This window comes from Ranitomeya imitator, chromosome 2 (genome assembly GCF_032444005.1).
Source record: "Ranitomeya imitator isolate aRanImi1 chromosome 2, aRanImi1.pri, whole genome shotgun sequence".
Taxonomy (NCBI): Eukaryota; Metazoa; Chordata; class Amphibia; order Anura; family Dendrobatidae; genus Ranitomeya; species Ranitomeya imitator.
The window spans coordinates 535887626-536464341 of record NC_091283.1 but is presented as its reverse complement, the minus strand read 5'-3'; the positions used below and the strand labels follow the sequence as shown (position 1 = coordinate 536464341).

General features: G+C 44.7%; 1 long non-coding RNA gene across 1 annotated transcript; it reads left to right on the top strand.

The window, feature by feature from the left end:
• Positions 1–76001: 76001 nt before the first annotated feature.
• Positions 76002–76420, top strand: LOC138667572 (uncharacterized). The gene is made up of 3 exons (XR_011318828.1): positions 76002–76028; positions 76127–76273; positions 76358–76420. It is a non-coding gene; the product is annotated as an uncharacterized lncRNA (long non-coding RNA).
• The last annotated feature ends 500296 nt before the right edge of the window (positions 76421–576716 follow it).

The following is a 576716-nucleotide window of genomic DNA, read 5'->3' as shown; positions in this document are numbered from 1 at the left end:
CCAAATGGGCCTTGTGATCAAACTTATGGCGGCCAATCACTTGCCCATCCCAGTCGCAGGGGTGGTATGGATGAACATAAAGGTCTGCGGTAAAGATGTCAGGAGTAGTATTGGTGGATGGAGAAGTAGCTAAAGACCATACCGTGACCCTTGGCATGAATGTGTTAAAAGACCTCGGGAGCCTTCTTTTCAATGAGTCCCCGGAACAGTTCCTACATCAAAGCAGCGACCAAACACCCTAGAAAAGGGTTTTTCAACAGCTGATACAGACATCCCCGGTCTGGAAAGCATACAGCAATGGAAGGGAACTCGGCAAAATCATCATCCCCGACTCTGTCAATCGAGTGTTGCCCCCTGGACAGACGGTCCTTCCCCTGCCTATACGAACTGGTATCCCGCTGGAAGGGGTAGAAGTCCAGATTGAGCCCAGTACAGTCGACCAGCTGCCATCAGGAATATTGGTCGCGCAGTCCCTGGCTACCGTGTGGGACGGTACTGTCCTTGTGCGCTGCATAAATTTGGGGACGACAGATTCAACTTTACCCCCCAGGAGTGAAGTCGCCCAGGTCCTGGGCCTCCCAGACGAGCTGGTCCCATGGGAAATGGGCAACTGACCACTAGGCCAGAAGATCCATGGCTGGTGACAGTCAAAGCGGAGGCAGCTCCAGACCCCAGATTGCTGCAAAAGGGGGCGACAGATATTGGAACGCATGAGGGCAGAGCTCTAAGAACTTACCCCAGAGCAGGTACCTAAGGTGGAAGCCTGTTATGAACTGGTGGTTTAGGAGCAACATGGGACGAGCTCTGAAGGAGGTGGTACCTGTACTGACCGCAGTCCCTAAGCTCAACACAACACTAGAAGTAGCCGTGAGATGCTCCTGTCACTCCCTAGGCACCTCGTCACAGCCTGAGAATTAAGTACCCCTAATGATAGAAACAGGAAAACTATCTTGCCTCAGAGAAAATCCCCAAAGGATAGATAGCCCCCCACAAGTAATGACTGTGAGTGGAGAGGGAAAAGACATACACAGAATGAAACCAGGATGTAGCACAGGAGGCCAGTCTAGCTAGATAGATAGGACAAGATAGAATACTATGCGGTCAGTATTAAAAACTACAAAAATCCACACAGAGTTTACAAAAGTCTCCACACCTGACTAAAGATGTGGAGGGTAAATCTGCTTCCCAGAGCTTCCAGCTTAACTGAATTAATCCATACTGACAAGCTGGACAAAACATAGAATGCACAGAACGAATAAGTCCACAACATGTGGACAGAAAAGAGCAAAGCAAGGACTTAACTTTGCAGAACTGTTCAGGATATCAAGGAAATCCAAGAGAGATGTGAATCCAACCAGGAACCATTGACAAGTGGCACTGGCTGAAGAGAAGAGCCAGGCATAAATAGCCGAGCAGAAAGACAATCAGTGGAAGCAGCTGCAGACTGCTAAATCCAAGGAGCAGCCATGCCACTTAAAACCTCCGGAGGGAGCCCAAGAGCAGAACTCACAAAAGTGCCACTTACAACCACCGGAGGGAGCCCAAGAGCGGAATTCACAACAGTACCCCCCTTTGAGGAGGGGTCACCGAACCCTTACCAGAGCCTCCAGGCCGATCAGGACGAGCCAAGTGAAAAGCACGAACCAAATCGGCGGCATGGACATCGGAGGCAACAACCCAAGAATTATCCTCCTGACCATAACCCTTCCACTTGACAAGATACTGAAGCCTCCGCCTCGAAAAACGAGAATCCAAAATTTTCTCAACCTCATATTCCAACTCTCCCTCAACCAACACCGGGGCAGGAGGATCAACAAGAGGGAACAACGGGCACCACATATCTCCGCAACAATGATCTATGGAAAACATTATGAATGGCAAAAGAGGCTGGAAGAGCCAAACGAAAAGACACCGGATTGATAATTTCAGAAATCTTATAAGGACCAATAAACCGAGGCTTAAACTTAGGGGAAGAAACCTTCATAGGAACATGACGAGAAGACAACCAAACCAAATCCCCCACACGAAGCCGGGGACCAACACACCGATGGCGGTTAGCAAAACGTTGAGCCTTTTCCTGAGACAACGTCAAATTGTCCACCACATGAGTCCAAATCTGCTGCAGCCTGTCCACCACAGAATCCACACCAGGACAATCAGAAGGCTCAACCTGCCCCAAAGAAAAACGAGGATGATAACCAAAATTACAAAAGAAAGGTGAAACCAAAGTAGCCGAACTAGCCTTATTATTAAGGGCAAACTCGGCCAATGGCAAGAAAGCCACCCAATCATCCTGATCAGCAGACACAAAGCATCTCAAATAGGTTTCCAAGGTCTGATTAGTTCGCTCAGTTTGGCCATTAGTCTGAGGATGAAACGCCGAAGAAAAAGACAAATCAATGCCCATCCTAGCACAGAAGGCTCGCCAAAACCTAGAGACAAACTGGGAACCTCTGTCAGACACAATATTCTCCGGAATGCCATGCAAACGAACCACATGCTGAAAAAACAATGGAACCAGATCTGAGGAGGAAGGCAACTTAGGCAAAGGTACCAGATTGACCATTTTAGAGAACCGGTCACAAACAACCCAGATAACAGACATCTTCTGGGAAACAGGAAGATCCGAAATAAAATCCATGGAAATATGCGTCCAGGGCCTCTCAGGGACCGACAAAGGCAAAAGCAACCCACTAGCGCGGGAACAGCAAGGCTTGGCCCGGGCGCAAGTCCCACAGGACTGCACAAAAGCACGCACAGCGCGCGACAAGGAAGGCCACCAAAAGGACCTAGCAACCAAATCTCTGGTACCAAAAATCCCAGGATGACCAGCCAACACTGAACAATGAACCTCAGAAATTACCTTACTTGTCCATCTATGAGGAACAAACAGCTTCCCCACTGGACAGCGGTCAGGCTTATCAGCCTGAAATTCCCGAAGCACCCACCGCAAATCAGGGGAGATGGCAGAAAGAATCACCCCTTTCTTAAGAATGCCAACCGGCTCAAGGACTCCAGGAGAATCAGGCAAAAAACTCCTAGAGAGGGCATCAGCCTTAACATTCTTAGATCCCGGAAGATACGAGACCACAAAATCAAAACGGGAGAAAAACAGGGACCATCGAGCCTGTCTAGGATTCAGCCGCTTGGCCGACTCGAGGTAAATCAGATTCTTAAGATCAGTCAAGACCACAACATGGTGCTTAGCTCCCTCAAGCCAATGTCGCCACTCCTCAAACGCCCACTTCATAGCCAACAACTCCCGATTGCCGACATCATAATTGCGTTCCGCAGGCGAAAACTTTCTGGAAAAAAAAGCACACAGTTTCATCAAAGAACCATCAGAATCCCTGTGAGACAAAATGGCCCCTGCCCCAATCTCAGAAGCGTCAACCTCAACCTGAAAAGGAAGAGAAACATCCGGTTCATGCAACACAGGGGCAGAAGTAAATCGGCGTTTAAGCTCCCGAAAGGCCTCAACAGCCGCAGAGGACCAATTCGTCACATCAGCGCCTTTCTTCGTCAAATCAGTAAGGGGCTTAACCACACTGGAAAAGTTGGCAATGAAACGGCGATAGAAATTAGCAAAGCCCAAAAATTTTTGAAGGCTCTTCACAGATGTGGGTTGAATCCAATCATGAATAGCTTGGACCTTAACAGGATCCATTTCTATAGACGAGGGAGAAAAAATAAAACCCAAAAAAGAGACCTTCTGAACTCCGAATAGGCACTTAGACCCCTTCACAAATAAAGCATTATCACGAAGGATCTGGAATACCATCCTGACCTGCTTCACATGAGACTCCCAATCATCGTAAAAAATCAAAATATCATCCAAATATACAACCATGAATTTATCAAGATAATTGCGGAAAATATCATGCATGAAAGATTGGAACACAGATGGAGCATTAGAGAGCCCGAATGGCATCACGAGGTATTCAAAATGGCCTTTGGGCGTATTAAATGCAGTTTTCCATTCGTCACCCTGTTTAATACGAACAAGATTATATGCCCCTCGAAGGTCAATCTTAGTAAACCAACTAGCCCCCTTAATCTGAGCAAACAAATCAGAAAGCAAAGGCAAGGGGTATTGGAATTTGACCGTGATCTTATTAAGAAGACGATAATCTATACAGGGTCTCAAGGAGCCATCCTTCTTAGCAACAAAAAAGAAACCCGCTCCCAATGGTGACGAAGACGGCCGAATATAGTAACATAGTAACATAGTAACATAGTTAGTAAGGCCGAAAAAAGACATTTGTCCATCCAGTTCAGCCTATATTCCATCATAATAAATACCCAGATCTACGTCCTTCTACAGAACCTAATAATTGTATGATACAATATTGTTCTGCTCCAGGAAGACATCCAGGCCTCTCTTGAACCCCTCGACTGAGTTCGCCATCACCACCTCCTCAGGCAAGCAATTCCAGATTCTCACTGCCCTAACAGTAAAGAATCCTCTTCTATGTTGGTGGAAAAACCTTCTCTCCTCCAGACGCAAAGAATGCCCCCTTGTGCCCGTCACCTTCCTTGGTATAAACAGATCCTCAGCGAGATATTTGTATTGTCCTCTTATATACTTATGCATGGTTATTAGATCGCCCCTCAGTCGTCTTTTTTCTAGACTAAATAATCCTAATTTCGCTAATCTATCTGAGTATTGTAGTTCTCCCATCCCCTTTATTAATTTTGTTGCCCTCCTTTGTACTCTCTCTAGTTCCATTATATCCTTCCTGAGCACCGGTGCCCAAAACTGGACACAGTACTCCATGTGCGGTCTAACTAGGGATTTGTACAGAGGCAGTATAATGCTCTCATCATGTGTATCCAGACCTCTTTTAATGCACCCCATGATCCTGTTTGCCTTGGCAGCTGCTGCCTGGCACTGGCTGCTCCAGGTAAGTTTATCATTAACTAGGATCCCCAAGTCCTTCTCCCTGTCAGATTTACCCAGTGGTTTCCCGTTCAGTGTGTAATGGTGATATTGATTCCCTCTTCCCATGTGTATAACCTTACATTTATCATTGTTAAACCTCATCTGCCACCTTTCAGCCCAAGTTTCCAACTTATCCAGATCCATCTGTAGCAGAATACTATCTTCTCTTGTATTAACTGCTTTACATAGTTTTGTATCATCTGCAAATATCGATATTTTACTGTGTAAACCTTCTACCAGATCATTAATGAATATGTTGAAGAGAACAGGTCCCAATACCGACCCCTGCGGTACCCCACTGGTCACAGCGACCCAGTTAGAGACTATACCATTTATAACCACCCTCTGCTTTCTATCACTAAGCCAGTTACTAACCCATTTACACACATTTTCCCCCAGACCAAGCATTCTCATTTTGTGTACCAACCTCTTGTGCGGCACGGTATCAAACGCTTTGGAAAAATCGAGATATACCACGTCCAATGACTCACCGTGGTCCAGCCTATAGCTTACCTCTTCATAAAAACTGATTAGATTGGTTTGACAGGAGCGATTTCTCATAAACCCATGCTGATATGGAGTTAAACAGTTATTCTCATTGAGATAATCCAGAATAACATCCCTCAGAAACCCTTCAAATATTTTACCAACAATAGAGGTTAGACTTACTGGCCTATAATTTCCAGGTTCACTTTTAGAGCCCTTTTTGAATATTGGCACCACATTTGCTATGCGCCAGTCCTGCGGAACAGACCCTGTCGCTATAGAGTCACTAAAAATAAGAAATAATGGTTTATCTATTACATTACTTAGTTCTCTTAGTACTCGTGGGTGTATGCCATCCGGACCCGGAGATTTATCTATTTTAATCTTATTTAGCCGGTTTCGCACCTCTTCTTGGGTTAGATTGGTGACCCTTAATATAGGGTTTTCATTGTTTCTTGGGATTTCACCTAGCATTTCATTTTCCACCGTGAATACCGTGGAGAAGAAGGTGTTTAATATGTTAGCTTTTTCCTCGTCATCTACAACCATTCTTTCCTCACTATTTTTTAAGGGGCCTACATTTTCAGTTTTTATTCTTTTACTATTGATATAGTTGAAGAACAGTTTGGGATTAGTTTTACTCTCCTTAGCAATGTGCTTCTCTGTTTCCTTTTTGGCAGCTTTAATTAGTTTTTTAGATAAAGTATTTTTCTCCCTATAGTTTTTTAGAGCTTCAATGGTGCCATCCTGCTTTAGTAGTGCAAATGCTTTCTTTTTACTGTTAATTGCCTGTCTTACTTCTTTGTTTAGCCACATTGGGTTTTTCCTATTTCTAGTCCTTTTATTCCCACAAGGTATAAACCGCTTACACTGCCTATTTAGGATGTTCTTAAACATTTCCCATTTATTATCTGTATTCTTATTTCTGAGGATATTGTCCCAGTCTACCAGATTAAGGGCATCTCTAAGCTGGTCAAACTTTGCCTTCCTAAAGTTCAATGTTTTTGTGACTCCCTGACAAGTCCCCCTAGTGAAAGACAGGTGAAACTGCACAATATTGTGGTCGCTATTTCCTAAATGCCCAACCACCTGCAGATTTGTTATTCTGTCAGGTCTATTAGATAGTATTAGGTCTAAAAGTGCTGCTCCTCTGGTTGGATTCTGCACCAATTGTGAAAGATAATTTTTCTTGGTTATTAGCAGAAACCTGTTGCCTTTATGGGTTTCACAGGTTTCTGTTTCCCAGTTAATATCCGGGTAGTTAAAGTCCCCCATAACCAGGACCTCATTATGGGTTGCAGCTTCATCTATCTGCTTTAGAAGTAGACTTTCCATGGTTTCTGTTATATTTGGGGGTTTGTAACAGACCCCAATGAGAATTTTGTTACCATTTTTCCCTCCATGAATTTCAACCCATATGGACTCGACATCCTCATTCCCTTCGCTAATATCCTCCCTTAAAGTGGACTTTAGACAAGACTTTACATAGAGACAAACCCCTCCTCCTCTCCGATTTTTACGATCGTTTCTAAACAGACTGTAACCCTGTAAGTTAACTGCCCAGTCATAGCTTTCATCTAACCATGTCTCGGTTATTCCCACTATGTCAAAGTTACCTGTAGATATTTCTGCTTCTAGTTCTTCCATCTTGTTTGTCAGGCTTCTGGCGTTTGCAAGCATGCAGTTTAGAGGATTTTGTTTTGTTCCAATCTCCTCACTGTGGATTGTTTTAGAAATGTTCTTACCTCCCTTCTGAGTATGTTTTCCTGGGTCGTCTTTGTTCGAGTCTAATGTTTTTCTTCCCGTCCCCTCTTCTTCTAGTTTAACGCCCGCCTGATGAGTGTAGCGAGTCTTCTGGCGAATGTGTGTTTCCCAGGTTTGTTGAGGTGTAGTCCGTCTCTGGCGAGGAGTCCATCATACCAGTAATTCACACCGTGGTCCAGGAATCCAAATCCTTGTTGTCTGCACCATCGTCTTAGCCAGTTGTTTGCATCAAGGATCCTGTTCCATCTCCTGGTGCCATGCCCGTCTACTGGAAGGATAGAAGAAAAAACTACCTGTGCATCCAGTTCCTTTACTTTCTTCCCCAACTCTTCAAAGTCCTTGCAGATTGTCGGTAGGTCCTTCCTTGCCGTGTCATTGGTGCCAACATGTATCAGAAGAAATGGGTGGACGTCCTTGGAGCTGAAGAGCTTTGGTATCCTATCGGTCACATCCTTGATCATCGCACCTGGAAGGCAGCATACTTCTCTTGCAGTTATGTCCGGTCTGCAGATGGCTGCTTCTGTGCCTCTCAGTAGTGAGTCTCCCACCACCATCACTCTTCGTTGCTTCTTGGCTGTACTTTTTGCTGTCACTTGTTGCTGTGTGCCCTTTTCTTTTTTGCTTGCTGGTATTGCTTCATTCTTAGGTGTGCCATCTTCATCCTCTACAAAGATTTGATATCGGTTCTTCAGTTGTGTGGTTGGTGATTTCTCCATGGTCTTCTTGCTTCTTTTGGTCACATGCTTCCACTCATCTGCTTTTGGAGGTTCTCTGACACTTTTTTCACCTTCTGTGACCAGTAGAGATGCTTCTGTTCTGTCTAGAAAGTCTTCATTCTCTTTGATGAGTTTCAAAGTTGTTATTCTTTCTTCCAGACCCCGCACCTTTTCTTCTAAAAGGGCCACTAGTCTACACTTCTGACAGGTGAAATTGGATTCTTCTTCTGGTCGATCTGTGAACATGTAGCACATGCTGCAGCTCACCATGTAGGTTGTCACATCTGCCATGTTGCTCCTAGATCCTGCTGACTTGCTGTGTGTTTTCCTTCTTGTGTAATCTACTCAGCCAAGCTCTCTTGCAATAATGTCCTACAGGCAAAAATTCGCGCGCCATGAGGCGCGCGGTTTGGTGATGCTTTCGAAGCAGCTGGTCCCGGCTGTACCCAACGATCTTCTAGCTTAGGGAGACTTCGCTTCTCCCAGAAGGCACCTGGAATATGCAAATTAGCCTCCTGAAGCTTGAATCCCTGGTTTGGTGATGCTTTCGAAGCAGCTGGTCCCGGCTGTACCCAACGATCTTCTAGCTTAGGGAGACTTCGCTTCTCCCAGAAGGCACCTGGAATATGCAAATTAGCCTCCTGAAGCTTGAATCCCTGGTTTGGTGATGCTTTCGAAGCAGCTGGTCCCGGCTGTACCCAACGATCTTCTAGCTTAGGGAGACTTCGCTTCTCCCAGAAGGCACCTGGAATATGCAAATTAGCCTCCTGAAGCTTGAATCCCTGGTTTGGTGATGCTTTCGAAGCAGCTGGTCCCGGCTGTACCCAACGATCTTCTAGCTTAGGGAGACTTCGCTTCTCCCAGAAGGCACCTGGAATATGCAAATTAGCCTCCTGAAGCTTGAATCCCTGGTTTGGTGATGCTTTCGAAGCAGCTGGTCCCGGCTGTACCCAACGATCTTCTAGCTTAGGGAGACTTCGCTTCTCCCAGAAGGCACCTGGAATATGCAAATTAGCCTCCTGAAGCTTGAATCCCTGGTTTGGTGATGCTTTCGAAGCAGCTGGTCCCGGCTGTACCCAACGATCTTCTAGCTTAGGGAGACTTCGCTTCTCCCAGAAGGCACCTGGAATATGCAAATTAGCCTCCTGAAGCTTGAATCCCTGGTTTGGTGATGCTTTCGAAGCAGCTGGTCCCGGCTGTACCCAACGATCTTCTAGCTTAGGGAGACTTCGCTTCTCCCAGAAGGCACCTGGAATATGCAAATTAGCCTCCTGAAGCTTGAATCCCTGGTTTGGTGATGCTTTCGAAGCAGCTGGTCCCGGCTGTACCCAACGATCTTCTAGCTTAGGGAGACTTCGCTTCTCCCAGAAGGCACCTGGAATATGCAAATTAGCCTCCTGAAGCTTGAATCCCTGGTTTGGTGATGCTTTCGAAGCAGCTGGTCCCGGCTGTACCCAACGATCTTCTAGCTTAGGGAGACTTCGCTTCTCCCAGAAGGCACCTGGAATATGCAAATTAGCCTCCTGAAGCTTGAATCCCTGGTTTGGTGATGCTTTCGAAGCAGCTGGTCCCGGCTGTACCCAACGATCTTCTAGCTTAGGGAGACTTCGCTTCTCCCAGAAGGCACCTGGAATATGCAAATTAGCCTCCTGAAGCTTGAATCCCTGGTTTGGTGATGCTTTCGAAGCAGCTGGTCCCGGCTGTACCCAACGATCTTCTAGCTTAGGGAGACTTCGCTTCTCCCAGAAGGCACCTGGAATATGCAAATTAGCCTCCTGAAGCTTGAATCCCTGGTTTGGTGATGCTTTCGAAGCAGCTGGTCCCGGCTGTACCCAACGATCTTCTAGCTTAGGGAGACTTCGCTTCTCCCAGAAGGCACCTGGAATATGCAAATTAGCCTCCTGAAGCTTGAATCCCTGGTTTGGTGATGCTTTCGAAGCAGCTGGTCCCGGCTGTACCCAACGATCTTCTAGCTTAGGGAGACTTCGCTTCTCCCAGAAGGCACCTGGAATATGCAAATTAGCCTCCTGAAGCTTGAATCCCTGGTTTGGTGATGCTTTCGAAGTAGCTGGTCCCGGCTGTACCCAACGATCTTCTAGCTTAGGGAGACTTCGCTTCTCCCAGAAGGCACCTGGAATATGCAAATTAGCCTCCTGAAGCTTGAATCCCTGGTTTGGTGATGCTTTCGAAGCAGCTGGTCCCGGCTGTACCCAACGATCTTCTAGCTTAGGGAGACTTCGCTTCTCCCAGAAGGCACCTGGAATATGCATATTAGCCTCCTGAAGCTTGAATCCCTGGTTTGGTGATGCTTTCGAAGCAGCTGGTCCCGGCTGTACCCAACGATCTTCTAGCTTAGGGAGACTTCGCTTCTCCCAGAAGGCACCTGGAATATGCAAATTAGCCTCCTGAAGCTTGAATCCCTGGTTTGGTGATGCTTTCGAAGCAGCTGGTCCCGGCTGTACCCAACGATCTTCTAGCTTAGGGAGACTTCGCTTCTCCCAGAAGGCACCTGGAATATGCAAATTAGCCTCCTGAAGCTTGAATCCCTGGTTTGGTGATGCTTTCGAAGCAGCTGGTCCCGGCTGTACCCAACGATCTTCTAGCTTAGGGAGACTTCGCTTCTCCCAGAAGGCACCTGGAATATGCATATTAGCCTCCTGAAGCTTGAATCCCTGGTTTGGTGATGCTTTCGAAGCAGCTGGTCCCGGCTGTACCCAACGATCTTCTAGCTTAGGGAGACTTCGCTTCTCCCAGAAGGCACCTGGAATATGCAAATTAGCCTCCTGAAGCTTGAATCCCTGGTTTGGTGATGCTTTTGAAGCAGCTGGTCCCGGCTGTACCCAACGATCTTCTAGCTTAGGGAGACTTCGCTTCTCCCAGAAGGCACCTGGAATATGCAAATTAGCCTCCTGAAGCTTGAATCCCTGGTTTGGTGATGATTTCGAAGCAGCTGGTCCCGGCTGTACCCAACGATCTTCTAGCTTAGGGAGACTTCGCTTCTCCCAGAAGGCACCTGGAATATGCATATTAGCCTCCTGAAGCTTGAATCCCTGGTTTGGTGATGCTTTCGAAGCAGCTGGTCCCGGCTGTACCCAACGATCTTCTAGCTTAGGGAGACTTCGCTTCTCCCAGAAGGCACCTGGAATATGTAAATTAGCCTCCTGAAGCTTGAATCCCTGGTTTGGTGATGCTTTCGAAGCAGCTGGTCCCGGCTGTACCCAACGATCTTCTAGCTTAGGGAGACTTCGCTTCTCCCAGAAGGCACCTGGAATATGCAAATTAGCCTCCTGAAGCTTGAATCCCTGGTTTGGTGATGCTTTCGAAGCAGCTGGTCCCGGCTGTACCCAACGATCTTCTAGCTTAGGGAGACTTCGCTTCTCCCAGAAGGCACCTGGAATATGCAAATTAGCCTCCTGAAGCTTGAATCCCTGGTTTGGTGATGCTTTCGAAGCAGCTGGTCCCGGCTGTACCCAACGATCTTCTAGCTTAGGGAGACTTCGCTTCTCCCAGAAGGCACCTGGAATATGCAAATTAGCCTCCTGAAGCTTGAATCCCTGGTTTGGTGATGCTTTCGAAGCAGCTGGTCCCGGCTGTACCCAACGATCTTCTAGCTTAGGGAGACTTCGCTTCTCCCAGAAGGCACCTGGAATATGCAAATTAGCCTCCTGAAGCTTGAATCCCTGGTTTGGTGATGCTTTCGAAGCAGCTGGTCCCGGCTGTACCCAACGATCTTCTAGCTTAGGGAGACTTCGCTTCTCCCAGAATGCACCTGGAATATGCAAATTAGCCTCCTGAAGCTTGAATCCCTGGTTTGGTGATGCTTTCGAAGCAGCTGGTCCCGGCTGTACCCAACGATCTTCTAGCTTAGGGAGACTTCGCTTCTCCCAGAAGGCACCTGGAATATGCAAATTAGCCTCCTGAAGCTTGAATCCCTGGTTTGGTGATGCTTTCGAAGCAGCTGGTCCCGGCTGTACCCAACGATCTTCTAGCTTAGGGAGACTTCGCTTCTCCCAGAAGGCACCTGGAATATGCAAATTAGCCTCCTGAAGCTTGAATCCCTGGTTTGGTGATGTTTTCGAAGCAGCTGGTCCCGGCTGTACCCAACGATCTTCTAGCTTAGGGAGACTTCGCTTCTCCCAGAAGGCACCTGGAATATGCAAATTAGCCTCCTGAAGCTTGAATCCTGGTTTGGTGATGCTTTCGAAGCAGCTGGTCCCGGCTGTACCCAACGATCTTCTAGCTTAGGGAGACTTCGCTTCTCCCAGAAGGCACCTGGAATATGCAAATTAGCCTCCTGAAGCTTGAATCCCTGGTTTGGTGATGCTTTCGAAGCAGCTGGTCCCGGCTGTACCCAACGATCTTCTAGCTTAGGGAGACTTCGCTTCTCCCAGAAGGCACCTGGAATATGCATATTAGCCTCCTGAAGCTTGAATCCCTGGTTTGGTGATGCTTTCGAAGCAGCTGGTCCCGGCTGTACCCAACGATCTTCTAGCTTAGGGAGACTTCGCTTCTCCCAGAAGGCACCTGGAATATGCAAATTAGCCTCCTGAAGCTTGAATCCCTGGTTTGGTGATGCTTTCGAAGCAGCTGGTCCCGGCTGTACCCAACGATCTTCTAGCTTAGGGAGACTTCGCTTCTCCCAGAAGGCACCTGGAATATGCAAATTAGCCTCCTGAAGCTTGAATCCCTGGTTTGGTGATGCTTTCGAAGCAGCTGGTCCCGGCTGTACCCAACGATCTTCTAGCTTAGGGAGACTTCGCTTCTCCCAGAAGGCACCTGGAATATGCATATTAGCCTCCTGAAGCTTGAATCCCTGGTTTGGTGATGCTTTCGAAGCAGCTGGTCCCGGCTGTACCCAACGATCTTCTAGCTTAGGGAGACTTCGCTTCTCCCAGAAGGCACCTGGAATATGCAAATTAGCCTCCTGAAGCTTGAATCCCTGGTTTGGTGATGCTTTTGAAGCAGCTGGTCCCGGCTGTACCCAACGATCTTCTAGCTTAGGGAGACTTCGCTTCTCCCAGAAGGCACCTGGAATATGCAAATTAGCCTCCTGAAGCTTGAATCCCTGGTTTGGTGATGCTTTCGAAGCAGCTGGTCCCGGCTGTACCCAACGATCTTCTAGCTTAGGGAGACTTCGCTTCTCCCAGAAGGCACCTGGAATATGCATATTAGCCTCCTGAAGCTTGAATCCCTGGTTTGGTGATGCTTTCGAAGCAGCTGGTCCCGGCTGTACCCAACGATCTTCTAGCTTAGGGAGACTTCGCTTCTCCCAGAAGGCACCTGGAATATGTAAATTAGCCTCCTGAAGCTTGAATCCCTGGTTTGGTGATGCTTTCGAAGCAGCTGGTCCCGGCTGTACCCAACGATCTTCTAGCTTAGGGAGACTTCGCTTCTCCCAGAAGGCACCTGGAATATGCAAATTAGCCTCCTGAAGCTTGAATCCCTGGTTTGGTGATGCTTTCGAAGCAGCTGGTCCCGGCTGTACCCAACGATCTTCTAGCTTAGGGAGACTTCGCTTCTCCCAGAAGGCACCTGGAATATGCAAATTAGCCTCCTGAAGCTTGAATCCCTGGTTTGGTGATGCTTTCGAAGCAGCTGGTCCCGGCTGTACCCAACGATCTTCTAGCTTAGGGAGACTTCGCTTCTCCCAGAAGGCACCTGGAATATGCAAATTAGCCTCCTGAAGCTTGAATCCCTGGTTTGGTGATGCTTTCGAAGCAGCTGGTCCCGGCTGTACCCAACGATCTTCTAGCTTAGGGAGACTTCGCTTCTCCCAGAAGGCACCTGGAATATGCAAATTAGCCTCCTGAAGCTTGAATCCCTGGTTTGGTGATGCTTTCGAAGCAGCTGGTCCCGGCTGTACCCAACGATCTTCTAGCTTAGGGAGACTTCGCTTCTCCCAGAAGGCACCTGGAATATGCATATTAGCCTCCTGAAGCTTGAATCCCTGGTTTGGTGATGCTTTCGAAGCAGCTGGTCCCGGCTGTACCCAACGATCTTCTAGCTTAGGGAGACTTCGCTTCTCCCAGAAGGCACCTGGAATATGCAAATTAGCCTCCTGAAGCTTGAATCCCTGGTTTGGTGATGCTTTCGAAGCAGCTGGTCCCGGCTGTACCCAACGATCTTCTAGCTTAGGGAGACTTCGCTTCTCCCAGAAGGCACCTGGAATATGCAAATTAGCCTCCTGAAGCTTGAATCCCTGGTTTGGTGATGCTTTCGAAGCAGCTGGTCCCGGCTGTACCCAACGATCTTCTAGCTTAGGGAGACTTCGCTTCTCCCAGAAGGCACCTGGAATATGCATATTAGCCTCCTGAAGCTTGAATCCCTGGTTTGGTGATGCTTTCGAAGCAGCTGGTCCCGGCTGTACCCAACGATCTTCTAGCTTAGGGAGACTTCGCTTCTCCCAGAAGGCACCTGGAATATGCAAATTAGCCTCCTGAAGCTTGAATCCCTGGTTTGGTGATGCTTTTGAAGCAGCTGGTCCCGGCTGTACCCAACGATCTTCTAGCTTAGGGAGACTTCGCTTCTCCCAGAAGGCACCTGGAATATGCAAATTAGCCTCCTGAAGCTTGAATCCCTGGTTTGGTGATGCTTTCGAAGCAGCTGGTCCCGGCTGTACCCAACGATCTTCTAGCTTAGGGAGACTTCGCTTCTCCCAGAAGGCACCTGGAATATGCAAATTAGCCTCCTGAAGCTTGAATCCCTGGTTATGCCCAGAATATGCCCCTTCTCCAAAGATTCCTTAACATAACTCCGCATGGCGGCATGCTCTGGCACAGACAGATTGAAAAGTCGGCCCTTAGGGAACTTACAACCTGGAATCAAGTTAATAGCATAATCACAGTCCCTATGTGGAGGAAGGGAACTGGACTTGGGCTCATCAAATACATTCTGGAAATCCGACAAAAACTCAGGGACCTCAGAAGGGGGGAAGAGGAAATTGACATCAAAGGAACGTCACTATGTACCCCTTGACAACCCCAACTAGTCACAGACATAGTTTTCCAATCCAGCACCGGATTATGTTCCTGTAACTATGGAAAACCCAGTACAACAACATCATGCAGGTTATGCAACACCAGAAAACGGCAATCTTCCTGATGTGCTGGAGCCATGTACATGGCCATCTGCGTCCAGTACTGAGGTTTACCCTTGGCCAATGGTGTTGCATCAAAGGAATAGGGCTCTGCAAAGGCTGCAAGGAAAAAACACAGCGCCTGGCGAATTCTAAGTCCATTAAGTTCAGGGCAGCGCCTGAATCCACAAATGCCATGACAGAAAAGGACGACAATGAGCAAATCAGGGTCACAGATAAAAGAAATTTAGGCTGTACAGTACTGATGGTGACAGACCTAGCGACCTTCCTAGTACGCTTAAGGCAATCAGAAATAACATGAGCAGAATCACCACAGTAAAAACACAGCCTATTCTGACGTCTGAATTCCTGCCATTCTGTTCTAGTCAAAATCCTATCACATTGCATAGGCTCAGGACTCTGCTCAGAGGACACTGCCATATGGTGCACAGCTTTGCGCTCGTGCAGACGCCAATCAATCTGAATGGCTAGAGACATAGATTCGCTCAAACCAGCAGGCGTAGGGAAGCCCACCATAACATCTTTAAGGGCTTCAGAAAGGCCTTTTCTGAAAATAGCAGCCAGAGCATCCTCATTCCATTTAGTGAGCACAGACCATTTCCTAAATTTCTGGCAGTATAATTCTGTCGCTTCCTAACCTTGACACAAGGCCAACAGGGTTTTTTCTGCATGATCCACAGAATTAGGTTCATCATACAATAATCCGAGTGCTTGAAAAAATGCATCTACATTCAGCAATGCCGGATCACCTGATTCAAGGGAGAATGCCCAGTCCTGAAGGTCACCACGCAGCAAGGATATGATGATTTTAACTTGCTGAATGGGATCACCAGAAGAAAGGGGTTTCAAAGCAAAAAACAATTTGCAGTTATTTTTAAAGTTCAAAAACTTGGATCTGTCCCCAAAAAACAAATCAGGAGTAGGAATTTTAGGCTCCAAAGCTGGAGTCTGGACAACATAATCTTGGATACTCTGTACTCTTGCAGCAAGTTGATCCACACGAGAAAACAAACCCTGACCATCCATGCCAGAGCATAAATCCTGAACCACCCAGAGATCACGAGGAAAAAAAAGGCAAAACAGAGCACAGAAAAAAAATGACTCAGAATTTTTTTTTCCTTCTTTTGAGATGCATTTAATTCATTTTTGGCCACTTGTACTGTTATGAACTGGTGGTTTAGGAGCAACATGGGACGAGCTCTGAAGGAGGTGGTACCTGTACTGACCGCAGTCCCTAAGCTCAACACAACACTAGAAGTAGCCGTGGGACGCTCCTGTCACTCCCTAGGCACCTCGTCACAGCCTGAGAATTAACTACCCCTAAAGATAGAAACAGGAAAACTATCTTGCCTCAGAGAAAATCCCCAAAGGATAGATAGCCCCCCACAAGTAATGACTGTGAGTGGAGAGGGAAAAGACATACACAGAATGAAACCAGGATGTAGCACAGGAGGCCAGTCTAGCTAAATAGATAGGACAGGATAGAATACTGTGCGGTCAGTATTAAAAACTACAAAAATCCACACAGAGTTTACAAAAATCTCCACACCTGACTAAAGGTGTGGAGGGTAACTCTGCTTCCCAGAGCTTCCAGCTTAACTGAATTAATCCATACTGACGAGCTGGACAAAACATAGAATGCACAGAACGAATAAGTCCACAACATGTGGACAGAAAAGAGCAAAGCAAGGACTTATCTTTGCTGAACTGGTCAGGATATCAGGGAAATCCAAGCAAAGATGTGAATCCAACCAGGAACCATTGACAAGTGGCACTGGCTGAAGGGAAGAGCCAAGCATAAATAGCCGATCAGAAAGACAATCAGTGGAAGCAGCTGCAGACTGCTAAATCCAAGGAGCAGCCATTCCACTTAAAACCACCGGAGGGAGCCCAAGAGCAGAACTCACAAAAGTGCCACTTACAACCACCGGAGGGAGCCCAAGAGCGGAATTCACAACAATCTCCTCCTGTATATAGTATATATGTGTGTCATCTCCTCCTGTATATAGTATATACCTGTGTGTCATCTGCTCCTGTATATAGTATATACCTGTGTGTCATCTCCTCCTGTATATAGTATGTACCTGTATGTCATCTCCTCCTGTATATAGTGTATACCTGTGTGTCATCTCCTCCTGTATATAGTATATACCTGTGTCATCTGCTCCTGTATATAGTATATATCTGTGTGTCATCTCCTCTATATAGTTTATATGTGTGTGTCATCTCCTCCTGTATATAGTATGTACCTGTATGTCATCTCCTCCTGTATATAGTATATACCTGTGTGTCACCTCCCCTGTATATAGTATATATGTGTGTGTCATCTCCCCTGTATATAGTATATACCTGTGTGTCACCTCCCCTGTATATAGTATATATGTGTGTGTCATCTCCCCTGTATATAGTATATACCTGTGTGTCATCTCCTCCTGTATATAGTATATACCTGTGTGTCATCTCCTCCTGTATATAGTATATACCTGTGTGTCATCTCCCCTGTATATATAGTATGTACCTGTATGTCATCTCCCCTGTATATATTATATACCAGTGTGTCTTCTCCTCCTGTATATAGTATATACCTGTATGTCATCTCCTCCTGTATATAGTATATACCTGTTGGTCATTTCCCCTGTATATAGTGTTATGGCTGGCAATCAGGCAACACAGCGTGCAGTAATCAGCGCACATACAGAGATCTGGCAATAACCAAAAACAATAGGACGAGCTCTGAGACGTGGAATCTCTGTAGACTGCAGTACCTGATCTATCCTCACACAACTATAAGCAGCAGTGGATTGCGCCTATCACTACCTATGCAACTCGGCACTGCCTGAGGAGCTGACTAGCCTGAAGATAGAAATACAAGCCTGACTTACCTCAGAGAAATACCCCAAAGGAATAGGCAGCCCCCCACATATAATGACTGTTAGCAAGATGAAAAGACAAACGTAGGAATGAAATAGATTCAGCAAAGTGAGGCCCGATATTCTAGACAGAGCGAGGATAGCAAAGAGAACTATGCAGTCTACAAAAAACCCTAAAACGAAAACCACGCAAAGGGGCAAAAAGACCCACCGTGCCGAACTAACAGCACGGCGGTGCACCCCTTTGCTTCTCAGAGCTTCCAGCAAAAGTTAATAGCAAGCTGGACAGAAAAAACAGAAAACAAACTAGAAGCACTTATCTAGCAGAGCAGCAGGCTCAAGGAATGATGCAGTAGCTCAGATCCAACACTGGAACATTGACAAGGAGCAAGGAAGACAGACTCAGGTGGAGCTAAATAGCAAGGCAGCCAACGAGCTCACCAAAACACCTGAGGGAGGAAGCCCAGAGACTGCAATACCACTTGTGACCACAGAAGTGAACTCAGCCACAGAATTCACAACAGTACCCCCCCCTTGAGGAGGGGTCACCGAACCCTCACCAGAACCCCCAGGCCGACCAGGATGAGCCACATGAAAGGCACGAACAAGATCTGGGGCATGGACATCAGAGGCAAAAACCCAGGAATTATCTTCCTGAGCATAACCCTTCCATTTGACCAGATACTGGAGTTTCCGTCTAGAGACACGAGAATCCAAAATCTTCTCCACAATATACTCCAATTCCCCCTCCACCAAAACAGGGGCAGGAGGCTCCACAGATGGAACCATAGGTGCCACGTATCTCCTCAACAACGACCTATGGAATACATTATGTATGGAAAAGGAGTCTGGGAGGATCAGACGAAAAGACACCGGATTGAGAATCTCAGAAATCCTATACGGACCAATAAAACGAGGTTTAAATTTAGGAGAGGAAACCTTCATAGGAATATGACGAGAAGATAACCAAACCAGATCCCCAACACGAAGTCGGGGTCCCACACGGCGTCTGCGATTAGCGAAAAGCTGAGCCTTCTCCTGGGACAAGGTCAAATTGTCCACTACCTGAGTCCAGATCTGCTGCAACCTGTCCACCACAGAATCCACACCAGGACAGTCCGAAGACTCAACCTGTCCTGAAGAGAAACGAGGATGGAACCCAGAATTGCAGAAAAATGGAGAGACCAAGGTAGCCGAGCTGGCCCGATTATTAAGGGCGAACTCAGCCAACGGCAAAAATGACACCCAATCATCCTGGTCAGCGGAAACAAAACATCTCAGATATGTTTCCAAGGTCTGATTGGTTCGTTCGGTCTGGCCATTAGTCTGAGGATGGAAGGCCGAGGAGAAAGATAGGTCAATGCCCATCCTACCACAAAAGGCTCGCCAGAACCTCGAGACAAACTGGGAACCTCTGTCAGAAACAATATTCTCAGGAATGCCATGTAAACGAACCACATGCTGGAAGAACAAAGGCACCAAATCAGAGGAGGAAGGCAATTTAACCAAGGGCACCAGATGGACCATTTTAGAAAAGCGATCACAGACCACCCAAATGACCGACATTTTTTGAGAAACGGGAAGGTCAGAAATGAAATCCATCGAAATATGTGTCCAAGGCCTCTTCGGGACCGGCAAGGGCAAAAGCAACCCACTGGCACGTGAACAGCAGGGCTTAGCCCTAGCACAAATTCCACAGGACTGCACAAAAGCACGCACATCCCGCGACAGAGATGGCCACCAGAAGGATCTAGCAACCAACTCCCTGGTACCAAAGATTCCTGGATGACCGGCCAGCACCGAACAATGAAGTTCAGAGATAACTTTACTAGTCCACCTATCAGGGACGAACAGTTTCTCGGCCGGACAACGATCAGGTTTATTAGCCTGAAATTTCTGCAACACTCTCCGCAAATCAGGGGAGATGGCAGACACAATGACTCCTTCCTTGAGGATACTCGCCGGCTCAGATAACCCCGGAGAGTCGGGCACAAAACTCCTAGACAGAGCATCCGCCTTCACATTTTTAGAGCCCGGAAGGTATGAAATCACAAAATCAAAACGAGCAAAAAATAACGACCAACGGGCCTGTCTAGGATTCAAGCGCTTGGCAGACTCAAGATAAGTAAGGTTCTTATGATCAGTCAAAACCACCACGCGATGCTTAGCACCCTCAAGCCAATGACGCCACTCCTCGAATGCCCACTTCATGGCCAGCAACTCTCGGTTGCCCACATCATAATTACGCTCAGCAGCAGAAAATTTCCTGGAAAAGAAAGCACATGGTTTGAACACTGAGCAACCAGAACCTCTCTGTGACAAAACCGCCCCTGCACCAATCTCAGAAGCATCAACCTCGACCTGGAACGGAAGAGAAACATCAGGTTGACACAACACAGGGGCACAGCAAAAACGACGCTTCAACTCCTGAAAAGCTTCCACGGCAGCAGAAGACCAATTAACCAAATCAGCACCCTTCTTGGTCAAATCGGTCAATGGTCTGGCAATGCTAGAAAAATTACAGATGAAGCGACGATAAAAATTAGCAAAGCCCAGGAATTTCTGCAGACTTTTTAGAGATGTCGGCTGAGTCCAATCCTGGATGGCCTGAACCTTAACCGGATCCATCTCGATAGTAGAAGGGGAAAAGATGAACCCCAAAAATGAAACTTTCTGCACACCGAAGAGACACTTTGATCCCTTCACGAACAAGGAATTAGCACGCAGTACCTGGAAAACCATTCTGACTTGCTTCACATGAGACTCCCAATCATCTGAGAAGATCAAAATGTCATCCAAGTAAACAATCAAGAATTTATCCAGATACTCACGGAAAATGTCATGCATAAAAGACTGAAAAACAGATGGAGCATTGGCAAGTCCGAACGGCATCACCAGATACTCAAAATGACCCTCGGGCGTATTAAATGCCGTTTTCCATTCATCTCCCTGCCTGATTCTCACCAGATTATACGCACCACGAAGATCAATCTTAGTAAACCAACTAGCCCCCTTAATCCGAGCAAACAAGTCAGAAATCAATGGCAAGGGATACTGAAACTTAACAGTGATCTTATTAAGAAGGCGGTAATCAATACACGGTCTTAGCGAACCATCCTTCTTGGCTACAAAAAAGAACCCTGCTCCCAATGGTGACGACGATGGGCGAATATGTCCCTTCTCCAGGGACTCCTTCACATAACTGCGCATAGCGGTGTGTTCAGGTACGGACAAATTAAATAAACGACCCTTAGGGAATTTACTACCAGGAATCAAATCAATAGCACAATCACAATTCCTATGCGGAGGTAGGGCATCAGACTTGGACTCTTCAAATACATCCTGAAAGTCCGACAAGAACTCTGGGATGTCAGAAGGAATGGATGACGAAATAGACAAAAATGGAACATCACCATGTACTCCCTGACAACCCCAGCTGGTTACCGACATAGAGTTCCAATCCAATACTGGATTATGGGTTTGTAGCCATGGCAACCCCAACACGACCACATCATGCAAATTATGCAGTACCAGAAAGCGAATAACTTCCTGATGTGCAGGAGCAATGCACATGGTCAGCTGGGCCCAGTACTGAGGCTTATTCTTGGCCAAAGGTGTAGCATCAATTCCTCTCAACGGAATAGGACACCGCAAAGGCTCCAAGAAAAATCCACAACGTTTAGCATAATCCAAATCCATCAGATTCAGGGCAGCACCTGAATCCACAAACGCCATGACAGAATACGATGACAAAGAGCACATTAAGGTAATGGACAAAAGGAATTTGGACTGTACAGTACCAATAACGGCAGAGCTATCGAACCGCCTAGTGCGTTTAGGACAATTAGAAATAGCATGAGTAGAATCACCACAATAGAAACACAGTCTGTTCAGACGTCTGTGTTCTTGCCGTTCTACTTTAGTCATCGTCCTGTCGCACTGCATAGACTCAGGTTTACTCTCAGACAATACCGCCAGATGGTGCACAGATTTACGCTCGCGCAAGCGACGACCGATCTGAATGGCCAAGGACATAGACTCATTCAAACCAGCAGGCATAGGAAATCCCACCATTACATCCTTAAGAGCTTCAGAGAGACCCTTTCTGAACAAAGCCGCTAGTGCAGATTCATTCCACAGAGTGAGTACTGACCACTTCCTAAATTTCTGACAATATACTTCTACATCATCCTGACCCTGGCATAAAGCCAGCAGATTTTTCTCAGCCCGATCCACTGAATTAGGCTCATCGTAAAGCAATCCGAGCGCCTGGAAAAATGCATCAACATTACTCAATGCAGAATCTCCTGGTGCAAGAGAAAACGCCCAGTCCTGTGGGTCGCCGCGCAAAAAAGAAATAATAATCAAAACCTGTTGAATAGGATTACCAGAAGAATGAGGTTTCAAGGCCAGAAATAGCTTACAATTATTTCTGAAGCTCAGGAACTTAGTTCTGTCACCAAAAAACAAATCAGGAATCGGAATTCTTGGTTCTAGCATCGATTTCTGATCAATAGTATCTTGAATCTTTTGTACATTTACAACGAGATTATCCATTGAGGAGCACAGAGCCTGAATATCCATGTCCACAGCTGTGTCCTGAAGCACTCTAATGTCTAGGGGAAAAAAAAGACTGAAGACAGAGCTAAGAAAAAAAAATGCTGTCAGGATTTCTTTTTTCCCTCTATTGGGAATCATTGGTGTGGCTCCTTGTACTGTTATGGCTGGCAATCAGGCAACACAGCGTGCAGTAATCAGCGCACATACAGAGATCTGGCAATAACCAAAAACAATAGGACGAGCTCTGAGACGTGGAATCTCTGTAGACTGCAGTACCTGATCTATCCTCACACAACTATAAGCAGCAGTGGATTGCGCCTATCACTACCTATGCAACTCGGCACTGCCTGAGGAGCTGACTAGCCTGAAGATAGAAATACAAGCCTGACTTACCTCAGAGAAATACCCCAAAGGAATAGGCAGCCCCCCACATATAATGACTGTTAGCAAGATGAAAAGACAAACGTAGGAATGAAATAGATTCAGCAAAGTGAGGCCCGATATTCTAGACAGAGCGAGGATAGCAAAGAGAACTATGCAGTCTACAAAAAACCCTAAAACGAAAACCACGCAAAGGGGCAAAAAGACCCACCGTGCCGAACTAACAGCACGGCTGTGCACCCCTTTGCTTCTCAGAGCTTCCAGCAAAAGTTAATAGCAAGCTGGACAGAAAAAACAGAAAACAAACTAGAAGCACTTATCTAGCAGAGCAGCAGGCTCAAGGAAAGATGCAGTAGCTCAGATCCAACACTGGAACATTGACAAGGAGCAAGGAAGACAGACTCAGGTGGAGCTAAATAGCAAGGCAGCCAACGAGCTCACCAAAACACCTGAGGGAGGAAGCCCAGAGACTGCAATACCACTTGTGACCACAGAAGTGAACTCAGCCACAGAATTCACAACAATATAGTATATATGTGTGTGTCATCTCCTCCTGTATATAGTATATACCTGTGTGTTATCTCCTCCTGTATATAGTATATACCTGTGTGTCATCTCTCCTGCATATAGTATATACCTGTGTGTCATTTCCCCTGTATATAGTATATATCTGTATGTCATCTCCTCCTGTATTAGACCGCGTTCACACGTTATTTGGTCAGTATTTTTACCTCCGTATTTGTAAGCTAAATTGGCAGCCTGATAAATCCCCAGCCAAGAGGAAGCCCTCCCCCCTGGCAGTATATATTAGCTCACACATACACATAATAGACAGGTCATGTGACTGACAGCTGCCTTATTTCCTATATGGTACATTTGTTGCTCTTGTAGTTTGTCTGCTTATTACCGTATATACTCGAGTATAAGCCGACCCGAGTATAAGCCGAACCCCCTAATTTTGCCACAAAAAACTGGGAAAACCTATTGACTCGAGTTTAAGCCTAGGGTGGAAATGCAGCATTTACCGGTGAATTTCAAAAACAAAAATAGATCATTATTTCCCCATAGCTGTGCCATATAGTGCTCTGCACTGTTCATATTGCCCCATAGCTGTGCCATACTGTGCTCTGCAGCGTTCATGTCTCCCATAGCTCTGCCCCATACTGTGCTCTGCAGCGTTCATGTCTCCCATAGCTGTGCCCCATACTGTGCTCTGCACCGTTCATGTCTCCCATAGCTCTGCCCCATACTGTGCTCTGCACCATTCATGTCTCCCATAGCTCTGCCCCATATAGTGCTCTGCTGCGTTCATGTCTCCCATAGCTCTGCCCCATACTGTGCTCTGCACCGTTCATGTCTCCCATAGCTCTGCCCCATATAGTGCTCTGCTGCGTTCATGTCTCCCATAGCTCTGCCCCATACTGTGCTCTGCACCGTTCATGTCTCCCATAGCTCTGCCCCATACTGTGCTCTACACCGTTCATGTCTCCCATAGCTCTGCCTCATATAGTGCTCTGCAGCGTTCATGTCTCCCATAGCTCTGCCCCATACTGTGCTCTGCACCGTTCATGTCTCCCATAGCTCTGCCCCATATAGTGCTCTGCAGCGTTCATGTCTCCCATAGCTGTGCCCCATACTGTGCTCTGCAGCGTTCATATCTCCCCATAGAGCTCCACATAAATCTGTGCCATGGCCGCTGCTGCTGCAATAAAAAAAAAACACACATACTCACCTCTCTTGATTGCAGCTCCCAGCGTCCGGTCCCGGCGTCTCTCCGCTCTGACTGATCAGGCAGACTATATGCATCATCGCGCCCTCTGACCTGAACAGTCAGAGCGCAGACGCCGGGAAGATGGAGCGGCGCCCGGCGGCTGGAACGTGGACAGGTGAATATAACATACTCACCTAGTCCTGGCGATCCTCGCGCTGTCCCCTCCTGTCACAGCTGCCTTCGGTGCCGCAGATTATTTCTCTATCAGCGGTCACCGGCACCGCTGATTAGAGAAATGAATAGGCGGCTCCACTCCTATGGGAGGTGGAGCCGCCTATTCATATCTCTAATGAGCGGTCCCACGTGACCGCTGAAGAGGGGAAGAAGCTGCAGCACAGAAGCCCGTGGGACGGCAGGGACAGCGCGAGGATCGCTGGGACTAGGTAAGTATTCCTCAGCGCCCTCTCCCCCTCACCAGCCGACCACATCGCTACCGTGACTCGAGTATAAGCCGAGAGGGGCACTTTCAGCCCAAAAATTTGGGCTGAAAATCTCGGCTTATATTCGAGTATATACGGTAATCAGATTTTTATTTTTGAAGGATAATACCAGACTTGTGTGTGTTTTAGGGCGAGTTTCATGTGTCAAGTTGTGTGTGTTGAGTTGCATGTGGCTACATGCATGTATCGACTTTTGTGAGATGAGTTTTGTGTGGCGACATGCGTGTAGCAACTTTTTGTGTGTCGAGTTGCATGTGACAGTTAGTGTAGCAAGTTGTGTGCAGCAAGTTTTGTGCATGGCGAGTTTTGCGCGTGGCGAGTTTTATGTGTGGTGCGTTTTGAGTATGTGCAAGTTTTGTGTGAGGCAACTTTTGCATGTGTTGCAACTTTTGTGCATGTGGCAATTTTTCCGCGTGTGCAAGTTTTGCATGTGGCAAGTTTTCCATGAGGTGAGTTTTGCTCGTGTGGCGAGTTTTGCGTGAGCCTAGTTTTGCATGTGGCGAGTTTTGCGCATGGCGGGTTTTGAGCGGCGACTTTTGTGTTTCGACTTTTATGTGGCGAGGTTGGTGTATGTGTGGTGAAATGTGTGCTGAGGGTGGTATATGTGTTCAAGCACGTGGTAGTGTGTGGCGCATTTTGTGTGTGTGTTCATATCCCCGTGTGTGGTGAGTATCCCATGTTGGAGCCCCACCTTAGCAACTGTACGGTATATACTCTTTGGTGCCATTGCTCTCACTCTTTAAGTCCCCCTTGTTCACATCTGGCAGCTGTCAATTTGCCTCCAACACTTTTCCTTTCACTTTTTCCCCATTATGTAGATAGGGGCAAAATTGTTTGGTAAATTGGAATGCGCGGGGTTAAAATTTCGCCTCATAACATAGCCTATGACGCTCTAGGGGTCCAGACGTGTGACTGTGCAAAATTTTGTGGCTGTAGCTGCGAAGGTGCAGATGCCAATCCCAGACATACACACATACAGCGTCGGACTGGAGCACCTTGGGCCCACCAGAGAAAATCATTCTTGGGGCCCACTATGTAGCTACATAGAAATAGATACAAGACCACCAATTGTGTGGTAAAAAGCGCTAATATCAGGGTATAATATAAGGTAGTACACGTCTTAATTATGTAGCAACGTTTGGGGTAGCCCCCTCGCAGAATATAATTTAGCCCCCTCACAGAATATAATTTAACCCCCTCATAAAATATAATGCAGATAATAGAATATAATACAGCACCCCACAAAATATAATGCAACCCCCTCAGGTATAACGCAGTCCCCACCATAGAATATAATGTAGCACCCTCATAGGGTATAATGCAGCCCCATCATATAGTATAATGCAGCCACCGCAGAATATAATGTAGTCAACTGAGAGAATGCAGCCCCACCACAGAATATAATGCAGCCCCCATAGAGTATACTGTAGCCCCCTCACATAGTATGATGTAGCCCCCCATAATATAATGTAGTCCCCTGAGAATAATGCAGTCTCCCCACAGAATATAATGTAGCCCCCTCATAAATTATAATGCAGCCCCTCTCCACCCCATCATTGTCCTCATCACCACCTCCACCATAGCCTTCTCCCCCACCACCCCTATAATTCTCCACCACCACCTCCATCATTGCCCATTCCACCACCTGCATCATTGCCTCCCCCACCACCATCCTTGCCCATCACCTCCATCATTGCCTCCCCACACCACCATTGCCCATTTCATCACCTCCATCACTGCCTCCCACCACCACCATTGCCCATCACCTCCATCATTGCCTCTCCCCCACCACCATCCTTGCCCATCACCTCCATCATTGCCTCTCCCCCACCACCATCCTTGCCCATCACCTCCATCATTGCCTCCCCCACCACCATTACCCATTTCATCACCTCCATCATTGCCTCCCACCACCTTCATTGCTCATCACCTCCATCATTGCCTCCCCACCATCACTGCCTATCACCTCCATCATTGCCTCCCATACCATCATTACCTATCACCTCCATTGCCTCCCCTCACCCTTATTGCCCATCACCTCCATCATTCCCTCATTCACCATGATTGCCCATCACCTCCATCTTTGTCTCCCTCACCATCACTGCCCATCACTTCCATCATTGCCTCCCCTCACCTCCATCATTGCCTCCCCTCACCCTCATTGACCATCACCTTCATCATTTCCTCCCTTACCATGATTGTCCATCACCTCCATCATTGTCTCCCCCACCATCACTGCCCATTACTTCCATCATTGCCTCCCCTCACCTCCATCATTGCCTCTCCACCACCACCATCATTGCCCATCACCTCCATCATTGCCTCCCTTCACCCTCATTGGCCATCACCTTCATCATTTCCTCCCTTACCATGATTGTCCATCACCTCCATCATTGTCTCCCCCACCATCACTGCCCATTACTTCCATCATTGCCTCCCCTCACCTCCATCATTGCCTCTCCACCACCACCATCATTGCCCATGACCTCCATCATTGCCTCCCCTCACCCTCATGGACCATCACCTCCATCATTGCCTCCCTCACCATGATTGTCCATCACCTCCATCATTGTCTCCCCCACCATCACTGCCCATCACTTCCATAATTGCATCCCCTCACCTCCATCATTGCCTCCCCACCACCATCATTGCCCATCACCTCCATCATTGTCTCCCCCGACCACCATCATTGCCCATCACCTCCATCATTGTCTCCCCCCACCAATATCATTGTCCTTCACCACACACACAGCTCATCGCAGCTCATCACATACAAACACACACACACACACACACTCTCACACACACACTCTCTTAACACACACACACTTTCTCACACACACACTCACACACACACACAGGCAGGCACGCAGCACAGCTCACCTCCCCGCAGCAGCAGCTCATTCCAGCAGCCTCTTCCTCGCTGGATTCCTGGAAGCTTTCTGACTGAGACAGCAGCATGCTGAATGATGACGTCATCCAGCTGGGCTGCCTCAGACAGGAAGCAGGACGCTAGGAGGTGAGCTGCTCTGGGAGTCTGTGTGCCTGCGTGTGTATGTGTGCGGTGCTGTGTGTGTGTGTGGGTGTGCTGTACTTTGTGAGTGTGTGTGTGGTGTGGCTTTACATGCGGGCAGTGTTAGCTGCACCCTGCGGCTAACGCTGTCCGCTATTTGAGAAATGGTATTCACGCCTCTTCCACGCCTATAGGGGTGTGAGGAAGCATGAATATTCATTTGGCTTTAGCAGCGGGGACAGGATCCTGTCTCCAGCTGCTGCTACTGGCACAGGGCGGGCCCCCTTGACTATAGCCACTGGCAAGGGGCCCCTGGAGCAGTGGGGGCCCTAGGCAGCTGCTGGCCAGTATGCCAGCAGGTGTCAGTGACTGGGCCCACCGGAGAATCCTCCGGTTCTCCGGTGGGTCAGTCCGAGCCTGCACACATACACACATACATACACACATTCAGCTTTATATATTAGATTAAGTTATATGGTATCCTATGCTATAAACTACTGACCCTTGGGATTGGTCCAGAATGGCCATATTAGCTACACTTTTGGAGAGGCCTATGGGGAGTGCTTTATACTATATAGAGACCTATGGGGAGTGCATTATATTATATAGAGTCTGCACAAGGGGAGTGCATTATACTATATAGAGGCCTATGGAGAGTGTATTACACTATAGAAGCCTATGGGGAGTGCACTATGCTATATTGAGGACTATCTGATGCATTATAATATATGGAGGCTATTTAGGGAAACATCATACAGTGTGGGAGCTAATGTGGGGTCTTTGTACAGTGTGGGGTTATCATATAGTGTTGAAGTCATCAAACAGTTTGGGGGTTGCTAAGCGGTCAGTATACTGTGTGGGGGTACTATACAGTGAGGGGGCATTATACTATGTATAAGAGAGCATCATATTATGTAGAGGGGAGCTGTACAGAAGGGAGACTCGGGACAACATTATTAAATGTTAAGCTGGCACTTATTGTTATAGGAACTCAGGTAATTGTGACTGTCAATGGGGCACACAGGGTATTATTACTTTCTAGGGGGCAAAATGTGGGCACTGTTTTCTAGGACAATTTAACACAGCATTACTTTACTCGAAGGTTGTTTTACCATTTAGAAGGCACACAGTACCACGCAGTAGGTGCAGTAATTGGGACACATTGCAGCAGCGGATTAATACTGGGTATCAGAGGATAAGGCGTTTGTGCAGGTTGGAAATTGATGGGGACAGTGCAACAAATTTGAGAAGTCAAATGTGTCTGTGTTGCAATCTTTGCAGACGAGTCCTGGCTGGAGAAGTTGTAATGTCTGTCTGGGCCAGATGGAAGAGATGGGAAAAGTGAATGATTCCATCAGAAAAAATATAACTAAGCTGTATGTAACTATCTGTAACTGTACTGTAATCTCTTACATGTTCTGCAGGACTGGTATCTACCACTATATAGTCACCATATGACGGTAAAGTCAATGTTGGTCTTTAGAGATTATTTTCAGTAACTGCCTGGTCAACTGCTGAGGGTCCTACATCCACTATTAGGGTGCACCACCATAATTGAAATCAGGGTTACCAGGTTAGGGCCCCACTTAGAAGTTTCACCCCCCCCAAACAAAAAACCTAGCTACACCTCTGGTCCATCTAAATAACGCTCATCTGCCATGTCAGATGTCACTTTGGTCTAGACATTTAGATGTTTCATATGCTTCAATGTACTGTATATATATGGCCAGGCAAGCAAAGGGAATATTCAAGATCATTTTAAAAAAAACAAGGTATATTAATGACTTAAAGTGTACAAAAAACAATACACAAATGTTAAAAACAAAGGTGCCTCAAAACTTGAGGGATACACAAAGTAGACCTGTTCATAGTACATGTGACATCTAGGTTGCAATGTTGTACCCTAAATAAGGTAAAATAAGGTAACAGAGGCCATATACAGTGATTATAATTATTATGTCTTTTGAGATAATGACTATGTAGATCCAAAAATATATTGACAGACATAGATTGGCAAAGTAGTACTATCTAGTGGTGGGTTCTTACCATGTCACAGATGCAGGTCAGGCCCTATGTCCCTCCACCCCAAGGCATGTTTCGTCTTGTTTCTTCATAGGGCAGGTGAAATCTATTAAAATGTCAGCAGGTTTTTGTTATGTAATCAGAAAGCAGCATGATGTATGGGAAGAGAGTTTACTGGGTGCAGTCGAAATAAAATCACAGTTATTTTGTTGCAGATCTAGCTGTACTCAGAATGATGAGCCCTGTATAACTGACTCGCCCCCACCACTGACTCACCTAGTCCTGTAGTGGTAAGCTCCTTCTAATAAAACACTGATTTTATTAAAACAGCAACACAGCCTAGTAAGTGACACCTCACTAGAATCAGGGACCCTACCCTTACATGACGCTGTTCTCAGATTACAAAGCAAAACCTGCTGACAGATTCCCTTTAATAGATTTCTCAGAGATATGCTAACATTTCAGTGTCTGAAAACCTTTCTCATCTCACTTCAACTTTTATATTTTTTGAAGTGGATAAAAGGTATAGAACACCTTTTAGAAAAAAGGAATCGCAGTAATGAAGCATAGATGAAATTCTTAACCCTGCTGTTTTGTTCGCATTTACTATGCACTTGTAGTGTTCCGGGTCACTATGACCCGGTTTATTAAACCTTGATTTTAGACACTCTAACTCCATTTTTTTTATACTTTTTGCTTACTAGACTGTTTGTGAACATGTTTGGTAGTAAAAAAAAAAGAAAAATGAACTAGAAATCTTTTTTTTTGTTTTTATTCTGAAAAAACATCCATCCAATGAGCAAAACGAAAATAGAAAACTACACATAATTTGTAAATTGTACCATTGTACATTGTACAATTGTACCATTACAATGTGAATATATTTACATGATCATATAAATTTACGGATTCTTGCATGAAAAACAATACACATGATTTTTGCATAGAAATGTTTTACAGCCAGAACATGTTATACTCGTCTTGTTGTCACAAGTAGAAGGGCAATAGCTGCATCTTTTTCTTTTGATGCCGGAAGAGGCCATGGGGGTAGAAGCACACAGCTGCTCTCCAAAGAAACTGAAGGGTAACATGTCTGGGCTAGCATATGTGTACTGATAAGGCTAGGGTCACATTGCGTTAGTGCAATCCGTTTAGCGCTAGAGCTAGCGGGTTGCGCTAACGCAATGTTTTTATCGGGGTCGCGTCCCGGGGTCGCGGTAACGTCCCCGCTCTCGCAGATCCCCGATCTGCGAGAGCGGGGAACGGACAGCGGGTGCGCCTCGGACGCTGCAAGCAGCGTCCGCAGCGTGCCAGGAAACACCGGCGCGTCGCTAGCGCGTGCCGAACATGGCACGCGCTAGTGCTGCGCGTTCCCATTGCCGTGAATGGGCGCGCTAACGGACGCGTTGAACGGCGTTAATTTTGCCGTGCAACGCTGTCCGTTAGCGCGTTCCCATTAACGCAATGGGAACCTAGCCTAACAGCAGAGAAGATAAGGACCCTTCTGAAAACAAGCAGATAAGCCAGGAAGACAGACTTACTTAGCAAAAAAAAATTATTTGCAAGACTTTACAGCTCAGCTTTACAAAAAAAAAACGTCTTAGACAGCGCGTTCTGAGCAGTCCGTTCTGCGCATAATATACACGTGTAGTGCACACCTAGTGATCTCTCCGGATGCACTCTACATTTTAGAATAGACTGCGCACCAAAAATAATCAATATAAAGCCATTTTTATGGTGCGCAGATCTCAATGCATACCCCCGGTAGAGCGCGTGTACGACCCCATTGAAATAATTTAGGAAATAAATCAATTGATATACAATAGTAGATGCAATAAATAGACCCAACTGAGGTTATAACTCCTTTATTTCACTGAAAATATTGCCTCACAGCTGTAAAAAACGATGTGGGGTCACTATGACCGAACACAAGTGTAACTTTTTTCGTGTAGCAAAAAGTAAACGAAAAAAAAAAAAAATACTCATAGGTAGGTCCCCCCAAATGAGGAAAAGTCAAGGAGTCTCAAGTTTTAGAGACTTACAGAAAAAAATCTACAGGGCCGCAAAAAGTCTGTTCGGGTCACTATGACCCGAACAGAACAGCAGGGTTAAAGAATGGTTGCCACTAGAGTAACGCCAAGGGAGGTTTGCACGTTAATGACCGGACCAATTTTTATAATTCTGACCACTGTCCCTTTATGAGGTTATAACTCTGGAACGCTTCAATGATCCTGATGATTCTGACATTTTTTTCTCGTGACATATTGTACTTCATGACAGTGGTAACATTGCTTCAATATTACCTACGTTTATTTGTGAAAAAACGGAAATGTGGCAAAAATTTTGAAATTTTCCAACATTGAATTTTTATGCCCTTAAATCACAGAGATATCTCACACAAATTACTTAATAAGTAACATTTCCCACATGTCTACTTTACATCAGCACAATTTTGGAACCAAATTTTTTTTGTTGTTAGGGAGTTATAAAAGTTGACCAGCAATTTCTCATTTTTACAATACCATTTTTTTTTAGGGACCACACCACATTTGAAGTCATTTTGAGGGGTCTATATGATAGAAAATAACCAAGTGTGACACCATTCTAAAAACTGCATGCCTCAAGGTGCTGAAAAACCACATTCAAGAAGTTTATTAACCCTTCAGGTGTTTCACAGGAATTTTTGGAATGTTTAAAAAAAATGAACATTTAACTTTTCTTCACAAAAAATTTAATTCAGCTTCAATGTGTTTTATTTTACCAAGGGTAACAGGAGAAAAAGGACCCCAAAAGTTGTTGTACAATTTGTCCTGAGGACGTGGATACCCCATATGTTTGGGCGCATGGCAGAGCTCGGAAGCGAAGGAGCGCCATTTGACTTTTCAATGCAAAATTGACTGGAATTGAGATGGGACGCCATGTTGCGTTCGGAGTGCCCCTGGTGTGCCTAAACATTGAAACCCCCCACAAGTGACACCATTTTGGAAAGTAGACCCCATAAGGAATTTATCTAGATGTGTTGTGAGCACTTTGACACAACAAGTGCTTCACAGAAGTTTATAATGCAGAGCCATAAAAATAAAAAAGCATATTTTTTCACAAAACTGATATTTTCGCCCCCAATTTTTTATTTTCCCAAGGGTAAGAGAAGAAATTGGATGCCAAAAGTTGTTTTACAATTTGTCCTGAGTACGCTGATACCCTATATGTGGGGGTAAACCACTGTTTGGGCACATGGCAGAGCTCGGAAGGGAAGGAGCGCCGTTTGACTTTTCAATGCAAAATTGACTGGTATTGAGATGGGACACCATGTCACGTTTGGAGAGCCCCTGATGTGCCTAAACATTGAAACCCAAAAAAAGACACCATTTTGGAAAGTAGACCCCCTAAGGAACTTATCTAGATGTGTTGTGAGAGCTTTGAACCCCCAAGTGGTTTACTACAGTTTATAACGTAGAGCCGTGAAAATAAAAAAAAATTTTCACAAAAATTATATTTTAGCCCCCAGTTTTGTATTTTCCCAAGGATATCAGGAGAAATTGGACCCAAAAAGTTGTTGTCCCATTTTTCTTGAGTATGCTGATACCCCATATTTGGGGGGAACCACCGTTTAGATGCATGGCAGAGCTCGGAAAAGAAGGAGCACCATTTGGAATGCAGACTTAGATGGATTGGTCTGCAGGTGTCATGTTGCATTTGCAGAACCCCTGATGTACCCAAACAGTAGAAATCCCCCCACAAGTGACCCCATATTGGAAACTAGACCCCCCAAGGAATTAATCTAGATGTTTTGTGAGAACTTTGAACCCCCAAGTGTTTCACTACAGTTTATAACGCAAAGCCGTTAAAATAAAAAATCATTTTTTCCCACAAAAAGGGTTTTTTAGGCCCCAAAATTTTTATTTTCCCAAGGGTAACAAGAGAAATTGGACCCAAAAGTTGTTGTCCAATTTGTTCTCAGTATGTTGATACCCCATATATTGGGGTAAACCCCTGTTTGGGCGCACAGGAGAGCTCGGAAGGAGCACTGTTTTACTTTTTCAAAGCAGAATTGGCAGGAATTGAGATTGGACGCCATGTCGCGTTTGGAGAGCCCTTGATGTGCCTAAACAGTGGAAACCCCCAATTCTAATTGAAATCCTAACCCAAACACACCCTTAACCTAATCCCAACTCTAACCATAACCCTAACCACACCAATAACCCGAACATGTCCCTAACCCTAATCCCAACCACACCCCTAACCCCAACCACACCCCTAACCCCAACACACCCCTAACATTAATCCCAACCATAACCCTAACCACACCCCTTAACCTGATACACCCATAACCCTTATTCCAACTGTAAATGCAATCCAAACCCTAACTTTAGCCCCAACCCTAACTTTAGCCCCAACCCTAATCCTAACTTTAGCCCCAACCCTAACTGTAGCCTTAACCCCAACCCTAACCCTAGCCCCAACCCTAACCCTTGCCCTAACCGTAGCCCCAACCCTGTTGTGAATTCTGTGGCAGAGCTCCCTCCTGTGGTCACAAGTGGTACTTCGGCTGATTCTCTCTGTGAGCTTCCGTTGGTGGAGGAAAGTGGTACTGCGGCTTCTGAGTTTCCTTCCTCAGGTGATGTGGTGAAGTCGTTAGGTGCTGCTCTATTTAACTCCACCTAGTGCTTTGATCCTGGCTTCCAGTCAATGTTCTAGTATTGGACCTGTTTCCTCCTGGATCGTTCCTGTGGCCTGCTGCTCTGCATAGCTAAGTTCCGCTTTTGCTTTTTGTTTGCTGTTTTTTTCTGTCCAGCTTGCTTATTTGTTTTCTCGTGCTGCTGGAAGCTCTGGGACGCAGAGGGTGTACCTCCGTGCCGTTAGTTCGGTACGGAGGGTCTTTTTGCCCCCTTTGCATGGTTGTTTGTAGGGTTTTGTGTTGACCGCAAAGTTACCTTTCCTATCCTCGCTCTGTTCAGAAAGTCGGGCCTCACTTTGCTAAATCTATTTCATCTCTACGTTTGTCTTTTCATCTTAACTCACAGTCATTATATGTGGGGGCTGCCTTTCCCTTTGGGGTATTTCTCTGAGGCAAGGTAGGCTTATTTTCTATCTTCAGGCTAGCTAGTTTCTCAGGCTGTGCCGAGTTGCATAGGGAGCGTTAGGCGCAATCCACGGCTGCCTCTAGTTGTGTTGGAGAGGATTAGGGATTGCGGTCAGCAGAGTTTCCACGTCTCAGAGCTCGTTCTAAGTTTTTGGGTTATTGTCAGGTCACTGTATGTGCTCTGACTCCTATGTCCATTGTGGTACTGAATTACCAGATCATGACAGTACTGGAAGCCAAAAGTACTAATGATTCTCAATAGAGGGAAAAAAGAAGTTCTGAGAACATTTTTTTTTTCTCTGCACTGTGTTTTGCCTTTTTTTTCCCCTAGACATTTGGGTGGTTCAGGACACAGGTGTGGACATGGACATTCAGGGTCTGTGCTCTTCAATGGATAATCTCGTTATAAATGTACAAAAGATTCAAGATTTGGTGGTTCAGAAGCCTATGTTAGAACCAAGAATTCCTATTCCTGATTTGTTTTATGGTGATAGAGCCAAGTTTGTGAATTTCAAAAATAATTGCAAACTGTTTCTGGCCTTGAAACCTCGCTCCTCTAGTGAGCCAGTTCAACAAGTGAGAATTATTTTTTTTTTTTTGCGTGGCGACCCTCAAGACTGGGCATTTTCCCTTGCGCCAGGAGATCCTGCATTGAGTAATGTTGATGCGTTTTTCCTGGCGCTCGGATTGCTGTACGATGAGCCTAATTCAGTGGATCAGGCAGAGAAAAATTTGCTGGCTCTGTGTCAGGGTCAGGATGAGATAGAGGTATATTGTCAGAAATTTAGAAAGTGGTCCGTACTCACTCAATGGAATGAAGTTGCGCTTGCAGCTATTTTCAGAAAAGGTCTCTCTGAAGCCCTTAAGGATGTCATGGTGGGATTTCCTATGCCTGCTGGTCTGAATGAGTCTATGTCTTTGGCCATTCAGATCGGTCGACGCTTGCGTGAGCGTAAATCTGTGCACCATTTGGCGGTATTACCTGAGCTTAAACCTGAGCCTATGCAGTGCGATAGGACTTTGACCAGAGTTGAACGGCAAGAACACAGACGTCTGAATGGGCTGTGTTTCTACTGTGGTGATTCCACTCATGCTATCTCTGATTGTCCTAAGCGCACTAAGCGGTTCGCTAGATCTGCCACCATTGGTACGGTACAGTCAAAATTTCTTCTGTCCGTTACCTTGATCTGCTCCTTGTCATCGTATTCTGTCATGGCATTTGTTGATTCAGGCGCTGCCCTGAATTTGATGGACTTGGAGTATGCTAGGCGTTGTGGGTTTTTCTTGGAGCCCTTGCAGTGTCCTATTCCATTGAGAGGAATTGATGCTACGCCTTTGGCCAAGAATAAGCCTCAGTACTGGACCCAGCTGACCATGTGCATGGCTCCTGCACATCAGGAGGTTATTCGCTTTCTGGTGTTGCATAACCTGCATGATGTGGTCGTGTTGGGGTTGCCATGGCTACAAGTCCATAATCCAGTATTAGATTGGAAATCCATGTCTGTGTCCAGCTGGGGTTGTCAGGGGGTACACGGTGATGTCCCTTTTCTGACTATTTCGTCATCCACCCCTTCTGAGGTTCCAGAGTTCTTGTCTGATTACCGGGATGTATTTGATGAGCCCAAGTCCGATACCCTACCTCCGCATAGGGATTGTGATTGTGCTATCGATTTGATTCCTGGTAGTAAATTCTCAAAAGGTCGACTGTTTAATTTATCTGTGCCTGAGCACGCCGCTATGCGGAGTTATGTGAAGGAGTCCTTGGAGAAGGGGCATATTCGCCCGTCATCGTCGCCATTAGGAGCAGGGTTCTTTTTTGTAGCCAAGAAGGATGGTTCACTGAGACCTTGTATAGATTACCGCCTTCTAAATAAGATCACGGTTAAATTTCAGTACCCCTTGCCGTTGTTATCTGATTTGTTTGCTCGGATTAAGGGGGCTAGTTGGTTCACCAAGATAGATCTTCGTGGTGCGTATAATCTTGTGCGTATTAAGCGAGGCGATGAATGGAAAACTGCATTTAATACGCCCGAGGGCCAATTTGAGTATCTAGTAATGCCATTCGGACTTGCCAATGCTCCATCAGTGTTTCAGTCCTTTATGCATGACATCTTCCGAGAGTACCTGGATAAATTCCTGATTGTGTACTTGGATGACATTTTGATCTTCTCGGATGATTGGGAGTCTCATGTGAAGCAGGTCAGAACGGTGTTCCAGGTCCTGCGTGCTAATTCTTTGTTTGTGAAGGGATCAAAGTGTCTCTTTGGTGTTCAGAAGGTTTCATTTTTGGGGTTCATCTTTTCCCCTTCTACTATCGAGATGGACCCTGTTAAGGTCCAAGCCATCCATGATTGGACTCAGCCAACATCTCTGAAAAGTCTGCAAAAGTTTCTGGGCTTTGCTAATTTTTATCGTCGCTTCATCTGCAATTTTTCTAGTATTGCTAAACCATTGACCGATTTAACCAAGAAGGGTGCTGATGTGGTCAATTGGTCTTCTGCTGCTGTGGAAGCTTTTCAAGAGTTGAAGCGTCGTTTTTCTTCTGCCCCTGTGTTGTGTCAACCAGATGTTTTGCTTCCGTTCCAGGTCGAGGTTGATGCTTCTGAGATTGGAGCAGGGGCTGTTTTGTCGCAGAGAAGTTCTGATTGCTCGGTGATGAAACCATGCGCCTTCTTTTCCAGGAAGTTTTCGCCTGCTGAGCGAAATTATGATGTGGGTAATCGAGAGTTGCTGGCCATGAAGTGGGCATTCAAGGAGTGGCGTCATTGGCTTGAAGGAGCTAAGCATCGTGTGGTGGTCTTGACTGATCATAAGAACTTGACTTATCTCGAGTCTGCCAAGCGGTTGAATCCTAGACAGGCTCGTTGGTCGCTGTTTTTTGCCCGTTTTGACTTTGTGATTTTGTGCCTTCCAGGCTCTAAAAATGTGAAGGCGGATGCTCTGTCTAGGAGTTTTGTGCCCGACTCTCCGGGTTTATCTGAGCCGGTGGGTATCCTCAAAGAGGGAGTAATTGTGTCTGCCATCTCCCCTGATTTGCGGCGGGTGCTGCAAAAATTTCAGGCTAATAAACCTGATCGTTGCCCAGCGGAGAAACTGTTTGTCCCTGATAGGTGGACGAATAAAGTTATCTTTGGTACCAGAGAGTTAGTGGCTAGATCCTTTTGGTGGCCATCTCTGTCGCGGGATGTGCGTACTTTTGTGCAGTCCTGTGGGATTTGTGCTCGGGCTAAGCCCTGCTGTTCTCGTGCCAGTGGGTTGCTTTTGCCCTTGCCGGTCCCGAAGAGGCCTTGGACACATATCTCTATGGATTTTATTTCAGATCATCCCGTCTCTCAAAAGATGTCAGTCATTTGGGTGGTCTGTGATCGCTTCTCTAAGATGGTCCATTTGGTACCCTTGTCTAAATTACCTTCCTCCTCTGATTTTGTGCCATTGTTCTTCCAGCATGTGGTTCGTTTACATGGCATTCCAGAGAATATCGTTTCTGACAGAGGTTCCCAGTTTGTTTCGAGGTTTTGGCGAGCCTTTTGTGGTAGGATGGGTATTGACTTGTCTTTTTCCTCCTCTTTCCATCCTCAGACTAATGGCCAGACCGAACGAACCAATCAAACCTTGGAAACATATCTGAGATGCTTTGTTTCTGCTGATCAGGATGACTGGGTGTCCTTTTTGCCTTTGGCTGAGTTCGCCCTTAATAATCGGGCTGGCTCGGCTACCTTGGTTTCGCCATTTTTCTGCAACTCTGGGTTCCATCCTCGTTTCTCTTTAGGGCAGGTTGAGTCTTCGGACTGTCCTGGTGTGGATACTGTGGTGGACAGGTTGCAGCAGATTTGGACTCATGTAGTGGACAATTTCACCTTGTCCCAGGAGAAGGCTCAACGTTTCGCTAATCGCAGACGCTGTGTGGGTCCCCGACTTCGTGTTGGGGATTTGGTTTGGTTGTCTTCTCGTCATATTCCTATGAAGGTTTCCTCTCCTAAGTTTAAACCTCGTTTCATTGGTCCGTATAGGATTTCTGAGGTTCTTAATCCTGTGTCTTTTCGTCTGACCCTTCCAGATTCTTTTTCCATACATAACGTATTCCATAGGTCATTGTTGTGGAGATACGTGGCACCTATGGTTCCATCTGTTGATCCTCCTGCCCCGGTTTTGGTGGAGGGGGAGTTGGAGTATATTGTGGAGAAGATTTTGGATTCTCGTGTTTCAAGACTGAAACTCCAGTATCTGGTTAAGTGGAAGGGTTATGCTCAGGAAGATAATTCCTGGGTCTTTGCCTCTGATGTCCATGCTCCCGATCTTGTTCGTGCCTTTCATATGGCTCATCCTGGTTGTCCTGGGGGCTCTGGTGAGGGTTCGGTGACCCCTCCTCAAGGGGGGGGTACTGTTGTGAATTCTGTGGCAGAGCTCCCTCCTGTGGTCACAAGTGGTACTTCGGCTGATTCTCTCTGTGAGCTTCCGTTGGTGGAGGAAAGTGGTACTGCGGCTTCTGAGTTTCCTTCCTCAGGTGATGTGGCGAAGTCGTTAGGTGCTGCTCTATTTAACTCCACCTAGTGCTTTGATCCTGGCTTCCAGTCAATGTTCTAGTATTGGACCTGTTTCCTCCTGGATCGTTCCTGTGGCCTGCTGCTCTGCATAGCTAAGTTCCGCTTTTGCTTTTTGTTTGCTGTTTTTTTCTGTCCAGCTTGCTTATTTGTTTTCTCGTGCTGCTGGAAGCTCTGGGACGCAGAGGGTGTACCTCCGTGCCGTTAGTTCGGTACGGAGGGTCTTTTTGCCCCCTTTGCGTGATTGTTTGTAGGGTTTTGTGTTGACCGCAAAGTTACCTTTCCTATCCTCGCTCTGTTCAGAAAGTCGGGCCTCACTTTGCTAAATCTATTTCATCTCTACGTTTGTCTTTTCATCTTAACTCACAGTCATTATATGTGGGGGCTGCCTTTCCCTTTGGGGTACTTCTCTGAGGCAAGGTAGGCTTATTTTCTATCTTCAGGCTAGCTAGTTTCTCAGGCTGTGCCGAGTTGCATAGGGAGCGTTAGGCGCAATCCACGGCTGCCTCTAGTTGTGTTGGAGAGGATTAGGGATTGCGGTCAGCAGAGTTTCCACGTCTCAGAGCTCGTTCTATGTTTTTGGGTTATTGTCAGGTCACTGTATGTGCTCTGACTCCTATGTCCATTGTGGTACTGAATTACCAGATCATGACACAACCCTAACCCTAGCCCCAACCTTAACCCTGGCCCAAACTCTAGCTCCAACCCTAACCCTAGCCCCAACCCTAACCCTAGCCCTAACCCTAGCCCCAACCCTAACCCTAACCCAGCCCCAACCCTAATCCTAGCCCTAACCCGAGCCCTAACCCTGCAACTGCATGTGACAGTTAGTGTAGCAAGTTGTGTGCAGCAAGTTTTGTGCATGGCGAGTTTTGCGCGTGGCGAGTTTTATGTGTGGTGCGTTTTGAGTATGTGCAAGTTTTGTGTGAGGCAACTTTTGCATGTGTTGCAACTTTTGTGCATGTGGCAATTTTTCCGCGTGTGCAAGTTTTGCATGTGGCAAGTTTTCCATGAGGTGAGTTTTGCTCGTGTGGCGAGTTTTGCGTGAGCCTAGTTTTGCATGTGGCGAGTTTTGCGCATAGCGGGTTTTGAGCGGCGACTTTTGTGTTTCGACTTTTATGTGGCGAGGTTGGTGTATGTGTGGTGAAATGTGTGCTGAGGATGGTATATGTGTTCAAGCACGTGGTAGTGTGTGGCGCATTTTGTGTGTGTGTTCATATCCCCGTGTGTGGTGAGTATCCCATGTCGGAGCCCCACCTTAGCAATTGTATGGTATATACTCTTTGGTGCCATCGATCTCACTCTTTAAGTCCCCCTTGTTCACATCTGGCAGCTGTCAATTTGCCTCCAACACTTTTCCTTTCACTTTTTCCCCATTATGTAGATAGGGGCAAAATTGTTTGGTAAATTGGAATGCGCGGGGTTAAAATTTCGCCTCACAACATAGCCTATGATGCTCTCGGGGTCCAGACGTGTGACTGTGCAAAATTTTGTGGCTGTAGCTGCGACGGTGCAGATGCCAATCCCGGACATACACACATACGCACATACAGCGTCGGACTGGAGCACCTTGGGCCCACCAGAGAAAATCATTCTTGGGGCCCACTATGTAGCTACATAGAAATAGATACAAGACCATCAATTGTGCGGTAAAAAGCGCTAATATCAGGGTATAATATAAGGTAGTACACGTCTTAATTATGTAGCAACGGTTGGGGTAGCCCCCTCGCAGAATATAATTTAGCCCCCTCACAGAATATAATTTAGCCCCCTCATAAAATATAATGCAGATAATAGAATATAATACAGCACCCCACAAAATATAATGCAACCCCCTCAGGTATAACGCAGTCCCCACCATAGAATATAATGTAGCACCCTCATAGGGTATAATGCAGCCCCCTCATATAGTATAATGCAGCCACCACAGAATATAATGTAGTCAACTGAGAGAATGCAGCCCCACCACAGAATATAATGCAGCCCCCCCATAGAGTATACTGTAGCCCCCTCACATAGTATGATGTAGCCCCCCAAAATATAATGTAGTCCCCTGAGAATAATGCAGTCCCCCACAGAATATAATGTAGCCCCCTCATAAAGTATAATGCAGCCCCTCTCCACCCCATCATTGTCCTCATCACCACCTCCATCATAGCCTTCTCCCCCACCACCTCCATCATTGCCCATTCCACCACCTGCATCATTGCCTCCTCCACCACCATCATTGTCAATTTCATCACCTGCATCATTGCTTCTCCCCACCACCATCATTGCCTGCCCCACCACCATCCTTGCCCATCACCTCCATCATTGCCTCCCCACACCACCATTGCCCATTTCATCACCTCCATCACTGACTCCCACCACCACCATTGCCCATCACCTCCATCATTGCCTCTCCCCCACCACCATCCTTGCCCATCACCTCCATCATTGCCTCCCCCCGCCACCATTGCCCATTTCATCACCTCCATCATTGCCTCCCACCACCACCATTGCCCATCACCACCATCATTGCCTCCCCCCACCACCTTCATTGCCCATCACCTCCATCATTGCCTCCCCACCATCACTGCCTATCACCTCCATCATTACCTCCCATACCATCATTACCTATCACCTCCATCGCCTCCCCTCAGATGGGACGCCATGTTGCTTTTGGAGAGCCCCTGGTGTGCCTAAACATTGAAACCCCCCACAAGTGACACCATTTTGGAAAGTAGACCCCGTAAGGAATTTATCTAGATGTGTTGTGAGCACTTTGACCCACCAAATGCTTCACAGAAGTTTAAAATGCAGAGCCATAAAAATAAAAAAGCATATTTTTTCACAAAACTGATATTTTCGCCCCCAATTTTTTATTTTCCCAAGGGTAAGAGAAGAAATTGGATGCCAAATGTTGTTTTACAATTTGTCCTGAGTACGCTGATACCCCATGTGTGGGGGTAAACCACTTTTCGGGCACATGGCAGAGCTCGGAAGGAATGGAGCGCCGTTTGACTTTTCATTGCAAAATTGACTGGAATTGAGATGGGACACCATGTCGCGTTTGGAGAGCCCCTGATGTGCCTAAACATTGAAACCCAAAAAAAGACACCATTTTGGAAAGTAGACCCCCTGTGTTGTGAGAGCTTTGAACCCCCAAGTGTTTCACTACAGTTTATAACGCAAAGCCGTTAAAATAAAAAATCATTTTTTCCCACAAAAAGGGTTTTTTAGGCCCCCAAATTTTTATTTTCCCAAGGGTAACAAGAGAAATTGGACCCAAAAGTTGTTGTCCAATTTGTTCTGAGTACGTTGATACCCCATATATTTGGGTAAACCCCTGTTTGGGCGCACGGGAGAGCTCGGAAGGAGCACTGTTTTACTTTTTCAAAGCAGAATTGGCAGGAATTAGGATTGGACGCCATGTCGCGTTTGGAGAGCCCTTGATGTGCCTAAACAGTGGAAACCCCCAATTCTAATTGAAATCCTAACCCAAACACACCCTTAACCTAATCCCAACTCTAACCATAACCCTAACCACACCCATAACCCGAACATGCCCCTAACCCTAATCCCAACCACACCCCTAACCCCAACCAAACCCCTAACCCCAACACACCCCTAACCCTAGTCCCAACCACACCCCTAACCCCAACCAAACCCCTAACCCCAACACACCCCTAACACTAATCCCAACCATAACCCTAACCACACCCCTTAACCTGATACACCCATAACCCTAATTCCAACTGTAAATGCAATCCAAACCCTAACTTTAGCCCCAACCCTAACTTTAGCCCCAACCCTAACTTTAGCCCCAACCCTAACCCTAACTTTAGCCCCAACCCTAACTGTAGCCTTAACCCCAACCCTAACCCTAGCCCCAACCCTAACCCTCGCCCTAACCGTAGCCCCAACCCTAACCCTAGCCCCAACCTTAACCCTAGCCCTAACTCTAGCTCCAACCCTAACCATAGCCCTAACCCTAGCCCCAACCCTAACCCTAGCCCCAACCCTAACCCTAGCCCTAACCCTAGCCCCAACCCTAACCCTAGCCCTAACCCTAGCCCTAACCCGAGCCCCAACCCTATCCCTAACCCTAATGGGAAAATGGAAATATATACTTTTTTAATTTTATTATTTTTCCCTAACTAAGGCGGTGATATTAGGGGGGGTTGATTTACTTTTATAGCGGGTTTTTTGGTGGATTTTTATGATTGGCAGCTGTCACACACTAAAAGACGCTTTTTATTGCAAAAAATAGATTTTGCGTCTCCACATTTTGAGAGCTATGATTTTTCCATATTTTGGTCCACAGAGTCATGTGAGGTCTTGTTTTTTGCGGGACGAATTGACATTTTTATTGATGCCATTTTCTGGCATGTGACATTTTTTGATCACTTTTTATTCTGATTTTTGTGAGGCAGAATGACCAAAAACCAGCTATACATGAATTTCTTTTGGGGGGACGTTTATGCCGTTCCACGTTTGGCAAAATTGATAAAGCAGTTTTATTCTTCGGGTCAGTACGATTACAGTGATACCTCATTTATATCATTTTTTATGTTTTGGCGCTTTTATACGATAAAAACTATTTTATAGAAAAAATAATTATTTTTGCATCACTTTATTCTGAGGACTATAACTTTTTAATTTTTTCGCTGATGATGCTGTATGGCAGCTCATTTTTTGCGGGATAAAATGAAGTTTTCAGCGGTACCATGGTGATTTATATCCGTCCTTTTGATCGTGTGTTATTCCACTTTTTGTTCGGCAGTATGATAATAAAGCGTTGTTTTTTGCCTCTTTTTTTTTTTTTTTTTTTACGGTGCTCACTGAAGAGGTTAACTAGTGGGATAGTTTTATAGGTCGGGTCGTTACGGACGCGGCGATACTTAATATGTGTACTTTTATTGTTTTTTATTATTTAGATAAAGAAATGTATTTATGGGAACAATATTTTTTTTTCTTTAGGATTTTTTTTTTTACACATCTGAATATTTTTTTTTTTTACTTTATAACATTGCCCCAGGGGGGACATCATGTTGTAAGGTTAGATCGCTGATCTGACACTTTGCACAGCACTGTGTCAGATCAGCGATCTGACTTACAGTGCTGCAGGCTTACCAGCGCCTGCTCTGAGCAGTTGCTCCGAGGGTCTCAGGGAATCACGCAGGGAGCCCTCTCCCTGCGCGATGCTTCCCTATGCCGCCAGAACACCGCGATCATGTTTGATCGCAGTGTGCCAGGGGTTAATAGTGCCGGATGTCAGCTGCGATATTCAGCTGACACCTGACTGCGATCGGCCGCGCTTCCCCCGAGAGCGCGGCCGATCGCATATGACGTACTACCGTCGGTGGTCATACGGGCCCACCCCACCTCGACGGGATAGTATGTCATATGTCAGAAAGGGGTTAATAGAACTACCATAATATCAAAGGGGACCTTCAGCAAAAACTGAAGTTCCCCACTGAAATTATTCATTAAGAAGTCTCCCTGATAAATCATTTCTTAGCTGATCTGTTTGTACTGTACTGCAAGCAATACCATCTATGAATAAGGAAATGGCATATGTGACCCATCATCTTTCTTATTAATTTTGCTAGACTCCAGAGTGAATGAGCAGACGCGCCTATCTGCTCTCTGCAAGACAGAAGATAGAGGAGATAACACGGCGCCGTGCTACTGGCAGCCCATTGCAGCAGCAGCTACTCTCTTTTGTTTCTGTAGGTTGTCTGTTCTTTTGGATTTTCTACTGGCTTTGGTACCTTTATGAACTCCTAATTTGTAACCACGGATTGATGGATGGTTTATACGCTGTGGATCGTACTGTTCCTGTATGACGGACCATTGTGGAAAGGCGGAAACCACTCACCCATACAACCAACTGCCTGTGGACACGCATCGTTGGAAAAGCACCTGGATCTGCCACTACTACGTACATCCCCCTACAGGTACATGCAACTCCTAAATGGATACCAGTGATGCGACACACCCATGGACATGAATCTAATGCAACCACTACCAGCTACAGTTCCACAATACACACAGCTTCTATCTTGTTGGTTACTGATGCAGCCATCCGTGTACAGAGGAGAATACTGGAAACAGCCAGATATGGAGCTGACTGGAGCGAAGGATAGGGACTCTGATTTGCTGGTTGCCCCTAAGTCTGTCACTAAACATGTTGTGTATTCAAGGGATCGACTTCTGGAGCTGAGCAGGATGAAGTCTTCTCCAGCTGTGGCCATACCACTTGTTCCCTGTGAAGTGTGGAGACCTTTTTCTAAGGCTGCATAGCAGGAAAAAAGATGAAGTCCAGGAGAAGAAAGTTTAAACCAGCAGTCCCATTCATTATCATGGGTAATGTACACTCGCTGGCAAATAAGACGGATGAGCTGCTAGCCCTGTGTATAACCCAGAAGCAGTTCAAGGAATGCAGTCTCATGTGCTTTACAGAAACCTGGTTACTTGGGGAGGTAGCGGATTCAAGTGTCTCGATTCCAGGGTTTCACATGGGTTGGGCAGATAGAGACAAAGCTAAGTGTGGTAAGAAGAAGGGTGGTGGGGTGATACTATACATTAATAATGGATTGTGCAATCAGCGACACATAACAGTGAAGGAAAGTCATTGCTGTCAAAACATCAAACTCTTAGCTGTTGGCCTCAGGCCCTACTATCTACTTAGGGAATTCTCCATTTGCATTACAGTAGTCAGGTATATACCTCCATCGGCAAACCAAGAGGCAGCTGGGGAAGTGTTGTCAGGGGTGTTGTCTCACCTTCAGACAAAGCACCCAAACTTGTTAACTGTAATCTCTGGAGACTTTAACAGAGCCATGATCTCAAAGGCTCTTCCAAAGTTTTATCAATATGTAAAATGTGCCACAAGGGACAACAGTATATTGGATCTCCTCTATATGAATGTTAAAGACCCCTATTCATCGTCTGCACTGCCCTCCTGGGGAAATCAGACCACAACCTCATACTATTGTCTCCATCATACCAACCTGTTATTAGCAAACAATCAGTGACAATAAAACTAATCAGGAAGTGGACTCCAGCGGCGGAGGAGGCTCTGAAAGACTGCTTTGACCTCACAGACTGGGAGGTGATATGGGACAGGGGAGAGCATGATGATGTAAATGATATTGTCGGTCTAGTAACTGGTTATATAAATTTTTGTACTTACACTGTTGTACCCAAAAAAATTTGATGTTATGCAAATAACAAGCCTTGGATTACAAAAGAATTGAAACACTTACTAGACAAGAAAAACCTGGCATTTAAAATGAAGGATTCAAAGAAACTGAAATTGATGCAAAGGGTTTTAAAGGGGAAAATTAAGAATGCCCGTGAGGTGTTTTGAATTAAATTAATAAAATAATTGTCACACAACAATTCCATGGAGGTGTGGTCTGGCATGAAACAGCTAACTGGGTTTAAGACAAATCTGGAGCGTGGGGAAGTAGATCTGCCCTTGGCTAATGAAATGAATGAGTTTTTCAACAGGTTCATCAATACAAGCACAGCATCATCAGGAATTGGGGATGGAGCTGGGAAAGATCAGCAGCATTGACATTGGGAGATAAACTGCCTGCTTTCACTGTCTCCCAAAGCGACATGAGAAAACAGTTTAATAGACTTGTTATTGGCAGAGTGGCTGGGCCTGATGGCCTCAGCCCATGTGTCCTCAGAGCGTGTGCAAACCAACTGTGTACTGTCTTCCAGCACCTGTTTAACTGGAGCCTTCGATCACAGGGTGTACCAGAACTGTGAAACACCACCTGCATGGTACAGTTTCTAAGACCACTTTTCCAACTTCCCTACAAGACTATCATCCAGTTGCCTTAACATCACATGCTATGAAGTCCTTGGAGAGAATAATTCTCGACTACTTGTGTCTGAGGGTGAAGGCTTTTACTGACCCCCTACAGTTTGCATCTTCTTTGGGAGACAGCCCTGTCACTTGCTTGGATTTTGTGGGCACCTTGAAACCTTCTGCACAGTAATTAAATCTCTCTCTCTGTAGTTCTTGATGATTTAATAAATGGTTGATTTAGGGGCAATCTTCCTAACAACAATGTCCTTGCCTGTAAAGAACTTTTGATACAAAGCATTGATGTTTTCTTGGACATAACAGTACTGTAGTTAACATGACAAGACAATGATTTCAAGCACCAGCCCCCTTTTAAAGTAACCAGTCTGCTCTATTAATTCAAACAACATACCAGAGTAATATACATATGGCTGCAGTGAAACAAAGAGTGAAAAATGTAAAGGAGTATGAATACTTTCAGGCTTTGCACTGTGAGCAGAGCCTTTAAAAGTGTAGAAGAACAACAAATACACTTTCTTAATTTGTTTATGAGGCCCTCCAGTTGGTGTATGGATGACCCTCCTTAGAATTTTTTCCTAGCTTTGCACTGTATGCAGGGAATTTTTGAGTGTAGAAGTACCACAACTAAACTTTCCTAATATTTGAATGAGTCTGAAAACTTTTGGCTATTACAGTATATTTCTGGTCTTTCAGAAATAACCCTGTGTACTTTTGTAACCACGCTATTGTAGTATAAGGCTAGGAGTGTTGCACTTGTAATACAGGGCCTAAAATACTGGTATAACATGGCAATGTAAAACTAATTAATAAGCAGTTTTGTTTGTACTAGAGAAATTAAGTTGCAGGAAGCGGTGACAGTGACTTCATACTGCGGTAGAATATTTTGGCTATATGTAAATAATGGGTAGTGAATAATAACACTGATCTTATAAATTTAGCTCTTGGTTTTATTACTGTACAATTTATAGGGAGTATTATAAAGAAAACAGAAATACGTTACTGCAGAATTTCGGTTAGGTGCTGCCAAGTAGTTGGCATCTCATCTGTTTTGCTAAGAAGATAAAGAGTTGTAATACCTCGCTGAGCAACACGTTTCCCGCACCCTTCAGCATTCATGAGGCCGTAGGATGAAAAATACAACTGCTAGGGACTTCCCATCTGGCTGATCTGAAAACGTTGTTTTGAAGCCCCCAGGTATAAACCTTTAGCATGTGATTATTAAGGCAGTTTGTCAAGAGCTGAAAGGCAACAAATGATTTTAGAGATAATATGGGAGGCAATGAATCATGTAGAAAAATAGTATATAGAATCCTGTGTGTTTAATAAGGAGCTCTCGGCTCCGGGACACATAGTGACAAGCTGCAAGGTATCTTCCACTTTGTAATGGATTTTATAGCCCTGATTATTTTACTCAGTCTTTAATCTTCTTTAAAACAATAATCTGCTTTAACATTTTTACCTCCCAGCATCAAGATAGTATGGCCCAATAGAAAAGACAGGTTATAAATCGAAAATAATTGAGAAACACAAACGCATATATTAGGAAGACTCCATAGTTAGAGACATATAAAGGCAAAATGTGTATACTATATATATAAATCATTATAATAGTATTACCAGAGTTGTCATTGACAAGCTAATAGCAGGGTACCCACAAATACCTGATCTCTGAGGTGGCGTAGAAATGGAAAGTCTCACTTTCTATGCAATGATTGAGGTAGCAAAACATAGAATACCTGGAAAATTGTATATATGGCATCCAAGATTTAAATCTAATTTTCATAATTATACTTCTCAATTCATTCTCTGTTGTCTATTACACAGCATTAGGCCCCTAGCATGATGAATACTTCTAGAGATGCTCCTCTACAAGATTCACTTCTAGGAGGAAATATCTTTGTTATATGGTATTTGAAGGAGCATGCAATGTAATGATGAGCGAGCACTGAAATGCACGAGTACTCAATACTTGAGTCAAGCAAATCGTAATACTCGGGTGCTTGACCCGAGTAATGAGTATAATGGAAGTCAATGGGAATGGAAGTCGGTCTAAAAATTGCTGAAAACAATACTGTAGACACAGTGCTGAAATTGCATGGGAACAGCATGGGGACGATCCCTGGAAGCATCTATGAATCCCAGGTCGGTGTTGAGATCAATATTGTCAGAATATTACACCACTTTTAAGGACTGACAATAAAACTGACTGGAAAAATGTTAAGAAACATTCGTTCCAGGTTAATGACTTGTATATAAGGGAAAATAAATAAGGGGAAAAAATGCTTCTCCACCACTTGGGCTATGTTCACACGTAGTGTTTTTGCTGCAGTTTTGCACATTTGCATTGCTTTCAATGGTGAAAAAAATTCAACAGGAAATGTAATTTTATCAGTTTAATCTTATCTTTCCATGTGGTGTCTGAGACATGATCAGACAAATTCAGAGTCATAATTTTTTTTTTTCAAAGCCATCAGCCGGCCATCAATATTTGTAGAGGGCCATCAGGCAGCCCTTTCTATTATTAGAGGGCCAGCAGGTGCCTTGTGGACAGATGAGACCAAGATAGAGATTTTTAGTAAAGGTACCGTCACACATAACGACATCGTTAACGATATCATTGCTTTTTGTGACGTAGCAACGATATCGTTAACAAAATCGTTATGTGTGACAGCGACCAACGATCAGGACCCTGCTGGGAGATCGTTGGTCGCTGGGGAATGATCAGGACTTTATTTCGTCGCTGGATCACCCGCTGACATCACTGAATCGGCGTGTGTGACGCCGATTCAGCGATGTCTTCACTGGTAACCAGGGTAAACATCAGGTTACTAAGCGCAGGGCCGCGCTTAGTAACCCGATGTTTACCCTGGTTACCATTGTAAAAGTAAAAAAAAAACACTACATACTTACATTCCTGTCACATACCTCAGCGTCAGCTTCCCTGCGTCCCCCAGTGTCAGCGCAGAGCACAGCGGTGACGTCACCGCTCTGCTTTCCGGCCAGCGCTTACACAGTGCAGGGAAGCTGACGCTGGGGGACGCGACAGGAATGTAAGTATGTAGTGTTTTTTTTTTACCTTTACAATGGTAACCAGGGTAAACATCAGGTTACTAAGCGCGGCCCTGCACTTAGTAACCCGATGTTTACCCTGGTTACCCGGGGACTTCGGCATCGTTGGTCGCTGGAGAGCTGTCTATGTGACAGCTCTCCAGCGACCAAACAGCGATGCTGCAGCGATCGGCATCGTTGTCTATATCGCTGCAGCGTCGCTTAATGTGACGGTACCTTTAAGTACAATACAATATTGTACTGTTTACAGTAAATTAAATGAGGCCTACAAATAAAAGAACACAGTAGTTACAGCTAAATATGGTGGAGATTCAAAGACATTTTGGGGTTGTTTTATTGTCTCTTACCCTGGGTGCCTTAACTGTTTGCAAGGCATCATGAGATGCGAAGATTCCCAAAGGATTTTGGGTCGCAATGTAGTGCCCGGGGTCAGAAAGCTGGGTTTGCATCCTAGGTCATGGGTCTTCCAGAAGGACAATGACCCCAAACATACTTGAAGAACCACCCAGAAATCGCTGGAAAAATCATAGTTACTTACCGATAACGGTATTTCTCTGAAAGGTGGTACCTCTCTCCCGCATCAGTTGGTTTACAGAGCATTAACGGAATTTCAGACTGCAACTTGAACGGCTATACAAAAATATTTAACATTAAAATAAGCTTAGCAGAGGCAACGTGTGACTATTTACTGAACTAACTGACTAATTTCAGTGTGCACACCCACACATGAAGGGAGGGAATGTACAGGTGCCGTCATGGGATCGGAGAAATACCGTTATCTGTAGTAACTACGATTTTCTCTTTCCCCCATGACGGCACCATGGAGAGAATTGCATAGATTGTACATTAGGGGGGGACCACTGCTTCCAGAACCCTTCTCCCAAAGGTAAGGGTACCGTCACACAGTGGCACTTTTGTCGCTACGACGGTACGATTCGTGACGTTCCAGCGATATCCATACGATATCACTGTGTCTGACACACAGCAGTGATCAGGGATCCTGCTGAGAATCGTACGTCGTAGCAGATCGTTTGGAACATTCTTTCGTCGCTGGATCTCCCGCTGTCATCGCTGGATCGGTGTGTGTGACACCGATCCAGCGATGCGTTCGCTTGTAACCAGGGTAAACATCGGGTTACTAAGTGCAGGGCCGCGCTTAGTAACCCAATGTTTACCCTGGTTACCAGCGTAAATGTAAAAAAAAAAAAACAGTACATACTTACATTCCGGTGTCCGTCAGGTGCCTTGCCGTCTGCTTTCCGCACTCACTGACTGCCGGCTGTAAAGTGAAAGCAGAGCACAGCGGTGACGTCACCGCTGTGCTGTGCTTTCACTTTACGGCCGGCAGTCAGTGAGTGTGGGAAGCAGACGGCAAGGGACAGACACCGGAATGTAAGTATGTACTGTTTTTTTTTTTTTTTTTACGCTGGTAACCAGGGTAAACATCAGGTTACTAAGCGCGGTCCTGCGCTTAGTAACCCGATGTTTACCCTGGTTACCCGGGGACCTCGGCATCGTTGGTCGCTGGAGAGCTGTCTGTGTGACAGCTCTCCAGCGACCACACTACGACTTACCAACGATCACGGCCAGGTCGTATCACTGGTCGTGATCGTTGGTAAATCGTATAGTGTGACGGTACCCTAAGATCTGAAGAAGAGGTGAGGTCTAGCTGATAATAGTTAAAGAACATAGAGGGAGAAGACCAAGTAGCGGCACTACATATCTGCTCTATCGAGGTGCTGGCTCTCTCTGGCTCTCCTCCGGAACGGCTGCCCCACATGAGGAATATGATAGGGTGATAGCATCTCTTATCCATCTTGCCAGTGTGGCCTTTGATGCTTTCTGTCCTTTCAGTGGACCCTGGAAGCATACAAAAAGAGACCTATCCTTCCTACACTCCCTTGTAGCTATCAGATACTGGACTAGGTAGGTATTATAGAGGGGTGCTTTAGAATTTAGAGGGCACAGAGAACTACACAGCAGGAGCAGTAATAGGGACACATATGGCAGCAGCGGCTCAGTATTGGGGTATCAACCGGATGAGGAGTTTGTGCAGGTTGGGAATAGATGGGGATAGCTGGAATGTGAGAAGTGAAATGGGGCTTTGTTGTATTCTCTGCAGCCGAGTCCTGGGTGTAAGAAGTTGTCATGTCAGGCCAGATGGAAATAACGGGAAAAATTAACGATTCCATCAGAAAGAATGTCAGCAGTAAGTCATTATCTGTAACTGTACTGTGATCTCTTATATGTTCTGTAGGGCTGCTATCTACCATTGACCATATGACGGTAATATCCATGTTGGTCTTTATATAGAGATTATCTTCAGTAACAGTGTGGTCATATGCTGAGTTTCTCCTCCACTATTAGGGGGTGTCACCAAGTTGTAATCGTTGTAATCAAGGTTAACTGGTTAGGGGCCCAATCTGAAGCTTCGCCCCCCTGAACCAAAACCCTAGCTACGTCTCCTTTACGTCTAATGTATGCAGTACGTCTTCCCCCTTATTTTTGGGATTGGGGCAAAAAAAGGGCAGTGAGATTTCTTGAGACCTATGAAACTGCGATGCCACTTTCAGAAAATAGGCTGGGTCGGTTTTAAGGACAACTCTATCCTCCAGTATCTGTGTAAAGGGCGGGTATGCTGATAAAGCCTCTATATTGCTAACCCTACGTGATGATGTTAAAGCTACGAGCAGAGAGGTTTTAAGGGATATGATTTTCAACTGGGCTTCTGACAGGGGTTCAAAGGGAGCCTTAGTTAACGCGGTAAGGACTAGATTCAGGTCGCAGGGAGGAGTAGTTTGAAGGGAAATAGGTCTGGATCTTCTTGAAGCCTTGATAAACCTTACTACCCAATGGTTCCTGGCCAGGTCACAGTTGTACAAAGCCCCTAGCGCTGCAACCTGAACTTTTAAGGTGCTTGTGGAAAGACCCTGTTCCAAACCCTTCTGTACGAACTCTAGGATTTTGTTTATTGGGAATTTCCTGGCTAGGTTGGCACCTGAGACTGAAATATATATTTTTCCAAACCCTCCCGTATGCCTTGGTAGTTACTGGTTTCCTACTTTGTAGTAGGGTGGAGACTAAATTTGAAGAGAACCCTCTATTGCACAGAAGTCCCCTTTCAAATGCCAAGCTGGCATATGTAAGTTTTCTACCTGCGGATGATTCACTGGCTCCTGGGACAAAAGATCTGGAATGTCCGGAAGAACCCGAGGTTCTGAGATGGACATCATCCTCATCCATGAAAACCATGTTCTCCTCGGCCAGAAAGGGGCTATTATGATCACCCTTGCGTTGTCCTCCCGAATTTTCCTCAACACTAAAGGAATCAGGGCTATTGGTGGGAAAGCGTAAGCTAGATGGTGATTCCAGGGTATCGAGAAAGCATCTAGAGCCGCTGGGCTCCCCCAGGGATTGATTGAGCAGAAAGTCTCTATTTTCCGGTTCTGATTGTTCACGAATAGGTCTATTTCTGGTCAACCCCAAAGTTCTACGATTTGATTGAATACCGTTTGATTCAGCTCCCACTCCACTTGTTTCAGACATGTTCGGCTTAGGAAGTCTGCCATCCGATTTTCTGTGCCTTTTATGTGGAGAGCTGACAATGATCCTAAGTTGTCCTCTGCTAGATGAAAGATGGATTTTGTTAAGTCCATCAAGGCCCGACACCTAGTACCCCTCTGGTGGTTTAAGTATCTTACCACCACTCGGTTGTCCGAGAACACCCTTACGTGGTGGGAGCCCAGAAAGTGAATGAGAGCAAATTTTATCGCTAGCAGCGCCTTCATGTTTGAAGAAGCTAACTTTTGTTCCTCTCATCAAGGATCTTAGGTTATCTGATCTCCCAGGTGCGCACCCCACACCTAAGGGCTTGCATCCATGGTTAGGGTTTTGGACATTGGCCACACCCAGGGAACACCCCTTACTAAATTGACTGAATCAACCAACCATGCTAGAGAGCATGCCGTTTTTGGTGAGATGTTTAATTGCCCTTCTAAATTTCCATCTAGGGATGCTCCTACCTCTAATATTTCCCATTGTAGATCTTGGGTATGGCTTTGTGCCTACTAGACTACCGGGATACAAGCTGTCATTGATCCCAGAAGAGACATTGCCTTCTGCAAGGTGGTGACAGGTGAGTCTCTCATACGTGATACCAGCTGTATCATGTTTTGAATTTTTTCCTGTGTGGATTATTCCCAAGTACTCTTGTACCTGACTTGGTATGACTCAATTCTTGGATAAATTCAACAGCCATCCCAGGCTCAACAGAGACCTTATAACCTTGTCCAGCTGTTGTATGCAGTGATGTGAGGAAACGCCTATTACCAGGAGATCGTCCAGATATGGGACTATCAGGATGTTTTGTTCTCTTATATGGGCCATAACTTCCGTTATTATTTGGCAAATACCCTTGAAGCAATGGCTAGGCTGAAAGGGAGTGCCCTGAACTGGTAATGTTTTAATTCCCCCTGAATTGTTACTGCCAGTCTGAGGAATTTTCGATGGTCCAATGGGATGGGTACATGGTAGTATGTGTCTCTCAAGTCTAACACAGTCATGAAACAGGACGGAAAAAGCATTCTTACACATGATTTTATTGTTTCCATTTTGAAATTCTCAATTTCCAGGAACTTGTTTAATTTTTTAAAATTTACGATTGTCCTGTACGTCCCATCTGGTTTCTTCCGCAGAAAGAGAGTGGAGTAAAAACCTTCTCCTTTTTCTTTGTAGGGGACTTCTTGAAGTACGTCCTTCTCTATCAGACCCAAAATTTCTTTCTAAAGGGCTAATTGTTCTTCCTCTGCTGCTCTTTGAGGAGTTACTATGAAGGAATGATTTGGAAGGGTATGAAATTATAGTTTTAAGCCTATTCTTATTATGTCCAGGATCCATGAACAGGCCGAGAGAAAATAGGCCAACCTTCCTCCAACCTGGGGAACACCTTAATTGTGGTTGTCTTTTGTTATCGGAGGGCCTATTAAACATGAACCCTTTGCCTCTATTTCTTTTATCCTCCCACCCATCCTTATTGCCTTTCGGGGGAAAAGGTCATCTGTAGGACTGCCTGGGGAACTAGGAATAGATTTTTTCTTGTCTCCAGCCTTGTCCAGGATATCATCTAGCGTTGGTTTAAACAGGAACTCGCCCTCACAGGAAGTGGAACATAATTTAGTTTTGGTTTGCAGATCCCCCAGCCAGCATTTGAGCCATAGGGCCCACTTTGCAGCATTTGAAAAGGAGGCGGACCTGGCCGCTAACCTGACTGAGTCTACTGATGCGTCTGCAAGGAATGCTGCTGGTCCTCTCATTATATTGTCTAGAATAGTTTCTTTGGGAACTTTTTCTTTCAGTTGTGAGTCCAAGTGGTAAAGCCATACCATCAAGGCTCGGGCAGTACATGTGGCGGCTATGATTAAGGGTGCTTTGTCACCAGAAACGCGTTGATATCGCTTTTTATCCTTTGTAATTGCTGATGTTTTTATCCTCCACTGAATATATTTCCAAGTGAATAAAGAAAGAAGTTTTTTTCACTACCTCGTTGAGCTGGATTCCTCATTTCTTCTTTGATTGTCTACGCCCTGACACAGCGGCTCCGTGCTCCGAGTCTCCAAGGATGTCGATCATGGGGAGCTGGACTTTGTTCGATGTTATCTTTTAATGTCCCCATGTCTTCGAAGGGCAGGGAAAATTTTTTGGAGGCTTTCGCTATCGACACATCTAGTTTTGGCGCTTCCCCCAAAAAGATCATACAGGGTCATCAAAGGGATACTTTCTCTTGGGGTTAAACGAAAAAGAAATGAGAAACCTACCAAAAAGTCTAAAAAAGTATATTTTTTATTTCTTACATAAAATTAAAAATTAGAACAAACACACTAGCTTTTTTATTCATTATTTTCACCATCACACAGTATGCATTGTAAATTTGCACATTTTTAAGTCTTTTGACCTTTTTGCTTCACTCATCCTATAGCATTTTGGTTTTGGATTATTTGTACTTATTATATGTGGATGTGTGTTCTTGCGACTTTTTTCTACTCTTTTTAGACTATTTTTATATCTGGTGATTGTACTTGTGCATTTATGTCCCATTGTGTTTGTTCTGATTTTTAATTTTATGTAAGAAATACAAAATATACTTTTGTGGACTTTTTGGTCGGTTTCTTGTTTCTTTTTCGTTTTTGCAATTTTTCTTTTTCGTTTGGCAATTTCCGATTGTCCGTTATTTATCTATGATTGTCCTATACGTATGGTAGCTTTTACTTATTGTTTATTTATCTACATACTTGATTTTATAATTTTGCTTCCTTTTTTTTGTGCCTTTGTTTTTACTGGTATCTCTTTGGGGTCTCTTTTGATTAGGAACTGGATTTTTTCATTTACTGGGAAGGCCCTCCGCTTTTTTTTTTGTTCTAATCCACTGAACATTAGATCCTGGGCTGTTTTCTTAGGTCATTCGTCTACTAGCCCCATGGTTGTTCTGACAGCCTTCACCAGAGCGTCTGTCTCTTCAATCGGGAAGCAGCTGCAACCCCCTTCTGAGGATGATGAGTAAGATGGGGAAGATGACGAATTACTTGAGTCGGACAAGTCGCTCTCTGCCTCGCTAACACTGGATTCAGGCGACCTGTGCCTGGACCTATGTTTTTTCTTTGAACCTTTAAGGCCTCTGAGAGCATCTTCTACCTGATTTTAAATTAGTGTTCTCAGGTCTGATGCAAAATTTGGGGACTCTTCTTGAATTGTTTGCTCTATGCATGCAGCGCAGAACCTTTTCCCCCACGTTGTGGGCAGCTCTTCAGTGCAGATCGTACATGTCCTATGTTTGGACTTAGCTATACATTTCTTCCCCTACGAAAGAGATAACAGACGCTAATTAAAGGGTGGACTTTCACGAAGATCACTTACCCTCCTGTAGAAAGAGAGATACCGGCTCTGGCCTAGTGATTATCTCCACTGCTGGATCCACTTTTGGCCCTGCAGTTCTGGCGCAGCCTTTGCTGTGCTGAGACCCTGAACGACTGCCGCTGCTGCGTTGCTGGGAAGAAACCTCTCCCTGCCGCTGTCATCACTGCGGGTGCTGGCGATGCTGCTGCTGGTGCTGTCTCTGGCCATGCTGAGGGGACTGCTCTAGCAGGACCTGCTCCTCCTGATCGCTCATGGTGCTCTGAGCGATGTTTCCCCGCCATTTGGTGCTTTAAATTGTTTCCTCCAGGCCCCCTCCTTCTTTCTGTGATGCAGTGCAGTGGGATCACTGATTTGCTGGGAAGAAACCTCTCCCTGCCGCTGTCATCACTGCGGGTGCTGGCGATGCTGCTGCTGGTGCTGTCTCTGGCCATGCTGAGGGGACTGCTCTAGCAGGACCTGCTCCTCCTGATCGCTCATGGTGCTCTGAGCGATGTTTCCCCGCCATTTGGCGCTTTAAATTGTTTCCTCCAGGCCCCCTCCTTCTTCCTGTGATGCAGTGCAGTGGGATCACTGATTTCTCAGTGATCCCCCTCGCCAATGCCAGGATCGCCCACTTACGCATGCGCACTACTGATTTCCCAGTAATGCATTGCGCCGCTCGTGTTATAGGGGGCCCTGGTATGTGCGTGCGCACAGCGGCGTCCTGGCATCTTACCGCCGGCCATTCCTTCCGGGGAGCCGGCAGATTTGCAGTGAGGTAACCGCTGTTACCTTTCCAGCCTGGGCGGTCCGGCGGTGTTTGAAATGAGGTGACCGCTGCCGCCCCCACTCCAGCATCTTCTGTAGAATCCATGGCTCCTTTGTCGTGGATGGTCCGGAGGTGTTCTCCCCAAGTGACCGCTGTCACCTAACCGCCTGACCTTTGAATATCCCGGGAGAGGCAGACTCAGGTTCTGTTCTTCACTGCCTCCTCTCCCGCACACTCTTAAGGTCCGCTGACCCAGGCGGTCGTGCTTCGGGGAAGAAAAGAAATGCCCCAGCCGAGGCAGGGAACCCCCGCTGCCTGGATCGGCTGGTCAGTCCCTGGCATTCCACAACGATCTGAGGTATGTTCATTGACTATAGGTTCCCCATCAGGTACAGGAAACCAACTGATGCGGGAGAGAGGTACCGCTTTTTTTATCTGTAGGTTTCCTCTGTCCCTGGGGGCGGATCCCCTCTCTCCGTGGTGCCGTCATGGGGGAAAGAGAAAAAAGCATTGAAGAGTTCAGAAGTGGTATTTCAGCTCCAGTAGCATAAAGTCTCCCCCCACTAACTCTTTTGCCTGCTTTGATGAATTTCTGAGTACAGAACACCATAAAAATTGTGAATCGGCCAATGAGTGCATGGAAAAAAAACAGCATCTAGTCTTATAATTTATAAGGCAATAATCCCTGATTGGTTGGATGCATGCCATTCGCTATTCCTACTGCCACACCTCACTGTAGATGAATTGCAGATAAGGGCAGCATTATTGTAGAATGTAGAAGGGATTTGATACTTACACAGATTATCGCCTCCTTGTCCACACAAAATAAGTTTGTCAGAGATATCTCTACTTACTCAATATAACAACTCTATGGATAAAACAAAATCCATTGCAGTATGTGTGTGCTGTGTGTGACAACTGAGCACCTGCTACAGTAACATCCAATGTAGCCTATATGTTGTATATCACAGCTGAGCATCTGCTACAATAATATCCAGTACAGCCTGAATATGATATGTGTCACAGCTGAGCATGTGTTACAATGACGTCCATTGCAGTCTATTTGTGCTGTGTGTTACAGCTGAGCATCTGCTACAATAACATCCAGTACAAACTGTGTGTGATATGTGTCACAGCTTAGCTTCTGTTACAATAACATCTATTGCAGCCTGTGTACACTATGTGTTGCAGCTGAGCATCTGCTACAATAACATCAACTGCAGCCTATGTATGCTGTGTATCACAGTTGTATATAACAAAACCTGGCACTCAACTTATATGCAAGTAGTTTTATTTTACAGCAACAAAAACGTTTCGGTCACAAAGTTTGACCTTCATCAGTTACGTTTTGTGGGTGATATATATGGGAGGCCTATAGTATTAGGCAGTTATTGTGGAATATCCTTGCTCCATGCAGGGAGTGTATGCAGAGAAGCGGCCCTTGCTGTGTGACCGTCCACCGCTTCCTATGGCCACACAGCAAGGGCCGCTTCTCTGCATACACTCCCTGCATGGAGCAAGGATATGAAACCAGCAAAAATAAGGCTGAAAACAAAGGCTCAAACATCTGTGAATGCAGTAAAGAGTACTTGTAATAGAATCAAATATAAAGCTGTTCTGCATAATCAGAAAAGTCCAAAGAGCCACAACCAGATTATTGGAAGCCTATAGCAGCCAAATTGCTAAAGAACGCCGGCTTGCCAGGTAGAACACATACATGTAAGTAGATTGTGGAAAAGGGATAGTATAATCAAATTGTAACTACACAACCAACCACACAAATTGTAACTACACAAACAACCAACCTTAGAATCGGACGTGGAAGAGAGACCCCAATGCGCGAAAGTGCTTCTTCGGGGGGCATCGCAGCTGAGCACCTGCTGCAATAACATCCAATGCAAAAAAAAACAAACAAAAAAACAACATATACACTCAAACTGCCAAGCGCTATTAATGAAAATAGCTAATGTTGCTGAGATAATTTAGCCCTACAGGGAATTAATTTAATTAATTCTAATTAAAGGAAAACTACTTAAAAATGATGTTCCACATTATTAAGCAGGCCACCGGTTTCAAGCAATATGGGAAATAAAAAGGATCTCTCTGCTGCTGGAAAGCATTACATAGTGCAAATACCTTGGACAAGGTATGAAAACATTAGATATTTCATGAAAATTTAAGAGTGATCATCATACTGTGAAGAGATTTGTGACTGAAACAGAGCGCAGACAGAGTTCATGCAGATAAAGGCAAAATGAGGAAGGTTTCTGCCAGACAAATTCATTGGATTACGAAAGCAGCTGCCAAAATACCATTACAAAGCAGCAAACAGTTATTTGAAGCTGCTGGTGCCTCTGGAGTCCCTCAAACCTCAAGGTGCAGGATCCTTCAAAGGCTTGCTGTGGTGAATAAACCTACTATTCGGCCACCCCTAAATGGTGTTCACAAGCAGAAACAGCTTCAGTGGGCCCAAACATACATGAAAACTAATTTTCAAACAGTTTTGTTTACTGATGAGTGTTACACAGCCCTGGATGGTCCAGATGGATGGAGTAGTGGATGGTTGGTGGATGGCAACCATGTGTTATGGACCTGGTGGTTAAGAGCACCCGAAATGACCTGATAGTTAAACCGATACAGGACAAGCTCTGGGAAGTGGAAACTCTGCTGACCGCAATCCCTAATCCTATCACACACACTAGACATAGCCGTGGAGCGTACCTAACATGGCCTAGACGCCTCGACACAGCCTAAGAACTAGCTAGCCCTAGAGATAGAAAATAAAGCCTACCTTGCCTCAGAGAAATTTCCCCAAAGGAAAAGGCAGCCCCCCACAAATATTAACTGTGAGTAAAGATGAAAGTCACAAACACAGAAATGAAACAGGTTTTAGCAAAGGGAGGCCAGACTAACTAAACAGACAGAGGATAGGAAAGGTATCTGTGCGGTCAGCACAAAAAACTACAAAAGACCACGCAGAGTGTGCAAAAAGACCCCCGCACCGACTCACGGTGCGGAGGTGCCACTCTGCATCCCAGAGCTTCCAGCTAGCAAAGCAAAATCATGAAAGCAAGCTGGACAAGAAAACTATGAACAGAAAATAACAATCGGGGACTTAGCTTCTTGCAGGAAGAGACAGGTCACCAGAAAGATCCAAGAGCGAACTGAACCAGTACAGGAACGTTGACAGCTGGCATGGAGTAACGATCTGAGTGGAGTTAAATAGAGAAGCCAGCCTAAGAATAACCTAGATCACCTGTGGAAGGAACCTCAGAACCAGCAATTCCACTCACAGCCACCAGAGGGAGTCCATGGACAGAACTCGCCGAAGTACCATTCATGACCACAGGAGGGAGCTCGATAACAGAATTCACAACACCATGTCCCAACAACGCTGCGGCATCAGCAAGGAGTCATGTTTTGGGCCGGAATCATGGGGAAACAGCTGGTAGGGCCTTTTAAGGTTCCTGAAGGTGTGAAAATGACGTCTGCAAAGTATATAGAGTTTCTGATTGACAACTTTCTTCCATGGTATAAAAAGCAGAAACGTGCCTTCAGGAGCAAAATCATCTTCATTCATGACAATGCACCATCTCATGCTGCAAAGAATACCTATGTGTCATTGGCTACTATGGGCATACAAGGAGATAAATTCATGGTGTGGCCACCATCTTCCCCTGACCTCAACCCTATAGAGAACCTTTGGAGTATCATCAAGCAAAAGATCTATGAGGGTGGGAGGCAGTTCACATCAAAACATTAGCTCTGGGAGGCTATTCTTCATGCCAAGAAATACAAGCAGAAACTCCCCAAAAACCCACAAGTTCAATGGATGCAAGAATTGTGAAGGTGATATCAAATAAGGGTTCCTATGTTAACATGTAACTTGGCCTGTTAGGAGGTTTTGGAGTTAAATAGCTTTTATGTTCAGTGAATGTGACCTCGTAATGCTGCAAATTCCACAAATGAGCATTTTCAGTTCTTTAAAACATATCAAATGTTTAGAAATTCTACTGTGCCTAATAATTTGGAACAGTGCATTTTGACTTTTTATTCATTTTGGAGATTATACTGTTATCATTGGGAGGTTTCTTCAATAAAATTCGATGTATACTCTAACGGGTGATGACTTTTATTAGACTGACTGTCATTTGCACTGACCATTTAGGAAAATCCGAGAAAAATGTAATTTGCATAATAATTTGGAACATGGTGTAAGTCTCCTTTCTGCACTGACAAAAAGACTTGGAGATAAGATATTACCTAATGTTCTGGCACGTCTGGGAACACAATGACAGCCTTTTTTTCAAGATTTTGGCCAAAACCGCATCCTGAGAGAATGAGCAAAAACTTGTGCATCAGTGTGACAATGTTATTATAGTCCACTCCACACTATAGGTGGTGGAAAATATAAGTATATTCTGTGCATTAACCCTGTCTATACGGTTTTCATCACCAAGTAAGGACTCCCTAGTTCTCTCCTTTTCAAAGTATCCGCCCTTTGGAGCATCCATTTTTTATAACCCCTGTTTTTTAACCTTCTTTCAATCCTTTGATTTCCTCTGGTTAGTGACTGATCTGTGGAACAGTCTTTCAGCCTGCACCAACTCCCCTATGGGCAAATTTCGTATCACAATAGTGTAAACAGATCCATATACCCAGGGCTGAGGAGTTGGAGTCGTGGAGTCGGAGCTCATTTTGGTTGAGTCGGTGTCATGGAAATTGAGGAGTCGGAGTCAGCGTCCTCTAATAGCCAATAGTAACAGGGAAATAAAATGTATCCGACCGTGTCCAGCGAGTGCATGAGGGCGGGACTTCCACCACCAGGAACAAGTCAGGAACAAGTGTTCCAGTGATGTCAGTGGAACACATTGCTCCATGTGGACACCTTCCAGAACGGGGGTGGATGGGAAGTTCTACCCGCTACCCGCGACTAAACACCCCATGGTTCATAAGGTATCATGTGAGATGACAGTAGTTGCCATATTAAATAAAGGTATGAGAATGGACAAGACCGGAAGTTCAATAGTTAAACCCCAATCTCCCTATGGTAAAAGGGGGGATTTGGGAGTTATATAATAAAATAAACATTTATAGCACTGGGTTCAAATACATAGTACAGAGAGATAGAAAAATATATTATAATATAACAATATAGTATTACAGTGTAATTAAGGGCATAAAATGTTAACCTTAAAAATACAAATGGACTGCGGGGTCACCCCTCATGCCCACATTTTGGTCGACATGCTAGGGGTCTTCCAGAAGAATATTCTGAGATTATTGAAAAGACAAAAGTCTCTAGAACTCATAGCGTAACTTATAAGAAGGATGTGAAACTCAATTTCTCATTAAGACCCAAAGGGGTCATTGTTCCCAGTTTTACTATCAAGCGACACTCAAGCTGCGCCAACCTGCGTTTAAGTTCACCCTCCCTGATACCCCATGGATCTGATCGATTCCACATATTTTAAGTAGATCAGGATTGCAGGCATGACCCATCTTGAAGTGGTGGAGGATCGTTTTTAGGGAACTCATGTCATCAATGGAAAGGGCTGCCTTGATGTTCCTGACATGTTCCCTTGTAAATATTTGCAAATATCTGCAGCTCCTGGGACGTGAGGCCTACATAAATTAAACCACAGGGGCATGTGGCATAAAATACTACGAAGTCGCTACTACATGAGATGTATTCTCTAATCTGGAAAGTTTGTTCCCTATCAGATGAGAAAAAAGTAGCAACTTGATCGATGTTCCGATATGCCAGACGTGACTCACGGAAAACACCCCTGGCTTGGTTTCCCCGTGTAAAATGAGAGGGAGAGTTGAGCTACATAGTGGCTTTTCATCAATAAGTTTTTAAGGTTGCTGCTCCTCCTAGCTGTCAATGGGGTTTTTCAGGAAGTAATTTGCCAATATCATTAGGAAAGAGACATCAGTTAATGTTTTTCCGCATGCCTCTTCAGCCCATACCCCTTTCACTGTACAGGCAATTCTGATAGGCCAATTCTTGCGAACCAGACATTTGTATTCCAAGAATTAACATTTTTAGAGAAAGGCCATGGACCTTCGGCATAGATTGAATACACAGGGGCATTGAGACCATAAGAATGCATGGCAGTCGCAGGTATAACTGTGGTGATGAGACAAAGTCTGGCAGGATTGTAAATGGCCGGTATGTGTTGCAAAGGAAGTCTGCGCTGTAAGCCAGTAATGTTGTTCTGGGACCTGTAGTTCCACAAGTATTTGCTTAGTTTTAAAGGGAGGCTTGAAGAGCTAGATTTGAGAGCTGTGTGGGTTGAACTAGCCACACACCTCCCACCTATGGGAGTGGTTACAACTATGTAATGTGACCATGGTGTGGGTCACATGTTCAGAGTGCTTGGATCTGAATGGTCTGTGTGGTAGGTCGTGAAAGAGGTCAGGTCTGTGTTGGAAGTTCCTGCGAGTGGAGACTTCCTGAAGAGCATGTGGAGAGACCGTGGACCTGGATGGTCGGTGTTGGAAGCTCCTGTGAGTGGAGACTTCCTGGAAGCACCTGGTGAGATCATATGTACCTACAGAGCCTGGGAAGGCTTCTGTGTTGGCGAAGCCAGGACTGACAAGGAATCAGCGTGAGGAGCAGAGCTACTGGAAGGTAACCCTGGACAAGGGGGGTTGTAATATATGTCAGAGAAGTTTATCTGCTACATGAACAGACTGGTGGTCATGACATGTTCGTGGATGTAACAAAATGAATGGTACATTATGTGATTTATGCGGAGTTAATAAACCAAACAGACTGATTTATGTGAGAAAACCACTTCTGTGTGCTTTAAAGCGCTGCGGAATATGTTGGCGCTATATAAATAAAATTATTATTATATTATTATTATTATTATCTCGTGCTAAGCTGGTGTTCCCCAACCTACTCAGGTTGCGCTATATCACATTTGGTGTAGACATGATTGCTGTAACTCGGCTGGGTTACGAAGTTTGCTGTGGATCGGCGGCTCCACGAAACTTGCAAGCCTCTGGCTGTAACTCGGCGGGGTTATTAAGAGTTGCTGTGGATCAGCGGGTCTACGAAGTATGCGGTGCTGAGTCGGGCAGAGCCTTGTGGAGAGTAGCTGCAGTTGCAGCAAGAGGTTCTGCAGAAGCCGGAGCTGCAGTGGCAGCAGCAGCGGCTTGTGATTGACAGCCTGAGTTGCTGGCGGTTTGTGACTGCAGCAGGAGCTGTGACAGTACCAGGAGGAGCTGATGAGGTGTCATAAAGACATTGGTGATCCAGATCCTGCATACTCTTAAAGGGCCAGTGCAAACCTAAAGAGATGTGTTTGGTTTTTTTTGTACTGTGCCAACTGGTGCCTGAGAGTGCCGTGGGGGAGTCCACGGGGTGTACCCCTGAGTGGGATGGTGTCCCTAAAGTAAAGGGGGTGGTGTCCCAAAAAATGGGGCAGTGACCCAAACAGGCATGGTTGGCCAAAAGAGGGCAGAGTCCCAAAAGGGGGCAGAGTCCCAAAAGGGGACGACACCCAAAAAGGGAGTAGTTGTCCCAAAGGGGGTGAAGTCTCCAAAGAGGGTGGTGACCCTAAATGGGGTGGAGTACCAAAAGGGGGTGGTAACCCAAATAGGGGTGTTGGCAAAAAAGAGGTGGTGGCGAATGCACTATTGGACTGTAGCCGGGAACAACGTAGTTCATGCTATGTAGGTCCATGCTATGCTGTGGATTGCTCGGCCAATAAGGAGTCCAAGGAAGTGGTAGATACCCCAAAATGGGCGGAGCCTCCTGAAGTTAACTTGGTGGTACAGACGGACTGTGGCTAGGGACAATGGTACTATGTGTATCCAATTTGCCATGTGAACTACCTTCCTGGTAAGAGGCTACGTGGGTGTGTTCTGGAGTTGAATGTATGAGGATGTATTTGGTCTGGTCAATTCGGGGAGTTCGGTGACCCTGGTAAGGGCTGTGGAAGATAAGTTTGTAATGTCCGAGAGGAAGATCGAGGTCACCTGCATCCATAGGGGCACTAAGGTTTATTCAGTGGCCTGGATGCAACTTGAGATGGCCAGGGGCCATAAAAATCTTGAGGCCGCCATAGTCCCAAACTTAACCTGTCCAGTGATAGTAGGCCAGGACTTTAGGCTGTTCTCAGTCTTGTGGGAGGAGGGTGTTCCTCTACAGCAGGAGGAAGGAAGTCTCTCTACTGTTGCGGGGGCATACATTAAAGTAGTAATACCTCCCAAAAATGATATCACCTGATGTTTACCCCAAAATGACTGTTAGTGATGTGGTAAAAAAACCTGTGGAGCTGACACCCGGTTAGAAAGCAACTGGAGGGGTTACCATGTTGGGGGGTGTGACACAGACTCCAGGGGTGACTGCCATGTCATTGCTAGTAGCAACCGCTAGAGCTGAATACGATGTTGCGTTGTCAGAAACACTGACACAGGGGAATGACAGCGCTTCACAAGGTGAAGTCAGGATGGCGGAGGCAGCCATACCAGAAAATATGAACTGTTTAAGTGGGGACTGCTGGTTCTAGTATGACCGATTGGGTGGTGGTGACTCCCATTCAGATGGTGACACTAGTGGAAAAGAGTGCAGTAAGGCTGACTCAGGTACAAATGGCAAGTCTTCCTCCCATCGCCAGAGATGTAAAAGGCGCAAAGTGGTTGAACCAGTGGCACCTTGTGAAGATTTGAATAAAGGTGAGGCGACAGAAAATGGTGAAGGCTCCAGAAAACCTAATGCTGAGGACCTGGAGTGTGTGAAGTACTATAAAGTCCCAGAGAAATGGGACAAAGCTAAGGTTGACACCGTTGAGACCAAGAAAGGGCTAAAGATGACTCTGCTGAGTCCAAGGGTGCAGAAGTGGAGGAAGCCACCATAGGTGAGGGGCCTGAAGCAGATACTTTATCGAGTGATGGAAACTCAACCAAACTAGAGGATGGGAGAAGCAAATTAAGGAGGAGCCAGGAGGCAGTAGAAACCCGGTTGAAGCAAGAGGAGCTTCGGAGACAGGCTGCTGAGTGCCGAGTGGGTGCCTTGGAGAAAGAGGTGTCTGAGCTCAAAGGTCACCTGTCAACGTGGCAAACTGTGACCAATGCCCTAAAGGAAAACGTGGAAGTGCTCAGAGAAGCACTAAGAGGCTCTCTACAAGAGAAAGAGGTGGTGGTCGCAGAGTGATAACGAGGTGAACCTGCTAATGCCCATCTTGGCCAGGGGTCTGGAAGAGTGTCAAGCTGAGGAAAATTGGCGCTAAAAACAGAACAAGACAGTTACCCAGTAGTGGCAGATGTTTTGATGGAAAGGTCCATAGCAAAGCAGGATCCAGCCGTCCATGACGAGAGTTAGACCCGGTCTTCAAGTGCATGATAGAGGTAAACGAAAATGAGTGAGATGCATGTATCGGTGAGGGAGTGCATGAGAACTTTAGAAAAGCAGTAGAAGCATGTAGTGCACACTGGGCACCAGAGATGAAACGGTTGGTGATACTGTCGACTAGGGAAGTCACAGTGAAGCAGGTGGCTATCCTGAAGGATATACACCTACAATGTCTTCACACGAAACAGATGATCCTGTTGAGGAATAAGGAAGCCGCTCGACGTTTGGAGCATGCCAGGATAGCTCAAAGTCAGCTGGGCTTTGTGGAAGACATCGTTCAAGTACCCTGAAATCTGGTGGGGGAAGTCGTTGGAAGACTTGGAAAAGTGATGCAAGAACTGGTGAATAGACCCGGTGTGGCAAGAGTGTGGATTCCAGCTGAAGACAAAGCCCAGGAAGCTGATGAAGATGGGATGGTTCCATTTGTCGTAATTGGCTCAATAGAAAGCCTTAGGAACATTTGAATGCTTCTTGAATACCAGGTGACATATCTGAAGGAAATAGAGCATCTAAGACTGGACCGGCTGCAGATTAATAAACAGCTGCAGAATATAAGATGGCGACCACTTCCAACCCAGGGTCTGGAGAAACAAAAAGATACCCTAAAGAATAGAAGAGTTCAAAGTAGTGACTCCTCTGTTAGTTCAGGGCTGAGTGACCCAGGCGGGAGACACGGTAGCAGATGTTGTAACGAAGAGTCAGACTCAGATCAGTCACTAAGCTCGACTGGACGGTGGACTCATGACTGCAACAACAGTGGGAGGCGGTCATGGAAAGAAAGGTCTTTTGAAGGGGTACACTTGGAAAGTGGGTTGACTAAAAAGGTCTGGTGACACAGACAGATAGTGACTCAAGGGCTGAAGCTCAAGGACGACATGCTGACCGCTAGGGGTGGGGGAGGCTTATCAAAGGTGTGATGCTGAATGACATCCAAAACCGACTGAGACGGTTCTCTCGACTTGTAGGGCAAGGCGACATGGGTACCCGGTATATGTCAAGTGTTCAACCCCTCAAGTTTGAATAGAGGGAGAGGGTATGTGATGCAGTGACCCCTGTTACAGGTAGGGGGCACTGCATGGTCTCTTCAGAATATGCACGGAGGCTTATTGAGGCCATAAGAATGCATGGCAGTCGCAGGTATAACTGTGGTGATAAGACAAAGTCCGGCAGGACTGTAAATAGCCGGTATGTGTCGCAGAGGAAATCTGCGCTGTAAGCCAGTAATGTTGTTCTGAGACCTTTAGTCCCACAAGTATTTGCTTAATTTTAAAGGGAGGCTTGAAGGTCTAGTTTTGAGAGCTGGGCAGGTCAAACTAGCCACACACACCTCCCACCTATCGGAGTGGTTACAACTATGTAATGTGATCAAGGTGTTGGTCACATGTTCAGAGTGTTTGGACCTGAATGGTCTGTGTTGTAGGTTGTGAAAGAGGACAGGTCTGTGTTGGAAGCTCCTGTGAGTGGATATCTTTTTGTATCCCTTTCCTGTTTTATACAGTTCAACTAGATTTTCCCATAGATCCGTTGACAATTCTCTTGCTTTCCCCATGACTCACAATCCAGAGACATCAGTGGCTGGATGAAAGATTCAAGAGTCTGTCTGGATCCCAGAAACTCACTCAGCTTTTATTCACACACACTGATTACAAGCAAACAGGTCACATGTGACGATGTTACCTTTAGGAACCATTCAAACCCATTTGTGTCAACTTCCGTGCATATTATCAGGCCAAAATCACCAGGGTATGTGAACTTTTGATCAGGGTCATTTGGATGTTTTTGTTGTCTGTTAGGGGTTGAGTTCCTGCCTCTGCACAGGGGGAATCTCGGGCCATCTCCGCTGCGGTCTCCCATTCTTCTCCTGCCGCAGTGGAGCCTGCTCAGCTGAGATGGCGATCCCATCGTCTCGCTCAGTCTGACTCTGTGCTAAGAGTTACTGCTGCATTTCCTGCTTCTGCCATTGAAGTCAGTACTGGGCAGCGGTGAGCAGATGCTTCTGGGACTAAGTCCTGCTTTTCACGTTCTGAGCATGCCCAGAGTAAGATCTCTCAGTGGAGATCGAGGGTCACATGATCAGATACTGCAGCTAAGGTCATTGGTCCTTCTTGGAAGGTCCTTTAAGTGCTAGGTCTAAGTCCTGCTTTGCACACACTGAGCATGCCCGGGGCAAGATCTCTCAGTGGAGATTTAGGGTCACATGCTCAGGTAAGGCAGTCTCTCATTGGTCCTTCTTGGAAGGTATTTTACTTGCTGCAGCTATATAAGGTTCGCATGGCCGCACGGCCATGCGCTAGTATCAAATGTGTTTTGGCTTATGCCAGTGGATACTATACCACTCAGTTCTTATGTGGTGTGAAGCTGTTAGCATTGGGACTGTACACTCAGGCAGGCAGCTAGCGTCAGTGGGGGCAATTAGCCTAGTTAGGGTATTAGTTATTGTGTACAGCGTGAGTCTGTGAGGCAACAGAGTTTGCTACCAGTTCACACGGGGTGAAGCCTAACCCACGTGTGAGCTCAAATCTTCAGGGGCACCGGGCGCCGCCCCCTCCGCGCTGTTTTCGCATGAAATCTGGCGCCTGCGCTGTGTAGTACTGTCTGGTGCAGTGAGCTCTGGCCATCTGACGTCACAGCCAGGCTTGCAGACTGCGCCTATGCGGCCACCCACTTTGGGAATCCCAGCCCCGCAGTGTGTTATGCATTATGCACAGTGCGGGGCTGGGATTCATAGGCAGGGCGACCGCACAGGCGCAGTCTGCAAGCCTGGCTGTGACGTCAGACGGCCAGAGCTCACTGCGCCTGCACCAGACAGTACTACACAGCGCAGGCGCCGGATTTCATGCGAAAACAGCGTGGAAGGGGGTGGCGCCTGGTGCCCCTGAAGATTTGAGTGACGGCAGTGTGGCATTTCAAGCAGGGGGGTGAGGACCAGCCTCCCTGGCTAAAGACAGGTATTTTGCAGAAGTTATAAAACGCTTTATTTTGGGAATAAATGCACCAAAAACTAAAAGAGCCACCTTGTTAGAATGCAGCATTACTGCTGCACAAGGTGGCTCTTTTAGTTTATAACGGCTGGAAGGGGTGACAGAGGCCCTTTAAGCACCGATTCCAGAGCACATTGGAAATGTTCCGTTTTATTCTACACTACACAGCTAAATACAGATGTGCATCAACTATTAATTATTATGCAACCCACCATTATAAATAGCCACTTTTTCTCACGCAATAAACATATAAAGTAATTAGCACCTGTACTCGTTCCCCCAATTCACTACCAGTCATTGCATCCTCAGTGCCTCCCCACTCTGTACCTCCTGCTCCCCGATTCATTATAGTTATATGAATGAAGAAAAAAAGGCACTCCAGCGTAGAAAAATATAAAACTTCATCTTTAATGGAAAAAATTCATAAAAACAGGCACAATAAGGACAACATACAGTATAGATCCCAGAGAGCTACCAACCAATGCGTTTTGACAAGTGATGAGCGAATATACTCGTTACTCGAGATTTCCCGAGCACGCTTGGGTGACCTCCGAGTATTTTTTGTGCTTGGAGATTTAGTTTTCATCACCACAGCTGAATGATGTACATCTCTTAGCCAGCATAAATACATGTGGGGGATGCCTGATTGCTAGGGAATCCCCACATGTAATCAAGCTGGCTAAGAAATGTAAATCATTCAGCTGAGGTGAGCAAAACTAAATCTCCGAACACTAAAAAATACTCGGAGGTCACCCAAGCGTGCTTGGGAAATCTCGAGTAACGAGTATATTCGATAATCACTAGTTTTGACACTCTGGTCTTAAAAAGTACCTTTTTTCTTCATTCTTTGGAACTTGTACGCCCAAGCGGCTCCATGCATGGAACGCATTATTAAAAAGAGACTGCAAATGGTGAGCTGACTTTTCCGGTTCCCAATTTCCCCTTTTTTCATATATTATATTTATATGCCCCTTTCACCCCAATTCATCATATTTCTTCTCTCTCTCCCACCCCATCCTCTATTCATTATCAACTGCTCTCCCTCACATTCAATACATCATTTACTCTGCCCCACCCTCAATTTATCATTACTTGCTGCTCAAACCCAATTCATCATCATTTGTTGTCTCCTACCCCCAATTCATCATTTACTGTACCCTATCCCTCAGTCTCAATAGATCATCATTCACCCCCACCCTCAAAATTCATCATTATTTGCTTTCCTCAGGTCATAATTTGCTTTCCCCACAGTAGTGTAGCATAACTACTATTCGTCAAACTCAATCTGACAGGTGCCCCGCCCCTATCAAAGTGTATCAAAATGTGTAACCCCTCCCCTCCCCTTGTCTGACGGCTGGTAGCCAGCTGTCCCTCCTTGTTTGATTACCCCTTTTGATATAGTTTAATATAGTTTAATTTGTTGTAGTTTTGATATTATTCCCGTATTTTGTGGAATAACACATGTTTATAATTATAGCCTAGTCGTGTATTTATTTTACACGTGGTTTATAACACCTTTCTCATTTGTTTTATAATAGATTTTATACGTAGCCGGTCTCCCAGAGTAATATCGACCTGGTTAAAAAGAGTGGCTAGAGGGTAGTTTATGAGCGCCACACGCGCACCATCGGCGATGGCCGTATTATCCTGCTTCATGATGCGACAGCTTATGTACAGCAGCGTGTTGTTCAGATCATAATAATAATCACCGCTACCAGATATGTAAAACTCCAACGGTCCATTGTCTGACAGAGCAGCAACCGGCTGTACTTCTACAAATAGAGATTTCTCGATACTTGTTTGAGTCGGTGGTACGGCAAAAATATCCAGTTCAGATTTTGCGCACTCTACAGAAGCGTCATGCAGGAAAGCCATGGTAACTGATTAGAAGATGTCGTCCGCAGAGCGTCTTACTCGTTTCTGACGGGGCCGTCTCTTGGATGTAGTTTTATTCATGAGCATCGGCGGTAAAGGAGGGCAAACGCGCCGCTTTCTTTTTTGGGCTTTTTTAGCGACATAGATTATCCCAGATCCGTCTTGCTGTGTTGGCGTATTTATCCTTTTCATAAGGGCCGTCGATGCTGATGTCACGGCATCTGCAGCGATGTTCCGGGCAGCCGTCCGAACGTGTGGTTTTACTAATTCTAAGCCTTTTCTGAAAAGCGGCACGGCGCGACGAAATAAGCCTTTAAATAGTCCTGCCAGTCCAGAGCCATACATGTACTCGCTCCCGCGGAACCCCTCTAGTCCGTGCCCCGACTGGGCAGTATAGTAGCGGGCATAAACAGCAGGATCTCCATACACCCTTTGAGACAGCATTTTATCGTGTCAATGCTGGCGAGGTCTAAAATGTAATCGCACTATACACTTGCCGTATCTGAATTTAACCGGCGTGCCCTGGTCCGACATGACTGTAATGTTTATGGAGTCAAAGTGTTGCTTGCACAGCGGTATGTAATCGGGCCGTGAGTAGCGCACCGTGACAATATCATTATCATCGCCGCTAACTTCTACGGTTCGTAGCAGTTGAACGTAACTGTCGCCTACAAGTTGATGTTGAATTATATCAGTGTATACAAAAAGCGAATAAAAACCAGCTTTTGAATCGGGGTAAAAGCGGCGATTCCACGGCATTAAAGCAACGGGGGAGTCATCGACGGTCTGCAGTCCGAAAATAAATTTTAACTTAGTACCCAGAGCAAACTGTATAGGGGATGGGTCGGTCAGGATCACCTCGCGGCGTAGCTCATCATACCGTATTCTGTAGGCAGGCGTAGATAAATACAGCGCTTCTATTCGGGCATTGACCGCGCCAACTAGCTTAGGAATGGACGAGTAAAATCCTGATTTTATGTGATACTGTACTAAAGGTTCGCCGTGTTTAGCCGCGTAGAAGCTCCCTTCAAAAGCATCAAACGTGTTCCACGTATGGGGGTACTGTATTTCCGTTAACGCCACCTCATAATCTGCCGAAAGATGAATGGCCCGCGCTAACTTGGTATTGTACTCCGATATTGTGTTTTCGGGGTAGATTTTAATTGACGAATTACTGGGGAGTGTCACAAAAAACGAGCCCGCTTCCATGGTTATATATCTGTCAACTCCGAGGCCGGGATCCAACTATTGAATTTTTCGGGGTAGCCCAGCCATTTGACAAAGCAGTGACTCACACCCCTGACACGTTTTTTTCTCAAAATTTTTTCTACTCTGTAGACACGAGCCTCATCCATAGGTATTTTTTGCAGCTCTTCCTTATAAAATGACCCCTCTACAGGCTCCCCGGCTAAATCACTGATTTTATAAAGGGGTTTATGAAATTTATTGGAGACGCCGGTGATTAAAAAAATCTCATCGCTGTACGTCTTCTCATAGCCCTTACAGAAGGTCGATTTATAGCGCGATATTCTCACATGAGAGCCAACCGTTAAAGACGGTTTAATCGGTTTATTAGTAATAGTAGAACTGTAAATATTGCGCCAGATTTGCATCACGTTTCTCTCTGACACAGACGCGGGACTACAGCGGATCGTTGAGTGGTACGTATGGTTGTAGCTATGCAGTAAATCTGGTAAAATATCAATATACCTAAAGGTATTATGATGCGTAAGATAGCGCCACATACGGGTTTTTAATGTGCGATTAAAACGCTCGACCATAGCGGCTTTTACATCATTGTTTGTAAAAAAGTGATGAATATTGTGCGTATTACATAGTTGCTTGAGTGATGAATTTATAAATTGTTTGCCGCGATCCGTCTGCAGTTTCTTCGGTATGCGCTTATCATTTTGAAATATTAATTCGAACGATCTGGCGACACTAGCGCCTGTCTTGTTTGTCAAGGCCACGCACCATGCGTATCTCGATAGAACATCAATCACCGTCAGGATGTATTTGACATTATCATTTTCCCTTGAATAGTCAATTAAACTTACGAGATCCGCCTGCCACTGCGCATCAATGGCCGAGACGTAAATTTTATTTGTCAAAAAGCGTTTTCTAGCAGGCTTGTGTAGCGTGTAGGTGTCTTGCTTATTCAACCAAGCAATAACATCAGATTTCTTTATTCCGCGCGCTCTTGCAGATCTAAATAATTTGTCAATACCCGAGAATGATCCGGGTTCCTCGCTTGTAAAATATTGTTTTTCTAATATGGCATCATACGATTTAGACGTCATGATTGATTAAAATGATTGTGGCTCATTAATCAAAAGCCTGCTTCTTTCAGAAATTCAGCTGTATAAAAAATCCTGTTTTAATCCGGCTATATCATGCGTGAGTTAATGCATGCATTAATTGCCTGTATGGTTGTGCTCAGGGTGTTAACAGAAGGCGTGTGATGGGCGTAACTGGGTGTGTTTCTGGGTGTTAACAGGTGAGCTGTTTTCTGACACTCAGGATAAATACAACTGGCTGCAGCACTTACTACAGCAGACATCCATCAGGAGCCAGACTAGACTAAAAGCCGTGCTATTCTAAATGTAAGTATATAAGACAGTTGTCTTATTATTCGCAAATGCTTAATTATATTTAACTATGTATCTCTAAAACCATAATTAAGGATGTTATTTGTTTAATAAGTTAGTGTTATACTGAAGGCTAGATGCATATTTAGTAGCGCTGTATAATATAGTTTTAGTGCATAAACATAATTGTGAACCGTAATTAATATAGAAAGACTTAGCCGCGGACAACTATTATAACATAATTTATGTAATACAGTAGTTAATAACTGTTAATACGCCCTAACTAGCGCATACAGCGCTTACTTACTACCTGTGTTTTGTTTAACATAGACATATTTATAGTCATATTTATACAGTAGCGGCATATTTAGTGGCGCTGTGTAATATAGTTTTACCGCAAAAAAACATATTTGTGGCACATAATTAATATAGAAAGACTTAGCCGTATTACCCATGATTTGCTTAGTATAAGCAAATTTATACACGGGCCGCAGTTTTATTTGTTGTGTATATAAATGAGCTTGACGAGTGGTAGCGTGTGGTTAATATAGATTGCGCAAAAAATTTACACAGATAATTTATTTTAGATGGAATCCCAAAATTTTTCGGCTTTTTCCAGTCAAGTTGCGGATCCGGTACTCGGTATGTTTCAAGATTTATATACATGTATCTGATAGTGGCCCATTCTAAGTAAGGATTGTTTATTTTATATTATCTTATATTGTTTATTCTTTTTTGTTTAAGCTGAATTAATCAGGGCCCTCCCCGATAATCTAGATGAATTTACCAGGAACACCCCCGATGCTGTAGATGAATTTACCAGGAACACCCCCGATGCTGTAGATGAATTTACCAGGAACACCCCCGATGCTGTAGATGAATTTATCAGCAACTACAGCGATGATTTTTTAAACGGCTTCAGCGTGCCTGCTCTGGAGTGTGGCGCTGCTGTGGGGGCTTTGACTCAGGCCATCATAGGTGCGTTGTGTGACTGCTGTGTATGTGTGTGTGTGTGTGTGTGCGTATATAGCTTTTAAGTATTTAGACGTGTAAATATATATATTAATTCTTTACAGATGTCGACATGCTTCCAGAACCAACCACCACGGAACACAATCAGCTGCCTGTTGAGGAACTGGTGTACCAGACCCCCACGCCGAGAAACAGCCCTGATTCTAGAGCCCCTAAAAAACAGCTCGGACCGGGGTGCCGGAAAGGAAAAGGTGAGAATCGTATGAAAAGTTTTTGCACAACCGCTCTGCGAAAAGCCACCACGCCTCTACTAAGGCCTGTATCTTTATTTATAGCTTGTAAACTGAAGCCTAGAAGAATTTTCACAAAAGAGAATATACCGGAGCTAATGGAGAGCCTCGCAGAAGCTACAGAAGACGCCACGGCAATCATTCACCACACATCGCTAGCCCGTAAGTGTATATTTTGGTATACATGCACAGTCTCTGTACAATCAATGATACACGTGCTTCACCATTGAGATCCAGGGCACACAGATATCTGACACATGTATAATCTTTCCTGCAGCTAAGCGCAGCGACCTGCGTCGGTCTCACACATATCTGACACATGTATAATCTTTCCTACAGCTAAGCGCAGCGGCCTGCGACGGTCTCGCACATATCTGACACACGTATAATCTTTCCTGCAGCTAAGCGCAGCGGCCTGTGACGGTCGCGCACATATCTGACACATGTATAATCTTTCCTACAGCTAAGCGCAAAGTCATGAGAAAAACACCTCCAGCACCTCTACAGCCGCTACAGATCATCGAGAATGGCGCAGCACCAGCGTGGCCGGCGATACAGACGGCTAATGGAGCTGTTAGAGCATATCCACTATCACCGATCTGCGTGGTGCAGGACGCAGGAAACACTGTACCGTCGGACCATCGTGAAATACCCCATTCAAGCACCGGACAGCCATCGACAATCCGTGTGAATGACCCCGCGCTATTATATCCAGAAGTGGTCGAGGCACCCCGAAAACATAAGCGAAAAACAAAACATGTTACAGAGCCACCAACCGCATACTGCGCCGTGGGTGCAACAGCCACGATGACTCGTGAAGAGTATGATCGCGAGATTGATCAGCTCGCTGATGGTAAGCAACCATCCGTAGAACCGCTTATTATACGTATGTCCCACACTATGCATCCGAAAGCGACATGTCTAACTGTACCTACTAATGCCTCTGGGGTCAGACCCTCAGGAGCCTCTAATTTGGGTGACATATCTCATGTCTGTGTATCTAACTCTGTTAATGTTAAGAAACGGTCAAAGAGGTCGCGACCGGCTGATGCTAAGGTGTGTAAAGAGCTTAAGGTGTGTAAAAAGCCAAGGATTCATGCGCCAGCTACAGATCTGCCGCATGAATCCCGCAGCTGGGGCCCCGTTGAAATGCTTGTGTTTCAGGAACACTTCGTCCGCTACTTACGCTACAAACGCTGGGTCCCCAAAATAATGTTTTTTTGCGATACTTTTGAAAAATTATTATCAACACAAAGCCCAACACAGGCTAATAAGTCCGAACTATACGCACTTCGGAGCCTGCTGCTGGATGGCGAGATAACAACTACAGCGACCCCATTATGACTAGATATGGTCGGCTACGGCCTGCATAAACCACCTAAACTAACACTACCCAGGTATAATAGGGCTAGAGTTATAAAGAGGGCTCTAAAATTGTTGGTCAGCGCTAGACGGGCGCTATGCTCTAGGAGGCGTCGTGGTGACATGTGTCCTGCAGGGCCTCTACAGACACCACAGACGTCGTCATAAGAGTCAGAACACCAAACACATAGTCCAGGCAGCTCTGCAGACGCCGCACATGCATCTACACAAAATTCACAAGCCGCAGACGCTGACGCTGCTGGTAATGTGCGGAGCCCCGATCATACAGTATTTTTGCAACACATCCATCATCATGAAAGGGCCCTCCGCAATTTCAACGGCCATATACATACAGATCATTTTAGATTTGTAAATTTGGAGCGTGTACGATCATTTGAAGAGGGCTTGAATATTGTTCATGAAGGCATTCAGGCATTACTGGATAGAATCATCAGGGACATTGAACCTGGCGACTTTGTACAGTTAAGATTTGATGCCGGCGATACTTTAGACCCTATTTTCACTACAAAACAGACCCGTGAAGATTTTAATTCCGAATCTTTTTTAAATGCTGTTGCCCGCGCACTTCAAAGTAACAGTGAATGCATAGCATCCAATTCGCTAAAGCTAGTCGTCACCATCATTAAAAACCGCCGCGGTGGTGTAAATAGGCGCTTGAAATCTATAGTGAGCAGTCAGATCATTAAACAAAAGAGACAATGGCTGTATGATTTTAACAATTACACGACAAATCTGTGTTTGGCTGCTAGTGTGTGCGCCCTGATGGACGACACGGATGCCACTGATGGTGTTTTACTGAGCCGTTCTAAAAACATACACGCAGCACTGGGCATCCCTGATGATCAATTAGTGAGTTTTAGCGACATCCCTGCATTTGAAAAATATTTGGGGGTCACCATTAAAGTACTGTACTATAGTCAGGGCGATTGGCGCTACTTTCAGAGCGACAATACAGCTAGTGGTAAAACCGTATTCATATTGTTCCATGATAATCACTACTACGGGATCAAAAATATGAAGGGTTTTATCGGCGCTAAGCACTTTTGTGAGCTGTGCAATTCAGTGTTTCACCACAAAAACAACCATTCCTGCCAGTATTTGTGTAAAGCCTGTCAGAGAGAGAATTGTGAAGAAAGCAGACCCGACCAGCAGCCCAGATGTCCTGTTTGCAGAGTTTATTGCCGCTCGAGCGAGTGCTTAGATTATCACAAACAATTGGGTTTAGGCGACCCGGCATTCTGCAGACTTAAAATATTTTGTGATAAATGCAACCGTTTTGTCCCCAGAAATAGCGAAACAGAGCTTAAATGTAATGGTTTGCGCTGTCCTGTATGTCGCAGACATATAAATAAATTCGATGCCCATCTTTGTTACATGCGGAAGTATGTAGCACAGGATGAGTCAGATTGCTATATCTTTTATGATTTTGAATGTATGCAGGAGACAGGCACGCACGTCCCGAATTACATTTATGCTACAACGCTGTATGGCCACCCCTCCTGGGAGTTTGAGGGTGATACCTGTACACATGACTTTGTTCAGTTCTTTACAAGCGGTAAATTTTCAGATCATACATTTATTGCCCACAATGGCGGACGATACGACGCATACTTTATTGTTAAGGAACTGATTTCTGAAAAACTACAAGTACAGTTGATAACCCAAGGTGGTCGTCTCTTGTGTGTGTCGCTACCCGATTTGTCTATAAGGTTCATAGACTCTCTAAATTTTATCCCCATGAAACTCAGTAAATTACCACAGGCCATGGGCTTTTCAGGAGGCAAAGGACATTTTCCACACTTTTTCAATACCAGAGAAAACCAAAACTATGTAGGTCCCATACCTGATGTAAAATATTATGGGGTGGAGTACATGTCACCTGGTGAGAAGGTAGAGTTCCTGGAGTGGTATGCGACACAGGTAAATACAACTTTTGACTTCAAGGCCGAGCTAAAATCTTATTGCAAACAAGATGTTGAAATTTTGAGACACGCCTGCGAGATCTATAGAGAGCGTATTATGCAGATGACGCAGAAAAATGTTAAAAAATACTGTAGGCGACAAAAGCAGAGGATTGTAGTGAGCAGATGTGTTGATCCTTTTCAGCTCATCACCCTGGCTTCGGTGTGTATGACAATGTACCGGTTTAAATTTCTTCCAAAAAAGACAATCGCCATTTTACCTGGTGATAATTATCACAAGGCAAAAAAGCGATACTCGACACCCGCTATACAGTGGCTCATGTATGTAGCCCACTCTGAGAACAGCGACATACAGCACGCTTTGAGAGGCGGTGAAAAACAGGTCGGGAAGTATTTTCTAGATGGTTATGCCTATGTTAGCGGCCAGCACATAGCCTTTGAATTTCAGGGGTGTTTTTACCACGGATGTCCCGTGTGCTATAATGAAAATGACACGAATAAGGTCACGAGTACGTCCTACGGCCAGTTATATTACGCCTTTTTAGCTAAAAAGCGTTACTTACAGTGCTGCGGGTACACAGTAAGAGTGATGTGGGAGCATGAGTGGAATGAAATGATTGAAAATGATTCTAACCTTCAAACATTTCTTCGCCAGATGGAATTCCCCGTTCCTTTAGACCCCCGTGATGCGCTTTATGGCGGGCGAACTAACGCCATTAAGCTCTATCACCATCTGGAAGAAGGGGAGACTTTACATTACTACGATTTCACCAGTCTGTACCCCTTTGTAAACAAAACTAAAACATACCCTGTAGGCCATCCAGACATCATCTACGACAATTTTGGATTCATTAAAAAATACTTTGGCATTGCTAGAGTCAAGGTCTACCCGCCGAGAGATTTATTTTTTCCAGTTCTACCGGTAAAACTCAACAAAAAATTAATGTTTCCCCTTTGCTACACATGCGCTGCAAATTCCCAGACAGATATTTGTGCCCACAGTGATGAAGAACGGGCGCTGACAGGCACCTGGTGCACTATAGAGCTCGAGATGGCTATAGAAAAAGGGTATCGGATCGCCCACATCTATGAAATATGGCCTTTTCCTAAAACCACTGATGATCTGTTTGCTCCCTACATTAAATTACATCTTAGGGATAAGCAGGAAGCCTCTGGTTATCCTAGCTGGTGCACTGATGACGCCAAGAAACGGCAGTACATTGACTCTTTTCTTGAAAAAGAAGGTGTCCAATTACGGCCTGAAAATATAGCTGTCAATCCTGCTAAGCGCCAGATCTCCAAGCTTTTCTTAAATTCTTTATGGGGAAAGTTTGCGCAGAGATCTAATCTATCATGTACCAGCATTGTTAGGGATCCGGATGAGCTTTTTAAGTATTTGTTCCTGCCTTACTATGACATTTCAATGTTACATTTCCTTGATGATGACACCGCAACCATTAACTGGAAATATGCAAAAGGCCACCACACACTCAACAAAAACACAAACGTTTTTATAGCGTGTTTTACAACAGCGTATGCTCGGTTAGAGCTCTATTCGCTGCTGGACCGGCTGCAGGAGAGGTGCCTTTATCACGACACAGATTCAGTTATTTTTGTACAGAGAGACGGTGAGTGGCAACCGCCTTTAGGCGATTACCTGGGGGAGCTGACCAGTGAAATACCCGATGGTACACACATCACAGAATTTGTATCCGCGGGCCCCAAAACTTACGGCTACAAACTCAACACCGGTAAAACTGTCTTAAAAGTTAAGGGGATAACACTAAATGTTGGTAACTCTCAATCTATTAATTTCAACAGTCTGAAAGATCTAGTTCTGGACTACCCGCGCAATTCTGCCACAGAAACTCAGAAACGTATTGTCGTACAGCAGGCGTCCATTGTGAGAAATAAAAAGTACTGGGATATTGAAACAAGGCCATTACGCAAAACACAAAAGTGTGTTTATACAAAGCGGCGACTATTAGACGATTTCACAACATTACCTTTTGGATATTAGTCGAGTATTGTGATGGATACGCGTCTGCAGCACCCATTCTCGTGCATTCTAGCAGGCCCGTCTAATTCTGGAAAGAGCTATTTTGTAAAACAGCTGCTATATAATATTGAATCTAATTTTTCTCAGAAACCTGATAATATTGTATGGTTTTATTCGTGTTGGCAAAAACTATATGATGAAATCTCTCTCTCTTTTCCCCACGCCAGATTTGTGGAGGGTCTGCCGAATACATTCGTAGATGACGAATTATTCCCACCGGAGAAGGTGAATTTGGCGATTGTTGATGATCTCATGGAGAGTGCTAGTGAGAATTGTGAGATAGAAAAAGCCTTTACCAAGTATGTGCACCACAGAAATCTCAGCATTTTCTACCTGGTGAAAAACATATTTTGTCAGGGCAAGAAAAGCCGTACGATAAATTTAAACACAAAGTACATGGTGCTTTTTAATAACCCCCGAGATAAATTACAAATTTTAACTCTAGCTCGTCAGATGTATCCCGGAAAAACACGTTTTTTCCTAGAAGCTTTTGAGGATGCCACGCGGGAGCCTTACGGGTATTTGCTTGTAGATTTGAGAGCTACTACCCCTGAGGATCTGCGCTTAAGAACTGGGTTGTTTCCACCCACGCTGCCCGCTGTCTATGTTCAGAAGAAAAACACTTCTAAAAAGTGAATTTTACCCGGTATCAGACATTCTACGCTGTGGGCGTTGTGATGTAAAGATGTCTGAGAGGCTCCGGCGTAACTGGGCTCTCTTAAAAACCCTAGTGAAAGCAACCCCCACTGTCAGAAAGTCTATTTTGCGCGATGCAAGCAGTGATTTAATTACAGCCATAGGCGAGATTGCTTTAAATATCTTAAAAGGCAGGATTCCGCTGAAAGAGCGCCAAAAAGGTATATTAAAGAAGTGGCGTAAAGCTATAAGAACCCTGAGCGACAGATCTCAGCCCATAAAGAAAAAGAAGCGCCTACTAAAACAGGCCGGCGGGTTTATCGGCCCTCTTTTAGCTTTTGCAATTCCAATAATAACAAGCCTGTTCGCCGGAAGATAATGGAGCATGCAACGAAAATGTATCTAGTCCCCAAACAGGAGCTAGACAAACTAAGACCCGGTACTACAGATAACATACGCGACAGTGTTATTCGACGCCTTGATGGTGAAATTAGCGACATTTTACAGCGTCGTGACATTCCCGATGATGTGAAAATTAAAATGTATAGCTCTGTGCTGCAACGCTACTTGGTACATACGAGGCACAGCTCAAAAGAAGTAACGGCTTTAAATCTCGTTAGCCCTCCTGATCCTGGTCAGCAACAATTGCCAAATACCGACTCTGATAAAAATCATGAGATCGCTGAAATTGTCGGTCATATAAACCAAAGATATAAAAAGAATGCTGAATTTTTACTAAACAGGATGCTGCAGAATAAAAATGTCACAGCATGGAATAATAAAACTGAATTTATTTTCAAAGGATCCGTAATACCAGGGTCTAACTTACTGGATTTGGTACGTAGTACAACGCAGAGCCATGCTCTGAACAGTAGAAATTTACCGCCGGGCTGGGATTCATTTATGCAGGCTATGGCAGAGCTAAATGTGCCGTCTACAGTTGTGGGTAACCCCGCTACTAGGAAGCTTTTAGATGAATTAAAAATTACCAACAGTGAGACACGCTCTGTATCTACACCGCAGAAGTTAGCTCCGTCACCCCGTACAATTCAATCTTTACATTCGCCGTCATTAGGTACCACACGCGGAACTCTGCTACCTAAAAAAAGGTCTCTACCGATGCTACAAACCATGTGGCTCACGATGTAAAGAATGTACTGGATAAACGCTGTACTCGTCTTGTAACGCTATATTAATTATTTGTAAGAAGTGTAATTGTTCATTGTACTCACGATGTAAAGAATGTACTAGATAAATGCTGTACTCGTCTTGTAACGCTATATTAATTATTTTGTAAGAAGTGTAATTGTTCTTTAATGTTTTTACTTTTTATATTCTTTGAGCTGTTGTTTTATTGTGAGAAATAAATCTTTTTTTTTTAAAATTTTTTACAATATCGTGTCTTTGGTTTTTATTCGTATAAAACACGCCGCTTCTTACTTGTGTTGTAACATTGGGTCATATTATAGCTTGTGTTGTAACATTGGTGCATATTATATATATATATATATATATATCAGAAATAAGTTGTCCAGTAACTCTTCTGTTTGTGTATATAAGGCAGCCACAAGGAGAAAATCTGCTACACTGTGAATAAACACAGCTTACAATGCCCCACAGATAACAGCTAAATAACTTCTCAGATCAAACATTCGGCGTTATAAAAACCAATGCCTGGGCACATGACCCGCAATAACCTTCAGGTACAATACATGTACAAACAGAAAAGCTGCCTCTTCTGCTTGTGAAAATAAACATTTATTGGGTACGCAAATACAACAACAATTGACCTAGGTGTTATAAACCTCTGAACCGCAGTTAACCTAAACATTTAGGTAATGTTCACCATTTAGTTAGTGTTCACCATTTACAAAAACAAATAGACAGCTTTAAGTTCTCCACTATATGAATACACTGCAAATACCCACAGCAGATTCTCTGTTTGTGAAAATAAACATTTAGTTAATGTTCACCATAGTGTTCAGTAGAGACACATATAAACAGCTTTAAGTTCACCACTATATGAATACACTGTGAATAAAACAAAAGCTTACAGAATCAAACTCGGGGCTACGTATAAAATCTATTATAAAACAAATGAGAAAGGTGTTATAAACCACGTGTAAAATAAATACACGACTAGGCTATAATTATAAACATGTGTTATTCCACAAAATACGGGAATAATATCAAAACTACAACAAATTAAACTATATTAAACTATATCAAAAGGGGTAATCAAACAAGGAGGGACAGCTGGCTACCAGCCGTCAGACAAGGGGAGGGGAGGGGTTACACATTTTGATACACTTTGATAGGGGCGGGGCACCTGTCAGATTGAGTTTGACGAATAGTAGTTATGCTACACTACTCCCCACCCTTCACCTTCAATTCAATTGCTGTCCCCCGTCCCTCACCCTCAATTCATCATTTGCTTTTCCCACCCCCAACCTTCGATGCAATTGTTTTCCCGTCCCCCACCCTCAAATCATCATTTGCAGTCCCTTGTCCCTCACTCTCAATTCATCATTTGCAGTCCCCCGACCCCCATACTTCATCATTTGCAGTCCCCATCCCCTCTCACTTCATCATTTACCGTCCCCCACCTCATTTCATCATTTGCAGTGCCTTGTCCCCTCTCACTTCATCACTTGCAGTCCCACTCCCCCCATTCACTTCATGATTTCCAGTCCCCCTCACTTCATCATTTACAGTTCCCCGTCCCCCTCAATTGATCATTTGCAGTCCCCAACCCCCATCACTTTATCATTGCAGTCCCCCATCCCCACTCACTTCATAATTTGCCATCCCCCACCTCACTTCATCATTTCCAGCCCTTGTCCCACTCTCACTTCATCACTTGCAGTACCACTTCCCCCATTCACTACATCATTTGCAGTCCCTCCTCACTTCATCATTTACAGTCCGCCATCACTTCATCATTTGCAGTCCCCACTCACTTCATCATTTGCAGCCCCCCTCACTTCATCATATGCAGTCCCTCATCCTCCCTCACTTCATCATTTGCAGTCCCCCTCCCCCACTCACGTCATCATTTGAAGTCCCCCTCACTTCACCATTTGCAGACCCTCCCCCCACTCACTTCATCATTTGAAGTCCCCCCTCACTTCATCATTTACAGTCCCTCTCCCCCCACAAATGCTGCTCACTAGGCCCTACACAGCAGTAAGGGCAGTAATTCCCTGATGGTGACCCTGGTCTCATTCTTGGCCCCATGTGTCTCATTCCTGGCCCCATATGTCTCATTCCTAGCCTCATGAGTCTCATTTCTGACCCCATGTGCCTCATTCCTGGCCCCATGTGCCTCATTTCTGGTCCCAAATATCTCATTCCTGGCCCCATATGTTCTCCCATTCTGCCCCTGGTCTCTCCATTCTGCCCCATGTTTCTCCATACTGCCCCCTGTCTCTCCATTCTGCCCCCATAGTGCGGCTTTACAAAAAAAAAGTAAAAAAAAAAAGTTTCCCCTTACCTGGCCGAGGTCCAGCGGTGTCCTCTCACCGATATAATTTGAGGCGCGAACTCTCCGGCATCTGGCAGTGACGTCCTACGCCAACAACGTGCGCACTGATGTCAGCTGCCAGCCTGTAATTGGCTGGTGGCTGTTAACCGTTGCCATGTGGGAAGTCCTCCCAAATGGAAATATAGGTTTTAACTGAACGTGGGCCCAAGGACGCACTTTCAGTTACTGAACCAGCAGAATCCTGCTGCTGAGGCCTGTTGAGCAAAAGAGAGGGGGGCTCGGTTCAGTCCCCCTCTGCTCACCAGGCCCCATACACCAGTAAGGCCAATAATGCCCTTATGGCGGCCCTGGGGGAGGATGCCAAACTGATTTCTTGCCCAAGACGGAAAAAACCTAGATACTCCTTTGAAAAATATTATGTAAAATAAATCTGATAAATTTCTGCAACACAGACATCCACTTTAGCACTCACTCTTCTGTTTCACGATTAGACAGCCTTAGTGCTAAGCCATGTGTTCTCTATGGATAAATGTGAGAAGATTGGGACTGCAGGATTAATTGTATTGTAGGATGTTTTTTGTGGTCTGGTATACACATGTAGATCTCTGTATAGGGAGAAGGGAGCCTGTAAGATTGTCTGATTCCTTCACAATCCTTTCAACACATTAAAACATTTTTAAACCCCATTCAGCAAAATTTTAGGTATAGGAATGCTAGCAAAAATATAAAAATACACTTGTTGCCATCTTCTTTTAGATTATGACAGTACAGCAGTCACTTCTCTCAACATCTGTGATTATTACCAATGAATGCGAATGATAATGCCATGCAGTTATTATTATTCAAGCATATTGCGTTTTGGAAAGGGCAATCTGTGGTACAAAAAGCCTGAGAGGCGATGTTGCTGGACTTATGAAAACACATTTTTACAGATTTTCCTAGTGAAAAAAACAAGGATTGTAAAAAATTGAACTTGGTGTTTTGGTTATGTTAGAAACAGTTGTTTGGTTTGGACAAGTCCATTTTTTTAAACAGGTGCCCTAAGGATAAGCGGATTACTGGGTATCAAATTGAGAGGACCTCCTGGACTTCAATGTATCCCGCCATGGCAGACCTCTTTAGCAACTATTCATTTTGCTTTGAAGAATTACTCAGTTCTCACTGGACCTAGGGGAATATATAAGCATATCCCCTGCCAGGTGCTTCAAAATGAGAACTACTCTTTCTAGCCATTCTCTGCTTTAGTTAATAAATAGGGGTTTCTGTTTCAGGACCCTCGTCTACTATCTCAGCGATCGCTAGAGATGTATTTGAAATATGTTTTATAAATCAGACAACCCTTTTACGTGAAGTTATGACTTCTGCTACATCCAGCAGTGGAGGATAGTCCTTTAGCCTTAGCCTTAGTACAGAATCTGTAAATTGGTCCACCATCTAATAAAATTTGCAGTACAAGGAAAACCTCCTTCTTAAATCATCTTTCCCATCTAGCAGATAATAGTCATTTCAATAATTTTGGGTGTGCTGAACAATCTAGACAACTTCTGATTTCATGATCAAGGTACACTAGAGGCAGCTGCAGGATAAGCTTCAGTGGTGAAATATCTTATTGTATATAGATCAATCAAATCAAGAGCTCATGTATCAAAGTCTAACCTGTCCAAATCGTAACGGAATATTTGCTAAAAAATATATTGCAAATGGTGGGAGATGGATGACTTTAATGTGTATAAGGGCGTTAAGTCACATCTAAGCATGTCCCAAAATGCTACCTGAAGCATTAATACATTTATAAAAGCTTGTCCCTAAAGACAACTCCATATTACTTCTAAAACCCTTGCTCTATACTTTGTACGTTAGCAACTAAGGGAAATAGCAAGATTTTGTTTCAGGCAGATCTGGGCCACCATTAAGAAAATGGATAGCTCACTTAGTTTTGACTTGGCGTATTAATATTGAATAGATTTTTTTTACAACGTGGTGGCATTAAGGTCACCCTCCAGCTAATCAGGTTCATCTGTTTCCCATTGCTAAATGCAATTCAGCAGTACTAAATAAAACGTATTATCCACTAGTAATGTTGATGGGCCCTCTATGGCTGCTGTGGTGCTAAAAGTTTAATAAATCCACAACTTGGGAAAACTTTTGTCATTAACAGTGTATTAAATAAATGCATTTCCCACAATACTTTGCTGTGCTCTAAATGGAAAGTTTTCATTAGCAGCATACACATTTAGTCTATTCTTTTCTATTCCGGTTTTCCAGCAGGTTGTGTTCATGAGCAGAGGTTTGAAATGAAGTGATGTGTAAACTCCAGTGCCGCTACCTACTTTTCTCAAAAAATTAAGCAAGTCCATAGACATTGTGCTCATATCTATTATTTAAGTCACTATTACGACTGTCACTTACAGGGCTGGTAGAGAATTAATAGCGTAAAGTCAATTAAATATCTGCCTCTATTAAAAAAAGCCTTCATTATCACTCATTAATTAATTTAATGAATTTCTGTGTAATCCTTTTAACAATGGCCTCAGGAGTTAAGGACAGCATTGTACTATATATTAACCTTGTAGGGTATGTTCATCTCTGGTCGATTTATTAGATTTGTTATACAAATTCATGTGACTTTGCCATATGTTTAAATGGGGCTGGTAAAAATCCATGTACATCGAATGATCTTGAATATGGTTGTGATGACCGTGCTTCGACAATTGACAAAAATCCAAGGCTGGCTAATTTCCACATGACCACATTTCCTATAATTAGTTAGAATTATACAAATTTTTTATATGAATGTTGGGTCTGCTTACAAGTGGCTGTGATTGAAGCCCTAACCTAAAAAAAGTATTTTATTTATTTTTAGAAACACGGAAAAAGACCAGAACTGGAGATCTACAAATAGAATATACAGTATGTCATTATATTGAGTGAATCAATTAAACAAATAAGTAGCTTCCTCTGCCATCAAAAGTGTGCCTCTGAGTGGCAGGAATCTGGGCAGAACTTGTAAGTGGACTCCATCATAAGCAAACAAGGGAGTAGTGGATTTTTCCAAGGGTGATGGAGAGGGCGAGGAGGCAGAAACAAACTATATCCATCTGTCCTGGGCGGTAAAACCTGGCACTATAATGGAGGTCCATTTTAATCTAAATGGCTTACTTGTAGGGTTGGTTTTAGGGCTAGGCAAACTGGGTAATTGACTAGTGCCTCATTTTGAAGGCCCTTACTCCAAGATTAAACTCTTTTAATAATAATAATAATTTTATTTATATAGCGCCAACATATTCCGCAGCGCTTTACAAACTCTTTTGAACAAGCATTAACCCCTTCACTGCCCCACATAACTATATTGAATATTTTATTAATAGAAAAAGTTTGTTCTATAGATCTTATCCTCCTAATCTACTTGGAACTTGGCATCTCAACTAAGGCCTGCCAGTTTGACCCTGTAGAGAATTGTCTTTGGCTGCACCCATCTGAATAAAAGTTTACACAAAGACCCCCATCCTCCTTTATCCCTCCATGACCTTCAGTCTTGTGTACGTTACCCCTCAGCCAAGTGCCTGTTCTTCTTGCACCTACTTAATATATTAATTTTAGACAATCTATTCTAAGGGCTTGTTTATACTGGCTGGCCAGAGGCCATAATTGACCACTGATCGGTTAAATAGAAGCCAAACAATAGTCATTTAATAGTCTGTTTAGATAGGCTGACAGTGCTTCCAATACACACAGAATGATCTTCAAAGATTGTTCAGTGTGCATATATTGTCATTATTCTCACCAGCACAATTTCTATTTAAACATAATACTGCCAAGTAAGGCTAGTTTCACATTTGTGGCTCTTCCACAACCTGAAACGCACGATAAACTGCATGCAAACGCAGCGTTTTTTAGACGCATAAGCTTACGCATGAAGCAATAAAAAAAAAGCAGCGTTTGCATGCTTTTTCATGTGTTTTGCATGCATTTGCATTTTTTGTGCGCGTGGTGGAAAATTTTACAGAAGAAAAATCTAGATAAACAGACACCACCAATGGGACAACAGTGGGTGTGTGTTATGGGATATCTTTATATAGACCCTTGGACAGCTGAAATCTTCAGATTTTGCTACTTTATCCTGTGTCACGATGGATCTTCACATGGAGAGCTTTTATTTCAACCTGGATTTAAGTATAAAACTGTTTCTTGCCTATGCATTTGTTTGTGAGCAACAAAGAAATAGAGAAAGACAGAGAAGAACATGGCTTCGGCGTTATTGGAGACACCCCATTATTGAAGTCCGGGAGAGCCGTGGAGCCTATCACACCCTATACAGAGAGCTCAATGCCAACCCGGACAAATTTCCGGAATATACCAGGATGTCTCAAGAGACCTTTCGGGATTTGCTTGGTCATGTCCAAGGAGCCATCCGGAGACAGGACACCCAACTCCGTAGAGCGATTCCTGCAGAGGAACGTCTCCTGGTCCCACTAAGGTACGTAATAATTCTAAACAAATGCCTGTCATAATTATTATTGTTCTGGCATGTATTATTTGTATTTTTCCTTTATGTGTTTAGCAAAACCCCATCATAAATATAATTGTTCGTAATTTGTTTATTTCTTTTTTTTTGCAGATTCCTGGCTACCGGAGAGAGCTTATCATCGCTCCATTTTCAGTACCGGCTTGGAAATTCCAGCTTGTTTGGAATAGTTGCAGACACCTACCGGGCTTTGTGGAACGTTCTCTGGGATGAATTTATCCCCTTACCCACCGCGGAAATGTGGCTGGAAATTGCCGACAAATTCTGGAGAGTGTGTAATTTCCCCAACTGTTTGGGAGCAGTGGATGGAAAGAACATTCAGATTACCAGATCTGGATCGGAGTACTTTAACTACAAGAAATATTTTTCTGTAGTGCTCATGGCAATAGCAGATGCGGACTGTCGCTTTATCGCCGTGGACATTGGAGCTTTTGACTCCCAGACTTTCAAGAACTCGGATATGGGCCGACGTTTGTACGGCAAAAATTTAAATTTTCCCCTGCCACGACGTCTCCCCAATAGTGATGAGCGAGCACTAAAATGCTCGAGTGCTCGTTGCTCGGGTCGCGCAGATTGGAATACTCGGGTACTCGACCCGAGCAATGAGCCCAATGTAAGTCTATGGGAGACCCGAGTATTTTTACCGCGATCCCCCTGGGGGTCCTTTCAAGGTCTAAAAACATCTGAAAATGATAGAAACACTGCTCAACTGACACAGGAACATCATGGGGAATGCCCCTGGAACCATTCCTGACTCCTAGTTCACAGCTTTAAGCGATTTTTTCCGAGATTCATGCCATTTTTCCCGGTGTCACAAAAAAACACACTAAAACTAAACCAAAACGGATTTTGCTGGGAAATATGTTAAGACACATACTTTGCAGGTTAATGACTTGCCTGTAAGGCCAAATAATTAACCCCAGACCAAAAATTTCCTCCCCCACTTGGGCTTAATTCAGACGCATTGTTTTTGAAGCGTTTTTCAACTTTAACATTGCTTTCAACCACTACAAATGCATTCACTGGGAAACGTCATTGTCAAGATCCATCTTGTTTCATTTATGAAGGAGGGACTCTTAAAGTCACAAAGCCTATTTTTACTGGTGCATCAGGAGGCATTAATCTTCTTAAAGGGCCATTATTGAACAGTGTGTCTCCTAAACTGTTGTAGCCTATGCTGTGAGAGGATGGGCTGCCAAGAATTACTACGCACCACAATACCCCTTTCAAAAGATGTCCAGGAGGGCTTCCTGAAAAAATGTTGCAGTGAATGCAAGGCCTGCCCTGCTACCAATTCATATGCACCCCAATAAGCCTTTGAACCCCCATACTGGATAGGCCCATGCAAATCCACTTCACAATATTCTTTTGCACTCCCGTACTCCTTTGTTTCACACATTGGCAGCAAGGCTAGCCCTGCTGCATAGTCATATGCACTCCATTACACCTTGGAACCCACATACTGGATGGGCCCACGAAAATCCACTTCACAATATGCATTTTGTACTCCCGTACTCCTTTGTTTTACACATTGGCAGCAAGGCCAGCCCTGCTGCATAGTCATATGCACCCCATTACACCTTGGAACCCACATACTGGATGGGCCCATGAAAATCCACTTGAATTTTTTAATGGTATGATGGTTCCCTCTTTGCAGAATTAGTTACAGGAGAATTTGGCAATTTTATTTGCCATATTTTTAACACTAAGGTTCAGATATTGTTAGGAGTCGAGTTTTCTCTGCTGCACAGGGGGAATCTCGATCCGTGTTTGCTGCGGTCTCCCATTCTGCTTCAGCCGCAGTGGGCTCTGCTCAGCGGAGGCGCCGCTCCCAGCGTCTTGCTGGGACTGATTCTGTGCAGGGGGTTACTGCTGCCTTTTCTGGCTCTCCTGTTGTACCCTGCACTGATCTGCGGCGAGCGGGCTTCTCTGGGACTAAGTCCTTATTTGAACACACTGAGCATGCCCAGGGCAAGATCTCCCGTTGGAGATCGAGGGTCACATGTTCAGGCACTGCAGCACATCCCATTGGTCCTCTTGGCAGGTCCTGAAAGGGCAAAACTTCTGTAGCTGCTTCCTGTGCTGCAACTATATAAACTGCGCATGACCGCACGGCCATGCGCTAGTATTCTCTTGATAATATGTGTGTGTAGATGGATGTATGTCGATGGATGAAAGCTCCTAAGTATCCCTCCCTAGTGTTGTTGACTGCTCGCGGATGATGGTAGCTATCTAGCGCCCGACTAGCCATCTGCACGTAACACACATCACAGCGTCCAGTTGCTGTGTCCGCCAGTACGGCGCCGTGCGCTTCCTCTGCGCTTTCCTTACCCAAGCCTGGGTGGTTAGTGGCGTCCATCAGTGCGGCACCACACGCACTCTCGTGCCTTTATATTCTATTTATTAGTTTCCTTACACACCCAGTTGCGGTGTTGTGCCAGCAAGTGTCTAATCGGACTTCAACCCTGAGTAGGGGTTAAGTTCGCTGACTTCTTGCTCGCGCTCTATGTGCGGTACTGCGGTCCTGTGACGCAACAGGATCGCTTCCTTCACGCAGGGTGAAGCTAACCCATGTGTGTATACTTAGTACCGCCATATAGTCCGTCTTACTAGCAGCAGGGTCTTTACCTGCACGGTGGATCTCGGACTGCGAACGCACCTAGTTTCATATCATCTATACTTGGTGCGTTCCGCCGGTCCTTAACAGATATGACTTTAAAGAAGGCTAATACTTGCAATACAATGCAATTTTATTGCAAAGTACAAGATTCAAGGAATAGTATGATTGAACAGTATGAGTGCGTACACTTTTGTATATGTACTTAACAAACATACAAAGGTTAATAAGTACATATAAGGATTAAATACATATAATGATTACGTACATATAAAGATTAACTACATACAGTATACTTACATCATCAACAAGAGGCTTTTAAACAGCATCCATCTGGAATATCAGAGAAGCAACATCAAGACAGAGAACCCCTGGGAGATTACCTAAACTGCATGGGCATCACCAATTATGCAGGTATGAGGACACTGTACATGTACAGGTACCCCAGTTTTGGTATCTGTCTTAGTCATGTTTCTCTGGTCTTATATAGTGATTTACACTATGTAGTAACTCTATTGTCACCCAGACCTTCAAGTGGCCAACTTTCAAGGTTGTATGAAACTGAGATATCATGGAGTCAGACAAGTGGCCATAAACCCCTAGAATATAAAAGCCACAAGGATTTAGATCTGACCACCACAGGCAGAGTTTCAGTAAACCTTAATGTTTTACAATGGCAAACAGCAAACATATAGAGGCTTAGAACTGTTTGTGAAGTGAATAAACAAACATTTCTCAAGATTGTGTCACTATGAGCATTGTCTGTCACATTTGTAAATGTTTTACAAGAAATGCAGCTATGTAATGGTCTGAATGCCTTTGATATACAGTATTTTAATCTGGATTCCAAATCACCATTTGTATATTCGCAATTTGTACATTTGATGCAGCCAAAGTAATGGCTTTCAAGGAGAGAAATTAATATAGTGGACAAAGAAATATTTGTAATGAACTACTGAGCCAAACTAACAGCATTGCTTTATCAAATGTATATGAAGTATATTGTGTCCAATGTGAGCAACCAGGCAACACAAAAAGGAGCTTTTCAAGTGAGCTTTGTAAGGTACACAAATGTTATGAAGTCTTTGCCAACAAGGATGTGGTTTCACCAATGGGGGTACCTTTTTTAAAAATATACTATTGCCATCACAGCCCCCCTTGCTCAAAATTCTGTGGCCTATATCATTACAGAACACGTTCACCCAGGTCATCTAGTGGCAGCTAAAGAAGAGACATTGCAGGAGACAGAGTTAAGAAGTAAGCCCAATGTAGGGGTGTGGGTCTCTGAGACTTGTAATGGAGGGCATGAGCTGACAAGTAGTGTTGAGCATTCCGATACCGCAAGTATCGGGTATCGGCCGATACTTGCGGTATCGGAATTCCGATACCGAGATCCGATACTTTTGTGGTATCGGGTATCGGTATCGGATACATAGAGATGTGTAAAATAAAGAATTAAAATAAAAAATATTGATATATTTACCTCTCCGGCGGCCCCTGAACTCAGCGCGGGTAACCGGCAGGCTTCTTTGTTCAAAATCAGCGCTTTTAGGACCTGAGAATCACGTCCCGGCTTCTGATTGGTCGCGGGCCGCCCATGTGACCGGCACGCGACCAATCACAAGCCGCGACGTCACCGCAAGCTATTAGCGCGCTCTTTTTTGAAAAATGAGCGCGTTAATGACTTTCAAAGACGTAGCGGCTTGTGATTGGTCGCGGCCACGCGACCAATCACAAGCCGCGACGTCACCGCAAGCTATTAACGCGCTCATTTTTAAAAATGAGCGCGTTAATGGCTTTCAAATACGTAGCGGCTTGTGATTGGTCGCGTAGCCGCGACCAATCACAAGCCGCGACGCCACCGCAAGCTATTAACGCGCTCATTTTTAAAAATGAGCGCGTTAATGGCTTTCAAATACGTAGCGGCTTGTGATTGGTCGCGTAGCCGCGACCAATCACAAGCCGCGACGCCACCGCAAGCTATTAACGCGCTCATTTTTAAAAATGAGCGCGTTAATAGCTTGCGGTGACGTCGCGGCTTGTGATTGGTCGCGTGGCCGCGACCAATCACAAGCCGCTACGTCTTTGAAAGTCATTAACGCGCTCATTTTTCAAAAAAGAGCGCGCTAATAGCTTGCGGTGACGTCGCGGCTTGTGATTGGTCGCGTGCCGGTCACATGGGCGGCCCGCGACCAATCAGAAGCCGGGACGTGTTTCTCAGGTCCTAAAAGCGCTGATTTTGAACAAAGAAGCCTGCCGGTTACCCGCGCTGAGTTCAGGGGCCGCCGGAGAGGTAAATATATCAATATTTTTTATTTTAATTCTTTATTTTACACATCCCTATGGATCCCAGGGCCTGAAGGAGAGTTTCCTCTCCTTCAGACCCTGGGAACCATGAGAATACCTTCCGATACTTGATGTCCCATTGACTTGTATTGGTATCGGATATCGGTATCGGCGATATCCGATATTTTTCGGGTATCGGCCGATACTATCCGATACCGATACTTTCAAGTATCGGACGGTATCGCTCAACACTACTGACAAGCAATTCCCCAATGGGGGTCTTTTTTTAATAAATAAAATAGTGCCATCACAGCCCCCTTGCCCAAAATTCACCGGCCTATAACAGTACAGAGCACGTTCACCCTGGTCATCTAGTGGCAGTTAAAGAAGAGACATTGCAGGAGACAGAGTTAAGAAGTAAGCCCAATGTAGGGGTGTGGGTGTCTGAGACTTGTAATGGAGGGCATGAACTGACAAACAATTCCCCAATTTGGGGTCCTTTTTTCAATAAATAAAATAGTGCCATCACAGCCCCCGTTCCCAAAATTCACCAGCCTATAACAGTACAGAGCACGTTCACCCTGGTCATCTAGTGGTTCTAGATGATTAGGATGAGGATAAGGAGGAGGATAAGAACAAACAGACCAAATCTGGAAGCGTATACCCATGTGTGGTTGTGAAGACGTGCATGAGAATACACCTCTCCAAAACAGAGAACGTATTTGAGGTTATGTTTCGCTGTTTTCTCTTGGTGGTGTACAGAAGTCTTGCCCAATCCAGCCCTTGTTCATTTTTACCAGAGTCAGCCTGTCAGCAATTTCAGTTGACAGGTGGATGCGCTTATCTGTTATAATTCCACCAGTGGCACTAAAAACCCGCTCTGACAGAATGCTAGCAGCCAGGCAGGCCAGGACCTCCAAGGCATAGAAAGCCAGTTCATTCCATGTGTCCAGGGTGGATACCCAATAATTAAAAGGCACAGAGGAATCACAGAGGACATTTGTACGATCTGCATGGTACTCCCTCACCATCTTCCCAAACATTGCACTTCTTGTGACAGCACCCCTTGCCTTTGTGCCGTCACAATTTGAGGGTCTGTGAAAACTGTCCCAGAACTTTGCCACTGTTGCCCTGCCTGAGCTCGATTGTACATCTGTCTCTCACGGTTGGACTCCTTGGTTGTACAACAAACTCTGACGTCTGCTGCCAGTGTTCTCACAGAATTTTTCTGCAAGGGCCCTGTGGTACTGCAATATTTTAGTACACCTCTCTGCCTCTGGCAGAAGAGATTGAAAGTTCTCCATGTAGCATGGGTCTAGAAGTGTCACCAACCAGTAATGAGTGTCACTCCAAATTTTTATAATGCAAGGGTCATATGAAACGCAGCGCAATATAAAGTCAGCCATGCATGCCAGACTGCTAACATTCAAGACTTCCGTGTCCTCACCAACTGGGCAGCTGACCATGCTGTCCTCCTCATCCTCCTCCTGCCTGTCATCTGGCCATCCCCGCTGAACAGATGGTATGACAGCTGTGCTTATAGTATCGTCTATAGCGCATGAAAGTAGCTCCTGTTCTTCCTCCTCATTAACTAGCAATCCACGTTGAGAAGACATGAGGCTGGGCTGAGTGTAATCCTCCTGTATGGTTCCTTGATCCATGTCCTCGTGCTCTAAGTGCAATGCATCATCTTTAATTGTGAGCAGAGAGGTTTTCAGAATGCTGAGAAGCGGGATGGTGATGCTAATTATGGCGTCATCGCTGCTCACCATCTTGGTGCAGTCCTCAAAGTTTTGGAGGCTGGTACATATGTCGGACATCCATGTCCACTCCTGAGGTCTTAAGTGTGGAGTCTGAACTGAATATCGACGGCCTTGTTGATGTTGGTAGTCAACAACTGCCCTCTTCTGCTCACAAATCCTTTCCAACATATGCAGCGTAGAGTTCCAGCGGTGAGCGGGAAGCTGCAAAAGCTGCTGAAGCACGGCAAGGGTGACTGAAGCTGTAGCTGACTTTCTAAAATGGGCAGACAGATGGCATACTTTCACTAGCAGATCCGGCAGCTCTGGATAGCTTTTCAGAAAACATTAAACCATGAGGTTAAGCACATGGGCCAAGCAAGGTACGTGTGTGAGCTCACCTTACCTCAGAGCCGCCACCAAGTTATGGCCATTGTCACACATGACCATGCCTGGCTGTAGGTTCAGCGGTGTCATCCAAATATCTGACTGCTCTTTCAGCGCTGTCCACAACTCTTCTGCATTGTGCGGTTTGTCACCTATGCAGATTAGCTTCAGCACAGTCTGTTGCCGCTTGGCTGAGGCAGTGCTGCAGTGCTTCCAGCCTCTGACTGATGTGTTTATTTCAGAGATGGAGGATGAAGAGGAGGAGGTGCAGGAGCTATAGACTGTGGGGGCAACCCTGATTGATGTAGGGCCAGCAATCCTCGGCATGGGGAGGATGTGGTCCACACAAAGGTCCGACTGGGTCCCGGCTTCCACTATGTTAATCCAGTGTGCCGTCAGTGAGAAGTACTGACCCTGCCCACAAGCACTTGTCCACGTGACCGTTGTTAGGTGGATTTTCCCCGTAAAAGCATTGCTGAGGACACGGCTAATGTTGTGGGACACATGCTGGTGTAACGCCGATACGGCAGACCAGGAGAAATAGTGACGACTGGGGACCGAGTACCTTGGGACGGCCGCCGCCATCAGGTTGCGGAAAGCTTCCATCTCAACGAGCCTAAAAGGCAACATTTCAAGCGCAAGCAGAAGAGAAATGTTACAATTTAGGACTGTGGGGCATTGGCTGGGTATTTACGCTTGTATTCCAAAGACTGGGGTACAGACAACTGAAGGCTGTGCTGGGACAAGGAAGTGGACGGGCTTGATGGTGGTGCTGCTTGACTGTGGGCAACAACAGGTGCAGGGCTAGGGGCTTCTACCCAAAACAGTGGAAGAAGCAGTGGTGTCACCTGTAGACAGTGTTCCTGGAGCCTGGGGTTCGGCCCACAAAATCGGGTACTATGCTGCCATGTGCCTGATCATGCTGGTGGTAGTCAGGCTGGTTGTTTTGCTTCCCCTGCTGATGTGGGCATGGCAGGTGCTGCAAATGGCCTGTTTGGGGTTATCGGCAGAGTCTTTAAAAAATAACCAGACTTGGGAAGATCTAACAGTTGGAATGGCAACTTCACTCATGTTGGTGTTACGGGGAACGGATGCACGCCTTCTGTCTGTGGCCACCACACTGCTTCTTCCTGCCTTTTGGGGGTAATGCCTCCTTCCCCATGTGTGCTGCTGTCCTCGCTATGTATGTCCTCCTGCCAGGTTGGGTCAGTCACTATGTCATCCACAACCTCATCTTCCACATCTGCACACTGCTCCTCCTCCTGACTTTCTGGCAACTGTGTCTCATCATTGTCCACCTCTTGTGACACTTTCCCACCATCACCTTCGTGTGACCGGGGCTGCTCAAAGCTTCGGGCAGCTCTACATGCGATCTCTTCTGTCCCCACTTCAAGTTGACCAGCCAAGATTCTGGAATCTTGAAATGGAAAACTAAATAGCTCTTCAGAGTGTCTAAGTGTGGGATCAGTTGTCTCAGAGCACTCAGCATGGTGGGAGGAAGGAGGATCAGGGTGAGGAATATCTGGACCACACTCACTGATACTCAGACTTGACCGTGAGGAAGACGTGGTGGTGGTAGTGGCTAAGTGACTGGAAGCATTATCTGCTATCCAACCAACAAACGTTTCACACTGCTCTCGCTTCAATAGTGGTGTGCTGCGGTCCCTTAGAAACTGGGACAGGAAGGTCGAGCGAGAAGATGTGGGTCTTTATTCTGGCCCACTTTCACCTTGGCCATGGCCTCGTCCTCTGCATGCACCATCATCATCACGTTCACTTCCCTGTCCCTTGCCCCTTGCCTTGCCCATTTTAAATGGACTACTGCACTATTTCAAAAGCTCAACACAAATGTATTTATTTGGAGCTAAATGATATCTGATCAGTATGCCTGCAAAGCTACGATTTTTCAAACACAAACACCAGGCCTCAGCCTGACATAACAGACTGTATTAAATTTTTGGGGGCTTTTTGGTGAATTTAAAACACCCCAAAAAAGAGTGGCACAAGGCTAGCACACAGAACTATGCTACGTACGCCTGCTGAAATACGATTTTTCTAAACCAGATACAACAGAACTCAGCCTTACATACCAGATTGCTTTAACTTTTTTTTAGGGTTTTGTATAATTTAAAAAAAAAGAACAAGGCTAGCAGACGGAACTATGAAACTTATGCCTGTCAAGCTACGATTTTTCCACCACAGATACAACAGGCCTCAGTCTGACATAACAGACTGTCTTAAATTTTTGGGGGGGTTGTAGAATTTTTAAAATGCAAAATAGTGCTGTATATAAGTAGAGTAACAGACTGGAAAAAAACTGGACTAATGGCCTAAAATGCCCAAACTTGGAGCACGCAGATATATGAGGTCTGCCACGGAAATACCACACTGCCAAATATGTGGCCTGTATTTTTTAAAATCCAAAATAGTGCTGTGTATAAGTAGAGTCACAGACAGCAAAAACAGTGGAAAACTGGCCAAAAATGCCCAAACTTGGAGCACGCAGTTATATGAGGCCTGTCATGGAAATACCACACTGCCAAATATGTGACCTGTATTTTTTTAAATGCAATTTAGTGCTGTATATAACTAGAGGAGGAGACAGCAAAAACAGTGGAAAACCGGCCTAAAATACCCAAACTTGGAACATGCAGATATATGAAGCCTGTCATGGAAATACCATACTGCCAAATATGTGGCCTATATATTTTGAATGCAAAATAGTGCTGTTTATAAAAAGAGTCACAGACCGCAAAAAAAGTGGAAAACCGGCCTAAAATGCCCAAACTTGGAGCTCGCAGATATACAAGGCCTTTTTTGTTTTTTGGTGAATTTAATACCAAAAAAAAAGTGGCACAAGGCTACCACACAGAACTATGCTACTGCGGAAATTTGATTTTTCAAAACCAGATATACCAGGACTTAAAGGGACTCTGTCATCTGAATTTGGCGGGCTCTGTTTACGGTCCGATGGGCAGTGTTTTCTCTCCTTTCATGCACCCCTTCCTTTCCTGCTGGCCGCAATATGGTCTTGAATTTGATTTGGTTTCCTCCATAGTACATGTGTGTGCAATGCAATCTTGCCTTGCGCACATGCAGTATGCTTTGCCCAACTGCGGGCAAAGCCGAAAAGCATTAGTGTGCATGCGCCGGCGCACTATGTCCCGGAAGTATTTCTCTGTGTTCTGGGACATAGTGCAGCGGCGCATGCGCACTAATGCTTTTCGGCTTTGCCAGCAGTTGGGCAAAGCATACTGCGCGTGCGCAAGGAAAGATTGCATTGCATTGCGCATGCGTGTACTACGGAGGAAACCGAATCAAATTCAAGACCATATTGCAGACAGCGGGAAAGGAAGGGGTGCATGAAAGGAGAGAAAACACCGCCCATCGGACCGTAAACAGAGCCCGCCAAATTCAGGTGACAGGTTCCCTTTAACAGACTGTATTAATGTGTTTTTTCTTTTTGGCGAATGTAAGCAAAAAAAAATTGACCAAGGCTAGCACACAGAACTATGCTACTTATGCCTGCGGAAATATGATTTTTCAAAAAATGAAACGCCAGCCCTCAGCCTGACATAACAGACTATTATTTTTTTTTTTTTGGCTTTTGGCTGGAATTTATTAAAAAAGAAAAGAACAAGGCTAGCACACACAACTATGCTACGTATGCCTGACAAACTATGATTTTTAAACAGATGCATCGGGCCTCAGTCTGACATAATAGACTTTATTTTTATTTTTTTTTGGGGGGTGAATTTTTTGAAACAAGAAAAAAAATATGAAAACTGCAATTAGGTATATAAGCAGCAGCAGACAGTTATGGAGCTTCGGGAGGGATGCAGTGGGAGCTATGTATGCACATACAGTGCCTGCAGGCCTTGCACTGATGTGGATATGCCGTGCCCTGCCTACCTAGCGCTGCAATTTCTGGACCCACGAATTAGCCCTAAAAAAGGATTGTTGGTTTCTCAGGAGTTGTGGATTTAACAGTTGCAGACCTACACTAACTATTAAAACCACGATTCTTACCCTATCTCAGCAGCAGCTCTCCCTACTCTTGTTGAATCCGGAGCTGAATGAGATGAGCAGGCCGGTGCCTGGTCTTATACTCGGGATGATGCTGTGCGGCCAAGGCAATCAATGCACGACCACAAAAAAGATGGCTGCGGCGTTTCATGGCCTGGCAGACAATCCCTGCAGCATGATTGGGTTTCTAAAGTCTGCCAAAAATGCTGGGTGGAGACACCAGTTATCGCCAAATAATCCCAGAAATGCTCGGTGCTCGCCGAGTACACCGATACTTGGGCGAGTAACGAGTAGTGGCGAGCACGTTCGCTCATCACTAATCCCCAACACTCAAGGCCCACCGATGCCATTTGTTATGGTTATGAGACACGCAGGAGCTTGGCCTGAGATGGGCTTGCTGATGAGGGGCTAGACTCCATGGAGTGATTGCTTCACTCCCCCATGTTCCATCCAATTCACATATAGACAACATTAGCTGCAGACATCTATGGGTAAAACCAGACGGATCATTGAACAGAAAGCAAACTCAATTAAGGAAACCACATCGGAGGACATGAAACGTAATTTAAACTCAACTCCCCAGACCAGAAATACAAGGTCCACAATGACACATGACACTAATCGAGACAATTCTCCCTCTAAGGAGTCAATGGGTGCACGCGGTTCGCCTACAAAGCTTGCTGATGATTTTGAAGAGGACAACACAGATACGGAAGAAATGAATATTGCAGAATTAAGCAAGTATATAAAAGCTCTCCCTACAAAAAAAGATCTTGAAGGATTTGCTTGTAGACTCGAAAATTCATATAAGCAAGAAATTCACAACTTACAGAAGGAATTTACCACACGAATTGAAGACGTGGAAAACTCAGGAAGACATTTCTCGAGAACTGCAGGCACACAGAGACATTATGATAGACCACACTCTTAAACTGGAAGAAATCTCGTCTGGCATGGAAGACCTTGAAAATCGCAAAAGGCGCAATAATATTCGCATACCCATAGAACTTCCTTACCTGACCTATCTATCGCAATCAACAACATCATGCTTTCCCCCGTACCGGAAGTACGCTGCCTCGGAGTAACCTTTGACTCTGCCCTATCTTTCAAACCGCACATCCAAGCTCTGTCCACCTCCTGTCGCCTCCAGCTCAAAAATATCTCCAGAATCCATCCTTTCCTCAACCTACTAAAATGCTTGTGCATGCCCTCATCATCTCCCGCCTAAACTACCGTAACATCCTTCTCTGTGGCCTCACTGCTAACACCCTTGCACCACTCCAGTCCATCCTTAACTCTGCTGCCTGACTAATTCATCTCTCTCCTCGCTACTCCTCTGCTTCCCCCCTCTACAAATCTCTTCACTGGCTCCCATTCCCTCAGCGTATCCAGTTCAAATTACTAATACTGACCTACAAAGTCATCCATAACCTGTCTCCTCCATATATCTCTGAACTAATCTCCCGATATCTTCCCTCACGTAATCTCCAGTCCTCCGAAGACCTCCTTCTCTCCTCCACACTTATTCGCTCCTCATCCAACTGCCTCCAAGACTTCTCCAGAATATCCCCCATCCTCTGAAATTCTCTGCCCCAACACGTCCGACTATCAACAACATTCGGATCCTTCAGACGGAACCTAAAAACCCACCTCTTCAGGAAAGCCTACAGCCTGCACTGACCCCGCTGCCTCCTCACCAATACCGGAGCTACCGCCTCACCAACACCGGAGCTCCTGCACCCCTCCATCTATTGTCTCCTTCCCCATAATCCTGTAGAATGTAAGCTCGCAAGGGCAGGGTCCTCGCCCCTCTGTATCAGTCTGTCATTAAATAATAATAATAATAACAATAGTTGGGGATGAGGCCTTTAAGATGTGTGAAAACCTACTGAAGCCATATTCCAGTCAGGACTTGAACCACACTAAAAGGGCCCGAAGAACTGTTGAGTCTACCTTTGGGATTCTTGTCTCAAAATGGCACATTCTTGGGATAGCCATTGATCTAAAAATTGAGACAGTCGAGGTTGTCAAAGCCTGTGCGGTTCTCCACAATTACAGAATGGCTAAGGAGCGACCCAACATTGAACTGGATGAACCATTTGCAAAGCCATTGCCAGATTACCAGCATCACCCTCTGCAGTCAACTGTTGAAGTTGCCCACATGCGGGACCAATTTGCTGCCTACTTTGTTTCTGACATCGGACATGTGGCATGGTGAGATGATATTGTGTAAAATGTTCTGTTGGGTTTGGGTCTGTACCAGTCATGTTTTAAATGTTCCTAATGTTTGTTGTTAATAAACAATGTGTTTTTTTGATACATGTACCGAGTCTCCTATGTCTTTCCTCTCAAAACCACTTATGATGTCAGTGGTATGATAGCTGATGTCAATACATCCTGCATCTCTTCTGCATTACCTATTGAATGCAGACTGAGGAGAAGATGGAGGTATAATACAAAACAGATCTATACTCACCAGGTCAGGCGTCACAAATAATGAGTTCATGATGCACAAAACCCAGCATCATGAATTTACTATTTTTGACACCGGTCCAGGTGAGTATAGATATGCCTTGTATGACCTCCATCGTCTGTTCAGTTTGTGTGAAATAGATTACATAGACTGAAGAGAAAATGGAGGTAATACAAGGCATATCTATACTCACCATGCCATTTTTCAGAAATAGTGAGTTCAGGACGCTGGGTTTTGTGCATCGTGAATTCAATATTTATGGCAGCTGTTCAGGTGAGTATAGATATGCCTTGTATTACCTCCATTGTCTCTTCAGTCTGCATCACATAGATTAATAGCCACAACAACCTCTTTGACATAGTTCTGTCATCATAAAGGGCTACGCTTAGCCCATTCAATAAAGAAAATATACCCACTCCAAAAGACGTGCATGCAAGGAGAAACATGAGTTTTTAGGTATTAGAGAGTAAAAACCAGAGTTTATTGAAAATTCACATAACATGATAATTAACACGAATAATTACAAGGAAAAGACCAGATAAAGTGATACATGTGCAGACCAATACCAGGGTTACCAGGAACCACCAACAGTACTTGCCCCTCTGTGCCTGAAAATCAGTTCAATCATAAGGTGCATGTGCAATAAGGTATGGCACAGGTAAGTTTGCCTCGCCCAACAAAACCTTGCGTGTATGGTGACCAAAAATAGAGAAAATGCAACACCATATAAGGCAGGCAAACACTTACCATGGGCAGATGTTGGGGGGTCCTGGACCGGGTGTAGGAAGAGCCCGACGCGTCACTTAGATTAAGCATACTGAAGAGATTTTGGACAAAATACAAGTCATATTAGTTAGTGTCAACTCATAGCTCCATACCAAACGCAAGAAGCAAAGCTGCAGTGTTCTACTTGTCTCACTCCTGGAGCTTTGAGGTGGCAAACACACAAAGTGTACAGTGTGTTTAGTCGGCGCACGGTGTGTGCTGCCGGCAGTGAAATACACAAAGAACCAAACAGTATTTGGGGAAAAAAATAACATTTTTTTTAACAACAAAATTTTTTTTTAACTGCGGTGGCTTGGGGTAGAGTGACGTAACTGAGGGGTGTGTAGCTGTGAGGCCTAGCTGGCCGAAAACGATGCAGGGGTTGCAGGAGAAGGGGCGATTAAAGTAGTGGGGTCAGGGACTTCAGGGATGGTACTGGAGGCATGGGATGGTAGAGACACACTGGAAGGGCGAGACAAACCTGACATCACAGACACCTTGGGAGGTGAGGGGGAGGGATTGCGATAGCCCGCATTTTTTCCAGTTTTGTGATCTGCGCTTCTCTCTGGGGAGCCTCGGTGTGCTAATTTCCTGCAGCCCGGTGATTGTATCTGGCCTGTCATGGTCCGGGTGGTGCTGCATGTTGGTGGTGAAGGGCATGACAGGGTCTGTGTTGTGCTGCTGCTCCATGCCAGGTTCCGGGTGCTGCTCCTGCATGCTGGTGGTGGTGAAGTGTTGTGAATTCTGCTTTTGGGCTCCCTCCGGTGGTTGTAGGTGGTAATGCAGTTGTCCCAGGGCTGCAGTCATGGTCAGGTGTTTCTGCTGATTGCAATTCTGACTGGGGTATTTAGGTTTGCAGGATTCATTAGTCCTTGCCAGTTGTCAATGGTTCTTGGGAGGTGTTGGACCTCTGTCTGGTTTCTCCTGCTTAGCTGCCAATTCAGCAAAGATAAGTGTCTGTTTTTTTTTTCTATGGCACACATACTGTGTGCTGGATATTTGATTGTATTTCTGCTCTGTGTGTAGGATTCTCTGGAGTTGCAGATATACGTTCCACGTCTTTAGTTAGATGGAGGAATTTTTTGTATAATCTGCTGTGGATATTTTTGGAAGGGTTTTAATACTGACCGCACAGAACTCTGTCCTATCCTTTCCTATTTTAGCTAGAGTGGCCTCTTTTGCTAAATCCTGTTTTCTGCCTATGTGTGTCTTTCCTCTCCTACTCACAGTCAATATTCGTGGGGGGCTGCCTATCCTTTGGGGTTCTGCTCTGAGGCAAGTTAGTATTCCTATTTCCATCTATAGGGGTATTTAGTTCTCCGGCTGTGACAAGGTGTCTAGGGTTTGTTAGGCACACCCCACAGCTACTTCTATTTGTGGTGTCAGATCAGGATTTGCGGTCAGTACAGTTACCACCTACTCCAGTGAAAGTTATTAATGCGGCTCCAAGGTCACCGGATCATAACAGTACAACTGGCCAATAATGAGTTAAATGCAGCTGCTGCATGCTGGTGGCAGTGGAGGATATCCAAGTAGGAGCAGCAGTTGGCATGGTGGTGGCAGTGGGCTGTCCAACAGCACTCAGCATGGTGGTGGTGCTGTAGTGGTGTCCGGCAGTGCTTGGAATGGTGGTGGCCGTGCAGTGGTATGAAGCAGAGCTCCGCATTGAGGTCAAACGTACCAGTGTTGGCACAGGTGGAAATGTGTTGTGAATTCTGTTGTCGGGCTCCCTCCTGTGGTCATGAATGGTACTTCGGCTGGTTCTGTCCATGGACTTCCTCTGGTGGGTGTTTCTGAGTTTCACAGGTGACGAGGTTAATTCGTTAGCTGCTGCTCTATTTGACTCCACTTAGATCTTTGCTCCATGCCACCTGTCAATGTTCCAGTATTGGTCTGTTCACTCCTGGATCGTTCTTGTGACCTGTCTTCCCATCAGAAGCTAAGTTCCAGCTTGTATTTCTTTGGTTTGCTATTTTTCTGTCCAGCTTGCTATTTAATTTGTTGTCTTGCTTGCTGCAAGCTCTGGGACGCAGAGGGAGCGCCTCCGCACCGTGAGTCGGTGCGGAGGGTCTTTTTGCGCCCTCTGCGTGGTCTTTTTGTAGGTTTCTGTGCTGACCGCAAAGTAACCTTTCCTATCCTCGGTCTGTTCAGTAAGTCGGGCCTCACTTTGCTAAATCTATTTCATCTCTGTGTTTGTATTTTCATCTTTACTCACAGTCATTATATGTGGGGGGCTGCCTTTTCCTTTGGGGAATTTCTCTGAGGCAAGGTAGGCTTTATTTTTCTATCTTCAGGGCTAGCTAGTTTCTTAGGCTGTGCCGAGTTGCATAGGGAGCGTTAGGCGCAATCCACGGCTATTTCTAGTGTGTTTGATAGGTTTAGGGATTGCGGTCAGCAGAGTTCCCACGTCCCAGAGCTCGTCCTTATTATCAGTAACTATCAGGTCATTCCGTGTGCTCTTAACCACCAGGTCCATTATTGTCCTGACCACCAGGTCATAACCGTACAGGTGGCCCCAAGTACTAATGCATCTCAATAGAGGGATAAGAGAAGTTCTGAGACCATTTTTTTTCTTTGCAGTGTGTTTTGTCTCTATTTTCCCCTTTACCTCTGGGTGGTTCAGGACACTGGTGTAAACATGGACATTCAAGGTCTGTCCTCTTGGATGAATAATCTCACTACAAGGATACAAAACATTCAAGATTTTGTGGTTCAGAATCCGATGTCAGAGCCTAGGATTCCAATTCCTGATTTGTTTTTTGGTGATAGATCTAAGTTCTTGAATTTCAAAAATAATTGTAAATTGTTTTTTGCCTTGAAACCTTGCTCCTCAGGTGACCCTGTTCAACAAGTAAAGATCATTATTTCTTTGTTACGTGGTGACCCTCAAGACTGGGCATTTTCCCTTGCGCCAGGAGATCCGGCATTGCGTGATGTTGATGCGTTTTTCCTGGCACTTGGATTGCTTTTGACGAACCTAATTCAGTGGATCAGGCAGAGAAAATCTTGCTGGCTCTGTGTCAGGGTCAGGATGAAGCGGAGATATATTGTCAGAAGTTTAGAAAGTGGTCTGTGCTCACTCAGTGGAATGAATGTGCCCTGGCAGCAATCTTCAGAAAGGGTCTCTCTGAAGCCCTTACGGATGTCATGGTGGGATTTCCCATGCCTGCTGGTCTGGATGAGTCTATGTCCTTGGCCATATCTGATATTATCTGAGCATAGACCTGAGCCTATGCAATGTGATAGGACTTTGACCAGAGCTGAACGGCAAGAACACAGACGTCGGAATGGGCTATGTTTTTACTGTGGTGATTCCACTCATGCTATCTCCGATTGTCCTAAGCGCACTAAGCGGTTCGCTAGGTCTGCCACCATTGGTACGGTACAGTCTAAATTTCTATTGTCTGTTACTCTGATTTGCTCTTTGTCATCCTATTCTGTTATGGCATTTGTGGATTCAGGCGCTGCCCTGAATTTGATGGACTTGGAGTATGCTAGGCGCTGTGTTTTTTTCTTGGAGCCCTTGCAGTATCCTATTCCATTGAGAGGAATTGATGCTACGCCTTTGGCCAAGAATAAGCCTCAGTATTGGACCCAATTGACCATGTGCATGGCTCCTGCACATCAGGAGGATATCCGATTTCTGGTGTTGCATAATCTGCATGATGTGGTCGTTTTGGGGTTGCCATGGCTACAGGTTCATAATCCAGTATTGGACTGGAAATCTATGTCTGTGTCCAGCTGGGGTTGCCAGGGGGTACATGGTGATGTTCCATTTTTGTCTATTTCGTCTTCCATTCCTTCTGAAGTTCCAGAGTTTTTGTCGGATTATCAGGATGTATTTGATGAGCCCAAAGCCAGTGCCCTACCTCCTCATAGGGATTGCGATTGTGCAATTAATTTGATTCCTGGTAGTAAGTTTCCTAAGGGCCGATTGTTCAATTTATCTGTGCCAGAACACGCCGCTATGCGGAGTTATATAAAGGAATCCTTGGAGAAAGGCCATATTCGCCCGTCATCATCACCGTTAGGAGCAGGGTTCTTTTTTGTGGCCAAGAAGGATGGTTCTTTGAGACCTTGTATTGATTACGGCCTTCTTAATAAAATTACAGTCAAATTTCAGTATCCTTTGCAGTTGCTGTCTGATTTGTTTGCTCGTATTAAAGGGGCTAGTTGGTTCACCAAGATAGATCTTCGAGGGGCGTATAATCTTGTGCGTATTTAACAAGGCGATGAATGGAAAACAGCATTTAATACGCCCGAGGGCCATTTTGAGTACCTGGTTATGCCATTCGGGCTTTCCAATGCTCCATCAGTATTTCAGTCCTTTATGCATGACATCTTCCAAGAGTACCTGGATAAATTCCTGCTTCTTTTGCCATCCATAATGTGTTCCATAGGTCGTTATTGCGGAGATACGTGGCGCCTGTGGTTCCATCCGTTGATCCTTCTGCCCCGGTGTTAGTTGAGGGGGAGTTGGAGTATGTGGGGGAGAAGATTTTGGATTCTCGTGTTTCGAGACGGAAACTCCAGTACCTGGTCAAGTGGAAGGGTTATGGTCAGGAAGATAATTCCTGGGTTTTTGCCTCTGATGTTCATGCTGCCGATCTGGTTCGTGCCTTTCATTTGGCTCATCCTGGTTGGCCTGGGGGCTCTGGTGAGGGTTCGGTGACCCCTCCTCAAGGGGGGGTACTGTTGTGAATTCTGTTGTCGGGCTCCCTCCTGTGGTCATGAATGGTACTTCGGCTGGTTCTGTCCATGGACTTCCTCTGGTGGGTGTTTCTGAGTTTCACAGGTGACGAGATTAATTCGTTAGCTGCTGCTTTATTTAACTCCACTTAGATCTTTGCTCCATGCCACCTGTCAATGTTCCAGTATTGGTCTGTTCACTCCTGGATCGTTCTTGTGACCTGTCTTCCCATCAGAAGCTAAGTTCCAGCTTGTATTTCTTTGGTTTGCTATTTTTCTGTCCAGCTTGCTATTTAATTTGTTGTCTTGCTTGCTGGAAGCTCTGGGACGCAGAGGGAGCGCCTCCGCACCGTGAGTCGGTGCGGAGGGTCTTTTTGCGCCCTCTGCGTGGTCTTTTTGTAGGTTTTTGTGCTGACCGCAAAGTAACCTTTCCTATCCTCGGTCTGTTCAGTAAGTCGGGCCTCACTTTGCTAAATCTATTTCATCTCTGTGTTTGTATTTTCATCTTTACTCACAGTCATTATATGTGGGGGGCTGCCTTTTCCTTTGGGGAATTTCTCTGAGGCAAGGTAGGCTTTATTTTTCTATCTTCAGGGCTAGCTAGTTTCTTAGGCTGTGCCGAGTTGCATAGGGAGCGTTAGGCGCAATCCACGGCTATTTCTAGTGTGTTTGATAGGTTTAGGGATTGCGGTCAGCAGAGTTCCCACGTCCCAGAGCTCGTCCTTATTATCAGTAACTATCAGGTCATTCCGTGTGCTCTTAACCACCAGGTCCATTATTGTCCTGACCACCAGGTCATAACAGAAACGCCACCACTGGCTGCTGAAAATATCATAGCCTGCATGTAAGCAGCATTGCAGGTCTGCATGACACTGAGCTGGAGATCAGGAGTAAGGTGTTCTGACATGCCCTTTTCAATTTGATTAAAAAAAATGATGTGCTGGCCTCTGGAGGTTGGCTTTCACTTATTCAAGGCTTGGGTGACATCCTGGATAAGTGTATTCATAAGGTTGAAGCCACTATCCAGTATGTCTCCCATCGACCTGAGTCCATCATGAATGATCAAGCTCATTTGCAAAAACTTGGGCATGAGTGACCTGTCCGAGGCCCTCTGCTGCTGGTGGGTAGAGCTAAGAAAAAGAGGCAGAGGACTAGGACAGGGGAACACCTGAGGAAGGCAATAGCCGAAACGCGCGTCAGTGTGGATGGGAGTGGTGTGCCTACGGCCTCTTGATCTTGTGCCTATTGGTATATATACTGAAACGCCTATATGTGAAGTGTGTATATTGAATATCAGTGCTGTTGGCTATTAATGTTGTCTAATTTTCTGCTTTATCCTTTCTATTGATGGACAGCATTGTTGTTTGATTGATATGGCCTTATGCACCTGCACCTGTCCCATTTTGTGTGCTGAGTTCGGCACGGGGGATCTCCCATCTGTCATTTTATGCCTGTTAATATTAATAAAGTTGTTTTGTATTTTCATATAATTCGGCCTTATGACTGCTTTCTCTTGAGGGGATATTCCAAATGAATGAGCAGTTGGCCTGGTATGATCCAGTTTAGTCATATGATAATTACGGTTAGGTAATTTACTAATAAAGTTTATGCTCTAATATTGACTGACATGCTTTCCATTAAGTATTTTTGCTTAATCTCCAGTCTGTGTTGCAGGCCCACTATCTGCTGCTTCGCTGGTGGATGGCTGGGACGGGTCCTTGGCTGTTCGATGAAGGACCGCTCCAGAACCAGGATCAAGAGTGCTGCTCCAGGTGCTGCGAAAAGAAAAGAAAAACATTAGTACCAAACATTTACAATAGTAAAAGTGCAACACAACACAGTCCAATACACCACAAAAACACTTACGTTCTCTGGGCAAGGACCGGTCTCAAAAATGCCAGCATGCGGTGATGCTTATATTTTCTGATCCTTGCTCCAGAACCACTGGGAACACAGCTCTCTTGACGAAGGTCCTTGTTGAAACAATCCTTCATCGAACGCCAACGTGTTCTGACTTTGAGCACTGTTTAAAAAAAATGGTTAGACAATGCACTTTTGGCCAGAATCACGCAACTGTGTGTGATGAGAGAACTCTCAGGAGTTTCTCTCATCACACACAGTTGTGTGATCCCGGTCAAGGTCACTGCTGCATGACCGCATTGCAATACTTACGAAATGCCTTGCAGACCCGAGCCGGGGCGTCGTCCCAGCCATCCATCATCGCTTGGGCCACCTCATTTCATAGTCGCCGGATCGTCACGTTGTCTGAGTGTTGCAGAACCTGCGTGTCCCACAACGGGACTTGATCATGGATCAGGGAGATGAGGATATCATTATCAATGAGGTCCTCCTCCCGTTCTGGAACCTAGAAAAGAACATTAATGTTGGAGAGATTAAAATAGGGATACGGAAAATAAAGAAACCAACAGACAGAAAACAGGCAAGAATAATTAAAGTCAAGAAAAAAAAAGGAGTCAAGAACAAAAAGGTAAAGAAATAAGCAAAGTGAAGAAATGAACAGGCAGGAATAGTACAGTCAGGATACAATAAACAGAGGACAATCAGTCAGGTTCTTTCCAGTGTCTGATTTTGTACCCAGTCTGCAGAGTTGTAGACTGCAAATGCCCACTCCCTCTTTTTATCAGTTGGTATGAGGGGGGTGGCTAATCATTGTCTAGACAGGTTTACTGTGGAAAAACGCTTGCATTCACAAACGCAAACAAATGTGTGTGCTTGCGAATGCATGCATTCTCATAAATTGAAATGCATTTTTTTCGATGCTTTCCTTCCACAAACAACCACATATGTTTCTAGGCGGCAAATTCACACCTCCGAAATTGCAACATGTTGCGTTTACCGCGCCAAGCAGCAGACAACGAAACGAAGCATGTGTCGTCAAAAGTGGCAAAAAGCGCCCAATCACATGTATCTGCGTCCCCAATGTTAAAGATAAGAAAACACGACGCATGCAGAAGTATGCGGCATAAACGCTGCGGACACAACCACAAATGTGAAACCAGCCTACGATGATTTTTAAGAAGTCTTAGGAATCATTTCACGTTACAAATGAATGTTTTGCTTATTAGTTGGGTGATCGGCAGACTGTTTCCACTGGCTGATAATTGGGATACGAGAATGTCTAGGAATACTCATTCCTGATAATAGTGCAGTGAAAAAGTAGCCTACGTCTCAGAAACATGATCCAAACAAAATCAAAAATGAAAATGTGAAGAACATCCACTGATAACATTAATGTTAAGAAAAAAATAACGCATAGCACTCTTGAAACATCTTTTTATGGTGTCAGTTAGCTTTTATCATAACATTTCTCAAGTTTTCACTAAATAAGGAGTCAGTGGAAAGTAATCTACACTATGATAGCCTCCCACCCACTCACACACTGACTGCCCAATTGAAAAATGACATTTTTGTGTCAGCGTGTTACTTGACCCTTTGCTCGTTGCCTGACACAAAAGCTTTTACTTGTTGAGACAAACAAAAGGCTAATAGTTATAATCTGATGCTGTCATCTATTTGTGTCAAAGTAACGTTTAGTTTTGCGCAAAAAGTAGGAAAGCTTAAATCAACTAATGGCAGGTTAAATTAGTCTGCAGAGGGTTGTGGGTAATAAATCTGTAAAGGTCATGGTGCACTTTTACGTGTCTATATATCCCAGTATAATTTTTTGATAATGCATTTTATGATGTAGAGTGCAAAACGACACCTGTGCTAGAAATAAAACAGAAATAACCAAATAGACTGTAGTGGCAGATGAGTATGTTTGACAGGTCTCAGTAACTGTGCAAATGCAGCTATAAATGAGCTAAAGATGTACACCCAGAGATGCTGGTAAGCAATTAGAGGAACTTACTTGTGCCTTGTAGGTGCAGGATAGTTGATCCCAAATCCAATTGGCTAAGGGTGATGCAGAGTGCACTCACAAAGTTGGCCAGCATGAAGTCTGGTGAGGATCGCAGCAAGGGTTAAGTAGAGGTATGGCATGCCACCGAGGGAACGTCCTCCCTGAGCGGATGGGGAAACCTCCAATGCTGCTGTGTTTCTGGACAGACTAGCGGCGGCGTGCTTTGGCCAAGAGACGCCATCGTGAGGTAGCGCTGAGTGTCGGGGGCATGCCAAGGTGACATCGTCGGAGGACAGGCGCACGAGAGGGTCAGACTTTCCGACACCTTTCAAAGGTGCTCGGACCTTCTTCGTCAGGGTTGCTGACCTGAGATGCACTGTGCCTTATATATGCCTAATTGACCGTAGCCCCCCCACTGCATGCCGCCAATGCGAGTGCCGAGTATCAATCATAAATGCCATGGGAAAGTATTAAATAGGGACAGGCATAGTGGTACAAGTTAGTATTCGTATATATATATATATATATATATACATATATATATATATATCTACTATATAATTGTCTAAGGGTCACTTCCGTCTGTCTGTCCTTCTTTCTGTTACGGATATTCATTGGTCGCGGCCTCTGTCTGTCATGGAATAAAAGTCGCTGATTGGTCTCGCCAGCTACCTGTCATGGCTGCCGCGACCAATCAGCGACGGCCACAGTCCGATTAGTCCCTTCCTACTCCACTTCAGTCAGCGCTCGGCGCCTGCTCCATACTCCCCGCAGTCACTGCTCACACAGGGTTAATGCCAGCTGTAACAGACCACGTTATGCCGCGGGTAACTCACTCTGTTACAGCCGCTATTAACCCTGTGTGAGCAAGTTTTTACTATTGATGCTGCCTATGCAGCGTCAATAGTAAAAACATCTAATGTTAAAAATAATAAAAAAATAAAAAATCATTATATACTCCCCTTTCGCGACGCTTCGGTGACCGCTCCATGCAAGCGACAGGTCCCGGTGGCAAGGATGCTATGGGAGAAGGACCTGCCATGACGTCACGGTCATGTGACCGCAACATCATTACAGGCCCTGCGCACCTGCGCGAGAACGACCTGCCATGATGTCACGGTCATGTGACCGCAACGTCATCACAGGTCCTGCGTGCCTGCGCGAGAAGGACCTGCCATGACGTCACGGTCATGTGACCGAACTACAAGGGGCCCTCGGAAGGTGAGTATATGTTTATTTTTGATTTTTTAACCTGTGACATACGTGGCTGGGCAATATATTACGTAGCTGGGCAATATACTACGTGACTGGCCAATATACTATGTGGCTGGGCAATATACTATGTCACTGGGCAATATACTACATCGCTGGGCAATATACTACGTCACTGGGCAATATACTACATCTCTGGGCAATATACTACATGGCTGGGCAATATACTATGTCATTGGGCAATATACTACGTGGCTGGGCAATATACTACGTGGCTCTGTGCTGTATACTACGTCACTGGGCAATATACTATGTAACTGGGCAATATACTATGTGACTGAGCAATATACTACGTCACTGGGCAATATACTACGTAACTGGGCAATATACTACGTGGCTGGGCAATATACTACGTGACTGGGCAATATACCACGTGACTGGGCAATATACTACGTGGCTGGGCAATTTACTATGTCACTGGGCAATATACTACGTCGCTGGGCAATATACTACGTCACTGGGTAATATACTACGTCTCTGGGCAATATACTATGTGGCTGGGCAATATACTACGTCATTGGGCAATATACTACGTGGCTGGGCAATATACTACGTGACTGGGGAATATACTACGTGGCTGGGCAATATACTACGTGGCTGGGCAATATACTACGTCGCTGGGCAATATACTATGTGACTAGGCAATCTTCTACATGGCTAGGCAATAAACTGCGTGGCTGGGCAATATACTACGTGACTAGGCAATATACTACGTGGCTGGGCAATATACTACGTGGCTGGGCAATATACTATGTGGGCTGTGCAATATACTACGTGGACATGCATATTCTAGAATACCCAATGTGTTAGAATCGGGCCACCATCTAGTATATATATATATATATATACTGTATATATCTATCTCAAACCTACAAACCTATGCCTATCTGCTATAAATTAGAAGATGTATGGATGAAATGAATGATAAATGTATATATCTGCAGTGCCCCAGAGATCTGGTTGTTGCAGTATGACACTCTGCCACTAAGGGGAGTGATGGTACGTCTGATGGCACTAAAGGAGTTCTCCTGACCAGGTATCACCAGAACACATTACACTTCACAATCCGGCCACTAGGGGGAGAAAAAGGCTTTATTTATTGGGCCACTCCTCACACTGGTAAAACTAGGGGTTGGGGAGGAAGTTAGTCAGAAGCTGACTGGTTTGGATTCAGGCAACATCCCGTGGCAGGGGGTGTTGCAGAGAGAAGACATAGGGGGTTCCCTGTCAGGCGTGGGAACCTGGCAGGTGCCTAGTGAACAGAGCAGAACGTAACGGAGCCGCGCCTGCACTTCCTTGCGGCGGTATCCTAAGAAAGAGACATGAAGGGAAGGATATTGTGGAACAGTGTAAACGAGATCAAGCACAAAGGAGTACCAGTAGGAGTTGTGCCGTGAGACTGAGGCAACATCCTACTGAGGCGCGTAGCCGGTGGCCGGAACACCGCGGGAGTAACTGACTCTAGGCCTTACTTCAAACTCCGCAGGACAGTTAATTATAGGTTGGCTGTCTACCTTAAATTTCCTAGGAAGACATAGGGGGCAACAGTGGGAGAGGGGCGTCTCTAGGGTCCCGGAAGACCTCCAGGCCTTCCCATCATACGGGTGCGTCCTAGCCAAAATATACCTGGGGGACGAGAAACTAGTAACATCTGGAACTAAAGAAAGAGAGAGAGCTGTAGAGAACGAACGAACGAGAACAGCAGTTGTGAGGACTATTCCGAATGCTCAGCGGGGTAGGACTACAACACACAGGCGCTAGTGGTAGGCAACGATTTCCATCTGCAAAGGAAACTCTGGATGTGCCCATCGGACCGGCCGGTCTCAGATAGCCCTGTTAAACGTGCTCTGGATTGAGGATCCTGAAGTCTTCAGTAAAGAGGTAAAAAGACTGCAACCTGGTGTCCTCGTTATTGACTGCACCTCACACCATCACCATCCACCTTACTGGGAAGCCCTGGGGACATACTTCACCTGTGGAAAGGTATACCATCCAGCTGCCATTCCATCACCCCAGCGGACCCCAGAGCAGCATCGGTCACCCTGACCGAACACCACAGGTGGCGTCACGAACCCCTGACAGACTGTACCACCTTTATTGGACGCCCCTTAGCAGGGTCGCGGACCGGGTCTAGCCACCGTGACAGCCTCAGAACCGAAGCAGAGAGGCCCGATACCGAGAACGCGTGGCCCTGTGTCTGGGGGCGATCTATATCTACCCTAAAAACACGTGTGCTGCAATAATTGGTGAAACCTTTATTAGAATACATAGAAAAAAACTTTGTTAAAATTAACCCTAAAAGGGAATTTGGTGATTAAAAGCATGTGTTTTTAATTATTCTTTCTATTAAAAAAGTGTACATATAATACGATAAATGTACTGTAGATAAAAGTAAACATAAAAATATATATATATATAATATATAAAGCTGAATGTGTGTATGTGTGTATGTATGTCCGGGATTGGCATCTGCACCGTCGCAGCTACAGCCACAAAATTTTGCACAGTCACACGTCTGGAACCCGAGAGCGTCATAGGCTATGTTGTGAGGCGAAATTTTAACCCCGCGCTTTCCAATTCACCAAACAATTTTGCCCCTATCTACATAATGGGGAAAAAAGTGAAAGGAAAAGAGTTGGAGGCGTCGCAGCTACAGCAACAAAATTTTGCACAGTCACACGTCTGGACCCTGAGAGCGTCATAGGCTATGTTGTGAGGTGAAATTTTAACCCCGCCCGTTCCAATTCACCAAACAATTTTGCCCCTATCTACATAATGGGGAAAAAGTGAAAGGAAAAGTGTTGGAGGCGTCGCAGCTACAGACACAAAATTTTGCACAGTCACACGTCTGGACCCCGAGAGCGTCATAGGCTATGTTGTGAGGTGAAATTTTAACCCCGCGCTTTCCAATTCACCAAACAATTTTGCCCCTATCTACATAATGGGGAAAAGTGAATGGAAAAGTGTTGGAGGCAAATTGACAGCTGCCAGATGTGAACAAGGGGGACTTAAAGAGTGAGAGCAAGGTGGGGCCCCGACATGGGATACTCACCACACGGGGATATGAACACACACACAAAATGCGCCACACACTACCACGTGCTTGAACACATATTACCCTCAGCACACATTTCACCACACATACACCAACCTCGCCACATAAAAGTCGAAACACAAAAGTCGCTGCTCAGAACTCGCCACCCGCAAAACTCGCCACATGCAAAAACTAGGCTCACGCAAAACTCGCCACAAGTGCAAAACTCACCTCATGGAAAACTCGCCACATGCAAAACTTGCACACGCGGAAAAATTGCCACATGCACAAAAGTTGCAACACATGCAAAAGTTGCCTCACACAAAACTTGCACATACTCAAAAGGCACCACACATGAAACTCGCCATGTACAAAACTCGCCATGCGCAAAACTCGCCATGTGCAAAACTTGCTGCACACAACTTGCTACACTAACCTGTCACATGCAACTCGACACACAAAAAGTTGCTACACGCATATCGCCACACAAAACTCATCTCACAAAAGTCGCTACATGCATGTCGCCACATGCAACTCAACACACAACTTGACATATGAAACTCGCCCTAAAACACACAAGAGTCTGGTATTATCCTTCAAAAATAAAAATCTGATTAATAAGCAGACAAACTACAAGAGCAACAAATGTACCATATAGGAAATACGGCAGCTGTCAGTCACATGACCTGTCTATTATGTGTATGTGTGAGCTAATATATACTGCCAGGGGGAGGGCTTCCTGTTGGCTGGGGATTTATCATGCTGCCAATTTAGCTTACAAATACTGAGGTAAAAATACTGAGCAAATAACGTGTCAACAAGGTCTAATACAGGAGGAGATGACACACAGGTATATACTATATACAGGGGAGATGACACACAGATATATACTATCTACAGGAGAGATGACACACAGGTACATATATATACAGGAGGAGATGACATACAGGTATATACTATATACAGGAGGAGATGACACACAGGTATATACTATATACAGGAGCAGATGACCTACAGGTATATACTATATACAGGAGGAGATGACATACAGGTATATGCTATATATAGAAGATGACATGCAGGTATATACTATATACAGGAGGAGATGACACACAGATATATACTATATACAGGGGAGATGACACACAAGTATATACTATATACAGGAGGAGATGACATACAGGTATATACTATATATAGAAGGAGATGACATTCAGGTATATACTATATATAGGGGAGATGACACACAGCATGTATATACTGTATACAGGGGAGATGACATACAGGTATATACTATATACAGGAGATGACATACAGATGTATACTATATATAAGGGAGATGACAAACATGTATATTCTGAGGTGATGAGGTGAAAATGAGAGGTGTGAGGTGAAAATGAAAAGGTGTGAGTGCAAAATGAGAGGAGTGAGGAAAAATAGTGGAGTGATCAGAAAATGACAGATGTGATGTTGAAATGACAAGTGTTAGGGGGGAATGAGAGGAGTGAGGGAGAAAATGAGAGGTGTGAGGGAGAAAATGAGAGATGTGAGGGGGAAAATGAAAGATGTGATTGGGAAAATGAGAGGCGTGATGGGAAAATAAGAGACGTGAGGTGCTATAACTAAAAACAGATATTTACTATGCCCAGGCAACGCCGGGCTCTTCAGCTAGTATATATATATATATATATATATATATATATGAATATGATAATTAATAAATAATTGCCTGCATGCTAAAAGGTAAGGGGCTAAAATAAATCCTTTTACTGATATAAGGATTGCTTAATGATGTTACGAGAAAGCATATAATTCAATTTTGTGATTAAGGCCCTTGGGGCCAAGCAGTCTAGGATAAAAATCCAATTGGATTCCACCCGTGACATACGTTTACAATGAGCCCCAAATTGTCTGTTTTGTTGTGATCGCGCTAACGCATGCGTTGACGCATGTTTGCATTGCGTCGGCATGCATTAGCAATACGGTTCTATGCAGATCGAACACTTCCATTCGCTGTACGTCCATCATAACGGACCCTCGAAAGCGGTAGTCACGGACCATCGCTAACGCATGCCGATTTTGACATGCGTTAGGATCCGTTGCACTAATGGAAGTCTATAGGTGCATTAACGGATCCGTTACAATAAGTTAGTGCCGCTTAGAAATGGATCCATTAAACGGATTGCCTTAATGCGATGTGAACCTAGCCTTTCTGAAGAGACAATTTGTATATTTAATTTCCCCTTTTCCACCTGAGATGTATTCATATGTCCCTGGACCTGGTACTTATTAACCTGGGACATATAAATACATATATTTTTCGGTCACGGAGGCTGTGCATATGTCATCGCCGCTGGGTGTTATCTGATACTGACAGCTGATATTCAGCGCTCCTTGCCAGGAGTGGTCCCACACAGCTCGCGACACTTGAAACCCCTAAATGCTGTGATCAAACTCGATTGCAGCTTTTCAGGAGCAAGCAGATGGAAGAACGCACCTCTGTCTTTGGACCGGAGTCCCCGTGACATAATCGCAAGGTCCTGATCACTGCCATGGCGACCTGATGTCATCATGATGACATCTTTTTCACCAGACCTAGCAAAGTTGCTTGATCAAGCTCAGAGCATGATGAAGTAACTTTGTCTGTCAGTGCAGCGTTGACAGTCTGCACAGCATATGGATGCTACTGCATCCCCGTGCTATATACGGTAAGCAACCAGCCTGCAAAAAATGAAAGTCCCATAGCTGGACAAAGTAAAAAAGTTAAAAATATATATATTGTACCCAAGAATAAATAATTTTATGAAAAAAAATAAACAAAAAAAGTACACGTATTTGGTATCGCTGTGCCCGGAACATCCTGACCTACAAAATTGTCCCACTAGTTAACCCCTTTTGGAAACACCATAAAAAAAATTAACAACAGTGCAAAAAACAATGCTTTTTCATCATATTGCTGAACAAAACGTAGTATAAAATGCAATCAAAATAACGAATATAAATAAACATGGTGCCAATGAAAATATCATCTTGTCCGCAAAAAACAAGCTGCCATAAAGCACCATCAGCGATAAAATAAAAAAATGTAGCTGTCAGAATAAAGGGATGCAAAAATATATTTTTTTAATAAAATAGTTTTTATTGTGTAAAAATGCCAAAACATAAAAAAGCAATATAATTGTGGTATCTCATTAATCGTACTGACCCGGCGAATAAAACTGCCTTAACAATTTTACCACACGCGGAACTACATGAAAAAAAGATCTTGAATCCTGTTGTATTTTAGTTTGCTATAAAAATCATCCTTGAATCAGAATATCAAGTTCCATCATCATCCGTCAGGAGCGCATATTGCTAGGAAAAACATTTACAATGTGTCTGACAATGGTACCAATAAAAAGTCAACTCATCCCTCCAAAAACAAGCCCTCACATGACTCTTTGAGCCAAAATATGGAAAAATTATAGCTCTCAAAATATGGTGATGCAAAAACTAGTTTTTGCAATAAAAAGAGTTTTTTATTGTGTGACAGCAGCCAAACATAAAAAATAATATAAATCTGGTATCGCTGTAATTGCACTGACCTAAAGAATAAAGTCGCTATATCACTTATATCACATGAGGAACGGCGTAAAAAAACATCAAACCAATTCTTCACCTGCTGTTAATTTGTTCATTTTGCCTCCCAAAGAATGCAGTAAGGCTCCGTGCACATTTATCCTGCGCTCAGCACTTACCCCAGGGATTCCAAATAAATCTATGAAATACGTGATTCAGACGGAGCTCCCGTTTGAAGATTCCCTATAATGAGGCAGAGAGAGGAACTGTGGATGCCATAGGACCTGTGATCCAGCAGTGTCCATCTTTTTAGGATTGCATAAAAGTGCCGTTGGAAACAGTTTTGTGCACTTCTGAAAAGAAGGACACCGTTGACCAGAGGCCAGACTGAGTCCAGTGTAACTCTGCTGCCTCATTAAAGTGAATGAATCCCTCGGGGGTTTAATCTGAATCATGTCACTCAGAGATTTAGATGGAAACCCAGATGTAAGTGCTCAGCAAAAGTGCCAGATAAATGTGTTCCCAAATGTTATCTAAAAAGTTCCCAACAAAAGATTCAAATCAATCCACAAAAATGCAAGTCCTCACACAGGTCTGTCATCTGTTAGCGGAAATATAGGGGACTTCCATGGTATTAGTAGGTTCTGGAAAAGCAAAATGGCTCCTTGTCTCTTAAAATAAATTTAGCAAATTCAGCGCTCCCTAATCAAAATGCCCCCCCTTCTGAGCCCCGTAGTGTGCCTAAGCCACATAAAGTGTCCACATGTGTGTCATTTCTGAAGTGATGAGAACCAGCCTAACTTACGGGTGCATGTCTCCAGAAGAAAGAGCTGGGCATAACATACTGGTCACTGCAATATACTGGTCACAACAACTGCAGTTTGCATTTTCCACTCGGCAACGTTCATTGCTGCTTGCTTCTGGAAAACATCCCTGGAGTCAAAATCATCACTACACCTGTAGATAGATTCCCAAAGGGGTATAATGTCCAAAATGCGGTCACTTGAGGGAGTGATTCTTCTCCTCTAGCACTTAGGGACTTTGTATATGGAGTCCACAAACTATTCTAGGAAAATCTGCTCTCTTGGAGTCAAATAGTGCTCCGTCCTTCCTGTGTCTCTCCGTATGGCTAAGCAATACTGTACAGCCACATATGGGGTTTTGCCATGTTCAGTAGAAATTGTAGGACAAATTATAGTGCCATTTTTACCCACTTCTTGTGTGAAAATGTAAAATCTGGGAGTAAAACAACCTTTTGGTGGTAAAAATGTAATTATTTTTTCTTCCTGTCCAATGGTATAAAATTCTGTGACACACCCGTGTTGTCAATATGATCACTGTACCCATAGATGAATTTGATAAGAGTTGTAGTTTGTAAAATGGGGTCACTTATGGGTGTTTCTGCTGTTCTGGCAACTCAGGGGCTCTCCCAGTGTGTCTTGGCAGCCTCAAACCATTAGAGCAAAATCTGAACTCCAATATGGCGCTTTTTCCTTTCTAAGCTTTGCAATGTGCCTCAGAAGTAGTATTCCCTCACATATAGGGTATCGGCATACTGAGAAGAAATTGCACAACAAATTGAGCAATTGAGTTACCCTTGTAAAAATAAAAAAATTGGTGCTAAAATAACATTTTTGTGGGGAAAATGTGAATTTTTTATTTTCTCGGCTCTACATTGTAAACTTCGGTAAAGCACCTGGGGTTTCAAGGTGCTCACAATATATCTAGATAAGTTCCTTGAGGGGTTTAGTTTCCAAAATGGGGTAATTTTGGGGGGTTTCTATTGTTAAGGCACATTAGGGGCTCTCCAAATGGGACACGACGTCCGCTAATGATTCCAACTAATTTTACATTAAAAAAGTAAGTCAAATGGTGCTCCTTTCCTTCTGAGCCCTGTCGTGCACCCAAACAGTGGTTTTCCTCCACATATGGGGTACTGACATGATCAGCAATTATTACACAACCAATTTTGGGGTCTGTTTTTATTTTAGTTTGTGGAAAAAAAAAATGGGTCTAAAGTAATTTTTTGTGAAACAATTTAATGTTCATTTTATTCCCCCATTCTAAAATTCATGTGAAGCCCCTGAAGGGTTAATAAACTTTTTGAATGGGATTTTGAGTACCTTGAGGGGTGCAGTTTTTAGAATGGTGTCACTTTTGGGTAATTTCTATCATATAGACCCCTCTAAATGACTTCAAATCTGAGATGATCCCTAAAAAATGGCTTTGTAAATTTTATTGGAAAAATGAGAAATCTCTGGTTAACTTTTAACCCTTATAATTTTTTAAGAAAAAAAATGTGTTTAATAAATTGTGCTGATGTAAACTAGACATGTGGGAAATGTTATTTATTACCTGTTTTGTGTGACATATCTCTCTGATTTAAGGGCATAAGAATTCAAAGTGAGACTGGCACTTTAAATGTGACTGAATTAACCAATTTGCCTGACACCTTGATTGTGACCAAGATTAAGTCAAAGAAGAAGACAACTACTGTGACTACCCTTCATGGACAGTTTTTGAAGGCCCGACGAATATGTACATCAGACCATATGTTCGAGGAACAAGCAAGAGATCTGAGTGAACGTTTTAATCAACGTGGGTACAGTCGACGTTCTATCAGACAGGAATATGTGAGGGCTAAAAAAGTAAATAGAAATGAATTATTAAGACCAAAAAGGAAAGATAAGAAAATGGGGGAAAATCAAATCAGATTCATTTCCACCTATAATCATATATGGAAAATGATGAGAGACATACTACAAAAACATTGGCCCGTTCTAAAAACTGATTTGGTACTACAAAAATGCCTTCCTGATAGACCCTTACTCACATCACGAAGAAGTGGTAACATCCGAGATATGGTGGTACATAGCCATTATGTGGCTAAAACTCTGGATCCATTTAATGCCGGCAAACAGAAGAACGGATTCTATCCATGTGGGGATTGCCTTGCGTGTAAAAATATGGTGAGGGCCACATCTTTCATGTCATCAGATGGCAAAAAGGAATTTCAAATCAGACACTACATTAGCTGCAGCACCACACTTGTGGTGTATTACGCAGTATGTACATGTAATTTGATATACAGTTAGGTCCATATATATTTGGACAGAGACAACATTTTTCTAATTTTGGTTATAGACATTACCACAATGAATTTTAAACAAAACAATTCAGATGCAGTTGAAGTTCAGACTTCCAGCTTTCATTTGAGGGTATCCACATTAAAATTGGATGAAGGGTTTAGAAGTTTCAGCTCCTTAACATGTGCCACCCTGTTTTTAAAGGGACCAAAAGTAATTGGACAGACTCAATAATTTTAAATAAAATGTTCATTTTTAGTAATTGGTTGAAAACCATTTGTTGGCAATGACTGCCTGAAGTCTTGAACTCATGGACATCACCAGACACCGTGCTTCCTCCTTTTTGATGCTCTGCCGGGCCTTCACTGCGGTGGTTTTCAGTTGCTGTTTGTTTGTGGGCCTTTCTGTCTGAAGTGTAGTCTTTAACAAGTGAAATGCATGCTCAATTGGGTTGAGATCAGGTGACTTACTTGGCCATTCAAGAATATTCCACTTCTTTGCTTTAATAAACTCCTGGGTTGCTTTGGCTTTATGTTTTGGGTCATTGTCCATCTGTAGTATGAAACGACGACCAATCCATTTGGCTGCATTTGGCTGAATCTGAGCCCACAGTAAGTCTCTGAATACCTCATAATTCATTCGGCTGCTTCTGTCCTGTGTCACATCATCAATAAACACCAGTGACCCAGTGCCACTGGCAGCCATGCATGCCCAAGCCATCACACTGCCTCCGCCGTGTTTTACAGATGATGTGGTATGCTTTGGATCATGAGCTGTACCACGCCTTTGCCATACTTTTCTCTTTCCATCATTCTGGTAGAGGTTGATCTTGGTTTCATCTGTCCAAAGAAAGTTCTTCCGGAACTTTGCTGGCTTTTTTAGATGTTTTTTAGTAAAGTCTAGTCTAGCCTTTTTATTCTTGAATCTTGTGAGTTGCTTGCACCGTGCAGTGAACCCTCTGTATTTACTTTCATGCAGTCTTCTCTTTATGGTAGATTAGAATATTGATACGCCGACCTCCTGGAGAGTGTTGGTCACTTGGTTGGCTCTTGTGAAGGGGTTTCTCTTCACCATGGAGATTATTATGTGATCATCTACCACTGTTGTCTTCCGTGGGCGCCCAGGACTTTTTGCATTGATGAGTTCACCAGTGCTTTCTTTCTTTCTCAGGATGTACCAAATTGTAGATTTTGCCACTCCTAATATTGTAGCAATTTCTCGGGATGGTTTTCTTTTGTTTTCACAGCTTAAGGATGGCTTGTTTCACCTGCATGGAGAGCTCTTTTGACCGCATGTTTACTTCACAGCAAAATCTTCGAAATGCAAGCACCACACCTCAAATCAACTCCAGGCCTTTTATCTGTTTAATCGAGAATTACATAACGAAGGGATTGCCCACACCTTTCCATGAAATAGCTTTGGATTCAATTGTCCAATTAATTTTGGCCCCTTTAAAAACAGGGTGGCACATGTTAAGGAGCTGAAACTCCTAAGCCCTTCATCCAATTTTAATGTGTATACCCTCGAATGAAAGCTGAAAGTCTGAACTTCAACTGCATCAGAATTGTTTTGTTTAAAATTCATTGTGGTAATGTCTATAACTATAACCAAAATTAGAAAAATTTTGTCTCTGTCCAAATATATATTGACCTAACTGTATGTAGGTCTCACGTCTCGGGAATTGCGTGTTCGTACACGGGAACACGTAAGAGACATAATTGCATCGTGTGACGTGGAAGATGTGGCCAGCCTTAAACCAATCCCAAAGCATTTTAGGGCACACCATAATTGCAACCCTCAAGAATTAAAAATTAGGGGGATAGATAGGATACGTGCTGGCATTAGAGGGGGGGACTTAAAAAGAAAACTGGCACAACAGGAGTGGCGGTGGATCACCATTCTAAATATGGTAGCTCCAGCGGGCCTTAACGAACAAGTTAGTTTTAGTTCCTTTTTGTAATTGAGTCTCCATTTATTATGTATTGTGTGTGTCCTTTTAATTTTACTTATTTTGTGTTCTTGTTTTTTTTATATAGAAATTAGCTTTAGAGCCATAAAGTTTGTACATGTGATGACGCCAAAAAAACAAGCATGTTCCAATCAACATTATGATGGGATATCTGGGGAGTCTGTCCCACTACTAGATCTGGAAGATGGACTCAAGAGTTGTCTATGTTTTATGAACCTATGGGGAAACCTATGGAGCAGCATCACTATTTAATAGTATCTGTTTTGTAAGATTGCACTTATGTATGTTCATCTGTATATTTAATAACACTATGACATTTGTCTATTTTCTGATGTCACATATATAATGTCAGTTATTTGGAAACATATCTTATTCACTATTTAGAACTGTACCTGTTGTATTGGGCACGGTTATTATTGTTGTTTTTCAAAATTCAAGCACTGTATAACATGGGTTTAGTATTAAGGACATTTTTAGCATATTTGCCCAGTATTTTTATTAAAATTTGTAATGGGGGAGTTCCCTGTATAAATGGTGGGTTGATACACTGGTTAGCAATGAGTTAATATTCACAGACGCTGCAGCGTAGCTTTTCCCCTTTGTGATATGGGCGGCTTGTCTTCCTGCGCACAGTGTGCATGTCCGCCGTGGCTGGCGTCCCGGGGCATTGTGGACGATGCCCGAGAGTTACGTTTGCCCCTCAGTGACGTCATTTTGGCGTCGCTGGTGCGTTCCGTCATGGTGGGCGCCGGACATGATGCAGTACCCAGCGCGGTCGGCGGCGCACATGCGCCATATTTTGTGCGCAATTAGGGACGATCATTTACCATATAAATATCTCCCCTACACACACCACAGTACCGCCCCCTGACGAAGCCAACGGAAAACGCGCGTTGGGGCTGTGCTGTGTGACCATCCGCTGCCTGCTACATGGGTAAGGAAAAGTGCCAGGAGAATTACGTTACATTTGATGTTAGATAGGCAATAATATTTGGTCCTGGGAGTCTTTTTCTTGTCCCACTAAATCTGATAGTAGCACTAAGCACTTTATTTATGTTATGGCAGTGAGTGGCTGATCACACAGGTCTGGTACCATTGTTGCTTTCCCTTGCTGAGCATGTAATGTTAGATATATGGTATTTTATTATGATTGTTATTAATATTGAAGATTAATAAAATTGATATTTTTATATATTAATTTGGACTTGAACTCCGTTTGTGTATATAGTTAAATACTCTGAGTATGGAGTGTCCTATTGTGACTTTGTGGCCCAGTGTTCATGGTTCATCTATGGTAAGATGAACGAACATAGGAGCAGTATTGTATCCATTATGGGATTTAGTTATGCCTTCATAGGCATGACAGCGCTGTGATGGCGCGAACATCTGTCAGGCAACGATCCTCGTCCCGCCTCTGGTGGATGCGTCGAGAGAAGATGGCACCTCGCTTCCTTAAACTGCTCACTGAGAAATGGGTGGAACGGCCAGCAGCGACTCCACCCTGGAACAGGTGGGGCCCAGAAGAAGACCTTGGGTGCAGTTGTCCGGCGCCATTATGGGACACGGCGCTGGCAGTGATGCATCACTCTTGCACTACACTACAAAGGAAAAGGCCACATCGAGTGGAGATGGCGGCAGGAGGAGGAGCGGACCCGACCCAGGTGACTGAGAAGCGATGCGGCTGGAGTGCACCCCTTACCTGAAACCGAAGGACGCTGCCGGCTGCCAGGGCCGGAACACCATTCGAGAGAACTGGAACGACAAGGCCCAATGGAAAAGGATCCTCCTCGGTGAGAGCCATGGAACACGGAGCTGAGACATCCACGACAACCAGAACGACTTGGAGAGCCAAAACCTATGTACCCGGAGCCAGCATTGCAGCGTCGACGGGGACCAGATTCAGCAGAGCCTGAACCGGAAGAGATGATCCAGCTGGAACTGTGTCATCGGGAGTCAGAGGGCCTCTCAGCATCCGCGGACGGATACATCATACGCGAGATGAGAGCGGCAAGACTACCGAGATCCGCATATATATGAATAGAATGGAGGGCACCATAGAAATATAAAAATATAGACAATGGGATCGATCCCACAGTGTACAAAAACAGTAAACCAATACGCAAAGAGAAAAGAATACGCTGATAGGGAGATCACCAAACAATTACAAAATATGGCTTTTATTAGAAAAGTGCACACAGAAAAACAGTACAATAAAACCACTTAAAAAACACATACATGAAAACAATGCCCTGTAGATAGTAAGAACTCCCCCTCCTCCCCCCATCCAAACTGAACACTCCCGCTGATCTGGCAAAAGTTATAACCCAGGAAGGTATACATGCAGGTGCTGAGTGCATAAACACTAAACTAAAGCTCCTATCCCCAATATGCAGTAATCTAACATGAAGCGGTCAAACATATACATATCACCTGAGAGTCCGACGGACTAGTGAAATGTAAATAACCCTATCTAACACTGATAGTGTAATGTCTGCTACCTGCATACAGAAATAATGAACAGTGAGCATGACCAATGTCTAAATCAGAGCAAGTGGGAGACAAAATAAGAGATACAGGGGGTATATACGTTACACAGGTGCTGCAGAGCCGCAGGCAGCCAGGAGGTGTGATGGAGCTGAAGCCAGGGTGTCAGTCAGGAGAGAGGAGGGGGGCCGAAGCCCAACGCGTATCGCTACACACAGGTAGCTTCGTCAGGGGCAGAAAGAGTATACCTGAGGCACAATTCAAAGATCTATATATAGCCCCAATTACATACCGGAGTGAAGGGATTCAGAACAGCTGTGAGAGCTCCAGAGTTCCCCGAGGTCCAAATGCTAGGAGTATGTGCGCGCACCTTAAAGGGACTCTGTCACCTGAATTTGGCGGGACTGGTTTTGGGTCATATGGGCGGAGTTTTCGGGTGTTTGATTCACCCTTTCCTTACCCGCTGGCTGCATGCCGGCTGCAATATTGGATTGAAGTTCATTCCTGTCCTCCATAGTACACGCCTGCGCAAAACAATCTTGCCTTGTGCAGGCGTGTACTATGGAGGACAGAGAATGAACTTCAATCCAATATTGCAGCCAGCATGCAGCCAGCGGGTAAGGAAAGGGTGAATCAAACACCTGAAAACTCCGCCCATATGACCCAAAACCAGTCCCGCCAAATTCAGGTGACAGGTTCCCTTTAATGCGCAGGTGCCAACCAGTGATGCCGATGGCTCTGGTGCGCCCTCCTTAATGAGAGAGCCAGAGAACAAATGCGCATACTCCCGATATAAACATGTTGCTATGGCCACCAGAAAAAGCCGGCCGGCCAAACAAAGTAACATAGAGATGCGCATGCGCCTGTAGAGCGCCCAGTCGCAGGATGGAAATATAAATATAAACAATGATAATATTGCCCGAGACGCCAGTACATCGGCGCCAAGAGGCAAGACTGAACGTTCAGTTGCACACATATAAGCCAAGCATATTCTGCGAATAAAGGCAAATAGCCCTGGCCTTAGAGCTGAGCCGGCAAAAAAAAAAATATATATATATTTAGATCGCAGATATAGACAGCAGTGCAAGCGCTAACACGCAGTAAAACTAAGATGTACGCGCCACATAGTGCGCGGGCGCTAATTAGCAATGCCGCCGGCTATAGACGCATATATATTAACAGAATGTACATTCATGCAGCTATACCCATTATCGGCGTACACGAATCGCCATAACAGCCACAGTGAGCCAGCAAAACAAGATGTGACACCTAGGGTTGAGCGAAACGGGTCGTTCATTTTCAAAAGTCGCCGACTTTTGGCAAAGTCGGGTTTCATGAAACCCGATCCGACCCCTGTGCGGGGTCGGCCATGCGGTACGCGACTTTCGCGCCAAAGTCGTGTTTCAATTACGCGAAAAGCGCCATTTCTCAGCCAATGAAGGTAAACGCAGAGTGTGGGCAGCGTGATGACATAGGTCCTGGTCCCCACCATCTTAGAGAAGGGCATTGCAGTGATTGGCTTGCTGTCTGCGGCGTCACAGGGGCTATAAAGGGGCGTTCCCGCCGACCGCCATGTTACTGCTGCTGATCTGAGCATAGGGAGAGGTTGCTGCCGCTTCGTCAGAAGCAGGGATAGCGTTAGGCAGGGTCCATTAACCACCAAACCGCTTGTGCTGTAGCGATTTCCACTGCCCAACACCACCTTCGGTGTGCAGGGACAGTGGAAGCTACATTTTTTATTTTTTTTTCCCCTCAGCGCTGTAGCTCATTGGGCTGCCCTAGAAGGCTCCCTGATAGCTGCATTGCTGTGTGTACGCCGCTGTGCAAACCAACTGCTTTTTTCAAAGCACAAATCCTCTTGTTCCTTCCTTTCTGCACAGCTATCTTTTTTGTTTGTCCACACTTTTTATTTAATTTGTGCATCAGTCCACTCCTTATTGCTGCCTGCCATACCTGGCTGAGATTACTGCAGGGAGATAGTAATTGTTGGACACTTCCTGTTTTTTTTTTTTTTGTGGGAGATTAAGATTGACATTTCTGCTAGAGTGCCATCCCTGTGTGTGCCATCTCTCACTCAGTGGGCCATAGAAAGCCTATTTATTTTTTTGCTTGATTTGGGTTATAAAATCTACCTGAAAAAATCACTACATCAATCAGTGGGAGAAAAATATTGGCCTCAGGGCTTGTGTGCCACTCCTGACTCCTGTGTGCATCATCACTCACTCAGTGGGCCATAGAAAGCCCATTTTTTTTTTTTTGCTTTATTTGGGTTCTAAATTCTACCTGAAAAAATCAATAAATCAATCAGTGGGAGATTAATATTGGCCTTTGGGCTTGTGTGCCAGTCCTAAGCGTGCCATCTCTCTTTCTCAGATAGTGGGCCATAGAAAGCCTATTTATTATTTTTTTTATTGGGTTTATAAATTTTCCCTGGAACAAAAAAAAAAAGTGGGAGATTAATATTGGCCTCTGGGCTTGTGTGCCAGTCCTGAGCGTGCCATCTCTCTCACAAATAGTGGGCCATAGAAAGCCTATTTATTTTTTTGCTTGATTTGGGTTCTAAAATCTACCTGAAAAAATCACTACATCAATCAGTGGGAGAAAAATATTGGCCTCAGGGCTTGTGTGCCACTCCTGACTCCTGTGTGCATCATCACTCACTCAGTGGGCCATAGAAAGCCCTTTTTTTTTTTTTTTTGCTTTATTTGGGTTCTAAATTCTACCTGAAAAAATCAATAAATCAATCAGTGGGAGATTAATATTGGCCTTTGGGCTTGTGTGCCAGTCCTAAGCGTGCCATCTCTCTCTCTCAGATAGTAGGCCATAGAAAGCCTATTTATTATTTTTTTTATTGGGTTTATAAATTTTCCCTGGAACAAAAAAAAAAAAGTGGGAGATTAATATTGGCCTCTGGGCTTGTGTGCCAGTCCTGAGCGTGCCATCTCTCTCACAAATAGTGGGCCATAGAAAGCCTATTTATTTTTTTTTTTTTGGTTTTATAAATTCTCCCTGAAAAAAAAAAGGGAGATTAATATTGGCCTCTGGGCTTGTGTGCCAGTCCTGAGCGTGCCATCTCTCTCACAAATAGTGGGCCATAGAAAGCCTATTTTATTTTTTGGTTGATTTGGGTTCTAAATTCTACCTGAAAAAATCAATAAATCAATCAGTGGGAGATAAATATTGGCCTCTGGGCTTGTGTGCCACTCCTGACTCCTGTGTGCGTCATCTCTCACTCAGTGGGCCATAGAAAGCCTTTTTTTGTTTTATTTGTTTTCTAAATTCTCCCTGAAAAAATCATTTTATTTTATTTGGTTTCTAAATTCTTCCTGAAAAAATCATTTTATTCTATTATTTTTTTTTCCTAAAGTCTCCCTGAAAAAAAAAAAAAAAAACAAATCAGTGGGAGATTAATATTGCCCTTTCTGCTTGTGTGCCAGTCTTGACTCCTGGGTGTGCCATCTCTCTCTCTCTCTCCAATTGTGGGCCATAGAAAGCCGATTATTTTTTTAGCTTGATTTGGGTTCCAAAATCTACCTGAAAAAATCACTACATCAATCAGTGGGAGATAAATATTGGCCTCTGGGCTTGTGTGCCACTCCTGACTCCTGTGTGCGTCATCTCTCACTCAGTGGGCCATAGAAAGCCTTTTTTTGTTTTATTTGTTTTCTAAATTCTCCCTGAAAAAATCATTTTATTTTATTTGGTTTCTAAATTCTTCCTGAAAAAATCATTTTATTCTATTATTTTTTTTTCCTAAAGTCTCCCTGAAAAAAAAAAAAAAATCAAATCAGTGGGAGATTAATATTTACATTTGTGCTTCAGTGACAGTCCTGCGTGTGTGGCATTTCTCTCATTTGTTGCCACCAACAACAGAGTGTGTAACATTGTGCCTGATTTTCGTTGTGGTCTCACTCACCTGTAAAGGGGTAGCTAAATCATACTGAAGTTATAGCTCACCGTGTAAGTTGTGTGACAGCAACAAATACCGTTAGTTTGTTTACGTTTTTAAAACAATGAGGAAGTCTGGTGGAAGAGGTCGTGGCCGGGGGCGTTCATTGTCAGGTGGTAATGAGGGTAGTGGTAGTGGTGGAGCATCAGCTGGTCGTGGGAAAAAAAATATTGCACCTAAGTCTGGAGCTGTGGAGCCAGGTTCGTCGTCTGGCTACACAAGGCCTCGAACGCTCCCTTTTCTGGGAGTAGGAAAACCGCTTTTAAAGCCGGAGCAGCAAGAGCAAGTTTTGGCTTATCTTGCTGACTCAGCCTCTAGCTCTTTTGCCTCCTCTCGTGAAACTGGTAAATGTCAAAGCAGCGCGTCGTTAGTGGATGTTCACGGTCAGGGACAAGTCGCTTCCTTGTCCTCTTCAGCAAAAACAACAACAGAGAAGAATGCAGCAGGCGACACAACGGGTTACTCCATGGAGCTCTTTACACATACCGTCCCTGGCTTAGAAAGTGAAGCAGTTAACAGTCCATGCCCATTACAAGTTGAATCTGACATGGAGTGCACTGATGCACAGCCACAGCCAGACTACTATGCTGGTCCTTTGACTCAGACCACAACATTGCCCTCGCAGGGTAATGATCAAGAATCAGACCCTGATGAGACTATGTTGCCCCATCACGAACGCTATACCACCGACCGACACGGTGACACAGACGAAGTTGCACACGAGCTACAAGAAGAGGTAATAGATGACCCAGTTCTTGACCCCGATTGGCAGCCATTGGGGGAACAGGGTGCAGGCGGCAGCAGTTCTGAAGCGGAGGAGGAGGGGCCGCAGCAGGCATCAACATCGCAACAGGTTCCATCTGCCGGGCCCGTATCTTGCCCAAAACGCGTGGCAAAGCCAAAACCTGTTGGAGGACAGCGTGGCCATCCGGTTAAAGCTCAGTCTGCAATGCCTGAAAAGGTATCCGATGCTAGAAAGAGTGCAGTCTGGCATTTTTTTAAACAACATCCAATTGATCTGCGCAAAGTCATCTGTCAAAAATGTTCAACTACCTTAAGCAGAGGACAGAATCTGAAAAGTCTCAATACAAGATGCATGCATAGACATTTAACCACCATGCATTTGCAAGCCTGGACTAACTACCAAACGTCCCTTAAGGTTGTAGCACCCTCGGCCAATGAAGCTAGTCAGCAACGCAACATCCCTTCCGGCAGTGTAGGGCCACCATTTTCCGCACCACCTGCAGTATCTGTGCAGGTTTCTTTGCCAGGCCAAAGCAGTCAGGGTCAGGGAATCACCAGTTTCGTAGTAGGAAACACTGCATCTAGGGCACCGGCAGCAACAATACCATCTCCCACCGTCTCTCAGTCTGCCATGTCCACCGGCACCCCTGCTAGTTCCACGATCTCCAGCTCTCCAGTCCAGCTCACCCTACATGAGACTATGGTTAGAAAAAGGAAGTATTTAGCCTCGCATCCGCGTACACAGGGTTTGAACGCCCACATAGCTAGACTAATCTCGTTAGAGATGATGCTCTACCGGTTAGTTGAAAGCGAAGCTTTCAAAGCCCTGATGGACTACGCTGTACCACGCTACGAGCTACCCAGTCGACACTTTTTTTCCAGAAAAGCCATCCCAGCCCTCCACCAGCATGTTAAAGAGCGCATCGTCCATGCACTCAGGCAATCTGTGAGCACAAAGGTGCACCTGACAACAGATGCATGGACCAGTAGGCATGGCCAGGGACGTTACGTGTCCATCACGGCACACTGGGTGAATGTTGTGGATGCAGGGTCCACAGGGGACAGCAAGTTTGGGACAGTTCTGCCTAGCCCACGGTCTAGGAAACAGTTGGCTGTAGCCGTTCGCACCCCCTCCTCCTCCTCTTCGTCCTCCTGCAGAAGCGAGAGCTCGTCCACAGACCGCAGTCGCACAACCACTCCATCTGCAGCTGCCACTGTTGCACACCAGGTCTCCCATTATGGGGCAGCTACTGGCAAACGTCAGCAGGCTGTATTGGCTATGAAGTGTTTGGGCGACAACAGACACAACGCGGAAGTTCTGTCCGAGTTCTTGCAGAAAGAAACGCAGTCGTGGCTGGGCACTGTAGATCTTGAGGCAGGCAAGGTAGTGAGTGATAACGGAAGGAATTTCATGGCTGCCATCTCCCTTTCCCAACTGAAACACATTCCTTGCCTGGCTCACACCTTAAACCTGGTGGTGCAGTGCTTCCTGAAAAGTTATCCGGGGTTATCCGACCTGCTCCTCAAAGTGCGTGGACTTTGCTCACATATCCGCCGTTCGCCCGTACACTCCAGCCGTATGCAGACCTATCAGCGTTCTTTGAACCTTCCCCAGCATCGCCTAATCATAGACGTTGCAACAACGTGGAACTCAACACTGCACATGCTTCAGAGACTGTGCGAACAGAGGCGGGCTGTTATGTTTTTGTGGGAGGATACACATACACGGGCAGGCAGTAGGATGGCAGACATGGAGTTGTCAGGTGTGCAGTGGTCGAAGATTCAAGACATGTGTCAAGTCCTTCAGTGTTTTGAGGAATGCACACGGCTGGTTAGTGCAGACAACGCCATAATAAGCATGAGCATCCCCCTAATGCGTCTGCTGATGCAAAGTTTGACGCACATAAAGGATCAGGCGTCTGCAGCTGAGGAAGAGGAAAGCCTTGATGACAGTCAGCCATTGTCTGGCCAGGGCAGTGTACAGGACGAGTTAGCGGGCGAAGAGGAGGAGGAGGACGAGGAGGATGATGGGGATGATTATATTTTTAATGAGGAAGCTTTTCCGGGGCCTCTGGAAATTGGTGGCGCGGCAAGGCCGGGTTCTGGTTTTTGGAGGGACACAAGTGACGTGGATTTGCCTGAAACTGCCCCTCAACCAAGCACAACCGCAGATTTGAGAACTGGAACTTTGGCCCACATGGCGGATTATGCCTTACGTATCCTCAAAAGGGACACACGCATAACTAAAATGATGAACGATGACGATTACTGGTTGGCCTGCCTCCTTGATCCTCGCTATAAAGGCAAATTGCAAAATATAATGCCACATGAGAACTTGGAACTAATATTAGCAACCAAACAATCAACTCTTGTTGACCGTTTGCTTCTGGCATTCCCTGCACACAGCGCCCGTGATCGTTCTCACACGAGCTGCAGGGGCCAGCAGACCAGAGGAGTTAGAGGGGCAGAAATCAGAAGTGGCGTTGGCCAGAGGGGTTTTCTGACCAGGTTGTGGAGTGATTTTGCTATGACCGCAGACAGGACAGGTACTGCAGCATCAATTCAAAGTGACAGGAGACAACATTTGTCCAGTATGGTTACAAACTATTTTTCATCCCTTATCGATGTTCTCCCTCAACCGTCATTCCCATTTGATTACTGGGCATCAAAATTAGACACCTGGCCAGAATTGGCAGAATATGCATTGCAGGAGCTTGCTTGCCCGGCAGCTAGTGTCCTATCAGAAAGAGTATTCAGTGCTGCAGGTTCAATACTAACAGAAAAAAGGACTCGTCTGGCTACCCAAAATGTAGATGATCTAACCTTCATTAAAATGAACCACAACTGGATTTCGAAATCTTTTGCCCCACCTTGCCCGGCTGACACCTAGCTTTCCTATGAAAAGGTCTTGCCTGTGGACTATTCTGAATGCCTTTTCCAATCTCGTAATTTTCTGCACCTGATTGTCCAGCATACGACATGTTTACACCTCACTAAATGGCCAAACTCCCCACACGGGGCCGTGGTATCGACACTTGGCGACAGCACCCGTGAGAGTGCTGTTTGTCTGAAGAGGTGGGTGTGCCCGCTTTTGGTCGACGGCACTGCCACTGGGTCCCTCCTAGTACAATAAAGTGTCTCTGGCGGTGGTGGTGCGCACCCAACGTCAGACACACCGTTGTAATATGAGTGGCCCTGGGCCTGTACCGCCGGCCACAAGACAGTTCCCCCCCCCCCCAGCTCAAACAGTGCTCTACCACTTGCAAAATTATCTCACAGCTCCACCAATGTTTAGTCTATGCGATGACATCCTTCAATGCCTGCCACTGACAATACCATTGTATTGACATTTTTGTTATGTTAGGCCTTCGAAGCCTGTCTGCGGTCACTCCTTCCACTATGCCTCCACTGACCACACCACTGCTGCCCGTGTACCCCTGGAACCAATTTAAAATTGCCTACAGCCAGCCCAATTTTTTTATTTTAGGCCTTCGATGCCTGTCTGCGGTCACTCCTTCCACTAGGCCTCCACTGACCACACCACTGCTGCCCGTGTACCCCTGGAACCAATTTAAAATTGCCTACAGCCATGTGTTATTATTTTAGGCCTTCGATGCCTGTCTGCGGTCACTCCTTCCACTAGGCCTCCACTGACCACATCACTGCTGCCCGTGTACCCCTGGAACCAATTTAAAATTGCCTACAGCCAGCCCAATGTTTTTATTTTAGGCCTTCGATGCCTGTCTGCGGTCACTCCTTCCACTAGGCCTCCACTGACCACACCACTGCTGCCCGTGTACCCCTGGAACCAATTTAAAATTGCCTACAGCCATGTGTTATTATTTTAGGCCTTCAATGCCTGTCTGCGGTCGCTCCTTCCACTAGGCCTCCACTGACCACACCACTGCTGCCCGTGTACCCCTGGAACCAATTTAAAATTGCCTACAGCCAGCCCAATTTTTTTATTTTAGGCCTTCGATGCCTGTCTGCGGTCACTCCTTCCACTAGGCCTCCACTGACCACACCACTGCTGCCCGTGTACCCCTGGAACCAATTTAAAATTGCCTACAGCCATGTGTTATTATTTTAGGCCTTCGATGCCTGTCTGCGGTCACTCCTTACAATATGCCTCCACTGACCACACCACTGCTGCCCGTGTACCCCTGGAACCAATTTAAAATTGCCTACAGCCAGCCCAATTTTTTTATTTTAGGCCTTCGATGCCTGTCTGCGGTCCGTTCTTTCTACTACTACTACACTGACCAGGCCACTGCTGCCCGTGTACCCCTGGAACCAATTTAAAATTGCCTACAGCCATGTGTTATTATTTTAGGCCTTCGATGCCTGTCTGCGGTCACTTCTTCCACTAGGCCTCCACTGACCACACCACTGCTGCCCGTGTACCCCTGGAACCAATTTAAAATTGCCTACAGCCAGCCCAATTTTTTTTATTTTAGGCCTTCAATGCCTGTCTGCGGTCACTCCTTCCACTAGGCCTCCACTGACCACACCACTGCTGCCCGTGTACCCCTGGAACCAATTTAAAATTCCCTACAGCCATGTGTTATTATTTTAGGCCTTCGATGCCTGTCTGCGGTCACTCCTTCCACTAGGCCTCCACTGACCACACCACTGCTGCCCGTGTACCCCTGGAACCAATTTAAAATTGCCTACAGCCATGTGTTATTATTTTAGGCCTTCGATGCCTGTCTGCGGTCACTCCTTACAATATGCCTCCACTGACCACACCACTGCTGCCCGTGTACCCCTGGAACCAATTTAAAATTGCCTACAGCCAGCCCAATTTTTTTTATTTTAGGCCTTCGATGCCTGTCTGCGGTCCGTTCTTTCTACTACTACTACACTGACCAGGCCACTGCTGCCCGTGTACCCCTGGAACCAATTTAAAATTGCCTACAGCCATGTGTTATTATTTTAGGCCTTCGATGCCTGTCTGCGGTCACTCCTTACAATATGCCTCCACTGACCACACCACTGCTGCCCGTGTACCCCTGGAACCAATTTAAAATTGCCTACAGCCAGCCCAATTTTTTTATTTTAGGCCTTCGATGCCTGTCTGCGGTCCGTTCTTTCTACTACTACTACACTGACCAGGCCACTGCTGCCCGTGTTCCCCTGGAACCAATTTAAAATTGCCAACAGCAATGTGTTATTATTGTTAGGCCTTCGATGCCTGTCTGCGGTCACTCCTTCCACTAGGCCTCCACTGACCACACCACTGCTGCCCGTATACCCCTGGAACCAATTTAAAATTGTCTACAGCCAGCCCAATTTTTTTTATTTTAGGCCTTCGATGCCTGTCTGCGGTCCGTTCTTTCTACTACTACTACACTGACCAGGCCACTGCTGCCCGTGTACCCCTGGAACCAATTTAAAATTGCCTACAGCCATGTGTTATTATTTTAGGCCTTCGATGCCTGTCTGCGGTCACTCCTTACAATATGCCTCCACTGACCACACCACTGCTGCCCGTGTACCCCTGGAACCAATTTAAAATTGCCTACAGCCAGCCCAATTTTTTTATTTTAGGCCTTCGATGCCTGTCTGCGGTCCGTTCTTTCTACTACTACTACACTGACCAGGCCACTGCTGCCCGTGTTCCCCTGGAACCAATTTAAAATTGCCAACAGCAATGTGTTATTATGTTAGGCCTTCGATGCCTGTTTGTGGTCACTCCTTCCAATAGTTCTCCACTGACCAGACCAATGCTGGCCGTGTACCCCTGGAACCCAGCTGAAAGTGCATGTAGCCTCCTTTTTTTCTTTGTTTTATATTTAGAAAGCCCAGATGAACTACGCTGTGCAACGGTTCAAGCTACCCAGTCGACATTTCTTTTGCGAGAAAAGCCATCCCAGCCCTCCACCGGCATGAAAAAGTCTGCATTGTCATAGCACTCAGGCAATCAAACAGTAGAAAGGTGCACCTGACAAGAGACACATGGACCAGTAGGCATGTCCACAAAAAGTTACGTGTCCATTACGGCGCACTGGGTTAATGTGTTGGATGCATGGTCCACAGGGGACAGCCTACAAAGTCTGTCTGCAGTCCCTAATTCCAATTTTCCTCCGCTGACCACACCACTGCTGCCCGTGTACCCCTGGAACCAATTTTACAGTGTCTACAGCCTAATTTTGTTATGTTAGGCCTACTACGCCTGTCTGCGGTCCCTCCTTCCAATACTCGTCCACTGACCACACCACTGCTGCCCGTGGACCCCTGGAAGCTATTTTTAATTGCATAGAGCATCCTTTTTTTAATAGTAGGCGTACAAAGTCTGTCTGCGGTCCACTATTGAAATTGTCCTCCACTGCCCAGAGCACTGCTGCTTGTGTACCCCTGTAACTTTTTTAAGCTGCAGTGAGCCACATTTTTGGGTTAAGTCCTACTACCTGTGTCTGTCTGCGCCACTCAATTCAGCTGTGTTCCTTTGAAAAAAGCTGAGCGTCAATAGTCTTGTTTTCAGCCTCTAGGAATTTTAAAACTGCATTGGGGGTACAACTTTGGTAGGGCCTACTAACGGTGTCTGCATCCCCAAGGTGTGCCCCAGGTTTCCTCGCCATTGCTTCGATCTTAATGCTCTCGTTTAGTAGTTGTTGGAAACTACACTGCATTAGGCCTACAAATTGGGTATGGGGTGTAGAGAGATGGTGTTTTCCACTCCAAGGTGTTCTCCAGGTTACCTTTCCTGAGCTCCGATCTTCCGGCTCTCGTTTAGTAGTTGTTGGAAACTACACTGCATTAGGCCTACAAATTGGGTATGGGGTGTAGAGAGATGGTGTGTTCCACTCCAAGGTGTTCTCCAGGTTGCCTTTCCTGAGCTTCGATCTTCATGCTCTCGTTTAGTAGTTGTTGGAAACTACACTGCATTAGGCCTACAAATTGGGTATGGGGTGTAGAGAGATGGTGTGTTCCACTCCAAGGTGTTCTCCAGGTTGCCTTTCCTGAGCTTCGATCTTCCGGCTCTCGTTTAGTAGTTCTTGGAAACTACACTGCATTAGGCCTACAAATTCGGTATGGGGTGTAGAGAGATGGTGTGTTCCACTCCAAGGTGTTCCCCAGGTTTCCTCGCCAATGCTTCGATCTTCATGCTCTCGTTTAGTAGTTGTTGGAAACTACACTGCATTAGGCCTACAAATTGGGTATGGGGTGTAGAGAGATGGTGTGTTCCACTCCAAGGTGTTCTCCAGGTTGCCTTTCCTGAGCTTCGATCTTCCGGCTCTCGTTTAGTAGTTGTTGGAAACTACGCTGCATTAGGCCTACAAATTGGGTATGGGGTGTAGAGAGATGGTGTGTTACACTCCAAGGTGTTCTCCAGGTTGCCTTTCCTGAACTTCTATCTTCAGGCTCTCATTAAATTGTGGTTAAACGGAACAACTGCATTTGGCGTACTAGTTGGTTTGGGGCCTACTATCGGTGTCTGCCACTCCTTGCTGTTTTCCTGCTTTCCTGTCCTGACATTCCATTTTCAGGCTCTCGTTAAGTAGTTGTTAATGTTAGACTGCATTTGGCCTACTAGTTGGGTTGGGGCCTACTATCGGTGTCTGCCACTCCTTGCTGTTCTCCTCCACTGAACAAAGCTGTGCCGCCTGTTTACTACGGTTGCCAATTTTGAACTGCATTTCGACTACTTACTGATTTGGGCCTACTCTCTGTGTCAGCCTCTCATTCCAGTTGTCCTCCACTGCAATGCCCTCTGGTTAGTCCTGTGTTACCAATTTTGAACTGCATTTAGCCCACTTTATTCTTTGGGCCTATATCTGTGTTTCCTCCTCATCCTGCCCATTGCCCAGCCAGTGATAGATGAGTCTGCTGGTACATTGACCCATAACGCAAAATTCCCCGTGCACGCTACACAGCAAGATTGTGACCCTGCTGAAAGTCAGGTTCCTCTTCCCGCATACCATACCACCTTACACGGGGACAAAGAGGAAGGTGCAGATGAAAGTGCAGGTTCCTTCATCAGGTGGGGGGAGGAATACTAGTTGGCGACGTCACTGGCACAGGGCCTCTCATAGTACGCAAAAGTGTTGCTGCCGGTGGGAGGCGCCCCCGCCATGCAAACACACCGCTGTACTTTGAGGGGCCCTGTGCCAGTGCCAATGCCAACGAGTGGGCCCCCCCTGCTTGCTCAGGATCACAGCACTTGCAAAGTTGAAATACTTACCTCTCCCTGCTCCACTGCCGTGATGTGGTCCAGATTTACTGGGCCCACTAATTACTTGAACCAGCCCTACCCCCCACAACTTTAGCCAAATGACCCCCAATTTCAAATGCCTTCCAATTATTATAAGGTAAATTACGATTGACAAGCTTCTTTAACAAGAATGGATGTTTTTGCCATTAAAATGGGCAGTGTAGGTGTTTTCCTGGCCTCCACTCACTGCCGACTATGCTCCCCCATTGACTTGCATTGGGTTTCGTGTTTCGGGCGATACCCGACTTTTCGCGATAATCGGCCGATTCCACTCGACTCGACTTCTAAGATAGTCGGGTTTCACGAAACACGGCTCGACTCTAAAAAGGTCAAGGTCGCTCAACCCTAGTGACACCGAAACCACCCCATGCGTAAAAAACATTTTCCAAGCCACCAATCCTACGATATTAACCTGAACGATCAAAATAGTAGCCAAGGAACGCGCAGGCGTCAACGTTGAAATTCATTAATGTGAAAAACCAGGCACAAACCGCACATGTTCCAAAAGGAAATTAGTTGTCATGTCCACAAAATTACACCGGACACAGAAGGCATATTACAGATAAATGCAGGCGCAAATGCACAATATACAGAATACAAAAAAAAATTTAAAAAAAATTGAAGTTTAAAGCTGTTTGTAAAAGCCTGTAAATAATAAGTCCTCGTTGAGCCCACAGAGGGATTGGCTTTGAAGTTCGAAAATCCACTTGGACTCGCATCGAAGAAGAGCCTGTGTAACGTTGCCCCCCCTAATATTCATGTGGACAGTCTGTAGGCCCATAACTTTGAAAGTAGATGTCTTCCCCCCATGGATGTCCAAGAAGTGCGAGGCCACCGAAGTGAGCATTTTGTTCTTCTCTCGGTCCCTGGATGCTGTAGAAATATTAGACAGGTGCTGCTGCGTTCTCTTCCGCAATTCTTGGGTAGTCTGACCCACATAGATTTTAGGGCAGCCGCAAAATATTGCATAGACAACATTCCGTGACCTGCACGTAAAAAATTCTCTTGGACGAATCTGAAATGATAAGGTCGAAATTGAATAGCCGTCCTGTGCAATCATGAATTGGCACACACTGCAGTGGCCACATGGATATGTACCATAGACCTTTGTACCCCGATTCAAACTCACAGTGGGTCGTTGGTAATGACTGCGGCACAAATTGTCCCTTAAATTCCTAGCTCTTCTTGCTACCATATTAGGAGATGTAGAAATAAAAGGGAGAATCTTCTTGTCATTTGCAAGGATACCCAATTGTTAGAAAGAATGTCCCGAATGTCTGACCACTGGTTGTTAAAAGTAGTTATTAATGGTAGCGAAGAGAGAGGTTCACGTACCTTCTTAGTTAGCAGACTTTGTCTCTCCGTGCCGCGGGCACGTTGGTAGGCTTGGGAAATAATTCTCCGAGGGTAGCTCCTATTTTTAAAACGGTTGGACAAGTCCGTCGCCTGTGATTCAAAATCCAAATTGGAGCTACAATTTCTCCTGAGGCGAAGGATTTGGCCCCTCGGGATACCATTTTTGAGATGGCCTGGATGGAAGCTGTCGTAGTGTAAAAGGCTATTAGTGGCGGTTGTCTTCCTGAAGAGACTACACACAATACGGGAATCCTTGATGGCTAATTTCAGATCCAAAAAATCAAGCATTGTCTCTGAAATGACAGATGTAAGTCTGATGTTAAAGGTGTTACAATTTAGGTCTCCAATAAATTGCCTGCACTCCTCAAGTGACCCCGTCCAGAAAAAGATGACATCGTCAATATAGCGATGCCACATTGTCGTTTTGGGAAAGGCCGTATGTTTAAAGACAGTTTGCTCCTCCCACCATCCAAGAAATAAATTCGCGTACGATGGTGCACATCTAGCCCCCATAGCTGTACCTGAGGTTTGTCTGTAGTACTTCCTGTCGAAGACAAAATAGTTTTTGTCCAAGATAAAGTATAAGAGTTCCAAAAGAAAACTATCATGACTTATATCTCTCTTGCTGTTCTTAGCCAGGAAGTACCTTACAGCTTGCATGCCCAGTTGATGTGTAATACTGGTATAGAGTGATTCTACATCCAGGCTCACCAAAAAAGTACCAGGTGGCAGGTGAACAATCTCAAGGAGCTGTATAAGATGGGACGAGTCTCTAATGTATGAGTCCAGAGACAGGACCAACGGTTGTAAATAGTGGTCCACATAGATGCAGGGACGTTCAAAGAGACTGCCAATTCCGGAGACAATGGGCCTACCTGGTGGTGCAGTGAGCGACTTGTGCACTTTAGGAAGAGTGTATAATGTAGGGATAATAGGCAAAGAGGTGATGAGAAAATCTGCCTCCTTTTTTGTCAAGATGTTCATCTGACGAGCCCCGTTGATGAGCTGATCGATTTTGTCCTTAAAGAAAGCAGTGGGGTCAGAAGGTAACATAGCATAACAATCAGACCTCTGAAGTTGACTTAATACCTCGCCAGTGTACAAATCATGAGGCCACAGCACGACATTGCTGCCTTTGTCGGCCTCACGTATTACAAAGTCTTTATTGTTTTTTAAGTTCTCAAGGACCCTTCTTTCTTCTCTACTGAAATTGTTGTGTCTGAATGGATCCAATTTCAATTTCTTAATATCAGAGCATACCTTGTCAAAAAATATTTGAACAGCCGGGAAGAGGGAAAACGATGGAGTAGCAGTGAGGGCAGACGCCTGGAGAAGTGGTGCCCCGTGACCACACCCTCATTTTCATGTAGTAATTCAAGCAGATCTGAGAAAACTTGTCTATCACCACCAGAAAAAGAATCTAAAAGAGAAGGTTGATGGTACAGCAGTTTGAATGTTAGTTGGCGGCAAAATAAATACAAATCCTTAATTAAAATAAATTTGTTCAGTTTGTTCATAGGTGAGAAGGATAAGCCTTTGGAAAGGACTCTTCTCTCCACGTGAGACAATTCATAATTTGAAAGGTTAATGATCTGTAAATCACCGTCAAAACTGTTTGCTGGATCAATTATCATCTCTTGTTGTAACGGGTTGTCCTCTTGAATGTGGGTGACCAATTTCTCCGTGGACGACTCTTCCTGTTGTATGTGTCTCCTCTTCCTCCTCCCCCTCCGACAGCGCCTTCCACGTCGCTGGGGTCGGAGGATAAAAAATCACTAGATGAGATATCGTCCCCTACCAAAGGTATGGTTGCCTGTTGAATATCCCTAGGGACATAACGTCTGTTCGCTCGATGAATCCATTTATAGGCACGCCCCTTATTATAGTCCATCTTATCCCGCTGGAATTTATCTCTTTTCCTCTGAATAATTTCCTTTTCAAACTTATCGATCACCGTTTTCAATTGGAGCTGGAAAGGGGTGACCTCTGCGTCTTTATTGAAGTCACCAAGTCTAATCTCACATCTCTTAATCTCCTCCTTGATCTGAATAAGAAGGGATTGGTCATGCTCAATGAGCATATCGATTAGTATGGTGGAACACTTGGCTAGGCCTGTTTCCCATGTGCTCTGAAAATGGGCCGTGGCTTCCCAAGAAGGGAAAATCTGAACTCGCAGGCCCCGTGGTATAATACCCATTTTTTTGTATTCTTCCAGGCTTCTAATGTTCCACCATACTTTCGTCAAATTTTTGTGCAGATTGGTAATCTCAGCAGATAAACTATGAAAATCTGAATTCCTACCTGAATCAGACACCAAGCTCTTAGCCTCATTATCGAAGAGCCCCAATGCCCTATTACTCCACGCTGTCTCCCTAGCCGACAAATCCATATCAAACTCCAGCAATATATAAACGTAAGAAAAAAACACATACACAATACAAAAAGTCTCTATTGGTCAATGCCGTCCATGTGCCACAACTCCAGAAGAAAGTGGAAACAAGAGTCCACCAGCGCACACCGCATATATATGAATAGTACGGAGGGCACCATAGAAATATAAAAATATAGACAATGGGATCGATCCCACAGCGTACAAAAACAGTAAACCAATATGCAAAGAGAAAAGAATACGCTGATAGGGAGATCACCAAACAATTACAAAATATGGCTTTTATTAGAAAAGTGCACACAGAAAAACAGTACAATAAAACCACTTAAAAAACACATACATGAAAACAATGCCCTGTAGATAGTAAGAACTCCCCCTCCTCCCCCCATCCAAACTGAACACTCCCACTGATCTGGCAAAAGTTATAACCCAGGAAGGTATACATGCAGGTGCTGAGTGCATAAACACTAAACTAAAGCTCCTATCCCCAATATGCAGTAATCTAACATGAAGCGGTCAAACACATACCACCTGAGAGTCCGACGGACTAGTGAAATGTAAATAACCCTATCTAACACTGATAGTGTAATGTCTGCTACCTGCATACAGAAATAATGAACAGTGAGCACGACCAATGTCTAAATCAGAGCAAGTGGGAGACAAAATAAGAGATACAGAGGGTAGATACGTTACACAGGTGCTGCAGAGCCGCAGGCAGCCAGGAGGTGTGACGGAGCTGAAGCCAGGGTGTCAGTCAGGAGAGAGGAGGGGGGCCGAAGCCCAACGCGTATCGCTACACACAGGTAGCTTCGTCAGGGGCAGAAAAAGTATACTTGAGGCACAATTCAAAGATCTATATATAGCCCCAATTACATACCGGAGTGAAGGGATTCAGAACAGCTGTGAGAGCTCCAGAGTTCCCCGAGGTCCAAATGCTAGGAGTATGTGCGCGCACCTTAATGCGCAGGTGCCAACCAGTGATGCCGATGGCTCAGGTGCGCCCTCCTTAATGAGAGAGCCAGAGAACAAATGCGCATACTCCCGATATAAACATGTTGCTATGGCCACCAGAAAAGGCCGGCCAAACAAAGTAACATAGAGATGCGCATGCGCCTGTAGAGCGCCCAGTCGCAGGATGGAAATATAAATATAAACAATGATAATATTTCCCAAGATCCACCATAGTGAGTTCATTGCAGCCTGTGACTCCGAAAGGCTGCCCCTCACTGCAGCCCTGTACTCCACCTAGCCAGACCAACGACTGGTCTTCTGCCTCTGCGATTGAGCTTCTTGATCTGTCCTGTGGCCTTCATAGATGAGAGGCCAGGGTCCCATCTGTTACAGATCTAGCACTGAGCACCTTACATTGCTACCCCACCGAGGAGGGCCCTTTTCCTACATCTGAGCAGACTGCCTGGATAGCGGACGTGATTGCGGGCAAAAAGCAATCTGGGCCCAGCTGCGGCAGTATGGGGAGGGCACCTTAGCGGAGCGCTGCGCTTACGTCAACTGATGTACACCAACGTTGACAGGGGATTTGGGTTTATAAGGGTGGATGACACCAATGACAAGGTGTATATCAATGCCGCCTCCTTAAAATTTTGGAAGCCCCTACGTGAAGGAAGGAGACCGGGTCTACTTTTATAAGGATAACTGCCCCTGAGGCTACTATGCCGTGGCCATAGCTTTATGTACCGAGGATGATGACTCGAAAAAGAATCCAGGCCCAAGATGTGAACCAGCGGTACCCTGTTCTTTCTTCACTCTTGCCTATGATTCTACTCCTGCTGCATCTTGGCAGCCCAGTCTCTTTCACCCTGTCCACGGGAGTGTGACAGGTCCAGTAGAGTGGCACAGGATGCATGCCGGTGAGTAAAAAAAAAAAATTTCTGCTGTACATTGTTGTGCTCGTTGCATGGAGACATTTCCTGAAGGACTGTTCTGCGTCCTTATGGACAAGAGAAGCCCTGATCCCCCTCAAAGGATGGGGGGATAGCATGAACAAAAATGGTCATAATAATAATAAAAAAGGGGGGTTAATAATTTGAAACATGCCTTGGACAATTGGCGTTGCTGACCTGGAGGACTATGTGCCAGGCATATCCCATTAGAGCATGGAATCTTTTTGAATTTTGTTTTGTCGTGCTCATTGCTCCCCTTCTGCTGGAAAGCAGGACTGGGTACTGTAATACCATATTCATAGGAAGGGAGCCGACTTCCTTTAGAGACTTACTGACTTGGCTCATATTGAGTCAAAACAGTTCTCCATACTCCTCCCTGCATGGAGTATTATGTGTAAATATTAAAAATGTTATGGCTTGGGTCAACCATGTTAAAAGGAAGGGTGAATCTAAGGGGTTGTAAAGTCCATTATCTCTCGCTAACGCCTTAAGTTATGTCCCAGTTGTATTTGTTGCTGCTGTATGTATATCCATGTAATATATTTGTGTAATGTCATTGTACTGGTAGGGTGAGTGTAATACCCAAAGTTAGCCACAAGATCAAGTACATTATAGGTGTAGCTATAGCATTGTAAATAGTTAAATAGGAGGGGCATGGTGCATAAGGTAGGAAGGACTTCCATATAGTTCTCAGTTGGGGCCAGGGTGCCCATGCAGCTCACTTGGGCTAACTATCCTGGGCAACACCATGTCACACAACGTTGGAGAAGTATAAGGCCTAGCCATATAGCATCCCTGGCCAGGACCTCATCAAAAGGTGCAACAGCAACAGTGCTAGCTGTGCAGTATTAATGGGACTGTAGTTGCTAGGAAAAGCTAAGCAGAGGACAGGGATAGAAGAAGTGTTGCATGTTGTAAAACCTACAACAAAACCAGAACACATGTTTTGAAGAGAAAAGAGGGGACTATCTAGCACAAAATAGTGATAAAAGACCCAAAGCCTACAAAAGAGGCAACCCACTCCATATTAACAATGAAGACAAGGAGAACAAAGGAGTATATCGGGTATGCAAATTTATTAAGTATACAAAATGTAAATACACGCATAATAAAGACAGTACATCACAATAGCATTTTTACAAAGACTAAAATACACAGTGCATAAGGATGGAAAGAGGAAACAGGTATCCCACCGGTGTGCGGAGCCCAAGATATCCACCTGTCTGATAAAATCAGCAGGTTGGTAAAGTGCAAAGCCGCAAGCAACCACTTAAGAAGTAATTACAGTGAAGTGACACACAGTCACTCATATTCGACATGTAGGATATGGCGCTTACCGCAGGTATGGTGGGCTAACCGGCACACCGGACTGGAACCAGGATACAGAGACCCCGACGCGCGCTTCGCTTAAATCATTTATCGCTTTATCAAGGGGAAGTGGAGTGTAGTGCCGAGAAGGACCTTAATATGGGCCGGGCCCAGAGCATGTGAACTCTCACATGCTGTGGGGCAGCCATTGACAGGCGGCGAAAGCGGCGCATGCGCGGATCATTCTGCAGGTCCTGTGCCAGAAAGCGGCGTCCAGCGTCCCAGCGTGCGAGCGGGGAAAAGCCCTGGTCACACGTGGGAGGCAGAACAGACGCCGCCCGGGAGCAGGAAACAGCGGACCGAGCCCGCGCACGCGCACTGCCACCAATGTAGGATGACGTGATAGTGCAATATAGCACAATACAGGACAGTATTACAAGAGGGTCTGGCAGAATAACCGCAAAAGTACATAGATCTCTTAAAGGGGCACAATAAAGATAAGCAGTCCACCTAAAAGAAAAGACAGAACATAACATGCCATAACAGGAAACAGATAAATATAGCACATGCAGCATCTTCCATAATGGTAACGGGGCAGACATTCTGTCTCTTCTTGTGGACTTTTATTGCCAGATCCATCGCTGAAATAAGGTGCAATCACCATCTGACTCGGCACAATAACAATAAGGCAGAAACTATAACAAAAAACACGAACAAATAAAACATATACCAACGTAGTGACAAATAAAGAAAAATTAATTAAAAACAATAATAAAAGCAGGAACCAGAGATTGGTAACCTGTTCCAATAGAACGGGGGATGGGACATGACGATATGTCAGGAATAGAAAAAGGGGGAGGATCCAGAGGAGAGAGTATGCTGAAGCCGGAGAGTGTTGTTATAATATACTGTTCTCCAAAAATTAAAGAAATTAGGCAAAACTGAGCGATTCATTCAGGCCGCTTGGTGCGACCGTATTAAGTCTAACTATCCAGCTAGCTTCGCGCTGTGCCAGTGACCTCTTATAGTTTCCCCCTCGTGCACCGAGATGTACACAGTCGATGCCCCTGACCCGTAACGACCCCGCGTCACAGTCATGATGTAATTTGAAGTGACGGGGTATCGTCTTTAGGGCAGAGGCATACACTATGCTTCTGGCTGCCTGAATGTCACGTACGTGCTCCCTAGTACGAATACGGAGCTCCCTCGACTTTATACCCACATAAATTAGGGAGCAACCACACGTAGCATAATATATGACATTCGTTGTGCTACAGGATATGTGGTGTCTGATAGAAAATGTCCTAGTACCCTCAGATGATGTAAAGGAAGCCGTCCGTATAATATTGGCACAAACCAAACAATGACCGCACTGGAAACAACCAGGTACTGGGCCTCTAGTCCCAAAGGGGTTACTGGCAGGGGGGACGTAGTGACTCTGAACAAGCATGTTATTAAGATTTGGGGACCTCCTAGCTGTCATAGAGGGAAATTCACCCAGGACGGAACCCAGGGATGGCTCAGTACCCAGGATAGGCCAATGCCGGGCCAGGATATCTCTCATATTACGCCATTCATGGTTATATGTTGTTATAACCCTTATTTTTGAGTCCTCTGGCCCGGCTTTGGCCTTACCACCTGCATGTGGTGTTGTAAAACCTGATGGTGATGCTGGAAAGAATATGAATATGCTGCGTACTGATCCAAGTAAAGCTGTTGTTGTTAAAGTTGAGCTGAACTATATCTCCCTTTGTGCGGTGCCATCTACAAAAAGCCTCCAGCGGCCCAGGATGGACCCTGACAGCGCAATGACCCAGGACACAGGTACTCAGAAGGAAAGACATTATTGTATCGTGAGGGGAGGCCAGGGTGTGATAAAGGGATTGCTCTCAGCCATGACTACTGCCCTGGCCCACTCTAACAGGTGTAACAATAGTGGTTGGAGAAGTTGTGACTGGGAGTGGGCCAGTGAAGTCAGGGGGACTGCTGACTCTCTGCATTACAATGGCTATAATGACAATCGCATAATCAGATGTCAGCAGCCAACATCGGCATGCCTGTTGTGGGAGCACATGATATCGCTGTTACATGACGCCCGCTCCTGTGTGCCAGCTGTGAAGTAGCGCAGAGTACTCTTCATATGTGGGAGTGAGGAGAGGTGAGAGAAATTGTTTATTTTGTTTTAATGTTACTATAGGCCTGGATGTCTTCCTGGAGCAGAAGAATATTGTATCATACAATTATTAGGTTCTGTAGAAGGACGTAGATCTGGGGATTTATTATGATGGAATATAGGCTGAACTGGATGGACAAATGTCTTTTTTCGGCCTTACTAACTATGTTACTATGTTACTATGTAATGCGTTGGAGAAGAGGATGGGGTCATTCTTAGAGATGAAGGCTAGGATGGGGGACATTGTTATAGGGTGGGGATATTATTACAGATGGAGTCCAAGAAGCGGGAACTTTATTATAGGTTGGAGGCCAGGATGGGCGAAATAACATTATTATAACATGGAGGCCAGAATGAGGGACATAATTATAGAATGGAGGCCAGGATAGGGGACATTACTATAGGATGCAGACCAGTATGGGGGACATTATGACAAAATGGGAAACATTATTATAAGATGGGGTCCAGTATGGTGGACATTATTACTGGACGGAGGACAATTTTGCAAGAAGGGACCAGGACAAAGAACATTATTAAGAGATAAGAGACATTACTACAGGAAGGGAGACATTATAACAGGACAATGGCCATTATTACAAGGAGGATCAAGGACTAGGGACACTATTGCAGGACGGAGGCCATACTAAAAAAGGGGCCTGGATTGGGGACATTTTTACAAGATGGGGGAAATTATTATAAGAAGGGGGCAGGGCGAGGAACATTATTTCGGTGCGGGAAACATTACTACAGATTGGGGAACATTTTTACAGGATAGGCCAGAATGAGGGACATTATTACAGGACAGGAATATTATTATAGGTGCCGTATCTCTGACCAACATGCTGGTGGGGGCCCAATTCCAAATTTTTTACTGGTGCCTATAGATCTCTACTTACACCACTGAGAATCCCATCTTTGTTATTAAGAACGAGTGGCATTATAGCCATTTCATGTCTGCTATCTACTATATAACACTGGGGAACACAATTTTTTAAGAGTTAGGTCAGACAACTGTTCTTAATTAATTTTTGGATGCTGAATCCAGAAATGATCTCAGTTTTTCTCTATCACGTCAAGTTTTTGAACTATAGGATTTTTGTCTTCTCAAAACTATGTAAACTACTGTACCTAAAAAATGTTTTGTTTTTTAAATAGTACAAATATGAACAAAAAATGAAATATATAAGAAATAGGCATGACAAAGTTGTGACTACTCTTACAAGTTGCCACGTAGCTCTATATGAGTCGAATTGTAATCAGAAAACAAGTCTTATTACAGAAATCAGTGCAATTGTGCTTCTCTGGCAGGTAAGTTGTGTAGGAAAAACTTGACGTGCTAGAAAAAAACTGACTACATTTTTGGAATCAGCATGCCAATTTTAGTATAAATCAGATCAAAAACCTAACTCAACAGAAATTTTTTTTCAAATTGTTCCCCTGTCCAAGGGTCACTTCCATCAGTCCTTCTGTCTTTCTGTCTGTCACGGATATTCATTGGTCGCGGCCTCTGTCTATCATGGAAATCCAAGTCGCTGATTGGTCATGGCAAAATGCCCAAGACCATTGCCATGACCAATCAGCGACGAGCACAGTCCGGCGGCAAAATGGCCGCTCCTTCTTCCCCGCAGTCAGTGCCCGCTCCATACTCCCCTCCAGTCAGCCCTCACACAGGGTTAATGGCAGCGCTAATGGACCGCGGTATGCCGCGGTGTTACGCACTCCATTAATGCTTCTATTAACCCTGTGCGACCAACTTTTTACTATTGATGCTGCCTATGCAGCATCAATAGTAAAAAGATTTAATGTTAAAAATAATTAAAAAATAAAAAATCGTTATATACTCACCGTTCGTCGGCCCCTCGGATCCAGAACAGGCCTTTCCCGCTCCTCGCGACGCTCCTGTGACCACTCCATGCATTGCAATCTCACGAGATGATGACGTAGCGGTCTCACAAGACCGCTACGTCATCATCTCCTGAGACCGCAATGCACTCTTGAGCGCGCGAAGAGCGTCGGTAACCGCTTCGCCATGATCCAGGGGCCAACGGAAGGTGAGTATATAACTATTTTTTATTGTAATTCTTTTTTTAAACAGGGATATGATGCCCACATTGCTATATACTGCGTGGGCTGTGCAATATACTACATGGGCTGTGCAATATAGTACGTGGGCTGGGCAATATACTACGTGGGCTGTGCAATATACTACGTGGGCTGTGCAATATACTACGTGGCCTGTGCAATATACTATGTGGTCTGTGCAACATACTACATGGCCTGTTTAATATACTACGTGGGCTGTGCAATATACTACGTGGCTGTGCAATATACTACGTGGGCTGTTATATACTACGTGGCCGGACGCGAACAATCAGCGATAGGCGTAGTCAGGCCGCAAATTTGCGCAGGATTTGAACCACGCTTCGCTAATTGGTCGTGGCTGGCCAAATCCTGTGTATTCTAAAATCTTCATAAATAAACTACATACATATTCTAAAATACCCGATGCGTTAGAATCGGGCTACCATCTAGTTTGTTTATACAAAAAAAAGAAAAAAAGAACTACACAAATAATTTCCCACTTAATTTATATACAACATTTAATAAAACCAACATAATTTTTTTTGTATTTATGGAATTTTTTATTTGCCAGTAGGAACTGTGTTTAAGGCTAAGAAATTTCCCTTCGATATTTCTTGAAAAACAGAAATACGTTTTCATGTCATGGAGAACCGGAAGACACAGGCAAAATTATTTTCATAAAAAGAGCATTTATGAAAAGAAACCATAAAAAAAAAGGTTAAATCTTCCAGTTTGCTGAAGATTGCATTATCAGCCAGAGGCCAAAGCTACCTTTTTATAAGTTAGCTAAAGCAAGAAAAAACTGCATCAATTTAGAGATAAGTCAGGTATAATGAAAGATGTCCTTTTATGGATGGAAAAGATTTTTCATGCATCACCTGGAGGTTGAAGAAACTGCATGTCTAACAATTTTCCACATAAAGCCCAAGAGGTACTGGAAAAGGCTAACCCAATTTGCATGCACTTTTTGGATGTGCAGGAATAAATTTCAAGATAGATCATTGGCAAAAGCCATTCAATTGTGATAACTCAAATAATAGAAATACATATACTGTATATATTTGGTAAAGGATGGAAATCCTAAAGCAGACACAAAAAGTTCTTCTATTTTGCCCATGTCTCCTTTAGAAGAAAATAGTCCAGTTTCTATATACTTTTTTGATTATAAACTGTATGCGCCATGGTGCACTGCCTTGATCACAAAGGTACGTGCAACCAGATCTGGTCCATCAGACACCTAGTTATATTCAGTACAGTATTCAAAATTATGAGCAGTGTACAGAACTAATGCAGGAAAGGCTACAAACTATATGCTTTTGGGCTCATACCCATATGTGAGAAAAAAAAATGTCCAATTTCCAGACCGAAAAAACGGACGAGTGCTATGCGAGTGTCATGTGAGTGTCATGCGAGTACAATGAGATTTTTAACGCAACATCCGTATGACATGCGTATGCAATATATATGAGATAGATAGATTAAAAACCGTCAAATGATCTGCCCCGTACAGTATAATCACAGAGTGACAGGTTAGAATAGATATATACACATAGAATACATATATATGTATATACATGTCAGTGACACACACATATACAGTATATATATACTACCGTTCAAAAGTTTAGAGTCGCCCAGACAATTTTGTGTTTTCCATGAAAACTCATACTTTTATTAATCACATGAGTTGCCAAATGAATTGAAAATCTAGTCCAGACATTGACAAGGTTTGAAAAAAAGGTTTTTACTATAAATAATAATTTTCTCCTTCAAACTTTGCTTTTGTCAAAGAATGCTCCCTTTGCAGCAATTACAGCACTGCAGACTTTTGGCATTCTAGCAGTTAATTTGCTGAGGTAATCTGGAGAAATTTCCCCCCATGCTTCCAGAAGCCCCTCTCACAAGTTGGTTTGGCTTGATGGGCACTTTTTGCGTACCACAAGGTCAAGCTGCTCCCACAACAGCTCAATGGGGTTGAGATCTGGTGACAGCATCTTTTCAGTTGTTCTGCGTCTCATACATTTTCTCCTGTGTGATCCAAACACCTCAAACTTGGATTCATCTGTCCATAACACTTTTTTCCAATCTTCCTCTGTCCAATGTCTGTGTTCCTTTGCCCATATTAGTCTTTTCCTTTTATTAACCAGTCTCAGATATGGCTTTTTCTTTGCCACTCTGCCCTGAAGGCCAGCATCCCGGAGTCACCTCTTCACTGTAGACGTTGACACTGGCATTTTGCGTGTACAATTTAATGAAGAAGCCAGTTGAGGACCTGTGAGACGTCGATTTCTCAAACTACAGACTCTAATGTACTTGTCTTGTTGCTCAGTTGTGCAGCGGGGCTCCCCACTTCTCTTTCTACTCTGGTTAAAGCCTGTTTGTGCTCTACTTTGTAGGGAATAGTACACATCGTTGAAGGAAATCTTCAGTTTCTTGGCAATTTCTTGCATGGAAGAGCCTTCATTTCTAAGAACAAGAATAAACTGTGTCACACACGCTCCAAGACTGGTTGGCGCGGGCGTGCGGGGGTGTGGCCCCACTGGACCACAGACCAAACTACCCTGGAAGGGGCGTAACTAAGTAGCTTCCTATGTGTTTGCTGGGGCCTCTGATGGTGAGGTCAAACTTGTGCAATAGGAAGCTACCAGGTACCACTCCAGGGTGGTGCTGATCCCACCGGGGAATGGAACATAGAAAGGCAAGCGGGCATGGCTGGCACTCTGGCAGACAGGCGGGCATGGCTGGGACACAGGCAGGCAGATGGTTACAACAGAGAAACTGGCAGGCAGGCAGGCACAGCTGGCTCTCTGGTAGGCAGGCAGGTACGGCTGGCTCTCTGGCAGGACAGGCGGACAAGACTAGTACACTGGAAGAAATTGTACGGAGCGGTCTGCAGGCAGGTATGTAAAAAGAGGTAAGAACCTGTTCAGACAGGAGGACTTAAGAATAGGTAGAGAAAGACCACAAGAGAGGATGCAGAGCGAAAGCACAGGAGCTAGAGCCAAGAACAGAAACGCAGGAGGCGGAGCCAAGCACAGAAACGCAGGAATTGGAGCCAAGAGCTGGAGGTGGAGCCAAGTGCAGAAATGCAGGAGGCGGAGCCAATAGCTGGAGGCAGAGCCAAGTGCAGAAACGCAGGAGGTGAAGCCAAGAGCTGGAGGCAGAGCCAAGGGCAGAAATGCAGGAGGCGGAGCCAAGTGCAGAAACACAGGAGGCGGAGCCAAGTGCAGAAGTGCAGGAGGCGGAGCCAAGAGCTAGAGGTGGAGCCAAGTGCAGAAACGCAGGAGGCGGAGCCAAGAGCGGGAGAAGTAGAACCGCAAGGAGCGTAGCCAGGTAGAACCGCAAGAAGTGGTGCAAGGTAGAACCACAAGAAGCGGAGAAGCAGAGCAAGAGCTGAGCAGAGCTGCAGAGCAGGGCCACAGAGTGCAGAGCAAAGTCAGAATACAGAGCAAAGTGCAGCTACAGAGAGCTGAGCTGAGAGCAAAGCCACAGAGTGCAGAGCTGAGAGCAGAGCAAAGTCAGAGTGCAGAGCAAAAGTAATACAAAACCCGGCAATCAACTTTGTGGTAAAAAGAAATGGATAGTTTATTATATCCCAAGACAGTAAATGTTTCGGTCACACAAGGGGACCTTCATCAGTAACTGTAAAGAGTACTTATAGTGTTGTGAGTTCTGTTTTTGGGCTCCCTCTGGTGGTTACTGATGGTACTGGGTGACTTGTCTTTCCTGGGTTTCTGGGTTCCACCTGTTCTATCAGCATATGGGAGTTTCCTATTTAACCTGGCTTTGCTGGCATTTCCTCGCCGGTTATCAATGTATCCAGTGTGTCTTGTTACCTCTGCTCCCTGCTCCTAGAACCTTCTGGACAAGCTAAGTTTGGATTTTCCTGTTTTGTGTTTTGCTTAATTTGGTTTTTAGTCCAGCCTGCAGATTTGTGATTCTCTGCTGCTGGTTGCTCTAGTGGGCTGAAATTGCTTTTCATGTACCATGAGTTGGCACATGAGTTCAAGTAATTTCAGGATGGTTTTTTGAAGGGTTTTTCGCTAACCGCGCAGTTCACTTTTGTATCCTCTGCTATCTAGCTTTAGCGGGCCTCATTTTGCTGAAACTGTTTTCATACTACGTATGTGCTTTCCTCTCATTTCACCGTCATTATATGTGGGGGGGCTGCTATTTGCTGTGGGGTATTTCTCTGGAGGCAAGAGAGGTCTGTGTTTCTTCTGATAGGGGAAGTTAGATCTTCGGCTGGAGCGAGACGTCTAGGATCATCGTAGGCACGTTCCCCGGCTACTTTTATTTGTGTGTTAGGTTCAGGGTCGCGGTCAGCTCAGGTTCCATCGCCCTAGAGCTTGTTTGTATCTGTGCTTGTCCTTTTTGTGATCCCCTGCCATTGGGATCATGACAGTATAACCGGCCCACAAAGTGTTAATTGTATTGGCTGAAGTAGGAGGATAAGTAGTCTGAGGAAGTTTTTTTTTTTTTTTCTCCCCTCAGAGTTTGCTGCCTAGCCTTATTGCAGCCTGGCTACTTCCTCCTCCTCTTAATCTTTGAATGGCTCTGATCTCAGCTGTTTATCATGGACGTCCAGAGTTTGGCTTCCAGCCTGAATAATCTTGCCACTAAGGTTCAAAATATACAGGATTTTGTTGTACATGCTCCTATGTCTGAACCTAGAATTCCTGTCCCAGAGTTTTTTTCTGGAGATAGATCTCGTTTTCTGAATTTTAGGAACAATTGCAAGTTGTTTCTTTCTTTGAAATCTCGCTCCTCTGGAGACCCTGCTCAGCAAGTCAAGATAATTATATCTTTCCTGCGGGGTGACCCTCAGGATTGGGCATTTGCATTGGCACCAGGGGACCCTGCGTTGCTTAATGCAGATGCGTTTTTTCTGGCATTGGGTTTGCTCTATGAGGAACCTAACCAAGAGATTCAGGCTGAAAAAGCTTTGTTGGCCCTCTCTCAGGGGCAAGATGAAGCAGAAATTTATTGTCAAAAATTTCGGAAGTGGTCGGTACTTACTCAGTGGAATGAGTGCGCTCTGGCTGCAAAGTTTAGAGATGGCCTTTCTGAGGCCATTAAAGATGTTATGGTGGGGTTCCCTGCGCCTGCTGGTCTGAATGAGTCTATGACTATGGCTGTTCAGATTGATCGGCGTTTACGGGAGCGCAAACCTGTGCATCATTTGGCGGTGTCGTCTGAACCGTCACCTGAGATAACGCAATGTGATAGAATTCAGTCCAGAAGTGAACGGCAAAAGTATAGGCGGAAAAAAGGGTTGTGCTTTTATTGTGGTGATTCAGCTCATGTTATATCAGCATGCTCTAAACGCACAAAAAAGGTTGATAAGTCTGTTGCCATTAGTACTTTACAGTCTAAGTTCATTCTGTCTGTGACTCTGATTTGTTCATTATCATCCATTTCCGTCGATGCCTATGTGGATTCAGGCGCTGCCCTGAGTCTTATGGATTGGTCATTTGCCAATCGCTGTGGGTTTAGTCTGGAGCCTCTGGAAGTCCCTATTCCTTTGAAGGGAATTGACTCTACACCTTTGGCTATGAATAAACCTCAGTACTGGACACAAGTGACCATGCGTATGACTCCCGTTCATCAGGAGGTGATTCGCTTCCTGGTACTGTATAATTTGAATGATGTTCTAGTACTTGGTCTGCCATGGTTACAAACTCATAATCCAGTCCTTGACTGGAAATCAGTGTCTGTGTTAAGCTGGGGTTGTCAGGGGGTTCATGATGATGCACCTCCGATTTCTATCGCTTCATCTACTCCTTCTGAGATTCCTGTGTTTTTGTCTGACTATCGGGATGTTTTTGAGGAGCCTAAGCTCAGTTCGCTTCCTCCTCACAGGGATTGCGATTGTGCTATAAATTTAATTCCGGGCAGTAAATTTCCTAAAGGTCGTTTGTTCAATCTGTCAGTGCCAGAGCATACTGCTATGCGGAATTATGTTAAGGAGTCCTTGGAAAAGGGACATATCCGTCCATCTTTGTCCCCTTTGGGAGCAGGTTTTTTTTTCGTGGCCAAGAAAGATGGTTCCTTGAGGCCTTGTATAGATTATCGTCTTTTGAATAAGATTACCGTAAAATATCAGTATCCTTTGCCATTGTTGACTGATTTGTTTGCTCGCATTAAGGGGGCTAAATGGTTCACTAAGATTGATCTTCGGGGTGCGTATAATCTTATACGAATAAAGCAAGGTGATGAGTGGAAAACCGCATTTAATACGCCTGAGGGCCATTTTGAGTATTTGGTAATGCCTTTTGGACTTTCTAATGCTCCTTCAGTCTTCCAGTCCTTTATGCACGATATTTTCCGTGAATATCTGGATAAATTTATGATTGTGTATTTGGATGATATTTTGGTTTTTTCTGATGACTGGGAGTCTCATGTTCAGCAGGTCAGGAAGGTGTTTCAGGTCCTGCGGGCCAATTCCTTGTTTGTAAAAGGCTCAAAGTGTCTCTTTGGAGTCCAGAAGATTTCTTTCTTGGGGTATATTTTTTCCCCTTCTACTATTGAGATGATCCCGTCAAGGTTCAGGCTATTTGTGACTGGACGCAGCCTACATCTCTTAAGAGTCTACAGAAGTTCTTGGGCTTTGCTAATTTCTATCGTCGTTTTATAACTAATTTTTCTAGTGTTGTTAAGCCTTTGACGGATTTGACTAAGAAGGGTGCTGATGTTGCTGATTGGTCTCCTGCGGCTGTGGAGGCCTTTCAGGAACTTAAGCGCCGGTTTTCTTCTGCTCCTGTGTTGCGTCAGCCAGATGTTTCGCTCCCTTTTCAGGTTGAGGTTGATGCTTCCGAGATTGGAGCGGGGGCGGTTTTGTCACAGAGAAGCTCCGATGGCTCAGTGATGAAGCCATGCGCGTTTTTTTCTAGAAAGTTTTCGCCGGCTGAGCGGAATTATGATGTTGGTAATCGGGAACTTTTGGCCATGAAGTGGGCATTTGAGGAGTGGCGTCATTGGCTAGAGGGTGCTAGACATCGTGTGGTGGTCTTGACTGATCACAAAAATTTGATTTACCTTGAGTCTGCCAGGCGTCTGAATCCTAGACAGGCTCGTTGGTCACTGTTTTTCTCTCGTTTCAATTTTGTGGTTTCATACCTGCCAGGTTCAAAGAATGTGAAGGCGGATGCTCTTTCTAGGAGTTTTGTGCCTGACTCCCTTGGAAATTCTGAGCCCTCTGGTATCCTTAGGGATGGGGTGATTTTGTCTGCTGTCTCCCCAGACTTGCGACGTGCTTTGCAGGAGTTTCAGGTGGCTAAACCTGATCGTTGTCCGCCTGAGAGACTGTTTGTTCCGGATAATTGGACCAGTAGAGTCATCTCTGAGGTTCATTCTTCTGCGTTGGCAGGTCATCCTGGAATATTTGGTACTAGAGACTTGGTGGCCAGGTTTTTTTGGTGGCCTTCCTTGTCGAGGGATGTGCGTTCTTTTGTGCAGTCTTGTGAGGTTTGTGCTCGGGCTAAGCCTTGCTATTCTCGGGCCAGTGGATTGTTGTCACCTTTGCCTATCCCGAAGAGGCCTTGGACGCACATTTCCATGGACTTTATTTCGGATCTCCCTGTCTCTCAAAAAATGTCCGTCATCTGGGTTGTGTGTGATCGCTTTTCTAAAATGGTTCATCTGGTACCCTTGCCTAAGTTGCCTTCCTCCTCTGAGTTGGTCCCTCTGTTTTTTCAGAATGTGGTTCGTTTGCATGGGATTCCTGAGAACATCGTTTCTGACAGGGGATCCCAGTTTGTGTCTAGATTTTGGCGGACTTTCTGTGCTAAGATGGGCATTGATTTGTCCTTTTCGTCTGCATTCCATCCTCAGACGAATGGCCAGACTGAACGAACTAATCAGACCTTGGAAACTTATTTAAGGTGTTTTGTTTCTGCTGATCAGGATGACTGGGTTACCTTTTTGCCGCTGGCCGAGTTTGCGCTTAATAATCGGGCTAGTTCTGCTACCTTGGTTTCTCCTTTCTTTTGTAATTCGGGGTTTCATCCTCGTTTTTCCTCTGGTCAGGTGGAACCTTCTGATTGTCCTGGAGTGGACATGGTGGTGGATAGGTTGCATCGGATTTGGAGTCATGTGGTGGACAATTTGAAGTTGTCCCAGGAGAAGGCTCAGCAGTTTGCTAATCGCCGTCGCCGCCTGGGTCCTCGACTTCTTGTTGGTGACTTGGTGTGGTTGTCTTCTCGTTTTGTTCCTATGAAGGTCTCTTCTCCTAAGTTCAAGCCTCGGTTCATCGGTCCCTATAGGATCTTGGAAATTCTTAACCCTGTGTCGTTTCGTTTGGATCTCCCGGCATCGTTTGCTATTCATAATGTGTTTCATCGGTCGTTGTTGCGGAAGTATGAGGTACCTGTTGTTCCTTCTCTTGAGCCTCCTGCTCCAGTGCTGGTGGAGGGAGAATTGGAGTATGTTGTGGAGAAGATCTTGGATTCTCGTGTTTCCAGACGGAAACTCCAGTATTTGGTCAAGTGGAAGGGTTATGGTCAGGAGGATAATTCTTGGGTGGTTGCCTCGGATGTTCATGCTGATGATTTGGTTCGCGCTTTTCATAGGGCTCATCCTGGTCGCCCTGGTGGTTCTCGTGAGGGTTCGGTGACCCCTCCTCAAGGGGGGGGGTACTGTTGTGAGTTCTGTTTTTGGGCTCCCTCTGGTGGTTACTGATGGTACTGGGTGACTTGTCTTTCCTGGGTTTCTGGGTTCCACCTGTTCTATCAGCATATGGGAGTTTCCTATTTAACCTGGCTTTGCTGGCATTTCCTCGCCGGTTATCAATGTATCCAGTGTGTCTTGTTACCTCTGCTCCCTGCTCCTAGAACCTTCTGGACAAGCTAAGTTTGGATTTTCCTGTTTTGTGTTTTGCTTAATTTGGTTTTTAGTCCAGCCTGCAGATTTGTGATTCTCTGCTGCTGGTTGCTCTAGTGGGCTGAAATTGCTTTTCATGTACCATGAGTTGGCACATGAGTTCAAGTAATTTCAGGATGGTTTTTTGAAGGGTTTTTCGCTGACCGCGCAGTTCACTTTTGTATCCTCTGCTATCTAGCTTTAGCGGGCCTCATTTTGCTGAAACTGTTTTCATACTACGTATGTGCTTTCCTCTCATTTCACCGTCATTATATGTGGGGGGCTGCTATTTGCTGTGGGGTATTTCTCTGGAGGCAAGAGAGGTCTGTGTTTCTTCTCATAGGGGAAGTTAGATCTTCGGCTGGAGCAAGACGTCTAGGATCATCGTAGGCACGTTCCCCGGCTACTTTTATTTGTGTGTTAGGTTCAGGGTCGCAGTCAGCTCAGGTTCCATCGCCCTAGAGCTTGTTTGTATCTGTGCTTGTCCTTTTTGTGATCCCCTGCCATTGGGATCATGACATTATAGTCAGGATAACAAGGAAAACCAAGAAAAATATAAACATAACCATAGTATATACAAAACATATAGAGACCTGTGTATATGTTTATGGCAGCAAGAGCATAGTGTGGGTAGTGCTGGTGCTGAAGAGAAACACTTATAGTGGCACAATAACAGTAGAAGGGTATAAGGTTACATACTGTATACTGGGATAAAGAGTAAATATAGGTGGCTATATAGCCTGCCTAGGGGTAAAATGCAAAGGCTGGTATGAATGTGGGTCAGGGTGATGTGGTAAATAGGAAGCGCAGATAGATGTAGACCGACCAAAAAAACACCTCAAGTGTCACACTGGATGCCAAAAGAAGAGAGATTTCAGCCTGAGGGAAGTAAAATTTGATGTCATGGACCCCTGGTGTGAGAGTATACGGACGGCAGATTGTGAAGAGCGGGATATGTAGTTACCTGTAGGGTAGCTGACATCGCGGTGTCCACCGCTGTATTGTGATAATGGTAAGGGGAGCCCGTACTTATAGTAATAAGAGGCGGGAAAGAAGAAACAATCAGCTGATAGCAGCTGTGTTGTAGTAACCGCGTGTATGTCGGTGCATCACCACCAAGTGTTGAGGGCGGAAGTGATGTGCCGGAACAGGCTGTCACAGAGGGGCTTGCGTTCCTCTGCTGTGTTGTGAAGAGGCGGAGACTGCTGGCGTAAGTGATGTGCCGGTGATGTTTGTGCAGGTCACGGGGGAACAAACGTTCCACCACCATGTTGGAGGAGGCAGGAATAACTGAAGTGCGCGTAACCACTTTCGTTACATAGAAAGGTGCGGCGGTAAAAGGGTGGTGTATTGGCATAAGTCTGCCAAAAATAAGAGCGATAATTGCAGGCCAGTAATAGCTGTGCACGTAGTGGAGGAACAAACGTTCCACCGCCATATAGGAGGAGGAAGGAATGTGGGAATCCCTGTAATATGTTACCCACTGTTAAATAGAAGCTGAGTAGATATCAGGAAAAGGGTGTATTACCCCAGAATAGGACTGTGAAACGTGAAACGAAGATGTTATATGTAAATGCAATAACCACAGTAGGGGGACGTGACTATCCAGAGCAAGATGATAACAAGTGGATAGGATGGTGCTCGTGATCCATTGTGCTGTTTGATCAATATAGACGACTCTAGCACTACCCACACTATGCTCTTGCTTCCATAAACATATACACAGGTCTCTGTATATGTTTTGTATATACTTTGGTTATGTTTATATTTTTCTTTGTTTTCCTTGTTATCCTGACTATGTAATTAATTTTGTATATGTACTCTTTACAGTAACTGATGAAGGTCCCCTTGTGTGACCGAAACGTTTACTGTCTTGGCCCTGGGATATAATAAACTATCCATTTCTTCTTACCACAAAGTTGAGTGCCGAGTTTTGTATTACTTGTGATTACGGTTTGGGAACCTACCCATGCACCTTCTCTGGTTGTGCACACGTTGATTTGTTAGAGTGCAGAGCAAGAAACAGAGTGCAGAGCCGAGAGCAAAACCACAGGGTGCAGAGCAAGGTCACAGAATGCAAAGCAAGGTCGCAGAGAGCGGAGTTGAAAGCAGAGCAAAGCAAGACACAGAGGGCAGAGCAGAGCAAAGCTAGATACAGAGTGCAAAGCAGAGCAAAGCAAGGCACAGAGTATGCACAGCAGAAAAAGCAAACCAAGACGGGGATATAAACGGACACAGGAACTGGACTAGACTAAGACAAAGTCAGGAACGAGACAAGGCACAGAGACATGGACACAAGCCAAGTACGACACCCCTCTGGGTGGTGGATGTAGGCCATGGTACGAAGCCCCGCTGGGTGGCTACACAGGAAACAGACCAGGGTACAACATCCACTTGGGTGGCGGAACACAAGAGTCACAGAGACATGGCCTGGCACCTCATCAGCTAAGAACTAACTGAGGGAGTAAGTGGCACAGGCCCCCACCAATGGGTGGGGATGTCTTAAATACAGGAAGCCTCATGGCGATTGGCCAGGGACACCTTAGCAAGGTGCACATAGTCTCTATAAGAAACAGGAGTTGCCAGCGCCACCCCCCTACGCACACAGACAGAGCATGCACAGAGAAAACAGCAGACATGAAGCACACAGCATGGAGCTGGCAGCAGAGTGAAATCACAACATGGCTCAGAGAAATAAGTGAGTTTGTGTGTAATGCAGGTGGGGGATGGGGGGCCATGCAGTGATGCCAGCAGAGTTGTTACAGTCTGTCAAGTTTCACATGAAAGTTCTTCTTTTCTGGCCATTTTGAGAGTTTAATGGAACCAACAAATGTAATGCTCCAGATTCTCAACTAGCTCAAAGGAAGGTCATGTTTATAGGTTCTCTAATCAGCCAAATTGTTTTCAGCTGTGCCAACATACTTGCACAAGTGTTTTCAGGGGTATTCTAACCATCCTTTAGCCTTCTTACACAGTTAGCAAACACAAAGTACCATAAGAACACTGGAGTGATGATTGTTGGAAATGGGCCTCTATACACCTATGAAGATATTGCTTTACAAACCAGACGTTTGCAGCTAGAATAGTCATTTACCACATTAACAATGTATAGAGTGTATTTCTGAATCATTTAATGTTAGCCTCATTGGAAAAAAACTGTGCTTTTCTTTCAAAAATAAGGAAATTTCTAAGTGACCCTAAACTTTTAAATGGTAGTGTATGTATTTATAATAGATAGATAGATAGATAGATAGATAGATAGATAGATAGATAGATAGATAGATAGATAGATAGATCGATAGATAGATAGAAGAATAGCCGGTAATTCATTTGTTGAGTTCTGTAAAATTACTGCAGGAGCCGACAGGATCGAAGAGATGGATTACATACAGTAAATACATACAGAATAGGTAGATATATAGATGTGTGCATCAAATACAATTAGTATAGTATGTGTGCAAATTACTGGAAATGTATTTAATTAATAAAATATTATTTTGGGGGAAAAAAGTGTGTGGGCTCCCGTGCAATTTTCAAAATCAGCAGAGGGAAAGCCAGCGACTGGGGGCAGATGTTAATAGCCTGGGAAAGGGGTAATACCCATGGAGCGTCTCAGGCTATTAATATAAGCTCACAGCCTTTACTGGCTATTAAAATAGGGGACCCCCAAAAGAAATGATGTGGGGTTCCCCTATAATTAATAACCAGCAAAGGCTATGCAAACAGCTGTGGCCTTATATTAATAGCCTAGGAAGAGACCATGGATATTGGTCCCCTTGGCTAAAAACATCAGCACTCAGCTGCCCCAGAAAAGGCACATCTGTAAGATGTGCCAATTCCGACACTTAGCCTTGCTCTTCCCACTTGCCCTGTAGCAGTGACAAGTGAGTTAATAGTTTGGGGGTTAATGTCAGCTTTGTATTGTAAGGTGCCATCAAGCCTGGCTTAGCAATGGAGAGGTGTCAATAAGACACCTATCCATTACTAATCCTATAGTTGGTACATGTTAAATAAAGACACAGCCAGAATAAAGTCTTTTAATGTATTCTATGTGTATATATCTATTCTATCTTTTCTATTATAACCTGTCAGTGTGATTTTACAGTAGCTGCATGTGAATTACCGGCTTTTCAAAGGACACCAGTGTGTAAAATTTGGATAGCACTCACATGTTGCGAGTGGTGCACGATTTTTTTCTCGCACCCATTGAATTGCATTGGCGAGTCTCGTCCCAGATTTGCAGCAAATCACAGCATGCTGTGTTTTTTTATCAGTCCGATTTCGATTGAGAAAAAAATCGCAGATGAGATGTAACCCATAGAATAACATTGGTCAGAGTGCAATCCGATTTTTTTTATCGGATTGCACTCGTCCGTATTTCTCGCAAATGGATATGAGCCCTTAAAGCTGAATCCAGACAGAAAGTCACAAGCTTAATATTAGAAATGCTAAAATCGGCATATTAGTGCAGTTTTACACACAAGAAGTGTCTGAAGACTAAATGTGAAAACTACATCAGAGAAAGCCAGATACAAGTGTGGCACCCCTAGGGGTATTTGCCACAAAAATAGTTACTGACAGTAAGTACAAATACTAAAATAGCAAGACTGCACTACCACCTCCGGCCAGAAGGGGGAGCTCCAGAGACTCCCCTTGATCCATTCTGGTCTGAGAGAAGAAATGGCAGTTGGGCTAAGGAGCTGAAAGTGAGAGGTCATACAGTTGAATCTCTAACAGCCCTGTGACTGTTACCAGGCCTAAATCACCGGCCTGAGGAGAAGAGGGATAGAGAAAAAGGACATTGTGAGAACCGGGTAGCATTAATCACTACCCAGAACAGGCGCAAAGACGGATACCGGATCCGTGGCTGTATTCATTATATATAATACAGCAACCGGAAAAACGTGAGGTGATATCAGCTTCACTAGGGCCGGACGCAGCAACAGACACAGAGTTCAGCGGTACTCCCAGAGGGGGTAAACCAATAAAAGGACTCGGGTTGCCCGTCGAACCAGGACCCGGAGGGGACAGATTGGGCCGGCAGCCAGTTCACATACAGCAGCAGGGCCACACAGAAATTGCGCACAATAAGAGGCGAAGACCCCGGCAGGGTCAAAGTAACTCAGAGTTCCCATACAGACTCCGGTGACAGGACTGGTTGTAAATCCTTTTATGTTAAAGTAAACTGGTTAAACGTTTCAGTGCCTCAGTCTTTCATTTGGACAATAGCCATCTATCCAGGATCGGGATCGTCACCGCTGGGAGAACCTGCTGCTGATCAAGTAAGTGCCTGTCCCCTCATGATACCCCTTACACTGTGCATTGCCTGAGGCCACAGCACCGGGTCAAGCCACCCGTGACATCCCCCTCAAGAGACAGACTCCATTGGTCCGGTGCTGGGTATCCCGGTCTCCTGGGCGTCACAATTGGCGTCACGAACAGGATCTAGCCAGCCCGTATACCGGGTATTGTGTGCCGTGATTGGAGCCCAAAACTGTGAAAACTGGGATGAAAAATCTTGAAAATTGACTTTATTAAAGAAAAATCCATTCCCCATTGAAAACTATTGAAAGTGACTTTTCCCCATTGGTTATAATGGAGTAAAGATGGCCGCCATCCCCTGAGGTAATCACTTCATAACCGTTAGGCACGAGACTGTTAATTGAGCTACGCCATCACCTGAGCCCCAGTCTAACTAAAAAACTTCAGAATCCGCCATTACAGAGCGCGGTGGGTGAGAGCAGCAGGGGGCGTGTCATTGTGGGCGGCACCAAGCTGAGCGCTCTGACATCAGAGCAAGGGGAAAATCGATCCTGCTGCACAGCGGAACGAATCTACACTATCCCGACGGAAGCGGAGGACCGGAAGGGTCCGAATTAACTAAGGGGGCACAGTATGTCGCAGCACGGAGACGCCGCAGCACCCAGCAACGCTAATGCAGTTGAAAGACAGAGTGTCAATAGAGAGTCCGGCAGCGCAGCGGTGCAAGGAGTGGCGCCCATCATGCCGGTGCTGATGCCATATACCCCGGGTGGCCCATGGCTTCCAATGTATGAAGGTGAGCCTAACACCCTTGACGATTTCAGAGAAAAGATGCTGGCCCATTTTGACATGTTCCCTGTGGGTGAAGTTCAGCTTGTTAGTCTCCTGATGATGCAGTTAAGTGGCCATGCTAAGCGAGAAGTCACAGCATGGGCAGCTGATCTAAAAGGCACTGTTGAACGCATATTTGCTGGATTAAAAGCTACATTTGAAACCACGGCCAGCAGCAAAGCTAAAATACGATTCTTTAATTGCAAACAAAAAGCTAATGAGGGCGTGAGAGACTTTGCCTTAAACCTGCAGGAAGCCCTTAAATCACTTACACTGGCTGAACCCATTTTTAACACCGGAGCGGATAAACTGCTAAGAGATCAATTTATTGAGGGACTCTACACCCCTTCTCACCGGGGGCATGTGAGCATGCTTGTTTTTAAGAACCCTGAATTGACATTTGCCCAATTAAAGGAGAGCGCTATACGTCTCCAGCTGGCAGAGGCACCTCGAGATCAGGATCCTGCGCAACCCATGGCAGAGGCACCTCAACAACAGGGAGTGCCAGTGACATCAGCTATGTCTGGGGCCATTGCTAAGCCCCTGGGGCCCAGTACTAATGAGGCTCTTCAACAAAAGCTTGACTCTTTAGCTGATGTTGTTGCTTCAAAGGCTAAAACCATGCAGGAGATGAGAGGACACAAGATGGAGTTGGCAAACTGTAGAGAGGATGTTCCATGGATGAGACCCCGGAGATACCCGACATGGAGAGGACGACCCCGCGACCGCTACCAACCGGATGGACAGCCCATTTGCCGCCGTTGCCAGCAGCCGGGCCACTTTGCACGAGATTGTGATTTAAACGGGAATCCCCTGGGAATGCGGGCCGCTTCGCAGGAATGAACTTTCAAGGCCCAACACCCTGGCACGACAGGTACATCGGAGGACGACCCATTATCCCTATCGTGCTGGACGGAATTCCCCTCAACGCTTTGCTGGACACAGGTTCCCAGATTTCATCTATACCGTATATCCTTTATAAGAGGTACTGGGCTGATGCAGATATTGATAAAGGGCCCTCTGATGTTGAACTAGATATATGGGCCAGTAATGGTAAGTTGGTACCGAAACTAGGATTCAGGGAGATGACCATAAAGATTGGTAAAGTAGAACTGAAGAAACAGGGTATAATTGTTGTTGATGTTGACCGGCGGAAATGTGAACCAACTGTATTGATAGGAATGAATGTGTTAGAGAACTGCTTTTCCGAAGTCATTTCTGTCTTACAGCAAATTGCTGAAACTGCCCAATCCTGCCGGCAGAGAGTTCTCCGGAGGGAAATAAAAGTATTGATGTTAAGGCAACATGTAGAAGTTGCAGGTGGAGAAATCGGCAGTGTGAGGGTAAGTGATCCAACGTCTATTGTAATCCCACCAAAAACAGAAATGCTGGTATGGTGTAGAGCAGCCATTGGTACTAAGGGACGAGATTATCAAGCCTTAATAGAACCAGTGTACACCGACAGCAGGCCCACTATACTCACAGCACGAGGGATAGTCGAGGTACACCGGGGACGAGTGCCGGTACGACTTTTGAACTGTGGAGAGGAAGAGGTCACTTTGCCAAGGTATGCTACAATGGCAAAGCTATATACTGTTGACAACAATGCCATCACAACCATTGAGCCCTTAGAACCAACCTGTCAGGTGGAAGGCAATGGCTCAGATGGAGAAATGGAGGATTGGTGCCAACAGCTACACGTGGGCATAAATTCAACACCTACCCATCAAAAACAAGGGGTGTATAGGCTAGTGACGGAATATGAACAAGTCTTCAGTAAACACCCATTGGACTTCGGACGGATAGAAGGGGTAGAACACACAATCCCCACAGGTGACCATCCCCCAATAAAAGAAAGATATAGACCCATACCGCCCGCTCACTATCAATGTGCAAAAGATATGCTGAGGGAAATGAAACAGGCCGGGGTAATAAGAGACAGCTGTAGCCCCTGGGCGGCCCCTCTAGTGATTGTCAAAAAAAAGGACGGAACCATGAGAATGTGCGTAGACTACCGGAAGATTAATAACATCACCCATAAAGACCCCTTGCCTAGGATAGAAGAGTCCTTAACTGCTTTGAAATCTGCTAATTATTTTTCCACCTTAGACTTAACAAGCGGGTATTGGCAAGTCCCTGTGGCTGAGAGAGATAAGGAAAAGACGGCATTCACCACACCAATGGGTCTATGTGAATTTAATCGCATGCCGTTCGGACTCTGCAACGCATCCGGTACCTTCCAGCGGCTGATGGAATGCTGCCTCGGACACAAGAACTTCGAGACCGTCCTCCTGTACCTAGATGATGTGATCGTCTACTCAAAGACTTACGAACAACACTTAATAGACCTGGCAGAAGTGTTCGAAGCCTCATCCAGGTATGGCATGAAAGTCAAGCCATCCAAATGTCACCTTCTCAAGCCAAAGGTACAGTACCTGGGACACATCGTGAGTTCGGAGGGAGTAGCACCAGATCCCGAGAAAATAAGCGCCATAAGGGATTGGCCAAGACCTACCAGCGCAAAAGAAGTGAGACAATTCCTGGGATTGGTGGGTTACTATCGCAGATTTATAAAAGGATTTACCAAGTTGGCAGCACCCTTGCAAGACACCTTGGTAGGGCAGACGAAGAAACCTTCAAACCGAAACCCTCCTTTTCAGTGGAACGACGAAAGGGAAGACTCCTTTGAACAACTAAAGAAGGCACTAACCGGAGAAGAGGTTCTGGCATACCCAGATTACCATCAACCTTTCATCCTCTACACCGATGCCAGTAATGTGGGACTAGGAGCGGTGCTGTCACAAAAGCAAGAAGGTCGGGAGAAAGTCATCGCCTTTGCAAGTAGAAAGCTCCGGCCTACTGAAAGAAATTCAGAAAATTACAGCTCCTTCAAATTGGAACTACTGGCAGTAGTTTGGGCTGTGACGGAGCGTTTCAAACACTATCTGGCCGCTGCAGAATTTATTGTCTATACTGACAACAATCCGTTGACCCACCTGGACACAGCCAAATTAGGTGCGTTAGAACAGCGATGGATAGCCCGGTTATCTAATTACAACTTCATAATCAAGTATCGAGCAGGTCGCAAGAATGGAAATGCCGATGCCCTATCCCGGATGCCACACTTGAGAGATGTAGAAGAGGAAACGGGGGAGCTTGAAGAAATTGAACTACCAGCCTTCCATCGTCCCAAGGCAAAACATCATCAGTCAAGTACCTATCAGAAACAACAAGAGGTGAATTTTAATCCGTTAGCACACCATAGATGGGCTGACACCCAAGACAGCAATCCGGCTGTGAAGTTGGTGAAGGAACTGTTGACTGAGCAAAGTGCATATCCCGATGAGGATGCCCCAGAAGAGACGCATCAACTCTGGAAAGAGAGAGGCAAAATGTTCCTGTATCAAGGGAAGCTCTGTAGAAGATACACCAATCCGAAAACACATGAATTGGTTTGGCAGATTATTGTGCCTAAACAAGATGTGAAGATGGTCCTCGAAGCTTACCATAATGGTGCTGGTCACTTCGGTTGGAAAAAGTTAGAAGTACTTCTAAGAGAAAGATTTTATTGGGTCGGGATGAGAAAATCAATCGAACAGTGGTGCAGAAATTGTGGCCCGTGCAACCTCAGAAGAAACGATCAAAAGAACCAAAGAGCACCACTGCAGCCCATAATCACCAAACAACCACTTGAACTTGTAGCCATGGACCACGTGAAGTTGACACCAAGCCGGTCCGGCTATGTCTATGCCTTGACCATCGTGGACCATTATTCACGTTTCTTGGTAGTAGTACCCGTAAAAGATCTGACAGCAAAAACAGCAGCCAAAGCGTTCCAAACGTACTTTTGTAGACCCCATGGATATCCGGAACAGGTTCTCACCGACCAAGGTACAGCCTTTGAATCAGAGATCTTCAGAGAATTCTGTAATATGTATGGTTGCAAAAAGATCCGGACGACGGCCTATCATCCACAAACAAACGGCTTATGCGAGAAGATGAACCATATTGTAATAGACCTACTAAAGACTTTACCTGAGACAGAAAGGAATCAATGGCCAGAGAAATTGCCTGACTTGGTGGATCTGTATAATCATGTCCCGGTGAGCTCCACCAACTGCACCCCAGCTTACCTTATGCGTGCAAGACCCGGCCAATTACCAATCGATCTAGAAATGGGAATTCTAAAACCAGACGCAGAAGTTCAAGACTCCAATTGGGATATCATACGGCAAAAGCAGTATCGCCAAGTGCAAGAGAGTGTGGAAAGAAGCCTTCAGCAAACTAGAGAAAGACAAGAGCGAACTTTCAACCAGAATGCTCTAGCGACCCCATTAAGACCGGGTGACCAAGTGCTCAAGAGAAATCGTCGAACCAATAAACTGGACAATCAGTGGGAAGCCGTACCCTACACAGTTTTACCAACAAGAGTGGATAATCCTAAAATGTGTCTCATTAGTAAAAACGGAGGCTTAACATCTGTACTAGTGTCAAGAGACAATCTTAAATTATGTCCGGAAGCATTGAAAGAGCCAGACGTTGTCCAGCCAGAACCAGAAGTTATTCAACCCATACAGGTTCAACCAGTAAAGGAAAAAGAAGAGGAAGTGTATCACACCTGTATAGGAGACTTTCCCAAAACCCTACTAACATACCATGGTGCAGTAGTGGTTCCCATGGTGGCCTTTTACCCAACACCGAACCCAATACCAGAAGTCCCAAGACAGGAAGAGGCTGACCCCGTACTACAGGAGGTTCCAGGCCAGGAAGAACAGATTCCTGGTCAGAGTAATCCCATTCACGGTGGACTTGCCAACTCCATAGTCGTGGAATTATCTTTAGCAGAGCGGGCAGATACTACATCCGCAGTAGACAGTAGTACACCACATGAAGAGACACCGCTATTACATAGATCACAGCGTAGTACCCAGGGTCAATTACCGGCCAGGTATGCAGATTACCAACTATAAAGCTCATAATGTGAATTGTATATATGTTATGCCGTATATAGTTAAACAGAAAATGTAGTATAGTCATTGTTATCAGTCTGCAACGTTTAAGCCCAGTGCCTACAGAGACTTGTCTGTATGAACTTATTGCATATTCTTGAACTTTTTATCAGCCCGGAGGCACTAAATCAAAGCTCCGGAAAGACTGCTTTTTGAACTTTGCTTTTTGCTCTTTTTGAACTTTCTTTAGACTTTATATTGATAACTCCGTTGGAAAAATGGAACTAAATTCCTGGACACTAAGTACAGTGCCTTTCCTAATACCTTCAAGGATAGAACTGTATTAATGGACGCTATTTGAAGTGACTTTTTACAGAACTCTATTTTTGTTTCCTTGAGTGGTTTTTGTAACTTTTCATTTTTAAGACTCTGTACATATTAATTGTTATTTCAAAATGTTATTGTCCCACAGTCCCGGAGTACTGTTCTTAACTAAGGGGGAATGTGGCACCCCTAGGGGTATTTGCCACAAAAATAGTTACTGACAGTAAGTACAAATACTAAAATAGCAAGACTGCACTACCACCTCCGGCCAGAAGGGGGAGCTCCAGAGACTCCCCTTGATCCATTCTGGTCTGAGAGAAGAAATGGCAGTTGGGCCAAGGAGCTGATAGTGAGAGGTCATACAGTTGAATCTCTAACAGCCCTGTGACTGTTACCAGGCCTAAATCACCGGCCTGAGGAGAAGAGGGATAGAGAAAAAGGACATTGTGAGAACCGGGTAGCATTAATCACTACCCAGAACAGGCGCAAAGACGGATACCGGATCCGTGGCTGTATTCATTATATATAATACAGCAACCGGAAAAACGTGAGGTGATATCAGCTTCACTAGGGCCGGACGCAGCAACAGACACAGAGTTCAGCGGTACTCCCAGAGGGGGTAAACCAATAAAAGGACTCGGGTTGCCCATCGAACCAGGACCCGGAGGGGACAGATTGGGCCGGCAGCCAGTTCACATACAGCAGCAGGGCCACACAGAAATTGCGCACAATAAGAGGCGAAGACCCCGGCAGGGTCAAAGTAACTCAGAGTTCCCATACAGACTCCGGTGACAGGACTGGTTGTAAATCCTTTTATGTTAAAGTAAACTGGTTAAACGTTTCAGTGCCTCAGTCTTTCATTTGGACAATAGCCATCTATCCAGGATCGGGATCGTCACCGCTGGGAGAACCTGCTGCTGATCAAGTAAGTGCCTGTCCCCTCATGATACCCCTTACACTGTGCATTGCCTGAGGCCACAGCACCGGGTCAAGCCACCCGTGACATCCCCCTCAAGAGACAGACTCCATTGGTCCGGTGCTGGGTATCCCGGTCTCCTGGGCGTCACACAAGTGATTGTATGTAAGGAAGCTGCTGGACAAGAGTCACTGCAGAGTACCACTGCAAAGAGACATGAGTGTGAGAATGGGCCGAGACAAGCATTGTGGATTGTTAGGATAGAAGATAAAATTATTTATAAGACTTGTGTGAAAATCTGATTTGGATATATGTTAAATTTATGCAGAAATATAAAAAAATTCTGAAGGGTTCACAAACTTTCAAGTACCATGATACTTACAAATCTGTTGGTGGCCATTTGAGCATTTTCAAGAATGTAGATTCTAAATGCATACACAACATAAAAAGCAATGACCGGCACTACTTTAACTAGCAACCTTATATTTGCAGTCCTCTAGAGGTTAATAACGGAGGTGCTCAACTTCAAATAATTCAGTTAATTACAATTCTCCATAGAGTAAAAAAACAGAGGCTCTCACCGGACTCATTTATCTTCTTTTATTCCTGTTGCCATTTAAACAAACATATAGCTGGGGAGAGGAGCTGGAGATGCCGAGCTTAGGGTCCTCAGCTCCTCTCCCCAGTTATATGTTTGTTTAAATGGTGATATGAATAAAAGAAGATAAATGAGTCTGGTGAGAGTCTCTGTTTTTTTACTCTATTGAGAGCTGTGTAAAGTCGAAATCCATTAACAGTTCTTTTATGCCCATATTTTAGATTTTCCAAACAGTACATCAGATTCTCACAAGTCCAGCTCCTTAAACCCCAGCAATTATCAGCAATGCAAGCTTTGGCTGCCCATACAGATCCCTTTCTGTTCTATTAGTCCACAATGCTATGCCCTGATTGCTAATGGTCATGGTGTGTTAAATTAACCAGCCCTTTTTTCACAACTCTCTGGGGAAATTTTCTTTCTTTCTCAAGTTCTCCAGCATCAAAAAGTTGCAGAATTTGGCACAAGAATGGTTTGTGTTAGAATCTGTTTAGTTTGTGACTATCCGCCATTTTCTTGTGGCTTCTGGCTGCTGGTATTTTTCCTCTGGTGCTGGGTTTGTCTTGGGTCAGGTGTTTGTATCACTCTATTAATCAGCACTTTCCTCCAGTCCTTGCTGGACAGCAGTGTTAATCTGCTTGAGCTCTAGCTTGGTGCTTTGCTTTGTCATCTGTGTGTGCTATTTGTGCAGTGCTGGTACCTCAGGTTCTGCTAGCCTTAGTTTCTGTTTTCTATTGGTTTCTGCAGCCTTCTCTTTGTTTTCCAAAAGGAGGTCACCCGTTTTTTGTACCCAGTCCTTAGTTCTTTTAAGGAACCCCTTCACCTTATCTATAGGTCTTCGCTTGAGATTAACCTAGGATCGTTGGCCACTCCATCATAGGGTTTCAGCCTTGTCATAGTGCAGGGTCAGTTTCCCCCCTTCTACCTTAGTCCTGAGTTGCAGATCCGTAACAGTTTGTTAATAAATGTTGTGATATTTTACCCTTTGTGTCAACCCTATCACTTTTTTAAAAAAGTTTGGCACAACTTACTGCAGCTGGCACCTGAATACTAGTATACAAAACACATGTCTTGATAAACTTCCCTCAAAGTTTCTAACATTAAAAATTTTCAGATTAGAATCAATGTACTTTGAGCAACAAATATATATTTTGCATGTTTTTTCCTTTCTATTCAACAGAGTGGAATTTTATCACCTTTAGGCTGGGGTCACACTATAGAGGGATACTGACATATGAGAGGCGCAAAAACAGCGCATTGCACACAGACCAATGTTTCTCTATGGGGCAGCTCCTATCTGCCGTATATTTCTTGGCCGTATTTTACGGGCTGATAAAATCGCAGCATGCAGCGTTTGTCAGCGTATTGCGCAAAAAATCCACCAATGAAGGTCTATGGGGCGAGAAAAATACGGATTACACGCGGACCATGCGTGTGACTTGCGATAAATATGCACCGGTGTCCTATAGAAAAGCCGATAATTCAGTGCGGTGTACAGTAAAATCACACTGACAGGTAAGAATAGAATAGCTAAAATAAAAGTGTACACATAGAATAGGTAGATTATCTATATATATATATATATATATATATACATATATATATATATATACTAGATGGTGGCCCGATTCTAACGCATCAAGTATTCTAGAATATGTATGTAGTTTATTTATGAAGATTTTAGAAAAGTACAATGAATACACAGAATTCGGCTGGCTGGGCGCGACCAATTAGCGAAGCGTGGTTCAAATCCTGGGCCAATTCTCGGCCGGAGTTTGCCTGTCGCTGATTATTCGCATCCGGCCACATAGTATATAGCACAGCCACATAGAATATAGCACAGCCACGTAGTATATAGCAGCCCACATAGCATATAACACGGCCACGTAGTATATAACACAGCTCACATAGTATATAACAGCCCACGCAGTATATAACACAGCCCATGTAGTGTATAACACAGCCCCAGTAGTGTATAACACAGCCACGTAGTATATAACACAGCCCACGTAGTATATTGCACAGCCACGTAGTATGTAGCATAGCCCATGTAGTATATTGCACAGCCCACGTAGTATATTGCACAACCCACATAGCATATTGCACAGCCACATAGTATGTAGCACAGCCCACGTAGTATATTGCACAGCCACGTAGTATATTGCACAGACATGTAGTATATTGCACAGCCATGTAGTATATTGCACAGCCCACGCAGTATATTGTACAGCCACATAGTATATTGCACAGACATGTAGTATATTGCACAGCCATGTAGTATATTGCACAGCCCACGTAGTATATTGCACAGCCATGTAGTATATAGCACAGCCACACAGTATATTACACAGCTCACGTAGTATACAGCACAGCAACGTAAAATATAACACAGCCCATGCAGTATATAACACAGCCATGTAGTCCCACATAGTATTTAGCACAGCCAAGTAGTATATAGCACAGCCACGTAATATATTGCACAGCCATGTAGTATATTGCACAGCCACGTAGTGTATTGCACAGCCACATAGTATATTGCACAGTCCACGTAGTATATAGCACAGCCCACATAGTATATAACACAGCCACGTAGTATATTACACAGCCCACGTAGTATATAGCACAGCCACATAGTATATTGCACAGCCGACACAGTATATAACACAGCCAACGCAGTATATAGCACAGCCACGTATTATATTGCACAGCCGACGTACTATATAGCACAGACAATGCAGTATATAACACTGCCCATGTAGTATATAACACAGCCCACGCAGTATATAACACAGCCCACGCAGTATATAGCAATGTGGGCACCATATCCCTGTTAAAAAAAAGAATTAAAATAAAGAATAGTTATATACTCAGCCTCCGACGGCCTCCAGATCCATCCAAGGCCTTTCCCGCTCCTCGCGTGCCGCTCCGATCCCAAGCAGCAATAACACGTGACGATGTAGCGGCCTTGCAAGACCGCTACGTCATCTCCGGTCATTGCTGCAATGCATTCTGGGGACCGGAGCGGCACGCGAGGTGCGGGAAAGGCCTGGGCTGCATAGGCAGCATTAATAGTAAAAAGTTGGTCACACAGAGGGTTAATGGCAGCGTTAACGGACTGCCTTACACCGCGTTATGCCGCGGTGTAAGGCCGTCCTTTTAACGCTATGTGGGCGCTGACTGGGGGGAGTATGGAGGGGGCACTGACTGCAGAGGAGTAGGGAGCGGCCATTTCGCAGCCGGACTGTGGCCGTCGCTGATTGGTCATGGCCAGCTGGCCTCGACCAATCAGCGATGCGGGATTTCTGTGACAGATAGACAGAAAGACAGACAGTCAGAAAGACAGACAGAAAGACGAAAGTGACCCTTAGATGGATATTCTAGAATATGTATGTATATATATATATATACACATATATATATATATATGCACATATATATATATATATAGCAGCCACATAGCATATAGCAGAGACCACGTAACACAGACAGCCACGTAGTATATAGCACAGCCATGTAGTATATAACACAGCCACGTAGTATATAACACAGCCCATGTAGTATATAACACAGCCCATGCAGTATATAACACTGGCCACGTAGTATATAACACTGCCACGTAGTACATAACACTGCCCACATGGTATATAACACAGCCCACGTAGCATACAGCATCGACGCAGTATATAACACAGCCCACGTAGTACATAACACTGCCAACATAGTATATAACACAGCCCATGTAGTATATAACACAGCCCACATAATATATAGCATCGACGCAGTATAAAACACAGCCCACATAGCATATAACACTGCCCATGCAGTATATAACACTGCCCACGCAGTATATAACACAGCCTACTTAGTATATAACACAGCCCACGTAATATATAGCACCGACACAGTATATAACACAGCCCACGTAGTATATGACACTGCCCACACAGAATATAACACTGCCACGTAAAATATAACACAGCCCACGTAGTATTTAACACTGCCCATGTACTATATAAAATTGCTCACGTAATATATAACACAGGCCACACAGTATATAACACTGCCCACGTAGTATATAATACAGCCCATGAAATATAGAGCATAGGCAGCATCAATAGTAAAAAGTTGGTCACACAGGGTTAATAGCAGCGTTAACGGACTGCTTTACACCGCGGCATAACGCAGTGTAGCGCAGCCATTAACCCTGTGTGAGCGCTGACTGGAGGGGGCACTGACAGAGTAGGAAGGGGCAAATTCGTGGCCAGACTGTGCCCGTCGCTGATTGGTCGTGGCCTGACAGCTATGACCAATCAGCGACGCGGGATTTCCATGACAGACAGACAGAAAGACAGACAGAAAGACAGACAGCAAGACGGAAGTGACCCTTAGACAATTATATAATAGATATGTCATTGACACACACACATATATATATATATTTACATTTAATACAGAGCTAGATAGCAGAAAAGCTGGTAATTAAGTTGCTGGCTTTTGCTATCTCCTTATCAAACCAGGATATGAGACATGGTTTACATACAGTAAACCATTTCATGTCCCTTATTTTATTACATATTCCTCACTAATAATGTAAGAAGTGTCTGTGTGCAAAATTTTGGAGCTCTAGGTGTTAAAATAAAGGGTTAAATCACACAAAAAAATTTCTCCACCAGAGTGGGAAAGCAAGTGACTGAGGGCAGATATTAATAGCCTAGAGAGGGACCATGGTATTGCCCCCCCGGCTAAAAACATCTGCCCCCAGCCATCCAAGAAAAGGCACATCTGTAAAATATAAAGTATTTCCCAAGCTAGAGAATATGTAAAAAAATAACAAATATGAAATGGTTTACGGTATGTAAACCATGTCTCATATCCTATCGCGTTTGATAAGGAGATAGCAAAAGCCGGCAATTGAATTACCGGCTTTTCTGCTAACTAGCTCTGTATTAAATATGAATATATATGTGCTAGGTGTCGAGTTCTCACCTCTGCACAGGGGGAATCTCGAACCATCTCCGCTGTGGTCTCCCATTCTTTTTCAGCCGCAGTGGAGGAGTTTGTTCAATGGAGACGTCGGTCCCAGCGTCTAGCTCAGGATGATACTGGATGACTAGTTACTACTGCCCTTCCAGGCTCTGTCCTTGTAGCCAGCAATGTTCAGCAGCAAGCAGGTCTTTCTGGGACTAAGTCCTGCTTTTCCCTAACTGAGCATGCCCACGGGATGACCTCCCATTGGAGGTCGGGGTCACATGCTCAGGTCCTGTTGCGGCTCCTATTGGTCCATCTGGAAGGTCTTGTAGGACTGCCGCTATAAAAGGTTCGCATGGCCACTCGGCCATGCTCTAGTGTACACTTGTAAACGTGTGCGTTGACGTGTGAAAGTCGCTCATTAATTATCCCCTCCCTTGTGCATGACTGCTCGCGTAAGGTGGATGATTGCTATCTAGCGCCCGACTTAGCTATCAGCACGTGACACACAAAACAGCGTCACATTGCTGTGACCGCCAGTGCGGCGCCGTGCGCTTTCACAGCGCTTTCCTTACTCAAGCCTGGGTGGTTAGTGGCATCCGCCAGAGCGGCACCACACGCACTCCTGTGCATCTAAATTATTATTTTGGTTACGCTGACACCCCAGTTGCGGTGTCGAGCTCAAGAGGTCTAATTGTACTGTAATCCTGAGTCTAGGGGTAGATTTCTGTGACTCCTTGCTTGCGCTCTTTGTGTGGTACCGCGGCCCTGTGACGCAACAGGGTTCGCTTTCTTCATACTGGGTGAAGTTAACCCGTGTGTGAATCCATATTGTACCGCCATATAGTCCGTCATTACTTAGCAGCAGATTCCATCTCTGCGGATGGACCCCGGGCTGCAAACGCACCTTACTCTATCTTTCTAATTATTTGGTGCGTTCTGCTAGCCCTAACATATATGTGTCTCACTGACATATATATATAGAGAGAGAGAGACTGTGTATATGTTTTCATGAATATTTGAGCCCATGGATCCATTCTATGTCCATTTTGCAAACGTATGGATCCCAAACGGATGCCAAACGGAAGTTTACATGCGCAAAATACGCAGCCACACCTTGCCTACGGATGACATACGGATCACTGTTCAGGGAACTTTTCTGTGTATTTGGACTGTAAAAAACGGACTGTATTTTTATACGTTGTGTGTGACTCCAGCCTTAGAGTTTGCTCAAATGAGCGTATAAATTGGACGAGTGTAAGCCGATAAAAAAGGGATTGTACCAATGTTATTCAATGAGGCAGTGAAGATATGCGTTTTTTTCTCAGCTGTATTCGGCTTGAGAAAAATATTGCAGTCGGCTGCAATTTGACTGAAACCAGATGGGTGCGAAAAGAAAAATCAAATATCACACGGCCGATCAGTATGGCATCCAATTTTTTGGGGATACATTAGAACTCTGTCACATAGGAAACTGTATATGATTCATAACTGCTGAGTAAAAAACAGATTGCACACATGTGGTGTCCACTGTGGAGGCTCCAGATGTTGCATAAGGGCCAGCTGGGGCATGTAGTCCCACTGGCAGCTGATAATGATGTCAAGGTAGCTGAAGTGAGTCGCTGGACAATAATTGTCAATAGCGGTAGGTGACACTTGTGGATGGTATAGGCCCCCCTGGGGGAACTTTTGAAGCAGTGGTGTCTGGGTGCGGGTTTTGGAGTGCCCGCAGTGTTTGTGCTATCTCAAGCAGCCAGACACACAGGTGAACTTGTAAACATAGCAATTTTACTGAAAGAGGTAACGGGGTACAGTCTCTCTCTCAGGGCTCTTTTCCATTTGCGAGATAAACGTCCATGTCTCGCATTTGAAAACCAAGCTCTGGCGCCGGCACTTGGGAGCGGAGCGTGCAGCTCCATGTGTTGCTATGCAGCCGCACGCTCCGCTCTGGAGTGCCGGTGCCACAGCTTGGTTTTCACATGCGAGACACGGACGTTTATCTCGCAAATGGAAAAGAGCCCTTAAAGGCAAAGTTCACAGTGTATTGTGCATATGAAAGTAATGGTTCTCTCCTCATGGCAAAAGCGAGGTTATGGCCTCTCAGGGCGACTGGAGCAAAGTTCTTTTCACTTGCTATTAGAGGAAGTGCTACACGCCCTCCCTTCCCACCAGGAACATGTTCTTTTGATATAGAATGTTTGACTTTTTGTGCATTTTAGGCTAATTTCACATTTGCGTTTTGTGTTGTAAGTCGTTGCGCAACAAAATGACGTATCAACGGAAGTCATGAAGATCTGGAAAAACGTGTGTGACGCATCCAGTGTAATGACGGATGCGTCGTCCACAAATTCCAGTAAGTAAATGTCCGGGGACAAGTGAGCGAGAGAGGGAGAGAGAGATTTTTTTTCCCGGATTTGAAAACCCTTCCGGGCATGCTCAGAGGGGAAAAACAGGATCTGTCGCTGGATTCCTGTGTGTGACGGTCAGCAATGGATCTTGTGTCCATAGTCTTCCATTGTAGCCGACGGCGGGCAGCGCAGGATGCGTCGCTGACCGATTTTCTGACTAGCAGAAAAACCGTTCCTATGAACGTTTTCTCCGCACGACGGACCGCTATTTTCCGACAGATCCAGTGTACGACAGATGAAATGGATGGCCATCCCTCGCTAAGGCTGCTTTCACACAGGCGTCATCTGGCAGCCGTTACAATGCGTCGGCATGACGTATTGACGGATGCGTCAAAAAAAGGGAAAAACGGATGCAACGCATACAGTATTTCGATGGATCCGTCGTAGATCCGCTAGACGGTTCCATCGAAAAACTGGATCCGTTGCATCCGTTGTGTCCGTTTTTACCATCCGTTTTCCCTGCCTAAAAATGGGAGTCTCCTAAATGTGAATGGCTACTGGAAAATAGGGAAAACTATATATTGTACGGTGTTCATTTTAGGACATGGTCACAAATCAAAGTCAAACATCAGAAATACTCTGTCTGATACCTCATTCTGATACCTGACTCTGATACCTGACTCTGATACCTGACTCTGATACCTGACTCTGATACCTGACTCTGATACCTGACTCTGATACTTGAGTCTGATACTTGACTCTGATGCATGAAATTAGTAAAATTAGCTAAAATTAGTACCTGGGATCACTTGAGCTTGTGGTGCAATGGTAAGGCCGACGGCTGTAGTGTCTAGACGCAGGATCCGTTTTTTTTCTGCCGGATCGGTTTCATTTTTCTGCCTGATTCGTTTTTTTACGCCGGATCCGATTTTTTTTTACGTCGGATCTGTTTTTTTACGCCGGATCCGGGTGTTTTTACGCCGGATCCGTTTTTTTTGCCGGATCCGTTTTTTTACGCCAAATCCGTTTTTTTTTCGCCGGATCCGTTTTTTTCCGCCGGATCCGTTTTTCTTTCGCCGGATCCGTTTTCTTCGCCGAATCCATTTTTTTACGCCGGATCCGGGTTTTATTTTACGCCGGATCCGGTTTTTTTACACCAGATTTTTTTTTTCGCCGGATCCGTTTTTTTTCGCCTGATCCATTTTTTTACGCCGAATCTGTTTTTTTTTGCCTGATCCATTTTTTTCTTCCGGATCCGTTTTTTTACGCCTGATCAGTTTATTTTTCCGCGGGATCCGTTTCTCTTCCGCCGGATTCGTTTTCTTCGCCGTATCCGTTTTTTTACGCCGAATCCGTTTTTTTCGCCGAATCCTTTTTTTCTGCCGGATCTGTTTTTTTTAAGCCATATCCATTTTTTTACGCCGGATCCGTTTTTTTTTTTTACGCCGAATCCGTATTTTTTTACCGGGTTCCGTTTTTTTCTGCCGGATCTGTTTTTTTACACCATATCCATTTTTTACACCGGATCCGTTTTTTTTTTTTTTTTTACGCGGGATCCGTTTTTTTTTATTCCGGATTTTTTTTTCCGCCGGATCTGTTTTTTTTCTCCGCCTGATCCATTTTTTTACGCCGAATCTGTTTTTTTTTCGCCTGATCCATTTTTTTCTTCCGGATCCGTTTTGTTTACGCCTGATCAGTTTATTTTTGCGCCGGATCCGTTTTTTTTAACGCCGGATCCGTTTTTCTTCTGCCGGCGTAAAAAACGGATCCGGCGTAAAAAAATGGATATGGCATTAAAAAAAAACAGATCCGGCCGAAAAAAACGGATCCAGCGAAAAAAACGGATTCGGCGTAAAAAAACGGATCCGGCGGAAAAAACAGATCCGGCTGAAGAAAAACGGATCCGGCGGAAAAAGAAAACGGATCTGGCGTTAAAAAAAACGGATCCGGCGGAAAAAGATGGATATGGCGTTAAAAAAACAGATCGGGCAGAAATAAACGGATCCGGTGAAAAAAACGGATTCGGCGTAAAAAAACGGATCTGGCGGAAGAAAAACGGATCCGGCGTAAAAAAAACAGATCCGGCAAAAAAAAAACGGATCCAGCGTAAAAAAAATGGATCCGGGGAAAAAAAACGGATCCGGCACAAAAAAATGGATCTGGCGTAAAAAAAACGGATCCGGTGTAAATAAAACGGATCCGGTGTAAAAAAAACGGATCCGGCAAAAAAAAAAAACGGATCTGGCAGAAAAAAAACGGATCTGGCAAAAAAAACGGATCCAGCGTAAAAAAAAATGGATCCGGCGAAAAAAAACGGATATGGCAGAAAAAAACGGATCTGGCGTAAAAAAAACGGATCCGGCAAAAAAAAAAGGATCTGGCAGAAAAAAAACGGATCTGGTAAAAAAAAAAACGTATCCGGTGTAAATAAAACGGATCCGGTGTAAAAAAAACGGATCCGGCGTAAAAAAAAAAGATTCGGCGTAAAAAACGGATCAGGCAGAAAAAAAACGGAGCTGGCAGACAAAAACGGATCCGGCGGACAAAAACGGATCCGGAAAAATAAACGGATCCTGAGGAAAAAAAACGGATCCTGCGTCTAGAGGCTGCAGCCGTCGGCATTACCATTGCACCACAAGCTCAAGTGATCCCAGGTTTTTTTAAATTTAAAAAATTTAAATTTAAATTTTAAATTTAAAATTTTAGCTAATTTTACTAATTTCATGTATCAGAATCAAGTATCAGACTCAGGTATCAATGTCAAGTATCAGAGTCAAGTATCAGAGTCAGGTATCAGAGTCAGGTATCAGAGTCAGGTATCAGAGTCAAGTATCAGAGTCAAGTATCAGAGTCAAGTATCAGAGTCAGGTATCAAAGTCAAGTATCAGAGTCAGGTATCAAAGTCAAGTATCAGAGTCAAGTATCAGAGTCAAGTATCAGAATGAGGTATCAGACAGAGTATTTCTGATGTTTGACTTTGATTTGTGACTTTGATATGTGAAAGTCAGGTATCAGAATCAAGTATCAGAATGAGGTATCAGACAGAGTATTTCTGATGTTTGACTTTAATTTGTGACTTTGATATGTGAAAGTCAGGTATCAGAATCAAGTATCAGAATGAGGTATCAGACAGAGTATTTCTGATGTTTGACTTTGATTTGTGACCATGTCCTAAAATGAACACCTTAATATTGACTGTTTTTACAGCCCATCTTTGAAAGTGTTTAGAGAAAGTGGCAGAGACGGAAGGAGTACTTGTGAGGATTGCGAACGTAGTTACTGATGTGATTTTTGAGACCAGTCGGCTGGATATAATGGTTCGGGAGAAGGAGGCGGCAAGACGGAGGATGCTTCAACCTCGACGTCGCAGACTATGGATTCATCCCATTAACGCACTGCGGATGACCCGGGGCGTCTATTCTACTCTCTACATGGAGTTGCACCAGAACCCGGAGAAGTTTTTTAATTATGTTCGGATGAGGCAGGAGCACTTTGATTTGTTGCTGGAACAAGTTGGGGATGTCATCCAAAGGCAGGACACACGCATGAGGTTTTCCATTTCACCGGTGGAGCGGCTGATGGTGACCCTGTGGTAAGCTTTTTTTTTTTTTTTAATCATTGTTCATATTTAATGGAAAACCACATCAGCAGTGAACATGATCCACAAAATACTGCGCTGAAACACTGCGTTGCATTTTCTGGAGCATGTTAATTTTTTTATTGTTTGTGGCCATTCCACTGTGTTTTTCACCTGCTCCATAATAGGAATGCACAGATGTAAAAATGCTGTTTTTAATGTGCACTACAACAGAACAAAAACTTCCGTAGTGCCATTTATTGAAACTTTAAAAAAAAAAAAAAAAAATGTTATGTTGGTCTTTGCAATTTTTACTAACATTTTTATTTGTTTTTCCCAGATTCCTGGCTACAGGAGAATCCCTAACTTCACTACACTACCAGTTCAGCCTTGGAGTATTAACTATTTCCAGAATTGTGAAAGTGACCTGCCTGGCTATATGGGATACCTTGTACACGGAGTACATTCCACAACCGACAAAGGACATCTGGCTGCAGAGTGCAGAACTGTTTGAGAAACTGTGCCATTTCCCACATTGCTTGGGTGCCGTAGATGGCAAACACATCCGTATTACAAAACCGGCAGGATCAGGCTCAGAGTACTTCAATTACAAGAAGTACTTTTCAATAGTACTCATGGGCATAGCAGATGCAAACTGTAAATTTCTGGCTGTGGACATTGGAGCCTATGGCCGGTCCAACGACTCCCAAGTCTTCAAAAGTTCACCGATGGGCCGTTGTTTGTATGGAGACACGTATGACTTTCCACCAGCAAGTCCACTCCCGGGAACAACTGGACCACCTATGCCTTTTGTCTGTGTTGGTGATGAGGCAATCCAGTTGTCCCCACATCCACTAAAACCGTATGCAAGCAGAGACTTGACCCGAACAAAAAGTTTTCAATTACCGCTTAACAAGAGCCAGACGAGTGGTGGAGTGTGCATTCGGCATTTTAACTGCAAAGTGGCGCATGGTGCTCACCGCCATAAGACTGCACACACAAACAGTGGATGAGGTTGTCAAGGCCTGTGTGGTCCTCCATAACTATGTACTTTCCAAGGAGCCTGTTTCCGTGGATGATGAGCACTTGGATACCACCTTGTGGGATTACCACAGCAGCTCTGTATGCTCTGCCGGTTCTGTTTCCAGAATGAGGGACCACTTTGCAGAGTATTTTGTGTCACCTGTGGGCAGGGTTCCATGGCAAGAGAACGTTGTGTGACATCTTTCTTTCATGTGTCTGTGATTTATGTTGGGTAATAAACCAAATATTTGGGTAATAAACCAAATGTTATACCTTCTAACATGTGGTGTATAATGTTTTTTTTTCATTTAGTTAACATACTTAGCGTATGTGCACACGTTGCAGATTCTGCTGCGGATTTTTCCGCAGTGGATTTGGAAAATCCGCAGTGCAAACTCACTGCGGTTTTCACTGCGGATTTTCTAGCGGTTACTTCTGCGGATTCCACTGCGGGTTTTCAACTGCACTTTCCTATTGGTGCTGGTCTAAAACCGCTGCGGAATCCGCACAAAGAATTGACATGCTGCGAAAATAATCCGCTGCGTTTCCGCGCGGATTTTTCCGCAGCATGTGCACAGCGGTTTTTTTCCCCCATAGGTTTACATTGTACTGTAAACTTTGTGAAAACTGCTGTGGATCCGCAGCATCAAATCCGCTGCGGATCCGCAGCAAAATCCGCAACGTGTGAACATGGCCTTAAATGAAGGCACTTCACAAAAAAATTGTTTTTAAACCAAATTTTATTTTACATATTACAATATAATGAACTTTTGTCATATCTTTTTTTTTTTTTTTTTTTTTAATTTTTGGTAAACTTTTTTTTTTGTTGGTAAACCTTTTTTTCTTTGGTAAAACTTTTTTTATAAAGCTTTTTCTTGAGTAAATCTTTCTTTTGTAAACTTTTTTTTTGTTAAACTTTATTTTGTTTGGTTACACCTTTTTTTTTTAATAAAAATATAACATCACAACTTTTTTACAAAACATTACAAATCTGTAAAGTGTGGGGTGGAGATACTAGCGGAGGTGCTGGAAGGTTGGACCACGTCGATAGTTGGGGAAAGCCTACTGGGTTGGGGTGTAGTGGAAGGGGGGGAATAAACAGGGGGCTGAGCAGGGGGGGTGGTGTTGGGGTAGGTGGAATACTAAATGGGGAAGGTAAGTTGGACAAGGAAGAAAACATTGGGGAAGACATTGGGATTTGGGGCCGGGATGGGAATTGGGACTGGGTTGGGTATTGGGCCTGGGCTGGGAATTGGGCCTGGGTTTGGTATTGGGACAGAGCTGGAAATTGGGACTGGGCTGGAAATTGGGACTGGACTGGGAAAGCTGTAGTGGTTGTGTGGGGAGGTGTGGGATTTTAGGTTTCATACATGACCTGCACTAGACCAGCTTGGCAGGCTTGCATTAACCGCATCTGCTGGTCAAGAGTTAGCTTTTCCATGCTCCTGAGCATGGATTGAAAAAAAAGGTTGTTTGGAGATTGACTTGCATCTGAATGCAGCCTATCCAAGCGACTGCTGTGTTCACTCATGCGTGTTTGCACAATGTTGAACCCAGCAGTCACTTGCACTCCCAAAATATTGAAAGAGCTTTGGAAGGCTGCATTCAGATGCAAGAACTCAGGAGCATAGCTCCTTTCCGGACCCCTCTGTCGCTGCCGCCACGAACCTATTGGTGGTCTAGAGGTGGCAGGATCAGAGGGGTGTGGTAAAGGGAATGCTAAGTCTTGACCAGCAGCTTCAAGTAACGAAGGCTGCGCTGATGCTCCAGTGCAGGCGGCGGTGGAAGTGGATGGGGCAGAGGTACCAGAAGGGTCAGACGAGGGGACAGAGGTGTGGGGTCTACCGACGTGGCCCTCGGTGGCGGACTCCTGAGAGATCGCTCCAGAGGGGTCCAAGGTAGATGCAGGCACCCGATGGCTACAGACGGTGCTGTGAAATAGAGAAAAAAACAATTAATATATTGATAGGAAAAAGCCCTGACTGAAACCAAACAAGTATTATATAGGTAAACATGTTGATTTACTCAATGGGCTGTTGAATACTTACCTTCTACTCAGCATTGTTTCCCGGAGGAAGGACAGGGCCCGGCCATATTTATACCGAGTCCTTCTCCATCGTGCTGAGCCACTCGGGGCCTGCATCTCCTCGTTAAAGGGAGGGTGCCGTGATTTTAGTTTTTGTATTAATAAATATTGATTATATAATCAATTATTTTTAATACAAAAGTAAATGTACTACTTTCATACTTTTTTATTTATTCATTTTTACTTTTACCACTGGAGGCCGCCATTTTTATTAGTGTGGGTGTAAGTGTCTGGGCACGACACTTGCACATCTCACTTACGGCAGCCATGGGCATAGGAGCCAACGGTCGGACCCGACCGCATCTCTTTCATTGAGGCCGCTTCTCCTGCCTCTCAGCTGTGACTTGGGCATGCCCACTGAGCTGCTACGTCACAGCTGTGAGAGGAGATCGCGGCCATTTTGTTTTTTATTTTCCTCTGTCATCGCACACACAGCTCAGTGTGTGCGATCATAGCAGGAGCTGCCAGGGAGAAGCTGCTGCTGGGAAGCGAGGGTCGGGGTGAGTATCTGCAGCCAGGAGCTGTGATTGCAGCCTGTACTTAGTATTACAGCACAGGCTGCAATCACTGCCGACCTGTTCAGAGCAGGGAGATCGTCACACTGCTCTGCCCTGAGCATGATTCAGCACTTCCTGGGAGAGGACTGAAGGTAAGTACAGAGTCTTTATTTTCTTATGCATCTACCACTGCCACCAGCCCCTATATACCACTGCTACCTGCCCCTATATACCACTGCTACCTGCTCCTATATACCACTGATACCTGCCCCTATATACCACCTACCACTGCTACCTGCCCCTATATTCCACTGCTACCTGCCCCTATATACCACTGCTACCAGCCCCTATATACCACTGCTACCTGCTCCTATATACCACTGCTACCTGCCCCTATATACCACTGCTACCTGCCCCTATATACCACTGCTACCTGCCCCTATATACCACTGCTACCTGCCCCTATATACCACTGCTACCTGCCCCTATATACCACTGCTACCTGCTCCTATATACCACTGCTACCTGCTCCTATATACCACTGCTACCTGCCCCTATATACCACTGCTACCTGCTTCTATATACCACTGCTACCTGCTCCTATACACCACTGCTACCTGCCCCTATATACCACTGCAACCTGCCCCTATATACCACTGCTACCTGCCCCTATATACCACTGCTACTTGCCTCTATATACCACTGCTACCAGCCCCTATATATCACTGCTACCTGCCCCTATATACCACTGCTACCTGCCTCTATATACCACTGCTACCTGCCCCTATATACCACTGCTACCAGCCCCTATATACCACTGCTACCTGCCCCTATATACCACTGCTACCTGCCCCTATATACCACTGCTACCTGCCCCTATATACCACTGCTACCTGCTCCTATATACCACTGCTACCTGCTCCTATATACCAGTGCTACCTGCCCCTATATACCACTGCTACCTGCCTCTATATACCATCTACCACTGCTGCCTGCCTCTATATACCATCTACCACTGCTGCCTGCCTCTATATACCATCTACCACTGCTGCCTGCCTCTATATACCATCTACCACTGCTACCTGCCTCTATATACCATCTACCACTGCTGCCTGCCTCTATATACCATCTACCACTGCTACCTCTGTCCTGTGTAGCTAATCCTGTCCTGTGTACAGTATCACACAAGATAGGATTAGATACACGGTGCAGCACAGTATCACACAGGACAGGATTAGATACACGGCTCAGCAGTCAGTATCTAATCCTCTCCTATGCACTCCTCTCCCCCTTGCGTGTCTTTCCCCATTGTGGTTTATTATTTTTGTTGTGGGAGATGAGGGAGTCGAGGATTATGCGTTCGGTATGGTTTAAAAAAGATTAATAAAGGACTTTATTCTGGCCGAGTATTTACAATACATGTGAGATCTATGTGGCGGCATTATGGGTGATCTATATGGCGGTATTATGTGAGAAGCATATGGTGGTATGTGAGAACACTGGCGGTATTATGTGTGATCTATATGGCGGTATGTGAGAACACTGGCGGTATTATGTGTGATCTATATGGCGGTATGTGAGAACACTGGAGGTATTATGTGTGATCTATATGGTGGTATTATGTGAGAACTGTATGACAGTATTGTGTGTGATCTATATGGCGGTATTATGTGAGAACACTATGGCAGTATTATCTTCAGAAAGCGGACCCATTCTATGGTGGTTCTGGCTGAGCACCTGCACGCGGGTCTGGGGTAATAGAGGGGACAGCATGACCTCCAGTTAAGTGTAGTCAGGGGAAGGCTGGTGAGGCAGCTGAAGAGAGGGGTCTCATTTTTATCGTTACTATATGGCTACATTTCCTTCCCAGCATCACCCCAGACTGCGCCTGTCGCCTCGCTTTCACACATTGCCAGGACGGGATGGGGAAGACAGGATCTGAGGAGGGGAATGGGGTCTGCATGCAAAGTCTGGATCAGACCAGGCCATCAATCCGCAGAAATGTTTCCTGGATTTCTGTGGAGCAGACAAGCAGACGGTCCATCCATGTGTATAAAAGACAGCGCCCTATGTACAATCCCTGGCTGCTCCGCACACCGAACAGGGGGCCCCCATAGACCAGCACACTGCTCTCCTGAAATACTCTGTGCTGCTGTCACCCTGCTCCCTCCACCACATATCTCCCAGAATCCTTGCTGCCTGCCATCCTCGGTGACTGTCTACTTGTCAGTATAAGGCTGCCTTCACACTAGCAGTATTTGGTCAGTATTTTACCTCAGTATTTGTAAGCCAAAACCAGGAGTGAGTGATATATACAGAAGTGGTGACGTGTTTCTATAAGGCCGGCATCACACTAGCGAGTTTTACGGACGTAAGATAGCAGAAAATACGTCCGTAAAACACGCCTAACAAACGTCCCAATTACCGTATTTTTCGGACTACAAGACGCACTTTTTCCCCCCCAAAAAAGGGGGGAATATGGGGGGTGCATCTAATAGTCGCAATGCAGGCTTACCGTGGCGGCAGAGGTGCGGTGGCAGAGGTGCAGCGGCAGAGGTGCAGCGGCAGAGGTGTGGGGGCAGAGGAGGCGCAGTAAGCGGGGTCCCTTTCTCCGGTGAGGTGATGCAGCAGCCCGGTATGCAGCAGAGCTGGGTGAATCCTGTTGATATCGGTGGTGGCGGCCATCTTCCTGAGGCCGCGCGTGCGCAGATGGAGCGCTCTGCTTCCCGGGGCTTCAGGAAAATGGCCACGCGATCTCCATCTGCGCACGCGCGGCCTCCCGCGGCCATTTTCCTGAAGCCCCGGGAAGCAGAGCGCTTCATCTGCACACGCGCGGCCTCAGGAAGATGGCCGCGCCCACCGATAACAACAGGATTCACCCGGCTCTGCTGCTTACCGGGCTGCTGCATCACCATACCGGGTAAAGGGACCCCGCTTACTGCGCCTCCACTGCCGCCGCACCTCTGCCACAGCACCTCTGCCACGGCACCTCTGCCGCCACGGTAAGCCTGCATTGCCTGCACGGTAAGCCTGGGACCCCTCTCACGCCATACCTCTCACTGCACCTCCTGATCCCAGCACCTCCTGATCCCAGCACCTCCTGATCCCAGCACTTCCTGATCCCAGCACCTTCTCATCCCAGCACCTCCTCATCCCAGCATCACCCCACCTCTGCCGACACCTTGCCTCCTGTGACCCTGCTCTGCCACCGCCAGCCCTCAGGTAAGATACTGTAAATAAAATACGGATTACACACAGACCAGCAGTGTGACTTGCGAGAAATACGCAGCGGTGTTAGAGAGAAAAGCCGGCAATTCAGCGCGGTGTACAGTAAAATCACACTGACAGCTTACAGTAGAATAAATGTGTACACATATATATATATATATGTCATTGAGACACATATATGTATATATATTATTATTTCATACAGCGCTAGATAGCTTTAAAGCCGGTAATTCAATTGCCGGCTTTGCCATCTCCTTCTAAAACCCGACATGATATGAGACATGGTTTACATACAGTAAACAATCTCATATCCCCATTTTTTTTTTGCATATTCCACACTACTAATGTTAGTAGTGTGTATATGCAAAATTTGGCCGTTCTAGCTATGAAATTAAAGGGTTAAATGGCGGAAAAAATTGGCGTGGGCTCCCGCGCAATTTTCTCTGCCAGAGTAGTAAAGCCAGTGACTGAGGGCAGATATTAATAGCCTGGAGAGGGTCCATGGTTATTGGCCTCCGCCCTGGCTAAAAACACCTGCCCCCAGCCACCCCAGAAAAGGCACATCTGGAGGATGCGCCTATTCTGGCACTTGGCCACTCTCTTCCCATTCCCGTGTAGCGGTGGGATATGGGGTAATGAAGGGTTAATGCCACCTTGCTATTGTAAGGTGACATTAAGCCAAATTAATAATGGAGAGGCATCAATTATGACACCTATCCATTATTAATCCAATACAAGTAAAGGGTTAAAAAAAACACAAACACATTATTAAAAATTATTTTAATGAAATAAAAACAAAGGTTGTTGTAATAATTTATTCTATGCTCAATCCATCTGAAGACCCTCGCTCTGTAACAAAAAAAAAAAAAACCAACAAAATACATACCTTCCGAAGATCTGTAAGGTCCCACGATGTAAATCCATCTGGAGGGGTTAAAATATTTTGCAGCCAGGAGCTCTGCTAATGCAGCGCTGCTCCTGGCTGCAAAACCCAGGGGAATGAAGGTAAAGTAGGCCAATGACCTATATTTACCTTCATTTGCGGTGAGGCGCCCTCTGCTGGTTGTTCCTGGAGCGTGGGAACTTTCCTAGAAAGCTCCCAGGCTCGAGTTCATATGAGGACAACCAGCAGAGGGCGCCTCACCGCTGTCCTCATATGAACTCGAACGCACGCACACACACACACACACACACACACACACACACACACACACACACAAGCACACAGCCGTACGCAAACACACACAGATGCACACAAGCTTATGCAAACACACACAAATGCACAAAAGCACACAGGCGGGCAAAACCACAAAGCCGCACACAGACACACACACACACGCATGCACCCACAGACGCAAGCAAAAATGGCAGGACACACACTGTCTGGATGCTGGCAGGCCTGAGACTGGAGCTGGACGCTGGCTGTCTTCACAGTGGCAGGCCTCAGGCTGGAGCTGGACTCTGGCAGGACGCTGGCTGTTGCAGGATGATGGCAGGCCTCTGGCTGTATTCAGGTTTAGCTCTCGCTGTATTCAGTATGTCATACAGACACAAACACATGCACACGCACACACAGACATGCACACAGACGCACACAAAAATGGCAGTACTCACTGGTTTGAAGGCTGTAGTGTGATGCTGGCTTCTGGCAGCACAGTCAGGCCTCTGGGTAGGATTTATAGCTGGCTGGCTGGCTGTATGCTGCCTGTATGGTGGCTGTATTCTGCCTGTATGGTGGCTGGAGTCTTGCTGGCTGGAGTCTTGTTGGCTAGAGTCTTGCTGGCACATGTGGGGGTGCCGCCCCAGGCCAGGTTTATATAGATTTGGGGGTGTCTGGTGAATTGGCAACAAAATCCTGAATCTGAGCATGCTCAGTGTAAAAAAAACGTATTGCAGCGCTGCATTCCGTCATACGACATGTCACGATGGATCCTGCTTCCATTCTAGCCAACGACGCATGCCGCAGGATGCGTTGCGACACGTTTTCCCAGCACAGACAAAAAACGTTACAATCAACGTTTTTTTCCAGTCGACGTGCCGCCAAATTTCGACGCATCTGTCGCACGACGTACACGACTGGTGACAATCCGTCGCGATGCGTCGCCAATACAAGTCAATGGGAAAAAAACGCAACCTGTGGGAGATTTTGCAGGATGCGTTTTTTTTCACAAAACGACGCATTGTGACATCCGCCGAACAACGCTAGTGTGAAAGTAGCCTAATACAAGTCTATGGGAAAATGGAGGATCCTGCAAAATTTTTTGCAGGATCCTGCATTCTCAAAAATCAACGGATTGTGACGGAAGCTGCAAACGGCAAGTGTGAAAGTAGCCTTATTCTGTAAAAAACATTTCCATACTTGGGTCAGTTTTACATGATCAAGGCCTTTTGGCATCATAATTTTTTGCACAAATATGCTGCCACTATACTAGTACTTATACGTACTCATTTTTGATTGTCACACATGCATATCAACTGTTAAGGCCATTTGGCATCTACCTTATGATATATACCTATGCTGTGATTATCCCTACCTGCATATTTTTGTGCATGTGTACTTACCTGTTACACTTGTTTCATTTACGATTTTGGTTGCCCAGGACTCTCTGCCTTGTTTCATACTCTTATCATTAATTTGTGTATTTTTTTTTTTAAATAATCCTTTTAATTTGTTTAACCAATGAAGGTTTAAAAGTGTCTACTTGGCTTGGGCAAGGTTTGTTAAAAGGTTGATTTTAACTACTTCCAATAGGTGACACCAGAGTTCAACCTTCTTCTCTCATTGAATGGCCTAAAAGTCTCTTTGGGCTGAATTGGTACTCTCCACAAAAAGAGATGTCACCCCTTAGATCCTTGTCAGAGGCCTATCATCCAGTTAAATTAATATTTCCTTTGCACTGATGAGGGTCAAACACCCCACAGCTCAAGGTTACAAGCCCATCTCCAGAGATCTTGATGTTGCTTTGCCCATATTGCACAACCTAAACAAGAAATGTACAACTAATGGTACTGTAGCTAATCTCCCTGGACATGGACGGCAGAGAAAAATTTATGAAAGTTTGCAACACATGATAGTCTAGATGGGGGGGAGGCAATTAATTTTCCCAAGGGGCCACATGAGAGACCATGAGTGTTGTGGAGGGTTGAACTAATAGCTTGAAATTAATTCTACTCAATATTAATTTATTAATATTAGTTGTATCACTTAATATTGAGCGTAATTAAGTCTGCTGACACCCCCCTATATATCTTTGAACCCCCCACAGCCCCTTATATACAGCATGAGCCTCACACAGCCTACTACATATGCGGCATGAGCCCCACACAGCCTCCCTATATACGGCATGAGCCAAACACAGTCTCCCTATATACGGCATGATCCCCACACAGCCTCCATATGTACGGCATGAGCCCCACAGAGCCTCCCATTTACAGTATGAGCCCCACACAGCCTCCCCATGAACAGCTTGAGCCCCACACAGCCTCCCCATGTACAGCATGAGCCCCATGCAGCCTCCCCATGTACAGCATGAGCCCCACACAGCCTGCCCATGTACAGCATGAGCCCCACACAGCCTGCCCATATACTGCATGAGGTCCCACACAGCCTCCCCATAAACTGCATGAGCCCCACACTTTCTCCACATACTGAATGAGGCCCCACACAGCCTACCATATACTGCGTGAGGCCCCCACAGGCTCCCCATATACGGATTGAGCCCCACACAGCCTCCGCATATATTGCATGACAGTATACAGCCTTCCCATAGCCTCACCATGTGCAGCATGTCACCCCCAAAGCCTCCCCATGTGCTGCATATCACCCCCATAAAATCCCCATGTTCACCCCATAGAATCCATATGTTCACCCCATAGAATCCCCATGTTCACCCCATAGAATCCCCATGTTCACCCCATAAAATCCCCATGTTCACCCCATAAAATCCCCATGTTCTCCCCCATAGAATCCCCATGTTCGCTCCATAGAATCCTCATGTTCACCCCATAGAATCCCCATGTTAACCCCATGGAATACCCATGTTCACCCCCATAGAATCCCCATGTTCACGCCCATAGAATCCCCATGTTCATCCCATAGAATCCCCATGTTCATCCACATGAAAAAAAAAACACCACATACTCAACTCAGTCCCATTCCCAGGCACCCTGCTTCTGCTTCTGTTGCTGTCTCCAATGCGCTAACTCTTTGGCAGTACATAGCTGATGCAATGACATGACGTCAACGTGTCAGCTGTTTTACACACTGATTGGTGGAAGAAGTGGCCGGAGGTCCCTCCTCCACCATTGCTGACTACGGGAGACAGCGAGCGAGGGGGCAGGAATGGTGCGGCCTGCGGACCTCAGGACTGAGACAGCCAGAGGGCCAGATGTGGCCCGCGCTTTGTCCAGATCTGGTCTAGATGGTAGATGTCACGATTCCGCCCCTCAGGGCGTCTGGGATGCAGTTACTGACAGTTCGGCTGTCCAATCCGGTACAGGAGCGTGCTGAAGCTGTCAGTACTTTGATTGACAGCATGGCCATATAATCTGGTTCAGGGGCATGCTGAGCTGTCAGTGTGTTGATTGACAGCTCGACTAGCCAATCTGTGACAGGGAGATGTCGGGTGTCGCCAAGCGTTCACTATCCTGGGTGATTGCCATGCCTACTTAAATGAGCAGCTTCTCCCAGACCACTGCCAGACATAAATTCAACAAGTAAGGTTTGTGCTCCCTATGCCTTGAGTACTGTATGTTTCATCTGCTGCCTGACCTTGGACTTCGTTCTGACCATCTGCCTGTTTTACCCCTTCTGCTCTTATCTGTTATCCTCCCAGTACTCAGACCTCAGAACATTAGCTGACTATGCTTTTCTCTCTTCCTTCTGTTTATGACCTACCCTCCTGGCTTCTAACCTTGGACTTCTTGACCACTCTGACTCATGGCTTGAGCGTGAGAAGTGACTAGCATCACAGTGGATAAGTAGCATGGTGGGGGCGGCACGGTGGCTCAGTGGTGAGTCCTGGGTTCAAATCCCAAAATGTATGTGAGTAAACCAAAATCTTACTGGGAAAGCATTTTGTGGAAAGGTTAGATTAAGATAGAGCTTTTTAGTGAAACACATCATTCTACTGTTTACCAACAACAAAATGAGGCCACAAAGATAAGAACACAGTACCAACAGTTAAATATGGTCGAGACTCAAATATGTTTTGGGGTTGTCTTCCTACCTCTGGCATTGGGTGTCTTGACTGTGAGCAAGGCATCATGAAATCTGAAGATTACCAAAGGTAATCTTCAAATATGAGAGACCTGGAGAAGTTTGCAAAAGAGGAGTGGTCAAAAATTCCACTTGAGAGGTATAAGAAGCTAGTTCCAAAGGGTGTGCAACCAAACATTATGTTGATGGTGTCAACAATTCTGACCATTTCCGTTTTGGGGTTTTGTGTGAAATTATGCCCAATTTGCCTTTTTTTCAGTTTTTTTTTTTGCTTTGTTTCAATACACTCAAAAGAAATAAACATGTGTATAACAAAACGTGTAATTCCAATAGTTTTCTGGGAGATATACGTCATATTCTGGGGTTTCTAGGGTGCTAACACTTTTGACCATGACTATATGTACATTTATGTAATGGGTGTGTAATTTGCACTAGTGAGTGTAATATGTACATTATGTATAATTATGTACATTTCTGCATGCATATTGTATGTGTGTAATGTTTATGTCCATTTGTATATTATGTATGCAATGTCTAAGTTTTTGTGTATTGAGTACATACATTTTTTAATTTGTACTTATACACATGTATTCATCCATGGAAACACAAAAAAAAATCTTACTATGATAATACCATATATAGAAGTCTGGAAAAAGTTATTTAAATAGCCCCATTGGTTGTCATAATACTTTGTTTTACCAATTATTTTATACAATGTACAATAAATGCTTTACTGTAATCTAAAAATGTGGAATCAAAATAAAATACACATTAAAAAAAACCATAAAATGCCATTTCTTGTTCAGATGATAGTGGCAAGGCAACCTTTGTATGAGTCTCTCTGCGCACCCAGGCAGGTCAGAAAAAAGGGTCTATAAAGCAATATCAGAGTGTACACTAATTATGTTTAATAATCCTTTCAAGTAATGCAGCCTCCCCATATCCCCTAGCTACAAATATTATACGCCAATCAATAGCTGTTAATTCTCTTATGTGAAAATGTAATGATATTTTAACAAACTGTAAAACGCGTTAACTGATGCATATTACTTTTATGAGATTTTTCTGGCCCGAAGAGGTTAACCGACTAACAAATACATTCTATCGATTAAATATGAGGCACTTAGTCTTCAATTTAGTTTGTACACAGAACAAATCTTTCACAGAAAGGGAGGTTTAGCTTAGGGGAGGACAAATGCATTTCACAATAAACCGAGCTCTCTGGCAGGCAGACACCCATAAACCATTCATGTCATAATAATAGTACTGTTGTGGGCTTTTCAGCCAGCTACATTGTTTGCTCAATTTAAGGGGTTTTAAACTTTTTAATACATTGCTAAACTAAGGACCTCTAGATGCGTCCTAACTTTGTGATATATATTTAGACAAAATCTGATCCCACCGCACAAATCTCTAGATGTAGCGCTGCAGGGAGGGCAGTCTAGGAGGCTCGCCTATAAACATACAAATAAAAATGTATTGATACACTTTAATATGAGAACTGAAAGGTACACATGAGACTATTGTCTATGTTCATTTTGGTAATGAGGGTTTTCAGAGACTTTAGAGAATATTGTATCAGACATTGAGATTTCATTTTGGCTTCCAAAGGGGACACTATGGTTGACACAGGGACAATTCTAGATGATTCTGAAGGGCCTGAACCTTGATTTTTGCAAGGAAGGTGATGAAGCAGATTTTTGCAAGGAAGGTAACATAGTTAGTAAGTAACATAGTTAGTAAGGCCGAAAAAAGACATTTGTCCATCCAGTTCAGCCTATATTCCATCATAATAAATACCCAGATCTACGTCCTTCTACAGAACCTAATAATTGTATGATACAATATTGTTCTGCTCCAGGAAGACATCCAGGCCTCTCTTGAACCCCTCGACTGAGTTCGCCATCACCACCTCCTCAGGCAAGCAATTCCAGATTCTCACTGCCCTAACAGTAAAGAATCCTCTTCTATGTTGGTGGAAAAACCTTCTCTCCTCCAGACGCAAAGAATGCCCCCTTGTGCCCGTCACCTTCCTTGGTATAAACAGATCCTCAGCGAGATATTTGTATTGTCCCCTTATATACTTATACATGGTTATTAGATCGCCCCTCAGTCGTCTTTTTTCTAGACTAAATAATCCTAATTTCGCTAATCTATCTGGATATTGTAGTTCTCCCATCCCCTTTATTAATTTTGTTGCCCTCCTTTGTACTCTCTCTAGTTCCATTATATCCTTCCTGAGCACCGGTGCCCAAAACTGGACACAGTACTCCATGTGCGGTCTAACTAGGGATTTGTACAGAGGCAGTATAATGCTCTCATCATGTGTATCCAGACCTCTTTTAATGCACCCCATGATCCTGTTTGCCTTGGCAGCTGCTGCCTGGCACTGGCTGCTCCAGGTAAGTTTATCATTAACTAGGATCCCCAAGTCCTTCTCCCTGTCAGATTTACCCAGTGGTTTCCCGTTCAGTGTGTAATGGTGATATTGATTCCCTCTTCCCATGTGTATAACCTTACATTTATCATTGTTAAACCTCATCTGCCACCTTTCAGCCCAAGTTTCCAACTTATCCAGATCCATCTGTAGCAGAATACTATCTTCTCTTGTATTAACTGCTTTACATAGTTTTGTATCATCTGCAAATATCGATATTTTACTGTGTAAACCTTCTACCAGATCATTAATGAATATGTTGAAGAGAACAGGTCCCAATACTGACCCCTGCGGAACCCCACTGGTCACAGCGACCCAGTTAGAGACTATACCATTTATAACCACCCTCTGCTTTCTATCACTAAGCCAGTTACTAACCCATTTACACACATTTTCCCCCAGACCAAGCATTCTCATTTTGTGTACCAACCTCTTGTGCGGCACGGTATCAAACGCTTTGGAAAAATCGAGATATACCACGTCCAATGACTCACCGTGGTCCAGTCTATAGCTTACCTCTTCATAAAAACTGATTAGATTGGTTTGACAGGAGCGATTTCTCATAAACCCATGCTGATATGGAGTTAAACAGTTATTCTCATTGAGATAATCCAGAATAACATCCCTCAGAAACCCTTCAAATATTTTACCAACAATAGAGGTTAGACTTACTGGCCTATAATTTCCAGGTTCACTTTTAGAGCCCTTTTTGAATATTGGCACCACATTTGCTATGCGCCAGTCCTGCGGAACAGACCCTGTCGCTATAGAGTCACTAAAAATAAGAAATAATGGTTTATCTATTACATTACTTAGTTCTCTTAGTACTCGTGGGTGTATGCCATCCGGACCCGGAGATTTATCTATTTTAATCTTATTTAGCCGGTTTCGCACCTCTTCTTGGGTTAGATTGGTGACCCTTAATATAGGGTTTTCATTGTTTCTTGGGATTTCACCTAGCATTTCATTTTCCACCGTGAATACCGTGGAGAAGAAGGTGTTTAATATGTTAGCTTTTTTCTCGTCATCTACAACCATTCTTTCCTCACTATTTTTTAAGGGGCCTACATTTTCAGTTTTTATTCTTTTACTATTGATATAGTTGAAGAACAGTTTGGGATTAGTTTTACTCTCCTTAGCAATGTGCTTCTCTGTTTCCTTTTTGGCAGCTTTAATTAGTTTTTTAGATAAAGTATTTTTCTCCCTATAGTTTTTTAGAGCTTCAATGGTGCCATCCTGCTTTAGTAGTGCAAATGCTTTCTTTTTACTGTTAATTGCCTGTCTTACTTCTTTGTTTAGCCACATTGGGTTTTTCCTATTTCTAGTCCTTTTATTCCCACAAGGTATAAACCGCTTACACTGCCTATTTAGGATGTTCTTAAACATTTCCCATTTATTATCTGTATTCTCATTTCTGAGGATATTGTCCCAGTCTACCAGATTAAGGGCATCTCTAAGCTGTTCAAACTTTGCCTTCCTAAAGTTCAATGTTTTTGTGACTCCCTGACAAGTCCCCCTAGTGAAAGACAGGTGAAACTGCACAATATTGTGGTCGCTATTTCCTAAATGCCCAACCACCTGCAGATTTGTTATTCTGTCAGGTCTATTAGATAGTATTAGGTCTAAAAGTGCTGCTCCTCTGGTTGGATTCTGCACCAATTGTGAAAGATAATTTTTCTTGGTTATTAGCAGAAACCTGTTGCCTTTATGGGTTTCACAGGTTTCTGTTTCCCAGTTAATATCCGGGTAGTTAAAGTCCCCCATAACCAGGACCTCATTATGGGTTGCAGCTTCATCTATCTGCTTTAGAAGTAGACTTTCCATGCTTTCTGTTATATTTGGGGGTTTGTAACAGACCCCAATGAGAATTATGTTACCATTTTTCCCTCCATGAATTTCAACCCATATGGACTCGACATCCTCATTCCCTTCGCTAATATCCTCCCTTAAAGTGGACTTTAGACAAGACTTTACATAGAGACAAACCCCTCCTCCTCTCCGATTTTTACGATCCTTTCTAAACAGACTGTAACCCTGTAAGTTAACTGCCCAGTCATAGCTTTCATCTAACCATGTCTCGGTTATTCCCACTATGTCAAAGTTACCTGTAGATATTTCTGCTTCTAGTTCTTCCATCTTGTTTGTCAGGCTTCTGGCGTTTGCTAGCATGCAGTTTAGAGGATTTTGTTTTGTTCCAATCTCCTCACTGTGGATTGTTTTAGAAATGTTCTTACCTCCCTTCTGAGTATGTTTTCCTGGGTCGTCTTTGTTCGAGTCTAATGTTTTTCTTCCTGTCCCCTCTTCTTCTAGTTTAACGCCCTCCTGATGAGTGTAGCGAGTCTTCTGGCGAATGTGTGTTTCCCAGGTTTGTTGAGGTGTAGTCCGTCTCTGGCGAGGAGTCCATCATACCAGTAATTCACACCGTGGTCCAGGAATCCAAATCCTTGTTGTCTGCACCATCGTCTTAGCCAGTTGTTTGCATCAAGGATCCTGTTCCATCTCCTGGTGCCATGCCCGTCTACTGGAAGGATAGAAGAAAAAACTACCTGTGAATCCAGTTCCTTTACTTTCTTCCCCAACTCTTCAAAGTCCTTGCAGATTGTCGGTAGGTCCTTCCTTGCCGTGTCATTGGTGCCAACATGTATCAGAAGAAATGGGTGGACGTCCTTGGAGCTGAAGAGCTTTGGTATCCTATCGGTCACATCCTTGATCATCGCACCTGGAAGGCAGCATACTTCTCTTGCAGTTATGTCCGGTCTGCAGATGGCTGCTTCGGTGCCTCTCAGTAGTGAGTCTCCCACCACCACCACTCTTCGTTGCTTCTTGGCTGTACTTTTTGCTGTCACTTGTTGCTGTGTGCCCTTTTCTTTTTTGCTTGCTGGTATTGCTTCATTCTTAGGTGTGCCATCTTCATCCTCTACAAAGATTTGATATCGGTTCTTCAGTTGTGTGGTTGGTGATTTCTCCATGGTCTTCTTGCTTCTTTTGGTCACATGCTTCCACTCATCTGCTTTTGGAGGTTCTCTGACACTTTTTGCACCTTCTGTGACCAGTAGAGATGCTTCTGTTCTGTCTAGAAAGTCTTCATTCTCTTTGATGAGTTTCAAAGTTGCTATTCTTTCTTCCAGACCCCGCACCTTTTCTTCTAAAAGGGCCACTAGTCTACACTTCTGACAGGTGAAATTGGATTCTTCTTCTGGTCGATCTGTGAACATGTAGCACATGCTGCAGCTCACCATGTAGGTTGTCACATCTGCCATGTTGCTCCTAGATCCTGCTGACTTGCTGTGTGTTTTCCTTCTTGTGTAATCTACTCAGCCAAGCTCTCTTGCAATAATGTCCTACAGGCAAAAATTCGCTTTTCCCAGAAGGCACCTGGAATATGCAAATTAGCCTCCTGAAGCTTGAATCCCTGGTTTGGTGATGCTTTCGAAGCAGCTGGTCCCGGCTGTACCCAACGATCTTCTAGCTTAGGGAGACTTCGCTTCTCCCAGAAGGCACCTAGAATATGCAAATTAGCCTCCTGAAGCTTGAATCCCTGGTTTGGTGATGCTTTCGAAGCAGCTGGTCCCGGCTGTACCCAACGATCTTCTAGCTTAGGGAGACTTCGCTTCTCCCAGAAGGCACCTGGAATATGCAAATTAGCCTCCTGAAGCTTGAATCCCTGGTTTGGTGATGCTTTCGAAGCAGCTGGTCCCGGCTGTACCCAACGATCTTCTAGCTTAGGGAGACTTCGCTTCTCCCAGAAGGCACCTGGAATATGCAAATTAGCCTCCTGAAGCTTGAATCCCTGGTTTGGTGATGCTTTCGAAGCAGCTGGTCCCGGCTGTACCCAACGATCTTCTAGCTTAGGGAGACTTCGCTTCTCCCAGAAGGCACCTGGAATATGCAAATTAGCCTCCTGAAGCTTGAATCCCTGGTTTGGTGATGCTTTCGAAGCAGCTGGTCCCGGCTGTACCCAACGATCTTCTAGCTTAGGGAGACTTCGCTTCTCCCAGAAGGTACCTAGAATATGCAAATTAGCCTCCTGAAGCTTGAATCCCTGGTTTGGTGATGCTTTCGAAGCAGCTGGTCCCGGCTGTACCCAACGATCTTCTAGCTTAGGGAGACTTCGCTTCTCCCAGAAGGCACCTGGAATATGCAAATTAGCCTCCTGAAGCTTGAATCCCTGGTTTGGTGATGCTTTCGAAGCAGCTGGTCCCGGCTGTACCCAACGATCTTCTAGCTTAGGGAGACTTCGCTTCTCCCAGAAGGCACCTGGAATATGCAAATTAGCCTCCTGAAGCTTGAATCCCTGGTTTGGTGATGCTTTCGAAGCAGCTGGTCCCGGCTGTACCCAACGATCTTCTAGCTTAGGGAGACTTCGCTTCTCCCAGAAGGCACCTGGAATATGCAAATTAGCCTCCTGAAGCTTGAATCCCTGGTTTGGTGATGCTTTCGAAGCAGCTGGTCCCGGCTGTACCCAACGATCTTCTAGCTTAGGGAGACTTCGCTTCTCCCAGAAGGCACCTAGAATATGCAAATTAGCCTCCTGAAGCTTGAATCCCTGGTTTGGTGATGCTTTCGAAGCAGCTGGTCCCGGCTGTACCCAACGATCTTCTAGCTTAGGGAGACTTCGCTTCTCCCAGAAGGCACCTGGAATATGCAAATTAGCCTCCTGAAGCTTGAATCCCTGGTTTGGTGATGCTTTCGAAGCAGCTGGTCCCGGCTGTACCCAACGATCTTCTAGCTTAGGGAGACTTCGCTTCTCCCAGAAGGCACCTGGAATATGCAAATTAGCCTCCTGAAGCTTGAATCCCTGGTTTGGTGATGCTTTCGAAGCAGCTGGTCCCGGCTGTACCCAACGATCTTCTAGCTTAGGGAGACTTCGCTTCTCCCAGAAGGCACCTGGAATATGCAAATTAGCCTCCTGAAGCTTGAATCCCTGGTTTGGTGATGCTTTCGAAGCAGCTGGTCCCGGCTGTACCCAACGATCTTCTAGCTTAGGGAGACTTCGCTTCTCCCAGAAGGCACCTAGAATATGCAAATTAGCCTCCTGAAGCTTGAATCCCTGGTTTGGTGATGCTTTCGAAGCAGCTGGTCCCGGCTGTACCCAACGATCTTCTAGCTTAGGGAGACTTCGCTTCTCCCAGAAGGCACCTGGAATATGCAAATTAGCCTCCTGAAGCTTGAATCCCTGGTTTGGTGATGCTTTCGAAGCAGCTGGTCCCGGCTGTACCCAACGATCTTCTAGCTTAGGGAGACTTCGCTTCTCCCAGAAGGCACCTGGAATATGCAAATTAGCCTCCTGAAGCTTGAATCCCTGGTTTGGTGATGCTTTCGAAGCAGCTGGTCCCGGCTGTACCCAACGATCTTCTAGCTTAGGGAGACTTCGCTTCTCCCAGAAGGCACCTGGAATATGCAAATTAGCCTCCTGAAGCTTGAATCCCTGGTTTGGTGATGCTTTCGAAGCAGCTGGTCCCGGCTGTACCCAACGATCTTCTAGCTTAGGGAGACTTCGCTTCTCCCAGAAGGCACCTAGAATATGCAAATTAGCCTCCTGAAGCTTGAATCCCTGGTTTGGTGATGCTTTCGAAGCAGCTGGTCCCGGCTGTACCCAACGATCTTCTAGCTTAGGGAGACTTCGCTTCTCCCAGAAGGCACCTGGAATATGCAAATTAGCCTCCTGAAGCTTGAATCCCTGGTTTGGTGATGCTTTCGAAGCAGCTGGTCCCGGCTGTACCCAACGATCTTCTAGCTTAGGGAGACTTCGCTTCTCCCAGAAGGCACCTGGAATATGCAAATTAGCCTCCTGAAGCTTGAATCCCTGGTTTGGTGATGCTTTCGAAGCAGCTGGTCCCGGCTGTACCCAACGATCTTCTAGCTTAGGGAGACTTCGCTTCTCCCAGAAGGCACCTGGAATATGCAAATTAGCCTCCTGAAGCTTGAATCCCTGGTTTGGTGATGCTTTCGAAGCAGCTGGTCCCGGCTGTACCCAACGATCTTCTAGCTTAGGGAGACTTCGCTTCTCCCAGAAGGCACCTGGAATATGCAAATTAGCCTCCTGAAGCTTGAATCCCTGGTTTGGTGATGCTTTCGAAGCAGCTGGTCCCGGCTGTACCCAACGATCTTCTAGCTTAGGGAGACTTCGCTTCTCCCAGAAGGCACCTGGAATATGCAAATTAGCCTCCTGAAGCTTGAATCCCTGGTTTGGTGATGCTTTCGAAGCAGCTGGTCCCGGCTGTACCCAACGATCTTCTAGCTTAGGGAGACTTCGCTTCTCCCAGAAGGCACCTGGAATATGCAAATTAGCCTCCTGAAGCTTGAATCCCTGGTTTGGTGATGCTTTCGAAGCAGCTGGTCCCGGCTGTACCCAACGATCTTCTAGCTTAGGGAGACTTCGCTTCTCCCAGAAGGCACCTGGAATATGCAAATTAGCCTCCTGAAGCTTGAATCCCTGGTTTGGTGATGCTTTCGAAGCAGCTGGTCCCGGCTGTACCCAACGATCTTCTAGCTTAGGGAGACTTCGCTTCTCCCAGAAGGCACCTGGAATATGCAAATTAGCCTCCTGAAGCTTGAATCCCTGGTTTGGTGATGCTTTCGAAGCAGCTGGTCCCGGCTGTACCCAACGATCTTCTAGCTTAGGGAGACTTCGCTTCTCCCAGAAGGCACCTGGAATATGCAAATTAGCCTCCTGAAGCTTGAATCCCTGGTTTGGTGATGCTTTCGAAGCAGCTGGTCCCGGCTGTACCCAACGATCTTCTAGCTTAGGGAGACTTCGCTTCTCCCAGAAGGCACCTGGAATATGCAAATTAGCCTCCTGAAGCTTGAATCCCTGGTTTGGTGATGCTTTCGAAGCAGCTGGTCCCGGCTGTACCCAACGATCTTCTAGCTTAGGGAGACTTCGCTTCTCCCAGAAGGCACCTGGAATATGCAAATTAGCCTCCTGAAGCTTGAATCCCTGGTTTGGTGATGCTTTCGAAGCAGCTGGTCCCGGCTGTACCCAACGATCTTCTAGCTTAGGGAGACTTCGCTTCTCCCAGAAGGCACCTAGAATATGCAAATTAGCCTCCTGAAGCTTGAATCCCTGGTTTGGTGATGCTTTCGAAGCAGCTGGTCCCGGCTGTACCCAACGATCTTCTAGCTTAGGGAGACTTCGCTTCTCCCAGAAGGCACCTGGAATATGCAAATTAGCCTCCTGAAGCTTGAATCCCTGGTTTGGTGATGCTTTCGAAGCAGCTGGTCCCGGCTGTACCCAACGATCTTCTAGCTTAGGGAGACTTCGCTTCTCCCAGAAGGCACCTGGAATATGCAAATTAGCCTCCTGAAGCTTGAATCCCTGGTTTGGTGATGCTTTCGAAGCAGCTGGTCCCGGCTGTACCCAACGATCTTCTAGCTTAGGGAGACTTCGCTTCTCCCAGAAGGCACCTGGAATATGCAAATTAGCCTCCTGAAGCTTGAATCCCTGGTTTGGTGATGAGGCATATCTTGGCAATTGAACATAAAAGGGAAGGTAGATTTAACAAACAATGGGTAGCATAGTGGCTGGCATTGGAAAGGGATTTTGAATGACCTCAGTATTGACACCCTTTGGGCTTTGACTAACACAAGTCATTGAGGTTGACGGTGAATTTGTATTATACCTTGATGGGATTCTGGAACACAATGGATGGCATACTTGCTTGCAATAGTATCCTTGACTGATTCTAGCTGGCATTCAGCCGGATAGATGATATTCTAGTTTTCCAAGAAGTGAGTGACTATGGCTGTCTATGACTGACAGTTAGTGAAGACTGTAGAATCTAATAGGTCATTCTGGCTGGAAGGAGGAGAAATTTTTCAAATAGTAATCAGGGCTTTGACTTGGAGGCTATTGTGGCTACCCAGCAGTTGTTGAATTAGTTACTGACACCGAGAAGGAGCCTGGGGCCATTACATTTTGTACATGAAATGTAGTGCTATTATTAATGCAGTCACGTTGATTGTTTATGTTCTATAGAAGCTCGTGTAGACTGAAGCCCAAGAAACAAATACTTTAATGGTAGTTTTACTTGGCTGTCATTACATTGGGGTTAGAAGGTAGGTGTTTGGCATTGTAACTAAAACTAAAACCAGTCTAGAGAAAGCGGGGCTCACCTAATATTAGGTTGCATAAATAAGTTGTTGAGTGCACTGGCCTAGGAATTTTCCTGTATCCATGAGATTATGTATAAAATCTAATATATAAAGCTGAATGTGTGTATGTGTGTGTGTGTGTGTGCGTGTGTGTATGTCCGGGATTGGCATCTGCACCGTCGCAGCTACAGCCACAAAATTTCGCACAGTCATGCGTCTGGACCCCGAGAGCATCATAGGTTATGTTGTGAGGCGAAATTTTAACCCCGCGCTTTCCAATTCACCAAACAATTTTGCCCCTATCTACATAATGGGGAAAAAGTGAAAGGAAAAGTGTTGGAGGCGTCACAGCTACAGCCACAAAATTTGCACAGTCACACATCTGTACCACAAGAGAGTCATAGGCTATGTTGTGAGGTGAAATTTTAACCCCGCGCTTTCCAATTCACCAAACAATTTTGTCCCTATCTACATAATGGGGAAAAAGTGAAAGGAAAAGTGTTGGAGGCAAATTGACAGCTGCCAGATGTGAACAAGGGGGAATTAAAGAGTGAGAGCGATGGCACCAAAGAGTATATACCGTACAGTTGCTAAGGTGGGGCCCCGACACGGGATACTCACCACACACAGGGATATGAACACACACACAAAATGCGCCACACACTTCCACGTGCTTGAACACATATTACCCTCAGCACACATTTCACCACACATACACCAACCTCACCACATAAAAGTCAAAACACAAAAGTCGCCGCTCAAAACTTGCCACGCGCAAAACTCACCACATGCAAAACTAGGCTCACGCAAAACTCGCCACACGTGCAAAACTCACCTCATGGGAAAACTCGCCACACTCAAAACTTGCACCCGCGGAAAAATTGCCACATGCACGAAAGTTGCAACACATGCTAAAGTTGCCTCACACAAAACTTGCACATACCCAAAAGGCACCACACATAAAACTCGCCACGTGCAAAACTCGCCATGAGCAAAACTTCAAAACTTGCTGCACACAACTTGCTACACTAACCTGTCACATGCAACTTGACACACAAAAAGTTGCTACACACATGTCGCCACACAAAACTCATCTCACAAAAGTCGCTGCATGCATGTCGCCACACGCAACTCAACACACACAACTTGACACACGAAACTCGCCCTAAAACACACACAAGTCTGGTATTATCCTTCAAAAATAAAAATCTGATTAATAAGCAGACAAACTACAAGAGCAACAAATGTACCATATAGGAAAGCTGTCAGTCACATGACCTGTCTATTATGTGTATGTGTGAGCTAATAAATACTGCCAGGGGGGAGGGCTTCCTGTTGGCTGGGGATTTATCAGGCTGCCAATTTAGCTTACAAATACTGAGGTAAAAATATTGACCAAATAACGTGTGAACGAGGTCTAATACAGGAGGAAATGACATACAGATATATACTATGTACAGGGGAGATAACACACAGGTATATACTATATACAGGAGAGATGACACACAGGTATATACTATATACAGTAGGAGATGACATACAGGTATATACTATATACAGAAGGAGATGACACACAGATATATACTATATACAGGGGAGATGACACACAGGTATATACTATATACAGGAGGAGATGACATACAAGTATATACTATATATAGGAAGAGATGACATACAGGTATATACTATATACAGGGGAGATGACATACAGCAGGTATATACTATATACAGGGGAGATGACATACAGGTATATACTATATACAGTAGATGACATACGGGTGTATACTATATATAAGGGAGATGACAAACATGTATATACTGATGTGAAAATGAGAGGTGTGAGGTGAAAATGAAAAGGTGTGAGTGCAAAATGAGAGGAGTGAGGGAAAATAATGGACTGATCGGAAAATGACAGATGTGAGGTCGAAATGACAAGTGTTAGGGGGGAATGAGAGGAGTGAGGGGGAAAATGAGAGGTGTGAGGGAGAAAATGAGAGATGTGAGAGGGAAAATGAAAGATGTGATGGGGAAAATGAGAGGCGTGATGGGAAAATAAGAGAAGTGAGGTGCTATAACTAACCACAGATATTTACTATGCCCAGGCAACGGCGGGCTCTTCAGCTAGTTGTATATAAAATATAAATGTCTGACACTCAAAATGACTTATGTGACATATACAAAAATGTGATATCATGTATACAACAAATTATATTATGTAGCATTAGTAAGCACTTAATGCAGAATTATAATTGATAGAATAACAGTATTAAGGAATTTCATACATACAGCATACATTACAGTACAGTTATGCCAGCGGGAGGTACACTACAGTATAAGGCGGAGTATAGCTGACTTGGAAGTACACAACAGCATTCTGTGAATATCACTGTATAGGAGGTACAAAACGGCATACAGTGGAGTGTACCTGTCAACTGGGAGGTACATAACAGCATAGAGCGGAGCATAGCTTCACAGGAGGTACACAACTACATAGTGAAGTACAGTCAATTGAGGGGTACAGAACAGCGTGTAGTGCAATATAGCCAAGTGGAAGCTAAAGAATAGCACACAGGGAAGTACAGTCATGACGAAATGTTTTGAGATTAGCAAATTTAGGTTTTCACAAAATTTGCTGCTTCAGTTTTTAAAGTGACAATTTGTATTAACTTTAGATTGTTATGGAGTGTGATGATCTGTATTGCAAAAAATCTAAAAGTCATTCCTTGCCATGAAAATCAACAATCACAAAAAACTAATTATCACTGATTGAAACCACTTGTAGCAAACTTGTCTGGGCACATAGCCAATGGAATAGACCCTCTTTAATACTTGGGAGACAGTGACCTCCTGTTACTAGAGAAGAGCAGCAGCCCAATGTAACAATTAGGGGAGGTCCTCATCAGTAATAGCACCCGGAAAGAGCGGCGTAACCATGTGTTGCCAACAGTAAACCAATCATGATCCAGGAAGCAGAGCATGCATGGTCGGCACCCTCCACGGTGGACCCACCTCCAGCAGGGACTGCTGCCGGAGCATGCAAAGTCTCCACAAACTGTTTCCAAGGAGACACAAGCACACAACAGCAGCGATGGCAGGCAAGGAGGCGGATCGAGAGAGAAAGCATGAGCACCAGGGACTCTAATTGGAAGCAGAATGTTTTCTGCTTGGTCAAAATATATACTGATAGCCAAAAAAAGAATGTTTGCTGCCCAAAAGGGGATATACTGATGATACATAAATATCTAAGTTTATATTAAATTATTGAGAATATATTATTTTGAAGAAGGCATGAATAAATAGAAGTGAGAGGAGTGTGTTTTGCTAAGTAATAAGTGCAATAAACTCTATCTTAACCCCTTAACGACCGCCAATACGCCTTTTAACGGCGGCAGTTAAGGGTACTTAAACCACAGCGCCGTTAATTAACGGCGGTGTGGAAAAAGTGAATAGCGCCCCCACAGAGTCGGATTTTCTCTGGGGTCTCGGTTACCGGGGGTAGCCGAGACCCCAAAGAAGATGATCGGGGTCGGTTTTTACCGACCCCTGTTTTGCGATTGCCGGTAATTAACTCTTTACCGGCGATCGCCAAAAAAAAAAGCGATGTAATTCTCTGTCCTTTTGATGTGATCGCACATCAGAGGACAGAGAAATAGGGGGTTTCGGGGACCCTATCATACTTACCGGTGTCCCTGGGTCCTCCTGCATCCTCTCCTGCCCGCCGGCTTCTTCATCTGGTAAGAAAATGGCGGGCGCATGCGCAGTTCGCCCGCCATATTCTGATGGCCAGCAGGTGGAGTAGTTGGGGCTAAATTTAGGGTTAGGGTTAGGGTTGGTGCTAAATTTAGGGTTAAGGCTAGAGTTGGGGCTAAATTTAGGGTTAGGGTTGGGGCTAAATTTAGGGTTAGGGTTGGGGCTAAAATTAGGGTTAAGGTTGGGGCTAAATTTAGGGTTAGGGTTAGGGTTGGGGCTAAATATAGGGTTAGGGTTGGGGCTAAATATAGGGTTAGAGTTGGGGCTAAATTTAGGGTTAGGCTTCTTTCACACTTGCGTCGGCCCGACATACTGACGCACATTGTGAAAATTGTGCACAACGTGGGCAGCATCCGCTGCCCAGTCTATGTCCTGGGGAGGAGGGGGCGGAGTTACGGTCACGCATGCACAGTCGGAAATGGCAGACACGACGTACAAAAAAAGTTACACTGAACGTTTTTTTGTGCCGATGGTCCACCAAAACACAACTGATCCAGTGCACGACGGACGCGACCTGTGGCCATCCGTCGCGATCCGTCGGCAACACAAGTCTATGGGCAAAAAACGCATTCTGCGGGCACATTTGCAGGATCCGTTTTTTGTCCAAAACGATGGATTGCGATGGATGCCAAACGACGCAAGTGTGAAAGTAGCCTTAGGGCTAGGGTTAGGGTTGGGGCTAAAATTAGGGCTAGGGCTAGGGTTGGGGCTAAATTTAGGGTTAGGGTTAGGGTTGGGGCTAAAGTTAAGGCTAAGGTTGCGGCTAAAGTTAGGGTTAGAGTTGGGATTAGGGTTAGGGTTTGGATTAGGGTTGGTATTAGGGTTAGAGTTGGCATTAGGGTTACGCTTGGGATTAGGGTTAGGTTTGGGATTAGGGTTAAGGTTAGGGTTGGGATTAGGGGTGTATTGGGATTAGGGTTAGGTTTGAGGTTAGGGTTGAGATTAGGATTAGGGGTGTGTTGGATTTCACGTTTTGATTAGGGTTATGGTTAGGGTTGAGATTAGGGTTGTTTTGGGGTTAGGGTTGTGATTATCGTTAGGGTTGTGATTAGGATTATGGATCGGGTTGGGATTAGGGATAGGGGTGTGTTGGGGTTAAGGTTGGAGTTAGAATTGGGGTGCTTCCACTGTTTAGATACAGTACAGACCAAAAGTTTGGACACACCTTCTCTTTTGAAGATTTTTCTGTATTTTCATGACTATGAAAATTGTACATTCACACTGACGGCATAAAAACTATGAATTAACACATGTGGAATTATATACTTAACAAAAAAGCGTGAAACAACTGAAATGATGTCTTATATTCTAGGTTCTTCAAAGTAGCCACCTTTTGCTTTGATGACTGCTTTGCACACTCTTGGCATTCTCTTGATGAGCTTCAAGAGATAGTCACCGGGAATGGTCTTCCAACAATCTTGAAGGAATTGCCAAAGATACTTAGCACGTGTTAGCCCTTTTGCCTTCACTCCGCGGTCCAGCTCACCCCAAACCATCTCGATTGGGTTCAGGTCTGGTGACTGTGGAGGCCAGGTCATCTGGCGTAGCACCCCATCACTCTCCTTCTTGGTCAAAAAGCCCTTACACAGCCTGGAGGTGTGTTTGGGGTCATTATCCTGTTGAAAAATAATTGATGGTCCAACTAAACGCAAACCGGATGGAATAGCATGCCGCTGTGGTAGCCATGCTGGTTCAGTATGCCTTCAATTTTGAATAAATCCCCAACTGTGTCACCAACAAAGCACCCCCACACCATCACACCTCCTCCTCCATGCTTCATGGTGGGAGCCAGGCATGTAGAGCCCATCCGTTCACCTTTTCTGCGTTGCACAAATTCACGGTGGTTGGAACCAAAGATCTCAAATTTGGACTCATCAGACCAAAGCACAGATTTCCACTGGTCTAATGTGCATTCCTTGTGTTCTTTAGCCCAAACAAGTCTCTTCTGTTTGTTGCCTGTCCTTAGCAGTGGTTTCCTAGCAGCTATTTTACCATGAAGGCCTACTGCACAAAGTCTCCTCTTAACAATTGTTGTAGAGATGTGTCTGCTGCTAGAAATGCTGTGTGGCATTGACCTGGTCTCTAATCTGAGCTGCTGTTAACCTGCGATTTCTGAGGCTGGTGACTTGGATAAACTTATCCGCAGAAGCAGAGGGGACTCTTGTCTTCCTTTCCTGGGGCGGTCCTCATGTGAGTCAGTTTCTTTGTAGCGCTTGATGGTTTTTGCCACTGCACTTGGGGACACTTTCAAAGTTTGCCCAATTTTTCGGACTGACTGACCTTCATTTTTTAAAGTAATGATGGCCACTCATTTTTCTTTACTTATCTGCTTTTTTCTTGCTATAATACAAATTCTAACAGTCTATTTAGTAGGACTATCCACTGTGTATCCATCACACTTCTGCACAACAGAACTGATGGTCCCAACCCCATTTATAAGGCAAGAAATCCTACTTATTAAACCTGACAGAGCACACCTGTGAATTGAAAACCATTCCAGGTGACAACCTCTTGAAGCTCATCAAGAGAATGCCAAGAGTGTGCAAAGCAGTCATAAAAGCAAAAGGTGGCCACTTTGAAGAACCTAGAATATAAGACATAATTTCAGTTGTTTCACACTTTTCTGTTAAGTATATTATTCCACATGTGTTAATTCATAGTTTTGATGCCTTCAGTGTGAATGTACGATTTTCATAGTCATGAAAATGCAGAAAAATCTTTAAATGAGAAGGTGTGTCCAAACTTTTGGTCTGTACTGTACATCAGGGGGTCTCCAAACACGACAGCCAATTTTGCGCTCAAAAAGTCAAATGGTGCTCCCTCCCTTCTGAGCTCTGCCGTGCGCCCAAACAGTGGGTTACCCCCACATATGGGGCATCAGCGTACTAGGGATAAATTGGACAACAACTTTTGGGGTCCAATTTCTCCTGTTACCCTTGTGAAAATAAAAACTTGGGGGCTACAAAATCTTTTTTGTGGAATAAAAAAATAATTTTTATTTTCACGACTCTGCATTATAAACTTCTGTGAAGCACTTGGGCATTCAAAGTTCTCAAAACACATCTAGATAAGTTCCTTGGGGGATCTAGTTTCCAAAATGGGGTCACTTGTGGGGGGTTACTACTGTTTAGGTACATCAGGGGCTCTGCAAACGCAACATAACGCCCACAGACCATTCTATCAAAGTCTGCATTCCAAAACGGCGCTCCTTCCCTTCCGAGCTCTCCCGTGCGCCTAAACAGTGGTTTACCCCCACATATGGAGCATCAGCATACTCGGGATAAATTGGAAAACAACTTTTGGGTCCAATTTCTCCTGTTACCCTTGTGAAAATAAAAACTTGGGAGCTACAATATCTTTTTTGTGGAAAAAAATTTTTTTTTTCACGACTCTGCATTATAAACCTCTGTGAAGCATTTGGACATTCAAAGTTCTCACCACACATCTAGATAAGTTCCATGGGGGGGTCTAGTTTCCAAAATGGGGTCACTTGTGGGGGGTTTCTGCTGTTTAGGCACATCAGGGGCTCTCCAAACACGACATGGCGTCCGATCTCAATTCCGGCCAATTCTACATTGAAAAAGTAAAACGGCACTCCTTCTCTTCCAAGCTCTGCGGTGCGCCCAAACAGTGGTTTACCCCCACATATGGGGTATTTACGTACTCAGGAGAAATTGCAAAACAACTTTTGTGGTCTAATTTCTCCTGTTACCCTTGTGAAAATAAGAATTTGTGGGCGAAAATATCATTTTTGTGTAAACAAATGCGATTTTTTATTTTCACGACTCTACGTTATAAACTTCTGTGAAGCACTTGGGGGCTCAAAGTGCTCACCACACATCTAGATAAGTTCCATGGGGGGTCTAGTTTCCAAAATGGGGTCACTTGTGGTGGGTTTCTACTGTTTAGGCACATCAGGGGCTCTCCAAACGTGACATGGCATCCAATCTCAATTCCAGCCAATTCTGCAATGAAAAAGTCAAACGGCACTCCTTCTCTTCCAAGCTCTGCGAAGCGCCAAAACAGTGGTTTACTCCCACATATGTGGTATCGGCGTATTCAGGAGAAATTGCACAACAACTTTTGTGGTCTAATTTCTCCTGTTACCCTTGTGAAAATAAGAATTTCCAAAAATTTTCTGATGTAAAGTAGACATGTGGGAAATGTTATTTATTAACTATTTTTCATGACATATCTCTCTGATTTAAGCGCATAAAAATACAAAGTTTGAAAATTGCAAAATGTTAAAAAATGTTGCCATATTTCCATTTTTTTCATAAATAATCGCAAGTAATATCGAAGAAATGTTACCACTAACATGAAGTACAATATGTCACGAAAAAACAATCTCAGAATCAGCGGAATTCGGTAAAGCGTTGCAGAGTTATAACCTCATAAAGTGACAGTGGTCAGAATTGTAAAAATTGGCTCAATCATTAAGTACCAAATTGGCTCTGTCACCAAGGGGTTAAAGTGATCCTAGGTCAGAGTAAATGATGGCTGATATGGTAATATATTATGAGAAAAATGCAGGGTGAAATATATGCACCTCATCGATAAAAAGCATGTGATGAATAAATAAAAATATGTGAAGCATGAGGTATAATGATAAATATGTCTTATACAAAATACATAAACAGCATAAAATGATAAGTGCATGTTTGTAATGAGAAATGTATCCATAAAGTGCAGTTGTATATACAAAAATGCGTGTCCTGTTTGAATATACTGTGTACTGATATGTGAACACATGAATAAATAAATAAAATTCATGTGACAAGATTAGGAATGTATGAAACATAAGGTCTAATGTGAAAGATGAATTTTCCTTACATACTAGTAATATGCAACAAAAATTAATATATATATATACTGTATAATTGTTTAGGGGTCACTTCCGTCTGTTTGTCTGTTTGTCTGTCTGTCATGGAAATCCCGCGTCGCTGATCAGCGACGGGCACAGTCCGGCCGCGAATTCGCCCCTTCCTACTCTGTCCGTGCCCCCTCCAGTCAGCGCTCACACAGGGTTAATGGCTGCGTTACACCGCGTTATGCCGCGGTGTAACGCAGTCCGTTAACGCTGCTATTAACCCTGTGTGACCAACTTTTTACTATTGATGCTGCCTATGCAGCATCAATATTAAAAAGTTCTAATGTTAAAAATACTAAAAAAAAATAAAAAATCATTATATACTCAACGTCCGGCACCTTTCCCGCTTATCGCGACACTCCGGGCCGTGCATTGCGGAATCGCGAGATGATGACGCAGCGGTCTCGCGAGACCGCTAAGTCATCTGGGTAATTTCGCAATGCATCGCTGGGAACGGAAGCTGGCAGCCGCATCGCGCGCATAGGGACAGCTTCGCTGGACACCGGAGGTTGAGTAGATAACTATTTTTTATTTTCATTCTTTTTTTTAACAGTGATATGGTGCCCACAGTGCTATATAGTACTTAGTGTTATATACTGCGAGGCTGCTATATACTACATGGGCAGTGTTATATACTGTGTGGCCTGTGTTATATACTACATGGGCAATTTTATATACTATGTGGGATGTGTTATACACTGTGTGGATGCTATATATTATGTGGGCTGTGTAATATACTACGTGTGCAGTGTTATACTAAGTGAGCTGTATTATATACTACGTGGTAGTGTTATATACTACGAGTGCAGTGTTATATACTATGTGGGCTGTGTTATATACTACGTGGGCTGTTTATATACTGTGTGGATGCTATATATTATGTGGGCTGTGCTATATACTACGTGGCAGTGTTATATACTACGTGGGCAGTGTTATATACTACGTGGGCAGTGTTATATACTACGTGGGCTGTGTTATATACTACGTGGGCTGTGTTATATACTACGTGCACAGTGTTATATACTACTTGCGTAGTGTTATATACTACGTGCGCAGTGTTATATTCTACGTGGGCTGTGTTATATACTACGTGGGCAGTGCTATATACTATGTGCGCAGTGTTATATTCTACGTGGGCTGTGTTATATACTACGTGGGCAGTGTTATATACTACGTGGCAGTGTTATATACTACGTGGGCAGTAGTGTTAAGCCACCTCCCTAGTGTTCGGGTTCGGTTCGGTTCGTCGAACAAGGACGTGTTCGATGAACACCGTCGAACCCCATTGAAACCAACGGCAGGCAAACACAAATACATACAAACACATGGAAAACACATAGAAAACACCTTAAAAGGTGTCCAAAAGCTGACAAACTGCACAGAAGACACAACAAACACATAGAAAAGTCACAACTACATATTGTCATGCAAAAAGAAAAGAGGTGGAGGAGTAAAAGGAGGAGGAGACACAGATATAGGCATGTCATGCCCTTCTAAGATTAAGAAAGGCTGGAGTAAAAATGTAAACTCACTCTACCAACACCCAGACGTCTTGACAAAAAAAAATAATATCTTTAGGTAGAATGGCGGCGGGTCCATTCAGAACACTTTCCTTAGAAGACATAGTGGTACCCCCGTTGGGAGTTGCGCCAAAAAATGAACCCAATATATACAGACTAATCCACCATTTGTCATATCCAAGGGGCAGGTCAGTAAACTACAACATCGACGCAGAACCAAGTACAGTACTATGTACTGTACCTCCTTTGACGAGGCAATCAGGCGGGTCAAGAAGATGGTAAGGGGCACCCTAATGGCCAAAACAGACATTGAGGGGGCGTTCCGGTTACTACCTGTGCCTCCGAATAGTGTCCTCCCATTGGGCTGCTTCTGTGAAGGCGCATACTACATAGATCACTGTTTGCCCATGGGGTGCTCAATATCCTTCTCACTATTTGAGGCGTTTAGTTGCTTCCTTGAATGTGTCGTCATGGACTTTTGTAAGGCGGCACATATTATCCATTACCTCGACGACTTCTTATGCCTGGGCCCAAAATTCGCCACAGTGTGAAAACACGCGGTAGTCCACCTGTGAGAAGGAGAGAGCTGGAGGGAGAGTGGACACCCCAGAGCCGAGGGGTTAGATTGAGAAAGAAAGAAGGCGGTGTAGCTTGTTTCATGGGTGGGGTACTTTGCTGAGTAGCAGAAATTGCTACTAGGCCCAAAAGGATTTCCTGGGCTAAATGCCGTTAAAAAATAGTACTTAGGTAAACAGGCAGTGTAGCTTGCTTCATGGGTGGGGTACGCTGCTGAGTTGCACTAAATTCTACTAGGCCCAAAAGGATTTCCTGGGCTAGATGCCATTGCAAAATAGTAGTTAGGTAAACAGGCGGTGTAGCTTGCTTCATGGGTGGGGTACGCTGCTGAGTTGCACCAAATTCTACTAGGCCCAAAAGGATTTCCTGGGCTCGATGCCGTTACAAAATAGTAGTTAGGTAAACAGGGGGTGTAGCTTGCTTCATGGGTGAAGTACGCTGCTGAGTAGCACCAAATTCTACTAGGCACAAAAGGATTTTCTGGGCTAGATGCCATACAAAATAGTAGTTAGGTAAACAGGTGGTGTAGCTTGCTGCATGGGTTGGGTACTCTGCTGAGTAGCACAAAATGCTATTAGGTTCAAAACGATTTCCTGGGCTAGATGCAGTTAAAAATTAGTAATTAGATCAACAGGCGGTGTTGCTTGCTTCATGGGTGAAGTACGCTGCTGAGTAGCACCAAATTCTACTAGGCCCAAAAGGATTTCCTGGGCTAGATGCCATTACAAAATAGTAGTTAGGTAAACAGGCGGTGTAGCTTGCTTCATGGGTGGGGTACGCTGCTGAGTAGCACCAAATTGTACAAGGCCCAAAAGGATTTCCTGGGCTAAATGCCGTTAAAAAATAGTACTTAGGCAAAAGGGCAGTGTAGCTTGCTTCATGGGTGGGGTACACTGCTGAGTTGCAAGAAATTCTACTAGGCCCAAAAGGATTTCCTGGGCTAGATACCGTTAAAAAATAGTACTTAGGAAAACAGGCGGTGTAGCTTTCTTCATGGGTGGGGTACACTGCTGAGTTGCATGAAATTCTACTAGACCCAAAAGGATTTCCTGGGCTAGATGCCGTTAAAAAATAGTACTTAGGTAAACAGGCGATGTAGCTTGCTTCATGGGTGAAGTACGCTGCATCGTAGCACCAAATTCTACTAAGCACAAAAGGATTTCCTGGGCCAAATGCCGTTAAAAATAGTACATAGGTAAATAGGTGGTGGGTGGCTGGGCTACTCTGCTGACTAGCAGACACTGAAGCTTTGGAGCAGACCTCTGAATCCCAGCCCATAGTATGAGGAAACAACTCTGCAGACGACCCCACCCACCTGGAATTGACGATGGCAACGTCATGTAAAACTTAGCAAGGGGACTAAATAAAAGAGTCTCCATTTTTTCCATATGCAAATTGCCTCTTCTGAGAAAAAGAGGACTTAAACTCTATAGCGCCACCTGTTGGAAGTAGCGATCCTACAAGTCACAATCAACCCTTTAACGAGTCGTGCAATATGACTTAGGATAAAAGCCAAATCAGTATCTCAATTCGCAGACACAGTGTTTCGCGCTGTTGGCCCTCGTCAGTGCGAAGCATGAGAACTAATTTGGCTAGGTGAGAGGCTCTGGACTGGGGTCTAAGGGGTATCTAAGGAGAAACGATATCCATTTTTTCCAAAAATTCGGCCACAGACACCACTTAAGTGGCATCAATTTCGCCAGAGTTTTTTTTAAACGGATGGTGAGGTGATTTTCAAAAATCATCAAGCTTTTAGTCTCCCTAAGATGACACAGGGGTAGAAAAGTCCTTGCGGATCCAGGATTTGTTCATCTTGATGAATGTTAGTCTGTCTACATTGTCACTGGACAGCCGTGTGCGCTTATCTGTCAGCACACCACCAGCAACGCTGAACACACGTTCAGAGAGAACACTGGCTGCGGGGCATGACAAGATCTCCAAGGCGTGAGTGGCGAGCTCAGGCCATTTTTCAAGATTGGAAGCCCAAAATGAGCAAGGGTCCAGTTCCACAGTCATGGCATCGATGTTAACTTGGAGATACTCTTGTACCATCCTCTCTAGGCATTGGCTGTGCGTCAGACTTTTTGTCTCCTGTGGCCTTGCAAAGGATGGTCTAAAAAATCTTGAAACGATTGGAAAACATTGCTGCTACCACCAGATACAATGTTACTGTTATGGTTGAAGTGATGACTCGATAGTCCCACGGTTGGCAAGTTAGAACTCAGAGATTGACTACGTGCACCACTGGTGTTTTGTGGATAAGCAGATGTTAGATTCTGTAACAGTTTCTGCTGATACTCCTGCATGCATGAATCCCTTTCTATGGCAGGAATTATTTTGCCAAATTTGCTATTGTACCGGGGATCTAAGAGTGTGGCAACCCAGTAGTCGGCATTGGTTCGGATTCTGACAATCCAAGGGTCATGTTGCAGGTAGTGCAGCAAGAAGGCACTCATGTGTCTTGCGCATCGAGGAGGACCAAGTCCTTGTTGTCTTGGTGGTGGCGAGGTGAGAATCATGCTTCCTTCATCAGCCCTCTCCCCCCAACCTCGCACAAGTTCGTCATCCACTTCTTCCTCGCCTCCTGCACCTTCCTCAACAGTTTGGCTGCTACCATGCACCCTCGGTAATCCCTCTCCCCCAGCCTCCAATGCCAGCCGCCTTGGTGCTGCCAACCTTCTTGACCTTGGAGGTATGATCTATTCCGCATATGACTCCTCCTGTTCCTCCTTCTCTGCCTCCTCCTCCTCTTGTTCCACCACCTGACTCCGAAAACTGTAAGGTGTGCTCCAGCATGTAAATCACCAGAATGGTCATGCTGATAATGGCATCGTCAGCACTAAACATCTTCGTCGCTATTTCAAAACTGTGCAGAAGGGTGCATAGGTCCCTGATCTGAGACCACTCCTGCAGCGTGATTTGCCCCACCTCTTGATCTCGTTGGCCCATGCTATACGTCATGACTAGGGTTGAGCGAAACGGGTCGAACATTTTCAAAAGTCGCCGACTTTTGGCTAAGTCGGGGTTTCATGAAACCCGATCCGACCCCTGTGCGGGGTCGGCCATGCGGTACGCGACTTTCGCGCCAAAGTCGCGTTTCAATGACGCGAAAAGCGCCATTTCTCAGCCAATGAAGGTAAACGCAGAGTGTGGGCAGCGTGATGACATAGGTCCTGGTCCCCACCATCTTAGAGAAGGGCATTGCAGTGATTGGCTTGCTGTCTGCGACGTCACAGGGGCTATAAAGAGGCGTTCCCGCCGACCGCCATCTTACTGCTGCTGATCTGAGCTTAGGGAGAGGTTGCTGCCGCTTTGTCAGAAGCAGGGATAGCGTTAGGCAGGGTCCATTAACCACAAAACCGCTTGTGCTGCAGCGATTTGCACTGTCCAACACCACCCTCGGTGTGCAGGGACAGTGGAAGTTTTTTTTTTTTTTTTTTTTCCCCTCAGCGCTGTAGCTCATTGGGCTGCCCTAGAAGGCTCCCTGATAGCTGCATTGCTGTGTGTACGCCGCTGTGCAAACCAACTGCTTTTTTCAAAGCACAAATCCTCTTGTTCCTTCCTTTCTGCACAGCTATCTTTTTTGTTTGTCCACACTTTTTATTTCATTTGTGCATCAGTCCACTCCTTATTGCTGCCTGCCATACCTGGCTGAGATTACTGCAGGCAGGGAGATAGTAGCTGCCTGCCATACCTGGCTGAGATTACTGCAGGCAGGGAGATAGTAATTGTAGGACATTCCCTGTTTTTTTTTTTTTTGTTTTTTTTGGTGGGAGATTAAGATTGGCAATTTGGCATTTCTGCTAGAGTGCCATCCCTGTGTGTGCCATCTCTCTCACATAGTGGGCCATAGAAAGCCTTTTCATTTTTCTGTATTTTTTTTTGTGGGGTGTATAAATTCTCCCTGATAAAAATACAGTGGGAGATTAATATTGGCCTTTGGGCTTGTGTGCCAGTCCTGAGTGTGCCATCTCTCTCACAAATAGTGGGCCATAGAAAGCCTATTTTATTTTTTTTTGGGTTTTATAAATTCTCCCTGAAAAAAAGGGAGATTAATATTGGCCTCTGGGCTTGTGTGCCAGTCCTGAGCGTGCCATCTGTGCCAGCCCTGAGCGTGCCATCTCTCTCACAAATAGTGGGCCATAGAAAGCCTATTTATTTTTTTTTTTGGTTTTATAAATTCTCCCTGAAAAAAAGGGAGATTAATATTGGCCTCTGGGCTTGTGTGCCAGTCCTGAGCGTGCCATCTGTGCCAGCCCTGAGCGTGCCATCTCTCTCACAAATAGTGGGCCATAGAAAGCCTATTTAATTTTTTTTTTTGTTTTATAAATTTTCCCTGAAAAAAGGGAGATTAATATTGGCCTCTGGGCTTGTGTGCCAGTTGTGAGCGTGCCATCTGTGCCAGTCCTGAGCGTGCCATCTCTCTCACAAATAGTGGGCCATAGAAAGCCTATTTAATTTTTTTTTTGGTTTTATAAATTTTCCCTGAAAAAAGGGAGATTAATATTGGCCTCTGGGCTTGTGTGCCAGTTGTGAGCGTGCCATCTGTGCCAGTCCTGAGCGTGCCATCTCTCTCACAAATAGTGGGCCATAGAAAGCCTATTTAAATATTTTTTTGGTTTTATAAATTCTCCCAGAAAAAAAGGGAGATTAATATTGGCCTCTGGGCTTCTGTGCCAGTCCTGAGCGTGCCATCTGTGCCAGTCCTGAGCGTCCCATCTCTCTCACAAATAGTGGGCCATAGAAAGCCTATTTTTTTTTTTTTTTGGGTTTTAGAAATTCTCCCTGGAAAAAAAAAGGGAGATTAATATTGCCCTTTGGGCTTGTGTGCCAGTACTAAGCGTTCCATCTCTCTCTCTCTCTCAGTCAGTGGGCCATAGAACGCCTATTTTTGGTTTTATTTGTTTTCTAAATTCTCCCTGAAAAAATCATTTTATTTTATTTGGTTTCTAAATTCTTCCTGATAAAATCATATTTTTTTTATTATTTTTTTTTCTAAAGTCTCCCTGAAAAAAAAAAAAAAAATCAGTGGGAGATTAATATTGGCCTTTCTGCTTGTGTGCCAGTCTTGACTCCTGGGTGCGTCATCTCTCAGTCAGTGGGCCATAGAACGCCTATTTTTGGTTTTATTTGTTTTCTAAATTCTCCCTGAAAAAATCATTTTATTTTATTTGGTTTCTAAATTCTTCCTGATAAAATCATATTTTTTTTATTATTTTTTTTTCTAAAGTCTCCCTGAAAAAAAAAAAAAAAAAACAAACAAAAAAAACAGTGGGAGATTAATATTGGCCTTTCTGCTTGTGTGCCAGTCTTGACTCCTGGGTGTGCCATCTCTCTCTCTCTCTCTCTCTCTCTCCAATTGTGGTCCATAGAAAGCCTATATTTTTTTTCCTTGATTTGGGTTCCAAAATCTACCAGAGAAAATAACTACATCAATCATTGGTAGAAAAATATTGGCCTCTGGGCTTGTGTGCCACTCCTGACTCCTGTGTGCGTCATCTCTCAGTCAGTGGGCCATAGAACGCCTATTTTTGTTTTTATTTGTTTTATAAATTCTCCCTGAAAAAATCATTTTATTTTATTTGGTTTCTAAATTCTTCCTGATAAAATCATATATTTTTTATTATTTTTTTTCTAAAGTCTCCCTGAAAAAAAAAAAAAACAAAAAAAAAAAACAAAACCCCCAAAAAAATGGGAGATTAATATTGGCCTTTCTGCTTGTGTGCCAGTCTTGACTCCTGGGTGTGCCATCTCTCTCTCTCTCTCTCTCTCTCTCCAATTGTGGTCCATAGAAAGCCTACATTTTTTTTCCTTGATTTGGGTTCCAAAATCTACCAGAGAAAATAACTCCATCAATCATTGGTAGAAAAATATTGGCCTCTGGGCTTGTGTGCCACTCCTGATTCCTGTGTGCGTCATCTCTCACTCAGTGGCCCATAGAAAGCATATAGTTTGTTACATTTGTTTTCTAAATTCTCCCTGCAAAAATCTATTTTTTTTTTTTTGGGGGGGTTTCTAAAGTGTTCCTGAAAAAAATAAAAATAAAAAAAAAATAATAGTGTGACATTAATATTAACATTTGTGCTTCAGTGACAGTCCTGCGTGTGGGGCATCTCTCTAATTTGCAGCCACCAAAAAAAGAGTGTGTAACATTGGGCCTGATTTTCGCTGTGGTCTCACCAACCTGTAAAGGGGTAGCTAAATCATACTGAAGTTATAGCTCACCGTGTAAGTTGTGTGACTGCAACAAATAACGTTAGTTTGGTTACGTTTTTAAAACAATGAGGAAGTCTAGTGGAAGAGGTCGTGGCCGGGGGCGTTCATTGTCAGCTGGTAATGAGGGTAGTGTTAGTGGTGGAGCATCAGGTGGTCGTGGGGAAAAAAATATTGCACCTAAGTCTGGAGCTGTGGAGCCAGGTTCGTCGTCCGGCTACACAAGGCCTCGAACGCTCCCTTTTCTGGGATTAGGAAAACCGCTTTTAAAGCCGGAGCAGCAAGAGCAAGTTTTGGCTTATCTTGCTGACTCAGCCTCTAGCTCTTTTGCCTCATCTCGTGAAACTGGTAAAAGTAAAAGCAGCGCGTCGTTAGTGGATGTTCACGGTCAGGGACAAGTCACTTCCTTGTCCTCTTCAGCAAAAACAACAACAGAGAAGAATGCAGCAGGCGACACAACGGGTTACTCCATGGAGCTCTTTACACATACCGTCCCTGGCTTAGAAAGTGAAGCAGTTAACAGTCCATGCCCATTACAAATTGAATCTGACATGGAGTGCACTGACGCACAGCCACAGCCAGACTACTATGCTGGTCCTTTGACTCAGACCACAACATTGCCCTCGCAGGGTGCTGATCAAGAATCAGACCCTGATGAGACTATGTTGCCCCATCACGAACGCTATACCACCGAACGACACGGTGACACAGACGAAGTTGCGCAGGAGGTACAAGAAGAGTTATTAGATGACCCAGTTCTTGACCCCGATTGGCAGCCATTGGGGGAACAGGGTGCAGGCGGCAGCAGTTCTGAAGCAGAGGAGGAGGAGGGGCCGCAGCAGGCATCAACATCGCCACAGGTTCCATCTGCCGGGCCCGTATCTTGCCCAAAACGCGTGGCAAAGCCAAAACCTGGTGGAGGACAGCGTGGCCATCCGGTTAAAGCTCAGTCTGCAATGCCTGAAAAGGTATCCGATGCTAGAAAGAGTGCAGTCTGGCATTTTTTTAAACAACATCCAATTGATCAGCGCAAAGTCATCTGTCAAAAATGTTCTACTTCCTTAAGCAGAGGTCAGAATCTGAAAAGTCTCAATACTAGTTGCATGCATAGACATTTAACCACCATGCATTTGAAAGCTTGGACTAACTACCAAACGTCCCTTAAGGTTGTTGCACCCTCGGCCAATGAAGCTAGTCATCAACGCAACATCCCTTCCGGCAGTGTAGGACCACCATTTAGCGCACCACCTGCTGTATCTGTGCAGGTATCTTTGCCAGGCCAAAGCAGTCAGGGTCAGGGAATCACCAGTTTCGTAGTAGGAAACACTGCATCTAGGGCACCGGCGGCAACAATACCATCTCCCACCGTCTCTCAGTCTGCCATGTCCACCGGCACCCCCGCTAGTTCCACGATCTCCAGCTCTCCAGTCCAGCTCACCCTACATGAGACTATGGTTAGAAAAAGGAAATACTTAGCCTCGCATCCGCGTACACAGGGTTTGAACGCCCACATAGCTAGACTAATCTCGTTAGAGATGATGCCCTACCGGTTAGTTGAAAGCGAAGCTTTCAAAGACCTGATGGACTACGCTGTACCACGCTACGAGCTACCCAGTCGACACTTTTTTTCCAGAAAAGCCATCCCAGCCCTCCACCAGCATGTTAAAGAGCGCATCGTCCATGCACTCAGGCAATCTGTGAGCACAAAGGTGCACCTGACAACAGATGCATGGACCAGTAGGCATGGCCAGGGACGTTACGTGTCCAACACGGCACACTGGGTAAATGTGGTGGATTCAGGGTCCACAGGGGACAGCAAGTTTGGGACAGTTCTGCCTAGCCCACGGTCTAGTAAACAGTTGTCTGTAGCCGTTCGCACCCCCTCCTCCTCCTCCTCCTCCTCCTCGTCCTCCTGCAGAAGCAAGAGCTCGTCCACAGACCGCAGTCGCACAAACACTCCATCCGCACCTGCCACTGTTGCACACCAGGTCTCCCATTATGGGGCAGCTACTGGCATACGTCAGCAGGCTGTATTGGCTATGAAGTGTTTGGGCGACAATAGACACACCGCGGAAGTTCTGTCCGAGTTCTTGCAGCAAGAAACGCAGTCGTGGCTGGGCACTGTAGATCTTGAGGCAGGCAAGGTAGTGAGTGATAACGGAAGGAATTTCATGGCTGCCATCTCCCTTTCCCAACTGAAACACATTCCTTGCCTGGCTCACACCTTAAACCTGGTGGTGCAGTGCTTCCTGAAAAGTTATCCGGGGTTATCCGACCTGCTCCTCAAAGTGCGTGGACTTTGCGCACATATCCGCCGTTCGCCTGTACACTCCAGCCGTATGCAGACCTATCAGCGTTCTTTGAACCTTCCCCAGCATCGCCTAATCATAGACGTTGCAACAAGGTGGAACTCAACACTGCACATGCTTCAGAGACTGTGCGAACAGAGGCGGGCTGTTATGTTTTTGTGGGAGGATACACATACACGGGCAGGCAGTAGGATGGCAGACATGGAGTTGTCAGGTGTGCAGTGGTCGAAGATTCAAGACATGTGTCAAGTCCTTCAGTGTTTTGAGGAATGCACACGGCTGGTTAGTGCAGACAACGCCATAATAAGCATGAGCATCCCCCTAATGCGTCTGCTGATGCAAAGTTTGACGCACATAAAGGATCAGGCGTCTGCACCAGAGGAAGAGGAAAGCCTTGATGACAGTCAGCGATTGTCTGGTCAGGGCAGTGTACATGACGAGGTACCGGGCGAAGAGGAGGTGGAGGATGAGGAGGATGATGGGGATGAGTATATTTTTAATGAGGAAGCTTTCCCGGGGGCACGGGAAATTGGTGGCGTGGCAAGGCCGGGTTCTGGTTTTTTGAGGGACACAAGTGACGTAGATTTGCCTGCAACTGCCCCTCAACCAAGCACAACCGCAGATTTGACAACGGGAACTTTGGCCCACATGGCGGATTATGCCTTGCGTATCCTCAAAAGGGACACACGCATTACAAAAATGATGAACGATGACGATTACTGGTTGGCCTGCCTCCTTGATCCTCGCTATAAAGGCAAATTGCAAAATATTATGCCACATGAGAACTTGGAACTAATATTAGCAACAAAACAATCAACTCTTGTTGACCGTTTGCTTCTGGCATTCCCTGCACACAGCGCCCGTGATCGTTCTCACACGAGCTCCAGGGGCCAGCAGACCAGAGGTGTTAGAGGGGCAGAAATCAGAAGTGGCGTTGGCCAGAGGGGTTTTCTGACCAGGTTGTGGAGTGATTTTTCTATGACCGCAGACAGGACAGGTACTGCAGCATCAATTCAAAGTGACAGGAGACAACATTTGTCCAGTATGGTTACAAACTATTTTTCATCCCTTATCGACGTTCTCCCTCAACCGTCATTCCCATTTGATTACTGGGCATCCAAATTAGACACCTGGCCAGAATTGGCAGAATATGCATTGCAGGAGCTTGCTTGCCCGGCAGCTAGTGTCCTATCAGAAAGAGTATTCAGTGCTGCAGGTTCAATACTAACAGAAAAAAGGACTCGTCTGGCTACCCAAAATGTAGATGATCTAACCTTCATTAAAATGAACCACAACTGGATTTCAAAATCTTTTGCCCCACCCTGCCCGGCTGACACCTAGCTTTCCTATGAAAAGGTCTTGCCTGTGGACTATTCTGAATGACTTTTCCAATCTCGTAATTTTCTTCACCTGATTGTCCAGCATACGACATGTTTCCACCTCACGAAATGGCCAAACTCCCCACACGGGGCCGTGCTATCGCCACTTTGCGCTTGGACCCTTGAGAGTGCTGTTTGTCTGAAGAGGTGGGTGTGGCCGCTTTTGGTCGACGGCACTGCCACTGGGTCCCTCATAGTACAATAAAGTGTCTCTGGCGGTGGTGGTGCGCACCCAACGTCAGACACACCGTTGTAATATGAGGGGCCCTGTGCCTGTACCGCCGGCCACAAGACAGTTCCCCCCCCCAGCTCAAACAGTGCTCTACCACTAGCAAAATTATCTCTCACAGCTTCACCAATGTGTAGTCTAGGCGCTGACATCCTTCAATGCCTGGCACTGACAATACCATTGTTTTGACATTTTTGTTATGTTAGGCCTTCGAAGCCTGTCTGCGGTCCCTTCTTTCTACAACTACTACACTGACCAGGCCACTGCTGGCCATGTTACCCTGGAACCAATTTAAAAGTGCCTACAGTCAGCCCAATTTTGTTATGTTAGGCCTTGGAAGCCTGTCTGCGGTCACTCCTTCCACTAGACTTCCACTGACCAGACCACTGCTGCCCGTGTACCCCTGGAACCAATTTAAAAGTGCCTACAGCCAGCCCAAGTTTGTTATGTTAGGCCTTGGAAGCCTGTCTGCGGTCACTCCTTCCACTAGACTTCCACTGACCAGACCACTGCTGCCCGTGTACCCCTGGAACCAATTTAAAAGTGCCTACAGCCAGCCCAAGTTTGTTATGTTAGGCCTTCGAAGCCTGTCTGCGGTCACTCCTTCCACTAGACTTCCACAGACCAGACCACTGCTGCCCGTGTACCCCTGGAACCAATTTAAAAGTGCCTACAGCCAGCCCAAGTTTGTTATGTTAGGCCTTGGAAGCCTGTCTGCGGTCACTCCTTCCACTAGACTTCCACTGACCAGACCACTGCTGCCCGTGTACCCCTGGAACCAATTTAAAAGTGCCTACAGCCAGCCCAAGTTTGTTATGTTAGGCCTTGGAAGCCTGTCTGCGGTCACTCCTTCCACTAGACTTCCACTGACCATACACTGCTGCCCATGTACCCCTGGAACAAATTTAAAAGTGCCTACAGCCAGCCCAAGTTTGTTATGTTAGGCCTTGGAAGCCTGTCTGCGGTCACTCCTTCCACTAGACTTCCACTGACCAGACCACTGCTGCCCGTGTACCCCTGGAACCAATTTAAAAGTGCCTACAGCCAGCCCAAGTTTGTTATGTTAGGCCTTGGAAGCCTGTCTGCGGTCACTCCTTCCACTAGACTTCCACTGACCAGACCACTGCTGCCCGTGTACCCCTGGAACCAATTTAAAAGTGCCTACAGCCAGCCCAAGTTTGTTATGTTAGGCCTTGGAAGCCTGTCTGCGGTCACTCCTTCCACTAGACTTCCACTGACCAGACCACTGCTGCCCGTGTACCCCTGGAACCAATTTAAAAGTGCCTACAGCCAGCCCAAGTTTGTTATGTTAGGCCTTGGAAGCCTGTCTGCGGTCACTCCTTCCACTAGACTTCCACTGACCAGACCACTGCTGCCCGTGTACCCCTGGAACCAATTTAAAAGTGCCTACAGCCAGCCCAAGTTTGTTATGTTAGGCCTTCGAAGCCTGTCTGCGGTCACTCCTTCCACTAGACTTCCACAGACCAGACCACTGCTGCCCGTGTACCCCTGGAACCAATTTAAAAGTGCCTACAGCCAGCCCAAGTTTGTTATGTTAGGCCTTGGAAGCCTGTCTGCGGTCACTCCTTCCACTAGACTTCCACTGACCAGACCACTGCTGCCCGTGTACCCCTGGAACCAATTTAAAAGTGCCTACAGCCAGCCCAAGTTTGTTATGTTAGGCCTTCGAAGCCTGTCTGCGGTCACTCCTTCCACTAGACTTCCACAGACCAGACCACTGCTGCCCGTGTACCCCTGGAACCAATTTAAAAGTGCCTACAGCCAGCCCAAGTTTGTTATGTTAGGCCTTGGAAGCCTGTCTGCGGTCACTCCTTCCACTAGACTTCCACTGACCAGACCACTGCTGCCCGTGTACCCCTGGAACCAATTTAAAAGTGCCTACAGCCAGCCCAAGTTTGTTATGTTAGGCCTTGGAAGCCTGTCTGCGGTCACTCCTTCCACTAGACTTCCACTGACCATACACTGCTGCCCATGTACCCCTGGAACAAATTTAAAAGTGCCTACAGCCAGCCCAAGTTTGTTATGTTAGGCCTTCGAAGCCTGTCTGCGTCCCGTTCTTTCAACTACAACTACACTGACCAGGCCACTGATGGCCGTGTTCCCCTGGAACCAATTTTAACTTGCCTACAGCCAGCCCAATGTTAGGCCTTTGATGCCTGTCTGCCGTCACTCCTTCCACTAGGCCTCCACTGACCTGTCTATTGCTGCCCGTGTACCCCTTGAACCAACATCATTAAATATAAAAAAAATTAATTTGATTATAAAAAATAAGATCGTGTTGAGATCTCAAATGCAGACATTTTAACAATCAAAACAAACACACAACAAATATCTGGAACTGTACTACAAAGGTCCAACAGCTACAATTTCTTTCTCCTGCAAGAAGTTAACTGAAAGTTTTTTGGAGTTGTTAACACAGATATGGCATCCACCGAGTGTTGTCCTGTCGCGTCTCCTTTAAATTATTTCCAATAAGATGTTAAACTATTAATTTAATAAAATCAATAATTAAAAAAATAATTGAGTAAGTCAAAAGCACATTGCAAATAAACATTAATTACAAATCAAGAAGCATGGCGCGTCCGAGGGTGAGTAGATACCGAATAAGAATATAATCACCCTCGGACGCGCAATGCTTATTTACAACAGCCTTCCTTCCTAAGAATCAGCCCTTCCGTGGTGTAGAGAGAGGTTGTGTTACACTCCAAGGTGTTCCCCAGGTTGCCTTTCCTGAGCTTCGATCTTCCGGCTCTCGTTTAGTAGCTGTTGGAAACTACGCTGCATTAGGCCTACTAATTGTGTATGGGTGAAACAGTGGCGCATCTGCGGTCCCTCCTTCCACTAGGCCTCCACTGACCTGTCTACTGCGGCCCGTGTACCCCTTGAACCAACCTAATAAAATATTTAAAAAATTAATTTGATTATAAAAAATAAGATCGTGTTGAGATCTCAAATGCAGACATTTTAACAATCAAAACAAACACACAACAAATATCTGGAACTGTACTACAAAGGTCCAACAGCTACAATTTCTTTCTCCTGCAAGAAGTTAACTGAAAGTTTTTTGGAGTTGTTAACACAGATATGGCATCCACCGAGTGTTGTCCTGTCGCGTCTCCTTTAAATTATTTCCAATAAGATGTTAAACTATTAATTTAATAAAATCAATAATTAAAAAAATAATTGAGTAAGTCAAAAGCACATTGCAAATAAACATTAATTACAAATCAAGAAGCATGGCGCGTCCGAGGGTGAGTAGATACCGAATAAGAATATAATCACCCTCGGACGCGCAATGCTTATTTACAACAGCCTTCCTTCCTAAGAATCAGCCCTTTCGTGGTGTAGAGAGAGGTTGTGTTACACTCCAAGGTGTTCCCCGGGTTGCCTTTCATGAGCTTCGATCTTCCGGCTCTCGTTTAGTAGTTGGTGGAAAAGTACACAGCATTAGGCCTACAAAATGGGTATGGGGTGGAGAGAGATGGTGTGTTACACTCCAAGGTGTTCCCCAGGTTGCCTTTCCTGAGCTTCGATCTTCATGCTCTCGTTTAGTAGGTGTCGGAAAGTAGGCTGCATTAGGCCTACAAATTGGGTATGGGGTGGAGAGAGATGGTGTGTTACACTCCAAGGTGTTCCCCAGGTTTCCTTGCCATTGCTTCGGTCTTCCGACTCTCGTTTAGTAGTTGTAGAAAAGTACACAGCATTAGGCCTACAAAATGGGTATGGGGTGGAGAGAGATGGTGTGTTCCACTCCAAGGTGTTCCCCAGGTTGCCTTTCCTGAGCTTCGATCTTCCGGCTCTCGTTTAGTAGTTGTTGGAAACTACGCTGCATTAGGCCTTCAAATTGGGTATGGGGTGTAGAGAGATGGTGTGTTCCACTCCAAGGTGTTCCCCAGGTTGCCTTTCCTGAGCTTGGATCTTCCGGCTCTCGTTTAGTAGTTCTTGGAAACTACACTGCATTAGGCCTTCAAATTGGGTATGGGGTGTAGAGAGAGGGTGTGTTACACTCCAAGGTGTTCCCCAGGTTGCCTTTCCTGAGCTTCGATCTTCCGGCTCTCGTTTAGTAGTTCTTGGAAACTACACTGCATTAGGCCTTCAAATTGGGTATGGGGTGTAGAGAGAGGGTGTGTTCCACTCCAAGGTGTTCCCCAGGTTGCCTTTCCTGAGCTTCGATATTCCGGCTCTCGTTTAGTAGTTGTTGGAAACTACACTGCATTAGGCCTACAAATTGGGTATGGGGGAAACATTGGCGCATCTGCGGTCCCTCCTTCCTCTAGGCCTCCACTGACCTGTCTACTGCTGCCCGTGTTCCCCTGGAACCAATTTAAAATTGCCTACAGCCATGTGTTATTATTTTAGGCCTTCGAAGCCTGTCTGCGGTCCCTCCTTCCACTAGGCCTCCACTGACCTGTCTACTGCTGCCCGTGTACCCCTTGAACCAACATCATAAAATAAAAAAAAAAGTATTTTGCTTATAAAAAAGAAAATACTGGTGAGATATCAAATGCAGACATTTTAACATTAAAAACAAACACACAACTAAAATCTGGTACAGTACTAAAAATGGCCACCAGCTACAATTACTTTCTCCTGCAAGTAGTTAACTGAAAGGTTTTTTCAATTGAAAACACACATATGGCATCCACCGAGTGTTGTCCTGTCGCGTCTTCTTTATATTATTGCCGAGAAGATGCAAAACAATGAAAATAATAAAATCATTAATTACCAAAATAATAGAGAAAGTCAACACCACATTGCAAATAAACATTCATTCCAAATAAAGAAGCAGGGCGCGTCCGAGGGTGAGTATATACCTAATAAGAATATAATCACCCTCGGACGCGCAATGCTTATTTCCAACAGCCTTCCTTCCTAAGAATCAGCCCTTCCGTGGTGTAGAGAGACGTTGTGTTACACTCCAAGGTGTTCCCCAGGTTGCCTTTCCTGAGCTTCGATCTTCCGGCTCTCGTTTAGTAGTTCTTGGAAACTACACTGCATTAGGCCTTCAAATTGGGTATGGGGTGTAGAGAGAGGGTGTGTTCCACTTCAAGGTGTTCCCCAGGTTGCCTTTCCTGAGCTTCGATCTTCCGGCTCTCGTTTAGTAGTTGTTGGAAACTACGCTGCATTAGGCCTTCAAATTGGGTATGGGGTGTAGAGAGAGGGTGTGTTACACTCCAAGGTGTTCCCCAGGTTGCCTTTCCTGAGCTTCGATCTTCCGGCTCTCGTTTAGTAGTTCTTGGAAACTACACTGCATTAGGCCTACAAATTGGGTATGGGGTGGAGAGAGATGGTGTGTTACACTCCAAGGTGTTCCCCAGGTTTCCTTGCCATTGCTTCGGTCTTCCGACTCTCGTTTAGTAGTTGTAGAAAAGTACACTGCATTAGGCCTACAAAATGGGTATGGGGTGGAGAGAGATGGTGTGTTACACTCCAAGGTGTTCCCCAGGTTGCCTTTCCTGAGCTTCTATCTTCAGGCTCTCATTAAATTGTGGTTAAATGGAACAACTGCATTTGGCGTACTAGTTGGTTTGGGGCCTACTATCGGTGTCTGCCACTCCTTGCTGTTCTCCTGGTTTCCTGTCCTGAAATTCCATTTTCAGGCTCTCGTTAAGTAGTTGTTAATGTTAGACTGCATTTGGCCTACTAGTTGGGTTGGGGCCTACTATCGGTGTCTGCCACTCCTTGCTGTTCTCCTCCACTGAACAAAGCTGTGCCGCCTGTTTACTACGGTTGCCAATTTTGAACTGCATTTCGACTACTTACTGATTTGGCCCTACTCTCTGTGTCAGCCTCTCATTCCAGTTGTCCTCCACTGCAATGCCCCCTTGTTATTCCTGTGTTACCAATTTTGAACTGCATTTAGCCCACTTTATTCTTTGGGCCTATATCTGTGTTTCCACTTCATCGTGCCCATTGCCCAGCCAGTGATAGATGAGTCTGCTGGTACATTGACCCATAACGCAACATTCCCCGTGCATGCTACACAACAACATTGTGACCCTGCTGAAAGTCAGGTTGCTCTTCCCGCATACCATACCACCTTACACGGGGACAAAGAGGAAGGTGCCGATGAAAGTGCAGGTTCCTTCATCAGGTGGGGGGAGGAATACTAGTTGGCGACGTCACTGGCACAGGGCCTCTCATAGTACGCAAAAGTGTTGCTGCCGGTGGGAGGCGCCCCCGCCGTGCAAACACACCGCTGTACTTTGAGGGGCCCTGTGCCAGTGCCAATGCCAACAAGTGGGCCCCCCCTGCTTGCTCAGGATCACAGCACTTGCAAAGTTGAAATACTTACCTCTCCCTGCTCCACTGCCGTGACGTGGTCCAGATTTACTGGGCCCACTAATTACTTGAACCAGCCCTACCCCACACAACTTTAGCCAAATGACCCCCAATTTCAAATGCCTTCCAATTATTATAAGGTAAATTACGCTTGACAAGCTTCATTAAGAAGAATGGATGGTTTTTACATTAAAATGGGCACTCTAGGTGTTTTCCTGGCCCCCACTCACTGCCGACTATGCTGCCCCATTGACTTGCATTGGGTTTCGTGTTTCGGTCGATCCCGACTTTACGTCATAATCGGCCGATTTCACTCGACCCGACTTTGGACATAGTCGGGTTTCGCAAAACCCGGCTCGACTCTAAAAAGGTCAAGGTCGCTCAACTCTAGTCATGACGTGTTGCACTAGGGCTCGTCGGTGCTGCCACAGTCACTGCAACATGTGCAGAGTTGAATTCCACCATGTGGGCACATCGCATTTTAGCCGGTGAACTGGCAGGCCCAACGACTTCTGTAGAGATGCAAGTCGTCGAGCTGCGGGATGCGAACGGCGGAAGTGAGCACACAGCAACCGTGCCCTCTGCAGAAGCCCATCTAGTCTGGGATGGTGGGATAAAAATTGCTGGACAACCAGGTTCAAAATGTGAGCCATACAAGGCACTTGTGTGACATTGCCCCGGCGAAGGGCCGCACCCAGGTTTGCAGCATTGTCTCACACAGCCTTCCCTGGCTGCAGGTTGAGTGGAGGCAACCATTGATGGAACTCGGTTTCCAGAGCTGACCACAACCCCTCAGCTGTGTGACTCACATTTCCCAGACATTTCAATGTAAACACTGCTTGATGCCGTTGAGCCCTGGTGACAGCATAGTGAGGAGGTGTGCAGGATTCCTTCTGCGCAGTTACAATGTGGGTGGCATTACCAGACAGGCTTTGGGTGCAGGTGGAGGACCGAGAGGAGGTTGAGGAGGCAGAAGCAGTGGAGGAACTTCTAGATACAGAGGATCAACGAGCAACTCATGGCGATGGCAAGACTTGGACAGCAGCCCCTTCTCTTGATGTCGCCGTAGTTACCCAGTGCCCAGTCACCGACATGTAACGCCCCTGTCCATGTCTACTCGTCCAAGTGTCTGTGGTAAATTGCACCCTGTCACACACAGAGATTCTCAAGGAAGCGGTGATGTTGTGTGCGACATGCTGGTGTAGCGTAAGGCACAGCTTTCTTTGAGAAGTAGTGGTGACTGGGCATCTGGTACTGGGGCACTGCGACGGACATAAGGTCTCGAAAATCCTCTGTGTCCACCAGGCGGAAAGGCAGCATTTCTGTAGCCAACAGCTTGCAGATGGAGAAATTCAACCTCTTAGCTTTGTCATGGCTAGGAGAAAATGGTCTTTTACTTGTCCACATCTGAGGGACTGAGGGCTGGCTGCCGTGCTTAGACGGAGTTGAGTAGGGTGTCCCTGACAAACTGCTTGTCTGTGAGGAAGGTGCAGGTGAAGATGTTATGTTGCCTTGATCAAAATATGGTGTCAATGTCGGAGAGCGCTCAACACCAGCAGGTGTTTCCACTTGCAAATGTCCTGACGACCTGCCAATCACACTAGCTGTTGCGGGTAAAGAGGTGGACGGTCTGCATCCAAAACCATGTGTGACTGCTGTCCCCACAGTCACAGAGGATGAAGAGGATGCAGATGCACTTGATGGGGCAGACGGTGGTTAACCCGTCCTACTAGGCCGCATTGTATTGTAGCACAGTGAGCTTCCCACTGCAACTTATGCCTCATATCCATGTGACGGTTCATGCATGAAGTACTCAAGCTAGTGATTTTTTGGCCTCTACTGAGATTTTGATGACAAATCTTACAGACAACATGAGTTGGGTCATCCTTTGCGATGTCAAAAAATGCCCAGGCTATGCAAGGCTTAGAGCCCGTGCGACCTGAAGAGCCACCATGACTTCTGGTCTGAGGCACAGTTGCGGGTTGAGGGTGCAGTTGTTGACGTGCTTCCAGTACTCCATCTCTGTCCAGGAAGGCGCACCATTACCTCTTTGTCAGACTCATCTCTAGCATCCTCCTCCACCACCTCTGCTGACCTCATGGACTGGCGGACTGGGGGTTGACAGTAAGGGGGGTCTACAACCTCTTCATCATCATCCTGTGTGTTCTCACACCCGTCGTCCTCAGAGACAACCTCTTCCTGCCCCGACCGAAAAGTCAAGTTTTCGTTCCAATCAGGTATCTCAGTCTCATCATCATCTTCCTCATTGTCTCCACCAACAGGAGTTACAGTTTGGGAACAAGGGTCTACATTATGCTCAGATCCTTCTTCTGGGCCTTGATCTGACTCACAAAGATTTTGGGCATCAGTGCAGATCATTTCCTCATCTGGATTCACAGAAGCTCTGGAGCAGACCTCTGATTCCCAGGCTATAGTATGCGTAAACAGCTCTACAGACTCAACCATGTGTGTTACCCCATGCTCAGACAGGCAGCTGGAGACTTGGGAGCTGTGAGGAAGCAAGTGCGATTGGGGTGACAACTCTGAGGACTGGAGTAGTTGTGATGTTGAAGTTGACACAGAGGAGAGCCCACTTGAACGAGCAATTGAAATCCATTCAAGCACCTGCTGTTTTTGTGCCCCATCTGGAATTTTTGCCGATGCTTGTAGCGATGGTCGTAAGAAAGGGATTATATCAGATTGTCCACGAAAAGAAGTAGACATCTTACTTTGGCTGGAAGATGGTCTTTCTTCTGCAGATGTTACTGTTGCTTTACCACCTACCCCACAGACACAACCTTTTTTTCCCTTTCCAACACGCCTATTCCCCTTTCCACCAGCAGCAGGCCTTTTGCTACTCATTTTAGTGGTTAACTAATTGGCAACTCTGTATCTGTAGTTGTTGGCACAACAACCGATGGATGAAAACCGAGCAGAACTGAGTGGCCAAACTGTGGTACTAGGCCCAAAACTAATAACTGGATTAGATGCAGTGAAAATTGAGATACACAGGTGGTGTAGTTAGTTTCACAGGCGGGCTACTCTTCTGACGTGCAGACACTGCTCCTAGCCCCTAAACTATTAACTGGATTAGATGCAGTGAAAATAGAGATACACAGGCGGTGTAGTTAGGTTCACAGGTGGGCTACTCTGCTGACGTGCAGACACTGCTCCTAGGCTCTAAACTAATAACTGGATTAGCTGCAGTGAAAATTGAGATACACAGGTGGTATAGTTTGTTTCACACACAGGCTACTCTGCTGACGTGCAGACACTGCTCCTAGGCCCTAAACTATTAACTGGGTTAGATGCAGTAAAAATTGAGATACACAGGCGGTGTAGTTAGCTTCACAGGCGGGCTACTCAGATGACTATCAGACAATGCTACTAGCCCAAAAGGATTGGCTGAGCTAGATTACACCAAATGCTGTGACAAACACTTGCACAGCACTGGCACAGACCTGCCTAGCAAACAGTGCTATGAACTGCTGTATCCTACCCTGAAAAGGGCTGATATTACAACTAGTCCTGACTCCTCCCGACTCCCTAAACCTATCTCTCTGACAATTCGCTCAAAAAACACTCTTAGTCTGTATAGCGCCCACAGCAGCAGCGGTGCCGTCTAACACTAAGCTGCAGCAGTGAGGAAATGGTGGTGACAGGGCAAATGGCTGGTTCTTATAGGGCAAGGAGGACATATGACATACACAGCCAATGACACATGCCCTTGCTGTGTGTGTGCGCACTGCTGATAGGCTGAGAGACTGCACCGCCCCACTGTAAATGTGGGAAAGAAAAAAAATGGAGATCGGCATTATTTCAGCACAGATCTATCCCCCGCCCACTATACACTGAAACAGTCTATTAACAATAATAAACTGTTTAAGGGTATGTGCACAATATGCGCATTTTGCTGCGTTTCCGCAGCCGCTGATCCACAGCAGTTTCCCATGAGTTTACAGTACAATGTAAACCTATGGGAAACGAAATCCGCAGTGCACATGCTGCGGAAAAAAACGCGCGGAAACGCAGCATTTTATTTTCTGCAGCATGTCAATTCTTTGTGCGGAATCCGCAGCGTTTTTACACCTGCTCCAATAGAAAACTGCAGATGTAAAACCGCAGCGGAATCCGCAATAGAAACCGCGATAAATCCGCAGGAAAAACTGCAGCGGTTTTGCACTGCAGATTTATCAAATCCGCTGCGGAAATATCCGCAAAGGAGCTTTCTACGTGTGCACATACCCTTAATGTGCAAATCAAGCTAGGCTTTTGGTGAACGAACAGTAATCGAACAGAAACTCGAACAGCTGAATTTTAAGCAAATTGTTCGGGTTCGACGAACGACTCGAACACCGCCCAAAACAGGTCGAATTTGAAATTGGCGAACAGTTAGACTCGAACACCGCTCATCTCTAGTGGGCAGTGTTATATACTACGTGGGCAGTGTTATATACTATGTGCGCAGTGTTATATACTACATGCGCAGTGTTATATACTACGTGCTCCTATATACTACATGGCTGTGCTATATACTACGTGGCTGTCTGTCTTACGTGGCCTCTACTGTATGCTATGTGGCTGCTATATATATACATACATACATATTCTATGCGTTAGAATCGGGCCACCATCTAGTAGTGCATATTACTATAAGAATGCAAATTGTCTCTTTAGAGAGGAAGAGGACTAGAACTCTAGTGCCACCTATTGGAAGTAGCAATCCTAACAGTCAATGTCGACCCTTTAACAAGCCTTTGCATATTTCCCAGATGAGTTTTGCGGCTTTAAGTCTCCTCACCTTGACATGCTTAACATGTCACTCTCCGCAAGGAGAAACGATACTTCTTGGATCCCGATATTACCATAAGAGGCATGGGTACATAAAGTGCGTCTAGTTAAAAGTGCAATGGTGCATATGAAAGATGAATGTCTATCTCATTGTGTTCAAAGTAACCTAAAATGTTCAGAAGTAAATCTAAGATGCTAAGTAAAATATATATACCAAGAATAAAATTGTACCAATGTGAAAATTGGCCAAAAAATACGTGTGCTAAAGTGTGAGATGATATGGCTGAATATAATTAAGTGCCAATACTGTCCAAACATTTCAAGTTGTCACATGTTTATATACTTAAAAAAGTACAATATTTCACCACCATCTCCTTGGTTGGAAATTCTTTGAATTGTCCAAGATGGAGAACTGTTGTATCCACTAATTACAAACTCACTCTACCCTTCCGTTCAACTTCAGTGTCATTCTTCGGAGATGTAAGATCCTAATGTGGTATGCTATAAGTTAGGAGGGGTAAGGGGAAAATCTCAAGGGCATAGCTTCTGTTAACCCTGTCTTCCAAAGGGTGGGTAGGAACTTCTGCTAGCCAAGACCACTGGAATGTCCACTAGACAAACTTGAGATGACATCCAGAAGGGATGACATGAAAATCTTGGACTCCACTATAACATACCTCTTACCGCTGATTAATGTAACACAATAAAAGAGAAATAAGTTAAAAGCAGGAACTCTAAAAACATTGCTTAATACAAAACAACATTGAATTTTAAAGAATCCCACCCATAAAAGAATTCCTACAAAAAGGCAATGCAGCCAAAATTTTCATTCAAGCCTCCAGGGGCTACTGTGAATAGTCGATATATCCATTTACTTTCAGTTTTTCTTGCCAATGTCACCCCCTCTGTTGGATGAGTGAAGTCTATCAATACCTTGAATCTTGAGGCCTCTCTGATCACTCTGATGATGAATACAGAAATGTCTGGGCAATGTTTTAGGGCATTTGGTTGGTTAATTGCTTTAGATTTCTCAACGTTCCTAATATGTTCTCTTGTCCTTATCTTTAGTTCTCTTGTGGTCATGCCCACATATATTTTGCCACAAGAGCATTCAGCATGGTAGATAACCGCTTTGGTGTTACAGGTAATATGATGCAGAATATCGAATGTTCAAATGTACAGCATTGTCAAAACGCTCAGTGCCGACAATGTTAGGGCAAGCTTTGCAAGAGTTGCATGGGAAACAACCCTATGGTGGACCAAAAGTGTTAAAAAAAAGTTTGTGCGGGGTGGAACATAGTGACTATGTACTAAGATATTTCTTAATTTTCTGTTCCTTTGTGCTGTCATTGTTGGATGGTCCTGTAGGAATTTTTTCAGAGTGCAGTCACTTCATAATATGCCTAATGCTTTTTCAAAATTCTCCTTATCTGGTACCACTGGTTACTGTACATTGTTATGAATTTTACCTTGTTCGATGATTTTCCTTCCCTATATTGTTTGTTGGGATTAAGATTTGTCTCCCTGAGTGTGTTTTCGGCCCTGTTTTATCTCTTTTTGATTATACGGTTCAGAGCCAACATTTTTACAAGATGGATTTTTCAATGAACTTTTCTTATGGGGTTTATGGGCTGGGCTAAAGACCTGAGCCCACTAGATATGCGATAGTTGCCAGCTGTGTTATACAGTCATCATTTGCCTCCTGTAGTTGTGACAGAATGACACTGCCAGCAAGGTACAGCAGACGAGGAGGCAGAAACAAAACATCGGCTTTATTGAAAGAGGATTTTATGCCAGAAAATGAAACTGACAGTTCTTATAATGGTAACAGTGATACAAGGAGGGATAGCTGGAATGTTCCACACAAGCTGCACTCTATTGCAATACAAGGTTCAATACACACAGTATGAGCAATTTCTACATACTACTCTCTTGAAAATTCCTACCTGGCTTCTGCTAACCAGGCCGTGCTGCTAGAGCACACTAAAAAGAGAAACCTGCTCTACACCCTAAGGCCAGGTTCATATTGCGATAGGGCAGTCCGTTCAAAGCATGCGTTAAACAGACTGTGTTAATGCAAGTGCTGTTAAGGATCGCGTTATGCGATAGCGCTAGCGCAGATGCTTCATCTGCGCAAGCGGTGACAGACTCTGAAATACTCCAGACCGCATCCGAGGGTCCATCACAGAATGACGGCACATCACTAACGCATGCCGATTATGACATGCGTTAGCGATGAGCTACATAATTGCAGTCAATGAGTTCTCTAATGCATCCGTTACATAGTGTTAGTGCCGCTATGTAACGGACGCCGTCAGCGCATTGCCATGCAATGTGAACCCGGCCAGTACACTGGTGTCGCATTCACAGTTCTGCAGTGCTGAGGAGAAAGTCTGCTGGCTTCTGCTTGGTCCCAATGTAGCGGAGAGAGTTTGCTGTGTTTCACTCTTCCTTCAGATTAACCATTCAGTCTTCTTCCAGGAATGGGCAAGTCTCATCCCACTTCAATGTTGAAGGGTCACTGGTACTACAGCATTGCTTCCTCTCTACAAGTTACAGGTAATTGGGGCAAACCACCTTGGCTCTGCTATGTGACCCTTTCTTTCTGACATGGTCCTGCTAGACGATCCTGCAGTAACCGGGCATTGCAGGATCCAGACACTTCTTGCTCAGACCAATACACAGCAAGCTGCATGGGAAAAGGACTAGTCCAAGTGCAAACAAATCAGAGGGGAGCATTGTCTGTTAAAGTCACAGTTTAATTCAGTTCTTAGCAGGGGCTGACCACCTACACTTTAATAGCAGCAACTGGTGGTAGCTTAGATTGCGAGATTCCAAGGTGCCATTGGGATATTAAAGCTGCTGGGAGTGTTCTGAAGGCCCCTGAAGCTGCCATAGTGTCTCTTCTGAGAAGTCAAGTAATAGGCTTGGCTTTATTGGAGACTGGAATTTGTACTATTTACTGCAAAGCTAAAGTCTTTCAGTACATAATACAAGCATTCAACTGATCACAGTTTCAAATCCCCTAGGACTCAAGCAAATACAGGGAAAAGAAATAAAAATGTATTTAACTTAACCCTGCTGTTGTCTTCGGTCTGGGGAGACCGATTTTGAACTTTGGTATTTTTTGGGGTGTTCAAGATGCGGTTCTGAGACTTGTGGTTGATTGACTTAAATGAGGATGGGTCGGTCGGCCACGGGTTTCAGAGCCGCATCTTGAATATTTTAAAGAATATTGAAGTTCAAGGTCGGTCGTTTTTGACCGAAGACAACAGCAGAGTTAAAAAAAGGTAAAAGAAATGTTAAAAATCTAAGTTTAAATCATCTTCCTTTTATTACCCTATTTATAAAAAAAACAAATATACACTCTACCATAAACAAACCCTCACCCTACTCCATCATCCTTTAAAGACAATCTGTCAGCAGGTGTTTGCTATATATTCTGAAAACAGCATGAGGTAAGAGGTAAAGCATAGATTTCAGCTATACCATTCTTATCAAACTCTGTCCTGTTGTTTACTTGCAATTATTGTTTTAGCACTAGGAGCTTATCATTGCTTGGACACAGCAGCACATGAGCCCAAGTCTGACTCCACCTCCTCCTGTTATAAGGATAGAGCCTGGTGTGGGCGGGGTTAGCTTTCTCAGCTCTGCTGCATTTCTAAAGCTAAAAACTCTGATTGTATCAGAATGGCTTTTCCCAGTAAATGAAGTGATAAATCCATGGATTAAAGGTCTCTTTGTCTACATTATGCTGATGCAGTAGCAAAAACTTGCTGATAAATTCCCTTTAATAAAAGTTAGGAGTCTCGAAAAAAGGCAAAACAAGCCAAAAGTTATATTTACAAATATCAGAATCTTTTTATGCATCTAAAAAAAATATACAGTGTTATTTTTTCCATTGTTGTACTGAACTAAAGAATTTTGTTGGCAGGCCATTTTTTTATGCAACGAACAATGTAAAAAAAACAAAATTCAGCAACCAATGGCAAATTTTTGACATATGATATCAAGTGTGTGTAAATGTTCCATGAGGGATCCAAGAGTCAGTCGTTTGCATTTTAAATGCAATGTGTAAAATCGAATACAGCAATGTCAAGTAGCCTCCTGTAACATGAAGTAGACAAGCTGTAGCATGTCTGTGCTGTTGTAGTTGGGACCACTTGTACCTTTGCATACTTGGCAGAACAATATAAATTCATTTTCTGTTCTTTATGTCTTGCAGCTGAGGCTTACATTTGCGCCTTTACACAAGAAAACTGATCATGTGCTGAATAATAAAAGCTTTTTACAGAATTTATAGATATTTTATATGATATTCAAATATTTTAAAGATAATTAGAATCATACATGAGTTTCAGGAGGTCTGATAATGTTTCCTCTGCTTTTATGACTATATGTCTTAAAATGGAATAGCTCAGAATCCAATTAGAGGTGATTGGAAACTAGATCTGGCTGCTACGAGGAGTTATATAGGTAATTTAAGGAAATAATTAGCATGGAGATGGATACTGTGTGAACATGATATACTGTGCCGGTATAAGGAGGGGGACTCCTGAGCTCAGAGCATTTTGGCAAAGAGAAGAAAATCTTCTACAGGTCATTATGTTTTAATGGTGGTAAGATGGCATTGATCCAATTCAATGTTGAGCTCACTTCCCACTAACTTAAAGAGAAGTAAGCATTTTATCAAGGACATTGGAAAATATATTACTACAAAATGCAAAAATTACAAAAGCGCAAGTGGTATATTTAGGAAAATCAAAGCAATGCACCACCAACCACAACACCAATGTTATACAAAATAAGAAAGATCATAAAAAGTTTTCCAAAGCAAATTCACAAAATAAGGGTGTGTACACAATGTCTTTTTCAGGCGGATTCCGCTAATAAAAACCGTTTGAAAAAACAGAAAGTATTTTAAAAAAATCAACATATGTTTTTCTATGTAAAAACAATTTGCTATGATCATTCTTTTGAATTATTTGCTAACCACTTCAGAGTTCTAAAAACACAAAGCGGTGAAGTGACATGTCCAATATTCTGGTGTTTTCCGACTCTGTAAAAGGGTGGGATATCCTCCCCAAAACACTAAATTTATAGTTATCAAAGGAGGAATTCTCCCTACACCTCTATTGAGGTCCGATATTGACTATTAACGCCGAACTTGACTATTAATAATTAATATCCACTAAATATGCCTCAACATTATCTTTTCCTTATACTAGATACTAACTAATACAAAACAGTCTAACAATAAAGGATATGTATTAGACACACAAGTCTGCAGTCTATAACATACATATATATTTATAACCAAGCTGGTGTCTATAAATATATATATATACAAATATATGGATACTAGGATACTACAACTCTAATACAGTAATATAACTACAGTATACAGTAATAGCACAATAATATCACGCAGTAAAAACCCACAATTAAGATATGACACAGTAAAAACCCACAATTAACTGCCCGAATAACCAAAATCGCCCAAATCACACATTCAATATCAGCATTCCAATCTATAGCTTACTATCCCTAATGAGGAGTACAGGGCCTAGTAAGAAAAGGGGATACAGAGTATACTTATCCACCATGTAAGTCCATGATTGTCCCAGCAAGCAAGAGAGGTAAAAGAAAAAGAATGTGCGAGTCACATGATCTTGTCCCTTTTATCTGACCATCTAAAAGAGGTGTGTCCAGCCCCAGGGGGTTGGTGATGATGTCACAGTATATTGTCCACTAAGATATATCCCCTCAGTCCTAAATGAAACATGTTTTTCCAGCACATTGCAGCTTTGTTTTACAGCAAGCTGGAGGAGGGGGCTTACAGGAACACATGTGGGGGAATTATATCTCTAAACACATCTCTATGTAAAGATATACATTTTGGGGCACTTCCCTTCTACAGACTCAGAAGACTATTCACACTTTTAATACAAGTCAATGGGAAAGCTCAAAAGATGCTTGGATGCCCAGATGCTTTTTAGTTTTTCATTTTTGATTAATAAAACAAATTCTAGAAGTTCCTTCATTATTCAATGGAGTGAATAAAACAGCTGGAAAACAACAGTAAAAAAATGTCACAAAAATTATTGGACAACCCTCCAAAAAATGGTGGAAGCCAAAACCATACGAATAACGCCCAGGAGTTGATTGAAAAAACAGCACAGAAGATTCTTCAGGAAAAAAAGAGTTTCCTAAAGTGTCTTCTTCTTAGCAAACATGGTGGGTTCACCTGAGTTTAAAATACTTTGTGTGTCCATAACGTAAAGGAGTAGTATGGAATTTGAAAAAGATTTGCTTCTTTTTCCCCCCCAAAACAGCTCCATATCTGTCAATGAGTAAATGTTGAAGAGTTGCAAAGCCAAACACAGACAGCAGACAAATAGGAGCTGGAGGACAATTTTGTTTATGCTGGCAATAAGCCCAGGGTTTAATTTCAGTAATTCTAGCTCTTAAGCTAACATATTGCAGATTTTATTAAAATCTCATTCACAGCACTGCTACTGCAATATGCAGTGGATTTTCCAAATGAAAATTCCATTGTGTATACAGCTCATGAGAAAGTACCCCAACCCCTTGGGCCAAAGTGCAAGTATTACAGTATATGGAGCTAGTTCAAGAACTGAACCTGCTCTATAAAATGCAGATGCTGGCTGTGTTAGATATCCAACACCTTCTAGTAACTGAGGTGATTGGAGCTGGCACCTATCACATCAGTTCAAACTTCTTAAATAATGCCATCCAACATGGCGGCCATCAGTTCAGAGCCCATTGGCACCTGTGCAACACGATAACATCTCTAAACATGAGTCTGATTTGGCTTTTTATCCTAAGTCCTGTGGCAGGGTATGCTCACTATGAAGCACAAGTGAAATGGTGGGCACCACAAAATAAGAGGGATCCACCTGTAGCATATCATAATAAACCATAATGAAAAAGAGAAAAGAAACATGCCACATACCCAGAAATCACCTAAAAATACAACAGTATTTTATTGGTGCTACAACAAGCCAGAAAAAAAGACAATTAAAAACATTTAAAAAGTCAAAATGACAAACAATGTATACAAAAGCTCACAATATAGCTACAGCCCTCAGCCAAATGACACAAAGTACAATTTAATATTATGATGTTGAACTCTAAATACAAGACTTATATATATTGGTCAGCACACTTGCAGTGGATTAGTCCTCTAAATATAGATATGCACAAATTAGGTGTAGGTAGGTGTATTAAGCTAGATACATTGTTTCTTATGCACTGGATTATATACTGTATGTTTTGCGCATCTTTTATACGAACTCTGGTTATTTTTTCCATTGTTCCTTTATAAGTCTAATAGTTGTGCATGGGTGCTTATTTTGGGACAAGAGATATACACTTCTCTGGGGGGATTATCCCTTGTTTTTCATCTTCTGAGGGGCTGTACATGATATATACAGTGGGGCAAAAAAGTATTTAGTCAGTCAGCAATAGTGCAAGTTCCACCACTTAAAAAGATGAGAGGCGTCTGTAATTTACATCATAGGTAGACCTCAACTATGGGAGACAAACTGAGAAAAAAAAATCCAGAAAATCACATTGTCTTTTTTTTTTACATTTTATTTGCATATTATGGTGGAAAATAAATATTTGGTCAGAAACAAAATTTCATCTCAATACTTTGTAATATATCTTTTGTTGGCAATGACAGAGGTCAAACGTTTTCTGTAAGTCTTCACAAGGTTGCCACACACTGTTGTTTTGTATGTTGGCCCATTCCTCCATGCAGATCTCCTCTAGAGCAGTGATGTTTTTGGCTTTTCGCTTGGCAACACGGACTTTCAACTCCCTCCAAAGGTTTTCTATAGGGTTGAGATCTGGAGACTGGCTAGGCCACTCCAGGACCTTGAAATGCTTCTTACGAAGCCACTCCTTCGTTGCCCTGGCGGTGTGCTTTGGATCATTGTCATGTTGAAAGACCCAGCCATTTTTCATCTGCAATGCCCTTGCTGATGGAAGGAGGTTTGCACTCAAAATCTCACGATACATGGCCCCATTCATTCTTTCATGTACCCGGATCAGTCGTCCTGGCCCCTTTGCAGAGAAACAGCCCCAAAGCATGATGTTTCCACCACCATGCTTTACAGTAGGTATGGTGTTTGATGGATGCAACTCAGTATTCTTTTTCCTCCAAACACGACAAGTTGTGTTTCTACCAAACAGTTCCAGTTTGGTTTCATCAGACCATAGGACATTCTCCCAAAACTCCTCTGGATCATCCAAATGCTCTCTAGCAAACTTCAGACGGGCCCGGACATGTACTGGCTTAAGCAGTGGGACACGTCTGGCACTGCAGGATCTGAGTCCATGGTGGCGTAGTGTGTTACTTATGGTAGGCCTTGTAACATTGGTCCCAGCTATCTGCAGTTCATTCACTAGGTCCCCCCGTGTGGTTCTGGGATTTTTGCTCACTGTTCTTGTGATCATTCTGACCCCACGGGGTGGGATTTTGCGTGGAGCCCCAGATCGAGGGAGATTATCAGTGGTCTTGTATGTCTTCCATTTTCTAATTATTGCTCCCACTGTTGATTTCTTCACTCCAAGCTGGTTGGCTATTGCAGATTCAGTCTTCCCAGCCTGGTGCAGGGCTACAATTTTGTTTATGGTGTCCTTTGACAGCTCTTTGGTCTTCACCATAGTGGAGTTTGGAGTCAGACTGTTTGAGGGTGTGCACAGGTGTCTTTTTATACTGATAACAAGTTTAAACAGGTGCCATTACTACAGGTAATGAGTGGAGGAAAGAGAAGACTCTTAAAGAAGAAGTTACAGGTCTGTGAGAGCCAGAAATCTTGATTGTTTGTTTCTGACCAAATACTTATTTTCCACCATAATATGCAAAAAAAATGATAAAAAAACAGACAATGTGATTTTCTGGATTTTTTTTTCTCAGTTTGTCTCCCATAGTTGAGGTCTACCTATGATGTAAATTACAGACGCCTCTCATCTTTTTAAGTGGTGGAACTTGCACTATTGCTGACTGACTAAATACTTTTTTGCCCCACTGTAAGTGCTTATCACTAAATTAGAATATCATCAAAAAGTTAATTATTTCAGTTGTTCAATGCAAAAAGTGAAACTCATATATTAGATAATCATTACAAACAGAGTGATCTATTTCAAGTGTTTATTTCTGTTAATGTTGATGATTATGACTTACAGCCAACACAAAAACACAAAAGTCATTATCTCAGTAAATTAGAATACTTTAAAACAGGGGAGGGGAACCTCTGGCATGCAGGGCCCTTTCATGCTGTCCGCGGGCAGGTCCCCGAAGTCCGCAATGCTTGGGCGGCAGCCGTATCCTGCCGGCTGCAGGCCCTTTAACCACCAAGTGCAGGGCACGCAGCGTTCATTATAGAACACTAGAGCAAAAAAAGGGGAAGAAAATCCAGCTTCCAAAAATTCCAGATTTATTAAGAATAAAATGCAAAGTCCAGTCAATTCATTCAAATAATAGTGAGTTGCAGGCAACACGTTTCGAACAATAACATGTTCTTTCTCAAAGCTTTTGACTGGACTTTGCATTTTATTCTTAATAAATCTGGAATTTTTGGAAGCTGGATTTTCTTCCCCTTTTTTTGCTCTATCATCCACGTGATGACTACACAATATCCGTGCTTCCCCACAACACATGCCTAATAGGTGAGCTGGTTTTACTCTTTTTTTCTGCTCTATTATAGAACACTGCCTGCCCTGCACATGAAAGATGACATCGTCTGGGTGGGCGGGGTTATCGCCTGGGTGGGCGGGGTTAGCGCCCAATGCTTTCCTGTCCCAGAAGAGGAGCTGCTGCTGAGTCGATCTCTGTGCCGGCAGCTCTGTGCTTTTCAACTGGTGATATGTTCCCGCCTGTGATCTATGTGCTTCCCCAGCTATGTGCACCCCTGTGATATCTGTGGCTCCCAGCTTTGTGCACCTTGTAATCTGTGCCCCTCAGCTATATGCCCCCCTGTGATCTCTGTGCCCCCAGCTATGTGCACCCCTGTGATATCTGTGGCTCTCAGCTTTGTGCCCCCTTTGATCTATTCCCCCCTATTATCCCTGTGCCCCCCTGCTATGTACCCCCTGTGATATTTGTGCTCCTATGTGATATCTGTGCCCCCTGTGATCTCTGTCCCCGCCAGCTATGTGCCCTGTTGTGAGTTCCGTTCTGGAGCTCCCTCCTGTGGTTGCTAATGGTATGTTTGCGAGTTCTGCCCTTGGGCTCCGTCTGGTGGTTTCGAGTGGAACTGCTGCTCCGTTAGGTAGCTGTAGCAGCTGCTTTCACTAATCGCCTTGCCTGGGTTTGTTATTTAAACCTGCTCTGGGCTTTTGTCCATGCCTACTGTCAATGTTCTTGGTTGGATTTGATTCTTCCCTTGGATTTCTCATATGGCCAGTCCTTGTCTGCAAAAGATAAGTTTTGCTAGTTTGTTTGTCCATTTGTTTGGACTCTATTGCTTTGCATTTTGTCTCTTTTGTCCAGCTTGTCACTATGTCTTATTTAGGCTAGCTGGAAGCTCCGGGAAAGCAGATTTGCCCCTCCATACCGTGAGTCGGTGTGGAGTTCATTTTTGTAAACTCTGCGTGGATTTTGTAGTTTTTATACTGACCGCACAGTATCCTTTTCTCTCTGTCTATCTAGTTTAGTATTGGCCTCCCCTTTGCTGAATTCTAATTTCATTTCTGTGTTCGTCATTTCCCGCCCTCCTTTCCCAGTCAATATTTGTGGGGGGCTTTCTTTCCTTTTGGGGGTTTCTCTGAGGCAAGATAGCTTTGTATTTCCTTCTTTAGGGGTAGTTATATCTTAGGCTGTGACGAGGTGTCTAGGGAGTGTCAGGAACATCCCACGGCTATTTCTAGTTGTGTTGTTAGGATTAGGGACTGCGGTCAGTAGAGATACCACCTTCTCAGAGCTCGTTCCATGTTGCATTTTAGCCACCAGGTCATTTCAGTGTGGCCTCTTAACCACCAGGTCATAACAGTACAGCAGGCCAAGAATGAATTGAATGCATCTCAAAAGAAGGAAAAAAAAAAGAGTTCTGAACCATTTTTTTTTTCTCTGCTCTGTTCTGTCTTTTTTTTCCTCTTGATATCTGGGTGGTGCTGGATATATGCTCTGGTATGGAGGTTCAGGTTTGTTTTCTTGTGTGGATCAACTTGCTGCAAGAGTCCAGAGTATCCAAGATTATATGGTTCAGACTCCGGCTCTAGAGCCTAGAATTCCTACTCCTGATTTGTTTTTTGGGGACAGATCCAAGTTTTTGACCTTTAAAAATAGCTGCAAATTGTTTTTTGCTTTGAAACCCCGTTCGTCTGGTGATCCCATTCAGCAAGTGAAAATCATCATATCCTTACTGCGTGGTGATCCTCAAGACTGGGCATTTGCTCTTGAAACAGGGAATCTGGCATTATTGAATGTAGATGCATTTTTTCAGGTGCTCGGATTGATGTATGACGAACCTAACTCTGTAGAGAGCCTTCAGAAATTTTTGGGCTTTGCCAATTTTTATCGTCGCTTTATTGCTAATTTTTCTAGTGTGGTGAAGCCTCTGACCGATTTGACGAGGAAGGGCGCTGATGTGGTGAATTGGTCCTCTGCGGCTGTTGAGGCCTTTCAGGAGCTTAAACGTCATTTTACTTCTGCCCCTGTGTTGCGTCAGCCAGATGTTTCTCTCCCTTTTCAGGTTGAGGTTGATGCTTCTGAGATTGGGGCAGGGGCCGTTTTGTCTCAGAGAAATTCTGATGGCTCTTTGATGAAACCATGTGCCTTCTTCAACAGAAAATTTTCGTCTTCTGAGCGTAATTATGATGTCGGCAATCGGGAGTTGTTGGCTATGAAGTGGGCATTTGAGGAGTGGTGACATTGGCTTGAGGGAGCCAAGCATCGCGTGGTGGTCTTGACTGATCCCAAGAATCTGATTTACCCCGAGTCTGCTAAGCGGTTGAATCCTAGACAGGCTCGGTGGTCTTTGTTTTTCTCACGTTTTGATTTTGTGGTCTCGTATATTCCTGGATCTAAGAATGTGAAGGCTGATGCCCTTTCTAGGAGTTTTTTGCCTGATTCTCCGGGAGTTCTTGAGCCGGCTGGGATCCTCAAGGAGGGGGTGATTCTTTCTGCCATCTCCCCTGATTTACGGCGGGTACTTCAGGAGTTTCAGGCTGGTAAACCTGACCGCTGTCCTGTGGGGAAATTGTTTGTTCCTGATAGATGGACTAGTAGGGTAATTTCTGAGGTTCATTGTTCGGTGTTGGCTGGTCACCCTGGGATTTTCGGTACCAGAGATTTGGTGGCTAGGTCCTTTTGGTGGCCTTCCTTGTCGCGGGATGTGCGTTCGTTTGTGCAGTCCTGTGGGACCTGTGCTCGGGCTAAGCCTTGCTGTTCCCGTGCCAGCGGGTTGCTTTTGCCTTTGCCTATTCCTGAGAGGCCCTGGATGCATATTTCCATGGATTTTATTTCTGATCTTTCTGTTTCTCAGAAGATGTCTGTCATCTGGGTGGTTTGTGACCGGTTTTCTAAGATGGTCCATTTGGTGCCGTTGCCTAAGTTGCCTTCCTCTTCTGATTTGGTTTCATTATTTTTTCAGCATGTGGTTCGTTTGCATGGTATTCCGGAGAATATTGTGTCTGACAGAGGTTCCCAGTTTGTTTCTAGGTTTTGGCGGTCCTTTTGTGCTAGAATGGGCATTGATTTGTCTTTTTCTTCTGCATTCCATCCTCAGACAAATGGCCAAACGGAGCGAACCAATCAGACCTTGGAAACCTATTTGAGATGCTTCGTGTCTGCTGATCAGGATGATAAGGGTGACCTTTTTGCCGTTGGCCGAGTTTGCCCTTAATAATCGGGCTAGTTCGGCTACCTTGGTTTCGCCTTTTTTTTGTAACTTTGGTTTTCATCCTCGTTTTTCTTCAGGGCAGCTTGAGCCTTCTGACTGTCCTGGTGTGGATTCCGTGGTGGACAGGTTGCAGCAAATTTGGACTCATGTGGTGGACAATTTGATGTTGTCTCAGGAGAAGGCTCAGTGTTTTGCTAACCGTCGTCGGTGTGTTGGTCCCCGGCTTCGTGTTGGGGATTTGGTCTGGTTGTCTTCTCGTCATGTTCCTATGAAGGTTTCTTCCCCTAAGTTCAAGCCTCGCTTTATTGGGCTTTGTAAGATTTCTGAAATTATCAATCCAGTGTCTTTTCGTTTGGCCCTTCCAGCTTCCTTTTCCATTCATAATGTGTTCCATAGATCCTTGTTGCAGAGATATGTGGTACCTATGGTTCCCTCCGTTGATCCTCCTGCTCCGGTGTTGGTTGAGGGGGAATTGGAATGTGTGGTAGAGAAGATTTTGGATTCTCATTTTTCGAGGCGGAAGCTTCAGTAATTCTTGTGTTGTTACCTCCGATGTTCATGCTCCCGATTTGGTTCATGCTTTCCATTTGGCTCGTCCTGATCGGCCTGGGAGCTCTGGTGAGGGTTCGGTGACCCCTCCTCAAGGGGGGGTACTGTTGTGAGTTCCGTTCTGGAGCTCCCTCCTGTGGTTGCTAATGGTATGTTTGCGAGTTCTGCCCTTGGGCTCCCTCTGGTGGTTTCGAGTGGAACTGCTGCTCCATTAGGTAGCTGTAGCAGCTGCCTTCACTAATCGCCTTGCCTGGGTTTGTTATTTAAACCTGCTCTGGGCTTTTGTCCATGCCTGCTGTCAATGTTCTTGGTTGGATTTGATTCTTCCCTTGGATTTCTCATATGGCCAGTCCTTGTCTGCAAAAGATAAGTTTTGCTAGTTTGTTTGTCCATTTGTTTGGACTCTATTGCTTTGCATTTTGTCTCTTTTGTCCAGCTTGTCACTATGTCTTATTTAGGCTAGCTGGAAGCTCTGGGAAAGCAGATTTGCCCCTCCACACCGTGAGTCGGTGTGGAGTTCATTTTTGTAAACTCTGCGTGGATTTTGTAGTTTTTATACTGACCGCACAGTATCCTTTTCTCTCTGTCTATCTAGTTTAGTATTGGCCTCCCCTTTGCTGAATTCTAATTTCATTTCTGTGTTCGTCATTTCCCTCTTCTTTCCCAGTCAATATTTGTGGGGGGCTTTCTTTCCTTTTGGGGGTTTCTCTGAGGCAAGATAGCTTTCTATTTCCTTCTTTAGGGGTAGTTATATCTTAGGCTGTGACGAGGTGTCTAGGGAGTGTCAGAAACATCCCACGGCTATTTCTAGTTGTGTTGTTAGGATTAGGGACTGCGGTCAGTAGAGATACCACCTTCTCAGAGCTCGTTCCATGTTGCGTTTTAGGCACCAGGTCATTTCAGTGTGGCCTCTTAACCACCAGGTCATAACAGTGCCCCTCAGTGATCTATGAGCCCCCCTGGTGATCTACATGCCTCCCCAGTAATGCCTGTCCCCCCGTGCTATATATCCCCCCCAGTGCTGTATATCCCCCCCACAGCTATATGTGTCCCCAAGTGATGTGTATATTCCCCAGTGCTGCATTTACCCCAAAAGTGCTGTATATCCCCCAAGTTCTGTATATCCCCCCACCTGTGATATATATAGCCCCAGTGATGTTTCTGACCCCTCCAGTGATGTATATTCCCTCCAGGGACATATATACCCCCAGTGCTGTCCGTGCTTTTTAGTGATATATATAGCCCCTCAATGATGTCTATTCCCCCCAGCATCCCCGGTGATGAATATGTCCCAGCATCTCCTGTGATGTCTATGCCCCCAGCCTCTCCTGTAATTTATATGACCCCTGAGTCTCCTGTGATGCATATATAGCAGTCTCAATGTTTCCTATGTGATGTATTTACAGCAGTCCCAGCATCTCCTGTGTGATGTATATACAGCAGTCACAGGGTCTCCTGTGTGATTTATATACAGCAGTCCCAGTGTCTCCTGTGTGATGTATATACAGCAGTCCCTGCATCTCCTGTGTGATGTATATACAGCAGTCCCTGCGCCTCCTATGTGATGTATATACAACAGTTTCTGTCTCCTATGTGATGTATATACAGCTGTCTCAGCATCCCCTATGTGATATAGATACAGCATTTTTAGCGTATCCTGTGTGATGTATATACAGCAGTCCCAGCATCTCCTATGTGGTGTATATACAACTGTCTCAGCATCTCCTATGTGATGTATATACAGTAGTCCCAGCATCTCCTATGTGATGTATATGATTTGCAAAACATATTCTGAAAAAAGGTTGACTGCTCTCAGCCGTCACATCAATGGTGAGTTACCGTAATTAATTGTTAAACTAAATATACCGGGGTAATTTTCAAGGTGATCATTTTTGTGTGGCCCCCGAATGATGGTAGAAATTTTCAAATGGCTCCTGGCTGGAAAAAAGGTTTCCTACCCCTGCTTTAAAACATCAGCTTGAAGTTGATTTTAGAATTTTTCTGACTTTTTGTAGTACCAATAAAATATTGTATTTTTAGGTGATGTGTATATTGCATGTTTCTTTTCTCTTTTTGTTTAGGGCTTGCTAACTATTTACTTTTAGAATTTGTAACCTGAATTGGTGGCACTAGAGTTCAAGTCATCTTCTGAAGATATTTACATATACACAATAAAATACACCACAAACATAGAATTTTACCTTGGTTTGATGCAGTGTCAATAACATTTTGTTTAACACTTGCAGCATTTTTCTGTTCCACTATTTTCTTTCAAAATTCAATTACCGTGGTAGCAATTTACCCAAGATGAACTGCATCTAATGTGATGTGTGTCTGGAGAACGATTAGTTAAGCAGGGCTGAGGATTTACAGTATGCTTAGGGGTGTTTGGCATTATTAGTCTAAGCAAGAAATGCATTTATTTCATAAAGTATGATGTCTGATAATAAGAAATGCAAATAACATGCACACAAGACCAACATAGCTGATTCCTAAAAGAATCATGCTAAACCAAGAACAATAATAATGTCTTAGGCTGGTTTCACACGTCATGATATTTTCAGTACCAGAAAAAACAGTACCAGAGATGACAGTGTCTGTGTGGTCGTGTGTGTAATACTTGCGGCACTGCTCCCAGGCGCCGGGTGCTGAAAACGGCTCACATTATTCTCCCCTGTTCTGCCGGCAATCAGAGTGAACAGGGGAGAATGATGAAAGTTGTATTCAAGTGAGAACAATGAGAGCAGCTGGCAGCTGATGGGACTATTACTCGCATCAGCTTACATCTGCTGCCCCTAATAACAGTGAGAGCAGGCATCGGCTGATGGGAGTATTCATCAGCGCCGCTTGTGCTATAAATAAATAGATAAATGAAAAAAGAGTGGGTTCCCCTGTATTTTTGATAACCAGCCAAGCAAAACTCACAGCTGAGGGCTGCAACCCTCACCTGTCAGCATTAGTAAGGCTGTTTATCAAGAATAGAGGGGTCACCACGCTGTTTTTTTTTAATTATTTATTTCAATAATTACCAAAAAACAGTATGGGGACCCATGTATTCATGATAACCAGCCTTGCTGAAGATGACAGGTGAGGGTTGCAGTCCACAGCTGTCAGTTATGGCTGGCTGGTTATAGAAAGTACAGGGGAACCCATGCCGGATTTTTTATTTATTTATTCATTTATAGCGCAGCAGGGGGCGGGTGATGAATACTCCCATCCGCCGCTCCTGTTCTCACTGTTATTAGTGGCAGCAGGTGTAGGCTGATGGGTGTAATAGTCCCATCAGTCACCGCCTGCTCTCATTGTTAGAACTTGAATATAAAGCCAGTGTCACACTTGCAACGGCAATGTGAGAAATTCACAATAGTTTCCTGCCTCAATATCTAGCACTGTCGCCGGCACTCGGGACCGGAGTGTGCGGCTGCATGTATTTTTATGCAGCTGAACGCTCTGGTCCCAAGTGCCGGCGGCAGTGCCAGGTATCGAGGCGAGAGATTCACATGAGTTTCTTGCATTGCAGATGCAATTTGACACCGGCCTAACTCTCATCATTTTCTCCTGCTCATGCTGATCGCCAACAGAGCAGGGGAGAATGACAAGAGCCGTCTCCAGCACCTGGCGCTGGGGAACAGTGCTTATTGTACCGTTGCTTATCAGGCACTGGAACATGTCACACAGATGACATCCCAGTGTGTCATCCATGTGCACATGTGCGGGACGATTTGCAGTTCCTGCTGACGGTAAAAAACTAACATGTCTATGTGGGTCACACAGACACACGGTCTGTGGAAACACACTGACTGGCACATACCCATTCACTTGAATAGGTCTACGAGTATAAGTGTCTCCAGTATTTGTGAAAACTGTCACCACATGTAACAGACACACTGATGTCTGAAAGAGCCCTTAGGCTGGCCATTTAAATCAGATAGCTGTCAGCCAAATGATGGTTTCCCCAACAGCTGTTTCTCCTTACTCCCCCTCCCTACACAGGAACACGGTGGCAGTGGCTTAACTCCAGACCAATCAAAACATTCTTCCATTGAAGTTCCAAGAGCTGGTTCTTTTCTCTCCAAGCATCACCATTCGTTGGACAGTTAGGAGGCTTTCATACATATGGTATTAGATAGTCCAACGATCCTGCTGAAACCGTCAGGTTTGCCAACCTTTATCTAATAAAACCAATAGAGAAAATACCCAATATGGGTCAAGGAAGAGTCAAATAAAGAATGAAATGAAATAGGTTGAAAATAAAACACCTTTATTTAGGACAATTGGTGAAGTGGTGGCACAACTACTTGGAGTGACTGCACGCACAAACAGCAGAAAGCCATAAAAGACATATACAATGAGATTGCATGCAAAATAATACACCAAGATAGAGACTGGTAGTGTAAAAAGAGCAATAATGTAGGATAGATGTAGTGGTGTCCAAGTGGAAAGAACTTACAAAGTGTAGGACTAGTAACAAACCATTAGAGTAGATAGAATAGCTCAGATTTAGATGTCGATCAGCAGCATTTTTGGCCACACGGATTTGCATCAAATCCGCAGTGCAATGCAATGCCAATGTTAGTCTATGGGAAATGGAGATTTGTTGTGCAGCATGTCAACTCTTTTTGCGGATCTGCAGCATTTCTGCACCCATTGACTTCCATTGAGTTAGGCACAACCGCAGAAAAACCGCAGGTGTAAGCGCTGTGAAAGCACACTGCGCCGCACTGGCGGTCACAGCAATCTGACGCTGTATTGTGTGTCACGTGCTGATGGCTAAGTCGGGCGCTAAATAGCAATCATCAACCTTACGCGAGCAGTCATACAAAAGGGAGGGGATAATTAATGAATGACTTTCACACATCAACACACACGCGTGTACACTAGAGCAGGGGTCCCCAACTCCAGTCCTCAAGGCCCACCAACATGTCATGTTTTCAGGATTTCCTTAGTCTTGCCCAGGTAATAATTGCATCACCTGTGCAATGCAAAGGAAATCCTGAAAACATGACTTGTTGGTGGGCCTTGAGGACTGGAGTTGGGGACCCCTGCACTAGAGCATGGCCGTGTGGCCATGCAAACCTTTTATAGCTGCAGCAAGTACAGGACCTTCCCAGAGGGACCAATGGGAGGCTGCCACATAAGTTGAGCACCTTCAGGACCTTCCTAAAGGAACAATGGGATTTTCTGCAGTATCTAAGCATGTGACCCTTGATCTCCAACAAGAGATCTTGCCCTGGGCACGCTCAGAAGGGGAAAAGCAGGACTTAGTCCGAAAAACGTCTGCTCGCCGCTGCCCAGTACTGCCTACAATGGCAGAAGCTGGAAAGGCAGCAGTAACCCTTTGCACAGTCAGAAGCGAGACATAGGGACCGATGTCTCCGCTAAGCAGACTACACTGTGGCTGGAGAAGAATGGGAGACCGCAGCGGACATGGTTCAAGTTTCCCCCTGTGTAGAGGCGGGAACCCGACACCTACCAATGGGTTCACTGACCTTGTCTACACGTGCAGCACCATACTGTATTTGACATACTGTTATTGCAATATTTGCATCTAGGTCTTCACATGTATACTTAACCCATAGTGTACCCTCCCTCAGCTTTGGCTTGTGCTTACTTTTCCTATACCTTTTCAGCACCTTAACACATTTGCACTTTTTACACCAATGATGTATACTGTACATTCAGCATTTAGAGCTTTGAATTTAAGTTTAAATTAAGGTGAGGCAGGTTAGGGACCGCTGTTGGCCTGCTTTGCTGGCAGCCCTGATATCTCATGCATCAGCTGAAACAGGTTTTTTGTTTATCCACACTCAGGTGGCACAAATTTCAGCTTCGTAGACTACTATGTTAGGCTGGTTTCTCATGTCACTGGCTCCGGTACGTGAGGTGACAGTTTCCTCACGTACCGGAGACACTGAGTCACGTAGACACATTAAAATCAATGTGTCTCTGCACATGTCAGCGTGTTTTCACGGACCGTGTGTCCGTTTGGAAAACACGGAGACATGTCAGTGTTCGTGGGAGCGCACGGATCACACAGACCCATTAAAGTCAATGGGTCCGTGTAAAACACGTACCGCACACAGATGTTGTCCGTGTGCAGTCGGTGTGCCGTGCAGGAGACAGCGCTACTGTAAGCGCTGTCCCCCCACGTGGTGCTGAAGCCCCATTCATTTCTTCTCTCCAGCAGCGTTTGCTGGAAAGAAGGTATGAATAATCTTTTTTTTTTTTTTAAATAAAGTTGCCGGTAATCTGCCCCCTCCCACCCCCTGTGCGCCCCCCGCTGGCATTAAAATACTTACCTAGCTCCCTCGGCGCTTAAATCCTCTCAGCGTCGCTGCTTGTCCTGTATGAGCGGTGGTGCCGCACATTACAGTGATGAATATGCGGCTCCACCTCCCATAGGGGTGGAGCCGCATATTCATTACTGTAATAATAATTACTGTAAATAGTATAATAACGCTCTGACATCCCTTCCACTACAAGCAACCCACCAGATGGAGACAAAACTTGGAGTCTCCACATTTCAAAAAATTATTGTCACGCACAACTAAAGTGGCATCAATTTCTCTAGAGTAGAAATAGTATAATAGGCCTCTGACACCCTTTGAACTACAGGCAAATCGCCAGATGGAGACTCAACTTGGAGTGTCCACATTTCAAAAAATTGTTTGAAACATCAGCAGCATTAGCAACAGCAGGCACAGAAACTACGACAAAGGTGTCACAGATTGCAATAATGCAAGATCAATGCATTACACTAAAAACTATTCCATCGCCTAGTATGCCCAGTCTGCGAATGTGGTGCAAAGTCATGGGAGATCCATGACTTATTCATCTTCATGAAAGTTAGACAGTCTACACTTTCAGGGGACAGCTGGATGCGCTTATCCGTTAGGACACCATCAGCAGCGCTGAAGACACATTCTAAGAGAACACTGGTCAAAAAAATGTGTGAAATGACTCACAGAAATTGCTTCTACTATTTACACTGCTGTTGCTAATGTTTTTCTGTTGACGATTCAACATTTTACAGGGTTGGAAGTGAATAACTGTGATGCATACAGTTTGCGTCACTGCTGTCATGGGGAAAACCACACTCAAGATTGTATACTAGTGTGTTTTGATACTCCAACATGCGTGTCCCTTTCCAGGGTGAGAAGCATCCTGGCAAAGTTTACTCTTGTACCGTGGATTTAACAAAGTGGCAACCCAGTAGTTAGCACTAATTCTAATCCAAGCAATACTGGCACAATGTTGCAGGTAGTGAAACAAGAAGGCACTCATGTGACGGGCGCTTCCATGAGATCAAGTCAATGATGTGTTGGTGGCAGAGTAACACTCAACCATGGAAAACAGAGAGGTGATCATTTGTTCATCTTCTGACTGTTTTGCACCCATCACCTGTTCCTCCTCCATTTGTTCTTTGGCTCCTGCACCTTCACTAACAGTTTGTCTGGTACCATGAGCCCCCCTTGATCACTGTAATCCACCCTCACATGTCACCCACCTGTGCAACCACCACAGTCTGGAACTTAGAGATACTGTATTGCTATCCCATCTGCATCCTCCTTTGCTTCCAACACTTCCTCTGGAACCCACCACCTTATCCTGCAGACTATTAAAAGTGTGCTCCAGCATGTAGATAACCGGAATAATGATGCTGATGATGGCATCATCAGCGCTACCCATCTTAGTAGCCATTTAGAAACTGTGCAGGAGGGTGCAGAGGTCCTCCATCTGTGCCCACTCCACAAGCATGATTTGCACCGCGTCCGGACTGCACTGGCCCAGTCTATGCAAAAGTATTTACTGCACCAGGGCTCGTCGCTGCTGCCACAGTCACCGCAACATGTGCAGAGTGCAATTCCACCGTGTCAGCACGTTCAATATCAAATGGTTAACAGGTAGACCAGGTGGAGATCTTAGAGGAGGTATAGGAGGCAGAAGCATTGGAAAAAAGTGTTAGATACTGAGGTTTGTCCCGCAAGCCTTGAGGATTCCAAGACTTGTGGAGCAGCCCCTTGCATACAAAGCCACCAGAGTCACCCAGTGCCCAGTCACCAAGATTTAATGCCCATGGCCATGTTTGCCCATCCAGGTATTAGTAGTAAAATGCACCCTGGCAGACATAGATTTCGTTCAAGGAAAGGGTGATGATGTCTGTGACATGTTAGTGTAAAACAGGCACAGCTTTCTTAGACAAGTAATGGCAACTTGGCAACTGGTACTGGAGGACTGCGGCAGCCATCAGCTTTCAGAAACTGTGAATCCACCAGGCAGAAAGACAGCATTTCCATGGCCAACAGATTGGAGATAGTGGAGCTCAAGCTCTTAGTTTGGCATGTGGAGGATGAAACATTCTTTTACGTGATCACAATTGCGGGACTGAGGACTGGCTGAAGTGCTGAGAGAGGTTGGAGTAGGGTGCAGACGACAAACTGCTGTACTGTGAGTGAGGTGCATTCAGAGATGCTATGGTGGATTGAGAAAGAAGTGGTGTGCTCGGTGAAGCCAAAACAGTGGGCATCTCCACTTCTGTAACACCTGAGAGGCTCTCACTCACCCTGAATGTAGGGGGTAAACAAATGGAGGTTCCGTGACCAGAGACCTGTGTGTGAATACTTTCCATGGTGACAGTGGAGGAAGAAGCAGCAGATGTGATTGATGGGGCGGTGGGTGGTTGGTGAGGCCCTCTAGTCTGCATTTTAGCGCTGAGAGATTCCCAGACTAAAGCATGATGATCTCACATGTGCCAGATCATGTATGTAGTAGTCAAATTATTGCAATTTTTGTCTCTACTAAGTTGTTTTTTGCAAAGTTGGCATATCAAGTGCGTTGATTCTCAAAAAAGGCCCAGGCTAGGCAACCCCTTCCGCCCCTGCAAACTGCATACTCGTGACTGCTGTGGCTAAGGATGCAGTGCTTGTCGTGGTGCATCACTCCATGTCTGTATGGCAAGCCACAGCATAACCTATTCGTCTTCCTCTTCCTCCACCTCCTCTGTTGAGCTACTCAGCTGCAAGCCAGCATCTATGTTCTCCCACTTCTTGCCCTGAAAGACACCCTCCTCCTCTTCCTGCCCTATCTACAAAGTACAGTCCATGTGCACCTCAGCAATCTGAGTGTCATCAGATCACCCCCAGGGGTTAACATCTGGTGACAAGGGTCTGGATTCTGCTCTCACCCTACTTCGTTCACCCTGAATCCAACAAGAAAAAATTTGGGGCATCAGTGCAGATGCTTTCCTCCTCATGATTCTGTGAATCTTTTGAGCACATCTCTGATGCCTATTGAATAGAATGTGTTAACAGTTCTGCAGACTCGCCCATCTGTGGTTCCCCAATGTCAGTTCAGCAGTTGGAAAATTGTAATGCAAGGGGAATCAAGGGTAATTGGGGGTGCCACCTCTGAGGATTGTACTCTATGTATTGTTAGGGTGGAGGAAGAGGAGGAGATGCCACTTTATGCCACGCTTGCCATCCACTGGAGCACATGCTCTTTCTGGCCCTCATCTACAAGGCATTTCTGTGTGCGCCTGCCAAAGAAAAGGAATGGAATAGCCTGTCCAGTAACAAATGTTGTCAGTTGTCTTTGGATATTATGAGACAGTGGTTTTTCAGTAGAGCTTTTAGTATCATTACCACCTCACCCATGTATACGTTGAACACTAAGCCTATTCCCCCTTTCACCACAACCTTGCGTTTTCACACTCATGTTCGATGTACCTTTTCCCTCTTTTAACCAGCTGTTTCACAACAATAGGCCCAGACTTGTCAGTCACTTGTCACTAAATTAGCAATCAGTATTTATTTGCTGAGATAGTATGGCTGCAACATAATATTACCCAAAAGTATTTTGATTACGAAATGTGTCCTGGTGCCTACACACCAATATTAGCCCAAACGATTTTTATTAGGAAAAGTGGCCTGGTGCCTGCATCACTCTATTAGCCCAAACAATTTCATTAGGAAATGTGGCCTGCTGCCTGCACAGCAATATGAGCCCAAACTATTTTGACTAGTAAATGTAGCCATTTGCCTCCACCACAGTATAAGCTCAAACTATTTTGATTAGGAAATGTGGCCTGGTACCTGCACAACAATATTAGGCCAATCTATTTTGATTGGGAAATGTGGCCTGGTGCCTGCACAACAATATTAGCCGATAGGATTTTAATTATGAAATTTTTCCTGGTGCTTGAACAACAATATTAGTCAAAACAATTTTAGTTAGGAAATGTTGCCTGGTGCCTGCACAACAATATTACCCCAAATGTTTTTGTTTAGGAAATGTGGACAGGTGCCTGCACAACAATATTAGCCCAAACTATTTTGATTAGGAAATGTGACGTGGTGCCTGTACCACAGTATTAGTCCAAATGATTTTGGTAAGAAAATGCGGCCTGGTGCCTGCACAACACTATTAGCACAAACTAGTTAAATGATGGAAGGTCGATTTCACACAGGATCCTATCTAACTGAAGTAGCTGACAATAAACTGCCTAACTATCTGACAACTTGCAGCAGCAACAGCAGGAGCAGCCTCTCTGCACTGTTATACTGTCAAAATGGTGCAATCAAAACATGTCCGCTTTTTATATGAAGAAGTACATGTGACTTTGGCAGCCAATGACAGAAGCCCTTGTCTCTGGACAATGTGTATGGTTTCTGTACCCTGATTGGCTGCCAGAATCTCCACATATTAAGTTAATAAAAAAATAAAGTAAAAATAACTGTCTGCTGCTCCTCTGACCTCTCCCCATCCCCTCCCCAGATGCACCCACCGGTCATCATACAGCACCACTATCCTAACCAAAGTACTAACAAAAGCATTAGAGGAAACCCAATCATTTACTGAACTATGCCTGAATTTTGCTGACTTTGAGGGAAAATGCTCGGGAATCCAAACACAAATACGAATGAGTGATGTACATGACGAATTTGAGATTGGTGAACGTTTTCCGAACAAATTTGCTCATTTCTATATATCACCAATGATAACCACTGCCATTAGTCAATCCAGTTTTATCCAGAAAGTCATTCCAAGAACATTATGGTCTATGATGCGTACAACCACCACTCCTTATTGATAGAATGTTTGATCACCCAACGAAATGTCCACTTGAGTTCCTCCACCTATAGGTATCGGCTTCTGAAGTAAAGCTAATTTTCCTCTTAGTTTGACCCTCTAACGCAGACTAATTTAGTTTAAACTCTTCTAGCTATCATCTTCAGAGACATGGGCAGTCTTGGGCATAGTGTCCCACCTGGCTGTACTCTCAGCACTCTCACTCTCTTCATTAGTTGTTTCCTTACAGTTAGCTTTCAGCAACCTGGCATTTGTTACTCTCTGCCCTCTAGGCCGCCATCTCATCTTTCTATAGTGTAAACATTTATTTAACCTTCCACACCAGCACTATAGGGAGTCATCTCGAGTTTCAGGCACTTTTCCCAAAACAATATTGGGTCACATGAACAGCTCTACACTATTCCTCATTTTCCCTAATGACTTGGGTACCGTACATTTAGGTTTCCTTTCTACTTTAATCAGTAAATTAAATGGCATAATGGAATACTTTTGGGCCTTGTTTCTTCTTGCCTTTGAGAATCATTAGCTCTTGAAGGTTGCTAGCTAGATAAGGTACTATGACAGTATGGTAGTTGATTAGGCTTTTTTTTTTTGGGGGGGGAGGGCACATTTCAGCCCAACATGTGTTCTCATCCTCCTGCTTTGATTGTATATTTTGCAATTGTCAGATTAGTTTTTGCATTAGGGCCCACACCCATATGTGTGAAAAAAAAAACGTTTCAATATCAGGATAAAAAAAAGGGAAGAGTGTCATGGGAGTACAATCCAATTTCACACACCAAGTATGCGATCTACATCTGAATGTGGTGCATTTGCTATCCGATTACAATGCGATTTTAACATGAGCTTTTACATAGAAAATTATCTATGACATTTACACATCGTTTTCAAAGGAAATATTCTTCAAAACACACATATATACAGTTGTGCTCAAAAGCTTACATACCAAGGCAGAATTTTTGCTTTCTTTGCCTTTTTTCAAAGAATAGGAATGATAACACCAAAACCTTTTCTCCACTCATGGTTAGTGGTTGGGTGAAGCCATTTGTTGTCAAACTGCTGTGTTTTCTCTTTTTAAATCATAATGACAACGCAAAACATCCAAATGACCCTTATCAAAAGTTCACATACCCTGGTGATTTTGGCTTGATAACATGCACAGAAGTTGACACAAATGGGTTTGAATGGCTACTAAAGGTAAGATCCTCGCCTGTGACCTATTTGCTTGTAATCAGTGTGTGTGCATAAAAGCTGAGTGACTTTCTGGAATCCAGACAGACTCTTGCATTTTTCATCCAGCCACTGACGTTCCTGGATTGTGAGTCATGGGGAAAGCAAAAGAATTGTCAATGGATCTATGGGAAAAGGTAGTTGAACTGTATAAAACAGGAAAGGGATACAAAAACATATCCAAGGAATTGATAATGCCAGTCAGCAGCATTCAAACTGTGATTAACAAATGGAAAATCAGGGGCTCTGTAAAAACAAAACTACAGTCAGGTAGACCAACAAAAATGTTGTCCACAACTGCCAGGAAAATTGTCCGGGATGCAAAGAAAAATCCACAAATAACATCAGTTGAAATACAGGACTCTCTGAAAACTAGCGGTGTGGCTGTTTCAAGATGCACCCTCAGGTGGGTAGGTGCAGCATTTGTACCTTATTCATTTGAGAGGAGGGTGGCACACGTTTGTGATGGCTCTAGCTCTTGTGTACATGTGCCGTTGTTACATGGGTCACCTAGGCAACCATTACGTTTAGTCGGCGTTTGCGCAGTTGAACTTCGGGTGGCGCCTGCGCACACGGTCTGTGCCGACGCCATTGCCTCGCGCCGCTTGCTTGTGAACCTCATGTTTATCTGGGTTGCCTTGGTAACCTTATATGCCAACAGATGCTTGCGCAGTGCACTATGGTTATTGTCTCTTGCGCCTGCGCCCTGTGGTTATGTGCACGCCATTTGGACTTCCTGTAAGCCGCGGCTGCAACCTTGCTGCTCACCTGGTATGTGTTATCTAATCTTATGTATATTATATAAAGTAGGTCCACGCCACCAGACGATTGTGGACCTTGAGGAAGACGCCTCTAGCGTCGATACGCGTGGGTCATGCATTATTAGGGTCTTGGAATTTATTTAAATCGGCTATATGTTCTTGCTGTGGGTAGGGTACTTTACTCTGGGCGGCTCTTTTTTCATCTTGTAGTCGATCCCAGTCAGGTCCCTCTGGATTTTTTAGCACACCCTTATAAGTCTGCATAGGCAGCATGTGTCCCATACCTTTGAAATATAGGTGGGGAGGCTAACCAGATTATTATAGGTGACACAACATGCACATAGGGGTTGTGTTTTATGTATATCTCACAATTGTCTTTTTATCCCATTATCCAGACTGTTTAGCCGGCACTATTTTGTTGTGATTAGACTCTAATATGCTTTTGTAGTATTATACTGTGTATTGCATGGACCCTTATCTCCCATTGTTTGTGGGAGTTTTTAATTGTTTTTACTACGGTTGTTTGTGTGGTGTGGTTCTAATAAAATTTGATATATTTTTGTGTAATCGATTTGTGGTGATCCCATTCTTGTGATGCTGCCTTTTTTCTGGTTTTGTGTTTGATGACTTTTGCATGCATCAGGTGATCCCCTTTTTAATTTGATAGTGGATGGTGCCCGCTCTACCTTTGTTATCTTATCGTTTGCGTATAACTGACTGCTTTAGTTGGTTCTTCTGAGCGGTGGCACATCCGGGCATTGTATTTCATATGGATTTAAATTCTAGGGAGGCAGCTTTGCGGAGCCAAGTTGTGGACATTTTTGGTTTACCTGAGGGGCCAAAGGAGGCTTCAGCCCCAAGTGATGGAGGCTTTGAGTCTCTCACAACCGACATAATTAATTTATATAAAAGTCTCACCAAGACATGGTGGAACCTCAAGACACTGGAGGAATACAAAAAACAAAATCTGGTACCTAGGGGTTTGCGGGTACATATATTCCCTGCTTGGGAGGTGGACACAGACTTTAAGGCGAAATGGGAAGGTGGCCTGCATAAGTGCTCTTTCCTATTGATTGATTTATTGATTGACCACGACCACCAGGTCTTGTCGAGCCTCAAAGAGGAGATTAGGAGTAAAGAGGGGAAGCTTGACTCCTTTGAAAATAAGAAAGACTTGGTTATCCCCTTTAAGGAGAGACTCAAATTGATAGTTGACCGTTTTGAGAAAGACATTATTAGGGGCAAACGTGACAAGTTCCAGAGGGACAAGTCGGATTATGCAGAGGGGAAAGCATTAAGGTGGACGCATCAAGGCAACAGGAGGAGGACTTTTGGGAGACAACAGACTACACTAGCTAATGGTCCAGGGAACCTGGATATTGTCTCCAGTGATTTTTTATCTACGGACACCAGCGACCGCAAAAGCGGCGCCGACGGGGGAGAAGAAGACGCACGAGCAACAAGGAAGAGGAACAGGAGACACAAGGAATGGTCTCCGAGTTTCAGGAGGGTGACCCGCCTCAACAATCGCAGGAGATAGACTCGGAGATGGCGCGGCCTAGTCACCTGGAGAAAGAGACTGGTGAGTTGAACATCATCAATTTGTCTTCCCATATCCTAACTAGTACAGAAAGATCTGTGTTGGCTAAGGGCTTGTCCTTCTCCCCTATGAGTACTTTAGACAAATTTGAACTTACAAAAGATTTGTATTTGTTCTGCAGGCAATTGACCTTCAAACTACTATACCAACATCCCTCTATAATGGACGGGATGAGCGACCTTGATAGACAAGCTCTCCAGGACTTATCTGATTTACTAGTTGAGAATGAGAACTGTCAGGGTATGAGGAAATTTAGTGGCCGCCTACCATCACAGGCCACACCGTCCTTCTCGCTCTTCCCGGCCATTAAAATTTTCTTCGATAAGACCAGTAGGGATATTCGTGAGTTGAGGGTTCACAAATACCGTCAGAACAATTTGTCTAGGGAGGAGAGACAGGCCCTGGACAATTTAAAATCAAATGACTTGTTTGAAATTAAGGAGGCGGACAAGGGGGGCAACATAGTGCTGTGGCCGAAAGACATGTACTGCTTGGAGGCCAGACGTCAGTTGGGCAATGCGCAGCACTATGTTGCCCTACCCTCTGATCCCACGTCGGTATTTAAGTCCAGTCTTGATAGGTTACTTATGAATGCTTACACTCGGGACATTATTGATAAGAGGGAATTGGATTATTTAACGGTTAAATTTCCAGTAATTCCGACTTTCTGTATGCTCCCAAAAGTGCATAAGTCATTGTCCAATCCCCCTGGCAGACCTATTGTCTCGGGGATTGGTGGACTTTTTGAGAGAGCCTGCATTTACCTGGACTTTTTTCTACAGCCCATTGTTCTTGGTTTGGAGTCCTATATCCGTGATTCCTCGTTTCTAATCCAGCAATTGGATACATTGGAGATACCGGACAACACCATTCTCGCAATGTTTGACGTAGAAGCACTTTACACGAACATCAACCATGAATTAGGCATTATGGCCGTATCTTTCTTCTTGGATAAACACTCTACAGTTAATAGGGGGCACGACTCCTTCATCCTAGATTTACTAAGGATGATTTTGGAAAAGAACTACTTTGTTTTTGATAGAGTGTATTACAAACAAGTTTCAGGTACCGCGATGGGGGCTAGGTGCACGCCGTCATACGCAAATTTATTCATGGCATGGTGGGAGGAGACCCAGGTCAAGAACAACCCACTTTTTTGTCATAATGTTTTGAAATGGTATCGTTTTATAGACGATATTGCTGTCTTATGGACAGGCTCTGCTGTGGAATTGGAGACCTTTGTGGAAGAGTTGAATAGCAATTGTGTGAATATTCGGCTTACCTCTCATTTCTCCACCAGTACTGTAGATTTCCTGGATCTAAAGATCATGCTCCAGGACAAGCGCATCTACACGACCCTTTTTAGGAAAAGTACGGCTACAAACAACCTCCTACATTATTCCAGTTTCCACCCATGCCATTTGTGTAACAGCATTCCATAGGGCCAGGAGGTGCTTAAGGAGAAATTGCAGCCAGTTAACAGACTTTCAAGCAGAGTCCAGAATGCTTACAGACAGATTCCGGGAATGTGGGTATCCCAGGAGGATTATTGCTGAGGGCTTTGAACACTCCCGCTACAAGTCGAGGGAGGACACTTTGAAACCACGGGTGAGAAACAATGCATATTCCTCCAGTTTGATCACCCAATTTAACAATCAATGGGGGGACGTACGTAGGGTCATGGAGGACAACTGGGGAATCCTATTAAGTGACAGTAGGCTTAGATTGGTCATCCCAGATAAACCCAGGATTGTGGCCAGGAGGGCAAGAAATCTTAAAGACTGTCTATCGAACAGTCATTTCAGATGCCCCACAGAGAGGATTCGGGTGAATCGTCCGACTTTTGGCTCGTACCCATGTGGGGGATGCTCCGTTTGCATATATATGATATCAGAGACGGGTGTGTCGTTACCATCTTTACCCTTTCAGGTGTCCCCTAAGTCTTTCTTCAACTGCCGTACCCGTAATTTTGTCTATGCCCTGATCTGTGGATGTGACAAAGTCTATGTTGGACAAACCACCCAAGAGTTGCGCCGGAGGATTCAGCAACATGTGTCCAACATCGGCATGGCCAGGACGGACAGGAGTAAGGGTAAGCAAATCACCTCAGTGGCAGCCCATTTTTTGGACAGACACAATGGGACCCCCAGGACCCTTAGGGTCATGGGATTGGAGAGTATCCCCCTTAGTATTAGGGGCGGGAGAATCACGGACGAACTACTGAGGAGGGAATCCCGGTGGATCTACAAGTTAAACAGCCTGGCACCCTGTGGCCTAAATGAGGAGCTACTATATACGGGCTTTTATAGGAGACTATAACGTGGATCGGCATGACTGAGGGGAGGGGGGTATGGTTTTATTTTATTTTTATTTTTCCCCTTCTTTTTTTTTTTCCCCCTATATATTACCTTGTTTTTCTATGTAGGTTGTTATCTTTTTTATTTAGTCCACTGCTTTATTCCTGTTTTTTTTTTAAATATTTTTGATGTTCTTGCAGCAGTCTCTTTTTTCCTTGCGCTTGGACATCGAGGACCATGGATGGCTACTAAGTCCCATTCCGGGGCCAACACAAATATGAGTGCATCAAGATATTCGCCACATTTTCATGGGGATGTGACCCTGGACTTAGACCTGTTTCCTTCTGAAGATCTAGCAAAGGATGGGGACTTTCCCATGGACTCCGATGCCTTTATTTATTAATTATATATACATCACTGATTGTTGTATTTATTTGGTGTCTTATTTCCACCCCCCTTTCCCCCCCCTCCCTTTTGTGCATGCTGTCCCACTAGCTATGTATATTATCTGTCTCCTTGAGTACCTCACCTGTTATCCTTAGGGCCCCTTGGCCTATGTCTGGTTTAGCCTCCTGGAGTCTCCACTGTCATTAGTAATGGTCTCTATGTGGCCTTCTTTTTGTGATCTTCATCCGTCTTCTGCCACCTTTATTTCACCCCTTGAGAAAGGCAATAGCCGAAACGCGCGTCGGGGGGGACAGGGGTGAGGTGCCAGTCCACGCCGGGATTCTTTCTACACTGACTGGTATGTATATTAGTTTTACTCATTGTGTATGTGCTCCTTTATACAATCCTCTGGACCTGTGTGTTTAATGCAGGTGTTTGAACTTTATTTACTTGCACAGTCACTTTGATTTTTCTGTGATACCTGTCTCGGTTACAATGTGGATATATTTATACTGTAGGCACCTGTCCCCTGTTCATGTAGGTGCGTGCTGAGTACAGCACGGGGATTATTTCCCCCTGTCGTTTTTAAACCTGGAATTATCATTAATAAAGTTTGTTCTACATATTTATCTGGACTTTATGCTGCTTCCTTTCTATTGTTTTTTGTCGATTTGAGTGCAGTGGTCCAATATGGTCCTTTCTTTGGTCCCATTTTTTCTGGATTAAATATACCCTATTTGGGTTCTATTACGATGCTGGTGACCTTACACTGTTCCACCTTAGTGCTCCACCTTTATTTCTGTATTGTGGCCTGGGAGAGGGAGTTCCCTTATGCTATTCCCCGTGTACTACTGGCTTGCCAGATTACACCTAGCCCATTATTTAATATTTGTCCTTTTAGGCTCCTTGGATACCCATATTGGTGTGTATTTGCCCTTACTTTGGGCCCTGTGTTCTTTCTATTTATGCTAGGCCATAACGTGTAAAGTTAAGGTATCCATACTATTGGCAATTGGTTGCTAAGTAGTGGACTGCATGAGTATGTCTCCATCTTTTGATGGACACAATTAAATGGGATCTCAGTTTTAAATATCATATCAAGTGTATATTTTTTCAGATGATTCCTCACTGTAACATAATGTACTCTTTTACATACCTCGCCGTATACTAGTGCAACCTTTGCCTAGCTATTAACTGCGCTTGCGCATAAGGTATGGGGTTTACTTGTGATAATAATACTTGCTTGACTAGTTCCTAGCAAATGTTACATGGGGTTACGCTGGGGGCGCGTTCACATGGGTACTGGATGTCTTATTTTAAGGGCCCTGTGTACTGTGTCACTTCCTTGGGCCAGGTGACTTAGTGTGACCGGATGTAATTTCTGCGCGTTTGTGATCTTTGGCAGTGTACTAAAGGTACCTTCACACATAACGATATTGTTAACGATATCGTTGCTTTTTGTGACGTAGCAACGATATCGTTAATGAAATCGTTATGTGTGACAGCGACCAACGATCAGGCCCCTGCTGGGAGATCGTTGGTCGCTGAATAAAGTCCAGAACTTTATTTCGTCGCTGGACTCCCTGGAGACATCGCTGGATCGGCGTGTGTGACACCGATCCAGCGATGTCTTCACTGGTAACCAGGGTAAACATCGGGTAACTAAGCGCAGGGCCGCGCTTAGTAACCCGATGTTTACCCTGGTTACCATCCTAAAAGTAAAAAAAAAACAAACACTACATACTTACCTACAGCCGTCTGTCCTCCAGCGCTGTGCTCTGCTCTCCTCCTGTACTGGCTGTGAGCGTCGGTCAGCCGGAAAGCAGAGCGGTGACGTCACCGCTCTGCTTTCCGGCCGCTGTGCTCACAGACAGTACAGGAGGAGAGCAGAGCACAGCGCTGGAGGACAGACGGCTGTAGGTAAGTATGTAGTGTTTGTTTTTTTTTTTACTTTTAGGATGGTAACCAGGGTAAACATCGGGTTACTAAGCGCGGCCCTGCGCTTAGTTACCCGATGTTTACCCTGGTTACCGACATCGTTGGTCACTGGAGAGCGGTCTGTGTGACAGCTCTCCAGCGACCAAACAGCGACGCTGCAGCGATCCGGATCGTTGTCGGTATCGCTGCAGCGTCGCTTAATGTGAAGGGGCCTTAACTTATATGCTCGCTGATGTGGTGGACTGACGCCTGCGCAGTTTTGACCTCTCCCTAAGTCTGACGCCAGCGCAGCACAATGACTACTCTCATGTATCTGGTCTGGGATTTAGAACAGATCGATCATGATATCCCTCAGGCGGGTAGGTGCAGCATTTGTACCTTATTCATTTGGGAGGAGGGTGGCACACGTTTGTGATGGCTCTAGCTCTTGTGTACATGTGCCGTGGTTACATGGGTCACCTAGGCAACCATTACGTTTAGTCGGCGTTTGCACAGTTGAACTTCGGGTGGCGCCTGCGCACACGGTCTGTGCCGACTGTTGTGAATTCTGTTGTCAAGCTCCCTCCTGTGGTCATGAATGGTACTTCGGCTGGTTCTGTCCATGGGCTTCCTCTGGTGGTTGTGAGTGGAGCTGCTGCTTCTGAGTTTCCTTCCACAGGTTAATTCGTTAGCTGGCTGCTCTATTTAACTCCACTTAGATCATTGCTCCATGCCACCTGTCAATGTTCCAGTATTGGTCTAGTTCTCTCCTGGATCGTTCTTGTGACCTGTCTTCCCAGCAGAAGCTAAGTTCCTGCTTGTTTTTCTCTGGTTTGCTATTTTTCTGTCCAGCTTGCTATTTTGATTTTTGTCTTGCTTGCTGGAAGCTCTGGGACGCAGAGGGAGCGCCTCCGCACCGTGAGTCGGTGCGGAGGGTCTTTTTGCGCCCTCTGCGTGGTCTTTTTGTAGTTTTTGTGCTGACCGCAAAGTTACCTTTCCTATCCTCTGTCTGTTCAGTAAGTCGGGCCTCACTTTGCTAAATCTATTTCATCTCTGTGTTTGTAATTTTCATCTTTACTCACAGTCATTATATGTGGGGGGCTGCCTTTTCCTTTGGGGAATTTCTCTGAGGCAAGGGAGGCTTTATTTTTCTATCTCTAGGGCTAGCTAGTTTCTTAGGCTGTGTCGAGTTGCATAGGGAGCGTTAGGAGCAATCCACGGCTATTTCTAGTGTGTGTGATAGGATTAGGGATTGCGGTCAGCAGAGTTCCCACGTCTCAGAGCTCGTCCTATATTATTAGTAACTATCAGGTCATTCCGTGTGCTCTTAACCACCAGGTCCATTATTGTCCTTACCACCAGGTCATAACAGCCGACGCCATTGCCTCGCGCCGCTTGCTTGTGAACCTCATGTTTATCTGGGTTGCCTTGGTAACCTTATATGCCAACAGACGCTTGCGCAGTGCACTATAGTTATTGTCTCTTGCGCCTGCGCCCTGTGGTTATGTGCACGCCATTTGGACTTCCTGTAAGCCGCGGCCGCAACCTTGCTGCTCACCTGGTATGTGTTATCTAATCTTATGTATACTATATAAAGTAGGTCCACGCCACCAGACGATTGTGGACCTTGAGGAAGATGCCTCCAGCGTCGATACGCGTGGGTCATGCATTATTAGGGTCTTGGAATTTATTTAAATCGGCTATATGTTCTTGCTGTGGGTAGGGTACTTTACTCTGGGCGGCTCTTTTTTCATCTTGTAGTCGATCCCAGTCAGGTCCCTCTGGATTTTTTAGCACACCCTTATAAGTCTGCATAGGCAGCATGTGTCCCATACCTTTGAAATATAGGTGGGGAGGCTAACCAGATTATTATAGGTGACACAGCATGCACATAGGGGTTGTGTTTTATGTATATCTCACAATTGTCTTTTTATCCCATTATCCAGACTGTTTAGCCGGCACTATTTTGTTGTGATTAGACTCTAATATGCTTTTGTAGTATTATACTGTGTATTGCATGGACCCTTATCTCCCATTGTTTGTGGGAGTTTGTAATTGTTTTTACTACGGTTGTTTGTGTGGTGTGGTTCTAATAAAATTTGATATATTTTTGTGTAATCGATTTGTGGTGATCCCATTCTTGTGATGCTGCCCTTTTTCTGGTTTTGTGTTTGATGACTTTTGCATGCATCAGGTGATCCCCTTTTTAATTTGATAGTGGATGGTGCCCGCTCTACCTTTGTTATCTCAAGATGCACAATGAGGAGGCACTTGAGCAAAAATGGGCTGCATGGTCGAGTCGCCAGAAAAATGCCATTACTGCGCAAATGTCACAAAGTATCTCGCCTACAATACGCAAAACAGCACAGAGACAAGCCTCAAAACTTCTGCAACAAGATAATTTGGAGTGATGAGACCAAAATTTTACTTTTTGGCCACAACCATAAACAATACATTAGTACAGAGGTCAACAAGGCCTATGATGAAAGGAACACCATTCCTACTGTAAAATATGGAGTTGGATCGCTGATGTTTTGAGGATGTGTGAGCTACAAAGGCACAGGAAACTTGGTCAAAGTTGAAGGAAAGATAAATCCAGTATGTTATCAGCAAATACTAGAGGCAAGTTTGCACTCATCAGCCCGGAAGCTGCGCATGGGACGTACTTAGACGTTCCAACATGACAAAGTACCAAAACACAAGGCCAAATCGACCAGTCATTAGCTAGAGCAAAACAAAGTGAGGGTTCTGGAGTGGCCATCTCAGTCTCCTGATCTCAATATTATTGAGCCACTCTGGGAAGATCTCAAGCACGTAGTTCATGCTAGACAGCCCAGAAATTTGTAGGCTTTTCTCCAAGAAGAGTGGGCAGCTTTACCATCTTAAAAAATAGAGAACCTCATCCACAACTACCACAAAAGACTTCAAGTTGTCATTGATGTTAGAGGGCGCAATTCATGGTATTAAGAAATGGATTATGTGAACTTTTGATCAGGGTCATTTTTTGGGAAGTGCATTGAACAGCAAGGTAGATTGCTGCTGAGGGGAAAAATAAAAAAATTTCCTTAGCTCATTCACACTCACTAAGCTGAAGATTTAAGTGTGACCTGAGCGTAAGTGCAAATTGTGGTAAGTGTGTGACTTGTGATTCAGTGACTTTGGATTCAGGGAGTTTTCAAAGGAGGAATTACCGAATTGCCGTCTTTATTTTATTAATACTTTGCATTTATTTTTTATTTAACTTTTCTGTCTGGTGCAATCCCCATTAGGAAATGTGCTCCACTATTGTTAATGCCATCCAGTGCACATCTTGCCACATGTATGAATCCTTGATCAGCCCGTCTAGGGTGCATACTGCTGTGTGACATGTGAGCACGTTGTGCATTTGGAAGCCCAGATTCTGGATTTAAATGTCCAGCTGGCAACACTGAGATCCATTGACAACATGGAAAGGAGCCTTCTGCTCACTGAGCAGACACTCAATAGGATAGATGAGGGGGGGGTGTTAGGATGGAGCAGCAGGGCAGTGGAACAGCCAGCTGGGTGACAGATAGAAGGCCGGGTAAAGGGAAGAGTGCCAGGGAGGCTAGTCCTGATCTGGCACACCCCAAAAAGTTTGCTAAGTTGGCAGAGGGGATGACAGTACAAGGGTAGCACTGCTGCAGCCAGGCATGTCCTCTGAAAGTCAGAGGAGTAACTGCTACAGTAAGGAGGTAAATAGGAGAGCAGTGCAGGCCAGACAGGTGTTGGTAGAAGGGGACTCAATTATTAGGGGAACAGATAGGGCAATCTGTGACAAAGACAGGGATTGTCGAACGATGTGCTGCCTACCTGGCGCTCGAGTCCCACACATCGCTGATTGGGTTGACAGATTACTGGGAGGGGCTGGTGAGGACCCAGCAGTCATGTTGCACATTGGCACAAATGACAAAGTTAGAGGTAGGGGTAAGGTCATTAAAGATGATTTCAGGGAATTAGGCTGCAAGCTGAAAGTAAGGACCACCAAAGTGGTATTTTCCAAAATACTGCCTGTACCACGTGCCACGCCAGAGAGGCAACAGGGGATTAGGGAGGTTAATAAGTGGCTCAAGAATTGGTGTAGGAAGGAGGGGTTTGGGTTCCTGCAGAACTGGGCCGACTTCTCAGTTGGCTACAGGTTCTATGCTAGGGACGGGCTGCATCTCAATGGGGAAGGTGCAGCTGTGCTGGGGGAGAAAATGGCTAGAAGGTTGGAGGAGTGTTTAAACTAGGGATGGGGGGAGGGTATTCATTTTTTGGAGGGGAAGAGCAGATAAAGACCTGGGCACAAATAAGGAAGTTGGGGGTGGCGGCGGCATGGGGGGTGGGGTTAGAACAATTAATAATTTAAGAAAGAATAGAGGTACAGAGAGATACCGTATATACTCGAGTATAACCCCTCGGCTTATACTCGAGTCACGGTAGCGGTGGGGTCGGCAGGTGAGGGGCTGAGGGCGCTTGGGTATACTTACCTAGTCCCAGCGATCCTCGCGCTGTCCCTGCCGTCCCACGGGCTTCGGCGCTGCAGCTTCTTCCTCTCTTCAGCGGTCACGTGGGACCGCTCATTACAGAAATGAATAAGCGGCTCCACCTCCCATAGGGGCGGAGCCGCTTATTCATTTCTCTAATCAGCGGTGCCGGTGACCGCTGATAGAGAAAGAAGCTGCAGCGCCGAAGACAGGAGGGGTCAGCGCGAGGATCGCCAGGACTAGGTGAGTATGTTATATTCACCTGTCCTCGTTCCAGCCGCCGGGCGCCGATCCATCTTCCCGGCCGGCGCCTCCATCTTCCCGGCGTCTGCGCTCTCTGACTGATCAGGCAGAGGGCGCGATGATGCATACAGTGTGCGCGGCGCCCTCTGCCTGATCAGTCAGAGCAGAGACGCCGGGAAGATGGAGGCGCCGGAACGAGACGCTGGGAGCTGCAATCAAGGGAGGTGAGTATGTGGTTTTTTTTTTTTATTGCAGCAGTAGCAGCGGCAGCACAGATTAATGTGGAGCATCTATGGGGCACAGTGAACGGTGCAGAGCACCGTATATGGGCACAGCTAGGGGGCACAATGAACGGTGCAGAGCACCGTATAAGGCACAGCTAGGGGGCACAATGAACGGTGCAGAGCACCGTATAAGGCACAGCTAGGGGGCACAATGAACGGTGCAGAGCACCGTATAAGGCACAGCTAGGGGGCACAGTGAACGGTGCAGAGCACCGTATAAGGCACAGCTAGGGGGCACAATGAACGGTGCAGAGCACCGTATAAGGCACAGCTAGGGGGCACAGTGAACGGTGCAGAGCACCGTATAAGGCACAGCTAGGGGGCACAATGAACGGTGCAGAGCACCGTATATGGCACAGCTAGGGGGCACAATGAACGGTGCAGAGCACCGTATATGGCACAGCTATGGGGCACAGTGAACGGTGCAGAGCACTATATGGGGCACAGCTATGGGGAAATATGAATGGTGTAGAGCACTATATGGCACAGCTATGGGGAAATAATGATCTATTTTTATTTTTGAAATTCACCGGTAAATGCTGCATTTCCACCCTAGGCTTATACTCGAGTCAATAAGTTTTCCCAGTTTTTTGTGGCAAAATTAGGGGGGTCGGCTTATACTCGGGTCGGCTTATACTCGAGTATATACGGTACATAAAGTGCATGTATACTAATGCCAGAAGCCTCGCCAACAAAATGGACGAATTAGAGTTAATGTTGTTGGAGCATATTTATGACATAGTAGGGATATCTGAAACATGGCTGGATGAGAGCCATAACTGGGCTGTTAACTTTCAGGGCTATAGTCTGTTCAGAAATGACCGAACGGATAAGCGAGGGGAGGTGTGTGTCTATATGTAAAATCATCCTTAAAACCCATCCTGCGTGATAACATAGGTCAATCTAATGAAAATGTAGAGTCCCTGCGGGTGGAGATAAGGGGAGGAGGAAAAAATAATAAATCACTGATAGAGGTCAGTTATAAGTCTCCAAAAATAATGGAAGCAACGGAGAATATCCTCGTAAAGCAAATAGATGAAGCTGCGACTCAAGGAGAAGTCTGTTATGGCTGGCAATCAGGCAACACAGCGTGCAGTAATCAGCGCACATACAGAGATCTGGCAATAGCCCAAAACAATAGGACGAGCTCTGAGACGTGGAATCTCTGTAGACTGCAGTACCTGATCTATCCTCACACAACTGGAAGCAGCAGTGGATTGCGCCTATCACTACCTATGCAACTCGGCACTGCCTGAGGAGCTGACTAGCCTGAAGATAGAAATACAAGCCTGACTTACCTCAGAGAAATACCCCAAAGGAATAGGCAGCCCCCCACATATAATGACTGTTAGCAAGATGAAAAGACAAACGTAGGAATGAAATAGATTCAGCAAAGTGAGGCCCGATATTCTAGACAGAGCGAGGATAGCAAAGAGAACTATGCAGTCTACAAAAAACCCTAAAACGAAAACCACGCAAAGGGGCAAAAAGACCCACCGTGCCGAACTAACAGCACGGCGGTGCACCCCTTTGCTTCTCAGAGCTTCCAGCAAAAGATAATAACAAGCTGGACAGAAAAAACAGAAAACAAACTAGAAGCACTTATCTAGCAGAGCAGCAGGCCCAAGGAAAGATGCAGTAGCTCAGATCCAACACTGGAACATTGACAAGGAGCAAGGAAGACAGACTCAGGTGGAGCTAAATAGCAAGGCAGCCAACGAGCTCACCAAAACACCTGAGGGAGGAAGCCCAGAGACTGCAATACCACTTGTGACCACAGAAGTGAACTCAGCCACAGAATTCACAACAGTACCCCCCCCTTGAGGAGGGGTCACCGAACCCTCACCAGAACCCCCAGGCCGACCAGGATGAGCCACATGAAAGGCACGAACAAGATCTGGGGCATGGACATCAGAGGCAAAAACCCAGGAATTATCTTCCTGAGCATAACCCTTCCATTTGACCAGATACTGGAGTTTCCGTCTAGAGACACGAGAATCCAAAATCTTCTCCACAATATACTCCAATTCCCCCTCCACCAAAACAGGGGCAGGAGGCTCCACAGATGGAACCATAGGTGCCACGTATCTCCTCAACAACGACCTATGGAATACATTATGTATGGAAAAGGAGTCTGGGAGGGTCAGACGAAAAGACACCGGATTGAGAATCTCAGAAATCCTATACGGACCAATAAAACGAGGTTTAAATTTAGGAGAGGAAACCTTCATAGGTATATGACGAGAAGATAACCAAACCAGATCCCCAACACGAAGTCGGGGTCCCACACGGCGTCTGCGATTAGCGAAAAGCTGAGCCTTCTCCTGGGACAAGGTCAAATTGTCCACTACCTGAGTCCAGATCTGCTGCAACCTGTCCACCACATAATCCACACCAGGACAGTCCGAAGACTCAACCTGTCCTGAAGAGAAACGAGGATGGAACCCAGAATTGCAGAAAAATGGAGAGACCAAGGTAGCCGAGCTGGCCCGATTATTAAGGGCGAACTCAGCCAACGGCAAAAATGACACCCAATCATCCTGGTCAGCGGAAACAAAACATCTCAGATATGTTTCCAAGGTCTGATTGGTTCGTTCGGTCTGGCCATTAGTCTGAGGATGGAAGGCCGAGGAAAAAGATAGGTCAATGCCCATCCTACCACAAAAGGCTCGCCAGAACCTCGAGACAAACTGGGAACCTCTGTCAGAAACAATATTCTCAAGAATGCCATGTAAACGAACCACATGCTGGAAGAACAAAGGCACCAAATCAGAGGAGGAAGGCAATTTAACCAAGGGCACCAGATGGACCATTTTAGAAAAGCGATCACAGACCACCCAAATGACAGACATCTTTTGAGAAACGGGAAGGTCAGAAATGAAATCCATCGAAATATGTGTCCAAGGCCTCTTCGGGACCGGCAAGGGCAAAAGCAACCCACTGGCACGTGAACAGCAGGGCTTAGCCCTAGCACAAATTCCACAGGACTGCACAAAAGCACGCAGTACCTGGAAAACCATTCTGACTTGCTTCACATGAGACTCCCAATCATCTGAGAAGATCAAAATGTCATCCAAGTAAACAATCAAGAATTTATCCAGATACTCACGGAAAATGTCATGCATAAAAGACTGAAAAACAGATGGAGCATTGGCAAGTCCGAACGGCATCACCAGATACTCAAAATGACCCTCGGGCGTATTAAATGCCATTTTCCATTCATCTCCCTGCCTGATTCTCACCAGATTATACGCACCACGAAGATCAATCTTAGTAAACCAACTAGCCCCCTTAATCCGAGCAAACAAGTCAGAAATCAATGGCAAGGGATACTGAAACTTAACAGTGATCTTATTAAGAAGGCGGTAATCAATACACGGTCTTAGCGAACCATCCTTCTTGGCTACAAAAAAGAACCCTGCTCCCAATGGTGACGCCGATGGGCGAATATGTCCCTTCTCCAGGGACTCCTTCACATAACTGCGCATAGCGGTGTGTTCAGGTACGGACAAATTAAATAAACGACCCTTAGGGAATTTACTACCAGGAATCAAATCGATAGCACAATCACAATTCCTATGCGGAGGAAGGGCATCAGACTTGGACTCTTCAAATACATCCTGAAAGTCCGACAAGAACTCTGGGATGTCAGAAGGAATGGATGACGAAATAGACAAAAATGGAACATCACCATGTACTCCCTGACAACCCCAGCTGGTTACCGACATAGAGTTCCAATCCAATACTGGATTATGGGTTTGTAGCCATGGCAACCCCAACACGACCACATCATGCAAATTATGCAGTACCAAAAAGCGAATAACTTCCTGATGTGCAGGAGCCATGCACATGGTCAGCTGGGCCCAGTACTGAGGCTTATTCTTGGCCAGAGGTGTAGCATCAATTCCTCTCAACAGAATAGGACACCGCAAAGGCTCCAAGAAAAATCCACAACGTTTAGCATAATCCAAATCCATCAGATTCAGGGCAGCGCCTGAATCCACAAACGCCATGACAGAATATGATGACAAAGAGCACATTAAGGTAATGGACAAAAGGAATTTGGACTGTACAGTACCAATAACGGCAGAGCTATCGAACCGCCTAGTGCGTTTAGGACAATTAGAAATAGCATGAGTAGAATCACCACAATAGAAACACAGTCTGTTCAGACGTCTGTGTTCTTGCCGTTCTACTTTAGTCATAGTCCTGTCGCACTGCATAGGCTCAGGCTTACTCTCAGACAATACCGCCAGATGGTGCACAGATTTACGCTCGCGCAAGCGACGACCGATCTGAATGGCCAAGGACATAGACTCATTCAAACCAGCAGGCATAGGAAATCCCACCATTACATCCTTAAGAGCTTCAGAGAGACCCTTTCTGAACAAAGCCGCTAGTGCAGATTCATTCCACAGAGTGAGTACTGACCATTTTCTAAATTTCTGACAATATACTTCTACATCATCCTGACCCTGGCATAAAGCCAGCAGATTTTTCTCAGCTTGATCCACTGAATTAGGCTCATCGTAAAGCAATCCGAGCGCCAGGAAAAATGCATCAACATTACTCAATGCAGAATCTCCTGGTGCAAGAGAAAACGCCCAGTCCTGTGGGTCGCCGCGCAAAAAAGAAATAATAATCAAAACCTGTTGAATAGGATTACCAGAAGAATGAGGTTTCAAGGCCAAAAATAGCTTACAATTATTTCTGAAGCTCAGGAACTTAGTTCTGTCACCAAAAAACAAATCAGGAATCGGAATTCTTGGTTCTAGCATCGATTTCTGATCAATAGTATCTTGAATCTTTTGTACATTTACAACGAGATTATCCATTGAGGAGCACAGAGCCTGAATATCCATGTCCACAGCTGTGTCCTGAAGCACTCTAATGTCTAGGGGAAAAAAAAGACTGAAGACAGAGCTAAGAAAAAAAAATGATGTCAGGATTTCTTTTTTCCCTCTATTGGGAATCATTGGTCGTCTCCTTGTACTGTTATGGCTGGCAATCAGGCAACACAGCGTGCAGTAATCAGCGCACATACAGAGATCTGGCAATAACCCAAAACAATAGGACGAGCTCTGAGACGTGGAATCTCTGTAGACTGCAGTACCTGATCTATCCTCACACAACTGGAAGCAGCAGTGGATTGCGCCTATCACTACCTATGCAACTCGGCACTGCCTGAGGAGCTGACTAGCCTGAAGATAGAAATACAAGCCTGACTTACCTCAGAGAAATACCCCAAAGGAATAGGCAGCCCCCCACATATAATGACTGTTAGCAAGATGAAAAGACAAACGTAGGAATGAAATAGATTCAGCAAAGTGAGGCCCGATATTCTAGACAGAGCGAGGATAGCAAAGAGAACTATGCAGTCTACAAAAAACCCTAAAACGAAAACCACGCAAAGGGGCAAAAAGACCCACCGTGCCGAACTAACAGCACGGCGGTGCACCCCTTTGCTTCTCAGAGCTTCCAGCAAAAGATAATAACAAGCTGGACAGAAAAAACAGAAAACAAACTAGAAGCACTTATCTAGCAGAGCAGCAGGCCCAAGGAAAGATGCAGTAGCTCAGATCCAACACTGGAACATTGACAAGGAGCAAGGAAGACAGACTCAGGTGGAGCTAAATAGCAAGGCAGCCAACGAGCTCACCAAAACACCTGAGGGAGGAAGCCCAGAGACTGCAATACCACTTGTGACCACAGAAGTGAACTCAGCCACAGAATTCACAACAGAAGTCATTATTATGGGGGACTTCAACAACCTTGAAATAGATTGGGGAACAGAAACCTGCAGTTCCAGCAAAGGTGATCAGTTTTTGACAACTATGAGAGACAATTATCTTTCACAACTGGTTCAGGACCCAAGAAAAAGGGGGGCACTGCTAGACCTAATATTAACAAACAGGCCAGACCGCATATCAAATATAAGGGTTGGGGGTCACTTGGGGAATAGTGATCACAAAATAATAAGTTTTCATTTGTAGTAGAGGGGTTACAAGGACATTAAACTTCAGGAGGGCAAATTTCCAACGGATGAGAGAGGATCTTGGTGCAATTAACTGGGACGATATCCTGAGACATAAAAATACACAAAGAAAATGGGGGACGTTTATTTGCATCCTGAATAGTACCTGTGCACAGTATATACCGTATGGGAATAAACATACTATAAATAGAGCTGTAAAGGATGCAATAAGTGACAAAAAGAAATCATTTAGAGAATTAAAGGAAGTAGGTAGTAATGAGACATTAAATAAATACAGAAAATTAAGTAAATTCTGTAAAAAGCAGATCAAGGCAGCAAAAACTGAGACAGAGAGACTCATTGCCACCGAGAGTAAAAATAATCCCAAAATATTCTTTAACTATGTAAATAGTAAGAAACTAAAAAATGATAGTTTTGGCCCCCTTAAAAATAGTCTGGGTGAAATGGTAGATGAGGATGAGGAAAAAAGCCAATATGCTAAATAACTTTTTTCATCAGTATTTACACAAGAAAATCCCATGGCAGACAATATGATCAGTGATAACAAAAATTCCCCATTAAATGTCACCTGCTTAACCCAGCAGGAAGTACGGCGGCGTCTAAAAATCACTAAAATTGACAAATCTCCGGGCCCGGATGGGATACACCCCCGAGTACTGCAGGAATTAAGTACACTCATTGATAGACCATTTTTTTTAATCTTTAAAGACTCCATAATAACAGGGTATGTACCACAGGACTGGCGTATAGCAACTGTGGTGCCAATATTCAAAAAGGGGAGAAAAACTGAACTCGGAAATTATAGGCTAGTAAGCTTAACCTCCACTTTGGGTAAAATCCTGGAGGGTTTTCTAAGGGATGCTATGCTGGAGTATCTGAAGAGGAATAACCTCATGAACCAACATCAATATGGGTTTACTAGGGACCGTTCCTGTCAGACTAATCTGATCAATTTCTATGAAGAGAGAAGTTCTGGACTGGACCAAGGGAACGCAGTGGATGTAGTGTATATGGACTTTTCAAAAGCTTTTGATTCAGTTCCACACAAAATGTTGATACATAAAATGAGAATAATGGGGATAGGGAAAAATATGCGTAAGTGGGTTAAGAGCTGGCTCAGAGATAGGAAACAAAGGGTGTTTATTAATGGAGCACACTCGGACTGCATCGCGGTTAGCAGTGGGTACCACAGGGGTCAGTATTGGGCCCTCTTCTTTTTAACATATTTATTAATGGCCTTGTAGGGGGCATGCAGAGCAGAATTTCAATATTTGCAGATGACACTAAACTCTGCATGGTAATCAATACAGAGGAGGACAATTTTATATTACTGGATGATTTATGTAAACTAGAAGCTTGGGCTGATAAATGACAAATGAGCTTTAATGTGGATAAATGTAAGGTCATGCACTTGGGTAGAAGTAATAAGATGTATAATTATGTGCTTAATTCTAAAACTCTGGGCAAAACCGTCAATGAAAAAGACCTGGGTGTATGGGTGGATGACAAACTCACATTTAGTGGCCAGTGTCAGCCAGCTGTTACAAAGGCAAATAAAATAATGGGATGCATTAAAAGAGGCAAAGATGCTCATGTGGAGAACATAATTTTACCTCTATACAAGCCACTAGTTTGACCACACTGACATGTGCAAGAAAAGAAGTGGGCTCGGTGCCGGAGCCCACATCAAAGAGAGGGAGTCTGGCTTCGGCGTACTATTACGCCCGATGTCAGAAAGGGGTTAAAAGATTATTTTTCTGGAAAAAAATTGGCATGGGTTACTGCATAATTTTCTTAACCAGAGGGAAAGCCGACGGCTGGGGGCAGATGTTTACCGCGCTCGTGCTGATGTCAGAAAGGTGAAGTGAATTCATTGGCTGTGAACTCCCAGGACCTTTCTAACGGCACCACGAGCATGAGAACTTTCTTAAGTTAGCGGTTCTGTCAGACAGATAATAGGAGTTCACAGGGAGACACTGATTACATGCTGCTTAGTGTCTCAGCTGGATGACAGACTGTATGGTCGCATCATGCAACTATGCAGCCTGCCATCTAGATGTAGCAGAACTAGACCCATCGTGGAACAAATGCATTATCTTCTCTGCAGAAAGGTAAGAAATATTGTTCTTTGTTATTTTAACTCTTTTGCAGGAGACAATGGAGTTTGTGGAATTGGCATTGTTATGGAAATGGTTTAATTAACCCCTTCCCGACCCATGACGCCACGTAGGCGTCGTGAAAGTCGGTGCCAATCCGACCCATGACGCCTATGTGGCGTCATGGAAAGATCGCGTCCCTGCAGATCGGGTGAAAGGGTTAACTCCCATTTCACCCGATCTGCAGGGACAGGGGGAGTGGTAGTTTAGCCCACCCCCCTGTGGCTACGATCGCTCTGATTGGCTGTTGAAAGTGAAACTGCCAATCAGAGCGATTTGTAATATTTCACCTATTATAACTGGTGAAATATTACAATCCAGCCATGGCCGATGCTGCATTATCATCGGCCATGGCTGGAAACACTAATGTGCCCCCACCCCACCGATCGCCCCTCCAGCCCCCCGATCTGTCCGGTATACTGCTCCGGCTCCCTTCCGTCCTGTGCTCCGCTCCCCCCGTGCTCTTGTCCGCTCCCCCCGTGCTCCAATCACCCTCCCCGTGCTCCAATCACCCCCCCTGCACTCCGATCCACCCCCCCCCGTGCTCCGTTCCACCCCCCCGTGCTCCGTTCCACCCCTCCGTGCTCCGTTCCACTCCCCCGTGCTCCGTTCCACCCCTCCTGCGCTCCGATCCACCCCCCCATGCTCCGATTCCCCCCCCCCCGTGCTCCCCCCCACCCCATCATACTTACCGATCCTGCCGGGGTCCGTCCGTCTTCTCCCTGGGCGCCGCCATCTTCCAAAAGATTCGTTCCAAAATGCATTTTGATCACTGAGATATAATCTATCTCAGTGATCAAAATAAAAAAAATAATAAATGACCCCCCCTTTGTCACCCCCATAGGTAGGGACAATAAAAAAATAAAGAATTTTTTTTTTACCCACTAATGTTAGAATAGGGTTAGGGTTAGGGGTAGGGTTAGGGTTAGGGGTAGGGTTAGGGTTAGGGCTAGGGTTAGGGGTAGGGTTAGGGCTAGGGTTAGTGGTAGGGTTAGGGTTAGGGGTAGGGTTAGGGCAAGGGCTAGGGCTAGGGTTAGGGCTAGGGTTAGGGGTAGGGTTAGGGGTAGGGGTAGGGCTAGGGTTAGGGGTAGGGTTAGGGTTAGGGCTAGGGCTAGGGTTAGGACTAGGGCTAGGGTTAGGGTTAGGGCTAGGGTTAGGGGTAGGGTTAGGGTTTCGGTATGTGCACACGTATTCTGGTCCTCTGCGGATTTTTCCGCTGCGGATTTGATAAATCTGCAGTGCTAAACCGCTGCGGATTTATGGCGGATTTACCGCGTTTTTTCTGCGCATTTCACTGCGGTTTTACAACTGCGATTTTCTATTGGAGCAGTTGTGAAACCGCTGCGGAATCCGCACAAAGAAGTGACATGCTGCGGAATGTAAACCGCTGCGTTTCCGTGCAGTTTTTCCGCAGCATGTGTACAGCGATTTTTGTTTCCCATAGGTTTACATTGAACTGTAAGCTCATGGGAAACTGCTGCGGATCCGCAGCGTTTTCCGCAGTGTGTGCACATACCTTTAGAATTAGGCTATGTGCACACAGTGCGGATTTGGCTGCGTATCCGCAGCGGATTGGCCGCTGCGGATTCGCAGCAGTGTTCCATCTGGTTTACAGTACCATGTAAACCTATGGAAAACCAAATCCACTGTGCCCATGGTGCGGAAAATACCGTGCGGAAACGCTGCGTTGTATTTTCCGCAGCATGTCAATTCTTTGTGCGGATTCCGCAGCGTTTTACACCTGATCGTCAATAGGAATCCGCAGGTGAAATCCGCACAAAAAAACACTGGAAATCCGCGGAAAATCCGCAGGTAAAACGCAGTGCCTTTTATCCGCGGATTTTTCAAAAATGATGCTGAAAAATCTCACACGAATCCGCAACGTGGGCACATAGCCTTAGAGTTAGGGTTGGAATTAGGGTTGTGGTTAGGGTTGTGATTAGGGTTATGGCTACAGTTGGGATTAGGGTTAGGGGTGTGTTGGGGTTAGTGTTGGAGGTAGAATTGAGGGGTTACCACTGTTTAGGCACATCAGGGGTCTCCAAACGCAACGTGGCGCCACCATTGATTCCAGCCAATCTCGTATTCAAAAAGTCAAATGGTGCTCCCTCAATTCCGAGCCCCGACGTGTGCTCAAACAGTGGTTTACCCCCACATATGGGGTACCAGCATACTCAGGATAAACTGCGCAACAATTACTGGGCTCCAATTTCTCCTGTTACCCTTGTGAAAATAAAAAAATTGATTGCTAAAACATCATTTTTGAGGAAAGAAAAATGATTTTTTATTTTCACGGCTCTGCGTTGTAAACGTCTGTGAAGCACTTGGGGGTTCAAAGTGCTCACCACACATCTAGATAAGTTCCTTTCGGGGTCTAGTTTCCGAAATAGGGTCACTTGTGGGGGGTTTCTACTGTTTAGCCACATCAGGGGCTCTGCAAACGCGACGTGACGCCCGCAGAGCATTCCATCAAAGTCTGCATTTCAAAACGTCACTACTTCAATTCCGAGCCCCGGCATGTGCCCAAACAGTAGTTTACCCCCACATATGGGGTATCACCGTACTCAGGAGAAACTGGACAACAAATATTGGGGTCAAATTTCTCCTGTTACCCTTGGGAAAGTTAAAAAATTCTGGGCTAAATAATTATTTTTGAGGAAAGAAAACGTATTTATTATTTTCACGTCTCTGCATTATAAACTTCTGTGAAGCACTTGGGGGTTCAAAGTGCTCACCACACATCTAGATAAGTTCCTTTCGGGGTCTAGTTTCCAAAATGGGGTCACTTGTGGGGGGTTTCTACTGTTAAGCCACATCAGGGGCTCTGCAAACGCAACGTGACGCCCACAGAGCATTCCATCAAAGTCTGCATTTCAAAACGCCACTACTTCAATTCCGAGCCCCGGCATGTGCCCAAACAGTGGTTTACCCCCACATACGGGGTGTCAGCGTACTCAGGAAAAACTGGAGAACAACTTTTGGGGTCAAATTTCTCCTGTTACCCTTGGGAAAATAAAAAATTGCAGGCTAAAAGATCATTTTTGAGAAAATAATTTTTATTTTTTATTTTCATTTCTCTGCGTTATAAACTTCTGTGAAGCACTTGGGGGTTCAAAGTCCTCACCACACATCTAGATTAGTTCCTTTTGGGGTCTAGTTTCCAAAATGGGGTCATTTCTGGGGAATCTCCAATGTTTAGGCACACAGGGGCTCTCCAAACGTGACATGGTGTCCGCTAATGATTGGAGCTAATTTTCCATTTAAAAAGCCAAATGGCGTGCCTTCCCTTCCGAGCCCTGCCATGCGCCCAAACAGTGGTTTACCCCCACATATAGGGTATCAGCATACTCAGGACAAACTGGACAACAACATTTGGGGTCCAATTTCTCAATTTCTCCTATTACCCTTGGCAAAATAGGAAATTCCAGGCTAAAATATCATTTTTGAGGAAAGAAAAATTATTTTTTATTTTCATGGCTCTGCGTTATAAACTTCTGTGAAGCACCTGGGGGTTTAAAGTGCTCAATATGCATCTAAATAAGTTCCTTGGGGGGTCTAGTTTCCAAAATGGGGTCACTTGTGGGGGAGCTCCAATGTTTAGGCACACAGGGGCTCTCCAAACGCGACATGGTGTCCGCTAACAATTGGAGCTAATTTTCCATTCAAAAAGTCAAATGGCGCGCCTTCCCTTCTGAGCCCTGCCGAGTGCCCAAACAGTGGTTTACACCCACATATGAGGTATCGGCGTACTCGGGAGAAATTGCCCAACAAATTTCATGATCCATTTTATCCTATTGCCCATGTGAAAATGAAAAAATTGAGGCGAAAATAATTTTTTTGTGAAAAAAAAAGTACTTTTTCATTTTTACAGATCAATTTGTGAAGCACCTGAGGGTTTAAAGTGCTCACTAGGCATCTAGATAAGTTCCTTGGGGGGTCTAGTTTCCAAAATGGGGTCACTTGTGGGGGAGCGCCAATGTTTAGGCACACAGGGGCTCTCCAAACGCGACATGGTGTCCGCTAACGATGGAGATAATTTTTCATTCAAAAAGTCAAATGGCGCTCCTTCCCTTCCGAGCCTTACCATGTGCCCAAACAGTGGTTTACCCCCACATGTGAGGTATTGGTGTACTCAGGAGAAATTGCCCAACAAATTTTAGGATCCATTTTATCCTGTTGCCCATGTGAAAATGAAAAAATTGAGGCTAAAAGAATTTTTTTGTGAAAAAAAGTACTTTTTCATTTTTACGGATCAATTTGTGAAGCACCTGGTTGTTCAAAGTGCTCACTATGCATCTAGATAAGTTCCTTGGGGCGTCTAGTTTCCAAAATGGGGTCACTTGTGGGGGAGCTCCAATTTTTAGGCACACGGGGGCTCTCCAAACGTGACATGGTGTCCGCTAAAGAGTGCAGCCAATTTTTCATTCAAAAAGTCAAATGGCGCTCCTTCCCTTCCAAGCCCTGCCGTGCGCCCAAACAGTGGTTTACCCCCACATATGAGGTATCAGCGTACTCAGGACAAATTGGACAACAACTTTCGAGGTTCAGTTTCTCCTTTTACCATTGGGAAAATAAAAAAATTGTTGCTAAAAGATAATTTTTGTGACTAAAAAGTTAAATGTTCATTTTTTCCTTCCATGTTGCTTCTGCTGCTGTGAAGCACCTGAAGGGTTAATAAACTTCTTGAATGTGGTTTTGAGTACCTTGAGGGGTGCAGTTTTTATAATGGTGTCACTTTTGGGTATTTTCAGCCATATAGACCCCTCAAACTGACTTCAAATGTGAGGTGGTCCCTAAAAACAATGGTTTTGTAAATTTCGTTGTAAAAATGAGAAATCGCTGGTCAAATTTTAACCCTTATAACTTCCTAGCAAAAAAAAAATTTGTTTCCAAAATTGTGCTGATGTAAAGTATACATGTGGGAAATGTTATTTATTAACTACTTTGTGTCACATAACTCTCTGGTTTAACAGAATAAAAATTCAAAATGTGAAAATTGCGAAATTTTCAAAATTTTCGCCAAATTTCCGTTTTTATCACAAATAAAGGCAGAATTTATTGACCTACATTTACCACTAACATGAAGCCCAATATGTCATGAAAAAACAGTCTCAGAACCGCTAGGATCCGTTGAAGCGTTCCTGAGTTATTACCTCATAAAGGGACACTGGTCAGAATTGCAAAAAACGGCAAGGTCTTTAAGGTCAAAATAGGCTTGGTCATGAAGGGGTTAAGATTTATTAACCGCACAGCAGGGGCCTGATCGCTGCTGCCTGTCACACTGGACGATATCGCTAGCCAGGACGCTGCAACGTCACGGATCGCTAGCGATATCGTCCAGTGTGACGGTACCTTTAGAGTGGCTGTTTCATCGGTATTGCTACACCTGTGTTGCTGCCATCTTTAACCCCTTTCTGACCTCGAACGGGATAGTACATCCAAGGTCAGACCCCCTTCTTTGATGCGGGCTCCAGCGGTGAGCCCGCATCAAAGCCGGGACATGTCAGCTGTTATGTACAGCTGACATGTGCCCGCAATAGCGGCGGGTGGGATCGCGATCCACCTGCCGCTATTAACTAGTTAAATGCCGCTGTCAAACGCTGACAGCGGCATTTAACTAGTGCTTCTCGCCATCGGGCCGGAAATGCTTGCATCGCTGACCCCTGTCATGTGATCGAGGGTCACTGATACATCGGCATGACAACCAGAGGTCTATTGAAGACCTCTATGGTTGTTGATGCCGGATTGCTGTGAGTGCCACCCTATGGTGGGCGCTCATAGCAATGCAGTAAAGCTACTATATAGGAGCGATCTGAGCATCGCTCCTATGCAGCAGAGCCGCTCAGGCTATGCCAGCTTCTAACCTCCCATGGAGACTATTGAAGCATGTCAAAAGTAAAAAATAATGCTTTTCAAAATCTGAAAAAACTGAAAAAAATATAAAAGTTTAAATCACCCCCCTTTCGCCCCATTAAAAAAAAAACAATAAAAATTCAAACCTAGACATATTTGGTATCGCCGTGTTTAGAATCACCCAATCTATCAATAAAAAAATGGATTAACTTGATTGCTAAATGGCGTAGCGAGAAAAAATTTGAAACGCCAGAGTTACTTTTTTTGTCGCCGCGACATTGCATTAAAATGCAATAATGGGCGATCAAAAGAACGTATCAGCATCAAAATGGTATCATTAAAAGCATCAGCTCGGCATGCAAAAAATGAGCCTTCCCCCAACCCCAGATCACGAAATATGGAGACACTACGGGTATCGGAAAATTGCGCAATTTTTTTTTTAGCAAAGTTTGGAATTTTTTTACCACTTAGATAAAAAATAACCTAAACATGTTTAGTGTCTATGAACTCATAATAACCTGAAGAATCACAATGGCAGGTCAGTTTTAGCATTTAGTGAACCTGCCAAAAAACCCAAACAAAAAACAAGTATGGGATTGAACTTTTTTTTGCAATTTCACCGCACTTGGAATTTTGTTCACGTTTTCTAGTACACAAAATGCTAAAACCAATGATGTTGTTCAAAAGTACAACTTGTCCAACAAAAAATAAGCCCTCACATGGCCATATTGACTGAAAAATAAAAAAGCTCTGGGAAACAGGGGAACGAAAACGCAAAACCGAAAAAAGCTGGGGTTATGAAGGGGTTAAAGTAGCTTTTGTCATTCTTTCAAGCAAATGACTTTATTTTGAGTGTCTGTGTTTTCATACAATATAACTGTGGGGTTACTAATTGGGCCGTCTTATAGACACCTTTCCATTACTAACCCATTACTAACCTCTGGGCTTGATGTCACCTGAAAATACAAAGGTGACATCAACTCCCCCCACTATTACCCCACTTGCCACCGCTACAGGGCAAGTGGGAAGCGCGAGTCTAAGGGCTCATACTCACATGCGAGAAACTCGGATGAGTTTCACATATCAATACCCGGCACTCAGGAGTGTTCAGCGCATGTATTGCTATGCGGCCGCACGTTCCAATCTGAGTGCCAGGTATTGACGTGCGAGACTCATCCGAGTTTCTCGCATGTGAGTATGAGCCCTAAGTGCTAGAATTGGCACATCTTATAGATGCGCTTTTTCTGAGGTGGCTGAGAGCTGATGTTTTTAGCCTGGGTGGGGGGCCAGTATCTGTGGCCCCTTCCTAGGCTATTAAGCCCGCAATTCTCTGCATAGCCTTTGCTGGTTATTAACTATAGTGGACCCTATGTCATTTATTTGGGGGTCCCCCATTTTAATAGCCACTAAAGGCTAAATATACAGCTGTGAGTTGATGTTAATAGTCTGGGAAGCTCCATGGGTATTACCCCCTTTCCAGGCTATAAATATCTGCCCCCAGCCATCAGCTTTCCCTCTGCTGGTTAAGAAAATTATGCGGGAGCCAACACAATTTTTTTCAGAAAAATAATGTTTTAATAATTAAATACATGTACAGTAAGCTGCACATGCACTGTACTAATTATATATGTTACCGACATCTGTATAGCTATCTATTCCATGTGTATATACTTATGTAAGTATGTAATCCATGTATTGTCTCCTGTCGGGTCCCACTGTGATTCTGCAGTACGCGGCTGCTGAACTGCCGGCTTCTTTTCTGTCTTTGTAATAGATAGATAGATAGATAGATAGATAGATAGATATAGATATAGATAGATAGATAGATACATATATATATATATATGTGTGTGTGTGTCACTGACATTTATATATCTCCCTATTCTGTGCGTATATATCTATTCTATTTAATCTATTCTAACCTGTCAAGCTGTGATTTTACTGTACAAGGCAGATGAATTTTTCCAATGTCCAGAAGGTTTTTCCAAGGACATCTGTGCATAAAAAATCAATCAGCACTCGCATGGTCCAAGTGCTTTGCTATTTTTTTCTCACACTCATAGGCTTGCATTGGCGAGTCTCATCCGAGATATGCCGCAAATCGCAGAATGCTACGATTTTTTTCTCAGTCCGATTTCAGCTGAGAAAAAATAGCAGATGAGATGCAATCCATTGAATAACATTGGTGGTCAGATTGCAATCCAATTTTTTATCACTCGTCCATTTTTCTTGCAAATGAGTATGTGCCCTAAGAACCAGAATTATTAGGTTTAAGGGCTTGTTCGTGTGCTGCGTTTTTGTTGCAGTTTAAAATGTTGCAGACTAATGCAGTGTTTTGCATTACGAACAAAGTGATTGAGATTTCTGAAGTCTCATGCATATGCTGCATACTTCTTAGTTGCAGATTGTATATTCACAATATTTTGCTCAATATTCTCAATGTCCTCCCCATTTGGGGGACTTAGTACCACCACAATAATTATATCACATAAGACTTGATCACCTAGTATGAAAAAATAAGTGACCTAGACTGTGGTACTGATAAAAACTGACAGTTTATTGAAGATAATTAAAAACAGTATGTAAATACTACAAAAAGAAAGGTATTGGACCTAAAAAGAGGGACACAAAAAAGCCATAGGCTACATCCAAATCGTGGACCAACATTACATATATGCATAATAAATACACCAATAAGAACTATACCCTATGTGCATAATAACATGTGGTAAATAAGTCATCCACAGGAATGTGCTTATATTGTCTATATCATTCAGAGGTGGACTGTACTCATCCTCTAATGTGGCACATGATTATCAATATCAGGCATAGGATCTTATATTGGCCTCCCGAAGAAGCAGTGCGAAACGCGCGTCGGGGCAGAGGGACGCCGGGGCATTCACCCACGTGGCTGACTTTAAGGTAATATACCTATTCCAATATACGATCCTATGCCTGATATTGATAATCATGTGCCACATTAGAGGATGAGTACAGTCCACCTCTGAATGATATAGACAATATAAGCACATTCCTGTGGATGACTTATTTACCACATGTTATTATGCACATAGGGTATAGTTCTTATTGGTGTACCGTATATACTCGAGTATAAGCCGACCCGAGTATAAGCCGACCCCCCTAATTTTGCCACAAAAAACTGGGAAAACTTATTGACTCGAGTATAAGCCTAGGGTAGAAAATGCAGCATTTACCGGTGAATTTCAAAAATAAAAATAGATGCTCCATACCGTTCATTATTGCCCCATAGATGCTCCATATACAACTGTGCTATATAGAATGCTCTGCACCGTTGATTATGGCCCCATAGATGCTCCTTATAATGCTGTGCCATATATGCTCTGCACCTTTGATTATGGCCCCATAGGTGCTCCTTATAATGCTGTGCCCCATATATGCTCTGCACCTTTATGGCCCCATAGGTGCTCCTTATAATGCTGTGCCCCATATATGCTCTGCACCTTTATGGCCCCATAGGTGCTCCTTATAATGCTGTACCCCATATATGCTCTGCACCTTTATGGCCCCATAGGTGCTCCTTATAATGCTGTGCCCCATATATGCTCTGCACCTTTATGGCCCCATAGATGCTCCTTATAATGCTGTGCCCCTTATATTCTCTGCACCTTTATGGCCCCATAGGTGCTCCTTAGAATGCTGTGCCCCATTTATGCTCTGCACCTTTGATTATGGCCCCATAGGTGCTCCTTATAATGCTGTGCCCCATATATGCTCTGCACCTTTATGGCCCCATAGGTGCTCCTTATAATGATGTGCCCCATATATGCTCTGCACCTTTATGGCCCCATAGGTGCTCCTTATAATGCTGTGCCCCATATATGCTCTGCACCTTTATGGCCCCATAGGTGCTCCTTATAATGCTGTGCCCCATATATGCTCTGCACCTTTATGGCCCCATAGGTGCTCCTTATAATGCTGTGCCCCTTATATGCTCTGCACCTTTATGGCCCCATAGGTGCTCCTTATAATGCTGTGCCCCATATATGCTCTGCACCTTTATGGCCCCATAGGTGCTCCTTATAATGCTGTGCCCCTTATATGCTCTGCACCTTTATGGCCCCATAGGTGCTCCTTATAATGCTGTGCCCCATATATGCTCTGCACCTTTATGGCCCCATAGGTGCTCCTTATAATGCTGTGCCCCTTATATGCTCTGCACCTTTATGGCCCCATAGGTGCTCCTTATAATGCTGTGCCCCATATATGCTCTGCACCTTTATGGCCCCATAGGTGCTCCTTATAATGCTGTGCCCCTTATATGCTCTGCACCTTTATGGCCCCATAGGTGCTCCTTATAATGCTGTGCCCCATATATGCTCTGCACCTTTATGGCCCCATAGGTGCTCCTTATAATGCTGTGCCCCTTATATGCTCTGCACCTTTATGGCCCCATAGGTGCTCCTTATAATGCTGTGCCCCATATATGCTCTGCACCTTTATGGCCCCATAGGTGCTCCTTATAATGCTGTGCCCCTTATATGCTCTGCACCTTTATGGCCCCATAGGTGCTCCTTATAATGCTGTGCCCCATATATGCTCTGCACCTTTATGGCCCCATAGGTGCTCCTTATAATGCTGTGCCCCTTATATGCTCTGCACCTTTATGGCCCCATAGATGCTCCTTATAATGCTGTGCCCCATATATGCTCTGCACCTTTATGGCCCCATAGGTGCTCCTTACAATGCTGTGCCCCATATATGCTCTGCACCTTTATGGCCCCATAGATGCTCCTTATAATGCTGTGCCCCATATATGCTCTGCACCTTTATGGCCCCATAGATGCTCCTTATAATGCTGTGCCCCATATATGCTCTGCACCTTTATGGCCCCATAGGTGCTCCTTATAATGCTGTGCCCCATATATGCTCTGCACCTTTATGGCCCCATAGGTGCTCCTTATAATGCTGTGCCCCATATATGCTCTGCACCTTTATGGCCCCATAGATGCTCCTTATAATGCTGTGCCCCATATATGCTCTGCACCTTTATGGCCCCATAGATGCTCCTTATAATGCTGTGCCCCATATATGCTCTGCACCTTTATGGCCCCATAGATGCTCCTTATAATGCTGTGCCCCATATATGCTCTGCACCTTTATGGCCCCATAGGTGCTCCTTATAATGCTGTGCCCCTTATATGCTCTGCACCTTTATGGCCCCATAGGTGCTCCTTATAATGCTGTGCCCCATATATGCTCTGCACCTTTATGGCCCCATAGGTGCTCCTTAGAATGCTGCTGGTGCTGCCATAAAAAAAAAAAAAAATCACATACTCACCTCTCTTCTCAGGACGCCGGCGCTTTCAATAATTACCTGCTCCTCTGCGGCTCCGTCTCCAGCACTGACGCTCAGCAGAGGGCGCGCACTGACTACGTCACCGCGCCCTCTAACCTGAGCGTCACTGCTAGAGGACGCTGCAGACGGAGCCGGAGCGAGGAGCAGGTAATTATAGCGCTGCGCTCCCCTTACCTGCTGCGGCGCGGTCCCTGCAGTCCCTGGCTTCTCCGGCGCTGCAGCTTCTTCCTGTAATTGAGCGGTCACATGGCACCGATCATTTACAGCAATGAATATGCGGCTCCTCCCCTATGGGGGTGGAGCTGCCTATTCATTTCTGTAATGAGCGGTGCCATGTGACCGCTCAGTGCAGGAAGAATCTGCAGCGCCGGAGAAGCCAGGGACTGCAGGGACCGCGCTGGGAGCAGGTAAGTATGATTACACAGCCCCCGCTCCCCCTCCCCTGCTGACACCCGGGTATATGACTCGAGTATAAGCCGAGAGGGGGACTTTCAGCCCAAAAAAATGGGCTGAAAATCTCGGCTTATACTCGAGTATATACGGTATTTATTATGCATATATGTAATGTTGGTCCACGATTTGGATGTAGCCTATGGCTTTTTTGTGTCCCTCTTTTTAGGTCCAATACCTTTCTTTTTGTAGTATTTACATACTGTTTTTAATTATCTTCAATAAACTGTCAGTTTTTATCAGTACCACAGTCTAGGTCACTTATTTTTTCATACTAGGTGATCAAGTCTTATGTGATATTATTAGTTGCAGATTGGAAGCATTGATGTGTTTTTCATATCTGCAGCATGTCAATTCTTTCAGCATTTTTGTAGGATTTTTCATCCGTTCAAATGAATGAGGTAAAAACACATTAAAAATATGGAATTTTTTTATCAGCATTTTTCCTCTTAAAAATCTGGTTTTTGCTGTAGAAAAATCTGCTGCAAATACTCATCCTGTACACATACCTTAGGCTTTATTCACATGCAGCATTTTTTGCAGCATTATTTATGTAAATAAGCTGTTTTTTACAATACCTGCAAAAGCTATGACTTTTCAGAAATGTCATGTGCATGCATGGTTTTTTTTTTACTGAATTTGTGAACTGTAGCTGTGTTTAAGGTGAATTACCGTATTTTTTGGATGATAAGACACACTTTTTTCCCCAAAATTTTGGGGAAAATGGGGGTGCATCTTATAATGCGGATATACCTTACCGGCCACAGGCCGGGATGAGGGGTGTTCGGATGTGCGGTGCTGTGCGCCGCTGCGGGTGTCCGGTGCTGCGATATCTTGTGAAAGCCCACATGGTTTCTTATGCAGTGGACTGGACTCTGGGAAAATGGCTGCCGGCCGGGAGCATCCCATGCACAGATGGAGATCTCGGCACCAAGATCTCGGGAGATGAGATCTCAGCACTGAGGTCAGCCATGTTCCCGGAGTCCAGTCCACCGCATAGGAAACCATGTCACTGTGGGGCTCTGGGCTTTAACAAGATGTCGGCAGATCCCCGCAACACCGGACACCCACATTACCACTGAACATCCGCAGCGGCGTGCCGCACAACCGAACACCCCCTCATCCCAGCCTGCAGCCTGCAGCAACACTCCACTCTTACCTCCTCCAGCAGTGAGCCTAGGACCCTGCTTCAACGCAGACACCACCCCCAGTAAGCAATAAGATGCATGGATTATAACAAGCACCACCATTTTATTAAAAAAAAATTTTTTCCTATTTTTCTCCTTAAAATTTGGGGTGCGTCTTATAATCCGGTGCATCTTATAATCCGCAAAATGCGGTAAACTAAGTTTATTGAACATGTACTACATTACAAATTTAATCCGGACCCCAAAAAAGTCTGAAAAACACAGTGAAAACACTGTAAAACGTGCAGTTTAACTGCCAAGAGAACAGGTTTTGGCTGTAGAAAAAAATACAGCAACAACTGTGCATGTGAACATAGCCTAACAGGGATAGAAAGAAAAAATGTTTCTATTTTGCCAGCCTGTTTGCTTACAAATTTGAGATTCCTATGTATTATTCCTAGTCAGCAGATAAAAAAATGCAATAAAACATTTTCATGTGTCATGGTTAGCAAGATAGTTCAACTTTTAATTCAATTTGGTACTGTACTTTGAAATGTGAGATGCACAAGCTCTTAATTAGCAAATATCACAAATGACTCAATGCTTAACAAACTAAATTAAATATATCTGCAAAAGCTTTATTAGCCAAGAAATCCAAGTAAGATTAAGTTAATGAATATGTCTCTTTTTATTATCTTTTTGCTTAGCATTCTATATGTGTGCATAACTAATCAGTTCTGCATTCAGCTAATACAGGACTGGGTCCTTTTGACATGTATCTCACTCTCAAAAAGTTATTTCTTGTTACTATACAGACACAGTATTATATTACTATCAGCTATTATAGTCTTTCTCTCCACTTTTGGGACTTATTATTTCTACAGTGACTCGCGTCACATTACGATTCACAGCTAAATTTTTCTTTTCCCACCTATGGATCCTTTATGTACTTTGTGTGATCAGATGGTGAATCTGACTCCGTTATTCCAGGATCTGGCCTTGGAACAACACAAACTGGCATCCTCACAAACCCAGGTACAGGGTCAGATTTCTGCTACTTTTACTGCCCCTCAAAATCCCTCTCCTCCAACCGCTGTCATGACTTCTGAACCTGAACCTGTTGTAGCACTCCCTGACAAATTTTCAGGAGAAAAAGACCGGTTCAGAATTTTCAAAGAGAGTTGTAAATTATTGTTTACCTTGTGCCCTCAGTCATCGTGGAATGAGTCATAGCTGGTGGGAATTATATTGTCAATTTTGTTGTGGGGGTCCTCAGACTTGTGCATTTTCCATACCCTCTTTTGCTCCTGAACGTCTTGCTGTGGATGCCTTTTTTGACGCTTTAGGACAGATCTATGACGAACCTGACAGGTCAAGGTGGCTGAGACAAGGATTATGAACCTGAAATTCAAGGGAAAAGAAAGCGGTCACTAGGGAGCGCTGTGAGGGTCACAGTTACAATTGAAAGCAAAAGGTCCACCGCAGCTCCAGCCGTTAACCTTCAAGGAGAATACAAAATGCAGTAAATAGTAATAACGGTCCTAGGAGCGCTGGGAATGAGACCAAAACAAGGATTTTAGTGTTGAACCACAACGCGTTTCAACTGTTAAACCGTCTTCATCAGGTGGAAGTTTATTAAAGGAGAACAGGAAGGGGTATTTAAACAAATAGCAACCAATAAAATTTGCAGTCAGCAGGTCACATGATAAGAACAAGTCACATGATAAAATAGTAAGATCACATGGTAAAAACACAATAGGAACAAAACTATGTATATATAAAAAAAGATTAAATAAAGCCCCTAGACCTGATTAAAATATAAAACATGGTAAAATGCAAAAAATAAGACAACATATAATAAAATGACACTATAAAAACACTATAAAATGATTAAAAACAGATAGATCACTTGTAAACCCTTTCAATGGTAACATAGTAACATAGTAACATAGTAACATAGTTAGTAAGGCCGAAAAAAGACATTTGTCCATCCAGTTCAGCCTATATTCCATCATAATAAATCCCCAGATCTACGTCCTTCTACAGAACCTAATTGTATGATACAATATCGTTCTGCTCCAGGAAGACATCCAGGCCTCTCTTGAACCCCACGACTGAGTTCGCCATCACCACCTCCTCAGGCAAGCAATTCCAGATTCTCACTGCCCTAACAGTAAAGAATGGTAAGATTTAACCCCTCAGGCACCAGAGTCCCCAACTTAAAAATCCAGAAACTTTCCCTCTTAATCAAGCTCCCATACCGATCAGATACATTTTCTGGTATAAAATCTATAATCGTCAGTTTCAGAGATTCTAAATTTTTTTGGTGCTTGGTTAAAAAATGCTTTGATAGGCTATGCAACATAAAACCATTCCTAATATTTTGGCGATGCTTGTTCAGTCTTGCGTGCATGGTCTGTATAGTCCGTCCAACATATTGGAGCCCACATCCACATTCTATTAGATATACTACAAATGAGGATTGACAGTTGACATGGTAGTTGATTCTGTAATTAATATTAGTAGTTTTGGATGTGACGATAAAAGAAAAAGAACTTTTTTGTTGGATGCTATTAAGTTTGTTCTACATAATAATATTTTCACTTTTGAGCATTTCTTTTATCGCCAGATAAAGGGCTGCGCGATGGGGACGAGATTCGCCCCTAGTTACGCAAATCTGTTTATGGGGGCTTTTGAGTCTGTCCTCATCGCGCAGTCCCATTTGGCTGCTGGTAAGCTTGTTTTTTATCGTCGCTTCATAGACGATCTCTTTTTAATTTGGACAGGCACTGAATTGGAAGCCCTTGAATTTGTTCACAGTCTCAACTCTAATTCTTGGGGTCTTACCTTCACAGCTAATTTCTCATGCTCCTCAATTCAATTTTTAGATCTAATGGTACATGTTGACACTGAGGGCTGTTTCTCCACCACTACACACTTCAAAAAGGTGGATGTGAATAGTTACTTGAATTTTAATAGTGGACACCTTCCCAAATGGATCCGTAACATCCCGTATGGGCAGTATTGGCGCATAAGAAAAAATTGCACAAGAGACAAGGATTTTTTTTTTGAAGAGGCCAAAGTCTTAGAGCAACGTTTTTTACAAAAAGGCTACCCTAAAAAACTGGTTCAAGACGCCCTTTCTAAAACAGGAATATTGTCCCAATATGAATGTATACAGAAAATTAAAAGTAAAACTAGTCGGGGTGCTAAATCCGTGACCTCTGAATTTGCCAAGTGGAGCTTGGTTACAACCTTTAATCAATCTCATGCTACTATCCAGAGACTTTTGAAAAAATATTGGTTCATATTGGAAGGTGACCCGATATTCTCAGGTCACATCCCTACCCACCCCAGAATAATTTATAGGCGGAATCGCACACTCCGTAACCTAGTTGCACCCAGCAATACAGTTATTAGCCCCAGTGCCACATCTGCGACCCAGCTAACAAAAAATCCCGGCTGTTTTGCTTGCAGATCTGCAAAATGTGTGTGTTGTAACTCCATCAGAAATGGTGTTAAAGAATTCACATCCAAAACTACTAATATTAATTACAGAATCAACTACCATGTCAACTGTCAATCCTCATTTGTAGTATATCTAATAGAATGTGGATGTGGGCTCCAATATGTTGGACGGACTATACAGACCATGCACGCAAGACTGAACAAGCATCGCCAAAATATTAGGAATGGTTTTATGTTGCATAGCCTATCAAAGCATTTTTTAACCAAGCACCAAAAAAATTTAGAATCTCTGAAACTGATGATTATAGATTTTATACCAGAAAATGTATCTGATCAGTATGGGAGCTTGATTAAGAGGGAAAGTTTCTGGATTTTTAAGTTGGGGACTCTGACGCCTGAAGGGTTAAATCTTACCATTGAAAGGGTTAAAAAGTGATCTCTCTGTTTTAATCATTTTATAGTGTTTTTATAGTGTAATTTTATTATATGTTGTCTTATTTTTTGCATTTTACCATGTTTTATATTTTAATCAGGTCTAGGGGCTTTATTTAATCTTTTTTTATATATACATAGTTTTGTTCCTATTGTGTTTTTACCATCTGATCTTACTATTGTATCATGTGACTTGTTCTTATCGTGTGACCTGCTGACTGCAAATTTTATTGGTTGCTATTTGTTTAAATATCCCTTCCTGTTCTCCTTTAATAAACTTCCACCTGATGAAGACGGTTTAACCGTTGAAACGCGTTGTGGTTCAACACTAAAATTCTTGTTTTGGTCTCATTCCCAGCGCTCCTAGGACTGTTATTACTATTTACTGCAAGGATCATGAACCTGACACAGGGGAACCGCACAGCAGATGACTATTGCCCTGAGTTTCATCAGTAGTCTACTGAGGTCCTTTGGAACGACGCAACTTTCAGATGCCAATTTATCAGGGGTCTTTCGGATTCTCTAAAGGGTGTTCTGGCTCCACATGCTTCACCTGGTTTTTTGGTGGAGCCCATGAATCAGGCTATCCACATGGATCGGAGGCGGGAGAGAAATGAGGTTCAACAAGAGGTTCCATTCTGACCGACTGGCCTGATTCGTTTACCTGAGACGGAACCTATGGAGGTTGGTGCTGCCAGCTCAAGGATTAATGAGAGTAGACGCCGCCAAGAACTTGGACTTTGTCTCTATTGTGGCCGAGATGGACATTTCTTAAAGGATTGCTTGGCATGACCTGCAGCAAACAAGCCATTGGGAAATGCCTAAAGGTACCGTCACACTAAGCGACGCTGCAGCGATACCGACAACGATCCCGATCGCTGCAGCGTCGCTGTTTGGTCGCTGGAGAGCTGTCACACAGACAGCTCTCCAGCGACCAACGATGCCAGTAACCAGGGTAAGCATCGGGTTACTAAGCACAGGGCCACGCTTTAGTAACCCGATGTTTACCCTGGTTACCATCGTTAAAGTAAAAAAAACAACCACTACATACTTACCTACCGGCGCTCACAGCCAGAGCAGAGAAGCACAGCGCCGGGGACAGACAGCGGTAGGTAAGTATGTAGTGGTTGTTTTTTTTTACTTTAACGATGGTAACCAGGGTAAACATCGGGTTACTAAGCGCGGCCCTGCGCTTAGTAACCCGATGTTTACCCTGGTTACCAGCGAAGACATCGCTGAATCGGCGTCACACACGCCGATTCAGCGATGTCAGCGGGACGTCCAGCGACGAAACAAAGTGCTGGACTTTCTGCCCTGACCAGCGATATCACAGCAGGGGCCTGATCGTTGCTGCCTGTCACACTGGACGATATCGCTAGCCAGGACACTGCAACGTCACGGATCGCTAGCGATATCGGCCAGTGTGACGGTACCTTTAGTCTGGGTGATTGTCAAGGAGTTCACTCAGACTTACAGGTACCCTTTTACTTCTCCAATAAAGTGTTGTTGAATGCTGAACTTCTCTTTCAAAATCAGTGTCTGTTAACATTTTCCTTTATTGACTGTGGATCTGCAGCTAATTTTGATTTCAATTTTTTGATTCGGGACTTGTTTGGAAGTTAGAATTAGGGACAGTTAAGCTAGAAAGCCCTGTTCAAATTGTGGCCATTGATAGAACACTGTTGCTCAAAAATCTGGTTCAGTTAGTTACTGTGGAGTTCACACTCAAGGTGGGTCTCTTCATAAGGAATTAATCTCCTATTACATTTTAGACAATTTACCTGCTGGAATTGTGTTGGGTATTCCTTGGTTGCGCATGCATAATCCAATTATTGACTGGAATCTGACAGATATTGTCAAATGGGGTTCTTATTGTGTTGACTAATCTCTTAAATCTGTGCATGTATGCTCCGTTAGTCTGGAGGGTCTTCCAGAGTACCTGAAAGACTTCGGAGATGTTTTTTCAGAAAAAGAGTCTGAGATCTTACCTCCTCACTGACCCTATGATTGTGCTATTAATCTAATTCCAAATTGCACAAGGCTCGCTTGTATAACTTATGTGACCCTGAGCGGACAGCCATGAAAGTTTATATTAACGAAAATTTATGAAAAGGTCATATTTGTCCTTCTCATCACCGGTAGCCGCCAGATTCTTTTTTGTTAAAAAGAAAGATGGAGGTCTCTGTCCCTGCCTCAGTTTCCAAGAATTAAACAAAATAACGGTTAAAAATACTTACTCGCTTCCACTTATCCACGATCTATATAATCAACTTTCCGGGGCCAAATGGTTTTCCAAATTAGATCTCAGAGGGGCATATAATTGTATACGCATTCGTGAGGGTGATGAGTGGAAGACAGCATTTTTTACATCTAAAGGTCTCTTTGAAAATCTTGTTATGCCTTTTAGTCTATCTAATGCACTCACGGTTTTTCAGAATTTTATGAATGATATTTTCTCTGATTATATTGAGAGATTTATTGTGGTTTATTTAGATGATATTCTGATTTCCTCACCCGACTTGGATTCACATTATAAACATGCCCTTTTGGTTCTGCAAAGATTGAGAGATAATTGTTTGTTCGCTAAAATTGAAAAATGTACTGTTAGGAGTCGAGTTTCCTCTGCTGCACAGGGGGAATCTCGATCCGTCTCCGCTGCGGTCTCCCATTCTCCTCCAGCCGCAGTGGAGTCTGCTCAGCAGGGATGTCGCTCCCAGTGTCTTGCTCGCTCTCACTCTGTACAGAGAGTTACTGCTGCTTCTTCAGCTCCTGCCATTAAAGTCAGTGCTGGTCAGCGGCGAGCGGACTTCCATGGGACTAAGTCCTTGTTTGCGCACACTGAGCATGCCCAGAGCAAGATCTCCCGTTGGAGATCGAGGGTCATGTGCTCTGGCTCTGCAGCGCATTCCATTGGTCCTCTTGGCAGGCCCTGGAAGGGCAAAGTTTCTGTGGCCACTTCCTGTCCTGCAATTATATAAACTGCGCATGACCGCACGGCAATGCGCTAGTGTACAATTGAATACGTGTGTTTGTTGTGAGTGCAAGTCGTTCATTAAATACCCCTACCCTATTGTATGACTGTTCGTGTATGGAGTATGGCTGCTATCTAGCGCCCGACAAATCACTCAACGTGTCACACACGTATCAGCGTCTATTGCTGTGACCGCCAGTGCGGCGCCACGCGCCAGTAGTGCGCTTCCTGACCCACGTCTGGGTGCTTAGTGGTGCCTGCCAGCACGGCACAGTTCGCACTTCGGTGCTCTAATTATAAGAGTTGCCTAACACACCCTGTTGCGGTGTTGTGCCAGCAAGTGGTCTAATCGGACTTCAATCCTAGTTGGGGTTAAGCTCGCTGACTGCTTGCTCGCCTTCTATGTGCGGTACCGCGATCCTGTGACGCAACAGGATCGCTTCCTTCACGTTGGGTGAAGTTTAACCAACGCGAGTATACTTATGAGTACCGCCATATAGTCCGTCATTACTCAGCAGCAGGTTCCATCTCTGCACGGTGGACCCCGGGCTACGAACGCACCGTACACTATCAGTCTTATTATTTGGTGCGTTCCGCTAGCCCTAACATTACACTAGCGCCAGGGTCTGGCTAGTGATGACGGACAAACAGCAATCCCTGCGGTATATACAGCAGCTGGAGGGTAGGTTGGCGGCTCTCGAGAGCGCAACCCCAGCTGTGGATGTTACCGCAGTTGCTGTACAGGCTGCCAGCATGGCTGCAGCAACTTTGTCCATTGCTACCCCTGTTCCGACATTTTCTCGCCTCTCGCTGCCAGAAAAATTTTCTGGTAATAGCAAATTTTGTAGGGGATTCGTGAGTCAGTGCTCTATTCATCTCGAGCTTCTGGCTGCACGTTTCCCCACAGAGCGGGCTAAGGTGGGATTTATTGTGTCTCTATTGTCGGACAGGGCGTTGGAATGGGCTACGCCGCTGTGGGAGCGTGGCGATCATGTGGTGCAGAGTGCTCCTCTGTTTTTGAGCACTTTAAAACAGGTCTTTTTAGGACCTCAAGTCACCCATGACACTGCGCTCCAACTGCTGGCATTAACTCAGGGTGAGTCCTTGGTCAGTCATTTTGCCGTCCAATTCCGCACTTTAGCATCTGAGCTGGAATGGTCGGATAAAGCTCTTATCCCCATATTTTGGAGGGGCTTGGCTGACCATGTAAAGGACGCTCTGGCCACTAGGGAGATTCCTGCCACACTGGAGGAGTTAATAACAGTCTCCACTCGAATTGACCTCCGTTTTAACGAGCGGAGGTTAGAGCAAGCCCAGTGTAGGCAGAGGTTTCGGCTGGCTCCTACTTTCGCCAAACCTCTGGAATCTCCGGTCCTGGTTCCTGAGTCACATGAGGCCAGGGAAGTGTCACAAGCGGGACCTAAGTCCCGGACTGCTTGTGCACTCAGGGTCTGTCATGTTTGCCAGCAGTCTGGACATTTAGCCACCAGATGTCCTCAGCGGTCGAGGAAACGTCAGCGTCTAGTGGTCGTAGGTGGAGGTACACTAGACACGGCGACGTTTGCCTCTAAATTGTCCTTTAAGGGGACAATTACTTTAGGCTCATTCTCCCACTCGGTAGAGCTCTGCGTGGATTCTGGGGCGGAGGGCAATTTTATGTCTTCTGCCTTCGCCCAACGCCACGCAATACCTCTGGTTATGCTAGCTCAACCTGTAACGGTACGAGTGGTGAATGGGTCGACTCTGCCCTCACAGATAACTCACCAGACCATCCCTTTTACTCTGTCCATGTCGCCATCTCATCAGGAGATTATTTCTCTGCTCGTCATTCCAGAGGGAATTGATGAAGTCCTGTTGGGAATACCTTGGCTACGGTACCACTCTCCTCATATCGAGTGGTCCTCAGGCAGAATTCTGGGATGGGGTGAATCTTGTGAGGGTAGGTGTCAGAGGGAGTGCATTCAGGTAGCTACAACTGAGGTACCCACAGATCTTTCCTCTCTCCCCAAGCAGTATTGGTCGTATGCAGACGTATTCTCCAAAAAGGCGGCGGAGACCCTTCCGCCCCATCGCCCCTATGACTGTCCTATTGACCTCTTGCCTCCCCGGGGTCGAGTCTATCCGCTATCTCTCCCGGAGACGGAGGCAATGTCACAGTACATCCAGGAAAATCTGGCAAGAGGGTTCATCAGGAAGTCAGTGTCTCCTGCTGGGGCAGGGTTCTTCTTCGTGCAGAAGAAGAGTGGGGAATTGCGTCCATGCATAGACTACAGGGGTCTTAACGCCATCACCTTTAAGAATAAATACCCTTTGCCTTTGATATCTGAACTGTTTGATAGGCTTCGGGGAGCAAGGGTATTTACTAAATTAGATCTGCGGGGTGCTTACAACCTGATTCGCATCCGTGAGGGGGACGAATGGAAGACGGCTTTTAACACCAGGGATGGGCACTATGAATATCTGGTGATGCCCTTTGGGCTCTGTAATGCCCCAGCCGTTTTCCAAGACTTTGTGAACGATATCTTCCGGGATATGCTTTCCACCTCGGTCGTAGTCTATCTGGATGATATTCTCATCTACTCTCCAGATATTGACTCCCACCGGAGAGATGTTTGCAAAGTCTTCGACCTCCTATGGGCAAACTCCCTCTATGCCAAGTTGGAGAAGTGTATGTTTGAGCAGGAGTCCTTACCTTTCCTAGGCTACATCATCCCAGCCCAGGGATTGGCTATGGATCCTGCCAAACTACAGGCTGTGATGGACTGGCAGGAACCCCATTCTCTTAAAGCGGTGCAGCGCTTTATGGGGTTCATCAATTATTATCGCCAGTTCATCCCGCATTTCTCAACTTTGGTAGCTCCCTTGGTTGCCCTCACCAAGAAGGGGGTGAATCCCAAATTGTGGTCTGAGGAGGTCTCCAAGGCTTTTATCTCTATAAAGTCACACTTCGCTAGCGCTCCCATTCTTCATCGCCCCGATGTTGATAAGCCATTTATCATGGAGGTGGATGCCTCTTCTGTTGGTGCTGGAGCAGTCCTCTTCCAAAAGGATGCTCAAGGTCGGAAGCATCCTTGCTTCTTTTTCTCCAAGACCTTCGCACCAGCAGAGAGGAATTATTCCATCGGGGACAGGGAGTTGCTAGCCATGAAGTTGGCTTTCTCGGAGTGGAGACATCTCTTGGAGGGAGCACGTTTTCCCTTCCAAGTCTTCACAGATCACAAAAATTTGGTGTATCTGCAGACAGCTCAGCGGTTGAATTCTCGCCAGGCCAGATGGTCCTTGTTCTTCTCCCGGTTTCATTTCACCCTCCATTTCCTTTCTGGGGAGAAGAACATTCGGGCCGACGCTCTCTCTCGCTCCGTTGTGTCATCTGCGGAGGAGGAGGAGGAGCCTCGGCTTATTGTCCCCACCGAGAGTTTGAGAACCGTGGCCCCGGTTTCGCTGGAGTCTGTGCCCCCGGGCAAGACTTTTGTTCCATCTAGTTTGCGACCGGAGGTTCTCTCTTGGGCGCACTCGTCCAGGGTGGGTGGACATTTTGGTACTAAAAGGACATCAGAGTTACTGGCGAGGACATACTGGTGGCCGCATATGGCTCGTGATGTCGCGGAGTACGTTCGGGCGTGTGTCTCTTGCGCCAGGAACAAGACTCCTCGGCAACGGCCAGCTGGTTTGCTATATCCTCTGCCCGTGGCTGACAGGCCCTGGGAGATGGTCGGGATGGACTTTGTGGTTGGCTTACCCAAGTCTCGTAATTGCACCATTATCTGGGTGATCACCGATCATTTTTCCAAAATGGTGCATTTGGTGCCTCTTCCACGGCTACCATCTGCACGGGCGTTGGCTGTCTTGTTTATCAAGCATATCTTTCGCTTACACGGTATGCCAGACAAAATTGTTAGTGACCGGGGTCCCCAGTTTGCGTCTCGATTCTGGAGGGAGCTATGTCGTCTACTCAGTATTGAGTTAAATCTCTCTTCGGCATATCATCCCGAGACGAATGGGTTGGTAGAAAGGGCCAACCAGACCTTGGTCACATATCTGCGACATTTTGTTTCTGCCAGACAGGATGACTGGGCATCCTTGCTACCGTGGGCAGAGTTTGCACTTAACAATGCCGTAGCCGACTCCACCGGTCAGACTCCATTCCTCTTAAATTACAGCCAGCATCCGCGTGTTCCTGTGCCCATGCCTGTGTCTTCCGCTGATCCCAGGGTGGCAGACTGGGCTGTGGAGGCACGGGACATTTGGGATCGCACGCAGGATGCCATTCGGGCCTCCAAGGAGAGAATGAGGTCCTCCGCCGATGTTCATCGGCGCCCCGCTCTGACTTTTGCCCCTGGCGACTTGGTGTGGCTCTCCGCCCGTAACATCAGGCTGCGAGTTGAGTCCACTAAGTTTGCTCCTCGCTACTTGGGTCCCTTCAAGGTTCTCGAACAGGTTAATCCTGTGGTCTACCGCCTGGCTCTTCCTCCACGCTTGGGTATCACCGACACCTTTCATGTGTCCCTCTTGAAACCCGTATACATGTCCCGGTTTTCCGAGTCATCTGCCGGGACATCGGGTTCGTCTACGGATGATTACGAGGTGAACGCTATTTTGGGGTGCAAGGTGGTACGCGGCAAAAAGTTTTATTTGGTGGATTGGAAGGGTTATGGTCCAGAGGACAGGTCTTGGGAGCCTGCTGAAAACATTCGGGCCCCACAGCTCATTGCTGCCTTCGAGCGTAGCGAGGCCCAAAGAGGGGGGGCCATGTTAGGAGTTGAGTTTCCTCTGCTGCACAGGGGGAATCTCGATCCGTCTCCGCTGCGGTCTCCCATTCTCCTCCAGCCGCAGTGGAGTCTGCTCAGCAGGGATGTCGCTCCCAGTGTCTTGCTCGCTCTCACTCTGTAGAGAGAGTTACTGCTGCTTCTTCAGCTCCTGCCATTAAAGTCAGTGCTGGTCAGCGGCGAGCGGACTTCCATGGGACTAAGTCCTTGTTTGCGCACACTGAGCATGCCCAGAGCAAGATCTCCCGTTGCAGATCGAGGGTCATGTGCTCTGGCTCTGCAGCGCATTCCATTAGTCCTCTTGGCAGGCCCTGGAAGGGCAAAGTTTCTGTGGCCACTTCCTGTCCTGCAATTATATAAACTGCGCATGACCGCACGGCCATGCGCTAGTGTACAATTGAATACGTGTGTTTGTTGTGAGTGCAAGTCGTTCATTAAATACCCCTACCCTATTGTATGACTGTTCGCGTATGGAGTATGGTTGCTATCTAGCGCCCGACAAATCACTCAACGTGTCACACATGTATCAGCGTCTATTGCTGTGACCGCCAGTGCGGCGCCACGCGCCAGTAGTGCGCTTCCTGACCCACGTCTGGGTGCTTAGTGGTGCCTGCCAGCACGGCACAGTTCGCACTTCGGTGCTCTAATTATAAGAGTTGCCTAACACACCCTGTTGCGGTGTTGTGCCAGCAAGTGGTCTAATCGGACTTCAATCCTAGTTGGGGTTAAGCTCGCTGACTGCTTGCTCGCCTTCTATGTGCGGTACCGCGATCCTGTGACGCAACAGGATCGCTTCCTTCACGTTGGGTGAAGTTTAACCCACGCGAGTATACTTATGAGTACCGCCATATAGTCCGTCATTACTCAGCAGCAGGTTCCATCTCTGCACGGTGGACCCCGGGCTACGAACGCACCGTACACTATCAGTCTTATTATTTGGTGCGTTCCGCTAGCCCTAACGTACCTTTTCTGTTCAAGAAATATTCTTGGGTTTCATTGTGTCAGCCTCTGGGTTTAAGATGGATCCTGGGAAAGTTCAGGCCATCATTGATTGGGTTTAACCCAGCGACTTTAAGACTCTGCAGCGCTTTTAGGGTTCTCAAATTATTACAGAAAATTTATTAAAGGATTTTCTCAGATCGTCAAGCCTCTTACGAACCTCACTCATAAAGGGGTGGAGCTAAAGGTCATCAGAAGCGATTGAGGCTTTTGAAAATTTTAAGAAATGTTTTATGCCTGCTCCTGTTTTGTTCAACCAGACCTCCAGAGGCCATTCATTGTGGAGGTAGATGCTTCTGAGGTCGGGGTGGGGGCTGTATTGTCTCAAGGTCCTGAGACTGTAACTAAACTGTGACCATGTTCCTTTTTCTCTAAAAAAATGTCTCCTGCTGAAAGAAACTATAATGTGGGTAAACGAGAGTTACTTGCTGGCAAGTTGGCTTCTGAAGAAAGGAGGCATTTTTTGTAAGGAGCCGTTCATCCAGTCACTGTGGTGACAGATCACAAAAATCTAGCTTATATTGTACTGCGCCCTTTCCTGGACCTGACCTCAGATCGTTTGACCTCCCTTTACTTATCCAGTAAGTAGTATTATATTACTATCTGTTATTGTAGTCTTTCTCTCCACTTTTGGGACTTACCGTATATACTCGAGTATAAGCCGACCCGAGTATAAGCCGACCCCCCTAATTTTGCCACAAAAAACTGGGAAAACTTATTGACTCGAGTATAAGCCTAGGGTGGAAAATGCAGCAGCTACTGGTAAATTTCAAAAATAAAAATAGATGCTCCATACCGTTCATTATTGCCCCATAGATGCTCCATATACAACTGTGCTTTGTGGGCAGCACGGTGGCTCAGTGGTTAGCACTACAGCCTTGCAGCGCTGGGGTCCTGGGTTCTAATCCCACCCAGGATAACATCTGCAAACACCATTGATTATGTTCTCTCCGTGTTTGCGTGGGTTTCCTCCGGGCACTCCGGTTTCCTCCCACATTCCAAAGACATACTGATAGGAATTCTAGATTGTGAGCCCAATCAGGGACAGTGATGATAATGTGTGCAAAATTGTAAAGCGCTGCGGAATATGTTAGCGCTATATAAAAATAAAGATTATTATTAATGCTCTATACCGTTCATTATGGCCCCATAGATGCTCCATAGAAAGCTGTGCCACATATAATGCTCTGCACCGTTGATTATGGCCCCATAGATGCTCCTTATAAAGCTGTGCCCCATATATATTGCTCTGCACCATTGATTATGGCCCCATAGATGCTCCATATAAAGCTGTGCCCCATATACGGTATATTGCTCTGCACCATTGATTATGGCCCCATAGATGCTCCTTATAAAGCTGTGCCCATATACGGTATATTGCTCTGCACCATTGATTATGGCCCCATAGATGCTCCATATAAAGCTGTGCCATATAGAATGTTCTGCACCGTTCATTATTGCTCCATATAGAATGCTGCTGGTGCTGCAATAAAAAAAAATCACATACTCACCTCTCTTGCTCAGGATGCCAGCGCTTTCAATATTTACCTGCTCCTCGTGCGGCTCCGTCTCCAGCACTGACGCTCAGCAGAGGGCGCGCACTGACTACGTCACCGCGCCCTCTAACCTCAGCGTCACTGCTAGAGGACGCTGCAGACGGAGCCGCACCGGAGCGAGGAGCAGGTAAATATAGCGCAGCGCTGCGCTCCCCTTACCTGCTCCTGGCACGGTCCCTGCAGTCCCTGGCTTCCCCGGCGCTGCAGCTTCTTCCTGTAATTGAGCGGTCACAGTTACCGATCATTTACAGCAATGAATATGCAGCTCCTCCCCTACGGGAGGTGGAGCTGCCTATTCATTTCTGTAATGAGCGGTGCCATGTGACCACTCAGTACAGGAAGAATCTGCAGCGCCGGGGAAGCCAGGGACCGCAGTGACCGCGCCGCAGCAGGTAAGTATAACTACACAGCCCCCGCTCCCCCTCACCTGCCTACCCCCGGGTATATAACTCGAGTATAAGCCGAGAGGGGGACTTTCAGCCCAAAAAAATGGGCTGAAAATCTCGGCTTATACTCGAGTATATACGGTATTATTTCTATAGTGACTCGTATCAAAAAGGTACTCAACTTTGAGTCTAAATATTTCCATATATTAGGGTCAGACACCAGGAAAAGTTGCATCAATTGATCCACAGTAGAAATTTTATAATGGCACAGCAGCAGTCAGCCATAGGCCATGCATAAGTGATCAGGGCCAGTATTTAGAGCTCTGAATTTAAGTTTAAATTAACAAGAGGTGGGAGAGGGACCGGTGTAAGCCTGCTTTGCTGAGAGTCCTGATACCTCATGCAACAGCTCAAACTGTTTTTTTTGCTCAGCCACACTCAGGTGGCACATATATCACCTAGAGAGATCACTAATGTTAGAAAAATTGAAGGACAGAAACACAGGTAGATGACTGATCAATTCATCCACCGTAGAAATTTGATAATAGCACAGCAGCAGTTAGCCATGGGCTATGTATGAGGTATCAGGGTCTGGGTCAGCATTTACAGCTTTGAATTTAATTTTAAATTAAGACTAGGTGGGGAGGGACCGGTGTAAGCCTGATTTACTGGGGGCCCTGATTTTTCATGCAACAGCTAAAACTGTTTTTGTTTTTGCTCAGCCACACTCAGGTGGCACAAATATAGCTTGGTAGACCACTAGTCTTAGAAAAATTGAAAGATAGTAGCACAGGTTGTTGACTGAAAGTAAGAGCAGGCCTGCCACTCTGGGTACCCTACCTGCTACAGGCAACACATGGAGGAGACCCAACTTGGAGTCTCTTCACATTTCAAAAAATTATTGTCACACACCACTAAAGTGGCATCAATTTCCCCAGAGTAGACATAGCATAATGGGGCTCTGACACTCCATCCACTATAGGCAACCCACCTAATCGAGACCCAATGTGGAGTATCCACTTTCAAAAAATTAATGCCACACACCGCTAAAGTGGCATCAATTTTTCCAGAGTATAAATAGTATAATAGGTGTTAAGATCTGGTGGCCTAGGAGCAACATATGATGTACTCTGGAGAAGGTGGTACCTGTACTGACCGCAGACCCTGAACTTAGCAGCGCAACTAGAAATAGCCGTGGGATGTACCTAACACTCCCTAGACACCTCGACACAGCCTAAGGACTAACTACCCCTAAAGATAGAAACGGAAAACTATCTTGCCTCAGAGAAAATCCCCAAAGGATAGACAGCTCCCCACAAATATTGACTGTGAGAGGAGAGGGAAATGACAAACGCAGACTGAAATCAGGATTAGCAAAGGAAGCTTTACTAGCTAAAAAGAAAGAATAGGACAGAGAACTATGCGGTCAGTATTAAAACACTAGAAAATATCCACCACAGAAAATACAAAACTCCACATCTGACTAAAGACATGGAGGGTATATCTGCATCTCCAGAGATACCGCTTGGCTGCAAAAAATCCTTTCACAGACAAGCTGGACAAGACAAAACATGAAAATGCACTGAACTATAAGGCCCACAGCATGTGGACAGCAGAAACAAAGCCAGGACTTATCTTTGTTGAAAAACACAGCAAACAGGAGAGACCAGAAAGGGATGTGAATCCTCCAAAAACAATGGACAACTGGCACTGACTAAAGGATCAGGCAGGACTAAGTAGCTGAGTCCAAATTGCAAAAAGTGAACACACCTGATAAATGCTGTGATCCACAGACAGCAGCACTACCACTCATAACCACCGGAGGGAGCCCAAGAGCAGAATTCCCAACAAATAGGACTTTGACACCCTTTCCACTAAATTACACCCACCAGACAGAGAAGAGACCCAACTTGGAGCCTCCATATTTAAAAAATATTATTGCCACACACCACTAAAGTGGCATCAATTTCCCCATAGTTGAAATACTATAACGGGCCTCTGACATCTCTTCCACTACAGGCAACCCACCAGATGGAGACCCAACTTGGAATCTCCACATTTAAAACAAATTATTGCCAAACACTACTAAAATGGCATCAATTTCCACAGAGTATAAATGGTATAATGGGGCTCTGACACCCCTTCCAATACAGGCAACCCATCAGATAGAGACCCAAATTGGAGTCTCCACATTTCAAAAAATTGTTTGTAACATTAGCTGCAATCGGAACAGCAAGCATAAGCTACAACAAAGATGTCACAGACTGCAATAATGCAAGATCAAAGAAGCACACAATCGTCTAGTCTGCCCAGTCTGCGACTGCTGTGGAAAAGTCATTGGAGATCCATGACTTATTCATTTTTATGAAAGTTATACGGTCTACACTTTCAGGGGACACATGGATGAGCTTATCCATCAGGACACCACGAGCAGTGCTGAAAACACATTCTGAGAGAAAGCTGGCTCCCAGGCATGACAAAACCTCAAAGGTGTGCAGGTGAGCTCAAGCCACTCATCCATTTTTGAAGACTAAAATGCGAAAGGGTCCAAATTCTCCCTGATGGCATTGATATTGATCTTGAGATGCTCCTGTACCATCCTCTCCAGTCATTCACAATGTGTCAGACTTGTACTCTTTTCTGCTGGTGCACAGGCTGGTCTAAAAAATGTGTGAAATGACTCACAGAAATTACTTCTGCCATTTACACTGCTGCTGACAACTCGATGATCCCGGGATTCGAAGTCTATAACTGTGATGTACACAGTGTGCCTCACTGCTGTCTTGGGGAATCCCTCTCTTAAGATTGTCTACAAGCGTGTTTTGAAACTCCAGCATGCGGGCATCCCTTTCCAGGGGAGGAAGCATCTGGCAAAATTCAATCTTATACCGTGGATCTAACAGAGTAGCAACCCAGTAGTCAGCACTATTTCTAATCCTAACAATATGGGCATCATGCTGCAGATAGTGCAGCAAGAAGGTGGTCATGTGTCGGCCTCTTCCATGAGGTCCAAGTCCATGGTGTGTTGGTGGCGGGGTAACACTCAAACCTCCGTCCCCTCCAGTCAAACATGGACAACAGAGAGGGGCATTATCCTCATCTCCTGACTGTTGAGTGTCCATCACCTCTTCCTCCTCATCCTCCTCCATTTGTTTCTCACCTCCTACACATTCATTAACAGTTTGTCTGGTACCATGAGCCCCCTTGATCGCTGTAATCCACTCTTCCATAGCACTTGCCTGTGCGATGACAGTCCGGAACTTAGAGATCTTCTTATCCCTCCCACATACTCCTCTGCTTCCACTTCTTCCTCTGGAACCACCACCTCCTCCCGCAGACTTTTCAAAGTGTGTTCCAACATGTAAATGACTGGAATAATAATGCTGATGATGGCATAATCAGCGCAAACCATCTTAGTAGCTATTTTGAAACTGTGCAGAAGGGTGCACAGGTTCTTCATCTGTGCCCACTCAGCAAGCGTGATTTGCACCACATCCATACTGCGTTTGCCCAGGCTATAGAAAAGGACATACTGCACCAGGGATGAGCGCTGCAGGAAAAGTCACTGCAATATGTGGAGTGGAAACTAATAACCAGTAAGCTGGTAGACCTTTGTAGCAATGCAAGTCGATTTCCTGTGGGATGCGCACAGCGACCGTGCCTTCTGCAGTAGCACATCCAGGTCAGGATAGTGGTGGAGAAATTGCTGTACCACCAGGTTGAGGACATGAGCCATGCAAGGCACGTGTGTTAGGTTACCCAGACATAGCTGTCCACAACTCTTGAGGTATGTGACTGCAATCTGCAAGGCATATTAATTTAAATACTGCCATATTGCAGTGAGCCTTGGCTTCTCAGTGTGGAGGTGGGGGATTCTCTCTGCACTGTTGGAACGTGTGTCTCATTAAGGGAGAGGCTGAGGGTGCAAGTGGAGGCTCTAGAGAAGTTGGAGGAGCCAGAAACAGTGGATGAAGTTTTAGATACAGATCTTTAACCCACAAGCCTTGGGGATTCCATGACTTGTGGAGCAGCCCCTTGCACAGCTGCCCACAAAGCCACCAGAGTAATCCAATGCCCTGTCAGCAAGATATGACATCCTTGTCCATGTTTGCTCATCTAGGTATCAGTGGTGAAATGCACATTGGCAGACCTAGATTTTTTTCAAACAACGGGTGATGTTGTCTGGGACATTCTGGGGTAGCGCAGGCACAGCTTTCTTAGAGAAGTAATTGCAACTGAGCAACTGGTACTGGGGAATTGTGATGGCCATCAGCTTTTGGAAACCATCTGTATCCACCAGGCGGGAAGGCAAGATTTCCGTGGCCAACAGATTTGAGATGGTGGAGTTCAATCTCTTAGCTTTAGCATGTATAGGAAGAAACATTCTTCTTTTATGTGACCACAACTGCTGGACTGAGGGCTGGCTGCTGTGCTGAGAGAGAGTGGAGTATGATGAACACAATAAACTGCTGTACTGTGAGTGAGGTGCAGACAGAGATGTTATGGTGGATTAAGAAACATGTGGTGTGATCGGGGAAACAAAAACAGCAGACATCTCCTGGGCTCTCACTCACCTCGACTGTAAGGGGTAAAGAAGTGGAGGTTCTACGGCCAGAGACCTGTGCGAGAACACATGCCTTGGTGATTAAGAAGAAAGAAGCAGCAGATTCAGTTGATGGGATCGGTGGTTGGCAAGGCACGCTAGTCCGCAGTGAGATTCCTAGTCTCAGCACACTAATATTCTCTTTAGTTTTGTTCTTTTTGCGCAAATTTGTATTTTTTGCACCCAATTTGTTATTTTATTTGCACCCTTTTTAAAGTTAATTTTATTTGTGCTGGCAGATTTTTACTTTCTAATAGCAGTTTAGCAATTCCAGATGTTTTTCCTGATTCATCACTTTTTATACTGTTGCAAAAATTTCACTCCCCACCTCCTTACTCCGGTGTATTTTTGAGAATGTCAGTATTTTGGTGCAATTTTTGATTTACTTTGCGAAATCTGCAACTTTTTTCACTAAAAAGTAGCAGAAGCAGTTCAAGACAGAAAAAAGGGCATTTTTTCAACTTTGCTCCAAAGTCATGCATTGTGTGTGCCATTTTGAAGAGTTTGGTGCAAAAAAACTGCTATTGATACTGCAAGACAAAAAAGCAAAATGATGTAAAAAAAATGCAAATGATGATTCAGGGCTGTAGTATCTACAAAATAATGCTATTCAGTGAGGACATTATAGAACCATACAGCCCTGAAGTAGGAGTGCCATATAGTAAGCGAATAATACCAATATAAGGTGCATAAATATAAATATTTATGAAGATTTTCAAGGGTGGAATTTTAGCATCATACCTAAGTGGATTGGTGACGAAGACCCATAAATTGTCCAAAAAGGAAATGAAAAATGTCCCTTTTTGTGTGTGCTTTAATCCGGCCGTGTATAGAAACAACATGTTTAGGTTACATTTAGTATGTGACTATCTGTCTTTAAAACCTATTAGATGAAATTGGTTTATACTGTTTGTTCTCAGGAGGATGATAAGGGCACATGTTTCAAATCAAAAGAAGTGCAAACATTTGTGATCACTTAAACACATTGCTGAGCTAATGCAAAGATTTTATCCTCTTTCCAGATAAATTTGTATACCCATTTTGCCAATACCCAAAAGCATAATTTAAGCCAACTAGTAAACCTCAGCTACTTTATTGGCTTATGCTGTAATAAATGTATACCTGTTTGTGCACCCTTTGACATATTTTTCACTACAAACATTACTGCAATTCAATTTTATAGAGGTTAAGGCTATGTGCACACGTTGCGTTTTTTTCGCGTTTTTTCCCGATAAAAACGCTATAAAACCACAAAAAAATGCATACAATAAGCATCCCATCATTTAGAATGAATTCTGCATGTTTTGTGCACATGATGCGTTTTTTCCATGAAAAAAACGCATCGCGGTAAAAACCGCAGCATGTTCATTAATTTTGCGTTTTTTTTGCGGATTTCCCACTACAAAATGCATTGGGAAGTGTTTGGAAAAAAACGCGGCAAAACCGCGGCAAAAACGCATGCAGTATTCTTGCGGGTTTCTTGCAAAAAATGTCCGATTTTTCTCAGGAATTTTCTGCGAGAAATCCTGAACGTGTGCACATAGCCTAAATTTTCTGCAATTTTTCTATACAATGGTTTATGTTAAATAGCGATGCATTTCATAACTATTCCTAAATTACTAATATGCCTACTTTTCAGTTTTATTGTTGTGCATAGCACTAATGCCACTAAATTCAGGTGCAAATGGTTCAAAAGTATCTATAGTGCAGCAAAAGTGCCACACAGCAGATAAAACATCTATTAGGCCGGCTTCACACTTGCGAGTTTTACGGACGTAAGAGCGCAGAAACTACGTCCGTAAAACTCGCAAAAAATACAGCACAATTATTCTCTATGCCCCTGCTCCTATCTGCCGTATTTTACTGATCAGTATTGTACGGCTTTCTACGGCCGTACAAAATCGCAGCATGCTGCGTTTGTCACCGTACTGCGCAAGAAATACGCCAATGAAAGTCTATGGAAGCGTGAAAAATACGGATTACACACGGACAAGCAGTGTGACTTGCGAGAAATACGCAGCGCTGTTAGAGAGAAAAGCCGGTAATTCAGTGCGGTGTACAGTAAAATCACACTGACAGCTTACAGTCCAATAGGTAGAATAAATGTGTACACATAGAATAGGTATATATATATATATATGTCAGTGAGACACATATATGTATATATATTAATATTTTTTCCAGCGCTATACAGCTTGAAAGCCGGTAATTCAATTACCGGCTTTTTCTTTCTCCTTCCTAAACCCGACATGATTTGAGACATGGTTTACATACAGTAAACCATGTCTTCTCTCCATTTTTTTGCAGATTCCACACTACTAATGTCAGTAGTGTGTATCTGCAAAATTTGGCCGTTCTAGCTCTTAAAATAAAGGGTTAAATGGCGGAAAAAATTGGCGTGGGCTCCCGCGCAATTTTCTCCGCCAGAGTAGTAAAGCCAGTGACTGAGGGCAGATATTAATAGCCTGGAGAGGGTCCACGGTTATTGGCCCCCACCTGGCTAAAAATATCTGCCCCCAGCCACCCCAGAAAAGGCACATCTGGAAGATGCGCCTATTCTGGCACTTGGCCACTCTCTTCCCATTCCTGTGTAGCGATGGGATATGGGGTAATGAAGGGTTAATGCCACCTTGCTATTGTAAGGTGACATTAAGCCTAATTAATAATGGAGAGGCGTCAATTATGACACCTATCCATTATTAATCCAATTGTAGTAAAGGGTTAAATAAAACACAAACACATTATTTAAAATTATTTTAATGAAATAAAAACAATGGTTGTTGGAGTATTTTATTCTACGCCCAATCCAGTCACTGAAGACCCTCGTTCTGTAAGTAAAAAAACATAATAAACCAACAATATACTTACCCTCCGCAGATCTGTAACGTCCAACGATGTAAATCCTTCTGAAGGGGTTAAAACATTTTGCAGTAAGGAGTTCCGCTAATGCAGGCTGCTCCTTGCTGCAAAACCCCGGGGAATGAGGCTAAATATAGATCAATGATCTATATTTAGCTTCATTTGCGGTGAGGCGCCCTCTGCTGGATGTTCATAGATCGTGGGAACTTACCTAGAAAGCTCCCAGGCTTTCTAGGTAAGTTCCCACGATCTATGAACATCCAGCAGAGGGCGCCTCACCGCAAATGAAGCTAAATATAGATCATTGATCTATATTTAGCCTCATTCCCCGGGGTTTTGCAGCAAGGAGCAGCCTGCATTAGCGGAACTCCTTGCTGCAAAATGTTTTAACCCCTTCAGAAGGATTTACATCATTGGACGTTACAGATCCTCGGAAGGTAAGTATATTGTTGGTTTATTATGTTTTTTTACTTACAGAACGAGGGTCTTCAGTGACTGGATTGGGCGTAGAATAAAATACTCCAACAACCATTGTTTTTATTTCATTAAAATAATTTTAAATAATGTGTTTGTGTTTTATTTAACCCTTTACTACAATTGGATTAATAATGGATAGGTGTCATAATTGACGCCTCTCCATTATTAATTAGGCTTAATGTCACCTTACAATAGCAAGGTGGCATTAACCCTTCATTACCCCATATCCCACCGCTACACGGGAATGGGAAGAGAGTGGCCAAGTGCCAGAATAGGCGCATCTTCCAGATGTGCCTTTTCTGGGGTGGCTGGGGGCAGATATTTTTAGCCAGGGGGGGGGCCAATAACCGTGGACCCTCTCCAGGCTATTAATATCTGCCCTCAGTCACTGGCTTTACTACTCTGGTGGAGAAAATTGCGCGGGAGCCCACGCCAATTTAACCCTTTATTTTAAGAGCTAGAACGGCCAAATTTTGCAGATACACACTACTGACATTAGTAGTGTGGAATCTGCAAAAAAAAAATGGAGAGAAGACATGGTTTACTGTATGTAAACCATGTCTCAAATCATGTCGGGTTTTAGGAAGGAGAAAGAAAAAGCCGGTAATTGAATTACCGGCTTTCAAGCTGTATAGCGCTGGAAAAAATATTAATATATATACACTAGATGGCAGCCCGATTCTAAAGAATCGGGAGTCTAGAATCCATATATACTTTATTTATTCAAATGTAAGAATAATACAATTAATAAATAATAGTAAGAAAGAACAAAAATAATAGGCAGTATATTGAGAAAACACCAAACAAAAGTTCAAAATTGGTGTGAAAATGTCACTGAACCACTTCACAACTAAATATATATAGTTTTGGTAAATGGTATTATCATTTTTTTGATGAAATTCGGCAGGAGCTTGAAGAGCAACGTCACTGGGCCCGCCTCCACGCAGTAGAAACTTGCTGTGAGGTAAAAATTCAAAAATCACACCAAAATGGCGGGTGGAGTGTGTCACAGTACGGCACGTTTCTGATTGGTCGCTCGCAGCAGGCGGCAACCAATCAGACACTGGACACTGTTGACGTCACTTATCTCCGGACATTAGCTCCGGACATTAGCTCCGGACAAAGCCACGGAAGTTGGCACAAATTGCAGGAAGTAGTATTCTAGGCAATTATATATTAGATATATGTGTCTACTGACATATATATATATATATATATATATACATATATATATATATATAGACAGTATATATTTTTTTTTTTTCTTTTTGGGACACATGGATCACTTCTATAGCGGTATGTTGGTTTTGCAAGCCTGCGAGAAAACCACGCAGTACGGATGCCATACGGATTACATACGGAGGATGCCATGCGCAAAAAACGCTGACACACCCTGCCTACGGAGGAGCTACGGACCACTATTTTCGGGACTTTTCAGCGTATTACGGCCGTAATATACGGACCGTATTTTCATACGCTGAGTGTGAAGCCGGCCTTAGAGTTAAAGAGTTAAATTCAACAGTGTTAGTGTACTAAAGCGAACCTGTCATGTTGAAAATGCTATCTGATCTACAGGTATGATGGTATACATCAGAAGAAGCGGATCAGAGAGACATACAGATACATTACTATGCAAAAGGTTTAGGCAGGTGTAGAAAAATGCCTTAAGAAAGAAAAATGTAAGATTGCTTTCAAAAATACAAATGTTTATGGGTTATTTTTATCTGTTAAAAAATGCAAACTGAATGAACATAAGAGAATATAAATCACATCAACATGTGGTGTGAAGAGGACCATTTGCCTGCAGAACAACATCAATTCTTCTGGGTACAATTGCATGAAAATATAGGAACAGGGGTGCATAAAAATGGCAGCAAGTGCTCTGGGCTGAATAGTCAAAATGTGACATTTTTGGCTGTAACAGAAGACAATTTATTCTGCAGAGGGCTGGAGACTGGTACAATAATCAGTGTCTACAGGTATTAGTAAAGCATAGTGGAGGGTCCTTGCAAGTTTGGGGCTGCATTTCAGCAAATTAAATTGAGGATTTGATTAGAAATAATAGTGTCCTCAATGATGAGACATACAGACAGCTACTTATCCATCATGTAATATCATCAGAGAGGCATCTGACTGGCTCCAATTGTATTCTCTACCAAGAAAATAAACCCATTCATATAGCCTATGTCATTAAGAACTATCTTCAGCATAAAAAGAACAAGAAGTTCTGGAATTGATAATATGGCCCCATAGAACCCTGATCTCAACATGGAGTCTGTCTGAGGTTGCATGAAGAGACAGAAGAATTTGCATCAGCCTACATCCATCCAAGATGTTTGGAGCAATCTTCCTGCCTAGATCCTTCAAAAATTGTGCATAAGTGTCCCGAGAAGAAATGATGAAGGCAAAAGGTGGTCACAGGAAATATTAATTTGATTTACAACTTAAGTTTCCTTTCAAATTCAAGTTACATAAAAATGTCTATTAGGCTATGTGCACACGGTGCGGATTTTGCCTCGGATCCACAGCGGTTTTGACGCTGCGGATTCGCAGCTGTTTTCCATGAGTTTACAGTACCATGTAAACTTATGGAAAACAAAATCCGCAGTGCACATGCTGCGGAAAAAACTTGCGGAAACGCAGCGTTGTTTATTCCGCAGCATCTCAATTCTTTGTGCGGATTCCGCAGCGGTTTACACCTGCTCCATAATAGGAATCCGCAGGTGTAAATCGGCAGGTGGAATCAGCACAAAAACCACATAAAATCCGCAGTAAATCCGCAGGTAAAACACAGTGGTTTTTACCTGCGGATTTCTCAAAACAGGTGCGGAAAAATCCGCAGAGGTTCCATCTACGTGTGCACATACCCTTAGGGTCACTGTCAATAAATGCATGCTCTATAGAATGCTGCAAAATATGTTGACGATTTATAAGCAAAAGAAATAAATTAGTACAGTCCTGCTCCTCGTTATTCGCACCCATGAAGTGTAAGTACTAGTGATGAGCGAATATACTCGTTACTCGAGATTTCCTGAGCACGCTCGGGTGTCCTCCGAGTATTTTTTTAGTGCTCAGAGATTTTGTTTTCTTTGCCTCAGCTGAATGATTTACAGCTATTAGCCACCTTGACTACATGTATGGATTCTCTAGCAACCCGGCAACCCCCATATGTACTTAGCCTGGCTAATAGCTGTAAATCATTCAGCTGAGGCAATGAAAACTAAATCTCTGAGCACTAAAAAAATACTCGGAGGACACCCGAGCGTGCTCGGGAAATCTCGAGTAACGAGTATATTCGCTCATCACTAGTAAGTACATAATGTGGAATATCTCCTGAAAAAAAATAACCAAGTGAAAGCGTTTTTTTTGTACAGAGCACTCGTGTTAAATACAAAAGAGCAAATGATAAACAATAATTTAAAAAAAATAATTGGAGGGAAAAATAGAAAAATGTAAAGTTTGCTGTCACACTGGTATTGGCACTCTTTATATTAAATTAGTATGGAAACACATTTTGACTCACCTGTTGTAAATCACAAATGAGAATCACCTGTGATTAATTGTCGTTGCCCATGTGACATGAATTAGCCAATTAATGATGACTTCAGTGTTTTAAAAAGCCACATGGTAGGCCCTGTTCCTTTGTCATAATGGAGAGGACATCAGAACTGCTATTATTAGCAAACACAAGACTTCCAAAGGGTTTAAGGCAATCTCCAAAGACATTGGTATTTCAGTTTCAACAGTGTGCAATGTTATTAAGAAGTTTGCCAAGCATATAACTGACAAGAACCTCCCTGGATGTGGGGAAAGAGGAAAATTGACAAGAGATGTCTTCAAAGGTTGGTGCTAAAGGTGCAAAAAACATGACAACAAACATCCAAAGATCTGAAGGTCATCCTGGAACAGTCTGGGGTCATGGTTTCAACAAGTACCATACACCACACACTAAACCAAGCAGAGCATTATGGGCGAAGGCCAAGGAAGAATCCATTGCTGAAGAAAAGACATAAAAAGGATCAACTGATCTTTGCCAAAGAGTTACTTGACAAAGCACAATCCTTCTGAAAAAATGTTCTGTGGACAGATAAAACAAAAATAGAGCTTTTTGGCAATGCAAAGCAACAGATTATTTACAGAAGACCCAATGAAGCTTATAAGGAAAAGAAGACCCTACCAACAGTTAATCATAGTGGAGGATCCATAATGCTGTGGGGTTGCTCTGCTGCTTCTGGTACTAGAGGTCATGACTAGGGTTGAGTGACTTTTAATTTTTCAGGGTCGAGTCGGGTTTCACGAAACCCGACTTTCTCAAAAGTCGGGTCGAGTGAAATCGGCCGATCCTATTGAAAAGTCGGGGTCGGGGATCGGCCAAAACTCGAAACCCAATGTAAATCCACTCGCTGGAGACCTTCGCTCTGTAACAAATAAAAAATAATAAACCAACAATATACATACCTTCCGTAGATCTGTAACGTCCCACGTTGTAAATCCATCTGAAGGGGTTAAAATATTTTACAGCCACGAGCTCTGCTAATGCAGCGCTGCTCGTGGCTGTAAACCCCAGCGAATGAAGGTAATGTAGGTCAATGACCTGCAGTTACCTTCATTCGCGGTGATGCACCCCCTGCTGGATGTCCCTGGAGCGTGGGAAAAGTTCCCAGGCTCGAGGTCATATGAGGACATCCAGCAGGGGGCGCATCACCGCGAATGAAGGTAACTACAGGTCATTGACCTACATTACCTTCATTCACTGGAGTTTACAGCCACGAGCAGCGCTGCATTAGCAGAGCTCCTGGCTGTAAAATATTTTAACCCCTTCAGATGGATTTACAACGTGGGACGTTACAGATCTACGGAAGGTATGTATATTGTTGGTTTATTATTTTTTATTTGTTACAGAGTGAGGGTCTTCAGCGAGTGGATTGAGCGTACAATAAATTATTACAACAAACGGTGTGTTTATTTCATTAAAATACTTTTTAATATTGTGTTTGCGTTTTTTTTAACTCTTTCATACAATTGGATTAATAATGGATAGGTGTCATAATTGACGCCTCTCCATTATTAATCTGGCTTAATGTCACCTTACAATAGCAAGGTGGCATTAACCCTTCATTACCCCATATCCCACCGCTACACGGGAATGGGAAGAGAGTGGCCAAGTGCCAGAATAGGCGCATCTTACAGATGTGCCTTTTCTGGGGTGGCTGGGGGCAGGTGTTTTTAGCCAGGGGGGGGCCAATAACTGTGGACCCTCTCCAGGCTATTAGTATCTGCCCTCAGTCACTGGCTTTACTACTCTGGCGGAGAAAATTGTGCGGGAGCCCACGCCAATTTTTTCCGTGATTTAACCCTTAAACTTAAGAGCTAGAGCGCTGAAATTTTGCACATACACACTACTAACATTAGTAGTGTGGAATATGCAAAAAAAGGGGGATATGACATGGTTTACTGTATGTAAACCATGTCTCAAATCATGTCGGGTTTTGCAGGAGAAATGAAAAGCCGGTAATTAAATTACCGACTTTTCTGCTATATCGCGCTGAAGTTAATGTAAATATATATATATATGTATATATATATATATGTGTCTGAATGACATGTATATATATATATATATATATATAAAACGAAATCCGACTTTTAATTAGAGATCGCCGACCGCCGACCCTAGTCATGACCATATCAAAGGAATCATGAAATCAGAGAATTATCAAGAGATTTTCGAGCAAAATGTCTTAGCCAGTGTAATAAAACTTGGTTTGAGTTGAAGATCATGGTCATCTAACAAGACAATGACCCAAAGCACACATCCAAAAGAACACAGGAAGGGTTGAAAAAGAAAAAATGGACTGTTTAAAATGGCCAGCAATGAGTTCTAACCTCAATCCTTTTGAAAATATTTGGAGTGAGCTGAAATCTGCCATTGGGAAAAAAGAAATCTGTAAACATTCAAGAGCTTGAACATAGTAACATAGTAACATAGTAAGGCAGAAAAAAGACATTTGTCCATCCAGTTCAGCCTATATTCCATCATAATAAATCCCCAGATCTACGTCCTTCTACAGAACCTAATAATTGTATGATTATTATTATTATATGAACAAACTGTAAAGGAAGAGTGGGAGAAAATACCATCTGAGAAGTGCAAGAAGCTTATAGATAGATACAAGAAACATTTTGAGGCTGTCATCAGTACCAAAGCATTAGCTAAGGGTACCTTTATTGCTGCACGTGCTGTTTATTCTGTTTCTTATTGACATTGCAACATGTAAGTTGAAAAACAATGTTTTGTTGTTGTATTACTTTGGACCACTACGGTAATTAAAAAATCATGAGGATATAACTATGGCACATTTTCATTCACTCCTGGAGATATTGTATTGTCTAAGAAAAAAATTAAGGTGTGTCAATAAAGGTGAGCAGCACTGTATGCCGATCTTCTCCAGTCTGTACAACCGGGGAAAGTCTCCTTACAAGTCAATAGTGGAGTAATAGAGTATACAACACAAGTTCCCCAAAACATTGGGACTTTCTGTATAATGTGTAGAAAACAAGAATCAAGCAATCAAAACAAGCTATCAACATGCAGCATGCCAATAGTTAACTCTCATTCTGGCTGATATTGCTTACATTGCTACATTTAGGCTTCATGTAATAGGAGATCGGTTCAAACACTACAAATCAACTTACATACTTAGTCTGAGGATTGTTTCTGATGCGATTGGTGGGAGAGATTGTGGGAGGGGAAAGGGTGCATATTTAATTTTTATTTACATACAGTACTCTTGACTACCTGGAGCACAACTCTGAGTTGTCCAAAACTTATAGAAAAAAAACGGGACAAGGTACAGCAATAAACGTTACATATTCTAAAAGGGCTGCCCAAGTCATATTTCAGGATACTTTTAGTATGCTATAAAAAAAATCACCTAACAAGTTCCCTTTAACACAATAAAAGTTACTTATTTTTCAGTTCACATTATTTTCTCTCCATTTTCCCTCCCTTTTTCCCTTAATTTATTGTGCTGACATATGAGAAATGTATAATCACATTTCAGGCCCAGAGCATGGTCACCATAAGTGTCTGCCTCCCTAAGTGTGACCCATGGGCTTTTTTAACCCAGGGCTTGCCTTGCGTGTGGGATATCTATTGAAGCTGTCTGTTCATCAAAATGAACCTTGCTAGGTGGATTTAATATGAATGTATACCAATGTAACTTTAATGCAAATGAATGAATTCATGAAAGGTACAGGAATATTCCTATAAGCACAATGTTTTATTTGGATTTTCATCACGGCTATCATGTAATACAGATTGGGAATGATTCAAGTTATAGTTTGTTCAGAAGTCCAATTTTCGGGTACGAGCACTATCCATTAGTGATGAGAGAGCACTCGTTACTCGAGTCGAGCACATCGTAATGCTTGGGTGCTTGACCTGAGTAATGAGTATAAGGGAAGTCAACAGGGAAACGCGAGTATTTTTTCGTTGGTCTACATGCCCCTCGGAGGTTTGGAGGGGTCTAAAAATTGCTGAAATCGATGGAAACAGTGCAGAAATGGTATGGGGACACCATGGGAAAGACCCCTGTACACATTTCTGAATCCCATGTCGCTGCTGGGAACAATGTTGCCAGAATATTACGCCACTTTTACAGACTGACAAAAAAATATGTTGCTGAAGTTAAAATGGATTTATGTTAAGAAATGTTAAAAAAACATTCTTTCCAGGATAATGACTTGCATATAAGACAAAATAAATAAGAGAAAAAAATGCTCCTCCACACTCTGGGCTTTTTTCCCACGTAGGGCTTGTGCTGCGCTTTTGCTTGTTTGTTTTGCTTTCAATTCTGAAAAAAACAGTCACCAAGAAATGTAGTTTTAACATTTTACTACCTTATCTGGCCATGTGGTGTGTGAGACATGATCAGACACATCCTGTTAATTTATGATGAAGGGACGCTGAAAGTCACAAAAAAACTGTTTTCAGGGCCATCAGGCTGCACCCACTATTTGTAGTGGGCCATCAGGCGGCCCTTACCATTGCTAGATGGCCAGCAGTTGGCCCTCACTATTGTTGGAGGGCCATCAGGTGGCCCTCACTCTATTTGTGGAGTGCCAGCAGCCAGCCCTCACAATTTATAGAGGACCAGCAGAAGGCCCCAACTATTTTTAGAGGGCTATCAGGCATCTTGTGGACAGATGAGACCAACATAGAGCTTTTTGGTAAAGCAAATCATTCTACTGTTTACAGTAAATGGAATGAGGCCTACAAATAAAAGAACACAGTAGTTACAGCCAAATATGGTGGAGGTTCAAACACATTTTGAGGTTGTTTTCTGCCTCTGGCACTATGTGCCTTGGCTGTGTGCAAGGCATAATAAAATGTGAAGAATTAAAAATGATTTAGGGTTGCAATGTAGTGTCCAGTGTCAGAAAGCTGGGTTTCCATCCTATGCCATGGGTCTTCCAGCAGGACAATGATCCCAAACATACTGCAAGAAGCACCTAGAAATGGATGGAAAAAAAAACACTGGAAAATTCAGAACTGATTATTCCATCTCCAGTTGCATAGCGTCTCCCAACACTACATCTAACATACAGCTGATACAGTGAAATTGCAAATAAACACATTAAATCAGTAAATTTTGCCTGTTTTGATAAATTTCTCAGTGCAGATCACCGTAAAAATCATGAATCTGTCAATGAATGTATTGAAAAAAGCAATCAAGTTATGGACTGTGGAAGAGATGTGCGTGACTAGAATGAACACTCATTTCCAGCAGATAATACCTAGCACCTATCCCTGCACCAAAGAAAGCTAACAGCAGTATTAATAGAGAATAGAATAGATGTTACCTTGATAATTTTTTTAGGTTCCAGCAACAAGGATTATAATTTATAAGGCAATAATCCCAGTATAGATGGCTCCAATACGCTATCCCTACTGCAACAGCTCACCATAGACAAATTACAGATAAGACCAGTATTGGTGAAGAATATAGGAGGGATTTGAATCGGTCCTGAAAATACTATTTTCTTGTATGTTCCATCAACAAACTCTATAGGACCTCAAGCAACACTGACAGATTTGATGAATTTCAGAGTACAGATCACAGTAAAAAACATGAATCTGTCAATGAGTGCATGGAAAAAAACAGCAGCAAGGATTATAATTTATAAGGCAATAATAATCTCTGACTAAATGCCTGTAATAAGCTATCACTACTGCGACATCTCACCGTAGATGAATTGCAGATAAGAGTGGTATTATTGCAGAATATAGAAGGGATTTGAAGTTTCCATGAAAAGATTTTTTGTTGTTTGTGACAGCAATAAACTCTGGAAAAATGCATGCAACACTGTCAGCTTTGATGAATTTCTGAGTACCGATCATTGTATAAAAGCATGAATCTGTCAATGAGTGCATGGAAAATAGCAACCAAGTTATGGACTGTGGAAGAGATTAATGTGATAGTTAATAAACACTCATTTCCATCAGATGATACCTAGCACCTATCCCTATACTAAACACAGCTAACAGTGGTATTAATAAGGAATAGAATAGATGTTACCTTGATTTTTTTTGTTAGGTTGCAGCAGCAAGGACTATAAGGAAATAATGCCTGACTAGATTACTGTAATGCACTATCATTGCTGCAACAGCTCACCGTACACAAATTACAGATAAGAGCGGTTTTATTAGAGAATAGAATCTATTTGAATTACCCCTGAAAAATGTATTAGCTTCACATAGCAGCATCAAGAACTGTTATTTCATCAACTCCGCTAAGGCTAAGGAATATAGTGGAGCGTTTTGCATCTGCTCAGTCTGATATGGAGGAGAACAAGATCTTCTGTACTTACTGTATAGTCTCCTGTCCAACTTGTGAAATCCTGTATGCAGTGTGACTACTCCCTATGTGATGACCATCCGACAGCCCACAACAAGGCACTGGATCATATACTATTAAGACCCACCGACTCTTTTGGTTGCGAAAAATGTACTCTCAACTAGAAGGTGGAGCCTCAGAAAAGTTTTTTTTCCCATTACTAAGGAGTGGGTCTCCTGGGTGGTATACACATATATCAAAGAATGTTAGAGGTAGGCCTCTCAAATTTCTTAATGCTGGTATCATAAACAACCTTAAAAAATTTATAGTGAGGGTAGCATAATCACCCTGTTGATATGGTGGAGGATGAGAAGGAAGAGGACGACACAAAAAAAACAAGATCCTGAAGAGTGTAAGCATGTTTGGGTGGGAAGGTGTGCATGGGAAAAGACCAGAAAATAAAAACACTGGATTTAAGTTTCTGTTCCGCTGCTGTCTTCCGATGATGTAGTAAAGTCTGGCACAATCCAGCCCTTGTTCATTTTGATAAGAGTCATCCTAGCATTTTCAGTTGACAGGCAGATGTGCCTATTGGTTATAATACCCCCAGTGGCACTAAAAACCCTCTCTGACAAAACGCTAGCAGCAGGGCTGGCCTGGGCCTCCAAGGCATAGAGAGTCAGGTCATGCCATGGATTGAGCTTGTATACCCAATAGTTGTAAAGCAGAGAGGAATCACAGAGGAAAATGGTATGGTCGGCAAGGTACTCCTTCAGCATTTTACAAAACTTCTCCCTCCTTGTCAGAGTACCCCACACACAAGGTCTGGGCACTGGGATGGTCTGAGAAAACTGTGTCAGACATTTGAAAGTGTTCCCTGTCTCTGCTGCATCTGATGTGAGTCTCCTTCGTCTCTATTCCTTGGTTGTCCAACGAACTGTGACCTCTGCAGCCAGCACTGTCACATGGGAATTGTTTGAATAATTCTTCAAATAGGGCCTTCTGGTACTGCAACATTTTATTACATCTCTGCGCCACGGGAAGGAGAGATGTAAAGTGGGTCTAGAAGGGTGACCAATCAGTAATTAGTGTTGGCCAAAATGCTTACAATGCGAGGGTCACGGGACAGGCAGCAGAACATAAACTCAGCCATTTATGCCAAGACTTCCCTGTCCACACCAAGAGGACGACTGTCCATCTTCTCCTCCTCTTCCTCCTTGCCCTACCTTCCCTCCTCGTCTTTAGGCCATCCACATTGAACAGATGGGATGAAGGTGGTGTGGGTTGTACAGTCTGTAGTGCAGGCAACAAGGCCCTGCTCCTCCTCCTCATTATTACTTAATCTGCGTTGAGAAGATGAGATGATCGTGGACCGTGTAGCATCACCCTGTATACTTTCTTGGTCCGTCTAAACTTTCTCTGCCTGCAAAGCCTCCTCTTTAATAGTGATCAGCAAGTATTTCAGTAGACATTGAAGTGGGATAGTTACGCTGATTGAGGCATCATTGCCGCTAACCATCTTGGTCGAGTCCTCAAAGTTTTGGAGAAACACACTGATGTCAGATATTCATGCCCCCTCATCAGCTCTTATGTGCGGAGGTTGACCGGAATACCAACGGACATGTTACCGCTGGTATTCAACTACTGCCCTCTGCTGCTCACAAAGCCTTGCCAACATATGAGTTGAGTTGACACGTGGTCACATTGCACATCAGTTGGTGAGCTGTAAGTTGCAAAAGCTGCTGCAGCACTGCCATGGTGGTGGCAACTGTAGTCCACTTGCGAAAATGTGCACATAAGCGATGTACTTTCAAAAGTAGCTCATGCAGATCTGGGTATGTCTTGAGAAACCGCCGAACAACTAAGTTGATCAAGTGGGCAAGGTATGCTACATGTGCAAGGTTGACAATCTTTAGAGCCGCCACCAAGTTATGGCCATTGCCACTGTCACAGTTCACGGGGAGGATACCCTTATCTTCCCCACCACTTACACCAATTTGTCATGAACCGGGGTTGTTTGGCTGCCCCTGGTTCCTTTCTGAAGGGGATTTATCTATATTCCTCTTCCCAGTTCCAGTTGGGAACTTGCAGCTCTCTGGAGCCCCCTTACCCTCAGGTCAGACAGGGTACTTCACCTAGAATAATTAGTCTCCAGAAAGGCTGCCTTACTTTGTACTGGCTAATGGGCACGCTGCAGCGAGGGCAATATAGCTACTCCCACTCAGGTGGGAACAATAAATATCAATGCCGCCATCGTTACAAAGCCTCCCAAAAGCACAGCACAAATCCGCTGCCATCAGCTCCGATTTCTTACTTAATAACGGGTCCAGACCCAACCCAGATTAGTAGTGTAATTCACTTCAGAGGACGTGACAGTTTGTTATAGAGCAAGAAGAAACAAAATTAGTAATTGTATATATTTTACTCCAAAAGGTTGGCAGTGTTTACAGAAGTATAAAAAGGTATTCTAAAAGTAGACAAGTAGCGCATGCACAGTACAATTACAAATAAAATGGGATTAAAGTTGAAAAACACTTACAGTTCATTCATATCATTTCATCTCATGGCTGACCGTGTGCTGTGGGGGAGGGGCGCACATCAAGATGCATCACGCATCTCTCTCGCAGCTAGACCCAGGACAAAGACTAGTGAAGACTGATGTCTCGCTCACTTATTTCCCAGCCCAAAACCAAGGCACTCCCCCTCCCCCTATGGTGATCTCACTCAGAGGCTGAATCCTCCCCTTTCTTACAGTTATGACAATCCATTTCTATACATAACTCACTGTATGAACCTCCTATAAGAACGACACAATGATCAGGATGTTCAGCACATCAGGGGGTTCTTTTAAGTATAAACACGGCGTAGATACATGACCCGCTTATGGAGAAATCCGCTCCTAGCGAATTCAGTGAGCTATAGATCTTTCGGTGGACATCCAGATTATATAATCCTTATATCTCTAGCCCTGGTCGGTGCCAGTATGCATAACTTTAAAAGAACAATAGAGTCCCATGCAGTTTAGGAATGGCTGTACCAGTTTTAGCTAGTATTAGGCGGGAGGGGTGTTGAGGGGTTTAGGGAGAGACGGGCTTTCTCAGCACAGAGCCATAATAATTCCTCTTGCTGGCACACTGGTCTCCCATTACACTATATAGCAGGGGGGAGGGAGTTGCCTGCAGGTTAAGAGAGCAGAAGAGCTTTCTAGGCAGAGTGAAGAGGGAGGTCGGAAAAGCTGGTTCCTCCTCCTCTCACCTTCCCCTAAAGGCCCCTTCACATTTAGCGACGCTGCAGCGATACCGACAACAATCCGGATCGCTGCAGCGTCGCTGTTTGGTCGCTGGAGAGCTGTCACACAGACCACTCTCCAGCGACCAACGATGCCGGTAACCAGGGTAAACATCGGGTAACTAAGCGCAGGGCCGCGCTTAGTAACCCGATGTTTACCCTGGTTACCATGCTAAAAGTAAAAAAAAACAAACACTAGATACTTACCTACAGCCGTCTGTCCTCCAGCGCTGCGCTCTGCTTCTCTGCACTCCTCCTGTACTGTCTGTGAGCCGGAAAGCAGAGCGGTGACGTCACAGCCAGTACAGGAGGAGTGCAGAGCACAGCGCTGGAGGACAGACAGCGGTAGGTAAGTATCTAGTGTTTGTTTTTTTTTACTTTTAGCATGGTAACCAGGGTAAACATCGGGTTACTAAGCGCGGCCCTGCGCTTAGTTACCCGATGTTTACCCTGGTTACCAGTGAAGACATCGCTGGATCGGTGTCACACACGCCGATCCAGCGATGTCTTCAGGGAGTCCAGCGACGAAATAAAGTTCTGGACTTTATTCAGCGACCAACGATCTCCCAGCAGGGGCCTGATCGTTGGTCGCTGTCACACATAACGATTTCATTAACGATATCGTTGCTACGTCACAAATAGCAACGATATCGTTAACAATATCGTTATGTGTGAAGGTACCTTTACTGTTGGGGTTCCTCAAGGATCAGTCCTAGGCCCCCTCCTTTTCTCTTTGTATACTGCCCCTATTGGACAAACAATCAGTAGATTTGGTTTCCAGTACCATTTCTATGCTGATGACACCCAATTATACACTTCTCCTATTATCACGCCGACCTTTTTAGTAAACACCAGTGATTGTCTTACTGCTGTCTCTAACATCATGTCCTCCCTCTATCTGAAACTGAACCTGTCAAAAACTGAACTCCTCGTGTTTTCTCCCTCTATTAACATACCTTTGCCTGACATTGCCATCTCCGTGTGCGGGTCCACCATTACTCCAAAGCAACATGCCCGCTGCCTTGGGGTCATACTTGATTCCGAGCTTTCATTCACCACCCACATCTGATCACTGACTCGCTCTTCTTATTTGCATCTCAAAAACATTTCTAGATTTTGCCCTTTTCTTACTTTCGACTCCGCAAAAACTCTTACTGTTTCACTTATTCATTCTCGTCTGGACTATTGTAACTCTCTACTAATCGGCCTCCCTCTTACAAAACTCTCCCCGCTCCAATCTGTCCTGAATGCTGCAGCCAGGATCATATTCTTCACCAACCGTTACACCGATGCCTCTACCTTGTGCCAGTCATTACACTGGTTACCCATCCACTCAAGAATCCAGTACAAAACTACTACCCTCATCCACAAAGCACTCCATGGCTCAGCACCACCCTACATCTCCTCTATGGTCTCAGTCTACCACCCTAGCCGTGCCCTCCGCTCCGCTAATGATCTCGGGTTAGCATCCTCAATAATCAGAACCTCCCATTCCCGTCTCCAAGACTTTACATGTGCTGCGCCGATTCTTTGGAATGCACTACCTAGGTTAATACGATTAATCCCCAATCCCCACAGTTTTAAGTGTGCCCTAAAAACTCATTTGTTCAGATTGGCCTACCACCTCAACGCATTAACCTAACTATCCCTGTGTGGCCCATTAAAAAAAAAAAAAACATAATCAGATTCCTCGCAACATGTTCTCATACACTTTATGCAGTTATTAGCCATCTGTGTCTGTACTGCTACATACTTAGGCAGTTAACTGGTTCATGCAGCTTTACATGAACACCTGAGCCTTACACTTGCTGGCCCGAATAACTAAAGCAATTGTTACCATCCACCTCTCGTGTCTCCCCTTTTCCTCATAGATTGTAAGCTTGCGAGCAGGGCTCTCATTCCTCTTGGTATCTATTTTGAACTGTGATTTCTGTTATGCTGTAATGTCTATTGTCTGTACAAGTCCCCTCTATCATTTGTAAAGCGCTGCGGAATATGTTGGCGCTATATAAATAAAATTATTATTATTATTATAAGCCCACAGCGTGTTTCTGAAAAGCCCTGGACCTTTTAGGTATATACTCAAAATATGGCATATTCACATTATCGTGACAGTCACACATGACCATACCTGGTTGTAAGTTCAAGAGAGACAGCCACCAATCAGTCTAGTCTAATAGACCTTTTAACAACTCTGCAGTGGTGAGTGGTTTGTCACATAAGTAGATTAGCTTTAGCAGAGCCTTTTACCGCTTGATTGAGGGAGCGCTTCCAGCTTGCCATTGATGTTGATATTTCTGAGATGGAGGGTGAGTAAGAGGAGGTGCAGGAACTGCTGAAGAAAGTGGGGGAAACCCTGACTGAACCAGGGCCCGCAATTCTCGGTGTCGGTAGCAGGTGTTCCGTCCCAAGGTACGACTGGGTCCCAGCTTCCACATTATTCACCCAGTGTGTCTTCAGGGAATTGTAGTATCCCTGGCAAGAAGCATTTGTCCAGGTGTCTGTGGTTAAGTGGACCTTCCTAGTCACAGCATTGGTCAGGGCATGGCTGACGTTATGGGACACATGCTTGGTTAAGGCAGGGGCAGCACATCTGGAGAAAAAGTAGTGGCTGAGTACTGACTGAGCCTCCACCAAGAGGTTGCAAAAAGCTTCTTTCTCCACAAGTCTAAACGGCAACATTTCCAGGGCAAGCAGTCTGGAAATGTAGCCATTTAGTATTGTGACCTGTGGGTGGGTGGCTGCATATTTATGCTTTTGTTAAAAGGACTGGGGTAAGGACAATTGAATGCTGCACTGGGACAAGGATGTGGACGTGGATGCTGACGACAGTTGCAAGTGTGCAATGATAGGTGCAGGGTGGGAGGCATCTTTGTCTATGTCATGGACAGGGGACTGGCATGCATGTAGAGCAGGGGAAGAGGCAGTGGTGTCGCCCACAGACACTATTTCTGGACGCTGGAATTTGGCCCAAATTGTAGGGTGCTTTGCTGTCATGTGGTGGTGGTCAGACTGGTAGTTGTGCTGCCCCTGCTGATGCTGGCATGGAAAATGTTGCAAATGGTATTTTTTGGGATAACTGGACTGTCTTTAAAAAGGTGCCTGACTCTGGAACACCTAACCCTTGGCTTGAAAACTTCACCCGTGTTGGTGCTATGAGGAATAGTTGCCCACCTTGTGTCTCTGGCCCCCCCCCACTACTTCTTCCTGCCTGTTGAGGTAATGCGGATTCCTCCCCCTGTGCCCTGCTGTCCTCACTCTGTATGTCACCTTCCCAGGTTGGGTCAGTGTCTTAGTCATCCAGCGCCTCTTCTTCCCCTTCCGCACCCTGGTCCTCTTCCTGAATTGCAAACTTAACAAAATCACTTGTTGGCAAAGTAAGTGCATTTTCTCAACATTGCCTTCTTGTGAGCATGGCTGCTGAAATATTTGGGCATCATTACATGCAATCTCCTTACTTCCCACTTGAAACAGGCAGGGCGAGAGGCAAGATTCTATAAATGAAAATGTGTACAGCTCTTTGGAAAGTGCAAGTGTGGGATCACTTGTCTCCAGTCTCTCTACATGGTGGGAGGAAGGAGGATTAGGGTGAGGGTTATGTGGTACAGAATCATGGCTATCATGACTAGACTGTGTGGTAGACAGGGTGGTGCTGGCAAAGTAACTGGAAGCAGTATTGTAGCTACTGGTGGGGCAGAGGGGGTGGTCTCCCCAGGCCCCACTCTCTGAGGTGCACACTCGGAGCTATGCTACTGTAACTGCATCAGTGTGCACAGCGTGCCCATACAGTTATAATCTGCAGCAGAGCAGGGAGCCACACTGGGGTCCTTGAGCAGGAGACCAGTGCACCAGGCCCCTTGCCCGTCATTGCATGTTCAACGGTATTTGCTTGCTGCCATTATAGTTGAAAGCAATGATGAGACAGGTAGTGACATGTGCCCTCTCCCCTCACTACCCCTCTGTGTCTGACGTCAATAACACAGATACTGACTGCGTGCACGATGACATCAGTTCATGGCGCCCACTGTGCTGAGATGAGCGGGTGCCCGGAGCAGCAGGGATGCAGGAGAAGCAAGTATTGAATTTTTTTTAATGGGAGTGCATTATATTGTATGGAAGTTTATGGGGAGTGCACTATACTATATGGAGGCCTATGGGCAGTGCATTATACTATATGAAGACCTATGGGGAGTACATTATACTATATGGAGGCCTGTGGGGAGTACATTATACTATATGGAAGACTACGGGGAGTGCTTTACACTATATGGGGGACTATAGGGCACAATACACTATATGGAGGACTATGGGGAGTCTATATGCAGCTACAACTATGTCCCTAGCTCAGCAGCGCAGCACCTCTCCCTGCTCTGCCTGTGTCTGTTGGCACACTGGCGAGCATAGCGTCACAGGTCTTATATAGACCTGATGACACTGTGCGGCCAGCCAATCACAGTAATGCCACAACCAAGATGGTTATGGCATTACAGTGACTGGCAGACAATTTCTGCATGTCTATTGGCTGTCTAAGAAGCGCCAAACAAGCGGAGAAGGGACTTGAGGTTGAGCGTGAACATTCAAAAATACTTGCCAAGTAACTAGCATCTCAAGCACATTGATACTCTAGCAAGTGACGAGCACACCTGCTCATTACTACTATCCGTGGTTTTCAAGAATAACACTCGTACTATGAGGCTGTGCACATGTCGGTGATTTTTCATGGGTAGGATCAATATCAGCAGTGCAAGTCTATAGGCACATGAAAATAACTCAGGTGGCATCTTCAGTGTGAACCAATTTTCACAGACTGTCATATAAAATTATGTGGAAAAACAGATGACACTTGGACCACACTCCTTTATTACTAAACACTCTGATATCAATATGCTCAATACGTGAGAAAAAGCGAATGTCTGAATGAGGTGTAAAGGTGAGGGAGATTTTGTTTAGTTCTGATCTCAAAGAATGGTTCATATTCAATAGTTATCCTAACAAGCAACCACAATGCACAAAGAGATTCCTCTTCAGACACATAAAAAAATAAATGCAATGGTATATGTATATTTTTATTCATTGTGTCTTAATAACTTAGAGAGATTTACATTTCTGAAAATGCTTAATAAGCTATTTGAATACAGTGTAAGTAATTAGTACATAAATTTAGCTTACTAACTTAACAAATTTACTGGGAAATGCCAAGATTTGCACAAATATGTACTTATGAAGCTTGTGTCAACATTCTGCTATGAATGACTCTGGTAAGATTAAAGCAGTATTTTGTCTTGTAAAGTGATGGCACATCATTATGATTTTACATACCTAAAGGTAATGTTGTTAGGGGTAAGTATAAATCATGTACCGAGGGTGTTGTTCAAAATATAGCGGAGTCACAGATGAGAAAATAAATAATTTCTACACAGCCCACTGTCAGCAACTATTTTACTTAGAAACAAAGAAAACGCATTAAACAAACATTTTGCTAAAAGGCTCTATCCACTGTACTGGACAGCTCGCCACTAGTGTTGAGCCACCTCCCTAGTGTTCGGGTTCGGTTCGTTGAACAGAGACGTGTTCGACGAAATGTTCGTCGAACGTTCGATGAACACCGTCGAACCCCGTTGAAACCAATGGCAGGCAAACAAAAACACATACAAACACATGGAAAACACATTGAAAACACCTTAAAAGGTGTCCAAAAGTTGACAAACTGCTCAGAAGACACAACAAACACAAGGAAAAGTTGCAAAGACGAATGGCACCAGGACTAAAAATGCTGTATTAGGAGCGCTGAATCAAATACACCTCTTTAGACTCACAGCATGCGGTATCCATGCAGTACTGGAGCGTGGTGCTCAGCATTAGAAGCCATAACAGCACGATATAACTTTGCACAAAAAGTAGAACAATGCGGCACTCACCCAGATTGCGTAGTGAATGTCTTTAATGAGTCTTCTACAGACTTTTCATAAAACACAAGCGGAAACCACGAGGGTGCGGGAAGAGTGAGCTGGACGACGGCCGTTTCGCGCAATTAGCGCTTCCATGGGTCCATTCAACCTCTCAACCTCTTAGCTTTGTCATGGCTAGGAGGAAATGGTCTTTTACTTATCCACATCTGAGGGACTGAGGGCTGGCTGCCGTGCTTAGACGGAGTGGAGTTGGGTGTCCCCGGCAAACTGCTGGTCTGTGAGGAAGTTGCAGGCGGAGATGTTATGATCAAAATGTGGTGTCAATGTCAGAGAGCGCTCAACACCAGCAGGTGTTTCCACTTGCAAATGTCCTGATGACCTGCCAATCACACTGGCTGTTGCGGGTAAAGAGGTGGAAGGTCTGCATCCAAAACCATGTGCGACTGCTGCCCCACAGTCACAGAGGATGAAGAGGATGCGGATGCACTTGATGGGGCAGACGGTGGTTGGCCCGGCCCACTAGGCCGCATTGTAGCACAGTGAGCTTCCCACTGCAACTTATGCCTCATATCCATGTGACGGTTTATGCATGAAGTACTCAAGCTAGTGATTTTTTGGCCTCTACAGAGATTTTGTGGACAAATCTTACAGACAACATGAGTTGGGTCATCTTTTGCGATGTCAAAAATGCTCAGGCTTAGAGCCCGTGTGACCTAAAAGCCACCACGAGTTCTGGTCTGAGGCACAGTTGGGGTTGAGGATGCAGCTGTTGACGTGCTTCCAGAACTCTGTCTCTGTCCAGGAAGGCGCACCATAACCTTATCGTCAGACTCATCTCTAGCATCCTCCTCCACCTCCTCTGCTGACCTCATGGACTGGTGGACTGGGGGTTGACAGTAAGTGGGGTCTACAACCTCGTCATCATCATCATCTTGTGTGTTTTCACACCCATCGTCCTCAGAGCCAACTTCTTCCTGCCTGGACCAAAAAGTCAAGTTTTTGTTCCAATAAGGTATTTCAGTCTCATCATCATCTTCCTCATTGTCTCCACCAACAGGAGTTACAGTTTGGGAACGAGGGTCTACATTATGCTCAGAACCTTCTTCATCTGGGCCTTGATCCGACTCACAAAGATTCTGGGCATCAGTGCAGATTATTTCCTCGTCTGGATTCACAGAAGCTCTGGAGCAGACCTCTGATTCCCAGGCTATAGTATGCATAAACAGCTCTACAGACTCAACCATGTGTGTTACCCCATGCTCAGATGGGCAGCTGGAGACTTGGGAGCTGTGAGGAAGCAAGTGCGATTGGGGTGACAACTCTGAGGACTGGAGTAGTTGTGATGTTGAAGTTGACATGGAGGAGAGCCCACTTGAACGAGCACTTGATATCCGTTCAAGCACCTGCTATTTTTGTGCCTCATCTGGAATTTTTGGCGATGCTTGTAGCGATGGTCGTAAGAAAGGGATCATATCAAATTGTCCACGAAAAGAAGTAGACATCTTACTTTGGCTGGAAGATGGTCTTTCTTCTGCAGATGTTACTGTTGCTTTACCACCTACCCCACAGACACAACCTTTTTTTCCCTTTCCAACACGCCTATTCCCCTTTCCACCAGCAGCAGGCCTTTTGCCACTCATTTTAGTGCTTAACTAATTGGCAACTCTGTATCTGTAGTTGTTGGCACAACAACGGATGGATGAAAACTGAGCAGTACTGAGTTTCCAAACTGTGGTACTAGGCCCAAAACTAATAACTGGATAAGATGCAGTGAAAATTGGTATACACAGGCGGTATAGTTTGTTTCACAGGCGGGCTACTCTGCTGACGTGCAGACACTGCTCCTAGGCCCTAAACTATTAACTGGATTAGATACAGTAAAAACAGAGATACACAGGCGGCCTAGTTAGTTTCACAGGTGGGCTACTTTGCTGACGTGCAGACACTGCTCCTAGGCCCTAAACTATTAACTGGATTAGATGCAGTGAAAATAGAGATACACAGGCGGTGTAGTTAGTTTCACAGGCGGGCTACTCTGCTGACGTGCAGACACTGCACCTAGGCCCTAAACTATTAACTGGATTAGATGCAGTGAAAATTGAGATACACAGGCAGTGTAGTTAGTTTCACAGGCGGGCTACTCTGCTGACGTGCAGACACTGCTCCTAGGCCCTAAACTATTCAATGGATTAGATGCATTGAAAATAGAGATACACAGGCGGTGTAGTTAGTTTCACAGACAGCCTACTCTGCTGACGTGCTGACACTGCTCCTAGGCCCTAAACTATTAACTGGATTAGATGCAGTGAAAATAGAGATACACAGGAGGTGTAGTTAGTTTCACAGGCGGGCTACTCTGCTGACGTGAACCAAAAGAAAATGGACACTAGAGCTAAAATTAAATATTTATTGAAGCATACGTATAAAATAGAAGAACAACACTAACAAAAATAATAATGAAAGATGCAAAAAACAAGAAAAAGGCTACACACTAGTGCCAAGTACTGATATCCATACCAATATTAAATACATAGGCAACAAAGATGTACACTACTCCTATCTTGGGACGTCGATGAAGATGGAAAATATATGCAATTTAATATTTAATATCCATAAATATAATCTAGAAACTACAGAATGTGTGAGAGACCATAATAATCAATAAATATATATAAGAAGTATCGGATAAAACAAGGCTTCACACAAAGTAGGTTTCACATAGGAGCAAGGCTCATGATAGCAAGGCTAAGTTTAAAGGGAGGTTCACACATCGGGGAGTATACAGTGCAGCATACAGATAAATATATAAGATGAGAATCCCATGTAATATAAATGCTGCATAAGTAATTATCGTAATATCCTGAGAACCAACCTGTAATAGTACATGGAACAGGAGGCCCCGACGCGCGTTTTGCACAATAGCTTCCTCGGGGAGCGTTAGTGTAGGGGTCTGGGGGTCCTGTTTTTATACCCAATGTGGATTATTGGAGCAGTGCGGCTGTAATGGCGCTTCCACCGGCGCCGCAGTGACTGGAAGCTGCGAGGTCACACTGACACGTCAGTGGGAGGGACCAGAAGTGCGACGTGTGCAGGACACATATCCCCGGCAACCAGGACACACAGGCCAGAGGGAGCGCACACCGCTGCAGAGGATGAGGGTAGGCAAAACCAATCGAACAGGGAGCAGCACAGTGAAAGAGCGATGCCTGGGTGAGTGCCAAACAGAGATAAACTAAACATACCTGTGAATGATATACCGGGATAGGAGTGAAGGGAAGTGGAGTAAAGTGCTCGAGGAAGTGCTGGTGTGAAAAAGAAAAAGATGGAGAAAGAAAATAATAAAGAATTAGTGATAACGCGCATAGACCTGAAATACAGGTAATAGGTGAGATTAATGCGATGAATTCTATAAATATAGTGAATACATAAATAATGCACGTATATATTAATGCGTACAGCATAAAAAAGGGAAAAACAATATAAGATTAGCCAAATGCTGTTAATATGCATTACCAACACTATGAACAAATGGAAAATAGAAATTTTAGATGACTACTGATAAGTAGAAAAAAGGGGAATAAAATATTAAAAAATAGAAAACTGAAAAATACGTGCATGCTATATACACATACACAGAAGGTGCTGATATAAAGCAGTGGAGATAAAAAACAGTAAGCCATACAAAATTAAGTGCATAATTACTAAAGAGTACATACCCATTGTGAGGTGCCAAGGGGAGAAGTACTAGAAAACAGATATGTTTCTCCCCGTTTCATTTCATATGTATCACGGTATTGATTGTGAAGCTGTTTATTTCTCTGTAATCCGGTCCTGGCTTCTTTAGTGATCAGCCTGAAAGCTCTGGTGCTTCCCTTACACACATACGATCCAGCTTTTGCTTCAGCTGATATAATCAAGGAACTGCTGGGATCTCAGTCTCTCATCTGCTGGTCTGGGAGCTGACACAGTAAGGTTGCACAAACTTCTTTCTTGTTATATAGGTTTATTTTGCAGTTAGTATCTTGTTGTTAGTGGCCAGACGGCCTTAGACATTTTATTTCATGTTTGGCACGTGTAACATTGTACGGCAAATGTGTACAATAAATACACCTGACACATACCTGTGTGGAACTCGCTAGCCTGCTATTGTTCGTTGTGACTCCATAGCCACCTGCTTGGGCCAAAGCAGAGATCCCTGATGAGCTATATTCCCACAAATGGTTTTGAGAATGCGGGCATAGTGGCTGTTGGACTGTGACTGCAGATAAAGTGCTCTGTGTATGTCCTGGCTGAAAGCTCATGTGCTTTTGAAGAGCCAAGAGTCCAGTAATATGGAGGAACTAGTGAAACAGTTATTGCAGGCAAATGTGCAACAGCAGCAGACCAATACTTACTTCCAGCAAGCCCTGGACCAGCAAAACCAGATTCAGCAAGAGCAGTTGAATGCAATAAAGCAGGCTTTGATTCGGCAGCCCCGAGATGAGAGGGATCATGCACAAAGTGTTGCTGGTGCACGGAAAGCCGTACAAAAAAACCCTGCTTAAAATGACTGCTGACGATGATGTAGAAGTGTATCTCACCGTATTTGAACGTATTGCAGAATGTGAGCATTTACCGGTGGACATGTGGGCTGAAGTGGTTGCGCCATTTCTGAGTGGAGATCCACAAAAGGCCTATTACGATTTAAGTGGAGTGGATGCTATGGACTATACCAAATTAAAAAGCGAAATCCTGGCAAGGCTGGGAGTAAACACATATGTACGAGCACAGAGGGTACATTTATGGACTTTTGTGGAAGATCAGCCAGCCCGCTCACAAATGCATGATCTTATCCATCTAGTAAAAAAATGGCTGCAACCAGAGATTTTGACATCTGCAGAGATGGTGGAACGTGTTGTTCTAGACAAGTACCTGCGGTCCTTGCCCCCTAAGTTACAGAGGTGGGTTGGACAAGGTGACCCATATACAGCCGACCAGTTGGTGAATATGGTCGAACGCTACAATGCTTCTGAAAGCCTACTCCAAGGGACGTTATCACCTCGCTGGGCTCCCAAGAAATCGCCAGAAAATACTGCGAGACCTACTTCATCTTCAAAAGAAGAGAACGTTACAATAAAGGGTAGCAGACCCACAAAGAACTATGGAGGCGGTACAGTCTCACAGCAATTCAGCAGACCCTATCTGGCGTCTCCGGCGAGGAAGCAAGGACCTATACAATGTTGGCGATGTCGCGGGCTTGGCCATGTAGCAGCTAACTGCCCAATGACTACAGAGCCAATGGACTGTAACGCTATGAGACGTCTTTCGTTATATGTACAGTCAGTCTGTGTTGCAGAGGTCCTCACAGGAAATGAACGACACGTGTGTTGCCTCGAGGTCGACGGCCATAGTGTGAATGCCGTCTTGGATTCCGGCAGTCAAGTAACTCTGGTACATGCCAGTTTGGTGGACTCTAGAGCCCTAACGAACTCAACCCTGGGCATTAGTTGCATCCATGGCGATATAAAAAACTACCCCACTGCCTGGGTCACCCTTGCCACGCCAGTGGGAACCAAAAGACATCAAGCGGCAGTCCTAAAGTCTATGGGACATGATGTAATATTGGGGAGAGACTTTCCCTTATTTTGGGACTTGTGGAACCTTAAAAATGGCATGAGCACTCTAGTTGAGGAGGGTGCCGTGGGGCTAACCCCTGAGCTATTGCAGCAAGAGGGGGGGGAGTCCATCTCAGAGGTAACTCCAGAATCTGTAGACTCACCTCTGGCTGTATATGCAGGCGACGCAAGTGAACTAGAGGAGGCTATAGAAATGCCAGGTCTTGAGGTGGCCCGTGGTAAGTTCGGGACCGCTCAACACCAGGACCCTACTCTGGCAAGGGCATGGGAAAATGTAAAGGTCTCTGAGGGAAGACCATTGTACCCAGGGGCTCAAAATGAGTTCCCACACCTAGCTGTGCAACAGGGTATGCTGTATCATATAGACAAAGTGCGGGGGTGGCGGTAGAGCAACTAGTGGTGCCCAAGTCCTTTCGCCAGGTAGTTTTGGAACTGGCACATAAACATCCCTTGGGGGGACACCTGGCCGGAGAAAAAACAAAACACCGTATTCTGCAGCGTTTCTTTTGGCCGGGTCTAGGGGGGGACGTGACCCGGTATTGTCAGTCCTGTCCTACGTGTCAATTGACCACACCTATGTCACATTTTAGAAGCCCCCTTGTGCCCTTACCAATAATAGAGGTGCCCTTCGAGAGGATAGCAATGGATATAGTGGGTCCATTAGTTAAATCTGCCAGGGGACATCAGTACATTTTGGTAGTACTAGATTATGCCACTCGTTACCCTGAAGCAGTGCCTCTGCGGAATGCCAATGCGAAAGCAATTTCAAAGGAGCTTGTTAATATGTTTTCTCGCACCGGCATTCCGAAAGAAATACTAACAGATCAGGGAACCCCCTTTATGTCTCGAATACTTAAGGACTTGTGTAAGCTCCTAAAAATCTCCCACTTGCGTACTTCAGTATATCACCCTCAGACTGACGGGTTGGTGGAGCGATTTAATAAAACCCTGAAGGGAATGTTGAAAAGGGTGGTAGATAAGGACGGGAGGGATTGGGATGCTCTCCTACCATATCTCCTGTTCGCTATACGGGAAGTACCCCAATCCTCCACAGGCTTTTCGCCTTTTGAGTTAGTTTACGGGCGATGTCCTAGAGGCCTGTTAGATATTGCTAAAGAGACTTGGGAACAAGAGGTGACTCCTTATCGCAGTGTAATTGAACACGTAATGCTTATGCAAGATAGAATTGAGGCGGTCATGCCAATAGTTAAGGAATGTTTAGAACGTGCGCAACAGGCCCAAAGCACGGTATATAACCGAGCGGCTAAAACACGAGTCTTTCAACCCGGAGACAGGGTGTTAGTATTAGTACCCACTGTAGAAAATAAATTTCTTGCGAAGTGGCAGGGCCCATACGAGGTGTTGGAGAGAATAGGTGAAGTGAATTATAAGATATATCAACCAGACAAGAGGAAAACCGAACAAATCTACCACATAAACTTGCTTAAGGCCTGGCGGGATAGGGAGAGTCTAATGACAAAAGCCACCCTTAATGATGGACCTCATAGGGCACCCCCATCTGTGGTAAATGACCCCCAGGTAGCATTGCCAGAGGTGGGTATTGCAGAGACACTATCCGAAAGTCAAAAACGAGAGACCAAGGAATTTATACAGAAAAACGCAGAGGTTTTTTCAGAGCTTCCTGGTCGTACTCACTTAATTAAACACGACATTGTTACTGATCCACAGGTCCGTGTACAACTAAAACCATATCGAATTCCGGAGGCTCGGAGACAAGCCATTGCCCAGGAAGTCGAGAAAATGTTAGAACTTGCAGTCATTGAAGAGTCCCGGAGTGATTGGGCTAGCCCAATCATGCTAGTGCCCAAACCCGATGGGACTATTAGGTTTTGTAATGATTTTCGGAAATTAAATGAGGTATCAAAATTCGATGCCTACCCGATGCCGAGAGTTGATGAACTTATAGAGAGACTGGGTTCGGCCAGGTACATATCTACTATCGACTTAACAAAAGGTTATTGGCAGATTCCCCTCACGGATTCAGCCAAAGAGAAAACGGCCTTTGTAACGCCCCAGGGACTGTTCCAGTACCGTGATATGCCATTTGGGTTGCATGGTGCTGCAGCCACCTTCCAACGTCTAACAGATATTGTCCTTAAACCCCACGTCCGGTATGCGTCCGCATACTTGGACGATATCATTGTCTTTAGTGACGACTGGGACACACATTTGTCAAAAGTACAAGCCGTCTTAGACTCGATAAAAACTGCTGGGTTAACTGCCAATCCTAAGAAATGTACCTTGGGATTGGAAGAGGCTCGCTATCTGGGATATAGCATAGGGCGAGGAGTCGTAAGGCCACAGACCAATAAAGTGGACGCTATTCAGAATTGGCTACGACCGGTCAACAAAAAACAGGTCGGAGCCTTTTTAGGGATCGTTGGCTATTATAGGCGCTTCATTAAAAATTTTGCCACCATTGCGGCCCCTCTCACAGAGCTTACCAAGGGCTCGAAATCTATCACAATAAAGTGGAATGCAGAAGCAGAGAAGGCCTTTCAGTATTTGAAAACGGTCCTCTGTGACCAACCAGTATTGGTTGCCCCTGACTTTAAACGGGAGTTTATTGTCCAAACGGATGCCTCTGGTGTCGGCCTCGGTGCAGTGTTGTCACAGGAAGTGAATGGCGAGGAACACCGAGTAAGCTATCTGAGTAGGAAGCTTACCAAGGCAGAAAAGAATTATAGCGTGGTTGAGCGCGAAGCCCTGGCTGTGAAATGGGCCCTATTCACCTTACGCTATTATTTACTAGGTCACCAATTTAGGCTAGTAACGGACCATTCACCCCTAACATGGATGTCCCGCGCAAAAGAGGGCAATGCGAGGGTGACACGCTGGTTCTTGGCATTACAACCTTTTAACTTTTCCGTTGAGCACAGGGCAGGCGCAGCGCACGGGAATGCAGATGCGTTATCCAGAACACACTGCTTAGTGACTCATCGTGTCCGACCCTACAGGCTCAAACAAAGGAAGGGGGTATGTGAGGTGCCAAGGGGAGAAGTACTAGAAAACAGATATGTTTCTCCCCGTTTCATTTCATATGTATCACGGTATTGATTGTGAAGCTGTTTATTTCTCTGTAATCCGGTCCTGGTTTCTTTAGTGATCAGCCTGAAAGCTCTGGTGCTTCCCTTCCACATACGATCCAGCTTTTGCTTCAGCTGATATAATCAAGGAACTGCTGGGATCTCAGTCTCTCATCTGCTGGTCTGGGAGCTGACACAGTAAGGTTGCACAAACTTCTTTCTTGTTGTATAGGTTTATTTTGCAGTTAGTATCTTGTTGTTAGTTAGTGGTCAGACGGCCTTAGACATTTTATTTCATGTTTGGCACGTGTAACATTGTACGGCAAATGTGTACAATAAATACACCTGACACATACCTGTGTGGAACTCGCTAGCCTGCTATTGTTCGTTGTGACTCCATAGCCACCTGCTTGGGCCAAAGCAGAGATCCCTGATGAGCTATATTCCCACACCATGTACAAAAATGTATGCAAATAGAAAAAAGGAAGCTAAGATTATTGTATATAATTATATATATATATATATATATATATATATATATATATATATAGATAAAATGATATGAAAATATCATGATAGTGAATACAATATAAAAAAACAAGCAAAACGCTGCAGAACCTACAATGCATATGCATAATAACTCTATAATGCTCAAAGATGATTTCTCTTTAGGAAAAGGGGTCCATCAACACATCCTGGGAACGAATTGGGTGAAACTGGATTAGATGCAGTGAAAATAGAGATACACAGGCGGTGTAGTTAGTTTCACAGGCGGGCTACTCTGCTGATGTGCAGACACTGCTCCTAGGCCCAAAACTATTAACTGGGTTAGATGCAGTAAAAATTGAGATACACAGGCGGTGTAGCTAGCTTCACAGGTGGGCTACTCAGATGACTATCAGACAATGCTACTACCCCAAAAGGATTGGCTGAGCTAGATTACATCCAATGCTGTCACAAACACTTGCACAGCACTGGCACAGACCTGCCTGGCAAACAGTGCTATGAACTGCTGTAATCTACCCTGAAAAGGGTTGATATTATAACTAGTCCCGACTCCCTAAACCTATCTCTCTGACAATTCGCTCCAAAAAAAACACTCTTAGTCTGTATAGCGCCCACAACAGTAGCGGTGCTGTCTAACACTAAGTTGCAGCAGTGAGGAAATGGTGGTGACGGGGCAAATGGCTGGTTCTTATAGGGCAAGGAGGACCAGGGCCGGCGTCAGCACCCTGCATACCCGGGCACGTGCCGAGGCCCTGGCGAGACAGGGGGGCCCATTCAAGGCCGATGTTAAGGGCAGGCAGCTGCCAGTGCCTAGGACCACCGCTCACCCAGGGGCCCTCAGCTAGCAGCACATCACGGAGCTGACTCGGCAGGGGAGGGGGAGTGGCCAGGGGCTGTCTAATTATACTCACCTACTCCTGGCAGCTGGCGCGGTCCCTGCAGGTCCCTAGCTCCCCAGCTTCTTCCTGTACTGAGCGGTACATGGTACCGCTCATTACAGTAATGAATATGCGGCTCCACCTCCCATAACGGTGGAGCTGCATATTCATTACTGTAATGAGCGGTAACGGTGACCGCTCAATACAGGAAGAAGCTGCCGGCGCCGGGAAGCAGGGACTGCAGCCAGGGCTGCCACTAGGAATTTTGGGGCCTCATACTGGCAAATTTTTGGGGCCCCTTGAGACTTCGCCCAGGCTCCACCCCAGCCCCACCTCCACTCCTCGAACTGTCCACAGTCAAAAGATTTTTTAAGCTGCCACCATGACAAGGTAGACTCTTTTGGCCAGGCCCTACTCTACTCTAACCTATTAAACATTTGTTAAAATATCCAATACAATTTAGGTACATTTTTATTTATTTTTCAATTTTTAAAATGACCAATAATATCACATTCAGGGGACAAATACCACCGCACCATTACCAGACACCATATTACCACCACATAGTGACCTATAATACCACATACAAGGAAAAAATACCGCCACACCATGGCCGGACAACATATTACCACCACATAGTGACTGAACACTACAATACTGATCAGTAATAAAAAAAACACAATACTAATATCACCATAAGCATCATTATACAAAGGAGATCTGTACTTGGTGTGCAGTGTCTGTGTACAGGTAATACAGTGATTACCAGTGACATTATACACTGGAGCTCTGTGTATAGTGTCAGTGTACAGGTAATACAGTGATCACCAGTGACATTATAGACAGGCGCCCTGTATATAGTGTCTGTGTACAGGTAATACAGTGATCACTGGTGTCATTATACACAGGAGATCTGTATATAGTGTATAATGTAAGGGTAATACAGTGATCATTGGTGACATTGTACACAGGACCGCTGTATATAGTGTCAGTGTACAGGTAATACAGTGATCACTGGTGACATTGTACACAGGAACTCTGTATACAGTGTATAGTGTCAGTGTACAGGTAACACACTGACTCACCAGTGACGTCTCTAGGTGAAGTCCTTCATCTTCGTTTTTAATCTTCATTCATCACAGACCGCCATCACTTCTTCCAGCCTTGGCTTGTCTCTGCAGGAAATAACACAGTTATCTAGAGCACCACTTGCAAAACACATTTTTTTCCCCAAATTCTAAACTACACCAGATGAAGAAAAAAAAGGTGACACTGTTGCTCTGCACAGTAACAGAACAGCTCCCCCATTTAAAACAGTATCCTCAAAAAATAAAATAAATACATCACTGCAGTAATAATATCCCTTAATTAGCCCCTATTGTGATAATATTCCCCATCCCAGCCCCTATGGGTCTCATTCCTGGCTCCAGCTGTATGTTCTCCTATCCTGCCCCCATGTGATGTCCCATCCTGCGCCATATGAGCTAACCATCCTGACCCATCTGTCCAATGATCCTGCCCAATCTGTCCCATGATCCTGCCCCATCTGCCCCATGATCCTGCCCCATCTGCCCCATGATTCTGCCTCATCTGCCTCCATCGTATCCATCCTGCCCCATGATCATACACCACCTGTCTCCATCCTGCCCCATGATACTGCCCCATGATCCTGCCCCATACGTCTCAATCGTATCCATCCTGCCCCATGATCCTGCATCATCTGTCTCCATCCTGCCCCATTATCCAGACCCATCTGTCTCCATCCTGCCCCATCTGTCTCCATCCTGCCCCAAATCCTGCCCCTGTGTCTCCAATCCTGCCCCCATGTCTCCAATCCTGTTCCCATGTCTCCCATCCTGCCCCCGTGTCTCTATTTTGCCTCCTTGTCTCCATTCTGCCCCTTGTCTACATTCTGCTCCCTTGTCTCCCATCCTGCTTCTGTGTCTCCCATCCTGCCCCCATGTCTCCCATCCTGCCCCCGTGTCTCTATTTTGCCCCCTGTCTCCATTCTGCCCCGTCTCTATTCTGCCCCCTGTCTCCATTCTGCCCTCTTTCTCCATTCTGCCCCTGTGTCTCCAATCCAGCCCCCGTGTCTCCCATCCCGCCCCCATGTGTCCATTCTGCCCCCTTTCTCCATTCTGCCCCCTGTCACCATTCTGCCCCAGTCTCCATTCAGCCCCTGTCTCCAATCCTGCCCCCATGTCTCCATTCTACCCCTTGTCTCCATTCTGTCCTATTTCTCCAATCCTGCCCCAGTGCCTCCATTCTGCCCCTTGTGTCCATCCTGCCCCATGTCTGCATTCTGCCCCGTGTCTCCAATCCTGCCCCCATGTCTCCATTCTGCCCTGGGCAGAATGGAGACACATGGTCCATGTGTCTCCATACTGCCAGTGAAACATAGTGCGGCATGCCGCATTCAATAAAAATAAAACCCTTTCCTCTTACCTAGCCACACTCCTGCGGCGATGATATATGTTCCCAGGGGGAGGCTATTGGGATAAAGTACAAAGAAAGAAAAAAGCCAGCTCACCGATATGTGCAAGGAGCACGGAACTTCGTCCTGACTCGACGTAGTGCAGATCCAAGTAAAAGAGAAAAATGTTCCAGCTTCTTGATAAAATGTAAAACTTTAATCCATCATATAAAATAGTAGAAGACACACTCCTGGGACAATGCCATGTCACAAGTGAAGAAAGCTACGCGTTTCGACCATACGGTCTTTGTCACAGCTGATCTACTCAGCAGTCCATCCAGTATAAGAAGGACTGACCTACCAATGGAAAGGTAAAAGAAAGAAAGAAAAAAAAAAAAAAAAAAGGGGGGCTCACCTGACCAAGAGTACTTATAATCACAAAAACATATAAACCATTGCCAGATATTCCAAAAAATATAAACAATATATATATATACAATGGTAAGATACAATAAATCCCATATATATGAAAATACAAAAAAAGAGACAGAAAAAAACACACAAAAAAAAAAAAAAAGGCTAAAAAACATGCAATATATAAATACATGAATCTGTGCCTGCACTGCAATTTACCATATCTAATAGTGAAACATAAGTTCACTCTTTTTATTCAAACCATGCGAAAATCTATTACCCAATTTAAACATCCAAAAGGCTTCCCGTGTGAGTAAAGACCTATGCATGTCTCCTCCCCGCGGAGGTTTTTTTATTTTTTCAATGTCCGTTACTCTTAAAGAATCAGTGCTGCGTGAATGCATTTGAATGAAATGTCTCGCCGCTGAGGAAAGGGTACGATTGCTGTTAGTTGTACATTTGATATCGAACAAATGTTCAGAGATGCGGTTTTTTAGTTTTCTAATTGTGCAACCGATGTATGATTTGTCGCAGGAAATGCAATCTATTTTGTATACTACAAATCGTGTGTTACAATTAATAAAAGTTTTAATTTTATATTTCTTTTCCATACCCCTGGTACCAAAAAATTTTGTAACTATTAAATGCTTACAGGTAGTACAATTAGTGATATTGCATTTATAGCAACCCGTACAACTAAGCCAGGTGCTATTAGGTTGTTTGGACATAAAGCAATTAGGGGATAATATGTTGCCTAGCGTAGGTGCCCTTCTTGCTACAACGTTGCAACCATTATTCAACAATACAGCAAGAGTGGCATCTTCAAAAAGAATTGGAATAGCCCGATTAATAATTGTTTTAATCTCATTAAATTGCGGGCTGAATTGTATACAGACATATGGCTTGGTTGCCACATTTTTATGATTGTCATTTTTATTTTTATTTATGACTAGATTCCACATCTAAAAGATCTGACTGATTCTTTTGTTTGGCAACATTTAATGCTCTATTGAGCATCCAGTTAGGGTACCCCCGCTTTCTGAATTTATTTCCTGCTTGAAGTAAATCATTATTAAAATTGCTATTGTTGTTGCAATTCCGCTTCAATCTTGTAAATTCCCCCACGGGGATGGCTTTGATTGTATGTCTAGGATGGCTACTTTTGGCATGGAGCACCGTATTCCCTGCCATTGGCTTTGTAAACGTACGTGTAGATACCAACTCACCTGGAATCCCTGTCAATTCCAAATCAAGAAATGAAATTCTGGAAACCGCATGCACAAACGTAAATTTTATGTTGAAATCGTTATTATTAATGTACTCCACAAATTTTTGTATGGCAGATACATCGCCCTTCCAGATAATCAACGTATCATCGATATATCTGCCATACCAGTGGATAAAAGAAGAAAAAGGATTTACTGCTGAAAATAAATATAAATATTCCCAATGGGCCATCACCAGATTTGCCAGAGATGGAGAAAATTTAGCGCCCATAGAAACGCCTGTGCGCTGCAAATAATACTCCTCATCAAAAGAAAAAAAATTATGTGTTAATAAGAAAAAAGTGACCTGTAAAATAAAATTAACCAAGTCCTCCGAATAAATGCTATATTTGTTGAGATGGAATTGAAGGGCTGACATCGCTATATCATGCGGAATACAAGTATACAATGATACTACATCGCAGCTTAGCCATGTAAAATCTGAATTCCACTGTTTTTGTGTTATGATACCCAAAACATCTTTGGTGTCTCTAATATGTCCAGGAGTTCTAGACACCAACGGCTGCAATACCGAGTCCAGCCACTGACCCAAAAACTCATTCAGTGAACCAATACTAGAGACTATGGGTCTCATTGGAGGAAATGCTGCTTGCTTGTGCATTTTAGGAAGCCCATATAATATGGGCGTTACAGGATGAGAGACGTGTAAATAATCAGCTTGTTTAGATGTTAAAACTCCCAAAGCTACACCTTCCTCTATCATTACATCAATCTGTTGTTTGAAAAGGATAGTGGGATCAGAACTTAATTTTTTATAGACATTACTGTCAGAGATTAATTTCAAGATCTCATTTTTATAATCAATAGAGTTCATTATAACAATAATCCCCCCCTTGTCACTTGTTTTTATCACTATGTCTTTCATAGCCTTAATTTCTTGAATGGCTTTTTTCTCCTTTCTAGATAAATTGTTTTTAATCGATAGTTTATTTTCATGTAGAGTTTTAAGATCTCGTTCTACTATTTCCTGGAATTTATTCATGCACTCTACTCGAGAGTTTATAGGATAAAAATAGGGGTTTTTTGTACTGAAATTATTTGCTTGATTAATAACTTTATTTTCTGTACCACGATCCTGTATATCCTGCAATATAACAAGTGACATTTGCTCGTGAAAGTCTAATGTGTGAAAGTCATTTGTAACTTTTTCCTCCCTTTCAGCACAATTTTCTTGATCAGTGGAAAAAAATGTTTTTTTATGGTTAAGTTCCTGATAAATTTATTGACATCCAAAATGGTGGAAAACAAATCAAAGTCTTGGTCCGGTGCAAAATTTAAGCCATAGGTCAAAACTTGCAATTGTTCTTCTGAAAAAGACTTGGAAGAGAGATTGACTATATTACGGCTTATCTCATCATGCCCTTCTTGCGGCAGGTTAGCACACCAGGATGATTTTCTGTGCTTCCTCCCACCGCGCCTTTTGCGTTTTTTGATTTGTTTGATTGTTTAGCTGAATTATGTTCTATGGGCTCATTGAGAGAGATCAAATGTACTAAAGCCGTTGTCGTCCGAATCGCCATCACGTGAACTAAAACTCACATAGCGTCTATTTGATTTCCTACGACGATTGGAAAAACGCAAGATAGATCTGGGAGTGTTGGAAGAATCCTTATCTTCGTGCCAATTGTATACTCTATTACTGGCATAGTCTTCCAAATCACGTTCAAATTTGCGCTTTTTCCTAGATATAATTTCATCTTCCAATGTTGTAATTTCCTCCCGTACTTTCTTGTATGTGTCACTGTTTTCACACATGACATTCATACTTTGTAAACTTTCCTTGGAGGTTTCAATTTCCTTTTGCACGTCCTGAAGTTTTTTCTCTTCATATTTGACAATAAGTCGCATGAGGTTCAGTGAACAGCTGGTTAGAATCTCATTCCATTCATTAGAAAATGTTGAACCAAAATCAGTGGTGGCTTTTTTCTTCAACCGTAAACCTCTTGGAATCATGTCCTTAGACACGTAATTCTGGAGGGTGGTTAAATCCCACCAGATTTTCGTCTCCTGAATCATAGTCTTTTTCAGAAGAGTCCATGTGTTGGAAATATCAGAGCCAAAATTGGTCTCATTAAGTCCACCAGAAAACACATTAGCCGCCTTTTGCATGCGGTTTTTGGTATAGTCCGACATGGTGCAGTGCAGAGTTTAATTCTGTCACAAAAGCAGATCGAAGCTTCACTCGCTTAATCAAGTGTGGTAAGTCCCATATATGGAGTATATATCAGGTGCACGGCAGTCAATTTAAAGATAAAGTACAAAGAAAGAAAAAAGCCATTTTCTAATGAATGGAATGAGATTCTAACCAGCTGTTCACTGAACCTCATGCGACTTATTGTCAAATATGAAGAGAAAAAAACTTCAGGACGTGCAAAAGGAAATTGAAACCTCCAAGGAAAGTTTACAAAGTATGAATGTCATGTGTGAAAACAGTGACACATACAAGAAAATACGGGAGGAAATTACAACATTGGAAGATGAAATTATATCTAGGAAAAAGCGCAAATTTGAACGTGATTTGGAAGACTATGCCAGTAATAGAGTATACAATTGGCACGAAGATAAGGATTCTTCCAACACTCCCAGATCTATCTTGCGTTTTTCCAATCGTCGTAGGAAATCAAATAGACGCTATGTGAGTTTTAGTTCACGTGATGGCGATTCGGACGACAACGGCTTTAGTACATCTGATCTCTCTCAATGAGCCCATAGAACATAATTCAGCTAAACAAACAAATCAAAAAACGCAAAAGGCGCGGTGGGAGGAAGCACAGAAAATCATCCTGGTGTGCTAACCCGCCGCAAGAAGGGCATGATGAGATAAGCCGTAATATAGTCAATCTCTCTTCCAAGTCTTTTTCAGAAGAACAATTGCAAGTTTTGACCTATGGCTTAAATTTTGCACCGGACCAAGACTTGTTTTCCACCATTTTGGATGTCAATAAATTTATCAGGAACTTAACCATAAAAAAAATTTTTTTTCCACTGATCAAGAAAATTGTGCTGAAAGGGAGGAAAAAGTTACAAATGACTTTCACACATTAGACTTTCACGAGCAAATGTCACTTGTTATATTGCAGGATATACAGGATAGTGGTACAGAAAATAAAGTTATTAATCAAGCAAATAATTTCAGTACAAAAAACTCCTATTTTTATCCTATAAACTCTCGAGTAGAGTGCATGAATAAATTCCAGGAAATAATAGAACGAGATCTTAAAACTCTACATGAATATAAACTATCGATTAAAAACAATTTATCTAGAAAGGAGAGAAAAGCCATTCAAGAAATTAAGGCTATGAAAGACATAGTGATAAAAACAAGTGACAAGGGGGGGATTATTGTTATAATGAACTCTATTGATTATAAAAATGAGATCTTGAAATTAATCTCTGACAGTAATGTCTATAAAAAATTAAGTTCTGATCCCACTATCCTTTTCAAACAACAGATTGATGTAATGATAGAGGAAGGTGTAGCTTTGGGAGTTTTAACATCTAAACAAGCTGATTATTTACACGTCTCTCATCCTGTAACGCCCATATTATATGGGCTTCCTAAAATGCACAAGCAAGCAGCATTTCCTCCAATGAGACCCATAGTCTCTAGTATTGGTTCACTGAATGAGTTTTTGGGTCAGTGGCTGGACTCGGTATTGCAGCCGTTGGTGTCTAGAACTCCTGGACATATTAGAGACACCAAAGATGTTTTGGGTATCATAACACAAAAACAGTGGAATTCAGATTTTACATGGCTAAGCTGCGATGTAGTATCATTGTATACTTGTATTCCGCATGATATAGCGATGTCAGCCCTTCAATTCCATCTCAACAAATATAGCATTTATTCGGAGGACTTGGTTAATTTTATTTTACAGGTCACTTTTTTCTTATTAACACATATTTTTTTTTCTTTTGATGAGGAGTATTATTTGCAGCGCACAGGCGTTTCTATGGGCGCTAAATTTTCTTCATCTCTGGCAAATCTGGTGATGGCCCATTGGGAATATTTATATTTATTTTCAGCAGTAAATCCTTTTTCTTCTTTTATCCACTGGTATGGCAGATATATCGATGATACGTTGATTATCTGGAAGGGCGATGTATCTGCCATACAAAAATTTGTGGCGTACATTAATAATAACGATTTCAACATAAAATTTACGTTTGTGCATGCGGTTTCCAGAATTTCATTTCTTGATTTGGAATTGACAGGGATTCCAGGTGAGTTGGTATCTACACGTACGTTTACAAAGCCAATGGCAGGGAATACGGTGCTCCATGCCAAAAGTAGCCATCCTAGGCATACAATCAAAGCCATCCCCGTGGGGGAATTTACAAGATTGAAGCGGAATTGCAACAACAATAGCAATTTTAATAATGATTTACTTCAAGCAGGAAATAAATACAGAAAGCGGGGGTACCCTAACTGGATGCTCAATAGAGCATTAAATGTTGCCAAACAAAAGAATCAGTCAGATCTTTTAGATGTGGAATCTAGTCATAAGAAAAATAAAAATAAAAATGACAATCATAAAAATGTGGCAACCAAGCCATATGTCTGTATACAATTCAGCCCGCAATTTAATGAGATTAAAACAATTATTAATCGGGCTATTCCAATTCTTTTTGAAGATCCCACTCTTGCTGTATTGTTGAATAATGGTTGCAACGTTGTAGCAAGAAGGGCACCTACGCTAGGCAACATATTATCCCCTAATTGCTTTATGTCCAAACAACCTAATAGCACCTGGCTTAGTTGTACGGGTTGCTATAAATGCAATATCACTAATTGTACTACCTGTAAGCATTTAATAGTTACAAAATTTTTTGGTACCAGGGGTATGGAAAAGAAATATAAAATTAAAACTTTTATTAATTGTAACACACGATTTGTAGTATACAAAATAGATTGCATTTCCTGCGACAAATCATACATCGGTTGCACAATTAGAAAACTAAAAAACCGCATCTCTGAACATTTGTACGATATCAAATGTACAACTAACAGCAATCATACCGTTTCCTCAGCGGCGAGACATTTCATTGAAATGCATTCACGCAGCACTGATTCTTTAAGAGTAACGGGCATTGAAAAAATAAAAAAACCTCCGCGGGGAGGAGACATGCATAGGTCTTTACTCACATGGGAAGCCTTTTGGATGTTTAATTTGGGCACTAGATTTCCGCATGGTTTGAATAAAAAGAGTGAACTTATGTTCCACTATTAGATATGGTAAATTGCAGTGCAGGCACAGATTTATGTATTTATATATTGCATGTTTTTTAGCCTTTTTTTTTTTTTTTTGTGTTTTTTTCTGTCTCTTTTTTGTATTTTCATATATATGGGATTTATTGTATCTTACCATTGTGTATATATATATTGTTTATATTTTTTGGAATATCTGGCAATGGTTTATATGTTTTTGTGATTATAAGTACTCTTGGTCAGGTGAGCCCCCCTTTTTTTTTTTTTTGTTTCTTTCTTTTACCTTTCCATTGGTAGGTCAGTCCTTCTTATACTGGATGGACTGCTGAGTAGATCAGCTGTGACAAAGACCGTATGGTCGAAACGCGTAGCTTTCTTCACTTGTGACATGGCATTGTCCCAGGAGTGTGTCTTCTACTATTTTATATGATGGATTAAAGTTTTACATTTTATCAAGAAGCTGGAACATTTTTCTCTTTTACTTGGAGGCTATTGGAGACTGGGGGCCCAGCCGTGTCCCACAGGGCCCAGGGGGAGGCTAGTGGAAACTCTACCTGGACCCTGTTGGACGTGGCTCCCAGTCCCCACTAGCCTCCCCCTGGGCACAGTTGGATGAGGACCCCAGTCCCCACTAGCCTTCCCCAGGCCCTGTTGGATGCGGCCAGGCCCTCAGTCACCACTAGCCTCACCCTGTCCCAGGGAGAAGCGAGTGGTGACTGGGGGCCCATGTCCATCAGGGCCCAGGGCTCCTGGGCCTTGTTGGATGCAGGCCCCCAGTCCCACTCACTTCCCCCTGGGCCTTGTTGTATGCGGGCCCCCCCAGTCACCACTCGCCTTCCCCCATCAGCCACACGATACTAGTCCAGACGCAGCCATGGTGAGGCACCTGAAGCCTCTTCTCACCCTGCCGTCTCTGCTCGTCCGATCCGCCCGCTGCTGTCAGACTGCTCATCCGCCGTTCACCATCCGCCCATGTGGCACACTGCACACACGCTGCTCTGCTCCGGAATGAGGAAGTGGAGTAGTGTGTGATGTCAGGAGGACCATGATGCACCCGGCCAGCCAAAGTTTAAAGTGAGAGGACCGGGCTGTCAGCGTGCTTGGGCCCCCCATTTTGCTTCTAATCACCGGGTCCCATACAGTAGTAAAGGCAGTAATGCCCTGATGGCGGTCCTGCTCCCAACCACGAGACAGCAGCAGCTGATATCTTCAGGTGTTCATAAACGTTAGCCTGCACCCAACCAGCTTAGGCTAGTTTCACATTTGTGGTCGGTAGGGCTGCGGATGGCAGCATACTTCCTCCCTTCTTCATCCTTATAGCCCCGCCTATGCTCCGCTTAATTCTGTAAGCGTCCTGCCCTGCCCTGCGTACCTATCTTTAACATTGTGTATACAGGGACATGCATTGTATGTGGATGCATCCGCATGTGGCAATTTGACATGTGCAAATGTAAGGAGGTTGCTTTCCCTGCTCCTTGCCTGGAACCACTTAGTCAGACAGCTGGGTTGTTGAGGGGAAGACTTTCTGCCCTGGACAGAGGGGACGAGGTGACTGCTGGGAAGAGAGAGGGGTGTGGTTAGAAAAAGAGCGGGAGAGCAGAGAGAGGGCAGCGCGCCAAAGAGAGGGCAGGCTGCAGCGCCGTGCTCCCCTAAAAGTAGTGCTCCCCGTGAGGGCACTGAGGCTGAGATACCAACCATAGTGAAGGCTGTATGTGAAGGTGTAGACTCCGAAGCCTCCTGAAACAGAAAAGACTCTTCCCCTGACAGCGCAGAGACAGTGACCGGTGACCGCAGTGACAAGCAAAGATCCCTGAGTGTGATAAGTAACTGCCCAGTGTGTGTGTGACATCGTTACTACAGAGAATCTGCCAGAAACATACAGAGACTTCTGCAGCAGTGACCTAGACTGTGCTACTTCCTGATTTCAGTTTCACTTTGAAGAGAAAAGACTGCACAGGTTTAACCCCAGAGTTTCCAGTTCTCAGAAGACAGGAAAGACTTCAGACTCTTGTGCTGAAGTGCTGCTGGTGACTGTACCCACATTGGAATAAGGACCCTCCAGTCATTATTTCCCTGGACTGATAAGTTACAAGAACACTCGTTTTCCATTTCTATTCTGCTTAGCTGTTTAATAGCTTCAGTTAACTTGTTGTGTACTGTTATACTGCTTGCATTATCTTTGCTAACCCCCTGCTTCCTCCCTGCGAGGATAATTTTACCCCTGTTAATAAATCCCCTTCAACAGTTGGTCTGTCTGTTCTGTGGTGACATACTCAACCCTGCACTCTATTTCACAGCGACCGCACATAAATGCAAAATTTTGCATTTCCGTGCGGTCATCGCACACGTCAAATCGCAGCATGCAACGCATATCCCTGCATACCCAATGTTAAAGATGAGTATGTAGGGCAACGCAGGATGCATATAGAAGTAGGCGGAGCTTCATGGAGGAAGAAGGGAGGGAGTACACTGCCATCCACAGCCCTCCCAACCGTAAATGTGAAACCAGCCTTAGATAAGCATCTTCTTTTTACTATCATTTGCAGCTAAAAGAATATCACCCAATGGTCTTGTGCGCTGTTGTTCCCCTACAGTTTTGCTATGATTCAGAATTTAGTCATCTTTGTAATTTCTGTTTCCTTTTAATGAACCATAATTACACTGTCCACGCATCAGAGAATATGCATTCACTTTCTGTCTGTACATGGATCTGCTTGACCTATTGTCAGTCCTTCTTCGAATAAGACATTGTTCATTTTGGTGTTCCACACTGTTGCCGAATGCTTAAGAATATAGCGAGATTTTTGTAGTTTGCAAACGAGATTCTCTTCGCCCTCTCTGATATAACTCTCAGGTTGTGTCATATACAAGTCCTCTTCAATGTCACAATTTAAAAAGGCAGTTTTGATGTCCAAGTGGCAAACATCTTTTGGACATATGAAAGTCCTGAATGTGGTCTGCTTAGAAACCGGAGAAAATGTGACATCATAATTGTCACCATACTTCAAGATAATATCGTTTAGCAACTAATCTTGCTTTAACCCCTTAGTGACAGAGCCAATTTGGTACTTAATAACCAGGCCAATTTTTACAATTCTGACCACTGTCACTTTATGAGGTTATAACTCTGGAACGCTTCAACGGATCCCGCTGATTGTGAGATTGTTTTTTCGTGACATATTGCACTTCATGTTAGTGGTAACATTTCTTCGATATTACTTGCGTTTATTTATTAAAAAAACGGAAATATGGCGAAAATTTTGAAAATTTTGCAATTTTCAAACTTTGAATTTTTATGCCCTTACATCAGAGAGATATGTCACACAAAATGGTCAATAAATAACATTTCCCATATGTCTACTTTACATCAGCACAATTTTGGAAAAAAAAAAAATTATTAGGGACTTATAAGGGTTAAAATTTGACCAGCAATTTCTTATTTTTACAGCAAAATTTACAAAACCATTTTTTTTAGGGACCACCTCACATTTGAAGTCAGTTTGAGGGGTCTATGTAGCAGAAAATGCCCAAAATTGACACCATTCTAAAAACTGCACCCCTCAAGGTGCGCAAAACCACATTCAAGAAGTTTATTAACCCTTCAGTTGCTGCACAGGAACTGAAGCAATGTGGAAGGAAAAAATGAACATTTTACTTTTTTTCACAAATATTTTACTTCAGAATCAATTTTTTTTATTTTCACATGTGTAAAAAAAGAAAATGAACCACATCATTTGTTGTGCAATTTGTCCGGAGAATGCCGATACCCCATATGTGGGGAGGGACCACTATTTGGGTGCACAGTAGAGCTCAGGAGGGAAGGAGCGCCATTTGGCTTTTTCAACATAGAATTCCCTGGAATTGAGATCGGACACCATGTCGCGTTTGGAGAGCCCCTGATGTGCCTAAACAGTGGAAACCCCCCACAAGTGACACCATTTTGGAAACTAGACCCCCTAAGGAACTTATCTAGGTGTGTGGTCAACACTTTGAACCCCCAAGTGCTTCACACAAGTTTATAACGTAGAGCCGAAAAAATTAAAAATCATTTTTTTTTCACAAAAATGATCTTTTCACCCCCAATTTTTTATTTTCCCAAGGGTAGCAAGACAAAATAGACCCCAAAAGTTGTTGTGCAATTTGTCCTGAGTATGTCGATACCCCGTATGTGGGGGTAAACCTCTGTTTGGGTGCACAGTAGAGCTCAGAAGGGAAGGAGCGCCATTTGACTTTTTCAACATAGAATTCTCTGGAATTGAGATCGGACACCATGTCGCGTTTGGAGAGCCCCTGATGTGCCTAAACAGTGGAAACCCCCCACAAGTGACACCATTTTGGAAACTAGACCCCATAAGGAACTTATCTAGGTGTGTGGTCAACACTTTGAACCCCCAAGTGCTTCACACAAGTTTATAACGTAGAGCCGAAAAAATTAAAAATCATTTTTTTTTCAGAAAAATGATCTTTTCACCCCCAATTTTTTATTTTCCCAAGGGTAGCAAGACAAAATAGACCCCAAAAGTTGTTGTGCAATTTGTCCTGAGTATGTCGATACCCCGTATGTGGGGGTAAACCTCTGTTTGGGTGCACAGTAGAGCTCAGAAGGGAAGGAGCGCCATTTGACTTTTTCAACATAGAATTCTCTGGAATTGAGATCAGACACCATGTCGCGTTTGGAGAGCCCCTGATGTGCCTAAACAGTGGAAACCCCCCACAAGTGACACCATTTTGGAAACTAGACCCCCTAAGGAACTTATCTAGGTGTGTGGTCAACACTTTGAACCCCCAAGTGCTTCACACAAGTTTATAACGTAGAGCCGAAAAAATTAAAAATCATTTTTTTTTCACAAAAATGATCTTTTCACCCCCAATTTTTTATTTTCCCAAGGGTAGCAAGACAAAATAGACCCCAAAAGTTGTTGTGCAATTTGTCCTGAGTATGTCGATACCCCGTATGTGGGGGTAAACCTCTGTTTGGGTGCACAGTAGAGCTCAGAAGGGAAGGAGCGCCATTTGACTTTTTCAACATAGAATTCTCTGGAATTGAGATCAGACACCATGTCGCGTTTGGAGAGCCCCTGATGTGCCTAAACAGTGGAAACCCCCCACAAGTGACACCATTTTGGAAACTAGACCCCCTAAGGAACTTATCTAGGTGTGTGGTCAACACTTTGAACCCCCAAGTGCTTCACACAAGTTTATAACGTAGAGCCGAAAAAATTAAAAATCATTTTTTTTTCACAAATATGATCTTTTCACCCCCAATTTTTTATTTTCCCAAGGGTAGCAAGACAAAATAGACCCCAAAAGTTGTTGTGCAATTTGTCCTGAGTATGTCGATACCCCGTATGTGGGGGTAAACCTCTGTTTGGGCGCACTGCGGAGCTTGGAAGGGAAGGCGCGCCGTTTGACTTTTTAATCTCTTAATTGTGAGAGCGGACGTCATTTTGGGTTTGTAGATGTGCCTAACAGCAGAAACCCCCCACAACTGACCCCGTTTTGGAAACTACACCCCTCAAAGATTTTAATCAGGGGTATATTGAGCAATTTGAACCCACATGTATGACACAGAGTTTGATAACATTAGGTTGTCATATTGAAAAAATTCATTTTTTTCCACGAGAATCTTGTTTTAGACCTGAATGTCTCGATTTTTCAGAAATAACATCAAAAAGTGGACCCCACAATTCGTTACCCACTTTATTATGAGTGCAGCAATATCCCATATGTAGTAAAAAAGTTCTGTTTGGACAAATGGCAGGGCTTGGACAGAAAGGGGCACAATGTGACAAATTTGGCTTTATTTGAAATTGAAGATCCAGGACCCATTCAAAGCTTCTAGAGACATTGAGCAAAAAAGAAAATCCTTCCAGGAATTATTACTCACAGAGGGAGGCATGCTCCTAAAACACAATGGCTGACTATAAAATTGGTCTTGCTAACAAAACAGTTGTCCCGCATTTGCGTATATTGTAGCAGGAAGAATAAACTGTACTGGAATGAAGGGCAAAATGTGTAGGAAAATGCAGCCAACTATGTGGCAAAGCGGAGTTTGTTCCAAAGATGAAAGAACACCATCAGGGCTAGAATGGCAGACACTTTCAGAGACTGGTCGTACAACGTCCTTTTAGCTCCATCAATCCCTATATGAGAGACGAATGTGCCAATAGACGTGGTACACCATAGCAAGCTCCCACCCGCCAAGGTCAGAACCGCTATATGCACAAAACAACCAGTTCTCTATAGAAAGTATTGTCTGGTACCAGAGGTTCGGCAAGAACCATAAAGTAAAGCCCATAGTGTATAAGTACGGAACTTCCTCATTTTTTAGAAATCCTACAATAAAATGATCATGCCCGTATCATCAACATAAATATAAGTAATATAAATGGAAGCCAAAGTTTTGTGTAGCAAGACAGTTATAAAAACAGTCAAAGTTAGATAAATGGTCAAAAATGTTTGAGTAATAAAGTCCTAGAATTCATTTTCAGATAATCTCACTTTTCAAGATCATTTCTGGGGTCCACATTCTAACGCTTATTGACATAGGTACGTGGACGAGAATTTGTTGGAATAGTAGTTTGGTATGGGATTGATCGAGTCGTAGAATTTTCAGATGACCTGACTTTGCAAGAACATTTGTGGGGTCCACACTCTAGAGCGTACAGACGTGGGTACGTGGATGAGAATTTGTTGGGATAGTAGTTTGGTATGGGATTGATCAAATTCTGGAATTAATTGTGAAATGGGGTAAAATGGGATCTACTAATTAAAATATTTATCAATTGTTCCAAATTGTACTACTGGGGCCACTAAGCAGAAAATAAAAATGATTGAAAAAAAAACAAACTAATAATTGTAGGTGGTGTGGTAGGTCTCAAAACAGGGGGAGATACAAAGGCCTGGTTGGGATGGGCATGTGGGGCAATAAAATCGGGAATCTGCCATGCCATGCCATGCTTTCTGCAAACTCGGCACCGTTTTTGAGGATACCTTTGGGTGGGAGTGACAGGGACAGGGTGAGGAAAATGGCGTTCTGACAGTCTCCGGGAATCCTCAGAGTCGAAGGCTTCCCCCGGTGCCATGGACTCAAATATGAGGCTCTCTACTACTTTTTCCTGAAAGTGCAGGAAAGTTAGTGGTCCTTGAGATTTTTTGTATAGGACAAAACTGTTGTAGGTGGCAGTCTGAATTAGATAGATTCCCACCTTTTTATACCACGCCCTGGTCTTCCTCTTGACCAGGTATGGTTGCAGAACCTGGTCTGACAGGTCTACGCCACCCATATGTCTATTATATTCTGTGACGCAGACAGGTTTTTCTTTGTCCCTGGTGGCACCCCTCTCTCTGACCGTCACAGTGGTGTCCGTATGCGGTGTGGAAAGCATATAGACGTCCTTCCTGTCTTTCCACTTCACTGCAAGTAGTTGGTCGCTTGCAAGTGAAAATGACGCCCCCCTCTCCAAACGTCTGGACACCAACTGTGACGAAAACCCCACTCTGCTTTTCCTCACTGTCCCACAGGCCCCTGTACTTGCAGCATGGAGGGATTTGTATAGGGGGATACTCGTGTAATAATTATCTGTGTACACGTGGTACCCTTGATTGAGAAAGGGCGTCATTAGCTCCCAGACAATTTTGCCTGGGATACCAATTGTCTGGGGGCAGTTTGGGGGGTTTATTTGGCGGTCCCTACCTTCCTAAATTAGGAAGGTGGACGTGTACCCTGATGAGCTCTCGCAAGCTTTATATAATTTTACGCCGTATTTGGCTCTCTTGGAGGGAATAAATTGGCGGAATGAAAGACGGCCCTTGTAGCTCATCAAGGACTCGTCGACTGCCATATTTTGCTCTGGGGTATAGGAATTTAGAAAGGAAGTTTTTAGGAGGGAAATTAGGGGTCTTAATTTATTTAGCCGATCGTAGTTGGGGTCAGTTCTTGGGAGAGCTTGGGCATTGTCACTGAAGTGGAGGAATCTCATCAGGGCTTCGTAACGGGCTCGGGACATGATGGCTGCAAATACAGGGGTGCAGTGGACAGCTTTTGTTGCCCAGTAAGAGCGGAGAGTGGGTTTTTTTACTATACCCATATTCAGGGTGAGGCCTAAGAATTTTTTAATTTCGGGGACATTTGTGGGGATCCAGGAACGGGAATGAAAGGCATTGGGTTTTTGGGAAATATATTGCCGGGCATATAGGTTAGTTTGGTGGACGATTAATTGCAGGACTTCGGGGCTAATGAAAATTTCAAAAAAATCAATGGGGGTAAAATTGGCGACATCTACTTTTATTCCAGGGACTGCAGAAAAAGGGGGAATTTGAGGGGAAAATGAGGTGTCATTATACCACAGCGGTGGGGGGACTGCGGTACTTGGTCCTGCCTCTGAAGCTTCAGCAGTGACGACCGACTCCGCTACCACCGGGCTGGGGGATCCCGTGGAGGAAGAGTCGTCATCACTGTCTGAAAACTGCTCAACTTCAGGGGCAGAATCTGTTTCGCTGCCGGAGCAAAGCAGGCTGTAAGCTTGCTCCGCGCTAAAAGTTCTGCGAGCCATTTTATCTAATTCCTCCCCTAACCCTAACCCTAACCCTACCCCTAACCCTAACCCTAAAAAAAAATTTTAAAAAAAATTATAATTTTTTTTTTTATTTTTTTTTTTATTTTTTATAATCCTCTGCTGGTGATGCAGGGATTACGGAGAACGGGGGTGGGTAAATGGGATGCTGGCGGAGGCAGATATTATGTTCTTTGTCACTGACAGGGCAGCACTTGAACTGTAGTCTCTCTCTCTTCTCTCCTAGAACAACTACAAGGAGAGAAGAGAAAGGTACAGCCCAAGTGCTGCCATATTTATCAAATATTAGGGGTTTTGATCACTGTAATTGGACATATTACAGTAATCAAAACCCAGCAGCCAATGAGAAAATTCTCATAGGTTGCTGGGTCTCTGCTGGCAGATCATGGCAGGCGCACTGCGCATGCGCCCGCCATTTTCTTCCAGCAGAGAAGAAGAAGGGGGGCCAGGAGCAGTGGGCTGGGGACCGGGGACCACTACTGAGGACCGGGGACCACTACTGAGGACCGGGGACAGGAGCAGGCGGTATGGTGGGGGGCTCGGGGGCTCTATTTCTCTCCCCTCTGATGTGCGATCACATCAGAGGGGAGAGAAATGCAAAGCATTTTTTTTATTTTACAAACTATTTGCAGCGATCGCAATCCCGGGGGTCTGTAAAGACCCCCGGGATTGCGATCGCTCCAGGGGGTCTGCGATCGCTCCAGGGGGTCTGTAAAAACAGACCCCAATACACCGGGGGAAGCTAGGCTTTGGCGGGCGCATCTGCACATGCGCCCGCCATTTTGGAGCCCGGGCAGGAAGGAGGAGGGTCAGGGACCGGGGGGGCACCTTCTCCGGTACATAAGGCACCGTGGGGGGCTCGGGGGACCCTATTTCTCTCCCCTCTAATGTCCGATCACATTAGAGGGGAGAGAAACACAATACTAATCGCGTTTTTTTTTTTTGCGATCGCCGGTAAACGGTTAATTACCGGCGATCGCAAAAGCGGGGTCGGTGAAAACCGACCCGAATCATGTTCTCTGGGGTCTCGGCTACCCCCGGCAGCCGAGACCCCGGAGAAAATCGGCCTCTGGGGGGCGCTATGTACTTTTTCCACAGCGCCGTTAATTAACGGCGCTGTGGCTTAAGTACCCTTAGCGGCCGCCGTTAAAAGGCGTATCGGCGGTCGCTAAGGGGTTAAATCTATGAACCTTGCCTTCATAGACATACTTGGTCTTAAAAACCCACTGGCAGACGCAGATAGGAGAGGACCCTTGTGCAAGAACAATAAATGTGCCCTTTGTAGCTCATCTTAATACACAATTCCATCTGCTTTAGAGGTGTAAATTGCCCCCCTTACCTCTTGGGCCCCTGGTATACCCTTGTTTGATCTTGACAATCTCCTGACTTCAGGTTCACCTGAATTTTCTCGATGTTGACTCAAAATTAGTATTGTAGGCACTTTCATATAATTGCAAAAAAACCTCTAAGAAAAGGAAGCTGATGCCCAATCAAATCAGGAAACAGTTTTTATTAATGCAAACAAAAGACAATAAACATACGCGTATATAAAAAGTAAACCAAATGCAGAGATTGCTGCATTACTCAGAAAAATGAATGCAACAATCTTTCCCAAATGCACTTCAACAGAGGGAGTACCTGAAAAATATTGGTGTCTTTCAAATATAGCTGATATACAGTATTAATAGAAATTAATAGAATGAAAATGGACATAGTCCTATAAAAAAAAATTGTACAGTACCGTGTAGCTGGCTACACAAATGATGGACCCATCAATAAAGTGCAATGCAGAAAATAATTAGACACATCATAATATATTCATAGAACCAAGTGGTCAATACATGAGGTATGGATAGTGCAAATTCATGCCATTATGTAATACTGGTAGACATAAATATGTTTGAGAAAAATGTATATATATAAGCTACATAGTTAAAGTGCACACAATTAATATAAAGTCCTAAATGAGGAGAAGTGCCTGGTAAAGAAAGCATCAATTGATTACACAAATAAAGTGAAGTGCAAAAAGCTACTAAGTTCAAATGACCAAATGTAATGCTATACCATGTTGGCTACAAGGGCATATGCTAGTACTTCCCATAAGTAGATTGCAGTGCAGCAGTACAATACAAAGGATTATAGTACCAAAGTAGTCAGACTTATTACCATGACATTAAATTATGAAACATGACAAGCACAAAATAGAGGGATCAAAATATACAACTTGAGTAAGCAGCCAACAGGCCCCAATGCTTCTTCTTGGGGGGTTATATGAAAGAGAATGGAGGTATGGTCCTATTAGGGCTCATACTCACTTGCGAGCAAAACGGACGAGTGCAATCCGATAAAAAATTGGATTGCACTCGGACCAATGTTATTCAATAGGTGACATCTCATTTGCGATTTTTTTTCTCAGCCGAAATCGGACTGAGAAAAAAATCACAGCATGCTGCGATGTGCTGCGAGTCTCGGATGAGACTCGTCAATGCAAGTCAATGGGCGCGAGAAAAAAACGCACGGAATACGGACCATCCATTTCCCGTCCATTTTTTACAGATACCTTATCATTCTGCGGCATAGAGCAGTTGCTGAGAAAAAAAACGCATTGCATACGGATGTCATACAGATGTAAAACGGATGGTGTGATTAAAAATCACATTGAACTCGCATGACAATCACATAGTTTGCATCCAATTTTTTGGTTCCAGATTACGGACCGTTTTTTTTCTCGCAAATGGGTATGAGCCCTTATTGTGAGACTCACCAATGGTGGCAGCAAGATGAATGCAGCGCTCTCACTGCAAAGGCCGGAAACCAGGTGTGCGATGTTCGGCGTCTGATGTCACCAGGTCACACCCCTAGCCTATGCAGCAGGATGGAGGCATGGAACAAGTGAATCAAGAAACGCCTCACCATGGAGATCCCGCACCAGAGGCCAGAGGGAGCACACACCACAGGACAGTATGTCACATGGGGGCATACACAAAAAGCTTGATGCGTTGCTATGGAGATATACCCCATGCATAGGGTTGTTGAATCACGTCACAGACACATGCAGAGGAGTTAGATTAAAATTAAAACCTAAGGGAGTTTGTAAGTAAATCACAGATGAACACAAATAGCAAATATTGTGTATATACAAAAATGTTTAGAATAATAAATATTAGTGTGTGAAGATGATAAATCACATAGAGGAAGTCCACAACAGCAAAAAAATATAAAATATGATGTAGCTTATGAATGAGAATAAGTTAATCACATATCAATATTGATGCTAAAAGTAGATCTACAATGTAATAGAATGTGTGTAGTACCAGTCAACATCAGTGTCCACTACTGTACATATGATATAATAAATATGTGTAGAAAAATGAGTATATAATATATTTGTATGTGAGTACATGAAAACGTGTGTATATATATATATATATATATATATATATATATATATATATATACCGTATATACTCGAGTATAAGCCGACCCGAGTATAAGCCAACCCCCCTAATTTTGCCACAAAAAACTGGGAAAACTTATTGACTCGAGTATAAACCTAGGGTGGAAATGCAGCAGCTACCGGTGAATTTCAATAATAAAAATAGATCATTATTTCCCCATAGCTGTGCCATATAGTGCTCTGCGCCGTTCATTATTGCCCTATAGCTCTGCCCCATATAGTGCTCTGCGTCGTTCATTATTGCCCTATATCTGTGCCCCATATAGTGCTCTGCACCGTTCATTATTGCCCTATAGCTCTGCCCCATATAGTGCTCTGCACCGTTCATTATTGCCCTATAGCTCTGCCCCATATAGTGCTCTTGCACCGTTCATATTGCCCCATAGAAAGCTCTGCCCCATATAGTGCTCTTGCACCGTTCATATTGCCCCATAGAAAGCTCTGCCCCATATAATGCTCTTGCACCGTTCATATTGCCCCATAGAAAGCTCTGCCCCATATAGTGCTCTTGCACCGTTCATATTGCCCCATAGAAAGCTCTGCCCCATATAGTGCTCTTGCACCGTTCATATTGCCCCATAGAAAGCTCTGCCCCATATAGTGCTCTTGCACCGTTCATATTGCCCCATAGAAAGCTCTGCCCCATATAATGCTCTTGCACCGTTCATATTGCCCCATAGAAAGCTCTGCCCCATATAGTGCTCTTGCACCGTTCATATTGCCCCATAGAAAGCTCTGCCCCATATAGTGCTCTTGCACCGTTCATATTGCCCCATAGAAAGCTCTGCCCCATATAGTGCTCTTGCACCGTTCATATTGCCCCATAGAAAGCTCTGCCCCATATAGTGCTCTTGCACCGTTCATATTGCCCCATAGAAAGCTCTGCCATCGTCGCTGCTGCTGCTGCTGCAGTAAAAAAAAAAAAAAAAAACACATACTCACCTCACTTGCTTGCAGCTCCCGACGTCTCGTTCCGGCGTCCGGTCCCGGCGTCTCTCTGCTCTGACTGATCAGGCAGAGGGCGCCGCGCACACTATATGCGTCATCGCGCCCTCTGACCTGAACAGTCAGAGCGCAGAGACGCCGGGAAGATGGAGCGACGCAGGGAAGATGGAGCGACGCCGGGAAGATGGAGCGGCGCCCGGCGACTGGAACGTGGACAGGTGACTATGCGATACTTACCTGGTCCTGGCGTCCGGCTCCTTCTCCAGACAGCTGGTCTTCGGTGCCGCAGCCTCTTCCTCTATCAGCGGTCACCGGCACCGCTGATTAGAGAAATGAATAGGCGGCTCCACCCCTATGGGAGGTGGAGCCGCCTATTAATTTCTCTAATGAGCGGTCCCACGTGACCGCTGATAGAGGAAGAACTGCAGCACCGAAGACCGTGGGACGGCAGGGGGAGCGCCGGGATCGCTGGAAGCAGGTAAGTATGCCTCAGCGCCCTCTCCCCCTCACCCGCCGACCCCACCGCCGACCGTGACTCGAGTAAAAGCCGAGAGGGGCACTTTCAGCCCAAAAATTTGGGCTGAAAATCTCGGCTTATACTCGAGTATATACAGTATATATATATATATATATATATATATATACACACACAAGGAGGTGCATACACACTAATAAACATATGCAAAAATTAAGGGGTACTAAAAATGTGTAGCCATCCATTGAAAAATTATAAAATAAAATAATAGAAATTGAGAGTGAAAAGTAGGTGTAGTAGAACAAAATGCACAAAATGATCAGATCGCCTGTATGTAGCAGAAATGCTCACTTGCTATGAGCGCCGACCACCGGGCAGCACTCATAGCGATCTGGCTATGACAACCACAGATATCTGCTGGAGACCTCTGGTTGTCATGCCAACCCATCGATCACGTGACGGGATCACCGATGGGCATACTTGCCGGAAGCACAAGTTAAGTGATGCTGTCAGAGATTGGCAGTGGCATTTAACTAGTTAACAGTCACGCATGAATCGCTATTCCACCCACAGCTGTTGCGGTCACATTTCAGCTGTATATATCAGCTGTCATGTGCCCGGAAAGTGCCGGAGCCCGCACCAAACAGGGGGAGTCCGACTTCAGCGTACCATTATGTCGGAAAGGGGTTAAAACGATTTTCTCATTAGCAAAGTTCATTTTAATCAATTGATCTTGGAATAATAATATTTTCCACAAATTGATGTGTTTTAAAAAAATGTTCCTGTGCTGAGATAATCTTATATAGAGTATGTTCCCCTGCTGTGCACTGTGTAATGGCTGTGTCTGTCATACAGGGACATGGTCTGATCATACCACAGCTCCTGGGCAGGGGAGGGAGCAAAAGAGTATGCAGGTATTACAGCAAGGGATTGTAAATAATTATTTCTTTAATGTAAATATTTTTTAAAACTCCATTATTTCACATAAAAACAAGACTGGCAAAAATTAACCCCTTAATGACCGCCAATACGCCTTTTAACTGACCTGACATATAAGAGAATAGTCTCCCCATACAGGTAACAATAGAGCATCTGTCGGCTGTACACTATAGCTGACAACTTTCTGCATTAGCCACGATCAGTGTTTGCACCGTCCAAATCTGTTTAACCCCTTAGATGCTGCTGTCAATAGTGACTACTTCATTATAAATGGTTAACAGAGTGTGGGGGCTTCCTCATTATCCCAATTGGTACCCTCATATCATGATTTTGCGGTCCTGATGTTTGCTATGGCAATTCATGACCAAATAGCGGCCTTAGAGTCTGACGGCTGTAGTAATCTGTTCAGAAGTTAGAGGCATTTAGGTGGTAAAAATACACATTTTCATTTCTGTCATATCACTTTGCAGTCATTCCTGTAAAGCACCTGAAGGGTTAATAAACTACCTGACAGCAGTTTTCGATATGTCAGGGGGTGCTGTTTTTAAAATGGTATCACGTTTGGGGGGTTCCCAATATATGAGACCCCTAAAGTCACTTCAAACATGGATAAGTCCCTAAAAAAATACATTTAGTAAATTTCCTTGAAAAAATGAAAAATTGCTGCTACATTTTTAAACCTCCTAAAATGCGAAAAAAATAAAATAACATTTTACAAATGGAGCTGATGTAAAGCAGACATGTGGGAAATGTTATTTATTAATGGTTTGCTGTGGTATGACTATCCGGATTAAAGGGATAATCATTCAAATTTAGAAAATTGCTAATTTTTTAACATTTTTCTCAAATTTTTGATATTTTTTATAAGTAAACACAAAACATATTGACCTAAATTTACCATTATCATAAAGTATAATGTGTCACGAAAAAACAATCTCAAAATCACTGGAATTTGTTGAAGCGTTGCAGAGTTATTACCACATAAAGTGACACTGGTCAGATTTAAAAAATTTGGCTCCGTCACTAAGGGGTTAAATTAAATATTGTGATATGAGTCTTATAGAAAAAATTATCATATGAAATATAATACACAAAATAATAATAATAACTATTATATTATATGGCTAAAAGAAGTAACAGAATGAGATATTAACCCCTTTACCCCCAAGGGTGGTTTGCACGTTAATGACCGGGCAAATTTTTACAATTCTGACCACTGTCCCTTTATGAGGTTATAACTCTGGAACGCTTCAACGGATCCCAGTGATTCTGACATTGTTTTCTCGAGACATATTGTACTTCATGATAGTGGTAAAATTTCTTTGACTTTACCTGCGTTTATTTGTGGAAAAAACGGAAATTTGGCAAAAATTTAGAAAATTTTGCAATTTTCCAACGTTGAATTTTTATGCAATTAAATCACAGAGATATGTCACATAAAATATTTAATAAGTAACATTACCCACATGTCTACTTTACATCAGCACAATTTTGGAACCAAAAATTTTTTTTGTTAGGGAGTTATAAAGGTTAAAAGTTGACCAGCAATTTCTCATTTTTACAACACCATTTTTTTAAGGGACCACATCTCATTTGAAGTCATTTTGAGGGGTCTATATGATAGAAAATACCCAAGTGTGAACCCATTCTAAAAACTGCACCCCTCAAGGTGCTCAAAACCACATTCAAGAAGTTTATTAACCCTTCAGGTGTTTCACAGGAATTTTTGGAATGTTTAAATAAAAATGAACAGTTAACTTTTTTTCACAAAAAATTTACTTCAGCTCCCATTTGTTTTATTTTACCAAGGGTAACAGGAGAAAATGGACCCCAAATCTTGTTGTACAATTTGTCCTGAGTACGCCGATACCCGACATGTGGGGGTAAACCACTGCTTGGGCGCAGGGGAGAGCTCGGAAGGGAAGGAGCGCCGTTTGACTTTTCAATACAAAATTGACAGGAATTGAGATGGGACGCCATGTTGCGTTTGGAGAGCCACTGATGTGCCTAAACATTGAAACCCCCCACAAGTGACACCATTTTGGAAAGTAGACCCACTAAGGAACTTATCTAGATGTGTGGTGAGCACTTTGACCCAACAAGGGCTTCACAGAAGTTTATAATGCAGAGCCGTAAAAATAAAACAAAAATTTTTTCCCACAAAAATTATTTTTTAGCCCCCAGTTATGTATTTTCCCGAGGGTAACAGGAGAAATTGGACCCCAAAAGTTGTTGTCCCATTTGTCCTGAGTGCGCTGATACCCCATATGTGGGGGGGAACCACCGTTTGGGCACATGGGAGGGCTCGGAAGGGAAGGAGCGCCATTTGGAATGCAGACTTAGATGGAATGGTCTGCAGGCGTCACATTGCGTTTGCAGAGCCCCTAATGTACCTAAACAGTAGAAACCCCCCACAAGTGACACCATTTTGGAAAGTAGACCCCCTAAGGAACTCATCTAGATATGATGTGAGAGCTTTGAACCCCCAGGTGTTTCACTACAGTTTATAACGCAGAACCGCGCAAATAAAACATTTTTTTTTCCACAAAAATTATGTTTTAGCCCCCATTTTTGTATTTTTCCAAGGGTAACAGGAGAAATTGGACCCTGAATATTGTTGTCCAATTTGTCCTGAGTACGCTGATACCCGATATGTGGGGGGAACCACCGTTTGAGCGCATGGCAGGACTCGGAAGGGAAGGAGCATCATTTGGAATGCAGACTTAGATGGATTGGTCTGCAGGCGTCACATTGCGTTTACAGAGCCCCATGTGTACCTAAACAGTAGAAACCCCCCAAAAGTGAACCCATATTGGAAACTAGACCCCCCAAGGAACTAATCTAGATGTGTTGTGAGAACTTTGAACTCCCAAGTGTTTCACTACAGTTTATAACCCAGAGCCGTGAAAATAAAAAATCCTTTTTTTTTCCCACAAAAATTATTTTTTAGCCCCCAGTTTTGTATTTTTCCAAGGGTAACAGGAGAAATTGGACCCCAAAAGTTTTTGTTCAATTTGTCCTGAGTACGCTGATACCCCATATGTTGGGGTAAACCCCTGTTTGGGCACACGGGAGAGCTCAGAAGGGAAGGAGCACTGTTTTACGTTTTCAACGCAGAATTGGCTGGAATTGAGATCGGACGCCATGTCGCGTTTGGAGAGCCCCTGATGTGCCTAAACAGTGGAAACCCCCCAATTATAAGAAACCCTAATCCAAACACACCCCTAATCCTAATCCAACGGTAACCCTAACCACACCTCTAACCCAGACACACCCCTAACCTTAATCCCAACCCTATTCCCAACCGTAAATGTAATCTAAACCCTAACCGTAACTTTAGCCCCAACCCTAACTGTAGCCCTAACCCTAGCCCCAAGCCTAGCCCTAACCCTAACCCTAGCCCCAACCCTAACCCTAGCCCTAACCCTAGCCCTAACCCTAGCCCTAGCCCTAACCCTAGCCCTAACCCTAGCCCTAACCCTAGCCCTAATGGGAGAATGGAAATAAATACATTTTTAAAATTTTTTAATTTTTCCTAACTAAGGGGGTGATGAAGTGGGGTTTGATTTACTTTTATAGCGGGTTTTTTAGTGGATTTTTATGATTGACAGCCGTCACACACTGAAAGACGCTTTTTATTGCAAAAAATATTTTTTGCGTTACCACATTTTGAGAGCTATAATTTTTCCATATTTTGGTCCACAGAGTCATGTGAGGCCTTGTTTTTTGCGGGACGAGTTTACATTTTTATTGGTAACATTTTTGGGCATGTGACATTTTTTGATCGCTTTTTATTCCGATTTTTGTGAGGCAGAATGACCAAAAACCAGCTATTCATGAATTTCTTTTGGGGGAGGCGTTTATACCGCTCCGTGTTTGGTAAAATGGATAAAGTAGTTTTATTCTTCAGGTCAGTACGATTACAACGATACCTCATTTATATCTTTTTTTATGTTTTGGCGCTTTTATACGATAAAAACTATTTTATAGAAAAAATAATTATTTTTGCATCGCTTTATTCTGAGGACTATAACTTTTTTATTTTTTTGCTGATGATGCTCTATGGCAGCTCTTTTATTGCGGTACAAGATGACGCTTTCAGCGGTACCATGTTTATTTATATCTGTCTTTTTGATCGCGTGTTATTCCACTTTTTGCTCGGCGGTATGATAATAAAGCGTTGTTTTTGCCTCGTTTTTTGTTTTTATTTTCTTACGGTGTTTACTGAAGGGGTTAACTAGTGATATAGTTTTATAGGTGGGGTCGTTACGGACGCGGTGATACTAAATATGTGTACTTTTATTGTTTGTTTCTTTTATTTAGATAAAGAAATGAATTTATGGGAATAATATTTTTATTTTTTTTCATTATTTAGGAATTTTTTTTTAAAAATTTTTTACGTGTGGAATTTTTTTTTACTTTTTTACTTTGTCCCGGGGGGGACATCACAGATCAGTGATCTGACAGTGTGCACAGCACTCTGTCAGATCACCGATCTGACTTGCAGCACTGCAGGCTTCACAGTGCCTGCTCTGAGCAGGCTCTGTGAAGCCACCTCCCTCCCTCGCGTTGCTGCGGGGGTCTCAGGGAAGCCCGCAGGGAGCCCCCTCCCTGCGCAATGCTTCCCTGTACCGCCGGCACACCGCGATCATGTTTGATCGCGTTGTGCCGGGGGTTAATGTGCCGGGAGCGGTCCGTGACCGCTCCTGGCACATAGTGCCGGATGTCAGCTGCGATAGGCAGCTGACACCCGGCCGCGATCGGCCGCGCTCCCCCCGTGAGAGCAGCCGATCGACCTGGACCCCACATGGACGGAATAGTACGTCCATTGGCAGAAAGGGGTTAAAGTGCCAAGTGCCCTAACAAGATACAAAGTCAAAACATATTACTTGTAAATACAAGTATATCACAATAATGGAAATGTAAAAACACAGGAGACTGATGGGTTGTACTAACACCACACTCACTGCGTGTGCCCAATGTGCATTTTTCCTGTGCTTTAACAAGACCTTAACCCCTTCCTGACAAGCGCCGTGCTAGTACTGCTCTGCGGGAACCGAGTTCCAGCAAACCGCAGTACTAGTACCACCGCACGATCGCACGGCCTCACAGTGAGCTCCGTGGCGATCGCGTGCGGGTGTCAGCTGTATATGACAGCTGATACCCCGCAGCAATGCCCACAATCGTGGAAATTTAACCCCTCTGATGCCACTGTCAATAGTGACAGCGACATAGAGGGGCATCGCGCAGGGGCTCCCTGCGCGTTCCCACCAGAACAACGCAATGCGATCACGTTGTTCCGGTGTTCCGGAAGGAGTCCCCGGATCCAAATGGCCGCGGGACTCCTTTTGGGTCTTGAAGTGAGGTGGCTAGCAGGCGACTGCTCAGAGAAGGCGCCGGAAAGCCTCCTGAACTGCCTGTACATTGTCAGATCAGCAATCTGATCTAATATAGTGATGTCCCACCCTGGGACAATGCTAGAAAGTAAAAAAAAAAAAAAAATCCCGAATTAAAGAGAAAAAAAAATCTTAATAAATCCATTTATTTATGTAAATAAAAAAAAACAATAAAAGTACACATATTTGGTATCGCCGCGTCTGTAATAACCCGCTCTATAAAACTATTCCACTAGTTAACCCCTTCAGTGAACACCGCAAAAAAAAAATGAGGCAAAAAACACTGCTTTATTATCATACTGGCGAACAAAAAGTAGAATAACACGCGATCAAAAAGATGGATGTAAATAAACATGGTAACGCTAAAAACGTCAACTCGTCTCGCAAAAAACAAGACCTCATATGAGTCTGTGAACCAAAATATGGATAAATTATAACTCTCATAATGTGGTGATGCAAAAACTACTTTTTGCAAAAAAAAGCATCTTTTAGTGTGTGACAGCTGCCAATCATAAAAATCCACCAAAAAAACGATATCAAAGTAAATCAAACTCGCCTTCATCACCCCCTTAGTTAGGGAAAAATAATAAAATTTTAAAAAATGTAATTATTTTCCATTTTCCCATTAGGGCCAGTGTTAGGGTTAGGGATAGGGTAAGGGCTAGGGTTAGGGCTGTGGTTGGGGTTAGGGTTGGGGTTAGGGATGGGGCTAAAGGTATGGTTGGGGCTAAAGTTAGGGTTTGGATTACATTTACGGTTGGGATAAGGGTTGGGATTAGGGTTAGGGGTGTGGTTAGAGTTATGGTTGGGATTAGGGTTAGGGGTGTGTTTGGATTAGGGTTTCAGTTAGAATTGGGGGGTTTCCACTGTTTAGGCACATCAGGGGCTCTCCAAATGCGACATGGCGTCCGATCTCAATTCCAGCCAATTCTGCGTTGAAAAACCAAAACAGTGCTCCTTCCCTTCCGAGCTCTCCCGTGCACCCAAACAGGGGTTTACCCCCACAAATGGAGTATCAGCGTACTCAGGACAAATTGGACAACAAAGTTTGGGGTCCAATTTCTCCTGTTACACTTGTGAAAATACAAAACCGGGGGCTAAAAAATAATTTTTGTGGAAAAAAGAAAGGATTTTTTATTTTCATGGCTCTGCGTTATAAACTGTAGTGAAACACTTGGGGGTTCAAAGTTCTCACAACACATCTAGATAAGTTCCTTGGGGGTCTAGTTTCCAATATGCTGTCACTTGTGGGGGGTTTCTACTGTTTAGGTACATCAGGGGCTCTGCAAATGCAACATGATGCCTGCAGACCAATCCATCTAACCACCAAAAACCACTCCTCTAAATCTAGGTAAAGCGATCCTCTCCACAACTCAACAACTATAACCAATAGAGATGGTGAAGTAAACACGATCAATAATAAGTAGAAGTAACAACTCTTTATTATATATTATAAAATACATCTAACAATGACAGTGCATGTGTATATATACAAATATCAAGACTGATATATAAATAGTAGCAACAGAGATGGAAATCCTAAAACTCTGCTGTCAATGGACTATATAGTATGACAACAGAGACATCCAAACTGGGAACTCCCATAGACACCTATATACATAAAATCTAATATCCGAAAAAATACTGCAAGTAATATGGTGCTATGGCGGACTATAACTCCATATACCATATAGATGGGCCATAGGCCTATAGAATGTAACCCATAAGGTACACAACCAATATGCCGATATTCACCTATACTATGGCTACAGGTAATGGACACATTAGATTTTCTATATGGTAGATGGGACATAGCGTTTAGTTGGTACTGCCTCTTCATAGACTATATATTAGATATTGGCATATTACTTGCAGTATTTTTTCGGATATTAGATTTTATGTATATAGGTGTCTATGGGAGTTCCCAGTTTGGATGTCTCTGTTGTCATACTATATAGTCCATTGACAGCAGAGTTTTAGGATTTCCATCTCTGTTGCTACTATTTATATATCAGTCTTGATATTTGTATATATACACATGCACTGTCATTGTTAGATGTATTTTCTAATATATAATAAAGAGTTGTTATTTCTACTTATTATTGATCGTGTTTACTTCACCATCTCTATTGGTTATAGACCAATCCATCTAAGTCTGCATTCCAAAGGCGCTCCTTCCCTTCCGAGCTCTGCCGTGCACCCAAACAGTGGTTTCCCCCCACATATGGGGTATGAGCATACGTAGGAGAAATTGGACAACAACCTTAGCGGTCCAATTTCTCCTGTTACCCTTGGGAAAAAAATTTGGGGCTAAAAGATCATTTTGTAGAAAGAAAAAATTATTTTTTAATTTTCACGGCTCTACATTCTAAACTTTAGTGAAACAATTGGGGGTTAAAAGTGCTCACCACACATCTACATAAGTTCCTTAGGGGGTCTTCTTTCCAAAATGGGGTCACTTGTGGGGGGTTTCCACTGTTTAGGCACATCAGGGGCTCTACAAACACGACATGGGTTCCGATCTCAATTCCAGCCAATTTTGCATTGAAAGTCAAACGGCGCTCTTTCCCTTCCGAGCTCTGCCATGCGCTCAAACAGTGGATTACCCCCATTTATGGGGTATCAGCGCTCTCAGGATAAATTGAACAACAACTTTTGGCATCCAATTTGTCCTGTTACCCTTGGGAAAATAAAAAATTTGGGGCGAAAAGATCATTTTTTGTGTAAAAAAAAATGATTTTTTTTTTAACTGCTCTGCATTATAAACTTCTGTGAAGTACTTGGGTTCAACGTGCTCACGACCAATCTAGATTAGTTCCCTAGGGGGTCTACTTTCCAAAATGGTGTCACTTGGGGGTTTCCACTGTTTAGGTACATCAGGGGCTCTCCAAACGCGACATGGTGTCCGATCTCAATTCCAGCAAATTTTGCATTGAAAAGTCAAATGGCGCTCCTTCCCTTTGCCATGTGCCCAAACAATGGTTTATCCCAACATATGGGGTATCGGCGTACTCAGGAAAAATTGTACAACGACTTTTGTGGTCCAATTTCTCCTGTTACCCTTGGTAAAATAAAACAAATTGGATCTGAAGTAAAAATTTTGTGAAAAAAAATGTTCAATTTTTTTTAAACATTCCAAAAATTCCTGTGAAGCACCTGAAGGGTTAGTAAATTTTTTGAATGTGGTTTTGAATGCCTGGAAGGGTGCAGTTTTTAGAATGGTGCCACTTTTGGGCATTTTCTGTCATATAGACCCCTCAAAGTCACTTCAAGTGTGAGGTGGTCCCTAAAAAAATGGTTTTGCAAATATTGTTGTAAAAATGAGAAATCGCTGGTCAATTCTTAACTCTTATCACTTCCTAACAAAAAAAATTTTGTTTCCAAAATTGTGGTAATGTAAAGCAGACATGTGGGTAATGTTATTTATTGATTATTTTGTATGATATGACTCTAATTTAAGGGCATAAAATCTAAAAGTTTAAAAATTGCAAAATTTTCAAAATTTTTGCCAAATTTCCATTTTTTTCACAAATAAATGCAATTCAAATCAAAGAAATTTTACCACTATCATAAAGATCAATATGTCACGAGAAAACAATCTCAGAATCACCAGGATCCATTGAAACGTTTCAGAGTTATGACCTCATAAAGTGACAGTGGTCAGAATTGAAAAAAATGGCCGGGTCAGGAAGTTGAAAACAGGCTTCGGGGTGAAGGGGTTAAAGCAATACCCTCTTTTGCATGAGATTCCTGTTGTGAATTCCGATCTTGGGCTCCCTCCGGTGGTTGTAAGTGGCACTTTTGTGAGTTCTGCTCTTGGGCTCCCTCCGGTGGTTTTAAGTGGTATGGCTGCTCCTTGGATTTAGCAGTCTGCAGCTGCTTCCACTGATTGTCTTTCTGCTCGGCTATTTTTGCCTGGCTCTTCCCTTCAGCCAGTGCCACTTGTCAATGGTTCCTGGTTGGATTCACATCTCTCTTGGTTTTCCCTGATATCCTGACCAGTTCAGCAAAGTTAAGTCCTTGCTTGCTCTTTTCTGTCCACAGGTTGTGGACTTATTCGTTCTGTGCTTTCTATGTTTTGTCCAGCTTGTCAGTATGGATATATTCAGTTAAGCTGGAAGCTCTGGGAAGCAGATTTACCCTCCACACCTTTAGTCATGTGTGGAGATTTTTGTAAACTCTGTGTGGATTTTTGTAGTTTTTAATACTGACCACACAGTATTCTATCCTGTCCTATCTAGCTAGCTAGACTGGCCTCCTGTGCTACATCCTGGTTTCATTCTGTGTATGTCTTTTCCCTCTCTACTCACAGTCATTACTTGTGGGGGGCTATCTATCCTTTGGGGATTTTCTCTGAGGCAAGATTGTTTTCCTGTTTCTTTCTTTAGCGGTAGTTAGTTCTCAGGCTGTGACGAGGTGCCTAGGGAGTGACAGGAGCATCCCACGGCTACTTCTAGTGTTGTGTTGAGCTTAGGGACTGCGGTCAGTACAGGTACCACCTCCTTCAGAGCTCGTCCCATGTTGCTCCTAAACCACCAGTTCATAACAGTACAAGTGGCCAAAAATGAATTAAATGCATCTCAAAAGAAGGAAAAAAAAATTCTGAGCCATTTTTTTTTCTGTGCTCTGTTTTGTCTTTTTTTTCCTCTTGATCTCTGGGTGGTTCAGGATTTATGCTCTGGCATGGATGTTCAGAGTACAGAGTATCCAAGAATATGTTGTCCAGACTCCGGCTTTGGAGCCTAGAATTCCTACTCCTGATTTGTTTTTTGGGGACAGATCCAAGTTTTTGAACTTTAAAAATAACTGCAAATTGTTTTTTGCTTTGAAACCCCGTTCTTCTGGTGATCCCATTCAGCAAGTTAAAATCATCATATCCTTGCTGCGTGGTGACCCTCAGGACTAGGCATTCTCCCTTGAATCAGGGGATCCGGCATTGCTGAATGTAGACGCATTTTTTCAAGCGCTCGGATTATTGTATGACGAATCTAATTCTGTGGATCATACAGAAAAAACCCTGTTGGCCCTGTGTCAAGGTCAGAAAGCGGCAGAATTATACTGCCAGAAATTTAGGAAATGGTCTGTGCTCACTAAATGGAATGAGGATGCTCTGGCTGCTATTTTCAGAAAAGATCTTTCTGAAGCCCTTAAAGATGTTATGGTGGGCTTCCCTACGCCTACTGGTTTGAGCGAATCTATGTCTCTAGCCATTCAGATTGATCGGCGTCTGCGCGAGCGCAAAGCTGTGCACCATATGGCAGTGTCCTCTGAGCAGAGTCCTGAGCCTATGCAATGTGATAGGATTTTGACTAGAACAGAACGGCAGGAATTCAGACGTCAGAATAGGCTGTGTTTTTACTGTGGTGATTCTGCTCATGTTATTTCTGATTGCCCTAAGCGTACTAGGAGGGTCGCTAGGTCTGTTACCATCAGTACTGTACAGCCTAAATTTCTTTTATCTGTGACCCTGATTTGCTCATTGTCGTCCTTTTCTGTCATGGCATTTGTGGATTCAGGCGCTGCCCTGAACTTAATGGACTTAGAATTCGCCAGGCGCTGTGGTTTTTCCTTGCAGCCTTTGCAGAGCCCTATTCCTTTGAGGGGCATTGATGCTACACCATTGGCTAAGGATAAACCTCAGTACTGGACGCAGATGACCATGTACATGGCTCCAGCACATCAGGAAGATTGCCGTTTTCTGGTGTTGCATAACCTGCATGATGTTGTTGTACTGGATTTTCCATGGTTACAGGAACATAATCCGGTGCTGGATTGGAAAACTATGTCTGTGACTAGTTGGGGTTGTCAAGGGGTACATAGTGACGTTCCTTTGATGTCAATTTCCTCTTCCCCCTCTTCTGAGGTCCCTGAGTTTTTGTCGGATTTCCAGGATGTATTTGATGAGCCCAAGTCCAGTTCCCTTCCTCCACATAGGGACTGTGATTGTGCTATTAACTTGATTCCAGGTTGTAAGTTCCCTAAGGGCCGACTTTTCAAGCTGTCTGTGCCAGAGCATGCCGCCATGCGGAGCTATGTTAAGGAATCTTTGGAGAAGGGGCATATTCGGCCGTCTTCGTCACCACTGGGAGCGGGTTTCTTTTTTGTTGCTAAGAAGGATGGCTCCTTGAGACCCTGTATAGATTATCGTCTTCTTAATAAGATCACGGTCAAATTCCAATACCCCTTGCCTTTGCTTTCTGATTTGTTTGCTCAGATTAAGGGGGCTAGTTGGTTTACTAAGATTGACCTCCGAGGGGCATATAATCTTGTTCGTATTAAACAGGGTGACGAATGGAAAACTGCATTTAATACGCCCGAAGGCCATTTTGAATACCTCATGATGCCATTCGGGCTCTCTAATGCTCCATCTGTGTTCCAATCTTTCATGCATGATATTTTCCGCAATTATCTTCATAAATTCATGGTTGTATATTTGGATGATATTTTGATTTTTTTCCGATGATTGGGAGTCTCATGTGAAGCAGGTCAGAATGGTATTCCAGATCCTTCGTGATAATGCTTTATTTGTGAAGGGGTCTAAGTGCCTATTCGGAGTTCAGAAGGTCTTTTTTTTGGGTTTTATTTTTTCTCCCTCGTCTATGGAAATGGATCCTGTTAAGGTCCAAGCTATTCATGACTGGATTCAACCCACATCTGTGAAGAGCCTTCAAAAATTTTTGGGCTTTGCTAATTTCTATCGCCGTTTCATTGCCAACTTTTCCAGTGTGGTTAAGCCCCTTACTGATTTGACGAAGAAAGGCGCTGATGTGACGAATTGGTCCTCTGTGGCTGTTGAGGCCTTTCGGGAGCTTAAACACCGATTTACTTCTGCCCCTGTGTTGCGTCAGCTGGATGTTTCTCTTCCTTTTCAGGTTGAGGTTGACGCTTCTGAGATTGGGGCAGAGGCCGTTTTGTCTCAGAGGGATTCTGATGGTTCTTTGATGAAACCGTGTGCTTTTTTTTCCAGAAAGTTTTCGCCTGCGGAACGCAATTATGATGTCGGCAATCGGGAGTTGTTGGCTATGAAGTGGGCGTTTGAGGAGTGGCGACATTGGCTTGAGGGAGCTAAGCACCGCGTTGTGGTCCTGACTGATCATAAGAATCTGATTTACCTCGAGTTGGCCAAGTGGCTGAATCCTAGACAGGCTCGATGGTCGCTGTTTTTCTCCCGTTTTGATTTTGTGGTCTCGTATCTTCCGGGATCTAAGAATGTTAAGGCTGATGCCCTCAATAGGAGTTTTTTGCCTGATTCTCCTGGAGTCCTTGAGCCGGTTGGCATTCTTAAGGAAGGGGCGATTCTTTCTGCCATCTCCCCTGATTTGCGGCGGGTGCTTCGGGAATTTCAGGCTGATAAGCCTGACCGCTGTCCTGTGGGGAAGCTGTTTGTTCCTGATAGATGGACAAGTAAGGTAATTTCTGAGGTTCATTGTTCAGTGTTGGCTGGTCATCCTGGGATTTTTGGTACCAGAGATTTGGTTGCTAGGTCCTTTGGGTGGCCTTCCTTGTCGCGCGATGTGCGTGCTTTTGTGCAGTCCTGTGGGACTTGCGCCCGGGCCAAGCCTTGCTGTTCCCGCGCTAGTGGGTTGCTTTTGCCTTTGCCGGTCCCTGAGAGGCCCTGGACGCATATTTCCATGGATTTTATTTCGGATCTTCCTGTTTCCCAGAAGATGTCTGTTATCTGGGTTGTTTGTGACCGGTTCTCTAAAATGGTCCATCTGGTACCTTTGCCTATGTTGCCTTCCTCCTTAGATTTGGTTCCATTGTTTTTTCAGCATGTGGTTCGTTTGCATGGCATTCCGGAGAATATTGTGTCTGACAGAGGTTCTCAGTTTGTCTCTAGGTTTTGGCGGGCCTTTTGTGCTAGGATGGGCATTGATTTGTCTATTTCTTCGGCGTTTCATCCTCAGACTAATGGCCAAACTGAGCGAACTAATCAGACCTTGGAAACCTATTTGAGATGCTTTGTGTCAGCTGATCAGGATGATTGGGTGGCTTTCTTGCCGTTGGCCGAGTTTGCCCTTAATAATAGGGCTAGTTCGGCTACTTTGGTTTCACCTTTCTTTTGTAATTTTGGTTTTCATCCTCGTTTTTCTTCAGGGCAGGTTGAGCCTTCTGATTGTCCTGGTGTGGATTCTGTGGTGGACAGGCTGCAGCAGATTTGGACTCATGTGGTGGACAATTTGATGTTGTCTCAGGAAAAGGCTCAACGTTTTGCTAACCGCCGTCGGTGTGTTGGTCCCCGGCTTCGTGTGGGGGATTTGGTTTGGTTGTCTTCTCGTCATGTTCCTATGAAGGTTTCTTCCCCTAAGTTTAAGCCTCGGTTTATTGGTCCTTATAAGATTTCTGAAATTATCAATCCGGTGTCTTTTTGTTTGGCTCTTCTAGCCTCTTTTGCCATTCATAATGTTTTCCATAGATCTTTGTTGCGGAGATATGTGATGCCCGTTGTTCCCTCGGTTGATCCTCCTGCCCCGGTGTTGGTTGAGGGAGAGTTAGAATATGAGGTTGAGAAAATTTTGGATTCTCGTTTTTCGAGGCGGAGGCTTCAGTATCTTGTCAAGTGGAAGGGTTATGGCCAGGGGGATAATTCTTGGGTTGTTGCCTCCGATGTCCATGCCGCCGATTTAGTTCGAGCGTTTCACTTGGCTCGTCCTGATCGGCCTGGGGGCTCTGGTGGGGGTTCGTTGACCCCTCCTCAAGGGGGGGTACTGTTGTGAATTCGGCTCTTGGGCTCCCTCCGGTGGTTGGAAGTGGCACTTTTGTGAGTTCTGCTCTTGGGCTCCCTCCGGTGGTTTTAAGTGGTATGGCTGCTCCTTGGATTTAGCAGTCTGCAGCTGCTTCCACTGATTGTCTTTCTGCTCGGCTATTTTCGCCTGGCTCTTCCCTTCAGCCAGTTCCACTTGTCAATGGTTCTTGGTTGGATTCACATCTCTCTTGGATTTCCCTGATATCCTGACCAGTTCAGCAAAGTTAAGTCCTTGCTTGCTCTTTTCTGTCTACAGGTTGTGGACTTATTCGTTCTGTGCTTTCTATGTTTTGTCCAGCTTGTCAGTATGGATATATTCGGTTAAGCTGGAAGCTCTGGGAAGCAGATTTACCCTCCACACCTTTAGTCAGGTGTGGAGATTTTTGTAAACTCTGTGCGGATTTTTGTAGTTTTTAATACTGACCGCACAGTATTCTATCCTGTCCTATCTAGCTAGCTAGACTGGCCTCCTGTGCTACATCCTGGTTTCATTCTGTGTATGTCTTTTCCCTCTCTACTCACAGTCATTACTTGTGGGGGGCTATCTATCCTTTGGGGATTTTCTCTGAGGCAAGATAGTTTTCCTGTTTCTATCTTTAGGGGTAGTTAGTTCTCAGGCTGTGACGAGATGCCTAGGGAGTGACAGGAGCATCCCACGGCTACTTCTAGTGTTGTGTTGAGCTTAGGGACTGCGGTCAGTACAGGTACCACCTCCTTCAGAGCTTATCCCATGTTGCTCCTAAACCACCAGTTCATAACAGATTCCCACTTGGTAAGTTTTTCACTGGGAATATGTACAAATAGTTTTGTTCCGAATATTCTTAAATGTTGCACTTCAGGCCTCTTGCTGTTCCATTGCTCAAATGGAGTTTTCTCAGTAGTTTAACCTGGTAATCTGTTTTGAAGATAGTAAGCTGTCATGATTGCTTCACTCCAATATGTGGTTAGCAAATCTGCATCAAATAGCATACTTCTACTTTCCAGTTCCTTGTTTTTGCTGCAACATTTTGTTCAGAGTTGTACGATATAGTGGTCTGATACACTATTCTATTTTTCCTTAAGACGCTTTGTGTCTCATTACTTGTATATTCAGTTCTATTATCTGCACAGAGAATTTTTGGCATCCTTCTAACTTTGTTATATACTTCAGTTAGATATATTTTACGTCTCTCTGGAACATCATCTTTGCTGTGAAGGAGATAGACAATTGTATATCTTGAATAATTATCTACATAAGTCCAGAAGCTGTTATGATTTTGTTATACTATTCTTAGGAAAGGATTTTCTTGACATTTTCCCTTTAAGACAGTTAATACATTTAATTTTCTGATTACATAGATCGACTGTAATATCATCAGCAAGTTGTTTTTTAACTAATTTTCAAACTGCTTTTGGGTCTCTATGTGCAAGACATCTTTGCCAGCCATACATAAATACAATTCTTGTGCTGTCCATGTTTAGCAGTATATACACTTTCCTTGCATTTTAGCTGGTACAGTTCATCTTTGATTTTTCCTTTTGCTAGTGTATGACCTTCTTTTGAGATGATACAACAGTCATCTTTAAATGTAACTATTTAATTGACTTGTGTGTTTCTTCACAGATTTCGATGTGAACACTTTTCTGCCCCATGATGACAGAAGTATTCTAGGAGTGATACCTTTATTGGCTAACCAGAAAATAATATCACACATATCAGATTGTTTACAAGACTAGGGACATAGAACATGTCCTTTACTGTGATCGTTCTGCTTTTTGCTGGGGAGACATGACAAGTAATGCAACCATCTCCTATTCTCTCAGAATTCATATACTTACCATTAGTGAAGATCACTTTCTCTGACTTACTTTGCTAAAAGGTTAGAGAAGAAGTTTCTGCCATCAGTCATATGATTAGTTGGCCAATAATCTAGACACCATGCATGCTTTGATGTACTTGCATTAACAGTAAATTCAGCATCAGTACTTGAAGTGTCATATTCTTCAGTAATGGCACTTTTAACCTTTTGATGATTATTTTGCTTTTTCGGCTGATGCTAGCTTTCCAGACTTTGTAGTCAGCCTTTAGGTGCCTGATTTTTTGCAGACAAACACACACATATTTCCTTCAAATTACTTATTTTTGGGTAGATCTTGGGTTTTAAAAGTGGATTCTGCGTTGGATAACACTGCTGCTTACACTTTCGATCTTTTGATTATACTCATCTACAAGCATTCCTCTGACATACTCCAATGTTAGCTCATAATCTGGGCACATCTAGTGCAGGTACAAGTGTGTCATAGCTTTCTGGTAGACTGCCTAATAGTAGTGACATGCAAATCATTTAGATCTTCTCCAATGCCCTGCAGGTGCGCCACAATTTCTAGAATAATACTTATGAAATTATTCATATCTTGGCCCTTACCTTAGACTAATAGAGCTTTCTCATTAAATAGAGCTTACCGCTGAGATGTTTCCTTTCATGTAGTTTCTGCATCTTTTCTTACATTTCTTTTGCAGTTTCACATTTACATTTATGCACAATCTGATCATCACCTACACTAAGGGAGATAGTGCTTTGTGCTTTTTGATCCTTCTTTGTTGTGAAATCTGTGGTCAAGCTCCCTCCTGTGGTCATGAGTGGTACTTCGGCTGGTTCTGTCTATGAGCTTCCTCTGGTGGATGTGAGTGGGGCTGCGGCTTCTGAGTTTCCTTCCTCAGGTAACGAGGTTAAGTCGTTAGGTGCTGCTCTATTTAACTCCACCTAGTTCTTTGTTCCTGGCCTCCAGTCAATGTACCAGTATTGGTCTTGCTCTCTCCTGGATCGTTCTTGTGGCCTGTCTGCCCTGCATAAGCTAAGTTTTGCTTGTGTTACTTTTGTTTGCTATATTTTCTGTCCAGCTTGCTATATTGGTTTTTCTTGCTTGCTGGAAGCTCTGAGACGCAGAGGGAGCACCTCCGTACCGTTAGTCGGTGCGGAGGGTCTTTTTGCGCCCTCTGCGTGGTTGTTTGTAGGTTTTTGTGATGACCGCAAAGCTATCTTTCCTATCCTCGGTCTATTCAGTAAGTCGGGCCTCACTTTGCTAAAATCTATTTCATCTCTGTGTTTGTATTTTCATCTTTACTCACAGTCATTATATGTGGGGGGCTGCCTTTTCCTTTGGGGAATTTCTCTGAGGCAAGGTAGGCTTATTTTTCTATCTTCAGGGCTAGCTAGTTTCTCAGGCTGTGCCCGAGGCGCCTAGGTCTGGTCAGGAGCGCTCCACGGCTACCTCTAGTGTGGTATGATAGGATTAGGGATTGCGGTCAGCAGAGTTCCCACGTCTCAGAGCCCGTCCTATGTTATTAGTAACTATCAGGTCACTTTGTGTGCTCTTAACCACTAGGTCCATTGTGGTTCTGAATCACCAGTTCATAACACTTCTCTACCCAGTTTTCTGTAGTGGGTCAGGTCTAGACTCCTGTTTCTATTTCCATGTACCTTATTTTATCATCAGCATCTTTACCTTGAATTTCCAAGATTGGTTGTTCTGGTTAGTCAGATTAGGCACTGTGAACTTCACAGAGTTGCTGCTGTCGACTATCTTTGCTTCTGTTCTATTACTTGTAGGCTTTTTTCTGGGTCTTTGGGTTTCTGGGTCCCTAGATCTTTGGGCCGATAACCTTTTGGTAGCAGATTAATCCAGCCGTTCAACAGTGTATATATATTTATTCAGGATCAAAGATAACACAGCTTACAACTGGTATTTCATATAGCTTAGGATCTCAGCATCTTGTCTGTCAGCTTGCAAAGCTAACAGGAAGGCTGCTTTCACACATCAGTTTTTTGCCGTCAGTCCGGCGAATTCTGAAAAAAATGGATCTAGCAAAATTTGCCTCCAGATCCGTTTTTTTTTCTCATAGACTTGTATTAGTGACGGATTGCGATGGATGGTCTCACGTTTCATCCGTTTTTTGCTGGATCTATCGAAAATTGGTTTTCCGGCGACCATAAAAAATGGACATAGTAACGTTTTTTGTATCTGTTGAAAAAACGGACAGCGACGGATCCGTCGCCATCTGTCGTTTGTTACAATGGAACCCTATGGCGCCAGATCCGTCAAATGATGGAATCTGGCGACGGATTCCGTTTTTTTTAATTGAGCATGCTGACATTTTTTTAGGATCCAATTAGCCAGATCCACTAGTAGGATCAGTCGAAAAAACGGATCCATAGCATCAGTTTTTCCACAATCTGTGACAGATCCATTTTGTTCAACATTCGACAGATTGTGACTGATGGCAAAAAACTGATGTGTGAAAGCAGCCTAGAAGTGTGCTCCAGCTACACACACAGTGATCAGGAACTTCAGGGCTCCCATTTTTTTTAACAGTGGCTTACTGGCAATATAACACTATTGCTGGGACTGAAACTCGTGCACTATTAAACAGTAGTAAATAGTAGTTGTTGCAATAGATGCAATAATAAGCATTATTCCATCAAAATGACCTCATAGACTTTACAGCTTTATGCAACACAACATTACATACATTAGAAGTGGAAGATAACACGAGATCTTAAAACTAGAAATTACAAAGGTACATAACAAAAGAAAAAGAGATGTCAATTACTATGGAACTGCAGTAAAATCCCACATGAATAGGGTCCTCTCTCTCTCTCTGTAGCAGTCTGTCACTGTTGGTTCATGTTTACTGAGCTTGCTTCATATTTTATGTATGTAAACTCTCTTCACGTGTACCGCAATCTCAAATTCTAGGGGTTCCCCACTATTTGAAAGCCGCTTACTATTGATCCCAGAAAAGTGAAAATGTAAAAAATTGGTACTCATCTCTAGGACTGACACCACCACCCATCATGATCGCCACTGTGTTCCCCTCCAGGCTACTGAGATCAACATCTGGAGGAAGCATCATATGAGCGCTGCAGCCAATCAGCCGCTGTTGAACAGCTGCAGCATTCACAATTTGAACAAGCAGAAAAGATATAGCATGGAGTAGCAGCGCTGGTCCAGAAGGTGAATTATCAAAGTTGTATATTTTTTTTTATCTCCCTGAGACTACTAATATGGGGTTGCCTAAGCAGTGGACAACCCCTTTAGCAATACTTTAAAATATATATAATAATAACAACAATGATAGATATGTCCCTAGGTTTCCATTTTACTATATTGAAAAGGTTAGGGCAGTTTGAAAAATCTATATCTATATCCACCTCTTCCCTCCCTTATCCTCCCCTCTTTTGAAGTCCATTCTGTCCGCATCTACTCTCCCTCCAACCTCCAAGTGGCCGTCATATACCGACCTCCGGGCCCGGCCACTGCCTTTATTGACCAATTCTCCACCTGGCTTCTTCACTTTCTCTCTGCTGACACTCCCACCATCATCATGGGTGACTTCAACATCCCCATTGATACCCTTCAGTCAACAGCCTCCAAACTTCTGTCCCTTACCTCATCCTTTAGACTTACTCAGTGGTCCTCCGCAGCCACCCACACGGATGGGCATACACTAGACCTGGTATTCACCCATCTCTGCTCTCTATCTAACTTCACCACCTCCCCTCTCCCTCTATCCGACCACCATCTGCTCACCTTCTCATCCCTGTCCTCCTCACCAATCATCCATATCCAGCAACATGCGCACCCACGCAGAAACCTTGCACACCTAGACACCCCACACTCTCTGACTCCATCCTACCACTGGCATCCATATCCTCACTCCACGACACAGACAGTGCCGCTGCTTTCTACAATGCCACTCTCGCATCAGCTATTGACACGGTTGCCCCTCTCGTCCATGGCAGAGCGCGACATATCAATAGACAACCTTGGCATAATAACACCACCAAAAAGCTAAGGCAAGTGTCCAGGGTTGCGGAGCGGCATTGGAAGAGAACACACTCGCAAGACAACTTCACTGTATTCAAACAAGCAACACTCACTTTTAAATCTGCACTCACCTCTGCTAAACAGGCCTACTTCACAACCCTCGTATCTTCCCTATCCCACAACCCCAAACAGTTATTCAAAACATTTAACTCCCTCCTCCGCCCCCCACTGCCCCCTCCAACCTCCCTCATCTCTGCTGAGGACTTTGCCACACACTTTAAAAATAAGATCGACCAGACAAGGCAAGTCTTTATTGTTCAACCACCACAACCCCTTTGTATACCAGACCAATGCCCAAACCCCATAACCTCCCTATCCAACATCACTGAAGGGGGACTTAATTGTCTCCTCTCCAAATCCCACCTCACCACCTGTGCGCTCGACCCCATCCCATCCCACCTCCTCCCCAACCTCACCACCACACTTATCCCATCCCTAACCCACCTCTTCAACCTATCACTAACTTCTGGCACCTTCCCCTCTGCGTTCAAACATGCCACAATCACGCCTATCCTTAAAAAGCCAACCCTCGATCCAACTGCTATGTCCAGCTATCGCCCAATATCGCTGCTCCCATTTGCTTCCAAACTCCTGGAGCAGCACGTCCATGCTGAACTCTCCTCCCACCTCTCATCTAACTTGTTGTACGACAATCTACAATCTGGTTTCCGCCCCCATCACTCAACTGAGACTGCCCTGACCAAAATCACTAACGACCTACTTACCGCCAAAGCTACTGGACAATACGTTGTACTCCTCCTTCTAGACCTGTCCTCTGCTTTCAACACAGTTGACCACTGCCTCCTACTGCAGATGCTCTCCTCCTTTGGCATCAAAGACCTCGCCCTATCCTGGATCGCCTCATACCTTTCCAACCGCAGATTCAGCGTCTCCCACTCCCATACTACCTCCTCATCCCACCCTCTCTCTGTTGGAGTTCCCCAAGGCTCTGTTCTAGGACCCCTACTCTTCTCAATCTATACACTTGGCTTGGGACAACTCATAAAGTCCCATGGATTCCAGTACCACCTCTATGCTGACGACACTCAGATCTACCTCTCTGGCCCAGACGTCACCACTCTGCTGTCCAGAATCCCAGAGTGCCTATCAGCCATATCCTCCTTCTTCTCCTCTCGCTTCCTCAAACTCAATGTGGACAAATCTGAACTCATCATCTTTCCTCCATCCCACAAATCTTCCTTACCTGACCTATCTATCGCAGTCAATGACATCATGCTTTCCCCTGTACCCGAAGTCCGCTGCCTCGGAGTAACCTTCGACTCTGCCCTGTCCTTCAAACCACACATCCAAGCTCTTTCCACCTCCTGTCGCCTCCAGCTCAAAAATATCTCCAGGATCCGTCCTTTCCTCAACCCCCAATCTACTAAAATGCTTGTGCACGCTCTCATCATTTCCCGCCTTGACTACTGCAACATCTTTTTCAGTGGCCTCCCTGCTAACACCCTTGCACCTCTCCAGTCCATCCTTAACTCTGCTGCCCGACTAATCCATCTCTCTCCTCGCTACTCCTCCGCAAATCTCTTCACTGGCTCCCATTCCAAGATTGCCTTGTGCAGGCATGTACTACGGAGGACACAGCATGAACTTCAACCCAATATTGCGGCCAGCATGCAGCCAGCGGGTAAGGAAAGGGTGAATCAAACACCCGAAAACCCCGCCCATATGACCACAAACCTGTCCCGCCAAATTCAGGTGACAGGTTCCCTTTACATTCAATTCTTTTAAAAGGAGCAAAATGCTTCTAGTGGTCACGTAACCAAAAATATGCAAATCACCCGCTTGCAAAGTTAATAGAAGGGAACTGTGACAGCGTGCACATCACACGCTGCCACTATATGACAGTCTGCAGCCACATAGATTGGTTCCTTTAACTACTTTCTGACATTGAGCATAATAGTACACCTATGTCGGACTCCCTCTGTTTGGTGCGGGCTGAGCCCTCACCTTTCCGGGCACATGACAGCTGATCTATACAGTTGACATATGCCAGCAACAGCCAAGGGTGGAATCGCGATTCACCTGCAGCTGTTAACCAGTTAAATTCCGCTGTCAATCGCTGACAGCGGCATTTAACTTGCGCTTACCGGATGTGCGTCACTAATCCCAACCATCGGTGACCCCGTCACATGATCGAGGGGTTACCGATGGGTCGGCATGACAATCAGAGGTCTGCAGCAGACCTCTAGTGTTGTCATCTATGTTCATAGCAAGTGAGCATTTCTGCTACATACAGGCGATCTGATCATCGCCTGTGTGTAGCAGAGGGAATCAGAGTACTGCAGCTTCTAGTCTCCCATAGAGACTATTGAAGCATACAAAAAGTAAAAAAAAAAGTTTTTAAAAATATATTTAAAAAGTAGGAAAATATAAAAGTTCAAATCACTCCCCCTTTCTGCCGATTCAAAATAAAACAATAAAAAAATCAAAGAATACACATATTTATAATTGCCACGTTCAGAATCACCAGATCTATAAATATAAGAAAAGAATTAACCCGATCTCTAAACGGCGTAACGAAAAAAAAATTCAAAACGGATTAATAACATTTTTTTGGTCGCCGCTACATTGCAACAACATGTAATAACTGGTGATCAAAAGATCGTATCTACACCAAAATGGTATCAATAAAAATGTCAGCTTGGCATGCAAAGAATAAGCCCTCACCCAACCCGAGATCACGAAAAATAGAGACACTACAGCTCTCGGAAAATGGTGACTTTTATTTGTTTTTAGCAAATATTGGATTTTTTTTACCACCTAAATAAAAGAGATATTAGACATGTTTGGTGTCTGTGAACTCGTAATGACCCGGAGAATCATAATGGCAGATCAGTTTTGGCATTTAATGAACATGGTAAAAAAAACAAAAAAACACTGTGGGATTGCACTTTCTTTGCAATTTCATTGCACTTGGTATTTTGTACCCATTTTCCAGTACATAATATGTTAAAACCAACGGTGTTGTTCAAAAGCACAACTTGCCATGCTAAAAACAAGCCCTCACATAGCCATATTGACGGAAAAATAAAAAAGTTATGGCTCTGGGAAGAAGGGGAGCGAAAAACAGAAATTCAAAAACTGAAATACCCCTGGTCGTTAAGGGGTTAAGAGCCTTTTTTTTTTTTTTTTTTTTTTTTTTTTTGCAACATTTACAACATGATTACAGTATTGCTCGCATTAGTTTTAGTGATCAGTTAGAACATAAACCAAATTGTAATGTAATCAAGATTCTGAATTATCTGTAACTGTGTGCATAAATAAATGCGCGGGGGTCCAATGCATCCAGCAGAATCTCTGCAGAGGTTAAACATCTGTAGACAGCCTGATGCCTCTCAGCTACTGTGATTTCACTATAAACAGCTACCTGCAAGTCCTCATTTACAAATGTCAGCTGAGGCTGTGATGTTAGAGGTAGGCAAAGATAGCTCAGCCGCTACACAAACACCACATGCATCCTGCTGTGCTCAGGTTATAGCTTTGAAAACTGGCATCTATCTCTCCCCACCTTATCTCTGTGTTGCAGGCTCTCTGTGGATGACGTGTGGTCCCATCTGAATGAGTAAGCGGCCTATCAGCCATTACTAAAGCTCCAGGCTCTATCCAGGGGGTCAGGGAGTGGACCACAGAGAATCAGATAGAAAATCCTTCAGGAGGGGACGATGAAGAACATACAATCGGACACGAGGCAAACGTACGTAGGGTATAAAAGTGCGGGGTTACATCTGCAATACTAATTCCATGCTGACAAAAATGCACAGAACACACCTATCCCAGTGTTGTTGACTACATGACATTATGTTTTTGCATTCACTACCACTGAGTATGACACAGTGTGTAAATGTACATATATATAAACCCCAAAAGTGAGGCAGCATGTCGAGAACAGTCAAAAAGTAAGGATCCTGCATTCACCAACACCAGCTACCTTTCAGCTCTCTCTGCCGAGGCCCTGAGCAGATGGGGGGCCCACTCGCCATTGGAGGACACCAGTACACTATGGAGGCCCAGTGCCAGCACCCGCGAATGGGCCCAACCGCATGCTTAGGGCTCGGTACTTGCAGTACTTACCTCTTCCTGTCCCTCCGCTGCGGCGTCTTCCGCGTCTTCTGACTCTGTGATGTCTCAGGTCAGAGGGCGCAATGACATGACTAGTGTGCGTCATGAAGAATCACATTGCAGAGAACAGTAAGACGGCGATGCTGAGGAGTCCAGAGTAGAGGAGCGGCCAGCGAGGAGAGGTGAGTGTTTCATTTTTTATTTTTTTTTAAATGTTTGGAGCAATTTATGGGGCCATCATATACTAAAGCATTAAATGGGACCCATGATATACTGGAACATTTTATGGGGCCCATCATATACTGGAGCATTATATGAAGCCCATCATATACTGGAGCATTATATGAAACCCATCATGTACTGGAGCAATATACCTCGTATGGGGCCCATCATGTACTGGAGTAATATATGGGGTCTATCATATACTGGAGCATTATATGAAGCCCATCATATACTTGAGCAATATATGGGGCCCATCATATACTGGAGTAATATATTGGGTCTATCATATACTGGAGCATTATACGGGGCCCATCATATACTTGAGCATTATACTGGGCCCAGGATATACTGGAACATTATATGGGGCCCAGCATATACTGGTAAATTATATGGGACCCATTATATATGGTGCAATATATGGGACCCATCATATACTGAAGCATTATATGGGGCACATCAAATACTGTATGGAGCATTATATGGGGCCCATTATGTCTGAAAATATATGGGTCCCATTATATATCGAGCAATATATTGGGCCCATCATATACTGTGTGGAGCAATATATGGGGCCCATAAAATATGGAGCAATATATGTGACCCATCATATACTGTATGGAGCATTATATGGGGCCCATTATGTGTGAAGAAATATGTGGGTCCCATTATATATGGAGCAATATATGGGGCCCATCATATACTGTATGGAGCATTATATGGGGCCCATTGTGAATGGAGCATTATATTGGGCCGATCATATACTGTTTTGGAGCATTATATAGGGCCCATAATGTATGGAGCAATATATGGAGTTCATTATTCTATATGTAGCAATATATGGGGCTCATTATACTGTATGGAGCATTATATTGGGCTCATTATTCTGTATGGCGCACAATGTGCTGCTCATAATACTGTATGGAGCAATATATGGGACTCATTATACTGTATGTAGCAATATATGGGGATCATTATACTGTATGGAGCAATATATGCGGCTTATTATTCTGTATGGAGCATTGTATGGTGCTCATTATTCTGTATTGCGCACTATGTTGTGCCCATAATACTGTATGGAGAAATATATGGGGCTCATTATTCTGTATGGAGCATTATGTGGTGCCTATAATACTATATGGAGGACTATACTGTCCAGTTTTTGAGCTATTGTAGAATTTACAGCGTCACTAATGTAATGTAAGAAGTGAAATCTTTGGCATTGTACTGCCTAGATTTCTCTGCCGCATCTGTGCATCATGAATCATGGTATATGTTAAAGGGACCCACTGACACTCTTTTGTCCGTGGTCCACGAAAACCTGGAGCCGGCTCTACCTCAATGAACTGTAGCTTCCCACAGCCGGCAGCACTCATGCAGCCCCAAGCCACCATGCTTGACTACAGGCAAGACACACTTGTCTTTGTACTCCTCACTTGGTTGCCGCCACACACGTTTGACACCATCAGAACCAAATAAGTTTATCTTGACCTCATCAGACCACGAGACATGGCTCCAGGAAGCCATGTTCTTAGTTTGCTTGTCTTCAGTAAGCTGTTTATGGGCATTTTGTGCATTATCTTTAGAAGAGACTCCCTTCTGGGATGACAGCCATAAAGACCAATTTGGTGCAGTGTGTGGTGTATGATCTGAGCACTGACAGACTGACCCCCACCCCTGTGACCCCTGTAGCAATGCTGGCAGCACTCATACGTCTATTTTGAAAAGACAATTTCTGGATATGATGCTGAGCATGTGTACTCAAATTCTTTGGTCGACCATGTTGAAGCTAGTTCTGAGTGGAACCTGTCTTGTTAAACCACTGTATGGTCTTGGCCAACATGCGGCAGCTCAGTTTCAGGGTGTTGACAATTTTCTTATACCCTAGGCCATCTTTATGTAGAGCAACAATTCCTTAATTCCTTTTTTCAGATCTTCAGAGAGTTCTTTGCCATGAGCTGCCATTTGGAACTTCCAGTGACCAGTATGAGAGACTGTGAGAGAAATAACACCAAATTTAACACACCTGCTCCCCATTCACACCTGAGACCTTGTAACACTAATGAGTCACATGATACCAGGAAGGGAAAATAGCTAATTGGGCAAAGTTTGGCCATTTTCACTTAGGGGTGTATCCCATGAGAAGATATAATAAACTATTTACAAAAATGTGAGGTGTACTCTCTTTTGATATACTGTGTGTGTGTGTATATATATATATATATATATATATATATATATATATATATATATATATATATATATATATATATATATATATATTATATATGTGTGTGTGTGTGTGTGTGTGAATATGTGCAGTATTGTAAGGATGATAGCAGGGATGTTATCATATTCTGGCTTCAGGAGCTCACTGCTCCTCAGCTTGGCAGGGGACACTGAAGCTGGATTCAATCCAGATCCAATCTAATTAAAAGAACTTGTAAAAGCTGCTTTCCTTGCCTAGAAATTCAGCTTCCTTAGATACATTGTAGAGGTGGCTGGTAATCTTGGTAAAGAAGGCAATCAACTGAAAAATCGCAGCGTCTTTCAGAATGGAGAGGACTTTGATTAACAAACTTATTATTATTATTATTTATTATAATAGTGCCATTTATTCCATGGCGCTTTACATGTGAGGAGGGGGTATACATAATAAAAACAGGTACAATAATCTTGAACAATACAAGTCACAACTGGTACAGGAGGAGAGAGGACCCTGCCTGCGAACGCTCACAATCTACAAGGGATGGGTGAGGATACTGTAGGTAAGGATAGAGCTGGTCGTGCAGTGGTTTGGTCGATCAGTGATTACTGTAGGTTGTAGGCTTGCCGGAAAAGGTAGGTCTTCAGGTTCTTTTTGAAGGTTTTGATGGTAGGTGAGAGTCTGTGTTGTGGTAGAGAGTTCCAGAGTAGGGGTGATGCGCGAGAGAAATCTTGTATGCGATTGAAGAGGAGATAAGAGGGGAGTAGAGAAGAAGATCTTGTGAGGATCATAGGTTGCGTGCAGGAAAGTAGCGGGAGACGAGGTCACAGATGTATGGAGGAGACAGGTTGTGGATGGCTTTGTATGTCATGGTTAGGCTTTTCTACTGGAGTCTCTGGGTAATGCGGAGCCAGTGAAGGGATTGACAGAGGGGAGAGGCCGGGGAATAGCGGGAGACAGGGCCGTGGGGTACCCGGTAACGGGTCCTGTATTCACAGGGGGGATGTCACGGTGGTGACCCGGTCCGTGGCCCTTGGCCCCCATGTAAAAGGGAAATTTTTAATAAAGTTTGTTTGTGACGCCACCTGTGGTATTTGGTCAGTGGGGACTGACGCTGCTTTAAGGGGTCCTCTGGGGTGATGTTATGGCAGTTAGATGGTACAACTTCCCACAGGTGAAGTATTTCCCCAGGGCTCCCGGTGTGTAGATGGAAGATGGTGAATTGCGCAGTAAAGAATGAGGACACCGGTTTTCAGTCTCTTTACCTGGTTTACTGAAGACTTCAGGCAGCCACAGTCCAGGGTACCAGATCACAGGGCAGGCAGGGTCTGGCCAGCTTGGAAGCAAATCCAGAGTCCCCTTTACCAGGTGGAGTTAAAAGCCTTCCTCTAGCACGGTGGTGTTGTAGTCCCTTACTGCCTATGGCTTCAGAAAAGATCCTCACAGTTCTTCTCTCTGTCCCCCATATAGGATAGAACAATACCTACTGTGTATGACAGGTAACTCGAGCGTTTTTACAGGGACTCTATCACGCCCTGGGCTCTATGTGTTACTGTGTCTTCAGGTGTGTGGCGGACAGGTAATTTGCAATTCAGCTGTCCTGCCGGTCTCTGATGTAAGTCTTAGAGTCCCTTACAACCTTGGTGTGTCGGCTACCAGTTATCTGCGCTTTGCCAGGGAGACAGTCTGCTCGCTGCTGTCCTCACCCTGGTGTCCTCGTCTGTGCCTTGCTCTCCTTCACTCTCACTGAAGATGAAGATGTTCTTTCCTTCTGTATGTCTCTTTCTCCAGGGGCTGTAGTGCTTCAGACTAAACAGCCCCATCAGACCTTCTGACACTCTATGTCGGTCTGCTCTCTTCTGTCTCTCTGACAATCTGACCTCTCTTTCCCTCCAAACCACAATATATATAGGGGAGTTGGAGCGCCCCCAGACACAGGGCCGCGGTTTACTCGGTACCGGTCCTCTCTGTCTCGGTGCTGGGGTTGTCACGGTGGCTGGACCCGGTCTGTGACCCTGCTAAGGGGCGTCCAATAAAAGGGGTGATGGTAGTTTGTCAATGGTTCGTGACGCCACCTGTGGTCTTCGGTCAGGGTGACCGACGCTGCTTAGGGGTCCACTGGGGTGATGGAATGGCAGCTAGATGGTATACCTTCCCACAGGTGAAGTATATCCCCAGGGCTTCCCAGTAGTGTAGGTGGCGATGATGTGAGGCGCAGTTAATAACGAGGACACAAGGTTGCAGTCTCTTTACCTTTTACTGAAGACTTCAGGATCCGCAATCCAGAGCACTGCTAACAGGGCTGGCTGAGTCCGGCCGGTCCGAAGGCACATCCAGAGTTCCCTTTGCAGGTGGAAATCAGTGCCTACCAACTAGCGCCTGTGTGTTGTAGTTCTTCCCTGCTGAGCATTCGGGATAGTCCTCACAACTTTCGTATCTATTCTTTCTCTTTCTCTCCGTCCCCCAAGTTATTGTCTGGATAGGACGCACCCGTTTGACGGGAAGGCTCGGAGCTATTCTGGGAGCCTAGAGACGCCCCTCTCCAACTTTGCCCCCTATGTCTGCTTAGGTGATGTAAGGTAGACAGCCAACCTAAAATCAACTGTCCTGCCGCTGTTTGAAGTAATGCTTGGAGTCTGTTACTTCCTCGGCGTTCCGGCCACCGGCTACGCGCCTCAGTAGGATGTTGCCGATCACGGGGCATGACTCCTACTGGATATCTCCTTGTGCTGCAATTTCGTTTCTCCCTTCTCCACAATATCCTTCGCTTCGTGTCCTTCCTTAGGATGCCACCGCAAGGTAGTGCAGGCGCGGCTTCGTACGTTCTGTCCTTTCTGCTAGGTTCCTGCCAGGAACCCACCCATGACAGGTCCTCCCTGGAGCTCTCCCAGACTGCGTTCTGTTCCAACTTCCTATCCGACCCCCAGTTTTACCAGTGTGAGGAGTGGCCTAATACATAGTGCTTTTTGCTCCCCCTGGTGGCCGGAGTGTGAAGTGTAATGTGTGCTTGTGATACCTGGTCAGGTGAACTCCTTTAGTGCAATCAGACATAACATCACTCCCCTTAGTGGCAGAGTGACATTACTGCAATGACCAGGACTCTGGGGCGCTGCCGAGTCACCTAGGAATAGGATCAAAAGCTCCCCCTTGTGGCCTGGAGTGTGAACATGTTGTGTGTATTGTGATTACCTGGGGCGCCACAGCAGCACAAAGGTTTGCTTGCAATATAAAGTCATGCTGAAGCTGCCAAAGAACATACTAGAAATATGATTCCATAAGGAGTTATGGAGATACTATACATCCTAGCCATGCATTGTGTACATTTTCAAGATCTCTGGACCAAGCTCACCCCATGGTCAACTCTAACACCCCCGGGAGGGTAGATATGTAGAATGGCTAATAGGAACCAGATAGCCAAGATATGTTTAGTCTCGAGCATAGCAGGGGCCCGATCAGATCTGATGGCACCAAAACCTCCTCCCTAGGACCGTCCATTAAATAATTAAGACTCATCTTGGGTTTTGGAGTTTTTAGCAAGTTTTTAACAAGGGGAGGGGATTTAGGTTCAGCCCAGAGGGCAGAAGGGGAGTGACTCAAAGGGGATAAAGGCTAGTGCAAGACCATGTGGTCCTTCTCTCTGTAATGCATGAAGTTCAGATTGAGCAACATTTTGTGAAGGACCTAGGACCCAACTGGCACCCCATGCCCCTCTGTGGCCTAGTGCACACATGGTCAAACATCAACCCGGTAATTGATATGATCCATCTGCTTATGTATTTTGTCCTACCACTATTGTATTTGCATATCTGACCATTGTATATGTATAACCATGTATAGTCTATTGTCTAGTGTGTTTTTAAGACAAATAAATATATAATTTAACCTTGGGCTGCTCTTTTATCTTGATCCACAAATCCACACGTCCTTTCCTCGGTTTATCTTTCCATGCAATTGGGGCTGGTTTCTGGTCCGATATAATCCCATTAATGAACTGGGCTTATATTTAAAGAGAAACTGGTCACAGTCCTACCAGGCTGGCTGTGCTTTGTTTCTCTGGTGCTAGTGAATGAGGCCTCTCAACCTGTCAGGGTTGTGAGAGAGTGTGGTGCCACGCCAGTGATTGCAAGGGCTACATCCTCTCACTCCCTGTGCCGATCTGGGTCCGTGTGAACTGGGGGTGTCTGTGTAAAACTGTACCAAGCTGAACTTACATGCCCCCAGGGGGTGTGGAACGTCACATTGGTGAAAGTGGGGAGACTAAATTACGTGATTCGTCTGACGTAATAGTGACGTCAGGCGGAGTGCGGGTTAATTACAATGGTGATTGCAATATATTAAGTGAATAAAAAATTTGATTTGTGTGCTTTTTAACTTCATTTAACAATGATGAAACTACTAACTCTGTTTTAAGCAAAAATATTGACAAAATGCTCTGTGACTATGATTAACGCTGTCCTAATGGCTATGTCATGCTATGAGGGTTCAATGACTATTATTATGGGGATCTTACATTATCACTTTATAGTCATATTTGTTACCATGGAACTTGAGAATTTCAAGAAAATTTGCTTCAAGGAGATTTCATTTGGTGCTATTCCAGGTCTGCAATGCTTTATTCAGTAATGCAAATTATTCAACACAGCGTACGCATTGGTTTATCTTGGTTTGGCTGTGAAATTTAAGGTGGTAAAAGCCAGACAAAGAGTAAACCATTTTAGTTGGCAGGTACGTATATATTACATAATGTGTTTCAGATTACTGGTTTACTAGTTAAATTGGACTGAAATAATTATAACAATAGTCTCCATTCATTCATTGTGACTACTCTATTCTTCAGTATTGCTGGTACAAAGCCAATATTCTCATTTTCCTCTATCTCAGATGCACCTGCAGCCAATTCCATCTTTCACTTATAATTCACAGTTGAAATATAAAATAACCTAGATCTATTGAGAAAAAAACATTTTGAGGCTGATTCATTAAATATTTCGATAAATCAATAATATAAGTGAAAATAAGCAACTTTGGAATATATTATCAGAGAAATCAGCTTCTTAATATATTGCAGTCATCATATTATATGTACCCTCCTCCCTCTTGCCAGAGACTGTTGCAGTGACTTATGACTCATAAAGGGAAAATAGACTTCCTGTTTCTACATAGAGCTTAGAAGGATTCAGCTAGTCAGTTTTTAATCACATGATGTCATAAGCCTAATGTAAAAGATAAAAATTTACCAGGTAGAAGGGCACAATGAGCAATTGTAAGAACACAGTACTTCAGTTGAAAACAGAAGTTTACATACACTATAAGAAAAGACAAATATGCATATTTTTCTCAATATCTGACATGAAATCAGAATAAACCTTTCCCGTTGTAGGCAATTAGGATTATCAGAATTATTAATATTTGCCAAATGCCAGAATAATGATAGAGAATGTTTTAAGGCATTTTTATTACTTACTGCAAAGTCAAAAGTTTGCATACACTAAGATTCCTATGCCTTTAAACAATTCTGATTTCAAAAACCTGACCGTCACATCCAAACATAGACTAAGTGTGAACAGGTGCTGAACCTAGAGTCACCAACTCGTATACAGTCAAATAAATAAGGCAGCACACTGCGACGTTAAAACATGCAAACATGAAACATGAAAACTGAACTGCATTACTGCACTATAAATATGAAAAAATGAGAGCGTTTAGCGCATAAATTGGCCAATTCATGTGTACCTGGTAGCCACATTAGGGCATCTCTCGTATACCAGGTCCTAAACTTTCCTTTCCCCACTGAAAATAAACGTCTTCATCTGAATGAGTACCTGTGAAACCTCTTCTTAGACTAAATTTCTCTCTCTCTGTGGAGGGGTAATGGACCTGCTGCGATTAAAACACATGTGGCTAAGAGGCGGAGTGCTCAGTCAGAAGGCTAATGAATACAAATTTCAAAAAACTGACCGTCACATCCAAACATAGACTAAGTGTGAACAGGTGCTGAACCTAGAGTCACCAACTCGTATACAGTCAAATAAATAAGGCAGCACACTGCGGTGCTAAAACATGCAAACATGAAACATGAAAATTGAACTGCATTACTGCACTAGAGATATGAAAAAATAAGAGCGTTTAGCGCATAAATTGGCCAATTCATGCGTACCTGGTAACCTTATTAGGGCATCTCTCGTATACCAGGTCCTACACATTTAGTCTATGTTTGAATGTGACAGTCAGTTTTTTGAAATTTGTATTCATTAGCCTTCTGACTGAGCACTCTTAGCCACAGGTGTTTTAATCGCAGCAGGTCGCATCCTGTCTATACCCCAATGCTGCTACCATAGGTGTCCCTATTACGGCACCTGCTGTGTGATTCTCTGTGGCTTCTAAATTCTAAAGCACCCCTCTATAATATAGTAATGCCAGTGCAAGTGCCCTAGAAAACAGTGCCCATATTTTGTCCCCTAAAAAGTAATATTGCCCTCTGTGTGCCCCTTTGATAGTCACAGTAACCTGCGTTCCCCTATAACAATAAGTGCCCACTTTAAATTTAATAATGTCCCAGGTCTCCCCCATTTAAAACTCCCCTCTAAACAATATAATGCTCTCTTATACAGTCTAATGCCCCCTTACTACATATATATACTGACTCCTTAGTATCCTCCAAACTGTTTGATAGCTCTAACACCCCATATGAAGCCTGTATAGTATAATGCATTCCCATAGGCAGCCTGTATAGTATATTGCAGCCCACGTGCAGCCTGCATACATAGTATACTGCACCCCCATAGGCAGCATGCATAGTACACTCTCTGACAGAAGTTATGTCGCTTATCCATGTTATGTAAATAAAAGCTTATAACCTGACGTTGAATTCATCCATTGGTTGTATAAATTATTCTTTTGAAAGCTGAAACCCTCCGAAATGTGGTTTAGGTTAAGAAAATAAATTGGCATCAATGCAGAGATATTGATCAGTTAATGGACACAGAATGGTCAGATTTTGGCAAGACAAAAGTTTTGTCGCCCACAGAAAGTAATGTGATATTTAAACAAATAATTACCGTAACTTAAAATACAAATATATGTTGCATAACATTGGTGAATGAAGTTCTGGTGCTATTAGAGTCATATTTAATATTTTGTGTGACTTCCATGTTGAAGAACTGCATCCATGCGGTTCAATGATGATTCATACAATTTATTAATGAAGTCATCAGAAATAGCAAAGAATGCAGTCTTGCACGCCTCCCAGAGTTCATCTAGATTCTTTGGTTTTGATTTCCAAGCTCCCTCTTTCATCCTACCTCAAACATGCTCAATGATGTTCATGTCTGGTGACTGAGTTGGCCAGTCCTTCAGCACCTTGATCTTTTTTGCCTGGAGGAACTTTGTTGTAGAGATGGATGTATGAGATGGAGCACCATCCTGCTGCAGAATTTGACCTATTTTATGATTTGGAATATAAGAGGTAGCTAATACTTCTTGATATTTTAGGCTATTGATATTGCTTTCCACCTTGCAAATGTTTAGCACACCCCCATACTGAATGTAACCCCAGACCATGATCTTTCCACCACCAAATGTAACTGTTTTCTGGGTGTATTTTGGATCCATACGGGCTCCAGTAGGTCTCCTGCAGTATTTGAGGTGGCTGTGGTGTAATTCTACTGAAGACTCATCAAAGAAATCCACCTTCTGCCACTTTTCCAGCATCCATCTGTTTAGCAGGCTGTGGGACTTTGCAAATGCCACACGTTTTTTTTAATTGCCTTTTGTTTAGTGCTGGCTTCTGGGCACTGATTCGACCATGGAGGCCATTTAAGACAGAATCCTACAAACTGTTCTAGTTGACACATGGACCTGAGGTGACCAGGCCGGTTGGAGCTCTGCTGCAGTGGAAGAGGAGCTTGCTTTGGAATTTCTAACCAACAAACGTTCCTCCTGAGCAGTTGTCTTGCGGGGTCTGCTGGACCTGGGCTTGTCAAACACATCTCCAATCTCTTCAAATCTTTTTTTTTTAATCTTTGTGCTTGACGCTGAGACTCATTAAAGGTGCCAGCCACCTCTGCAGTGGATCTGGTCTTCAGCCTCTTGATAATCCAGGCTTTGGTCGCAGGGTGGATTTTTGGCATGTTGTCAGAGCTCAAGTTGCAGTTAAAGTGAAGGTCTGAGGTGCGGGATTTCTTTTTATACACACACGAATTAACCAATCATTTACTGAGCACAGGTGAGGATGTAAACTAGGATTGGGTGCAGTATATGACCAGGCAACAAAACTTTTGTCTTGACAAAATCTGACCATTCTATGTCCATTAACTGATCAATATTTCTGGATTGATGCCAATTTATTTTCTTAACCTAAACCACATTTCGGAGGGTTTCAGCTTTCAAAATAATAATTTATACAACCAATGAATGAAGTTAACATCAGGTTATAAGCTTTTATTTACATAACATGGATAAATGACATAACTTCTGTCAGGGAATGTATATTGCACCTCCATATGCAACCTGTATAGTATAATGCACCCCCATTAGGCAGCCTGTATAGTGTATTGACCCCATATGCAGACTGTATAGTATATTGCACCCCATATGCAGCTTGTATACCTAGTTTAATGCACCCCCATAGGTACCCTGTATGGTATAATGCACCCCCATAGGCAGCCTGTATAGTATATTGCACCCCCATATGCAGCCTGTATAGTATAATTCAAATACTAGGATTTCATCAGCTCACCCAACCAGATGTATTAGAATCCAATTCTCAATAGACATGTGCAGAGTACGGATCACCACCAAGTTCCAGCCGGCCGACTCCCAGGTAAAAATGCAAATCACTCACTTGTCCAACTCATGCAAATATTGAATGGAGGAGATGAAAATAGAATAAAAATCTTGTCCTTTATTAGTGCATCATAAAAGCAAGCTAATGCGTTTCAGGCAGTACTGCCCTTAGTCATAGCATAACAAAAACACATTACAACACAATATATAAAGGCACATAACAAAAGGCTACAACCAAGCACAATACATGTCAATTAACCATATATCAAACACCTGAGTACCCATTGGACAAAGGCACCCACCCTGCCCAACCAGAGTGTTATACAAACCTTATAGTAACTAAGTCTATATACAATATTGCAAATACAAATTATAAGACTACAATAATACCCTTCACCAAGATATACTGTATAAATACATGTAAATACATAAAATACCCCCACATATACAGTGGGGCAAAAAAGTATTTAGTCAGTCAGCAATAGTGCAAGTTCCACCACTTAAAAAGATGAGAGGCGTCTGTAATTTACATCATAGGTAGACGTCAACTATGGGAGACAAACTGAGAAAAAAAAAATCCAGAAAATCACATTGTCTGTTTTTTTTATCATTTTATTTGCATATTATGGTGGAAAATAAGTATTTGGTCAGAAACAAACAATCAAGATTTCTGGCTCTCAGAGACCTGTAACTTCTTCTTTAAGAGTCTCCTCTTTCCTCCACTCATTACCTGTAGTAATGGCACCTGTTTAAACTTGTTATCAGTATAAAAAGACACCTGTGCACACCCTCAAACAGTCTGACTCCAAACTCCACTATGGTGAAGACCAAAGAGCTGTCAAAGGACACCAGAAACAAAATTGTAGCCCTGCACCAGGCTGGGAAGACTGAATCTGCAATAGCCAACCAGCTTGGAGTGAAGAAATCAACAGTGGGAGCAATAATTAGAAAATGGAAGACATACAAGACCACTGATAATCTCCCTCGATCTGGGGCTCCACGCAAAATCCCACCCCGTGGGGTCAGAATGATCACAAGAATGGTGAGCAAAAATCCCAGAACCACGCGGGGGGACCTAGTGAATGAACTGCAGAGAGCTGGGACCAATGTAACAAGGCCTACCATAAGTAACACACTACGCCACCATGGACTCAGATCCTGCAGTGCCAGACGTGTCCCACTGCTTAAGCCAGTACATGTCTGGGCCCGTCTGAAGTTTGCTAGAGAGCATTTGGATGATCCAGAGGAGTTTTGGGAGAATGCCCTATGGTCTGATGAAACCAAACTGGAACTGTTTGGTAGAAACACAACTTGTCGTGTTTGGAGGAAAAAGAATACTGAGTTGCATCCATCAAACACCATACCTACTGTAAAGCATGGTGGTGGAAACATCATGCTTTGGGGCTGTTTCTCTGCAAAGGGGCCAGGACGACTGATCCGGGTACATGAAAGAATGAATGGGGCCATGTATCGTGAGATTTTGAGTGCAAACCTCCTTCCATCAGCAAGGGCATTGAAGATGAAACGTGGCTGGGTCTTTCAACATGACAATGATCCAAAGCACACCGCCAGGGCAACGAAGGAGTGGCTTCGTAAGAAGCATTTCAAGGTCCTGGAGTGGCCTAGCCAGTCTCCAGATCTCAACCCTATAGAAAACCTTTGGAGGGAGTTGAAAGTCCGTGTTGCCAAGCGAAAAGCCAAAAACATCACTGCTCTAGAGGAGATCTGCATGGAGGAATGGGCCAACATACCAACAACAGTGTGTGGCAACCTTGTGAAGACTTACAGAAAACATTTGACCTCTGTCATTGCCAACAAAGGATATATTACAAAGTATTGAGATGAAATTTTGTGTCTGACCAAATACTTATTTTCCACCATAATATGCAAATAAAATGATAAAAAAACAGACAATGTGATTTTCTGGATTTTTCTTTGTCAGTTTGTCTCCCATAGTTGAGGTCTACCTATGATGTAAATTACAGACGCCTCTCATCTTTTTAAGTGGTGGAACTTGCACTATTGCTGACTGACTAAATACTTTTTTGCCCCACTGTATACATAAACCACATATTTTTATTAAATTTATACATGAGAACGTCACTTAATAAAAATACATCAGATCTGTTTTATAATTCATTCCTTTGGGGAAACAAGTATCTAATTTTAAGATCCAAGCTGCCTCTCTGGCTCGTAGTGTAGATACTGTATCACCTCCTCAGACTGCCCTCTTTACTTGTTCAATGGCAGTTACTCTCATAGAAGTCGTGTCACCAGCATGAACCTCCTTGAATTGTCTGCACACTCCTGACAAAGAGCATTTATCATTGCTATTACCTGTAGCGGCTCCTGATACATGTTCTTTAATCCTCTACTTTAATTTACGTGTGGTCGATCCCACATACTGCACATTACATGCCTGACAAGAAACCAAATATATTACAGATCTGGAATTGCAATTAGCAATAAATGTGATAGTATAATCATGCTGTGCATCTTTTGCTCTAAATTTGGTGTTTTTTTTGCATATATTGACACAATCCAAATCTACTCATACCGCATGTGTAGTTACCCATACTTTCTAACCAGGAATGAGCTCTTTTTTCTGAATTATTTGATCCCACATATAAACTGGGTGACAACATGTTGGCCAAAGTCTTGGATTTTTTGGCTACAAATCGCACTCCATTATCTAAGATGGTGTTAGTTTTTTTTATCCTGCCTCAAAACTAGAAGATGCCATTTTATTATATTGACTATTTGTGGCTATTCAATGGAAAATGGTGTAGAAAAAACTACTCGTGATTGAGAATCATGAATACTGCGATCCATTAAACATTGTTCTTTGTTTCTACTGCATGCTATATTTCTGGCACTGTTCACACATGCCTGTGAATAACCTCGCTGCTTGAATCTCCTTGCAATTACTTTGCACTCCTGATTGAATTCAACATCATTAAAAGAAGCATGCCTCGTCCTAAAAAATTTGCCTATGGGCTGGAGAATGTAACTGTATTCGGCGCGCTGTGCATGCCGATGCAGTTACAGTAGCGTAGCTTCGGGTGGGCCCCCTCTGAGCACTGGGCCAGGGGCGATGGCCCCCTCTGCCCCTCGGTAGCTATGCTACTGACTCCACATAAAGCGAATGGAGGAATGGCTGACTGATAAGGTGCTGTGAGATTTTCCTACCTCCATATCTAAGGTGAGCAAACAGGACCAGGCGACCAGCGCAGACTCAGCATCTGCAGACTCAAATGTAGAACCACAGCATCGGTACAATTTAAGACTTGGTTTATTTAAACCCAGATACAGAACTAATACTTGTTGGTACGATACACAAACTTTCTCTGAAGCCTCTGGCATCAGTTGCTGTTGGTCAGAAATATATATCCTCACAAACCCCCAGCACATGTGGTCCCTGTTTCACAGCAACTCAAATTACAAAATGGCTACCTAAAGCAAGTGACCCATGAATTGCAGTGTGAAGCTACACCCAGTTTGAAGTTACTTAATGCCAAGCGGTAAACAAATACTGGCCAGCAGATGATGGCATAGCAAGATAATACATTTAGCAGGTAACAAACATATGCAGAACTTGTTTTCTATGATATGCAAGCTGAACACTGAATAGTAATTATATCTGGAGGAACTGCATACTCCCCGTCTGAAATTCCATTAGGGATTATATTATTGAACTAATGTCCTTTGCACATAGCATGCAACAATAAACACTTAAACATCTGCTTTTAGAGTCAGTTTCTCCTTGGTGTATTGCAGCACCTTCAGATCTGCCAGATACTCTTGTTCCTTCCTCTCCATCTTCTTCCACTCATTCTCAGTGTTGACGCATTTGATCTCAGCGTGTATATCTTGCTTTTCTTGTCTTTTCCTTTCCATGTCCCTGTACTCTTCCATCTGCTGAATGATGTGGAATCTTCCTATGATCTTTTCCAGTTTGTGCATCTCCTCGATCTTCTCTTGCATCTTGATGGCTTTCTGCCGCTCCATCTCCATGATTTGGTCCAGTCTCTTCCCCTATTTCCCTGGATAAGAGACTTTAATCCAGGATTTGGGTGTCATGGATAGTATGGCACTTGGCATTCAAAATCATCTCGCTGAGTTTCTATATCTCATCCTCCTGCTCCAATGTGCATGGTATTGGAGCGCAGAACAGTTATTGCACACTCTGATGGGCCTTCTCCTCCAGCTCACTTAGCTTCTCGTTCTTCTAGCAGAGCATCTCCTTCTGTTACAGAAGGGGAAAATGACCTTGTCATGTCTTGGTGGGAAGAAAATTACATCTTTAATGTAGATAATCCATTCCTATCGCATATACAATGGTACCTGAGATTCATAGATGACTTACTGCTAATTTGGAAGGGTGATTCTTTTTCTATTGATAGATTTATCTTTTATATCAACAATAACCCCTTCAATTTGCAATTTACATTCACATGGAATAGTGATCATATTAATTTTCTTGTTCTAGCTTTATCTGGAGTCCTGCAACAAGTTATTAAAACGCACACCTATCACAAGCCCACTGCGGGCAATACAGGTCCTTCTCAAAAAATTAGCATATAGTGTTAAATTTCATTATTTACCATAATGTAATGATTACAATTAAACTTTCATATATTATAGATTCATTATCCACCAACTGAAATTTGTCAGGTCTTTTATTGTTTTAATACTGATGATTTTGGCATACAACTCCTGATAACCCAAAAAACCTGTCTCAATAAATTAGCATATCAAGAAAAGGTTCTCTAAACGACCTATTACCCTAATCTTCTGAATCAACTAATTAACTCTAAACACATGCAAAAGATACCTGAGGCTTTTATAAACTCCCTGCCTGGTTCATTACTCAAAACCCCCATCATGGGTAAAGGTACCTTCACACATAACGATATTGTTAACGATATCGTTGCTATTTGTGACGTAGCAACGATATCGTTAATGAAATCGTTATGTGTGACAGCGACCAACGATCAGGCCCCTGCTGGGAGATCGTTGGTCGCTGAATAAAGTCCAGAACTTTATTTCGTCGCTGGACTCCCTGGAGACATCGCTGGATCGGCGTGTGTGACACCGATCCAGCGATGTCTTCACTGGTAACCAGGGTAAACATCGGGTAACTAAGCGCAGGGCCGCGCTTAGTAACCCGATGTTTACCCTGGTTACCATGCTAAAAGTAAAAAAAAAACAAACAGTACATACTTACCTACCGCTGTCTGTCCTCCAGCGCTGCGCTCTGCTCTCCTCCTGTACTGGCTGTGAGCCGGAAAGCAGAGCGGTGACGTCACCGCTCTGCTTTCCGGCTCCCAGACAGTACAAGAGGAGAGCAGAGAAGCAGAGCGCAGCGCTGGAGGACAGACAGCGGTGGGTAAGTATCTAGTGTTTGTTTTTTTTTTACTTTTAGCATGGTAACCAGGGTAAACATCGGGTTACTAAGCGCGGCCCTGCGCTTAGTTACCCGATGTTTACCCTGGTTACCAGTGAAGACATCGCTGGATCAGTGTCACACACGCCGATCCAGCGATGTCCACGGGAGATCCAGCGACGAAATAAAGTTCTGGACTTTCCTCAGCGACCAACGATCTCCCAGCAGGGGCCTGATCGTTGGTCGCTGTCACGCATAACAATTTCATTAACGATATCGTTGCTACGTCACAAATAGCAACGGTATCGTTAACAATATCGTTATGTGTGAAGGTACCTTAAGTGCCAGAATAGGCGCGTCTTACAATACGCCTTTTCTGGGGTGGCTGGGGGCAGCTGTTTTTAGCCGGGGGGGGGGGGCAATAACCATGGTCCCTCTCTAGGCTATTAATATCTGCCCTTAGTCACTGGCTTTCCCACTCTGGCAGAGAAAATTACGCGGGAGCCCACGCCAGGTTTTTTCTGTGGTTTAACCCTTTATTTTAACACCTAGAGCCCCCAAATTTTGCACACAGACACTTCTAACATTAGTAGTGAGGAATATGTAAAAATATAACGGATATGAAATGGTTTACTGTATGTAACCATGTCTCATATCCTGTTGAGTTTGATAAGGAGATAGCTAAAGCCGGCAATTGAATTACCGGCTTGTAAGCTTTCTAGCACTGTATTAAATGGGAATATATATATATGTGTCTCACTATATATATAGCCGCATATTCATGACTGTAATGAGTGGTAATGGTGACCGCTCACTACAGGAAGAAGCTGCAGCGTTGGGGAAGCAGGGACTGCAAAGCGCCAGGAGCAGGTAAGTATGACGGGGAGGGGGAGAGCTGCGCGATACTCACTTGCTCCTCGTTCCGGCACCGCTCCATCTTCAGCTGTGACGCTCAGGTCAGAGGGTGCGGTGACGTAGTTAGTGCGCGCCCTCAGCCTGAACGTCAGTGCTGAAAATGGAGCGGCGCCGGAACGATCAGCACGTGAATATTGAAAGCGCCGGGGGCCTGAGCGACGGAGAGGTGAGTATGTGATTTTTTTTTTTATCACAGCAAATGGGGCAAGTGTCTGTATGGAGCCTCTATGGGGCCATAACGTTTGTGCAGAACTAAAAGGGGCCATAACGTTTGTGCAGCACTATATGGGGCCATAACGTTTGTGCAGCACTATTATTATTATTATTCATTGTTATAGCGCCATTTATTGCATGGCGCTTTACATGTGAGGAGGGGTATACATAATAAAAACAAGTACAATAATCTTAAACAATACAAGTCATAACTGGTACAGGAGGAGTGAGGACCCTGCCCGCGAAGGCTCACAATCTTCAAGGGATGGGTGAGAATACAGTAGGTGAGGACAAAGCTGGTCATGCAGCAGTTTGGTTGATCGGTGGTTACTGCAGGTTGCAGGCTTGTCGGAAGAGGTGGGTCTTTAGGTTCTTTTTGAAGGTTTCGATGGTAGGTGAGAGTCTGATGTGTTGTGGTAGAGGGTTCCAGAGTAGGGGTGATACGCGAGAGAAATCTTGTATACGATTGTGGGAAGAGGAGATAAGAGGGGAGTAGAGAAGGAGATCTTGTGAGGATCGGAGGTTGCGTGTAGGTAAGTACCGGGAAACGAGTGTTGTGAATTCTGTTGTCAAGCTCCCTCCTGTGGTCATGAATGGTACTTCGGCTGGTTCTGTCCATGGGCTTCCTCTGTTGGTGGTGAGTGGGGCTGCGGCTTCTGAGTTTCCTTCCACAGGTGACGAGGTTAATTCGTTAGCTGGCTGCTCTATTTAACTCCACTTAGATCATTGCTCCATGCCACCTGTCAATGTTCCAGTATTGGTCTGTTCACTCCTGGATCGTTCTTGTGACCTGTCTTCCCAGCAGAAGCTAAGTTCCTGCTTGTTTTTCTTTGTTTGCTATTTTTCTGTCCAGCTTGCTATTTTGATTTTTGTCTTGCTTGCTGGAAGGTCTGGGACGCAGAGGGAGCGCCTCCGCACCGTGAGTCGGTGCGGAGGGTCTTTTGCGCCCTCTGCGTGGTCTTTCTGTAGTTTTTTGTGCTGACTGCAAAGTTACCTTTCCTATCCTCAGTCTGTTCAGTAAGTCGGGCCTCACTTTGCTAAATCTATTTCATCTCTGTGTTTGTATTTTCATCTTTACTCACAGCCATTATATGTGGGGGGCTGCCTTTTCCTTTGGGGAATTTCTCTGAGGCAAAGTAAGCATTATTTTTCTATCTTTAGGGCTAGCTAGTTCCTTAGGCTGTGCCAAGTTGCATAGGGAGCGTTAGGAGCAATCCACGGCTATTTCTAGTGTGTGTGATAGGATTAGGGATTGCGGTCAGCAGAGTTACCACGTCTCAGAGCTCGTCCTATATTATTTGTAACTATCAGGTCATTCCATGTGGTCTTAACCACCAGGTCCATTATTGTCCTTACCACCAGGTCATAACAGTACAGGTGGCCCAAAGTATTAATGCATCTCAATAGAGGGATAAGAGAAGTTCTGAGACCATTTTTTTTTCTTTGCAGTGTGTTTTGTCTCTCTTTTCCCCTTTACCTCTGGGTGGTTCAGGATACAGGTGTAGATATGGACATTCAAGGTCTGTCCTCTTGTATGAATAATCTCACTGCAAGGGTACAAAACATTCAAGATTTTGTGGTTCAGAATCCGATGTTAGAGCCTAGGATTCCAATTCCTGATTTGTTTTTTGGGGATAGATTTAAGTTTCTGAATTTCAAAAATAATTGTAAATTGTTTCTTGCTTTGAAACCTCGCTCTTCCGGTGACCCTGTTCAACAAGTGAAAATCATTATATCTTTGTTACGTGGCGACCCTCAAGACTGGGCATTTTCCCTTGCGCCAGGAGATCCGGCATTGCGTGATGTTGATGCGCTTTTTCTGGCGCTCGGATTGCTTTATGATGAACCAAATTCAGTGGATCAGGCAGAGAAAATCTTGCTGGCTCTGTGTCAGGGTCAGGATGAGGTAGAGATATATTGTCAGAAGTTTAGGAAGTGGTCTGTGCTCACTCAGTGGAATGAATGTGCCCTGGCAGCAATTTTCAGAAAGGGTCTCTCTGAAGCCCTTAAGGATGTCATGGTGGGATTTCCCATGCCTGCTGGTCTGAATGAGTCTATGTCTTTGGCCATTCAGATCGATCGACGCTTGCATGAGCGTAAAGCTGTGCACCATTTGGCGGTATTATCTGAGCATAGACCTGAGCCTATGCAGTGTGATAGGACTTTGACCAGAGCTGAACGGCAAGAACACAGACGTCGGAATGGGCTGTGTTTTTACTGTGGTGATTCCACTCATGCTATCTCCGATTGTCCTAAGCGCACTAAGCGGTTCGCTAGGTCTGCCACCATTGGTACGGTACAGTCGAAAATTCTTTTGTTCGTTACTCTGATTTGCTCTTTGTCGTCCTATTCTGTTATGGCATTTGTGGATTCAGGCGCTGCCCTGAATTTGATGGACTTGGAGTTTGCTAGGCGCTGTGGTTTTTTTCTTGGAGCCCTTGCAGTATCCTATTCCATTGAGAGGAATTGATGCTACGCCTTTGGCCAAGAATAAGCCTCAGTACTGGACCCAATTGACCATGTGCATGGCTCCTGCACATCAGGAGGATATTCGCTTTTTGGTGTTGCATAATCTGCATGATGTGGTCGTTTTGGGGTTGCCATGGCTACAGGTCCATAATCCAGTATTGAATTGGAAATCAATGTCTGTGTCCAGCTGGGGTTGTCAGGGGGTACATGGTGATGTTCCATTTTTGTCTATTTCGTCATCCACCCCTTCTGAAGTCCTGGAGTTTTTGTCGGATTACCGGGATGTATTTGATTAGCCCAAATCCAGTGCCCTACCTCCTCATAGGGATTGCGATTGTGCTATCAATTTGATTCCTGGTAGTAAGTTTCCTAAGGGCCCACTGTTCAATTTATCTGTGCCAGAGCACGCCGCTATGCGGAGTTATGTAAAGGAATCCTTGGAGAAGGGTCATATTCGCCCGTCATCGTCACCATTGGGAGCAGGGTTCTTTTTTGTGGCCAAGAAGGATGGTTCTTTGAGACCTTGTATTGATTACCGCCTTCTTAATAAGATCACAGTCAAATTTCAGTATCCTTTGCCGCTGCTGTCTGATTTATTTGCTCGGATTTAGGGGGCTTGTTGGTTCACCAAGATAGATCTTCGTGGTGCGTATAATCTTGTGTGTATTAAACAGGGCGATGAATGGAAAACAGCATTTAATACGCCCGAGGGCCATTTTGAGTACCTGGTTATGCCATTCGGGCTTTCCAATGCTCCATCAGTATTTCAGTCCTTTATGCATGACATCTTCCGAGAGTACCTGGATAAATTCCTGATTGTATATTTGGATGATATTTTGGTCTTTTCGGATGATTGGGAGTCTCACGTGAAGCAGCTCAGAATGGTGTTCCAGGTCCTTCGTGCGAATTCTTTGTTTGTGAAGGGGTCAAAGTGTCTCTTTGGAGTTCAGAAGGTTTCATTTTTGGGTTTCATTTTTTCCCCTTCTACTATCGAGATGGACCCTGTTAAAGTCCAGGCCATTTATGATTGGACTCAGCCGACATCTGTGAAGAGTCTGCAAAACTTCCTGGGCTTTGCTAATTTTTATCGTCGCTTCATCAGTAATTTTTCTAGTGTTGCTAAACCGTTGACTGATTTGACCAAGAAGGGTGCTGATGTGGTCAATTGGTCTTCTGCGGCTGTGGAAGCTTTTCAGGAGTTGAAGCGTTGTATTTCTTCTGCCCCTGTGTTGTGCCAGCCAGATGTTTTGCTCCCGTTTCAGGTCGAGGTTGATGCTTCTGAGATTGGAGCAGGGGCTGTTTTGTCGCAAAGAAGTTCTGATGGCTCGGTGATGAAACCATGTGCCTTCTTTTCTAGAAAGTTTTCGCCTGCTGAGCGCAATTATGATGTTGGCAATCGAGAGTTGTTGGCCATGAAGTGGGCATTCGAGGAGTGGCGTCATTGGCTTGAAGGAGCCAAGCATCGCGTGGTGGTCTTGACGGATCACAAGAACTTGACTTATCTCGAGTCTGCCAAACGGTTGAATCCTAGACAGGCTCGTTGGTCGCTATTTTTATCCCGCTTTGATTTTGTGGTTTCGTACCTTCCAGGCTCTAAGAATGTGAAGGCTGATGCCCTGTCAAGGAGTTTTGTGCCCGACTCTCCAAGTGTTCCTGAGCCGGCGGGTATTCTCAAAGACGGGGTAATTTTGTCTGCCATCTCCCCTGATTTGCGGCGGGTGCTGCAAAAATTTCAGGCTGATAGACCTGACCGTTGCCCAGAGGAGAAACTGTTTGTTCCTGATAAATGGACTAGTAGAGTTATCTCTGAGGTTCATTGTTCGGTGTTGGCTGGTCATCCTGGAATCTTTGGTACCAGAGATTTGGTGGCTAGATCCTTTTGGTGGCCATCTTTGTCGCGGGATGTGCGTTCTTTTGTGCAGTCCTGTGGGACTTGTGCTCGGGCTAAGCCCTGCTGTTCTCGTGCCAGTGGGTTGCTTTTGCCCTTGCCGGTCCCAAAGAGGCCCTGGACGCATATCTCTATGGATTTTATTTCGGATCTCAATGTCTCTCAAAAGATGTCGGTCATTTGGGTGGTTTGTGATCGCTTCTCTAAGTTGGTCCATTTGGTACCCTTGTCTAAATTGCCTTCCTCCTCTGATTTGGTGCCATTGTTTTTCCAGCATGTGGTTCGTTTACATGGCATTCCGGAGAACATCGTTTCGGACAGAGGTTCCCAGTTTGTTTCAAGGTTTTGGTGAGCCTTTTGTGCTAGGATGGGCATTGATTTGTCTTTTTCCTCGGCCTTCCATCCTCAGACAAATGGCCAAACCGAACGAACTAATCAGACTTTGGAAACATATCTGAGATGCTTTGTTTCTGCTGATCAGGATGATTGGGTGTCCTTTTTGCCGTTGGCTGAGTTCGCCCTTAATAATCGGGCCAGCTCGGCTACTTTGGTTTCGCCTTTTTTCTGCAATTCTGGTTTCCATCCTCGTTTCTCTTCAGGGCAGGTTGAGTCTTCGGACAGTCCTGGTGTAGATACTGTGGTGGATAGGTTGCAGCAGATTTGGACTCATGTGGTGGACAATTTAACATTGTCTCAGGAGAAGGCTCAACGCTTCGCTAACTGCCGGCGCTGTGTGGGTCCCCGATTTCGTGTTGGGGATTTGGTTTGGTTGTCGTCTCATTATGTTCCTATGAAGGTTTCCTCTCCTAAGTTTAAGCCTCGTTTCATTGGTCCGTATAGGATTTCTGAGGTTCTCAATCCTGTGTCATTTCGTTTGTCCCTTCCGGTTTCTTTTGCCATCCATAATGTATTCCATAGGTCGTTGTTGCGGAGTTACGTGGCGCCTGTGGTTCCATCCGTTGATCCTCCTGCCCCGGTGTTGGTTGAGGGGGAGTTGGAGTATGTGGTGGAGAAGATTTTGGATTCTCATATTTCGAGATGGAAACTCCAGTATCTGGTCAAGTGGAAGGGTTATGGTCAGGAAGATAATTCCTGGGTCTTTGCCTCCGATGTTCATGCTGCCGATCTGGTTCGTGCCTTTCATTTGGCTCGTCCTGGTCAGCCTGGGGGCTCTGGTGAGGGTTCGGTGACCCCTCCTCAAGGGGGGGGTACTGTTGTGAATTCTGTTGTCAAGCTCCCTCCTGTGGTCATGATTGGTACTTCGGCTGGTTCTGTCCATGGGCTTCCTCTGTTGGTGGTGAGTGGGGCTGCGGCTTCTGAGTTTCCTTCCACAGGTGACGAGGTTAATTCGTTAGCTGGCTGCTCTATTTAACTCCACTTAGATCATTGCTCCATGCCACCTGTCAATGTTCCAGTATTGGTCTGTTCACTCCTGGATCGTTCTTGTGACCTGTCTTCCCAGCAGAAGCTAAGTTCCTGCTTGTTTTTCTTTGTTTGCTATTTTTCTGTCCAGCTTGCTATTTTGATTTTTGTCTTGCTTGCTGGAAGCTCTGGGACGCAGAGGGAGCGCCTCCACACCGTGAGTCGGTGCGGAGGGTCTTTTAGCGCCCTCTGCGTGGTCTTTTTGTAGGTTTTTGTGCTGACCGCAAAGCTACCTTTCCTATCCTCAGTCTGTTCAGTAAGTCGGGCCTGACTTTGCTTAATCTATTTCATCTCTGTGTTTGTATTTTCATCTTTACTCACAGTCATTATATGTGGGGGGCTGCCTTTTCCTTTGGGGAATTTCTCTGAGGCAAGGTAAGCTTTATTTTTCTATCTTTAGGGCTAGCTAGTTCCTTAGGCTGTGCCGAGTTGCATAGGGAGCGTTAGGAGCAATCCACGGCTATTTCTAGTGTGGTTGATAGGATTAGGGATTGCGGTCAGCAGAGTTCCCACGTCTCAGAGCTCGTCCTATATTATTTGTAACTATCAGGTCATTCCGTGTGCTCTTAACCACCAGGTCCATTATTGTCCTTACCACCAGGTCATAACAGACGAGGTCACAGATGTATGGAGGAGACAGGTTGTGGATGGCTTTGTACGTCATGGTTAGGTTTTTGTACTGGAGTGTCTGGGCAATGGGGAGCCAGTGAAGGGATTGACAGAGGGGAGAGGCCGGGGAATAGCGAAGGGACAGGTGGATTAGTCGGGCAGCAGAGTTTAGAATAGATTGGAGAGGTGCGAGAGTGTTAGAGGGAAGGCCACAGAGCAGGAGGTTGCAGTAGTCAAGGCGAGAGATGATGAGGGCATGGACTAGGGTTTTTGCAGATTCTTGGTTGAGGAATCAATGGATTCGTGAAATATTTTTGAGTTGAAATCGGCAGGAAGTGGAAAGGGCTTGGATATGTGGTTTGAAGGAGAGATCATCATCAAGGATTACCCCGAGGCAGCGAGCTTGTGGGACTGGGGAGAGTGGGCAGCCATATATGGGGCCATAATGTTTGTGCAGCATTATATGGGGCCATAATGTTTGTGCAGCATCATATGGGGTGTAGGGATTGTACTCGCTCAGGTGCGGCGGATGACACTCTGGAGCCACGTTTCATTAAAAGTTCACAGGTTTATTGCTCCATAAACCACATAGCAACAGGAACAACAGGTAAACAGTCTTACTTCAGACAGTTGAATCCTCAATGTCCATATTAGAGCTCCGCTCTCTCTCAGACCTGTAGGCATACAGGCTGTGCCATGTCCAGCATGTAGGCTCTCCAGCCTAAGTATGGTCTCTGTGTGCTGTTCAGGACGTCTGTCCCCACTTGGAACCGTCCAACACACAGGTCACTCTGCAGTGTCCAGCCAGGACACATGGAAGTCTGTCCACTCTTGCAGACTCCCAAACACTCACTCCCCATGTGCTACACACACACCTTTTTACATAGGTGTAACCACACCCAGGAACCCATCACATGATTAGACATGTGGTTCTGACATCACCACAGGTCCTGAAACAAACATTGATAGGCACGATTATGCCCCTTACCCAGGGGTGAGGTATATCGGTAGCCAGATCCATATACCCTAAACAATTACTTATTGCTTTATGTGCATTACAGAAAACACTCCGGGTCACATCACAGCGACAAGCCTTCTCTGTGATACATACCTCCCGTCGACTATCCAACCTTTAGCCATGTTACAGGGGCCATAAAGTTTGTGCAGCACTATATGGGGCCATAACTGTTGTGAATTCCGCTCTTGGGCTCCCTCCGGTGGTTGTAAGTGGCCCTTTTGTGAGTTCTGCTCTTGGGCTCCCTCCGGTGGTTTTAAGTGGAATGGCTGCTCCTTGGATTTAGCAGTCTGCAGCTGCTTCCACTGATTGTCTCTCTGCTCGGCTATTTATGCCTGGCTCTTCCCTTCAGCAGTGCCACTTGTCAATGGTTCCTGGTTGGATTCACATCTCTCTTGGATTTCCCTGATATCCTGACCAGTTCAGCAAAGATAAGTCCTTTCTTTGCTCTTTTCTGTCCACATGTTGTGGACTTATTCGTTCTGTGCATTCTATGTTTTGTCCAGCTTGTCAGTATGGATTAATTCAGTTAAGCTGGAAGCTCTGGGAAGCAGATTTACCCTCCACACCTTTAGTCAGGTGTGGAGATTTTTGTAAACTCTGTGTGGATTTTTGTAGTTTTTAATACTGACCGCACAGTATTCCGTCCTGTCCTATCTATCTAGCTAGACTGGCCTCCTGTGCTACATCCTGGTTTCATTCTACGTACAGTTAGGGCCAGAAATATTTGGACAGTGACACAATTTTCACGAGTTGGGCTCTGCATGCCACCACATTGGATTTGAAATGAAACCTCTACAACAGAATTCAAGTGCAGATTGTAACGTTTAATTTGAAGGGTTGAACAAAAATATCTGATAGAAAATGTAGGAATTGTACACATTTCTTTACAAACACTCCACATTTTAGGAGGTCAAAAGTAATTGGACAAATAAACATAACCCAAACAAAATATTTTTATTTTCAATATTTTGTTGCAAATCCTTTGGAGGCAATCACTGCCTTAAGTCTGGAACCCATGGACATCACCAAACGCTGGGTTTCCTCCTTCTTAATGCTTTGCCAGGCCTTTACAGCCGCAGCCTTCAGGTCTTGCTTTTTTGTGGGTCTTTCCGTCTTAAGTCTGGATTTGAGCAAGTGAAATGCATGCTCAATTGGGTTTAGATCTGGAGATTGACTTGGCCATTGCAGAATGTGCCACTTTTTGGCACTCATGAACTCCTGGGTAGCTTTGGCTGTATGCTTGGGGTCATTGTCCATCTGTACTATGAAGCACCGTCCAATCAACTTTGCAGCATTTGGCTGAATCTGGGCTGAAAGTATATCCCGGTACACTTCAGAATTCATCCGGCTACTCTTGTCTGCTCTTATGTCATCAATAAACACAAGTGACCCAGTGCCATTGAAAGCCATGCATGCCCATGCCATCACGTTGCCTCCACCATGTTTTACAGAGGATGTGGTGTGCCTTGGATCATGTGCCGTTCCCTTTCTTCTCCAAACTTTTTTCTTCCCATCATTCTGGTACAGGTTGATCTTTGTCTCATCTGTCCATAGAATACTTTTCCAGAACTGAGCTGGCTTCTTGAGGTGTTTTTCTGCAAATTTAACTCTGGCGTGTCTATTTTTGGTATTGATGAATGGTTTGCATCTAGATGTGAACCCTTTGTATTTACTGTCATGGAGTCTTCTCTTTACTGTTGACTTAGAGACAGATACACCTACTTCACTGAGAGTGTTCTGGACTTCAGTTGATGTTGTGAACGGGTTCTTCTTCACCAAATTAAGTATGCGGCGATCATCCACCACTGTTGTCATCCGTGGACGCCCAGGCCTTTTTGAGTTCCCAAGCTCACCAGTCAATTCCTTTTTTCTCAGAATGTACCCAACTGTTGATTTTGCTACTCCAAGCATGTCTGCTATCTCTCTGATGGATTTTTTCTTTTTTTTCAGCCTCAGGATGTTCTGCTTCACCTCAATTGAGAGTTCCTTTGACCGCATGTTGTCTGCTCACAGCAACAGCTTCCAAATGCAAAACCACACACCTGGAATCCACCCCTGACCTTTTAACTACTTCATTGATTACAGGTTAACGAGGGAGACGCCTTCAGAGTTAATTGCAGCCCTTAGAGTCCATTGTCCAATTACTTTTGGTCCCTTGAAAAAGAGGACGCTATGCATTACAGAGCTATGATTCCTAAACCCTTTCTCCGATTTGGATGTGGAAACTATCATATTGCAGCTGGGAGTGTGCACTTTCAGCCCATATTATATATATAATTGTATTTCTGAACATGTTTTTGTAAACAGCTAAAATAACAAAACTTGTGTCACTGTCCAAATATTTCTGGCCCTAACTGTATGTCTTTTCCCTCTCCACTCACAGTCATTACTTGTGGGGGGCTAGCTATCCTTTGGGGATTTTCTCTGAGGCAAGATAGCTTTCCTGTTTCTATCTTTAGGGGTAGTTAGTTCTCAGGCTGTGACGAGGTGCCTAGGGAGTGACAAGAGCATCCCACGGCTACTTCTAGTGTTGTGTCGAGCTTAGTGACTGCGGTCAGTACAGGTACCACCTCCTTCAGAGCTCGTCCCATGTTGCTCCTAAACCACCAGATCATAACACATAATGTTTGTGCAGCATTATATGGGGCCATAACGTTTGTGCAGCACTATAAGGGGCCATAATGTTTGTGCAGCACTATAAGGGGTCATAACGTTTGTGCAGCACTATAAGGGGCCATAACATTTGTGCAGCACTATATGGGGCCATAACGTTTGTGCAGCATTACATGGGGCCATAATGTTTGTGCAGCACTATATGGGGCAAGTGTCTGTATGGGGCCATAATCAATGTTTGTGCAGCACTATATGGGGCAAATATCTTCATGGAGCATCTTATGGGGCCATAATCAGCATTTGCGTAGCATTATATTGGGCAAATATGTCTATGGAGCATCTTATGGGGCCATTATTAACCTTTATATGGGGCATATTTTAATATGGAGCATCTTATGGGGCCATAATGAACTTTATGGAGCATTATATGGGGCTCTTGATTCAATATGGATATTCAAAAACACAACCTACTGATGTCTCAATTAATTTTACTTTTATTGGTATCTATTTTTACCTTTGACATTTACCAGTAGCTGCTGCATTTCCCACCCTAGGCTTATACTCGAGTAATTAAGTTTTCCCAGTTATTTGTGACAAAATTGGGGGGTCGGCTTATACTCTGGTCGGCTTATATTCGAGTATATACGGTATATATATATATATATATATATATTGTAGGGATTTCACTCACTCAGATGCGACGGCTGACACTCAGGAGACGTGTTCCTTTAAAGTTCACTGGGTTTATTGCTTCATAAACCATGTGGCAAACAACAGAAAACAAATAGCCTTTGGTTCAGGTAAAGAAAAACAAGTGTCCAGTTCATCCGGCTCAGTCCTGAAGCCGTAACACACTCAGGAGGGTTTCACCTCCACACATACCTACCTGTGTTAAGCATTAGGCTTTCTTTTATATGTCTAACCACACCCAGAACCCATCACATGACCAGACATGTGGTTGTGACATCACCACAGGTCCTGAAACACATATAGGTAGCCATGGTTACATCACAGCAACAAGCCATCTATAAGACACATATCTCCCATCGATTAGACATCCTTTAGCGACGCTACAATATATATATATAGACTGTACATATGTTTTCACAAATATTTGAGCCCATTCTATGATCCATTCTATGTCCATTTTGCAAGCCGGTGAGAAAATCTCTCGCTGTACGGATGCCATACGGATTACATACGAAGGTTTACATTAGCAAAATACTCAGCCACACCTTGCCTACAGATGACATACGGATCACTGTTAAGGGAACATTTCTGCGTATTTGGTCTGTAAAAAACAGACCGTGTTTTTATACGTTGTGTGTGACTCCAGCCTAACAGCATTGCTTTATCAAATTTTTATGAAGTGTATTGTGTCCAATGTGAGCAACCAGGCAACACAAAAAGGAGGAGTTTTTCAAGTGAGCTCTTTAAGGTACACAAATGTTATGAAGTTTTTGCCAACAAGGATGTGGTTTCACCAATGGTGGGTACCTTTCTTAAAAATATACTATTGCCATCACAGCCCCCCTTGCTCAAAATTCTGTGGCCTTTATACGAAGAGAACACGTTCACCCAGGTCATGTCGTCGGAGATAAGGAAGAGACATTGCAGGAAACAAAGTTAAGAAAAAGGCCCAATGTAGGGGTGTGGGTCTCTGAGACTTGTAATGGCGGGCATGAGCTGACAAACAATTACTCAATGTGGGGTCCTTTTTTTACTAAGTAAAATAGTGCCATTACAGCCCCCTTGCCCAAAATTCACCGTACCGAGCACGCTCACCTAGGTGATCTAGTGGCAGTTAAAGGACACATTGCCAGAGACAGAGTTAAGAAGTATGCCCAATATAATGCAATGCCCAATTCCCCAATGTGGGGTCCTTTCTTTATTAAATAAAATAGTGCCACCACAGCCCCCTTGCCCAAAATGCACCGTACAGAGTATGTTCACCCTGGTGATCTAGTGGCAGATAAAGAAGAGACATTGCAGTAGACAGCGTTAAGAAGTAGGCCCAATGTAATGTAATGCCCAATTCCCCAATGTGAAGTTCTTTATTTGCTAAATAAAATAGTGCCATCACAGCCCTCTTGCCCAAAATGCACCGTACAGAGCACATTCACCCTGGTCATCTAGTTGCAGGTAAAGGACACATTGCAGGAGACAGAGTTAAGAAGTAGGCCCAGTGTAATGTAATGCCCAATTCTTCAATGTGAGGTCCTTTCTTTACTAAATAAAATAGTGCCATCATAGCCCTCTTTCCCAAAATACACAGTACAGAGCATGTTCACCCTGGTGATCTAGTGGCAGGTAAAGAAGAGACATTGCAGGAGACAGAGTTAAGAAGTAAGCCCAATGTAATGTAATGCTCAATTCCCCAATGTGAGGTCCTGTTTTTACTAAATAAAATAGTGCAATCACAGCCCCCTTCCCCAAAATGCACCAGCCTATAACAGTACAAAGCACATTCACCCTGGTCATCTAGTGGTTCTGGATGATGAAGATGAGGATAAGGAGGAGGATAACAACAAACAGACCAAATCTGGAAGCGTATACCCATGTGTGGTTGTGAAGAGGTGCATGAGAATACACCTCCTCAAAAGAGACAATGTATTTGAGGTTATATTTCGCTGTTTTCAATTGGTGGTGTACAGAAGTCTTTCCCAATCCAGCCCTTGTTCATTTTTATAAGAGTCAGCCTGTCAGCATTTTCAGTTGACAGGCGGATGCGCTTATCTGTTATAATTTCACCAGGGACACAAAAAACCCGCTCTTACAGAAAGCTAGCTGCAGGGCAGGCCAGGACCTCCAAGACATAGAGAGCCAGTTCATGCCACGTGTCCAGCTTGGATACCCAATAATTAAAAGGCACAGAGGAATCAGGGAGGACGTTTCTACGATCTGCAAGGTACTCCCTCACCATCTTCCCAAACATTGCACTACTGTGACAGCACCCCTTGCCTCTGTGCCGTCACGATGGGAGGGTCTGAGAAAACTGTCCCAGAACTTTACCATTGTTCCCCTACCTGAGCTGGATTGTACTTATGTCTCTCTCGCTTGGACTTATTGGTTGTACAACAAACTCTGACGTCTGCTGCCAGCGTTCTCACATGGGAATTTTCTAATTAATTCCGCTCAAGGGCCCTCTGGTACTGCAACATTTTAGTACACCTATCTGCCTTTGGTAGAAGAGATTGAAAGTTCTCCTTGTAGCATGGGTCTAGAAGTGTCATCAACCAGTAATGAGTGTCACCCAAAATTTTTATAATGCTAGTGTCACGTGAAACGCAGCGCAACATAAAGTCAGCCATGCGTGCCAGGCTGCTAACAGGCAAGACTTCTGTGTCCTCACCAACAGGATGACTGACCATGCTGTCCTCCTCATCCTCATCTTCCTCCTCCCTGTCTTCAAGCCATCCCCACTGAACAGACAGTATGACAGCTGTGTTGTAGTACCGTCTATAGCGCATGAAAGTAGCTCCTGTTCTTCCACCTCCTCCTCCTCCTCCTCCTCCTCCTCATTGACTACCAATCCACGTTGAGAAGACATGAGGCTGGGCTGAGTATATTACCCCTGTATGGTTCCGTGCTCCATGTCCTCATGCTCTGCCTGCAATACATCCTCTTTAATTGTGAGCAGAGAGGTTTTCAGAGTGCTGAGAAGCGGGATGGTGATGCTAATTATGGCGTCATCGCCGCTCACCTTCTTGGTGCAGTCCTCAAAGTTTTGGAGGCTGGTACATATGTCAGACATCCATGTCCACTCCTGAGGTATTATGTGTGGAGTCTGAACTGAATATTGACGGCCTTGTTGATGTTGGTAGTCAACAACTGCTCTCTTCTGCTCACAAATCCTTTCCAACATATGCAGCGTAGAGTTCCAGCGCATGGGGACGTCACACACCAGCCGGTGAGCTGGAAGCTGCAAACACTGATGAAGCATGGCAAGGGGGGCTGAAGCTGTAGCTGACTTTCTAAAATGGGCAGACAGATGGTGTACTTTCACTAGCAGATCCGGAATCTCTGGGTAGCTTTTCAGAAAACGTTGAACCACGAGGTTAAGCGCATGGGCCAAGCAAGGTACTTGTGTGAGCTCACCTTGCCTCAGAGCCGCCACCACATGCTGGTGTAATGCCGGTACGGCACACCGGGAGAAATAGTGGCGACTGGGGACCGAGTACCTTGGGACGGCCACTGCCATCAGGTCGCGGAAAGCTTCCATCTCAACGATCCTAAAAGGCAGCATTTCTACCACAAACAGAAGAGAAATATTAGAATTTAGGACTGTGGCCAGTGGGGCGTTGGCTGGGTATTTCCGCTTGCGTTCCAAAGACTGGGTTATAGATAACTGAAGGCTGTGCTGGGACAAGGACGTGGACTGGTTTGATGATGGTGCTGCTTGACTGTGGGCCACAACAGGTGCAGGGATAGATGTATCTTCACATGCACGGTGTACTGGGGATTGGCTTCTATGCAAAACAGTGGAAGAAGCAGTAGTGTGACCTGTAGGCAGTGGTCCTGGAGCCTAGGGTTCAGCCCACAAAGTCGGGTGCTTTGCTGCCATGTGCCTGATCATGCTGGTGGTGGTCAGGCTGGTTGTTTTGCTACCCCTGCTGATGCGGGCATGGCAGGTGCTGCAAATGGCCTGTTTTGGGGTTATCGGTAGAGTCTTTAAAAAATAGCAAGACTCGGGAAGATCTAACAGTTGGAATGGCAACTTCCCTCATGTTAGTGTTACGGGGAACGGATGCACGCCTTCTGTCTGTGGCCACGACACTGCTTCTTCCTGCTTGTTGGCGTGATATGCCTCCTTCCCCATGTGTGCTGCTGCCCTCGCTCTGCATGTTCTCCTGCCAGGTTGGGTCAGTCACATAGTCATTCACCATCTCGTCTTCCACATCCACACCCTGCTCCTCCTCCTGACTTTCTTGAAATTGTGTCTTATCATCGTCCACCTCTTCTGACACTGTCCCACCATCACCTTCTCGTGACCGGGCCTGGTCAAAGCTTTGGACATCTCTACATGCGATCTCATCTGTCCCCACTTCAAGTTGACTGGCAGAGAGTTCTGAATCTTGAAATGGAAAACTGAACAGCTCTTCACAGTGTCCAAGTGTGGGATCAGTTGTCTCAGGGCACTTAGCATGGTGGGAGTAAGGTGGATCAGAGTGAGAAATATCCGGGCCACACTGATGGCTACTCAGACTTGACCATGTGGAAGACATGGTGGTGGTGGCTAAGTGACTGGAAGCATTATCCGCTATCCAACCAACAACCATTTCACACTGCTCTGGCTTCAATAGTGGCGTGCTGCGGTGCCCTAGACACTGGGACAGGAAGGCCGAGCGAGAAGATGTGGGTCTTTGTTGTTGCCCACTTTCACCTTGGCCACGGCCTCGTCCTCTGCTTGCACCATCATCATCACGTCCACTTCCCTGTCCCTTGCACCTTGCCTTGCCCATTTTAAATGGACTACTGCACTATTTCAAAAGCTCATCACAAATATATTTATTAGTAACAAAATAATATCTGATCAGTATGGCTGCAAACCCCAATACCAGGCTGGCCTCAGCCTGACATAACAGACTGTATTCAATTTTTGAGGGATTTTTTGTGAAGTTAATTTATGCAAAATAGTGCTGTATATACAATGCCCAAACTTGGAGCACGCAGATATGAGGGCTGCAGTGGCGTATCCAGGGGGGGCAGCCAGGGCATGTGCCCCGGGTGCAGCTGACAGGGGGGCACCATCAGGGCCGCCCGGCCACCCCCTGATGTGATGCAGCATTGCGGCTGTGTGCTGCTTGTCAAAGCCAGGCTCCTCGTTGGCGGCATTCTGCCGCCCGGTGCCCGCCCCCCACAGTGAGATAATCCCGTGCTGTGTGCTGCGCTAGTACCCGCCGCCGGTTTGCTTGTTTGCCTGAGACAAGCGAGTCCCTTCCTTCAGTGCCCTTGACAACTGCTGAGAGGCGTTGAGACCGCCGCTGGCACTTCTGCATCAGGGAAGCGCCAGCAGCGGCTGACATCACAGTCTGACTCTGAGCGGGTGACATTCTGCCGCCGCTGCTGCTTCGTGTCGTTGCGCCGCAGCGCCGGTGACTCGGTTCGGGTGTCGCGCGGCGTGTGTAGTCAACTGTCAATAACTCACTGTGTGTAGGTGTGGTTGGAGTGGACGGTGTCGTCTTCGGTGCCAGTGGTAAGTCAGTGCTCCAGACTGCGGCTGCGGGGACCGGGTGGAGCTGAAGTTAGTTTGAAGACACCGACGAGTCACCGAAGAGCCTGCCTGCATGCATGATAGGGGAGGGAGCAGCGGCCAGGGCAGGGGCAACAGCCTACAACGCAAAATGGGTATCTATGTCTGTGACTCTGTCTCTGGAGACTGTCAGACTCACTGTTGTGAGAATGTGAGTCTGACGACTGTCACTGTGAAGCAAAGCCTTAGCCAAGGGGGCAGGTGAGGCAGCTCAGCTGGATGAAAGACTGGTCTGAGTCTGAGGGAACATATCATGATATGGGGGGAATGGATGCGGATGGGTTTCAGGACATTAAGGGGGCACAACAAATCAGGACAGTATGGGGGGCACAAATCTGGACATTATGTTATGGGGGCACAGATCTGGACAGTATGGGCCCCCAGATCTGTGCCCCCAAGGGTCGGTTGGGGGGGGCGCCGAACTGATCCTTTGCCCCGGGTGCAGGAAAGGCTAGATACACCTCTGGAGGGCTGTCACGGAAATACCACACTGGCAAATATGTGGCCTTTTTATATTTTTTTTAAGCTAAAAAGTGCTGTATATAATTAGAGTAACAGACAGCAAAAAAAGTGGTACACCAACCTACAATGCCCAAACTTGGAGAACGCAGATATGAGGGCTGTCTCGGAAATACCACACTGGCAAATATGTGGCCTTTTTATTTTTTATGCTAAATAGTGCTGTATATAATAAGAGTATCAGACAACAAAAAAAGTGGTACACCAACCTACAATGCCCAAACTTGGAGCACGCAGATATATGAGGGCTGTCACGGAAATACCACACTGGCAAATATGTGGCCTTTTTATATTTTTTTAAGCTAAATAGTGCTGTATATAATTAAAGTAACAGACAGCAAAAACAGTGGCAAAACGGCCTAAAATGCTAAAACATGGAGCACGCAGATATAGGAGGCCTTTTTTGGTGAATTTAAAACACACACAAAAAAAAAGTGGCACAAGGCTAACACATACAACTATGCTACATATGCCTGACAAACTATGATTTTTAAACAGGCCTCAGTCTGACAGAACACACTGTATTTTTTTTTTCTGGGGGGGGGGGATTTTTGGGTAAAAAAAAGGAACTAGGTATATAGTAAAGAAGCTGCAGCAGCAGCAGACAGTTATGGAGCTTTGGGAGGGATGCAGTGGGAGCTATGTACCCACATACAGTGCCTGCAGGCCTCGCACTGATGTGGATATGCTGTGCCCTGCCTACCTAGCCCTGCAATATCGGGACCCATGATCCAGCCCTAAAAAAGACTGTTGGTTTCTCAGGAGTTGTGGACTTAAGAGTTGCAGACCTTCACTAACTATAAAAACCACGATTCTGACCCTATCTCGGCAGCAGCTCTCCCTACTCTAACTGAATCTGGAGCAGAATGCAGCGAGCATGGCGGCGTCAGGTCTCTTGTACTCGGGATGATGCTGGGCGGCCAAGCCAATCACTGCACGACCACAACAAAGATGGCTGCAGAATTTCATGGCCTGGCAGACAATCCCTGCAGCGTGATTGGGTCTCTAAAGTCCACCAAAAATGCTGGGTGGAGAAACCAGTTACCGCCGAATAATCCCGGAAATACTCGATGCTCGCTGAGTACACCAAGCATAGTGATGCTCGGGCGAGTAACGAGCAGTGGCGAGCACGTTCGCTCATCACTAGTAGCTAAGGTTTTGGTTCTGGGGCCCTAACCAGGTAACCTTGATTACAACTGGGTGGCACACCCGAATAGTGGAGAAGAACCTCAGCAGATGACCGCGCCTGTTGCTGAAAATAATCTCTAAATAAAGACCAAGAATGATATTACCACCAAATCATCAGTGGTAAATACCAGTCCTACAGAACATGTAAGAGATCACAGCACAGTTACAGATAGTGACTTACAGATTACGTTCTTTCTGATGGATTTGTTCACTTTTCACATCTTTTCCATCTGGACCAGACCGACATGACAACTTCTTTCAGCCAGGAACTCAGCTGCAGAGAATACAACAAAGACACATGTGACGTTTCATATTTTCAGCACTGTCCCAATGGGACTATTCCCAACCGGAACAAACTCCCCATCCTGCCTATACCCAAATGCCGAGCCGCTGATGCCGTATGTGTCCCTATTATTGCACCTGCTGTGTGGTTCTCTGTGCCCTCTAAATTCTAAAGCAGACTTCTAAAATACAGTAATACCGGGTGCAAGTGCCCTAGAAAACAGTGCCCACATTTTGTCCCCTAAAAACTAATATTGCCCTCTGTGTACCCTTTTGACTGTCACAGTAACCTGAGTTTCCCTATAACAATAAGTGTCCCCTTTACATTTAATAATGTCCTGAGTCTCTCCCTGTACAGCTCCCCTATACACAGTATGATGTTCTCTTATACACAGTATAATGCACCCTGTATATACTGAGCCCTTAATATCCCCCAAACTATTTAATGGCTCCAACACTGTATGATGGCCTTGTCACTGTAATCTCCACACTGTATGAGGCCCCCTAGATAAATAGGCTCAATATAACATAATACACCAGATAGTCCTCAATATAGTATAATGCACTCCCCATAGGCCTCCATATAGTATAATGCACTCCCATAGGTCTCCATATAGTAAAATGCACTCCCCATACGCAGACTCTATATTGTATAGTGCATTCCCCATAGGCAGACTCTATAGTATAATGCACTCCCCACAGGCAGACTCTATAGTATAGTGCACTTCCCATAGGCAGACTATACAGTACTAGATGGTGGCCCGATTCTAACGCAGTGGGTATTCTAGAATATGTATGTATGTATGTATGTATGTATGTATATAGCAGCCACATAGTATATAGCACAGGCCACGTAGTATATAGGAGCCACGTAGTATATAGCAGACAAATACGATGTGGCCTGTGCTATATACTATGTGGCTGCTATATACAAACATACATACATATTGTAAAATACCCGATGCGTTAATACAGGCCACACAATATATAACACAGCCCAAAAGGTATATAATACAGCCCACGTACTATATAACACAGCCCACGCAGTATATAACACAGGCGACGTAGTCTATAACACAGGCCACGCAGTATATAACACTGGCCACGTAATATATAACACAGGCCACGCAGTATATAACACTGGCCACCTAATATATAGCACAGCACACGCAGTATATAACACTGGCCAGGTGGTATATTACACAGCCCACAGAGTATATAACACTGGCTACTTAATATATAACACAGCCCACGCAGTATATAACACTGGCCATGTAATATATAACACAGCCCACGCAGTATATAACACAGCCCACATAGCATCTAACACTGGCCAGGTAGTATATAGCAGCCACGCGGTATATTACACAGCCCACGCAGTATATAACACTGGCCATGTAATATATAACACAGCCTATGCAGTACATAACACAGCCCACATAGCATCTAACACTGGTCAGGTAGTATATAGCAGCCACGCGGTATATTACACAGCCCGCATATACGTCTCACAAAGGGTATGATCAAAGAATAACAAAACTGATCCCCACAATGGTACTATATAAAATGTCAATTTATTAAATTTATATAAACAACAATAAAAAACATGTAAGTAACTACATAAATAGAAGGGTACAATTCCTCAACACGAGAGGGACTATTAGCCTGAATTAAGCACCACAAAACCAGGCCAGAAAAACTAGCTAAAAACTAGGCCGCATAACATAACTGGATGTTTCATAGGGGGACAGACTAATAAGTAACAGCGTGTACTAGCTCTATTGGACTCCTAAGAAATCTTCATACAAATGCTAGTAAGTGGTTAGCACCCCCAATAGGGAGTTACATATGCTTGTATCATAGTTTCCACCCCATGTCATATATGGCAAGATATAGCGGTATAATGGAAAGGTATATTACCTAAGACTGGACCTGGTGTGTGCTCCTCGGCGTCCCTCTGCCCCGACGCGCGTTTCGCCGTAGCTTCTTCTGGAGGCGTAGCCAGAAGAAGCTACGGCGAAACGCGCGTCGGGGCAGAGGGACGCCGAGGAGCACACACCAGGTCCAGTCTTAGGTAATATACCTTTCCATTATACCGCTATATCTTGCCATATATGACATGGGGTGGAGCCGAGGAGCACACACATGGGGTGGACGCCGAGGAGCACACACCAGGTCCAGTCTTAGGTAATATACCTTTCCATTATACCGCTATATCTTGCCATATATGACATGGGGTGGAAACTATGATACAAGCATATGTAACTCCCTATTGGGGGTGCTAACCACTTACTAGCATTTGTATGAAGATTTCTTAGGAGTCCAATAGAGCTAGTACACGCTGTTACTTATTAGTCTGTCCCCCTATGAAACATCCAGTTATGTTATGCGGCCTAGTTTTTAGCTAGTTTTTCTGGCCTGGTTTTGTGGTGCTTAATTCAGGCTAATAGTCCCTCTCGTGTTGAGGAATTGTACCCTTCTATTTATGTAGTTACTTACATGTTTTTTATTGTTGTTTATATAAATTTAATAAATTGACATTTTATATAGTACCATTAACAACCACTGACATATTGGAAAACACTTAAGAAAATACTGATCCTGTGCACCAGGATCTAGAGTGAGAGTGCTGAACGCTACTCCAAAATATAAGATAAACCTACAAGAAAGACAGGAGTCTATACTCTCAATAGTGTGGATACAGTAAATAAATCGAGCTCAGGTATCAGTAATATCATATCAAAAAAAGTTTAATTGGTACAAAAAGGCTCAATAACAATAAATAATGGCCAAAAGCCAATGTTACAACATGACGAGAATGAAAGGGACAAAAACACAGTTAAAAACCATGTGTGATCAGCCACTCAACATGTCTCCCTATTAGAAAAAAGCCTGGAGCTAAATGTGGTTCAATAAGTAAAAGAGCATCCCAATAATTGTATATCCCATCTGGTACTAGGGAGCCCATACCAGCACACTGCTGGTTCTAATAGGCACAAGAAGTGTATAAGCCCGCCAGCTAGTTAAGAACGTAACACAATCTTACCCATGTGGGAGAGAGACCGCGGATGGCTGAAGACACCGAGAGACCCCCTTATATAGTACCATTGTGGGGATCAGTTTTGTTATTCTTTGATCATACCCTTTGTGAGACATATTGTATACATGGTACCAGTTGCCCTTTGGTTGGGGGGCAATATGTTGTGTTTATTAAGGAGCAAGTAGTTGTGTGTATATATTACAGCCCACATATAGTAGTATATAGCAGTGTGGGCACCATATCCCTGTTAAAAAAAAGTAATTAAAATAAAAAATAGTTAGATACTCACCTGCCGGGATCCAATCCAGCAAAGCTGTGTGGTGCTGGCGATGAGCGCTCGGCTGCCGCCATCTTCCGTTCCCAGGATGCATTGCAAAATTACCCAGATGACTTAGCGGTCTCGCGAGACAGCTAAGTCTTCTGGGTAATTTCGCAGTGCATCTCTGGGAATGGAAGATGGCGGATGCCGCGCGTGGCTCGGCGGACTACGGAGGGTGAGTATAGCAGGTTTTTTGTTTTTTTTATTATTTTTAACATTATATCTTTTTACTCTTGTAAAAAGTTGGGGACACACAGGGTTAATAACAGCGGTTACGGAGTGCGTTACCCGCGGCATAACGCGATCCGTTACTGCTGGTATTAACCCTGTGTGAGCGGTGACTGAAGGGGAGTATGCGGGCACCGGGCACTGACTGCGGTGACTGGAGGGGAGCATGCGGGCGCTGGGCACTGACTGCGGTGACTGGAGGGGAGCATGCGGACGCCGGGCACTGACTGCAGGGGAGTAGGGAGGGACTAATCGGACTGTGCCCATCACTGATTGGTCACTGCAGCCATGACAGGCAGCTGGTGAGACCAATCAGCGACGTGGGATTTCCATTATGGAAGTTGCAGACAGAAAGATGGAAGTACCCCTTAGACAATTATATATATAGATAATGCACTCTCACAAAGGCAGACTCTATAGTGTAATGCAGCCCCAAATATAATGCATCCCTCATTGGCAGACTCTATAGTATAATGCACCCCCTAACATAATGCACCCTCATAGACAGTCTTATGGTATAATGCAGCCCCTAATTTAATGCACTCAAAATAAGTACACTCTATAGTATAATGCACCACCCATAGACAGACTCTATAGTATAATGCAGCCCATAATATAATGCACCCCAATAGGCAGCTTCTATAGTATAATGCAGCCCCTAATATAATGCACCCCCATAGGCAGATTCTACAGTATAATGCAGTCCCTAATATAATGCACCCCTATAGGCAGCCTCTATAATGTTATGCAGCCCCTAATATAATGCATTCCCATAAGCAGCCTCTATAGTATAATGCAGCCCCTAATATAATGCACCCATTAGGCAGCCTCTATAGTATAATGCAGCCCCTAATATAATGCATCCCTATAGGCAGCCTCTATAGTATAATTCAGCCCCTAATATAATGCACCCCCATAGGCAGTCTCTATAGTGTAATGCAGCCCCTAATATAATGCAACCCCATAGGCAGCCTCTCTAGTATAATGCAGCACCTAATATAATGCACCTCCATAGGCAGCCTCTATAGTATAATGCAGCCCCTAATATAATGCACCTCCATAGGCAGCCTCTATAGTATAATGCAGCCCCTAATATAATGTACCCCCATAGGCAGCCTCTATAGTATAATGCAGCCCCTAATATAATACATCCTCATAGGTAGCCTCTATAGTATAATCCAGCCCCTAATATAATGCACCCCCATAGAAAGTCTCTATAGTATAATGCATCCCCTAATATAATGCATCCCCATAGGCAGCCTCTATAGTATAATGCAGTCCCTAATATAATGCACACTGCGAGGCTGTGGCCTCTGATACAGCTAGGGGGCGCTGTTTGTTCTTCCCAGAATGTGCATGCAGACCGATGAAGTCCATAGGTGTGCATGAGAGTCACGGATCTCTGGTCCGGGTTTTCCAGGTGGCTGAAGGCCACAGGTTTGTGTGTGTTTAAAAACCCTGCAGTAAGGGGTATGGGTGTCAGGTGTCTGGCCAGGTCAGGCCAGGTGTGCGAGGTGCACGTCAGTGTCAGTCTGGTGTGTGCTGATCTGCAGAGTGCATGTAGGCCAGCAGAGCCAGCACCCAGGGCAGCTGAATAGCCTGGCACCCGCAGCGTACACAGAGATGCAAGTCATCCATGGTACTGGTGGATGTGGACAGTCCTGTGCCCGGAGGTGGATGTCCTGTACCCAAAGGAGTCAGATGTGGACAGTCCTGTGCTCGGAGGTGGATGTCCTGTGCCCGTAGGAGTCGGATGTGGACAGTCCTGTGCCCGGAGGTGGATGTCCTGTGCCCGAACGAGGACTAGCATGTGCAACGATTGCAAACAGGTGGATATGGTGCCCGGCTGCTATCCGGAGGATATCCTGAACTGTGTACGACTGTGTGAGTAAAGAGTCTGTAAAGAGACTGTGATACAGCAATGCAGGACACCCACGAGAACTAGTCAGGGGAGGGCTGGCGTGTGTAGTGTCTGCAACATATGAGGCTGTGTGTATGGAGACGTATAGAGACTGTGATATGGCTTGCAGTCGCCCAGGGAAACTGGACAAGGGAAGTCTGGCCTGTTTAGGGACCACAAATCTAAAGCCATGTGATATGTATTGCTTTGAACTGGTGTAATCTGGTTACTGATAATATCCACTGAAGTTATATGCATTTATGTGAATTGGACTTTAATGCTGTGAAGAAACACATTAAAAGAGACTTTTGAGTTTGAATTTGTGGGTCACTGCTTCTTCACTGCGTACGATGCTACTGCAGCTTTACAACACCCATAGGCATCTTTTATAGTGTAAGGCAGCCCTCAATATAATGCACCCCCATAGGCAGCCTCTATAGTATAATGCAGTCCCTAATATTAGGTAGCCACTGTAGTATAATGCAGCCCCTAATATAATGCTCCCCCATAGGCTGCCTCTACAGTGTAATGCAGCCCCTAATATATTGCACCTCCATAGGCAGACTCTATAGTATAATGCAGCCCCTAATATAATGCACCCCCACAGGCAGCCTCTATAGTATAATGCAGCCCCTAATGTAATGCACCCCATAGGTAGCCACTATAGTATAATGCAGTCCAATATAATGCACCCCCATAGGTAGCCTCTATAGTATAATGCAGTCCCTAATATAATGCACCCCCTTAGGCAGACTCTATAGTATAATGCAGCCCCTAATATAATACACACTCATAGGCAGCCTCTATAGTATAATGCAGCCCTTAATATAATGCACCCAAATAGGCAGACTCTATAGTATAATGCACCCTCATAGGCAGCCTGTGTAACATAATGCACCCCCATAGACAGCAGCCTCTATAACATAATGCAGCCCCACAGGCAGCCTCTCTAGCATAATGCACCCCCATAGGCAGCCTCTATAGCATAATGCATTCCCATAGGCAGACTCTATAGCATAATGCAACCCCATAGGCAGCCTCTATAGCACAATGCACCCCCATAGGCAGCCTCTATAGCATAATGCATCCCCATAGACAGCCTCTATAGCATAATTCACCCCTATCAAAAATAAATAAATGCTCACCTCACTTCCTCTTGGTTCCTCTGCTGCTCTGAGCGCCCGCACATCTCCGCACCGCAGAAGCCTAGTAGTGTGAAGTCATCGCACCTACTGTCAGTGTCAATGTCAGTGACGTCAAACTCTGCGAGGGGGATGATGGGAGAGGGAGTGTAATGCTCCTTCTCTCATCAATGCGGTCAGCGGTATCGGCATCTAGCCGATACAGTTAAACTTGCAATGATGGGTGGGGGCCCACTGCTGGCACTGAGCTCCCCACCACCTGCTCAGGGGTCCCACAGCAGCCAGGCTGCAGAAAAGAGATCGATTATCTGTGCTCTGCCACAGAATGTAACTGTATTGGCACAATGTGCATACCAATACAGTTACAGAAGCGTAGCTCCGGGTGGGCCCCCTCAGAACACAGGGCCCAGGTTGACTGTCCCCTCTGCCCATCCGGTAGCTACACTCCTGGGTCAAGTCTTTGCCAGGCAGACCTGCTTCTAATTGTCTCACATAGACAATGCTAAGTCTCTTGATATGTTTTGTAGAGCCTGGGCCCAACCATTTGATCATAAGATCGAGCTCCTGCTCCGCAGATAGTTTGAGGTTGGCAAAGGCAGCCTTGAAGGTTTAATGGATTGGATAAATACACTAGGACCCCAGAGATTGATAGATATGTGTAATAAATAAATAAATAAATAGGAAAAAGCTACAGGCAGATACACAGGTCTGTGCGAAAAAACGGTGAAGGTATGCAGAGGCTGAATATATATGAAAAAGTCTGTTGCTCCAATTACTTTAGTGTATTGCACCCTGGTCTGGATACAAATGAAAGCTAATGGGAAATCGCGGGTGGGTGAAATTCTCAAAGCACATATAGCCTAAGTTTAGAAAACAATGATAAATATACTGTAAATATAAACTGCTATAGTTTCAAAATAGGAGCAAGCAATGTGCTCCGTGCCCACCATGCTACTAATGGTAGCCCCCAACATCAAATTCAAAACCACTTGAAAAAGATGTATTATATTAAAATATTCTCATTGGTGTTGCAATGTTAATATGCCGTGCATTTGTCAAATGTGTTCCTTTGTGGTTTTGCTGCCTTCAGTTAGAATCTACAATGTACACATTCCGGTAAGAACAAGGAAAACCATAGTATGAAGAAGTGTGTCCAAACTTTTGGCTGGTACTGTATTTCTTCTGTCTTTCATTCTCGCTAGATATCTTTATAGTTAATTTGTTATGGCTAAGATTTAAATTACTAATGTCAAGATTTGAAGTATGGCTTTATGTAAAATGTGAAATTTGTTTCATCTGTTTATTTACCTAGTTGTTTTCAGAGTGAACCATCTGCGTCAAAAATACCAACAGATCGTATGTGATGAAAATTGTAAGCCCCATTCTATGTAGAGCATATTTTATATATAGATCAGATATGTTGAGAAAAAAAACGTTAACAGGGTAAGAGTATTTTCAAAGTTTATAAATAGTATAAACCATTTGAAGAAATTTTGTTGTACATCTATAACAAAATAGATGACATTGTGGGAATGTAAATCTAAGCTATTTGCTACAAGCTTGAAAGAAGCTTCAAAATTGGAGTAGACGCTTTCTAAAGAGTAAGGGATTGTCTGATGAAAATAAGATATCTCTTATCAACAGGATAGGTGGTAAACTTGCTGATTGGTGGAGGTCCAACCGCTGAGGCTCAAACCAATCTGAAGAGCAGGGAACTTTTAAGGTACCGTCACACTAGACGATATCGCTAGCGATCCGTGACGTTGCAGCGTCCTCGCTAGCGATATCGTCCAGTGTGACAGGCAGCAGCGATCAGGCCCCTGCTGTGCTGTCGCTGGTCGGGGAAGAAAGTCCAGAACTTTATTTGGTCGCTGGACTCCCCGCAGACATCGCTGAATCGGCGTGTGTGACACCGATTCAGCGATGTCTTCCCTGGTAACCAGGGTAAACATCGGGTAACTAAGCGCAGGGCCGCACTTAGTAACCCGATGTTTACCCTGGTTACCATCCTAAAAGTAAAAAAAAACAAACACTACATACTTACCTACCGCGGTCTGTCCTCCAGCGCTGTGCTCTGCACTCCTCCTGTACTGGCTGTGAGCGTCGGTCAGCCGGAAAGCAGAGCGGTGACGTCACCGCTCTGCTTTCCGGCCGCTGTGCTCACACAGCCAGTACAGGAGGAGTGCAGAGCACAGCGCTGGAGGACAGACGGCTGTAGATAAGTATGTAGTGTTTTTTTTTTTTTTACTGTTAGGATGGTAACCAGGGTAAACATCGGGTTACTAAGCGCGGCCCTGCGCTTAGTTACCCGATGTTTACCCTGGTTACCAGCATCGTTGGTCGCTGGAGAGCGGTCTGTGTGACAGCTCTCCAGCGACCAAACAGCGACGCTGCAGCGATCCGGATCGTTGTCGGTATCGCTGCAGCGTCGCTAAGTGTGACGGTACCTTTATTCCCATTAGAATTGAGCAGCCTGCACTCCTTTCATTTCTTGAGGGGCTGTAGAGCATTGGTCTTTCTTTTTTCCGGCAGCCCCAAGAGGACTGAAAGGCATGGCAGTCAGGCATCGAACTAGCCACACCATCTTGTCTAAAAGTTCCTCGTTCTGCCAGTCTGTTCCAGTGGTGGAACAATTAGCTATTTATCACCTATCAAAGACTGTGATATCCTTTCTTGGATGCTATAGGTAGCCAGTGACCCTTTTTCAGTGGAGATATCCACAGGTTTCCAAAGTTACGTTATTACTATGCAAAATACCATTAGACTATTGTTCTATGTCATGTAATGTGCTATTTTGTTATTTTATGCCTGCTGAATATTACCATATATGTACTATTGCTAGATAGTATTATACCTTTTCTAGTTAAGTGCCCACTAAAATATCTAATAATGTTTTATATGCCATTTATTACGCTGTAATAGATGTGTCACTGGGTAACAGTAATGAATTTTGAAGCGCTTATCAAAAGAAGCAAGGGTTTTGCACTTACTTCTCTTACTCCTTAGCAGTATGCATTGCACCTCATTTCAAATTATTAGCAAATGCTATTTTTTCTGATTTTCACAAATGAACGATGCAAATGAGTCTGTAAAATGTTCAAATTGTCACCTATAAAACAAATATACGAGTATAAAACAAATTTTATTGGACTAACGTCCCAATGATAACAGTATTTTTTTCAAAAAACAAAATGCACTATTCCAAATTATTATGCACAACAGAGTTTCCAAACATTTTGTAGGTTGTAAAGAAGTTAAAATGGTAATTTGTTGAATTTGTAACAGTAAGATTTCACATTTACTGAAATCAAAAGCGTTTTCAATCAAAAACATCTTAACAGGCCAAGTTACATGTTAAAATAGAACGTCTTCTTTGATATCACCTTCTCAATTCTTGCGTTCATTGAACTCGTGAGTTTTTGGTTAGTTTCTGCTTGAATTTCTGCAGGATAGCCTCTCAGAGTTGCTGGTGGGATGTGAACTGTCTCCCACCACCATAGGTTTTTGGCTTGAGGATACTCCATAGGTTCTCAATAAGGTTGAGGTCAGAGGAAGATGGTGGGCACACCAAAAGTTTCTCTCTTTTTATGACCATAGCAACCAGTGGCTCATAGACAGGGTCGGACTGGGGTGTCAGGGGCCCATAGTGGGATGTTAAATGCAAATACCTGTTAGCCTTTATCCCCGCTATAGTGGAGCATTAACTGTAAAACACGGACAGCTGTACATACACTGTGCGCACATCATAACTAGGATGTACAATTAGGCTAGTTTGCATTAAAGGTGTTATTTAGAAGTTATAATAATACCATATACAAGAGAGAAATACCACCACACTATGATTGGACTACATATTCCATTACATAGTGCCCAAATAATACCACATACAAGGGACAAATACTGCCACACCCTGACCAGACCACATGTTACCACATACAGGGAGCACATACCACCACACCATGACTAGACCAGATATTACCACCACATAGTGACCGAATAATATCACATATAAAGGGAGAAATAGAGCCACACCGTGACCAGACCACATATTACCACTACATAATGACCGAATACTACAATACTGATCATGAATAAAAATTACAAGACTAACAACACTGTTATTACCACCATTACACACAGGAGTGTATAGTGTACAGTATAGAGTATACAGATAATACAGTGATAACCAGTGACATTATACACAGGAGCTCTGTATATAGTGTCAGTGTACAGATAATACAGTGATCACCGGTGACATTATACACAGGAGCTCTGTATATAATGTAAATGGTGCGTGTACATGTGATACAGTGACTAACCATTTCACTTCACTTTCACCTTCACTTTTCTTCTTCATCTTGCACAGACTATCATCACTTCTTCCTGTTGGGACTTGTTTCTGCAGGAAATAACAGTCATTTAGAGCTGGTCTCTTCCAGAGAACATGCTCCACTTTTTCCCTGACTTCTACACTAAGCCAAATGAAGAAAAAAGCTACACAGTGCGGCCCTGCACATTAACAGGACCTCCTTTTTGTCCCCCCAAAGGAAAACAGTCTCCTAAATATTAAATTATATTACAGCAGTAATAATGTCCCCCACTTGCCACCATAAACTAATAATGTATGTTCCTAATTCTTTGCCCCATACAATAATGAAAGGGAACTTGTCAGTCCCCCCTTGCCCTTCCTCCCAGCAGCCATTCACTTGTTTATGAGGAAACTTCCTGCTTAACAAGCCTTATATAACATTTTTCTGTAAAAAGGTTTAAAAAACTTATCTATATTGCCCTCATTTCGAATGCTAATGTTGGCTTTGTCTAATCGATGGGGTGTTAGTTGCCCCTAACTAGTCAACCCTCTTTCCATGTTATCACGCCCATGTGGGTGTGATAATATAATTTGCAGAAGCTGTCGTCATCACCAGCCACTGAAAATCATGTGCACGCGCGTCGCACATTTTAGCAGCATCAATGCACCTCTGCTGCCAGGTGTACGCTTACCAGCTTCAGAGGCGCACTACACATATCCAGAAGCCATCTTCTGAACTTCCGGACATGCGCAGTGCGTCTCTGAAGCCTGTAATAACATGGAAGAGGGCTGACTAGTCTGGGGCAACTACTGCCCCATCGAGTAGTCAAAGCCCTCATTAGTATAGGATAAAGGGATAATGTAAATGCTTTTTTTAAACCTCATTTTTACAGAAAAACATTATTAAGTGCTGGTTAGGAGGGAGTTTACTCATAAATAAGTGAATGCTGCTGGGTTGGAGGGCATGGGGAACTTGACAAATTCCCTTTAAGACCCTCATCTTGGCCCCCTTTACTTAATAATGTGCCCCATCCTGGCCATCTATCTACCTTGGCCCTGGCTGTGCCCCCTAAATCCCTTAGCGCTATGATAGGGGGCACCGCGAGGGACAAGGGACCAAAGGAGCACAGCCAGGGCCAAGAGACCTAAGGGGCAGGGCTGGCGGACCTAGGGAGCATGGTCAAGGGGCCTATCCAAGGCCAGGGGGTGTAGCCAGATCCAGGGGTGCCTAGCCAGGGACAAGGGACCTAGGAAACCTACGTCCCTTGTCCCTGGCTGTGCCCCCTAGGTCCCTTGTCCTGGTCGAAGTATCATGCCACATCCACAATGACATTAGAAAGAGAGATGAAAAAAATTGAAAAAAGATCCCTCTTACCTGCCTGTGCTCCCTGCGCCACACGTTACCCTCTTCTTAGATCTGGTGCCCTCATGGTAAAAAGGCCGCCGACCTAGCAGAGGCCAGTGGATGATGTGAGTAAAATATCAATATCTACTATTTATGTTTAGCAAATCTATTGTATTGCTTTATAATAGTAAATCTTCAGCACATGCTTTTAAGTCGACAGCCAGGGCCGTGGGGTACTCGGTACCGGGTCCAGTCCCAATTAAAAGGGTGGTCAGCAACCCGGTACGTGGCCCTGGGCGCCCAAGTAAAAGGGAAAAGGTCTTTAAAGGGAGTTGTAATAAAGTTTGTGTTTGTAACGCCACCTGTGGTTCTCGGTCAGAGGGGACCGACGCTGCTTAAAGGGGTCCTCTGGGGCGATGTTACTGCAGCAAAGATGGTGACGCTTCCCACAGGTGAAGCGGGGTCCCCAGGGCTCCTGGTGTGCTGGTCAGGGTTGGTGTATGCCGGCAAATAAATGGAGGACATGAAGTTGTAACGTCTTTACCTGGTTTACTGGTGGTAGCAGGCCACAGTCCAGGGTACCAGGAACAGGTGGTGATATAGTCCAGCCTGGAGGCAATTATTATTTTTACTTATTTATATAACACCATTAATTCCATGGTGCTGTACATGAGAATGGTGGATCTCTCTCCCAGGTGACGTCCGTAAGCCTTCCTGCTTGCGCTCGTATTCGAGGTCCTTGCTGCCTGTGGCTCCCTGATAAAGTCCTCTCTCTCCTGTCCTGTGACAGTTACCAATATGGTGGGCAGTGTGAGCCTTTTTATAGGGTCTCTATCATAACCCAGGCAGCTAGTGTACTGATTCACCTCTAGGTGTGGGTGCTGACAAGTTACTTAAAGTTCTATGCCCTCCGGTTCTGCTGTGCGACCTAGAGTTAAACACAACCTCAGGCTCCCGGTGCCCGGTTCCTGCACTTTGGCTCAGAGGGTGCCCGGTCACAGTTCCCCTCTAAGCCCTTTCCTTCTCCTGTGGTTCGTTCCTCAGATGCTCACTACATTCCAACCCTCCAGGTTATCTTCCTTTCGTGGGGTTGCAGCATACGCGTGGCTGCACGACCCCACTCTCTGCTGTCAGTCCTCTCTCTTCCACTGTCTCTCCAGACTCAACTACTAACTCCAACTGACTAACTCCTCCTCCAGACCAGAATACTTAAAGCTGGGGAAGCTCCGCTGAATCCGGGTTCAGAACTCCCCCTTCTGGCCTGGATTCAGAATGTGTTGCATGTAGGTGCTTACCTGGTAAAGGAAATCCTGCTTGAATCAAAGCATGATATCGCCCTCCCCGAAAGGAAGGCAACATCACTGTAACAACCGGTTACCTGGGGTGTTACACTTTCCTTAGATGAGCTCTTCTTTATAACATCATTTTTTGAATCTGTCATATGCCTGATTCAGCAGTTTATTTATTCTGTTAATGTCTTTACGACGCATTCTAGCACTGTATATGCTGAAAAACTCCCCATGAAATCAGTCGACTAGGGTTATTTGGGATAGCCGTTGAAGCGCGGGGGCGCCAATCTCGCCATTAAAAAGGGTGCCAACCTCCACTGACAGGCATGGACAGGATAGGGACAGCTACACTGCCTGCCCCTTGTCCAGAATATACAGTACATTATACTGACTGTCAGTTTTGACTCCCTCTCCTACTGATAAGAACCATTTTTATAGTCTACCTATACTGCTGGATACACTCTAGTTTATTAATAGCTTTTCCACGGTATCCCTATAAGGCTTCCAAGGGCTAGAACGGATAGTCGACAGTGAGTGGGGGCGCTATTTGCACAGCAATAGGGTGCCAACCTTCGATGATAGGCAGTGCGGATACAGTTATAGAATAGGGTTAGGCATCCCCTTCGGCCTTTCCTATCTAGTGTCTTTCTAATATTTGGTGATGGTATTGGTTTGATTGCACTGGATGCAGGGCCGTATTTAGAGTTTCTGCTGCCCTAGGCACTTTTAGTGCTGCCTCCCCCTTTGGTGAGTATGACACTATCGGCAGTGACTTTGGCAAAAATCGCTGATGTGAAAGTCGCCTTTTGCAGCAGATCCGACAGTTTTTCCGCATCTGCCGCGTAATGGATCACTTAGGGCAACACTGCGTTCGGCCTCATTCATTCCCTATGGGACTTACAGACATGTGCGGCTCTTGCGGTTTTGCCGCCATCCGGCAAATGCGGTACTTGCAGCAATGAGAAAAAACACTACTAGCAGTGTTTTATGTATCATCGTAAGTGCAAAACCGCAATTGCCGCACATGTTCGCAAGTAGCCATCATTACCTGTCCCTGCACCTTGCTAGCTCATCCCTATCCAACCCTCCCTGACCTAAAACTACACTATAAAGCTTCAGAAAAGCAATTTATTAACTGCCATATTCCTATGATAATGAGGGCTCTAGGCTACGGCGTAGACTGGGACGGGCAGTCTCCGGGTCTCCATCCTCTCTGTGCACACCCTCAGTCCCTGCCTCACTGCCTGTGCACAGACCTCCCTCCACCGCACCCGGTAATCACCGCTCGCAGTAGCATACCAGCAGAGGTGTATCTAGGGTTTCTGGCACCCGGGGAAAGAATTCATTTTGGTGCCCCCCCTCCGCCAAGGACATATGTGATTTGCACACTCAGTCATGTGCCCACGAGCTCCTCTCCCTAATGCTCTCAATGTTCAGTGAAAAACTAAGAGAAGCAGAAGAGAAGCTCGATGTCACAGGACCATAAGAGTATGTGTCCACGTTCAGGATTGCATCAGGATTTGGTCAGGATTTTTCATCAGTATTTGTAGCCAAAACCAGGAGTGGAACAATTAGAGGAAAACTATAATAGAACCATATGCTCCACTTCTGTATTTATCACCCACTCCTGGTTTTGGCTACAAATACTGATGTAAAATACTGACCAAATCCTGATGCAATCCTGAACGTGGACACACACCCTAAGTCTGAAAAATCGCATATGAGTGACGTGTCCATGTGACGACTACTGGAACTTGCAGAGCTGAATCCTGACATCGCAGCTTCTGAATTCTCACAACGCATGCACTGCACTTTTAGGATTCTCCCTTGCCGGTGGACGGTCATGTCAGCACAAGTATGTGATTTGTAGACTTCTGACCACATTCTGACTAGATGTGCCCGGCCTCGCTCAGTTCATTTTCATTGACGGAGGTCACGCATGTCTAGTCAGCACGTGATCGCATTAATGTAAATCCCCAGCATGAGAGAATCCTGACAGCGTGCAGTGTGCACTGTGAGAATTCAGAAGTCTGCAGTCACAAAGAATGACTGCAGACTCATCACAAGCCTGGACATCCCCTTTAAAAGGGACTCTGTCACCTGAATTTGGAGGGAACAATTTTCAGCCATAGGGGCGGGGCTTTCGGGTGTTTGATTCACCCTTTCCTTACCCGCTGGCTGCATGCTGGCTGCAATATTGGATTGAAGCTCATTCTCTGTCCTCCATAGTACACGCCTGCGCAAGGCAAGATTGCAGATTGTGCAGGTACAGTATGTACTACGGAGGACAGAGAATGAGCTTCAATCCAATATTGCAGCCAGCATGCAGCCAGCGGGTATGGAAAGGGTGAATCAAACACCCGAAAACCCCACCCCTATGGCTGAAAATTGTTCCCTCCAAATTCAGGTGACAGTGTCCCTTTAAATCTCCTAACATATATAAAAACATGAGAGTTAGCATCACAAATAACATTTACATCCAGGTACCTGATAGATGACGTCGCCTCTGGAGCCGTTCTCCTTTTCTTCATCTTGTCCAGATCCCATGATGAGTTTTCTCATCCACAGCCGTCTCTGCAGACTTCCATCTTCGCCGCTCTTTTGCAGAAAGTCTCCACATGACGCCCTTAAAGATACAAGTGTCATTATAATGCTCCCAAATAAAAAATTGCCCCTCACTATATTGTCTGCACAAAGTATGACCCCCACACTGTCCCTCTTATGGTACATGCTCTTCACACTGTCCTCTCCTTTCTATACCAGTCCCCTCTTCACACTGTCCTCTCACACTGTGTCCCCCTTATAGGGCCCAGTATTTATACTCCATATTTATACTCCATCCTCCCACACTGCGTTCATGCCTCCCCCATCCTCCCACCCTGCGTTCATGGCTCCCCCTTCCTTCTCCCCTGCAAGCATGGCTCCCCCATCCTCCCACTCTGCGTTCATGGCTCCCCATCCTTCTCCCCTGCGTTCATGGCTCCCCCATCCTTCTCCCCTGCGTTCATGGCTCCCCCATCCTCCCACTCTGCGTTCATGGCTCCCCCATCCTCCCACTCTGCGTTCATGGCTCCCCCATCCTCCCACTCTGCGTTCATGGCTCCCCATCCTTCTCCCCTGCGTTCATGGCTCCCCATCCTTCTCCCCTGTATGCACGGCTCCCCATCCTTCTCCCCTGTATGCACGGCTCCCCATCCTTCTCCCCTGTATGCACGGCTCCCCATCCTTCTCCCCTGTGTGCACGGCTCCCCATCCTTCTCCCCTGTGTGCACGGCTCCCCATCCTTCTCCCCTGTGTACATGGCTCCCCATCCTTCTCCCCTGTGTGCACGGCTCCCCATCCTTCTCCCCTGTGTGCACGGCTCCCCAACCTTCTCCCCTGTATGCACGGCTCCCCATCCTTCTCCCCTGTATGCACGGCTCCCCATCCTTCTCCCCTGTGTGCACGGCTCCCCATCATTCTCCCCTGTATGCACGACTCCCCATCTTTCTCCCCTGTATGCACGGCTCCCCATCCTTCTCCCCTGTATGCATGGCTCCCCATCCTCCTCCCCTGTGTGCACGGCACCCCACTTTTTTCCCTGTCATACTTACCTCTCACCGGCGCGCAGCACAGAACTTCCTGGCATCTCAGCGTCTTCCTTCCTGTCTTCAGCGGTCACATGGTAGCGCTAATTAAGGGTGATGAATATGCGCATATTCATCACCCTTAATGATCGGTACCATGTGACCGCTGAAGACAGGACGGCGCTGAGACGCAGTTGCAGCCACCGCTGGAGGAAGGTGAGTATTACGTCTTCAGGGAGGGAGGGAGGGGGGCGGGAAGGAGGGAGGAGGGGGGGGCGGGAAGGGGGGAGGGAGGAGGGGGGGCGGAAACTTGACCCCGGAGTTTTATAAAATAAAAAAAATAAAAAAAAGGAAAAAACCTAGCTCAAGGGCGCCCCCCCGCATCCCGCCGCCCTAGGCACGTGCCCTCAAGTGCCTAGTGGCAAATACGGCCCTGACTGGATGTTAATTTTAGATTGAATAATAAAAGTCCTGTACAACGAGGTCAACCATCAGCACTCAGACAACGGATGCACGCTCCAAAATCCAAGGATCCAATCGGACAAAAACGTATATGAAGAAGAAAGAGCAGCATCCATACCAGGTGATGTCAATCCAAAAAAGTTCTTTATTCCGCCATGATAAAAGTACAACGTTTCGGCCTGGTTGGCCTTTGTCAAGTTACTTGACAAAGGCCAACCAGGCCGAAACGTTGTACTTTTATCATGGCGGAATAAAGAACTTTTTTGGATTGACATCACCTGGTATGGATGCTGCTCTTTCTTCATCATATATGAATAATAAAAGTCATCTTTTAACAGAGTGATATAATTGGGGTCTTTTTCTGTGAATTTGTTCATGCTTTAGGTGATCACTTTACTATTCTCTTTTTCTCCACTAGGTGGTGCCGTCCTTTTTTCATTATCCCCGTATGTCAGTCATAGGTCGCCTCCCCCTTATCGCCGAAGCCTGCACCTGACAGCTGATCTGATCAGCTCTCAGGTGCCCCTAACAGCTGCAGGTAGAATCACGATCCACACATGGCTATTATCTCTGACAGCGGCATTTAACTCGCGCAGACTGGATGCACATCTTAGCTTCGCCCATCGGCGCCCGTGTCACATGACCGTGGGTCGCCGATGGGTTGGCATGACATTCCGGGGTCTGCAGGAGACCCCTGTGGTTGTCATTACCGCTCTGCTATGAGCGCCGACCACTGCAAACCAGACAAGCATTTTTGTTACACATTGCAGAGCTGCAGTCTTACTATGTGTAACAGAAGCAATCAGATGATCGCAGCTTCAATATTTAAACAATTAAAAAATATAAAAGTTCAAATCACCCGTTGCCCCATTCAAAATAAAACATTTTTGGTATCGCAACATTGCAGTAAAATGCAATAACGATCATATTTATTCCAAAATGGTCTCAATAAAAACATCTGCTCAGTCCGTAAAAAGTAAGCCCTCACCCAATCCAGATCCCAAAAAATGGAGACGCTACAGGTCTCGGAAAATGACATTTTTTTTTTTTACAAACTTTGGATTGGGAAATCATAATGGCAGGTCAGTTTTAGCTTTCAGTGAAAAAAAAAAAACAATTGTGAAATTGCACTTTTTTGTACATTTTATACTTTTTTTTCACGTTTTCCAGTACACAATATGGTAAAAGCAACGGTGTCATTCAAAAGTAAAACTCGTCCTGCAAAAATCAAGCTTTCACATGGCCATGATTTAGGGGTTAGAACACTGAATTCAGCAATGTGTCACTTATTAGCCTGTGTGCTGTTGTTTACTTACAATGAAGGTTTTCTCACCAGATTATCATTGCCTTAACCACAGTGCATGCGAGCCCTGGTCTGACGAAGCCCACTCCTCTGATTAGCAGCTCACTGTCAATAGACAATGTGCATAAAAAGCCTGGTGTGGGCGGGGTTAGCGTTCCCAGCTCTGCTTCATGCTATATCTAAGAACTGTAATGTTCAATCACCGCACACTCTTGATAGATGCTTGTGAAGTCTTTATTGTACAGATATAGATGCAGCGATGACACAATTCATGAATAAGGCATTGGTGCAGGGATAGGGAAAATGGTGAGGCGACAAGAACATTAACGGTTCGACCCTCACAGGGTCTTATTCATATAGTCGCTGTTGGCAAAGTTCACTGAACGGTGTAAAGGATATTCTGCTTGCAAAAGGACACCTGGGTCCAGGTGAGGTCCGGCGCACCTGCGCCTTGGATTGTGGGCTGCAATCCAAGGCACAGGTGCGCCGGACCTACCCAGGACGTTAATGTTCTTATCGCCTCACCATTTTCTCTATCCCTGCACCAATTCCTCATTCATGAATTGTGTTATCGCTGCATCTGTATCTGTACAATAAAGTCCTCACAAGCTTCTATTAAGAGTATGCGATGATTGAACATTACTCTACTATGGGCAGGGCCGGCGTTAGGGGCAGGGAGACTAGGTAGCTGCCTAGGGCCCCCGCTGCCCTAGGGGCCTCCAGCCAGGGGCGACCATACCGCTGGTGCCACTGCTCTGGGGCTGAGAGGTGGAGTGTGGTCTCTGCAGGCAGGCCCTGTATCATGTAGCATTGGGCCCATCTCACTCCCTCCTGTAATCATGCTAACACCCAGTGCCAGGGAGAGAGCGGCGCGTGGATTGCAGGAGTTCAAAAGGGGGGGCGTGTCATGCAGGGAGAGACGCTGGCCAATGAACGCTTTCCTCACCAGACTGAGGAGAGCGCTCATTGGCTGCTGTCTCTCTGTTCTCCTGCATGGCGCGTCCCAATGGAGACGGGTGAGTACTCACCTACAGTCAGGGGCCCCGCCGCACAGCTCACAGGGAGTCAGGGACAGCAGTGGAGGAAGAGCAAGACTTAAGTGGTATATCTGCTCCCTCCACTGTTCTGTCCCCAGCAGGCTGCGGCATCTCCTCACTGTGAAGAGATGGGGGAGGAGGCTCACTGCACGGGACAGCACAGCAGCACCAGGGGGCTGATATCAGTCTGCTCTGTGACCCATCCCCCACAGTGAGTTCTGCAGCCCTCTCCAACTGAACTGACCTCCTCCAGGGCTCATCTGATCACCTGATATACAAGATTAGTATGTGTGTATGTATATGCTTGTAGATGTATGTATGTGCATCTGTGTATGTACAGTGTGTGTGTATCTATGTGTATGCACGTACAGTATGTGTATGTCTGTGTGTATAATATGTGTGCATCTGTGTATGTGTGATATATTTGTATGTATATATGTATGTTTATGTGCATGTATGTACATTATATGTGTATGTATGTGTGTACGGTATGTGTATTCTATATGTGTATATAACTGTATGTGTATGTACAGTATATGTGTATGTATGTGCGGTATATGTGTGTGTATGTACGGTATGTGTGTATATGTATGTACGGTACGAGTATCTGTATGTTTGTACAGTATATATGTGCATGTACAGTATATGTATGCATATCTGTGTGTATGTATGTACGGTATATGTATGTGTATCTGTGTGTATGTATGTACAGTATCTGTGTGTTTGCATGCACAGTATATGTATGTGTATCTATGTATGTACGGTGTAATGCATATATATGTTTATTACAAACACACAGTATTATATTCTGTGGACTGCATTGTATTCTATGGGGACTGCATTATATTCTATGGGGGTTGCGTTATACTATATGAGGTCAGAATTATATTCTATATGGGGACTGCATTATACTCTATGGAAGACTATGGGGGTACATTATACTATATGGAGAACTAGGGAGAGTGCAAAATGCAAGATATTCATCGAGTGATTGGATTGGATATCCCGCAACAAAAATCATTGTTTTCAGCAGCACATCGCCTGGTAAAAATGGCAGATATGCTGCTAAGATGATACTGTATGGGGACAGATTGATTTACTAGTGATTATTCTGTCCCCATCATTATTCCTCAGCCAGTGTAAAGTGGCTGGAAACAAGCAGCGAATGACTTCAATATTGTTAATCACACTCGTTTAGTGGCCTGAAATCGGCGCATGTAACTGCAACCGAAATGTTTCTGTGTGATGGTGCAATATGTTAGCATTTGGGGCCTCATTTTAAACTTTTGCCTAGGGCCCCACTTTGCCTATAACCGGCCCTGATTATGGAGATTGCCATCCCCCTTCACCAGCACCTCGGAACTTTCCAGGCAAGAGTGCTCGCCACACTACGCATCTATCTAAGAACTGTGTCACAACTGCTGCACTCGGTAAACTAAGTGATACATTGTTGGAATCAGGGTCTTTTCCTACATTATGCTGCTCTCAAGTGAGGTAGCAAAAACCTGGTGACAGATTCCCTTTAAAACGTATGACCATGGCACCAAACATACCCAACGATCGAATGGCAAATGACAAAAAGTTTGTTAGCGGTTAATCACTCTGTGTGCATAAAACATAGATAGATTGTTCTAGGCTGGGAGGATAGATGAAAATTGCCACTAGATTCCCAAGGTGTTTGAAGCTCTGGGAAACATATTTCTTGTGCCCTCCTTATTATTCAGTGTTGTAGTTTAATCCAACTCGGCTTGGGACTTGGTGACATTTATTGCCTTTTCTATTGCTCTACCAATGAGTTTAACAAAGCTTATAATGATTTTAAAAAAATCCCCACAGACTCACATTTTATTTGGAATGCCTATTTGTCAGGAGGACGTGGAGACGTCTTTTGTCTTGCACAGTTTTAAAGAGTGAGAAAATATTGGTGGTCAATGCGCATTGCGAAAAAAGCAATCCACCCAATCCGAATTGCATCTATTCACCAACGGATTTCTGCGCCACCTGCCATGACGTTATACGCTGTGAGTGAATTTGCTGCGTTTGTGATTTGCTTTTTGTGAGTCAAAGCAAATAACTGAATATTTTGTCCACAGGATTTTATGAGAAGGGAAGATTCTAAATCAGGTGAAACGGTGAGAGGAGCAGATTGGTTTAGCGATATAATGTGTGAAATCTGTAGCACAAACCATGTATTAATTTATCTGTCTTACTTTCTCCAAGCTTTTAGTATCTGACACTATAGGAAATTTGAAATGACAGGGTATTTTTGGGAAAAAAAAATCTTTGTAATTCAGATTAAACCAAACTAAGTATATTTTCTTGAAGTGGGGTGAAATGTGTTAGTGCTTTATGAATAAAAGATATTGGTGATGAAAATGCTGGAAAACATCACAGTAATGCAAATAAATATATACCAGTAATTCAGCACCAGCTTAAATTGTGGGCTTCGGGTCATAATCTGTCACTATCTGCTTTGTCTACTTCTCCAAGTTGTTTGCATGCAAATGAGGTCCTGTCAAGCTATGGAACATTTGAGAAAATGTAACAATGAGGCTTGATGTAAATAGTTAAAGAAATGTTATTGAATCAAGACCGCACTGTGGCTGCAACCTCCGGCGCCAAGGATTTCTCCAAAACTTTGCATTTCTTTTGTGGTCATAGACTCAATCCTTTCAGTATTAATGACAGTCTCCAAGAAATGAGCAGCCTACTAAATAAAAGCACTTTCTTACATGTTTGCATCTTTTGAATAATTAATTTATATTGATTCCAGCCTGGAACATTGCATTTTGATGTCTATTTTGTGTTTTAACGTTTTTTTTTTAAAAAAAGTGTTCCTATGGTGTCAATTAGGGTTGAGCGAAACGGGTCGTTCATTTTCAAAAGTCGCCGACTTTTGGCAAAGTCGGGTTTCATGAAACCCGATCTGACCCCTGTGCGGGGTCGGCCATGCGGTACGCGACTTTCGCGCCAAAGTCGCGTTTCAATGACGCGAAAAGCGCCATTTCTCAGCCAATGAAGGTAAACGCAGAGTGTGGGCAGCGTGATGGTCCTGGTCCCCACCATCTTAGAGAAGGGCATTGCAGTGATTGGCTTGCTGTCTGCGGCGTCACAGGGGCTATAAAGGGGAGTTCCCGCCGACCGCCACGTTACTGCTGCTGATCTGAGCTTAGGGAGAGGTTGCTGCCGCTTCGTCAGAAGCAGGGATAGCGTTAGGCAGGGTCCATTAACCACCAAACCGCTTGTGCTGTAGCGATTTCCACTGCCCAACACCACCTTCGGTGTTCAGGGACAGTGGAAGCTACATTTTTTTTTTTTTTTCCCCTCAGCGCTGTAGCTCATTGGGCTGCCCTAGAAGGCTCCCTGATAGCTGCATTGCTGTGTGTACGCCGCTGTGCAAACCAACTGCTTTTTTCAAAGCACAAATCCTCTTGTTCCTTCCTTTCTGCACAGCTATCTTTTTTGTTTGTCCACACTTTTTATTTGATTTGTGCATCAGTCCACTCCTTATTGCTGCCTGCCATACCTGGCTGAGATTACTGCAGGGAGATAGTAATTGTTGGACACTCCCTGTTTTTTTTTTTTTTTTTTTTTTTTGTGGGAGATTAAGATTGACATTTCTGCTAGAGTGCCATCCCTGTGTGTGCCATCTCTCACTCAGTGGGCCATAGAAAGCCTATTTATTTTTTTGCTTGATTTGGGTTCTAAAATCTACCTGAAAAAATCACTACATCAATCAGTGGGAGAAAAATATTGGCCTCAGGGCTTGTGTGCCACTCCTGACTCCTGTGTGCATCATCACTCACTCAGTGGGCCATAGAAAGCCCTTTTTTTTTTTTTTTTTTGCTTTATTTGGGTTCTAAATTCTACCTGAAAAAATCAATAAATCAATCAGTGGGAGATTAATATTGGCCTCTGGGCTTGTGTGCCAGTCCTGAGCGTGCCATCTCTCTCACAAATAGTGGGCCATAGAAAGCCTATTTATTTATTTTTTTTGGGTTTTATAAATTCTCCCTGAAAAAAAAAAGGGAGATTAATATTGGCCTTTGGGCTTGTGTGCCAGTCCTAAGCGTGCCATCTCTCTCTCTGATAGTGGGCCATAGAAAGCCTATTTATTTATTTTTTTATTGGGTTTATAAATTTTCCCTGAAAAAAAATAAAAAGTGGAAGATTAATATTGGCCTCTGGGCTTGTGTGCCAGTTCTGAGCATGCCATCTCTCTCTCCAATTGTGGGCCATAGAAAGCCTATTATTTTTTTAGCTTGATTTGGGTTCCAAAATCTACCTGAAAAAATCACTACATCAATCAGTGGGAGATAAATATTGGCCTCTGGGCTTGTGTGCCACTCCTGACTCCTGTGTGCGTCATCTCTCACTCAGTGGGCCATAGAAAGCCTTTTTTTGTTTTATTTGTTTTCTAAATTCTCCCTGAAAAAATCATTTTATTTTATTTGGTTTCTAAATTCTTCCTGAAAAAATCATTTTATTCTATTATTTTTTTTTCCTAAAGTCTCCCTGAAAAAAAAAAAAAAAAAATCAGTGGGAGATTAATATTGCCCTTTCTGCTTGTGTGCCAGTCTTGACTCCTGGGTGTGCCATCTCTCTCTCTCTCTCCAATTGTGGGCCATAGAAAGCCTATTATTTTTTTAGCTTGATTTGGGTTCCAAAATCTACCTGAAAAAATCACTACATCAATCAGTGGGAGATAAATATTGGCCTCTGGGCTTGTGTGCCACTCCTGACTCCTGTGTGCGTCATCTCTCACTCAGTGGGCCATAGAAAGCCTTTTTTTGTTTTATTTGTTTTCTAAATTCTCCCTGAAAAAATCATTTTATTTTATTTGGTTTCTAAATTCTTCCTGAAAAAATCATTTTATTCTATTATTTTTTTTTCCTAAAGTCTCCCTGAAAAAAAAAAAAAAAAAATCAGTGGGAGATTAATATTGCCCTTTCTGCTTGTGTGCCAGTCTTGACTCCTGGGTGTGCCATCTCTCTCTCTCTCTCTCCAATTGTGGGCCATAGAAAGCCTATTATTTTTTTAGCTTGATTTGGGTTCCAAAATCTACCTGAAAAAATCACTACATCAATCAGTGGGAGATAAATATTGGCCTCTGGGCTTGTGTGCCACTCCTGACTCCTGTGTGCGTCATCTCTCACTCAGTGGGCCATAGAAAGCCTTTTTTTGTTTTATTTGGTTTCTAAATTCTTCCTGAAAAAATCATTTTATTCTATTATTTTTTTTTCCTAAAGTCTCCCTGAAAAAAAAACAAAAAACAAATCAGTGGGAGATTAATATTTACATTTGTGCTTCAGTGACAGTCCTGCGTGTGTGGCATCTCTCTCATTTGTTGCCACCAACAACAGAGTGTGTAACATTGTGCCTGATTTTCGTTGTGGTCTCACTCACCTGTAAAGGGGTAGCTAAATCATACTGAAGTTATAGCTCACCGTGTAAGTTGTGTGACAGCAACAAATACCGTTAGTTTGGTTACGTTTTTAAAACAATGAGGAAGTCTGGTGGAAGAGGTCGTGGCCGGGGGCGTTCATTGTCAACTGGTAATGAGGGTAGTGGTAGTGGTGGAGCATCAGCTGGTCGTGGGAAAAAAAATATTGCACCTAAGTCTGGAGCTGTGGAGCCAGGTTCGTCGTCTGGCTACACAAGGCCTCGAACGCTCCCTTTTCTGGGAGTAGGAAAACCGCTTTTAAAGCCGGAGCAGCAAGAGCAAGTTTTGGCTTATCTTGCTGACTCAGCCTCTAGCTCTTTTGCCTCCTCTCGTGAAACTGGTAAATGTCAAAGCAGCGCGTCGTTAGTGGATGTTCACGGTCAGGGACAAGTCGCTTCCTTGTCCTCTTCAGCAAAAACAACAACAGAGAAGAATGCAGCAGGCGACACAACGGGTTACTCCATGGAGCTCTTTACACATACCGTCCCTGGCTTAGAAAGTGAAGCAGTTAACAGTCCATGCCCATTACAAGTTGAATCTGACATGGAGTGCACTGATGCACAGCCACAGCCAGACTACTATGCTGGTCCTTTGACTCAGACCAAAACATTGCCCTCGCAGGGTAATGATCAAGAATCAGACCCTGATGAGACTATATTGCCCCATCACGAACGCTATACCACCGACCGACACGGTGACACAGACGAAGTTGCACACGAGCTACAAGAAGAGGTAATAGATGACCCAGTTCTTGACCCTGATTGGCAGCCATTGGGGGAACAGGGTGCAGGCGGCAGCAGTTCTGAAGCGGAGGAGGAGGGGCCGCAGCAGGCATCAACATCGCAACAGGTTCCATCTGCCGGGCCCGTATCTTGCCCAAAACGCGTGGCAAAGCCAAAACCTGTTGGAGGACAGCGTGGCCATCCGGTTAAAGCTCAGTCTGCAATGCCTGAAAAGGTATCCGATGCTAGAAAGAGTGCAGTCTGGCATTTTTTTAAACAACATCCAATTGATCAGCGCAAAGTCATCTGTCAAAAATGTTCAACTACCTTAAGCAGAGGACAGAATCTGAAAAGTCTCAATACAAGTTGCATGCATAGACATTTAACCACCATGCATTTGCAAGCCTGGACTAACTACCAAACGTCCCTTAAGGTTGTAGCACCCTCGGCCAATGAAGCTAGTCAGCAACGCAACTTCCCTTCCGGCAGTGTAGGGCCACCATTTTCCGCACCACCTGCAGTATCTGTGCAGGTTTCTTTGCCAGGCCAAAGCAGTCAGGGTCAGGGAATCACCAGTTTCGTAGTAGGAAACACTGCATCTAGGGCACCGGCGGCAACAATACCATCTCCCACCGTCTCTCAGTCTGCCATGTCCACCGGCACCCCCGCTAGTTCCACGATCTCCAGCTCTCCAGTCCAGCTCACCCTACATGAGACTATGGTTAGAAAAAGGAAGTACTTAGCCTCGCATCCGCGTACACAGGGTTTGAACGCCCACATAGCTAGACTAATCTCGTTAGAGATGATGCCCTACCGGTTAGTTGAAAGCGAAGCTTTCAAAGCCCTGTTGGACTACGCTGTACCACGCTACGAGCTACCCAGTAGACACTTTTTTCCAGAAAAGCCATCCCAGCCCTCCACCAGCATGTTAAAGAGCGTATCGTCCATGCACTCAGGCAATCTGTGAGCACAAAGGTGCACCTGACAACAGATGCATGGACCAGTAGGCATGGCCAGGGACATTACATGTCCATCACGGCACACTGGGTGAATGTTGTGGATGCAGGGTCCACAGGGGACAGCAAGTTTGGGACAGTTCTGCCTAGCCCACGGTCTAGGAAACAGTTGGCTGTAGCCGTTCGCACCCCCTCCTCCTCCTCTTCGTCCTCCTGCAGAAGCGAGAGCTCGTCCACAGACCGCAGTCGCACAACCACTCCATCCGCAGCTGCCACTGTTGCACACCAGGTCTCCCATTATGGGGCAGCTACTGGCAAACGTCAGCAGGCTGTATTGGCTATGAAGTGTTTGGGCGACAACAGACACACCGCGGAAGTTCTGTCCGAGTTCTTGCAGAAAGAAACGCAGTCGTGGCTGGGCACTGTAGATCTTGAGGCAGGCAAGGTAGTGAGTGATAACGGAAGGAATTTCATGGCTGCCATCTCCCTTTCCCAACTGAAACACATTCCTTGCCTGGCTCACACCTTAAACCTGGTGGTGCAGTGCTTCCTGAAAAGTTATCCGGGGTTATCCGACCTGCTCCTCAAAGTGCGTGGACTTTGCTCACATATCCGCCGTTCGCCCGTACACTCCAGCCGTATGCAGACCTATCAGCGTTCTTTGAACCTTCCCCAGCATCGCCTAATCATAGACGTTGCAACAAGGTGGAACTCAACACTGCACATGCTTCAGAGACTGTGCGAACAGAGGCGGGCTGTTATGTTTTTGTGGGAGGATACACATACACGGGCAGGCAGTAGGATGGCAGACATGGAGTTGTCAGGTGTGCAGTGGTCGAAGATTCAAGACATGTGTCAAGTCCTTCAGTGTTTTGAGGAATGCACACGGCTGGTTAGTGCAGACAACGCCATAATAAGCATGAGCATCCCCCTAATGCGTCTGCTGATGCAAAGTTTGACGCACATAAAGGATCAGGCGTCTGCAGCTGAGGAAGAGGAAAGCCTTGATGACAGTCAGCCATTGTCTGGCCAGGGCAGTGTACAGGACGAGTTAGCGGGTGAAGAGGAGGAGGAGGACGAGGAGGATGATGGGGATGATTATATTTTTAATGAGGAAGCTTTTCCGGGGCCACTGGAAATTGGTGGCGCGGCAAGGCCGGGTTCTGGTTTTTGGAGGGACACAAGTGACGTGGATTTGCCTGAAACTGCCCCTCAACCAAGCACAACCGCACATTTGAGAACTGGAACTTTGGCCCACATGGCGGATTATGCCTTACGTATCCTCAAAAGGGACACACGCATAACTAAAATGATGAACGATGACGATTACTGGTTGGCCTGCCTCCTTGATCCTCGCTATAAAGGCAAATTGCAAAATATAATGCCACATGAGAACTTGGAACTAATATTAGCAACCAAACAATCAACTCTTGTTGACCGTTTGCTTCTGGCATTCCCTGCACACAGCGCCCGTGATCGTTCTCACACGAGCTGCAGGGGCCAGCAGACCAGAGGAGTTAGAGGGGCAGAAATCAGAAGTGGCGTTGGCCAGAGGGGTTTTCTGACCAGGTTGTGGAGTGATTTTGCTATGACCGCAGACAGGACAGGTACTGCAGCATCAATTCAAAGTGACAGGAGACAACATTTGTCCAGTATGGTTGCAAACTATTTTTCATCCCTTATCGATGTTCTCCCTCAACCGTCATTCCCATTTGATTACTGGGCATCAAAATTAGACACCTGGCCAGAATTGGCAGAATATGCATTGCAGGAGCTTGCTTGCCCGGCAGCTAGTGTCCTATCAGAAAGAGTATTCAGTGCTGCAGGTTCAATACTAACAGAAAAAAGGACTCGTCTGGCTACCCAAAATGTAGATGATCTAACCTTCATTAAAATGAACCACAACTGGATTTCGAAATCTTTTGCCCCACCTTGCCCGGCTGACACCTAGCTTTCCTATGAAAAGGTCTTGCCTGTGGACTATTCTGAATGCCTTTTCCAATCTCGTAATTTTCTGCACCTGATTGTCCAGCATACGACATGTTTACACCTCACTAAATGGCCAAACTCCCCACACGGGGCCGTGGTATCGACACTTGTCGACAGCACCCGTGAGAATGCTGTTTGTCTGAAGAGGTGGGTGTGCCCGCTTTTGGTCGACGGCACTGCCACTGGGTCCCTCCTAGTACAATAAAGTGTCTCTGGCGGTGGTGGTGCGCACCCAACGTCAGACACACCGTTGTAATATGAGGGGCCCTGGGCCTGTACCGCCGGCCACAAGACAGTTCCCCCCCCCAGCTCAAACAGTGCTCTACCACTTGCAAAATTATCTCACAGCTCCACCAATGTTTAGTCTATGCGCTGACATCCTTCAATGCCTGCCACTGACAATACCATTGTATTGACATTTTTGTTATGTTAGGCCTTCGAAGCCTGTCTGCGGTCACTCCTTCCACTATGCCTCCACTGACCACACCACTGCTGCCCGTGTACCCCTGGAACCAATTTAAAATTGCCTACAGCCATGTGTTATTATTTTAGGCCTTCGATGCCTGTCTGCGGTCACTCCTTCCACTAGGCCTCCACTGACCACACCACTGCTGCCCGTGTACCCCTGGAACCAATTTTACAGTGTCTACAGCCTAATTTTGTTATGTTAGGCCTACTACGCCTGTCTGCGGTCCCTCCTTCCAATACTCGTCCACTGACCACACCTATTTTTAATTGCATAGAGCATCCTTTTTTTAATAGTAGGCGTACAAAGTCTGTCTGCGGTCCACTATTGAAATTGTCCTCCACTGCCCAGAGCACTGCTGCTTGTGTACCCCTGTAACTTTTTTAAGCTGCAGTGAGCCACATTTTTGGTTTGAGTCCTACTACCTGTGTCTGTCTGCGCCACTCAATTCAGCTGTGTTCCTTTGAAAAAAGCTGAGCGTCAATAGTCTTGTTTTCAGCCTCTAGGAATTTTAAAACTGCATTGGGGGTACAACTTTGGTAGGGCCTACTAACGGTGTCTGCCTACCCAAGGTGTGCCCCACGTTTCCTCGCCATTGCTTCGATCTTAATGCTCTCGTTTAGTAGTTGTTGGAAACTACACTGCATTAGGCCTACAAATTGGGTATGGGGTGTAGAGAGATGGTGTGTTCCACTCCAAGGTGTTCTCCAGGTTGCCTTTCCTGAGCTTCGATCTTCCGGCTCTCGATTAGTAGTTGTTGGAAACTACGCTGCATTAGGCCTACAAATTGGGTATGGGGTGTAGAGAGATGGTGTGTTCCACTCCAAGGTGTTCCCCAGGTTTCGTCCACATTGCTTCGGTCTTCCGACTCTCGTTTAGTAGTTGTAGAAAACTACACTGCATTAGGCCTACAAATTGGGTATGGGGTGTAGAGAGATGGTGTGTTCCACTCCAAGGTGTTCTCCAGGTTGCTTTTCCTGAGCTTCGATCTTCCGGCTCTCGTTTAGTAGTTGTTGGAAACTACGCTGCATTAGGCCTACATATTGGGTATGGGGTGTAGAGAGATGGTGTGTTCCACTCCAAGGTGTTCCCCAGGTTTCGTCCACATTGCTTCGGTCTTCCGACTCTCGTTTAGTAGTTGTAGAAAACTACACTGCATTAGGCCTACAAATTGGGTATGGGGTGTAGAGAGATGGTGTGTTCCACTCCAAGGTGTTCTCCAGGTTGCCTTTCCTGAGCTTCGATCTTCCGGCTCTCGTTTAGTAGTTGTTGGAAACTACGCTGCATTAGGCCTACAAATTGGGTATGGGGTGTAGAGAGATGGTGTGTTCCACTCCAAGGTGTTCCCCAGGTTTCCTCGCCAATGCTTCGATCTTCATGCTCTCGTTTAGTAGTTGTTGGAAACTACGCTGCATTAGACCTACAAATTGGGTATGGGGTGTAGAGAGATGGTGTGTTCCACTCCAAGGTGTTCTCCAGGTTGCCTTTCCTGAGCTTCGATCTTCCGGCTCTCGTTTAGTAGTTGTTGGAAACTACGCTGCATTAGGCCTACAAATTGGGTATGGGGTGTAGAGAGATGGTGTGTTCCACTCCAAGGTGTTCCCCAGGTTTCCTCGCCAATGCTTCGATCTTCATGCTCTCGTTTAGTAGTTGTTGGAAACTACACTGCATTAGGCCTACAAATTGGGTATGGGGTGTAGAGAGATGGTGTGTTCCACTCCAAGGTGTTCCCCAGGTTTCCTCGCCATTGCTGCGATCTTAATGCTCTCGTTTAGTAGTTGTTGGAAACTACAGTGCATTAGGCCTACAAATTGGGTATGGGGTGTAGAGAGATGGTGTGTTCCACTCCAAGGTGTTCCCCAGGTTTCCTCGCCATTGCTTCGATCTTCCTGCTCTCGTTTAGTAGTTGTTGGAAACTATACTGCATTAGGCCTACAAATTGGGTATGGGGTGTAGAGAGACGGTGTGTTCCACTCCAAGGTGTTCTCCAGGTTGCCTTTCCTGAGCTTCGATCTTCCGGCTCTCGTTTAGTAGTTGTTGGAAACTACGCTGCATTAGGCCTACAAATTGGGTATGGGGTGTAGAGAGATGGTGTGTTCCACTCCAAGGTGTTCCCCAGGTTTCGTCCACATTGCTTCGGTCTTCCGACTCTCGTTTAGTAGTTGTAGAAAACTACACTGCATTAGGCCTACAAATTGGGTATAGGGTGTAGAGAGATGGTGTGTTCCACTCCAAGGTGTTCTCCAGGTTGCCTTTCCTGAGCTTCGATCTTCCGGCTCTCGTTTAGTAGTTGTTGGAAACTATGCTGCATTAGGCCTACAAATTGGGTATGGGGTGTAGAGAGATGGTGTGTTCCACTCCAAGGTGTTCCCCAGGTTTCCTCGCCAATGCTTCGATCTTCATGCTCTCGTTTAGTAGTTGTTGGAAACTACACTGCATTAGGCCTACAAATTGGGTATGGGGTGTAGAGAGATGGTGTGTTCCACTCCAAGGTGTTCCCCAGGTTTCCTCGCCATTGCTTCGATCTTCCTGCTCTCGTTTAGTAGTTGTTGGAAACTATACTGCATTAGGCCTACAAATTGGGTATGGGGTGTAGAGAGACGGTGTGTTACACTCCAAGGTGTTCCCCAGGTTTCCTCTCCATTGCTTCGATCTTCCTGCTCTCGTTTAGTAGTTGTTGGAAACTACAGTGCATTAGGCCTACAAATTGGGTTTGGGGTGTAGAGAGATGGTGTGTTCCACTCCAAGGTGTTCCCCAGGTTTCCTCGCCATTGCTGCGATCTTAATGCTCTCGTTTAGTAGTTGTTGGAAACTACAGTGCATTAGGCCTACAAATTGGGTATGGGGTGTAGAGAGATGGTGTGTTCCACTCCAAGGTGTTCCCCAGGTTTCCTCGCCATTGCTTCGATCTTCCTGCTCTCGTTTAGTAGTTGTTGGAAACTACACTGCATTAGGCCTACAAATTGGGTATGGGGTGTAGAGAGATGGTGTGTTACACTACAAGGTGTTCTCCAGGTTGCCTTTCCTGAGCTTCTATGTTCAGGCTCTCATTAAATTGTGGTTAAATGGAACAACTGCATTTGGCGTACTAGTTGGGTTGGGGCCTACTATCGGTGTCTGCCACTCCTTGCTGTTCTCCTGGTTTCCTGTCCTGAAATTCCATTTTCAGGCTCTCGTTAAGTAGTTGTTAATGTTAGACTGCATTTGGCCTACTAGTTGGGTTGGGGCCTACTATCGGTGTCTGCCACTCCTTGCTGTTCTCCTCCACTGAACAAAGCTGTGCCACCTGTTTACTACGGTTGCCAATTTTGAACTGCATTTCGACTACTTACTGATTTGGGCCTACTCTCTGTGTCAGCCTCTCATTCCAGTTGTCCTCCACTGCAATGCCCCCTGGTTAGTCCTGTGTTACCAATTTTTGCATTTAGCCCACTTTATTCTTTGGGCCTATATCTGTGTTTCCTCCTCATCCTGCCCATTGCCCAGCCAGTGATAGATGAGTCTGCTGGTACATTGACCCATAACGCTAAATTCCCCGTGCACGCTACACAGCAAGATTGTGACCCTGCTGAAAGTCAGGTTCCTCTTCCCGCATACCATACCACCTTACACGGGGACAAAGAGGAAGGTGCAGATGAAAGTGCAGGTTCCTTCATCAGGTGGGGGGAGGAATACTAGTTGGCGACGTCACTGGCACAGGGCCTCTCATAGTACGCAAAAGTGTTGCTGCCGGTGGGAGGCGCCCCCGCCGTGCAAACACACCGCTGTACTTTGAGGGGCCCTGTGCCAGTGCCAGTGCCAACGAGTGGGCCCCCCCTGCTTGCTCAGGATCACAGCACTTGCAAAGTTGAAATACTTTCCTCTCCCTGCTCCAATGCCGTGACGCGTTCCAGATTTCCTGGGCCCACTAATTACTTGAACCAGCCCTACCCCCCACAACTTTAGCCAAATGACCCCCAATTTCAAATGCCTTCCAATTATTATAAGCTAAATTATGATTGACAAGCTTCAGTAAAAAGAATGGATGTTTTTGCCATTAAAATGGGCAGTGTAGGTGTTTTCCTGGCCTCCACTCACTGCCGACTATGCTCCCCCATTGACTTGCATTGGGTTTCGTGTTTCGGGCGATACTCGACTTTTCGCGATAATCGGCCGATTCCACTCGACTCGACTTCTAAGATAGTCGGGTTTCGCGAAACACGGCTCGACTCTAAAAAGGTCAAGGTCGCTCAACCCTAGTGTCAATTATTCAGATTGGAAAGGTAAATTCAATGCAAAGTGTAAGTCAAGGCAAAACACCTTCTTAATGCAAATATAAAGGAACTAGATGGTGGCCCGATTCTAACGCATCGGGTATTCTAGAATATGCATGTCCACATAGTATATTGCCCAGCCACGTAGTATATTGCCCAGCAACGTAGTATATTGCCCAGCCACGTAGTATATTGCCCAGCCACGTAGTATATTGCCCAGCCACATAGTATATTGCCCAGCCACGTAGTATATTGCCCAGCCACGTAGTATATTGCCCAACCACGTAGTATATTGCCCAGTCACGTAGTATATTGCCCAGCGACGTAGTATATTGCCCAGTCACGTAGTATATTGCCCAGCCACGTAGTATATTGCCCAGCGACGTAGTATATTGCCCAGCCACGTAGTATATTGCTCAACCACGTAGTATATTGCCGAGCCACGTAGTTTATTGCCCAGCCACGTAGTATATTGCCCAACCACATAGTATATTGCCCAGCCACGTAGTATATTGTCCAGCCACGTAGTATATTGCCCAGCCACGTAGTATATTGCACAGCCACGTAGTATATTGCCCAGCTACGTAGTATATTGCCCAGCCACGTAGTATATTGCCCAGCCACGTACAGTCATGGCCAAAATTTTTGAGAATGACACCAAAATTATATTTTCACATGATCTGCTGCCCTCTGGTTTTTATTAGTGTTTGTCTGATGTTTATATCACATACAGAAATATAATTGCAATCATATTATGAGTACCAATAGGTTATATTGACAGTTCGAATGAGTTAATGCAGCAAGTCAATATTTGCAGTGTTGACCGTCTTCTTCAAGACCTCTGCAATTCTCCCTGGCATGCTCTCAATCAACTTCTGGACCAAATCCTGACTGATAGCAGTCCATTCTTGCATAATCAATGCTTGCATTTTGCCAGAATTTGTTGGTTTTTGTTTGTCCACCCGTCTCTTGATGATTGACCACAAGTTCTCAATGGGATTAAGATCTTGGGAGTTTCCAGGCCATGGACCCAAAATCTCTATGTTTTGTTCCATGAGCCATTTAGTTAGCACCTTTGCTTTATGGCAAGGTGCTCCATCATGCTGGAAAAGGCATTGTTGGGTGCCAAACTGCTCTTGGACAGTTGGGAGAAGTTGCTCTTGGAGGACATTCTGGTACCATTCTTTATTCATGGCTGTGTTTTTAGGCAAGACTGTGAGTGAGCCGATTCCCTTGGCTGAGAAGCAACCCCACACATGAATGGTTTCAGGATGCTTTACAGTTGGCATGAGACAAGACTTGTGGTAGCGCTCACCTCTTCTTCTCCGAATAAGCTGTTTTCCAGATGTCCCAAACAAGGGGATTCATCAGAGAAAATGACTTTGCCCCAGTCCTCAGCAGTCCACTCCCTGTACCTTTTGCAGAATATCAGTCGGTCCCTGATGTTTTTTCTGGAGAGAAGTGGCTTCTTTGCTGCCCTCCTTGAAACCAGGCCTTGCTCAAAGAGTCTCCGCCTCACAGTGCGTGCAGAAGCACTCACACCAGCCTGCTGCCATTCCTGAGCAAGCTCGGCACTGCTGGTAGTCCGATCTCGCAGCTGAAACAGTTTTAAGATACGGTCCTGGCGCTTGCTGGTCTTTCTTGGGCACCCTGGAGCCTTTTTGACAACAATGGAAGCTCTCTCCTTGAAGTTCTTGATGATGCGATAGATTGTTGACTGAGGTGCAATCTTTGTAGCTGCGATACTCTTCCCTGTTAGGCCATTTTTGTGCAGTGCAATGATGGCTGCACGTGTTTCTTTAGAGATAACCATGGTTAACTGAAGAGAAACAATGATACCAAGCACCAGCCTCCTTTTAAAGTGTCCAGTGATGTCATTCTTACTTAATCATGATTGATCGCCAGCCCTGTCCTCATCAACATCCACACCTGTGTTAATGGATCAATCACTAAAACGATATTAGCTGCTCCTTTTAAGGCAGGACTGCAATGATGATGAAATGTGATTTGAGGGTTAAAGTTCATTTTCTGGGCAAATATTGACTTTGTAAGTACAGTAATTGCTGTTAAGCTGATCACTCTGACATTCAGGAGTATATGCAAATTGCCATTAGAAAAAATGAAGCAGTAGACTTTGGAAAAATTAATATTTGTCTCATTCTCAAAATTTTTGTCCATGACTGTAGTATATTGCCCAGTGAGGTAGTATATTGCCCAGTCACGTAGTATATTGCCCAGCGACGTACTATACAGCACAAACACGTCATATATTGCACAGACATGTAGTATATTGCCCAGTCATGTAGTAGATTGGCCAGCGACATAGTATACAGCACAGAGCCACGTAGTATGCAGCACAGAACCACGTAGTATATTTCCCAGCCACGTAGTATATAGCACAGCTCACGTAGTATATAACAGTGGCCACGTAATATATAGCACAGCCCACGCAGTATATAGCACATCCCACGGAGTATATCACACAGCCCACATAGTATATAACACTGCCTATGTAGTTTACAGCGCAGAGCCACGCGGTATGTAACACAGCCCACATAGTATACAGCAGTGTGGGCACCATATCCCTGTTAAAAAAATTATTAAAATAAAAAAATAGTTATATACTCACCCTCTGGCGATACGCGCACGGCTGCCGCCATCTTCCGTTCCCAGGATGCATTGCATTGCGAAATTACCCAGAAGACTTAGCAGTCTCGTGAGACCGCTAAGTATTCTGGGTAATTTCGCAATGCATCTATGCAGCTCAGCGGACAACGGAGGGTGAGTATAGCAGGTTTTTTTGCTTTTTTATTATTTTTAACATGACATTTTTTTACTATTGATGCCGCATAGGCAGCATCAATAGTAAAAGGTTGGGGACACACAGGGTTAATACCGGCGGTAACGGAGTGCGTTACCCGCGGCATAACGCGGTCCGATACCGCTGGCATTAACCCTGTGTTAACCCTGTGTTAGCAGTGGCCGGAGGGGAGTATGGAGCGGGCGCCGGGCAGTGACTGTGGGGAGTAAGGAGCGGCCACTTTCTTCCGGACTGTGCCCGTCGCTGATTGGTCGTGGCTGTTTTGCCACGACCAATCAGCGACTTGGATTTCCTTGACAGACAGAGGCCGCTACCAATGAATATCCGTGACAGACAGAAGGACAGACAGACAGACAGAAAGATGGAAGTGACCCTTAGACAATTATATAGTAGATAGCTATCACTAGGGCATGTTAGGTTAGGCTATGGGTTGAACTAGATGGACATATAGTCTTCCTTCAACCTTAATAACTATGTAACTATGTAACTTCTAGGCTATTATTATATACTCGTTTTGCATTGATTCTCAAATATATGTGTTAGGCGACCAAGGGCGGTAGCCGTGGATGAGCTGCTGCTCCATAACGCCCGGCACTTTACAGAAAAGTCATCTCACAGTCCTAATGTGCTACCAGGTGTGGGGTGCATCACATTCACTTGTAGACCGTAGACCTCCACTTTCTCCAGACCTCCATCTTCAGGAGACAGGGGGAACCTCACGTCATTTTTTTATTCATTTAGTTATTTATTAGCATTGTTAATAAATAATGTAAAGAAAATTACAGTACAGACCAAACGTTTGGACACACCTTCTCATTTAAAGATTTTTCTGTATTTACATGACTATGAAAATTGTACATTCACACTGAATGCATCAAAACTATGAATTAATACATGTGGAATTATATACTTAACAAAAAAGCGTGAAACAACTGAAAATATGTCTTATATTCTAGGTTCTTCAAAGTAGCCACCTTTTGCTTTGATGACTGCTTTGCACACTCTTGGCATTCTCTTGATGAGCTTCAAGAGGTAGTCACCGGGAATGGTTTTCACAGGTGTGCCCTGTCAGGTTTAATAAGTGGGATTTCTTGCCTTATAAATGGGGTTGAGACCATCAGTTGTGTTGTGCAGAAGTCTGGTGGGTACACAGCTGATAGTCCTACTGAATAGACTGTAAGAATTTGTATTATGGCAAGAAAAAAGCAGCTAAGTAAAGAAAAACGAGTGGCCATCATTACTTTAAGAAATGAAGGTCAGTCAGTCTGAAAAATTGGGAAAACTTTGAAAGTGTCCCCAAGTGCAGTGGCCAAAACCATCAAGCGCTACAAAGAAGTTAGCTCACATGAGGACCACCCCAGGAAAGGAAGACTAAGAGTCACCTCTGTTTCTGAGGATAAGTTTATCCGAGTCACCAGCCTCAGAAATCGTAGGTTAACAGTAGCTCAGTTTAGAGACCAGGTCAATGTCACACAGAGTTCTAGCAGCAGACACATCTCTACAACAACTGTTAACAGGAGACTGTGTGCAGCAGCCCTTCATGGTAAAATAGCTGCTAGGAAACCACTGCTAAGGACAGGCAACAAGCAGAAGAGACTTGTTTGGGCTAAAGAACACAAGGAATGGACATTAGACCAGTGGAAATCTGTGCTTTGGTCTGATGAGTCCAAATTTGAGATCTTTGGTTCCAAACACTGTGTCTTTGTGCGATGCAGAAAAGGTGAACGGATGGACTCTACATGCCTGGTTCCCACCGTGAAGCATGGAGGAGGAGGTGTGATGGTGTGGGGGTGCTTTGCTGGTGACACTGTTGGGGATTTATTCAAAATTGAAGGCATACTGAATCAGCATGGCTACCACAGCATCTTGTAGCGGCATGCTATTCCATCCAGTTTGCCTTTAGTTGGACCATCATTTATTTTTCAACAGGACAATGACCTCAAACACACTTCCAGGCTGTGTAAGGGCTATTTGACCAAGAAGGAGAGTGATGGGGTGCTACGCCAGATGACCTGTCCTCCACAGTCACCAGACCTGAACCCAATCGAGATGGTTTGGGGTGAGCTGGATGGCAGAGTGAAGGCAAAAGGGCCAAAAAGTGCTAAGCATCTCTGGGAACCCCTTCAAGATTGTTGGAAGACCATTCCTGGTGACTACCTTTTGAAGCTCATCATGAGAATGCCAAGAGTGTGCAAAGCAGTCATCAAAGCAAAAGGTGGCTACTTTGAAGAACCTAAAATATAAGACATATTTTCAGTTGTTTCACACTTTTTTGTTAAGAATATAATTCCACATATGTTAATTCATAGTTTTGATGCCTTCAGTGTGAATGTACAATTTTCATAGTCATGAAAATACAGAAAAATCTTTAAATGAGAAGGTGTGTCCAAACTTTTGGTTTGTACTGTATGTTGGGTCCCCCTCATTTTTGATAACCAACCAAGGTAAAGCAGACAGCTAGGGGCTGATATTATCAGGCTGGGAAGGTCCATGGTTATTTGTCCCTTTCCTAGCCTTAAAATACTAGCCTGCAGCTGCTACAGAATTGGTGCATCACAATAGATATGACAATTTTGGCACTTTACCTGACTCTTCCCGATTGCCATGGTGCATTGGCAATAGGGGTAAAAAAACACACACAAATATTTTATTTAAAAAAAACTCCCCGACTCCCTGTTTCACCAATTTAATAATTAAACAAAGCCAATGCTGGTACGAAGTAGTCCAAGGATTCCAATGTAGACCACAATGGGCAACCCGAAAAACATAAAAAGAGAGAATTAAATAAATAAATAAATACTAAACAAGAGACAGCCCTTCACTCAGTAATTTATTAATCCCTCAGCTCAGACGTAATCCATAGCTTTCCCATGATGTTCACCGATTCTGGAGTACAACCTATGGAGCCTCATTCTCAGAACTACGCTTCATAGGTCACTCTGGGTCAGGCAGCACTCTGTGATTGGCGGCAACTGAGACAAGCAAAATTGACATCACCAGTTGTCAAACATTCCGAGTCTTGCACTTCCCCTTGACCTGTGGCTGATGGCTTGAAGAACAGCAGTTGTGAACTATAAAAATGGGATATTAAACATACCAAAAGAACTGGCGCACAGCTATAAACTATATACATAAAAGGGGGGTGCAAGTAGCAGCATAGTAAATGACAAAAAGGGAGAAGAAAGACGCTGCTACAAAAATTGCACACCACCCGGTATATGAACATGCAAAAAACACTTTATTGGCATAGACAATAAAAACAATTAAAAACATAGAACCACTGTAAACCACCTGGACATAAATACATGTGTATATACATAGCAATAATTATACAGTCTATCAATATGTCCATAGGGAATATACACCCTATATGGACCTGTATGCTGGTAAACACCTACCTAATGGCTCATGAGGACTCTGAATACAAGCCTATTATAAAAGGGATATATATCCCGCAGAACCCACAGGCAAGTGTGTCAAATAATGACCACCCACCTGCCCATATGAAGGGAAAAAAAAAAAAAAAAAAAGAGCCTAAGCAGTGAGGGCAAGATATCCCCAACCCAAACCTGTACCAACCTATGTCCGATAAGCTGAGGTGTCCAGGGGGAGAGACAGTGGACCCTAACCCCACGCGTATCGCCTCCTTAATGAGGCTTCGTCAGGGGAAATATGCAGTAGCCAAATAAACCAGTGTTTATATGTCCCAGATAATTGTTTTAAGCTCTCACTGGTGTGTCCGGAGTCCTACCATAGGAGCGTGATAAACATCCATGCCCCTCACCCGGAAGTGACGCCCATCCAAGTGTCATAAGACCAGGGCTGCATAGCACCTGCGCACATAGTCAGATAGCTCATGCGCGTGCGCAAATCTGACCCCAGGACACTACGCAGGAGCCGCACCACATCCTCCAAGGGCGCATGCGCCCCTACCAAAACACTTGTGTCTCCAAGAGACAGTGCGCATACACAGATCAATCATCATGATCACCCAGGGCGCACACTATACCACATCTGACAAGAGCACAATGCGCCCCCTCAGGACTAAAAAGTGGTCACCACCAAACTATGACCGCGCAAATATATGCTATAATACCAGAGGCCACGTACATAAGGAGAGCAGCCTGAACCAGCGCGCGTCCGCAACTGGACTACAGGAGCACAATGATATCAAACACAATATAGAAAACCACCGTTCTGCGCATGTCCGGGAAATAATCCCGGACAGCCACAGTTCGGGGGTTGAAGCAAACTGTGTACACATAGAGCCAAACAGAAAAAAATTGCAAAATGCAGGCCAGGGGAGGATAGGCAGGGGGAGAAAAGAGCAGGAAAACAGGAGGAAAAAAAAAAAATATTATTATTTTTTTTTTTTTATTAACCCCTTTACCCCCAAGGGTGGTTTGCACGTTAATGACCAGGCCAATTTTTACAATTCTGACCACTGTCCCTTTATGAGGTTATAACTCCGAAACGCTTCAACGGATCCTGGTGATTCTGACATTGTTTTCTCGTGACATATTGTACTTCATGATAGTGGTAAAATTTCTTTGATAGTACCTGCGTTTATTTGTGAAAAAAACGGAAATTTGGCGAAAATTTTGAAAATTTCGCAATTTTCAAACTTTGAATTTTTATGCAATTAAATCACAGAGATATGTCACACAAAATACTTAATAAGTAACATTTCCCACATGTCTCCTTTACATCAGCATAATTTTGGAACCAATTTTTTTTTTTGTTAGGGAGTTATAAGGGTTAAAAGTTGACCAGCAATTTCTCATTTTTACAACACCATTTTTTTTTAGGGACCACGTCTCATTTGAAGTCATTTTGAGGGGTCTATATGATAGAAAATGCCCAAGTGTGACACCATTCTAAAAACTGCACCCCTCAAGGTGCTCAAAACCACATTCAAGAAGTTTATTAACCCTTCAGGTGTTTAATAGGAATTTTTGGAATGTTTAAATAAAAATGAACATTTAACTTTTTTACACAAAAAATTTACTTCAGCTCCAATTTGTTTTATTTTACCAAGGGTAACAGGAGAAATTGGACCCAAAAAGTTGTTGTCCAATTTGTCCTGAGTACGCTGATACCCCATATGTGGCAGTAAACCACTGTTTGGGCGCATGGGAGAGCTCGGAAGGGAAGGAGCGCAGTTTGACTTTTCAATGCAAAATTGACAGAAATTGAGATGGGACGCCATGTTGCGTTTGGAGAGCCACTGATGTGCCTAAACATTGAAACCCCCCACAAGTGACACCATTTTGGAAAGTAGACCCCCTAAGGAACTTATCTAGAGGTGTGGTGAGCACTTTGACCCACCAAGTGCTTCACAGAAGTTTATAATGCAGAACCGTAAAAATAAAAAATCATATTTTTTCACAAAAATTATATTTTTGCCCCCAATTTTTTATTTTTCCAAGGGTAAGAGAAGAAATTGGACCTTAAAAGTTGTTGTCCAATTTGTCCCGAGTACGCTGATACCCCATATGTGGCAGTAAACCACTGTTTGGGCGCATGGGAGAGCTCGGAAGGGAAGGAGCGCCGTTTGACTTTTCAATGCAAAATTGACAGGAATTGAGATGGGACGCCATGTTGCGTTTGGAGAGCCACTGATGTGCCTAAACATTGAAACCCCCCACAAGTGACACCATTTTGGAAAGTAGACCCCCTAAGGAACTTATCTGGATGTGTGGTGAGCACTTTGACCCACCAAGGGCTTCACAGAAGTTTATAATGCAGAGCCATAAAAATAAAACAAAATTTTTTTCCCACAAAAATTATTTTTTAGCCCCCAGTTTTGTATTTTCCCTAGGGTAACAGGAGAAATTGGACCCCAAAAGTTGTTGTCCAATTTGTCCTGAGTACGCTGATACCCCATATGTGGGGGGGAACCACCGTTTGGGCGCATGGGAGGGTTCGGAAGGGAAGGAGCGCCATTTGGAATGCAGACTTAGATGGAATGGTCTGCAGGCGTCACATTGCGTTTGCAGAGCCCCTAATGTACCTAAACAGTAGAAACCCCCCACAAGTGACACCATTTTGGAAAGTAGACCCCCTAAGGAACTCATCTTGATGTGTTGTGAGAGCTTTGAACCCCCAAGTATTTCACTACAGTTTATAACGCAGAGCCATGCAAATAAAAAATATTTTTTTTTCCACAAAAATTATATTTTAGCCCCCAGTTTTGTATTTTTCCAAGGTTAGCAGGAGAAATTGGACCCTAAATGTTGTTGTCCAATTTGTCCTGAGTACGCTGATACCCGATATGTGGGGGGGAACCACCGTTTGGGCGCATGGGAGGGCTCGGAAGGGAAGGAGCATCATTTGGAATGCAGACTTAGATGGATTGGTCTGCAGGCGTCACATTGCGTTTGCAGAGCCCCTAATGTACCTAAACAGTAGAAACCCCCCACAAGTGACCCCATATTGGAAACTAGACCCCTCAATGAACTTATCTAGATGTGTTGTGAGAACTTTGAACCCCCAAGTGTTTCACTACAGTTTATAACGCACAGCCGTGAAAATAAAAAATCTTTTTGTTTTCCCACAAAAATTATTTTTTAGCCCCCAGTTTTGTATTTTCCCAAGGGTAACAGGAGAAATTGGTCCACAAAAGTTGTTGTCCAATTTGTCCTGAGTACGCTGATACCCCATATGTTGGGGTAAACCCCTGTTTGGGCACACAGGAGAGCTCGGAAGGGAAGGAGCACTGTTTTACTTTTTCAACGCAGAATTGGCTGGAATTGAGATCGGACGCCATGTCGTGTTTGGAGAGCCCCTGATGTGCCGAAACAGTGGAAACCCCCCAATTATAACTGAAACCCTAATCTAAACACACCCCTAACCCTAATTCCAACGGTAACCCTAACCACACCTCTAACCCTGACACACCCCTAACCCTAATCCCAACCCTATTCCCAACTGTAAATGTAATCTAAACCCTAACCCTAACTTTAGCCCCAACCCTAACTGTAGCCCCAACCCTAACCCTAACCCTAACCCTAGCCCTAACCCTAGCCCTAACCCTAACCCTAGCCCTAACCCTAGCCCTAACCCTAGCCCTAACCCTAGCCCTAGCCCTAACCCTAGCCCTAACCCTAGCCCTAGCCCTAACCCTAGCCCTAACCCTAGCCCTAACCCTAGCCCTAGCCCTAACCCTAGCCCTAACCCTAGCCCTAATGGGAAAATGGAAATAAATACATTTTTTTTTATTTTTCCCTAACTAAGGGGGTGATGAAGGGGGGTTTGATTTACTTTTATAGCGAGTTTCTTAGCGGATTTTTATGATTGGCAGCCGTCACACACTGAAAGACCCTTTTTATTGCAAAAAATATTTTTTGCAATACCACATTTTGAGAGCTATAATTTTTCCATATTTTGGTCCACAGAGTCATGTGAGGTCTTGTTTTTTGCGGGACGAGTTGACGTTTTTATTGAAAACATTTTTGGGCACGTGACATTTTTTTATCGCTTTTTATTCCGATTTTTGTGAGGAAGAATGACCAAAAGCCAGCTATTCATGAATTTCTATTGGGGGAGGCGTTTATACCGTTCCGCGTTTGGTAAAATTGATAAATCAGTTTTATTCTTCGGGTCAGTACGATTACAGCGATACCTCATTTATATCATTTTTTTATGGTTTGGTGCTTTTATACGATAAAAACTATTTTACAGAAAAAATAATTATTTTTGCATCGCTTTATTCTCAGGACTATAACTTTTTTATTTTTTTGCTGATGATGCTGTATGGTGGCTCTTTTTTTGCGGGACAATATGACGCTTTCAGCGGTACCATGGTTATTTATATCTGTCCTTTTGATCGCGTGTTATTCCACTTTTTGTTCGGCGGTATGATAATAAAGCGTTGTTTTTTGCCTCGTTTTTTTTTTTTTTTCTTACGGTGTTTACTGAAGGGGTTAACTAGTGGGACAGTTTTATAGGTCGGGTCGTTACAGACGCGGCGATACTAAATATGTGTACTTTTATTGGTTTTTTTTTTTTATTTAGATGAAGAAATGTATTTATGGGAATAATATATATATATTTTTTTCATTATTTTGGAATATTTTTTTTTTTTTTTTTTACACATTTTGAAAATTTTTTTTTTACTTTTTTACTTTGTCCCAGGGGGGGACATCACAGATCAGTGATCTGACAGTTTGCACAGCACTCTGTCAGATCACTGATCTGACATGCAGCGCTGCAGCCTTCACAGTACCTGCTCTAAGCAGGCTCTGTGAAGCCACCTCCCTCCCTGCAGGACCCGGATCCGCGGCCATCTTGGATCCGGGGCTCGAGCAGGGAGGGAGGTGAGGAGACCCTCGCAGCAACGCGATCACATCGCGTTGCTGCGGGGGGCTCAGGGAAGCCCGCAGGGAGCCCCCTCCCTGCGCGGTGCTTCCCTGCACCGCCGGCACATCGCGATCATCTTTGATCGCGGTGTGCCAGGGGTTAATGTGCCGGGGGCGGTCCGTGACCGCTCCTGGCACATAGTGCCGGATGTCAGCTGCGATAAGCAGCTGACACCCGGCCGCGATCGGCCGCGCTCCCCCCGTGAGCGCGGCCGATCGGCTATGACGTACTATCCCGTCCAGGGTCAGATAAGCCCAGGGCACCTCGACGGGATAGTACGTCTAAGGTCACAGAGGGGTTAAGGAGTAATGTAGACATAGGTCAAGAGGGTCGCAAAATACATATGCATTGAAGCAATATATAGATGCATCTATACCATAGCAAATGGATCCTAGTAAAAGTCCACCCATCATACAGTTATACCGCTACATCCAACCTAATATACCCATCCAATATAACATACACTCCTAATACAATAAAACACCCATATACCATACCCATACATAGCCACCCATAAACCACTGTATATATATAACCAACACACATACATCCCCCATATCACATACAAGACCACAAACCACAACTTGACTTATACACACACAACCATACACAATACCACATATATACATGTGCACCAAGGGGCTACATCCCCCAAACATCCCGCACCAATCAAACAATGAACTAACAACCAACATCATAAGTCCATTCATTTATTGTAATAAATCATAACACAAAAGGATGATTTAAAAGTATCAACCACAGAAAAGAGTATCAACAGCAGAAAAGGAAAAATATAGAGGACACAATTGGTCCATATGATACAGTAAGGGGGTAACCTATCCCTTTAGAATATAAATATTCTCCAAAAGCCCCACCAAAACAAGATCCCCGACGGGGAACGGTAAGAGGCCCCAAATGACCTGCCTGCCTCATGAGCCAAGCTGATTAAATGGAATACCCCCCAAGGTCCGCAATAGATGTCAGACCGAATCCATCACATAGGGGCCAAGAACCATTGGACTCCCAAATATCCTACCTACCCCATGAGCCACCTAATATAAGGGATATCCCCATAGATCCACAGCTGATATAGATCCAAGTGTTCCACACAGAAACCCAAAATTATGAGACCGTACCAAATATAGGACCCATATACAAATAGAAATACTGGATAGTCCCAGATTCCAATGTTCCTCCAATGGAGCAAGATCCAAGAACAGCGTTCATCCATACTGCTCTTTCCATATTGAGCCTGGGTCCCACAGAATGGTCCATAATTGCTCCAGTTCCAATGGGGAGAGTGTAGTCCAACAGTCCACATATTCAACCAAGGAAGCCGGTGAACAGTAACTCTTCATTCAGACCTGTAGGGGTGACAGATCCGAGATTAAAAATCCACCGAGACTCTACTTGAAGTAACCGGTTTTTGGGGGATCCCCCCCCTCTGACATTGTAATTTTCTCCAATCCCACTATCCGTGTCTTCAATGTACTGCCAGAGTGATGTGATAAGAAATGGGCCGCTACCGGGGTTAATGCTCTCCCCTTCTCCATGTCACTTCTTGCCAGATTGATTGTGGAGAAGTGTTTTTGGATTCTCCGTCGCAACTCTTGTGAGGTCTGACCCACATAGACCATCTTGCAAGGACAGATGAGAGCATAAATGACGCATCTAGTCCTGCAATTGATGTAACCTCCAAGTCTATGCCTAGATCCATCAATGGGGTTTTGAAAGGTTTCCCTGGTTGGACCCATGTGGGGACAAATGTTACAGTCTCCACAGGGGAACGACCCCCTAAGCCTCACTCCACGATTCAACCGGGTAGTCTGTCTTCTATAGTGACTTTGGACTAGGAGATCCCTCAAATTGGGTGCTCTCCTAGCTACCAAAAGGGGCTGTTCACCCACAATGTTAGAAGTGTTCAAATCCGTAGCCAAAATGCCCCAATGTCTACACAAGATACCCCTCAATTGCGACCAGTGTGTATTATAGTTTGCGTTCTGTATTTAGCAAGGACTCTTGTGTATGTGTCCTCGCCCCCTGAAATGCCATTGAAATACATCTCTGCGGATAGTTTCTTTCTTTAAAACGGGACGTCAATGTCAAGGCCTCTGATCTGAAGTCGTCATCGCGTGTGCAGTTCCTCCTTGTTCTGAGAAATTGTCCGGTAGGGACTCTGCGCTTTGTATGGTGGGGATGGAAACTTCTGAAGTCCAGGAGACTATTTGTAGCCGTGGGTTTACGATATAGCTTGGTGACAATAGTATCATTCTCCATCATGACTTCCAAACCTTTCAAAACCCCATTGATGGATCTAGGCATAGACTTGGAGGTTACATCAATTGCAGGACTAGATGCGTCATTTATGCTCTCATCTGTCCTTGCAAGATGGTCTATGTGGGTCAGACCTCACAAGAGTTGCAACGGAGAATCCAAAAACACTTCTCCACAATCAATCTGGCAAGAAGTGACATGGAGAAGGGGAGAGCATTAACCCCGGTAGCGGCCCATTTCTTATCACATCACTCTGGCAGTACATTGAAGACACGGATAGTGGGATTGGAGAAAATTACAATGTCAGAGAGGGGGGGATCCCCCAAAAACCGGTTACTTCAAGTAGAGTCTCGGTGGATTTTTAATCTCGGATCTGTCACCCCTACAGGTCTGAATGAAGAGTTACTGTTCACCGGCTTCCTTGGTTGAATATGTGGACTGTTGGACTACACTCTCCCCATTGGAACTGGAGCAATTATGGACCATTCTGTGGGACCCAGGCTCAATATGGAAAGAGCAGTATGGATGAACGCTGTTCTTGGATCTTGCTCCATTGGAGGAACATTGGAATCTGGGACTATCCAGTATTTCTATTTGTATATGGGTCCTATATTTGGTACGGTCTCATAATTTTGGGTTTCTGTGTGGAACACTTGGATCTATATCAGCTGTGGATCTATGGGGATATCCCTTATATTAGGTGGCTCATGGGGTAGGTAGGATATTTGGGAGTCCAATGGTTCTTGGCCCCTATGTGATGGATTCGGTCTGACATCTATTGCGGACCTTGGGGGGTATTCCATTTAATCAGCTTGGCTCATGAGGCAGGCAGGTCATTTGGGGCCTCTTACCGTTCCCCGTCGGGGATCTTGTTTTGGTGGGGCTTTTGGAGAATATTTATATTCTAAAGGGATAGGTTACCCCCTTACTGTATCATATGGACCAATTGTGTCCTCTATATTTTTCCTTTTCTGCTGTTGATACTCTTTTCTGTGGTTGATACTTTTAAATCATCCTTTTGTGTTATGATTTATTACAATAAATGAATGGACTTATGATGTTGGTTGTTAGTTCATTGTTTGATTGGTGCGGGATCTTTGGGGGATGTAGCCCCTTGGTGCACATGTATATATGTGGTATTGTGTATGGTTGTGTGTGTATAAGTCAAGTTGTGGTTTGTGGTCTTGTATGTGATATGGGGGATGTATGTGTGTTGGTTATATATATACAGTGGTTTATGGGTGGCTATGTATGGGTATGGTATATGGGTGTTTTATTGTATTAGGAGTGTATGTTATATTGGATGGGTATATTAGGTTGGATGTAGCGGTATAACTGTATGATGGGTGGACTTTTACTAGGATCCATTTGCTATGGTATATATGCATCTATATATTGCTTCAATGCATATGTATTTTGCGACCCTCTTGACCTATGTCTACATTACTCCTTAATAAAAAAAAAAATAAAAAAAAAAAATAATAATAATAATTTTTTTTTTTCCTCCTGTTTTCCTGCTCTTTTCTCCCCCTGCCTATCCTCCCCTGGCCTGCATTTTGCAATTTTTTTCTGTTTGGCTCTATGTGTACACAGTTTGCTTCAACCCCCGAACTGTGGCTGTCCGGGATTATTTCCCGGACATGCGCAGAACGGTGGTTTTCTATATTGTGTTTGATATCATTGTGCTCCTGTAGTCCAGTTGCGGACGCGCGCTGGTTCAGGCTGCTCTCCTTATGTACGTGGCCTCTGGTATTATAGCATATATTTGCGCGGTCATAGTTTGGTGGTGACCACTTTTTAGTCCTGAGGGGGCGCATTGTGCTCTTGTCAGATGTGGTATAGTGTGCGCCCTGGGTGATCATGATGATTGATCTGTGTATGCGCACTGTCTCTTGGAGACACAAGTGTTTTGGTAGGGGCGCATGCGCCCTTGGAGGATGTGGTGCGGCTCCTGCGTAGTGTCCTGGGGTCAGATTTGCGCACGCGCATGAGCTATCTGACTATGTGCGCAGGTGCTATGCAGCCCTGGTCTTATGACACTTGGATGGGCGTCACTTCCGGGTGAGGGGCATGGATGTTTATCACGCTCCTATGGTAGGACTCCGGACACACCAGTGAGAGCTTAAAACAATTATCTGGGACATATAAACACTGGTTTATTTGGCTACTGCATATTTCCCCTGACGAAGCCTCATTAAGGAGGCGATACGCGTGGGGTTAGGGTCCACTGTCTCTCCCCATTGACACCTCAGCTTATCGGACATAGGTTGGTACAGGTTTGGGTTGTGGATATCTTGCCCTCACTGCTTAGGCTCTTTTTTTTTTTTTTCCCCTTCATATGGGCAGGTGGGTGGTCATTATTTGACACACTTGCCTGTGGGTTCTGCGGGATATATATCCCTTTTATAATAGGCTTGTATTCAGAGTCCTCATGAGCCATTAGGTAGGTGTTTACCAGCATACAGGTCCATATAGGGTGTATATTCCCTATGGACATATTGATAGGCTGTATAATTATTGCTATGTATATACACATGTATTTATGTCCAGGTGGTTTACAGTGGTTCTATGTTTTTAATTGTTTTTATTGTCTATGCCAATAAAGTGTTTTTTGCATGTTCATATACCGGGTGGTGTGCAATTTTTGTAGCAGCGTCTTTCTTCTCCCTTTTTGTCATTTACTATGCTGCTACTTGCACCCCCCTTTTATGTATATAGTTTATAGCTGTGCGCCAGTTCTTTTTGTATGTTTAGTATCTTGCATAACCTGACTTCTATAGCGGGTTTTCTTTTTTGGCAGCACGCACTCTATTAGGGGTCTTTAAATCAGTTAAATTATTATTGTTTACTGACGTATACATATTTTTTGTTTTATAGCTCTTTACTTGTGTTGGGTCCATCATGGACTGGGATGCACGTGAGGCGGCCTGGCGTGCGGAGTCAGCCAGTGTTTTTTCTTCCACGGAGAGTCATATACCGGGCTCAGAGTTTTCTATACTAACAGCTGAGCTTACTTCAGCCCATAGATTAGGGATCAGACTGTGGTGGAATGTTCGGAGTTTGGAGGAGTACATGAAAGCTAATATTGTACCCCGGGGCCTTAGGGTTCCCATTTATCCTGCATGGGAGCCGTCTGTGGCTTTTCGTTCAACATGGGAACAGGGATTGTTACGTTGCTCCAATATTATTATGAACATGCTCCTAGAGCATGATAGCGAGTTGCTTGTGAGCACTAAAGGCCACATTAAGGAACTGGAGTCCAAGTTATCTAATTTTGACGACAAAACACAGGTCCAGCCCTTTAGGATGAGACTCAAGGATACCCTTGATAAATATGATCTGGATATCAGAGAGAAGAAGAGATCTAAGTTATTTCGGGATTGGAAGGACTTTGATACTCAACAAGCCTTCCAATGGAAGCACCAGGGGAATCGAAGACAGGCCCCCTATATGTCTAGACAACCTGGGGCGGGGTCTGGGCCATCCAAGGGAGGTGAAGGAGGTCCTCATTCATCTGGTAGTGGGAGTGATTTTTTATCATCGGCCGACAGCGAGCCCGACGGAGGACCAGAAGGGGCCGCAAGTGCCGCTCAGCCACCTCGACGGTTCACCAGGTTTGGAGGTCGCAAGATGCCGAAACGGCACAAATTCTTCCATTAATGGGACCATCATTGGAAGCTGTCATTCCATCACCTGGTTTACAGGAACCACCAGGTAAGTTACAGGTTATTAATTTATCTGAGTATAAACTCACCCCGGTGGAACTTTCAGTATTACAAAGGGGCTTGACGTTCTCCCCGGTACAGAAGGTGGATAAATTTACACTGGTTAAGGACCTGTATTTATTTTGTAGGCGCTTGGTTTTACAAGTTCTACACAATAGGCCACACGACAGGGATGGATTGGATCAGATGGACCGACAAGTACTCCAGGATTTGCTGCAACTATTACAGGAGGACTCCATCGATAGTGGTAAGGACCGGTTTCCCCATAAAAATAAATCAACGGTGGCTCCCCCCTTTTCACTGGTACCGGCAATAAGGGTGTTTTTTGAGTTGGTAAAAAAAGACATTCTCCGACTACGCCCCTTTTCTGGCACGCCTAACAACCTTGGAGTAGAAGAAAAACGTGCCATTACTAATTTGAAATCTAATCCTGCCTTCCTAATTAAGGAGGCTGATAAGGGGGGGAATGTGGTCCTATGGCCCCACACTTTATATCTGGAGGAGGCCCATCGCCAGTTGGACAATGTCCGATTTTACCGGAAGTTACCATCAGACCCTACAGGGGTGTTTTCAAGTAAGTTGAGGGGCCTTTTGGAAAGGGCTCGGGACTTGGGGATCATTAATGGCCAGGAATTTAATTTTATGTGGGTTGAACACCCAATCATTGTGACCTTTTACATGCTCCCCAAGGTGCATAAAGATCTTTGTAAGCCACCGGGCCGTCCAATTGTGGCCAGTATCGGCAGTCTATGTGAGAAAATCTGTATTTATGTCGACCACTTTCTGCAACTTATGGTTAAGAAATTACCTTCCTTTATTTTAGACTCTTCATATTTCATCAAGAAGTGCCGGGATATTATATTACCTAGTAACACGTTGCTGGTTACTTGTGATGTAGAGTCCCTCTACTCAAACATCGATCACGAAGATGCGGTTAGGGCAGTCCTCTATTTTTTGGATCAGTCGGGGCATTCTGACAGAATGCACGACTCATTAATTGTGGATCTGATGGAATTTGTCCTCAAACATAATTATTTTACATTCGATAGGACATACTACCTTCAGACCTCCGGCGTGGCCATGGGGGCCAGATGTGCCCCGGCCCTAGCCAACCTATTTTTGGGTTGGTGGGAGGCCACTGTGGTATATGTACTTGATGCATTCAAAGATAAGGTGCGTTATTGGATGCGCTTTATCGACGATGTGTTTTTTGTTTGGTCGGGGACAGAAGCTGAGTGTAGGGTATTTATGGATGGGTTGAACGAGAATCCATATAACATTTTTTTGACTTATTCAACATCTTCCTCCTCAGCTACCTTCTTGGATTTGGAAGTCATGATGGAGAATGATACTATTGTCACCAAGCTATATCGTAAACCCACGGCTACAAATAGTCTCCTGGACTTCAGAAGTTTCCATCCCCACCATACAAAGCGCGGAGTCCCTACCGGACAATTTCTCAGAACAAAGAGGAACTGCACACGCGATGACGACTTCAGATCAGAGGCCTTGACATTGACGTCCCGTTTTAAAGAAAGAAACTATCCGCAGAGATGTATTTCAATGGCATTTCAGAGGGCGAGGACACATACACAAGAGTCCTTGCTAAATACAGAACGCAAGGTACGGGATAATATGCCCAGATTCATTACAAACTATAATACACACTGGTCACAATTGAGGGGTACCTTGTGTAGACATTGGGGCATTTTGGCTACGGATTTGAACACTTCTAACATTGTGGGTGAACAGCCCCTTTTGGTAGCTAGGAGAGCACCCAATTTGAGGGATCTCCTAGTCCAAAGTCACTATAGAAGACAGACTACCCGGTTGAATCGTGGAGTGAGGCTTAGGGGGTCGTTCCCCTGTGGAGACTGTAACATTTGTCCCCACATGGGTCCAACCAGGGAAACCTTTCAAAACCCCATTGATGGATCTAGGCATAGACTTGGAGGTTACATCAATTGCAGGACTAGATGCGTCATTTATGCTCTCATCTGTCCTTGCAAGATGGTCTATGTGGGTCAGACCTCACAAGAGTTGCGACGGAGAATCCAAAAACACTTCTCCACAATCAATCTGGCAAGAAGTGACATGGAGAAGGGGAGAGCATTAACCCCGGTAGCGGCCCATTTCTTATCACATCACTCTGGCAGTACATTGAAGACACGGATAGTGGGATTGGAGAAAATTACAATGTCAGAGAGGGGGGGATCCCCCAAAAACCGGTTACTTCAAGTAGAGTCTCGGTGGATTTTTAATCTCGGATCTGTCACCCCTACAGGTCTGAATGAAGAGTTACTGTTCACCGGCTTCCTTGGTTGAATATGTGGACTGTTGGACTACACTCTCCCCATTGGAACTGGAGCAATTATGGACCATTCTGTGGGACCCAGGCTCAATATGGAAAGAGCAGTATGGATGAACGCTGTTCTTGGATCTTGCTCCATTGGAGGAACATTGGAATCTGGGACTATCCAGTATTTCTATTTGTATATGGGTCCTATATTTGGTACGGTCTCATAATTTTGGGTTTCTGTGTGGAACACTTGGATCTATATCAGCTGTGGATCTATGGGGATATCCCTTATATTAGGTGGCTCATGGGGTAGGTAGGATATTTGGGAGTCCAATGGTTCTTGGCCCCTATGTGATGGATTCGGTCTGACATCTATTGCGGACCTTGGGGGGTATTCCATTTAATCAGCTTGGCTCATGAGGCAGGCAGGTCATTTGGGGCCTCTTACCGTTCCCCGTCGGGGATCTTGTTTTGGTGGGGCTTTTGGAGAATATTTATATTCTAAAGGGATAGGTTACCCCCTTACTGTATCATATGGACCAATTGTGTCCTCTATATTTTTCCTTTTCTGCTGTTGATACTCTTTTCTGTGGTTGATACTTTTAAATCATCCTTTTGTGTTATGATTTATTACAATAAATGAATGGACTTATGATGTTGGTTGTTAGTTCATTGTTTGATTGGTGCGGGATCTTTGGGGGATGTAGCCCCTTGGTGCACATGTATATATGTGGTATTGTGTATGGTTGTGTGTGTATAAGTCAAGTTGTGGTTTGTGGTCTTGTATGTGATATGGGGGATGTATGTGTGTTGGTTATATATATACAGTGGTTTATGGGTGGCTATGTATGGGTATGGTATATGGGTGTTTTATTGTATTAGGAGTGTATGTTATATTGGATGGGTATATTAGGTTGGATGTAGCGGTATAACTGTATGATGGGTGGACTTTTACTAGGATCCATTTGCTATGGTATAGATGCATCTATATATTGCTTCAATGCATATGTATTTTGCGACCCTCTTGACCTATGTCTACATTACTCCTTAATAAAAAAAAAAAAAAATAATAATATTTTTTTTTTTTCCTCCTGTTTTCCTGCTCTTTTCTCCCCCTGCCTATCCTCCCCTGGCCTGCATTTTGCAATTTTTTTCTGTTTGGCTCTATGTGTACACAGTTTGCTTCAACCCCCGAACTGTGGCTGTCCGGGATTATTTCCCGGACATGCGCAGAACGGTGGTTTTCTATATTGTGTTTGATATCATTGTGCTCCTGTAGTCCAGTTGCGGACGCGCGCTGGTTCAGGCTGCTCTCCTTATGTACGTGGCCTCTGGTATTATAGCATATATTTGCGCGGTCATAGTTTGGTGGTGACCACTTTTTAGTCCTGAGGGGGCGCATTGTGCTCTTGTCAGATGTGGTATAGTGTGCGCCCTGGGTGATCATGATGATTGATCTGTGTATGCGCACTGTCTCTTGGAGACACAAGTGTTTTGGTAGGGGCGCATGCGCCCTTGGAGGATGTGGTGCGGCTCCTGCGTAGTGTCCTGGGGTCAGATTTGCGCACGCGCATGAGCTATCTGACTATGTGCGCAGGTGCTATGCAGCCCTGGTCTTATGACACTTGGATGGGTGTCACTTCCGGGTGAGGGGCATGGATGTTTATCACGCTCCTATGGTAGGACTCCGGACACACCAGTGAGAGCTTAAAACAATTATCTGGGACATATAAACACTGGTTTATTTGGCTACTGCATATTTCCCCTGACGAAGCCTCATTAAGGAGGCGATACGCGTGGGGTTAGGGTCCACTGTCTCTCCCCCTGGACACCTCAGCTTATCGGACATAGGTTGGTACAGGTTTGGGTTGGGGATATCTTGCCCTCACTGCTTAGGCTCTTTTTTTTTTTTTCCCTTCATATGGGCAGGTGGGTGGTCATTATTTGACACACTTGCCTGTGGGTTCTGCGGGATATATATCCCTTTTATAATAGGCTTGTATTCAGAGTCCTCATGAGCCATTAGGTAGGTGTTTACCAGCATACAGGTCCATATAGGGTGTATATTCCCTATGGACATATTGATAGGCTGTATAATTATTGCTATGTATATACACATGTATTTATGTCCAGGTGGTTTACAGTGGTTCTATGTTTTTAATTTGTTTTTATTGTCTATGCCAATAAAGTGTTTTTTGCATGTTCATATACCCGGTGGTGTGCAATTTTTGTAGCAGCGTCTTTCTTCTCCCTTTTTGCTATAAAAATGGGATATATCTCTGTAACAGAAGATCAAAGAGATCCAAAGATTCAGAGAAGCAGAGACTCTTTACAAAACCACAGCCAGGAACACTCTACAGGATAGCTGCCAGATCATGACTCCATCATGAGGGACACAGATTTGACATTCGAGAGAATTGTAGCTTACGGGACCACAGCCCTTGCTGAAAGAATACACATCTGCTCCATTGACCATCACTGAACCCATGAATAAGTTTGGGGTAGTCAGGATTTGGACCCATTGGTCACCTGAGCCCCATGGATAAGATTGGGAAAGCCAGGATTGAGACTCACTGATCACCTGGCTGCATGGAGATGTTCGGAGAAGCCACGTTGTGACTTTCCAGTCACCTAGCCTTGTACCTCATTGGACTGTCAGCTTCCAAAGCTTGTCGTTACCTACTCTATGTGTATCACACAGGTAGGAGTAGTCAGCTTTAGAAGTTCTGAAGTCACAGCTGCTCTTATCCTGGTGAGTCAGCGGAATGGTGAGATTTTGTAATTTTGCACTATGTTTGATATTTTGCTGGGACTGTGTGTTATTTGCCTGTTTTGGAGTTCAGTAAAGTATTGCCACACTGTTTTACCCTCACCCTTCGTTGTTTGAGCAGTATTATGCCCACAATAAAAGGAGACCCTGAGTTCAGTGGGATGAGACCTGGTCCATGTGGCCTCTGCTGACCCCCTGTGTTTCTACAAACCCCATAAACCATTACCCTGATTGCCAACACAACAGGCAATCGGGACAAGCAGGGAAAAGCATCAATATTGGGGCATCTATGTGATGCACCAATTCTGCGGTGGCTGTGGGCTTGTATTTTTAGGCTGGGAAGGGCACAATAAAAACACCAGCCTGCAGCCACCCAGAATTGCCGCATCACATTAGCAAGAAAAAAAAACACACACAGAAAAAAAAACACTTTATTTGAATAAAGACTCTCCCACAGTATCCTTTGTTCACCAATTTTATTAAAAAAAAAATATTCCCACGAAGCTCCTCTGATGTAGTCCATGTTCACTGATGTCGCCAGCATCTGTGAATAGCAGCAATGTACAGCCAGGTGCTGTCGACCACTCTCATCAGAGCCACCAGGTGTTGTTGAGCACAGCGTTGATGATAGTGAGAGTTGCTGTCACCTGGCATCTGTAAATAGCTGTACATTACTGCTACACACAGACTCCGGAGACATCGGGGAACACGGACTACATCGTAGGAGCTACATGGAAAATATTTTTTTAATAAATTGATGAACAAGGGATAGTGTGGGGGAGTCTTTATTCAAATAAAGTTCTTTTATTCTATGTGTGTGTTTTTGTTTGTATTACTGGGTCAGTAACGGGAGATACTAACCCCTGGACTTGATGTCAGCTGACGTTACACAGCTGACATCAAACCTTAAAAAATATTATCTCGATTGCCCCCACACCAGGCAAAGTGCAAGAATTTAGACTGGGAAGGGCCCAATAAGCAGGGATATTCCCAGCCTGATAATATTAGCCTGCAGCTGTCTGCTTTATCTTGGATGCCTTTCAGAAATGGGGAACCCCACGTTGTTTTTTTTTAAATTATTTATTATGTTAAACATAAGTTCTCTCTCCTATAACAACTCTCCTTGAACTGCTTCCAGAAGATAGTGTGCCAAGCATCGCATCACTGGGTCTTATATATATATAATACCAGTAGCCAACATGACAACATAGTAACATACATAGTAACATAGTTAGTAAGGCCGAAAAAAGACATTTGTCCATCCAGTTCAGCCTATATTCCATCATAATAAATCCCCAGATCTACGTCCTTCTGCAGAACAACGGCATTATCGTGTATGGTGGCCAGTCCACATATGTTCATTAGCTGTCTAACATCTGTGAAACATGTGGGTCAGGGACTCAAGTAATGAGCGTATCCAATACCCAAGTACCCTGATGCTCTATCGAGTAGTGCTGAGCATGCCCTCACTCATCACTAGTAGGCAGCCTTCAGATTAGTTTATTTAAAAATTATGGAAACAGGAACATTATGTTGTCTTGTCTTATCCCCAAAAAGTCCATTCAAACCACTGACCAATAGGTGTTCCACCTACAAGTATAATGAAAAATTAACGGAACTAGGACAGGTCTTTCTATTCCTGCTTTCCTGTGGTCCAAATTGAATACAGGTATACGGTAATTAAAAGGCAGGTTTTCATTGGCCAATGGCAGATGTAGTGTATGCTGGGAAGTGAAGGTAAGTATGTTTTGGCACCTATAGTATTGTGAGATGGCTGATAAAAAGAATCCACCCAATAGAAAGAGTGAATGGGGAGTTACAAAGCATGAGAATCAGAAAAATCCCTGTACATATTAGATTGGTATGTTTACCAAAAAAATATCTAACTCGGTGTGTCGATAAGGGAAGTAAGGACACACCTTTCTACAGGCAGGTATTACATGAAACGACAGGTACTGTATGCTTTAAATGTCTAGTAAGTGTCGGTCCCATCTCTGAAATCCCCACTTTTAAGAAGATTACAAGATCTGTTCCACCTACTATTCAACAATGGCAAAGATTAGTGACGTGCAGCTAGATTAGTGATGGGTCTTGTGTGACTGATCCAGTACAAAGAGCCTACGTACTTCTGTGAAAGATTGGAGCCAGCAACCTAATGAGAGGAACTTGCAGTTTCTGAATGGCTCTCACTGGGGGTAAAATGACAGTGCTGATCAGCCGTTGCGACAGCGGGTGAGCACATATCTAATAGAGATACTATTGGAATCTGAAAGAGCTGTCACCTTTTGGTCAGCTGAGCCAAATGATCCAGATCATCAAAAAGAGCCGGACTGCCGATCACTTGGCTGGATTTTACCTCTATTGTCTGTCATACATAAGGCAAAGAGAGTCAAAATACACCAATTCTCATAATAGATAGGGGTGCAGAAGTAAGGCCACAACCTACCAGACATTTCTCGATATCTTGCGGGAAAATCTTTAATTAAAACACATCTCCCAAATACAAGTACACTAAATATATAGTATATGCACAAAAACAAACATGATATATTAACATTGTGGGTTATAGATAACTTAGTGGCAAAATGTACAGTATAATTGATGGTGAAAGGTTGAACATGATGGACCTACAGTGGCATGTAAAAGTCTGAGCGTCCCAGATCAAAATTACTGTTATTGTGAACAGTAAAGTAAGTTGAAAATTAAATGATTTCTAAAGACCTAAAGTTAAAAATGACACATTTTCTTTGTATTTTAGGCAAAAAAAATGTTTTTTTCTTCATCTTCTACATTTTAAAAATTACAAAGTTAGTTAGTTAGCATAGTTAGTATCTAGTAGCACCCACTTATGAAAGTATCACAGCTTGTAAACGCTTTTTGCAACTTGCCAATAATCTTTAAATTCTTGATTGAGAGATTTTCATATATTCTTCCTTGGAAAAATCTTCGAGTTCTGTGAGATTCCTGGGTCGCCTTGCATACACTGTTATTTTGAGGCCTAGCCACAGATTTTCAATGATGTTCAGAACAGGACAATGTAGGGGCCATGTTAAAACCTTCAGCTTGCGCCTTTTGAGGTACTGTATTGTGGATTTTGATGTGCGTTTAGGATCATTATCCATTTGTATAAGTCATAGTCTTTTCAACTTACAGGTAGTGTTATGTTTGCATCAACAATTTTTTGAAATTTTATTCATTTCATTTTTCCCCGTGCCATTGGCTGCAACACATCTCCAAAGCATGATTGATCCACTTCCATGCTTAATGGTTGTCGAGATGTTATTTTCCTGAAATTCTGTGCCCTTTTTTCTCCACATATACCTTTTGATCATTGTGGCAAAAAAGTGCTGTTTTAACCTCATCAGTTCACATGACTTGTTTCCAAAATGCATCAGGGTTATTTGGATGTTCTTTTGAAAACTTCTGATGCTGATTTTTTTGGTGAGGACGCAGGAGAGGTTTTCTTCTGAAGACTCTTCCACAAAGGCCAAATTTGTGCTGGTGTCTCTGAACAGTAGAACCATGTATCACAACTCCAGAGTCTGCTAAATCTTTATGAAAGTCTTTTTCAGTGGAGCGGGGGTTCTGATTTGCCTCTATAGATATCATAAGAGCAGCTTTCACTGAAATTGTGCTTGGTCTTCTAGACCTTATCTTGACCTCCAATGTTTCTGCCAGCTGCAATTTTTTAATTACATTTGAACTGAGGAAAGGACAACTTGAAAAGGCTTTGCTATTTTCTTATAGCCTTCTCCTGAGTCGTGAGCCTGCAACATTTTTATTTTCACAGTGCTAGGCAGCTGCTTTGAAGAACCGATGAGTGCTGCTTTTTCACACAAGGTTAGAGGAAATTTGCATCACATGTCCTTTCCTAACAATGATAGTGAAGAAGCCATAAGCCTAACAAGCTAATTAAGCTTCTTTTACACTTACCGGGATTTTTGCGACCCGTTATTGAGGGTCTTTTTTGCGGGCCATATCGCCACAATTTTCAAGGTCTGCCGCAATATCGGATTGCAAAAACTTGTGGATTGCCATTTTTCAGGTTCCCAATACTATAGCAAATGTATTGGGAAAAAAAAACAGCGGTCCGCAAAACTGGAAGTCACGGCGCACCGCGAAAACAACCTTCCGTTGTTTTTGCGGCTCCATTGATTCACAATAGTGGCCATGTCCATAAGCTGTATAAAATATCGAGCAAGCTCAATATTTTTTCACAACCGTAAATATGGCCTTCACGGCCATACGGCATACGGCGCTCCTATGATTTTTTGCAGCCCGTTTTTTGCGGCCCCAAAGAAATCTGTTGGGGCCGTAAAAACGGGCGGCAAAACCACAGCAAGTGTAAAAGAATCCTTAAGGTTTTAAGCCTTGGTCAAAGTTATTTGAGCACACAAATCTCCAACGATGCCTAAACTTTTGCATTGGCCCATTTTCCTTTTTTGTAATTTTTTAAATAAAAAAATGACAATGTATTTGTATTTTCTTGTCTAAAATACAAAGGGAATGTGTCATCTTTATCTTTAGGCCTTTTAGAGATCATTTCATCTTAAACTTGCTTAACTATTCACAATAACAGTAATTTTGACCAGGGGTGGCCAATCTTTTACATGACGCTCTAGGTCTTTTTTCAACCTATGTAACTATGCAACCTAAAGCAGACCACGTACACATCAAATTGAATAGGAGTTGATCTATAGTTTTCTAGAAAGGTCACTCTGCATTGAACATAGCCGTGCTGTTTCGCTCCATGCACTGCTCCAATCTGACTTCCTCCGGAGCTGATAACAGCTGATTGGTCAGAGTTCCAGGTGTTGGCCCCCATCGATCTGATATTGATGACCTTTCTATCAATAGGTTTTCAATATCAAAGCAGTGGACCAGCATCATACATATCTCAGAGCTGTATGTACTCCATGTGAGACTGGATGGTGCCACTGTACAGTAATGTGTTATGGAGATATTCTCTCTAGTCCAGGAAAGGGAAACTCAAATACACAGAAGGCCAAAATTAAAAACTTGGTCAAAGTCGCAGACCAACCTTAACCCCTTCATGACCCAGCCTATTTTGACCTTAAAGACCTTGCCGTTTTTTGCAATTCTGACCAGTGTCCCTTTATGAGGTAATAACTCAGGAACGCTTCAATGGATCCTAGCGGTTCTGAGATTGTTTTTTCGTGACATATTGGGCTTCATGTTAATGGTAAATTTAGATCAATAAATTCTGTGTTTATTTGTGATAAAAATGGAAATTTGGCGAACATTTTGAAAATTTCGCAATTTTCACATTTTGAATTTTTATTCTGTTAAACCAGAGAGTTATGTGACACAAAATAGTTAATAAATAACATTTCCCACACGTCTACTTTACATCAGCACAATTTTGGAAACAAAATTTTTTTTGCTAGGAAGTTATAAGGGTTAAAATTTGACCAGCGATTTCTCATTTTTACAACGAAATTTACAAAACCATTTTTTTTAGGGACCACCTCACATTTGAAGTCAGTTTGAGGGGTCTATATGGCTGAAAATACCCAAAAATGACACCATTCTAAAAACTGCACCCCTCAAGGTGCACAAAACCACATTCAAGAAGTTTATTAACCCTTCAGGTGCTTCACAGCAGCAGAAGCAACATGGAAGGAAAAAATGAACATTTAACTTTTTAGTCACAAAAATGATTTTTCAGCAACAATTTTTTTATTTTCCCAATGGTAAAAGGAGAAACGGAACAACGAAAGTTGTTATCCAATTTGTCCTGAGTACGCTGATACCTCATATGTGGGGGTAAACCACTGTTTGGGCGCACGGCAGGGCTTGGAAGGGAAGGAGCGCCATTTGACTTTTTGAATGAAAAATTGGCTGCACTCTTTAGCGGACACCATGTCACGTTTGGAGAGCCCCCGTGTGCCTAAAAATTGGAGCTCCCCCACAAGTGACCCCATTTTGGAAACTAGACGCCCCAAGGAACTTATCTAGATGCATAGTGAGCCCTTTAAACCCCCAGGAGCTTCACAAATTGATCCGTAAAAATGAAAAAGTACTTTTTTTTCACAAAAAAATTCTTTTAGCCTCAATTTTTTCATTTTCACATGGAGAACAGGATAAAATGGATCCTAAAATGTGTTGGGCAATTTCTCCTGAGTACACCGATACCTCACATGTGGGGGTAAACCACTGTTTGGGCACATGGTAAGGCTCGGAAGGGAAGGAGCACCATTTGACTTTTTGAATGAAAAATTATCTCCATCGTTAGCGGACACCATGTCGCGTTTGGAGAGACCCTGTGTGCCTAAACATTGGAGCTCCCCCACAAGAGACCCCATTTTGTAAACTGGACCCGCCAAGGAACTTATCTAGATGCCTAGTGAGCACTTTAAACCCTCAGGTGTTTCACAAATTGATCCGTAAAAATGAAAAAGTACTTTTTTTCACAAAAAATTTCTTTTCGCCTCAATTTTTTCATTTTCACATGGGCAATAGGATAAAATGGATCCTAAAATTTGTTGAGCAATTTCTCCTGAGTACGCCGATACCTCATATGTGGGGGTAAACCACTGTTTGGGCACACGGCAGGGCTCGGAAGGGAAGGCGCGCCTTTTGACTTTTTGAATGGAAAATTAGCTCCAATTGTTAGCGGACACCATGTCGCGTTTGTGCCTATGCATTGGAGCTCCCCCACAAGTGACCCCATTTTGGAAACTAGACCCCCAAGGAACTTATCTAGATGCATACTGAGCACTTTAAACCCCCAGGTGCTTCACAGAAGTTTATAATGCAGAGCCATGAAAATAAAAAATAATTTTTCTTTTCTCAAAAATGATTTTTTAGCCTGGAATTTCCTATTTTGCCAATGGTAATAGGAGAAATTGGACCACAAATGTTGTTGTCCAGTTTGTCCTGAGTACGCAGATACCCCATATGTGGGGGTAAACCACTGTTTAGGCGCACGGCAGGGCTCAGAAGGGAAGGCACGCCATTTGGCTTTTTAAATGGAAAATTAGCTCCAATCATTAGCGGACACCATGTCGCGTTTGGAGAGCCCCTGTGTGCCTAAACATTGGAGATCCCCCACAAATGACCCCATTTTGGAAACTAGACCCCCAAAGGAACTAATCTAGATGTGTGGTGAGCACTTTGAATCCTCAAGTGCTTCACAGAAGTTTATAACGCAGAGCCATGAAAATAAAAAAAAAATTTATTTTCTCAAAAATGATTTTTTAGCCCGCAATTTTTTATTTTCCCAAGGGTAACAGGAGAAATTTGACCCCAAAAGTTGTTGTCCAGTTTCTCCTGAGTACGCTGATACCCCATATGTGGGGGTAAACCACTGTTTAGGCACATGCTGGGGCTCGGAAGTGAAGTAGTGACGTTTTGAAATGCAGACTTTGATGGAATGCTCTGCGGGCGTCATGTTGCGTTTGCAGAGCCCCTGAGGTGGCTAAACAGTAGAAACCCCCCACAAGTGACCCCATTTTGGAAACTAGACCCCAAAAGGAACTTATCTAGATGTGAGGTGAGCACTTTGAACCCCCAAATGCTTCACAGAAGTTCATAACACAGAGCAGTGAAAATAATAAATACGTTTTCTTTCCTCAAAAATAATTTTTTAGCCCAGAATTTTTTAATTTTCCCAAGGGTAACAGGAGAAATTTGACCCCAATATTTGTTGTCCAGTTTCTCCTGAGTACGGTGATACTCCATATGTGGGGGTAAACTACTATTTGGGCACTTGCCGGGGCTCGGAAGTGAAGTAGTGACGTTTTGGAATACAGACTTTGATGGAATGGTCTGCGGGCATCACGTTGCGTTTGCAGAGCCCCTGGTGTGCCTAAACAGTAGAAACCCCCCACAAGTGACCCCATTTTGGAAACTAGACCCCCAAAGGAACTTATCTAGATATGTGGTGAGCACTTTCAACCCCCAAGTGCTTTACAGAAGTTTATAACGCAGAGCCGTGAAATTAATAAATACGTTTTCTTTCCTCAAAAATAATTTTTTAGCCCAGAATTTTTTATTTTCCCAAGAGTTACAGGAGAAATTGGACCCCAAAAGTTGTTGTCCAGTTTCTCTTGAGTACGCTGATACCCCATGTGTGGGGGTAAACCACTGTTTGGGCACACGTCGGGGCTCAGAAGGGAAGTAGTGACTTTTGAAATGCAGACTTTGATGGAATGGTCTGCGGACGTCACGTTGCGTTTGCAGAGCCCCTGGTGTGCCTAAACAGTAGAAACCCCCCACAAGTGACCCCATTTTGGAAACTAGACCCCCCCAAGGAACTTATCTAGATATGTGGTGAGCACTTTGAACCCCCAAGTGCTTCACAGACGTTTACAACACAGAGAAATGAAAATAAAAAATCATTTTTCTTTCCTCAAAAATGATGTTTTAGCAAGCAATTTTTTATTTTCTCAAGGGTAACAGGAGAAATTGGACCCCAGTAATTGTTGCGCAGTTTGTCCTGAGTATGCTGGTACCCCATATGTGGGGGTAAACCACTGTTTGGGCACACGTCGGGGCTAGGAAGTGAGGGAGCACCATTTGACTTTTTGAATACAAGATTGGCTGGAATCAATGGTGGCGCCATGTTGCGTTTGGAGACCCCCTGATGTGCCTAAACAGTGGAAACCCCTCAATTCTGACGCCAACACACCCCTAACCCTTATCCCAACTGTAGCCGTAACCCTAATCACAACCCTAACCCCAACACACCCCTAACCACAACCCTAACCCCAACACACCCCTAACCCTAACCACAACCCTAATTCCAACCCAACCCTAACCCTAAGGCTATGTGCCAACGTTGCGGATTCGTGTGAGATATTTCCGCACCATTTTTGAAAAATTCGCGGGTAAAAGGCACTGCGTTTTACCTGCGGATTTACCGCGGATTGCCAGTGTTTTTTGTGCGGATTTCACCTGTGGATTCCTATTGAGGAACAGGTGTAAAACGCTGCGGAATCCGCACAAAGAATTGACATGCTGCGGAAAATACAACGCAGCGTTTCCGCGTGGTATTTTCCGCACCATGGGCACAGCGGATTTGGTTTTCCATATGTTTACATGGTACTGTAAACCTGATGGAACACTGCTGCGGATCCGCAGCCAAATTCGCACCATGTGCACATAGCCTAATTCTAAAGGTATGTGCACACGCTGCGGAAAACGCTGCGGATCCGCAGCAGTTTCCCATGAGTTTACAGTTCAATGTAAACCTATGGGAAACAAAAATCGCTGTACACATGCTGCAGAAAAACTGCACGGAAACGCAGCGGTTTACATTCCGCAGCATGTCACTTCTTTCTGCGGATTCCGCAGTGGTTTTACAACTGCTCCAATAGAAAATCGCAGTTGTAAAACCGCAGTGAAATGCGCAGAAAAACCGCGGTAAATCCACACCGGTTTAGCACCGCGGATTTATCAAATCCTCTGCGGAAAAATCCACAGAGGACCAGAATATGTGTGCACATCCCGAACCCTAACCCTAACCCTACCCCTAACCCTACCCCAAACCCTACCGCTAACCCTACCCCTAACCCTAACCCTACCCCTAACCCTACCCCTAACCCAATCTCAGTGATCAAAATTCACTCTGGAACGAATCTGCCGGCCGGCAGATTCCGCGGGCGCACTGCACATGCGCCCGCCATTTTGGAAGATGGCGGCGCCCAGGAAAGAAGACGGACGGACCCCGGGAGGCTCGGTAAGTATAAGGGGGGGGGAAGATCAGGGCACGGGGGGCGTCGGAGCACGGGGGGGGGGTGGATCGGAGCATGGGGGGGTGGATCGAAACACGGGGGGGTGGATTGGAGCATGGGGGGGTGGATCGAAACACGGGGGGGTGGATTGGAGCATGGGGTAGGGGATCGGTGTGCGGGGGGGTGGATCGGAGCACGGGGGGGATCGCTGTGCGGGGGGGGATCGGAGTGCGGGGGGTTTGATTGGAGCACGGGGGGTGTGATTGGAGCACGGGGGAGCGGACAGGAGGACGGGGGAGCGGAGCACAGGACGGACGGGAGCGGAGCACAGATCGGAGGGCTGGGGGGGCGATCGGTGGGGTGGGGTGGGTGCACATAAGTGTTTCCAGCCATGGCCGATGATATTGCAGCATCGGCCATGGCTGGATTGTAATATTTCACCAGTTTTTTAGGTGAAATATTACAAATTGCTCTGATTAGCAGTTTCACTTTCAACAGCCAATCAGAGCGATCGTAGCCACGGGGTGGGTGAAGCCACCCCCCCTGGGCTAAACTACCACTCCCCCTGTCCCTGCAGATCGGGTGAAATGGGAGTTAACCCTTTCACCGGATCTGCAGGGACGCGATCATTCTGTGACACCGCATATGCGTCACAGGTCGGATTGGAACTGACTTTCATGACGCATACGCTGTGTCACAGGTCGGGAAGGGGTTAATATTAATTGAAAAAATATCTACAATAGAGGAAATTTTTCCTTATCAAATATAACGATGAACTTTTTCATATGAAAGCAAGCTGAAAGGGGTTGTCCCATGAACAAAGTACATTTTAATGAATAGATCTTAAGGGTCAGATCACATGACCGGAACATTGGCTATTTCCTCGTGGACAGGTGTACACATAGAATCATGGGGCCCTAGAGCAGAAGTTCTAATGAGGCCCCCCTCCAACAAAAAGAATCGTAATATTCGGTGCATTCACAGAAGAGTATATCTCACAACTTTGCAGCTATTACAAAGTAATTTTTTTCCTTGTGAAACCCCTAATTTGCCATTTAATTGGCCCATATAGAATGATTCCAACAAATGTGACTCCAAACACTTTATGATACCCCACAGTGAATTCCTTCACAGTACCCTCCATCGACAGCAAAGTATGGTGACCCCAGCACAGTATGATGCTGCAACTGTGATCCCTATCACAGCCCTCCACACAATATAATGGGCCCTACATCATCCACTAATCCACTGTACAGTACAATAAACCCACATAGACCTCTATACAGAATAATGGGCCCCACATTTCATTCTATACAATATAATGGGCATCACATAGTTCTCCATACAGTATTATGGGCCCCACATTTCCAGGATCCAGGATATCGATACAGTTGAACGCGTGGTGTTCTGAGCGAGATTTGGCCTGCGGGCCAGAGTTTGACATGTATGTTCCAGACTAAGGGTACACAAAGTGCAGAAATTTATTAATAACTCAGATTGACAGGGTTAGTTATAGAAGGTGCTCAGATTCAGATCTCGTCCCAAGATCTCGGGAGACAAGATCTGAATCTGAGCATGCGCCGCCCCCAGCGGCCATTTTCCCAGAGGCCACCGCATTGCAGCAAAGGAGCTGCCGGTGCCTCCGGGCTTTGAGGAAATGCCGGAGGAGCCCCGACTCTGCACGAAGATACACCGCCGCTCCCCAGCACAGAGCCCCAACGCTGCACGAAGATACGCCGCCCCACAGCACAGCACCCACGTGGCACAAAGAGGAGCAGCCGACGCCGCTCCCCAGCACAGAGACCCCACACGCTGCTACAATGAGGTAATAGGGGGATACTCCACTCACACTTTCCTGTGAGACACCCCCTCTCTTCGTCATCGGGACCACTCCCCCCCCCCAAAAGGCACATTAGTCACCGGCCCTATAAGACGACACATGGCATATAAGGAGACCCCCAACTTTTAAGAAGATTTTATATTTTAACTGGAAAAGTTGGGAGGTCGTCTTACGCCCAGTCGTCTTATTCGCCGGAAAATATGGTAGTTAAAAAACTATCAAAAAAAGCAAAACGTGGAAAAAAAAGCACAAAAACCAGGTAGCTGTTTTTCGCTGACCTGCAAAACACCATATATTGCAAAAACAAGGGTGCTGGGTAAGACAGGTCAACTCTAGTAGCCCCTGCCAGGACCCTGCCGGTCAGCGGAGTTTGGCACCCAATCTCAGACGTAAATGGTGCCCCCGCTCCACAGCGGCTCACCCTAATATCCCTAGAAATCCCTACTCAAAAAGGTCATACACAGGTCACAGACAACAAAAGAAACTATACCGATTGGGCTACAATTGCCCGGATGGTCCAAGCATCTATATATACAGTAGTTACAACAGCTATTGTGTCAACTGAGCAGTCCAAAGGGTATAAATAAGGTGGGCAGGAGATATGCTAAAGTAACCAAAGTATCAACAATTTGCCAACAGTATGGTCAAAATCCCAACAGCAACCACAACCACAAAATTAAAGATTCCTCATCAAGAACATAATAGATAATTGGTTAATTTTCCAAAAGGGAAAGGGAAAAAGGGGGGGATTAACTCACCCTCCACAGTCCCTATTTACGGAGTCCCTACCTGGCTGCGGAGGTTGGTATCCTAGATATAAATGCAAAATGGCGCCCCTGCTCCCTTGAAAGGTCCCTACAGCTCTCCCTTCAATTAACACCCAGATGGATATATATAACAGAAGTAGAGATGGGGGGAAAAAGGGACATTACATTGGACCATAGTCCCAAAGTATACTTTATAGGACCTGCTCAATAATAACCCCCTTATTTTCTATCCAATCAATTCTTATAAATAAAGGGTTTTAGTGGTGCATAACGTATGGTGCAAGTACACAGATTCAAATTAATATTAATACAGAAACATGACTACCTAATAGCGGGCTCAGGCTTCACAGCCAAAAAAAGACATTATCTTTCCCAAAAGACTTGCCACAGGAACAGCTATTCCTCTATTCAATGAATGGACACAAATAAAAATAATGTAAAAAACTGGTTAATTTTTGGAGATACCAATGCAACACTTGAAAAATGCAGCCAGGCCCCAACTATATGGTCACAGACATGCCTGACGATGTCTGGTGAGTGGTGACTGCTCATACTGTGTATGTATTCCATGTTATGGAGCACAGGAGTGTCAGGTAGAACCATAGGGTTGGGTTACTATTCATAGTGCACTGTACGGCCATGTCTGTTACCATGTCTTCATCTACATAAGAAGTAAATGAAGAAAAGAAATGGCCCTGCATGACTTCTGCAATAATCAATGTAATTTATGAGAGAAATGGAACACGACTGTGTGAATGTCTCGCATAAGCTAAAATAGACAAACTTGAATCCATGGTCTCATTCTTTCTGGCTTGGGAATGGGAGAATAGAAGACCTTTATCCTTCAGATAGGTAGGAGTCGTATTAGAAATTTGTGATGTTTATTATGTTTTTTTAAGCTATGCCCTTGGTTTAAACTGACAATGTGGCCCTTGGGCTAATAAAAAGAGTGTGCGCTCCGGCTTTAGACTAAATGCTTCTGCAGCAGAATTTCTTCATAGTAGGTCATGAAACATCCCCTATTAAAGAAAATGCTACCTATGCTTCCAAAGGAATCAGAAGAACATACAGTGGGTACGGAAAGTATGCAGATCCGTTTAAATTTTTCACTCTTTGTTTCATTGCAGCCATTTGGTAAATATAAAAAAGGTCATTTGTTCACATTAATGTACACTCTGCAACTCATCTTGACTGCAAAAAACAGAAATGTAGAAATTTTTGCAAATTTAATAGAAAAGAAAAACTGAAATATCACATGGTCATAAGTATTCAGATCCTTTGCTCAGACACTCATATTTAATGAGTGTCTGTGCAAACAAATGCTCTCCATTTCCTTGTGATCCTCCTTGACATGTATCCAAGGAGAAAAAGGAAAATGCGGCACTCACCCAGGTAGATTGCGAATCAAAGTCCTTTATTCATCATAACGTAACAACGGACATAGTAAGGAGAGGCGGCTGGGAGAGATCAGCGGTGCGGGGAGAAAGAACAGGACTACGATCGTTTCGCGCTTGTGCGCTTCCACGGGTCCTCTCCTTACTATGTCCGTTGTTACGTTATGATGAATAAAGGACTTTGATTCGCAATCTACCTGGGTGAGTGCCGCATTTTCCTTTTTCTCCTTGGATATTTGTTCACTGCTTTTTATGCTGAGCACCACCCGAACATTGCAGACTATATACGTGCTATAGGAGTCTTGCAGTGGAATCCTCAGGCTGCGGCTACACCGCCTGCTGCGATAACACCTAGTGCCGTTCATATTTTGTGCTCCTCCTTGACATGGTTCTACTCCTTCATTGGAGTCCATTTGTGCTTAAACTGATAGGGCTTGATTTGGAAATGCACACACCTGTCTATATAAGACCTCACAGCTCACAGTGCATGTTAGATGAAATGAGAATCATGAGGTCAAAGGAACTGGCCAAGGAGCTCAAAGACAAAATGGCAAGGCACAGATCTGGCCAAGGTTACAAAAAAATTTCTGCAGTACTCAACGTTCCTAAGAGCACAGTGGCCTCCATAATCCTTAAATGGAAGAAGATTGGGACCACCAGAAGTCTTCCTAGATCTGGCCGTCCAGCCAAACTGAGCAATCGTGGGTGAAGACGTTGGTGAGAGAGGTAAAGAAGAACCCCAACATCACTGTAGCTAAGCTCCAGAGACACGGTAGGGAGATGGGAGAAAGTTCCACAAAGTCAAATGTCACTGCAGCCCTCTTCCAGTCGGGCATTTATGGCAGAGTGGCCTGACGGAAGCCTCTCCTCAGTGCAAGACTTATGAAAGCCCGCATAGAGTTTGCTAAAAAAAAAAAAACACATTAAAGGGAATCTGTCCCGCCAAATTCAGGTGACAGGTTCCCTTTAAGAACTCCCAGACTATGAGAAATAAGATTCTCTGGTCTGGTGAGATGAAGATAGACATTTTTGGTGATAATTCTAAGCGGTATGTGTGGAGAAAACCAGGCACCGCTCATCACCTGCCCAATACCATACCAACAGTGAAACATGGTGATGGCAGCATCATGCTATGGGGTTGTTTTTCAGCTGCAGAAACAGGACCACTGGTTGTCATTAAAGGAAACATGAATGCGACCAAGTACAGAGATATCCTGAATGAAAACCTTTTCCAGAGTGCTCAGGACCTCAGACTTGGCCTAACGTTCACCTTCCAACAAGACAATGACCCTAAGCACACAGCTAAAATAACAAAGGAGTGACTTCAGAACAATTCTGTGACTTTTCTTGACTAGTCCAGCCAGAGCCCTGACCTAAACTCAATTGAGCATCTCTGGAGAGACCTGAAAATGGCTGTTCACCAACGTTCACCATCCAACCTGACGGAACTGGAGAGGATCTGCAAGGAAGAATGGCAGATGATCCCCAAATCCAGGTGCGAAAAACTTGTTGCATCATTCCGAAGAAGACTCATGGCTGTACTAGCTCAAAAGGGTGCTTCTACTCAATACTGAGGAAAGGGTCTGAATACTTATTACCATGTGATATTTCAGTTTTTCTTTTTTAATAAATTTGCAAAAATTACTACATTTCTGTTTTCTTTCAGTCAAGATGGGGTGCAGAGTGTACATTAATGAGAAAAAATGAACTTTTTTTAATTTACCAAATGGCTGAAATGAAACAAAGAGTGAAAAATGTAAAGGGGTCTGAATACTTTCCGTACCCACTGTACAGTGGCATGAGTGCTTTATGAAGATGTCAAAAGCCATTTGTGCAATAGTATGCACACAGGTCACACTAAGATTGTGGGATTATGGATAGCTAGGAGTATGCAAATAATCGCTCTCAAAGAGCCATTCACTTGTCTCCTTGTACATGGAAACAGGAGGATATGAGTTTATTCAGTCACGCTTATAACCCATTGCCATTCTACTTACAGACCAGTTACACCTATCCTCTGTTTGGACCCTTATTTCCAAATATAGTTTTTCTGCAGAAATCTTGGGGTAGGCAGGTGCAAGTAGGAATGGGATGATTATTTGTGATTTCCGCATCTATAGTAAAAAAAAACCTTTAAAATAGATAAGAAGAATGAAGCACCAACCAAGGCAACCAAGAAACATGGTGACGCTCAGCCACGTTTATGTGGTGTATAATTGATCTGTCAACAGAATAAAGAGATGTGTCGGGAGCACAACAAATATATAAATGTATCCGCTAGTGTGCTACACAATGCATGGGAAATGCAAATACTGAACCAAAGAAGAAGAAGACACTGCATAAATGTGTGCACACCTATGTATCAAAAGAATAACAACTTTATTATAAGACACACAGCAATACAAAATATAAAACCATTAAAAACATGTCCCATAAGGATCAAAAAACGAACACACCATATTCCTTGAGTGATGATATACCTACAAGTCACAGCCCAAGATGTGGAAAAAATGCTCATACACTAATATGCATAAATACAAATACAATCAAATATATAAAGGCCGAGCACTTGTGAAAATAAGAAAGTAACCACACAGATCCTGATAACGTGTGGGCGTCCCCAAAGTTATCAAAGCATAAGCCAAGTTCAGCCAAATAAAATATTCATTAGGTGAAAGAAACCCTGTGGCTAATGCTAAATGTCCATAGTAGGGGAAGCAAAAAGGCCAGAAAAATATATAGGCTAAATCAGCACAGAGGCATAGAGAGGCCTACAAGATCACAGCCACAAAATAAAGAAGCAGCAATTATGGCTGAAAAATAGCACAGCCCAAAAGGTGCAGACAGAGCTGTATGACCACCTTAAAAAAATGAAAGGGGAGCCAAAAAGATAGTTACATGCCTGGTGGCTGCCATAAAGAGGACCCCAATGCTGGCGAATCTGCGGGCAAACAAGGAGAAGGTGTGGGAGACTCCCACGCGTATCGCTGCACTGGGCAGCTTCGTCAGGGAAAGTGATTCTCCTGTAGAGTATAGCCGCTATAAGTAGCGGTATTAATGTTTCCTAATCTTACCGGTGTGTAGCGATCCAGGTGGACAAGACCGGAAGTCGCAGGGGGTGGAAGCGCAAGCGCAGAAGCCAAGGAAGGCTGGGATGCAGTGTGCATGGTACAATGAACAGCCGAATGAGCGGCAAGATAGAAAAAGGCTGCCTAAGACAGGCACGCAGGCGCATGAGGCGCGATCCAGGTGGGAGCACGATCCAGATGGAAGCGCAAGCGCAGAAGCCAGGGAAGGATGGGATGCAGAGCGCATGGTAAAAGAACAGCGAGATGAGCGGTCAAGATGGAAAGAGAAAAAAAAAAAAGCTGCCTAGGTTAGGCACGCAAGCGCATGAGCTCCCCAGTAAGGGAACTCACTGCGCAGGCGTGGAGATAAAGAAAGCACAGTAAGTGCATTGTGCGGCCGCACAAAAGGAGGAAAGCATAAATAAAATGCAAGCAAAGAAGAAGCATGGGATTGTATAAAGGTGGGGGACCAAATGAATGAAAAACAAGAAGAAAAAATAAAAAATGAAAATAAAGAATACCGAAAGATATCTGTAAGAGACAGAGCAGTTTAACAAATATTGCATCTCAATAGCCTATCCATACAAGCAATATGTATAATAATATAATGCATAACCAATGATGTATAATCAATATAAATATACAGGCTACAGTACCTATACACTAGAAGTAAACACACTAACAGTAACAATAAAGCAAAAACCCATTAAACCCAAAGAAATAGAAAAATATGAAAAATATATATCAAAACAAAATATAACAACAATACCAATAAAGATAAAAATAAGAAAAAAAAAATGTACAAAAATAAATGGTGCCCATAAAGGGACCAAACAAACATATAGCAAAATATATACACATATGTATAAGAATTTAGAAAAAAGTTCGTCCAATATGATCCCGGCATGTAGTAAGGCATACGGCAATAAACTTCGTCCGTGGAACTGGAAGTAGGCAACCACATAAGTACAGGGCCAGTGAGCGCTTCCATAGAAGTCATATTCCAGATGCCCGATAAATGTCCAGGTCCGAGGCTTTACCAGAATGATACCGGACTGAAGCAAAGGGGTTTAAAATGCCCCTACTATTGATAGACGTCAGAAACTCATCCGATCTGAACCCAACATCCAGTAAGATATACGCCAACAACCTTCGTCCATAGAACTCAAAGTAGGGAAACCACACAGGTACAAGGCCAATGAAAGCTTCCATAGAAGTAATATTCCAGATGCCTGATAAATGTCCAGGTCCGAGATGTTACCAGAAAGATACCGGACCGAAATAAAGGGGTTTTAGATGCCCCTAATGTTGATAGATGTCAAGAAATGAATAAAGGCTGTCCAAGGAATCCTACGAGCTGACTTGAACATGGCAAGGACAAAAATAATGACCCAGGAGAGCCTGATTAGGTGACCTGAATACCAAGATGATCATGGATAATTTAAACAGACCCAGTTAACCCAAAAAGCCAGTGTAGAGAAGTTCTTCATTCAAACCGGAGGGTGAAATAGACTTCAAACGAAAGATCCAGCGGGCCTCATGTTGCAATAACCATCTATGCCGGTCACCACCTCTTTCATTGAGTAAGATCCTCTGTAGACCAAAAAACTGAGTATTAGTAGATTTACCACCATGCACTTTCAGATAATGAGCCGCAATCGGGGTTAAAACCTTACCCTTTTTAAGGTCAGAGGGCAGAGGGACGCCGCGGCTTATCTCCTGACCACCAGGTATACTTACTACATTTACATCTTTCATGCCTTGGTAAGACTATCTTTGTGTGTCATGTTATTAGGAAATTTGGCGTTTTAGCTCCTCTTATATACATATACTATGACAGACAGAGACTAGTCTCTTTTGGGTAGTACACTGTTTACATTTTGTATAGGCTATATATGATGTACTTGTATTATTACTGGCATGTCAGTCTAAATATTAGAGATAGGCCTATGGCAGATTCATCCCTCGTTTTTGGTTCCAGAACCTTCCTTACTAGTGGAATTATGTTGTTTTTAAATATCTTCTAATAAAATATTGGTTTTTATATTGTACCATGGTCGAGATCATTTCAATCATTGATCACGTCGGTGTGAGATAGTTTAGCTATATGGTACTTTGTCCCCCGTTCCTAGGGGTGTTATAAATCCTAATCTGTGTATACCTTTTTAAGGTCAGAATGAGCTAAATGAATTGTAGATAGATATTTTTGGGCTCGTTTCCTCAATCAATATAATTGATCTGTGTGAATGGTTGTAGACCGCTTTTGTCTGAAAACTTGAAAACTTTTTGATAGGCATAATGGGAGTGATTCTCTGTAATGAAATGAGTATCCTTCAGAAAATAGAGAAAAATGTCTGACTGTGGTACTACAGGGGGACTTTTTCTGGGAAAATCCAGTTCTATAATCTAGCCTTTGTACTCTGATATGAGTCAGTAAAGCTTTTAAAGTGTTATTAGCAACTTCGGAAGGTCTGTCAATGATAAATAATTTATTTTGCGAGGCCTTGCAATAACTATATTACACTAGATGGTGGCCCGATTCTAACGCATCGGGTATTCTAGAATATGCATGTCCACGTAGTATATAGCACAGCCACGTAGTATATTGCCCAGTGACGTAGTATATTTCCCAGTCACGTAGTATATTACCCAGCCACGTAGTATATTGACCAGTGACGTACTATATTGCCCAGCTACATAGTATATTGCCCAGTGACATAGTATATTGCCCAGGGACGTAGTATATTGACCAGTGACGTAGTATATTGCCCAGCTACGTAGTATATTGCCCAGCTACGTAGTATATTGCCCAGCCACGTAGTATATTGCCCAGTGAGGAAGTATATTGCCCAGCCACGTAGTATATTGCCCAGTCATGTAGTATGTAGTATATTGCCCAGCCACGTAGTATATTGACCAGTGACGTACTATATTGCCCAGCTACATAGTATATTGCCCAGTGACATAGTATATTGCCCAGGGACGTAGTATATTGACCAGTGACGTAGTATATTGCCCAGCTACGTAGTATATTGCCCAGCTACGTAGTATATTGCCCAGCCACGTAGTATATTGCCCAGTGAGGAAGTATATTGCCCAGCCACGTAGTATATTGCCCAGTCATGTAGTATGTAGTATATTGCCCAGCCACGTAGTATATTGCCCAGCCACGTAGTATATTGCCTAGTCACGTAGTATATTGCCCAGTGAGGTAGTATATTGCCCAGCCATGTAGTATATTGCCCAGTCACGTAGTATATTGCCCAGTCAGGTAGTATATTGCCCAGCTATGTAGTATATTGCCCAGCCATGTAGTATATTGCCCAGTAACGTAGTATATTGCCCAGTCACATAGTATATTGCCCAGTCACGTAGTATATTGCACAGCCCACGTAGTACAAAGCACAGCCCATGTAGTATATTGCACAGCCCACGTAGTATATAGCAATGTGGGCATCATATCCCTGTTAAAAAAAAGAATTAAAATAAAAAATAGTTATGGTATATACTCACCTTCCGGAGCCCCCGGATCCAAGCGAAGCGGTTACCGACGCTGAGTCCTTGCGCGCTCCGTTCTGAAGAGTGCATTGCAGTCTCACGAGATGATGACGTAGCGGTCTCGCGAGACCGCTACGTCATCATCTCGCGAGATCGCAGCATGGACCAGTTACCGGAGCGACACGAGTGGGAAAGGCCTGTTGTGGATCCGAGGGGCCGACGGACGGTGAGTATATAACGATTTTTTATTTTTTTAATTATTTTTAACATTAGATCTTTTTACTATTGATGCCGCATAGGCAGCATCAATAGTAAAACGTTGGTCACACAGGGTTAATAGCGGCGGTAACCGAGTGCGTTACACCGCGGCATAGCGCGGTCAGTTAACGCTGCCAATAACACTATGTGAGCGGTGACCGGAGGGGAGTATGGAGGGGGCACTGACTGCGGGGAGGAAGGAGCGGCCATGTTGCCACTGGACTGTGCCCGTCGCTGATTGGTTGTGGCTGTTTTGCCGCGACCAATCAGCGACTTGGATTTCCATGATAGACAGAGGCCGCGACCAATGAATATCTGTGACAGACAGACGGAAGTAACCCTTAGACAATTATAAAGTAGATTTTTAGTACATACAGCATTTCTCTTTAATACTTGAAATGTAAGTACCAGTGGGGACTGAATAATTTTAGACTCCAGCAGTATTTAAGAACCCAAAAATCAAGAACCTTACAGGTCCCATAGAAGAATGGTAGAAGCCTATCCGAAGGTTACTTTCTATGTCGCTGGAATCGCTTGATGTTAATCTTCTGTTTCAAACATCCCAAGATTAAGAATGGAAATATTGAAGCTTCTAAGCCATAATATGCATCATTGTTGCAGTGTGGCGCAAATATCACATCACGCCAAGCCAGCAAATCAATAGCAAAGGCCGGCTGGCAAATCTTACATGACGCCACCAGTTAAAACGTGGTTCTTCCTCTCACATGCCAGCAGCCACAGATCACTGTCATGGTTGATAGAATAGAAGGTGAAAATCAATAAAAAAAAAAATTAGTCTTAATGGGAATTTATCATTAAGTATTTGCTACCCCTCAGAGCAATATGGTATAGGGTCAGAGACCCTCATTCAAAGGAGGTTTCACTTACTTTACTGGGTGTTCGTTTATAGGGTGCTCTCTCTGCTGCAGGTCTACCAGTTATGTGAATGCTGAGCTCTGTATAACCTTACCAACACCACTGATTGGCAGCTTTCTGTGTACACTATGCATAGGCAGAAGGCTGCCAATCAGTGGTGGGGGCGGGGTTATGCAGGGGTCATGAATATGAAGACAACACAGCAGCAGGATTACTAGTCCTCTAGTAATAATTAGCACATAAAACACTGATTTATCAAAACTACAGCAAGTAGCCCAGTAAGTGACACATCGCTGGAATCAGGGTCTCTGTCTCTACATTATGCTGCTCTAAGATAAGGTAGAAAAAATTGGTGACAGATTCCCTTTAAATTCATCTAGCAGGTAGCACAACCCTATATCAAGTTTTATAATCCATTAAAATCTGTCTAAAATCTTTAGACGCACAAATAAAAGACCTCTACCATGAGGATGTATCTAATTAGATAAGTTGTATTTCACTGATAATGATGGATTTAACCTTTAGCCAACTCTAGAGTAATTATAATAGAATATCTCACTAGGTGAAGGCTGTTCTAGGGTTCCTGGTCTGACTGCCAGACTTAATCGGGACACTGGACCTAAAAAGGCTAAACACGCCTCTAGGCTAAATTTTTAATAATTCACATAAAATTTCAATTTCCCTATAACAAACATTCATATCACAGAAATAACATTTCAGATCAGCATCTCATAGTGAATCAGGTGTAAAGGGCTGAAGCAAATGGCGAGAATATATTATTAGTCACTGTGACCTTTCTTCACATAGAACATTTCCACAATCACAAGAATAAAAGTGACTCATTGTACACTTACAAGTGACAGAAAAAGAAGAGATGGAAGTCGCTTTGCCACAGAGCAGGCTGTCCATTGCTAATCTTATTCTAACTGCGTCATAAGAATATTGAAATGTGCCATGATCTTTTCACTCACCCTTCAGGGAAGAGATGGTTACTAAAGGGAAAGCTCAAAATTGGCCAACTCTAGATCAGGACACACATACGCGAGATACGGCCGAGTCTCGCAGGTGAAATCCCAGCTCTGGCGCCGGCACTCCGGAGCGGAGCGTGCAGCCACACAGCAATACATGGAGCTGCACGCTCCGCTCCCAAGTGCTGGCGCCAGAGCTTGGATTTCACATGCAAGACTCGGCCGTATCTCGAGTATGTGTGATCCCGGCCTAACACAAACCGCCATACCTTGATATTAGTCATTCTGACAGAGGCCACGCAACAGTCTTCGCTCCTTAAAGGGGCTGTTGCAATTATCCCCTACTCACAATATTTTTTCCTCTGATCAAACATGTTTTGAGACCATCTGATGGATACAATTGTGCCTTCTATATAATTATACACTTGATCTAATTTTAAAGGAGTCCGTCCTGGTAGTGGATAGCAGTTAACCTGTCAAAACAGGGCCAACTTTAAGACTTACTAGTAACACTCGAAAAATCACTAGAGCAGTTATATAGTCATATGTTCTAGCTCAGGGGCATACCTAGAAATCATGGGGCCCTATAGCAGAAGTTCTATTTGCCTCACCCCTCCCTCCCAAATATATATATATATATATATATAGATATATCTGGCAGGGTCACAAAAGAGCAAATCCCACAGCGTTGCAGCCATTTTCCTCTTCTATAGTCTTCCATACAGTATGATAGGCACCATATAATCCTACATACTGTATTATGGGCACCACGTAGTCCCCTATACAGTATAATGGGAACTATATAGCACTCCATACAGTATAATGGGCCCCACACAGTATAACGAACCCCACATAGTCCTCCATACAGTATAACAGGCCCCATATAGTGCTCCGTACAGTATAATGAGCCCTATATAGTGCTCCATACAGTATAATGGGCCCTATATAGTGCTCCATACAGTATAATCGGCCTCATATAGTGCTCCATGCAGTATAATGATCCCAATATAGTTCTCCATGCAATATAATGAGCCCCATATAGTGCTCCATACATAAAAAATAAATACTCACCTCTCCCTGTTCCCCAACTGCTCCAGTCTCTCCAGTCTCCGGTCTTCTGACCCTCTGCACAGCTCAGCACAGAGTGTGTGCTGAGACGACACAGAGGGGGAATGACAGGAGAGGGAGAATCAGCTGACAGTTACTTACTGCAGGTTATATGCCCATTTTGTTTTTATCTTTGGTTTTAGCAGAGACTATTCTGCAGGGAAAGCAGTAAGGTCTATGTTTGTATAACAGTAAACCGACCAAGAGGTTTAAGATATCTTAAATCACCCCACCCAGAGATTGAAAAATGACTGTACATTTCTCATTTATAGTCATCCTACCTGGTGCTCTCAATTTGCCTCCTGCTGCCTTGGCTGCTCAGACTGGGGCTACTTTCCTGCGGCTTCCATGATTGCCACTGCAGTAGCATGGACAGTGCAGGCCCAAGTCTAAACCATGCCTTCCCTGGGTTGCCTGTGCTGAAGAGTAGGCCAGGAGAGGCATGGTTTACACTTACGGATCAATTGCGGATCAGCAGCGTTTCTGCACCTCAAAAAATGCTGCGGATCCGCAGAGAATCCGCAACGTGTGCACATACCCTAATAGATCACTATATATATATATATACATATATATATATATATTTATATATATATATATATATATATATATATATATACAATGCCTACAAGTAGTATTCAACCCCCTGCAGATTTAGCTGGTTTAATAAGATGCAAATAAGTTAGAGCCTTCAAACTTCAAACAAGAGCAGGATTTATTAACAGATGCATAAATCTTACAAACCAATAAGTTTTGTTGCACAGTTAAATTTTTATAAATTTTAAACATAAAAGTGTGGGTCAATTATTATTCAACCCCTAGGTTTAATATTTTGTGGAATAACCTTTGTTTGCAATTACAGCTAATAATCGTCTTTTATAAGACCTGATCAGGCCGGCACAGGTCTCTGGAGTTATCTTGGCCCACTCCTCCATGCAGATCTTCTCCAAGTTATCTAGGTTCTTTGGGTGTCTCATGTGGACTTTAATCTTGAGCTCCTTCCACAAGTTTTCAATTGGGTTAAGGTCAGGAGACTGACTAGGCCACTGCAACACCTTGATTTTTTGCCTCTTGAACCAGGCCTTGGTTTTCTTGGCTGTGTGCTTTGGGTCGTTGTCTTGTTGGAAGATGAAATGACGACCCATCTTAAGATCCTTGATGGAGGAGCGGAGGTTCTTGGCCAAAATCTCCAGGTAGGCCGTGCTATCCATCTTCCCATGGATGCGGACCAGATGGCCAGGCTCCTTGGCTGAGAAACAGCCCCACAGCATGATGCTGCCACCACCATGCTTGACTGTAGGGATGGAATTCTTGGGGTCATATGCAGTGCCATCCAGTCTCCAAACGTCACGTGTGTGGTTGGCACCAAAGATCTCGATCTTGGTCTCATCAGACCAGAGAACCTTGAACCAGTCAGTCTCAGAGTCCTCCAAGTGATCATGAGCAAACTGTAGACGAGCCTTGACATGACGCTTTGAAAGTAAAGGTACCTTACGGGCTCGTCTGGAACGGAGACCATTGCGGTGGAGTACGTTACTTATGGTATTGACTGAAACCAATGTCCCCACTGCCATGAGATCTTCCCAGAGCTCCTTCCTTGTTGTCCTTGGGTTAGCCTTGACTCTTCGGACAAGCCTGGCCTCGGCATGGGAGGAAACTTTCAAAGGCTGTCCAGGCCATGGAAGGCTAACAGTAGTTCCATAAGCCTTCCACTTCCGGATGATGGTCCCAACAGTGGAGACAGGTAGGCCCAACTCCTTGGAAAGGGTTTTGTACCCCTTGCCAGCCTTGTGACCCTCCACGATCTTGTCTCTGATGGCCTTGGAATGCTCCTTTGTCTTTCCCATGTTGACCATGTATGAGTGCTGTTCACAAGTTTGTGGAGGGTCTTAAATAGTCAGAAAAGGCTGGAAAAAGAGATAATTAATCCAAACATGTGAAGCTCATTGTTCTTTGTGCCTGAACTACTTCTTAATACTTTAGGGGAACCAAACAGAATTCTGGTGGGTTGAGGGGTTGAATAATAAATGACCCTCTGAAAAGACTTTTCACAATTTAAAAAAAAAATAAACAAAGAAATAACATTCTTTTTTGCTGCAGTGCATTTCACACTTCCAGGCTGATCTACAGTCCAAATGTCACAATGCCAAGTTAATTCCAAATGTGTAAACCTGCTAAATCTGCAGGGGGTTGAATACTACTTGTAGGCACTGTATATAAGAAAAAATGGAATGGCACATATCCAATAAGCGGGTGCACAAGCCTCCACAGCAAAGCATCCAATACTTGCCCCAATCCAGATAAAGTGAAAAAAAGGGAAGGCAGCACTCCATAGACTTTAAGTGAAAAAATGTGGATTTTAAGTCTTGAAAATGGCGCAGTGTGAGCCGAAACGTCGCCATGACATGTGGGTCTGATCAAAATCCACATTTTTTCGCTTATAGTCTACAGAGTGCTGCCTTCCCTTCTTTTTCACTATATATATATATATATATATATATATATATATATATATATATTGTAGCATGGCTAACGGGTGTGTGGTCGACGGGAGGTATGTGTCACATAGGTACCTTGTCGCTGTAATGTAACCCGGAATATTTCTTTGTTTTACATAACCATATATTTGTGTTTCAGGACCTGTGGTGATGTCAGACCACATGGCTAATCATGTGATAGATTACTGGGTGTGGTTAGTCCTATATAAGACAGGCTAATGCTTAACACAGTAGATATGTGAGGAGGTGAAACCCTCCTGAGTGTGTCAAGGCTCCAGGACTGAGCCGGAAGGACTGGACATTTGTTTTCCTTTCCTGAGCCAAAGGCTATTTGTTTTCAATAATTTCGCCACGTGGTTTATGATGCAATAAACCCTATGAACTTTTCAAGAAACGTGCCTCCTGAGTCTCAGATGTCGCACCCGAGTGAGTGAAATCCCTACAATTGGTGGTAGACGTGCGGGCACGAAGAGCCTGTTATTGGATGTCCTGGGTCAAGTCTGTGGTAAGCCAGCAAGCATTGCCGGAGAAAATGGAGGACCTGCTGAAACACCTGCTCCAGTCGCAGCAAGAGAGCAACAGGCTGTTGATGCAGCAGATTCAACAGAACCAGCAGCAGATACAACAGAGCCAGCAGGAGCAACGGCAGCAGATGCAACAGAACCAGCAGGAGCAACGGCAGCAGATGCAGCTTCTGGCAACCGCCATCCAGGGCAAGACGAGCGCCCCAACCCCAGGTCTGGCTGATGACACCCACGTTCAGAAGACGGTAAGACGCGCGTTGCAAAAAATGACTCCTGGGGATGATGTTGAGGCCTTCCTGACGGTGTTTGAGAGGGTCGCTGAGCGGGAAAAACTTCCGCCAGAGCAGTGGGCAGAGGTACTGGCGCCATACCTGACGGGAGAACCCCAGAAGGCGTACTATGATTTGACCTTACAGGATGCCAAAGAGTATCACAAATTGAAAGCCGAGATTCTCGCACGTTTGGGGGTGACACTGACTGTCAGGGCACAGCGAGTTCACTGCTGGGCCTATCACCGGGACAAACCACCTCGTTCCCAAAAGTTTGATCTGTTGCACCTGGTCCAGAAATGGCTGCAGCCAGAGTCATCTACACCTGCACAGATGGTAGAACGGGTGATGATGGATCGGTTTGTCCATTCCCTCCCAAGGCCTATACAGTCTTGGGTTGCCCAGGGTGATCCCCAGAATGCCGACGAGCTGATCGGACTGGTTGAGAGATACCAAGGGTTGGAAGGCTCCTTCGGGAGGCAGCCCATGCCGTACTGGGGGTCCCAGAAGGGAGCTGAGTCCCAAAAAGGGGTGGTGTGTCCAAGGTCACAAAGGGCGGGGGAGGTGGTGCCCAAGATCCCTACGGGTGATATTATTTGTTGGAGGTGCCACGGGCCAGGACATATAGCTGCCCATTGTTCCCAGACCACTGAGCAGATGGACTGCAGCATGGGACGCCGTTGTTCATACTATGCGTATCCAGCCTGTAGTGTGAACTCTCCATCCAACGAGGGACCTCAAGCGTGTCCCGTAAAGGTGAACGGTCGAGCAGTAACGGCACTGTTAGACTCGGGGAGCCTAGTGACCCTGGTGAGGGCCACTTTTCCTCTCCACCTGCTCCCAGGAAAGAAGGTCGGAGTGCGGTGCATACATGGTGATGCAAAGGACTACCCTATGGCCAGGGTGGACATTGAAACGGCACTGAGTCCCACATAGTCGGCGTCGTTCAGGACTTGTTGCACCCTATAATTATTGGCCGGGATATCTGTTTGTTTTGGGATTTGTGGGGGAAAGGTTCTGAGCTCCCTAGCAAGAGTAGGGAACCAATGAACCCTGGAAGGGTGTCGCCACACCCAGAGTCAGACAGGTTTCATTTTTGTGTCCTGGTTGGAGATGAGGAGGAAGTGTCCCCTGCATCTGACATTCTGGAGTTAGAGGTATCCGGTGAAAATTTTGGGACTGCCCAACATAGGGACCCCACTCTGAGGGAAGCCTTTAATAATGTCACAGTTATTGACGGGGTGGTACAGGAGCCGGGGGCAGACACAAGATTTCCTCATTTTCTGATGAGTGGGGAGTTGTTGTACTTGGTCACGAAAATAAGGGAGGAGTTGGTAGAGCAGTTGGTAGTGCCGGGTCCGTATAGACGGAAGGTGTTGGACATGGCCCATTCACACATCTTGGGTGGACACCTAGGGGTGGAAAAAACGCAGGAACGGGTTGTGCAGAGGTTCTTTTGGCCTGGGTGTCACCGGGAAATAGTGAACTATCGCAGGTCCTGCCCTACATGTCAGCTAACTGCTCCCACTCCTCATTTCCGGAACCCCCTTGTGCCACTGCCCATTATTGAGGTACCGTTCGAGAGAATTGCCATGGACTTGGTCGGTCCCTTAGTTAAATCAGCTCGGGGCCATCAGTATATATTAGTCATCCTGGACTATGCCACATGCTATCCTGAGGCAATTCCCTTGAGAAATTCTTCCTCAAAGAGCATAGCCCGCGAGTTGGTCCATGTCTTTTCCCGGACAGGTCTGCCGAAGGAGATCCTGACTGACCAGGGTACACCTTTCATGAGCAAGGTGATGAGGGAGTTATGCAAAGCCCTGAAAATCTCCCAGTTGAGGACCTCGGTGTACCATCCCCAGTCAGATGGCCTTGTTGAGAGATTTAACAAGACTCTGAAGAGCATGCTGAGAAAAGCTATTGAGAAAGACGGTAGAGACTGGCATTGTCTCTTACCCTATCTGATGTTTTCCATTTGTGAAGTTCCACAGGCCTCCACAGGGTTCTCACCATTTGAGCTTCTATATGGCCGACATCCGCGAGGACTCCTGGATATAGCCAAGGAAACCTGGGAAGCCGAAGTCACGCCCCACAGAAGCGTCATTGAGCATGTGACCCTGATGCAGCAGAGGATTGCAAAGGTGATGCCTATCGTGAAAGAGCACCTCCTCCAGGCACAAGAAGCTCAGGCCAGGGTCTACAACCAGTCTGCAAGAGTGAGGCAGTTCAATCCGGGAGACTGAGTTCTTGTGTTAGTTCCGACGGTGGAAAGTAAGTTCTTGGCCAAATGGCAAGGGCCATATGAGGTCATCGAGAAACTTGGTGAGGTAAATTATAAAATTCACCAACCGGGAAGACGGAAACCATTCCAAGTTTACCATGTCAACCTCATCAAGCCATGGCAAGATAGAGAGCCGACAGTAACTCCATCTTTGCTAAGCAACCCAAAAGATGAGGTTGGAGCGGTTACTATAGCGGAGACGCTATCAAAGACCCAGAAACAGCAGCGCCGGGAGTTACTCCAGAAAAACAGGGACCTGTTTTCAGAGTTGCTGGGATACACGAAGGTCATAGAGCACGAGGTCCTAACAGAGCCACATGTGCGGGTGAATGTGAAACCCTATCGTATTCCTGAGGCTCGTCGAGAAGTTATCTCCAAGGAAGTGGAGCGTATGTTGAAGCTTGGAGTCATTGAGGAGTCCAAGAGCGGTTGGTCGAGCCCAATTGTCCTGGTCCCAAAACCTGATGGAGAGTGGAGGTTTTGCAACGACTATCGGAAGTTGAATGAGGTCTCCAAGTTTGATGCTTATCCCATGCCCCGCGTTGATGAGCTCATCGAAAGGCTCGGGCACGCCAGATATATATCCACCTTGGATTTGACAAAGGGGTATTGGCAGATCCCCATGGCACAGGAAGCCAAGGAGAAGACGGCCTTTTCGACACCTGATGGATGCTTCCAGTATGTCCGGATGCCGTTTGGCCTACAGGGAGCTCCGGCGACCTTCCAGAGGGCTATGGATAGAGTCATTGCACCCCATAAGGCCTACGCTGCTGCGTACCTAGATGATATCGTCATCTTTAGCCCGGACTGGGAGAGTCATCTGGAGAAAGTCCAAGCGGTGTTTGATGCTCTAAGAGAGGCGGGGTTTACAATAAACCCGAAGAAGTGTGCCTTGGGTAAGGAAGAAGCTAAATACCTAGGCTATATAGTGGGTCGTGGAGAAATAAAGCCCCAAATCAGGAAAGTGGAGGCAATCCAAACGTGGCCGAAACCACTTTCCAAAAAACAAGTTAAAGCCTTTCTGGGAATCGTGGGATATTACAGGAGGTTCATCCCGAACTTCGCCACAGTGGCTGCGCCTCTGACTGATCTGCTGAAGGGGACAAAGTCAGTGATGGTTAAATGGTCCGAAGAGACAGAGTCAGCCTTCCAAGAGTTGAAAAGGGCTCTATGTAAGCAGCCCGTTCTGATGGCCCCAGACTTCAAGAAAGAATTTATTCTTCAGACAGATGCCTCAGATGTTGGGGTAGGAGCAGTCCTTTCCCAAGAGCTACATGGGGAGGAGCATCCTGTTCTCTATCTGAGTAGAAAGCTGTCCTCATCTGAGAAGAACTACTCAGTCATGGAAAAAGAGTGTTTGGCCATAAAGTGGGCGGTGGACACGTTACGGTACTATCTGCTGGGTCGTAAATTCAGACTATTATCTGACCATGCCCCACTTAGATGGATGAGGGAAACAAAGGGTAGAAATGCTAGGGTCACCCGTTGGTTCTTAGCCCTGCAGGACTTTAGTTTCCATGTGGAACATAGGGCCGGAAAGCTGCACGGTAATGCGGATGCCCTATCAAGAATCCCTTGTTTAGTTGGGGAAAGTGCCAAGCCCCACGGCTTTAGGCAGAGGGGGGAGGTATGTAGCATGGCTAACGGGTGTGTGGTCGACGGGAGGTATGTGTCACATAGGTACCTTGTCGCTGTAATGTAGCCCGGAATATTTCTTTGTTTTACATAACCATATATTTGTGTTTCAGGACCTGTGGTGATGTCAGACCACATGGCTAATCATGTGATAGATTACTGGGTGTGGTTAGTCCTATATAAGACAGGCTAATGCTTAACACAGTAGATATGTGAGGAGGTGAAACCCTCCTGAGTGTGTCAAGGCTCCAGGACTGAGCCGGAAGGACTGGACATTTGTTTTCCTTTCCTGAGCCAAAGGCTATTTGTTTTCTGTTATTTCGCCACGTGGTTTATGATGCAATAAACCCTATGAACTTTTCAAGAAACGTGCCTCCTGAGCCTCAGACGTCGCACCCGAGTGAGTGAAGTCCCTATTATATATATATATATATTCATATATATATATATATATATATATATATTTGTGTGTGTATATATATATGTATATACAGTGGGTACAGAAAGTACTCTTTGTTCGATTGCAGCCACTTGGTATATTCAAAAAAGTTCAGATTTTTTTTCTCATTAATGTACACTCTACACCCCATGTTGACTGAAAAAAAACAGAAATGTAGAAATTTTTGTAAATGTATTAAAAAAGAAAAACTGAAATATAAAATGGTCATAAGTATTCAGACCCTTTGCTCAGACACTCATATTTAAGTCACATGCTGTCCATTTCCTTGTGATCCTCCTTTACATGATTCTACTCCTTCATTGGAGTCCAGCTGTGTTTAATTAAACTGATAGGACTTGATTTTGAAAGTCACACACCTGTCTATACTAAACCTCACAGTTCACACTGCATGTCAGACCAAATGAGAATCATAAGGTCAAAGGAACTGGCCAAGGAGCTCAGAGACAGAATTGTGGCAAGGCACAGATCTGGCCAAGGTTACAAAACAATTTCTGCAGTACTCAAGGTTCCTAAAAGCACAGTGACCTCCAAAATCCTTAAATGGAAGAAGTTTGAGACCACCAGAAGTCTTCCTAGACCTGGCTGTCCAGCCAAACTGAGCAATCATGTGAGAAGAGCCTTAGTGAGAGAGGTAAAGATGAACCCCAAGATCACTGTGGCTGAGCTCCAGAGATGAAGTAGGGAGATGGGAGAAAGTTCCACAAAGTCAACTATCACTACAGCCCTCCACCAGTCAGACCTTTATGGCAGAGTGGCCTTACGGAAGCCTCTCCTCAGTGCAAGACCTATGAAAGCCTGCATGGAGTTGGCTAAAAAACACAAGAAGGACTTCCAGACTATGAGAAGTAAGATTCTCTGGTCTGATGAGATGAAGATAGACATTTTTGGTGATAATTCTAAACGGTATGTGTGGAGAAAACCAGGCACTGCTCATCACCTGCCCAATACAATCCCAACAGTGAAACATGGTGGTGGCAGCATCATGCTATGTGGGTGTTTTTCAGCTGCATGAACAGGAACACTTGTTGTCATTGAAGGAAACATGAATGCGGCCAAGTACATAGATATTCTGGATGAAAACCTCTTCCAGAGTGCTCAGGACCTCAGACTTGGCCAAAGGTTCACCTTCCAACAAGACAATGACCCTAAGCACACAGCTAAAATAACAAAGGAGTGGCTTCAGAACAACTCTGTGACCATTCTTGACTGACCCAGCCAGAGCTCTGACCTAAACCCAATTGAGCATCTCTGGAGAGACCTGAAAATGGCTGTCCACCAACGTTCACCATCCAACCTGACGGAACTGGAGAGGATCTGCAAGGAATAATGGCAGAGGATCCCAAATTCCAGGTGTGAAAAACTTGCTGCATCACTCCCAGGAAGACTCATGGCTGTACTAGCTCAAAAGGTGCTTCTACTGAATACTGAGCAAAGGGTCTGAATACTTATGACCATGTGATATTTCAGTCATAAGTATTCACACAAGGATGGGTGAAGCCCAGTCAAAATTTGGCACTCTATTTAAACTACTGTCACATGGACTTACAGATTTTAAACATTTGACAATGGATAGATGAAATGTAGTTTTTTGGTATGTGGTGTGAGCCAAGCCTTGGATCTAAAGAACTACTGGCATCCATAGAAAATTTCCCTGCATTGGACCATTACTAGCTTCCCAAACATAACATCCTTGCAAAACACCATGACCATATATAGTCTACTAACTGCGGTATTTCCAGTTTAATAATATGTAGATCACAGCACTTATGGTAATTATGTAGCACAGTACTATACCCTCCTCTATGTGCATGTATGTATGTACGTACGCCCAGAGCCATACATTACCCTCCATCCTAGGAGACAGAAAACAGAAGTGCGCTGTTAGAATAAACACAGAGTGTGATGATGCCATATAAAGAACTACAATAGCCTGCACAGTGATGTATTACAGCCAGTAAATAGCTATTTTTAGTGGTTGTACAGCTAGTCCAGAGAAGACAGGTCTTCCATCACTGCTCTGACTCCTACCATACTTGCACAGAATAGCAAAACAAAGCTATAGTTACAAAATACACAGACCAGAGAACACATAAGCCAGAGAAACATAGATTAGCAGCTGCTTTTCCTAAACATCTGTTACTTTTGCAGGTCTGTACCATGTCCAGTAAGGTAAAAAAGAAAAAAAAATTATCACAGATCTGTAATCTTGTGTCAAGTATCTTAGTAAAATTTGGGGACGACCACTGTGGTTTTTATCACAACTCCCTAAAAAGTTCTAAACAAGTCTGTGCGATGTCATGTAAAAAACACAATAGAGCCCTTAAAGAGGCTATCCAGGACTATATCGTTTTCTTAGGAAAAGCCAAAAAACGAACAGGCAGCTAATTACTAACTACCTGCCTGTTCTATCCGGTGCTGGCTCAGAGCGGTTACTGCTCCTGCCAGCAATTCAGCTGCTCCATGTCAGCAGAGCAGCTCTTCCTCTTCCAGGCTGCTCTGTTGATGGGGCATGACTGCCGCAGTTAGGCAGTGGAGAGACCGCTATTAATTAGCATGACATCAACAGGTAATGTAGTCAAATCCAGACTTGTCCATCACATTGCCAGATAGAGAAGCTGATAACAGTCCACAGAACAAGTTTCCAGTGCTCCAGAGTTCAATGGCAATGTGATTTACACCATTCCATTCAATGCTTAGCACTGTGCTTGGTGATGTAAGGCTTGCATTTATTTTCTTTTCCCTTGAAGGTCTCAATGCACAGTTTTTGTGCTGATGTTAATCAGAAGAGACTTTGACTGCAGTTACTGAGTCAGCGGAGCACTGACTTTTGCACTGTGCTTCAGAAATAAGGAACGCGCTCTGTAACTTTATGTGGCCTGCCACTTCATGACCCTTTTCCTGTGTTACAAAATGCTTTCACTTTTCAATAATACCACTCACAGTTGATCATGGAATATTTAGGAAGGAAAAAATGTCATGAACTGACTTGCTGCAATGCTCAGTATTACAGGACCACGCTTGAATTCAGTGAGCTCATTAGAATGAGCCGTTCTTTTTCAAATGCTTGTAAGAGCAGACTGTGTTCGATTCACTTGTGGCAACGGCTCTGAATGAAAACCTGAATTCAAAGATTAAGACGTGTGCCAATAATTTTGTCCATATACTCCAGAATGTGTTTTAAGGTGCATTTAAAGAACAGCACTCAGATTCTGACGTACAGAGAGGTTTAGGGACTGAATATTTCAGTACAAGGGTTTATATATCGAGATGGGTGTGTGATTGGGTCCTCAAAAGTTCTGGAGGTCTTCTATGTTCCATTCAAACACATAATACCTCCATCGTGCTTTCCTTTTTGATAACTGATGGACCTAACAGCCATGTCAGTCTGAGCTGGAGTTGGCTGTGCTAACTAACTTCTATAATGTTCTTCCTGATGTCTTTTTGAGACAAGTCTTTTAAATTGAGTTTGGCAGCTTTTTCACAAATTAAATTAATAACAGCTTTGGTTATGGACTAAAAAACAGAAGAGTTTAATAAGCAAGAAATCAAACATTTAGCCCCATCATGACCCAGCCTATTTTGACCTTAAAGACCTTGCCGTTTTTTGCAATTCTGACCAGTGTCCCTTTATGAGGTAATAACTCAGGAACGCTTCAACGGATCCTAGCGGTTCTGAGATTGTTTTTTCGTGACATATTGGGCTTCATGTTAGTGGTAAATTTAGGTCAATAAATTCTGCGTTTATTTGTGATAAAAACGGAAATTTGGCGAAAATTTTGAAAATTTCGCAATTTTCACATTTTGAATTTTTATTCTGTTAAACCAGAGAGATATGTGACACAAAATAGTTAATAAATACCATTTCCCACATGTTTACTTTACATCAGCACAATTTTGGAAACAAAATTTTTTTTTGTTAGGAAGTTATAAGGGTTAAAATTTGACCAGCGATTTGTCATTTTTACAACGAAATTTACAAAACCATTTTTTTTAGGGACCACCTCACATTTGAAGTCAGTTTGAGGGGTCTATATGGCTGAAAATACCCAAAAGTGACACCATTCTAAAAACTGCACCCCTCAAGGTACTCAAAACCACATTCAAGAAGTTTATTAACCCTTCAGGTGCTTCACAGCAGCAGAAGCAACATGGAAGGAAAAAATGAACATTTAACTTTTTAGTCAAAAAAATTATCTTTTAGCAACAATTTTTTTATTTTCCCAATGGTAAAAGGAGAAACTGAACCACGAAAGTTGTTGTCCAATTTGTCCTGAGTACGCTGATACCTCATATGTGGGGGTAAACCACTGTTTGGGCGCACGGCAGGGCTTGGAAGGGAAGGAGCGCCATTTGACTTTTTGAATCAAAAATTTGCTGCACTCTTTAGCAGACACCATGTCACGTTTGGAGAGCCCCCGTGTGCCTAAAAATTGGAGCTCCCCCACAAGTGACCCCATTTTGGAAACTAGACGCCCCAAGGAACTTATCTAGATGCATAGTGAGCACTTTGAACCCCCAGGAGCTTCACAAATTGATCCGTAAAAATGAAAAAGTACTTTTTTTTCACAAAAAAATTCTTTCAGCCTCAATTTTTTCATTTTTACATGGGCAACAGGATAAAATGGATCCTAAAATGTGTTGGGCAATTTCTCCTGAGTACGCCGATACCTCATATGTGGGGGTAAACCACTGTTTGGGCACATGGTAAGGCTCGGAAGGGAAGGAGCGCCATTTGACTTTTTGAATGAAAAATTATTTCCATCGTTAGCGGACACCATGTCGCGTTTGGAGAGCTCCTGTGTGCCTAAACATTGGCGCTCCCCAACAAGTGACCCCATTTTGGAAACTAGACCCCCCAAGGAACTTATTTAGATGCCTAGTGAGCACTTTAAACCCTCAGGTGCTTCACAAATTGATCTGTAAAAATGAAAAAGTACTTTTTTTTCACAAAAAATTTATTTCGCCTCAATTTTTTCATTTTCACATGGGCAGTAGGATAAAATGGATCATAAAATTTGTTGGGTAATTTCTCCCGAGTACGCCGATACCTCATATGTGGGGGTAAACCACTGTTTGGGCACACGGCAGGGCTCGGAAGGGAAGGCGCGCCATTTGACTTTTTGAATGGAAAATTAGCTCCAATTGTTAGCGGACACCATGTCGCGTTTGGAGAGCCCCTGTGTGCCTATGAATTGGAGCTCCCCCACAAGTGACCCCATTTTGGAAACTAGACCCCCCAAGGAACTTATCTAGATGCATATTGAGCACTTTAAACCCCCAGGTGCTTCACAGAAGTTTATAACGCAGAGCCATGAAAATAAAAAATAATTTTTCTTTCCTCAAAAATGATTTTTTAGCCTGGAATTTCCTATTTTGCCAAGGATAATAGGAGAAATTGGACCCCAAATATTGTTGTCCAGTTTGTCCTGAGTACGCTGACACCCCATATGTGGGGGTAAACCACTGTTTGGGCGCACGGCAGGGCTCGGAAGGGATGGCACGCCATTTGGCTTTTTAAATGGAAAATTAGCTCCAATCATTAGCGGACACCATGTCACGTTTGGAGAGCCCCTGTGTGCCTAAACATTGGAGATCCCCCAGAAATGACCCCATTTTGGAAACTAGACCCCCAAAGGAACTAATCTAGATGTGTGGTGAGGACTTTGAACCCCCAAGTGCTTCACAGAAGTTTATAACGCAGAGCCATGAAAATAAAAAAAAAAAATTATTTTCTCAAAAATGATCTTTTAGCCTGCAATTTTTTATTTTACAAAGGGTAACAGGAGAAATTTGACCCCAAAAGTTGTTGTCCAGTTTCTCCTGAGTACGCTGATACCCCATATTTTGGGGTAAACCACTGTTTGGGCACATGCCGGGGCTCGGAACTGAAGCACAGGTCCTTCTCAAAAAATTAGCATATAGTGTTAAATTTCATTATTTACCATAATGTAATGATTACAATTAAACTTTCATATATTATAGATTCATTATCCACCAACTGAAATTTGTCAGGTCTTTTATTGTTTTAATACTGATGATTTTGGCATACAACTCCTGATAACCCAAAAAACCTGTCTCAATAAATTAGCATATCAAGAAAAGTTTCTCTAAACGACCTATTACCCTAATCTTCTGAATCAACTAATTAACTCTAAACACATGCAAAAGATACCTGAGGCTTTTATAAACTCCCTGCCTGGTTCATTACTCAAAACCCCCATCATGGGTAAGACTAGCGACCTGACAGATGTCAAGAAGGCCATCATTGACACCCTCAAGCAAGAGGGTAAGACCCAGAAAGAAATTTCTCAACAAATAGGCTGTTCCCAGAGTGCTGTATCAAGGCACCTCAATGGTAAGTCTGTTGGAAGGAAACAATGTGGCAGAAAACGCTGTACAACGAGAAGAGGAGACCGGACCCTGAGGAAGATTGTGGAGAAGGACCGATTCCAGACCTTGGGGAACCTGAGGAAGCAGTGGACTGAGTCTGGTGTGGAAACATCCAGAGCCACCGTGCACAGGCGTGTGCAGGAAATGGGCTACAGGTGCCGCATTCCCCAGGTAAAGCCACTTTTGAACCATAAACAGCGGCAGAGGCGCCTGACCTGGGCTACAGAGAAGCAGCACTGGACTGTTGCTAAGTGGTCCCAAGTAGTGTTTTCTGATGAAAGCAAATTTTGCATGTCATTCGGAAATCAAGGTGCCAGAGTCTGGAGGAAGACTGGGGAGAAGGAAATGCCAAAATGCCTGAAGTCCAGTGTCAAGTACCCACAGTCAGTGATGGTGTGGGGTGCCATGTCAGCTGCTGGTGTTGGTCCACTGTGTTTCATCAAGGGCAGGGTCAATGCAGCTAGCTATCAGGAGATTTTGGAGCACTTCATGCTTCCATCGGCTGAAATGCTTTATGGAGATGAAGATTTCATTTTTCAGCACGACCTGGCACCTGCTCACAGTGCCAAAACCACTGGTAAATGGTTTACTGACCATGGTATTACAGTGCTCAATTGGCCTGCCAACTCTCCTGACCTGAACCCCATAGAGAATCTGTGGGATATTGTGAAGAGAAAGTTGAGAGACGCAAGACCCAACACTCTGGATGAGCTTAAGGCCGCTATTGAAGCATCCTGGGCCTCCATAACATCTCAGCAGTGTCACAGGCTGATTGCCTCCATGCCACGCCGCATTGAAGCAGTCATTTCTGCCAAAGGATTCCCGACCAAGTACTGAGTGCATAACTGAACATTATTATTTGTTGGTTTTTTTGTTTGTTATTAAAAAAAAATTTTATTTGATTGGATGGGTGAAATATGCTAATTTATTGAGACAGGTTTTTTGGGTTATCAGGAGTTGTATGCCAAAATCATCAGTATTAAAACAATAAAAGACCTGACAAATTTCAGTTGGTGGATAATGAATCTATAATATATGAAAGTTTAATTGTAATCATTACATTATGGTAAATAATGAAATTTAACACTATATGCTAATTTTTTGAGAAGGACCTGTAGTGACGTTTTGAAATGCAGACTTTGATGGAATGCTCTGCGGGCGTCACGTTGCGTTTGCAGAGCCCCTGATGTGCCTAAACAGTAGAAACCCCCCACAAGTGACCCCATTTTGGAAACTAGACCCCGAAAGGAACTTATCTAGATGTGTGGTGAGCACTTTGAACCCCCAAGTGCTTCATAGAAGTTTATAATGCAGAGCCATGAAAATAATAAATACGTTTTCTTTCCTCAAAAATAATTATTTAGCCCAGAATTTTTTATTTTCCCAAGGGTTACAGGAGAAATTGGACCCCAAAGGTTGTTGTCCAGTTTCTCCTGAGTACGCTGATACCCCATGTGTGGGGGTAAACCACTGTTTGGGCACACGTCGGGGCTCAGAAGGGAAGTAGTGACTTTTGAAATGCAGACTTTGATGGAATGGTCTGCGGGCGTCACATTGCGTTTGCAGAGCCCCTGGTGTGCCTAAACAGTAGAAACCCCCCACAAGTGACCCCATTTTAGAAACTAGACCCCCCCAAGGAACTTATCTAGATATGTGGTGAGCACTTTGAACCCCCAAGTGCTTCACAGACGTTTACAATGCAGAGCCGTGAAAATAAAAAATCATTTTTCTTTCCTCAAAAATGATGTTTTAGCAAGCATTTCTTTATTTTCACAAGGGTAACAGGAGAAATTGGACCCCAGTAATTGTTGCGCAGTTTGTCCTGAGTATGCTGGTACCCCATATGTGGGGGTAAACCACTGTTTGGGTGCACGTCGGGGCTCGGAAGTGAGGGAGCACCATTTGACTTTTTGAATACAAGATTGGCTGGAATCAATGGTGGCGCCATGTTGCATTTGGAGACCCCCTGATGTGCCTAAACAGTGGAAACCCCTCAATTCTAACTCCAACACACCCCTAACCCTTATCCCAACTGTAGCCATAACCCTAACCCCAACACACCCGTAACCCCAACACACCCCTAACCCTAACCACAACTCTAATTCCAACCCAACCCTAGCCCTAAGGCTATGTGCCAACGTTGCGGATTCGTATGAGATTTTTCAGCACCATTTTTGAAAAATCCGCGGGTAAAAGGCACTGCGTTTTACCTGCGGATTTACCGCGGATTGCCAGTGTTTTTTTCCGGATTTCACCTGCGGATTCCTATTGAGGAACAGGTGTAAAACGCTGCGGAATCCGCACAAAGAATTGACATGCTGCGGAAAATACAACGCAGCGTTCCCGCGCGGTATTTTCCGCACCATGGGCACAGCGGATTTGGTTTTCCATATGTTTACATGGTACTGTAAACCTGATGGAACACTGCTGCGGATCCGCAGCCAAATCCGCACCGTGTGCACATAGCCTAATTCTAAAGGTATGTGCACACGCTGCGGAAAACGCTGCGGATCCGCAGCAGTTTCCCATGAGTTTACAGTTCAATGCAAACCTATGGAAAACAAAAATCGCTGTACACATGCTGCAGAAAAACTGCACGGAAACGCAGCGGTTTACATTCCGCAGCATGTCACTTCTTTCTGCGGATTCCGCAGCGGTTTTACAACTGCTCAAATAGAAAATCGCTGTTGTAAAACCGCATTGAAATGCGCAGAAAAAACATGGTAAATCCGCCATAAATCCGCAGCGGTTTAGCACTGCGGATTTATCAAATCCGCAGCGGAAAAATCCGCAGAGGACCAGAATATGTGTGCACATTCCTAACCCTAACCCTAACCCTACCCCTAACCCTACCCCTAACCCTACCCCTAGTTCTTACCCCAACCTTAGTGGAAAAAAATTTTTTTTATTTTTTTTATTGTCCCTACCTATGGGGGTGACAAAGGGGGGGGGGTCATTTACTTTTTTTTTTATTTTGATCACTGAGATATAACCTATCTCAGTGATCAAAATTCACTCTGGAACGAATCTGCCGGCCGGCAGATTCGGCGGGCGCACTGCACATGCGCCCGCCATTTTGGAAGATGGCGGCGCCCAGGAAAGAAGACGGACGGTCCCCGGGAGCCCAGGTAAGTATAAGGGGGGGGAGATCAGGGCACGGGGGGGGCGTCGGAGCACGGGGGGGTGGATCGGAACACGGGGGGGTGGATTGGAGCACGGAGTGGGGGATCCCTGTGCGGGCGGGTGGATCGGAGCACGGGGGGGGATCGCTGTGCGGGGTGGGGGGATCGCTGTGCGGGGGGTGGGATCGGAGTGGAGTGGGGTTTGTTTGGAGCACGGGGGGTGTGATTGGAGCACGGGGGGAGCGGGCAGGAGGACGGGGGAGCGGAGCACAGGACCGAGGGGAGCGGACCACAGATCGGGGGGCTGGGGGGGCGATCGGAGGGGTGGGGTGGGTGCACATTAGTGTGTCCAGCCATGGCCGATGATATTGCAGCATCGGCCATGGCTGGATTGTAATATTTCACCATTTTTTTAGGTGAAATATTACAAATCGCTCTGATTGGCAGTTTCACTTTCAACAGCCAATCAGAGCGATCGTAGCCACGAGGGGGTGAAGCCACCCCCCCTGGGCTAAACTACCACTCCCCCTGTCCCTGCAGATCGGGTGAAATGGGAGTTAACCCTTTCACCCGGCCTGCAGGGACGCGATCTTTCCATGACGCATATGCTGCATCATGGGTCGGAATGGCACCGACTTTCATGACGCAGCGTATGCGTCAAAGGTCGGGAAGGGGTTAATCCATATGCCAATAAGGTCCTAAGCACACAATGGGCAGTCCTGAGCCCTGCATGTGTTTAGGCTCTCCTCTGTAACCTCTGCCCCATGACGCAGCCTTGATCTTGATTGATTGCCCAGTGTTCTCCCACATCACTTTCTTCATTGCTGAAATAACCCACAGAGCTCCCATTGGTTTAATGGGCAGAAATCTGACATACTCAGCTTAAATGTATAAGCAGAAAATGACCTATTGCTTATATCAGGTTTTTGTGTTACATGTATTTTTGGCAAATATTTCTTCATATCACAATGTTTATTTCTAATTTAAATTTACAATCTTTAGGGATGAGCAGATGTGCTCAGTGATAGTCAGCCATCACTCAAGTATCACCGTGCTCAGATGTGTGCAGGAGACAGGTTCAGGGAGCTTCAACATAGCAGCAATGTATCCAAATGAGGCTGGGTGCAATGGAATCACAGGTGGGTGCCGATCCTGCTGGTGAGCATAGCCACAGACATTAGAGGAAGGATTGTTCCTCAATCAAAAAACTTTAAGGCATGTCAGCCATAGTTAAAACAGCAAGAACATGATGCATTTCTGGCACGGTATGCACCTTTAGTCTTAGGGTATAAACATGGTCGGAAGAAGTTGTCATGTCGGTCTGGGCCAGATGGAAAAGACGGCAAAAGTAAATGATTCAATCGGAAAGAATGTCCTCTGTAAGTCACCATCTATAACTGTGCTGTAATACTGTGTATTGCCCCCTCTAACATCAATGACAGCTTGAAGTCTTTTGTGGTAGTTATGGATGAGGTTCTTTATTTTCTCAGATGGTAAAGCTGCACACTCTTCTTGGCAAAAACCTCCAGTTCCTGTAAATTCCTGGGCTGTCTAGCATGATCTGCCCGCTTAAGATCTCCCAAGAGTGGCTCAATGATATTGAAGTCAGGAGACTGAGATGGCCGCTCAAGAACATTCACGTTGTTCTGCTGTAGCCAATGACAGGTCGACTTGGCCTTGTGTTTTGGATCGTTGTCATGTTGGAAAGTCCAAGTATGTCCCAAGCGCAGCTTTCGAGGAGATGAGTGCAAATTTGTCTCCAGTTTTTGGGGATTGCGTGCTGCATTCATCTTTCCTTCAACTTTGACCAAGTTTCCTGTGGCTTTGTAGCTCACACATCCCCAAAACATCAGCGATTCACCTCCGTGCTTTACAGTAGGAATGGTGTTCATTTCATCGTAAGCCTTGTTGACCTATCTCCAAATGTAACATTTATGGTTGTGGCCAAAAAGTTCAATTTTGGTCTCATCACTCTAAATTACCTTGTTCCAGAAGTTTTGAGGCTTGTCTCTGTGCTGTTTTGTGTATTGTAGGTGAGATACTTTGTGGCATTTGCGCAGTAATAGCTTTTTTCTGGCGACTCGACCATGCAGCTCATTTTTGTTCAAGTGCTTTGTTATTGTGCATCTTGAAACAGCCACACCACCAGTTTTCAGAGAGCCCTGTATTTCAGTCAGGTGATGTTATTTGTGGGTTTTTCTTTGTATCCCAAACAATTTTCCTGGAAGTTGTGGATGACATTTTTGTTGGTCTACCTGACCGTGGTTTTGTTTTTACTGAGCCACTGATTTTCCATTTGTTAATCACAGTATAGTAACATAGTAACATAGTAACATAGTTAGTAAGGCCGAAAAAAGACATTTGTCCATCCAGTTCAGCCTATATTCCATCATAATAAATCCCCAGATCTACGTCCTTCTACAGAACCTAATAATTGTATGATACAATATTGTTCTGCTCCAGGAAGACATCCAGGCCTCTCTTGAACCCCTCGACTGAGTTCGCCATCACCACCTCCTCAGGCAAGCAATTCCAGATTCTCACTGCCCTAACAGTAAAGAATCCTCTTCTATGTTGGTGGAAAAACCTTCTCTCCTCCAGACGCAAAGAATGCCCCCTTGTGCCCGTCACCTTCCTTGGTATAAACAGATCCTCAGCGAGATATTTGTATTGTCCCCTTATATACTTATACATGGTTATTAGATCGCCCCTCAGTCGTCTTTTTTCTAGACTAAATAATCCTAATTTCGCTAATCTATCTGGGTATTGTAGTTCTCCCATCCCCTTTATTAATTTTGTTGCCCTCCTTTGTACTCTCTCTAGTTCCATTATATCCTTCCTGAGCACCGGTGCCCAAAACTGGACACAGTACTCCATGTGCGGTCTAACTAGGGATTTGTACAGAGGCAGTATAATGCTCTCATCATGTGTATCCAGACCTCTTTTAATGCACCCCATGATCCTGTTTGCCTTGGCAGCTGCTGCCTGGCACTGGCTGCTCCAGGTAAGTTTATCATTAACTAGGATCCCCAAGTCCTTCTCCCTGTCAGATTTACCCAGTGGTTTCCCATTCAGTGTGTAATGGTGACATTGATTCCTTCTTCCCATGTGTATAACCTTACATTTATCATTGTTAAACCTCATCTGCCACCTTTCAGCCCAAGTTTCCAACTTATCCAGATCCATCTGTAGCAGAATACTATCTTCTCTTGTATTAACTGCTTTACATAGTTTTGTATCATCTGCAAATATCGATATTTTACTGTGTAAACCTTCTACCAGATCATTAATGAATATGTTGAAGAGAACAGGTCCCAATACTGACCCCTGCGGTACCCCACTGGTCACAGCGACCCAGTTAGAGACTATACCATTTATAACCACCCTCTGCTTTCTATCACTAAGCCAGTTACTAACCCATTTACACACATTTTCCCCCAGACCAAGCATTCTCATTTTGTGTACCAACCTCTTGTGCGGCACGGTATCAAACGCTTTGGAAAAATCGAGATATACCACGTCCAATGACTCACCGTGGTCCAGTCTATAGCTTACCTCTTCATAAAAACTGATTAGATTGGTTTGACAGGAGCGATTTCTCATAAACCCATGCTGATATGGAGTTAAACAGTTATTCTCATTGAGATAATCCAGAATAACATCCCTCAGAAACCCTTCAAATATTTTACCAACAATAGAGGTTAGACTTACTGGCCTATAATTTCCAGGTTCACTTTTAGAGCCCTTTTTGAATATTGGCACCACATTTGCTATGCGCCAATCCTGCGGAACAGACCCTGTCGCAATAGAGTCACTAAAAATAAGAAATAATGGTTTATCTATTACATTACTTAGTTCTCTTAGTACTCGTGGATGTATGCCATCCGGACCCGGAGATTTATCTATTTTAATCTTATTTAGCCGGTTTCGCACCTCTTCTTGGGTTAGATTGGTGACCCTTAATATAGGGTTTTCATTGTTTCTTGGGATTTCACCTAGCATTTCATTTTCCACCGTGAATACCGTGGAGAAGAAGGTGTTTAATATGTTAGCTTTTTCCTCGTCATCTACAACCATTCTTTCCTCACTATTTTTTAAGGGGCCTACATTTTCAGTTTTTATTCTTTTACTATTGATATAGTTGAAGAACAGTTTGGGATTAGTTTTACTCTCCTTAGCAATGTGCTTCTCTGTTTCCTTTTTGGCAGCTTTAATTAGTTTTTTAGATAAAGTATTTTTCTCCCTATAGTTTTTTAGAGCTTCAATGGTGCCATCCTGCTTTAGTAGTGCAAATGCTTTCTTTTTACTGTTAATTGCCTGTCTTACTTCTTTGTTTAGCCACATTGGGTTTTTCCTATTTCTAGTCCTTTTATTCCCACAAGGTATAAACCGCTTACACTGCCTATTTAGGATGTTCTTAAACATTTCCCATTTATTATCTGTATTCTCATTTCTGAGGATATTGTCCCAGTCTACCAGATTAAGGGCATCTCTAAGCTGGTCAAACTTTGCCTTCCTAAAGTTCAGTGTTTTTGTGACTCCCTGACAAGTCCCCCTAGTGAAAGACAGGTGAAACTGCACAATATTGTGGTCGCTATTTCCTAGATGCCCGACCACCTGCAGATTTGTTATTCTGTCAGGTCTATTAGATAGTATTAGGTCTAAAAGTGCTGCTCCTCTGGTTGGATTCTGCACCAATTGTGAAAGATAATTTTTCTTGGTTATTAGCAGAAACCTGTTGCCTTTATGGGTTTCACAGGTTTCTGTTTCCCAGTTAATATCCGGGTAGTTAAAGTCCCCCATAACCAGGACCTCATTATGGGTTGCAGCTTCATCTATCTGCTTTAGAAGTAGACTTTCCATGCTTTCTGTTATATTTGGGGGTTTGTAACAGACCCCAATGAGAATTTTGTTACCATTTTTCCCTCCATGAATTTCAACCCATATGGACTCGACATCCTCATTCCCTTCGCTAATATCCTCCCTTAAAGTGGACTTTAGACAAGACTTTACATAGAGACAAACCCCTCCTCCTCTCCGATTTTTACGATCCTTTCTAAACAGACTGTAACCCTGTAAGTTGACTGCCCAGTCATAGCTTTCATCTAACCATGTCTCGGTTATTCCCACTATGTCAAAGTTACCTGTAGATATTTCTGCTTCTAGTTCTTCCATCTTGTTTGTCAGGCTTCTGGCGTTTGCGAGCATGCAGTTTAGAGGATTTTGTTTTGTTCCAATCTCCTCACTGTGGATTGTTTTAGAAATGTTCTTACCTCCCTTCTGAGTATGTTTTCCTGGGTCGTCTTTGTTCGAGTCTAATGTTTTTCTTCCCGTCCCCTCTTCTTCTAGTTTAACGCCCTCCTGATGAGTGTAGCGAGTCTTCTGGCGAATGTGTGTTTCCCAGGTTTGTTGAGGTGTAGTCCGTCTCTGGCGAGGAGTCCATCGTACAAGTAATTCACACCGTGGTCCAGGAATCCAAATCCTTGTTGTCTGCACCATCGTCTTAGCCAGTTGTTTGCATCAAGGATCCTGTTCCATCTCCTGGTGCCATGCCCGTCTACTGGAAGGATAGAAGAAAAAACTACCTGTGCATCCAGTTCCTTTACTTTCTTCCCCAACTCTTCAAAGTCCTTGCAGATTGTCGGTAGGTCCTTCCTTGCCGTGTCATTGGTGCCAACATGTATCAGAAGAAATGGGTGGACGTCCTTGGAGCTGAAGAGCTTTGGTATCCTATCGGTCACATCCTTGATCATCGCACCTGGAAGGCAGCATACTTCTCTTGCAGTTATGTCCGGTCTGCAGATGGCTGCTTCTGTGCCTCTCAGTAGTGAGTCTCCCACCACCACCACTCTTCGTTGCTTCTTGGCTGTACTTTTTGCTGTCACTTGTTGCTGTGTGCCCTTTTCTTTTTTGCTTGCTGGTATTGCTTCATTCTTAGGTGTGCCATCTTCATCCTCTACAAAGATTTGATATCGGTTCTTCAGTTGTGTGGTTGGTGATTTCTCCATGGTCTTCTTGCTTCTATTGGTCACATGCTTCCACTCATCTGCTTTTGGAGGTTCTCTGACACTTTTTTCACCTTCTGTGACCAGTAGAGATGCTTCTGTTCTGTCTAGAAAGTCTTCATTCTCTTTGATGAGTTTCAAAGTTGCTATTCTTTCTTCCAGACCCCGTACCTTTTCTTCTAAAAGGGCCACTAGTCTACACTTCTGACAGGTGAAATTGGATTCTTCTTCTGGTCGATCTGTGAACATGTAGCACATGCTGCAGCTCACCATGTAGGTTGTCACATCTGCCATGTTGCTCCTAGATCCTGCTGACTTGCTGTGTGTTTTCCTTCTTGTGTAATCTACTCAGCCAAGCTCTCTTGCAATAATGTCCTACAGGCAAAAATTCGCTTTTCCCAGAAGGCACCTGGAATATGCAAATTAGCCTCCTGAAGCTTGAATCCCTGGTTTGGTGATGCTTTCGAAGCAGCTGGTCCCGGCTGTACCCAACGATCTTCTAGCTTAGGGAGACTTCGCTTCTCCCAGAAGGCACCTGGAATATGCAAATTAGCCTCCTGAAGCTTGAATCCCTGGTTTGGTGATGCTTTCGAAGCAGCTGGTCCCGGCTGTACCCAACGATCTTCTAGCTTAGGGAGACTTCGCTTCTCCCAGAAGGCACCTGGAATATGCAAATTAGCCTCCTGAAGCTTGAATCCCTGGTTTGGTGATGCTTTCGAAGCAGCTGGTCCCGGCTGTACCCAACGATCTTCTAGCTTAGGGAGACTTCGCTTCTCCCAGAAGGCACCTGGAATATGCAAATTAGCCTCCTGAAGCTTGAATCCCTGGTTTGGTGATGCTTTCGAAGCAGCTGGTCCCGGCTGTACCCAACGATCTTCTAGCTTAGGGAGACTTCGCTTCTCCCAGAAGGCACCTGGAATATGCAAATTAGCCTCCTGAAGCTTGAATCCCTGGTTTGGTGATGCTTTCGAAGCAGCTGGTCCCGGCTGTACCCAACGATCTTCTAGCTTAGGGAGACTTCGCTTCTCCCAGAAGGCACCTGGAATATGCAAATTAGCCTCCTGAAGCTTGAATCCCTGGTTTTTGGTATGAACGCTGCTGACTGGCACTATCAATTCCTTGGATATCTTTTTGTATCCCTTCCCTGTTTTATACAGTTCAACTACCTTTTCCCATAGATCCATTGACAATTCTTTTGCTTTCCCCATGACTCACAATCCAGAAACGTCAGTGGCTGGATGAAAGATGCAAGAGTCTGTCTGGATCCCAGAAACTCACTAAGCTTTTAGGCACACACACTGATTACAAGCAAACAGGTCACAGGTGAGGATGTTACCTTTAGTAGCCATTCAAACCCATTTGTGTCAACTTCTGTGCATGTTATCAGGCTACAATGACCAGGGTATGTGAACTTTTGATTAGGGTCATTTGGATGTTTTGGGTTGTCATCACAATTTAAAAAGAGAAAACACAGTAAGTTGACAATAAATGGCTTCACTCAACCACTAACCATGAGTGGAGAAAAATTTTAGTGTTATCATTCATATTCTCTGAAAAAAGGCCAACAAAGCAGAAATTCTGCCGGGGTATGTAAACTTTTGAGCACAACTGTATATATTCCATAGGACTGGTATCTACCACTGACCATATGTCGGTAATATCCACGTGTCCCCAGTTTGGGATTTTTTAAACAGAGTTCTGAGAATACCAAAATGGCCATTCATAACATGTGCCATGCCAAGATTATGAAGGGCATGACCACTAAGAACCTAATCACGACCAGTATGATCAGGCACATGTCATCTAAGCACCCGACTCGGTGTATCATTGGGTAACACCACTGCCTCTTCTCCTGTGCTAGGTTCTTTCCAATCCCCTGTGCAAAATACTGGTGCAGATGCCTCCTGCTCTGCACCTATCCTTGCTCATTCTGACTTCCCATTATCAGGCACTTCCAAAACCTTGCCCAAGCACAGCATTCAACTGTCCCTACCCCATGCCTAGGAATGGAAAAGAAAGTTCCCAGCCACCCACAGGCCCAAATGCTAAACGGGCACATTTCCAGGCTGCTTGCCATGGAAATGTTGCTATTTAGGCTGGTAGACACAGGATTTCCGCTGACTCATGGCAGCAGCGATCCCTCGGTACTGGGTCCTCAGTTGCCAATTTTTCTTCCAGTGTGGCATCTCAACCTTTTACCCACATGTGTCCAGGAGCATCACCCATGCCCTTACCAATGCACTTAATGGCATTTTTCCAACGTAACAACTGACATGTCAAAAAGCGCTTGTGACCATAGACCACCCTTGATGGCACACTGGGTGAACATTGGGGAGACATAGTTATTAAGGTTGAAGGAAGACTATATGTCCATCTAGTTCAACGCATAGCCTAACCTAACATGCCCTAACATGTTGATCCAGAGGAAGGCAAAAAAAACCCATGTGGCAAAGAGTAAGCTCCACATTGGGGAAAAAAATTCCTTCCCGACTCCACATACGGCAATCAGACTAGTTCCCTGGATCAACGCCCTATCAAGGAATCTAGTGTATACAGGTCCTTCTCAAAAAATTAGCATATAGTGTTAAATTTCATTATTTACCATAATGTAATGATTACAATTAAACTTTCATATATTATAGATTCATTATCCATCAACTGAAATTTGTCAGGTCTTTTATTGTTTTAATACTGATGATTTTGGCATACAACTCCTGATAACCCAAAAAACCTGTCTCAATAAATTAGCATATCAAGAAAAGGTTCTCTAAACGACCTATTACCCTAATCTTCTGAATCAACTAATTAACTCTAAACACATGCAAAAGATACCTGAGGCTTTTATAAACTCCCTGCCTGGTTCATTACTCAAAACCCCCATCATGGGTAAGACTAGCGACCTGACAGATGTCAAGAAGGCCATCATTGACACCCTCAAGCAAGAGGGTAAGACCCAGAAAGAAATTTCTCAACAAATAGGCTGTTCCCAGAGTGCTGTATCAAGGCACCTCAATGGTAAGTCTGTTGGAAGGAAACAATGTGGCAGAAAACGCTGTACAACGAGAAGAGGAGACCGGACCCTGAGGAAGATTGTGGAGAAGGACCGATTCCAGACCTTGGGGAACCTGAGGAAGCAGTGGACTGAGTCTGGTGTGGAAACATCCAGAGCCACCGTGCACAGGCGTGTGCAGGAAATGGGCTACAGGTGCCGCATTCCCCAGGTAAAGCCACTTTTGAACCATAAACAGCGGCAGAGGCGCCTGACCTGGGCTACAGAGAAGCAGCACTGGACTGTTGCTAAGTGGTCCCAAGTACTTTTTTCTGATGAAAGCAAATTTTGCATGTCATTCGGAAATCAAGGTGCCAGAGTCTGGAGGAAGACTGGGGAGAAGGAAATGCCAAAATGCCTGAAGTCCAGTATCAAGTACCCACAGTCAGTGATGGTGTGGGGTGCCATGTCAGCTGCTGGTGTTGGTACACTGTGTTTCATCAAGGGCAGGGTCAATGCAGCTAGCTATCAGGAGATTTTGGAGCACTTCATGCTTCCATCGGCTGAAATGCTTTATGGAGATGAAGATTTCATTTTTCAGCACGACCTGGCACCTGCTCACAGTGCCAAAACCACTGGTAAATGGTTTACTGACCATGGTATTACTGTGCTCAATTGGCCTGCCAACTCTCCTGACCTGAACCCCATAGAGAATCTGTGGGATATTGTGAAGAGAAAGTTGAGAGACGCAAGACCCAACACTCTGGATGAGCCTAAGGCCGCTATTGAAGCATCCTGGGCCTCCATAACATCTCAGCAGTGTCACAGGCTGATTGCCTCCATGCCACGCCGCATTGAAGCAGTCATTTCTGCCAAAGGATTCCCGACCAAGTATTGAGTGCATAACTGAACATTATTATTTGTTGGTTTTTTTGTTTGTTATTAAAAAACACTTTTATTTGATTGGATGGGTGAAATATGCTAATTTATTGAGACAGGTTTTTTGGGTTATCAGGAGTTGTATGCCAAAATCATCAGTATTAAAACAATAAAAGACCTGACAAATTTCAGTTGGTGGATAATGAATCTATAATATATGAAAGTTTAATTGTAATCATTACATTATGGTAAATAATGAAATTTAACACTATATGCTAATTTTTTGAGAAGGACCTGTATACCCTGTAACATTATACTTTTCCAGAAAGGTATCCAGTCCCCTCTTAAATTTAAGTAATGAATCACTCATTACAACATCATACGGCAGAGAGTTCCATAGTCTCACTGCTCTTACAGTAAAGAATCCGCGTCTGTTATTATGCTTAAACCTTTTTTCCTCCAAACGCAGAGGATGCCCCCTTGTCCCTGTTTCAGGTCTATAATTAAAAAGATCATCAGAAAGGTCTTTGTACTGTCCCCTCATATATTTATACATTAAAATAAGATCACCCCTTAGTCTTCGTTTTTCCAAACTAAATAGCCCCAAGTGTAATAACCTATCTTGGTATTGCAGACCCCCCAGTCCTCTAATAACCTTGGTCGCTCTTCTCTGCACCCGCTCCAGTTCAGCTATGTCTTTCTTATACACCGGAGACCAGAACTGTGCACAGTATTCTAAGTGTGGTCGAACTAGTGACTTGTATAGAGGTAAAATTATGTTCTCCTCATGAGCATCTATGCCTCTTTTAATGCATCCCATTATTTTATTTGCCTTTGTAGCAGCTGCCTGACACTGGCCCCTGAATATGAGTTTGTCATCCACCCATACACCCAGGTCTTTTTCATTGACTGTTTTGCCCAGAGTTTTAGAATTAAGCACATAATTATACAACTTATTACTTCTACCCAAGTGCATGACCTTACATTTATCCCCATTAAAGCTCATTTGCCATTTATCAGCCCAAGCTTCTAGTTTACATAAATCATCCTGTAATATAAAAATGTCCTCCTCTGTATTGATTACCCTGCAGAGTTTAGTGTCATCTGCAAATATTGAAATTCTACTCTGAATGCCCCCTACAAGGTCATTAATAAATATGTTAAAAAGAAGAGGGCCCAATACTGACCCCTGTGGTACCCCACTGCTAACCGCTACCCAGTCCGAGTGTGCTCCATTAATAACCACCCTTTGTTTCCTATCCCTGAGCCAGCTCTCAACCCACTTGCACATATTTTCCCCTATCCCCATTATTCTCATTTTATGTATCAACCTTTTGTGTGGCACCGTATCAAAAGTTTTTGAAAAGTCCATATACACTACATCCACTGGGTTCCCTTGGTCCAATCCGGAACTTACCTCTTCATAGAAACTGATCAAATTAGTCTGACATGAACGTTCCCTAGTAAACCCGTGCTGATACTGGGTCATGAGGTTATTCCTCTTCAGATACTCCAGTATAGCGTCCCTTAGAATGCCCTCCAGGATTTTACCCACAGTAGAGGTTAAGCTTACTGGCCTATAATTTCCGAGTTCAGTTTTTGTTCCCTTTTTGAATATTGGCACCACATTTGCTATACGCCAGTCCTGTGGCACAGACCCTGTTATTATGGAGTCTTTAAAGATTAAAAATAATGGTCTATCAATGACTGTACTTAATTCCTGCAGTACTCGAGGGTGTATCCCATCCGGGCCCGGAGATTTGTCAATTTTAGTGATTTTTAGATTCCGCCGCACTTCCTGCTGGGTTAAGCAGGTGACATTTAATTGGGAATTTTTATCACTAGACATTTTGTCTGCCATGGGATTTTCTTGTGTAAATACTGATGAAAAAAAGTCATTTAGCATATTGGCTTTTTCCTGATCCTCATCCACCATCTCACCCAGACTATTTTTAAGGGGGCCAACACTATCATTTTTTAGTTTCTTACTATTTATGTAGTTAAAGAATAGACAGAGGTCGAGTCTCAACCTGGCACGGCGCATGTGCTCCTGACACCGAGGATTGCTGACCCGACTCCTATCAGGGTTTCCTCCACCTCCACCTGAGGTTCCTCCACCCCCTCCTGTTCCTCTTCATCCTCCATCTCTGATGCGGTATCTCAGAGCACGTTGTCCACATTAGCTGGAAGATCTAACAGACACTGCTGAATCTAATTTGTCTAGGAAACAAACCACACACCATGGCGGTGGTACTTAAATGAATAACAGACTAGACAGATCTGTGGTTTTAGCCGCTGAACCTCCAACAAAGCTTTGGGATCAGAAGAGGGCAGTGGTTAAGTGTCAGATCCAACACGCTCATCGGCATTTTGGTCAGCCTCTGCATATAACAACTGAAATGGAGCATGTCTGACATTTGTGCAGTTCTCCAAGACTTTGAGGACTCCACAAAGATGCTGAGCGGAGATGATGCCATAGTCAGTGCAACTCTCCTGCGTCTGTGCCTATTAAAATGGTCACTGCTCACAATTAAACATGAAGCTTTGCATGCAGAGGAGGTGAGGTTGAAGGAAGACATAACAGAGAGAGATTGTAGCCAGCCCAGCCTCATCTCATCTGCTCAGCGTGGATTGGGTATCAATGAGGAGGAGGACACTGAGGAGGAGGAACTGGAGCTGGTGGCTAGCGCAATAGTGTCTAGAAGCCACAAAACCTTCATCCTGTCTCTCCTATGTGGATGGGCTGAGCATGGGAATTAGGAAGAAAAGAGGGAGGAGGAGGAGATAGAGAGTTGGAGCGCCCCCAGACACAGGGCCACGAGTTCTCGGTACCGGGCCTCTCTGGTTCGGTTCTGAGGCTGTCACGGTGGCTAGACCCAGTCCGCGACCCTGCTAAGGGGCGTCCAATAAAGGTGGTACAGTCTATCAGGGTTTCGTGACGCCACCTGTGGTGTTCGGTCAGGGTGACCGACGCTGCTGTGGGGTCCGCTGGGGTGATGGAATGGCAGCTGGATGGTATACCTTCCCACAGGTGAAGTATGTCCCCAGGGCTTCCCAGTAAGGTGGATGGTGATGGTGTGAGGTGCAGTCAATAACGAGGACACAGGGTTGCAGTCTCTTTACCTCTTTACTGAAGACTTCAGGATCCTCAATCCAGAGCACGCTTAACAGGGCTATCTGAGACCGGCCGGTCCGATGGGCACATCCAGAGTTCCCTTTGCAGGTGGAAATCAGTGCCTACCACTAGCGCCTGTGTGTTGTAGTGCTACCCTGCTGAGCATTCGGAATAGTCCTCACAACTTCTGTTCTTGTTCGTTCTTTCTAATTCTCTCTTGTTCCAGATGTTACTAGTTTCTCGTCCCCCAGTATGTTATGGCTAGGACGCACCCGTATGACGGGAAGGCTCGGAGCTCTTCCGGGACCCTAGAGACGCCCCTCTCCACGCGTTGCCCTCTATGTCTTCGTAGGAAATTTAAGGTAGACAGCCAACCTATAATTAACTGTCCTGCGGAGTTCGAAGTAAGGCCTAGAGTCAGTTACTTCCGCGGTGTTCCGGCTACGTGCCTCAGTAGGATGTTGCCTCGGTCTCACAGCATGACTCCTACTGGTTCTCCTTTGTGCTTGATCTCGTTTCTCACTGTTCCACAATATCCTTCGCTTCGTGTCTCTTTCTTAGGATACCACCGCGGGGTGTGCAGGCGCGGTTCCGTAACTTTCTGCTCTGTTTGCTAGGCACCTGCCAGGTTCCCACGCCTGACGGGGACTCCCCTGTGTCTTCTCCCTGCAACACCCCCTGCCACGGGATGTTGCCTGAATCCAACCCAGTCAGCTTCTGACTAACTTCCTATCCAACCCCTAGTTTTACCAGTGTGAGGAGTGGCCCAATAAATAAAGCCTTTTGCTCCCCCTAGTGGCCGGAGTGTGAAGTGTAATGTGTGCTGGTGATACCTGGTCAGTAGAATTCCTTCAGTGCCATCAGACGTACCATCACTCCCCTTAGTGGCAGAGTGTCATACTGCAACGACCAGATCTCTGGGGCGCTGCACTCCCCCCGGTTAAATCCAGTACTCCTGGACTGGGAAGAAGAACAACAATACAATTCAGCAAAAGACATACAAAATTTTTGAAATGTTTGAAACAAGTAAATAGAACAATGCTTCCCTTTATGGAAGGTGAGGACACTTGAATGTAACAAACAAAAAACAGGATTAATTTTTTTTTTTTTTTAAATAACATTATGACTATAAATAACTCTTTTTACCCAACCGGGTATTCTACTTAGTGGAAATTCTGAACAATAAGTTAACTTCTCCTTTACGGGCGTATAAGCTGAACCCACTAAAGGCCTACTATAAAATACTATAAAATAACTCAACTTTTCTTTCCGTTCTAACTTTCCCAATGCAGGACTGCCCAGCTCCGTGGCTGGGCCTACTGTCATTGTGCCGACCATCTTTCTACAGTTCTCAGGAGGACTCCTTCTCTAACCCCTACGGGTTCACTTTCAAGCTTTCCTGTCCTCAGTCTCTATCAACATTATCAACCTTTCTAAATTTCAACATTATTAACGTTTCAACTTTTATTAGAGCAATCATGTAACCATTCCCTTTAAGAGGGACCCAAGTCTCTAGGAGATAGTGCAGATTATCTCTCTGTCTGCAAGTCCACTGAAAGCAAGACCTTCTGCGTCATGTCCAGAAGCATTATCTTCGCAAAGTCTTCTTTCGCTTGTAAAACCAGTAGGGAGCACCTTTAAGAAGGTGCAAACTATATACAAAAACAGTTTTGAATCATTCACCGTCCATGATCCGGCAGTCTTTGGAAACAATAATAACTCTGTGCAAAAGTAGAAAAAGAACTATAAACAATAGGGATCCCGGGTAAACAAAGGGACCCCTTAAACAAATAACCCTGGTCGGGATTAAAACAGCAGCAAAAAGCAGGAAACAATTAACTATTTACATCTTCGGATCTCCGAGGTTTATTGCTGCGACGGTGGATTGCATGGCACCAGTCGGAAATGCACACTTCCTGACCGGGGAAGGTTTGTATCCGAGCTCTCGTCCAATGCCGCATCACCGTGATGGGTTTGTCTCTCCAGTGTGGTCAAGTCATTACCAGGTTTGATATGGATGTCAATTTTTATAGCAGATCCTGCAGGAGCACCGATACGCACGGTGGTAGTAATGCTAGGTCAAATACCAGGGAACGTCTGTCGTTAATCTCAGTCGCGGCAGTAGGGGGCGCCGCAGTAGGCTCATATCGTTGGACATTCTTGGCATACCACCCCTGCTCACTCCGGTGGCGGGTGTAGGTCACATGGTCCCCCCTGCACAAGCTTCGATTAGGGGCCCCACCACGGGACTGAGTTTCCACATTATAGTTGGCCACAAAGATTTCGGTCGGCAGTCCCTGCTCCAGGATGAAGCCCCAACCCCTCTTCGGGTGAAAGGCTAACACGGTCCCTCGTCTCACCGGATCCCCTTTGCCACGTTTAGTCTTAGATTTCAGTACTCTTTGAGTAGTCTGTTTCGTTTGTTCTCGGTCTTCCCATTGTGCAACTGAGCATTGTCTGTACTGCTCCCAGGTGAGCCCAACAACGTAAGAGCCCTCCTGTCTGGACCCGTCTGGCTGAATCCTGGGCTCATCCCATTCAAAGATCACCCCCTCGGGACTCACGTCTAACGGTTCGCCCATAGATATCGGGAGCGGGGGCAGTATCCCCTTCATGGCGTACAGGGTGGTCACCCTAATCTCGGTAACGGGAGGCTGGTCACAGCTGGGATTGGGAGCAGTTACCGGAGCAGGATCGGTCGGCGGGGCAGGGTCGCTTTTGATACCTGCGTCTGATGTGGTTCCACCGATGTCGATCGGCTCCGCTAACGAGGACGCTGGAGTCAGCGGCGGCTCTGACCATGGCGCTCCCTGCGTGATCTTCTTGCACAGCTCCGACTTCCATTTCTTCGCCGTCGCCGACCCCTCGCCTGGAGTCGGGTGGTTCGATGCCTCCTCCGGTATTTCCAGGGGATCCGGATCCCCCTGTGGCGGTAAGCCCTGGTCCGGCTCCGCTAAGTTGCAGTGATCCTGGGTCACTTCGTCGTCGTTCAGGCACTCGCTGGTCGCCGTCTCCTCTCCTGGCCCTGCGGCAGCACACACACGAGGCTCCTCCATTTTCTGGGGTTTGAGCTCCTCCATTCCTGAGCTCGTCATCCTGCAGCCGTAGTTGAAGTTGATCGCTGAGCTCGTCCACTCCGTCCTGCAGGAAGTCGGGGCCAACAGGTGACGCCTGGCCGCGGCATCTCTCTGGGTAGCTGGGGGAGTCCTCTGCTCCGACCCCATACTCCGATCCCGGTCGGCTGGCCATGGCGTCTCCCACGTGGTTCACTTCTTCTCCCTCCTTGTCCTTTTCCCGCTCTCTCCTTCGTGGGCAGTTTCGCTTCCTTTGTCTCCGCCCTCCACTGAGGATCAGGAGGCGGATCTCGGCCGCTGATGGACACGTCCTCAAGGCACAGAAATATTTAGACTGGGCGGCCATTGTTGTTCGCGCTCTTCAGCTTGTCCATGCCCACTTCCACACCCTTCTTCTCCTGCGCTCCTCGTGGCGCAGCAACGGCGGCGGTTTTGGCGGGAATCTTGCAGCAAACAGCAATACACAGTCCTTGCAATAAATCACAGTCCAAACACGTTTCAATCACAATTCCAAGGCACACATGACCTGCTTCTCAGGCTTAAGTACGATCCTGTTCGTGACGCCAAGTTGGAGCGCCCCCAGACACAGGGCCACGAGTTCTCGGTACCGGGCCTCTCTGGTTCGGTTCTGAGGCTGTCACGGTGGCTAGACCCGGTCCGCGACCCTGCTAAGGGCATCCAATAAAGGTGGTACAGTCTATCAGGGTTTCGTGACGCCACCTGTGGTGTTCGGTCAGGGTGACCGACGCTGCTGTGGGGTCCGCTGGGGTGATGGAATGGCAGCTGGATGGTATACCTTCCCACAGGTGAAGTATGTCCCCAGGGCTTCCCAGTAAGGTGGATGGTGATGGTGTGAGGTGCAGTCAATAACGAGGACACAGGGTTGCAGTCTCTTTACCTCTTTACTGAAGACTTCAGGATCCTCAATCCAGAGCACGCTTAACAGGGCTATCTGAGACCGGCCGGTCCGATGGGCACATCCAGAGTTCCCTTTGCAGGTGGAAATCAGTGCCTACCACTAGCGCCTGTGTGTTGTAGTGCTACCCTGCTGAGCATTCGGAATAGTCCTCACAACTTCTGTTCTCGTTCGTTCGTTCTTTCTAATTCTCTCTCGCTTGTTCCAGATGTTACTAGTTTCTCGTCCCCCAGTATGTTATGGCTAGGACGCACCCGTATGACGGGAAGGCTCGGAGCTCTTCCGGGACCCTAGAGACGCCCCTCTCCACGCGTTGCCCCCTATGTCTTCGTAGGAAATTTAAGGTAGACAGCCAACCTATAATTAACTGTCCTGCGGAGTTCGAAGTAAGGCCTAGAGTCAGTTACTTCCGCGGTGTTCCGGCCCCCGGCTACGCGCCTCAGTAGGATGTTGCCTTGGTCTCACGGCACGACTCCTACTGGTTCTCCTTTGTGCTTGATCTCGTTTCTCACTGTTCCACAATATCCTTCGCTTCGTGTCTCTTTCTTAGGATACCGCCGCGGGGTGTGCAGGCGCGGTTCTGTAACGTTCTGCTCTGTTCGCTAGGCACCTGCCAGGTTCCCACGCCTGACAGGACCCCCCTGTGTCTTCTCCCTGCAACACCCCCTGCCACGGGATGTTGCCTGAATCCAACCCAGTCAGCTTCTGACTAACTTCCTATCCAACCCCTAGTTTTACCAGTGTGAGGAGTGGCCCAATAAATAAAGCCTTTTGCTCCCCCTAGTGGCCGGAGTGTGAAGTGTAATGTGTGCTGGTGATACCTGGTCAGTAGAATTCCTTCAGTGCCATCAGACGTACCATCACTCCCCTTAGTGGCAGAGTGTCATACTGCAAAGACCAGATCTCTGGGGCGCTGCAGAGTCGTCATCATAGTGGAGAAAGGGAAATATTGTTTGTATGGAGCTTGGCACATATGGCCAACTTTACGTACCATTGCCTTTCCTGTGACCCTTGCGTTACATTTATCTTGGCCAAAAAAGAGTACTGATTGTTCAGCCTGCTAAAAAGAGAATTTTTTGCATTTTTCTTGAAGTGGAAAATGCAAAGAAGAGAGGTCTTTTAAATTGGTGCTATACCAGAAGGCCATTGTGGAAAATATGCTGAAAAAATACCCATCAGACAACACAAGCAGCAGGGGGCAGGTTTCCTTACCTAAACAAGGAGGGGAGGCCAAAGAGACATACAGCAAAGGCATGGGTACACTGTTAAAGGTGGGGGCCAATTTCATAACAATAGCCCAGCACCCAGGGCCCGATGACTGGGTATTTTTGACAAGCAGGGAAAAGTTTTTAAAGATGGTCAAGCAATACCTGGTCAACCAATCCAGCATATTCCCTAATTCCTCTTTGACTTTCAACTATTTGGTCTCAAAGCTGGACACCTGGCATGAGCGGTCATTTTATGCCTTGAAGGTATTGTTATGCCCTGCTGCTAGCATCTTGCCTGAGCGGGTTGTTAGTGCCACTGGAGGTTCATAACAGACAGGCCCTTTTGCCTGTCAGAGTATACAGACAGGCTCACTCTCATAAAAATGAACAAAGCCTGGATTAGCCCACACTTTTCCACATCACCAGATGACTGCAGCACGAAAAGTATTTGTAATATTCAATATTTTGGTGAGACCCACAAGTTGTTGCCTTTCAGGGGTGTATGAATGACCCTCCTCATTATTTCTGTCTGACTTTGCACTTTCGACAAAGCCTTTATGACTGTATAAGTACATCAATTAGAGTTTCAAAATATTTTCATTCAGAAATGTTATATGAATTCTATGACTTATCCATACAGTTTAACACTGTTATTGTTGCATTATGGTGGTATATAAAACTTACAAAAAGCGTAGAAAAATATATCAGGATTGGATTACTCATCCATAGAGTAATACGTGCTTTCTGTCACATTTTGATGATAAATAACAGTACAAAAAAAAGTTTGAAAATGTTGCCTGTTTGTTGACATTTCTTACCCATACACTATTCCGGGTTCTGGGAACATTTTTGTGATATATAATATATAACACTCAATAAAAAGTTAAAAATTTTTACTGGGTTACATTTTTCAGCCATACAGTATTACGTGTTCTTGGGTACATTTTGTTGGTGTATATTTTATAGATATTATATTATATTGCTCATCCATAGACTTTTACATATTTTTGGGTAGATTTCGTTGCTATATAAGTCTTCAAAAACGTGTTGAAAATTTTAGGCTGTGTGCACATGTTGTAGATTTCGTGCATGTTTTACGCATTTTTTTTGCGCTGATTTGTGTCAAAACCTAATGACAGCAAAGTGAATGAGACACCAAAAGTGTTATGCACATGTTAAGTATTTTTGACTTGCAGATTTGACGCAGAAAATAATCTGCAGCATGTGAATTCTCTGTTCATTTTTGCCCTGCGTTATTCACCATTGACTTCATCAAATCAACCAAAAATGTTGAAAAAACTCACAAAAACGCATGTTTTTGAAGCTGTGTTTTTCCTGCCAAAAGATGCAGAAATTTTACTCAATGTGTGCACATACCCTTACTGGTATTATATTTCTCACCCATAGACCATTCAGTGGTCTGGAGTGCATTTCCTTGGTATATAACCCTCAAAAGTGCATAGACCTTATGTATCTAGGAGTACCAATACATGACAATTTGAACAGAATATGTATGAGGCCCTACTTTATGTCTAAGACATAGTGCATTTGAGTCCCTAATTTTTGGTCGTTTTTGCTCCCGTCATAAATTAAACTGAAATTTACCATTTTTTAATTAAAAAAAACAATTTAGGTTTACTTAAATTATACATTTTTTTAAAATTCGTTTAAAATGTTGTCTTATATACAAGTCATTATACAGGTAAATTTGTTTAACATTTTTTTTCCCCTGTAAAATGCAATTTCTTGTCAGTTTGGCATGTTTTATTGTCACTCCTTAAAGTAGAGAAAAAGTTTGACACCACTGTTGTCACCAGCGATCTGGGAGTCAGAGATGTTTTCAAGGGGTCTTTCACATGCTGTTTGCCTTCCATTCAGGAAAACCCGAGCCAAGAGTACACTCGCTCATCACTAATAGTAACACCTCCTTGAGCTGATAATACTTCTAGGAATTGATGTTGTAGAGGTCAGCCAGGGCCGTCATGGCTGAGCTTATCAGGCTTTGCGTGCCCTGACCTCCCTTTACATATCAATCATGTATCACTTTCAGCTTACTTGTTTCTCTGTACACTGCGCAGTGAGGGTTCTTCCTTGGTTCTCCAGGGTCACCTTTGGCCATTTGGGAAATAACAGAGACACAGTCCAGAAGTAACTCATAACGCAGAACTTTACTTTCATAATTTTGCAGCACATGCAGGTTCAGCACAGCATTCTCAGCAGATTTTTCATTACTCGTCATTACAGATTTCCCCTCGCTTCTCTCCCTGTCACACAGCTCGAGATATACGTTTTCTCGCTGTCCTCCTTGTCCAGACTCACTGCCACTGGGTGTTCCTTCAGCTGTTTCGCACCAGATCTGAGGGCATCTACCCAGGCAACAACCTGCCACATGGTGAACGACCCGCCTGTCTGTCCTGCCATGTCCTCCTTTATAGCTTCCATACTTGAAGCTCAATCTTCTGCAACTCCTGTAGCTGCATCTGTGCTGTTCCCCACACACTGGATGCCTGGCACTTCCTTGAAATTAACGTTACAGGGTCTTATAGTTGCCCAGGCCTATAGCCCACCCAAGCTCTATGGGCGCCCTTGCCATTCTGCCTCTAATCAGGAAGCTCCCTTCCCCTTACTATGGTGCCCCTCCTACAGTTAACTATCTACAGTGTGGAAACCTATCTTTACTAAACATACTAGGATGCCCCCATCTAGTGGCCAAAAATGGGCATGAAAACTCTCTCTTGCACTATTATCAATATAATACATTACATTGCGATATACATGCTGGATACACACTACCACTTCAATCAAGTGTAGAAAAGACGATAAATGCACATGTTAAAACATAATGGATTTTATTAAATATATATTAAAATGATATAAAGAAAATACCAAATCAAGCTACTAGAGCCACACAAAAGAAGAACACACTTGAAGAAAAAACCTATGGACAATGCCACAAATAATGTTACAGGTATGACTTGAAAAAATATGTATATTATTACCAAAAATCATGAAACACATGTAAGCACCTTTGTATAAATGAATAATGAACCTAACATAACAAATCTATACAGGGTAAATAATGAAGTAATGCGCCCTCTGTGCGTGTGAAGGGCCTTAGATGACGTCGCGGCTTGTGATTGGTCACGCGACCGCCCATGTGACCGCTCGCGCGACCAATCACAAGCCGCGACGTCACCGAAAGTCCTTCAAGCGCTGATTCTTAGGAAGGAAGGCTGCCGGAAAGAAGCAGGGCGCGTCCGAGGGTGAGTATATTCCTATTAGGTATATACTCACCCTCGGACGCGCCCTGCGACCAATCACAAGCCGCGACGTCATCTAAGGCCCTTCACGCGCTGATTCTAAGGAAGGAAGGCTGCCGGTTAGTACCAGGGCGCGTCAGAGGGTGACTATAGCAATATTTTTTATTTTAATTCTTTATTTTACACTTAAATATGGATTCCGATACCGATTTCCGATATTGCAAACATATCGGAACTCGGTATCGGAATTCCGATACCAGATTCAGAAGATCGCCGACCTCATGGCCGACCCCACACAGGGGTCGGGTCGGGTTTCATGAAACCCGACTTTGCCAAATGTCGGCGACTTCTGAAAATGGCCGACCCGTTTCGCTCAACCCTAGTGTTTAACAATCACATTACGATATACATGTATAGCAGCTTAGACAACTTAAAGGGGTAGACTTTACAACTCCTTACAATGTCACAGTTGACTCCTGTGATACGGTCAAGGCCTCCAGTACCAAACACAGCAAAGCAACCTGTCACGCACAGTGAAGGGAGACTAAGTGCAACACAAAGGGATAAGGGAAAGGAAACCAAACACTAGTGAAGGGAGGAGTGGAGACCTCTAGGACAGACAGGGTGACGTTAGATCTGTCTATCATCCCTATATAGGTTCCACACCTATCTCCGAGCAGGATACCTAATCCCTGCCTGACTCTGGCGATAAGCCCTGCATCGGGAAGGACAGGATGAGAACTAGTCAATCCCCACTACCACTAAAAAGAGATGGGATAGACAAACATGGGGAAACACTTAGCTTGAGTAGACTCAGAGAGAAACACAGATGTCCTTCAGCAACACGAAAGAAGAAGGTAGCCAACTGCAATAGATCCAAGCCGCAACAGGGAACTGGAATTAGAAATATCAACCATGCCTTCCAGCAGCAAGCTGGGAGCTATATACACCCCAGTCCATGTGTGTCAACTACAGCCAGGGGAGGTTGCCACTGGGTCCTAAAGTCAGAAGGCCCAGGAAGAAGTCTGCAAAGCAAACTACTGAGACCTTCTGCAGTCAGATGCAGAGCGATGGTCTGCAGCCTCTGACACACCAGTAACACAACCCCACAGCATTACAAATCCTTCATCATTCTGAACTGTTAGAAGGGTGTTCTTTTCCTTCTAATCTTCATTGTGCTCTCTGGAAACATACTGTTGCTTTGCATTGTCAAAAGCTCTATTTTTGATTCCTCTGTCCGCAGAACATTTTCCCAGAAGGATTGTGGTTTGTCAAGGTACTCTTTGGCAATGATCATTTGTTCCTTTTTATGTCTTTTCAGCAATGGTTTCTTCCTTTGCCTTCGCCCATAAAGCTCTGCTTGGTTTAGTGTGTGGCATATGGTACTTGTTGAAACCACAACTCCCAGACTGTCCCAGGTTGGCCTTCGGGTATTTGTATGTTTGACGTGGTGTTTTTTCCACCATTCGCACCAACCTTCGAAGACATCTTTTGTCAATTTTCCTCTATCCCCCATGTCCAGGGTGGTTCTTGATGGTTCAATGCTTGGCAAACTTCTTAATAACATTGCGCACTGTTGAAACTGGGATACCAAGGTCTCTGGAGATACCCTTATACTTTGTCTTCACATCTGTGACAAAGGAACAGGGCCTACTATGTGGCTTTTTAAAACACTGAAGTCATTATTCATTGGCTAATTCATGTCACATGGGCACTGACAATTAATCACAGGTGATTCTCATTTGTGAATTTACCACAGGAAACTCAAAATGTGTTTTCATGATAATTTAATGTAAAGGGTGCCAATACCAGTGTCACAGCAAACTTTAGGTTTTTCTATTTTTCCCTCCAATTTTTTTGTTTATAATTATTGTTTATTATTTGCTCTTTTGTATTTAACACGAGTGCTCTATGCAAAAAAAAAAAACTGTTTCATTTGATTCATTTATTTTCAGGAGATATTCCACATTATGTACTTAAACTTCATGGATGTCAATAACGATAAGTAGGACTGTACATGCAGGTTTGGGCTGCATGTATCAGCTGTCAGGTTCTCTTTAAATACATTTAACATTTTACATTTAAACCTGATTTAAACAATGAGTTACTTTCTGATGACATAATCCCTTTAAATGGCAGCTCAGCTTTTGTAGTTGAACATTGTTTTGCACACATATATATGTAACGTGGGGTGGGGAGATAGCTGCGGGCAGGGCCGGCATCAGCATGAACGTCAGATGACGCTCCCTCTCCCATCATTCCCATCTGCCTCTGACATTGCGGGTGCGCAATGACGTCATATCATCGCATACCTGCTGTGTGCCGGGCAGACTGCAGCTGCTGAGACCGGAGCCGAGCCTGGAGCACCGTGAGCAGCGCGGGGCACGAGGAGAGGTGAGGACTGTGTGTTTTTTTTTTTGTTTTTTTTAAGTCTATCAATGAGTGATAACTGGATTGTGGGGCCATTCTGGGGGGGGGGGGCTACATTATATTCTATGGGGGGCTGTGTTATAATCTATGGGGGAGCTGTATTACATTACATTCTATGGGGGGCTGTATTACATTACATTATATGGGGGGCTGTATTATATTCTGTGGGGGGCTGTATTATATTCTATGGGGGGCTGCATTATACTCTATGAGGGGGCTACCATATATTATATATGCAGGGGCTGCATCATACTATATGAGGGGGCTGCATTATATTCTCTGGGGTTTACATTATACTCAGGGGGCTACAATATATTCTGTGGAGTGGCTGCATTATACTCTGTGAGGTGGCAGCATTATACTATATGTGGGCTGCATTATACTGTATACTGTATCGAGGACTATGGGGAATACATTATACTATATGAAGAACTATGGGGTGCATTATACTATGGGAAGTGAATTGTACTACATGGATGACTATGGCGATGCATTATACTATATGGAGCCCTATGAGAAGTGTATAGGAATATGAGTATATTATACTATATGGAGGACTGAGGAGTGTATTATACTATATGGAGGACTGAGGAGTGTATTATACTATATGGAGGACTGTGGTGAACATTATAATATATTATTATTATTTATTATAGCGCCATTTATTCCATGGCGCTTTACATGTGAGGAGGGGTACAATAATCTTGAACAATACTAGTCACAACTGGTACAGGAGGAGAGAGGACCCTGCCCGCGAGGGCTCACAATCTACAAATATATGAAGGACTATGTGGTGTATTATACTAAACAAACAAAATGCTGCCTATTCATCAAGTTGTATGCATACAGGTGCTGCTCACAAAATTAGAATATCAAAGTTAATTTATTTCAGTTCCTCAATATAAAAAATGATACTCCATATTATATAGTCATTATAAACATAGTGATCTATTTCAAGTGTTTATTTCTGTTATCTGTTAATGTAGATGATTATGGCTTACAGCCAATGAAAACCCAAAAGTATTCTATAATGTTGATTTGCCTATAATATTGCAGGTACTGATACCCTGAGACCTGTGGACCTTAGATCACCAGAGTTAGCCATCTGCTAAAGCACAGGATCGACATGTCACCTACTCCAAGAGTGACACAGTGCAGAAATGCCACTATTAGGACTTATTTTCCAGAACACACATGTGGATTGGTAAGTGACTAAATGACCAATCATTACTATATATTAGGTTGGACTTGGAGTTCCACTTGCGAGAGCCTCGCATCACTTCACCCTGCACAGCCGCCCGTTCTTTGGACAGGAGTGTGCAGCTGCATAGAAATATGGACGTTTCAGGAGATGCAATGCAAGGCTCACACATCACTCTCGCATAATTGGCATGTAAGGGGTTGACTTATATAAAGCTCCTCTGTTGTGTGGTATTGTAGAATTTACAATAGCTATCAGTAGGGTTGAGCGACATTTAGTTTTTCAGGGTCGAGTCGGGTTTCACGAAACCCGACTTTCTCAAAAGTCGGGTCGAGTGAAATCGGCCGATCCTATTGAAAAGTCGGGGTCGGGGATCGGCCGAAACTCGAAACCCAATGTAAGTCTATGGGGGTTTTTGTTTTTTTTTACATTTCCTTCAGGGCGATATAGCAGAAAAGCCGGTAATTCAATTACCGGCTTTTCATTTCTCCTGCCAAAACCCGACATGATATGAGACATGGTTTACATACAGTAAACCATGTCATATCCCCCTTTTTTTTTGCATATTCCACACTACTAATGTTAGTAGTGTGTATATGCAAAATTTCGGCGCTCTAGCTCTTAAATTTAAGGGTTAAATCGCGGAAAAAATTGGCGTGGGCTCCCGCGCAATTTTCTCCGCCAGAGTAGTAAAGCCAGTGACTGAGGGCAGATATTAATAGCCTGGAGAGGGTCCACAGTTTTTGGCCCCCCCTGGCTAAAAACATCTGCCCCCAGCCACCCCAGAAAAAGCACATCTGTAAGATGCGCATATTCTGGCACTTGCCACTCTCTTCCCATTCCCGTGTAGCGGTGGGATATAGGGTAATGAAGGGTTAATGCCACCTTGCTATTGTAAGGTGACATTAAGCCAGATTAATAATGGAGTGGCGTCAATTATGACACCTATCCATTATTAATCCAATTGTATGAAAGAGTTAAAAATAAACACACACAATATTAAAAAGTATTTTAATGAAATAAACACACCGTTTGTTGTAATAATTTATTGTACGCTCAATCCACTTGCTGAAGACCCTCGCTCTGTAACAAATAAAAAATAATAAACCAACAATATACATACCTTCCGTAGATCTGTAACGTCCCATGTTGTAAATCCATCTGAAGGGGTTAAAATATTTTACAGCCACGAGCTCTGCTAATGCAGCACTGCTCGTGGCTGTAAACCCCAGCGATTGAAGGTAATGTAGGTCAGTGACCTGTAGTTACCTTCATTCGCGGTGATGCGCCCCCTGCTGGATGTCCCTGGAGCGTGGGAAAAGTTCCCAGGCTCGAGGTCATATGAGGACATCCAGCAGGGGGCGCATCACCACGAATGAAGGTAACTATAGGTCATTGACCTACATTACCTTCATTCGCTGGGGTGTACAGCCACAAGCACAGCTGCATTAGCAGAGCTTGTGGCTGTAAAATATTTTAACCCCTTCAGATGGATTTACAACGTGGGACGTTACAGATCTACGGAAGGTATGGATATTGTTGGTTTATTATTTTTTATTTGTTACAGAGCGAGGGTCTTCAGCGAGTGGATTGAGCGTACAATAAAATATTAAAACAACCTGTGTTTTTATTTCATTAAAATACTTTTTAATAATGTGTGTGTGTTTTTTTAACCATTTAATGCAAATGGATTAATAATGGATAGGTGTCAGAATTGACGCCTCTCCATTATTAATCTGGCTTAATGTCACCTTACAATAGCAAGGTGACATTAACCCTTCATTACCCCATATCCCGCCGCTACACGGGAATGGGAAGAGAGTGGCCAAGTGCCAGAATAGGCGCATCTTCCAGATGTGCCTTTTCTGGGGTGGCTGGGAGCAGGTGTTTTTAGCCAGGGGGGGCCAATAACCGTGGACCCTCTCCAGGCTATTAATATCTGCCCTCAGTCACTGGCTTTACTACTCTGGCGGAGAAAATTGCGCGGGAGCCCACGCCAATTTTTTCCGCGATTTAACCCTTAAATTTAAGAGCTAGAGCGCTGAAATTTTGCACATACACATTACTAACATTAGTAGTGTGGAATATGCAAAAAAAAGGGGGATATGAAATGGTTTACTGTATGTAAACCATGTCTCAAATCATGTCGGGTTTTGGCAGGAGAAATGAAAAGCCGGTAATTGAATTACCGGCTTTTCTGCTATATCGCGCTGAAGTTAATATAAATATATATATATATATATGTGTGTGTCTGAATGACATATATATATATATATATATATATATATATATATATATATATAAGACGAAACCCGACTTTCAATTAGAGATCGCCGACCGCCGACCCGATCCCAGAGTGGGATCGGGTCAGGTTTCATGAAACCCAACTTTGCTAACAGTCGGCGACTTTTGAAAAGTGCCGATCTGTTTCGCTCAACCCTACCTATCAGTCTTGTAAGAAGTTAAATCTGGTATTGTACTATAAATATATTTCTCTGCTGTATCTGTACATCATGAATCGTGGTGTGTGTGAAAGGGGGGCCCACTGAGACTCTTTTGCCCGGGGCCCTCTAAAACCTGGAGCAGGCCCTGGCCACAGGCAAGGTACTAGTGCTTCACACCCCGTCACATTACAAGAAAAATGAGGGTCCTTGTTGGGTCCATGGACTTTAACTGTGGGGGTGATACACCCTTGCAGATCGCATGATGCCGGTGACTTCGGCTGGCCAGGACCAGATATTTTGTAGAGTTCAATGAAGAAGACCACCACTCAAAAATTAGCTGTCTTTTACGGAACAGTAACATAGGGAGGAGTATGTACAGTGGGTACAAAACATCGTGGATGTTTTTCTTAGTACACATGACATTTTCATACACATTTGGTTCCTTTCTGAGCTTTCTCCTCTCTATGTCCATTCTCCTCTCTCTGTGGGTTCACAACCACCCAGCACAACTCTTTGAGAACTTCCCTAGTCCCTAACAGCATCACTAACCAGTAAGCCAGAATCCTGTTTCTCAATCCATGGTCCCGCATCCTTATCCCATTAAGGGTGCTACTTAGGCCACTATGGCAGTTACTTAGCTTGGAACTACAACATGGGGCACTCTCTCTTCATCCCACTTTCCTTCTCAGAGCTGCTCCTTCACTTGACTGTCAGATAACTCTCCACCATCCTGCTAGGCTTCTTGCCCCAGACATCGTCTCCAAAGAATCACTCACTCTTTCTAGCATTTTTCCTTATTCCCACTCTGGATCACGCTTTCCGTTGCTTCGGTCTCTGCTCACTTTAGGGATACCCAATTCATGTGGCTCTGCTGACTATTCAGATGAAAGGTCTCCTCTAACTGCAAGTTAGGCCCTATCTGCCTTTTTGACAGGAAACTTCCACTGTCACTTCACTTTAGCTACTCCCACTCTGGGCTAGTCACAACAATTAACTCTACCTGTTGCTATCAACTATCTGTGGCTAGGCAGAACACAACTTTACTGCCCATAACGTACATCACTAAACTCATTGCACATTCAATTCATGTGTCTTCAAGAGTAACGGGGCAACTCCTCCACCTCCTTACCAATAGTTTCAGGGATAAAATAACATGGAAATGGACATACCGTAATATAAGACATTTTTCTTTCAAGGGTTTCACCCATATATTTTTTGTCTCTCTGGCAGTTATGTTGGCTTTTCTCCAGTCAGAACACAGATGCTAGCCCTTGTTTTCTGTTGGGTTCTCGGTTCATCAATGTACAAACTGCATCACTGTACCGATAAGACCACTGCATCTACTGTAGAAAGGAAAGTCTTGAAGAAATTGAGGCTTTTTATTGTAAACCTCGTTGGTGACATGAGAAGAGAAACTGAAGGTGACTGGGTTGGACAGATTCCAAAGTACAGGCAGCTATCCTCATCAATCTCGGGGAGAAATATATGAGCTGACTCTTCGTAGTCTTCTGCTGCAGATGAAGATCTTTCAGAATGGAGAAGCCGTTCAGAAGAATATTGATTAGACGGCCTGATTTCACATAACAACTAAATTAGAGATTGCCAGAGCTGTGTATGGATTTATTTTCTCCCAGCTTCACAGATGGACTGTGCTCTGAGGAATTCAGCTGGTGGAGACACCCTGGATGCTCACTACACACATTTCTTATCCCGTTGTTGATAGAAGGTTTAATTCATCTCAAGAGTCATAAGCAATAGACTTAAAAAGAAAAGGACCTCTGGATTTAGATGGATACGAGACCAGGATCAATATCGCAGCACAAGATGTCAATTTCCCTTTTCTAAGTTTCATTATGTTGCAGTCAACAAAAGTTATCAATTTAGTGTTCCAATAAAGTAGCAGTACCTAGTGACAAAGAGCGCACTAAAACATGCCCATCTAAACATATTACGTGGCAGCATATGGACTGATCTAGCAGCATCTCTCAAGGTCTTTACTGCCCTGAAGGAGAGAAAATCAAATAAATTCGAGTGGAATTGAATTCTACTCAAATTTTACAAAAGTACTACAGATGAGCGAGCAGTAAAATGCTCGGATGCTCGTTACTCGAACCAAGCAATTTCTAATGCTCTGATGCTTGTTTCGACTAACGAGTATAATGGGAGTCAATGGGAAATTCGAGCATTTTTCTAGCAGTCCCCACAAAGAGGTCTGGGGGGCAGAGAAAATGTTGAAATGGATGGAAAAAGTGCTGAATGGAAGGAGAACAGCATGAGGAAGTCCCCTGGCAGGATCTCAGACTCCCAGATCGCTGCTGAGAACAATGGTATCACACTTTTACTCCACTTTAAGGACTAACAATGAGGCCATGTGCACACGTACAGTATTTTTCACGTTTTTTCGCTATAAAAGCGTGATAAAAACGTGAAAAAACGCTTACATATGCCTCCTATTATTTACAATGTATTCCGCATTTCTTGTGCAAATGTTGCCTTTTTTTCCGCGAAAAAATTGCATCGCGGAAAAAAAAGCAACATGTTCATTAAATTTGCGGAATTGCGGGGATTCCGCACACCTAGGAGTGCATTGATCTGCTTACTTTCCTCATGGGGCTGTGGACACCATGCGGGAAGTAAGCAGATTATGTGCGGTTGGTACCCAGGGTGGAGGAGAGGAGACTCTCCTCCACGGACTGGGCACCATATAATTGGTTAAAAAATAAATAAATAAAAAACAGTGATATACTCACCTTCGATGTCTTTCTGCCTCTCAGCGGTGCACGCTGCCGCTTCCGTTCCTATAGATGCTCTGTGTGAAGGACCTGCGATGACGTCGCGGTCTTGTGATTGGTCACGTCACCGCTCACGTGACCTCGACGTCATGGAAGGTCCTGCACACACACACACCATCTATAGGAACGGACGCCGCTGAGGAGATCGGCTGTCTGCGGGTGAGTATAACCATTTTTTTTATTTTATTTTATTACTTTTAAACATTCTATCCTTTACTATTGATGCTGCATAGGCAGCATCTATAGTAAAAAGTTGGTCACACTTGTCAAACACTATGTTTGACAAGTGTGACCAACCTGTCAGTCAGTTTTCCAAGCGATGCTACAGATCGCTTGGAAAACTTTAGCATTCTGCAAGATAATTACGCTTGCTAAATGCTAAGAAAACCGGGAAAAAAACGCAAAAAAAATGCGGATTTCTTGCAGAAAATTTCAAAACGTTCAAAATCAACAAGAAATTGAAAATTACAGGGAAAAAATGTTAAGCACGTTAATGATTTGTATATAAGGCAAAACTTTTTAAATTGTAATTTAAGTAAACCAAAATTTAGTGTATTTAAAAATTGGACATTTCAGTGTAATTTATGAAAGAAGCAAGAAATGCCAAATATTAGGGACACCCTGTATTAGACATAAAGAAGGGCCTCATACACATTCTGTTCAAATTATCATGTAGTTTTACTCCTAGACTCAAAAATGCTATGCACAAAGCCTGCCAAAAATTACAAGCAGGGTCATCCATACACCCTTAAAGGCACCAACTGTAGTACCTCATAAAAAATTAAGAAATTGTCGTTGTGATAGTTCTACACTTATAAAGGCTTTGCACAAAGTGCAAAGCCAGGAAAAAATATAACTAGGTTCATTAAGTCATCCATAGATCCCAGAATGCAAGACCTGGTGGGCCTCATTTGAATATTAAAAATTAAAAAATTGCTGCTGTCATCTGGTGGTATTGAAAAGGATGGTTTAATCCAGGCTATGTCTATTTTTATCAGAGTGAGACTGTCAGCACTTTTTCTTGCCAGGTGAAAGCGCCTCCCTAGCGGCACTAAAAACCCACTCAGACAAGACTCTAGTGGCAGGGCAGCACAATACCTCAAAGGCATAGAGGGACAGATCATGTCCAGCTTTGAACCCCAATAGCTGAAGGTCACAGAGGAATTAGGAAGTACGTTGGTTGCTTGATTATCTTTAAAAACTTTTACTTTCTTGTCAAAAATATGCAGCCATCAGGGCCTTGAGGGTGTCATTAAATTGATCTAGCTTTTGACAGTGTACCCCTGCCTCTATTGTACCTGGTGTGTGAATCCCTCACCTTTCCTCCTTGGTTGGCAAGGAAGCTTGCCCCCTGCCGTTAGCATTGCCTGATGGGAATTTTTTCAACATATTTTTCACAATGGGCTTCTGGTATAGCATCATTTTAAAAGACCTCTCTGCCCCAGGAAAGAGAGATGCTAGGTTCTCCTTGTAGTGTGGGTCTAATGGGGTGTAAAACAATTCCTCTTTTTGGCAAAAAGAAATGCAGCGGTCCATAAAGTACACCATATGTGCCAAAGTCCTTACAGCCAACACTTCCCTGTCTCAACCATGATAACTAATTTATCTCCTCCTCCATCTCTTACTCCTCAGCCCATAGGAGAGACGGAACAAAGCTTTTGTGGGTAGCAACCTTTGTTGCCATCTCATGTTCCTCCTCCTCTGCCTCAGCGTCCACCTCCTCATTGTTACCCAATATGTGCTGAGCAGATGAGATTAGGCTTGGCTGGGTAGTGTCTCCCTGTCTGATGTCTTTCTCCCTCTCCACCTAGTCCGCATGCAAAGCTTAATGTTTAATTGTCAGCAGCGACTGTTTAAGTAAGCACAGAATGGGGATCATTGCACTGATAGCCTCATCGCCGCTCACCATCTTTGTGGAGTCCTCAAAGTCTTTGAGAACCGCACTAATGTCAAACATCCATGTCCACTCTTCAGTTGTTAAATGTGGAGGCTGACCAGAGTAATGATGAATGTGTTGGAGCTAGTGTTGAGCGATACCTTCCGATATCGGAAAGTATCGGTATCGGATTGGATCGGCCGATATTCAAAAAATATCGGATATCGCCGATACCGATACCCGATCCCAATACAAGTCAATGGGACCAAAATATCGGAATTAAAATAAACCCTTTCTTTCCTTGTAGGTTCATTCTACATGAAGGAAAACAACTAAGAATAATGCAGGATGTATTTGGGGAGGTGGCGGAGACATTAAAGGCATAGAGGTTTAGTCCAATCAAATAGAATAGCAGGAATTTTTTTTTTTTAAAGACGTTCGGAGTGACAAAGATATTGACAATGTAAATTTTTTTTTAATTTTGTCAGATATTGATGTTTCACTATTCCACGCCCTTCCCCTTCTTTTTTTTTACTTTTCCCACACTTTCATCTTCATCATCATCAGCATCTTTGACATCAACTTCTTCTTCACCTTATTCATCTTCTTCATCTTCTACATTTTTTTTATTACATTCTTCATATTCATTTTCTTCAACTATTATTATTCTTCCTATTCTACTTCTTCATCATATTCTCATTTGTGACAGGCATTCCCGTAGTTGTTATCTATAAAAGTTTGAAGATTACACCTTCCGTTCTGCCTGTCACAAAAGTTACATTTGTCCGCGTTCAGTTTGGCCTGCAGCATCAGGCTTTATCCAGGGGCACCAAGAGGAGGAACGGACTCACCCCCATACACTGCTTAGTCTTCCTCTGCATATAATTTAGATAATATCTTTTGCTCTGATATTAAGTGTTATGCTTAATGTTCTTCTGCTCTTTGTTCTGCAGCCTCTTGTTCTTCTGCTTCTCGCTCTTCCATGTCGTCGTCTCCAGGGTCGTCATCTCCAGGGTCGTCGTCTCCGCCGTCGTCGTCTCCGCTGTCGTCGTCTCCGCCATCGTCGTCTCCGCTGTCATCGTCGTCATCGGGGTGGTCTTCAGGGTCGTCATCTCCAGGGTCGTCGTCATCTCAGTGGTTGTCGTCTCTGGTGTCGTCATCTTAGGGGTGGTCTTCCGGGTCGTCGTCTTTAGGGTCTTGAACTTGGAAATGTAGTAGAAGGTACAAGAAGGCTGAGAAAATGCCGAGAACCAGCTGATGGAACTGGAACTCGGTTGGCTACCCGAAGGTCAAAGAGCCAATGGAGCTTCCGAGGACCAGCTGACGTTACTGGAACCCGGTTACTAAGCAGGAGGTACCCGTGCTAAAAAGCATTACCAAGGACCGCCTGACGTTGGCGGAACTCAGATACCCAGAAGGAGGCACCTAAGCCAAAGGCTCTGCCCGGAACCAGCTGACGTTACTGGAACCAGGATGGGGAGCAGAAGGTACAAGAGCAAAAGACACTGCCGAGAACCAGCTGACGGTACTGGAACCCGGATGGGTAGCCGAAGGTCCAAGAGCCAATGGAACTACCGAGGACCAGCTGACGTTACTGGAACCCGGTTACTAAGCAGGAGGTACCCGTGCCTGAAAGCACTACCAAGGACCACCTGACGTTGGTGGAACTCGGATACCCAGAAGGAGGCACCTAAGCCAAAGGCTCTGCCCAGAACCAGCTGACGGTAATGGAACCAGGATGGGGAGCAGAAGGTACAAGAGCAAAAGACACTGCCGAGAACCAGCTGACGGTACTGGAACCCGGATGCGTTGCCCAAGTGTGCAAGAGCCAATGGCACGACCAAGGACCAGCTGACGGTGCTGGAACCCGGTTACAAAGCTGTAGGTACCCGCGCTTAAAAGCACTACCAAGGACCGCCTGGCGTTGGCGGAACTCGGATACCCAGAAGGAGGCACCTAAGCCAAAGGCTCTGCCCGGAACCAGCTGACTGTGCTGGAACCAGGATGTGGACCAGAAGGTCCACAGGAGAGGAGAGAACAGCTAGGCCGCGAGGCTGCCGCAGTTACCGAACACCAACAGTCCTACAGGGGGAGCTTGGCCTACTGGCACTACAGAACCAGCCTTGATTGCCAATTCCCGCAGCCCACATAGGAAGCTCCTAAACTGGAGGCACCAAGGAGTTGGCTAACCCGACCGCAACACGACGGGGCAACGCATAGGCGTCTAAGTGACCTTCACACTACCCGGAACCAGCTGACAGTGCTGGACCCAGGCTGGACATGAGGGAGTATCCGTGACAAAGACACTGCCGAGAACCAGCTGACGGTACTGGAACCCGGATGCGTTGCCCAAGTGTGCAAGAGCCAATGGCACGACTGAGGACCAGCTGACGGTGCTGGAACCCGGTTACAAAGCTGTAGGTACCCGCGCTTAAAAGCACTACCAAGGACCACCTGGCGTTGGCGGAACTCGGATACCCAGAAGGAGGCACCTAAGCCAAAGGCTCTGCCTGGAACCAGCTGACGGTGCTGGAACCAGGATGTGGACCAGAAGGTCCACAGGAGAGGAGAGAACAGCTAGGCCGCGAGGCTGCCACAGTTACCGAACACCAACAGTTCTACAGGGGGAGCTTGGCCTACTGGCACTACAGAACCAGCCTTGATTGCCAATTCCCGCAGCCCACATAGGAAGCTCCTAAACTGGAGGCACCATGGAGTTGGCTAACCCGACCGCAACACGACGGGGCAACGCATAGGCGTCTAAGTGACCTTGAAACTACCCGGAACCAGCTGACGGTGCTGGACCCAGGCTGGGCACGAGGGAGTACCCGTGACAAAGACACTGCCGAGAACCAGCTGACGGTGCTGGAACCCGGATGCGTTGCCTATTCAAGATTGTCTTCCTCGAGCCCCAACTAGCGGTGTTGGAGCAAAGGGTAAGCTTGGGGAGCAGAGTGTAGGCCGAATCCTGCACTGGAGGCAGCTTTGTGTCTGCGTTGCGTTTGCAGGACACGTTGCCGGCTACACAGCGGGGGAACAGCTGGCGTTGCTGAACCCCACTGACACAATGGCGGGTGTTTGTCTCTGTGCAGCCTGCACTTCCAGGCACCAACTGGCGGTGTTGGAGCCCAGGGTCTGCAGGAGGAGAAGAGTGTAGGCTGAAGCCTAGTAGAACCAATTTCAAAGGTAACCTTTAACCCTCCCTCAGGTGTTAAAATGTAGAAGAGCCACACCTTGTGCAGCAGTAATGCTCCACAAGTGAAAGGTTGCTCTTTAAATTTTGCTCATTGCACACGCTGAATGAAAGACGTACACAATTTTGTCCAATATACAGTAAAACTGTATTGGAGGTGTGACTTGTCTTTTTAAGGAGACGCAGCACAGGTGTCCAAAATAACGACTTGGTGCTGGGCGCAGCCTCCTGAGCGTTGTTATTTGCTGTACTAGAGTATGCGCTCTTGTTATCCCTTGGCCATGCGCTGTGAGCGCTGCCTGTCTTCTCACCTCATTTCATGTCGGCCGGTGCGGTTAACGATGGCCAGGAATCCCAGACCCGCAGTGTCTTTTCATAAAGTCACACTGCAGGGCTGGGATTCATGGCCTTGCGCAGTAAATATGGCGTTGCTGAACCCCACTAACACATTGGCTGGTGTTTTTCTCTGTGCAGCTAGCACGTCCGGGCAAAAACTGGCGGTGTTAGAGCCCAGGGTCAGCAGGAGGAGGAGAGGAGCAGAGTGTAGGCCGAAGCCTGCACTGGTGGCAGCTTTTGTTCTGTTGTGCCAGCGTGGCTTGTGCTGGACACGTTGCCGACTACACAGCAGGAGAATAGCTGGCGGTGCTGAACCCCACTAACACATTGGCTGGTGTTTTTCTCTATGCAGCTAGCACTTCCGGGCAAAAACTGCCGGTGTTAGAGCCCAGGGTCAGCAGGAGGAGGAGAGGAGCAAAGTGTAGGCCGAAGCCTGCACTGGTGGCAGCTTTTGTTCTGTTGTGCCAGCATGGCTTGTGCTGGACACGTTGCCGACTACACAGCAGGGGAACAGCTGGCGGTGCTAAACCCCACTGACACATTGGCTGGTGTTTTTCTCTGTGCAGCCTGCACTTCCAGGCACCAACTGGCGGTGTTAGAGCCCAGGGTCTGTAGGAGGAGCAGAGTGTAGGCTGAAGCCTAGTAGAACCAATTTCAAAGGTAACCTTTAACCCTCCCTCAGGTGTTAAAATGTAGAAGAGCCACACCTTGTGCAGCAGTAATGCTCCACAAGTGAAAGGTTGCTCTTTAAATTTTGCTCATTGCACACGCTGAATGAAAGACGTACACAATTTTGTCCATTATACAGTAAAACTGAATTGGAGGCGTGACTTGTCTTTTTAAGGAGACGCAGCACAGGTGTCCAAAATAACGCCTTGGTGCTGGGCGCAGCCTCCTGAGCGTTGCTATTTGCTGTACAGGAGTCTGCGCTCTTGTTATCCCTTGGCCATGCCCTGTTAGCGCTGCTCGTCTTATGACCTCATTTCATGTTGGCTGGTGCGGTTAACGATGGCCATGAATCCCAGACCCACAGTGTCTTTTCATAAAGTCACAGTGCGGGGCTGGGATTTGTGGCCTTGTGCAGTAAATATGTTCGCCGCTCACACATGTCCTTACACCTGCTTCAGACTGGGAGGCCTCAGCTGATCCCTTATTGCATGCCACGGCCATGAGGCCGCACAGTCTGAAGAAGGCGGAAGGAGGGGAGTGAAGACAGGCGAAGATATGCACTGCTCGTGCCCATCAATCACACCCTCGCAGTCAAAATAAGTAAGACAACGAGGGGCGTTGTGTCGGGCAGGGCGGACGCACAGGCACAGGCAGCCAACCAACGATGTCAGAAGACGGCCAGCGATACCAATAGGGGTGCTGCGTGTCATTAAAAAGGAAAGTCACACCTCATGGACACTGTAATGGTCTCTAATGAGACACATTTTGTACGTGTTTTTTGAGTTCGACGTGGGCAAAGAGAAAGTCAGCCACCTTGTACAAATGCAGCATTACTGCTGTACAAGGTGGCTGTTATACATAGAAACACCTGGGGGGGCAGGGTCCCTTTAATTTCAGTTCAGGTGCCTGCGTGGCGTTTGCAGGACACGTTGCCGGCTACACAGCAGGGGAACAGCTGGCGGTGCTGAACCCCACTAACACATTGGCTGGTGTTTTTCTCTGTGCAGCTAGCACATCCGGGCAAAAACTGGCAGTGTTAGAGCCCAGGGTCAGCAGGAGGAGGAGAGGAGCAGAGTGTAGGCCGAGGCCTGCACTGGTGGCAGCTTTAGGTCTGTTGTGTCTGCGTGGCGTTTGCAGGACACGTTGCCGGCTACACAGCAGGGGAACAGCTGGCGTTGCGGAACCCCACTGACACATCAGCGAGTGTTTTTTATGTGTAGACAACACTTCCAGGTGACAACTGACAGTGTTGAAACCCAGGGAATCAAAGAGGAGCAAAGTGTAGGCCGAAGCCTGCACTGGAGGCAGGAAAATGTCTGTTATTGTGCCAGCGTGGCTTGTGCTGGACACGTTGCCGGCTACACAGCAGAGGAACAGCTGGCATTGCTGAACCCCACTGACACATTGGCGGGTGTTTTTCTCTGTGCAGCTAGCACTTCCGGGCAACAACTGGCGGTGTTAGAGCCCATGGTCTGCAGTAGGAGCAGAGAGTAAGCCGAAGCCTGCAGTGGAGCAAGTTCAAAGGGAACCTTTAACCCCCCCCGGCATTTGTTGCTGAAAGAGCCATCTTGTACAGCAGTAATACTGCACATGGAAAATGGTGGCTCTTTAAATAATGCTCCTTGCAAACGCTGAAGTACACACTCATATAATGTGTTCCCTCACACCGTTAAACCGTCCCGGAGGTGGGACTTTCCTTTGTAATGTGACACAGCACGGCCGTCATTCCAACCCCCTTGGTGCTGTGCGCCACCTCCTCAACGTTGTTTGATTCTGTCACGGAGCCCGCGCTGTAATGTTATCCCTTGGCCATTCACACTTAGCGGTGCCCGTCTTCTGACATCATTTAGGTGTCAGGCAGGCAGTGCCTGTGCGTCCAAGCTGTCCGAGATCCAACCTCGCAGTGTCATCTAATGTAATCCCACTGCGGGCATGGGATCCATGGGCATGCGCAGTGCATATCATCGCCTCTCACTCCCCTCCTTCCTGCTTCTTCAGACTGCGGCGTCACGGCCGTGGCATGCTATTAGGGATCAGCTGACGCCGCCTAGTCTGAAGAAGCGTGAAGAAGGGGAGTGAGAGGCTAGTATATGCACTGCGCATGGCCATGGACACCAGGCCCACTGTGGGATCACATTAGACGACACTGCGAGGTGGGATTTCGGGCAGCGTGGACGCACAGGCGCAGCCAGGACGACAACAAATGATGTCAGAAGACGGGCAGCGCAAACTGTGCATGGCCAAGGGATAACATAACAGCGCAGGGTCCGTGACAGAATCAAACAACGCTAAGGAGGCAGCGCACGGAGCCAAGGGGGTAGGAATGACGGCTGTGCTGCGTCACATTACAAAGGAAAGTCCCCCCTCCGGGACGGTTTGACGGTGTGAGGAGACACATTACATGAGTGTGTAGTTCAGCATTTCCAAGGAGCATAATTTAAAGAGCGACCTTTTCCTTGTGCAGTATTAGTGCTGCACAAGGTGGCTCTTTCAGTAACAAACGCCTAGGAAGGGGGGGGGACAGGTTCCCTTACATTTTAGTTGTTCCAGCGTGGCGGTCGCATGACACGTTGCCGGATACACAGCTGGGGATCAGCTGACGTTACTGAACCCCAATAACAAAGGAGCGACTGTTGACTGTGCAGACAGCACTTCAAGGCACCAACTGGCGGTGTTAGAGCCCAGGGACAGCAGGAGGAGCAGATTGGAGGTATTGCCGCACACACAGCTGGGGATCAGCTGACGTTACTGAACCCCAATAACAGAGGAGCGACTGTTGACTGTGCAGACAGCACTTCCAGGCACCAACTGGCGGTGTTAGAGCCCAGGGACAGCAGGAGGAGCAGATTGGAGGTATTGCCGCACACACAGCTGGGGATCAGCTGACGTTACTGAACCCCAATAACAGAGGAGCGACTGTTGACTGTGCGGACAGCACTTCCAGGCACCAACTGGCGGTGTTAGAGCCCAGGGACAGCACGAGTAGCAGAGGAACAGAGTGTAGGCCGAAGCCTGACTGGAGCAAGTTCAAAGGGAACCTTTAACCCCTCCCCCCCCAAGACGTTTGTAGCTGAAAGAGCCATCTTGTGCAGCACTAAGGATGCAAAAGGAAAAGGTTGCTCTTTCAATTATGCTCCTTGCAAACACAGAAGTAAACACTTAAAATGTGTCCCCTGATACCGTAAAACCGTCCCGGAGGTGGGAATTTCCTTCGTAATGGAACGCAGCACAGCTGTCATTCATATCCCTTTGGTGCCGTGCGCTGCCTCATCAGCGTTGTTTTAAGCTGTCACGGAGCCTGCGCTGTTATGTTATCCCTTGGCCATGCACACTTAGCGGTGCCCGTCTTCTGACATCATTTAGGTGTCAGGCTGTCAGTGCCTGTGCGTCCACGCTGCCCGAGATCCCACCTCGCAGTGTCATCTAATGTAATCCCACTGCGGGCCTTGGATCCATGGGCATGCACAGTGCATATCCTCGACTCTCACTCCCCTCCTTCCCTCTTCTTCAGACTGTGCGGCGTCACGGCCATGGCATGCTATTAGGGATCAGCTGACGGCACACAGTCTGAAGAAGGCGGAGGGAGATGAGCGAGAGCCTGAGGGGAAGATATGCACTGCTCATGCCCATGGATCCCAGAGAGACAAAGCTGTTGGGCATCACTGCACACTGCCTCTTCTTCCATTTCTCCAATGCTGCTTGGTTGGCCCCCTGTTTCCAAGCCAAGAGATTCAGAGAACAGAAGTAGAGACGGCTCCTGTCCTGGGCTCTCTGACTGCCTGGCCAATTTGGCAGGTGGTGAAGAGACAGATGCCTGCTCTCCAGTGGTCTGTGCCTGAGAGGATGTGGCACTAATTGAAGTCGATGCCGATGCTTTAGCTGCCATCCATCCGACAACGGCTTCAATTTGATCTTCACGCAGCAGTGGTGCACGGCGCTTTCCGACAAAGCTGCGCATGAAGGACTGTTCCCTGCTGAAACTGAGTGATGATGAGTCACCGGTGCCTGCAGCAGGCACAGAATCACCACGTCCTCTCCCTGCTCCTCTCCCTGCTCCGCGCCCACGCCCACGTGCCTTACTCCCTGCCCTCTTCATCTTGGTTGACAGATAAAGATAAGCAGAAAAGTACTAAGGCCTTTGTGTGCTTATTCCTGAAATGCTCCTCCTAACAGGTGTAAGAAACACTAATTTTGTAAAGTGTGGACTAGACTTTATTATTGATAAAATGTGGCCTACACAAGTGTTAAGTGGTGTTTGGTGAACTTTACTTTTTTTTTCTGCAGATCGGGCTACAGGGCGAGTTTAACTCACATGGGGACCGTGCAGATAGCCGTAAATGGCGCTGCAAGGCCCAAAAACACTCCTCTAGGTTATCCTATGTAGTGTTTTTCCACAATTTAGCTGGAGACGGGTGGAAAGACACTAATAGGAAATTTTAGAAAAAATTTGCAGCAGGCTGCACTATTTGCAAAAAAGGACAAGTTATTTTACGGTATGAGGCAGTGACGCACCCTGAGCTGAATACAACCGGCTGTGGCTGCACACAGACTACAGGGAGAGCTGCGCTCACACGGAGACCGTGCAGACAGCCGTAAATGGCGCTGCAAGGCCCAAAAACCCTCCTCTAGGTTATCCTATGTAGTGTTTTTCCACAATTTAGCTGGAGACGGGTGGAAAGACACTAATTGGAAATTTTAGAAAAAATTTGCAGCAGGCTGCACTATTTGCAAAAAAGGACAAGTTATTTTACGGTATGAGGCAGTGACGCACCCTGAGCTGAATACAACCGGCTGTGTCTGCACACAGACTACAGGGCGAGCTGCGCTCACACGGAGACCGTGCAGACAGCCGTAAATGGCGCTGCAAGGCCCAAAAACCCTCCTCTAGGTTATCCTATGTAGTGTTTTTCCACAATTTAGCTGGAGACGGGTGGAAAGACACTAATAGGAAATTTTAGAAAAAATTTGCAGCAGGCTGCACTATTTGCAAAAAAAGGAAAAGTTATTTAACGGTATGAGGCAGTGACGCACCCTGAGCTGAATCCAACCGGCTATGGCTGCACACAGACTACAGGGCGAGCTGCGCTCACACGGAGACCGTGCAGACAGCCGTAAATGGCGCTGCAAGGCCCAAAAACCCTCCTCTAGGTTATCCTATGTAGTGTTTTTCTACAATTTAGTTGGAGACGGGTGGAAAGACACTAATAGGAAATTTTAGAAAAAATTTGCAGCAGGCTGCACTATTTGCAAAAAAAGGAAAAGTTATTTAATGGTATGAGGCAGTGACGCACCCTGAGCTGAATACAACCGGCTGTGGCTGCACACAGACTACAGGGCGAGCTGCGCTCACACGGAGACCGTGCAGACAGCCGTAAACGGCGCTGCAAGGCCCAAAAACCCTCCTATAGGTTATCCTATTTAGTGTTTTTCCACAATTTAGCTAGAGACGGGTGGAAAGACACTAATAAGAAATTTTAGAAAAAATGTGCAGAAGGCTGCACTATGAGCACAAAAGGACAATGGATAGAACAGTATGAGGCAGTGTGAACCCCCCCTGAGCTGAATACAACCGGGTATATGGCTGCACACAGACTACAGAGTGAGCTGCACGCACACACACACACACACACACACACACAGAGACCTTGCAGAACGCTGTTAAAACAGCGCTGCAAGGCAAGAGCCTTGCTAAATTAGCCTGGGAAAAGCGCAATGAAGCAATTCGCTATCTCAACTGGCCCTCAGTTAGAACACAGCGTCCTGTCCCTAACTGAAATCACAGCAGAGTGAGCGTCAAATGGCGGCAGCGTTTTTTATAGTGCATCGTGACATCATTTCAGCAGCCAATCACAGCCTTGCCAGTATAACGCTACACGGGGGTGAGATGACGAGACGTAGTGAACCCAATAGTGGACCCTCTGGGTCACGGTCCCAGAGCCCCCCAGGGCGAGCAAACCTGATAGATGCACCCCCTATACAGGGAGTGTTAGGAGCAGGCCCAAGGAGGATGGAACCGCAACTGCCGGAGCCAAAGGGACGACTGGGTGAAGCAGAGGAAGACGAGGCGGAGAGCTGAAAAGGAAAAACACTAATGTAAGGATAAGGCAGAACCAGGAACCAGCAGGAACAGGGAACAGAGGAAAACCGGAGGAACAGGGAGAAACCGGAGAAACGGAACCCAGAAAGGAATCCTCAGGATGGGCCCAAATACGACGCTGGCGCTAGCAGGAACGCTACAGCGAAGATACACAGACGCTTACCTGTGGAAGCGCCGAACAGAAATACCCGGTGGGCGCCGCCATATTGGAGGCGGAGCCACCGGGTCACAACCTCCCAGCAGGCAGAGCGGCGGAAGAGGCCCTACGGCGCCTGCGCGGACCGCAGATGCGCCGAGAAGCAGAGAAGCCGAGCCGACCAGAAGGAGGAGGGACGTTGGGAGCGCGCCGGCGGACAGGTAAGTATCGGCGATCGTGACAGTACCCCCTTTCTTACTCCCCCCTCTTTTAGAGCTGGAAAGAAACCTCTTCAAAATATGGGGTGCATTGATGTTCTCTCGAGGTTCCCAAGATCTCTCTTCCGGACCAAATCCCTTCCAGTCAATAAGAAATAGCGTTCGGCCTTTAACTGTCTTTTGAGCTAAAATATCCCTCACCTCGAACTGATCGTCGGAAGAGGAAAAGGATGGGACAAAAGATGACGCAGAGTGAAAACGATTAAATACAGCAGGTTTAAGGAGCGAGACATGAAAGGCATTAGGCACACGCAAAGAAGCTGGTAATTTTAACTTATATGCCACCTCATTGATTCGGCTAGAAATTTCGAAAGGACCAATGTAGCGAGGACCTAATTTATGAGAAGGGATCTTTAGCCTAATGTACCGAGAGGAGAGCCAAACCTTATCCCCCGGTAGATATGGAGGAGCATCAAGTCGTCTTTTATCTGCAAACCTTTTCATACGATCAGTAGCCTTTAGAAGTGACTCCTTAGTCTCTAGCCAAATCTTGGAGAACTCCAGGGACAGAGAATCAGCCGCCGGTACGCCTGACGTGCTGGAAATGGGAAAAGGAATGCCAGGGTGTTGCCCAAAGACCACAAAGAAAGGAGATTTAGAAGAAGATTCATTAGGATGATTGTTATAGGCAAATTCCGCCCATGGAAGCAAGGAAACCCAATCGTTATGATGAGCATTGGAGAAATGTCGTAGATAGGATGTGAGAATTTGATTGACGCGCTCCACTTGGCCATTAGACTGAGGATGATAAGCGGAGGAGAAATCCAGAGTTACCTTCATTAAGCCACACAGAGCTTTCCAGAATCGAGCCGTGAACTGGACTCCTCGATCCGAAACAATATGAAGAGGGAAGCCGTGAAGTCGGAAGATATGGCGGATGAAGATCTTCGCCAGTTCGGGAGCAGATGGCAAACCAGATAAGGGTATGAAGTGAGCCATTTTGGAAAATCGATCGACAACCACCAGGATAACGGAGCAATTAAAGGAGCGAGGGAGATCCGTGATAAAGTCCATGGCGATATGACTCCAAGGAGTAGAAGGTACTGGTAGCGGATGTAAGAGTCCGGAAGGTAATTGCCGGGGAACCTTGTTTTTAGCACAAGAAGGACACGAAGCGATGAAATCTCGGACATCTTGACGAAGGGACGGCCACCAATAGTGGCGAGCAATAAGAGAAAGGGTCTTCTTAACTCCAGCATGTCCAGCAAGTTTGGAAGAATGACCCCAGAGTAGAACTCTCTTTTTGTCCTCGCTTGCCACGAAGGTCTTCCCAGGAGGTAAAGAGATTACTTCTAAAGGAGTAACGGAAATGATCCTAGCAGGGTCAATAATATGTGCAGGAGTCTCCACTTCATCCAACGGCTGAAAGGACCGTGAGAGAGCATCAGCTCTGACATTCTTGTCACCAGGACGAAAATGGAGTTCGAAATCAAAACGTCCAAAAAACAGGGACCATCTAGCTTGTCGAGGATTAAGTCTTTGAGCCGACTGCACATAGGCTAGATTCTTATGGTCCGTAAATATAGTGAAGGGATGGACAGCCCCCTCGAGGAGATAACGCCACTCCTCTAAGGCCAACTTAATGGCTAACAGTTCCTTGTCTCCGATGGAGTAGTTTCGTTCCGAAGACGAAAATGACTTGGAGAAGAAACCACACGTGATGATACGTCCAGAGGCTGCCTTTTGTAAGAGGACTGCTCCAACTCCCAAGGAAGATGCATCCACTTCAAGAACAAAGGGTCTGTTGACATCAGGACGATGAAGCACCGGAGCTTCAGCAAATCTCTGTTTCAAAGTTAGAAATGCATTTTGCGACTCTGCTGACCAGTTGTTGGAATCAACTCCTTTGCGAGTAAGAGCCGAGATGGGCTTGGTCAATGAAGAAAAATGTGGGATGAATTGCCTATAGTAATTGGCGAAGCCGAGGAAACGTTGAATGGCTTTAACTCCTACTGGTCGTGGCCAATCCAGAACCGCAGACACTTTGGCTGGATCCATTTTCAGACCGGCATCGGAAACGATATATCCCAGGAAAGGTACACTTGATTGTTCGAAGACACATTTTTCAATCTTGGCAAAAAGATGATTCTCACGGAGACGTTGTAAAACCAGACGGACGTCACGTCGATGAGTGGAGAGATTCGGAGAGAAGATGAGAATGTCGTCTAAATAAACCACGACACTAGCATACAGACAATCTCTGAAGATGTCATTTATGAATTCTTGGAATACAGCAGGAGCGTTACAGAGTCCAAAAGGCATAACCAAGTACTCATAATGGCCGTCTCGAGTGTTAAACGCGGTCTTCCATTCGTCTCCTGCACGAATTCGTACCAGATTGTATGCACCACGGAGATCCAGCTTAGTGAACACTCGTGCTCCTCTTAAACGGTCAAAGAGCTCAGAGATTAATGGCAATGGATATTTGTTTTTCACCGTTATGTTGTTCAAACCTCTATAATCAATACATGGACGAAGAGAGCCGTCTTTTTTCTTGACGAAAAAGAAACCGGCTCCAGCTGGCGAAGAGGATTTTCGAATGAAACCTTTGGCAAGGTTCTCCTGAACGTACTCCAACATGGCTTGAGTCTCTGCAGGGGAGAGAGGGTAGATTCTTCCTCGCGGAGGCATGGTACCAGGAACCAGGTCTATAGGACAGTCGTAGGACCGATGTGGAGGAAGACTCTCCGCTTCCTTCTTATTGAAAACATCAGAAAAAGAAGAGTAAACAAAAGGCAGACCAGAAAGAACAAGGGAAGAGGAAGAGTCAACCACAGGACGTACTGACGACAGACACCGAGTCTGACAGGAATCCCCCCAACAAAGAATATTGCCATTATGCCAATCAAATGCGGGCTCGTGGGTCCGTAACCAGGGTAAACCTAAAAGGACTGGATGAGAAATATTGGCTAAAACGTAAAACGCAATTTTCTCCTTATGTAAAACCCCTACTTGCAGCTCTACTACCTGAGTGACTTGGGTTACAGTCTCCTGCAAGGGTTTGCCGTCCACCGAAGCAAGAAAAAGAGGACTTTCTAGGGTCTTAACGGGAACAGAAAATCTAACAACCTCCTCTTGTCTAATAAAATTCCCGGCAGCACCCGAGTCAATGTAGGCTAGCAAAGAATAGCGTTTACCAGAGACATGAAGTAAGACGGAAAGTGTAAGGGGTTGAGAGGTATCACAAGTACCTAGGGAGGCCTCTCTTACCTGACCTAGGCGGAGGAGTTTTCCGGACGATCAGGGCAAGCACGGAGGAGATGGGAGGCACTACCACAGTAGAAACA